The sequence below is a fragment of the Somniosus microcephalus genome, chromosome 1 (assembly GCF_052327205.1).
Source record: "Somniosus microcephalus isolate GS21.2 chromosome 1, FLI_Smic_1.0, whole genome shotgun sequence".
Lineage (NCBI taxonomy): Eukaryota > Metazoa > Chordata > Chondrichthyes > Squaliformes > Somniosidae > Somniosus > Somniosus microcephalus.
The window spans coordinates 332,273,228-332,849,943 of NC_140987.1; the positions used below are offsets into that span (position 1 = coordinate 332,273,228).

General features: G+C 53.0%; 1 protein-coding gene across 1 annotated transcript; it reads right to left on the minus strand.

The window, feature by feature from the left end:
- Positions 1–138,483: 138,483 nt before the first annotated feature.
- LOC147124907 (putative G protein-coupled receptor 139) lies at positions 138,484–145,445 on the minus strand. The gene is made up of 2 exons (XM_085987754.1): positions 144,663–145,445; positions 138,484–138,582 (listed from the first exon to the last, which is right to left on the minus strand). The coding sequence occupies exons 1-2, from the start codon at positions 145,443–145,445 to the stop codon at positions 138,484–138,486; spliced, it is 882 nt and encodes a 293-aa protein (XP_085843880.1).
- Positions 145,446–576,716: the final 431,271 nt, after the last annotated feature.

Consider the following 576,716-nt stretch of genomic DNA (forward strand, 5'->3'; position numbering starts at 1 on the left):
TGCCTTGATGTCTAGGGCAGTCACTCTCACCTCACCTCTGGAATTCAGTTCCTTTGTCCAAGGCTGTAATGAGGTCGGGAGCCGAGTGATCTTGGCGGAACTCAGACTGGGCATCAGTGAGCAGGTTATTGGTGAGTAAATGCTGCTTGATGGCACTGTCGATGACACCTTCCATCACTTTACTGATGATTTAGAGTAGACTGATGGGGCGGTAATTGGCTGGATTGGATTTGTCCTGCTTTTTGTGAATGGGACATACTTGGGCAGTTTTCCACATTGTCTGATAGATGCCAGTGTTGTAGCTGTACTGGAATAGCTTGGCTAGAGGCGCAGCTAGTTCTGGAGCACAAGTCTTCAGCACGACAGAGGCCAGTGTCGGAAGGAGCAGAGAGCAGCGGAACAGTGAGTACTTAAACTCACTTTCCCCCTGATTCCCATTGACTTCAGTTTTACCAGGGCTCCTTGATGCCACACTCGGTCAAATGCTGCCTTGATGTCAAGGGCAGTCACTTTCACCTCACCTCTGGAATTCAGCTCCTTTGTCCATGTTTGGGCCATGGCTGTAATGAGGTCGGTAGCTGTAGGGTTCTCAAAATTCCCACATTCCCCAAAAGTTATCAATAAAAGGAACCCTGTATGGACAAGTTATTAAAAAGGGTACCCAAAGAAAATGGCTTCTGAAGCCCCGTGACCGAAGCCTGCAGGATTTTAAAAAGCAAGGCCCTGCAAAAGGCAGGCCCATTCAAATCCTGAAATGAAACCTAACATGCATGGATCTGTGTGAAAGACTTTGTCATTTCTAAAGTCAGACAGCTAGGTAAACACAGAATATGCATCCTTCATCTCGAAACAGTTAACTCAGGATAGACGTAATCTTGAGGCCATTAACTTTTTGCGTACATAATCGGTAACTGCTCAAAGGAGCCACCAAGTCAGGAAAAGACGATTAAACTTCAGAAATGACAAACAGCCAGGATATTGAAGCCATTAAGCAAGGAGACAACCGCCCCAAAAGCAGTTAAAGTGGATCACTGTAAACACTTTAGATGAGCCCGCCAAAATTAAACAAAGAACTGACCTGATTTGGCGCGCAGATAAGGGAATTGAAGAACCGGTATAATTGCAGGCCCACCAGTAGCCAAGGTCTCTTCTCTCTCTCTTCCCTGCTCTCCCTCTTCTCGTCTCGTCCCGCTCTAACACCGAGGACGCCCATTACAACACCGGGGGCCATACGCAGGAGGAGAACGGGGCCCGACTCAAAACACACAGGACACACGGGGGCCACAAGCGGGCAGGCGAGACGAGATGAACGGCAAGGCCGATAAGCAGAGAAGGGCAGCGAAAAGGAAGCATTGGGGATGAGCGAGCACAAAGCCCAGTAAGCGAACGTTCGATGCATGGGTAGAAGGAGCATCTGACGACCACGAGCACCACGGTAACAAACTAGACCGCCAACCGAACCCCAACCACAACAAAACTTTCAACGACCAGACCACCACCAGAAGAACAACCATTCTGCAAGGTAAAGTACCCACCAAAGACTTTACTCTTTAAACTGAGGAAAAGGGGGTACTTTACTCAGACGACTCCACCGCCGCGCCCTGGGACCACGTGACGATGGCAGGCCCCAAAGGACACAAAGAGCGAACCCCAAAACCACAACTGGCTTAATCGACAGGTTTCGAACTGTCAAGGAAACCCCATTGTTGAGCATAAATTCCTGGCCCCACTTAGCTCAATCTAGTTAGGTATTGGGGGTGGGACAAGGGTAGGGGGATTATTAACGTGATTGTTCCCTCATTGTGCCATGTGTTCCCCATTCCCAACTAAGTGTAACTTTATATGCCTGTAATTATTCTCGTGATTTTTCCAGTGTTTTAATATTGTGCCTTTTAATAAAATTACGGTTTTCTTGTACCAAACCAATTGTCTACACTATTTCTGTATCGCCGCCTGTACCTAAGTCCGGTGTCTAGAACCTGGGGGGGGGAAGTGATTCAAACTGCTCAGAGACAGTCAGGGGCAGAGCTGACTGGGCACATACCACCCCCTACAGAAATGGCGACCGCGGCAGACCTCCGGCAACAGGGGTGCGATACAGTAAGCAATGGTTCGGAAGAGCAAACCATGATGGAGGAAAGGATTTCTGATTATGTGTTCAGCAACGTGAATATCACAAAGAAGTGGATCACCAATCTGTTAAAGGCTGGGCGTCCGGTAGATACAGCAGCTAAGTGGACAGAAGGGAAGGAGCACAAGAAATCCTTAGAGAAGGCAGTCTGGCTGATGTGCTTCAAGAGGTAGGTCCATCTTTTGGACAGGCTCATTGCAGCACAGGCAGCCGAGATACGGGAGTCAGCTCTGGAGGTCCAGGTCAAGGCTCTAGCAGGGGAGAAGTTACTGGTAGCATTGCAGGCCCTAAACCAGGAAAGGGTACAGTTAATGGGAGAATATAAGGCCAGGTTGGAATACCTACGGTGCCAGGTCACTGAGGCCAAGAGCAGTGAGCTGTGGTTACGGGAATAGAACGCCCGCCTAGCAAGACAAGTAAGAGAGCGGGAGGAGAAAGTAAAAGAAGTAAAGGCAACCTATAAGTTGGCAAGTGAACAGGGGTTTGAAGATGCAGATCATGGCCCCTGCAAGGAACAAATAGAGAATCTGAGCCTGGCCCTAAGGAAGGCAAAGGGCATGGTGTGCCTCATAAGCCCAAAGGCAGGCCAGGTGGATTTTACAGGGAACGAGGGGAGAACGGTTCAGACACCACAGGTAGTGTCAAGGGACGACCCGGTTGAGGAACAGGAGGTCCCGCGAGCACCACCCGTAGTGCCAGGTTTTTGCGAGGTCTGGCAGCAAGGGGGGGTGAGGTCAGGGGTAGAAGCGAAGGTGGAACAACCCCCGCAAGAGAGGCTGGAACCAGAACCCATGTGCCCAGCCCAGCATCCGAGGTTCGGCCCACCCGTTAACGGTGAGGAAGAGGGACCCCTCCAAAACCAGTTCGTATTAACCTACAGCACCCAACAGCTTAGGGCTAAGTGAGCCATATCCCAAAGCTCACCGAAAAAGGGGACCCCTCGGTCCACTTCAGGGAAGTGGAACAGGCAGCCAGCATCAATGAATGTGATGATGCTGAGCAGGCCAAAATGCTGCTGTTCTCTTTGGAGGGTAAGCTCCTCCACTCCCTCTCTGATGAGTGTAAGAGGGGGCAGAGCAGGTATGAGGAGCTCAGGGATGAAGTTCTGGAGGCCATGGGGATGAATGAGGGAAGTCCTTTCTCCCGTGTGGAGAAGACAGTGCAGCTCGCAGGGGAAACCCCGCAGGCTTTCACGGACAGGTTATGGCCGGTGTACAGGAGTGCCTGTCCTGGGGCACCTAACCGGGCGTTCCTGAACTGGGATCAGCTGGCCCACTGGCTCCGTTGCCTGATGGCAAGCAGCTTGCCACAGGTCCGGGCCAAGGCGGAAGTCTGGTTCGACCCTAGGAATCCCCTGACCACCGAACTTACGGTGATCAGACAGTTGACCCTAGCCTATAAGAACGGTAGGAGAACTGATGCACACCCACCTAAGGAGAAGGTGCATGAGGTAAAACCCGGACAGGGTAGGAAGGAGTGGCATCAGGAAGGGAATAACCCTTCCAGCACAAAGCTCAATTGTTACAGGTGTGGGAAGGATGGACACTGGAGGAAGGAGTGCAAAAACCCTTGGAAAGAAAAGAAGGGAAAGAATTCCACAGCTCCAGCCCAAAAGACAGAGGCAGGAATCCCTCCTGCCACGGTCAAGTCAATTTTGGACACCGTGAGGTCCATATTGACTTGCCAAGGGAAAGTAGCAGCCTCTACCGGTGCTCTGACCCCGTCAGCCCCATCCAACCCACAGCCCTGACTAGAGCCAGCGCAGCCTGTTTACCTGTGTTACCTGAAGTACGATGTATGGAAGAGACCCCTCGTGGAGATGGAGGTAGAAAAGGTGAAGGGGACCTATCTGTTGGATATGGGGGCATCATGCACCGTGGTCCCCTCAGCTAACCCCACCACCTCACCTCTATCTAGCGGGGTCCCATACAGCCTGTCGGGATTCACAGGCAGAGAACAGGATGGCTCATTTTCCATCCCGCTCTCCATTCATTTAGGAACACTCCGCTCTAAGTGGACCTGTATCCTAATGATGAAGTGGGAACAGGAGGGTGGAAAAGGGATCCTGGGAGCTGACTTTATTGTAGGCCACGGGATCCTGGTGGATTTAAGAAATCATTGCCTATGGGGGGCAAGTACAGGAAAGGAAGGCAGAGTAGTAGTCATCCCAGGGAAAGAAGGGAAACATAGAAACATAGAAGATAGGAGCAGGAGTAGGCCATTCGGCCCTTCGAGCCTGCTCCGCCATTCAATGTGATCATGGCTGATCATCCAAATTCAGTACACTGTCCCTGCCTTTTCCCCATATCCCTTGATCCCTTCAGCCTCAAGAAACATATCCAACTCTTTCCTGAATATATTTAATGAACTGGCCTCCACTGCCCTCTGTGGCAGAGAATTCCACAGGTTCACCACTCTCTGGGTGAAGAAATTCCTCCTCATTTCAGTCCTAAATGGCTTACCCCTTATCCTTAGACTATGACCCCTGGTTCTGGACTCCCCAGCCATCAGAAACATCCTTCCAGCATCTAGTCTGTCCAGACCTGACAGAATTTTATAGGTTTCGATGAGATCCCCTCTCAATCTTCTAAACTCCAGTGAGTATAAGCCCAATTGACACAATATCTCCTCACAGGGAAGGGGACCCTGTGCACCATGAAGCCTAAGGAGGGTTATAACCTCGAGCCCATGGTCAGTAATACCCCGAAGGAGTTCCAGGAATTTGTGCGAGCCCACCTAGCCACATTTGTCACGCACAAACATGACAGTGGGAGGGTCAATGGGTTTGAGGTCAGCGTAGACGGGGACCCCATGGCCCGACCACAAAAACAGTACAACTTCCCCAGGGAAGCGGAGCCAGGCATGGAAGCAGTCATGTCCTCCTTAGTACAGCAAGGGGTCCTGAGACCGACAGACACCCACGTAAACTCTCCACTGTGGCCGGTTAGAAAGCCGGACAATTCCTGGAGGGCCACGGTGGACTATCGGGTGCTCAACAGCAACATCCCAGCCTGTGTAAGGGGGGGTGGTGGGTGTGGCGCGTGCGCCCAGTCAGTTATGCCCCTGACTGTTTGGTGAGCAGTTCGAATCGCTCCCACACCCCTTGGGTTCTAGACACCAGACTTAGGTACAGGCGGCGATACAGAAAGACTCGAGTAGGCAGATGGTTTGGATATAAGAAAACCAGGATTTTATTAAAACAGAGAATAACACAGTCTTATGAGAAATTACTAGTATAAAATACAGGCAAACACAAAATAACTATACTTATACAGGGAATGGGGAACACACGGCACATCGAGGGAAAACAAACTATATTAACAATCCCCTTATCCTTATCCTACCCTCTATACCTAACTAGATTAAGCTATGAGGGGCCAGAATTCATGCTCACCAATCCAAAGCAAAGCCAACTGTTAACGAAATGTGGATTTTGAGGTCTGGTTCTCTGTCCTCTTAGGTACCCCGTCGCCACGTGGTCTTCAGGGGCGCGGTGCGGTAGCTGCTACTGCGACGCACCTTCTTCTCCTCCGCTACCGTCATCGTCTCGTCCCGAAGGGGACTCCTCTTCTTCACCCTCGGGCGGTCGTCGGCGATAACGTTATATTTATCGGACAGTTAACAGTCTTTGTCGTTTAGATTTTGTTACCCATGCATCGAACGGCAGTATATTCGAGGTAGCATAGGCACCTGCGTTACAGTGTTCAACAAGATGTTCGTCTTCCCAAGCGCCAGATTATAACTTGGTGCTTGGTCTTTATCGATATGTTTTTCGCTGCCCTGCTCTGCCCTTAGTTTTATCGAATTCTTTCGTCTTCTTCGTCTCTACTCGTCTCGTCTACCTGCTACCTGCTCGAATTCGTCTCGCCCCTTTTTGCGGCCTGGGCGTCCCAGATGACGGGGGACTCGGGTCTTGTTCTCCTCCCTGGCCGTTGGTATGGTGTCCTTTGCTGCTGACAACTCACCGCGGGGAGCGAGGAGAGACTCGCCACGAGGCCAGGGCACGAATGAGCCAGGAACCAAGAGCGAGGGCCAAGCGCAAGAGAGAGCAGAGAGAGAGAGAGCTAGATTGCTACCCGGGGCCTGCAGTTATACCCGTTGTTTCATCCTTTATCTGCGCACCAAATCAGGTTAGTTCATTGTTCCAATTTTGGCGGGCTGTTTTAAATAATTACAGCAATCTAAACTAACTGTTTTTAGATGGCCATTTATCGCACCTAATGGTCTGATGTCCAAGCTGTATTGTTATTAATGCATTCTAAGCGGCCTGTCCGGCCTCGATGGCTTCCTTAAGCTGTTTTCCGATTATTTATGCAGACGACTTGATGGCCTCAAGTATAGGCCCAACTAGTTCTGATCTGTCTACGATCTGGCTTAATGCATATTCTAATGTTTGCTGTCTGCTTTTCCAAAAAACAAAGTCCTTTTCACAGAAACTGCATTTTAGGTTTCGATTTCCCCACAAGCTGCTTGTTCTGTGCTGCAGAGTCCAAGCTTTAAAAATCTTGCAGGCTTTTGGCCATGAGGTGCAGACGCCATCTTTTGGGTACCCTTTTTAAAATGTCCATGCAGGGTCCCTTTTATCAATAACTTTGGGGAAATATGGGAATTTTGCAAATCCTACACTCCCCCCGGTGATACGAAAACTTGCTTGAAGTATCATTCTTACAAGGTGAGCAAAATTTTCTGACCCTCCATAGTCAACCTTCCCCTGTAATTACCTATCTAACATACCCACGACACATGCACTTCCCATTCCGCCAAAATGTATTGTACATAAGGATACATTGAATAATTACAGTCGTTTACACACATCCAAGCATGGAGGGGGTCCAACACCCCTGCACCACTTGGTACACATACATCTTTATTAACAACTCATCGCAAGAATCTTTATTAAAAACAACAAACAAAAAAACAACAATCTTTAATCAAAAATGCAAGGAAAAGCTTAACCAGGCGTATCTCCCTCCACCTTCACATAATGTTCCTTCCAGATCTTCTGGTTTCAGAACTCTAACAACTGCCCTTTCCCCTTACATTGAATACAAACTAGATACAACCCTATCCCTAACTGGCAAACCACGAGAATGTGGGAAGCCAGTCTGATCCACGAAGGGACCTCTATGTTATTGAAAATGTCCCACCAGGGTGGAATCACAATATCTAATATCTTAGTCCCTATCTCTACCGTTTTCTGCTCTAGAGTGTAAAAATGTTTCTGCGAAACTATAACGGCTTTAAGTATTTTGGTAAGGTGTTCTGGAAGAGGGGGAATTTCATAGCCGAAGTGCGCTACGTACTTTTGCAAATTCGTAAAATAATCCTTCACAGTGAGGTGAACAGTAGAGGGTTCAGGAATGGGGACAATTCACTCCTGGGCCACTTGAACTTCTGCCTCGGGTTTAAAACAGAAACTGCTGTCACTAACTGGACACCAGCTATGCTGTCCATGCTGGTAGTGGGACACGCCGGTGGTGACACAATATGTCCCACCCCCTATATTTGCTACCTGCGGGGGAACATGGCCTTGTGCCATTGCCTCCATGGTACAATTTATAGGCTTCGCGCCAGCAGCTCTGAACCCACACTGCGGTTTTGAATAGGCATTCAAGTGCTGGGGACACAGGATTATGTGTGCTCCCCGGCTCCGGCACCCTGAGAGGTCAGTACCTGTCATAGCGTGCTCCCACTTTATGACGTAAGGTGGGACCGCTGTGAAACGAATGTGTGCACCCCCTTGAATTACTCCAATGTTCTCTACCCTGTATACCGGTGCGGGTCGGGCTGTCCTACCCATGACCGGCATCCTAACTACTACTCCTATGATTGTGTGGTTGGACCGCCCACAATCCACGGGGACTGGGTAGGCTTCGGAGGTTAGTCAGAGTTGGCATGGGCTTAATGTATTCTCAAATGGGTGGAGGGCTGCAAGGTGTTTGTTGCTGATCCAGGAGGGGACTAAACCCTGTTTTAAATCCTCCAGATTACTGCGGCCCTCGCCCAGTAACCACGCCCCGTATAGCACACACACCTCATTCTGCACAGCCTGGTCAGAAGCATTTCTGTCCTCCCTTATGAGAGCATTTACCGTCTTTGCGTGCTTCTCCAACTCTGCTATGATCTCCTTTAAATGGACCATCATGGCCTGGTCCTCATGCAACTCCGAGCCCACTACCTTGTTCTCATCCATTAATATCTTCTTTAACTGTGTTTTTAAACCGTTTATCTGGGTCTGCAACTCTATGTCATCCAAACTGTTGATGACAGAGGACCCAGTATTAAACGCAGTAAAAACATCATTCCATACACCCCTGCTTTGTCTCCCTGCATTAACCAAAAACTCTCGGTGTGTGGTGTACAGTTCGGTTTTGTCCACATGGGCAAAATCAAACTCATAAAACTTCTTGAACATGTCCTTCAATAGGGCCTGGTATAGCTGCTCTGTTTCTTTGGGGCACCACTCCAGTAAATGTACCTCGGTGAGATTTAAAATCACGGAGGCTACCTCGTAGTGTACCCCCTGGTACAGCACCTGATCGGTAGGTACTAGTACCAACCCATTCCCTGGTCCCTTGGTGGTGGTGGGGCACCCTTCCCTGGATAACCTCGCTGCCGGCACCGTGGGCAGGGGCTCACGGGGGTGGGTTACCAGCTCAGTGGCGTTGACGGGGATCGGGGATAATGAGACTGCGCGCACCTTCCAGCTGGCATCCCACCTCATCCCCTTCCCGGTGTCATGCCACTGCCTGTGGAAAACGATGGATATGCCTGTGGGGCAGACCCTCTCTGACCCCCACATACAGATATAAATCCCTTGATCCAGTTCCCACCACTTGTCCCAACACACACTTAATCCCCCATGAGGCCCTGTAATCGTCCGGTGGGTATTGTTCCCCAACCGTTCCCACTCGACTTCGGGGTTACTCATATCTTTGCTCAGCTTTCTGAGCCACCACCACCTATCCAGAGGAATGTGTCCTTTACACTTTAAACATATAGGCCTAGAAATTGGGTTTTGGCTTAGCCAGGGCTTTAGCGCCGGAAATTAGTGCCGGCGCTAAGTCCCCTGCGCGCGCCAAAAATTCAGTGGCGCCGCGCCCAAACGGCTGCCGGCGCTACTGAAGGGTCTTAGCGCCTGGAAAAGGGCGCTAACTGCCGTTTCGCGCCGCAATTCCGGCGCTGCGGCACCCGATGCGGTGCGGCAGGCTGGGGAAGTGCAGGCCTCCTCCTTCCGTTAAGGAGGAGCTGCCTGCACCCAGCCGCGGCCCGCGCAAATCTGCTTAAAAATGAGCCCGGCACCTCGGACAAGTGCCGGGCTTGCATCTGTTCCGGGGGGGGGCGAGAGAAGTCCGGGGAGGGAGCTGCGGGCAGGCGGCAGGCGGGAAAGTGGCCGGCCGCCGCGGGGCCTTTAATGCGCCGGCGCTAACTGCAGTAAGGCACCTCTGACAAAACGCTGGTTGCGGCTGCCACGGGCGAGGCGGCCGCAACTCAATTTCGGAGTTCGGGCGGGTTACCACGGCAACCGGGATGCTGCGCACACCGATGACGTCATCGGTGCCGGCGCAGCGCTACCAGAGCAACGCCGATTTAGGGCCCCAGGGAATTTCACTACTGGCCATAACTCCAGCGCAAGGCCCTCTAGCGCCTCAAATGAGGCGCTAAGGCTACTGAATTTTCAGCCGTTACACTTTCCAATGGTGAAGCTGACCCTCGTGGTAACGACCCGTACCCTGGGGCACAGGAGGGAGGCCTCCCCGTACGTGAATCCGGTTTGGCTGGAGTACTGAGACGAATTGGACCCCAGCCATCCTGGCCACCTTCCCTCATGGACATAGACGGCGGTCTCCTCCGCACCCGTTCACCGCTTCCATCGGTTGCTATGGGCGCCCTGTCTCCCGAGCACCCGTAGATGTGGGAATCTTGTACATCTTCTCGTCTTCCGATGTTCATCCCAATCAGGGTGAATAGGATTACGATCCCCTTCATCCTGAACGTCTTTCTGCAAAAAGATACAAAAACATGCAGCCAGGTCCCCAAGAGATTCTCTGGCTTGGTGAAGCATGGTCGGGTCCCGCCACCTCGACCCAAATACACACTCGTAGCAGATTACTTACTTAATCTAAACTACCCATCACCTTATTTAACTTAAGTTAAAACACCCAAACTTAAGCTAAAATACCTAACTTAACAATAACCAAAACTTAAACTATCTAAACTATGTACAACCGCCGCCCGTCTCCGGGCGGCCAGGCTAATTCCTGGTTGGACTGCGGCTCACCGCTACCTCCGGCGTGGCCGCACCGTCCTGCACCGTTGGTCCCTCGCAGCCCGTGGCTGCTGGCTGAGGACCTCTGTCCTTGGACCTCCACCTGACTCGAGGGGCAGCCCTTGGTAACTGGGGAGCTGGTGACCATGGCTTTCTCGGCTGGGGCGTCCGTGGGGACCTTCTGGGGGACTTGGCGGGTGGGGCTTTCTTGGCCGATGGGCCTTTAACCCGAACCGCCGTTCCCTCAGGCTTGACCTCTCCCGAACCTGGGCCAGGGGCAGGTAACACTTCGCAGCCTGTTGCTGCGAGCTGAGAGTCTCCGCCCCCAGGTCCCATGGCTGGGTCCAAGGCGGGGCTTTCAACCTCAGGTCCCTCCCTCTCTACACCTGGGTCAGGGGCAGAGTTTTCGCCCTCAGGTCCCTACCCCTCGTCTGGATCCCAGAAGAGTGGGGGAGTGTCCCAACCGATGGGTGGGATGGTCCCTCACTTCAAGCAAGCCACAGCTCCTGCCTGTGCAGTCTGTGAACTCGCTCCTGCTGCAGGCTGAGGATCTTTATCCTCAGACCTTACCCCAACTGGCTGCTTTCCCCTTTCAGGTCTGAACAGCTTACACTGGTTGATATGAAACCATTTTGTACGCCGGGGCATCTTCACGGCGTATACCATGGGGCTGACTTTATCTACAATGCTGTAGGGCCCCATGTACAATGGTTCCAAACTTCCTACTCGGGCATCGTTTTTTACCATAACCTGATCTACCTCCCACTCATGGGGCTAGATTTTCAGTTGCTTGCGCCAGCAGTTAGCGCCTTAAGAGAAGTGATTTCCGGGCGCTATGCGTGTAGCGCCCGGGCGCAGCGCAGTTTGCGCCCCGCCCCAAATTAAGTTGCCCGTTAGCGCCGGTGCAAAGTTTAGCGCCCGCCCGGATGCGCGCGCAGAAAATGACGTCACATCCTCGTGCAACGCCCTTTGGCCGCCCCGATTGCAAACTTCAGTCGGACCGCCCCATTGTGCGGCGGGCGGCCGGAGCGTTTGGAAAAAGGAACGCAACACAACCAGCGCGGGCCCCGGGGGGCGCTAATTAAAGGGAACGTCCTCTCCAGTATAAAGGCCATCCATTATTTCAGAAAACAGTCTTGTGCAACGCATTTCTGGAGACACAACAAGGAGGATAGCTAACTGGTTTCAAGCAGCAAGAGCCAGGTATTTTTGGACTCAGGCAACAGCGCTGCAAGTGGCCATTTGGAAATTAGAGTGTTTGCCAGGATTTGATGGGGGTTGCATGGGGTGCCAACGCGGAGCTGCAGCTCCATGTCCGTAGGGCTCGCAGACGTATTGTGAGAGGGGCAGCCCTGGCTAGAGGCAGAGGGGGCTACAGGCGTCGGCCACGTAGGCCTTACCCAGTCAGGCTATACCGCCAGCAGCGCTCCTACCTAAACATGAGTGCCGCGCGATGTGTTAAAAGGCTCCGATTCCGGAAGGGGGTGATTGCAGAGATCTGCCACCTGCTTCGCCGAGATCTGCGGCCAAAGCTCAGGTGCAGGACGTCTCTGTCGGTGGAAGTGAAGGTGACAGTGGCATTGAACTTCTATGCCACCGGCTCCTTCCAATACGCTGCTGGGGACATAGCAAACATCTCCCAGTACGGCGCGCATCGCTGCATCCGCCAGGTGACCGAAGCACTGTTCAGAAGGAGAAGCCAATTCATCTCCTTCCCCATGGCCCTGGAGAGCCAGCATCAGCGCGCATTGGGATTTTCCAGACTCGGGGAATTCCCCTTGGTGCAGGGCGCCATTGACTGTACGCATGTGGCTTTGCGGGCCCCTCTGGAGCATGGCGAGCAGTATCGCAACAGGAAGGGCTACCATTCTCTGAATGTGCAGCTGGTCTGTGACCACAAGCAGCGCATCATAGCAGTCAATGCCAGCTTCCCAGGCAGCAGCCACGATGCCTTTATCCTGCGGCAGAGTACTGTGCATGACATGTTCCAGGCACAGCCTCCCCCAAGAGGATGGCTACTCGGGGACAAAGGCTATCCTTTGTGCACCTGGCTCATGACCCCGCTCCGCGCGCCCAGGACCGCTGCTGAAGAGGCCTACAACGAGAGCCATCAAACCACCCGCAACATCATCGAGCTAACTATTGGGGTCCTCAAGCAGCGGTTCCGCTGCCTTGATCGCTCCGGAGGAGCTCTCCAGTATTCGCCGGACCGGGTCTCCCAATTTGTGGTGGTTTGCTGCATGCTACACAACCTGGCTATCCGCAGGACTCAGGCACTGCCACCTGACGTTGGACCAGCACCTCAGGAGGAGGAGCAGGAGGAGCATGAGGAGGAGGAGGAGGAGGAGGAGGAGGAGCAGGAGTACGTTCCCAGGAGGGAGCGACCAGGGCCAAGGGCCGCACGACGCCACCTTATTACACGGTACTTCTAAGCCCCCTGTCAGGGAATGGCCAGGGGCCATGAGGGAAGATGAATGCAGCCGCTCCGCAAGCCCTCAGCCGGCGAAGCCAACAAACACTAAGAAGAACAACCATGGAGACTGCATGAATAAAGATAATTTTTTATTAAACAAAAATGAAAAGCCCTTCCCACATGAATCCCCAAAAACAATAAACGGGCCCCACAAAAAGCCCAACAAACGACTCACTCCCACAAACTGGGGAGGAGCCACTCCACCTTTATTGAAACCGGGCCTCAACGTCGGCCTAACGCAAAAAAAAAGCCCTCCAAAAGCACAACCATGGGCAAAATAAAGATGGCCACCGCCATATTAAAGGAAAGCTGGCCACACCCTCTACTGAGTGGCCCGCGAGGGCGAGACCTTGGCCAGCATTTTGCCTCCCCTGCCCTGCCTGCTGCTCCTTCGCAAGCTCTGCCCAGTGGCTGCTGCGAGGCTGGGGGAAGGCGCCTGAGGCTCAGATGCCCTTCCGCCAGATGCCACTGGGGGGCGGCCTACACGGCGTTTGGGCCTCGAGGGGCCGTCTCCTGAGTGGCGCGCCTGAGCCTGGCCACCATCAGCTGCAGCCGCTTGCCCTTGACGCCCCAGAGGGGGAATGGCGGCGACGGATGGTGCAATGTGGGCCAGCTGGCGTCTGGGATGCGCTGGCTGGTGCTGTGGCGCGGTGGCACTCGGCCGGGCCCGCACTGCAGGATCCGCAGCAATCAGCCGACGGCCGGCTTGCTGGGATGGTCCAGCGCGGCGCCTGCCCTGGCGATGCCTGCCTGAGACAGCGCGTGTGGCAGCAGTGAGTGGCCCTCTGGTCCTGGTGTGCGCGCGCATCACATCCGCCAGGGTCTTGACGGCATCAGTTAGCATGCGGCCAGTCGCGGCAGTTGCTGCCCCGAACTCGCGCACACTGGTCGCCAGCGACTCGATGGCCTCAGGCATGCGCCCCACCATGCTCATGAGCTCCGTGTGGCGCCGGTCCGAGTCGTCGGCCATCTGATCGAGCTTCCGCACCTCCTCCGAAGTGAAGGTGTCCGGACTGGAGTCGCGACTCTCCCGCTGGGGAGGAGGGGGCCGAACTAGGGGACCCTTGCCGCGTTGGTGACGGCGAGTTTGCCGAGCAGCAGCACTCCCCTCTGATCCTTCCCCCCTTTGGGGGGAAGGCCGCGGGCCACGCGCACGGCTGCTGGGTGGCTGGACGCCACTGGTCCCAGAAGCTGCATTGCCCTGCGACAGTTCCTCCAGGCACTCGTCCAGTGAGGAGGTGTCGAGCATTTCCTCCTCTCCTGCGGGACGTGACTGTTCCCCCGAAGGTCCGGCTTGCTCCTCCTCCTCCTCCTGGTTGGAGGTGCTGTCACTGGCAGCCTCAGGGTCCTGGTCGTCACCAGCTGAAAGCAGGAATGCACAAGAGTAGCTTCAGAGTGAGGAGACGGCGTCAGCGAGGGAGTTAGGACTGGTGGGATTCAGCGCATTGGTGGGACAGTGGCAAAGGAGGTAGCTCGGATGGGCCAGTGCGACGCGAGAGGGCCAAAAGGCGAGGTCCTTACCATTGCCGGGCAGTGGAGGGTCGGATACACCGCACGCTGTGGGGACAATCACACGTGCTCCCATGAGCACACACACGCGCTCCTCCAGCCGAGTGAGCTCCTGCAGCTTGGCGCGGCCACCCCTGGCACGGGCCTGGCGATTAAACGCTACTTTAGCCTGCAAGAGAAAGGACGGGCTGTAAGGGCGCAGTGAAGCCCTGATGTAGTGTGCACTGCCTCCCATGGTGGAATAGCTTGGCCAGAGTGAAGCCCTGATGTAGTGTGCACTGCCTCCCATGGTGGAATAGCTTGGACAGAGTGAAGCCCTGATGTAGTGTGCACTGCCTCCCATGGTGGAATAGCTTGGACAGAGTGAAGCCCTGATGTAGTGTGCACTGCCTCCCATGGTGGAATAGCTTGGACAGAGTGTCGAGTGCCGAATGGCCATTTGATGCTCATGACTGTCCCAATGCTGCTGGCTGAGGGCTGGCCAAAAGGACTTTCAGGTCCCTTTGCCCATCATGTCAGGTGTACATGCAAGAATGAGGAGGAGACTGGAAAGGCTACTCACCCTCACAATCCTGGTCAGATCGTTGTACTTCTTACGGCATTGTGTGTGGGTCCTGGGGGCCTCGCCGGTGAATGTCACCCTCTGGGCGATCTGCTTCCAGGCTTTGGTGTAGTCGTGGTGGGTTGGATTCCTCCCACTGTCTGGAAACAAGATCTTGCGCCTCACCTCCAGAGCTGTGAGCATGATGTCCAGATCACCCTCTGAGAAGCGCAGGGCACGCTGACGGGCCTTCTCTGGCGTTGCCATGACTCCCTGGGGCTGAGCAGTAGTGTTGAGGCCTCTTTGCAAGGCTGCAGTGTGCAGGGCGTGGCAGCAGACTAATTCGTCCCTTCCCCCTTTAAGAGCTGGTCGGCACCACGGGGTCTGCTGTCAGTGCAAAAATGACCGCACCCGTGCTGCGCCCCGCCTGGGCGCTATCCCTCTGGACCGCCGGCTTAGCGCCTAAAGAGAGTAGTGGAACGCCTCTTTTAGCGCTCCACCAACCTCTTAGGGCGAAGCCACTGAATTCCCGGCAACGGGGCGCTACTTTGGGGCGGGCGCTAACTTCGGGCGGGCGCTAAAGCTAGCGCCCCAAAACTGCCTAAACTGAAAATCTAGCCCATGGTGCTTTCGGGGTTCGAGCAGCAATCGGTTACTCCGATGCTGCCTTCCCATGTTCCCAGCCGCCTGCTCATGGACCTGCTTCAGGTGCTCAAAGAGGTTTTGGACGAACCTGTCCCGGTTTACCTCCCTGAGCTGACCCTCCATGAGCACCGGGGCTAGTACATTGGTGGGGGTCCGCATAACCCTGCCAGTCATTAGCTCGTACGGGGAATACCCCGTGCTTTTTGACTGGCTGGCCCGGATCCCCATCAAAACCAACGGTAGGACCTCCGCCCATTAACGGGGCGAGTCCACCGTCTCCTTCCTCAATCTTTCTTTTAGGGTCTGATTCATTCTTTCCACAATCCCTGATGACTGGGGGTTGTGGGCCACGTGCCATTTCCCCTCAATGCCTAGCAGCATAAGGGTATTCTGCATCACCTGTCCGGTGAAATGACTCCCTTGGTCGGACTCCACATACTGCGGTAGTCCCCACCTCGAGAACACTTCCCGGACCAGGATCCTGGCAGTACCCAGTGCTGTGGCTGTTCTGCAGGGGAAGGCCTCTACCCATTTGGTGAACACGTCCACCAGGACTAGGCAGTACTTATCGCCTCCCTGGGCGGTGGGCAGGGGCCCGATGTAGTCGACTTGTATCGACTGCCATGGTCCCTCTACCCTCCTGATGTGTCCCATTGGTACCTTCCTTTTGTGGGGGTCGGGGTTATTCGCAGCGCACACAAGACAGCCTGCACAGAACTCGCGGACATCGTCCCTGAGTCCCGGCCACCATCCCGCCTGTTCCACCCACTGTCAGGTGGTCTCAGGCCCGGGGTGTCCCGCCCCTGGACCCTCATGGGCCAGTTGAAGGAATTCCCTCCAGTGCCGCTGCGGCACAACCTATTGTTCCCCCCGGAACAGCATGCCCACTTTTACGGAGAGGGTTGCTGTGCCGTACAGGCCCTCTACACCTTTTTCCTCAGTTACTGCACTGAGGACCGCTTTGAGGACGAGGTCTTCCGCTTGGACTGTCTTAAGGTATGGGGCTAATGCTTCCCCTACACTTCCTTGGGTCTCGTCCTTACCTCTGACCACTGCCATAGGTCGGGACCCAAATGGGTCCCAGAAAGTGCCTGTGTGGGCACCCTCCTTGGCGAGCAAGTCAGCCTGCTGGTTGCCTTGGCCGCGGGGTTCTGTGGAGGAATGGGCTTTCACCTTGTGGATGGAAACCTCCCCTTCCTCCTCCACTGCTGCTATGATCTTTTCCAGCAGGGATTTTACTGTGAGGGGTCTCCCGTCGGCGGAGGTGTATCCGCGGCGGGACCAGATGGCCAGGTGCTCCGTACACGAATTGCACATGAACATGCTGTCCGAGCAAATCATGTAGGGGGTGGGGAAGATTTCGGGGTGTGTAACGATGTACACTACCGCGGACAGTTCAGCCTGCTGGGCGCTCATGGTGCTGGTGAGCTTAATCGCCAGGGCAATGTTTGCCGCTGGGTCGTAAACTCCACACCCCGTGAGACGCTCGCCAACAGATACCGTGCTGGAACCGTCTACATAGATCTCGCGGCCTGTGGGATGTATCCCGGCCCGTAAACCTATGTTTACTTCCCAAACCCCTTCAATGGAACACCGGTGGGCTGTTCCAGGATATACCAGGTTGGCTGCGAGCTTTGGCTCACAGAGACCCTTCACCTTCAAATCCATCTGTGAGAGAAGCAAGGTCCAGTGGGCAATGCGGGCACTGCTCACTGTTCCATCCTTGACCCTCCCATCCAGAAGCATCTGGGTGGGTGTGTGATGGGTGAGGAGGGTGATGGGAGAGGTGCCTGTGAAGATCAGTGATCTCTTCACAGCCCAATGTGTGGCCAAGAGGTGCCGCTCACAGTTGGAGTAGCTCCTCTCCACATCCGTGAGTATCCTGGAGGAGTAGACCACCGGCCGCAGCCGGCCGTGCCGCTCTTGGAGCAGCACAGCACTCAGGCTGTCCACGCTGGCTGCTACCTCCAGGAAGAACTCTTTCCCCCCATCTGTGGCCCCTAGAGCTGGTGCGGTCTGCAAGTCTTCCTTGAGCCTAACAAATACTGCCTGGCAGCCCTCATCCCAAAGCCACTCCACTCCCTTGTGTAGGAGTCGGAGCAGAGGGGCTGCGGTGGCTGCATAGTCCTCAATAAAGTCTCTGCAGTACCCGGTCAACCCTAGGAACGACCTCACACCCGTTACTGTGTTGGGGACCGGTAGCTCTTGTACTGCCTCCCTCCTAGCCTTATCTATGGCCCTTTCTCCAGCGCGCACGGTCAGGCCTAGGAATTTTACCTCCAGCTGGCCGATCTGCGCTTTCTTTGGGTTTACCTTGAAACCCTTCTGCCCCAGCAGCTCCAGCAGTTCGGCCAATGGCGGGCCATGCTCCTCTTTCAAATCAGTGAACAGGAGCAGGGCATCCACATATTGGACCAACTGTCTGGGCTGGCTAAAATCCCTTAAACTGTTGGTCATCCACTGATGGAAAATGCTGGGGCTGTTGTGGAAGCCCTGCGGCAAACAGTTCCACGTGTACTGTTGCCCTTTAAACGTAAAGGCAAACTTGTACTGATCCTCCCTCCTTAAAGGGATGGATCAAAACCCGTTGGAAATATCCAGCACCGTGAAAGTGGTCACGGATGCTGGAATACTCCCGATGAGTTCGGCAACTGTTGCTACTGTGGGTCGCAGGCTGGGATGTTACTATTGAGCACCCGATAGTCCACCGTGGCCCTCCAGGAATTGTCCGGCTTTCTGACCGGCCATAATGGAGAGTTCACGTGGGTGGCTATCGGCCTCAGAACTCCCTGATGTACTAACGAGGACATGGCTGCTTCCATGTCTGGCTCTGCTTCCCTGGGGAAGTTATACTGTTTCTGTGGTCGGGCCATGGGGTCCCCGTCTACGATGACCTCAAACCCTGTGACCCTCCCACAGTCGTGTTTGTGAGTGGCAAATGTGGCCAGGTGGGCGCGCACAAATGCCTGGAACTCTGGTGGGGTATTGCTGATCATAAGCTCGAGGTTATAATCCTCTTTGGGCTTCATGGTGCAGAGGGTCCCCTTCCCTTCCTTTCCTGGGATCACGACGATCTCACCGTTCTTTACTTTACCTGCCCCCCATAGGCAGTGATTCCTCAAATCCACTAGGATCCCGTGGCCTACGATAAAGTCGGCCCCCAGGACCCCTCTTCCACCCTCTACTTCCCATTTCATCAGGACGCAGGTCCACTTGGAGCGGAGCGGTCCTAACCGAATGGCGAGCGAGATGGAAAACGAGCCAGCCTGTTCTTTGCCCGTGAACCCCGATAGACTGCATGGGACCCCGTTAGAGAGAGGCGAGGTGGTGGGGTTAGCTGAGTAGACCACGGTGCTTGATGCCCCCGTGTCCAACAGATAGGTCCCCATCCCCTTTTCTACCTCCATCTCCAAAAGGGGTCGTTTCCACTCATCATACCGGAGAGAACACAGGTAAACAGGCTGCGCTGGCTCTAGTCAGGGCTGTGGGTTGGATGGGGCTGACGGGGTCAGAACACCGGTGGCGGCTGCTACTCTCCCCTGGCCAGTCAATAAGGACCTCATGGTGTCCAAAAGTGACTCGACCTCTGCGGAAGGGATCCCTGACCCCGCCTTTTGGGCTGGGGCTGTGGAATGCTTTCCCTTGTTATCCTTCCAAGGGTTTTTGCACTCCTTCTGCCAGTGATCATCCTTTCCGCACCCATAACAATTGGTCTTCATGTTGGGGGGTTACTCCCTTCCTGGTGCCACTCTTTCCTACACAGTCTGGGTTTTACCTCATGCACCTTTCCCTTGGGTGGGTGTGCATCGGCTCCCCTACCGTTTTTATAGGCCAGAGTGAGCTGCCTGGATGAGTGCAGCTCCAACAACACTCAAGAAGCTCGACACCATTCAGGATAAAGCAGCCCGCTTGATTGGCACTCCATCCATCACCTTCAACATTCACTCCCTCCACCACCGGCGCACTGTGGCTGCAGTGTGTACCATCTACAAGATGCACTGCAGCAACTCGCCAAAGCTCCTTCAACAGCACCTTCCAAACCCGCGACCTCTACCACTTAGAAGGACAAGGGCAGCAGACGCATGGGAACATCACCACCTACAAGTTCCCCTCGAAGTCACACACCATCCTGACTTGGACCTGTATCGCCGTTCCTTCACTGTCGCTGGGCCAAAATCCTGGAACTCCCTTCCTAACAGCATTGTGGGTGTACCTACACCATATGGACTGCAGCGGTTCAAGAAGGCGGCTCACCACCATCTTCTCAAGGGCAATTAGTGATGGGCACTAAATGCAGGCCTAGCCAGCGACGCCCACATCCCATCAATGAATAATTTTTTTTTTTTTTAAATCACTGTAAGTTCGGTGGTCTGGGGATTTTTGGGGTCGAACCAAGCTTCTGCCTTGGCCCGGACCTGTGGCAAGGTATTCGCCACCAGGCAACGGAGCCAATGGGCCAGGAGATCCCCGTTCAGGAACACTCAGCCCGGCGTCCCTGGACAGGCCCTCCGGTACACCGGCCACAGCCGGTCCGCAAAAGCCTGCAGGGTTTCCCCTGGGAGCTGGATCGTCTTCTCCACACAGGAGAAATGACTTCCCTCATTTATCCCCATGGCCTCCAGAACTGCATCTCTAATCTCCTCGTACCTGCTCTGCCCTCTTTTACACTTGTCAGAGAGGGATTGGAGGAGACTACTCTCCAGGGAGAATAGCAGCATCTTGGCCTTCTCAGCGTCATCGCAGTCGTTGACGCTGGCTGCCTGCTCTACTTCCCTGAAGTGGATCGAGGGGTCTCCCTTTTGGAGAGCTTCGGGATATGGTTGACCATAGCCCTAAGCTGTTGGGTGTTAAAGGGTAATACAAACTGGTTTTGGAGGGGTCCCTCATTGTCGCCATTGGTGGGTGGGCCGAACCTCCGATGCCGTGCTGGGCACATCGGTCCCGGCTCCGACCTCTCTGGTGGGGGTTGCTCCACCTCCGCCTCCACCTCTGGCTCCACCCCCCCTTGCTGCCAAACCTCACTGAAACTTGGCGCTACAGGTGGTGGTTGTGAGATCCTCCCTCTCTCAACCGGGTCGTCCCTGGGCACTACCGGTGACATTGGAACTGTCCTCCCCTCGTTCCCCATAAAATCTGCCTGGCCTGCCTTTGGGCTGATGAGGCATACCATGCCTTTTGCCTTCCGGAGGGCCCGGCTCAGATTTTCTATCCTCTCCTTACAGGGGCCGTGGTCTGCCTCCTCAAACCCCTGCTCGCTCGCTAGCTTGTAAATGGCCTTTACCTCCTGTACTTTCTCTTCCTGTTCGCTAATCTGCCTTGCCAAGCGGGCATTCTTTTCCCGCAACCTTAACTCACTTCCCTTGGCCTCGGTGACTTGGCACCGTAGGTATTCCAACTGGGCCTTGTGTTCTCCCATTAAATGCACTCTCTCCTGATTTAGGGCCTGCAAAGCTACTAATAACTTCTCCCCTGCTGGAGCCTTATCCTGGATCTCCAGGGCTGACTCCCTTAACTTGACTGCCTGTGCTGCAACGAGCCTGTCCAAAAGCTGGACCTGCTTTTTAAAACACATCAGCCAAACTGCCTTCTCTAAGGACTTCTTGTGTTCCTTTCCCTCTGTCCACTTAGCTGCTGCATCTACCGGATGCCCAGCCTTTAACAGAGTGGTGATCCACTTCTTAGTGATATTCACCTTGCTAAACACATAATCAGAAATCCTTTCCTCCATCATGGTTTGCTCATCCGAACCATTGTCTACTGTATCGCAACCCTGTTGCCAGTGTCCTGCCGCAGTCGCCATTCTGTAAGGGGGGGTGGCGGGTGTGGTGCGTGCGCCCAGTTAGTTATGCCCCTGACTGTTTGGTGAGCAATTCGAATCGCTCCCACACCCCTTGGGTTCTAGACACCGGACTTAGGTACAGGCGGCGATACAGAAAGACTCGAGTAGACAGATGGTTTGGATGTAAGAAAACCAGAATTTTATTAAAACAGAGAATAACACAGTCTTATGAGCAATTACTAGCATAAAATACAGGCAAATACAAAAAACTATACTTATACAGGGAATGGGGAACACACGGCACATCGAGGGAAAACAAACTATATTAACAATCCCCTTATCCTTATCCCACCCCTGTACCTAACTAGATTAAGCTATGAGGGGCCAGAATTCATGCTCACCAATCCAAAGCAAAGCCAACTGTTAACAAAATGCGGATTTTGAGATCTGGTTCTCTGTCCTCTTAGGTACCCCGTCGCCATGTGGTCTTCAGGGGCATGGTGCGGGAGCTGCTACTGCGACGCACCTTCTTCTTCTCCGCTACCGTCGTCGTCTCGTTCCAATGGGTACTCCTCTTCTTCTCCCTCGGGCGGTCGTCGGCGGTAACATTATATCTATCGGACAGTTAACAGTTTTTATCGTTTAGATTTTGTTACCCATGCATCGAACAACAGTATATTCGAGGAAGCATAGGCACCTGCGTTACAGTGTTCAACAAGATGTTCGTCTTCCCAAGCGCCAGCTTATAACTCGGCGCTTGGTCTTTATCGATATGTTTTTCACTGCCCTGCTCTGCCCTTAGTTTATCGAGTCTTATCGTCTTCTTCGTCTCTACTCGTCTCGTCTACCTGCTACCTGCTTGAATTCATCTCGCCCCTTTTTGCGGCCTGGTCGCCCCAGATGATGAGGGACTCGGGTCTCGTTCTCCTCCCCGGCCATTGGTATGGTGTCCTTTGCTGCTGAAAACTCACCGCGAGGCCAGGGCACGAATGAGCCGGGAACCAAGAGTGAGGGCCAAGCGCAAGAGAGAGCAGAGAGAGAGAGAGCGAGATTGCTACCCGGGGTCTGCAGTTATACCCATTGTTTCATCACTTATCTGCGCACCAAATCAGGTTAGTTCATTGTTCCAATTTTGGCGGGCTGTTTTAAATAATTACAGCAGTCTAAACTAACTGTTTTTAGATGGCCGTTTATTGCACCTAATGGCCTGATGTCCAAGCTGTATTGTTATTAATGCATTCTAAGTGGCCTGTCCGGCCTCGATGGCTTCCTTAAGCTGTTTCCGATTATTTATGCAGACGACTTGATGGCCTCAAGTATAGGCCCAACTGGTTCCGATCTGTCTACGATCTGGCTTAATGCATATTCTAATGTTTGCTGTCTGCTTTTCCAAAAAACAAAGTCCTTTTCACAGAAACTGCATTTTAGGTTTCGATTTCCCCACAAGCTGCTTGTTCTGTGCTGCAGAGTCCAAGCTTTAAAAATCTTGCAGGCTTTTGGCCACGAGGTGCAGACGCCATCTTTTGGGTACCCTTTTTAAAATATCCATGCAGGGTCCCTTTTATTAATAACTTTGTGGAAATGTGGAAATTTTGCGAATCCTACACCTGTGCACCCATGGTAGCAACAGTTGCCGACCTGATAGGAAGTATCCCTGCATCCGCGACCACTTTCACGGTGCTGGATATTTCCAATGGCTTTTGGTCCATCCCTTTAAGGAGGGAGGACCAGTACAAGTTTGCCTTTACTTTTAAAGGGCAACAGTACACCTGGAACTGTTTGCCTCAAGGCTTCCACAATAGCCCCAGCATCTTCCACCAGTGCATGGCAAACAGTTTAAAGGGCTTCAGCCAGCCCAGACAGTTCGTGCAGTATGTGGATGACCTGCTCCTCTTCACCGATTCGAGAGAGGAGCATGGCCCACTATTGGCTGAACTGCTGGAGTTTCTCAGGCAGGAGGTTTTTAAAGTAAACCCAAAGAAAGCGCAGATCGGCCAGCAGGAGGTGAAATTCCTGGGCCTGACCGTACGCGCTGGGGAAAGGGCCATAGATAAGGCTAGGAGGGAGACGGTACAGGAGTTACCAGTCCCCAACACAGTCACGGATGTGAGGTCGTTTCTAGGGCTAACGGGGTACTGCAGAGACTTTATTGAGGACTATGCAGCCACAGCAGCCCCTCTGCTCCAACTCCTACACAAGGGAGTGGAGTGGGTTTGGGATGAGGGTTGCCAGGCAACATTTGTCAGGCTCAAGAAAGATCTGCAGACCGCACCAGCTCTAGCGGCCATAGATGGGGGGAAAGAGTTCTTCCTGGAGGTAGCAGCCAGAGGGGACAGCCTGAGTGCTGTGCTGCTCCAAGAGCAGCATGGCAGGCTGAGGCCGGTGGTCTACTCCTCCAGGATACTCACGGATGTGGAGAAGAGCTACTCCAATTGTGAGAGGCACCTCTTGGCCACACATTGGGCTGTGAAAAGATCGCTGATCTTCACAGGCACCTCTCCCATCACCCTCCTCACCCATCACACACCCACCCAGATGCTCCTGGATGGGAGAATCAAAGATGGGACAGTGAGCAGTGCCCGCATTGCTCGCTGGACCCTGCTTCTCTCACAGATGGACCAAAAAGCAAAAGGGCTCTGCGAGCCAAAGCTCGCAGCCAACTTGGTATATCCTGGAACAGCCCACCGGTGTTCCATAGAAGGGGTTTGGGAAGTCGACATAGGTTTACGGGCTGGGATACACCCCACAGGCTGTGAAATCTATGATGTGGACGGCTCCAGCTCAGTATCTGCTGGTGAGCGACTCACAGGGTGTGGAGTTTGTGACCCAGCGGCGAACATTGCCCTGGCAATTAAGCTCCCCAGCACCATGAGCGCCCAGCAGGCTGAACTGTCCGCGGTAGTGTACGTTGTTACACACCCCGAAATCTTCCCCACCCATTACACGATTTGCTTGGATAGTATGTTCACATGCAATTCATGTACGGGGTACCTGGCCATCTGGTCCCGCCGCGGATACACCTCTGCCGATGGGAGACCACTCACAATGAAACCCCTGCTGGAGAAAATCTTAGCAGCAGTGGGGGAGGAAGGGGAGGTTTTCATCCATAAGATGAAAGCCCATTCCTCCACAGAACCCCGTAGTCAGGGCAACCAGCAGGCTGACATGCTAGCTAAGGAGGGTGCCCGCACTAGCACTTTCTGGGACCCATATGGATACAGACCCATAGCAGCAGTCAGGGGTAGGGATGGGACAAAAGGGAGTGCAGGTGTAGCTTTAGCCCCGGACCTCAAGACGGTCCATACCCAAGACCCCATCCTTAAGGCAGTCCTGAGCGCAGTGACTGAGAGAAAAAGGGTAGAGGGCCCTTACGGTACAGCAGCCTTCTCTGTGAAAGAAGGTGTTATGTTCATAAATAAATAGACGTTTTCATTATGAACAGCTAGCTTGAGCTAGCCATTTATTCAGCCATGTGGACTAGTGTACAGGCATCCATCTTGACTACTGCCTTGTGGGTAGCCCTTACTAAACATACAGCTCCACCTAGTGTACCATTCTAGAATGACATGTTACTGATCATTACATCCCCCTTCCTTAGAGGTTAAACAAATCAATATCAATCAATCATAACGACATAAACATCTTCACAGCAGTCAACACATTTTCAAAGCTTTATTTTATGAACTCGAAGCTTTTCATTCTTTTATTATAGTTTTCTTTGTACTCAAAGATTAAGTCTATCAGGCTTTTTTACTTCACGTGTGGATCTTCTCAGCACAGGTAAGTCTGATGTGTTTTCATGAGAGCCTGTATGTGTGTTTGTGTTAGATTGTTCTGGTGGCGAGTGACAAGATTCAGTTGCGGCATTGTCATCGATTTGCTCTTGGATAGTTTTTTGTGTTTTCAGGAGGGAACGGCGGTTCCTCCTGAGAATCTGTCCTACCTCAGTTCTAACAGTGTATGACCTCGGTCCTACTTCCTCAAGAACTGTAGCTTTCCTGTTCCATGCATTTGGATCCTCAATCCTGACAACATCATCCCTTGTCAATGGTTTCAGAGTTTTGGATGACTTGTCATAGTGTGATTTCTGTTTCAGCTTTAACAGTTGAAGTCTCTGTCTTAGTTCCTTACTCTGCTTTTCTTTTGCACAGCAGTGTAGCGTGGTGCGCAACTTGCGATCCATTAGGAGTTCAGCAGGTGAAGAACCAGAGTCTAAAAGTGAGGCTCGGTAGCTCAGCAGGGCGAGATAAGGATCAGACTTGCTTTCTGTTGCTCCCTTCAATAGCTGTTTGAGAATTTGAACACCTTTCTCTGCCTTACCATTCAACTGAGCATACAGAGGACTGGATGTGATGTGTTGAAAGTCATAATGTGCTGCAAACTGTTGCCACTCCTTACAGTTGAAGCACGGACCATTGTCGCTAACGGCAATCCTGGGAATTCCATGTCTGGCGAAGATGGATTTAACATGCATTATGACACTGCTTGCTGATGTGCCTGAGAGCAGCGCCATCTCAGGATAGTTAGAACAGTAGTCAATCACTATTAGATAGTCTTTACCATTCAAATGAAAAAGGTCCATACCAAACTTTTGCCATGGTGCTGTTGGTAAGTCAGCTACTATCATTGGTTCCTTTGCTTGTTTGTTTTGGTGTTTCTGACATGTCTGACATATGCCTATCATGTTCTCAATGTCCTTATTTATGCCAGGCCAATAAACAGTGTCTCTTGCTCTCCATGCATTTTTCAATTCCGAGGTGTCCCTCATGAATCCTTTTGAGCATATCTTGACGTAAAGCCTGTGGAATGACTATTCTGTTCTGTTTTAGTAATAGTCCACTTGCGACACTTAACTCCGACCTGATGTGAAAGTACTTTGGACAGGAACCTTTTGGCCAACCATGATGAATGTTCTCTATCACTGTTTGTAACACTGTGGCCTAGAAATTCGGTGGGGTTAGCGCCCAATTAGAGGCGTTAGAGGGCCTTGTGCCAGAATTATAGCCGCGATCGAAATTGCGTTGGGCCCTACCATCGGCGTTAGCCAGTAGCGTTGCGCCGGCACCGATGACGTCATCGGTGTGCGCAGCGTCCCGGTTGCCGTGGTAATGCGGCCGGACGCCCAAATTCAGTTGCGGCCGCCTCGCCCGTGGCAGCCGCAACCAACGATTGTTCAACGGGATGTTGCAGCACGTAGCGCCGGCGCATTAAGGTGGAGCGGCGGCCGGCCGCTTTCCCGGCGGCCGCCTGCCCGCACCTCCCTCCCCGGACTCCTCCACCACCTCCCCGCGGCACTGATGTGTGTGGCCCGTGAGCCCGGCACTTCTCCGAGGTGCCGGGCTCATTTGTCGGGCGAATCGACCGGTCAGCGGTCGGCTGCAGGCAGCTCCTCCTTAACAGAAGGAGGAGGCCTGCAGTACCCCAGCCTGCCGCACCGCATCGGGTGCCGCAGCGGGGGATTAGCGCCGCAAACCTGCATTCAGCGCCCATAGCGAGGCGCTGAAACCCTCCATTAGCACCCGCAGCCGTCTGGGCGCGGGGCAGCTGAATTTTTGGCGGGCGCAGCGGCAATTATCGCGGGCGCAAAATTTCGGGCGCAAAAGCCCTGGCGGAGGCAAACCTAATTTCTAGGCCTGTATCTTTTACTATTTCTTCTGCTATTTGCTTTGATTTTGTGCCTGACACGGGCAGCGCAGCAGTGACCATACTCACATGAACATCCACGTCTTCCTCAGTAGAGCTCACATGACTCATTGTGGGTGCTCGGGATAGTGCATCTGCTAACACTATGTGTTTGCCTGGTGTGTAGATCAGTTCAAAGTCAGAATCTTTGCAGCTTCATCATGAGTCATTGAATCCTTGGAGAGATCTCATTCAGATTTTTTTTTTTATGATGGCAACCAGTGGGCAGTGGTCTGTCTCAACTGTGAAGGTGGGAAGTCCATATATGTAGCCATGGAACTTCTCTAGTCCAACTACCAAGCCTAGACATTCCTTTTCAATCTGGGCGTATCGACACTCAGAATCAGTCATAGACCTGGAGGCATAGGCAACAGGCTTCCAATCTTCACCCTCTGCTTGTAGCAACACCGTGCCTAGGCCATCTTTTGATGCATCCGTTGACACTTTAATTCTCTTTGTTGGGTCAAAGAAGGTGAGTACAGGTGTGGTCGCCAGCACTGTTTTGAGGTTCATCCACTCTTGTTCATGTCTTTCTGTCCATGCAAACTCATTTGTTTTATGTAGCAGGTCTCGCAGACAGGCTGTCTTGGCTGACAAGTTAGGAATGAACTTTCCAATGAAGTTTATCATCCCCATGATGCGTAGCACTCCTTTTTTGTCAGTGGGTCAGGGCATTTTAAGTATGGCGTTTACTTTTTCCATATCTGGCTCTATTCCTTTACCAGATAGATTATCTCCTAGGAAAGTGACTTCCTGGACGCCAAACTGACACTTGGCTTTGTTGAGCTTCAGTCCTTTCTGGCGTATGCTCTGTAGCACTTTAGTCAGTCTCTCATTGTGGAGCCCCAGATGATGATGTCATCAACATAGACCCGAACTCCTTCCAGACCTTCAATTATGTGTTCCATCGCTCTATGAAAGATTTCAGATGCAGATATTATCCCGAAAGGCATTCTGAGGAAACAATACCTGCCAAATGGTGTGTTGAAGGTACAGTATTTGGTGCTCTCTTCATCCAGTTTTAGTTGCAAAAATCCTTGTGAGGCATCGAGATTTGTGAAGTATCTGGCACCTGACATTTCACTGGTGATTTCTTCTCGCTTGGGAATCTGGTAGTGTTCACGTTTTATGTTTGCATTTAAGACCTTTGGATCCATGCATACTCTTAGATCATTGTTCTTTTTCTTTACACATACCATGGAGTTAACCCAGTCTGTTGGCTCTTCGACTTTCCTGATGACTCCTAGTTTGGTCATTCTGTCCAGTTCTTTCTTGAGCCGGTCACACAGGGGTGCTGGAGCTCTCCGTGGAGCATGTATCACTGGCTGAGCATCCTCCTTTAGCTGGATCTTGCAAGTGAATGGTAGAACTCCAAATCCTTTGAACACATCCTGGAAATTACTCACTACAGAATCCACCGAGTCATCTGGTCTGCTTATGGCACAGTTTATACGGTAGACTCTCTTGACAAGTTCTAAGTCCTCACAAGCTTTGTCACCTAGTAGTGAATCAAGTCCTTCAGCCACAACAGAAAACATGAGATGATGCACTTTGTCTTTGACTGTCACTTTAAGTCTGCATACACCTAAGCTATCTATTTTCTGTCCATTATAGTCCTTCAGTAGTATTGACTTTTTCTGTATTTTGGGCTTTTCTTTCATATTTTTAATGTCACTCATACTGATTAAGTTTGCTTTTGCCCCAGTGTCTACTTCAATGTAACTAATGCTCCATTTACCTGCAGTGGCATCATCCATTTGTCCTCTTTTACTGCATTAACTTTATGTTCAGCATTGTCCATTCCTGAGGGCTGCACATTTTCTGTATCCTTTTCTATATTGTCACATGACACCATTCCTACAAAAAATGTCTCACTTAAATCAGTGTCCTCAAACACATTGACTTGTTGCCCTTTCTTTGTTTTTACTTTTGAAAAGCATTGTTTGGCAAAGTGATTCTTTCCATTACATTTTGTGCACATTTTGCCAAATGCTGGACATTGTCTTGACTGGTGCTGGTAACCACAGCCTTTACAATTGAAAATTCCATCCTCCGATTGCTTTGCATTTCTGTTCTGCCCACGTTTCTTCCCTTTGTAGGACACAGCACCGACAGCAGCACTATCACTTACTACAGTCGCATTATTATTAATTTCACTGAAAGTCTTTGCGTGCTGTTGAGCTAGCTCTCTGGCATGGCATATTTTCACAGCTTTCTCCAATGTTATTTCAGTTTCTCTCAACAAACATTCCCTGACCTTTTTATCATGAATATCAAACACAATCTGGTCACGAATCATGGATGATTTCAGTACAGAGAAATTACATGTCTGTGCTTTCAGTTTCAGATCGGTCACAAAGCTATCAAAAGTCTCATTTTGCTGCTGTGTCCGTGAATGGAACACGTACCTCTCATAGGTCTCATTCTTTTTGGGAGAACAATGTGTATCAAACTTCTTTAGCACATCGTCCATTTTTTCTCTGTGCTCCTCTTGATCAAATACAAATGTATTAAATACCTCTATCGCCTGCGGGCCTGCAACCATGAGCAGTAACGCTATTTTCCTTGCGTCTGGCATCGTACCGAACCCGATGGCAGCAATGTAGAGTTCGAATTGTTGTTTGAAAGTCCACCAAGTGCAGTCGACATTCCCCATGAGTTTCAAACCCTCCGGTGCTTCAAATTCTCCATGTCGTGTTTCACAATATTCAGCAGATATTACCAATCCTGGTACCATGTTATGTTCATAATGAAAACGTCTATTTATTTATGAACATAACAGAAGGCATGCTGTTTAGGGGAAAACAATGGGTAATACCACAGCAGCACCGGAGGTAATTCCTTCAACTGGCCCATGAGGGTCCAGGAGCAGGGCATCCCGGGACTGAGACCACCTGGCAGCGGGTGGAACAGGCGGGATGGTGGCCAGGACTGAGGGAACAGGTCTGTGAGTTCTGCGCCGGCTGTCTGGTATGCGCTGCTAATAACCCTGACCCCCACAAAAGGAAGGTACCTATGGGACACATCAGGAGGGTAGAGGGACCATGGCAGTCGATACAGGTCGACTACATCGGGCCCCTGCCCACCGCCCAGGGAGGCTATAAGTACTGCCTAGTCCTGGTAGATGGGTTCATGAAATGGGTAGAAGCCTTCCCCTGCAGAACAGCCACAGCTCTGGGTACAGCCAGGATCCTGGTCCAGGAAGTGTTCCCACGATGGGGGCTACCACAGTATGTGGAGTCCGACCAAGGGAGTCACTTCACCGGGCAGGTCATGCAGAATACCCTTATGGTACTCGGCATTGAGGGGAAGTGGCACATTGCACACAACCCACAATCCTCAGGGATTGTGGAGAGGATGAACAGGACCTTGAAGGAAAGGCTGAGGAAAGAGACGGTGGACGCACCTAGAAAATGGGCCGAGGTCCTACCGTTGGTCCTGATGGGGATCCGGGCCAGCCAGTCAAAAAGCACGGGGTACTCCCCGCACGAGCTGATGACTGGCAGGGTTATGCGGACCCCCACCCATGTACTAGCCCCGGTGCTCAGGGAGATAAACCGGGACAGGTTCACCAGGAACCTCTTTGAGCACCTTAAGCAAGTCCACGGACAGGCGGCTGGGAACATGGGAAAGCAGCATTGGAGTAACCGATTGCTGTTAGAACCCCGAAAACACCACGAGTGGAAAATAGGGGATCATGTTATGGTGAGGAATTTTGCTCGGGTAGGAATTCTAGAACCGCTATACATGGGGCCCTACAGCATTGTAGACAAGGCCAGCCCCATGGTATACACCATTAAGATGCCTCGGCGCACCAAATGGTTCCATATTAATCAGTGTAAACTGTTTAAGCCCGAGAGGAGAGAACAGCCAGTTGGGATAAGGTCTGAGGGTAGAAATCCTCAGCCTGCAGCAGGAGCAAGTTCACAGACTGCACAGACAGGCGCTGTGGCTTGCTTAAGGGGAGGGCCATTCCGCCCACCGAATGGGACACTCCCCCATTTCTGGGATTTAGATGAGGTGGGACCCGAGGGCGGAGACCCCGCCCCTGACCCAGATTTAGATGAGGTGGGACCCGAGGGCGAAGACCCCGCTCCTGACCCAGATTTAGATGAGTTGGGACGTGAGCGCGAAGACCCCGCCCCTGACCCAGGTTTAGATGAGGTGGGACCTGAGAGCGAGGACCCTCAGCCCGCAGCATCAGGCTGCGAATATTTACCTGACCCTAGCCCAGGTTCAGAGGGGGTAAAGACTGAGGAGGAAGATCCCCAGCCAGCGGTAGTGGAAAGCCCACAGACCGCACCGGAGGGGGCTGTGGCTCGGGTTAAAGAACCACCAGCCAGAAAAACCCCACCGCCAAAGTCCCCAGAAGCTCCCCCTGAACGCCACAGCCAAGGAAACCGTGGTCACCGGCTCCCCAGTTTAAAAGGGCAGCCTCTCGAGTCAGGGATCGGTCTGAGGGCAGAGGTCCACAGCCAGCAGCCACAGGCTGCGAGAGACCAAAATTACAGGACAGTGTGGCCACACCGAAGGGAGCGGTGTGCCGCAGCCTGAACAGGGATTAGGCTGGCCGCCCGGAGACGGGCAGCGGATGTACATAGTTTACATAATTTAAGTGTAATAGTGTTAAGTTTGGATGTTTAGTTAAGTGTAAACGAGGTGATTGGTAGTTTTATATAAGTAAACATAGAAACATAGAAACATAGAATATAGGAGCAGGAGTAGGCCATTCAGCCCCTCGAGCCTGCTCCGCCATTCAATGAGATCATGGCTGATCGTCCAAATTCAGTACCCTGTTCCTGCCTTCTCTCCATATCCCTTGATCCCTTTAGTCTTAAGAAATATATCCAACTCCTTCTTGAATATATTTAATGAATTGGCATCCACTGCCTTCTGTGGTACAGAATTCCACAGGTTCACCACTCTCTGGGTGAAGAAATTCCTCCTCATCTCTGTCCTAAATGGCTTACCCTTTATCCTTAGATTGTGACCCCTGGTTCTGGACTCCCCGACCATCGGGAGCATCCTCCCTGCATCTAGTCTGTCCAGTCCTGCCAGAATTTTATAAGTTTCAATGAGATCCCCTGTCATTCTTCTAAACTCCAGCGAGTACAAGCCCAATCGACCAAATCTCTCCTCATACGTCATTCCTGCCATCCCAGGTATCGGCCTGGTGAATCTTCGCTGCACTCCTTCCATGGCAAGGACATCCTTCCTTAGATAAGGCGACCAAAACTGCACACAATATTCCAGATGTGGTCTCACCAAGGCCCTGTACAACTGGTGGCAAGTAGTAGTATTGATAAGAGTGTTTGTATTGAGTCGAGGTCGCAAGACTCGACTATGCTTCACCCAAGCCAGAGAATCTCCTCGGGACCTGGCTGTATGCTCTTGTGTCTCTTTGCAGGAGAGGATTTCAGGATGAAGGGGGGCGTACTCCTACTCGCCGTGATAGGAATGAGCATTGGAAAGTGAGGTGACGTGGAGGACTCCCACATCTATGGGTGCTCAGGAGAGAGAGCACCGATCGTTACCGATGGAGGTGGCGAACGGGATGTGGAGGAGCTCGCCACCTACTTCCACGAGGGAAGGTGGCCAGGGTGGCTGGGGTCCAATTCGACTCAGTACTCCAGCCAGACTGGGTTCACGTACAGGGAGGCCTACCTCCTGTGCCCCAGGGTACAGGTCATTGCCACAAGGGTCAGCGTCACCGTAGGGAAACGTGTATGTTTAACATGCAAGGGATAGGTTCCTTTGGATAGGTGGTGGTGGCTCAGGAAACTGAGCAAGGATATGGGAAACCCCACAGTCGAGTGGTAACGGTTGGGGAACAATACCCATCGGACGATTACAGGGACTCACGCGGGATTGTGTGTGTGCTGGGACAAGTGGTGGGAACCGGATCAGGGGATTTATTTTCTGCATGTGGGGGTCAGAGAAGGTCTGCCCCACAGGCATATCCATCATTTTCCACCAGCAGTGGCAAGATGCCGGGGGGGGCGGGTGGGTGAAGTGGGATTCCAGCCTGAAGGCGTGCGTGGTCCCATACTCCCCGATCCCAGTGAATGCCACTGAACTTGTGACCCGCCCCTGAAAGCCCCTGCCCAAGACCCAGGCAGCAAGGACACACAGGGAGGGGTGCCCCGCCACCAGCAAGGGACCAGGGAATGGGCTGGTACTAGTGCCGATGGATCAGGTGTTATACCAGGGGGTACACTACGCGGTAGCCTCTGTGATTTTGAACCTTACCGAGGTACACTTAGCTGAGTGGTGCCCCAAAGAGACAGAACAGCTATACCAGGCCATGTTAAAAGAAATGTTTAGGAAATTCCACGAGTTTGATTTTGCCAATGTAGACAAAACAGAACTGTACACCACACACAATGAGTATTTTTGTAATGCAGAGAGACAAAGAAGGGGAGCCTGGAATGATGTTTTCACAGCGTTTAACACAGGATCCTCTGTCATCAACAGCCTGGATGACATAGAGTTGCAGACACAGATAAACGGTCTAAAAACACAATTGAGGAAAATCCTACTGGACGAAAATAAGGTAGTAGGCTCAGAGTTACATGAGGACCAGGTCATGACGGTCCATTTAAAGGAGATAATAGCTGAGCTGGAGAGACACGCCAAGACTGCAAATGCCCTTATAAGAGAGGACAGAAATGCTTCAGATCAGGCTGCACAGAACGAGGTGTGCGTACTGTACGGGGCATGGTTGCTAGGCGAGGGCCGCAGTAACCTGGAGGATTTAAAACAGGGTTTAGTCCCCTCCTGGATCAGCAACAAGCACCTCGCAGCCCTCCATCCATTTGAGAATGCATTAAGCCCGTGTCAACTCCAGCTAGCTTCTGAGGCCTACCCAGTCCCAGTAGATTGTGGATGTTCAAACCATACTATCATGGGTATAGTAGTAAGGATGCCGGTCATGGGTGGGACAGCCCGACCCGCACCGGTATACAGCGTAGAGAACATTGGAGTCATTCAAGGGGGTGCACACATCTGTTTCACAGCGGTCCCACCTTATGTCATAAAGTGGGAACATGCAATGACAGGTACTGACCTCTCGGGGTGCCGGAGCCGGGGAGCACACATAATACTGTGTCCCCAGCACTTGAACACCTATTCTAAACCACAGTGCGGGTTTAAAGCTGCTGGCGCACACCCTATAAACTGTACCATGGGGGTATTGGCACAAGACCATGTTCCCCCACCGGTAGCATATATAGGAGGTGGGACATATTGTGTCACCACAGGTGCGCCCCACTACCAGCATGGACAGCATAGCTGGTGTCCGGTAAGTGACAGCAGTTTCTGTTTTAAACCCGAGGCAGAAGTTCAAGTGGCCCAGGAATGAATTGTCCCCATTCCTGAACCCTCCACTGTTCACCTCACTGTAAAAGAGAATTTTACCAACTCACAAAAGTATGTGGCACATTTCAGCTATGAAATCCCCCCTCTCCCAGAACACCTTACCAAAATACTAAAAGCAGTAATAGTCTCACAGAAACATTTCTACACTCTGGAGCAGGAGCCGGTAGAGATAAAGGCCAAAATATTGGATATTGTGGTTCTACCCTGGTGGGACATTTTTGAAAACATAGAGGTCCCTTCATGGATTAGACTGGCTTCCCACATCCTCGTGGTTTGGCAGCTGGGAATAGTATTGTACCTAGTGTACACTCAGTGCAAGGGAAAAGGCCAAATACTAGAATTCCAAAACCAAAGGACCTGGAAGGAACATTATGTCAAGGTGGAGGGAGATTACACCTGTTTGAATTTTTTTATGTGTTTCTGAATAAAGATTGTTTTTTCTTTGTTTTTTTTGTTATTTTTAAGAAAGATTTTCGACGTGTTATGTTAATAAAGATGTATGTGTGCCAAGTAGTGCAGGGGCATTGGACCCCCTCCATGCTTGGATGTGTGTAAATGACTGTATTCTGCCTATGTATGCTTATGAACACCACATTTTTTTTTAAAGAATGGGAAATGCATGTGTCATGGGATCATAGATAGGTAATTACAGGGGAAGATTGACTATGGAGGGTCAGGAATTTTGCTCCCCTTGAAAAGTATGATACTTAAAGTGAGTTTAGTATCAACAGGGGGGAGTGTAGGGTACTCAAAATTCCCACATTCCCCAAAAGTTATCAATAAAAGGAACCCTGTATGGACAAGTTATTAAAAAGGGTACCCAAAGAAAATGGCTTCTGAAACCTCGTGACCGAAGCCTGCAGGATTTTAAAAAGCAAGGCCCTGCAAAAGGCAGGCCCATTCAAATTCTGAAATGAAACCTAACATGCATGGATCTGTGTGAAAGACTTTGTCATTTCTAAAGCCAGACAGCTAGGTAAACACAGAATATGCATCCTTCATCTTGAAACAGTTAACTCAGGATAGACGTAAACTTGAGGCCATTAACTTTTTGCGTACATAATCAGTAACCGCTCAAAGGAGCCACCAAGCCAGGAAAAGACGATTAAACTTCAGAAATGACAAACAGACAGGATATTGAAGCCATTAAGCAAGGAGACAACCACCCCAAAAGCAATTAAAGTGGATCACTGTAAACACTTTAGATGAGCCCGCCAAAATTAAACAAAGAACTGACCTGATTTGGCACGCAGGTAAGGAAATTGAAGAACCGGTATAATTGCAGGCCCACCAGTAGCCAAGATCTCTTCTCTCTCTCTTCTCCGCTCTTCCTCTTCTCTTCTCTTCCCGCTCTAACACCGAGGACGCCCATTACAACGCCGGGGGCCATACACGGGAGGAGAACGGGACCCGACTCAACACACACAGGATACACGGGGCCCGCAAGTGGGCAGGTGAGACGAGACGAATGGCAAGGCCGATAAGCAGAGAAGGGCAGTGACAAGGAAGCATTGGGGACGAGCGGGTACAAACCCCGGTAAGTGAGCGTTCGATGCATGGGTAGAAGGAGCATCTGACGACCATGAGCACTGCAGTAACAAACTAGGCCGCCAACTGAACCCCAACCACAACAAAACCTTCAACGACCAGACCACCACCAGAAGAACATCCATTCTGCAAGGTAAAGTACCCAACAAAGACTTTAGTCTTTAAACTGAGGAAAAGGGGGTACTTTACTCGGGCGACTCCACCACCGCGCCCTGGGACCACGTGACGACAGCAGGCCCCAAAGGACACAAAGAGCGAACCACAACCGGCTTAATCGACAGGTTTCGAACTGTCAAGGAAACCCCATTTGTAAGAAATAGCTGTTAGATTCAAAGATGGGTTTTAATTCTTAGAACAGAGACAGACAACATGCAGCCAGGAACAGATAGCAGAAACGCCAGCAAGGTCGAATATCAAGCATCAAAAGACAAATAGAAGTGATAAGGGAATCGTAAAATGCAAAATATCACAGGGTGGTGGGATAATAGACAAAAATGGAGCCGAAAAGTCATAAAATGTCCTTAAAGAAACATAACAAAACATTCCTCAGAAAGATAAGAGGGAGGCTTCATCAGCCATGCAGAAAGGGGCGGCGAGGGATGCCTTCCCGCTTCACAATTGGACAATAGGATGGGGATCAAATGATTGACACCAGGTGATTACCAGCCCACCGAAATAACTGTAAATATAGACGACCGAGAGAGGAAATCAAGGAGTCGGGTGAAGGCTTCTCCGAGGTGGCTACGGCCTAACACCTTGGTTAAGTTTAGCCTCTGAGGTGGCTGATGGTCTAACACCTCCAGCAGCTTGAGAGATGACCCAACGGAAGTGACCACTGCAGCAGACTGCAGGAATCCACCCAATCCGAGACCACCCTACTGTCTCCCCGTCCGTCCGGTCGTGTCATTCCGCTTCGGGGAGTCGTAGATCGCTTTCTACTGTCACGGGTTGTATGTCTATTATACTCAGCTTAAACCATAAGTAATATCTGATTATGCTTTAAAACTGTAGCTCTTTAATAAAGCCTTGCAACTTCTAAAACCCTGTTGGGTAATCTGTGTGAGCCTGTGATCCTGAATCTTACACATTGGTGAGCATAAATTCCTGGGCCCACTTAGCTCATTCTAGTTAGGTATTGGGGGTGGGACAAGGGTAGGGGGATTATTAACGTGATTGTTCCCTCGCTGTGCCGTGTGTTCCCCATTCCCAACAAAGTGTAATTTTATATGCCTGTAATTATTCTAGTGATTTTTCCAGTGTTGTAATATTGTTGTGCCTTTTAATAAAATTACGGTTTTCTTGTACCAAACCAATTGTCTACTCTATTTCTGTATCGCCGCCTGTACCTAAGTCCGGTGTCTAGAACCCAGAGGTGTGGGAGTGATTCGAACCGCTCAGAGACAGTCAGGGGCAGAGCTGACTGGGCACACGCCACCCCCTACATAGCCGAGTGCTCTTGGTGGAACCCAAACTGGGCATCAGTGAGCAGGTTATTGGTGAATAAGTGCTGCTTGATATCACTGTCGAAGACACCTTCCATCACTTTGCTGATGATTGAGAGCAGACTGATGGGGTGTTAATTGGCCGGGTTGGATTTGTCCTGCTTTTTGTGGACAGGACATAGCTGGGCAGTTTTCCACTTTGTCGGATAGATGCCAGTGTTGTAGCTGTACTGGAACAGCTTGGCTAGAGGCGCAGCTTGTTCTAGAGCACAATTCTTCAGCACTATAGCCGAGGTGTTGTCAGGGCCCACAGCCTTTGCTGTATCCAATGCGCTCAGCTGTTCCTTGATATCACGTGGAGTGAATCGAATTGGCTGAAGATTGGCTTCAGTGATGGTGGGGACCTCGGGAGTAGGCCGATATGAATAATCCACTCAGCACTTCTGGCTGAAGATGGTTGCAAACGCTTCAGCCTTGTAATTTGCACTCACATGCTGGGCTCCACCATCTTTGAGGATGGGGATATTCATGGAGCCTCCTCCTCCCGTTAGTTGTTTAATGGTCCACCACCATTCACGACTGGGTGTGGCAGGACTGCAGAGCTTTGATCTGATCCGTTGATTGTGGGATGGCTTAGCCTTCTCTATAACATGCTGCTTCCACTTTTTAGCATGAATGTAGTCCTGTATTGCAGCTTCCCCAGGTTGGCACCTCATTTTGAAGTACGCCTGGTGCTGCTCCCGACATGACTGTGCGGCAGTCACTGCTACCAATGCTGTCATGGACAGATGCATCTGCGACAGGTAGATTGGTGAGGACGAGGTCAAGTAGGTTTTTCCCTCATGTTGATTCTCTCACCACATGTCGCAGGCCCAGACTGGCAGTCATGTCCTTCAGGACTCAGCCAGCTCGGTCAGTATTGGTGCTACTGAGACACTCTTAGTGATGGATTTTGAAGTCCCCCACCCAGAGTACATTCTGTGCCCTTGCTACTCTCAGTGCTTCTTCCAAGTGGTGTTCAACATGGAGGAGTACTGATTGATCAGCTGAGGGAGGGTGGTAGGTAATAATCAGTAGGTGGTTTCCTTGCCCATGCTTGACCTGAAGCCATGAGACTTCATGGGGTCCGGAGTAAATGTTGAGGACTCCCAGGGCCAATCCTTCCCGACTGTATAGTACTGTGCCGCCTCCCCTGGTGGGTCTGTCCTGCCAATGGGACAGGACATACCCAGGGATGGTGATGGAAGAGTTTGGGACATTGGCTGAAAGGTATGATTTTGTGAGTATGACTATATCAGGCTGTTTCTTGACTAGTCTGTGGAACAGCTCTCCCAATTTTGGCACAAGTGCCCAGATGTTGGTGAGGAGGATTTTGCAGGGTTGACTGGGCTGGGTGTGCCTTTGCCGCGTCTGTAGCCAGTGCCGAGTTCAATGCCAGGTGGTCCGTCTGGTTTCATACTTATTATGTTTCGTAGCGGTTGGTTACAACTGAGTGACTTGCTAGGCCATTTCAGAGAGCAGTTAAGAGTCAACCACATTGCTGTGGGTCTGGAGTCACATACAGGCCAGACCAGGTAAGGACAGCAGATGTCCTTCCCTAAAGGACATTAGTGATCCAGAAGGCACTGGTGTACTAGGAAAGATGCAAAGAAATGAAGGTTTTAATATATATATTCCAGAAAAGCGAGCAGATTGTATACTCTTACAGCACTAATACATCAAGCTACATCTATAGTTTTCACACTGTTCAGCAATTCAGCAAAGAAATCCAAGAATTCGTGATTATTTCTCAAAAGCATGAACTTACTCATTTAATTGCAGATTTGTGACTCCTTGCAATCAACTGGCTTCAAGCAACATTGTTGAAACAAGAGCTCTTCCTTCCAACTAAATAACTCATCCGGCCTGGTCTGTGACTCACGTTTGGCTTCCCCAGTCTAGTGAGATGGGTCTGCAGAGCTGCTGTGTACAAATCTCCCAGCCACCCCCTGTACCCTACGTGAGGTGTCTGGGATTCTCGGTCCTGCGAACACATGATTGAGCAGCTGCCTTATCCTTGCCTTTACCATGTGTGAGTTTGGAAAGCTTTTCCTCCCACACTCACATTACTTTGCGACCTTAACATCAGAAGCAAAACGGTATAACACATCCCATATTAATGAACCAATCACTCCTACAATGCAACTAAAACAGACAGCTCCATGCAAGCAGGGCTCTTTTAACTAATGGTACATTTGTGACAGAATTTAATTTTGATTATAGTACATTATTGATTTGAAGTCTTTACTAAAAGAAAGAAATTTCATTTCCATAGCACCTTTCACAACCCCAGGACATCCCAAAGCACTTAGCAACCAATGAAGTACTTTTGAAGTGTAGTCACTGTTTTAATGTAGGAAACACTGCAGCCAATTTGTGCACAACAAGCTCCTGCTAAAATCAATGTGTTAAATGACCAGATAATCTGTTTTAGTTATGTTGGTTGAGGGATTATTGGTGACCAGGGCACCAGGGAGAACTCGCCTGCTCTTCTTTAAAATAGTGCCATGGAATCTTTTACATCCACCTGAAAGAGCAGATGGGGACTTGGTTTAACGTCTCATCCGAAAGACGGCACCTCCGACAGTACAGCACTCTCTCGATACTGCATCCCTGATTTTAATCACTCCACCATTAGCGGCCGTGCCTTCAGCTGCCTTGGCCCTAAGCTCTGGAATTTCCTCCCTAAACCTCTTCACCTCTCTACCTCTCTCTCTCCTCCTTTAAAACACTTCTTAAAATCTACCTCTTTGACCAAGCTTTTGGTCACCTGATCTGTGTACATGATCCCTGAACCTCTTTGGACCTTGTCTGCTCTCTGTTGCGTTACCTAAGTCATTAATAAATATACATAGAATTACTTAGCATATACGGCATAGAAACAGGCCATTCAGCCCAACCAGTCCATGCCAGTGTTTATGCTCCGCTCTGGCCACCTCCCGTCTTTCCTTATCAAACTTTATCAGCATATTCCCTTCTCCCTCATATGCTTATCTAGCTGCCCCTTAAATGCATCTATACTCTTTGCCTCAACCACTCCCTGTGGTAGCAAGTTCCACATTCTCAGTAAAGAAGTTTCTTCTGAATTCCCTATTTGATTTCTTGGTGACTATCTTATATTGATGGCCTTTTGTTTTTACTCTTCCTCACAAGTGGAAACACTTTCTCTGTGTCTACTCTATCAAAACCGTTTGTGATTTTAAAGACGTCTATGAGGTCACCCCTCAGCCTTCTCTTTTCAAGAGAAAAGAGACCCAGCCTGCTCATCCTTTCCTGAAAGATATAACCTCACATTTCTGGTACTATCCCTGTAAATCTTTTTTGCACCCTCTCCTGTGCCTGTATATTCTTTTTATAATACGGCAACCAGAACTGTACGCAGTACTTCAAGTGTCGTCTAACCAAGGTTCAGTACAAGTTTAGCATAACTTCTCTACTTTTCAATTCTATCTGTCTAGAAATAAACCTTAGTGCTTGGTTTGATTTTTTTATGGCCTTATTAACCTGCTTTGCTATTTTTAGTGATTTGTGTATTTGTACTCCAAAATCCCTTTGTTCCACTACCCCACTTAGGTTATATTTTCCTATTACTATGTGACCTCCTTATTTTTCTTAACAAAATGTAATACCTCACATTTATCTGTGTTGAAATTCATTTGCCAGTTATATGCTCATTCTGCAAGTTTATTACTGTCTTCTTGAGATAGTGAATAGTTGAGGCCCCAGCACAGATCCTTTTGGAATAACACTAGTCACTTCCAATTTGAGTACATACACATTATCCCTACTCTCCATCTTCTACTGTTTAACCAATCTCCTAACCAGGTCAATAATTTGCCTTAAATTCCATGAGCATTAATTTTAGTTAACAGTCTCTTATATGGAACCTTATCGAATGCCTTCTGGAAGTCCATATAAACTATATCCATAGACAATCCCCTGTCTACTACTTTAGTTACTTCCTCAAAAAATTCAATTAGGTTCATTACCTACCCTTTAAAAATCCACGTTGGCTCTCTCTGATCAGCTCAAATTCACAGTCTCTCTGTCCTTAATTATAGATTCCAATAACTTCCCCATGACAGATGTTAGACTAACGGTCTATAATTTCCTGGTTTCTCTCTCTCACCTTTCTTAAATGATGGAGTTACATTTGCAATTTTCCAATCTAAACGGACAGTTCCTGAAATGAGAGAACTTTGGAAGGTTATGGCTAAAGCCTTGCAATTTCCTCACCTACCTCCTTAAAAACCCTGGGGTGGAAACCATCAGGTCCTGGGGATTTGTCACTCTTCAGTGCCATTACTTTTTCTAATACTGTTTTCTTGCTTACGATAACTTTAGTGAGTTCCAATCCTTAATTCTCATTAATTTCCCTGGAATTTCAGGTATATTACCCCTTTCCTCTATTGTGAAGACTGACACAAAGGCCACAATTTTGCCTACTGAGGCGGGTTCGGTGCCGCCAGGGTCGGAAGCGAGGTTTCAGCCTGCTCCCTGCTCCAGCCCACTCTGTTGAAGTGATTTTACGATGATTGGGCTTGTTAAGCCCGCCCAGCGAGCTGCCCGGCCAATTAAAAGGAAGCGGGGTTGATGATGTCATTTGATGAAGCGTCATCAGCCGGTTTCCTTAAAGGGGCCATGGCCACATTCATTTTGACAGTTCTGCTGTCAGCGTTCTACAGCATTGAGGTATTACAAACACTGACGAGCACTGCACAAAGGTACACGGCTGCACCCAGGCTCTCCCATGACTTCCGCCATGATTTGAGCACATAAATCAAGGCTGATACACCAGTGCAGCGCTGAGGGAATGCTGCACTGTCGAAGGTGTCATCTTTCGGATGAGACATTAAACCGAGGCCCTGTCTGCTCTCTCAGGTGGACGTAAAAGACCCCATGGCACTATTTCGAAGAAGAGCAGGGGTGTTATCCCCAGTGTCCTGGCCAATAATGATCCCTCAACCAACATAACAAAAACAGATTATCTGGTTATTATCACATTGCTGTTTGTGGGAGCTTGCTGTGCGCAATTGGCTGCCGCGTTACCCACATTACAACAGTGACTACGCTTCAAAAGTACTTCAGTGGTTGTAAAGCGCTTTGAGATGTCTGGTGACCATGAACGGCGCTGTATAAATGCAAGACTTTCTTTCTTTGTTTCTTATGGAGGGAGTCACAGCATGCAGGGAGGTACCCTTCCCTTCCAATGTGGGGAAATGACCTCTGCAGGACACCAACGCAGCCTGACTGCACATTGCACAGGAGGACACAAGCAGGGATATCGTCAGGAGGGCCTGGGTGCAGTGACGCAAACCTTTCAATAATCTCAGTAGATCATGAAATATTAGTGCAAAACCACACTCAACCTCATCCTGCTGTGCCACTCATCACATCCCCATCACTCTGCCTTCCCTACCCTACTCCTGCACATCCTTACTCACAACAACTTAACTTGCACTGCCACCCATCCCTCTCTGTCTACATTATCACTTCCCATCTCACTAGCCACCCCTCACACTCACCCTCATCCTAGTCCAAGCATACCAACTAACAACACACAGGGTAGGCAATTCTGTGTTTTAGCCAATGTTCATGTAAAGTTTCTGTTAATGTGTTGTCAAACATTGAAATCTTTATTTTCAAAACTTTGCCTTCTTGGGCAGATTTGTGTGAACCTTTGGAAGTGGCTTAGTGAGTTGCAGTGAATGGTGAGACATAACAGTACACCCCGCAATGGTGATGAGTGTGAAAGGAATGGCTTCGATATTGTAGGGATGCTTTATGGTGTTGTATTGTGGGGTGGTGCCAACCAGGCACATCATGTGGCAGCCAGGGTGTACAGCCTCAAGTGAAGTGAATCTTGCAATGGTGAGGCCAATCCTGGCGTCCCGGGCAGCAATGTGAATGGGTGAGGATGCCTTGTATCCTGTGCAGCATCAGTTGATTGTGGAGAAGCTTGGTGTTTTTGTTGGTACTGCTGGTGTGCCTGGTGCTGCTGGTATTTGGGCTGATCGTGGTGGGATTCTGAGGACCAAAGTGAGATTTTTTCAAGGGCACCGATGCTGATGGAATAGATGGCAGGTGAGGTTGAGATGACAGAAGGTGATCTGTCAATGGGGAGAGAGGTTGCTCCAATGACGTGACACTGGATAGAGAGTTTGCTCCAAACAGTTGCAAGCTCCATAAAGCTCAATCTGTCTTCCAAATGTAGTAAGCAAAAGCTTCTAACCTTGGAAAGTGAACACCTATGGCTTGGAAGCTTTTATAGACCATTTGCAGCTGTCAAGTTAAGAAATCATCACATGCTGACTCAACACCCGACCTCCTTACCTGACATGATTCCCGAGCAGCGGGGAAGCCATTGGTGAACTCTTAAAATCTAAAGGTGAGGTTAAAATATTTTTTAAGTGCCTCGTAACAAGCTCTTAATAATCTAAATTGCCTCCCCCGCTGCTGGGAATCTAGCTGGGAGACTAGCATGGGGGACCCGACCTGCTGTCAATCATTTCAAATTTCACAGCTGACCCGCCTTCGATCCCGTCCTCTCAGCACCAGTAAAATTCCGGCCTAAGTAATTATTCAACAAGTCTGCCATTTCCTTATTTTCATTTGCAATATTACCCGCAGCTGTATTTAAAGGGTCCACTTTACCCTTGTAGGGGGGCATCTTTTACCTGGTTTACGGTAGTTTACCTGGTCAGCAGCTTTTGCCTGCACTCTGACCAATTTAAACAGCGGTTTCGAATCGTTAAACCCCACCTTCCAGTTCTGACTGGAGGAACTTATAATTAATGATATAATTAAAACGGACGAATGATCTGGATGTGAGAAAATCAACTTTTATTAACTAAAGAAACTATACCACACGAACACAGTAATTACAGTAAACTACTTAACAGGAGAGGACAGAGGCAAAAAATGAGGGATAAATGGCTACAATGTTAATTAAACAATCTTAGCAATTTCCCCTAAATTACCACCCCCTTTCACTCCTTACTAGATTGCCTTGCTGAAGAGTCAGAAACCTGCTCACCTGCGGTCCAAGGAAGTAAGAGAGAGATAGCTTCTCAGGAGCTGTCTTTATATCCTGCGAGCTCCTGCTGTTTGGCGCTGAAAGGGTCTGTGTGCAAATTCGCGCCGAAAAGTTTGAATATACAAGAGAAAGGCCATGATTGGCTGACTCAAATGGGCTTGGAGTGGTTTGAATGTGTCTTCTTTCTAGGGCCGAAATGTTCCCGCCCACATCCGGAGTTTCTGGGCTAAAAAAAGGGAGTAATGGGTGATTCAAAAACCCATTCATTCTAAACTGTTCCCCATCAAAGTCCTTTCCTTAGTTTTGGTGTGTCTCATTGTGTGTAAGGGGCTTTGAATGGGGTTGGATTACTGTTGAGTCTGAGTGTCCCAGATATGCTTATTCTAAATCCCTGGACACAGACAACAAGAATAACTTAAACAGGTCTTTACTAATCGAAGGTCAGGGCTGAACTGCTTAGCAAATTACTACACAGAGTTTATATACCGGTGTGGTCACCACCGGTACTACAATATACAGTAGCCAAGAGAAAGTAGTCCATCTCTTAAGGTAGTCTCTTAAGGTGGTACAGGTTACATACACCACAATTCCTCCCTTTTTAGCTTAACAGTGTACATCCCAATTTAAACATAACATGGATAACATATATACAACTTCATGCAAAACTGTTCAAAGATTCAGTCTCTGAGGAGGCCTCCTGATCCAAGTTGGATAACGCCTTTCAGGGGTCTCTGATTCTCGTTGCTGGGGTGACTCATCTAGTTGATCTCTTATGGGTTGGACATCATCAGATACATTGGCGTCTGAGGTAGATGCTTCAGGTTCATTAATTCTTCCACTGGTGTCTCTGGCGTAGTCATGGGTTCGACCCTTGTTCTCAATTCTACAAGTTGGTCAGCATGACGTCGTATTACGTTTTCACCAATATCTACCGTGTACATCAGGGGTCCTTGTCTGGCACGAATTGTTCCAGATTGCCATTTCTCATTCTTATAGTCCCGGGCTAACACTGGTTGTCCTATTTCGAAACTCCGAGTGGTCTTGTTATTTATATGCTGGAACTGTTTGTTTTCGACTTCCCTCCGCACATTTGGTTTTAACAAGTCCAACCTGGACCGCAACCTCCTGTTACAGAACATCATGGCAGGGCTTTGATTTGTCACTGCATGAGTGGCGTTTCGATATGCCATTAGGAAATTGTCCACCTTGTGTTGTAATGGAATCTGGTCTTCGCTCATGGCCTTTATCGCCTTTTTGAACGTTTGTACAAATCTCTCGGCCAACCCATTTGTAGCCGGATGATATGGGGCAGAGGTATAATGTTTCACCCCATTCTTCTTCATGAATTTCTGGAATTCTTCTGACACGAACTGCGGTCCATTGTCTGAACATATTTGTTCTGGCAATCCATTTCTTGCGAATATCGTTCTTAGAACTGCGATCGTCTTTTCCGAGGTAGTGGTCGCCATCTTAATCACTTCTGGCCATTTAGAATGTGCGTCTACCGCAATTAAAAACATGGAGTCCATGAATGGACCTGCGAAGTCAATATGTACACGTTGCCATGGGGTTGAAGGCCATTCCCATGGATGCAGCGGTGCAATTGGAGGTGCATTTTGAACTTTTTGGCAGCCTGAGCAGCTTTTAGTCAGATCCTCTATTTGTTGGTCAATACCTGGCCACCACACATAAGCCCTAGCAAGGCTTTTCATCTTGACTCCCCCCAGATGACCTTCATGCAGTTCCTTTAGAACTCTCTCCCTTAATTTAGGAGGAATAATCACCCTTGTTCCATACATCAATGTTCCTTGACAGACGGACAGCTGTTCTCGTCTGGCTGAGAATGCCGGTAACAGTGGTTCACCATGAGCTGGCCATCTCTTCACTGTCAATTCGTAGACCCGAGACAGTGTCGGGTCATTCCTGGTTTCTCTCTCAATACTTGCATTGGTGACTGGTAAACATTCGATGATGGTCAAGTGAAATAACTCAACAGGGTCAACTGTCGGTGCCTCTTCCGCTGTAGGCGCGACAGCCCATCAGCATTACCATGTTGCTTTGTACCTTTGAATTCGATCTGATATTGATGTGCCCCTAGGAAAAGGGACCATCTCTGGAGCCTCTGCGCTGTCATCACCGAAACACCCTTCTTAGGGTTAAAAATGGAAACCAACGGCTGGTGGTCTGTCAGCAGCGTAAACTTTTGCCCTTGAAGGTAATGATTACATTTGTTTACTCCCCACACAAGGCTGAGAGCCTCCCTATCTATCTGAGCACAGTTGCGCTCAGCGGAGGTCAATGATCTGGATGCGAATGCGACTGGTCTTTCCAAGCCATTTGGCAGCTTATGTGAGAGCACTGCCCCAATACCATATGGAGAAGCATCACAAGCTAAACGAATAGGCAGCGTTGGGTTAAAGTGAGCCAACACTTCCTTAGAGGTGATCAATGCCTTGCTTTTGTGAAAGGCCCACTTACAGTCCTCGCTCCACTTCCATGGCACTCCCTTCTGCAAAAGAGCGTTCAGCGGGTGTAGCACCATGGATAAATTTGGCAGAAACTTATGGTAATAGTTAATCAACACTAGGAACGACCTCAACTGGGATACATTTTCCGGAGCGGGAGCCTTCACAACAGCTTCGATCTTGTCAGGTGACTTGTGAAGCCCCTCCTGGTCAATGACGTGACCACAGTACGAGATTTGCTTCTGAAAGAACTCACATTTCTGGCGATTAACTCGAAGTCCATATTCTTTCAATCTGGTGAGCACCTGTTCCAAATTTGCAAGGTGTTCCTCATCATCATCTCCTGTAATCAGAATGTCATCCAGGTAGCATTGTGTGCCTGGAATTCCCTGTAATACCTGCTCCATGGCCCTTTGCCAAATCGCTGGAGCCGATGCCACTCCAAAAACTAGTCTATTATACCGATATAAGCCCTTACGCGTGTTGATCGTGAGATACTGGCGTGACGCTTCATCAACTTCCATCTGTAAGTACGCCTGCGCCAAGTCTATCTTGGTGAAGTGTTTCCCGCCAGACAACGAAGCGAAGATATCCTCAATCCGTGGAAGCGGATATTGCACCGTGTGAAGCACCGGATTAACAGTGACCTTGAAATCGCCACAGATGCGAACCTTCCCCGGTTCCCCCGGCTTGTTGCTCGATGAACGCTTCATGACGGGAACAATGGGCGTGGCCCATTCACTCCAGTCCACCTTTGACAGTACTCCGGAACGTTCTAATCCTTCCAGCTCAGCTTCCACAGCAGGTCGTATCGCATAAGGTACCGGTCTAGCTTTGAAAAATTTCATGTTCTTCAACCTTGATGTTTGCCGTAATTCCTTTCAGTGTTCCCAGTCCCTGCTGGAACACCTCTTTAGCATCATCCAATATTCTGGACAGTCGTTTAGGTTTGACATCGTCCTTTTTACCGGAATCTACAGTTAGTGCTTTTAAGGAATGCCAGTCCATATTTATTCTCCTGATCCATTCCTGTCCCAGTAATGGTGGACCTCCCTCAGGTAACACATATAAGTCCATTCCTCGGCTTTCTTTAACCTTGTGGACCACCTTTACCTTTATCTTTCCAATGGGGTATACTCTTTGCCCCGTGTATGTTTTCAATACAACCTCCGTATCCCTTAGGGGAATGTGTGGAAATAACCTTTTGTAATCTTGCTTATTCATGACCGTCAATGCCGATCCAGTGTCCAATTCCATCTTCACTTGGACTCCTGCTATCTGAAGTGTGACCCAGATAGTTTGGTGGTCTGCTGTGTTAACCACATTATGTATTCTTAGACAACCCAGTTCCTTACTGCTGGAGTCTGAATCCGTCTTCTGTTCATCCGAACTGTTCTCTGTCACCTTGTGTACCTTTTTACACTTTTCCTGTGGTGACTTTTTGTTGCTGGTCTTCTTTCCTTACCGGCATACTTTAGCTATGTGACCGAGCTTGCCACATTTTCTGCATTCCTGATTTTTGAACCAGCACTGGTTCTGATCATGCGTTGTCCTTCCGCAACGATAACACTTTACTGCACCCAATGCCATTTGATTGGTGCTGAGTTCCGATGACCTTAGCTGCATTTCCGCGGTGCCTCTTGCCGCGGCCTCGTGCGATGCTGCAATGGTGACAGCTTTATCAAGCGTAAGGTCCTATTCCTCTAGCAGTTGCTTTTGTGTTCCTTCTTTTAATAATCCACACACGAATTTATCTCTCAGAGCATCTGCTAGTCCTGTACCAAACTGACAGTACTTTGATAGCTTGCGCAGTTCAATTAAGAATTTAGCGTTGCTTTCCTCTTTCAGCTGCGTTCTTCTGTAAAATTTAAATCGTTCCGCTATCAGCAGCGGCGTGGGGTTTAAATGTTCTTGCAGGATAGTAACAATATTCGCGAAAGTCTGATCCGCCGGTTTATCTGGTGTTACAAGGTGCCTCAATAACCCGTACGTCTTCGCACCCATTGAGTTTAATGAGGTTAGTGCTTTCTTATCATCTGGTACCTCATTTGCTGTACAATAAACTTCAATGCATTCTACATACGTGGCCCAATCTTCAACATCGCTATCAAAAGCAGTGATGTTACCGTGTTTAGGCATCCTTGAGAGTTTCTTTAAATATTTTATTTTTCCAAAATGGCGGTATCCCGCACTTGTCTTCTTCCCCTGCCTACTAAAATGGCGGCTTCCTGCGCTTGCCGGCTTTTCCCGCGCTTGTCTTCTTCCCCCGCCGACTACAATGGTGGCTTCCCGCGCTGGTCTTCTTCCCCCGCTGGCTACAATGGCGATTACCGCGCTGTTGCCGTTCTCGCCTCCCAGCAGTTCTTAATTTCCCCGACGCTGCTTTTGCTCGCCCGCGGTTCTCGTGGGCATTAACGCTTCCCTCGTTGCTGCGCCTCTCAGCCCCGATTGCAGCCCGGCCCTTTACACCGGCTGCGGTCGAGTTCTCCGCGGTTCTCGTGGCATTAACGCTGCCCTTGTCGCTGCGCCTCTCGGCCCCGATTGCAGCCCGGCCCTTTTCACCGGCTGCGGTCGAGTTCTCTGCCCTTTTTTTTCCCTCTGGTTTCCCTCCCCTTCTCCACTGACAACGCGGCCGACTTTCTGCCCGTGTCGCTAGATCGGCTTACCCACCACCGTGGTAGAAGGATGATCACTGCCTGTCGCTGATGGAGGACTTCGTGGTCAGTACTTTCAACCCGGGTTCTCGATGCCTCCCGTGCGATGCGGTGCTCAGCAGGATGATGAGGGCGGATGCCTCTTCTCGACGCCCGTTCTGAGGACGAAGCTGCCTTGGATGCAAAACTGCCGCAGGGTAAGATCGGATTCGTCGCCACTGTTGAGTCTGAGTGTCCCAGATATGCTTATACTAAATCACTGGACACAGACAACAAGAATAACTTAAACAGGTCTTTACTAATCGAAGGTCAGGGCTGAACTGGTTAGCAAATTACTACACAGAATTTATATACCGGTGTGGTCACCACCGGTACTACAATATACAGTTGCCAAGAGAAAGTAGTCCATCTCTTAAGGTAGTCTCTTAAGGTGGTGCAGGTTACATACACCACAATTACTAGGTAAACAGAAGCCCTTTGTCCTGCGGTCATTGAAACCGCAGCTTGAGTGGATAATTCTTTATGTCAACAAGACAGCAGTCTCAGTAAATAAACATCGATTGTCAGCAGGGAAGGGAAACTCCCGTTTTTGATTGACAGAGTCTGGCTGCCACTGCTTGACCCTCCCATTTTTCACAGACATCCACGAGCTGCTTTTCCAAGCCCCATTGTCCCGGCCATGCTTTTCTGACAGCCATTTTTAAACCCCTTTGCAATTTACCAAAACTCCAGGGAACAATTTTATTAATAAAGTGTACTGTCTTAAAGTGTGCGAATTTTTCCACGAAGTTCCTCGATTCCGGTGTTGTCCACGTGCTGCCCTGCCAACAAGCTTTTTTGCGGTTCTGGGTATGTTTGAAAACATTGTCCAACCCAGAGACAATTTAAATTCCACGGCCTAGAAATTGAGTTTTGGCTTAGCCAGGGCTTTAGCGCCGGAAGTTAGTGCCGGCGCTAAGTCCCCCTGCGCGCGGCAAAAATTCAGCAGGGCCGCGCCCAAACGGCTGCCGGCGCTACTGAAGGGTCTTTGCGGCGGTAAATCGGCGCTAACTGCCGTTTCGCGCCGCAATTCCGGCGCTGCGGCACCCGATGCGGTGCGGCAGGCTCGGGAAGTGCAGGCCTCCTCCTTCCCTTAAGGAGGAGCTGCCTGCACCCGATCGCGGCCCGCGAAAATCTTTTAAAAAATGAGCCCGGCACCTCGGACAAGTGCCGGGCTTGCTTCTGTTCCGGGGTGGGGGGGGGGGGAAGTCCGGGGAGGGAGCTGCGGCCAGGCGGCCGGCGGGAAAGCGGCCGGCCGCCGCGGGGCCTTTAATGCGCCGGCGCAAAGACTCGTAAGACTCTGTTGCCAGAGTCTTAGTTGCGGCTGTCACGGGCGAGGCGGCCGCAACTGAATTTCGGCGCTGGGGCCCGTCGGCATGGCAACCGGGACGCTGCGCACACCGATGACGTCATCGGTGCCGGCGCAGCGCTACTGGTCTACCGCGGCGTAAGGGCCCCAGGCAATTTCGGCGCCGGCGCAAAAAGCAGCGCTAGGCCCTCTAGCGCCGCAAAATCGGCGCTAAGGGCACTCAATTTCTAGGCCCACGAGTCTTCGTCCATGATGTAGATTAATACCTCCAGTACAAAGGAAGTTGGCTGTGGCTGTTGGAGGTCATTCATCTCAATCACATGACATCACTGCAGGAGTTCCTCAGGGCAGTGTCCTAGGCCCAACCATCTTCAGCTGTTTCATCAATGACCTTCCCTCTATCATAAGGTCAGAAGTGGGGATGTTTGCTGATGATTGCACACTGTTCAGCACCATTCGAGTCTCGTCAGATACTGACGCAGTCCGTGTCCATATGCAGCAAGACCTGGACAACATTCAGACTTGGGCTGACAAGTGGTAAGTAACATTCGCACCACACAAGTGCCAGGCAATGACCATCTCCAACAAGCGAGACTCTAACCATCTCCCCTTGACTTTCAATGGCATTACCATCGCTGAATCCCCCACTATCAACATCCTGGGGGTTACCATTGATCAGAAACTGAACTGGACCAGCCATATAAATACTGTGGCTACAAGAGCAGGTCAGAGGCTGGGAATTCGGTGGCGAGTGTCTCACCTCCTGACTCCCCAAAGCCTTTCCACCATCTACAAGGCACAAGTCAGGAGTGTGATGGAATACTCTCCACTTGCCTGGATGAGGGCAGCTCCAACAACACTCAAGAAGCTCGACACCATTCAGGATAAAGCAGCCCGCTTGATTGGCACTCCATCCACCACCTCTAACATTCACTCCCTCCACCACCGGCGCACTGTGGCTGCAGTGTGTACCATCTACAAGATGCACTGCAGCAACTCGCCAAAGCTCCTTCAACAGCACCTTCCAAACCCGCGACCTCTACCACTTAAAAGGACAAGTTCCCCTCCAAGCCACACACCATCCTGACTTGGACCTGTATCGCCGTTCCTTCACTGTCGCTGAGCCAAAATCCTGGAGCCCCCTTCCTAACAGCATTGTGGGTGTACCTACACCATATGGACTGCAGCGGTTCAAGAAGGCGGCTCACCACCATCTTCTCAAGGGCCATTAGGGATGGGCACTAAATGCAGGCCTAGCCAGCCAGCGACGCCCACATCCCATCAATGAATTTTTAAAAAAGTATCTTCGGGGCTGAGGGATTTTGCAAACCCCTACACCCTTGACTACCCTTTTCTTCTCAAATAATAGTAAAAACTTTTTGTGTTAATTTTGCTATCCCTCGCTAGTTTCTTTTTGTATTCCCTAGAGATAGATAATGATGTGACTGAGTACAATGAGTGATTCTGAGAGACCAGCAGAGGGGGATCGATTAAGGTGAGACTGAATACAGTGATACAGAGAGACACAAGCAGAGGGGTTAAAGGTTTGACTGAATACAGTGAGTGATGGTGACAACAGCAAAGGGAGGTAGATTAAGGTGTGACTGAATACAGTGACAGAGAGACACCAGCAGAGGGGCATCGATTAAGGTGTGACTGAATACAGTGATACAGAGAGACACCAGCAGAGGGGGATAGATTATGGTGTGACTGAATACAGTGACAGAGAGACACCAGCAGAGGGGGATTGATTAAGGTGAGACTGAATACAATGATAGACAGACTACAGCAGAGGGAGATAGATTATGGTGAGACTGAATACAATGATAGACAGACTACAGCAGAGGGAGATAGATTATGGTGAGACTGAATACAATGATAGACAGACTACAGCAGAGGGAGATAGATTATGGTGAGACTGAATACAATGATAGAGAGACTACAGCAGAGGGAGATAGATTATGGTGTGACTGAATACAATGGTACAGAGCGACAATAGTAGAGGGAGGTCTGACTAATGTAGTCCATAGATGTATATATGGACTTTCAAAAGGCATTTGATAAAATACCTCATAAGAGACTTATTCGGAAAATAGAGGCACATGGTATTAAAGGGACAGCGGTAACTTGGGTACTCAATTGCCAAAGGATAGGAGGCAGACAGTAGCGGTGAACGGATGTTTTTCTAGCTGAAGAGAAGTATGCAATGGGGTCCCCCAGGGGTCGATATTAGGATCATTGCTTTTCCTGTTGTATATAAATGACCTGGACTTGGGTATTGGGAGTACAATTTCTAAGTTTGCAGATGATACAAAACTTGGCAATGTGGTAAATATTGCGCAGGAGAGTAGCTGACATCAGGAGGACAGAGACAGACTGGTGAGATGGTCAGACACATGGCAGGTGTAATTTAACATGGATAAGTGTGAAGTGATGCACTTTGTAAGAAATAACATGGAGAGTCAGTGTAATCTAACTGGTACTATAATGAGGGGGGTGCAAGAGCAGAGGGACCTGGGGGTGCATATTCACAAATCCTTGTAGGTGCAGGGCAAGTTGTTAAGGCAATTAAGGAAGCATATGGGATACTTAGCTTTGTAAATAGGGGAATGAAGTCATGCTAAACCTTTACAAATCTCTGGTTAGGCCTCAGCTGGAGTATTGCGTACAATTCTGGGCCCTACACTATAGGAAGGGTGTCAAGGGCCTCTGGCAAGTGGGTCAGTAACTAAAGGTCAGAGATTTAAAATAATTGGCAAAAGAAGTAGAGGGAAAACGAGGAGAAATTTCTTCTCACAGAGGGTTTTTAAGATCTGGAACGCACTACTTGAAAGGGTGGTGGAATCAGATACCACAAGAAATTTTAAAAGGCAATTTTACATGTATTTGAAGAGGACTAATTTGCAGGGCTATGGGGAAAGAGCCGGGGAGTGGGACTTAATTAGACGGTTCTTTCAAAGAGCCGGCACAGGCAAAATGGTCTGAATGACCTCCTTCTGTGCTGTAAGATTCTATGGCCGCGAAATTCAGTATGTTAGCGCCTTCCGTTAGCGCCTGGCAGGTGCGCTAACAGAGCGCTAAGGGGTTAACGACTGGGCACGGCAAATACAGCAATGCCCGCGAACTTCAGTGCCGGTTTAGTGCTGGCACTAACTCTAACCACCTGGGCCTCTAACGCCTCGCTGATCATGACGTCATCAAGTGCGCACTGTCCCGTTAGTGCCCCGGTTGTGCAATTGGCTTTCGCCCCCTGCATTATCGCCTTGCGCTGACAACGCCAGCAAGAGGAGACGTTCTGAAGTCGGATGGCCGCTTCCGGAGTGGTAATTAAAGGGAATGGTTTTCAGACCACTGAAACATTATTATTTGCACCAGTCCGGGGCCTGCGCAAAGTTTCCACTCTTTCATTGTTGCGGGATGTCCAACCCCTCCACTTGGTGACAGTGTTTGGGGCTGTATTGGCAGTCGTCTTGCAAGACTGCAGCGCTGACAAATAGCTTCTGATGCAGTATTGTCCCTTCCCTTTAAGTGAGGGAAGCAGCCTCTGTGATTGAAGAGTGCCGTCTGCAATGCGCTCCACATTGTTTAGCGCTCTGCTGGTACCGCCCCGCTCTCGGATTTTAGCGCCCTAAGTGTAAAGTCTGTGGGTTGTTTAGTTAATTAATACACAGACTACCAGAGTAACTTAAAACAGGACTTTACTATTCGAAGGTCAGGGCGAATCTGCCAAATAAATCCTGACGCAGCACTTATATACCGGTGTGGTCACCGTCGGTATTACAGTATACAGAAGCCAACAAAGTAGTGCCACACCTAAAATAGTTCTCTTAAAGGTGAACGGTTACATACAATGGTTTTCTTAAAGGTAGACGGATACATACACTACAATCCTCCCTTTTTAGCTTACAACATACTTAGTCCCCCATTAAACATAACATATATTCAACTTCATGTAAAACAATTCACAGGTATAATCTATGCGGGAAACAGTTTACAGATTCAGTCTCTGCGGGAACAGTTCACAGATTCAGTCTCTGGTCTTGACTCGGTCCGAACAACATCTCTGTGGTGTAGCCGGTTCACATTGCTAGCGTGACTCATCCAATAGTCTTTCCCTTGACTTAACAGCTTGAACTTCCGTCCTGCTGAACCAGCAGTGCTGACTTTTACAAACAGCTGGACTGCCTTGGTAATTTTTCCTACTTGCCAACTGATTTGGCTCCCTTTGTAGGGCCCACGTACATGATCTGGTAGAAGTGATAATGATTTAGATGGTTATCACCTTCTGCTTCGTCTTTTTCTTTTCTGTTTCTTGGAGACTCTCGGGGCTCCCTTATCAGCTGCCAGCTGTAGCGCCACCATCTCCCTATGTTCCTTAGACTTTAAGTGCTTCATCCTGATTTCTGCACTTTGGGAGTTTTCATCACAAGCTGGGCAGACCAAGTCCTCGTAATATTCCGTGTCACTCAACAGGTCATGGTAATATTCGGTGTCGTCCTGAACTAGTCTAGCGAGAGGGCCTGCTACTTCTTCCTTACCCAACTGGACGTTAGCCGACTGTTGTTCCCTCCCTAGACATCTTTCCTGAAGAGACTTCATGCGTTCATATTCATCCCGCTCTTCCTGGGTTTCCTGCAAATCCTTCACTAATGACCTCATTTGTGATTTCAATACTTCCCCTTCCATCGGGGATTGATTGATCGGGCTATTCAATCCTTCTACTGGAGCAGCTGTTTCAACATTCTGTTGTTCACATAGACGTGATTCAGCGCACTTTTGGCATCCCAGTAAAATCTGTGTTGCAACCTCAGCTATTTCCATAACTTTTGAGAGCTCCGAACTCCTTCCCTTTGAAGATTGAAGCTCGTGTTCCGATTGTTCCCATTGCAGAGTCTTGTCCCTCAGCATATGAAGGAGTTGGCTGACCGTTAACTCTTCCACGGGAACACTGTGGATCAGAGTCTTCTCCATTTCATCCACCTTTTCCTCCAATGCTTCCACCTTCTTTTCCTCTTGTACTTTGGCTTTCAGCGCTCGGAGAAGTTGCGCCTTGATGCTCTCTAGCTCATGTTCAGGGGCCATTCTTACAGTCTCTGTGTTTCTTACAGTTTCCTTTTCTTCCACTGAAAGGATTCCCAGTTGAATCTGTTCTTCAAGTTGTTGAACCTCGGTCATTGCCACCTCATATTTGTCTTGGGTTTCCTTCAATATTTTTATGAGTTCTTGGACATCTTGTCTTCCATGTTCTGCCATGTCTTTCACCTCTAATTTCTCATCTATGGATGGAACTTCTACCGATGAGTCTGTCTTGGCCTTGAGCTCATCAAGAATTTCCTGCAGCCTTTGGACTTCTTGCTCATGTTCAACCTTTAGTTGCTCATATGCTTCTGCTGAAACTAGCTTTTCGGAGGTTGCCGAGTTAATCCCCTCCAGGATTGTAGCCTGGGCCTGTTCATACTGTTCCTTCAACTTCTCAAACTCTGCTTGTAAGGAGTCGTAGAGAAGAACGGGAATAAAATCCTGGCTTCCTGAAGATTCCTCTTCATTTGCTCCTTCCTGCAAATATTCTAACTCCTGAACAGCATAAGGGAGATGTGATCGGTAATTGGTCACAATGGCTCTATGGTCGCTCTCTGCTTGAGCTAGCTGCTTCTGTTGTCTTTCCAGATTCTCCCATTCGGTGTCATAGAACTTTTTCATTGTTTTCATCTCTTGTTCGAGACGGTAACTCACTTGTTCTACTTGCTGTCGTAATTTGAAATAAAGTTGAGTCCGAGCTCGGTGTTCGTCAGTCATGGATATGTCCGTAAACTGAACAGACTCAGAATTCTCTGTCAAACTATGTTGTCGTTGTTCGGTGGAGTTCTGTTCTGAAACTTTGTTCTTCTCTGGAGCATAAGCCTTTATGCATGCCTTCATTCTTCCAACCTTAGTCGGCAAGTCCATTTTAGCCTTGTCTTTCATATTTGGGTTGGTCTTATCGTCATCCGTTTCAGAATCTGAGCTGATTGTCTGCACCGAGTCCTCACTCGTTATGGCTTTTAGATAGTGCCATTCCATGTCTATTTTCTTGATCCACTCCCGTCCCAGAAGTGGTGGTCCTCCCTCAGGTAGTACGTATAAGTTCATTCTTGGGTGTTCTTTACCCCCATCTCTCACCTTGACTCTTATCTTCCCCATGGGGTATACTTTATGCCCCGTGTATGTCTGCAATACGAACTTGGTTTCTCTTAAGGGTATATGTGAGAATAGCCGGTGGTAATCCCTTCGATTTATGACTGATAGAGCTGATCCAGTGTCCAACTCCATTTTCACTTGGACTCCAGCTATTTTTAGCATGACCCAGATAGTTTGTAGGTCAGCTTCCTTACTCACATTGTGAATTCTCAGACTGCCCAGCTCCTGGCCGTTTGGGTCTGAGTCCGAATTCTGTTCGTCTGAACTCTTCTCAGCCACCTTGTGTACCTTGTTGTACTTTTCCTGTGATGGCTTCCTTTGGTTGTTGGTCTTCTTCCCTGACCGGCATACCTTAGCTATGTGACCCAGTTTGCCACATTTCCTACATTCCTGGTTCTTAAACCAGCATTGGTTCTTGTCGTGTGTTGTCTTCCCACAACGATAGCATTTTGTTGTACTCGAGGTAATTTGATCCACACTGAGTGCCGCTGCCTTTAGCTGCATTTCCGCAGTTCCCTTCGCTGCGGCTTCGTGCGATGCTGCAATAAGGACAGCCCTGTCAAGTGTAAGGTCGTTCTCTTCGAGTAGTCGCTTTTGCGTTCCTTCTTTTGACAACCCGCACACGAACTTGTCTCGCAATGCCTCTGTCAGATTCCCTCCAAACTGGCAGTGTTTCGCTAGTCTACGCAGTTCGACCAAGTATTCTGCGTTGCTTTCGTCTTTCCTTTGCGTTCTCGCATAGAATTTGAATCGTTCCGCCAACATCAACGGTGTGGGGTTCAAGTGATCCTTCAGAACAGTCACAATATCATCGAAAGTCTGATCCGCCGGTTTAGCTGGTGCTAGTAGATGCTTCAAGAGCCCGTATGTCTTCGCGCCCATCGAGTTTAGCAAGGTTATAGCTTTGTCATCTTCTTCTATTTTATTGGCCTCACAATAGATCTCAATGCGTTCCACATACGTGGCCCAGTCTTCTACCTCAGAATTAAAATCGTTGATGTTACCACGTTTAGGCATCTTCCTCTCTTCCTGATAACACCACGAATTATTTCTTTAAATTTTCTTTTATTTTTTTTTCCAAGATGGCGGTTCCCGCATAAATGGCGGTTTCCCGCGCTTATCTTCTCTCCCCGCCCACTTCAATGGCGGTTTCCCGCTTCTGTCTTCTTCCCCGCCTAATGGCGGCTTCCCGCGTTTCTTCCCTAGCGGGAGGGATACACTTTCCCCACGGGCGACGGCCGCTGTCTTTCAGGTTCACAGCCTGCGCGTCGGCTTCAGGGCTTTCCCTTTTCTCGGCAGGGCAACCGGCGCTGGGTACACCCCGTTGACGGCGAACAGTTTCAGCCGCTGGGCTGGCTCTCGCTCGGTTCCCCTTGCTCGGGCTCTGTCTCTCTCCCGCTCGCTCGGCTCTACCGGCGCTGGGTACACCCCGTTGACGGAGAACAGTTTCAGCCGCTGGACTGGCTCTCGCTCAGTTCCCCCTTGGTCGGCTCTGCCTCTCCCGCTCACTCGGCTCCCAATCGCGCCTCCCAGCCCTCTCGCAGTCCGGTGCTTCCCTCCCCGGCTGCGGCTGAGTTTATCTCTTCTCGCGCCTACGCTCCCGGTCGCAGCGCTTCGTGGCTTCGGTCGCTGCCCGGCCTTTTTCGCCGGTCGCGGTCTAGCTGTCTCACGACGCCGTTGCGTCCCACAGCCTGTCTGTACCGCGGCTTCCTTGCTCCACGCTGCCCCAGTCTCAGCGCCTCTGGGCCCGACTTCTGTCCGGCTCCTTTCCCCCTCGACCGTGGTCGAGTGCACCGCCCTTATCCTCCGGTTATCCTTTTTACTTTTCCCTTACTCACAGTCACCGTGGCCGGCTTGCTTCTCATGCTGATCGGTTCACTCCTCACCGTGGCAGAAGGGACAGTCAGTGCCTGTTGCTGATGGAAGACTTTGTCTCTGAATTCTTCCTCCTTTCCAGCTCTGCAGACTCGAGTTTTCTCCCAGCAGAATGACGAGGGCGGTTGCCTCTTCTCGACGCTCGTTAACTGCTTCGGAAGTATTGTTGCCGCAGGGTACGATCGGACTCGTCGCCACTGTAAAGTCTGTGGGTTGTTTAGTTAACTAATACACAGACTATCAGAGTAACTTAAAACAGGACTTTACTATTCGAAGGTCAGGGCGAATCTGCCAAATAAATCCTGACGCAGCACTTATATACCGGTGTGGTCACCGTCGGTATTACAGTATACAGAAGCCAACAAAGTAGTGCCACACCTAAAATAGTTCTCTTAAAGGTGAACGGTTACATACAATGGTTTTCTTAAAGGTAGACGGATACATACACTAAACTAAGAGAACTGGTTAGCGCTTGATTTAGCGATCCACTTCCCTCTTGGAGCGCTACAACTGAATTTCGCGGGAGGTGAGATTGATTAGCGCCTGGTCCAATTTTTCAATTTTCAGTTTTAGCGCCCCAAACGGGGCTATAATGAGTTTCTCTGCCTATGATTCTAATGGTGGGACTGAGTACAGTGAGTGATACAGCGAGACAGCTGATAGACATGAAATCCACATTAACATGGAGTGAGATTGACAAACACTGAATTGGAACACACTGCATCAAGCATAGGGACATGTCGACACAAACTCTAGAATGCACGGTATCACAAGGGCATTCTCAGGAGACAGGGAAAACAGCAGATGGGAAACCAGGAAAGGAGATTGGAAACAGAAAGATGAATCAGAGGAGAGATAAACCTAGACGGTAACAGGTAGAGGTCACAGATTTGTGAGGTGCTGTCAAAGAAGCCTTGGCAAGTTGCTGCAGTGCAACTTGTAGATGGTAACATCCTGGTAAACCTCCTCTGTACCCTTTCTAAGGCCTTTACATCTTTCCTGGAGTGTGGTGCCCAGAATTGTCCACAATACTCCAGCTGAGGCTTTAATTAAATTAGTTTTTTATGGGATGTGGGCGTCGCAGGCAAAGCCAGCTTTTATTGCCATCCCTAATTGCCCTTGAGATGTTGGTGGTGAGCCGCCTTCTTGAAGTGCTGCAGTCTGTGAGGTGAAGGTACTCCCACAGTGCTGTTAGGTAGGGAGTTCCAGGATTTTGACCCAGCGACGATGAAGGATCGGCGATATACTTCTAAGTCAGGATGATGTGTGACTTGGAGGGGAACTTGGACGTAGTGGTGTTCCCATGCATCTGCTGCCCTTGTCCTTCTAGGTGGAAGAGGTCACGGGTTTGGGAGGTGCTGCCGAAGAGCCTTGGCGAGTTGCTGCAGTGCATCTTGTAGATGGTACACACTGCAGCCACGGTGCGCTGGTGGTGGAGGGAGTGGATGTTTAAGGTGATAGAGGGAGTGCCAATCAAGCAGGCTGCTTTGTCCTGGATGGTGTCGACCTTATTGAATATTGTTGCTGCTGCACTCATCCAGGCAATTGGAGAGTATTCCATCACACTCCTTACTTGTGCCTTGTAGATGGTGGAAAGGCTTTGCGGTGTCAGGAGGTGAGACACTCGCCGCAGAAGACCTAGCCTCTGACCTGCTCTTGTTGCCACAGTATTTATGTGGCTGGTCCAGTTAAGTTTCTGGTCAATGTTGACCCCCAGGATGTTGATGGTGGGAGATTCGGTGATGGTAATGGCATTGAATGTCAAGTGGCGGTGTTGAGACTCTCGTTTGTTGGAGATAGTCATTGCCTGGCACTTCTGTGGCGCGAATTTTACCTGCCACTTATCAGCCCAAGCCTGAACGTCGTCCAGGTCTTGTTGCATCCGGGCATGGACTGCTTCATTATCTGAGGAGTTGAGAATGGCACTGAACACTGTACAGTCATCAGCGAAAATCCCCATTTCTGACCTTATGTTGGAGGGAAGGTGATTGATGAAGCAGCTGAAGATGGTTGGGCCTAGGACACTGCCCTGAGGAGCTCCTGCAGCGATGTCCTGGGGCTGTGATGATTGACCTTCAATCACCACAACCATCTTCCTTTGTGCTAGGTATGACTCCTGCCAGTGGAGCGTTTTCCCCCTGATACCCATTGCCTTCAGTTTTATTAGGGCTCCTTGATTCCACACTCGGTCAAATGCTGCCTTGATGTCAAGGGCAGTCACTCTCACCTCACCTCTGGAATTCAGCTCCTTTGTCCATGTTTGGACCAAGGCTGTAATGAGGTCGGCAGCTTAAACAGTGAATAATCACATTCTAGCATGATCTCTTTGCCTTTATAGTCTATGCCTCTATTTATAAACCCAAGTAACCCATATGCTTCTTAACTATATAAACATCTACTTCACTACCTTGATCAAACTTCTCTGATACCTCATCAAATAATTCAATCAAGCTAGTCAGACACAATTTGCCTTTAACAAATCCCTGCTGTCTCTCCTTGATTAACTCATGCCTTTCCAAATAAAAGTTTATTTTGTGCCTGATGATGGTTTCCAATAATTTCTCGACCACCGATGTTTCACTGACTGGCTTTTGTTTCCTGGTTTATCCCTCTCCCCTTTATTGAATAGTGGTATAACATAGATACATAGAAGATAGGAGCAGGAGTAGGCCATTCGGCCCTTCGTGCCTGCTCCGCCATTCGATGAGATCATGGCTGATCTTTTAATTCAGTATCCCGTCCCCGCCTTCTCTCCGTAACCCTTAACCCCTTTTGCCCGTAGAAATATATCTAATTCCCTCTTAAATATATTTAATGAGCTGGCGTACACTGCCCTCTGTGGCAATGAGTTCCACAGGTTCACCACTCTCTGAGTGAAGAAATTCCCCCTCATCTCTGTCCTAAATGGTTTAGCCCTTATCCTCAAATTATGTCCTCTAGTTCTGTTCTCACCCGCCAAGGGAAACATTCCTTCTGCATCCAGTCTGTCTAGACCTGTCAGAATTTTATACACTTCTATGAGGTCCCCTCTCAATCTTCTAAACTCCAGTGTGTACATCCCTAAACTACATAGTCTCTCCTCATAGGTCATTCCCGCCATTCCTGGTATCAGCCTGGTGAATCGCCGCTGCACCCCCTCCATGGCAAGAACATCCTTCCTCAGATGAGGCGACCAAAACTGTACACAGTACTCGAGGTGTGGTCTCACCAGTGCCCTGTACAGCTGCAGCAAGGTATCCCTGTTCCTGTATTCTAACCCTTTTGCTATGAAGGCCAGCATACCGTTTGCCTTCTTGACTGCCTGTTGCACCTGCATGCTCGCCTTCAGTGACTGGTGTACAAGAACACCCAGGTCTCTCTGTACTTCCCCCTCTCCCAATCTATTGCCATTTAAATAATAATTTGCCCTCCCGTTCCTGCACCCAAGGTGGATAACTTCGCACTTGTCCACATTATAGTGCATCTGCCATTTATCCGCCCAATCGCCCAGTCTGTCCAAATCGCTCTGGAGCTTCCTGGTCTCTTCCTCTGAGCCCACCCCCCCTCCTAGTTTAGTGTCGTCTGCAAATTTGGAAATGCTGCATCCGACTCCCTGATCCAGGTCATTAATGTAAATTGTGAACAGCTGGGGGCCCAGGACAGATCCCTGTGGTACCCCACTTGTTACTGCCTGCCATTCAGAAAATGAGCCGTTTATTCCAACTCTCTGTTTTCTATCTGACAGCCAGTTCCCTATCCACGCCAAAACTTTCCCCTTTATCCCATGAGCCTCAATTTTCCATGCTAATCTTTTATGTGGGACCTTATCGAAGGCCTTTTGGAAGTCCAGGTACACCACATCTACTGGCTCTCCCCCATCTATTCTACCAGTTACTCCCTCAAAAAATTCCAATAGATTAGTCAAGCACGATTTACCCTTTGTAAATCCATGTTGACTCTGTCCTATCCTGTCCCCATTTGCTAAGTGCTCCGCTATTTCATCCTTAATGATGGACTCCAGCATTTTGCCCACAACTGATGTAAGGCTTACAGGTCTGTAATTACCTGCTTTTTCCCTACCCCCCTTTTTGAATAGTGGGGTAACGTTAGCTACCCTCCAATCCATCGGCACTGTTCCCGAGTCTAATGAATTCTGAAAAATCATCCTTAGTGCATCCGCTATCTCTAGGGCCACCTCCTTCAGTACCCTAGGATGCATGTTATCAGGCCCTGGGGATTTGTCCACCTTCAATCCCTTTAGCTTCCTTAACACCATATCCTTAGAGATATTGATTTGCGTCAGTTCCTCCTTTGCCAATGTCCCTATTTTTCCCGATATCCCAGGGAGGTTTTTTGTGTCTTCCTTCGTAAAGACTGACCCAAAGTATGCATTTAGTTGATCTGCCATTTCCTTATTTCCCATTATATATTCCCCCGTATCTGACTGCAATGGACCAACTTTGGTTTTCACCAGTCTTTTCCTTTTAATTAGTAATTAGTAATTAGTAATTAGTTGACCAATAGAACCCAGGGGGTGCTGGTATAGGGATTGTCATCAGCCTGGGAAAAAGTTACCAGTGAGGTCATACCAGGGTCTGTTTTGGGACCTCTTTTGTTTAATATCTTCATAAATGATCAGCAGCTAGGAGTCACAAGCACAATGGCTAAATTTGCAGATGATACTAATTGGGATTTAGGCAGACAAATTCCTGATGAAATTCAGTATAGAGAAATGTAAAGTGTTTAACATGGGGGCAAAAAATCTAGGAAGGGAATATGGTCTAGAAATTCAGGTGTTTAACGCCACCAATTACCACCATAATCGGGCAAAATAATGGCGGTCACCGCTCTTCCGCCAGCTGGCAGAGGGTACCACGGTGGCTGCCATTTTGAGATGACCAGCAGCGCTGCCGATAGAAGCGGTTGCTGAAATGATTGAAATTAAGCAGATTGTGACTTCAGTGAGTGCGCAACGCTCACTTGATGCCTGATCTGCGATACTGGATTTCGTCACTGGCATGCCTTAACACCGACAAGCAGAGCAAGCATTGAGAAACAGGAAGAAGGCTCCAGCAGTGGTATTTGAAGGGATTGATGTAAGAAAACTACTAAGCACTTGGTTTGAGTATAAAACAAGGCTTTAATCAACTGTTTCACAACCATGAGTTTCTAGTTACATCACTAGTTCCTGGTTACAAAAATGTCCTGAGCAAACTGGGCCCATGCCCGACTATTTATACTTTCCTTGGACGGCACCACCAGCTGGCCGCCCAGTGTTATCTCATGAGTCATTTCTACATGAATGGTAAGATACATGACATTCTTCCTGCCTGAAAGATTTGGAAATCTGACGACTTCCTTCTAGCGGATATAATGGACTACGAAGAGCTGCAGTCCTTTCGATTTCCGTTTGTGGCCGGAAGGCACGTCTCCTCGGACCGTGTCTTGGTCCCTGGGTCGCTTGGTTCATACAGGTAGGTTGGCAGGGCCCGTGTCACCTTGATCGATCTGAGGGGGACTGGGGAGATCGTGACTCTGGGTGTGGGTCACCACAGGCGCAGAGCTGGCTTCATTTTGTTTGGTAGCTGGTGATTGTCTGGCATCCTGGCTTCAGGTGGCCATCCCGTGGGGAGCGCTCTGCCCCCCGAGTTGATTCGGCGGAGTAGCCGGCAGATCCCTTGATGTTCCGAGAAGGGTGTCATTCTCAAAGGAGCGCAGAGTTTTGGCATCATTACTATGGATCCATCTATCGGTGGGGTCCGTGGGACCGGTTGGACAGGGAGCCAGATCTCGGAGTGAAACGCTGGACTCCCGGCCATCAGGGTACCACACGTGCATGTATGTGGGATTAATGTCTGTTAGTTCCACCTCGTCGATGAGGGGATCATTCTTGGAAGATCAAACGAATCGGAGCAGCACGGGGCCGGGAGCTGCCAACCATGATGCTAGGGACGTCCCATGAGTGGAGCGATGCTGGAACCCGAAGAATCGTTCATGAGGAGTAACATTGGTGGACGTAGAAAGGAGAGACCTGATGGAATGCAACACATCAGGGAGCACAGTTTCCCACTGCTGGTCTGGTAGGTTGCGTGACCTCAGTGCAAGACAAACAGCATTCCAAATGATAGCGTTGTATCTCTCAACCTGTCCATTACCGATGGGATGATACGGTGTTGTTTTACTTGTGGCAATTCCCCATTGGGAAAGATAACTTTCGAGTTCGCTTGACATGAAGGAGGGACCCCGATCAGAGTGGATGAAATTGGCCGTACCGCAAAGGGAAAAGACCTGATCGAGGCATTTGTTCACTGTGGAAGTAAACATATTGGGACAGGGGAAAGCAAAGGGAAAGCATAAATATTCGTCCACCATAGTAAGCAAGTAGGTGTTTCGCGTTGAGGAAGGCAATGGCCCTTTAAAGTCAATGCTGAGTTGCTGCATAGGCTGTATAGCGTGTATGAGCGAGCCATCCGATGGACGGGAGAATTGCAGTTTTAATTCCGCGCAAATTCTACAAGTGGAACATGTTCTTTTCACGTCTTCCGTAGGAAATGGGAGATTTTTAGATCACACAAAGTGTAACATATGGGTAACGCCAGGATGGCATAAGTCAGTATGAAGATCCGCAAGAGTCGAAGTTGATATAGAAGAGCAGAATGCACGTGTGAGGGTATCCGGGGCCACATTCTCTTTGCCGGGTCGATAATGTATAGTGTAGCCAAAGGCGGCCAATTCCATCCTCCAGAGTTGTATTTTGTTATTCTTGATCTTAGTGCGTTTCCGGTTATCCAACATAAAGGCCATAGGGCGCTGATCGGTTATAAGCGTGAAATGGCGACGAGCGAGAAAATGACTCCATTTACGTACTGCTTCGATGATAGCCATAGCCTCCTTCGCGACAGGAGGATAATGGAGCTCGCTACCCTGCAAAGTTCTGGACAGAAATGCAATGGGTCAACCATCTTGATTCAAGGTAGCCGAGATCGCCACCTCTGATGCATCGCACTCGACCACGAAAGGGAGATTTTCATCGATGGAACGAAGCATGACTTTTTCCAGTTGTCGCTTGAGGAGGTTGAAAGCTGAAATAGCCGTTGCTTCCAACGGAAATTACTTCGCGTGAAGCAGGGGCTGGACCTTGTCGGAGAAGTGGGGTATCCACTTCGCATAATAGGCAAACATGCCGAGGGCCCGACGAAGAGAGCCGAGATTCATAGGGGGAGGGAGCTTCTGAAGCAGACGAAGTCGCTCCAGATCTGGTTTGACGAAACCATTGCCCACCCAGTAGCCAAGGATGTTGACTGACGGTACTGATTTCACAGATTTGGACTCATTTAAGGTTAAGTTGCGACGATGGAGAACATCAAAAATTTCTGGAGGTTGGCATCATGCTCCTTCTGGTCATGACAAGCAATGGTGGTATTATCCCGATATGGAAAAGTGTCCGTTAAGTTCTCTTGTTTGACTAGGCTATCCATTGCCCGTTGAAAGACGGCCACCACATTGGTGACCCCAAATGGAAGGCGACAAAACTGGTAAAACCGACCATTGGCCTCAAAGGCTGTATACTTTTTGTCAGAGTCTTTTAACGGTACTTGATGGTACACGCTCTTTAAGTCAAAAGTTGAAAATAACTTGTAGTTGGCAAGGTTATTGACCATGTCATCGATGCGTGGTAGTGGATAGGCATCCAGGTTGGTATACTGGTTAATAGTTTGCGAGTAATCGATGCAAAGACGTTTCTTGTGTTGCTTCAGAGGATTTTTAACAACGACAACTTGAGCCCGCCAGGGAGATGAACCTGGTTCAATGACACCATCAGCTAGAAGGCGAGAGATCTCTGCCTCAATAAAGGATAGATCATCTTGGCTGAAACGTCATGATTTAGTGACTATGGGCTTACATCGGAGGGGGGGGTGAAAGATTGGCAAACAAGGAGGGTTCGTTGAGTGAAGCCGCCGAAAGCGCACAAAATGGTACTTTGGAAATATTAAGCTCCGGCTTTGACCCTCCAAACTCGAAAGTGAGTCTTTTGTGTTGTTTCTGGAAATCCTGTCCCAGGAGCACATCAATGAATAGGTTTTTGAGCACCCCGAGCTGGGTGGAGAAATAAGTGCGGCCATTGAGAATAAGGTCGACAAGACAAAAGCCGGAAGAGTTGGTGATCAGTGTCGTCAGAGCCATTGCAATTTCCCTGTCAGAGGGGTAAATATGCAGTTTTAACTTACTGACAGCCCGCTCACTAATGAAGCTGTCAGAGCTGCATGAGTCGATTAGTGCACTCAAAATGTGTCCATTTACCGAAACCTTCGTGGCTGCATAGGACAGACTTTGGGGAAAAACAGCTGTGATGGGAGGAGGAGCAGTTTTACCCTTGACAGCTGTAACCTTAGTAGTGGTTCTTGGGGGAGGAGCAGTTTTATAGATAGTAGCTATAACCTTAGTAGTGGGTCTTGGGGGAGGAGCAGTTTTATAGATAGTAGCTGCAAAACTTACAGGGGCTTTCAACCGGTATACCTTAGAAAAGTGGCCCTTCTTACTAACAGAGGCTCTTGACTGGCATACTGTGATGAAATATATTCCATTCATCACTGCCTGTGACTGTGGTCGGTTTCAGTGTAATTTCCCTTCCCCCAGTCCTCATTGTATTATGTATTGGAATGTGCTGGAATGTGCTGTGTGTAGGGCTCCGCCCATACCTGGCCCCTTTTGTAAGCTGGCTCAGTCTGGCCTCAGCCTCCAGAAGGAAGACATCTCTCTCTTTTACGTGTTACTTTCTAAGTTAATAAAAGCCTTGTTTTGTTTCGCTAACATCGAGTCTCGGAACTTATTGAGGCACATCAATTTTATTAACTTATTTTTCAACACTATGGACCAACTCCTGAAACCCGAACGTTTGGATTTGGATCAACATGCTCCGGACGCATCAGCACGCTTTGGACACTGGTTTGAGTGTATGGAATTCTTCCTGGACAATTCCGCAGCCATCAAAGACGCTACGGACGCTGCGAGGATGAGACTCGGAATTCTGCAGAATTGGGTAAGCCACCGGGTTTACCCCCTCATCCAAGACGCCGATACATACCTGGCCGCCTGCGACATCTTAAAGGCGCATTACCAGCAGCCTACGAATGAGGTGTATGCTAGGCATCTACTCGCTACTCGCGCACAGCGACCTGGGGAATCGGTGGAGGAGTTCCTAAGCATCCTGAAAATGCTTGGCAAAGACTGTAAGTGCCGAGATGTAAAAGCCGCAGTGTACACCGACGAGCTTGTTCACGATGCCTTTATCACAGGCCTCAGCTCCACTTATATCCGGCAAAGACTGCTGGAAAAAAACGGGGTTGGACCTGAAACAGGCTGCGGACACCGCGCGGTCCCTGGATGTGGTCCAGAGAAACTCGGACGCCTACTCTTCAGCCCGCGCCGTCCACGCCGCCACGTGCGCACCGAGGGCGCCACCATCTTGGAAGGCATCTTCCCCGCCCGGCAGCCCGACACCGGCGGGGCCCAGCTCTCCCCCCAGAAGCCCTACGACAGCCGCGACGCGTCAGGGACCCAACTGCTACTTCTGCGGGCAGCCAAAGCACACCAGAAACCTGTGCCCGGCGAAAGGCACCACCTGCTTTAAGTGCGGTAAGAAGGGGCACTTCGGGAAGGTGTGCAGAGGGAACCCCGCCGGAAAACCAACCGCCGGAAAACCCACAACCGCCGCGTGTGCGCCGTGGGAGCGGCCATCTTGGACGCCATCTTGCCCGACCTCGTGGGGTCCGCCATCTTATGAGCAGACAGCGTGGACGCCATCTTGTATCGATCAGGGCTCTACAGTGGCATCGGTCACAGTGGACCAGACCAGGCCGCACCCGATATCCAAATCAATGGTGGACATCGAGGTAAACGGGTGCCGGGTTAAATGCTTAATTGACAGTGGAAGCACGGAGAGTTTTATCCACCCTGAACTGGCACAGCAACTCTCCCTAAAGGTGGTCCCTACTCAGGGTACCATCTCTATGGCTGATAAAACCCAGGCATCGACCATTCTGGGTTACTGCACGGTACAATTGGGCGTTAACGGAACTGTATACGATAATTTTAAAGTGTTAATCATGAAGAACCTATGTGCGAGCGTGATCTTGGGCCTGGATTTCCAGTGCAACCACCAAAGCATCACGCTCAAGTACGGTGGGTCCCAGCCGCCCCTCACAGTGTGCGGTCCGGCTACCCTGAAGGTAAAGCCACCTTCGCTATTCGCGAACCTTACCCCTAACTGCCGGCCAATAGCGACCAAAAGCAGGAGGTACAGCTGGGAGGACAGGCGGTTTATCGCGACCGAGGTAGACAGGCTCCTGAAAGAGCGCATTATTGAACGCAGCAACAGCCCGTGGCGCGCCCAAGTGTTAGTGGTAAGGGGTAGCGAGAAGAAACGGATGGTGATCGACTATAGTCAAATGATCAACAGGTACGCCCAACTAGACGCCTACCCGCTACCCCGCATATCAGAAATGGTGAACCAAATCGCCCAATAACGGGTGTTCTCCACCATCGACCTCAAGTCAGCGTACCACCAGCTCCCTATCAGACCAGAGGACCGCCCGTACACCGCCTTCGAGGCGAACGGACGCCTCTACCAATTCCTCAGAGTCCCCTTTGGGGTGACGAATGGGGTCTCGGTCTTTCAGAGGGAGATGGACCGCATGGTCGATGACCACCACTTGCAGGCAACCTTCCCCTACCTCGACAACGTCACCATCTGCGGCCACAATCAGCAGGATCACGACTCGAACCTCGAGAGGTTCCTGGAAACCGCACAAAAACTCAACCTCACCTACAACGAGGACAAGTGCGTTTTCAACACCACGCGCCTCTGCATACTAGGCAGCGTGGTGGAGAATGGGGAAATCGGACCAGACCCCGACCGATTGTGCCCCCTATGGGAGCTGCCCCTGCCCAACACTCCCAAAGCCCTGAAAAGGTGCCTGGGGTTATTTTCTTATTATTCCCAATGGGTCCCCAACTACTCCGACAAAGCCCGCCCCCTCTTGAAAGCATCCTCTTTTCCGCTCTCTGCTGAGGCCCACGCCGCCTTCAAAAGCATTAAGCAGGATATTGAGCGGGCCACGCTACAGGCAGTGGACGAGAACACTCCATTTCAAGTGGAAAGTGATGCGTCTGACTTCGCCTTGGCGGCCACCCTCAACCAGGCGGGGCGGCCCGTAGCTTTCTTCTCGAGGACCCTCCAAGGCCCCGAGATCAGACACTCCTCCGTGGAAAAGGAGGCCCAAGCCATCGTGGAGGCAGTGCGCCACTGGCGCCACTACCTAGCCGGCAAACGCTTCACCCTACTTACCGACCAGCGGTCGGTAGCGTTTATGTTCAACAATAAACAGAGGGGGAAGATTAAAAATGATAAGATTCTTAGGTGGCGGATCGAGCTCTCCACCTTCGAGTACGACATCATTTACCGGCCAGGGGCCCTTAACGAATCCCCTGACGCCCTCTCACGAGGGATGTGTGCCAGCGCCACCGGGGATCGGCTACAGACCCTCCACAACGACCTCTGCCACCCAGGGGTCACGTGGCTGTTCCACTTCATAAAGTCCCGTAACTTACCCTACTCGATTGAGGAAGTTCGGTCTCTGACCAGGAACTGCCGCACTTGCGCTGAGTGCAAGCCTCGGTTCTACCGCCCAGATAGAGCCCACTTAATCAAAGCTACACGGCCCTTTGAGCGGCTCAGCTTAGATTTCAAGGGCCCCCTCCCGTCCGTCGACCGCAATGTTTACTTCCTGAACATTGTGGACGAATACTCCCGGTTCCCATTCGCCTTCCCCTGCCCAGACATGACCAGCGCCACGGTCATTAAATGCCTCAACTGCCTGTTCTGACTGTTCGGTATGCCGAGCTACATCCATATGGATAGGGGGGCGTCCTTCATGAGTGAAGAGCTATGCCAGTACATGCTGTCCAAGGGGATCGCCACGAGCCGTACCACCAGCTACAACCCCCGGGGTAACGGCCAGGTGGAGCGAGAGAACGGGACAGTGTGGAAAGCAGTCACTCTAGCTCTAAGGACCAAGGGCCTCCCTATCTCCCGCTGGCAGGAAGTCCTCTCGGATGTGCTCCATTCGATACGGTCACTATTGTGTACGGCCACTAATGCCACGCCTCATGAACGTATGTTTGTCTTTCCCCGGAAATCCACCTCAGGTGTATCCATGCCGTCATGGCTCTCCACCCCAGGTCCGGTACTCATGCGAAGGCATGTGAGGGGCCACAAGACGGACCCTCTCGTGGAGCCAGTACACCTACTCCACGCCAACCCCCAATACGCATATGTCCGGCACGCCGACGGAAGGGAGGACACCGTGTCCATAAAAGACGTCGCCCCAGCCGGCATCGACAACAACCATGGCAATAGCAGCGACAACGATCACAGCAATTCTTACCCACCCACTACTCTTTTCAACGATCACAGCAACCCTTACCCACCCACTACTCTTTCATCACCCCCGGAAGAACATCGACCAACGGCACCCCCACCAACTACCCCTTCAACAACCCTGGCGGCACCCCCGGCAGAGACCCAGGAGGCTACCGGGGACACCCAGCCGACACCCGCAGCACCACGTCGGTCGCAGAGGACTATCAAACCCCCGAACAGACTAAATCTATAGAAGGGGTGAATGTGATGAAATATATTCCATTCATCACTGCCTGTGACTGTGGTCGGTTTCAGTGTCATTTCCCTTCCCCCAGTCCTCATTGTATTATGTATTGGAATGTGCTGGAATGTGCTGTGTGTAGGGCTCCGCCCATACCTGGCCCCTTTTGTAAGCTGGCTCAGTCTGGCCTCAGCCTCCAGAAGGAAGACACCTCTCTCTTTTACGTGTTACTTTCTAAGTTAATAAAAGCCTTGTTTTGTTTCGCTCGAGTCTCGGACCTTATTGAGGCACATCACATACCTTAGAAAATGACCTTTCTTACTGCAATGATTGCAGGTTGCGTTATGAGCAGGACAAAATTTCCTATAGTGGAATGCACCTCCACAGAAGAAACACTTCCTTCCAGATTGCCAAGATGCCGCTAGGGCAGGGTCATCATCAGTGAAGGCTTCTCATGTAGGGTTGTCATCAGCTAGGTTAGAGTCATCATCAGTGAGGGCTTCCTCCCGAGGCCTATCGAAGGAGTCACTAAAAGTGATAGCAGCAGCCCGTGCACGTGGTAAAAGATAGGTATCTGCATTCCTCTTTGCTAAGTCCAGATAACATACCTGGTCATAGGCAGCCTGTAACTCGAGGGTTTTATTCTCCAACAGACGCTGGCGTATGAAGGGAGACGCAATCCCATTAATAAAGGAATCACGAATTAACTCCTCCTGGTACTGCTCAGCTGTGACAGCTTTAAGATAATAATCCTTGCTGAGCCTGCAAAGCTTTTGAAGGAATTCGTCAAGTGATTCCCTGGGTTGCTGTCGAGTTGTGGCCAATAGATGCCGAGTAAAAATGTTGTTTGAGGCCTTAACATATAATTGCTGTAATATTAGGATAGCAGAGTCATAGTCTACACAGTCTTTGATATAGTCAAACACATGAGGAGATACATAATTGGCAAGTATCTCGAATTTATCAGGAACATTTTCACCACACACCCTGAGGAAGTTGCTGAAGGTACGATACCAGTGTTTCCATACCTTAGCAGTTGTAGGTGAATTCGGGTCCAGGTCAAGATGGTCGGGTCTGAGTAGTTTGTCCATAATGGATTGATTACTACGTTGGAGTTCCCTTCTACAGTTGAAGCCGTAGCTGGCTGTTCCCGAAATCACTCAGAGCGTGGAGCCGATACACAGTTGATTAAATTGACGTAAGAAAACTACTAAGCACTTGGTCTGCGTATAAAACAAGGGTTTAATCAACTGTTTCACAACCATGAGTTTCCACTTACATCACTAGTTCCTGGTTACAAAAACGTCCTGAGCAAGCTGGGCCCACGCCCGAGTATTTATACTTTCCTTGGACGGCGCCGCCAGCTGGCCACCCAGTGTTCTCTCATGAGTCATTTCTACATGAATGGTAAGATTCATGACAGGGATCATCGGCAATCACTTGCACCTGACAGGTTTATGCAGTTTGACTGGATCTGTGCTACTTTCTGCAGCTCCACCAGCATTATTAACATCTTGTAATGTTCTAAGATAACAGGAGTGTTGTTGAAAATGCAGATGCCTTCATTATTATTTAAAGGTTTCTTTTCACAACACTCGCTCACAGTCTTGGGAGCTCTATTGGCAGTCAACATTGCTCTCCAGGTTCTTTGGGAGAGGGAGCGGAGGCAGCGAAGAAGACAAGCAGATGTGCCCAGAGGGAGGAGGAGGAGGGCGCTCAACAGGAGGCCTTACCCACCTAGTGTCTTCAGAGAGCACTTCTCCTACCTCCACTTAAGAGAGGAGCAGGCCACGCTTCACCAAGGAGGTGGTCACAGAACTCTGCCACCACCTGCAACTAGACCTGCCATCTGAGAGCAGGGCAAACACTGCGTTCCCAGTGGCAGTCAAGGTCACTCTCCATCGCTATATCCGGGACATCACTGAGGCTCTCTACACCAGGAGAAGGGATTACGTTGTCTCCTCTCTGAGCAGAGAGAAGCAAGACAAGTGCGCATGTGGCTTTGCCAGGATAACGGAATTCCCCATGGTGCAGGGTGCCATCGACTGCACACACGTGGCTTTGCGGGCACTGCATAACAATCCTGAGCTGTTCTGTAACCACAAAGGCTACTACTCACTTAATGTGCAGATGTTGTGTGACCACGCCCAGTGATTCCTCAATGTCAATGCCCATTATCCTGGCAACAGCCATGATGCCTTCACACTGCATCAGCCATTGGGGGAGCACTTCATAGGAGCACTAGAGTCCGAAAAGGCACACAAATGACAGGGACTAAGGGACTTCACAATGGTGATTAGCCATCACAGCAAACTCAAGGGTGGCTGCTCATAGACAAGGACCACCCGCTGTCCACCTGGCTCATGACTCCTCTCCGCAACCCCAACACTTGTGCCCAGCACTCATATAATGCTTCCACAAGGAATAACATCATGCAGACCATCGAGCTACTGAAGCAACGGTTCCACTGCCTTGACCGCTCAGGAGGAGCCTTCCACTACTCAGCAGAGTGGGTGTCCCATTTTGTGGTGGTCTGCTGCATGCTTCACAGCTTGGCCATCATGAGGGCACAGCCCTTGCCACCAGGGATTTTGGGACCACTTCAGGAGGAGGACAAGGGAGAGGAGAAGGAGCAAGAGGAGGAGGGAGGGAGGAATCAGGCAGGAGGCAGGCAGCCAATCCCCCTTCCGGACGGGCTCTCTGAACGGCTCATCAGACTCTGATTCCAATGAACAAAACTCCCCATTGCTCACCACATCCCATTCATAACATTCCTGTATCACAAAATATCACAGCGTCCTCCTGGGCACAAAGCTGAAATGAGAGACACCAGAAAAGATTCCGAACAAGCTTAATAAATTTATCACAAATCAGTTAACATATATTTACAGGAAAAATATTGACTAATCACCCTTGTGAAATTCCTTAGTGCCTGTCGTTTGTGTGCCTTTTCGTACTCTAGTGCTCCTACGAAGTGCTCCCCCAATGGCTGCAGCATGGCTGATGGAAGGCTGCTGAGTTTCTGTGCTGGAGACTTCAGATGGCCTTGCAGGATGACCTCGAGCAGCTCTGGCCCCAGAAGGCCTGGCTATAGATTGCACTGCCTCGGCAGCAGTCTGGGCTGGCTGACAGGCAGCATCAAGGGCAATGGCAGAGTGGCAGTGATGGGAACAGGAATGCTGTCAGCTTGAGAGAGGATAGCAGGGTCCTGCTCCACTGACCCACTGCCACTTACCTGGGGCAGCGCTTCAGTATTCCTAGCATCCTGTTGCAGCACCCTGCAAGCCCTGGTCAACAATGGTAGACCCAGCCATGCTAGCAGCAGTCAGAACTTGGATGGCTTCAAGCTGCGACTGCATGACAGCATTCTGAGCTTGGGTGGCATCATGCTGAGACTTCAGGAGAGCAGTCTGAGTTTCAATGGCACCAAGGAAAGACTGCATGACAGCAATCTGAGCTTCCGCTGCAGCACTAAGACATTGGATCACTTCTGCCTGTGCTGCAATAGAAGCTGCGACATTGCCCATCATGCACACCATCATGTCTGGGTTGACTCGGTCTCTTTGGGAGTGTACCATCATTTCCAGGCTGGAAATCCTGGGCTCCAAGCTCTGCGCAGAGCCCCGTGCAATCTTGGAGACGGACTCAGCCACGCTCCTTGACCTTGCCGAGAGGCTCTCTGGCAGGATTGCCATTGCACCTATCAATGCGGTGAGCATGGCCATCACCCTTCTTCTGAATGCCGCTCCATCTGAGTCCTGTGCTGCAGCACTCGTGCGCCAACTCGCCACCTGGGGAGCTGGACCCGAGCTACCCTTTCCCCCGGCCTTGCTGCAGCCCTCCCGTATCGGTGCATCGCCCTGTGCAGATTCCGCTTCTACACTAGCCTCTATCATATCTGTAGTGCCAGTTTCTGAGCTGGGGTCTGCAAGTGACAGAGGCAGTGATGCAGTGTCTTCTTCCTCCTTGTCTCCCCTCTCGCTCTCTTCCATGATCTCGGGGACAGGCTGCTCGGGCGCTTGTTGATTATTTGAAAGCTGAAAGGCTCAAGATTCAGGTTGTGGATGAGGTGAGGGAGGCATGGGGAAGCAAGATGAATAGCTGGAAAGTGAGAAGAGATTGTGGACTGAGGGGGAAGTGGGATGTGAGCAGAACAATTAGGAATGAACATACTGTTGTTGTCCCCAAGGGCTTCAACCTCAACGGTTGACATGGCCTCTACCACATGCCGCCCAGTTAGCTAACGAACTTGCTCCTCGAGCTGGCTGAAGTTCAGGGTGTCCGCCTGCCCCCCGTCTGTCTGCTGCTGCTCCCTCCGATTATGTGCCAGCTTAGCCTGCAAGAGAAAGAGAAGTGTGTGAGTGAGTACGGTGCAATGTGTTTGGGTGAAGTGTGTGAGTGAGTGTGGTGCAATGTGTTTGGGTGAAGTGTGTGAGTGTGTGCGGTGCAATGTGTTTGGGTGAAGTGTGTGAGTGAGTGCACTGCAATGTGTTTGGGTGAAGTGTGTGAGTGAGTGTGGTGCAATGTGTTTGGGTGAAGTGTGTGTGTCAGTACGGTGCAATGTGTTTGGGTGAAGTGTGTGAGTGAGTGTGGTGCAATGTGTTTGGGTGAAGTGTGTGAGTGAGTGCGGTGCAATGTGTTTGGGTGAAGTGTGTGAGTGAGTGCGGTGCAATGTGTTTGGGCAAAGTGTGTGAGTGAGTACGGTGCAATGTGTTTGGGTGAAGTGTGTCACTGAGTGCGTGGCAATGTGTTTGGGTGAAGTGTGTGAGTCAGTGCAGTGCAATGTGTTTGGGTGATTGTTGGACATTGTGAAGGTTAAAAGTTTGACAGTCGAACTTCTTTGTATCTTAAAACAAACGGAATACATTGACAGGCTTTCCGATACCAACAGGATGACTTTGAAGTGTCGTAAAAGGAATGCATTGCTTGTTTTCTGAGATGTAAAGTGCTTGTGTAAGGGAATAAGTGTTAGTAATGATGTCCCCCAAGAGTGGTTTAGTTTTAGGGTAATAAACATGGGTAGGAGGAATCCATTAGCTACAGAGAGCAGTTGGCAAAGCTTTTACTGCAAAGATGTAAGTAACTGTTACATCAGAAAGACTCATGCAGGAGAAGTAGTTCTGAGGTAAACAACTGCAAACTATTTACACAAATAGTATGTTTTCAAAGGATTTAGGGAATAGGTACGTCATACAGTCTTATCTATGAGAGTTTCCTTTGACATATTCAAAATATCTATCTATCTATCTATATATATAAATCGGTACTTCTGTCTGTCATTCTGTCATTCTGTCATTCTGTCTGTCATCGCGTGTGCGTCTGGCGGGTTATGCGCTCGAAAGTTACAGGGCGTACCTACGCGCGCGTTACCTCCAAAGAAAGCTTACGCTTCCGAGACGGTTTTAAGCGTATTTACGTTTCGGCCGGGCTAAAATCGCGCTCGCGGTATCCCAAAAACCTTCAACATTCCGCTCATTAGCATCTCATTATCCGCTCATTAGCGACAGAGTGACCTCGAGGTTGACCAATCGTACGGCGGCTTGCTGCCGCGTGCGGCCGGGCCCTCCTACGGTCGAGTGACGGGACGATTGACCAATCCTACGCTTTGGTGACCTGACGGTCGACCAATCGGTGCGTGTGTGGGCGGGCCTTATCGTTCTGAACCGAGGTGAGTCGCCGCCATCTTGCTTCCATTCTTTTTCCTGCTTTCTGCGTCTTTCTTTTCAAATATACATTTCCACCAAAATAAAATTGAATTTATTAAATTGTTTTTAAAAAAATCACTCATTTGTAAACCTAACCTGAACATTCTTTTTCCTACCATTCCCCGCTTTTTTCTTAGGCCTCAAAGCCTGCGCCTTTCTTGCCCAGCCAGGCCCGAGCTAGGTGATTGCGCTTCTGCTAAGCTCCTCACCCACCCCCCACCCCCCGGCCGTGTCACGTTACCCAGGGCAACGGCGTCAGCCACGAGGGTCAGGGTGCGCGCGCAGCAGGAGCAGGTGAGACGCGACGTCTCTGTTCCACGCTCGGTGGGGGGGGCGGGGCTCGGCCGCCGGCCGTCTCTCAGAGCCGCAATCGGCCTCGGCCGGGGGGGGGCGTGGCTCAGCCGCCGGCTGTCTCTCAGAGCCGCAATCGGGCTCGGCCGGGGGGGGGGCGGGGCTCGGCCGCCGGCCGTCTCTCAGAGCCGCAATCGGGCTCGGTCGAGGGGGGGGCAGGGCTCGGAGAGCGGGGCTCTCGGCCTGGGCCACCCCCGCCCCTTCCCCCCCCGCTTCCGCCCCCCCCCTCCCCCCCGCCCCCGCCTTCCCCTTCCCGCCCCCTTCCCCCCCCGCCGCCCCCCTTCTCCCCCCTTCTCCCCCCCGCCCCTTCCCCCCCCACCCCCCTTCCCCCCCTCCCTTCCCCCCCGCCCCCTCCCTTCCCCCCTGCCCCTTTCCCCCCTCCCTTTCCCCCCTCTTTCCCCCTCCCTTTCCCCCCCTCCCCTTCCCTCCCGCCCCCACCCCCCCCTTCCCCCCGCCCCCCCTTCCTCTTCCCGCCCCGACCACCCTTCTCCCCCCCTCCCTTCCCCCCCGCCCCTTCCCCCCTTCCCCCCGACCCTTCCCCCCCTCCCCCGCCCCTTTCCCCCCCTTTCCCCCCTCCCTTTCCCCCCCTCCCTTCCCCCACTCCCTTCCCCCCCGCCCCTTCCCCCCCGCCCTCCCTTCCCCCCCGCTCTCTCTCTTCCCCCCGTCGCTCTCTCTCTTCCCCCCAGTCGCTCTCTCTCTACCCCCCAGTCGCTCTCTCTCTTCCCCCCCAGTCGCGCTCTCTCTCTCTCTTCTCCTCCCCCCCCCCGAGTCGCTCTCTCTCTCTCTCTTCCAACAACAACATGCCCTCGAAAAAGCCTCGGCACCGCCGTGCACTTCAGCTAGTCGAAATATATAAATCGGTACATCTGTCTTTCATTCTGTCTGTCTGTCATCGCGTGTGCGTCTGGGGGCTATGCGCTCAAAAGTTACAGGGCGTACCTACGCGCGCGTTACCTCCAAAGAAAGCTTACGCTTCCGAGACGGTTTTAAGCGTATTTACGTTTCGGCTGGGCTAAAATCGCGCCCGCGGTATCCGAAAAACCTTCAACATTCCGCTCATTAGCATCTCATTATCCGCTCATTAACGACAGAGTGACCTCGAGCTCGACCAATCGTACGCCGGGTTGCTGGCATGTGCCGCCGGGCCAATCGGTGTGTGTGTGGCCGGGCCTTATCGTTCTGAACCGAGGTGAGTAGCCGCCATCTTGCTTGCATTCTTTTTCCTGCTTTCTGCGTCTTTCTTTTCAAATATACTTTTCCAGCAAAATAAAATTCAATTTATTAAATTCTTTTAAAATAAATCACTCATTTGTAAATATTTTATCTAACCTGAACATTATTTTTCCTACATTTGCCCGTTTTTTTCTTAGGCCTCAAAGCCTGCGCCTTTCTTGCCCAGCCAGGCCCGAGCTAGGTGATTGCGCTTCTGCTAAGCTCCTCACCGCCCCCCCACCCGCCGTGTCACGTTACCAAGGGCAACGGCGTCCGCCACGAGGGTCAGTGTGCGCACGCAGCAGGAGCAGGTGAGACGCGGCGTCTCTGTTCCGCGCTCGGCGGGGGGGGGGGCAGGGCTCAGCCGCCGGCCGTCTCTCAGAGCCGCAATCGGGCTCGGCCGCCGGCCGTCTCTCAGAGCCGCAATCGGCCTCGGCCGGGGGGGGGGGGTGCGTGGCTCGGCCGCCGGCCGTCTCTCAGAGCCGCAATCGGGCTCGGCCGGGGGAGGCGGGGCTCGGCCACCGGCCGTCTTTCAGAGCCGCAATCGGGCTCGGCCGGGGGGGGGGGGCGGGGCTCGGCCGCCGGCCATCTCTCAGAGCCGCAATCGGGCTCGGCCGGGGGGACGGGGCTCGGAGAGCGGGGCTCTCGGCCTGGGCCCCCCCGCCCCTTCCCCCCCCGCTCCCCCCTTCCGCCCCCCCTTCCCCCCCCACCCCCCCCTTCCCACCCCCCCTTCCCCTTCCCGCCCCCCCTTCCCCCCCCACCGCCCCCCTTCCCCCCGCCCCCCCTTCCCCTTCCCGCCTCCCCCCGCCCCCCTTCTCCCCCCCACCCCTTCCCCCCTGCCCCCCGCACCCCCGCCCCCTTCCCCCCCTCCCTTCCCCCATCCCTTCCCCCCCTCCCTTCCCCCCCGCCCCTTCCCCCCCTCCCTTCCCCCCCGCCCCTTTGCCCCCCTCCCTCTCCCCCCTCCCTTCCCTTCCCTCCCTTCCCCCCCACCCTCCCTTCCCCCCACCCGCTCTCTCTCTTCCCCCCACCCGCTCTCTCTCTTCCCCCCAGTTGCTCTCTCTCTCTCTCTTCCAACAACAACAAGCCCTCGAAAAAGCCTCGGCACCGCCGGGCACTTCAGCCAATATCTATCTATATATATAAATCGGTACTTCTGTCTGTCTGTCTGTCTGTCTGTCATCGCGTGTGCATCTGTCGGGTATGCGCTCGCAAGTTACAGGGCGTACCTACGCGCGCGTTACCTCCAAAGAAAGCTTACGCTTCCGAGACGGTTTTAAGCGTATTTACGTTTCGGCCGGGCTAAAATCGCACCCGCGTATCCCAAAAACCTTCAACGTTCCGCTCATTAGCATCTCATTATCCGCTCATTAGCGACAGAGTGACCTCAAGCTCGACCAATTGTACGCCGGGTTGCTGGCATGTGCCGCCGGGCCAATCGATGCGTGTGTGGCCGGGCCTTGTCGTTCTGAACTGAGGTGAGTCGCCGCCAACTTCATTCCAAACTTTTCCTTTCTTTTTCCCGCTTTCTGCGTCTTTAAAAAAAACGTTGCTTTTAAAACACATATTGTTTTTTTAAAAAATGATTTAGAAACGAATTAACTTATCTAATCTCATTAATTTTCCTACCTTTCCCCGTTTTTCCAGGTAGGCCTCGAAGCCTCGGCTTCTCCTTCGCACCCACGCCCGAGCTAGGCACCTCCCGGCCCCACTCGAAGGCTGGAGGGCGGAGCCACAGCCCAGCGCCGCTAGGGTGCACGCACAGCAGGAGCTGAGACGCGGCGTCTCTCTCTGGCTCGGCCGGGGGGCGGGGCTTGCTGAGCGTCAAGCGTCACCCTGGCAACCGGCCCCCGGCCGTCTCGCACAGCCGCAATCGGCGGTCTTCACCTCGGGGGGCGGGGGGCGCGACCCTCGGGGGGGGCCGCGACCCTCGGGGGGGCCGCGACCCTCTGCGGGGGCCGCGACCCTCGGGGGGGCGCGACCCACGGGGGGGGCCGCGACCCTCGGGGGGGGAGGCGCAACCCTCGGGGGGGGCCGCGACCCTCGGGGGGGCCGTGACCCTCGGGGGGCGGGGCCGCGACCCTCGGGGGGGCCATGACCCTCGGGGGGGGGCCGCGAACCTCGGGGGAGGCCGCGACCCTCGGGGGGCCACGACCCTTGGGGGGGCCGCGACCCTCGGGGGAGGCCCCCCGCCCTCCCTCCCCTCCCCTCCCTCCCCCCTCCCCTCCTCCCCTCCCCCCCTCTCCCCCTTCCCTCCCCCCCTCCCCCCCTTCCCTTCCCCCCTCTCCCCCCTTCCCTTCCCCCCCTTCCCTTCCCCCCTCCCCCCTTCCCTTCCCCCCCACCCTCCCTCCCTCCCCCCGCTCCCTCCCCCCTCCTCCCTCCCCCCCTCCCCCTCCTCCCTCCCCCCTCCTCCCTCCCCCCCTCCTCCCTCCCCCCCCCAGTCGCTCTCTCTCTCTCTCTTCCAACAACAACATGCCCTCGAAAAAGCCTCGGCACCGCCGGGTACTTCAGCTAGTATATATATACAAAAGGATACTTCTGTCTGTCATTCCGTCTGTCTGTCTGTCTTGAATAAACTCGAAAGTTATAGAGCGTACCTACACGTGCATTACATTGAAAGAAAGCTGACGATTCCAGAACCGTCATAAGCATATTTACTTTTCGGTCGGACTAAAATTGTTCGCGCGTTATGCAAAAAACCTTCAAAATTAAACTCATTATCTGCTAATAGCATTGATTGACTGACGTCAAGGTCGACCAACCCTGTGCCGTCACGATTGACCAACCCTACAGTTCAGTCGCCTGATGGTTGGCCAATCACTGTGTCTGTGGGTGGGACTAATGCTTTTCAACTCAGGCATCGGGCAGCCATTGCTTCACTACTTCCAGCTCAAAATCTGCCAATCCAGCTTCTAAAAAGTTAGTATCTCTTTTAAAAATAACATCACATTTACCAAAAATGTTTTATAAGTACTTTCACTTTCATCTTTGAAGCTATTAAAAGGTAGAAATGTTGCCGGCAGCAGAGTCACAAAGGGACACAGAGACAGGCCCCAAAGCCTGGGACTCGATTTAAAATGTTGCCCGGCAGCAGATTCACACAGGGACAGACAGAGAGGCCCCAAAGCCTGGGACTCGGTATAAACCGCACGGCCCAAAACAGCCCTGGCAAAGCCGGGCTCCCCCAGCTAGTTATTATATATATAAAACGATATGTCTCTCTGTCTGTCTTTCTGTCTCTCTGTCCGGCTATAAAAGGCCGTCCCCGTTTTTTTAAACATTTTTAAAAAAAATTCAAGATGGTGTCCCGTCTTCATAACAGCAGTTTAAATAAAAAATTTTTTTGGTGTTTTCAGCAACAATGCGTGCTAAAAGTCCGTCACCGTTTTTATAAACAGTTAAAAAAAAAATTGAAGATGGTGTCCCGTCTTCATAACAGCAGTTTAAATAAAAAAATTTTTTGGTGTTTTCAGCAACAATGCGTGCTAAAAGTCCATCACCGTTTTATTTAAACAGTTAAAAAATTTTTTTCAAGATGGTGTCTCGTCTTCATAACAGCAGTTTAAAAAAAAGCTTTGCTGTTTCCCTCACCCCCTCCCTCCCCCTCCCTCCCCCTCCCTCTCCCCTCTCCCCCTCCCTCTCTCCTCTCCTCCACCCTCCCTCTCTCCTCTCCCCCCTCCCCCGCTGCCAATCGGTCTTTCTCCTGACGATAGCTAGCAACAGTAACCAGGGAAGCTGGAAACAAACGCAGCTCCTTTCGTGTCTCTTCCGCTCGCGCTCGCACCAATTAAAAAAAAAAAATTAGCTGTTTCCCTGACCCTCTCGCTCCCCTCCCCCTCTCTCTCCCCCTCTCTCGCCCCCTCTCCTCCCCCCCTCTCCTCCCCCTCCCCTCCCCCCCATCCTACCCACCTCCCCTCCCCTCTCCTCTCCCCCCTCTCTCCTCTCCCCCTCTCCTCTCCCCCCTCTCCTCTTCCCCCTCTCCTCCCCCTCCCTCCCCCTCCTCCCTCCCCCTCCTCCCTCCCCCCTCCTCCCTACCCCCCTCCCCCTCTCCCCCTCCCCTCTCCTCTCCCCCCTCCTCCCTCCCCCTCCTCCCTCCCCCACCTCCCTCCCCCTCCCTCCCCCTCCTCCCTCCCCCCCTCCTCCCTCCCCCCTCCCTCCCCCCTCTCCCCCCTCCTTCCCCCCTCTCCTCTTCCCCCCCTCTCTCCCCCCTCCTCCTCTCCCCCCGCTCTCTCCCCTTCCCAGACAGACAGACAAACTCATTTATCTATATGTATAATAATAGATAAGATAATGTAATAAAAATTGTTTTTTCTTTTTCATAACAGCATGCCGCCAAAAAAACGGATGAGACTTACAGCCAGCACTTCTGATGCGTCCTGAAAAAAGACTCAAAGAGCCTCAGAGACTCCTGACGAGACTCTGTCACATCAGGCTGATGACCGGACGAGACATTCCCAAGCCATAGCATTAGAAGCTACTCACCAGACTCGCTCACGTCGCCAGACCGACAGTAGACGCAGGGGCATTGCCAGAGCTGACATTTGGAGTCATTGGTTCTGAGCAGGCTTCTCCTATACACCCACTAGCGAATATGAAGCTGACCACACAGTCATCATTGGCAACATGACCGTCATTTGCCCTCACTGTGGCGTTCTGAAGTGGGAAGGAGAAATTGCTGGGATATGCTGCAATGGAGGAAAGGTTAAACTGCCAACACTAACAGCTCCGCCTGAACCCCTACACTCACTTCTGTTTGGCCGAAATCCAGCTTCAACACATTTCCTCACTCACATCAGAAAGTACAACAACTGCTTTGCAATGACCTCTTTTGGTGCAAACAGAGTGCGTGAATCAGGGTTTTGCCCAACTTTTAAAGTTCATGGACAGGTGTACCATACAGCTGGCTCACTACTTCCTCTCCGAAACGAAAGACCTCAGTTTCTGCAAATCTACTTCTTCGGTGATGACGAAGAGCAAGCCAATCGCCGCAGGGAAGCTGCTGTTCTGCCCGCACAACAACACCAAATCAAGCAAACAACTTTGCTTGGGTTACAGCGGATGCTTAATGACCAAAACCCATATGTTAAGACTTTCAAAACAGCCATCGAAAAAACAACACATGAGGACCTCAGAGTTGTCATCAAAGCTGACAAGACTCCTGCAGGTGAACACGAGCGACGCTTCAATGCTCCGACCACCAATGAAGTAGCCATTGTCATTGTGGGCCAAGAATTTGAACAACGGGACATTGTCTAGCATATCAGAGGTGGTCCACTCAAAAGAATTTCTGAGCTTCACAGGTCATATGATCCTCTGCAATACCCGCCTTTGTTTTGCCATGGGGAAGATGGATACGATGTCTATAACAAGATCCCACATGTTGACCACGAAACTGGTGTGCCACCTACAGCCCGAAGGCAAAAGATGGTTTCTGCCATGGAATTCTATTCATACAGGCTGATGGAACGACAAACTGCTTCAAACCACCTGCTTCAGTGTGGAGGACTTCTCCACCAGTTCCTCACTGACATGTATGCGAAAATAGAAGGAGAGCGCTTAATTGGTTCCGGAATAACCAAAATAATTTGAGAGTCACAGACTATATACACTTACGAGATGCTGTGGCCAATGATGGCAACACTGAGGACATTGGTCAACTGGTCATCCTACCATCCACCTTCGTTGGAGGTCCTAGGTACATGCATGAGCACACGCAAGATGCCATGACCTATGTCAGAAACTATGGCAGACCTGACCTCTTCATCACCATGACTTGCAATCCCCAATGGCAAGAGTTCCCACCCAAAGCTGGTACTGAAAGGCATGAGCTCATAGCACGGGTCTTCAACCTCAAAGTTGAAAAACTGCTCAAACTGCTGACTGTGGCCAAACTTTTTGGTGCACACAATTGCTACATGTACAGCATTGAGTGGCAGAAGAGAGGACTTCCTCATGTTCATCTGTTACTCTGGCTTCAGGAAAAGATTCACCCCAATCAAGTTGATTCCTTCATTTCTGCAGAGCTACCCGATAAGGACCAGGATCCAATCCTCTTTGATGTTGTTGTAAAACATATGATTCATGGTCCTTGTGGGCGACACAACCCTTTTTCTCCCTGCATGAAAAACAATGCATGTACAAAAAGGTACCCAAAGCCACTCCGTGAAGAAACTCAGCATGGGGATGATGGCTATCCTTTGTATAGGAGAAGGGGCAAAGACAGTGGAGGTTTCAGCACTGAGATAAGAATGCGAACTAAAAAATCTAGCCACTCGAGTCAACCTGGTCCGTCAACTCAGACAACACAGCAAAGACAGACATTTGAAGTTGACAACTGTTGGATTGTTCCTTACTGTCCACTCCTATCCAGGCTCTTCAAATGTCACATCAATGTGGAGTACTGCCACTCAGTTAAGTCTATCAAATATGTGTGCAAGTACCTCCATAAGGGCACTGACCAAGCTGTATTTGATCTTCAAGCGGCTGGACAGCAGAATCAAAATGATGAGATCACCACACATCTGATGGGCCGTTACATTTGCAGCAATGAAGCAGCCTGGCGAACTTTTGGATTTGACATCCACAACCGTTACCCCACTGTCACTAAATTGGATGTTCACTTGGAAAATGGACAAAGGGTTTTATTCCGACCTGAAAATGCCAGCCAACGTGCCGACCAACCTCCAAAGACAAAACTTACAGCATTCTTTCAGTTGTGCCAAACTAATGGCTTTGCCTAGACACTTTTCTATCATCAGGTGCCCAAGTACTACACATGGCAGCCAAACAATACATGGCGCGCTCGGCGCCGTGCAGCAGATCAGAAGGAAGTTCCTGGTCATCTAGGGGCGTACTCATCAGATGCACTTGGCAGAGTCTACACGGTCCATCCAAACAACACAGAGTGCTTTCACCTTCGTCTACTCCTTCATGAGGTTGCTGGCCCCACATCATTTAATGACCTCAAGACTGTCAATGGCGAGCTCTGTGACTCTTTTCAAGAAGCTTGCCGCAGGAGAGGACTCATTGAGGGTGACAATCATTGGCATGCAACGATGAAAGAAGCTGTTGTGTCTTACTCCGCCAATAGCCTACGAAAACTCTTTGCCATTATAATTGCCCACTGCAGACCTTCCAACCCAATGCAATTGTGGCAAGATCACAAAGACAGCCCCACAGAAGACATCTTACGCCAACTCGCCAGAGCCAACCCCACAATGGCACTCAACTACACTGATGCGATGTACAATCAGGCATTGATCCTTTTGGAGGACCAGGCTTTGGAATTGGCTGGCAAGTCTCTGACTCAGTTGAACCTTCCATCTCCCAATAGGAATGATTCTGCAGGTCTCAGCAGAGAGGTCCTCAGAGAAACCACCTACAATGTTGAGGAACTGACCTCCTTTGTCACAGTCACTGAGCCTAAATTGCTTCCAGAGCAGAAACAGACTTACAGGTTGGTTCTCGATATGGTGCAAAACAACACTGGTGGCATTATCTTCCTCGATGCCCCTGGTGGAACAGGAAAGACATTCCTGATCAATCTTTTGCTGGCCACGGTTTGCTCTAAGGGATTCATTGCAGTGGCTGTTGCCTCATCAGGAATCGCTGCAACTCTTCTGCAAGGAGGTCGCACTGCCCACTCAACCTTTGCTCTCCCTCTGGATCTGACAAGACAAGAACAACCAGTGCGTAACATTAGCAAAGGAACTGGTGCTGCTGAGATGCTTCAAAAGTCTCGATTGATTGTGTGGGATGAGTGTACAATGGCCCACAAGAGGGCACTTGAAGCCCTCAACAGAACTCTTCAAGATCTGAGAGGCAACAATATGCTGATGGGTGGCATCACCCTGTTGCTGGCAGGTGATTTCCGCCAAATCCTGCCAGTTGTCCCCAGAGGAACAGCAGCGGATGAACTCAATGCATGTCTCAAGGAATCCCATCTGTGGCCACATGTGCAAACAGTCCATTTGACGACAAACATGCGTGTTCATATGCATGGTGACGAGATGTCAGAATCCTTTGCATGACTTTTACTACAATTGGGAGAAGGAAAGTTGCCTATTCACAGCAGTAGACAAATCACAATTCCTCCAGACTTTGGCAGTCATGTAAAAACCGTTGATGACTTGATATCAAACGTGTATCCAAACCTCCTCAATCACTTCAAAGATCACAACTGGCTCTGTGAACGGTCAATACTTGCACCCAGGAATGATACTGTCAAACACATAAACATGCTCCTTCTTCAAAAACTCCCTGGCCAAGAGCACATTTACAAAAGTGTTGATACTGTTTGTGAGAGTGCTGATGCGGTACACTACCCCATTGAGTTCCTCAACAAATTGGAGCCTTCAGGAACGCCTCTTCATGAACTGGTACTGAAGGAAGGCACCCCCATCATGCTCTTAAGAAACTTATCTCCACCAAAGTTGTGCAATGGAACCAGACTGGTAGTCAAAAACCTCATGAAACATGTCATTGAGGCTACCATCATCTCAGGCTGTGCCAGAGGGGAGGATGTTCTCATTCCTCGAATTCCTATGATGCCAACTGACTTACACTTTCAATTCAGAAGGCAACAGTTCCCTCTGAAAATTTCTTTTGCTATGTCCATCAACAAGGCCCAGGGGCAGACTTTGAAGGTTGCTGGCATCCACTTACTCACGCCCTGCTTTTCACATGGCCAGTTGTACGTGGCATGTTCCAGAGTTGGTGCATCCAGGAATCTGTTCATTTTAACACCGTCGGGAAGAACAGAAAATGTTGTCTATCCACAGGCTCTCAAATAACAGAGTGCTCCCACCTTCATCTACTCCTCCCATGAGGTTGCTGCCTGAACCTCATTTAATTACCTCAAAACTCTCAATGGCCATCTCTGTGCCTCCTTTGTAAAAGCTTGCAGCAACAGAGGACTCCTTCAGGATCACATTCGTTGGCATCCAATGATCACAGATGCTGCTCTGTCTTACTCCCCCAAAAGGCTACGGCATCTCTTTGTGGCGATCCTTCGCTCTAAGGGATTCATTCCACTGCCTGTTGCCTCATCAGGAATCGCTGCAACTCTTCTCCAAGGAGGTTGCACTGCCCACTCAACCTTTCCTCTCCCTCTGGATCTGAATAGACAACAACACCCAGTGTGTAACATTACCACAGCAACTGCTGAGCTGCTTCCAAAGTCTAAATCATTGTGTGGGATGAGTGTACAAAGACCCACAAGAGGGCACTTGAAGAACTCAACAGCACTCTACAAGATCTGAGCGGCTGCATGCCTACAAGATCTGAGCGGCTGCATGCCTACTACAAGATAACAGATTTAACAGTGAAATGTTGAATATATTTTTACTCATTATAAAATCGCTCTGTACAATACCAAACCCATTGGGTTTGCAAACCTTTACCAGAACAAGTATTCACTCAGTCTTTGGTTGTAACTAGACCATTTTGTAAAATGTTCTATTCTACATTATTATTGGCATAAATGTACACTGTTGATTTCTAAACGACCTCTAAATGACTGAGAACGTATCTTTTATTTCCCTATTCAACTCATACACTGAAACATTGTGAATAATGTTATATCACTCCTGGGTCCCCCACAATCCCCTCCCTCCCCTCCTCCCCCTTCCTCTCTCTTCCCCCCCCCCAGTTGCGCTCTCTCTCCCCCCCACCCCCCAGTCACGCTCTCTCTTCTCCCCCCACCCCCCCAGTCGCTCTCTCTCTTCCCCCCCAGTCGCTCTCTCTCTTCTCCCCCCCCCAGTCGCTCTCTCTCTTCTCCCCCCCCAGTCGCTCTCTCTCTTCACCCCCCCCCAGTCGCTCTCTCTCTCTTCCTCCCCCCCCAGTCGCTCTCTCTCTCTCTCTCTCTTCCAACAACAACATGCCCTCAAAAATCCCTCGGCAACGCCGGGCACTTCAGCTAGTGGTGTATAAAGGAGCATGGTATTCAACAGTTTGTCTGAGGGCTCGAAAGATAGAACTTGTAACTGTAAAGCCACTCTCTGTATAGTTAAAGGCCGATCATTATATCAATAAAGTCAGTTCCATTTACTCCACTACGAAGTCTCATGCTTACTCGAAATGTGTTGTTGTGAACCAAAGGAGAAAGGAGGGTGACTGCTAAGAATTATATGCCTGTCACAGTTGAATAGCTGTCAGTGTGTGCAATGTGTGAGATGTGGTTGTGAGTGTTGCAACAGTGGTAAAGTTGTGAGGGTGAAGTGAAGCTCTGATTGAAATATAGAAACATAGAAGATAGGAGCAGGAGTAGGCCATTCGGCCCCTCGAGCCTGCTCCGCCATTCAATGTGATCATGGCTGATCATTCAAGTTCAGTACCCTGTCCCTGCTTTCTCCCCATACCGCTTGATTCCTTCAGCCTTAAGAAATATATCCAATTCCTTCTTGAATATATTTAATGAATTGGCCTCTACTGCCTTCTGTGGTAGAGAATTCCACAGGTTCACCACTCTCTGGGTGAAGAAATTCCTCCTCATTTCTGTCCTAAAAGGCCTACCTCTTATCCTTAGACTGTGACCCCTGGTTCTGGATTCCCCAACCATCGGGAGCATCCTCCCTGCATCTAGTCTGTCCAGTCCTGCCAGAATTTTATAAGTTTCAATGAGATCCCCTGTCATTCTTCTAAACTCCAGCGAGTACAAGCCCAATCGACCCAATCTCTCCTCATACGTCATTCCTGCCATCCCAGGTATCAGCCTGGTGAATCTTCGCTGAACTCCTTCCATGGCAAGAATATCCTTCCTCAGATAAGGCGACCAAAACTGCACACAATACTCAAGATGTGGCCTTACCAAGGCCCTGTACAACTGCAGCAAGACATCATTGTTCCTGTACTCAAACCCTCTCGCTACGAAGGCCAACATACCATTTGCCTTCTTAACCGCCTGCTGCACCTGCATGCTTACCTTCAGCGACTGGTGCACAAGGACACCCAGGTCTCGTTGCACTTCCCCTTCTCTCAATATATTGCCATTCAGATAATAATCTGCCTTCCTGTTTTTGACACTAAAGTGGATAACCTCACATTTATCCACGTTATATTGCATCTGCCATGCTTCAGCCCAATCACCCAACCTGTCCAAATCATCCTGGAGTTTCTCGGTATCCTCCTCTCAGCACTCACGCCCACCCAGCTTTGTGTCATCTGCAAATTTGGAGATATTACATCTAGTTCCCTTGTCTAGATCATTAATATATATTGTGAATAGCTGGGGTCCAAGGACCGATCCCTGCGGTACCCCACTAGTCACTGCCTGCCACTCGGAAAAAGACCCGTTTATCCCAACTCTTTGCTTTCTGTCTGCCAACCAGTTCTCTGTCCAAGTCAATACCTTGCCCCCAATCCCATGTGCCTTAACTTTACATGCTAATCTCTTATGTGGGACCTTATCGAAAGCCTTCTGAAAGTCCAAATACACCACAGCCACTGGTTCCCCCTTATCTATTTTACTAGTTACATCCTCAAAAAATTCCAGTAGATTAGTCAAGCACGATTTACCTTTTGTAAATCCATGTTGACTTTGTCCGATCCTGTCACTGTTTTCCAAGTGCTCTGCTATTACATCTTTTATAATGGACTCTAGCATTTTCCCCACTACCGATGTCAGGCTTACCGGTCTGTAATTCCCTGTTTTCTCTCTATCACCTTTTTTGAATAGTGGGGTAACATTAGCTACCCTCCAATCCATGGGTACTGTTCCAGAGGCTATCGAATGTTGGAAGATGACCAGCAATGCACCTACTATTTCTCGGGCCACTTCTTTAAGTACCCTAGGATGTAGATTATCAGGCCCTGGGGATTTATCGGCCTTCAATCCTGTCAATTTCCCTAATACCATTTCCCTACAAATACTGATTTATTTCAGTTCCTATCATATTTATATATTTTTTATCCACACTTTTGGTTTGTGCCTTTTCTTTTCCTTTTTCCCCCTCTCCCACATGGCAGCTGTCTTTTTTTCTGCCAGCGCATTTCACACTTCATCTAGCGCCATCTTTTGTTTCTTAATGTGTCCTATTACCATCTCGTCTCACGTTGAATATCTCTTAATATCTCTTTACTTCTCACAAACCTTCCCTTTTGTTCTTTCATTCCCTACCACATTTCCCAGCCCCCAACTTGCTTTTTCATCTGTTTCATTTCCTGCTTTTTTCTCAGTTCTGAAGAAGGGTTTTGACCTGGAACGTTAACTCTGTTTCCATCTCCACGGATGTTGCCTGGCCTGCTGAGTTTTTCCAGCTTTTTCTGTTGCTATTTCAGATTACTAGCATCCGCAGAATTTTGCTATCGTAAGATTGAGAGGTGATTTGATTGCTGTTTTAGGATTCCTGAGGTGTGGTGCTGTACGGAATTAGCACACACATGCTAACGGGGTTGGGGTTATTTGTCTCTGGCCAGTCAGAAGCCTCTGAGCTGCTCCAGGGACCCCCTTGTGGTTTCGAAGCGCTCCCCTATTCCTGAGTTCTGACCCCCGGACTTATTCGGTGGTGCTGTAGACAGAAAACAACGTGACTTGTGGTTTGGGTGCAAAACAGACCAGTATTTATTGAAAACAAAAGAAAGAAAAATCGATATGGCTCTTATGCCTGGTACAGCACTTTTGCTTAAACACAGTACACTTAGTGTCCACTAGAGGGCCCCTTGTTCAGTGCAACACTACTTTATTTAATACACGCAGTACACTCAGTGTCCACTAGAGCACTCCCTGCTCAGTGCAACACCACCTTATTTTAAATACAGTAATTTTTACTTAAAAAACCTTTGCGCACTACAGCACCGTGGCTTATTGGCTTTTACTTAAAAACAGCACTTTAATACAGTTACTTTAAAAACAGCTAACTGCGTTCACCACAGCACTATAGCTTGAAGCAACACTCCTTTAAGTACAGTTTCAAATGCAGTACTCTAAAACAGCTACTCCTTTAATACAGTTTTAAATACCAAATTCAATGTTCACTAAAGCACTTCTCTGCTAGGTGCAACACTGTCTTGCTTAAATAGGGGAGGAGAAACGGAAACAATGAAGGAAATCGACTAAAATCACAATTCTAACAAAATTCCCACTTTACTCCCACCCCTATCCCTATTCTAAGTTGCCTTGTGGAAGGCCAGAAAAACATATGCTCACCACGGGAAATGCCTGCTCCGTGTCCTGTGAACTTAGATCTTCACTGCCCCAAAGTGAAAAACACCCCAGTGTTTTAAAAGTAAACTGCTGGTGTTTCGCTTCTACAGGCAGACTCCCACGCTGTAGAGAGACACGGAGGTGAGGCCAGAGAGAGCGAGAGAGCTTCTGGGAAGCTATCTTTTATACCCCCATTTGGGGCCTGCCCAGATCCGGAGGTTTCTGGGCTAAAACAAAAAGGATCCAACTGCCCCATTGTCCAGTAATGGGTTTGGATGTGTTCTCCCATTCATTTAAACGGCTTCTCCTCAGTTTGGATGTGTCCACTTGATATACAAACAAATGCTAATAGCATTCAATTTCTTTGTAAACAAAGCATTGTCCTGTGGTCATCTGGAACCACAATTGATTGACAGTCTTGTGTGCTTAACAAACACAGTTCCTTTGTTCATGCTGGCAGTTTCAAGCACTTGATCTTAGAGTCAACATTGTAGAACGTTTTGTAAACAGGCATCGATTGTCCTGCTGCAGGGTGGGGGAAACTCCCCTTTGATTGACAGATTTGACTGCCATTGAACCTTTCTTCACAGACACAGAAAGCTGTTTTCCAAGTCCTTTGTCTTCAGCCATGCGGTCTGATGGCCATTTTTGATCCCTGAAATTTTTAAAGGTGTATCACCCAGGGATTCTTTACTCAAAAAAATTAATCTTCGGAGCTGTAAATTATTGCGAATTCTTAAAGGTGCCCAGAACTGAAAACAGTACCAGATGGGGTCTAACCAGAGCTTTATATAACTCTAACATAACTTCTACCCCTTTGTATTCCAGCCCCCTTGAGATAAAGCCAACATTCCATTAGCCGTTTTAATTATATTTTGTACCTGCCCTGGGCTTTTAATGATTTACGTACATGAACCCCTAAGTCTCTCTTTGCTCCACCGTTCCTACCTTATCACCAATTAGTAAATACTCTGATCTATCTTTCTTAGTTCCAAAGTGGATGACCTCACACTTTCCCACATCAAATTCCATCTGCCACACAATGTTCCCCTTAAGTTTTTTTGTATGCACAGCCTCTTTAAGGGGCTGTGCAGCCCATTGAAAATACCACGCATGCATGGGTTTTCATTTTTTAAAGCTGGTGAGCCAGCTGTGTGGGAGCTGCAGAGCGCTGCGTGACCCCATAGCTTAAAGGGAGCATTGCTGCCACAGTTTTGTGCACTCATTTAATCTGTCAATGTCCCTTTGCGACTTCCTGCTCACTTCTACACTATTTACTGTGCCACTTAACTTAAGTCATCGGCAAACTGGATAGACAGCTCTCTATTCCTTCTTCTAAGTCGTTGACTGAGACTGAGAGAACTCGACCACGGCCGGGGAAAAGAGCCGGACAGAAGTCGGGGCCAGAGGCGCTGAGACTGGGGCAGTGTAAGACACGGGAGCCGTGGTGAATGCAAATGCAGCCGGTGTAAAAGACCGGGCTGCAAGCGGGCTGGGAGACGCAACAGCGTCGAGAGAGAGCTCGACCGCGACCGGTGAAAAAGGCCGGGCAGCTACCGAGGCCGCGAGGCGCAGCGACCGGGTCAGCGTAAGGCGCGGGAGAAAATAAAAACAAAAAACCGCGGAGAACTCAGCCGCAGCCGGGGGAAAGGACCGGACTGCAAGAGGGGCTCGGAGGCACGATTGGAGAACCGCTGGGGAGGGCGAACGCAGCAATACGGCAATCGCCATTACAGCCAGCAGGGGAGAAAGGCAAACGCGGGAAGCCGCCATTTTCATAGGCGGGGGGGAAGAAGACAAGCGCGGGAAACCGCCATTTTGAAAAAAAAAATGAAAATAAAAATTTCTTTTTGTTTCTCAAGAAGATTGCGAGGATGCCTAAGCGTGGTAACATCAACGATTTCGATTACGATGTGGAAGATTGGGCCATGTATGTAGAACGCATAGAGATTTATTGTAAGGCAAATAAAATATCAGATGAAGATAAAGCACTAACCTTACTAAACTCAATGGGTGCGAAGACATACAGGCTATTGAAGCATCTTCTATCAGCAGCTAAACCGGCGGATCAGACTTTCGCTAAAATTGTTGCTGTCCTGAAAAATCATTTGTACCCCACACCGCTGATGTTAGCGGAACGGTTTAAATTTTATGCGAGAACGCAACTGAAAGAGGAAAGCAACGCGGATTATTTAATTGAACTGCGTAAGCTAGCGAAATACTGTCAGTTTGGGGAAAGTCTGACAGAGGCACTGAGAGACAAATTCGTGTGTGGATTGTCGAAAGAAGGAACACAAAAGCGGCTGCTTGAAGAGAATGATCTTACACTTGATAAGGCTGTCACTATTGCAGCATCGCACGAAGCCGCAGCGAGAGGCACTGCGGAAATGCAGTTGAAGGCAATGGTACTCAGCGTAGATCAAATGGCTTTGGGTACAACGAAATGTTATCGTTGTGGAAAGACAACACACGATCAGAACCAATGCTGGTTTAAAAACCAGGAATGTAGAAAATGTGGCAAGCTTGGTCACATAGCTAAAGTATGCCGGTCAGGAAAGAAGACCAGCAACAAAAAGTCACCGCAGGAAAAGTGCAGAAAGGTACATAAGGTGGCTGAGAAGAGTTCGGATGAACAGAATTCGGATTCAGACTCCAACAGCAAGGAACTGGGTAGTCTGAGAATTCACAATGTGAGTAAGGAAGCTGACCTACAAACTATCTGGGTCACACTGCAGATAGCAGGAGTCCAAGTGAAGATGGAATTGGACACCGGATCGGCGTTGACGGTCATGAATAAGCGAGATTACAAAAGGCTATTCACACATGTTCCCCTACGGGATACGGAGATAGTATTGCAGACATACACGGGGCAAAGAGTATATCCCATCGGAAAGATAAAAGTCAAGGTGATACACAAGGGCAAAGAACACCAAGGAATGGACTTATATGTACTACCTGAGGGAGGTCCACCACTTCTGGGACGGGAGTGGATCAGGAAAATAAATATGGACTGGCACTCCCTAAAAGCAATGACGGTAGATTCCGGGAAAAAAGATGTCAAACCTGAACGATTGTCCAGAATATTGGATGAGACTAAAGAGATGTTCCAACAGGGACTGGGAACACTAAGAGGAATTAAGGCAAAAATCAAGATTGCAGAACATGCAAACCCAAAATTTTTCAAAGCCAGACCGGTACCTTATGCGATACGACCTGCTGTGGAAGCTGAGCTGGAAGGGCTAGAACGTTCAGGAGTACTGTCTAAGGTGGACTGGAGTGAGTGGGCCACGCCCATTGTTCCCGTCATGAAACGTTCATCGAGTAACAAGCCAGGGGAACCGGGGAAGGTCCGCATCTGTGGAGACTTCAAGATCACAGTTAATCCGGTGCTTCACACGGTGCAATATCCGCTTCCGCGGATTGAGGATATCTTTGCTTCATTGTCTGGCGGGAAACACTTCACCAAGATAGACCTGGCGCAAGCGTACTTACAGATGGAAGTTGAGGAAGAGTCGCGCCAGTATCTCACAATCAACACGCACAGAGGCTTGTATCGATATAATAGACTGGTTTTTGGAGTGGCTTCGGCTCCAGCAATTTGGCAGAGGGCCATGGAGCAGGTATTACAGGGAATTCCAAACACTCAATGTTACTTGGACAATATCCTGATTACTGGAGATGACGATGAGGAACACCTTGCAAATTTGAAACTGGTGCTCACCAGATTGAAGGAATATGGACTTCAAGTTAATCGCCAGAAATGTGAGTTCTTTCAGAAATGGATCTTGTACTGTGGTCATGTCATTGACCAGGAGGGGCTGCACAAGTCACCTGACAAGATCGAAGCTGTTGTGAAGGCTCCCGCTCCGGAAAATGTGTCCCAGTTGAGGTCGTTCCTAGGGTTGATTAACTATTACCATAAGTTTCTGCCAAATCTATCCACGGTGCTGCACCCGCTGAATGCTCTTTTGCAGAAAGAAGTACCATGGAAGTGGAGCGAGGACTGTAAGAAGGCCTTTCGCAAAAGCAAGGCATTGATCACCTCAGAGGAAGTGTTGGCTCATTTCAACCCAACGCTACCTATTCGTTTAGCTTGTGATGCTTCTCCTTATGGTATTGGAGCAGTACTCTCACACAAGTTGCCAAATGGCTTGGAAAGGCCAGTCGCATTTGCATCCAGATCATTGACCTCCGCTGAGCGCAACTATGCTCAGATAGATAGGGAGGCTCTCAGCCTGGTGTGGGGAGTAAAGAAGTTTAATCATTACCTGCAGGGCCAGAAGTTTACACTGCTGACAGACCACCAGCCGTTGGTATCCATATTCAACCCTAAAAAGGGCGTTTCCATTATGACAGCGCAAAGGCTACAGAGGTGGTCCCTTTTCCTAGGGGCACACCAATATGACATAGAATACAAAGGATCAAAACAGCATGGGAATGCTGACGGTTTATCGCGCCTACCGTTGCCAACGGTAGAAGAGGCGCCTACAGTGGACCCAGTGGAGATGTTCCACTCAACCATAGTGGAATGTCTACCAGTAGCAAATTCTACCATCGAAAAGGAAACGAGAAATGACCCGACTCTCTCACGAGTCTACGATTTAACGGTGAAGGGATGGCCAGCACATGGCGAACCACTGCTGCCAGCATTCTCGCAAAGAAGAGAACAGCTGTCAGTGTGCCGAGGAACTTTGATGTGTGGATCCAGAGTGGTGATTCCACCCAAACTCCAGCATAAAGTGCTAAAGGAGCTTCACGAGGGGCATCTGGGTGGAGTGAAAATGAAGAACCTAGCCAGAGCGTTTGTGTGGTGGCCAGGTATCGATGGAGACATCGAAGAAATGACCAAGAGCTGTCTAGGATGCCAGAAGGTCCAAAATGCCCCACCACAAGCCCCTCTACATCCATGGGAGTGGCCCTCATCTCCATGGCAAAGGGTACATATCGACTTTGCTGGTCCATTTATGGACTCAATGTTCTTAATCGCGGTGGATGCACACTCCAAGTGGCCGGAGGTAATAAAGATGTCCTCCACCACCACGGAAAAAACCATCACAGTATTAAGGACCATATTTGCCAGGAATGGGCTGCCGGAACAGATCTGTTCTGATAATGGACCGCAATTTGTGTCCGAAGAATTCAGGAAGTTCTTAAAAAACAACGGGGTTAAGCACTACACGTCCGCCCCATACCATCCCGCCACCAATGGATTAGCTGAAAGGTTTGTCCAGACCTTCAAGAAGGCCATAAAGGCCATGGGTAATGAAGACATAAATCTACAACATAAGGTAGACAACTTCTTGTTGGCGTACAGGAATGCAACACATGTGGTTACAAACGAAACTCCCGCCATGATGTTTTTCAATAGAAGACTAAGATGCCAGCTGGATTTGATCAAGCCAAACATCAGAAGGGACGTAGAGAACCGGCAATTTCAAGGCATGAATGAAAGGCCAACTAGAACCTTCCAGATAGGTCAACAAGTTTTGGCCCGGGACTACCGTACCGAGAAATGGCAGCCTGGAACTATTTGCACACAACTAGGACCGCTGATGTATACCGTGGACATTGGTGAAAGCATAATAAGGCGCCATGTTGACCAGATCATAGAGTCATCCGAAAAGGGACAACCTACACCACAACTCTACATGCCTAATGATGAAGCAGAGATACCCATAGTATCTACCTCCGATCCGGTGATACTGGAACCAGATGAACCCGACACTGGCATTCAAGCCGAATCGACCTTGCCAAAAGAACCTACTACACCACCGAAAACTACTACACCACCGAGGCGTTATCCGGACCGAGTCAGGAAGCCTCCAGAGAGACTGAATCTGTGAACTGTTTTTACATGAAGTTGTGTATATATGTTATTATATTATGTTAATGGGGAATATATACTGTTAAGCTAAAAAGGGAGGATTGTGGTGTATGTAACCGTTCCACCTTTAAGAGAACTATTTTAAGAGTTGCACTACTTTATCTTGGCTGCTGTATACTGTAATACCGGTGGTGACCACACCGGTATATAAGTGCTGTGTAATGATTTATTGGGCAGTTCAGCCCGGACCTTCGACTAGTAAAGACCTGTTAAAATTTACTCTTGTGGTCTGTGTAGTAATTCTCATTATAACACACAGACTTAACAAGTAGATCTGACACCGCCATGGCCAGCAGGTAGTGAGTGACACAGCGGGAGAGACCGCACTTTCCTCGGGACAGGATCACAATCGCTGCCACATTAGCTGTAGGAGAAAGGGGAAATCAGATTCAGATTCAGAGTCACAGCAAACACATCAGTTTGTCGGGAGTTTGTGGGAGATTTACAGCTCTCTCACTGGCTGGATATTGATCCCTGTCTAGGGATCCCAGAGGGACCCTGATTCCGAAAGTTTCCAAATTGTCCCATATTGGAGACAATAATTTTATTTTATTCAGCAGAAGCAAGATTTAATGTGAGTAGGCAGCACCCTGTGTTTCTTGTCTCTCGTGCCTCTCTCTTGGGTGTCCCCTGGATTCTTCCAGAAATTTTCTTCCCTTTGTGGCTCTTGGGAACCCCCTTCTTATATCTTTACTATTATTCAAAACCTATGGAGTCTGAGGCCGCGATTTTGTCATTGGATGCGGCTTGGGAGCGGGTCAGCTGGTTTCCGGGTTCCAGCCCCGCCCCCAACTGCATCCAGCCCTTGGATGTGATTTTCCCCTGATTGACCTTGTTAAGCCCACCCTGTGGGCTTGCCGGCCAATTAAGAAGAAGCCAGTCAGATGACATCATTTGACGACGTGTCATCAGCCGGTTTTCTTAAAGGGACCGCGCACAATTTTTTTTTTGACAGCAGATTTTTCAGAGTTTGACAGCATTGAAGTGCTGCAAACACTGACAATAACTGTACCAACATGAGCTCTTGCACCCAGGCTCTCCAATGACTCCCTCCATAGGCTAGAACAGATGGCAGCTGCAGGTAAGATTACAGAAGCGATCTGTCACTGGTGAGAGAGGTTCTCCCAAAGAGGTGGGGCTAGACATGGATTTCAAAACTTGTTCCCTACAGAAAAGTGTAAATGGATTAAAAATGATTTCCCCAACATTTTCTTACCTCTGAAACTCACCAGTGCAGCATTGGTCCTTCACACCACTTCTGCAGCTGTCATTAATGCAGAAACATTACAGCAGACTCACAACACGCCACACTTATCTGGTGTGGTGCCCGGACGTCGGGAACCCCGAGTCAGAATCAGCAAAATTGAAAAAGAGCCTGTTAACTACTATCAAGCACCTGTTAACAGGCAGGTAAGTGGCTTTAGTACTCTCCCCGCCACTAGCTGTCGGGTCCATGCACAAATCTGGGACCCGACACTTGGGAAAATTGTTTGGAGGTGGGTTGATGGCAGGATCGGAACCCTCCATCAGTCTAAACGATTTTAACCCTTGACCCGCATCCAAACCCGCCCTCTCAGTGCCGATAAAATTGCAGCCTTACTGAACCAATCACCGGCTTACACCCAATTCCTCGAAATCCAATCATGAAGATGCCACATACAAAGCACCTCTGCTGACTCAGGTTCTGGTCTTATGACCCCCTGGCATCATCTGTTTATGACCATCAAGACTGATATATGCAGTTATGGCAACACATAAGAAGATGTCTCAATACTAAAGTGATATGGTGTCCTTGATGGTCCTGTGATAGGCCCATGTTTCAGCTTACTGCCAGATATCAGCCCTCTCTTGTTCCTTCTCATAACAGGCCAACAGGGTTACAACCAATGTTCCCTGTCATTTTGTTTTCTCGGCCCCTTTAAGGGGCAGTGTGGGCCATTCAAAATACCGCACATGCCTGGTTATTACATTGAGAAGCCGGCAAACCGGCTGCGTGTGATCCCTGGAGCGCTGTGCGGCCGTGCAGCTTAAAGGGAGCATTGGTTACAACTACAACTGACCTTGGTTTCCACAGCTAGCTCCACTCTATACCCCATCCTTACTGTTGGCTAATATCCATGCTGCCACTGTCCCTTTTATTCCATGGGCTTCAACTTTGCTGGTAAGGTGCCACATAATAGGCTTGCCAGCGAAGTTGAAGCCCATGGAATAAAATGGACAGTGGCAGTATGGATATGGAATTGGCTAAGTGTCAGGAAACAGAAAGTAGTGGTGAACGGTTGTTTTTCAGATGGGAGTAAGGTGGTGTTCCCCGGGGATCGGTACTAGGACCACTGCTTTTCTTGATATATATTAACGACTTGGACTTGGGTGTACAGGGCATGATTTCAAAATTTGCAGATGACACAAAACTCGGAAATGTAATGAACATAAGAAATATGAGCAGGAGTAGGCCATTTGGCTCTTTAAGCCTGCTCCACCATTCAACAAGATCATAGCTGATCTTTTACCTCAACTCCACCTTCCCGCAGCCCCCCCACATCCCTTAATTCCCTTAGTTCCCAAAAACAGTAAGGATGATAGTGATTGACTTTAAAAGGACATAGACAGGCTGGTGGAATGGGCGGACATGCGGCAGATGAAAATTAACACAGAAAAGTGTGAAATGATGCATTTTGGTAGGAAGAAAGAGGAGAGGCAATAAAAGCTTAAAGGGTACAATTCTAAAGGGGTTTAATGAACAGTGCGACCTGGGGGCATATGTGCACAAATCATTAAAGGTGGCAGGGCAGGTTGAGAAAGTGGTTATAAAAGTATACGAGATCCTGGGCTTTATAAATAGTGGCATAGAGTACGAAAGTAAGGAAGTTATGATGAACCTTTATAAAACACTGGTTCAGTCTCAACTGGAGTATTGTGTCCAATTCTGGGCACCACACTTTAGGAAGGATGTGAAGGCCTTAGAGAGGGTGCAGGAAATATTTGCAAGAATGGTTCCAGGGCTGAGGGACTTCAGTTACGTGGATAGATTGGAGAAGCTGGGGTTTCTCTCCTTAGAGCAGAGAAGATTGAGAGGAGATTTGATAGAGGTGTTCAAAATCATGAGGGGTCTAGACAGAGAGAAATTGTCCCCATTGGCAGAAGAACCGACAACCAAAGGACACAGATTTAAGGTGATTGGCAGAAGAAACAAAGGCGACATGAGGAAAACCTTTTTACGCAGCAAGTGGTTAGGATTTGGAATGCACTGCCTGAAAGGGTGCTGGAGGCAGACTCAATCACAGGTTTCAAAAGGCAATTGGATAAGTACCTGAAGGAAAAAAATTTGCAGAGCTATGGGGAAAGGGCGGGGGAATGGGACTAGCTGAAGTGCTCTTGCAGAGAGCCGGCACGGGCTTGACGTGCCGAATGGCCTCCTTCTGTGCTGTAACCATTGTATGATTCTATGATCTATGATTCTATATCCAACTATCATTAATTCGCCCACAGCTTCCCTATTCGACGATAGCAGTCCTTTTCTCATCCCAGGCTGTCTGGGTTACGGTTTCCTCACTAAAGATTGAAAACAACTATTACGCGCTATTTCGCTGCCCGATTGCGCAGGTACATGGAAGATGTCACGTTTGTGATTATGCTAATAAATTTCAGCAGGATCTTGAAGCGTAACTGAACCATCGCAAGTTCAAATGCATTGTGGCCGCAATTTCCCGATTGCGCCCAAAGCGGAAACTCTATGCCCAACTGTATTGAGTTGGGATGGAAGAGAAAATGGGGCAGTGTCAAAGCAAGCAAGCAAAAATATCAGACCAAAATCAAGCCTAGATTTTGTAGATTTAATTCTCCTAGGTAATTCAAATTTTCATCAATAATTGTGCCACTAGCTTGCAGCCATATTAAGGACACTTTTTTTGATAAGAATTGTTTAGTTATTCATGCACATTATGATGTTAGTGTTGAGGATGGAACGCTTCACATTTTAGGTAACCCAGTATGAGCATCAAGCACTTTCAAGTCAGGTATTGCACAATCAACAACAACAACCTGTATTTATATAGTGCCTTTAAAGCAGTTAAATGTCCCAAGGCACTTCACAGGAGCGTTATCAAACAAAATTTGACACCGAGCCACGTAAGGAGATATTAGGACAGATGACCAAAAGCTTGGTCAAAGAGGCAGGTTCTAAGGAGCGTATTAAAGGAGGGAAGAAAGATAGTGAGGCGGAGAGGTTTAGGGAAGGAATTCCAGAGCTTAGATCCTCGGCAGCTGAAGGCACAGCCACCAATGGTGGAGTGATTAAAATCAGGGATGCGCAAGAGGCCAGAATTGCAGGAACACAGAGATCTCGGAGGATTGTAGGACTGGAGGAGGGTACAGAGATAAGAAGAGGTGAAGCTATGGCTGGGTTTTGTAAACAAGGATGAGAATTTTAAAATTGAGGTGCTGCTGGACCGGGAGCCAATGTCGGTCAGCAAGCACAGGGGTGACGGGTGAACAGGACTCAGTGCACCTTAGGATACGAGCAGCAGAGTTTGCGCAGAGTAGAAGATGGGAGGCAGGTCAGGAGAGCCTGGAATAGTCAAGGCTAGAGGCAACAAAGGCATGGATGAGGGGTTCAGCAGCAGATGAGCTGAGGCAGTGGCGGAGACGGGCTGAAGAGATTATTACTAGTCCTAGCCCCTTTAGGGCTAGTCCGGATCAGGCGTATTCCCCAGACGTTCAAATTCAATTAAAGTTAGAGGTAGCTGAATCCTAAAGACGCTTAATTGGGTCTAAAGTTCCAGGCTATCTCTCCCTAAAGAAAAGGAATAACCTGAAGATGTTACTGTCCTCCAGATAGCATTTTTAATAAGTTTAGCTAGATTGTAATGCTCCGGATGTTATGAGGGTCCGGAAAACTCCCCCAGAATTCTGCCACTCCTCACCAAAGAGCGTACAGAGATTGAGTTTACGAGTTTGATTCAGAATTCTAAAAAAAATAGATTTATTAAAGAACCGACATGTAATTTACAGTTGGTGATTTAATCACAACATTAAAAGTTCCAAAAACAGAAATCTTACAATTCTATTATCAGAGATCGTTATTCTCAAATTTTAACTTCTCTAGTTTTACAGTTCTCAGTTTATTCCAAGATATCCACCAAAATCAAATACGATACCTTGATCCCCAAGATACAAAGAGTTGAAGGCTTACAGAGCTTGCCTATGAAGCCGATAATTGCTTTGCCCCTTTACAGCGAATCTGTCTTCCCATTTGAAAGTTCAATTTTTATACCCTTTCTCAGTGGTATTTCCTTTGAAGTTTTCTGCTGATGTAAGCTAATTATCTCTAGTCATTTTTCTGCTGACCCCTGCTTATTCTTACAGTTAGATCAGCTGGTAGCATTCAGAATTATGTCTCTACCCTTTAGGAGTTTGAATGTAACAGCAGGTGCATTTATTTGATGTCATTCTTACCAAGGCCTTCTATGCAATTCTTATGTCACCTCAGCTGGTTGCAACACAGTCTCGTGTCTCCTCGGTGTTCCAAGTTCAACACAAATACAATGTGACGGCTGGTGCCTCCCCCAGTTGATACCATTCCTATGAAGACATATGTTTCTTAATTTTTATGTGTTTCTTTCCAAAGTGTAATTATAACACCTTAACAGGATATACCATTGTGTTCTTTTCAAAGCTTCAGACTATCATAGAAACATAGAAGATAGGAGCAGGAGGAGGCCATTTGGCCCCTCGAGCCTGTTCCGCCATTTAATGAGATCATGGTTGATCATCCAAATTCAGTACCCTGTCCCTGCTTTCTCCTCATATCCCTTGATCCCTTTAGCCTCAAGAAATATATCTAACTCCTTCTTGAATATATTTAATGAATTGGCCTCAACTGCCTTGTATGGTAGAGAATTCCACAGGTTCACCACTCTCTGGGTGAAGAAATTCCTCCTCATCTCAGTCCTAAATGGCTTACCCCTTATCCTTAGACTGTGACCCCTGGTGCTGGAATCCCCTGCCATCGGGATCATCCTCCCTGCATCTAGTCTGTCTAGTCCTGTTAGAATTTTATAAGTTTCAATGAGATCCCCTCTCATTCTTCTAAACTCTAGCAAATATAAGCCTAATCGACCCAATCTCTCCTCATACATCATTCCTGCCATCCCAGGTATCAGTCTGGTGAATCTTCGCTGCACTCCCTCCATGGCAAGAACATCCTTCCTCAGATAAAGTGACCAAAACTGCACACAACACTCAAGGTGTGGTCTCACCAAGGCCCTGTACAACTGCAGCAAGACATCCTTGCTCCTGTACTCGAATCCTCTCACTATGAAGGCCAACATACCATTTTTCTTCTTAACCGCCTGCTGCACCTGCATGCTTACCTTCAGCGACTGGTGCATAAGAACAGCCAGGTCTCGTTGCACTTCTCCTTTTCCCAATCTATTGCCGTTCAGATAATAATCTGTCTTCCTGTTTTTGCCACCGAAGTGGATAACCTCGCATTTATCCACATTATACTGCTTGTGCCATGCATCTGCCCAATCACCCAAACTGTCCAAATCATGCTGAAGTTTCTTTGCATCCTCCTCACAGCACACATGCCCACCCAGCTTTGAGTCATCTGCAAACTTGGAGATATTACATCTAGTTCCCTCATCTAGATCATTTATATATATTGTGAATAGCTGGGGTCCTAGTACTGATCCCTGTGGTACGCCACTAGTCACTGCCTGCCACTCAGAAAAAGACCCGTTTATTCCAACTCTTTGCTTCTTGTCTGCCAACCAGTTCTCTATCCAAGAAAGTACCTTAAACTCAATCCCATGTGCTTTAAATTTGCATGCTAATCTCTTATGCGGGATCTTATTGAAAGCCTTCTGAAAGTCCAAATACACCACATCCACTGGTTCTCCCTTGTCTATTCTACCAGTTACAGCCTCAAAAAATTCCAGTAGATTAGTCAAGCATGATTTAACTTTTGTAAATCCATGTTGACTTTGTTCAATCCTGTCACTGTTTTCCAAGTGCTCTGCTATTACATATTTTAAAATGGACTCTAGCATTTTCCCCACTACTGATGTCAAACTTACCGGTCTATAATTCCCCGTTTTCTCTCTACCACCTTTTTTAAATAGTGGGATTACATTAGCTATCCTCCAATTCATGGGAACTGTTCCAGAATCTATAGAAGTTTGGAAGACGACCAGCAATGCATCTACTATTTCTAGGGCCACTTCCTTAACTACCCTAGGATGTAGATTATCAGGCCCTGGGGATTTATTGGCCTTCAATCCCATCAATTCCCCTAACACCATTTCCCTACAAATACTAAATTCATTCAATTCCTCCCTCTCATTAGACCCTATGTTCCCCGACATCTCTGGGAGGTTATTTGTTTCCTCCTTTTTGAAGACAGAACCAAAGTGTGTATTTAATTGGTCTGCCATTTCTTTGTTCCCCATTATAAATTCCCCTGATTCTGACTGCAAGTGACCTACACTTGACTTCACCAATCTTTTTCTCTTTACATATCTATAGAAGCTTTTACAGTCAGTTTTTATGTTCCCTGAAAGCTTACTCTCATAATCTATTTTCCCCCTCTTAATTAATCCCTTTGTCCTCCTTTGCTGAATCCTAAACTGCTCCCAATTCTCAGGTTTGCTGCTTTTTCTGGCCAAATTATATGTCCTCTCCTTGGATCTTATGCTATCCCTAGTTTCCCTTGTTAGCCACGGTTGAGTCACCTTGTTTCTTTTATTTTTATGCCAAACAGGGATGAACAAATTCTTGTGTTCATCCATGCGATCTTTAAAAGTTTGCCATTGCCTATCCACCGTCAACCCTTTAAGTAAAGTTGCCCAATCCATCCTAGCCAACTCGTTCATCATACCATTGTAGTTTCCTTTATTTAAATTCAGGACCTTAGTCTCTGAGTCAACTACTTCCCTCTCCATTTTAATGAAGAATTTTATCATATTATGATCGCTCCTCCCCAAGGGGCCTCGCACAACAAGATTGCTAATTAATCCTTTCTCATTACATAATACCCAGTCTAAAATGGCCTGATCTCTATTGCTAAAGCCTTGCAATTTCCTCACTTTGTGAAGGAATAAGCCATAAAACCTATTCAGAAAAATACACCATTCTATGAAAGAATTCTGGCTTTATTAAAACATGACAAACTGGGTTTGGAAATCTGGAGGCCTCAACAATCTAAAGCTGTAACAGCATACAGGCTATAGAGATCAGATTGTTGTTGACACTGAATCAATAACCTTATTGCAACAGAAGGTTAAAGGCTCCCGACAACCTGAATCTTTGGGAACAGACAATAGTTCACCCTGTATAAGGTGTTCTAATTTACACTTCGTAAAGAGGTACAAACAGAAGGCCTTCGTAAAAATGACATCAAATAAAATGCACCTGCTGTTACACCATTTTTTATGGTAAGCTTAAAACATCTAGAGGAGAGACACGATTCTGTAATGCTACCAGCTGAGGTGACTAAGAATTGCAGAAGTCAGCAGAAAAATGATTAGAGATAATTAGCTTACATCAGCAGAAAGCCTTAAAGGGAATACCACTGGAAAAGGGTATAAATATTGAACTCTCAATAGGATAATAGTTTCGCTGTAAAGGGGCAAAGCGATTCTTAGGCTTCAGAGGTGGCTCTGTAAGTCTACAACTCTTTGTATCTCAGGGATCAAAGGTACTGTATTTGATTTTGGTGGATATCCTGAATAAACTTTAAGAACTGTAAAACTGTAGCGAAGTTAAGATTTGAGAGTAAGGATCTCTGATAATAGAATTGTAAGATTTCTCTTTTTAGAACTGTTAATGTTGCAATTGACTCACCAATTGTAAAATACATGTTGGTTCTTAAATAAATATATATATTTTTAGAATTGTCTCACATAATACTTCTGTATCAAACTCGCAAACTCAATCTCTGTACACTCTTTGGTGAGGAGTTGCAGAATTCTGGGGGAGTTTTCCGGACCCTCATACTATCCAGAATGTTACAGTCTAGTTAAACTTATTAAAAGTGCTATCTGGAGGGCGGTAACATTTTCAGGTTGTTCCTTTCCTTTAGGGAGAGATGGTCCAAATTTTAGACCCAATTAAGCGTCTTTAGGATTCAGCTACTTCAAACTTTAGTTGAAAGTGAACGTCTGAGGAATGCGCCTGATCTGGGGTAGCCCTAAAGGGGCTAGGACTAGTAATTATACCTTCAATCTACCTCCTTTAAAACCCTGGGGTGGAAACCACCAGGTCCTGGGGATTTGTCACTCTTCAGTGCCATTATTTTTTCTAATACTGTTTTCTTGCTTACGATAACTTTAGTGAGTTCCAATTCTTGATTCTCATTAATTTCCCTGGAATTTCAAGTATATTACCCCTTTCCTCTACTGTGAAGACTGACACAAATGCTGCAATTTTGCCTACTAAGGCGGGTTCGGTGCCGCCAGGGTCGGTGACGAGGTTCTAGCCTGCTCCTGGCTCCAGCCCACTCTGTTGAAGTGATGTTAAGCCCGCCCAGCGAGGGTCCTGGCCAATTAAAAGGCAGCGGGACTGATGATATCATTTGGTAAAGCGTCATCAGCCAGTTTCCTTAAAGGGACCATGGCCACATTCATTTTGACAGTTCTGCTGTCAGTGTTCTACAGCATTGAAGTACTGCAAACACTGATGAGCACTGCAGAAAGGTACACGGTTTCACCCAGGCTCTCCCATGATTCCCGCCATGATTTGAGCACATAAATCACCAGTGCAGTGCTGAGGGAATGCTGCACTGTCAGAGGTGTCGTCTTTCGGATGAGACATTAAACCGAGGCCCCGTCTGCTCTTGCAGGTGGACGTAAAAGATCCCAGGGCACTGTTTCGAAGAAGAGCAGGGGTGTTATCCCTGGTGTCCTGGCCAATATTTATCCCTCAACCAACATAAACAAAAACAGATTATCTGGTTATTATCACACTGCTGTTTGTGGGAGCTTGCTGTGTGCAAATTGGCTGCCGCATTTCCCACATTACAACTACTTCATTGGCTGTAAAGCGCTTTGAGATGTCTGGTGATCGTGAAAGGCGTTATATAAATGCAAGACTTTCTTTCTTTGTTTCTTATGGAGGGAGTCACATAATGCAGGGAGCTACTCTTCCCTTCCAATGTGGGGAAGTGACCTCCCCAGGACACCAACGCAGCCTGATTGCACATTGCACAGGAGGACACAAGCAGGGATATCGTCAGGAGGACCTGGATGCAGTGGCGCAAACCTTTCAATGATCTCAGTAGATCACAAAACATTAGTACAAAGCCACACTCAACCTCACCCTGCTGTGCCACTCATCACATCCCCATCATTCTGCCTTCCCTACCCTACTCCTGCACATCCTTACTCACAACAACTTAACTTGCACTGCCACCCATCCCTCTCTATCTACATTATCACTTCCCATCTCACTAGCCAGCCCTCACACTCACCCTCATCCTAGTGCAAGCATTCCAACAAACAACACACAAGGGTAGGCACTTGTGTGTTTTAGTCAATGTTCATGTATAGTTTCTGTTAATATGTTGTCAAACATTGAAATCTTTATTTTCAACAATTTGCCTTCTTGGATAGATTTGTGTGAACCTTTGGAAGTGATTAGTGAGTTGCAGAGAATGGTGAGACATTACGGTACCCCCCGCAATGGTAATGAGTGTGAAAGGAATGGCTTAGACATTGTAGGGATGCTTTATGGTGTTGTATTGTGGGGTGGTGCCAACCAGGCACATCATGTGGCAGCCAGGGTGTACAGCCTCAAGTGAAGTAAATCTTGCAATGGTGAGGCCAATCCTGGCGTCCCGGGCAGCAATGTGAATGGGTGATGATGCCTTGTATCCTGTGCAGCATCAGTTGATTGTGGAGAAGGTTAGTGCTTTTGTTGGTACTGCTGGTGTGCCTGGTGCTGCTGGTATTTGGGCTGATCGTGGTGGGATTCTGAGGACCAAAGTGAGATTTTTTTTCAGGGGCACTGATGCTGATGGAATAGATGGTGGTGAGGTTGAGATGACCGAAGGTGATCTGTCAATGGGGAGAGAGGTTGCTCCAATGACGTGACACTAGATAGAGAGTTTGCTCCAAACACTTGCAAGCTGCATAAAGCTCAATCTGTCTTCCAAATGTAGTAAGCAAAAGCTTCTAACCTTGGAAAGTGAACACCTATGGCTTGGGAGCTTTTATAGACTATTTGCAGCTGTCAATTTAAGAAATCATCACATGCTGACTCAACACCCGGCCTCCTTACCTGACATGATCCCCGAGCAGCGGGGAAGCCATTGGCGAACTCTTAGGCCTAGAAATTGGGTTGGGGCGCCAAAGTGGCGCAAAAGTCGCCTGAGTGCAGGATTTAGCGCAGCGATCGGAGTAATACCGATCGCCAGAAATTCAGTTTCAGTGCCCCTCGAGGGACACGGGGCGAGGCTCGAGGCGCTCCACGTCCCTCTTAGGGCGCTGAAACTGATTATCGCAGCGCAACGTGCCGCAGCGCCACATGCTGCGGCACGGCATGCTGCAGTACTGCAGGCCTTCCTCCCACTGTTAAGGGGGAGGTGCCTGCAACAGCGTGATCCCCGCTCGCGAGTGCCGGCAAATGAGCCCGGCACCAAGGAGAAGTGCCGGGCTCTCAGGAAACAGCCGGCAATGCCGCGGGGGGGCGGGGTTAGGATGCCGGGGACGGAGGTGCTGGCAGGCGGCCGCTGAAAAAGCGGCTGCTCCGCACCTCCACCTTAACCTGCGCCGCTGCCGGCACAGTAAGGCCCCGTGAACCAGGCGCGGGTAGCGAACGGCGCAACTGCGGCGTTCGCTACCAAATATCGCAAACGGGGCACGAATGGGGTGCTGCGCACACCGATGACGTCATCGGTGGCGACGCAGCGCAACAGGCTAACGCCACCATTAGCGCCCCTCCTGAATATCGCGGGAGGCGCAGCCAGTGGCGCTACAGCCACTGCCTGCCTCTTTAGGTGCTAACAGGTGGCGCTACTCACCCAATTTCTGCCCCTTAAAATCTAAAGGTGAGCTTAAAATAGTTTTTAAGTGCTTGGTAACAAGCTCTTAATAATCTAAATTGCCTCCCCTGCTATTTGGTGTTGGGTCTGTCAGCGCAGACAGACCAAACAGCTGGGAGACTAGCGTGGGGGACCCGGCCCACTGTCAATCATTTCAAATTTCACGGCTGACCCGCCTTCGATCCCGTCCTCTCAGCGCCGGTAAAATTCCAGCCTAAGTAATTATTCAACAAGTCTGCCATTTCCTTATTTTCATTTGCAATATTACCTGCAGCTGTAATTAAAGGGCCCACTTTACCCTTGACTACACTTTTCTTCTCAAATAATAGTAAAAACTTTTTGTGTTAATTTTGATATCCCTCGCTAGTTTCTTTTTGTATTCCCTAGAGATAGAGGCCTAGAAATTCAGTTGTTTGTGCCAGCCGCTAGCGCCTTAGGAGGAGGAGATGTGGGGTGCTAAGCGGCTAGCGCCCGGGCGCAGCGCGATCTGCGCCTCTCGCCAACTTCAGTTAAGATTTAGCGGCAGCGCCAAGCCTTTGCGCGCGCTCAGCTGCGCGTGCAGATCCTGACGTCATTTCATAGTGCAACGCCCTTTGTGCGCCCCAAACCGGAAATTCAGTGGCGCCGGCCTATTGTGCGCCTGGCGCCCCTAGCGACTGGTAGAGGGGAACGGTTCCCAGTCGCTGCGGGGCGCGGGGGGCGCTAATTAAAGGGCACTCCTCCTGCAGTAGAAATGGCAGCCATTTTGCAACACTCCTTCTTTGTGAGAGACGGATCTTTGGAGAGAGACAAAGGTAGAGAGCTTTCTGGTTTGGCTCAACACTCGCACAGGTACTTGTGGCTTCAGGCCACAGCTTTGCACTTGTCTTTAACTTCAGAGCCATAGCATTGATTGGAAACATATAATGGGGGCTGCAATGGGTGGAAACGTTGGGCTTCTCCATTGCATTCAAAGGGTTCAGAGACGCCGTGAGAGAGTGCCAGTCATGGCCAGATGGAGAAGGGGCAACAGGCGTCGGCAAAGGAGGCCTTACCCACCCAGGGTATACCGCCAGCAGTTCTCATATCTGAACATGTCTGACGAGCAGTGTGTTCGGAGGCTGCGATTCAGAAGGGAGGTGGTCACTGAGATCTGCCACCTGCTTCGCGGAGATCTGCAGCCACAGCTGAGGAGCAGGACGTCTCTGTCGGTGGCAGTGAAGGTGACGGTGTCTCTCAACTTCTATGCCACCGGCTCCTTCCAATCCGCTACTGGGGACATTTCCAACATCTCCCAGTTTGCGGTACATTGCTGCATCCGCCAGGTGACCAATGCCCTTTTCAGAAGGAGACGTCAGTTCATCTCCTTCTCCATGACCGTTGACAAGCAGCAACAGCGTGCAATGGGCTTTGCAGCATTAGTGGGCTTCCCCATGGTGCAGGGCGCCATTGACTGCACGCATGTGGCTTTGCGGGCACCTCTAGAGAATGCCGAGGATTACCGCAACCGGAAGGGCTACCATTCGCTCAACATGCAGTTGGTGTGTGACCACAGGCAGCTCATCCTAGCTGTCAATGCCCGCTTTCCAGGCAGCAGCCACGATGCCTTCATCCTGCGCCAGACTTCTGTGGCAGACATGTTCCAGGCCCAGCCTCACCCACGAGGATGGCTTCTCGGGGACAAAGGCTATCCTTTGTGCACCTGGCTGATGACCCCGCTCCATGCGCCCCGCACCCCTGCTGAAGAGGGATACAATGACAGCCATCAAGCAACCAGGAACATCATTGAGCAAACAATCGGCGTCCTGAAGCAACGGTTCCGCTGTCTGAATCGTTCCGGAGGAGCCCTACAGTACTCGCCTGAGCGAGTCTCCCATTTCGTTGTCGTGTGCTGCATGCTGCACAACCTGGCTATCCGCAGGACTCAGCCACTGCCACCAGACATTGGAGGACCACCAGAGGAGGAGGAGGAGGAGGAGGAGGACGAGCACAGGAGGGAGGCAGAAAGTGCAAGGGCCGCCCGTCGGCGGCTTATTGCACGTCGGTTCTAGGCCCCCTCTCAGGGAATGGCTTGTGCCAATGGCACAAGATGAATGTCGCCACTCCACAAGCCCTCAGCCGAGCAGGGCAACCAGGACTTCCAAAAGAAAGCATGGACAGTGCGATTTCAGAAAATGTATTACTTTGATACCTCTGTGCCCTTCCCACATAACAAACTAATGGAGAGAAGCCCCCCCCAAAAAAGCAAATAGACCAGTCTCGGCCTTTCCAGAAAAACAAATAGACCAATCTCGGCCTTTTCAAAAATACAAATAGACCAGTCTCGGCCTTTACAAGTAAAACAAAGACACCAGTATCGGCCTTTACAAGTGAAACAAAACATTTGGCCACACCTTCTACTTTTTCCCCCGCGAGGGTGATGCGTTTCGCATCCGTGACTGGCCCCTGCCCGCCCTGCAGCTCCTCCTCAATGGGACCCCAGTGGCTGCAGCAAGGCTGGGGGAAGGCTGCTGAGGGCCAGATGGCGAGATGGCAGATGCCCTTGGGGGTCGGCCTGGACCAGCTCTGGGCCTGGAGGGGCCGGCTGCTGACTGCTCCAGCTCTGCTTGGGCAGCAGCAGTCTGTCCAGCGGCTGGTGGCAGCTGCAATGGAGGAGTGACAGTTTCGGCTGCAGCAATGCTGCCAACCTGACAGATCACATGTACTCCCTGGTCGCCTGATACATTGGCACTCGCACGGGCCAGCACTGCAGCATGCACAGCAATCTCTGAAGCACAGACTGCTGGGCTGCTGCGGCGCGGCGAGTGCCCTGGTGATGCCTGGCCGATCCAGCGAGGGTGGCAGCAGTTAGTGCCCGTGTGGCCCTGGTCTGTGTCCGCATGACACCAGCCAGTAAATGCATGGCACGACTGAGCACATGGCTAGAAGCCGCCTGTGCTGCCGCGAAGTCCTGCAGACTCCTTGCTTGTGCTGCACTGAATTGTTGCAGACTCCTGGCCTGTGCTGCCCCGAATTCCTGCACACTCCTTGACAGTGACTCTATGGAGTCAGGCATCCTTGCCACTGCAGCCATGAGCTCAGTGTGCCTGCGCTCAACCTGGGCGGCCATTTCCGTTAGGAGCCGCACCTCCTCTGCGCTCACCGTAGCAGGACTGGAGGCCGCACTCACCCTCCGGGGAGAAGGCCGCCGAGCTTCCCCACCCCTCCCGCGTTGCTGCAGCCCGCTGGGCCCCGGAGCTTCACTCTCCTCCGACCCTTCCCCCCTGCTCCCCTCCAGGGAAGACGTGTCCCCATCATCGCCATGGGCTGCCTCGGCTGAGGGTGGCACTGATGGTCCGGCTTCCTCTTCCTCCTCCTCGCCCTCCGATTCACTCACAGTGCCAGCTTGAGGGCCCGCCTCCTCACCTGGCGATTCAGCATCTGAAAGCAGGGAGGCACAAGAGTTGCTTTAGAGTGAGGACAGGGCGGCAGCGAGGGAGGCATGGGTGCTGTTATGCACTGCATTGGTCTGACAGTGGCAAAGGATGCTGTTCTGAGGCGCAAGTGGAAAGAGAGAGGTCAAAAAGGTGATGCCCTTACCATTGGGGCCCACAACAGGGTCGGCATCTCCACTGGCGACGGGGCCAATCAGCCGGCCTGACATAATACGCTCCACACGCTGCTCCAGGTCGGAGAGCTGTTTGAGGTCAGGATGGCCTCCCCCGGTCTCACGCTGCTGCCTTCGGTTGTGCGCCACCTTGCCCTGCAAGAGAAAGGACGGCCTCTAAGTACAGTGTGAAGCCCTGATCTTGTCTGCACTGCCTCCCATGGTGGACTAGCCCTGACAGTGTGAAGCCCTGATCTTGTCTGCACTGCCTCCCATGGTGGACTAGCCCTGACAGTGCGAAGCCCTGATCTTGTCTGCACTGCCTCCCATGGTGGACTAGCCCTGACAGTGTGAAGCCCTGATCTTGTCTGCACTGCCTCCCATGGTGGACTAGCCCTGACAGTGTGAAGCCCTGATCTTGTCTGCACTGCCTCCCATGGTGGACTAACCCTGACAGTCTGAAGCCCTGATCTTGTCTGCACTGCCTCCCATGGTGGAATAGCCCTGACAGTGTGTAAAGTCCTGAATGTGCAAGTGATTTTCATGACAGTCCCATAGCTGCTGGATGAGGGCTGGGCATTAGGGCTTTCAGGTCCCTTTGCCCATAAACTGAGGTGCACATGCAGGGATGAGGAGGACAGTGGAAAATGTACTCACCCTGACAACCCGAGTGAGGTCGTTGAACTTTTTTCGGCATTGTACAGGAGTCCTGGCAACCACGCTGTTGGAGGTCACCCTGTTTGACACCTCCCTCCAGGCTTTCCGATAGTCGCTGGGCAGCGGCCTCCTGCCACATTCAGGGAACAGAACATGGCGCCTGCGCTCCACTGCGCCAACCAGCACCCTCAGGTCACCCTCGCTGAAGCGCTACGCTCTCTCCCTGGCCTTCTCCATTGTCCTGGGCATTGTACAGATCAAGCAGCAGTGGTCAGGCCTTGCTTCAGGGCTGCAGTGTGCAGGGCGTGGCAGCCAAACAAATCCACCCGCCCCCTTTAAGAGCTCACCGGCGCCAGAGTGTCTGCCTTCAATCAGCAACTCGCCGCACCTGCGCTGCGCCCACCCTCGGGGGTATCGCCCCGGGCCGCCGGCTTAGCGCCTAATGATAGTCGTGCATCGCCCGCTTTAGCGCAGCAGCAACCTCTTGGGGCGATGCCACTGAATATCGCCGAAGGTGGCGCTAAGTTGCGCCGGGAGCAAACTTTAGCGGCCGCCCGGCTGTAGCGCCCCAAACGTGGCTATACTGAATTTCTAGGCCAGATAATGATGTGACTGAGTACAATGAGTGATTCTGAGAGACCAACAGAGGGGGATCGATTAAGGTGAGACTGAATACAGTGATACAGGGAGACACCAGCAGAGGGGGATAATGGTTTGACAGAATACAGTGAGTGACAGAATACCAGTTTACCCTCAGTGATACCACTATAGGACACACTATGAGCTACACCTACCTTGGTCTAACTATTACAGCATCAGGGAGCTTCAGCATAACAGTGAATGCACTAAAAGAAAAAGCCCGAAGAGCCCTATATGCAATAAAAAGAAAATTCTACAACATCCAAATCCCAATCAAAATCTGGCTCAAAATATTTGACAGCATAATCCTGCCCATTGCACTGTACGGTAGTGAAGTATGGGGCCCGCTAAATCACCAAAGCTACACTAAATGGGAAAAACACACAATAGAAGCCCTACATGCAGAATTCTGCCGAAGCATCCTTCGCACCCAAAGAAAAACGCCAACAAATGCATGCAGAGCCGAACTAGGCAGATACCCACTGATAATAAACATCCAAAAACGAGCACTAAACTTCCTAAATCACCTCAAATCTAGCTCCCCAGACACCCTTCATTTCAAAGCCTTTCAGACCCAAGAGCTAAACCCAGAAAAGAGTCCCCTGAGTCAGCTGCTACTGAAACTAAGTACTCAGCCGGACCCTGACCAGCCCCATGCCAACACAGCCGTCCAAACACCAATCCGAGTGAACCAAATCATTAAACAATGCAAAGAAACCTACCTGGAACATTGGAACAAAATAACCGAAAGCCAAAGCAGATTAGAATGTTACCGGGCCCTAAAAAGAGAATATAAACTGGCAGACTACCTCACGACCATCAGAGACACAAAACAGAGACAGACCCTCACCAGGTACAGACTAAGCGACCACCAACTGGAAATTGAAAAAGGCAGATACAAGAAATCCTGGCAGCCTAGAGAGAATAGAATATGCGATCAATGTCTGGCCGGCGAGGTTGAAACAGAAATGCATTTCCTCCTAAAATGCGAAAAATTCAACACATCAAGAAACATATTATTCAACAAGCTAAGCCAAACAACCCCAGATTTCAAGGAATTGGATGACCTGTCAAAATTGAGATTGGTCCTAGGAGAAGGAGACAGACCATACCTTGGGGCCAAATATGTAACAACATGTCACAACCTGAGGACTGTTTAAAATTAAGACTGTTTAAAATTAATATTGAACGTACCAAATGAAGTACAAAGACTGTTTAAAATTAATATTGTTTAAAAGTAATATTGTATGTACCCAACAAATGTCAAATCGATTGACACCTACAGAATGTTGGAAAACTGTACCTTTTTGCTATGTAAGCTTTGGCAATATGGTTCTCTGTAAACTTTCATGCCAATAAAGCATTTGAATTGGAATTGGAATTGGAATTGGCGTGATAGTGACAACAGCAGAGGGAGATAGATTAAGGTGTGTCTGAATACAGTGATACAGAGAGACACCAGCAGAGGGGGATAAAGGTTTGACAGAATACAGTGAGTGATAGTGACAACAGCAGAGGGAGATAGATTAAGGTGTGACTGAATACAGTGATACAGAGAGACACCATCAGAGGGAGATAGATTATGGTGAGACTGAATACAGTGATAGAGAGACTACAGCAGAGGGAGATAGATTAAGGTGTGACTGAATACAGCGATACAGAGAGACACCATCAGAGGGAGATAGATTATGGTGAGACTGAATACAGTGATAGAGAGACTACAGCAGAGGGAGATAGATTATGGTGTGACTGAATACAGTGATACAGAGCGACAACATTAGAGGGAGGTCTGACTAATGTAGTCCATAGATGTATATATGGACTTTCAAAAGGCATTTGATGAAATACCTCATAAGAGACTTATTTGGAAAATAGAGGCATACGATACGAAAGGGACAGCAGTAACTTGGGTACTCAATTGGCCAAAGGATAGGAGGCAGACAGTAGCGGTGAACGGATGTTTTTCTAGCTGAAGAGAAGTATGCAGTGTGGTCCCCCAGGGGTCGATATTAGGATCATTGCTTTTCCTGTTGTATAAATAAATGACCTGGACTTGGGTATTGGGAGTACATTTTTTAAGTTTGTGGATCATACAAAACTTGGCAATGTGGTAAATAGTGCGCAGGAGAGTAGCTGACATCAGGAGGACAGAGACGGACTGGTGAGATGGTCAGACACATGGCAGGTGTAATTTAACGTGGATAAGTGTGAAGTGATGCACTTTGCAAGAAATAACATGGAGAGGCAGTATAATCTAACTGGTGCTATAATGAGGGGGGTGCAAGAGCAGAGGGAGCTGAGGGTGCAGGGCAAGTTGATAAAGCAATTAAGGAAGCATATAGGATACTTAGCTTTGTAAATAGGGGAAGGAAGTCATGCTAAACCTTTACAAATTTCTGGTTAGGCCTCAGCTGGAGTATTGTGTACAATTCTGGTCCCCACACTATAGGAAGGGTGTCAAGAGCCTCTGGCAAGTGGGTCAGTAACTGAAGGTCAGAGATTTAAAATAATTGGCAAAAGAAGTAGAGGGAAAGCGAGGAGAAATTTCTTCTCACAGAGGGTTTTTAAGATCTGGAACGCACTACCTGAAATGGTGGTGGAATCAGATACCACAAGAAATTTTAAAAGGCAATTTGACATGTAGTTGAAGAGGACTAATTTGCAGGGCTATTCAGAAAGAGCCGGGGAGTGGGACTCAATTGGACGGCTCTTTGAAAGAGCCGGCACAGGCATGATGGGCCGAATGACCTCCTTCTGTGCTGTAAGATTCTATGGCCGCGAAATTCGGTATGTTATCGCCTCCCATTAGCGCCTGGCAGGTGCACTAACAGGGCAAATACTGCAATGCCAGCGAACTTCAGTGCCGGTTTAAGAACATAAGAACATAAGAAATAGGAGCAGGAGTAGGCCAATCCGCCCCTCGAGCCTGCTCCGCCATTTAATAAGATCATGGCTGATCTGATCCTAACCGCCAATCTACTATCACAGAACCATCTCCTGAATCTAACAGAATTAGACACACGAAATAGGAGCAGGATCAGGCTACATGGCCCCTGGGCCCGCTCCGCTACCCACAGGGCCATGACCGATCCGGACCTAGACTCCTGTCCAAATTCCTGCCCGCTCCCCATAACCCTTAATTCCCTTTACTTCTAGGAAACTGTCTATTTCTGTTTTAAATTTATGTAATGATGTAGCTTCTACAGCTTTTTGGGGTAGCATATTCCATGGACCTACCACCCTCTGAGTGAAGTAGTTCCTCTTCATCTCAGTTTTGAAAGAGCAGCCCCTTATTCTAAGATTATGCCCCCTCGTTCTAGTTTCACCCATCATCGGGAACATCCTCCCCGCATCCAGCCGATCCGACCCCTTCACAATCTTATATGTTTCAATAAGATCGCCTCTCATTCTTCTGAACTCCAATGAGTAGAGTCCCAATCTACTCAACCTCCCCTCATATGTCCATCCCCTCATCCCCGGGATTAACCGAGTGAACCTTCTTTGTGCTGACTCGAGAGCAAGTATGTCTTTTCTTAAGTATGGGCACCAAAACTGTACGCAGTATTCCAGGTGCAGTCTCACCAATACCTTGTACAACTGAAGCAATACCTCCCTATTTTTATATTCTATCCCCCTAGCAATGAAAGCCAACATTCCATTGGCCTTCTTAATCACTTGCTGCACCTGCATACTAACCTTTTTAGTTTCGTGCACCAGGACCCCCAGATCCCTTTGTACTTCAGTACTTTCCAGTTTCTTGCCATTAAGATAATAGCTTGCTCTACGATTTTTCCTGCCAAAGTGCATAACCTCACACTTTCCAGTATTGTATTCCATCTGCCAAATCTCTGCCCACTTACTTAGCCTGTCTATGTCCCCTTGCAGGTTTTTTATGTCCTCCTCACTCACTACTTTCCCTCCCACCTTAGTATCATCTGCAAACTTTGATATGTTACACTCGGTCCCCTCCTCCAAATCGTTAATATAGATTGTAAAGAGTTGGGGACCCAGCACTGACCCCTGCGGAACACCACTAGTTACTGATTGCCATTCTGAGAATGAACCATTTATCCCAACTCTCTGCCTTCTGTTAGATAGCCAATCCTCTATCCATGCCAGAATATTACCCCCAATCCTGCGATTTTTTATCTTAAGCAATAATCTTTTGTGTGGCACCTTGTCAAATGCCTTTTGGAAGTCTAAACACACTACGTCCACTGGTTCCCCTTTATCCACCCTATACGTTACTTCCTGAAAGAACTCCAGCAAATTTGTCAAACATGACTTCCCCTTCATAAAACCATGCTGACTTTGTCCTATTAAATGATGATTATCCAAATGTCCTGTTACTGTCTCCTTAATAATGGACTCCAAAATTTTACCTACCACAGATGTTAGGCTAACCGATCTATAGTTTCCAGCCTTCTGTCTACTGCCCTTTTTAAATAAGGGTGTTACATTAGCTGTTTTCCAGTCTGCCGGGACCTTTGCTGAGTCCAGGGAGTTATGGAAAATTATTACCAATGCATCCACAATCCCTACTGCCACTTCCCTCAAGACCCTAGGATGTAAGCCATCAGGTCCAGGTGATTTATCCGCCTTGAGTCCCACTATTTTACCGAGTACCACTCCCTTAGTGATTTTGATCGTGTTTAGCTCCTCCCCCCCATAGCCCCCTGTTTGTCCAGTGTTGGGATATTCTTAGGGCTAGATTTTCAGTTGCTAGCGCCAGCAGTTAGCGCCTTAAGAGAAGTGATTTTCGGGCGCTATGCGTGTAGCGCACGTGCGCAGCGCAGTTTGCGCCCTGCCCCAAATTAAGTTGCCCATTAGCGCCGGCGCAAAGTTTAGCGCCCGCCCGGATGCGCGCGCCGAAAATGACGTCACACCCTCGTGCAACGCCCTTTGGCCGCCCCGATTCCAAACTTCAGTCGGACCGCCCCATTGTGCGGCTGGCGGCCGGAGCGTTTGGAAAAAGGAACGCAACACAACCAGCGCGGGCCCCGGGGGGCGCAAATTAAAGGGGACGTGCTCTCCAGTATAAAGGCCAGCCTTTTTTCAGAAAACACTCTTGTGCAACGCATTTCTGGAGACACAACAAGGAGGATAGCTAACTGGTTTCAAGCAGCAAGAGCTCAGGTATTTTTGGACTCAGGCCAGAGCGCTGCAAGTGGCCTTTTGGAAATTTGAGTGTTTGCCAGGATTTGATGGGGGTTGCATGGGGTGCCAACGCGGAGCTGCAGCTCCATGTCCGTAGGGCTCGCAGACGCATTGTGAGAGGGGCAGCCCTGGCTAGAGGCAGAGGGGGCTACAGGCGTCGGCCACGTAGGCCTTACCCAGTCAGGCTATACCGCCAGCAGCGCTCCTACCTAAACATGAGTGCCGCGCCAATAGTTAAAAGGCTCCGATTCCGAAAGGAGGTGATTGCAGAGATCTGCCACCTGCTTCGCCGAGATCTGCGGCCAAAGCTCAGGTGCAGGACGTCTCTGTCGGTGGAAGTGAAGGTGACGGTGGCATTGAACTTCTATGCCACCGGCTCCTTCCAATACGCTGCTGGGGACATAGCAAACATCTCCCAGTACGGCGCGCATCGCTGCATCTGCCAGGTGACCGAAGCACTGTTCAGAAGGAGAAGCCAATTCATCTCCTTCCCCATGGCCCTGGAGAGCCAGCATCAGCGCGCATTGGGATTTTCCAGACTTGGGGAATTCCCCTTGGTGCAGGGCGCCATTGACTGTACGCATGTGGCTTTGCGGGCCCCTCTGGAGCATGGCGAGCAGTATCGCAACAGGAAGGGCTACCATTCTCTGAATGTGCAGCTGGTGTGTGACCACAAGCAGCGCATCATGGCAGTCAATGCCAGCTTCCCAGGCAGCAGCCACGATGCCTTTATCCTGCGGCAGAGTACTGTGCATGACATGTTCCAGGCACAGCCTCCCCCAAGAGGATGGCTACTCGGGGACAAAGGCTATCCTTTGTGCACCTGGTTCATGACCCCGCTCCGCGCGCCCAGGACCGCTGCTGAAGAGGCCTACAACGAGAGCCATCAAACCACCCGCAACATCATCGAGCAAACTATTGGGGTCCTCAAGCAGCGGTTCCGCTGCCTTGATCGCTCCGGAGGAGCTCTCCAGTATTCGCCGGACCGGGTCTCCCAATTTGTGGTGGTTTGCTGCATGCTACACAACCTGGCTATCCGCAGGACTCAGGCACTGCCACCTGATGTTGGACCAGCACCTCAGGAGGAGGAGCAGGAGGAGCATGAGGAGGAGGAGGAGGAGGAGCAGGAGTACGTTCCTAGGAGGGAGCGACCAGGGCCAAGGGCCGCACGACGCCACCTTATTACACGGTACTTCTAAGCCCCCTGTCAGGGAATGGCCAGGGGCCATGAGGGAAGATGAATGCAGCCGCTCCGCAAACCCTCAGCCGGCGAAGCCAACAAACACTAAGAAGAACAACCATGGAGACTGCATGAATAAAGATAATTATTTATTACACAAAAATGAAAAGCCCTTCCCACATGAATCCCCAAAAACAATCAACGGGCCCCACAAAAAGCCCAACAAACGACTCACTCCCACAAACTGGGGAGGAGTCACTCCACATTTCTTCAAACCGGGCCTCAACGTCGGCCTAACGCAAAAAATAAGCCCTCCAACAACACAACCATGGGCAAAATAAAGATGGCCACCGCCATATAAAAGGAAAGCTGGCCACACCCTCTACTGAGTGGCCCGCGAGGGCGAGACCTTGCCCAGCCTTTTGCCTCCCCTGCCCGGCCTGCTGCTCCTTCGCAAGCTCTGCCCAGTGGCTGCTGCGAGGCTGGGGGAAGGCGCCTGAGGCTCAGATGCCCTTCCGCCAGATGCCGCTGGGGGGCGGCCTACACGGCGTTTGGGCCTCGAGGGGCCGTCTGCTGAGTGGCGCACCTGAGCCTGGCCACCATCAGCTGCAGCCGCTTGCCCTTGACGCCCCAGTGGGGGAATGGCAGCGACGGATGGCGCAATGTGGGCCAGCTGGCGTCTGGGATGCGCTAGCTGGTGCTGTGGCGCGGTGGCACTCGGCCGGGCCCGCACTGCAGGATCCGCAACAATCAGCCGAGGGGCGGCTTGCTGGGATGGTCCAGCGCGGCGGCTGCCCTGGCGATGCCTGCCTGAGACAGCGCGTGTGGCAGCAGTGAGTGCCCCTGTTGTCCTGGTGTGCGCCCGCATCACATCCGCCAGGGTCTTGACGGCATCAGTCAGCATGCCGCCACTCGCGGCAGTTGCTGCCCCGAACTCGCGCACACTGGTCGCCAGCGACTCGATGGCCTCAGGCATGCGCCCCACCACGCTCATGAGCTCTGTGTGGCGCCGGTCCGAATCCTCGGCCATCTTATCCAGCTTCCGCACCTCCTCCGAGGTGAAGGTGTCCGGACTGGAGTCGCGACTCTCCCGCTGGGGAGGAGGGGGCTGAACTAGGGGACCCTTGCCACGTTGGTGGCGGCGAGTGTGCCGATCAGCAGCACTCCCCTCTGATCCTTCCCCCCTTTGGGGGGAAGGCCGCGGGCCACGCGCACGGCTCCTGGGTGGCTGGACGCCACTGGTCCCAGAAGCTGCATTGCCCTGCGACAGTTCCTCCAGGCACTCGTCCAGTGAGGAGGTGTCAAGTATTTCCTCCTCTCCTGCGGGACGTGACTGTTCCCCCGATGGTCCGGCTTGCTCCTCCTCCTCCTCCTGCTCGGAGGTGCTGTCACTGGCAGCTTCAGGGTCCTGGCCGTCACCAGCTGAAAGCAGGAATGCACAAGAGTAGCTTCAGAGTGAGGAGACGGCGTCAGCGAGGGAGTTAGGACTGGTGGCATTCAGCGCATTGGTGGGACAGTGGCAAAGGAGGTAGCTCGGATGGGCCAGTGCGACGCGAGAGGGCCAAAAGGCGAGGTCCTTACCATTGCCGGGCAGTGGAGGGTCGGCTACTCCGCACGCTGTGGGGACGATCACACGGGCTCCCATGAGCACACACACGCGCTCCTCCAGCCGAGTGAGCTTCTGCAGCTTGGCGCGGCCACCCCGGCACGGGCCTGGTGATTAAAGGCTACTTTAGCCTGCAAGAGAAAGGACGGGCTGTAAGTGCGCAGTGTAGCCCTGATGTAGTGTGCACTGCCTCCCATGGTGGAATAGCTTGGCCAGAGTGAAGCCCTGATGTAGTGTGCACAGCCTCCCATGGTGGAATAGCTTGGCCAGAGTGAAGCCCTGATGTAGTGTGCACTGCCTCTCATGGTGGAATAGCTTGGCCAGAGTGAAACCCTGATGTAGTGTGCACAGCCTCCCATGGTGGAATAGCTTGGCCAGAGTGAAGCCCTGATGTAGTGTGCACTGCCTCCCATGGTGGAATAGCTTGGCCAGAGTGAAGCACTGATGTAGTGTGCACTGCCTCCCATGGTGGAATAGCTTGGCCAGAGTGAAGCCCTGATGTAGTGTGCACTGCCTCCCATGGTGGAATAGCTTGGCCAGAGTGAAGCCCTGATGTAGTGTGCACTGCCTCCCATGGTGGAATAGCTTGGCCAGAGTGAAGCCCTGATGTAGTGTGCACTGCCTCCCATGGTGGAATAGCTTGGCCAGAGTGAAGCCCTGATGTAGTGTGCACTGCCTCCCATGGTGGAATAGCTTGGACAGAGTGAAGCCCTGATGTAGTGTGCACAGCCTCCCATGGTGGAATAGCTTGGCCAGAGTGTACAGTGCCGAATGGCCAATTGATGCTCATGACTGTCCCAGTGCTGCTGGCTGAGGGCTGGCCAATAGGACTTTCAGCTCCCTTTGCCCATCATGTCAGGTGTACATGCAAGAATGAGGAGGAGACTGGAAAGGGTACTCACCCTGACAATCCTGGTCAGGTCGTTGTATTTTTTACGACATTGTTTGTGGGTCCTGGGGGCATCGCCGGTGAACGTCACCCTCTGGGCGATCTGCTTCCAGGCTTTGGTGTAGTCGTGGTGGGTTGGATTCCTCCCACTCTCTGGGAACAAGATCTTGCGCCTCACCTCCAGAGCTGTGACCATTATGTCCAGATCACCCTCTGAGAAGCGCAGGGCACGCTGACGGGCCTTCTCTGGCGTTGCCATGACTCCCTGGGGCTGAGCAGCAGTGTTGAGGCCTCTTTGCAAGGCTGCAGTGTGCAGGGCGTGGCAGCAGACCAATTTGTCCCTTCCCCCTTTAAGAGCTGGTCGGCGCCACGGGGTCTGCTGTCAGTCCAAAAATGACCGCACCCGCGCTGCGCCCCGCCTGGGCGCTATCCCTCTGGACCGCCGGCTTAGCGCCTAAAGATAGTAGTGGAATGCCTCTTTTAGCGCTCCACCAACCTCTTAGGGCGAAGCCACTGAATTTCCGGCAACGGGGCGCTACTTTGGGGCGGGCGCTAACTTCGGGCGGGCGCTAAGGTTAGCGCCCCAAAACTGCCTATACTGAAAATCTAGCCCTCAGTGTCTTCTACTGTAAAGACTGATACAAAATATTCATTCAGTGTTTTTGCCATCTCCATATTTCCCACCATTAATTTCCCGGTCTCATCCTCTAAGGGACCAACATTTACTTTAGCCACCCTTTTTCTTTTTATATAACTATAAAAACTCTTACTGTCTGTTTTTATATTTTTTGCTAATTTACTTTCATAATCTATCTTCCCTTTCTTAATCAATCTTTTTGTTATTTTTTGCTGTCTTTTAAAGTTTTCCCAATCCTCTATCCTCCCACTAGATTTGGCTACCTTATATGCCCTTGTTTTTAGTTGAATACTATCCTTAATTTCTTTACTTAGCCACGGATGGCTGTCTTTTCTTTTACACCCTTTTCTTCTCAGTGGAATTTATATCTTTTGGAAGTTGAAAAATAACTCCTTAAATGTACACCACTGATCATGTATCGTCTTACCCTTTAATCTATTTTCCCAATTCACTCTACTCAATTCCGCTCTCATACCTTCATAGTCTCCTTTATTCAAGCTTAGCACGCTTGTTTGAGATCCAACCTTCTCACCCTCTAATTGAATATGGAATTCAATCATGTTATGGTCACTCATTCCAAGGGGATCCTTTACTAGGACATTTTTAATTAACCCTGTCTCGTTACACAGGACCAGATCTAAGGTTGCTTGCCCCCTGGTCGGTTCAGTTACATACTGCTCAAGAAACCCATCCCTAATACATTCAATGAACTCATCCTTAAGGCAGCCCTGCCCAATTTGATTTATCCAATTAATATGATAGTTAAAATCCCCCATAATTATAGATGTTCCCTTATTACAAGCCTCAACTATTTTCTGATTGATACTCCGTCCAACAGAGTTGCAACTGTTCAGAGGCCTATAGACTACGCCCACTAGTGTTTTTTTCCCCTTATTATTCCTTACCTCCACCCAAACTGTTTCATAATCCTGATCTTTTGACCCAATATCATTTCTCTGTATTACAGTGATTCCTTCCTTTATTAACATAGCCACCCCACCTCCCCTTCCTTCCTGCCTGTCCTTCCTGATCATTAAATAACCTGGTATGTTTAATTCCCAGGCATTGTCACCCTGCAGCCATGTTTCTGTAATGGCCACAAGATCATACCCATATGTAGTTATTTGTGCCATTAACTCGTCTATTTTGTTACGAATGCTACGTGCATTCAGATAGAGAACTTTCAAATATGTTTTGTGACACTTTGTTCCTGCTTTTGCCCTTTTTATTACTTTACCTTTTACTCCATACCTTCTGCCCCTTCCTGACACGCTCTGGTTTTTAATTTCCCCACTGCTACCTAAGTCTATGACCTTCTCTGTTGTCATTTTTATTATTTGCTCTCTAGGAACCTCCCCCCCACTAGTTAGTTTAAAGCCCTCTCTACAGCCCTAGTTATATGATCCACCAGGACTCTAGTCCCAGCACTGGCCAAGTGAAGCCCGTCCCAACGGAACACCTCCCTCCTGCCCCAGTACTGGTGCCAGTGTCCCAGGAAGCAAAACCCATTTCTCCCACACCAGTCTTTGAGCCACGCATTTAACTCTCTAATTTTATTTGTCCTAGCCAAATTCGCTCGTGGCTCAGGTAATAATCCAGAGATTATTACCCTTGAGGTTCTGTTTTTTAATTTGACCCCTAGCTGCTCATACTCCTTTAACAGAACCGGCTTCCTAGTCCTATCTACGTCGTTTGTACCAACATGGACCATGACAACCGGATCCACCCCCTCCCACTGCAAGTTTCTTTCCAGCCCAGAGGAGATGTCCTTAACCCTGGCACCGGGTAGGCAACACAGCCTTCGGGACTCTCGCTCTCGGCTGCAGAGAACTCTATCTACCCCCCTAATAATACTATCCCCTACCACTACAACATTTCTAGTTACTCCCCCCTCTTGAATGGCCCCCCGTTCCACTGTGCTCTGGCCAGGTTGCTCATCCTCCCTGCAGTCCCTGCTCCCGTCCCCACAGGGAGTAAGGACCTCGAACCTGCTGGACAAGAGCAAGGGCTGCGGCTCCTCCAGCTCTACCTCCTGGATCCCTGTACCTGCCTCACTCGTAGTCACACCGTCCTGTCCCTGACCATGGGCTACATCTGAATTAATTAACTTCATAGGTGTGACCACCTCCTGATACACAGAGTCCAGGTACTTCTCCCCCTCCCTGATGTGTCGCAGTGTCTGAAGCTCAGACTCCAGCTCATCAACACGGAGCTGGAGTTCCTGTAGCAGCAGACACTTGTCACAGACGTAATCACTGTGAGCCTCAATGGGGTTCACCGGCTCCCACATCTCGCAGCAGTAACACATCACCTGCTCCATTCTATGTAATTAATTACATTTTTTATTGTTAGATATGGACACCCTCTGCCCGATTATAGATGCTAGTATCCCCTTTAATTAATTGGATTTAATTTAAATCAATCCCTCTAATTACACCAGTTAAATGGTTTACCAACAGTCACTCTGCACCTTTAAATTAAAGAACTCACACACTTACCCAAACTCACAGCACTCTCTGCTGACTCGCTGGCGCTAACTGTAAACGCCTGGGCCTCTAACACCTCGCTGATCATGATGTCATTAAGTGCGCACCGTCCCATTAGTGCCCCGGTTGTGCAATTGACTTTCGCCCCCTGCATTATCGCCTCGCGCTGACAACGCCAGCAAGGGGAGACGTTCTGAAGTCGGATGGCCGCTTCGGGAGCGGTAATTAAAGGGAATGGTTTTCAGATCACTGAAACATTATTATTTGCACCAGTCCGGTGCCTGCGCAAAGTTTCCACTCTTTCATTGTTGCGGGATGTCCAACCCCTCCACTTGGTGACAGTGTTTGGGGCTGTATTGGCAGTCGCCTTGCAAGACTGCAGAGCCGACAAATAGCTTCTGATGTAGTATTGTCCTTTCCCTTTAAGTGAGGTAAGCAGCCTCTGTGATTGAAGAATGCCATCTGCAAAGTGCTCCAAATTGTTTAGCGCTCTGCTGGTACCGCCCTGCTCTCGGACTTTAGCGCCCTAAGAGAAGTGGTTAGCACTTGATTTAGTGATCCATTTCCCTCTTGGACCGCTACAACTGAATTTTGCGGGAGGCGAGATTGATTAGCGCCTGGCGCTAGATTTTCCATTTTCAAAGTTTAGTGCCCCAAACGGGGCTATAATGAATTTCTCTGCCTATGATTCTAATGGTGTGACTGAGTACAGTGAGTGATACGGCGAGAGACACCAGCAGAGGGAGAGCGATAAAGGTGTGACTGAGTACAGTGAGTGATACAGCGAGAGACACCAGCAGAGGGAGAGCGATAAAGGTGTGACTGAGTACGGTGATTGATACAGTGAGATGACAGAGGGAGATAGATAAAAGTGTAACCGAGACACCAGCAGAGGGAGATAGATAAAGGTGTGACTGAGTACAGTGAGTGATACGGCGAGAGACACCAGCAGAGGGAGAGCGATAAAGGTGTGACTGAGTACGGTGATTGATACAGCGAGATGACAGAGGGAGATAGATAAAAGTGTGACCGAGACACCAGCAGAAGGAGATAAAGGGGTGACTGAGTACAGTGAGTGATACAGCGAGAGACACCAGCAGATGGAGAGCGATAAAGGTGTGACTGAGTACAGTGAGTGATACAGCGAGACAGCTGATAGACATGAAATCCAAATTAATACGGAGTGAGATTGACAAACACTGAGTTGGAACACAATGTATAAAGCATAGGGACATGTCGATACAAACTCTAGAATGCACGGTAGCATAAGGGCATTCTCGGGAGACAGGGAAAACAGCAGATGGGAAACCAGGAAATGAGATTGGAAACAGAAAGATGAACCAAAGGAGAGATAAAGATATATGGTAATAGGTAGAGGTCACGGATTTGTGAGGTGCTGTCAAAGAAGCCTTGGCAAGTTGCTGCAGTGCATCTTGTAGATGGTAACATCCTGGTAAACCGCCTCTGTACTCTTTCTAAAGTGTTTACATCTTTCCTGAAGTGTGGTGCCCAGAATTGTCCACAATACTCCAGCTGAGGCTGTTTTTAAATTGATTTTTTATGGGATGTGGACATCGCAGGCAAAGCCAGGTTTTATTGCCCATCCCTAATTGCCCTTGAGTAGTTGGTGGTGAGCCGCCTTCTTGAACCGCTGCAGTCTGTGTGGTGAAGGTACTCCCGCAGTGCTGTTAGGTAGGGAGTTCCAGGATTTTGACCCAGCGACAATGAAGGAATGATGATATACTTCTAAGTCAGGGTGATGTGTGACTTGGAGGGTAACTTGGAGGTGGTGGTGTTCCCATGCATCTGCTGCCCTTGTCCTTCTAGGTGGAAGAGGTTGCGGGTTTGGGAGGTGCTGCTGAAGAAGCCTTGGCGAGTTGCTGCAGTGCATCTTGTAGATGGTACACACTGCAGCCACGGTATGTCGATAGTGGAGGGAATGGATGTTTAAGGTGATAGAGGAGGTGCCAATCAAGCACGCTGCTTTGTCCTGGAATGGTGTCAAGCTTCTTGAGTGTTGTTGCAGCTTGCACTCATCCAGGCAAGTGGAGAGTATTCCATCACACTCCTTACTTGTGCCTTGTAGATGGTGGAAAGGCTTTGGGGAGTCAGGAGGTGAGACACTTGCTGCAGAATACCTAGCCTCTGACCTGCTCTTGTTGCCACAGTATTTATGTGGCAGGTCCAGTTAAGTTTCTGGTCAATGGTGACCCCCAGGATGTTGATGGTGGCGGATTCGGTGATGGTAATGCCATTGAATGTCAAGGGGCGGTGTTTAGACTCTCACTTGTTGGAGATAGTCATTGCCTAGCACTTCTGTGGCGCGAACATTACCTGCCACTTGTCAGCCCAAGCCTGAACATCGTCCTGGTCTTGTTGCATGCGGGCATGGACTGCTTCATTATCTGAGGAGTTGTGAATGGCGCTGAACACTGTGCAGTCATCAGCGAACATCCCCATTTCTGGCCTCATGTTGGCGGGAAGGTCATTGATGAAGCAGCTGAAGATGGTTGGGCCTAGGACACAGCCCTGAGGAACTCCTGCAGCAATGTCCTGGGGCTATGGTGATTGACCTTCAATCACCACAACCATCTTCCTTTGTGCTAGGTACGATGCCAGCCAGTGGAGAGTTTTCCCCCCAATTTCCATTGACTTCGGTTTTACTAGGGCTCCTTGATGCCACACTCGGTCAAATGCTGCCTTGATGTCAAGGGCAGTCACTCTCATCTCACCTCTGGAATTCAGCTCCTTTGGCCATGTTTGGACCAAGGCTGTAATGAGGTCGGCAGCTTAACCAGTGAATAATCACATTCTAGCATGATCTCTTTGCTTTTATATTCTATGCCTCTATTTATAAACCCAAGTAACCCATCTGCTTTTTAACCACCTTATCAACTTGCCCTGCCAACTTTAAGGATTTGTACATATGGACATCAAGGTTTCCCTGGTCATTTACACTGTTAAAAATTGTGCCATTTATAGAATACTGTCTTTCCATATTAATCCTCCCAAATTGTATCACTTCACACTTCTCCGCATTGAACTCCGCCTGCCAAGCTTTTGCCCATTTCACCATCCTGTCTATGACATCCTGAAGTCTACACTATCCTCATCACTAGCTACTACGTTGCCAAGTTTCGTATCCTCTGCAAACTTTGTAAAGCTGCTCCCTACATCCGAGTCTAGATTGTTTATAAAAATTAAGAAGTGTAATGGACCGTAAACTGACCCTTGGGGAACACCACTGCAAACCACCTCCCAATCTGAAAAACATCTAGCAACTACCACGCTTTGCTTCCGGTAACTGAGACAATTTTGTATCGCTACCACCACTTTCCCCTTAATTCCATGGGGTTCCATCTTCTTAATAAGCCTCCTTTGTGGCACTTTGTCGAATGGCTTCTGAAAATTTATACATAAACATCTACTGCACTACCTTGATCAAACATCTCTGATACCTCATCAAAGAATTCAATCATGATAGTCAGACACAATTTGCCTTTAACAAATCCATGCTGTCTCTCCTTGGTTAACCCATGCCTTTCCAAATAAAAGTTTATTTTGTGCCTGATGATGGTTTCCAATAATTTCCCTACCACCGATGTTTCACTGACTGGCTTTTGTTTCCTGGTTTATCCCTCTCCCCATTATTGAATAGTGGTATAACATTAGTAATTGGTTGACCAATAGAACCCAGGGGGTGCTGGTACAGGGATTGTCATCAGCCTGGGAAAAAGTTACCAGTGAGGTCATACCAGGGTCTGTTTTGGGACCTCTTTTGTTTAATATCTTCATAAATGATCAGCAGCTAGGAGTCACAAGCACAATGGCTAAATTTGCCGATGATACTAATTGGGATTTAGGCAGACAAATTCCTGATGAAATTCAATAATCAAATCAAATCAATTCAACTTTTATTGTCATTGTAGTGCACAAGTGCAGTACAACGAAATGTAGGCTTGCGGCTCCCGAGAGTGTACATTTGGATTAAGACATTTAAACATTCAACATACATTTGGCTTGTAGTATATTAACATAAATATAACCATAATAAAGTGCATTGGCAGATGTGCAGGCTTTAGGGTTTATTTGTGGAGTTCAGTAGGATGACAGCCCTGGGAAAGAAGCTGTTCCTAAATCTGGTCATACGGGTGCGAATGCATCTGTAGCGTCTCCCAGATGGCAGGAGGGCGAACAGACTGTGGCTGGGGTGGGTAGGGTCTTTGATGATGGACCGTGACCTCCGTAGACAGCGTTTCTGGTATATGTGCTCTATGGTCGGTAGCCGGGTGCCGGTAATGCGTTGGGCAGTTTTGACTAACCGCTGCAGGGCTTTCCGGTCATAGAGAAATGTAAAGGCCTAGAAATTCAGTTGGTTGCGCCAGCCGTTAGCGCCTTAGGAGGAGTAGATGTCAGGCGCTAGGCGGCTAGCGCCCGGGCGCAGCGCGATCTGCGCCTCGCCCCAACTTCACTAGAGATTTAGCGGCGGCGCAGTCTTTGCGCGCGCTCAGCTGCGCGCGCAGATCATGACATCATTTCCTTGTGCAACGCCCTTTGTGCGCCCCCAACCGGAACTTCAGTGGCGACGCCCCATTGTGCACCTGGCGCCCCTAGCGACTGTTAGAGTGGAACGGTGCTCAGCCGATGCGGGGCGCGGGGGGCGCAAATTAAAGGGCACTGCTCCTGCATTATAAAAGGCTGCCATTTCGCAGCACTCCTTCTTGAGAAACGGATCTTTGGAGAGAGACCAAGGTAGATAGCTTTCTGCTTTGGCCCAACACTCGGACAGGTACTTCTGGCTTCAGGCCACAGCTTTCCACTAGTCTTTGCCTTCATTGACATCTCATTGTTTGCCAGCATATTATGAGGGCTGCAATGGGTGTCAACGCTGGCTTTCTCAATTACATCCAAAGGGCTCACAGACGCCGTGAGAGAGTGGCAGCCCTGGCTAGACGGAGAGGGGGCAACAGGCATCGGGAAAGGAGGCCTTACCCACCCAGGGTATACCGCCAGCAGTTCTCCTATCTCAACATGTCTGACGAGCAGTGTGTTCGGAGGCTGCGATTCAGAAGGGACGTGGTCACAGAGATCTGCCAGCTGCTTGGCGGTGATCTGCAGCCACAGCTGAGGAGCAGGACGTCTCTGTCGGTGGAAGTGAAGGTGACGGTGGCTCTCAACTTCTATGCCACCGGCTCCTTCCAATCCGCTACTGGGGGCATTGCCAACATCTCCCAGTTCGCTGTGCATTGCTGCATCCGCCAGGTGACCAATGCCCTTTTCAAAAGGAGACGTCAGTTCATCTCCTTCTCCATGGCCCTTGCCAAGCAGCAACAGCATGCAATGGGCTTTGCAGCATTCGCGGGCTTCCCCATGGTGCAGGGCGCCATTGACTGCACGCATGTGGCTTTGCGGGCACCTCTGGAGAATGCCGAGGATTACCGCAACCGGAAGGGCTACCATTCGCTCAACGTCCAGCTGGTGTGTGCCCACAGGCAGCTCATCCTAGCTGTCAATGCCCGCTTTCCAGGCAGCAGCCACGATGCCTTCATCCTGCGACAGACTTCTGTGGCAGACATGTTCCAGGCACAGCCTCACCCACGAGGATGGCTTATCGGGGACAAAGGCTATCCTTTGTGTACCTGGCTGATGACCCCGCTCCGTGCGCCCAGCACCCCTGATGAAGAGGGATACAACGAGAGCCATCAAGCGACCAGGAACATCATCGAACAAACAATCGGCGTCCTGAAGCAACGGTTCCGCTGTCTGGATCGCTCCGGTGGAGCCGTACAGTATTCGCCGGAGCGAGTCTCCCATTTCGTGGTCGTTTGCTGCATGCTGCACAACCTGGCTATCCGCAGGACTCAGGCACTGCCACCAGAGATTGGAGGACCACCTCAGGAGGAGGAGGAGGAGGAGGACCAGCACAGGAGGGAGGCAGAAAGTGCAAGGGCCGCCCGTCGCCGGCTTATTGAACGTCGGTTCTAGGCCCCCTCTCAGGGAATGGCTTGTGCCAATGTCAGCAGATGAATGTAGCCGCTCCACAAGGCCTCAGCCGAGCAGGGCAACCAGGACTTAACAAAAAAACCATGCACACTGCAATTTAACAACAATAATTTATTGCAAACCTCTGCCCTTCCCACATTACATCCTCATGTGGAGAAGCCCCCTCCAAAAACACAAAACTACCAGTCTCGGCATTACAAAAAGAAAGAAAGACACCAGTCTCGGCCTTACACAAACACAACTGCACCAGTCTCGGCCTTACAACAAGCACCAGGCATTTATGCATACCTCTACTTTTTGCCCTGCGAGGGCGATGCCTTGCGCATCCTTGCCTGGCCCCTGCCCGCCCTGCAGCTCCTCCTCAATGGGAGCCCAGTGGCTGCAGCAAGGCTGGGGAAAGGCTGCTGAGGGGCAGATGGCGAGACAGCAGATGCCCTTGGGGGCTGGCCTGCACCAGCTCTGGCCTTGGAGTGGCCGGCTGCTGACTGCTCCAACTCTGGCTGGGCGGCGGCAGTCTGTCCAGCGGCTCATGGCAGCTGCAATGGCAGAGTGGCAGTGTTGGCTGCAGGAATGGTGGCAACCTGGCAGATCGCAGGTGCTCGCTGGTCGCCTGAGACATTGGCACTCGCACGGGCCAGCACTGCAGCATGCGCAGCAAACAGCTGAAGAACAGAGTGCTGGGCTGCTGCTGCGCGCGAGTGCCCTGGCGATGCCTGGCTGATCCAGCGAGGGTGGCAGCAGTTAGTGCCCGTGTGGCCCTGGTCTGTGTCCGCATGACACCAGCCAGTGAATGGACGGCACGACTGAGCACTTGGCTAGAAGCCGACTGTGCTGCCGCGAAGTCCTGCAGACTCCTGGCCTGTGCTGCACTGAATTGTTCCAGACTCCTGGCCTGTGCTGCACTGAATTGTTGCAGACTCCTGGCCTGTGCTGCTCCGAATTGCTGCACACTCCTTGACAGAGACTCAATGGAGTCAGGCATCCTTGCCACTGCAGCCATGAGCTCAGTGTGCCTGCGCTCAGCCTGGACGGCCATTTCCTCTAGGAGGCGCACCTCCTCTGCGCTCACCGTCGCAGGACTGGAGGCCGCACTCACCCTCTGGGGAGAAGTCCGCCGAGCTTCCCCACCCCTCCCGCGTTGCTGCAGGCCGCTGGGCCCTGGAGCTTCACTCTCCTCCGACCCTTTCCCCTGGCTCCCCTCCAGGGAAGACGTGTCCTCTACATCGCCATGGGCTGGCGCAGCTGAGGGTGGCACTGATGGGCCGGCTTCCTCTTGCTCCTCCTCGTATTCCGAAGCGCTGACAGTGGCAGCTTGAGGGCCCGCCTCCTCACCTGGCGATTCACCATCTGAAAGCAGGAAGGCACAAGAGTAGCTTTAGAGTGAGGACAGGGCAGCAGCGAGGGAGGCATGAGTGCTGCCATTCACCGCATTGGTCGGACAGTGGCAAAGGATACTGATCTCATGCGCAAGTGGAACGAGAGAGGTCCAAAAGGTGATGCCCTTACCATTGGTGCCCAGAACAGGGTCAGCATCTCCACTGGCGACGCGGCCAATCAGCCGGCCTGCCATAATGCGCTCCACACGCTGGTCGAGGTCGGAGAGCTCTTTGAGGTCAGGACGGCCTCCCCCGGTCTCAGTTCGGTTGCGCCGGTTGTGCGCCACCTTGGCCTGCAAGAGAAAGGACGGCCTCTAAGTACAGTGTGAAGCCCTGATCTTGTCTGCACTGCCTCCCATGGTCGAATAGCTTGTACAGTGTGTAGCCCTGATCTTGTCTGCACTGCCTCCCATGGTCGAATAGCTTGTACAGTGTGTAGCTCTGATCTTGTCTGCACTGCCTCCCATGGTCGAAGAGCTTGTACAGTGTGTAAAGTGCTGAATGTGCAAGTGATTTTCATGCCAGTCCCATAGCTGCTGGATGAGGGCTGGCCATTAGGGCTTTCAGGTCCCTTTGCCCATAAAGTGAGGTGCACATGCAAGGATGAGGAGGACACTGGAAAGGGTACTCACCCTAACAACCCGAGTGAGGTCGTTGAACTTCTTCCGGCATTGCACAGGAGTCCTGGCAACCACGCTGTTGGAAGACACCCTGTTGGAGACATCCCTCCAGGCTTTCCGGTAGGCGCTGGGCAGCGGCCTCTTGCCACCTTCTGGGAACAGAACATGGCGCCTGCGCTCCACTCCACCAACCAGCAGCCTCAGGTCACCGTCGCTGAAGCGCTGCGCTCTCTCCCTGGCCTTCTCCATAGCCCTGGGCGTTGTGCAGGTGAAGCTGAAGTGATCAGGCCTAGGTTGAGGTCTGCAGTGTGCAGGGCGTGGCAGGCAAACAAATCCATCCTCCCCCTTTAAGAGCTGACCGGCGCCAGAGTGTCTGCCGTCAATCAAGAACTCGCTGCACCGGCGCTGTGCCCGGCCTCGGGGGTATCGCTCAGCACCGCCGGCTTAGCGCCTAAAGATAGTCGTGCATCGCCTGTTTTAGCGCAGCAGCAACCTCTTGGGGCGATGTGACTGAATATCGGCAAAGGGGGCGCGACTTTGCGCCGGGCGCAAACTTTAGCGGCCGCCCGACTTTAGCGCCCCAAAAGTGGCTATACTGAATTTCTAGACCAAAGTGTTTAACATGGGGACAAAAAAATCCAGGAAGGGACTATGGTCTAGAAATTCGGGTGCTTAACGCCACCCATTACCGCCATAATCGGGCAAAAAAATGGTGGTCACCGCTCTTCCGTCAGGTGGCAGCGGGTCTCGTGGTGTTTGCCATTTTGAGATGACCAGCACTGCTGCTGATAGAAGCAATCACTGAAATGGATTGAAATTAAGCAGATCCTGATGTCAGTGACTGCACAACGCTCAATTGATGCCTGATCTGCGACATTGGATTTCGTCACTGCACTTACCGGCATGCCTTAACAACGACAAGCAGAGCAAGCGTTGAGAAGCAGGAAGGAGGCTCCAGCAGTGCTATTTAAAGGGATCATCGGCAATCACTTGCACCTGACAGTTTTATACAGTTTAATTGGCTCTGTGCCACTTTCTGCATCTCCACCAGCTTTATCAACTGCTTGTAAGGTATCAAGGTAACAGGGAGTGTTGTAGAAAATGCAGATGCCTTCATTATAATTTAAAGGCTTCTACTCACAACACTTGCTCACAGTCATGGGGGCTCTACTGACAGTCGACATCGCACTCCACGTTCTTGGAGAGAGGGAGCGGAGGCAGCGAAGAAGATGAAAAGATGCGCCCAGAGGGAGGAGGAGGAGGGCTCTCAACAGGAAGCCTTACCCACCTAATGCCTTCAGAGAGCACTTCTCCTACCTCCACTTAAGCGAGGAGCAGGCCACGCTTCACCAAGGAGTTGGTCACAGAACTCTGCCACCACCTGCAACCAGGCCTGCAGCCTGAGAACAGGGCAAACATGGTGCTCCCAGTGGCAGTCAAGGTCACTGTCCATTGCTGCATCTGGGACGTCACTGAGGCTCTCTACACCAGGAGAAGGGAATATGTTGTCTTCTCTCTGAGCAGAGAGAAGCAAGACAAGCGCTCATCTGGCTTTGCCAGGATAACGGACTTCCCCCTGGTGTAGTGTGCCATTGAATGCACACACATTGGTTTGCGGGCGCCCCATAACAATCCTGAGCTCTTCTGTAACAACAAAGGCTACTACTCACTTAATGTGCAGATGTTGTGTAACCATGCCCAGTGATTCCTCAATTTCAATGCCCGCTATCCTGGCAACAGCCATGATGCCTTCACACTGCGTCAGACCGGTGTGCCAGTAAACTTCCAGCCACAACAGCAAACTCAAGGGTGGCTGCTCATAAACAAGGACTACCCGCTGTCCACCTGGCTCATGACTCCTCTCCGCAACCCCAACAGTCATGCCCAGCACTCATATAATGCTTCCACAAGGAATAACATCACGCAGACCATCGAGCTGCTGAAGCAATGGTTCCACTGCCTTGACCGCTCAGGAGGAGCCTTCCACTACTCAGCAGAGTGGGTGTCCCACTTTGTGGTGGTCTGCTGTGTGCTTCACAACATGGCCATCATGAGGGCACAGCCCTTGCCACCAGAGATTCCGAGACCACCTCAGGAGGAGGACAAGGGAGACGAGAAGGAGCAAGAGGAGGAGGGAGGGAGGAAACAGGCAGGAGGTAGGCAGCCAATCCCCCTTCCGGACACGCTCTCTGAGCGGCTCATCAGACTCTGATACCAATTAATGAAACTCCCCATTACTCACCACATCCCAATCATACCATCCCTGTATTACGGAATATCACAGCGTACTCCTGGGCACAAAGTTGAAATGAGAGACGCCAGAAAAGATGCCGAACAAAATTAATAAGTTTATCACAAATCAGTTAACATATATTTACAGGAAAAATATTGACTAATCACCCTTGTGCAATCCCTTAGTGCCTGTCGTTTGTGTGCTGTTTCGTACTCTAGTGCTCCTACGAAGTGCTCCCCCAGTGGCTGCATTATGGCTGGTGGAGGGCTGCTGAGTTTCTGTGCTGGAGACTTCAGATGGCCTTGCAGGATGACCTTGAGCAGCTCTGGCCCCAGAAGGCCCGGCTATAGATTGCACTGCCTCAGCAGCAGTCTGGGCTGGCTGACAGGCAGCATCAAGGGCAATGGCAGAGTGGCAGTGGTGGGAACAGGAATGCTGTCAGCTTGAGAGAGGAAAGAAGGGTCCTGCTCCACTGACCCACTGCCACTTACCTGGGGCAGCGCTTCAGTATTCCTAGCATCCTGTTGCAGCACCCTGCAAGCCCCGGTTGACCCCATGAGGGCAACAGTCAGAACTTGGGTGGCTTACAGCTGCAACTGCATGACAGCAGTCTGAGCCTGGGTGGCATCATGCTGAAACTTCGTGAGAGCAGTCTGAATTTCAATGGCACCAAGGAAAGACTGCATGAGGGAAGTCTGAGCTTCTGCTGCAGCACTAACACATTGGATCACTTTTGCCTGTGCTGCAATGTGCACCATCATGTCTGGATTGACACGGTCTCTTTGGGAGTGTGCCATCAATTCCAGGCTGGAAATCCTGGGCTCCAAGCTCTGCGCAGAGACCCGTGCAATGTTAGAGGCCGACGCCGCCATGCTCTTTGACATTGCCAAGAGGCTCTCTGGCGGCCTTGCCATTGCACCTAGCAATTCGATGTGCATGCCCATCACCCTTCCTCTGAAGGCCGCCCCATCGAGGTCCTCATCTGAGTCCTGTGCAGCAGAACTCGTGAGCGAACTCGCCATCTGGGGAGCTGGCCCCCAAGCTACCCTTTCCCACGCCTTGCTGCAGCGCACCCCCCCGTTCCTGGTGCATCACCCTGTGCAGATCCCGCTTCTACACTAGACTCTAACGTATGTGTAGTGCCAGTTTCCGAGCTGGGGTCTGTGAGTGACTGAGGCAGTGATGCAGTGTCTTCTTCCTCCTCGTCTCCCCTCTCGCTCTCTTCCATGACCTCGGGGACAGGCTGCTCGGGTGCTTGTTGATTATCTGAAAGCAGAAAGGCTCAAGAGTCGGGTTGTGGTGAGGGGAGGGGACGCGGGGAAGCAAGATGAATAGCTTGAAAGTGAGAAGAGATTGTCGGATGAGGGGGAAGTGGGATGTGAGAAGAATAATTAGGAATGACCACACTGTTGTTGTCCCCAAGGTGTTCAACCTCGACGGTTGACGTGGCCTCTACCACATGCCGCCCAATTAGCTAACGAACTCGCTCCTCGAGCTGCCTGAAGTTCTGGGTGTCCGCCTGCACCCCCCCGTCTGTCTGCTGCTGCTCCCTCCGATTATGTGCCAGCTTAGCCTGCAAGAGAAAGAGAAGTCTGTGAGTGAGTACGGTGCAATGTGTTTGGGTGAAGTGTGTGAGTGAGTGCGGTGCAATGTGTTTGGGTGAAGTGTGTGAGTGAGTGCAGTGCAATGTGTCTGGGTGAAGTGTGTGAGTGAGTGCAGTGCAATGTGTTTGGGTGAAGTGTGTGAGTGAGTGCGGTGCAATGTGTTTGGGTGAAGTGTGTGAGTGAGTGCAGTGCAATGTGTTTGGGTGAAGTGTGTGAGTGAGTGCGGTGCAATGTGTTTGGGTGAAGTGTGTGAGTGAGTGCAGTGCAATGTGTTTGGGTGAAGTGTGTGAGTGAGTGCGGTGCAATGTGTTTGGGTGAAGTGTGTGAGTGAGTACGGTGCAATGTGTTTGGGTGAAGTGTGTGAGTGAGTGCAGTGCAATGTGTCTGGGTGAAGTATGTGAGTGAGTGCAGTGCAATGTGTTTGGGTGAAGTGTGTGTCAGTGCGGTGCAATGTGTTTGGGTGAAGTGTGTGAGTGAGTGCGGTGCAATGTGTTTGGGTGAAGTGTGTGAGTGAGTGCGGTGCAATGTGTTTGGGTGAAGTGTGTGAGTGAGTGCAGTGCAATGTGTTTGGGTGAAGTGTGTGAGTGAGTGTGGTGCAATGTGTTTGGGTGAAGTGTGTGAGTCAGTGCGGTGCAATGTGTTTGGGTGAAGTGTGTGAGTGAGTGTGGCGCAATGTGTTTGGGTGAAGTGTGTGAGTGAGTGTGGTGCAATGTGTTTGGGTGAAGTGTGTGAGTGAGTGCGGTGCAATGTGTTTGGGTGAAGTGTGTGAGTGAGTGCGGTGCAATGTGCTTGGGTGAAGTGTGTGAGTCAGTGCGGTGCAATGTTTTTGGGTGATTGTTGGATGTCGTGAAGGTTAAAAGTTTAACAGTCAAACTTCTTTGTATCTTAAAACAAACGGAATGCATTGACAGGCTTTCCGATATAAACAGGGTGACTTTGAAGTGTCGCAAAAGGAATGCATTGCTTGTTTTCTGAGATGTAAGTGCTTGTGTAAGGGAATAAATGTTAGTAATGAGTGGTTTAGTTTTAGGGTAATAAATATGGGTAGGAGGAATCCATTAGCTACAGAGAGCAGTTGGTAAAGCTTTTACTGCGAAGATGTTCGTAACTGTTACATCAGGAATTCTCGTGCCGGGGAAATCGTTCTGAGGTAAACAACTGTAAACTGTTTACACAAATAGACTGTTTTCAAAGGATTTGGGGAATAGATACATCATACAATCTTATCTCTGACAGTTTCCTTTGACGTATTCAAAATATGGTGCATAAATGAGCATGGTATTCAACAGTTTGTCAGAGGGCTCGAAAGATAGAACTTGCAACCTTAAATCCACTCTCTGTATACAGTTAAAGGCCGATCACCTTTACTGTGTATCAATAAAGTCTGTTCCATATATTCAATTCGAAGCCTCATGCTTACTTGAAATGTGTTGTTGTGAACCAGAGGAGAAAGGAGGTTGGCTGCTAACAGTGATGTGCCTGCCACAGTTGAATAGCTGTCAATGTGTGCAAGGTGTGAGATGTGGGTGTGAGTGTTGCAACAGTGGTAAAGTTGTGAGGGTGAAGCGAAGCTCTGACTGTGAGGTATGACTGGTGATAGATAGAGATTGTTGCTAGTTGAGTGATGGGTGTGTGGTGCATTGAGCAGTGTGTGAGGCTTGTGGTACAGATGTTGGTATGTGGCATTTGCTGAAGCCTTCACTTACCCTGACCACCCGTGTAAGGTCATTAAACGTCTTCCTGCAAAGGATGGTGGACTTTGGCACCACAGTATCCGCTATTACATGGTCGGCTATCTCCTGCCACATTATGCATCAGGTGTATGGCGAGGGTCCTGACACTTTAGGGGAAGAGTACAGCCCGCCTCCTCTCCATGGCCACAATGAGTGCCTCCAGAGTTTTGTCAGAGGACCTCCAGGCTCTCTCCCTGTTTCGATGATGTGCCGGTTCCTGTGCCAGTGCTGGTTCCTGTGCCAGTGCTGGTTCCTGTGCCTGTGCCTGTGCCTGTGCATGTTGGCGTAGCTCCAGTTGCAACTGCCCTGACAATGAGGTGCTGTAACATCAATGCACCTCCCCTTTAAGTAGTGCCACACATGACTATGAATTAGACTGGCCCTGATATTGGTCCACCTGTTGAGCATTAAGCCAATGAGTAGCAGTTTTAGTGCTGAATATTGCATGCTACCTAGACCGTTTTAACTTTGGCCTTAACACTGCCCGTTTCATGGCTATAATCAATTTTTAGCCCAATGAATTAAACGGAAAGAAAATAATGTACATGGAAAATGAAGCAGGTCCTGATTAACAATAAATTGAAGCTATCGCTACAATGCTCAGAGGCCATGAGTAAATCAAATCAGATGTTTGGATGTGTTAAAAGGTAAATATTGAGCTGACATAGTGAGGTAATCCTGCCATTTTATAAATCATTGGTGCGACTGCACTTAGTATACAGTGTACAGTTCTGGTCACATCAGTGCAGAAAGGATACTACAGCTATTGAAAGGATACAGAAGAGAGCAACCAGAATGATTATGTGGGTGGAGGGATTGGATTTTGAGGAGTGATTATGTAAATTAATCATGTTCTCACTGGAACAGAGAAGATTGAGAGATGATTTGATTGCTGTTTTAGGATTCTTGAGGTGTGGTGCCCAGAACTGAACACAGTACCAGATGGGGTCTAACCAGAGCTTTATATAACTCTAACATAACTTCTACCCCTTTGTATTCCAGCCCCCTTGAGATATAGCCAATATTCCATTAGCTGTTTTAATTATTTTTTGTACCTGCCCTGGGCTTTTAGTGATTTATGTACATGAACTCCTAAGTCTCTCTTTGCTCCTCCACTGTTCCTACCTTATCAGCAATTAGTAAATACTCTGATCTATCTTTCTTAGGTTCAAAGTAGATGACCTCACACTTTCCCATGTCAAATTCCATCTGCCACACAATGTGACCCTTAATTTTTTTTGTATGCACGTCCCCTTTAAGGGGCTGTGCGACCCATTGAAAATACCACGCATGTGTGGCCAAACTCATTGAATTTTTTGAAGAGGTAAGAGAGAGAGTAGACAAGGGTAATGTAGTAGAGGTAATTTATCTAGATTTTCAAAAGGCCTTCGATAAGTCACCACTTAATAGACTAATGAGTAAGGTCAGGGAATGCGGAGCCAGGGGACAAGTAGCAGAATGGATAGCCGGCTGGCTTCAAGACAGAAAGCAGAGAATAAGGGTAAATGGTAGATATTCAGAGTGGCAAAAGGTGGGAAATGATGTTCCACAAGGATCAGTGTTGGGACCAATGTTGGTCACAATTTATATTAACGATTTAAACTTTGGAATCAAAAACACAATTTCTAAATTTGCGGACCACACCAAATTTGGGGTGGGGGGGTGGATTGTCAATACTGAGGAGGATTGCAACAAATTATAAGAAGGCATTAATAAACTTGCAGAATGGGCATATAATTGGCAAATGAATTTCAACACAGATAAATGTGAAGTATTACATTTTGGTAAGAAAAATAGGGAGGTGACATAGTACTTGGAAAATAAAAATCTAATTGGGGTAGAGGAGAAAAGGGATCTCAGAGTACAAATATTCAAATCACTCAAAGTATCGACACATGTTAACAAGGCCATAAAAAAAGCAAAGCAAGCACTAGGGTTTGTTTCTAGAGGGATAGAATTGAAAAGTAGGTCAGTTATGCTAAACCTGTATTGAACCTTGGTTAGACCACAGTCAGAGTACTGCGTGCATTTCTGGTCGCCATATTATAAAAAGGATATAAAGGCACTGGAGAGGGTGCAGAGGAGATTTACAAGGATGATACCAGGAATGCGAGGGTATACCTATCAGGAAAGAATGAACAGGCTGGTCTCTTTTCTCTTGAAAAGAGAAGGCTGAGGGATGACCTAATAGAGGTCTTTAAAATCATGAAAGGCTTTGATAGAGTAGATACAGAGAGAGTGTTTCCACTTGTGGGGAAGAGCAAAACTAGAGGCCATCAATATAAAATAGTCACCAAGAAATCAAATAGAGGAATTCAGAAGGAACTTCATTACCCAGAGAGTGGTGAGAATGTGGAACTCGCTACCACAGGGAGTTGTAAAAGTGAATGGTATAAATGCATTTAAGGGGTGGTTAGATAAGCATATGAGGTAGATGGGAATAGAGGGATACGCTGATAGATTTAGATGAGGAAAGACGGGAGGAGGCGCGAGTGGAGCATAAATGCCGGCATGGACTGTTGGGCCGAATGGCTTGTTTCTGTGCTGTATATCCTGTGTAATCCGATGTAAAATTCTTGAATTAAGAGTTTTGGAAGAACATGTCTAGAGCAGCTACAATTTCTCCCCTACTTCTTCTAATATCCTGGGGTGGAAACCACCAGGTCCTGGAGATTCGTCTCCTTATTTTTTCCATGACCTTTTTTAAAAAATTACATTGAATCTAGTTAGTTCCTCCCCTTTCTCTATTTTTAATTTTCCTCATATCTCTGGTACTTTATCCTTATCCTCTACCTCACCACCACTTCTCCCGACCCCCTCCACTGTCTCTAAATTGTCACACTGCTTATCCGACATCCAGTATTGGATGAGCAGAAATTTCCTCCAAAATAAATATTGGGAAGACTGAAGCCATTGCCTTCGGTCCCCACCACAAGCTCCATTCCCTAGCCATCAACTCCAGCCCTCTCCCTAACATCTGTCTGAGGCTGAACCAGACTGTTCGCAACCGTGGCGTAAAATTTGACCTTGAAATGAGCTTCTAACTACATATCCGTACCACAACTAAGACCGCCTATTTCCACCTCTGTAACATCGCCCATCTCCGCCCTTGCCTCAGCTCATCTGCTTCTGAAACCCTCATCCATGCCTTTGTTACCTCTAGATTTGACTATTCCAATCCATTTCTGGCTGGCCTCCCACGTTCTACCCTACTTAAACCTGTCATCATCCAAATCTCTGCATTCTCTCACATTCACCCATCACCCCTGTGCTCGCTGATCTACATTGGCTCCTGGTTAAGCAATGTCTCGATTTTAAAATTCTCATCCTTGTTTTCAAATCCCTCCATGGCCTCGCCCCTCCCTTCCCATCTGTGTAATCTCCTCCAGCCCCAAAACCCCCTGAGATATCTGTGCTCCTCTAACCCTGACCTCTTGAGCATTCCTGATTATAATCGCTCAACCATTGGTGGCCGTGCCTTCAGCTGCCAAGCCCTAAGCTCCGGAATTCCCTCCATAAACCTCTTCACCTCTCTACCTCTCTTTCCTCCTTTAAGACGCTCCTTAAAACCTACTTCGTTTGGTCATTTCTCCTATGTGGCTCGGTGTCAAGCTTTGTTTTTAACACACCATGAAGTGCCGTGGGATGTTTTACTACATTAGAGGCGCTATATAAATAAACGTTGTTGTTGCTGTTGTTTTGTTGAAGACTGATACAAAGTAAGTATTTAGTAATACAAAAAGAAAATACTGCAGATGCTGGAAATCTGAAATAAAAACAGAAAATGCTGGAGACACTCAGGAGGTCAGGCAGCATCTGTGAAGAGAGAAACAGAGCTAACGTTTCAGGGCAATGACCTTTTGACAGAACTGGAAAAAAGCAGGAAATGGAACAGATTTTTAACCAAGTGTAGTGGCTGGGAAATGGGGGAGGGGATGAAAGAACAAAAGGAAAGGTCTGTGATAGGATAGAAAGCAGGAGAAATTAAGAGATATTGAGAGACATTAAGAGATATTCAAGGCAAAAGGGGATGGTAATGAGACACGTTAAGAAACAAAGGATGGCTCTAAATGAAGTGTAAATTGTGCTGGCAGAATTAAAGACAGCTGCCATGTGGGAGAGAAGAACAGAAGGCCAATCAAAAAATGTGGATAAAATATATATATATGATAGGGGCCGGGGTTATGATCTGAAATTGTTGAACTCAATGTTGAGTCCAGAGGGCTGCAAAGTGCCTAATCGAAAGTTGAGGTGCTGTTCCTCAATCATTTTCATGATGTAAATAATTTGACTATTAATTTCAGTGGATATTTCACCCCATTCTTCAACTCTTCTCTGAACTTCCTCTGGGTGGCTGCGTAAATACAGGTGTTGGTGCAGCAGCTCAGGAGCTGAAGCAAGAACGCTACTTCTTGGGCGATGTACAAAGGGTCATTGGGACCCGAGAAAGAATAATCGTTTGCAATCTGCATGTATAGGAACACTATAAGATACATCGTCCACAACAGGATGAAAGTCCCGGTTACAGTGAAGAGTAAGATGATGGATTTCTTTCGGTTCTCCATCTCTGGGTCATGGTGAGTCTCCTCACTGCCGTGACCCCGGAGTCTTCCGCGGACTTGACTGGCCACTAAAATGTATCTTACGGTCAGGGCGTTGAGCAGCAAAATCACACCGAATGCAACAAATGAGCTTAACATCGTGTCGATTACGTCAAAGACTTTCCATGCTAGTGAAGTGTAATAGTTTGGTATTAAGTTACAGTACCAAGGTACACCATCCATTATGTAGCGAGGTGTGTATGCAAAGTACCAGGGGATGTTTTTTAAACAGAACAGCACACTGACAGTTGGTATAACAGCAGCCGCACATTTTGCAGTGCAATATTTTGTTTTCAGCTTCGGACAACAAATGGCTACAAAGCGGTCAAAGGTGAAAGCCGCGGTTAACCAGACCGAACTGTCTCTGGCTGCGAACAGTAAGATGGCTCTGAGGCGACACAGTGGAGTAATGTACAGGAAACTGACCAGGAAAAAATGCCCATTGATCCGATTCAATATCACACCCATGATGGTGACCAGTAGATCTGACACCGCCATGGCCAGCAGGTAGCGAGTGACACAGCGGGAGAGACCGCACTTTCCTCGGGACAGGATCACAATGGCTGCCACATTAGCTGTAGAAGAAAGGGGAAATCAGATTCAGATTCAGAGTCACAGCAAACACATCAGTTTGTCGGGAGTTTGTGGGAGACTTACAGCTTTCTCACTGGCTGGATATTGATCCCTGTGTAGGGATCCCAGAGGGACCCTGATTCCGAAAGTTTACAAATTGTCCCGTATTGGAAACAGTAATTTAATTTTATTCAGGACAAGCAAGGTTTAATGTGAGTAGGCAGCACCCTGTGTTTCTTGTCTCTTGTCTCTCTCTCCTGGGTGTCCCCTGGATTCTTCCAGAAATCTTCTACCCTTTGTGGCTCTTGAGAACCCCCTTTTTATAACCTTACTATTATTCAAAACCTATGGAGTCTAAGGCCGCGATTTTGTCATTGGATGCGGCTTGGGAGCGGGTCAGGTGGTTTCTGGGTTCCAGTCCCATGCCCAGCTGCACCCGGCCCACGGACGTGATTTTCCCTTGATTGACTTTGTTAAGCCTGCCCCGCAGGCTTGCCGGCCAATTAAGCGGAAGCCAGTCAGATGACATCATTTGATGATGCGTCATCAGCCGGTTTTCTTAAAGGGACCACGCACAAGGGGGCTCTTGCACCCAGGCTCTCCAATGACTCCCTCCATCGGCTAGAACAGATGGCAGCTGCAGGTGACGTTACAGAAGCAAGCTGTCACTGGTGAGAGAGGTTCTCCCAATGAGGTGGAACTAGACATCGATTTCAAACTTGTTACCTACAGAAAAGTGTAAATGCATTAAAAATGATTTTCCCAACATTTTCTTACCTCTGAAACTCACCAGTGCACCATTGGATCCTTCACACCACTTCAGCAGCTGTCATCAATGCAGAAACATTACAGCAGACTCACAACACGCCACACTTACCTGGCGTGGTGCCCGGACGTCAGGAACCCCGAGAGAGAAGCAGCAAAATTGAAAATGTGCCTGTTAAGTACTATCAAGAACCTGTTAACAGGCAGGTAAGTGGCTTTAATCCTCTTCCCGCCGCTAGGTATCTGGACCATGTGCAAATCGGTGACCCGACACTTGGGAAAATTGATTGGAGGCGGGTTGATAGCAGAATTGGAACCCGTCGTCAATCAAACCGATTTTAACCCTTGACCCACCTCCAAACCCGCCCTCTCATTGCCGATAAAATCGCGGCCTTACTGAACCAATCACCGGCTTACACCCAATTCCTCGAAATCCAATCATGAAGATGCTACATACAAAGCAACTCTGCTTACTCAGGTTCTGGTCTTATGACCCTCTGGCATCATCTGTTTATGACCACCAAGACTGATATATGTGCAGTTATAGCAACACAAAAGAAGATGTCTCAATACTAAAGTGATATGGTGTCCTTGATGGTTCTGTGATAGGCCCATGTTTCAGCTTACAGCCAGATATCAGCCCTCTCTTGTTCCTTCTCATAACAGGCCAACAGGGCTACAACCAATACAAAAAGAAAATACAGCAGATGCTGAAAATCTGAAATAAAAACAGAAAATGCTGGAGATATTCAGCAGGTCAGGCAGCATCTGTGAAGAGAGAAACAAAGTTAACGTTTCAGGTCGATGACCTTTTGTCAGAACTGGAAAAAAGCAGGAAATGGAACAGATTTTAAAGCAAGTTTAGGGGCTGGGAAATGGGGGAGGGGATGAAAGAACAAAAGGGAAGGTCTGTGATAGGATAGAAGGCAGGAGAAGTTAAGAGACAATTAGGGATATTCAAGGCAAAAGGAGATATTAATGGGACAGGTTAAGAAACAAATGATGGCTCTAGATGAAGCCTAAATTGTGCTGGCAGAATGAAAGACAGCTGCCATGTGTGAGAGAAGAACAGAAGGCACAAACATAAAGTGTGGATAAAAAATATATATCTGATAGGGGCCGGGTTATGATCTGAAATTGTTGAACTCAATGTTGAGTCCAGAAGGCTGTAAAGTTACAACCAATTTTCCCTGTCATTTTTTTTTTACCGGCCCTTTAAGGGGCTGTATGGGCCATTCAAAATACCGCACATGCATGGTTTATACATTGAGAAGCCAGCTGCGTGTGATCCCTGGAGCACTGTGCGACCGTGCAGCTTAAAGGTGAAGAGATCGCAAAGTCTCTGAAGAATGGATTCAGTCAAGAATATTTTTTGTGGATTTTATGGGATTTTTCTGAGGGTATTTTCCCTGTTATGGGATTGCCCTGTGCAGATACATGAAAGACTGGTTTGTTAAAACTCCAAAGAACGCATGGCAGTTGGCTGTGACAAAATAACTCATCCAGTATGTATGGGTCCGCCCGACAGTCCTGGAAAAAGGAGGGGGCCATTGAACTTGATTAGAAAAACCATTCTAATATGCAAAGCACTTCTCACCTCCATCTCAGAAGAGAAGCAGAACAATGAACCTACTGGCCTCACCCAGCCAGAAGGAAGCCAGTTTTCCCAACACAAAGACCGAAAGATATGTCCCAGACTTAGGGCCATTAACCCAATATGCATGGGTCCGACGATGACCCATCACTGGTTAAGCACCGGAGTGCTTAGAATTTCTCCCAACACAAAGACCAAAAGATATGTCCCAGACTTAAGGCCATTAACCCAATACGCATGGGTCCGAGGATGACTCATCACAGATTAAGCACCGGAGTGCTCAGAAGCAAATGGATTTTTAAGATTGGTGGGAAAAAGGGACAGGCAGACTATCTATAAAGATAAATTCTTTTCCACCATTCTCTCTCACTCTCTCTCTCGCTACTGCTCCAACAAGACAAGAAGTACCAGAGAAGCCAACGAGCAGAGCGATTGAAACCGGGGTAAGAATAATCTCTCAGAAGTGAAGTTTTTGGGCTATTCTGAGGGGGGAAGCTTCGTTTGGTTCAGCCAGGCGAAGGGGTTTATGCGACTGGGTAATTCGTTGGTAGGGGTGGAATTAGAGACCACCATAGCAACAAGGGAATTATTGCTTGTTATAGTCCCCAGTTTTGTACTGTATGTATGTTGATTGTAATCTGGATTTTATTCTCCACAGGGATTGTGATTTTGTTTAGTAGTGCATGTTTTAGCCAGTGTATGTTAGACCAAAGAAATACAAGTTTGATTTTTCACCGAAGCATTCCTGTCCGTGACTTATCTCATTTACACTCTGAATAATAATTACCGGGTATAGAACTTTCGTAAGGCGGGGGTGATTCGAACCGTCCGTCTAGCAATTGGGCTAGGATCAAAACCGTTTACATCTCTTGGTGACCAGCGGCAGGATCTGGGTTAAAAGAGTGTAAAAAACCACCTACAAAGGGAGCATTAGTTACAACTACAACTGACCTTGGTTTCCACAGCTAGCTCCACTCTCTACCCCATCCTTACTGTTGGCTAATATCCATGCTGCCACTGTCCCTTTTATTCCATGGGCTTCAACTTTGCTGGTAAGGTGCCACATAATAGGCTTGCCAGCGAAGTTGAAGCCCTTGGAATAACAGGGACAATGGCAGCATGGATACGAAATTGGCTAAGTGACAGGAAACTGAGAGTAGTGGTGAACGGTTGTTTTTCGGACTGGAGGAAGGTATATGGTGGTGTTCCCGGGGGTTGGTACTAGGACCACTGCTTTTCTTGATATATATTAATGACTTGGACTTGGGTGTACAGGGCACAAATTCAAAAAATTTGCAGATGACACAAAACTCGGAAATGTAGTGAACATAAGAAATATGAGCTGGAGTAGGCTATTTGGCCCTTTGAGCCTGCTCCACCATTCAGCAAGATCATAGCTGATCTTCTACCTCAACCTCACCTTCCTGCACTCTCCCCAAAAACAGTGAGGAGGATAGTGATAGACTTAAAGAGGACATAGACAGGCTGGTGGAATGGGCGGACATGTGGCAGATGAAAATTAACACAGAAAAGTGCAAAGTGATACATTTTGGTAGGAAGAACGAGGAGAGGCAATTTAAACTAAAGGGTACAATTCTAAAGGGGGTGCATGTACAGAGAGACCTGGAGGTATATGTTGAAGGTGGCAGGGCAGGTTGAGAAAGTGGTTAAAAAAAAGTATACAAGATCCTGGGCTTTATAAATAGAGGCATAGAGTACAAAAGTAAGGAAGTTATGATGAACCTGTATAAAATACTGGTTTGGACTCAACTGGAGTATTGCGTCCAATTCTGGGCACTGCACTTTAGGAAGGATATGGAGGCCTTAGAGAGGGTGCAGAAAATATTTGCAAGAATGATTCCAGGGATGAGAGACTTCAGTTACGTGGATAGACTGGAGAAGCTGAGGTTGTTCTCCTTAGAGCAGAGAAGATTGAGAGGAGATTTGATAGAGCTGTTCAAAATCATGAGGGGTCTAGACAGAGTAGATAGAGAGAAACTGTCCCCATTGGCGGAAGGATCGAGAATCAAAGGATACAGATTAAAGGTGATTGGCAGAAGAACCAAAGGCGACATGAGGGAAAACCTTTTTACGCAGCAAGTGGTTAGGATCTGGAATGCACTGTTGAAACGGTGCTGGAGGCAGACTCAATCACAGGTTTCAAAAGGCAATTGGATAAGTACCTGAAGGAAAAAAATTTGCAGGGCTACGGGGAAAGGGCGGGGGAATGGAACTAGCTGAAGTGCTCTTGCAGAGAGCCGGCACGGGCTTGATGGGTCGAATGGCCTCCTTCTGTGCTGTAACCATTCTATGATTCTATGATCTATGATTCTATATCCAACTCTCATTAATTCGCCCACAGCTTCCCTATTCGACGATAGCAGTCCTCTTTCTCATCCCAGGCTGTCTGGGTTACGGTTTCCTCACTAAAGATTGAAAACAACTATTATGCTCTATTTCGCTGCCCGATTGCGCAGGTACATGGAAGATGTCACGTTTGTGATTATGCTAATAAATTTTAGCTGAATCTTGAAGCGAAACTGAACAATTGCAATTTCAAATGCATTGTGGCTGCAATTTCCCGATTGCGCCCAAAGCGGAAACTCTACGTCCAACTGTATTGAGTTGGGATGGAAGAGAAAATGGGGCAGTGTCAAAGCAAGCAAGCAAAAAATATCAGACCAAAATCAAGCCTAAACATTACAATAGATTTTGTAGACATAATTCTCCAAGGTAATTCAAATTTTCATCGTTAGTTGTGGCACGAGCTTGCAGCCATATTAAGGACACTTTCTTTAGATAAGAATTGTTTAGTTATTCATGCACATTATGATGTTAGTGTTGAGGATGGAACGCTTCACTTTTTAGGTAACCCAGTATGAGCATCAAGCACTCTCAAGTCAGGTATTGCACAATCAACAACAACAACCTATATTTATATAGTGCCTTTAACGCAGTTAAATGTCCCAAGGCACTTCACAGGAGCGTTATCAAACAAAATTTGGCACTGAGCCACGTAAGTAGATATTAGGACAGATGACCAAAATCTTGGTCAAAGAGGTTTTAAGGAGCGTATTAAAGGAGGAAAGAAAGAGAGAGAGGCGGAGAGGTTTAGGGAAGATATTCCAGAGCTTAGATCCTCGGCAACTGAAGGCACAGCCACCAATGGTGGAGTGATTAAAATCAGGGAGGCGCAAGAGGCCAGAATTGCAGGAACACAGAGATCTCGGAGTGTTGTAAGACCGGAGGAGGGTACAGAGATAAGAAGAGGTGAGGCTATGGCGGGGTTTTGTAAACAAGGATGAGAATTTTAAAATTGAGATGCTGCTGGACCGGGAGCCAATGGCGGTCAGCAAGCACAGGGGTGACGGGTGAACAGGACTCAGTGCGCCTTAGGATATGAGCAGCAGAGATTGCGCAGAGTAGAAGATGGGAGGCAGGTCGGGAGAGCCTGGAATAGTCAAGGCTAGAGGCAACAAAGGCATGGTTGAGGGGTTCAGCAGCAGATGAGCTGAGGCAGTGACGGGAAGGGGTGATGTTACACCAGGTGGAAGTAGGCGGTCTTGAAGCAGAGTAATGCACTCTCTACTCTATCCTAACGTCAGGCTCCTTCTACTCTGCCACAACAACAGACTCCCTCAATACCACAACAACAGACTCCCTCTACTCTGCCCCAACAACAGGCTCCCTCTACTCTGCCACAACAACAGACTCCCTCTATACCACAACAACAGACTCCCTCTACTCTGCCCCAACAACAGGCTCCCTCTACTCTGCACCAACAACAGACTCCCTCTACTCTGCCCCAACAACAGGCTCCCTCTACTCTGCCCCAACAACAAGCTCCCTCTACTCTGCCCCAACAACAGGCTCCCTCTACTCTGCCCCAACAACAGGCTCCCTCTACTCTGCCCCAACAACAGGCTCCCTCTACTCTGCCCCAACAACAGGCTCCCTCTACTCTGCCCCAACAAAAGACTCCCTCTACTCTGCCCCAACAACAGGCTCCCTCTACTCTGCCCCAACAACAGGCTCCCTCCACTCTGCCCCAAAAACAGACTCCCTCTACTCTGCCCCAACAACAGGCTCCCTCTACTCTGCCCCAACAACAGGCGCCCTCTACTCTGCCCCAACAACAGACTCCCTCTACTCTGCCCCAACAACAGGCTCCCTCTACTCTGCCCTAACATCAGGCTCCCTCTACTCTGCCCCAACAACAGGTTCCTTCTACTCTGCCCTAACATCAGGCTCCCTCTACTCTGCCCCAACAACAGGCTCCCTCTACTCTGCCCCAACAACAGGCTCCCTCTACTCTGACCCAACAACAGACTCCCTCTACTCTGCCCCAACAATAGGCTGGCTCTACTCTGCCCAACAACAGGCTCCCTCTACTCTGCCCCAACAACAGACACCCTCTACTCTGCCCCAACAACAGGTTCCCTCTACTCTGCCCCAACAACAGGCTCCCTCTACTCTGCCCCAACAACAGGCTCCCTCTACTCTGCCCCAACAACAGGCTCCCTCTACTCTGCCCCAACAACAGACTCCCTTTACTCTGCCCCAACAACAGGCTCCCTCTACTCTGCCCCAACAACAGGCTGGCTCTACTCTGCCCCAACAACAGGCTGGCTCTACTCTGCCCCAACAACAGGCTGGTTCTTCTCTGCCCCAACAAGAGGCTCCCTCTACTCTGCCCCAACAACAGGCTCCCTCTACTCTGCCCCAACAACAGGCTCCCTCTACTCTGCCCCAACAACAGACTCCCTCTACTCTGCCCCAACAACAGGCTGGCTGTACTCTGCCCCAACAACAGGCTCCCTCTACTCTGCCCCAACAACAGGCTCCCTCTACTCTGCCCCAACAACAGGCTCCCTCTACTCTGCCCCAACAACAGGCTCCCTCTACTCCGCCCCAACAACAGGCTCCCTCTACTCTACCCCAACAACAGGCTCCCTCTACTCTGCCACAACAACAGGTTCCCTCTACTCTGCCCCAACAACAGTCTCCCTCTACTCAGCGCCAACAACAGGCTCCCTCCACTCTGCCCCAACAACAGGCTCCCTCTACTCTGCCCCAACAACAGGCTCCCTCTACTCTGCCCCAACAACAGGCTCCCTCTACTCTGCCCCAACAACAGGCTCCCTCTACTCTGCCCCAACAACAGGCTCCCTCTACTCTGCCCCAACAACAGGCTCCCTCTACTCTGCCCCAACAACAGGCTGGCTCTACACTGCCCCAACAACAGGCTCCCTCTACTCCGCCCCAACAACAGGCTCCCTCTACTCTGCCTCAACAACAGGCTGGCTCTGCTCTGCCCCAACAACAGGCTCCCTCTACTCTGCCCCAACAACAGGCTCCCTCTACTCTGCCCCAACAACAGGCTCCCTCTACTCTGCCCCAACAACAGGCTCCCTCTACTCTGCCCCAACAACAGACTCCCTCTCCTCTGCCCCAACAACAGGCTCCCTCTACTCTGCCCCAACAACAGACTCCCTCTACTCTTCCCCAACAACAGACTCCCTCTACTCTGCCCCAACAACAGGCTCACTCTACTCTGCCCCAACAACAGGTTCCCTCTACTCTGCAACAACAACAGGCTCCCTCTACTCTGCCCCAACAACAGGCTGGCTCTACTCTGCCCCAACAACAGGCTCCCTCTACTCTGCCCCAACAACAGGCACCCTCTAATCTGCCCCAACAACAGGTTCCCTCTATTCTGCCCCAACAACAGGCTCCCTCTACTCTGCCCCAACAACAGGCTCCCTCTACTCTGCCCCAACAACAGGCTCCCTCTACTCTGCCCCAACAACAGGCTGGCTCTACTCTGCCCCAACAACAGGCTCCCTCTACTCTGCCCCAACAACAGGCTCCCTCTACTCTGCCCCAACAACAGGCTGGCTCTACTCTGCCCCAACAACAGACTCCCTCTACTCTGCCCCAACAACAGGCTCCCTCTACTCTGCCCTAACATCAGGCTCCCTCTACTCTGCCCCAACAACAGGCTCCCTCTACTCTGCCCCAACAACAGACTCCCTCTACTCTGCCCCAACAACAGGCTGGCTCTACTCTGCCCCAACAACAGGCTCCCTCTAATCTGCCCCAACAACAGACTCCCTCTACTCTGCCCCAACAACAGACTCCCTCTACTCTGACCCAACAACAGACTCCCTGTACTCTGCCGCAACAACAGACTCCCTCTACTCTGTCCCAACAACAGGCTCCCTCTAATCTGTCCCAACAACAGGCTCCCTCTACTCTGCCCTAACAACAGACTCCCTCTACTCTGCCACAACAACAGGTTCCCTCTACTCTGCCCCAACAACAGTCTCCCTCTACTCTGCCCCAAAAACAGACTCCCTCTACTCTGTCCCAACAATAGACTCCCTCTACTCTGCCACAACAACAGGTTCCCTCTACTCTGCCCCAACAACAGTCTCCCTCTACTCTGCCACAACAACAGGCACCCTCTACTCTGCCCCAACAACAGGCTCCCTCTACTCTGCCCCAACAACAGGCTCCCTCTACTCTGCCCCAACAACAGGCTGGCTCTACACTGCCCGAACAACAGGCTCCCTCTACTCTGCCCCAACAACAGGCTCCCTCTACTCTGCCCCAACAACAGACTCCCTCTACTCTGCCTCAACAACAGGCTCCTTCTACTCTGCCCCAACAACAGGTACCCTCTACTCTGCCCCAACAAAAGGCTCCCTCTACTCTGCCCCAACAACAGGCTCCCTCTACTCTGCCCCAACAACAGGCTCCCTCTACTCTGCCCCAACAACAGGCTCCCTCTACTCTGCCCCAACAACAGACTCCCTCTATTCTGCCCCAACAACAGGCTGTCTCTACTCTGCCCCAACAACAGGCTCCCTCTACTCTGCCCCAACAACAGACTCCCTCTACTCTGCCCCAACAACAGGCTCCCTCTACTCTGCCCCAACAACAGGCTGGCTCTACTGTGCCCCAACAACAGGCTCCCTCTACTCTGCCCCAACAACAGGCTCCCTCTACTCTGCCCCAACAACAGGCTCCCTCTACTCTGCCCCAACAACAGGCTCCCTCTAATCTGCCCCAACAACAGGCTGGCTCTACTCTGCCCCAACAACAGGCTCCCTCTACTCTGCCCCAACAACAGGTTCATTCTACTCTGCCCTAACATCAGGCTCCCTCTACTCTGCCCCAACAACAGGCTCCCTCTACTCTGCCCCAACAACAGGCTCCCTCTACTCTGCTCCAACAACAGACTCCCTCTACTCTGCCCCAACAACAGACTCCCTCTACTCTGCCCCAACAACAGGTTCATTCTACTCTGCCCTAACATCAGGCTCCCTCTACTCTGCCCCAACAACAGCCTCCCTCTACTCTGCCCCAACAACAGGCTCCCTCTACCCTGCTCCAACAACAGACTCCCTCTACTCTGCTCCAACAACAGACTCCCTCTACTCTGCCCCAACAATAGGCTCCCTCTACTCTGCCCCAACAACAGGCTCCCTCTACTCTGCTCCAACAACAGACTCCCTCTACTCTGCCCCAACAACAGACTCCCTCTACTCTGCCCCAACAACAGGCTCCCTCTACTCTGCCCCAACAACAGGCTCCCTTTACTCTGCCCCAACAACAGTCTCCCTCTACTCTGCCCCAACAACAGGCTGGCTCTACTCTGCCCCAACAACAGGCTCCCTCTACTCTGCCCCAACAACAGCCTCCCTCTACTCTGCCCCAACAACAGGCTGGCTCTGCTCTGCCCCAACAACAGACTCCCTCTACTCTGCCTCAACAACAGGCTCCCTCTACTCTGCCCCAACAACAGGCTCCCTCTACTCTGCCCCAACAACAGGCTCCCTCTACTCTGCCCCAACAACAGACTCCCTCTAATCTGCCCCAACAACAGGCTGGCTCTACTCTGCCCCAACAACAGGCTCCCTCTACTCTGCCCCAACAACAGACTCCCTCTACTCTGCCCCAACAACAGGCTCCCTCTACTCTGCCCCAACAACAGGCTGGCTCTACTCTGCCTCAACAACAGGCTCCCTCTACTCTGTCCCAACAACAGGCTCCCACTACTCTGCCCCAACAACAGACTCCCTCTACTCTGCCCCACCAACAAGCTCCCTCTACTCTGCCCCAACAACAGGCTCCCTCTACTCTGCCCCAACAACAGGCTCCCTCTACTCTGCCCCAACAACAGACTCCCTCTACTCTGCCCCAACAACAGGTTCCCTCTACTCTTCCCCAACAACAGGCTGGCTGTACTCTGCCCCAACAACAGGCTCCCTCTACTCTGCCCCAACAACAGGCTGGCTCTACTCTGCCCCAACAACAGGCTCCCTCTACTCTGCCCCAACAACAGGTTCCCTCTACTCTGCCCTAACATCAGACTCCCTCTACTCTGCCCCAACAACAGGCTCCCTCTACTCTGCCCCAACAAGAGGCTCCCTCTACTCTGCCCCAACAACAGACTCCCTCGACTCTGCCCCAACAACAGGCTGGCTCTACTCTGCCCCAACAACAGCCTCCCTCTACTCTGCCCCAACAACAGACTCCCTCTACTCTGCCCCAACAACAGGCTCCCTCTACTCTGCCCCAAAAACAGTCTCCCTCTAATCTGCCCCAACAACAGGCTCTCTCTACTCTGCCCCAACAACAGGCTCCCACTACTCTGCCCCAACAACAGGCTCCATCTACTCTGCCCCAACAAAAGGCTCCCTCTACTCTGCCCCAGCAACAGGCTCCCTCTACTCTGCACCAACAACAGGCTCCCTCTACTCTGCCCCAACAACAGACTCCCTCTACTCTGCCCCAACAACAGGCTCCCTCTACTCTGCCCCAACAACAGGCTCCCTCTACTCTGCCCCAACAACAGCCTCCCTCTACACTGCCCCAACAACAGGCTCCCTCTACTCTGCCCCAACAACAGGCTGGCTCTACTCTGCCACAACAACAGGCTCCCTCTACTCTGCCCCAACAACAGGTTCCCTCAACTCTGCCCTAACATCAGGCTCCCTCTACTCTGCCCCAACAACAGGCTCCCTCTACTCTGCCCCAACAACAGGCTCCCTCTACTCTGCCCCAACAACAGGCTCCCTCTACTCTGCCCCAACAACAGGCTCCCTCTACTCTGCTCCAACAACAGACTCCCTCTACTCTGCCCCAACAACAGACTCCCTCTACTCTGCCCCAACAACAGGCTCCCTCTACTCTGCCCAAATAACAGGCTCCCTCTACTCTGCCCCAACAACAGGCTCCCTCTACTCTGCCCCAACAACAGGCTGGCTCTACTCTGCCCCAACAACAGGCTCCCTCTACTCTGCCCCAACAACAGGCTCCCTCTACTCTGCCCCAACAACAGGCTGGCTCTGCTCTGCCCCAACAACAGACTCCCTCTACTCTGCCCCAACAACAGACTCCCTCTACTCTGCCCCAACAACAGGCTCCCTCTACTCTGCCCCAACAACAGGCTGGCTCTACTCTGCCTCAACAACAGGCTCCCTCTACTCTGTCCCAACAACAGGCTCCCGCTACTCTGCCCCAACAACAGACTCCCTCTACTCTGCCCCAACAACAAGCTCCCTCTACTCTGCCCCAACAACAGGCTCCCTCTACTCTGCCCCAACAACAGGCTCCCTCTACTCTGCCCCAACAACAGACTCCCTCTACTCTGCCCCAACAACAGGCTGGCTCCACTCTGCCCCAACAACAGGCTCCCTCTACTCTGCCCCAACAACAGACTCCCTCTACTCTGCCCCAACAATAGGCTCCCTCGACTCTGCCCCAACCACAGGCTCCCTCTACTCTGCCCCAACAACTGACTCCCTCTACTCTGCGCCAACAACAGGCTCCCTCTACTCTGCCCCAACAACAGGCTGGCTCTACTCTGCCCCAGCAACAGGCTCCCTCTACTCTGCCCCAACAACAGGCTCCCTCTACTCTGCCCAAACACCAGGCTGGCTCTACTCTGCCCCAACAACAGGCTCCCTCTACTCTGCCCCAACAACAGGCTCCCTCTACTCTGCCCCAGCAACAGGCTGGCTCTACTCTGCCCCAACAACAGGCTCCCTCTACTCGGCCCCAACAACAGGCTCCCTCTACTCTGCCCCAACAACAGGCTCCCTCTACTCTGCCCCAACAACAGGCTCCCTCTACTCTGCCCCAACAACAGCTCCCTCTAATCCGCCCCGACAACAGGCTGGCTCTAATCTGCCCCAACAACAGGCTGGCTGTACTCTGCCCCAACAACAGGCTGGCTCTATTCTGCCCCAACAACAGGCTCCCTCTACTCTGCCCCAGCAACAGGTTCCCTCTACTCTGCCCTAACATCAGGCTCCCTCTACTCTACCCCAACAACAGGCTCCCTCTACTCTGCCCCAACAACAGACTCCCTCTACTCTGCCCCAACACCAAGCTCCCTCTACTCTGCCCCAACAACAGGCTCCCTCTGCTCTGCCCCAACAACAGGCTCCCTCTACTCTGCCCCAACAACAGGCTCCCTCTACTCTGCCCCAACAACAGACTCCCTCTACTCTGCCCCAACAACGGGCTGGCTCTACTCTGCCCCAACAACAGCCTCCCTCTACTCTGCCCCAACAACAGACTCCCTCTACTCTGCCCCAACAAAAGGCTCCCTCTACTCTGCCCCAACAACAGTCTCCCTCTACTCTGCCCCAACAACAGGCTCCCTCTACTCTGCCCCAACAACAGGCTCCCTCTACTCTGCCCCAACAACAGGCTCCCTCTACTCTGCCCCAACAAAAGGCTCCCTCTACTCTGCCCCAGCAACAGGCTCCCTCTACTCTGCCCCAACAACAGGCTCCCTCTACTCTGCCCCAAAAACAGACTCCGTCTTCTCTGCCCCAACAACAGGCTCCCTCTACTCTGCCCCAACAACAGGCTCCCTCTACTCTGCCCCAACAACAGGCTCCCTCTACTCTGCCCCAACAACAGGCTCCCTCTACTCTGCCCCAACAGCAGGCTCCCTCTACTCTGCCCCAACAACAGGCTGGCTCTACTCTGCCCCAACAACAGGCTCCCTCTACTCTGCCCCAACAACAGGCTCCCTCTACTCTGCCCCAACAACAGACTCCCTCTACTCTGCCCCAACAACAGACTCCCTCTACTCTGTCCCAACAACAGGCTTCCTCTACTCTGCCCCAACAACAGGCACCCTCTACTCTGCCCCAACAACAGGCTCCCTCTACTCTGCCCCAACAACTGGTTCCCTCTACTCTGCCCCAACAACAGGCTCCCTCTACTCTGCCCCAACAACAGGCTGGCTCTACTCTGCCTCAACAACAGGCTCCCTCTACTCTGTCCCAACAACAGGCTCCCGCTACTCTGCCCCAACAACAGACTCCCTCTACTCTGCCCTAACAACAAGCTCCCTCTACTCTGCCCCAACAACAGGCTCCCTCTACTCTGCCCCAACAACAGGCTCCCTCTACTCTGCCCCAACAACAGACTCCCTCTACTCTGCCCCAACAACAGGCTGGCTCCACTCTGCCCCAACAACAGGCTCCCTCTACTCCGCCCCAACAACAGACTCCCTCTACTCTGCCCCAACAACAGGCTCCCTCTACTCTGCCTCAACCACAGGCTCCCTCTACTCTGCCCCAACAACTGACTCCCTCTACTCTGCGCCAACAACAGGCTCCCTCTACTTTGCCCCAACAACAGGCTGTCTCTACTCTGCCCCAGCAACAGGCTCCCTCTACTCTGCCCCAACAACAGGCTCCCTCTACTCTGCCCAAACACCAGGCTGGCTCTACTCTGCCCCAACAACAGGCTCCCTCTACTCTGCCCCAACAACAGGCTCCCTCTACTCTGCCCCAACAACAGGCTCCCTCTACTCGGCCCCAACAACAGGCTCCCTCTACTCTGCCCCAACAACAGTCTCCCTCTACTCTGCCCCAACAACAGGCTCCCTCTACTCTGCCCCAACAACAGCTCCGTCTAATCCGCCCCGACAACAGGCTGGCTCTACTCTGCCCCAACAACAGGCTGGCTGTACTCTGCCCCAACAACAGGCTGGCTCTACTCTGCCCCAACAACAGGCTCCCTCTACTCTGCTCCAACAACAGGCTCCCTCTACTCTGCCCCAACAACAGGCTGTCTCTACTCTGCCCCAACAACAGGCTCCCTCTACTCTGCCCCAACAACAGGTTCCCTCTGCTCTGCCCTAACATCAGGCTCCCTCTACTCTACCCCAACAACAGGCTCCCTCTACTCTGCCCCAACAACAGGCTCCCTCTACTCTGCCCCAACAACAGACTCCCTCTACTCTGCCCCAACACCAAGCTCCCTCTACTCTGCCCCAACAACAGGCTCCCTCTGCTCTGCCCCAACAACAGGCTCCCTCTACTCTGCCCCAACAACAGGCTCCCTCTACTCTGCCCCAACAACAGTCTCCCTCTACTCTGCCCCAACAACGGGCTGGCTCTACACTGCCCCAACAACAGCCTCCCTCTACTCTGCCCCAACAACAGACTCCCTCTACTCTGCCCCAACAAAAGGCTCCCTCTACTCTGCCCCAACAACAGTCTCCCTCTACTCTGCCCCAACAACAGGCTCCCTCTACTCTGCCCCAACAACAGGCTCCCTCTACTCTGCCCCAACAACAGGCTCCCTCTACTCTGCCCCAACAAAAGTCTCCCTCTACTCTGCCCCAGCAACAGGCTCCCTCTACTCTGCCCCAACAACAGGCTCCCTCTACTCTGCCCCAACAACAGACTCCCTCTTCTCTGCCCCAACAACAGGCTCCCTCTACTCTGCCCCAACAACAGGCTCCCTCTACTCTGCCCCAACAACAGGCTCCCTCTACTCTGCCCCAACAACAGGCTCCCTCTACTCTGCCCCAACAGCAGGCTCCCTCTACTCTGCCCCAACAACAGGCTGGCTCTACTCTGCCCCAACAACAGGCTCCCTCTACTCTGCCCCAACAACAGGCTCCCTCTGCTCTGCCCCAACAACAGACTCCCTCTACTCTGCCCCAACAACAGACTCCCTCTACTCTGTCCCAACAACAGGCTTCCTCTACTCTGCCCCAACAACAGGCTCCCTCTACTCTGCCCCAACAACAGGCTCCCTCTACTCGGCCCCAACAACAGGTTCCCTCTACTCTGCCCCAACAACAGGCTCCCTCTACTCTGCCCCAACAACAGGCTGGCTCTACTCTGCCCCAACAACAGGCTCCCTCTACTCTGCCCCAACAACAGGCTCCCTCTACTCTGCCCAAACAACAGGCTGGCTCTGCTCTGCCCCAACAACAGACTCCCTCTACTCTGCCTCAACAACAGGCTCCCTCTACTCAGCCCCAACGACAGGTTCCCTCTACTCTGCCCCAACAACAGGCTCCCTCTACTCTGCCCCAACAACAGGCTCCCTCTACTCTTCTCCAACAACAGACTCCCTCTAATCTGCCCCAACAACAGACTCCCTCTACTCTGCCCCAACAACAGGCTCCCTCTACTCTGCCCAAACAACAGGCTCCCTCTACTCTGCCCCAACAACAGGCTCCCTCTACTCTGCCCCAACAACAGGCTGGTTCTACTCTGCCCCAACAACAGGCTCCCTCTACTCTGCCCCAACAACAGGCTCCCTCTACTCTGCCCCAAAACAGGCTGGCTCTGCTCTGCCCCAACAACAGACTCCCTCTACTCTGCCTCAACAACAGGCTCCCTCTACTCTGCCCCAACAACAGGTTCCCTCTACTCTGCCCCAACAACAGGCTCCCTCTACTCTGCCCCAACAACAGGCTCCCTCTACTCTGCCCTAACATCAGGCTCCCTCTACTCTGCCCCAACAACAGACTCCCTCTACTCTGCCCCAACAACAGGCTCTCTCTACTCTGCCCCAACAACAGGCTCCCTCTACACTGCCCCAACAACAGACTCCCTCTACTCTGCCCCAACAACAGGCTGGCTCTACTCTGCCCCAACAACAGGCTCCCTCTACTCTGCCCCAACAACAGACTCCCTCTACTCTGCCCCAACAACAGGCTCCCTCTACTCTGCCCCAACAACAGGCTGGCTCTACTCTGCCTCAACAACAGGCTCCCTCTACTCTGTCCCAACAACAGGCTCCCGCTACTCTGCCCCAACAACAGACTCTCTCTACTCTGCCCCAACAACAAGCTCCCTCTACTCTGCCCCAACAACAGGCTCCCTCTACTCTGCCCCAACAACAGGCTCCCTCTACTCTGCCCCAACAACAGACTCACTCTACTCTGCCCCAACAACAGGCTGGCTCCACTCTGCCCCAACAACAGGCTCCCTCTACTCTGCCCCAACAACAGACTCCCTCTACTCTGCCCCAACAACAGGCTCCCTCTACTCTGCCCCAACCACAGGCTCCCTCTACTCTGCCCCAACAACTGACTCCCTCTACTCTGCGCCAACAACAGGCTCCCTCTACTCTGCCCCAACAACAGGCTGGCTCTACTCTGCCCCAGCAACAGACTCCCTCTACTCTGCCCCAACAACAGGCTCCCTCTACTCTGCCCAAACACCAGGCTGGCTCTACTCTGCCCCAACAACAGGCTCCCTCTACTCTGCCCCAACAACAGGCTCCCTCTACTCTGCCCCAGCAACAGGCTGGCTCTACTCTGCCCCAACAACAGGCTCCCTCTACTCGGCCCCAACAACAGGCTCCCTCTACTCTGCCCCAACAACAGGCTCCCTCTATTCTGCCCCAACAACAGGCTCCCTCTACTCTGCCCCAAAACAGCTCCCTCTAATCCGCCCCGACAACAGGCTGGCTCTACTCTGCCCCAACAACAGGCTGGCTGTACTCTGCCCCAACAACAGGCTGGCTCTATTCTGCCCCAACAACAGGCTCCCTCTACTCTGCCCCAACAACAGGCTCCCTCTACTCTGCCCCAACAACAGGCTGTCTCTACTCTGCCCCAACAACAGGCTCCCTCTACTCTGCCCCAGCAACAGGTTCCCTCTACTCTGCCCTAACATCAGGCTCCCTCTACTCTACCCCAACAACAGGCTCCCTCTACTCTGCCCCAACAACAGGCTCCCTCTACTCTGCCCCAACAACAGACTCCCTCTACTCTGCCCCAACACCAAGCTCCCTCTACTCTGCCCCAACAACAGGCTCCCTCTGCTCTGCCCCAACAACAGGCTCCCTCTACTCTGCCCCAACAACAGGCTCCCTCTACTCTGCCCCAACAACAGACTCCCTCTACTCTGCCCCAACAACGGGCTGGCTCTACTCTGCCCCAACAACAGCCTCCCTCTACTCTGCCCCAACAACAGACTCCCTCTACTCTGCCCCAACAAAAGGCTCCCTCTACTCTGCCCCAACAACTGTCTCCCTCTACTCTGCCCCAACAACAGGCTCCCTCTACTCTGCCCCAACAACAGGCTCCCTCTACTCTGCCCCAACAACAGGCTCCCTCTACTCTGCCCCAACAAAAGGCTCCCTCTACTCTGCCCCAGCAACAGGCTCCCTCTACTCTGCCCCAACAACAGGCTCCCTCTACTCTGCCCCAAAACAGACTCCCTCTTCTCTGCCCCAACAACAGGCTCCCTCTGCTCTGCCCCAACAACAGGCTCCCTCTACTCTGCCCCAACAACAGGCTCCCTCTACTCTGCCCCAACAACAGGCTCCCTCTACTCTGCCCCAACAGCAGGCTCCCTCTACTCTGCCCCAACAACAGGCTGGCTGTACTCTGCCCCAACAACAGGCTCCCTCTACTCTGCCCCAACAACAGGCTCCCTCTACTCTGCCCCAACAACAGACTCCCTCTACTCTGCCCCAACAACAGTCTCCCTCTACTCTGTCCCAACAACAGGCTTCCTCTACTCTGCCCCAACAACAGGCTCCCTCTACTCTGCCCCAATAACAGGCTCCCTCTACTCTGCCCCAACAACAGGTTCCCTCTACTCTGCCCCAACAACAGGCTCCCTCTACTCTGCCCCAACAACAGGCTGGCTCTACTCTGCCTCAACAACAGGCTCCCTCTACTCTGTCCCAACAACAGGCTCCCGCTACTCTGCCCCAACAACAGACTCCCTCTACTCTGCCCCAACAACAAGCTCCCTCTACTCTGCCCCAACAACAGGCTCCCTCTACTCTGCCCCAACAACAGGCTCCCTCTACTCTGCCCCAACAACAGGCTCCCTCTACTCTGCCCCAACAACAGGCTGGCTCCACTCTGCCGCAACAACAGGCTCCCTCTACTCTGCCCCAACAACAGGCTCCCTCTACTCTGCCCCAACAACAGGCTCCCTCTACTCTGCCCCAACCACAGGCTCCCTCTACTCTGCCCCAACAACTGACTCCCTCTACTCTGCGCCAACAACAGGCTCCCTCTACTCTGCCCCAACAACAGGCTGGCTCTACTCTGCCCCAGCAACAGGCTCCCTCTACTCTGCCCCAACAACAGGCTCCCTCTACTCCGCCCAAACACCAGGCTGGCTCTACTCTGCCCCAACAACAGGCTCCCTCTACTCTGCCCCAACAACAGGCTCCCTCTACTCTGCCCCAGCAACAGGCTGGCTCTACTCTGCCCCAACAACAGGCTCCCTCTACTCGGCCCCAACAACAGGCTCCCTCTACTCTGCCCCAACAACAGGCTCCCTCTACTCTGCCCCAACAACAGGCTCCCTCTACTCTGCCCCAACAACAGCTCCCTCTAATTCGCCCCGACAACAGGCTGGCTCTACTCTGCCCCAACAACAGGCTGGCTGTACTCTGCCCCAACAACAGGCTGGCTCTACTCTGCCCCAACAACAGGCTCCCTCTACTCTGCTCCAACAACAGGCTCCCTCTACTCTGCCCCAACAACAGGCTGTCTCTACTCTGCCCCAACAACAGGCTCCCTCTACTCTGCCCCAACAACAGGTTCCCTCTGCTCTGCCCTAACATCAGGCTCCCTCTACTCTACCCCAACAACAGGCTCCCTCTACTCTGCCCCAACAACAGGCTCCCTCTACTCTGCCCCAACAACAGACTCCCTCTACTCTGCCCCAACACCAAGCTCCCTCTACTCTGCCCCAACAACAGGCTCCCTCTGCTCTGCCCCAACAACAGGCTCCCTCTACTCTGCCCCAACAACAGGCTCCCTCTACTCTGCCCCAACAACAGACTCCCTCTACTCTGCCCCAACAACGGGCTGGCTCTACTCTGCCCCAACAACAGCCTCCCTCTACTCTGCCCCAACAACAGACTCCCTCTACTCTGCCCCAACAAAAGGCTCCCTCTATTCTGCCCCAACAACAGGCTCCCTCTACTCTGCCCCAACAAAAGGCTCCCTCTACTCTGCCCCAGCAACAGGCTCCCTCTACTCTGCCCCAACAACAGGCTCCCTCTACTCTGCCCCAACAACAGACTCCCTCTTCTCTGCCCCAACAACAGGCTCCCTCTACTCTGCCCCAACAACAGGCTCCCTCTACTCTGCCCCAACAACAGGCTCCCTCTACTCTGCCCCAACAACAGGCTCCCTCTACTCTGCCCCAACAGCAGGCTCCCTCTACTCTGCCCCAACAACAGGCTGGCTCTACTCTGCCCCAACAACAGGCTCCCTCTACTCTGCCCCAACAACAGTCTCCCTCTACTCTGCCCCAACAACAGACTCCCTCTACTCTGCCCCAACAACAGGCTCCCTCTACTCTGCCCCAACAACAGGCTCCCTCTACTCTGCCCCAACAACAGGCTCCCTCTACTCTGCCCCAACAACAGGCTCCCTCTACTCTGCCCCAACTACAGGCTCCCTCTACTCTGCCCCAACAAAAGGCTCCCTCTACTCTGCCCCAGCAACAGGCTCCCTCTACTCTGCCCCAACAACAGGCTCCCTCTACTCTGCCCCAACAACAGACTCCCTCTTCTCTGCCCCAACAACAGGCTCCCTCTACTCTGCCCCAACAACAGGCTCCCTCTACTCTGCCCCAACAACAGGCTCCCTCTACTCTGCCCCAACAACAGGCTCCCTCTACTCTGCCCCAACAGCAGGCTCCCTCTACTCTGCCCCAACAACAGGCTGGCTCTACTCTGCCCCAACAACAGGCTCCCTCTACTCTGCCCCAACAACAGGCTCCCTCTACTCTGCCCCAACAACAGACTCCCTCTACTCTGCCCCAACAACAGACTCCCTCTACTCTGTCCCAACAACAGGCTTCCTCTACTCTGCCCCAACAACAGGCTCCCTCTAATCTGCCCCAACAACAGGCTCCCTCTACTCTGCCCCAACAACAGGTTCCCTCTACTCTGCCCCAAATACAGGCTCCCTCTACTCTGCCCCAACAACAGGCTGGCTCTACTCTGCCCCAACAACAGGCTCCCTCTACTCTGCCCCAACAACAGGCTCCCTCTACTCTGCCCAAACAACAGGCTGGCTCTGCTCTGCCCCAACAACAGACTCCCTCTACTCTGCCTCAACAACAGGCTCCCTCTACTCTGCCCCAACGACAGGTTCCCTCTACTCTGCCCCAACAACAGGCTCCCTCTACTCTGCCCCAACAACAGGCTCCCTCTACTCTGCTCCAACAACAGACTCCCTCTAATCTGCCCCAACAACAGACTCCCTCTACTCTGCCCCAACAACAGGCTCCCTCTACTCTGCCCAAACAACAGGCTCCCTCTACTCTGCCCCAACAACAGGCTCCCTCTACTCTGCCCCAACAACAGGCTGGCTCTACTATGCCCCAACAACAGGCTCCCTCTACTCTGCCCCAACAACAGGCTCCCTCTACTCTGCCCCAAAACAGGCTGGCTCTGCTCTGCCCCAACAACAGACTCCCTCTACTCTGCCTCAACAACAGGCTCCCTCTACTCTGCCCCAACAACAGGCTCCCTCTACTCTGCCCCAACAACAGACTCCCTCTACTCTGCCCCAACAACAGGCTCCCTCTACTCTGCCCCAACAACAGGCTCCCTCTACACTGCCCCAACAACAGACTCCCTCTACTCTGCCCCAACAACAGGCTGGCTCTACTCTGCCCCAACAACAGACTCCCTCTACTCTGCCCCAACAACAGGCTCCCTCTACTCTGCCCCAACAACAGGCTGGCTCTACTCTGCCTCAACAACAGGCTCCCTCTACTCTGTCCCAACAACAGGCTCCCGCTACTCTGCCCCAACAACAGACTCCCTCTACTCTGCCCCAACAACAAGCTCCCTCTACTCTGCCCCAACAACAGGCTCCCTCTACTCTGCCCCAACAACAGACTCCCTCTACTCTGCCCCAACAACAGACTCACTCTACTCTGCCTCAACAACAGGCTGGCTCCACTCTGCCCCAACAACAGGCTCCCTCTACTCTGCCCCAACAACAGACTCCCTCTACTCTGCCCCAACAACAGGCTCCCTCTACTCTGCCCCAACCACAGGCTCCCTCTACTCTGCCCCAACAACTGACTCCCTCTACTCTGCGCCAACAACAGGCTCCCTCTACTCTGCCCCAACAACAGGCTCCCTCTACTCTGCCCAAACACCAGGCTGGCTCCACTCTGCCCCAACAACAGGCTCCCTCTACTCTGCCCCAACAACAGACTCCCTCTACTCTGCCCCAACACCAAGCTCCCTCTACTCTGCCCCAACAACAGGCTCCCTCTGCTCTGCCCCAACAACAGGCTCCCTCTACTCTGCCCCAACAACAGGCTCCCTCTACTCTGCCTCAACAACAGGCTCCCTCTACTCTGCCCCAACGACAGGTTCCCTCTACTCTGCCCCAACAACAGGCTGGCTCCACTCTGCCCCAACAACAGGCTCCCTCTACTCTGCCCCAACAACAGACTCCCTCTACTCTGCCCCAACAACAGGCTCCCTCTACTCTGCCCCAACCACAGGCTCCCTCTACTCTGCCCCAACAACTGACTCCCTCTACTCTGCGCCAACAACAGGCTCCCTCTACTCTGCCCCAACAACAGGCTGGCTCTACTCTGCCCCAGCAACAGACTCCCTCTACTCTGCCCCAACAACAGGCTCCCTCTACTCTGCCCCAACAACAGGCTCCCTCTACTCTGCCTCAACAACAGGCTCCCTCTACTCTGCCCCAGCAACAGGCTCCCTCTACTCTGCCCCAACAACAGGCTCCCTCTACTCTGCCCCAACAACAGACTCCCTCTTCTCTGCCCCAACAACAGGCTCCCTCTACTCTGCCCCAACAACAGGCTCCCTCTACTCTGCCCCAACAACAGGCTCCCTCTACTCTGCCCCAACAACAGGCTCCCTCTACTCTGCCCCAACAGCAGGCTCCCTCTACTCTGCCCCAACAACAGGCTGGCTCTACTCTGCCCCAACAACAGGCTCCCTCTACTCTGCCCCAACAACAGGCTCCCTCTACTCTGCCCCAACAACAGACTCCCTCTACTCTGCCCCAACAACAGACTCCCTCTACTCTGTCCCAACAACAGGCTTCCTCTACTCTGCCCCAACAACAGGCTCCCTCTAATCTGCCCCAACAACAGGCTCCCTCTACTCTGCCCCAACAACAGGTTCCCTCTACTCTGCCCCAAATACAGGCTCCCTCTACTCTGCCCCAACAACAGGCTGGCTCTACTCTGCTCCAACAACAGGCTCCCTCTACTCTGCCCCAACAACAGGCTCCCTCTACTCTGCCCAAACAACAGGCTGGCTCTGCTCTGCCCCAACAACAGACTACCTCTACTCTGCCTCAACAACAGGCTCCCTCTACTCTGCCCCAACGACAGGTTCCCTCTACTCTGCCCCAACAACAGGCTCCCTCTACTCTGCCCCAACAACAGGCTCCCTCTACTCTGCTCCAACAACAGACTCCCTCTAATCTGCCCCAACAACAGACTCCCTCTACTCTGCCCCAACAACAGGCTCCCTCTACTCTGCCCAAACAACAGGCTCCCTCTACTCTGCCCCAACAACAGGCTCCCTCTACTCTGCCCCAACAACAGGCTGGCTCTACTATGCCCCAACAACAGGCTCCCTCTACTCTGCCCCAACAACAGGCTCCCTCTACTCTGCCCCAAAACAGGCTGGCTCTGCTCTGCCCCAACAACAGACTCCCTCTACTCTGCCTCAACAACAGGCTCCCTCTACTCTGCCCCAACAACAGGCTCCCTCTACTCTGCCCCAACAACAGACTCCCTCTACTCTGCCCCAACAACAGGCTCCCTCTACTCTGCCCCAACAACAGGCTCCCTCTACACTGCCCCAACAACAGACTCCCTCTACTCTGCCCCAACAACAGGCTGGCTCTACTCTGCCCCAACAACAGACTCCCTCTACTCTGCCCCAACAACAGGCTCCCTCTACTCTGCCCCAACAACAGGCTGGCTCTACTCTGCCTCAACAACAGGCTCCCTCTACTCTGTCCCAACAACAGGCTCCCGCTACTCTGCCCCAACAACAGACTCCCTCTACTCTGCCCCAACAACAAGCTCCCTCTACTCTGCCCCAACAACAGGCTCCCTCTACTCTGCCCCAACAACAGGCTCCCTCTACTCTGCCCCAACAACAGACTCACTCTACTCTGCCTCAACAACAGGCTGGCTGCACTCTGCCCCAACAACAGGCTCCCTCTACTCTGCCCCAACAACAGACTCCCTCTACTCTGCCCCAACAACAGGCTCCCTCTACTCTGCCCCAACCACAGGCTCCCTCTACTCTGCCCCAACAACTGACTCCCTCTACTCTGCGCCAACAACAGGCTCCCTCTACTCTGCCCCAACAACAGGCTGGCTCTACTCTGCCCCAGCAACAGACTCCCTCTACTCTGCCCCAACAACAGGCTCCCTCTACTCTGCCCAAACACCAGGCTGGCTCCACTCTGCCCCAACAACAGGCTCCCTCTACTCTGCCCCAACAACAGACTCCCTCTACTCTGCCCCAAAACCAAGCTCCCTCTACTCTGCCCCAACAACAGGCTCCCTCTGCTCTGCCCCAACAACAGGCTCCCTCTACTCTGCCCCAACAACAGGCTCCCTCTACTCTGCCCCAACAACAGACTCCCTCTACTCTGCCCCAACAACGGGCTGGCTCTACTCTGCCCCAACAACAGCCTCCCTCTACTCTGCCCCAACAACAGACTCCCTCTACACTGCCCCAACAAAAGGCTCCCTCTACTCTGCCCCAACAACAGTCTCCCTCTACTCTGCCCCAACAACAGGCTCCCTCTACTCTGCCCCAACAACAGGCTCCCTCTACTCTGCCCCAACAACAGGCTCCCTCTACTCTGCCCCAACAAAAGGCTCCCTCTACTCTGCCCCAGCAACAGGCTCCCTCTACTCTGCCCCAACAACAGGCTCCCTTTACTCTGCCCCAAAACAGACTCCCTCTTCTCTGCCCCAACAACAGGCTCCCTCTGCTCTGCCCCAACAACAGGCTCCCTCTACTCTGCCCCAACAACAGGCTCCCTCTACACTGCCCCAACAACAGGCTCCCTCTACTCTGCCCCAACAGCAGGCTCCCTCTACTCTGCCCCAACAACAGGCTGGCTGTACTCTGCCCCAACAACAGGCTCCCTCTACTCTGCCCCAACAACAGGCTCCCTCTACTCTGCGCCAACAACAGACTCCCTCTACTCTGCCCCAACAACAGACTCCCTCTACTCTGTCCCAACAACAGGCTTCCTCTACTCTGCCCCAACAACAGGCTCCCTCTACTCTGCCCCAATAACAGGCTCCCTCTACTCTGCCCCAACAACAGGTTCCCTCTACTCTGCCCCAACAACAGGCTCCCTCTACTCTGCCCCAACAACAGGCTGGCTCTACTCTGCCTCAACAACAGGCTCCCTCTACTCTGTCCCAACAACAGGCTCCCGCTACTCTGCCCCAACAACAGACTCCCTCTACTCTGCCCCAACAACAAGCTCCCTCTACTCTGCCCCAACAACAGGCTCCCTCTACTCTGCCCCAACAACAGGCTCCCTCTACTCTGCCCCAACAACAGCTCCCTCTAATCCGGCCCGACAACAGGCTGGCTCTACTCTGCCCCAACAACAGGCTGGCTGTACTCTGCCCCAACAACAGGCTGGCTCTACTCTGCCCCAACAACAGGCTCCCTCTACTCTGCTCCAACAACAGGCTCCCTCTACTCTGCCCCAACAACAGGCTGTCTCTACTCTGCCCCAACAACAGGCTCCCTCTACTCTGCCCCAACAACAGGTTCCCTCTGCTCTGCCCTAACATCAGGCTCCCTCTACTCTACCCCAACAACAGGCTCCCTCTACTCTGCCCCAACAACAGGCTCCCTCTACTCTGCCCCAACAACAGACTCCCTCTACTCTGCCCCAACACCAAGCTCCCTCTACTCTGCCCCAACAACAGGCTCCCTCTGCTCTGCCCCAACAACAGGCTCCCTCTACTCTGCCCCAACAACAGGCTCCCTCTACTCTGCCCCAACAACAGACTCCCTCTACTCTGCCCCAACAACGGGCTGGCTCTACTCTGCCCCAACAACAGCCTCCCTCTACTCTGCCCCAACAACAGACTCCCTCTACTCTGCCCCAACAAAAGGCTCCCTCTACTCTGCCCCAACAACAGGCTCCCTCTACTCTGCCCCAACAACAGGCTCCCTCTACTCTGCCCCAACAACAGGCTCCCTCTACTCTGCCCCAACAACAGGCTCCCTCTACTCTGCCCCAACAAAAGGCTCCCTCTACTCTGCCCCAGCAACCGGCTCCCTCTACTCTGCCCCAACAACAGGCTCCCTCTACTCTGCCCCAACAACAGACTCCCTCTTCTCTGCCCCAACAACAGGCTCCTTCTACTCTGCCCCAACAACAGGCTCCCTCTACTCTGCCCCAACAACAGGCTCCCTCTACTCTGCCCCAACAACAGGCTCCCTCTACTCTGCCCCAACAGCAGGCTCCCTCTACTCTGCCCCAACAACAGGCTGGCTCTACTCTGCCCCAACAACAGGCTCCCTCTACTCTGCCCCAACAACAGGCTCCCTCTACTCTGCCCCAACAACAGACTCCCTCTACTCTGCCCCAACAACAGACTCCCTCTACTCTGTCCCAACAACAGGCTTCCTCTACTCTGCCCCAACAACAGGCTCCCTCTACTCTGCCCCAACAACAGGCTCCCTCTACTCTGCCCCAACAACAGGTTCCCTCTACTCTGCCCCAACAACAGGCTCCCTCTACTCTGCCCCAACAACAGGCTGGCTCTACTCTGCCCCAACAACAGGCTCCCTCTACTCTGCCCCAACAACAGGCTCCCTCTACTCTGCCCAAACAACAGGCTGGCTCTGCTCTGCCCCAACAACAGACTCCCTCTACTCTGCCCCAACGACAGGTTCCCTCTACTCTGCCCCAACAACAGGCTCCCTCTACTCTGCCCCAACAACAGGCTCCCTCTACTCTGCCCCAACGACAGGTTCCCTCTACTCTGCCCCAACAACAGGCTCCCTCTACTCTGCCCCAACAACAGGCTCCCTCTACTCTGCCCTAACATCAGGCTCCCTCTACTCTGCCCCAACAACAGGCTGGCTCTACTCTGCCCCAACAACAGGCTCCCTCTACTCTGCCCCAACAACAGACTCCCTCTACTCTGTCCCAACAACAGGCTGGCTCTACTCTGCCCCAGCAACAGGCTGGCTCTACTCTGCCCCAACAACAGGCTCCCTCTACTCGGCCCCAACAACAGGCTCCCTCTACTCTGCCCCAACAACAGGCTCCCTCTACTCTGCCCCAAAAACAGGCTCCCTCTACTCTGCCCCAACAACAGCTCCCTCTAATCCGCCCCAACAACAGGCTGGCTCTACTCTGCCCCAACAACAGGCTCCCTCTACTCTGCCCCAACAACAGGCTGGCTGTACTCTGCCCCAACAACAGGCTGGCTCTACTCTGCCCCAACAACAGGCTCCCTCTACTCTGCCCCAACAACAGGCTCCCTCTACTCTGCCCCAACAACAGGCTGGCTCTACTCTGCCCCAACAACAGGCTCCCTCTACTCTGCCCCAACAACAGGTTCCCACCACTCTGTCCTAACATCAGGCTCCCTCTACTCTCCCCCAACAACAGGCTCCCTCTACTCTGCCCCAACAACAGACTCCCTCTTCTCTGCCCAACACCAAGCTCCCTCTACTCTGCCCCAACAACAGGCTCCCTCTGCTCTGCCCCAACAACAGGCTCCCTCTACTCTGCCCCAACAACAGGCTCCCTCTACTCTGCCCCAACAACAGACTCCCTCGACTCTGCCCCAACAACAGGCTGGCTCTACTCTGCCCCAACAACAGCCTCCCTCTACTCTGCCCCAACAACAGACTCCCTCTACTCTGCCCCAACAACGGGCTGACTCTACTCTGCCCCAACAACAGCCTCCCTCTACTCTGCCCCAACAACAGACTCCCTCTACTCTGCCCCAACAAAAGGCTCCCTCTACTCTGCCCCAACAACAGTCTCCCTCTACTCTGCCCCAACAACAGGCTCCCTCTACTCTGCCCCAACAACAGGCTCCCTCTACTCTGCCCCAACAACAGGCTCCCTCTACTCTGCCCCAACAACAGGCTGGCTCTACTCTGCCCCAGCAACAGGCTCCCTCTACTCTGCCCCAACAACAGGCTCCCTCTACTCTGCCCCAACAACAGGCTCCCTCTACTCTGCCCCAACAACAGGCTCCCTCTACTCTGCCCCAACAACAGCTCCCTCTAATCCGCCCCAACAACAGGCTGGCTCTACTCTGCCCCAACAACAGGCTCCCTCTACTCTGCCCCAACAACAGGCTGGCTGTACTCTGCCCCAACAACAGGCTGGCTCTACTCTGCCCCAACAACAGGCTCCCTCTACTCTGCCCGAACAACAGGCTCCCTCTACTCTGCCCCAACAACAGACTCCCTCTACTCTGCCCCAACAACAGACTCCCTCTACTCTGTCCGAACAACAGGCTTCCTCTACTCTGCCCCAACAACAGGCTCCCTCTACTCTGCCCCAACAACAGGCTCCCTCTACTCTGCCCCAACAACAGACTCCCTCTACTCTGCCCCAACAACAGGCTGGCTCCACTCTGCCCCAACAACAGGCTCCCTCTACTCTGCCACAACAACAGACTCCCTCTACTCTGCCCCAACAACAGGCTCCCTCTACTCTGCCCCAACCACAGGCTCCCTCTACTCTGCCCCAACAACTGACTCCCTCTACTCTGCGCCAACAACAGGCTCCCTCTACTCTGCCCCAACAACAGGCTGGCTCTACTCTGCCCCAGCAACAGGCTCCCTCTACTCTGCCCCAACAACAGGCTCCCTCTACTCTGCCCAAACACCAGGCTGGCTCTACTCTGCCCCAACAACAGGCTCCCTCTACTCTGCACCAACAACAGGCTCCCTCTACTCTGCCCCAGCAACAGGCTGGCTCTACTCTGCCCCAACAACAGGCTCCCTCTACTCGGCCCCAACAACAGGCTCCCTCTACTCTGCCCCATCAACAGCTCCCTCTAATCCGCCCCTACAACAGACTGGCTCTACTCTGCCCCAACAACAGGCTGGCTGTAATCTGCCCCAACAACAGGCTGGCTCTACTCTGCCCCAACAACAGGCTCCCTCTACTCTGCTCCAACAACAGGCTCCCTCTACTCCGCCCCAACAACAGGCTGTCTCTACTCTGCCCCAACAACAGGCTCCCTCTACTCTGCCCCAACAACAGGTTCCCTCTGCTCTGCCCTAACATCAGGCTCCCTCTACTCTACCCCAACAACAGGCTCCCTCTACTCTGCCCCAACAACAGGCTCCCTCTACTCTGCCCCAACAACAGACTCCCTCTACTCTGCCCCAACACCAAGCTCCCTCTACTCTGCCCCAACAACAGGCTCCCTCTGCTCTGCCCCAACAACAGGCTCCCTCTACTCTGCCCCAACAACAGGCTCCCTCTACTCTGCCCCAACAACAGACTCCCTCTACTCTGCCCCAACAACGGGCTGGCTCTACTCTGCCCCAACAACAGCCTCCCTCTACTCTGCCCCAACAACAGACTCCCTCTACTCTGCCCCAACAAAAGGCTCCCTCTACTCTGCCCCAACAACAGTCTCCCTCTACTCTACCCCAACAACAGGCTCCCTCTACTCTGCCCCAACAACAGGCTCCCTCTACTCTGCCCCAACAACAGTCTCCCTCTACTCTGCCCCAACAACAGGCTCCCTCTACTCTGCCCCAACAGCAGGCTCCCTCTACTCTGCCCCAACAACAGGCTGGCTCTACTCTGCCCCAACAACAGGCTCCCTCTACTCTGCCCCAACAACAGGCTCCCTCTACTCTGCCCCAACAACAGACTCCCTCTACTCTGCCCCAACAACAGACTCCCTCTACTCTGTCCCAACAACAGGCTTCCTCTACTCTGCCCCAACAACAGGCTCCCTCTACTCTGCCCCAACAACAGGCTCCCTCTACTCTGCCCCAACAACAGGTTCCCTCTACTCTGCCCCAACAACAGGCTCCCTCTACTCTGCCCCAACAACAGGCTGGCTCTACTCTGCCCCAACAACAGGCTCCCTCTACTCTGCCCCAACAACAGGCTCCCTCTACTCTGCCCAAACAACAGGCTGGCTCTGCTCTGCCCCAACAACAGACTCCCTCTACTCTGCCCCAACGACAGGTTCCCTCTACTCTGCCCCAACAACAGGCTCCCTCTACTCTGCCCCAACAACAGGCTCCCTCTACTCTGCCCCAAAGACAGGTTCCCTCTACTTTGCCCCAACAACAGGCTCCCTCTACTCTGCCCCAACAACAGGCTCCCTCTCCTCTGCCCTAACATCAGGCTCCCTCTACTCTGCCCCAACAACAGGCTGGCTCTACTCTGCCCCAACAACAGGCTCCCTCTACTCTGCCCCAACAACAGACTCCCTCTACTCTGTCCCTACAACAGGCTGGCTCTACTCTGCCCCAGCAACAGGCTGGCTCTACTCTGCCCCAACAACAGGCTCCCTCTACTCGGCCCCAACAACAGGCTCCCTCTACTCTGCCCCAACAACAGGCTCCCTCTACTCTGCCCCAACAACAGGCTCCCTCTACTCTGCCCAAACACCAGGCTGGCTCTACTCTGCCCCAACAACAGGCTCCCTCTACTCTGCCCCAACAACAGGCTCCCTCTACTCTGCCCCAGCAACAGGCTGGCTCTACTCTGCCCCAACAACAGGCTCCCTCTACTCGGCCCCAACAACAGGCTCCCTCTACTCTGCCCCAACAACAGGCTCCCTCTACTCTGCCCCAACAACAGGCTCCCTCTACTCTGCCCCAACAACAGCTCCCTCTAATCCGCCCCGACAACAGGCTGGCTCTACTCTGCCCCAACAACAGGCTGGCTGTACTCTGCCCCAAAAAAAGGCTGGCTCTACTCTGCCCCAACAACAGGCTCCCTCTACTCTGCTCCAACAACAGGCTCCCTCTACTCTGCCCCAACAACAGGCTGTCTCTACTCTGCCCCAACAATAGGCTCCCTCTACTCTGCCCCAACAACAGGTTCCCTCTGCTCTGCCCTAACATCAGGCTCCCTCTACTCTACCCCAACAACAGGCTCCCTCTACTCTGCCCCAACAACAGGCTCCCTCTACTCTGCCCCAACAACAGACTCCCTCTACTCTGCCCCAACACCAAGCTCCCTCTACTCTGCCCCAACAACAGGCTCCCTCTGCTCTGCCCCAACAACAGGCTCCCTCTACTCTGCCCCAACAACAGGCTCCCTCTAATCTGCCCCAATAACAGACTCCCTCTACTCTGCCCCAACAACGGGCTGGCTCTACTCTGCCCCAACAACAGCCTCCCTCTACTCTGCCCCAACAACAGGCTCCCTCTACTCTGCCCCAACAACAGGTTCCCTTTGCTCTGCCCTAACATCAGGCTCCCTCTACTCTACCCCAACAACAGGCTCCCTCTACTCTGCCCCAACAACAGGCTCCCTCTACTCTGCCCCAACAACAGACTCCCTCTACTCTGCCCCAACACCAAGCTCCCTCTACTCTGCCCCAACAACAGGCTCCCTCTGCTCTGCCCCAACAACAGGCTCCCTCTACTCTGCCCCAACAACAGGCTCCCTCTACTCTGCCCCAACAACAGACTCCCTCTACTCTGCCCCAACAACGGGCTGGCTCTACTCTGCCCCAACAACAGCCTCCCTCTACTCTGCCCCAACAACAGACTCCCTCTACTCTGCCCCAACAACAGTCTCCCTCTACTCTGCCCCAACAACAGGCTCCCTCTACTCTGCCCCAACAGCAGGCTCCCTCTACTCTGCCCCAACAACAGGCTGGCTCTACTCTGCCCCAACAACAGGCTCCCTCTACTCTGCCCCAACAACAGGCTCCCTCTACTCTGCCCCAACAACAGACTCCCTCTACTCTGCCCCAACAACAGACTCCCTCTACTCTGTCCCAACAACAGGCTTCCTCTACTCTGCCCCAACAACAGGCTCCCTCTACTCTGCCCCAACAACAGGCTCCCTCTACTCTGCCCCAACAACAGGTTCCCTCTACTCTGCCCCAACAACAGGCTCCCTCTACTCTGCCCCAACAACAGGCTGGCTCTACTCTGCCCCAACAACAGGCTCCCTCTACTCTGCCCCAACAACAGGCTCCCTCTACTCTGCCCAAACAACAGGCTGGCTCTGCTCTGCCCCAACAACAGACTCCCTCTACTCTGCCCCAACGACAGGTTCCCTCTACTCTGCCCCAACAACAGGCTCCCTCTACTCTGCCCCAACAACAGGCTCCCTCTACTCTGCCCCAAAGACAGGTTCCCTCTACTCTGCCCCAACAACAGGCTCCCTCTACTCTGCCCCAACAACAGGCTCCCTCTCCTCTGCCCTAACATCAGGCTCCCTCTACTCTGCCCCAACAACAGGCTGGCTCTACTCTGCCCCAACAACAGGCTCCCTCTACTCTGCCCCAACAACAGACTCCCTCTACTCTGTCCCTACAACAGGCTGGCTCTACTCTGCCCCAGCAACAGGCTGGCTCTACTCTGCCCCAACAACAGGCTCCCTCTACTCGGCCCCAACAACAGGCTCCCTCTACTCTGCCCCAACAACAGGCTCCCTCTACTCTGCCCCAACAACAGGCTCCCTCTACTCTGCCCAAACACCAGGCTGGCTCTACTCTGCCCCAACAACAGGCTCCCTCTACTCTGCCCCAACAACAGGCTCCCTCTACTCTGCCCCAGCAACAGGCTGGCTCTACTCTGCCCCAACAACAGGCTCCCTCTACTCGGCCCCAACAACAGGCTCCCTCTACTCTGCCCCAACAACAGGCTCCCTCTACTCTGCCCCAACAACAGGCTCCCTCTACTCTGCCCCAACAACAGCTCCCTCTAATCCGCCCCGACAACAGGCTGGCTCTACTCTGCCCCAACAACAGGCTGGCTGTACTCTGCCCCAAAAAAAGGCTGGCTCTACTCTGCCCCAACAACAGGCTCCCTCTACTCTGCTCCAACAACAGGCTCCCTCTACTCTGCCCCAACAACAGGCTGTCTCTACTCTGCCCCAACAATAGGCTCCCTCTACTCTGCCCCAACAACAGGTTCCCTCTGCTCTGCCCTAACATCAGGCTCCCTCTACTCTACCCCAACAACAGGCTCCCTCTACTCTGCCCCAACAACAGGCTCCCTCTACTCTGCCCCAACAACAGACTCCCTCTACTCTGCCCCAACACCAAGCTCCCTCTACTCTGCCCCAACAACAGGCTCCCTCTGCTCTGCCCCAACAACAGGCTCCCTCTACTCTGCCCCAACAACAGGCTCCCTCTAATCTGCCCCAATAACAGACTCCCTCTACTCTGCCCCAACAACGGGCTGGCTCTACTCTGCCCCAACAACAGCCTCCCTCTACTCTGCCCCAACAACAGGCTCCCTCTACTCTGCCCCAACAACAGGTTCCCTTTGCTCTGCCCTAACATCAGGCTCCCTCTACTCTACCCCAACAACAGGCTCCCTCTACTCTGCCCCAACAACAGGCTCCCTCTACTCTGCCCCAACAACAGACTCCCTCTACTCTGCCCCAACACCAAGCTCCCTCTACTCTGCCCCAACAACAGGCTCCCTCTGCTCTGCCCCAACAACAGGCTCCCTCTACTCTGCCCCAACAACAGGCTCCCTCTACTCTGCCCCAACAACAGACTCCCTCTACTCTGCCCCAACAACGGGCTGGCTCTACTCTGCCCCAACAACAGCCTCCCTCTACTCTGCCCCAACAACAGACTCCCTCTACTCTGCCCCAACAAAAGGCTCCCTCTACTCTGCCCCAACAACAGGCTCCCTCTACTCTGCCCCAACAACAGGCTCCCTCTACACTGCCCCAACAACAGGCTCCCTCTACTCTGCCCCAACAACAGGCTCCCTCTACTCTGCCCCAACAAAAGGCTCCCTCTACTCTGCCCCAGCAACCGGCTCCCTCTACTCTGCCCCAACAACAGGCTCCCTCTACTCTGCCCCAACAACAGACTCCCTCTTCTCTGCCCCAACAACAGGCTCCTTCTACTCTGCCCCAACAACAGGCTCCCTCTACTCTGCCCCAACAACAGGCTCCCTCTACTCTGCCCCAACAACAGGCTCCCTCTACTCTGCCCCAACAGCAGGCTCCCTCTACTCTGCCCCAACAACAGGCTGGCTCTACTCTGCCCCAACAACAGGCTCCCTCTACTCTGCCCCAACAACAGGCTCCCTCTACTCTGCCCCAACAACAGACTCCCTCTACTCTGCCCCAACAACAGACTCCCTCTACTCTGTCCCAACAACAGGCTTCCTCTACTCTGCCCCAACAACAGGCTCCCTCTACTCTGCCCCAACAACAGGCTCCCTCTACTCTGCCCCAACAACAGGTTCCCTCTACTCTGCCCCAACAACAGGCTCCCTCTACTCTGCCCCAACAACAGGCTGGCTCTACTCTGCCCCAACAACAGGCTCCCTCTACTCTGCCCCAACAACAGGCTCCCTCTACTCTGCCCAAACAACAAGCTGGCTCTGCTCTGCCCCAACAACAGACTCCCTCTACTCTGCCCCAACGACAGGTTCCCTCTACTCTGCCCCAACAACAGGCTCCCTCTACTCTGCCCCAACAACAGGCTCCCTCTACTCTGCCCCAACGACAGGTTCCCTCTACTCTGCCCCAACAACAGGCTCCCTCTACTCTGCCCCAACAACAGGCTCCCTCTACTCTGCCCTAACATCAGGCTCCCTCTACTCTGCCCCAACAACAGGCTGGCTCTACTCTGCCCCAACAACAGGCTCCCTCTACTCTGCCCCAACAACAGACTCCCTCTACTCTGTCCCAACAACAGGCTGGCTCTACTCTGCCCCAGCAACAGGCTGGCTCTACTCTGCCCCAACAACAGGCTCCCTCTACTCGGCCCCAACAACAGGCTCCCTCTACTCTGCCCCAACAACAGGCTCCCTCTACTCTGCCCCAAAAACAGGCTCCCTCTACTCTGCCCCAACAACAGCTCCCTCTAATCCGCCCCAACAACAGGCTGGCTCTACTCTGCCCCAACAACAGGCTCCCTCTACTCTGCCCCAACAACAGGCTGGCTGTACTCTGCCCCAACAACAGGCTGGCTCTACTCTGCCCCAACAACAGGCTCCCTCTACTCTGCCCCAACAACAGGCTCCCTCTACTCTGCCCCAACAACAGGCTGGCTCTACTCTGCCCCAACAACAGGCTCCCTCTACTCTGCCCCAACAACAGGTTCCCACCACTCTGTCCTAACATCAGGCTCCCTCTACTCTCCCCCAACAACAGGCTCCCTCTACTCTGCCCCAACAACAGACTCCCTCTTCTCTGCCCAACACCAAGCTCCCTCTACTCTGCCCCAACAACAGGCTCCCTCTGCTCTGCCCCAACAACAGGCTCCCTCTACTCTGCCCCAACAACAGGCTCCCTCTACTCTGCCCCAACAACAGACTCCCTCGACTCTGCCCCAACAACAGGCTGGCTCTACTCTGCCCCAACAACAGCCTCCCTCTACTCTGCCCCAACAACAGACTCCCTCTACTCTGCCCCAACAACGGGCTGACTCTACTCTGCCCCAACAACAGCCTCCCTCTACTCTGCCCCAACAACAGACTCCCTCTACTCTGCCCCAACAAAAGGCTCCCTCTACTCTGCCCCAACAACAGTCTCCCTCTACTCTGCCCCAACAACAGGCTCCCTCTACTCTGCCCCAACAACAGGCTCCCTCTACTCTGCCCCAACAACAGGCTCCCTCTACTCTGCCCCAACAACAGGCTGGCTCTACTCTGCCCCAGCAACAGGCTCCCTCTACTCTGCCCCAACAACAGGCTCCCTCTACTCTGCCCCAACAACAGGCTCTCTCTACTCTGCCCCAACAACAGGCTCCCTCTACTCTGCCCCAACAACAGCTCCCTCTAATCCGCCCCAACAACAGGCTGGCTCTACTCTGCCCCAACAACAGGCTCCCTCTACTCTGCCCCAACAACAGGCTGGCTGTACTCTGCCCCAACAACAGGCTGGCTCTACTCTGCCCCAACAACAGGCTCCCTCTACTCTGCCCGAACAACAGGCTCCCTCTACTCTGCCCCAACAACAGACTCCCTCTACTCTGCCCCAACAACAGACTCCCTCTACTCTGTCCCAACAACAGGCTTCCTCTACTCTGCCCCAACAACAGACTCCCTCTACTCTGCCCCAACAACAGGCTGGCTCCACTCTGCCCCAACAACAGGCTCCCTCTACTCTGCCACAACAACAGACTCCCTCTACTCTGCCCCAACAACAGGCTCCCTCTACTCTGCCCCAACCACAGGCTCCCTCTACTCTGCCCCAACAACTGACTCCCTCTACTCTGCGCCAACAACAGGCTCCTTCTACTCTGCCCCAACAACAGGCTGGCTCTACTCTGCCCCAGCAACAGGCTCCCTCTACTCTGCCCCAACAACAGGCTCCCTCTACTCTGCCCAAACACCAGGCTGGCTCTACTCTGCCCCAACAACAGGCTCCCTCTACTCTGCCCCAACAACAGGCTCCCTCTACTCTGCCCCAGCAACAGGCTGGCTCTACTCTGCCCCAAAAACAGGCTCCCTCTACTCGGCCCCAACAACAGGCTCCCTCTACTCTGCCCCATCAACAGCTCCCTCTAATCCGCCCCGACAACAGACTGGCTCTACTCTGCCCCAACAACAGGCTGGCTGTAATCTGCCCCAACAACAGGCTGGCTCTACTCTGCCCCAACAACAGGCTCCCTCTACTCTGCTCCAACAACAGGCTCCCTCTACTCTGCCCCAACAACAGGCTGTCTCTACTCTGCCCCAACAACAGGCTCCCTCTACTCTGCCCCAACAACAGGTTCCCTCTGCTCTGCCCTAACATCAGGCTCCCTCTACTCTACCCCAACAACAGGCTCCCTCTACTCTGCCCCAACAACAGGCTCCCTCTACTCTGCCCCAACAACAGACTCCCTCTACTCTGCCCCAACACCAAGCTCCCTCTACTCTGCCCCAACAACAGGCTCCCTCTGCTCTGCCCCAACAACAGGCTCCCTCTACTCTGCCCCAACAACAGGCTCCCTCTACTCTGCCCCAACAACAGACTCCCTCTACTCTGCCCCAACAACGGGCTGGCTCTACTCTGCCCCAACAACAGCCTCCCTCTACTCTGCCCCAACAACAGACTCCCTCTACTCTGCCCCAACAAAAGGCTCCCTCTACTCTGCCCCAACAACAGTCTCCCTCTACTCTACCCCAACAACAGGCTCCCTCTACTCTGCCCCAACAACAGGCTCCCTCTACTCTGCCCCAACAACAGTCTCCCTCTACTCTGCCCCAACAACAGGCTCCCTCTACTCTGCCCCAACAGCAGGCTCCCTCTACTCTGCCCCAACAACAGGCTGGCTCTACTCTGCCCCAACAACAGGCTCCCTCTACTCTGCCCCAACAACAGGCTCCCTCTACTCTGCCCCAACAACAGACTCCCTCTACTCTGCCCCAACAACAGACTCCCTCTACTCTGTCCCAACAACAGGCTTCCTCTACTCTGCCCCAACAACAGGCTCCCTCTACTCTGCCCCAACAACAGGCTCCCTCTACTCTGCCCTAACAACAGGTTCCCTCTACTCTGCCCCAACAACAGGCTCCCTCTACTCTGCCCCAACAACAGGCTGGCTCTACTCTGCCCCAACAACAGGCTGGCTCTACTCTGCCCCAACAACAGGCTCCCTCTACTCTGCCCAAACAACAGGCTGGCTCTGCTCTGCCCCAACAACAGACTCCCTCTACTCTGCCCCAACGACAGGTTCCCTCTACTCTGCCCCAACAACAGGCTCCCTCTACTCTGCCCCAACAACAGGCTCCCTCTACTCTGCCCCAATGACAGGTTCCCTCTACTCTGCCCCAACAACAGGCTCCCTCTACTCTGCCCCAACAACAGGCTCCCTCTACTCTGCCCTAACATCAGGCTCCCTCTACTCTGCCCCAACAACAGGCTGGCTCTACTCTGCCCCAACAACAGGCTCCCTCTACTCTGCCCCAACAACAGACTCCCTCTACTCTGTCCCTACAACAGGCTGGCTCTACTCTGCCCCAGCAACAGGCTGGCTCTACTCTGCCCCAACAACAGGCTCCCTCTACTCGGCCCCAACAACAGGCTCCCTCTACTCTGCCCCAACAACAGGCTCCCTCTACTCTGCCCCAACAACAGGCTCCCTCTACTCTGCCCAAACACCAGGCTGGCTCTACTCTGCCCCAACAACAGGCTCCCTCTACTCTGCCCCAACAACAGGCTCCCTCTACTCTGCCCCAGCAACAGGCTGGCTCTACTCTGCCCCAACAACAGGCTCCCTCTACTCGGCCCCAACAACAGGCTCCCTCTACTCTGCCCCAACAACAGGCTCCCTCTACTCTGCCCCAACAACAGGCTCCCTCTACTCTGCCCCAACAACAGCTCCCTCTAATCCGCCCTGACAACAGGCTGGCTCTACTCTGCCCCAACAACAGGCTGGCTGTACTCTGCCCCAAAAAAAGGCTGGCTCTACTCTGCCCCAACAACAGGCTCCCTCTACTCTGCTCCAACAACAGGCTCCCTCTACTCTGCCCCAACAACAGGCTGTCTCTACTCTGCCCCAACAATAGGCTCCCTCTACTCTGCCCCAACAACAGGTTCCCTCTGCTCTGCCCTAACATCAGGCTCCCTCTACTCTACCCCAACAACAGGCTCCCTCTACTCTGCCCCAACAACAGGCTCCCTCTACTCTGCCCCAACAACAGACTCCCTCTACTCTGCCCCAACACCAAGCTCCCTCTACTCTGCCCCAACAACAGGCTCCCTCTGCTCTGCCCCAACAACAGGCTCCCTCTACTCTGCCCCAACAACAGGCTCCCTCTAATCTGCCCCAATAACAGACTCCCTCTACTCTGCCCCAACAACGGGCTGGCTCTACTCTGCCCCAACAACAGCCTCCCTCTACTCTGCCCCAACAACAGACTCCCTCTGCTCTGCCCCAACAAAAGGCTCCCTCTACTCTGCCCCAACAACAGTCTCCCTCTACTCTGCCCCAACAACAGGCTCCCTCTACTCTGCCCCAACAACAGGCTCCCTCTACTCTGCCCCAACAACAGGCTCCCTCTACTCTGCCCCAACAAAAGGCTCCCTCTACTCTGCCCCAGCAACAGGCTCCCTCTACTCTGCCCCAACAACAGGCTCCCTCTACTCTGCCCCAACAACAGACTCCCTCTTCTCTGCCCCAACAACAGGCTCCCTCTACTCTGCCCCAACAACAGGCTCCCTCTACTCTGCCCCAACAACAGTCTCCCTCTACTCTGCCCCAACAACAGGCTCCCTCTACACTGCCCCAACAGCAGGCTCCCTCTACTCTGCCCCAACAACAGGCTGGCTCTACTCTGCCCCAACAACAGGCTCCCTCTACTCTGCCCCAACAACAGACTCCCTCTACTCTGTCCCAACAACAGGCTTCCTCTACTCTGCCCCAACAACAGGCTCCCTCTACTCTGCCCCAACTACAGGCTCCCTCTACTCTGCCCCAACAACAGGTTCCCTCTACTCTGCCCCAACAACAGGCTCCCTCTACTCTGCCCCAACAACAGGCTGGCTCTACTCTGCCCCAACAACAGGCTCCCTCTACTCTGCCCCAACAACAGGCTCCCTCTACTCTGCCCAAACAACAGGCTGGCTCTGCTTTGCCCCAACAACAGACTCCCTCTACTCTGCCCCAACGACAGGTTCCCTCTACTCTGCCCCAACAACAGGCTCCCTCTACTGTGCCCCAACAACAGGCTCCCTCTACTCTGCCCCAACGACAGGTTCCCTCTACTCTGCCCCAACAACAGGCTCCCTCTACTCTGCCCCAACAGCAGGCTCCCTCTACTCTGCCCTAACATCAGGCTCCCTCTACTCTGCCCCAACAACAGGCTGGCTCTACTCTGCCCCAACAACAGGCTCCCTCTACTCTGCCCCAACAACAGACTCCCTCTACTCTGTCCCAACAACAGGCTGGCTCTACTCTGCCCCAGCAACAGGCTGGCTCTACTCTGCCCCAACAACAGGCTCCCTCTACTCGGCCCCAACAACAGGCTCCCTCTACTCTGCCCCAACAACAGGCTCCCTCTACTCTGCCCCAAAAACAGGCTCCCTCTACTCTGCCCCAACAACAGCTCCCTCTAATCCGCCCCAACAACAGGCTGGCTCTACTCTGCCCCAACAACAGGCTCCCTCTACTCTGCCCCAACAACAGGCTGGCTGTACTCTGCCCCAACAACAGGCTGGCTCTACTCTGCCCCAACAACAGGCTCCCTCTACTCTGCCCCAACAACAGGCTCCCTCTACTCTGCCCCAACAACAGGCTGGCTCTACTCTGCCCCAACAACAGGCTCCCTCTACTCTGCCCCAACAACAGGTTCCCTCCACTCTGCCCTAACATCAGGCTCCCTCTACTCTCCCCCAACAACAGGCTCCCTCTACTCTGCCCCAACAACAGACTCCCTCTTCACTGCCCAACACCAAGCTCCCTCTACTCTGCCCCAACAACAGGCTCCCTCTGCTCTGCCCCAACAACAGGCTCCCTCTACTCTGCCCCAACAACAGGCTCCCTCTACTCTGCCCCAACAACAGACTCCCTCGACTCTGCCCCAACAACAGGCTGGCTCTACTCTGCCCCAACAACAGCCTCCCTCTACTCTGCCCCAACAACAGACTCCCTCTACTCTGCCTCAACAACGGGCTGGCTCTACTCTGCCCCAACAACAGCCTCCCTCTACTCTGCCCCAACAACAGACTCCCTCTACTCTGCCCCAACAAAAGGCTCCCTCTACTCTGCCCCAACAACAGTCTCCCTCTACTCTGCCACAACAACAGGCTCCCTCTACTCTGCCCCAACAACAGGCTCCCTCTACTCTGCCCCAACAACAGGCTCCCTCTACTCTGCCCCAACAACAGGCTGGCTCTACTCTGCCCCAGCAACAGGCTCCCTCTACTCTGCCCCAAAAACAGGCTCCCTCTACGCTGCCCCAACAACAGGCTCCCTCTACTCTGCCCCAACAACAGGCTCCCTCTACTCTGCCCCAAAAACAGCTCCCTCTAATCCGCCCCAACAACAGGCTGGCTCTACTCTGCCCCAACAACAGGCTCCCTCTACTCTGCCCCAACAACAGGCTGACTGTACTCTGCCCCAACAACAGGCTGGCTCTACTCTGCCCCAACAACAGGCTCCCTCTACTCTGCCTGAACAACAGGCTCCCTCTACTCTGCCCCAACAACAGACTCCCTCTACTCTGCCCCAACAACAGACTCCCTCTACTCTGTCACAACAACAGGCTTCCTCTACTCTGCCCCAACAACAGGCTCCCTCTACTCTGCCCCAACAACAGGCTCCCTCTACTCTGCCCCAACAACAGGTTCCCTCTAATCTGCCCCAACAACAGACTCCCTCTACTCTGCCCCAACAACAGGCTCCCTCTACTCTACCCGAACAACAGGCTGGCTCTACTCTGCCCCAACAACAGGCTCCCTCTACTCTGCCCCAACAACAGGTTCCCTCCACTCTGCCCTTACATCAGGCTCCCTCTACTCTCCCCCAACAACAGGCTCCCTCTACTCTGCCCCAACAACAGGCTCCCTCTACTCTGCCCCAATAACAGACTCCCTCTTCTCTGCCCAACACCAAGCTCCCTCTACTCTGCCCCAACAACAGGCTCCCTCTGCTCTGCCCCAACAACAGGCTCCCTCTACTCTGCCCCAACAACAGGCTCCCTCTACTCTGCCCCAACAACAGACTCCCTCGACTCTGCCCCAACAACAGGCTGGCTCTACTCTGCCCCAACAACAGCCTCCCTCTACTCTGCCACAACAACAGACTCCCTCTACTCTGCCCCAACGACAGGCTCCCTCTACTCTGCCCCAACAACAGGCTCCCTCTACTCTGCCCCAACGACAGGTTCCCTCTACTCTGCCCCAACAACAGGCTCCCTCTACTCTGCCCCAACAACAGGCTCCCTCTACTCTGCCCTAACATCAGGCTCCCTCTACTCTGCCCCAACAACAGGCTGGCTCTACTCTGCTCCAACAACAGGCTCCCTCTACTCTGCCCCAACAACAGACTCCCTCTACTCTGTCCCAACAACAGGCTGGCTCTAATCTGCCCCAGCAACAGGCTGGCTCTACTCTGCCCCAACAACAGGCTCCCTCTACTCGGCCCCAACAACAGGCTCCCTCTACTCTGCCCCAACAACAGGCTCCCTCTACTCTGCCCCAACAACAGGCTGACTGTACTCTGCCCCAACAACAGGCTGGCTCTACTCTGCCCCAACAACAGGCTCCCTCTACTCTGCCTGAACAACAGGCTCCCTCTACTCTGCCCCAACAACAGACTCCCTCTACTCTGCCCCAACAACAGACTCCCTCTACTCTGTCACAACAACAGGCTTCCTCTACTCTGCCCCAACAACAGGCTCCCTCTACTCTGCCCCAACAACAGGCTCCCTCTACTCTGCCCCAACAACAGGTTCCCTCTAATCTGCCCCAACAACAGACTCCCTCTACTCTGCCCCAACAACAGGCTCCCTCTACTCTACCCGAACAACAGGCTGGCTCTACTCTGCCCCAACAACAGGCTCCCTCTACTCTGCCCCAACAACAGGTTCCCTCCACTCTGCCCTTACATCAGGCTCCCTCTACTCTCCCCCAACAACAGGCTCCCTCTACTCTGCCCCAACAACAGGCTCCCTCTACTCTGCCCCAATAACAGACTCCCTCTTCTCTGCCCAACACCAAGCTCCCTCTACTCTGCCCCAACAACAGGCTCCCTCTGCTCTGCCCCAACAACAGGCTCCCTCTACTCTGCCCCAACAACAGGCTCCCTCTACTCTGCCCCAACAACAGACTCCCTCGACTCTGCCCCAACAACAGGCTGGCTCTACTCTGCCCCAACAACAGCCTCCCTCTACTCTGCCACAACAACAGACTCCCTCTACTCTGCCCCAACGACAGGCTCCCTCTACTCTGCCCCAACAACAGGCTCCCTCTACTCTGCCCCAACGACAGGTTCCCTCTACTCTGCCCCAACAACAGGCTCCCTCTACTCTGCCCCAACAACAGGCTCCCTCTACTCTGCCCTAACATCAGGCTCCCTCTACTCTGCCCCAACAACAGGCTGGCTCTACTCTGCTCCAACAACAGGCTCCCTCTACTCTGCCCCAACAACAGACTCCCTCTACTCTGTCCCAACAACAGGCTGGCTCTACTCTGCCCCAGCAACAGGCTGGCTCTACTCTGCCGCAACAACAGGCTCCCTCTACTCGGCCCCAACAACAGGCTCCCTCTACTCTGCCCCAACAACAGGCTCCCTCTACTCTGCCCCAACAACAGGCTCCCTCTACTCTGCCCAAACACCAGGCTGGCTCTACTCTGCCCCAACAACAGGCTCCCTCTACTCTGCCCCAACAACAGGCTCCCTCTACTCTGCCCCAGCAACAGGCTGGCTCTACTCTGCCCCAACAACAGGCTCCCTCTACTCGGCCCCAACAACAGGCTCCCTCTACTCTGCCCCAACAACAGGCTCCCTCTACTCTGCCCCAACAACAGGCTCCCTCTACTCTGCCCCAACAACAGCTCCCTCTAATCCGCCCCGACAACAGGCTGGCTCTACTCTGCCCCAACAACAGGCTGGCTGTACTCTGCCCCAAAAAAAGGCTGGCTCTACTCTGCCCCAACAACAGGCTCCCTCTACTCTGCTCCAACAACAGGCTCCCTCTACTCTGCCCCAACAACAGGCTGTCTCTACTCTGCCCCAACAATAGGCTCCCTCTACTCTGCCCCAACAATAGGTTCCCTCTGCTCTGCCCTAACATCAGGCTCCCTCTACTCTACCCCAACAACAGGCTCCCTCTACTCTGCCCCAACAACAGGCTCCCTCTACTCTGCCTCAACAACAGACTCCCTCTACTCTGCCCCAATACCAAGCTCCCGCTACTCTGCCCCAACAGCAGGCTCCCTCTGCTCTGCCCCAACAACAGGCTCCCTCTACTCTGCCCCAACAACAGGCTCCCTCTAATCTGCCCCAACAACAGACTCCCTCTACTCTGCCCCAACAACGGGCTGGCTCTACTCTGCCCCAACAACAGCCTCCCTCTACTCTGCCCCAACAACAGACTCCCTCTACTCTGCCCCAACAAAAGGCTCCCTCTACTCTGCCCCAACAACAGTCTCCCTCTACTCTGCCCCAACAACAGGCTCCCTCTACTCTGCCCCAACAACAGGCTCCCTCTACTCTGCCCCAACAACAGGCTCCCTCTACTCTGCCCCAACAAAAGGCTCCCTCTACTCTGCCCCAGCAACAGGCTCCCTCTACTCTGCCCCAACAACAGGCTCCCTCTACTCTGCCCCAACAACAGACTCCCTCTTCTCTGCCCCAACAACAGGCTCCCTCTACTCTGCCCCAACAACAGGCTCCCTCTACTCTGCCCCAACAACAGTCTCCCTCTACTCTGCCCCAACAACAGGCTCCCTCTACACTGCCCCAACAGCAGGCTCCCTCTACTCTGCCCCAACAACAGGCTGGCTCTACTCTGCCCCAACAACAGGCTCCCTCTACTCTGCCCCAACAACAGACTCCCTCTACTCTGTCCCAACAACAGGCTTCCTCTACTCTGCCCCAACAACAGGCTCCCTCTACTCTGCCCCAACAACAGGCTCCCTCTACTCTGCCCCAACAACAGGTTCCCTCTACTCTGCCCCAACAACAGGCTCCCTCTACTCTGCCCCAACAACAGGCTGGCTCTACTCTGCCCCAACAACAGGCTCCCTCTACTCTCCCCCAACAACAGGCTCCCTCTACTCTGCCCAAACAACAGGCTGGCTCTGCTCTGCCCCAACAACAGACTCCCTCTACTCTGCCCCAACGACAGGTTCCCTCTACTCTGCCCCAACAACAGGCTCCCTCTACTCTGCCCCAACAACAGGCTCCCTCTACTCTGCCCCAACGACAGGTTCCCTCTACTCTGCCCCAACAACAGGCTCCCTCTACTCTGCCCCAACAACAGGCTCCCTCTACTCTGCCCTAACATCAGGCTCCCTCTACTCTGCCCCAACAACAGGCTGGCTCTACTCTGCCCCAACAACAGGCTCCCTCTACTCTGCCCCAACAACAGACTCCCTCTACTCTGTCCCAACAACAGGCTGGCTCTACTCTGCCCCAGCAACAGGCTGGCTCTACTCTGCCCCAACAACAGGCTCCCTCTACTCGGCCCCAACAACAGGCTCCCTCTACTCTGCCCCAACAACAGGCTCCCTCTACTCTGCCCCAAAAACAGGCTCCCTCTACTCTGCCCCAACAACAGCTCCCTCTAATCCGCCCCAACAACAGGCTGGCTCTACTCTGCCCCAACAACAGGCTCCCTCTACTCTGCCCCAACAACAGGCTGGCTGTACTCTGCCCCAACAACAGGCTGGCTCTACTCTGCCCCAACAACAGGCTCCCTCTACTCTGCCCCAACAACAGGCTCCCTCTACTCTGCCCCAACAACAGGCTGGCTCTACTCTGCCCCAACAACAGGCTCCCTCTACTCTGCCCCAACAACAGGTTCCCTCCACTCTGCCCTAACATCAGGCTCCCTCTACTCTCCCCCAACAACAGGCTCCCTCTACTCTGCCCCAACAACAGACTCCCTCTTCTCTGCCCAACACCAAGCTCCCTCTACTCTGCCCCAACAACAGGCTCCCTCTGCTCTGCCCCAACAACAGGCTCCCTCTACTCTGCCCCAACAACAGGCTCCCTCTACTCTGCCCCAACAACAGACTCCCTCGACTCTGCCCCAACAACAGGCTGGCTCTACTCTGCCCCAACAACAGCCTCCCTCTACTCTGCCCCAACAACAGACTCCCTCTACTCTGCCCCAACAACGGGCTGGCTCTACTCTGCCCCAACAACAGCCTCCCTCTACTCTGCCCCAACAACAGACTCCCTCTACTCTGCCCCAACAAAAGGCTCCCTCTACTCTGCCCCAACAACAGTCTCCCTCTACTCTGCCCCAACAACAGGCTCCCTCTACTCTGCCCCAACAACAGGCTCCCTCTACTCTGCCCCAACAACAGGCTCCCTCTACTCTGCCCCAACAACAGGCTGGCTCTACTCTGCCCCAGCAACAGGCTGCCTCTACTCTGCCCCAACAACAGGCTCCCTCTACGCTGCCCCAACAACAGGCTCCCTCTACTCTGCCCCAACAACAGGCTCCCTCTACTCTGCCCCAAAAACAGCTCCCTCTAATCCGCCCCAACAACAGGCTGGCTCTACTCTGCCCCAACAACAGGCTCCCTCTACTCTGCCCCAACAACAGGCTGACTGTACTCTGCCCCAACAACAGGCTGGCTCTACTCTGCCCCAACAACAGGCTCCCTCTACTCTGCCCGAACTACAGGCTCCCTCTACTCTGCCCCAACAACAGACTCCCTCTACTCTGCCCCAACAACAGACTCCCTCTACTCTGTCACAACAACAGGCTTCCTCTACTCTGCCCCAACAACAGGCTCCCTCTACTCTGCCCCAACAACAGGCTCCCTCTACTCTGCCCAACAACAGGTTCCCTCTAATCTGCCCCAACAACAGACTCCCTCTACTCTGCCCCAACAACAGGCTCGCTCTACTCTACCCGAACAACAGGTTGGCTCTACTCTGCCCCAACAACAGGCTCCCTCTACTCTGCCCCAACAACAGGTTCCCTCCACTCTGCCCTTACATCAGGCTCCCTCTACTCTCCCCCAACAACAGGCTCCCTCTACTCTGCCCCAACAACAGGCTCCCTCTACTCTGCCCCAATAACAGACTCCCTCTTCTCTGCCCAACACCAAGCTCCCTCTACTCTGCCCCAACAACAGGCTCCCTCTGCTCTGCCCCAACAACAGGCTCCCTCTACTCTGCCCCAACAACAGGCTCCCTCTACTCTGCCCCAACAACAGACTCCCTCGACTGTGCCCCAACAACAGGCTGGCTCTACTCTGCCCCAACAACAGCCTCCCTCTACTCTGCCACAACAACAGACTCCCTCTACTCTGCCCCAACAACAGGCTCCCTCTACTCTGCCCCAACAAAAGTCTCCCTCTACTCTGCCCCAACAACAGGCTCCCTCTACTCTGCCCCAACAACAGGCTCCCACAACTCTGCCCCAACAACAGGCTCCCTCTACTCTGCCCCAACAAAAGGCTCCCTCTACACTGCCCCAGCAACAGGCTCCCTCTACTCTGCCCCAACAACAGGCTGCCTCTACTCTGCCCCAACAACAGACACCCTCTACTCTGCCCCAACAACAGGCTCCCTCTATCCTGCCCCAACAACAGGCTCCCTCTACTCTGCCCCAACAACAGGCTCCCTCTACTCTGCCCCAACAACAGGCGCCCTCTACTCTTTCCCAACAGCAGGCTCCCTCTACTCTGCCCCAACAACAGGCTGGCTCTACTCTGCCCCAACAACAGGCTCCCTCTACTCTGCCCCAACAACAGGCTCCCTCTACTCTGCCCCAACAACAGACTCCCTCTACTCTGCCCCAACAACAGACTCCCTCTACTCTGCCCCAACAACAGACTCCCTCTACTCTGCCCCAACAACAGGCTTCCTCTACTCTGCCCCAACAACAGGCTCCCTCTACTCTGCCCCAACAACAGGCTCCCTCTACTCTGCCCCAACAACAGGTTCCCTCTCCTCTGCCCCAACAACAGGCTCCCTCTACTCTGCCCCAACAACAGGCTCCCTCTACTCTGCCCCAACAACAGGCTCCCTCTACTCTGCCCCAACAACAGGCTCCCTCTACTCTGCCCCAACAACAGGCTCCCTCTACTCTGCCCAAACAACAGGCTGGCACTGCTCTGCCCCAACAACAGACTCCCTCTACTCTGCCTCAACAACAGGCTCCCTCTACTCTCCCCCAACAACAGGTTCCCTCTACTCTGCCCCAACAACAGGCTCCCTCTACTCTGCCCCAAAAACAGGCTCCCTATACTCTGCCCCAACAACAGGCTCCCTCTACTCTGCCCCAACAAAAGACTCCCTCTACTCTGCCCCAACAACAGCCTGGCTCTACTCTGCCCCAACAACAGGCTCCCTCTACTCTGCCCCAACAACAGACTCCCTCTACTCTGTCCCAACAACAGGCTCCCTCTACTCTGCCCCAACAACAGGCTGGCTCTACTCTGCCCCAACAACAGGCTCCCTGTACTCTGCCCCAACAACAGGCTCCCTCTACTCTGCTCCAACAACAGACTCCCTCTGCTCTGCCCCAACAACAAGCTCCCTCTACTCTGCCCCAACAACAGGCTCCCTCTACTCTGCCCCAACAACAGGCTCCCACTACTCTGCCCCAACAACAGGCTCCCTCTACTCTGCCCCAACAACAGGCTCCCTCTACTCTGCCCCAACAACAGACTCCCTCTACTCTGCCCCAACAACAGGCTCCCTCTACTCTGCCCCAACAACAGGCTCCCTCTACTGTGCCCCAACAACAGACTCCCTCTACTCTGCCCCAACAACAGGCTCCCTCTACTCTGCCCCAACAACAGGCTCCTTCTACTCTGCCCCAACAACAGGCTCCCTCTACTCTGCCCCAACAACAGGCTCCCTCTACTCTGCCCCAACAACAGGCTGGCTCTACTCTGCCCCAACACCAGGCTGGCTCTACTCTGCCACAACAACAGGCTCCCTCTACTCTGCCCCAACAACAGGCTCCCTCTACTCTGCCCCAACAACAGGCTCCCTCTACTCTGCCCCAACAACAGACTCCCTCTACTCTGCCCCAAAAACAGGCTCCCTCTACTCTGCCCCAACAACATGCTGGCTCTACTCTGCCCCAGCAACAGGCTGGCTCTACTCTGCCCCAACAACAGGCTCCCTCTACTCGGCCCCAACAACAGGCTCCCTCTACTCTGCCCCAAAAACAGGCTCCCTCTACTCTGCCCCAACAACAGTCTCCCTCTACTCTGCCCCAACAACACCTCACTCTAATCCGCCCCAACAACAGGCTGGCTCTACTCTGCCCCAACAACAGGCTCCCTCTACTCTGCCCCAACAACAGGCTGGCTGTACTGTGCCCCAACAACAGGCTGGCTCTACTCTGCCCCAACAACAGGCTCCCTCTACTCTGCCCCAACAACAGGCTCCCTCTACTCTGCCCCAACAACAGGCTGGCTCTACTCTGCCCCAACAACAGGCTCCCTCTACTCTGCCCCAACAACAGGTTCCCTCTACTCTGCCCTAACATCAGGCTCCCTCTACTCTCCACCAACAACAGGCTCCCTCTACTCTGCCCCAACAACAGGCTCCCTCTACTCTGCCCCAACAACAGACTCCCTCTACTCTGCCCCAACACCAAGCTCCCTCTACTCTGCCCCAACAACAGGCTCCCTCTGCTCTGCCCCAACAACAGGCTCCCTCTACTCTGCCCCAACAACAGGCTGGCTGTACTCTGCCCCAACAACAGGCTGGCTCTACTCTGCCCCAACAACAGGCTCCCTCTACTCTGCCCCAACAACAGGCTCCCTCTACTCTGCCCCAACAACAGGCTGGCTCTACTCTGCCCCAACAACAGGCTCCCTCTACTCTGCCCCAACAACAGGTTCCCTCTACTCTGCCCTAACATCAGGCTCCCTCTACTCTCCACCAACAACAGGCTCCCTCTACTCTGCCCCAACAACAGGCTCCCTCTACTCTGCCCCAACAACAGACTCCCTCTACTCTGCCCCAACACCAAGCTCCCTCTACTCTGCCCCAACAACAGGCTCCCTCTGCTCTGCCCCAACAACAGGCTCCCTCTACTCTGCCCCAACAACAGGCTCCCTCTACTCTGCCCCAACAACAGACTCCCTCTACTATGCCCCAACAACAGGCTGGCTCTACTCTGCCCCAACAACAGCCTCCCTCTACTCTGCCCCAACAACAGACTCCCTCTACTCTGCCCCAACAACAGGCTCCCTCTACTCTGCCCCAACAACAGTCTCCCTCTACTCTGCCCCAACAACAGGCTCCCTCTACTCTACCCCAACAACAGGCTCCCTCTACTCTGCCCCAACAACAGGCTCCCTCTACTCTGCCCCAACAAAAGGCTACCTCTACTCTGCCCCAGCAACAGGCTCCCTCTACTCTGCCCCAACAACAGGCTCCCTCTACTCTGCCCCAACAACAGACTCCCTCTACTCTGCCCCAACAACAGGCTCCATCTACTCTGCCCCAACAACAGGCTCCCTCTACTCTGCCCCAAAAGCAGGCTCCCTCTAATCTGCCCCAACAACAGGCTCCCTCTGCTCTGCCCCAACAGCAGGCTCCCTCTACTCTGCCCCAACAACAGGCTGGCTCTACTCTGCCCCAACAACAGGCTCCCTCTACTCTGCCCCAACAACAGGCTCCCTCTACTCTGCCCAAACAACAGGCTGGCTCTGCTCTGCCCCAACAACAGACTCCCTCTACTCTGTCCCAACAACAGGCTTCCTCTACTCTGCCCCAACAACAGGCTCCGTCGACTCTGCCCAAACAACAGGCTCCCTCTACTCTGCCCCAACAACATGTTCCCTCTGCTCTGCCCCAACAACAGGCTCCCTCTACTCTGCCCCAACAACAGGCTCCCTCTACTCTGCCCCAACAACAGGCTCCCTCTACTCTGCCCCAACAACAGGCTGGCTCTACTCTGCCCCAACAACAGGCTCCCTCTACTCTGCCCCAACAACAGGCTCCCTCTACTCTGCCCAAACAACAGGCTGGCTCTGCTCTGCCCCAACAACAGACTCCCTCTACTCTGCCTCAACAACAGGCTCCCTCTACTCTGCCTCAACAACAGGCTCCCTCTACTCTGCCCAAACAACAGGCTGGCTCTACTCTGCCCCAACAACAGGCTCCCTCTGCTCTGCCTCAACAACAGGCTCCCTCTACTCTGCCCCAACAACAGGTTCCCTCTACTCTGCCCCAACAACAGGCTGGCTCTGCTCTGCCCCAACAACAGACTCCCTCTACTCTGCCCCAACAACAGACTCCCTCTACTCTGCCCCAACAACAGACTCCCTCTACTCTGCCTCAACAACAGGCTCCCTCTACTCTGCCCCAACAACAGGTTCCCTCTATTCTGCCCCAACAACAGGCTCCCTCTACTCTGCCCCAACAACAGGCTCGCTCTACTCTGCCCCAACAACAGGCTCCCTCTACTCTGCCCAAACAACAGGCTGGCTCTGCTCTGCCCCAACAACAGACTCCCTCTACTCTGCCTCAACAACAGGCTCCCTCTACTCTGCCTCAACAACAGGCTCCCTCTACTCTGCCCAAACAACAGGCTGGCTCTACTCGGCCCCAACAACAGGCTCCCTCTACTCTGCCTCAACAACAGGCTCCCTCTACTCTGCCCCAACAACAGGTTCCCTCTACTCTGCCCCAACAACAGTCTCCCTCTACTCTGCCCCAACAACAGGCTCCCTCTACTCTGCCCTAACATCAGGCTCCCTCTACTCTGCCCCAACAACAGGCTCACTATACTCTGCCCCAACAACAGGCTCCCTCTACTCTGCCCCAACAACAGACTCCCTCTACTCTGCCCCAACAACAGGCTGGCTCTACTCTGCCCCAACAACAGGCTCCCTCTACTCTGCCCCAACAACAGACTCCCTCTACTCTGTCCCAACAACAGGCTCCCTCTACTCTGCCCCAACAACAGGCTGGCTCTACTCTGCCCCAACAACAGGCTCCCTCTACTCTGCCCCAACAACAGGCTCCCTCTACTCTGCCCCAACAACAGGCTCCCTCTACTCTGCCCCAACAACAGTCTCCCACTGCTCTGCCCCAACAACAGGCTCCCTCTACTCTGCCCCAACAACAGGCTCCATCTACTCTGCCCCAACAACAGACTCCCTCTACTCTGCCCCAACAACAGGCTGGCTCTACTCTGCCCCAACAACAGGCTCCCTCTACTCTGCCCCAACAACAGACTCCCTCTACTCTGCCCCAACAACAGGCTCCCTCTACTCTGCCCCAACAACAGGCTCCCTCAACTCTGCCCCAACAACAGGCTCCCTCTACTCTGCCCCAACAACAGGTTCCCTCTACTCTGCCCCAACAACAGGCTCTGTCTACTCTGCCCCAACAGCAGGCTCCCTCTACTCTGCCCCAACAACAGGCTGGCTCTACTCTGCCCCAACAACAGGCTCCCTCCACTCTGCCCCAAAAACAGGCTCCCTCTACTCTGCCCCAACAACAGACTCCCTCGACTCTGCCCCAACAACAGACTCCCTCTGCTCTGCCCCAACAACAGACTCCCTCTACTCTGTCCCAACAACAGGCTCCCTCTACTCTGCCCCAACAACAGGCTCCCTCTACTCTGCCCCAACAACAGGCTCCCTCTACTCTGCCCCAACAACAGGCTCCCTCTACTCTGCCCCAACAACAGGTTCCCTCTACTCTGCCCCAACAACAGGCTCCCTCTACTCTGCCCCAACAACAGGCTCCCTCTACTCTGCCCCAACAACAGGCTCCCTCTACTCTGCCCCAACAACAGGCTGGCTCTACTCTGCCCCAAAAACAGGCTCCCTCTACTCTGCCCCAACAACAGGCTCCCTCTACTCTGCCCCAACAACAGGCTGGCTCTGCTCTGCCCCAACAACAGACTCCCTCTACTCTGCCCCAACAACAGACTCCCTCTACTCTGCCCCAACAACAGACTCCCTCTACTCTGCCTCAACAACAGGCTCCCTCTACTCTGCCCCAACAACAGGTTCCCTCTATTCTGCCCCAACAACAGGCTCCCACTACTCTGCCCCAACAACAGGCTCCCTCTACTCTGCCCTAACATCAGGCTCCCTCTACTCTGCCCCAACAACAGGCTCCCACTACTCTGCCCCAACAACAGGCTCCCTCTACTCTGCCCCAACAACAGACTCCCTCTACTCTGACCCAACAACAGGCTCCCTCTGCTCTGCCCCAACAACAGACTCCCTCTACTCTGCCCCAACAACAGGCTCCCTCTACTCTGCTCTAACATCAGGCTCCCTCTACTCTGCCCCAACAACAGGCTCCCTCTACTCTGCCCCAACAACAGGCTCCCTCTACTCTGCCCCAACAACAGACTCCCTCTACTATGCCCCAACAACAGGCTGGCTCTACTCTGCCCCAACAACAGCCTCCATCTACTCTGCCCCAACAACAGACTCCCTCTACTCTGCCCCAACAACAGGCTCCCTCTACTCTGCCCCAACAACAGTCTCCCTCTACTCTGCCCCAACAACAGGCTCCCTCTACTCTACCCCAACAACAGGCTCCCTCTACTCTGCCCCAACAACAGGCTCCCTCTACTCTGCCCCAACAAAAGGCTACCTCTACTCTGCCCCAGCAACAGGCTCCCTCTACTCTGCCCCAACAACAGGCTCCCTCTACTCTGCCCCAACAACAGACTCCCTCTACTCTGCCCCAACAACAGGCTCCATCTACTCTGCCCCAACAACAGGCTCCCTCTACTTTGCCCCAAAAGCAGGCTCCCTCTAATCTGCCCCAACAACAGGCTCCCTCTGCTCTGCCCCAACAGCAGGCTCCCTCTACTCTGCCCCAACAACAGGCTGGCTCTACTCTGCCCCAACAACAGGCTCCCTCTACTCTGCCCCAACAACAGGCTCCCTCTACTCTGCCCAAACAACAGGCTGGCTCTGCTCTGCCCCAACAACAGACTCCCTCTACTCTGTCCCAACAACAGGCTTCCTCTACTCTGCCCCAACAACAGGCTCCGTCGACTCTGCCCAAACAACAGGCTCCCTCTACTCTGCCCCAACAACATGTTCCCTCTGCTCTGCCCCAACAACAGGCTCCCTCTACTCTGCCCCAACAACAGGCTCCCTCTACTCTGCCCCAACAACAGGCTCCCTCTACTCTGCCCCAACAACAGGCTGGCTCTACTCTGCCCCAACAACAGGCTCCCTCTACTCTGCCCCAACAACAGGCTCCCTCTACTCTGCCCAAACAACAGGCTGGCTCTGCTCTGCCCCAACAACAGACTCCCTCTACTCTGCCTCAACAACAGGCTCCCTCTACTCTGCCTCAACAACAGGCTCCCTCTACTCTGCGCAAACAACAGGCTGGCTCTACTCTGCCCCAACAACAGGCTCCCTCTGCTCTGCCTCAACAACAGGCTCCCTCTACTCTGCCCCAACAACAGGTTCCCTCTACTCTGCCCCAACAACAGGCTCCCTCTACTCTGCCCCAACAACAGGCTCCCTCTACTCTGCCCCAACAACATGTTCCCTCTACTCTGCCCCAACAACAGACTCCCTCTACTCTGCCCCAACAACAGGCTCCCTCTACTCTGCCCCAACATCAGGCTCCCTCTTCTCTGCCCCAACAACAGGCTGGCTCTACTCTGCCCCAACAACAGGCTCGCTCTACTCTGCCCCAACAACAGGCTCCCTCTACTCTGCCCAAACAACAGGCTGGCTCTGCTCTGCCCCAACAACAGACTCCCTCTACTCTGCCTCAACAACAGGCTCCCTCTACTCTGCCTCAACAACAGGCTCCCTCTACTCTGCCCAAACAACAGGCTGGCTCTACTCTGCCCCAACAACAGGCTCCCTCTACTCTGCCTCAACAACAGGCTCCCTCTACTCTGCCCCAACAACAGGTTCCCTCTACTCTGCCCCAACAACAGTCTCCCTCTACTCTGCCCCAACAACAGGCTCCCTCTACTCTGCCCTAACATCAGGCTCCCTCTACTCTGCCCCAACAACAGGCTCCCTATACTCTGCCCCAACAACAGGCTCCCTCTACTCTGCCCCAACAACAGACTCCCTCTACTCTGCCCCAACAACAGGCTGGCTCTACTCTGCCCCAACAATAGGCTCCCTCTACTCTGCCCCAACAACAGACTCCCTCTACTCTGTCCCAACAACAGGCTCCCTCTACTCTGCCCCAACAACAGGCTGGCTCTACTCTGCCCCAACAACAGGCTCCCTCTACTCTGCCCCAACAACAGGCTCCCTCTACTCTGCCCCAACAACAGGCTCCCTCTACTCTGCCCCAACAACAGTCTCCCACTGCTCTGCCCCAACAACAGGCTCCCTCTACTCTGCCCCAACAACAGGCTCCCTCTACTCTGCCCCAACAACAGACTCCCTCTACTCTGCCCCAACAACAGGCTGGCTCTACTCTGCCCCAACAACAGGCTCCCTCTACTCTGCCCCAACAACAGACTCCCTCTACTCTGCCCCAACAACAGGCTGGCTCTACTCTGCCCCAACAACAGGCTCTGTCTACTCTGCCCCAACAGCAGGCTCCCTCTACTCTGCCCCAACAACAGGCTGGCTCTACTCTGCCCCAACAACAGGCTCCCTCCACTCTGCCCCAAAAACAGGCTCCCTCTACTCTGCCCCAACAACAGACTCCCTCGACTCTGCCCCAACAACAGACTCCCTCTGCTCTGCCCCAACAACAGACTCCCTCTACTCTGTCCCAACAACAGGCTCCCTCTACTCTGCCCCAACAACAGGCTCCCTCTACTCTGCCCCAACAACAGGCTCCCTCTACTCTGCCCCAACAACAGGCTCCCTCTACTCTGCCCCAACAACAGGCTCCCTCTACTCTGCCCCAACAACAGGCTGGCTCTACTCTGCCCCAAAAACAGGCTCCCTCTACTCTGCCCCAACAACAGGCTCCCTCTACTCTGCCCCAACAACAGGCTGGCTCTGCTCTGCCCCAACAACAGACTCCCTCTACTCTGCCCCAACAACAGACTCCCTCTACTCTGCCCCAACAACAGACTCCCTCTACTCTGCCTCAACAACAGGCTCCCTCTACTCTGCCCCAACAACAGGTTCCCTCTATTCTGCCCCAACAACAGGCTCCCACTACTCTGCCCCAACAACAGGCTCCCTCTACTCTGCCCTAACATCAGGCTCCCTCTACTCTGCCCCAACAACAGGCTCCCACTACTCTGCCCCAACAACAGGCTCCCTCTACTCTGCCCCAACAACAGACTCCCTCTACTCTGACCCAACAACAGGCTCCCTCTACTCTGCCCCAACAACAGACTCCCTCTACTCTGCCCCAACAACAGGCTCCCTCTACTCTGCTCTGACATCAGGCTCCCTCTACTCTGCCCCAACAACAGGCTCCCTCTACTCTGCCCCAACAACAGGCTCCCTCTACTCTGCCCCAACAACAGACTCCCTCTACTCTGCCCCAACAACAGGCTCCCTCTACTCTGCCCCATCAACAGGCTCCCTCTACTCTGCCCAACAACAGGCTCCCTCTACTCTGCCCCAACAACAGGCTCCCTCTACTCTGCCCCAACAAAAGACTCCCTCTACTCTGCTCCAACAACAGGCTCCCTCTACTCTGCCCCATCAACAGGCTCCCTCTACTCTGCCCCATCAACAGGCTCCCTCTACTCTGTCCCAACAACAGACTCCCTCTACTCTGCCCCAACAACAGGCTGGCTCTACTCTGCTCCAACAACAGGCTCCCTCTACTCTGCCCCAACAACAGACTCCCTCTACCCTGCCCCAACAACAGGCTCCCTCTACTCTGCCCCAACAACAGACTCCCTCTACTCTGCCCCAACAACAGACTCCCTCTACTCTGCCCCAACAACAGGATGGCTCTTCTCTGCCCCAACAACAGGCTCCCTCTACTCTGCCCCAACAACAGGCTCCCTCTACTCTGCCCCAACAACAGGCTTCCTCTACTCTGCCCCAACAACAGACTCCCTCTACTCTGCCTCAACAACAGGCTCCCTCTACTCTGCCTCAACAACAGGCTCCCTCTACTCTGCCCAAACAACAGGCTGGCTCTACTCTGCCCCAACAACAGGCTCCCTCTACTCTGCCTCAACAACAGGCTCCCTCTACTCTGCCCCAACAACAGGTTCCCTCTACTCTGCCCCAACAACAGTCTCCCTCTACTCTGCCCCAACAACAGGCTCCCTCTACTCTGCCCTAACATCAGGCTCCCTCTACTCTGCCCCAACAACAGGCTCCCTATACTCTGCCCCAACAACAGGCTCCCTCTACTCTGCCCCAACAACAGACTCCCTCTACTCTGCCCCAACAACAGGCTGGCTCTACTCTGCCCCAACAATAGGCTCCCTCTACTCTGCCCCAACAACAGACTCCCTCTACTCTGTCCCAACAACAGGCTCCCTCTACTCTGCCCCAACAACAGGCTGGCTCTACTCTGCCCCAACAACAGGCTCCCTCTACTCTGCCCCAACAACAGGCTCCCTCTACTCTGCCCCAACAACAGGCTCCCTCTACTCTGCCCCAACAACAGTCTCCCACTGCTCTGCCCCAACAACAGGCTCCCTCTACTCTGCCCCAACAACAGGCTCCCTCTACTCTGCCCCAACAACAGACTCCCTCTACTCTGCCCCAACAACAGGCTGGCTCTACTCTGCCCCAACAACAGGCTCCCTCTACTCTGCCCCAACAACAGACTCCCTCTACTCTGCCCCAACAACAGGCTGGCTCTACTCTGCCCCAACAACAGGCTCTGTCTACTCTGCCCCAACAGCAGGCTCCCTCTACTCTGCCCCAACAACAGGCTGGCTCTACTCTGCCCCAACAACAGGCTCCCTCCACTCTGCCCCAAAAACAGGCTCCCTCTACTCTGCCCCAACAACAGACTCCCTCGACTCTGCCCCAACAACAGACTCCCTCTGCTCTGCCCCAACAACAGACTCCCTCTACTCTGTCCCAACAACAGGCTCCCTCTACTCTGCCCCAACAACAGGCTCCCTCTACTCTGCCCCAACAACAGGCTCCCTCTACTCTGCCCCAACAACAGGCTCCCTCTACTCTGCCCCAACAACAGGCTCCCTCTACTCTGCCCCAACAACAGGCTGGCTCTACTCTGCCCCAAAAACAGGCTCCCTCTACTCTGCCCCAACAACAGGCTCCCTCTACTCTGCCCCAACAACAGGCTGGCTCTGCTCTGCCCCAACAACAGACTCCCTCTACTCTGCCCCAACAACAGACTCCCTCTACTCTGCCCCAACAACAGACTCCCTCTACTCTGCCTCAACAACAGGCTCCCTCTACTCTGCCCCAACAACAGGTTCCCTCTATTCTGCCCCAACAACAGGCTCCCACTACTCTGCCCCAACAACAGGCTCCCTCTACTCTGCCCTAACATCAGGCTCCCTCTACTCTGCCCCAACAACAGGCTCCCACTACTCTGCCCCAACAACAGGCTCCCTCTACTCTGCCCCAACAACAGACTCCCTCTACTCTGACCCAACAACAGGCTCCCTCTACTCTGCCCCAACAACAGACTCCCTCTACTCTGCCCCAACAACAGGCTCCCTCTACTCTGCTCTGACATCAGGCTCCCTCTACTCTGCCCCAACAACAGGCTCCCTCTACTCTGCCCCAACAACAGGCTCCCTCTACTCTGCCCCAACAACAGACTCCCTCTACTCTGCCCCAACAACAGGCTCCCTCTACTCTGCCCCATCAACAGGCTCCCTCTACTCTGCCCAACAACAGGCTCCCTCTACTCTGCCCCAACAACAGGCTCCCTCTACTCTGCCCCAACAAAAGACTCCCTCTACTCTGCTCCAACAACAGGCTCCCTCTACTCTGCCCCATCAACAGGCTCCCTCTACTCTGCCCCATCAACAGGCTCCCTCTACTCTGTCCCAACAACAGACTCCCTCTACTCTGCCCCAACAACAGGCTGGCTCTACTCTGCTCCAACAACAGGCTCCCTCTACTCTGCCCCAACAACAGACTCCCTCTACCCTGCCCCAACAACAGGCTCCCTCTACTCTGCCCCAACAACAGACTCCCTCTACTCTGCCCCAACAACAGACTCCCTCTACTCTGCCCCAACAACAGGATGGCTCTTCTCTGCCCCAACAACAGGCTCCCTCTACTCTGCCCCAACAACAGGCTCCCTCTACTCTGCCCCAACAACAGGCTCCCTCTACTCTGCCCCAACAACAGACTCCCTCTACTCTGCCCCAACAACAGACTCCCTCTACTCTGCCCCAACAACAGGATGGCTCTTCTCTGCCCCAACAACAGGCTGGCTCTACTCTGCCCCAACAACAGGCTCCCTCTACTCGGCCCCAACAACAGACTCCCTCTACTCTGCCCCAACAACAGACTCCCTCTACTCTGCGCCAACAACAGGATGGCTCTTCTCTGCCCCAACAACAGGCTGGCTCTACTCTGCCCCAACAACAGGCTCCCTCTACTCGGCCCCAACAACAGGCTCTCTCTACTCTGCCCCAACAACAGGCTCCCTCTACTCTGCCCCAACAACAGGCTCCCTCTACTCTGCCCCAACAACAGCTCCCTCTAATCCGCCCCGACAACAGGCTGGCTCTACTCTGCCCCAACAACAGGCTGGCTGTACTCTGCCCCAACAACAGGCTGGCTCTACTCTGCCCCAACAACAGGCTCCCTCTACTCTGCTCCAACAACAGGCTCCCTCTACTCTGCCCCAACAACAGACTCCCTCTACCCTGCCCCAACAACAGGCTCCCTCTACTCTGCCCCAACAACAGACTCCCTCTACTCTGCCCCAACAACAGACTCCCTCTACTCTGCCCCAACAACAGGATGGCTCTTCTCTGCCCCAACAACAGGCTCCCTCTACTCTGCCCCAACAACAGGCTCCCTCTACTCTGCCCCAACAACAGGTTCCCTCTACTCTGCCCTAACAACAGGCTCCCTCTACTCTGCCCAAACAACAGGCTGGCTCTGCTCTGCCCCAACAACAGACTCCCTCTACTCTGCCTCAACAACAGGCTCCCTCTACTCTGCCTCAACAACAGGCTCCCTCTACTCTGCCCAAACAACAGGCTGGCTCTACTCTGCCCCAACAACAGGCTCCCTCTACTCTGCCTCAACAACAGGCTCCCTCTACTCTGCCCCAACAACAGGTTCCCTCTACTCTGCCCCAACAACAGGCTCCCTCTACTCTGCCCCAACAACAGGCTCCCTCTACTCTGCCCTAACATCAGGCTCCCTCTACTCTGCCCCAACAACAGGCTCCCTATACTCTGCCCCAACAACAGGCTCCCTCTACTCTGCCCCAACAACAGACTCCCTCTACTCTGCCCCAACAACAGGCTGGCTCTACTCTGCCCCAACAACAGGCTCCCTCTACTCTGCCCCAACAACAGACTCCCTCTACTCTGTCCCAACAACAGGCTCCCTCTACTCTGCCCCAACAAAAGGCTGGCTCTACTCTGCCCCAACAACAGGCTCCCTCTACTCTGCCCCAACAACAGGCTCCCTCTACTCTGCCCCAACAACAGACTCCCTCTGCTCTGCCCCAACAACAAGCTCCCTCTACTCTGCCCCAACAACAGGCTCCCTCTACTCTGCCCCAACAACAGGCTCCCACTGCTCTGCCCCAACAACAGGCTCCCTCTACTCTGCCCCAACAACAGGCTCCCTCTACTCTGCCCCAACAACAGACTCCCTCTACTCTGCCCCAACAACAGGCTGGCTCTACTCTGCCCCAACAACAGGCTCCCTCTACTCTGCCCCAACAACAGACTCCCTCTACTCTGCCCCAACAACAGGCTCCCTCTACTCTGCCCCAACAACAGGCTCCCTCAACTCTGCCCCAACAACTGGCTCCCTCTACTCTGCCCCAACAACAGGTTCCCTCTACTCTGCCCCAACAACAGGCTCTGTCTACTCTGCCCCAACAGCAGGCTCCCTCTACTCTGCCCCAACAACAGGCTGGCTCTACTCTGCCCCAACAACAGGCTCCCTCCACTCTGCCCCAAAAACAGGCTCCCTCTACTCTGCCCCAACAACAGACTCCCTCGACTCTGCCCCAACAACAGACTCCCTCTGCTCTGCCCCAACAACAGACTCTCTCTACTCTGTCCCAACAACAGGCTCCCTCTACTCTGCCCCAACAACAGGCTCCCTCTACTCTGCCCCAACAACAGGCTCCCTCTACTCTGCCCCAACAACAGGCTCCCTCTACTCTGCCCCAACAACAGGCTCCCTCTACTCTGCCCCAACAACAGGCTGGCTCTACTCTGCCCCAACAACAGGCTCCCTCTACTCTGCCCCAACAACAGGCTCCCTCTACTCTGCCCCAACAACAGGCTGGCTCTGCTCTGCCCCAACAACAGACTCCCTCTACTCTGCCCCAACAACAGACTCCCTCTACTCTGCCCCAACAACAGACTCCCTCTACTCTGCCTCAACAACAGGCTCCCTCTACACTGCCCCAACAACAGGTTCCCTCTATTCTGCCCCAACAACAGGCTCCCACTACTCTGCCCCAACAACAGGCTCCCTCTACTCTGCCCTAACATCAGGCTCCCTCTACTCTGCCCCAACAACAGGCTCCCACTACTCTGCCCCAACAACAGGCTCCCTCTACTCTGCCCCAACAACAGACTCCCTCTACTCTGCCCCAACAACAGGCTCCCTCTACTCTGCCCCAACAACAGACTCCCTCTACTCTGCCCCAACAACAGGCTCCCTCTACTCTGCCCTAACATCAGGCTCCCTCTACTCTGCCCCAACAACAGGCTCCCTCTACTCTGCCCCAACAACAGGCTCCCTCTACTCTGCCCCAACAACAGACTCCCTCTACTCTGCCCCAACAACAGGCTCCCTCTACTCTGCCCCATCAACAGGCTCCCTCTACTCTGCCCAACAACAGGCTCCCTCTACTCTGCCCCAACAACAGGCTCCCTCTACTCTGCCCCAACAAAAGACTCCCTCTACTCTGCTCCAACAACAGGCTCCCTCTACTCTGCCCCATCAACAGGCTCCCTCTACTCTGCCCCATCAACAGGCTCCCTCTACTCTGTCCCAACAACAGACTCCCTCTACTCTGCCCCAACAACAGGCTGGCTCTACTCTGCTCCAACAACAGGCTCCCTCTACTCTGCCCCAACAACAGACTCCCTCTACCCTGCCCCAACAACAGGCTCCCTCTACTCTGCCCCAACAACAGACTCCCTCTACTCTGCCCCAACAACAGACTCCCTCTACTCTGGCCCAACAACAGGATGGCTCTTCTCTGCCCCAACAACAGGCTCCCTCTACTCTGCCCCAACAACAGGCTCCCTCTACTCTGCCCCAACAACAGGCTCCCTCTAATCTGCCCTAACAACAGACTCCCTCTACTCTGCCCCAACAACAGACTCCCTCTACTCTGCCCCATCAACAGGCTCCCTCTACTCTGCCCCATCAACAGGCTCCCTCTACTCTGTCCCAACAACAGACTCCCTCTACTCTGCCCCAACAACAGGCTGGCTCTACTCTGCTCCAACAACAGGCTCCCTCTACTCTGCCCCAACAACAGACTCCCTCTACCCTGCCCCAACAACAGGCTCCCTCTACTCTGCCCCAACAACAGACTCCCTCTACTCTGCCCCAACAACAGACTCCCTCTACTCTGGCCCAACAACAGGATGGCTCTTCTCTGCCCCAACAACAGGCTCCCTCTACTCTGCCCCAACAACAGGCTCCCTCTACTCTGCCCCAACAACAGGCTCCCTCTAATCTGCCCTAACAACAGACTCCCTCTACTCTGCCCCAACAACAGACTCCCTCTACTCTGCCCCAACAACAGGATGGCTCTTCTCTGCCCCAACAACAGGCTGGCTCTACTCTGCCCCAACAACAGGCTCCCTCTACTCGGCCCCAACAACAGACTCCCTCTACTCTGCCCCAACAACAGACTCCCTCTACTCTGCCCCAACAACAGGATGGCTCTTCTCTGCCCCAACAACAGGCTGGCTCTACTCTGCCCCAACAACAGGCTCCCTCTACTCGGCCCCAACAACAGGCTCCCTCTACTCTGCCCCAACAACAGGCTCCCTCTACTCTGCCCCAACAACAGGCTCCCTCTACTCTGCCCCAACAACAGCTCCCTCTAATCCGCCCCGACAACAGGCTGGCTCTACTCTGCCCCAACAACAGGCTGGCTGTACTCTGCCCCAACAACAGGCTGGCTCTACTCTGCCCCAACAACAGGCTCCCTCTACTCTGCTCCAACAACAGGCTCCCTCTACTCTGCCCCAACAACAGGCTGTCTCTACTCTGCCCCAACAACAGACTCCCTCTTCTCTGCCCCAACAACAGGCTGGCTCTACTCTGCCCCAACAACAGGCTCCCTCTACTCTGCTCCAACAACAGGCTCCCTCTGCTCTGCCCTAACATCAGGCTCCCTCTACTCTACCCCAACAACAGGCTCCCTCTACTCTGCCCCAACAACAGGCTCCCTCTACTGTGCACCAACAACAGACCTCATCTACTCTGCCCCAACACCAAGCTCCCTCTACTCTGCCCCAACAACAGGCTCCCTCTGCTCTGCCCCAACAACAGGCTCCCTCTACTCTGCCCCAACAACAGGCTCCCTCTACTCTGCCCCAACAACAGACTCCCTCTACTCTGCCCCAACAACGGGCTGGCTCTACTCTGCCCCAACAACAGCCTCCCTCTACTCTGCCCCAACAACAGACTCCCTCTACTCTGCCCCAACAAAAGGCTCCCTCTACTCTGCCCCAACAACAATCTCCCTCTACTCTGCCCCAACAACAGGCTCCCTCTACTCTGCCCCAACAACAGGCTCCCTCTACTCTGCCCCAACAACAGACTCCCTCTACCCTGCCCCAACAACAGGCTCCCTCTACTCTGCCCCAACAACAGACTCCCTCTACTCTGCCCCAACAACAGACTCCCTCTACTCTGGCCCAACAACAGGATGGCTCTTCTCTGCCCCAACAACAGGCTCCCTCTACTCTGCCCCAACAACAGGCTCCCTCTACTCTGCCCCAACAACAGGCTCCCTCTAATCTGCCCCAACAACAGACTCCCTCTACTCTGCCCCAACAACAGACTCCCTCTACTCTGCCCCAACAACAGGATGGCTCTTCTCTGCCCCAACAACAGGCTGGCTCTACTCTGCCCCAACAACAGGCTCCCTCTACTCGGCCCCAACAACAGACTCCCTCTACTCTGCCCCAACAACAGACTCCCTCTACTCTGCCCCAACAACAGGATGGCTCTTCTCTGCCCCAACAACAGGCTGGCTCTACTCTGCCCCAACAACAGGCTCCCTCTACTCGGCCCCAACAACAGGCTCCCTCTACTCTGCCCCAACAACAGGCTCCCTCTACTCTGCCCCAACAACAGGCTCCCTCTACTCTGCCCCAACAACAGCTCCCTCTAATCCGCCCCGACAACAGGCTGGCTCTACTCTGCCCCAACAACAGGCTGGCTGTAATCTGCCCCAACAACAGGCTGGCTCTACTCTGCCCCAACAACAGGCTCCCTCTACTCTGCTCCAACAACAGGCTCCCTCTACTCTGCCCCAACAACAGGCTGTCTCTACTCTGCCCCAACAACAGACTCCCTCTTCTCTGCCCCAACAACAGGCTGGCTCTACTCTGCCCCAACAACAGGCTCCCTCTACTCTGCTCCAACAACAGGCTCCCTCTGCTCTGCCCTAACATCAGGCTCCCTCTACTCTACCCCAACAACAGGCTCCCTCTACTCTGCCCCAACAACAGGCTCCCTCTACTGTGCCCCAACAACAGACCTCATCTACTCTGCCCCAACACCAAGCTCCCTCTACTCTGCCCCAACAACAGGCTCCCTCTGCTCTGCCCCAACAACAGGCTCCCTCTACTCTGCCCCAACAACAGGCTCCCTCTACTCTGCCCCAACAACAGACTCCCTCTACTCTGCCCCAACAACGGGCTGGCTCTACTCTGCCCCAACAACAGCCTCCCTCTACTCTGCCCCAACAACAGACTCCCTCTACTCTGCCCCAACAAAAGGCTCCCTCTACTCTGCCCCAACAACAGTCTCCCTCTACTCTGCCCCAACAACAGGCTCCCTCTACTCTGCCCCAACAACAGGCTCCCTCTACTCTGCCCCAACAACAGGCTCCCTCTACTCTGCCCCAACAAAAGGCTCCCTTCACTCTGCCCCAGCAACAGGCTCCCTCTACTCTGCCCCAACAACAGGCTCCCTCTACTCTGCCCCAACAACAGACTCCCTCTTCTCTGCCCCAACAACAGGCTCCCTCTACTCTGCCCCAACAACAGGCTCCCTCTACTCTGCCCCAACAACAGGCTCCCTCTACTCTGCCCCAACAACAGGCTCCCTCTACTCTGCCCCAACAGCAGGCTCCCTCTACTCTGCCCCAACAACAGGCTGGCTCTACTCTGCCCCAACAACAGGCTCCCTCTACTCTGCCCCAACAACAGGCTCCCTCTACTCTGCCCCAACAACAGACTCCCTCTACTCTGCCCCAACAACAGACTCCCTCTACTCTGTCCCAACAACAGGCTTCCTCTACTCTGCCCCAACAACAGGCTCCCTCTACTCTGCCCCAACAACAGGCTCCCTCTACTCTGCCCCAACAACAGGTTCCCTCTACTCTGCCCCAACAACAGGCTCCCTCTACTCTGCCCCAACAACAGGCTGGCTCTACTCTGCGCCAACAACAGGCTCCCTCTACTCTGCCCCAAAAACAGGCTCCCTCTACTCTGCCCAAACAACAGGCTGGCTCTGCTCTGCCCCAACAACAGACTCCCTCTACTCTGCCTCAACAACATGCTCCTTCTACTCTGCCCCAACGACAGGTTCCCTCTACTCTGCCCCAACAACAGGCTCCCTCTACTCTGCCCCAACAACAGGCTCCCTCTACTCTGCTCCAACAACAGACTCCCTCTACTCTGCCCCAACAACAGACTCCCTCTACTATGCCCCAACAACAGGCTCCCTCTACTCTGCCCAAACAACAGGCTCCCTCTACTCTGCCCCAACAACAGGCTCCCTCTACTCTGCCCCAACAACAGGCTGGCTCTACTCTGCCCCAACAACAGGCTCCCTCTACTCTGCCCCAACAACAGGCTCCCTCTACCCTGCCCCAACAACAGGCTGGCTCTGCTCTGCCCCAACAACAGACTCCCTCTACTCTGCCTCAACAACAGGCTCCCTCTACTCTGCCCCAACAACAGGTTCCCTCTACTCTGCCCCAACAACAGGCTCCCTCTACTCTGCCCCAACAACAGGCTCCCTCTACTCTGCCCTAACATCAGGCTCCCTCTACTCTGCCCCAACAACAGACTCCCTCTACTCTGCCCCAACAACAGGCTCCCTCTACTCTGCCCCAACAACAGGCTCCCTCTACACTGCCCCAACTACAGTCTCCCTCTACTCTGCCCCAACAACAGGCTGGCTCTACTCTGCCCCAACAACAGGCTCCCTCTACTCTGCCCCAACAACAGACTCCCTCTACTCTGCCCCAACAACAGGCACCCTCTACTCTGCCCCAACAACAGGCTGGCTCTACTCTGCCTTAACAACAGGCTCCCTCTACTCTGTCCCAACAACTGGCTCCCGCTACTCTGCCCCAACAACAGGCTCCCTCTACTCTGCCCCAACAACAGGCTCCCTCTACTCTGCCCCAACAACAGGCTCCCTCTACACTGCCCCAACAACAGACTCCCTCTACTCTGCCCCAACAACAGGCTGGCTCTACTCTGCCCCAACAACAGGCTCCCTCTACTCTGCCCCAACAACAGACTCCCTCTACTCTGCCCCAACAACAGGCTCCCTCTACTCTGCCCCAACAACAGGCTGGCTCTACTCTGCCTTAACAACAGGCTCCCTCTACTCTGTCCCAACAACAGGCTCCCGCTACTCTGCCCCAAGAACAGACTCCCTCTACTCTGCCCCAACAACAAGCTCCCTCTACTCTGCCCCAACAACAGGCTCCCTCTACTCTGCCCCAACAACAGGCTCCCTCTACTCTGCCCCAACAACAGGCTCCCTCTACTCTGCCCCAACAACAGGCTCCCTCTACTCTGCCCCAACAACAGGCTGGCTCTACTCTGCCCCAACAACAGGCTCCCTCTACTCTGCCCCAACAACAGGCTCCCTCTACTCTGCCCCAACAACAGGCTGGCTCTGCTCTGCCCCAACAACAGACTCCCTCTACTCTGCCCCAACAACAGACTCCCTCTACTCTGCCCCAACAACAGACTCCCTCTACTCTGCCTCAACAACAGGCTCCCTCTACTCTGCCCCAACAACAGGCTCCCTCTACTCTGCCCCAACAACAGGCTCCCTCTACTCTGCTCCAACAACAGACTCCCTCTACTCTGCCCCAACAACAGACTCCCTCTACTCTGCCCCAACAACAGGCTCCCTCTACTCTGCCCAAACAACAGGCTCCCTCTACTCTGCCCCAACAACAGGCTCCCTCTACTCTGCCCCAACAACAGGCTGGCTCTACTCTGCCCCAACAACAGGCTCCCTCTACTCTGCCCCAACAACAGGCTCCCTCTACTCTGCCCCAACAACAGGCTGGCTCTGCTCTGCCCCAACAACAGACTTCCTCTACTCTGCCTCAACAACAGGCTCCCTCTACTCTGCCCCAACAACAGGTTCCCTCTACTCTGCCCCAACAACAGGCTCCCTCTACTCTGCCCCAACAACAGGCTCCCTCTACTCTGCCCTAACATCAGGCTCCCTCTACTCTGCACCAACAACAGACTCCCTCTACTCTGCCCCAACAACAGGCTCCCTCTACTCTGCCCCAACAACAGGCTCCCTCTACACTGCCCCAAAAACAGTCTCCCTCTACTCTGCCCCAACAACAGGCTGGCTCTACTCTGCCCCAACAACAGGCTCTCTCTACTCTGCCCCAACAACAGACTCCCTCTACTCTGCCCCAACAACAGGCTCCCTCTACTCTGCCCCAACAACAGGCTGGCTCTACTCTGCCTTAACAACAGGCTCCCTCTACTCTGTCCCAACAACAGGCTCCCGCTACTCTGCCCCAACAACAGGCTCCCTCTACTCTGCCCCAACAACAGGCTCCCTCTACTCTGCCCCAACAACAGGCTCCATCTACACTGCCCCAACAACAGACTCCCTCTACTCTGCCCCAACAACAGGCTGGCTCTACTCTGCCCCAACAACAGGCTCCCTCTACTCTGCCCCAACAACAGACTCCCTCTTCTCTGCCCCAACAACAGGCTCCCTCTACTCTGCCCCAACAACAGGCTGGCTCTACTCTGCCTTAACAACAGGCTCCCTCTACTCTGTCCCAACAACAGGCTCCCGCTACTCTGCCCCAAGAACAGACTCCCTCTACTCTGCCCCAACAACAAGCTCCCTCTACTCTGCCCCAACAACAGGCTCCCTCTACTCTGCCCCAACAACAGGCTCCCTCTACTCTGCCCCAACAACAGGCTCCCTCTACTCTGCCCCAACAACAGGCTCCCTCTACTCTGCCCCAACAACAGGCTGGCTCTACTCTGCCCCAACAACAGGCTCCCTCTACTCTGCCCCAACAACAGGCTCCCTCTACTCTGCCCCAACAACAGGCTGGCTCTGCTCTGCCCCAACAACAGACTCCCTCTACTCTGCCCCAACAACAGACTCCCTCTACTCTGCCCCAACAACAGACTCCCTCTACTCTGCCTCAACAACAGGCTCCCTCTACTCTGCCCCAACAACAGGTTCCCTCTATTCTGCCCCAACAACAGGCTCCCACTACTCTGCCCCAACAACAGGCTCCCTCTACTCTGCCCTAACATCAGGCTCCCTCTACTCTGCCCCAACAACAGGCTCCCACTACTCTGCCCCAACAACAGGCTCCCTCTACTCTGCCCCAACAACAGACTCCCTCTACTCTGCCCCAACAACAGGCTCCCTCTACTCTGCCCCAACAACAGACTCCCTCTACTCTGCCCCAACAACAGGCTCCCTCTACTCTGCCCTAACATCAGGCTCCCTCTACTCTGCCCCAACAACAGGCTCCCTCTACTCTGCCCCAACAACAGGCTCCCTCTACTCTGCCCCAACAACAGACTCCCTCTACTCTGCCCCAACAACAGGCTCCCTCTACTCTGCCCCATCAACAGGCTCCCTCTACTCTGCCCAACAACAGGCTCCCTCTACTCTGCCCCAGCAACAGGCTCCCTCTACTCTGCCCCAACAAAAGACTCCCTCTACTCTGCTCCAACAACAGGCTCCCTCTACTCTGCCCCATCAACAGGCTCCCTCTACTCTGCCCCATCAACAGGCTCCCTCTACTCTGTCCCAACAACAGACTCCCTCTACTCTGCCCCAACAACAGGCTGGCTCTACTCTGCTCCAACAACAGGCTCCCTCTACTCTGCCCCAACAACAGACTCCCTCTACCCTGCCCCAACAACAGGCTCCCTCTACTCTGCCCCAACAACAGACTCCCTCTACTCTGCCCCAACAACAGACTCCCTCTACTCTGCCCCAACAACAGGATGGCTCTTCTCTGCCCCAACAACAGGCTCCCTCTACTCTGCCCCAACAACAGGCTCCCTCTACTCTGCCCCAACAACAGGCTCCCTCTACTCTGCCCCAACAACAGACTCCCTCTACTCTGCCCCAACAACAGACTCCCTCTACTCTGCCCCAACAACAGGATGGCTCTTCTCTGCCCCAACAACAGTCTGGCTCTACTCTGCCCCAACAACAGGCTCACTCTACTCGGCCCCAACAACAGACTCCCTCTACTCTGCCCCAACAACAGACTCCCTCTACTCTGCCCCAACAACAGGATGGCTCTTCTCTGCCCCAACAACAGGCTGGCTCTACTCTGCCCCAACAACAGGCTCCCTCTACTCGGCCCCAACAACAGGCTCCCTCTACTCTGCCCCAACAACAGGCTCCCTCTACTCTGCCCCAACAACAGGCTCCCTCTACTCTGCCCCAACAACAGCTCCCTCTAATCCGCCCCGACAACAGGCTGGCTCTAATCTGCCCCAACAACAGGCTGGCTGTACTCTGCCCCAACAACAGGCTGGCTCTACTCTGCCCCAACAACAGGCTCCCTCTACTCTGCTCCAACAACAGGCTCCCTCTACTCTGCCCCAACAACAGGCTGTCTCTACTCTGCCCCAACAACAGACTCCCTCTTCTCTGCCCCAACAACAGGCTGGCTCTACTCTGCCCCAACAACAGGCTCCCTCTACTCTGCTCCAACAACAGGCTCCCTCTGCTCTGCCCTAACATCAGGCTCCCTCTACTCTACCCCAACAACAGGCTCCCTCTACTCTGCCCCAACAACAGGCTCCCTCTACTGTGCCCCAACAACAGACCTCATCTACTCTGCCCCAACACCAAGCTCCCTCTACTCTGCCCCAACAACAGGCTCCCTCTGCTCTGCCCCAACAACAGGCTCCCTCTACTCTGCCCCAACAACAGGCTCCCTCTACTCTGCCCCAACAACAGACTCCCTCTACTCTGCCCCAACAACGGGCTGGCTCTACTCTGCCCCAACAACAGCCTCCCTCTACTCTGCCCCAACAACAGACTCCCTCTACTCTGCCCCAACAAAAGGCTCCCTCTACTCTGCCCCAACAACAGTCTCCCTCTACTCTGCCCCAACAACAGGCTCCCTCTACTCTGCCCCAACAACAGGCTCCCTCTACTCTGCCCCAACAACAGGCTCCCTCTACTCTGCCCCAACAAAAGGCTCCCTTCACTCTGCCCCAGCAACAGGCTCCCTCTACTCTGCCACAACAACAGGCTCCCTCTACTCTGCCCCAACAACAGACTCCCTCTTCTCTGCCCCAACAACAGGCTCCCTCTACTCTGCCCCAACAACAGGCTCCCTCTACTCTGCCCCAACAACAGGCTCCCTCTACTCTGCCCCAACAACAGGCTCCCTCTACTCTGCCCCAACAGCAGGCTCCCTCTACTCTGCCCCAACAACAGGCTGGCTCTACTCTGCCCCAACAACAGGCTCCCTCTACTCTGCCCCAACAACAGGCTCCCTCTACTCTGCCCCAACAACAGACTCCCTCTACTCTGCCCCAACAACAGACTCCCTCTACTCTGTCCCAACAACAGGCTTCCTCTACTCTGCCCCAACAACAGGCTCCCTCTACTCTGCCCCAACAACAGGCTCCCTCTTCTCTGCCCCAACAACAGGTTCCCTCTACTCTGCCCCAACAACAGGCTCCCTCTACTCTGCCCCAACAACAGGCTGGCTCTACTCTGCCCCAACAACAGGCTCCCTCTACTCTGCCCCAACAACAGGCTCCCTCTACTCTGCCCAAACAACAGGCTGGCTCTGCTCTGCCCCAACAACAGACTCCCTCTACTCTGCCTCAACAACAGGCTCCCTCTACTCTGCCCCAACGACAGGTTCCCTCTACTCTGCCCCAACAACAGGCTCCCTCTACTCTGCCCCAACAACAGGCTCCCTCTACTCTGCTCCAACAACAGACTCCCTCTACTCTGCCCCAACAACAGACTCCCTCTACTCTGCCCCAACAACAGGCTCCCTCTACTCTGCCCAAACAACAGGCTCCCTCTACTCTGCCCCAACAACAGGCTCCCTCTACTCTGCCCCAACAACAGGCTGGCTCTACTCTGCCCCAACAACAGGCTCCCTCTACTCTGCCCCAACAACAGGCTCCCTCTACTCTGCCCCAACAACAGGCTGGCTCTGCTCTGCCCCAACAACAGACTCCCTCTACTCTGCCTCAACAACAGGCTCCCTCTACTCCGCCCCAACAAAGCAGGTTCCCTCTACTCTGCCCCAACAACAGGCTCCCTCTACTCTGCCCCAACAACAGGCTCCCTCTACTCTGCCCTAACATCAGGCTCCCTCTACTCTGCCCCAACAACAGACTCCCTCTACTCTGCCCCAACAACAGGCTCCCTCTCCTCTGCCCCAACAACAGGCTCCCTCTACACTGCCCCAACAACAGACTCCCTCTACTCTGCCCCAACAACAGGCTGGCTCTACTCTGCCCCAACAACAGGCTCCCTCTACTCTGCCCCAACAACAGACTCCCTCTACTCTGCCCCAACAACAGGCTCCCTCTACTCTGCCCCAACAACAGGCTGGCTCTACTCTGCCTTAACAACAGGCTCCCTCTACTCTGTCCCAACAACAGGCTCCCGCTACTCTGCCCCAACAACAGACTCCCTCTACTCTGCCCCAACAACAAGCTCCCTCTACTCTGCCCCAACAACAGGCTCCCTCTACTCTGCCCCAACAACAGGCTCCCTCTACTCTGCCCCAACAACAGGCTCCCTCTACTCTGCCCCAACAACAGGCTCCCTCTACTCTGCCCCACCAACAGGCTGGCTCTACTCTGCCCCAAAAACAGGCTCCCTCTACTCTGCCCCAACAACAGGCTCCCTCTACTCTGCCCCAACAACAGGCTGGCTCTGCTCTGCCCCAACAACAGACTCCCTCTACTCTGCCCCAACAACAGACTCCCTCTACTCTGCCCCAACAACAGACTCCCTCTTCTCTGCCTCAACAACAGGCTCCCTCTACTCTGCCCCAACAACAGGTTCCCTCTATTCTGCCCCAACAACAGGCTCCCACTACTCTGCCCCAACAACAGGCTCCCTCTACTCTGCCCTAACATCAGGCTCCCTCTACTCTGCCCCAACAACAGGCTCCCACTACTCTGCCCCAACAACAGGCTCCCTCTACTCTGCCCCAACAACAGACTCCCTCTACTCTGCCCCAACAACAGGCTCCCTCTACTCTGCCCCAACAACAGACTCCCTCTACTCTGCCCCAACAACAGGCTCCCTCTACTCTGCCCTAACATCAGGCTCCCTCTACTCTGCCCCAACAACAGGCTCCCTCTACTCTGCCCCAACAACAGGCTCCCTCTACTCTGCCCCAACAACAGACTCCCTCTACTCTGCCCCAACAACAGGCTCCCTCTACTCTGCCCCATCAACAGGCTCCCTCTACTCTGCCCAACAACAGGCTCCCTCTACTCTGCCCCAACAACAGGCTCCCTCTACTCTGCCCCAACAAAAGACTCCCTCTACTCTGCTCCAACAACAGGCTCCCTCTACTCTGCCCCATCAACAGGCTCCCTCTACTCTGCCCCATCAACAGGCTCCCTCTACTCTGTCCCAACAACAGACTCCCTCTACTCTGCCCCAACAACAGGCTGGCTCTACTCTGCTCCAACAACAGGCTCCCTCTACTCTGCCCCAACAACAGACTCCCTCTACCCTGCCCCAACAACAGGCTCCCTCTACTCTGCCCCAACAACAGACTCCCTCTACTCTGCCCCAACAACAGACTCCCTCTACACTGCCCCAACAACAGGATGGCTCTTCTCTGCCCCAACAACAGGCTCCCTCTACTCTGCCCCAACAACAGGCTCCCTCTACTCTGCCCCAACAACAGGCTCCCTCTACTCTGCCCCAACAACAGACTCCCTCTACTCTGCCCCAACAACAGACTCCCTCTACTCCGCCCCAACAACAGGATGGCTCTTCTCTGCCCCAACAACAGGCTGGCTCTACTCTGCCCCAACAACAGGCTCCCTCTACTCGGCCCCAACAACAGACTCCCTCTACTCTGCCCCAACAACAGACTCCCTCTACTCTGCCCCAACAACAGGATGGCTCTTCTCTGCCCCAACAACAGGCTGGCTCTACTCTGCCCCAACAACAGGCTCCCTCTACTCGGCCCCAACAACAGGCTCCCTCTACTCTGCCCCAACAACAGGCTCCCTCTACTCTGCCCCAACAACAGGCTCCCTCTACTCTGCCCCAACAACAGCTCCCTCTAATCCGCCCCGACAACAGGCTGGCTCTAATCTGCCCCAACAACAGGCTGGCTGTACTCTGCCCCAACAACAGGCTGGCTCTACTCTGCCCCAACAACAGGCTCCCTCTACTCTGCTCCAACAACAGGCTCCCTCTACTCTGCCCCAACAACAGGCTGTCTCTACTCTGCCCCAACAACAGACTCCCTCTTCTCTGCCCCAACAACAGGCTGGCTCTACTCTGCCCCAACAACAGGCTCCCTCTACTCTGCTCCAACAACAGACTCCCTCTGCTCTGCCCTAACATCAGGCTCCCTCTACTCTACCCCAACAACAGGCTCCCTCTACTCTGCCCCAACAACAGGCTCCCTCTACTGTGCCCCAACAACAGACCTCATCTACTCTGCCCCAACACCAAGCTCCCTCTACTCTGCCCCAACAACAGGCTCCCTCTGCTCTGCCCCAACAACAGGCTCCCTCTACTCTGCCCCAACAACAGGCTCCCTCTACTCTGCCCCAACAACAGACTCCCTCTACTCTGCCCCAACAACGGGCTGGCTCTACTCTGCCCCAACAACAGCCTCGCTCTACTCTGCCCCAACAACAGACTCCCTCTACTCTGCCCCAACAAAAGGCTCCCTCTACTCTGCCCCAACAACAGGCTGTCTCTACTCTGCCCCAACAACAGACTCCCTCTTCTCTGCCCCAACAACAGGCTGGCTCTACTCTGCCCCAACAACAGGCTCCCTCTACTCTGCTCCAACAACAGGCTGCCTCTGCTCTGCCCTAACATCAGGCTCCCTCTACTCTACCCCAACAACAGGCTCCCTCTACTCTGCCCCAACAACAGGCTCCCTCTACTGTGCCCCAACAACAGACCTCATCTACTCTGCCCCAACACCAAGCTCCCTCTACTCTGCCCCAACAACAGGCTCCCTCTGCTCTGCCCCAACAACAGGCTCCCTCTACTCTGCCCCAACAACAGGCTCCCTCTACTCTGCCCCAACAACAGACTCCCTCTACTCTGCCCCAACAACGGGCTGGCTCTACTCTGCCCCAACAACAGCCTCCCTCTACTCTGCCCCAACAACAGACTCCCTCTACTCTGCCCCAACAAAAGGCTCCCTCTACTCTGCCCCAACAACAGTCTCCCTCTACTCTGCCCCAACAACAGGCTCCCTCTACTCTGCCCCAACAACAGGCTCCCTCTACTCTGCCCCAACAAAAGGCTCCCTTCACTCTGCCCCAGCAACAGGCTCCCTCTACTCTGGCCCAACAACAGGCTCCCTCTACTCTGCCCCAACAACAGACTCCCTCTTCTCTGCCCCAACAACAGGCTCCCTCTACTCTGCCCCAACAACAGGCTCCCTCTACTCTGCCCCAACAAAAGGCTCCCTCTACTCTGCCCCAACAACAGGCTCCCTCTACTCTGCCCCAACAGCAGGCTCCCTCTACTCTGCCCCAACAACAGGCTGGCTCTACTCTGCCCCAACAACAGGCTCCCTCTACTCTGCCCCAACAACAGGCTCCCTCTACTCTGCCCCAACAACAGACTCCCTCTACACTGCCCCAACAACAGACTCCCTCTACTCTGTCCCAACAACAGGCTTCCTCTACTCTGCCCCAACAACAGGCTCCCTCTACTCTGCCCCAACAACAGGCTCGCTCTACTCTGCCCCAACAACAGGTTCCCTCTACTCTGCCCCAACAACAGGCTCCCTCTACTCTGCCCCAACAACAGGCTGGCTCTACTCTGCCCCAACAACAGGCTCCCTCTACTCTGCCCCAACAACAGGCTCCCTCTACTCTGCCCAAACAACAGGCTGGCTCTGCTCTGCCCCAACAACAGACTCCCTCTACTCTGCCTCAACAACAGGCTCCCTCTACTCTGCCCCAACGACAGGTTCCCTCTACTCTGCCCCAACAACAGGCTCCCTCTACTCTGCCCCAACAACATGCTCCCTCTACTCTGCTCCAACAACAGACTCCCTCTACTCTGCCCCAACAACAGACTCCCTCTACTCTGCCCCAACAACAGGCTCCCTCTACTCTGCCCAAACAACAGGCTCCCTCTACTCTGCCCCAACAACAGGCTCCCTCTACTCTGCCCCAACAACAGGCTGGCTCTACTCTGCCCCAACAACAGGCTCCCTCTACTCTGCCCCAACAACAGGCTCCCTCTACTCTGCCCCAACAACAGGCTGGCTCTGCTCTGCCCCAACAACAGACTCCCTCTACTCTGCCTCAACAACAGGCTCCCTCTACTCTGCCCCAACAACAGGTTCCCTCTACTCTGCCCCAACAACAGGCTCCCTCTACTCTGCCCCAACAACAGGCACCCTCTACTCTGCCCTAACATCAGGCTCCCTCTACTCTGCCCCAACAACAGACTCCCTCTACTCTGCCCCAACAACAGGCTCCCTCTACTCTGCCCCAACAACAGGCTCCCTCTACACTGCCCCAACAACAGACTCCCTCTACTCTGCCCCAACAACAGGCTGGCTCTACTCTGCCCCAACAACAGGCTCCCGCTACTCTGCCCCAACAACAGACTCCCTCTACTCTGCCCCAACAACAGGCTCCCTCTACTCTGCCCCAACAACAGGCTGGCTCTACTCTGCCTTAACAACAGGCTCCCTCTACTCTGTCCCAACAACAGGCTCCCGCTACTCTGCCCCAACAACAGACTCCCTCTACTCTGCCCCAACAACAAGCTCCCTCTACTCTGCCCCAACAACAGGCTCCCTCTACTCTGCCCCAACAACAGGCTCCCTCTACTCTGCCCCAACAACAGGCTCCCTCTACTCTGCCCCAACAACAGGCTCCCTCTACTCTGCCCCAACAACAGGCTGGCTCTACTCTGCCCCAAAAACAGGCTCCCTCTACTCTGCCCCAACAACAGGCTCCCTCTACTCTGCCCCAACAACAGGCTGGCTCTGCTCTGCCCCAACAACAGACTCCCTCTACTCTGCCCCAACAAAAGACTCCCTCTACTCTGCCCCAACAACAGACTCCCTCTACTCTGCCTCAACAACAGGCTCCCTCTACTCTGCCCCAACAACAGGTTCCCTCTATTCTGCCCCAACAACAGGCTCCCACTACTCTGCCCCAACAACAGGCTCCCTCTACTCTGCCCTAACATCAGGCTCCCTCTACTCTGCCCCAACAACAGGCTCCCACTACTCTGCCCCAACAACAGGCTCCCTCTACTCTGCCCCAACAACAGACTCCCTCTACTCTGCCCCAACAACAGGCTCCCTCTACTCTGCCCCAACAACAGACTCCCTCTACTCTGCCCCAACAACAGGCTCCCTCTACTCTGCCCTAACATCAGGCTCCCTCTACTCTGCCCCAACAACAGGCTCCCTCTACTCTGCCCCAACAACAGGCTCCCTCTACTCTGCCCCAACAACAGACTCCCTCTACTCTGCCCCAACAACAGGCTCCCTCTACTCTGCCCCATCAACAGGCTCCCTCTACTCTGCCCAACAACAGGCTCCCTCTACTCTGCCCCAACAACAGGCTCCCTCTACTCTGCCCCAACAAAAGACTCCCTCTACTCTGCTCCAACAACAGGCTCCCTCTACTCTGCCCCATCAACAGGCTCCCTCTACTCTGCCCCATCAACAGGCTCCCTCTACTCTGTCCCAACAACAGACTCCCTCTACTCTGCCCCAACAAAAGACTCCCTCTACTCTGCTCCAACAACAGGCTCCCTCTACTCTGCCCCATCAACAGGCTCCCTCTACTCTGCCCCATCAACAGGCTCCCTCTACTCTGTCCCAACAACAGGCTCCCGCTACTCTGCCCCAACAACAGACTCCCTCTACTCTGCCCCAACAACAGGCTCCCTCTACTCTGCCCCAACAACAGGCTGGCTCTACTCTGCCTTAACAACAGGCTCCCTCTACTCTGTCCCAACAACAGGCTCCCGCTACTCTGCCCCAACAACAGACTCCCTCTACTCTGCCCCAACAACAAGCTCCCTCTACTCTGCCCCAACAACAGGCTCCCTCTACTCTGCCCCAACAACAGGCTCCCTCTACTCTGCCCCAACAACAGGCTCCCTCTACTCTGCCCCAACAACAGGCTCCCTCTACTCTGCCCCAACAACAGGCTGGCTCTACTCTGCCCCAAAAACAGGCTCCCTCTACTCTGCCCCAACAACAGGCTCCCTCTACTCTGCCCCAACAACAGGCTGGCTCTGCTCTGCCCCAACAACAGACTCCCTCTACTCTGCCCCAACAAAAGACTCCCTCTACTCTGCCCCAACAACAGACTCCCTCTACTCTGCCTCAACAACAGGCTCCCTCTACTCTGCCCCAACAACAGGTTCCCTCTATTCTGCCCCAACAACAGGCTCCCACTACTCTGCCCCAACAACAGGCTCCCTCTACTCTGCCCTAACATCAGGCTCCCTCTACTCTGCCCCAACAACAGGCTCCCACTACTCTGCCCCAACAACAGGCTCCCTCTACTCTGCCCCAACAACAGACTCCCTCTACTCTGCCCCAACAACAGGCTCCCTCTACTCTGCCCCAACAACAGACTCCCTCTACTCTGCCCCAACAACAGGCTCCCTCTACTCTGCCCTAACATCAGGCTCCCTCTACTCTGCCCCAACAACAGGCTCCCTCTACTCTGCCCCAACAACAGGCTCCCTCTACTCTGCCCCAACAACAGACTCCCTCTACTCTGCCCCAACAACAGGCTCCCTCTACTCTGCCCCATCAACAGGCTCCCTCTACTCTGCCCAACAACAGGCTCCCTCTACTCTGCCCCAACAACAGGCTCCCTCTACTCTGCCCCAACAAAAGACTCCCTCTACTCTGCTCCAACAAAAGGCTCCCTCTACTCTGCCCCATCAACAGGCTCCCTCTACTCTGCCCCATCAACAGGCTCCCTCTACTCTGTCCCAACAACAGACTCCCTCTACTCTGCCCCAACAAAGGACTCCCTCTACTCTGCTCCAACAACAGGCTCCCTCTACTCTGCCCCATCAACAGGCTCCCTCTACTCTGCCCCATCAACAGGCTCCCTCTACTCTGTCCCAACAACAGGCTCCCTCTACTCTGCCCCAACAATAGGCTCCCTCTACTCTGCCCCAACAACAGGCTCCCTCTACTCTGCCCCAACAACAGACTCCCTCTGCTCTGCCCCAACAACAGACTCCCTCTACTCTGCCCCAACAACAGGATGGCTCTTCTCTGCCCCAACAACAGGCTGGCTCTACTCTGCCCCAACAACAGGCTCCCTCTACTCGGCCCCAACAACAGACTCCCTCTACTCTGCCCCAACAACAGACTCCCTCTACTCTGCCCCAACAACAGGATGGCTCTTCTCTGCCCCAACAACAGGCTGGCTCTACTCTGCCCCAACAACAGGCTCCCTCTACTCGGCCCCAACAACAGGCTCCCTCTACTCTGCCCCAACAACAGGCTCCCTCTACTCTGCCCCAACAACAGGCTCCCTCTACTCTGCCCCAACAACAGCTCCCTCTAATCCGCCCCGACAACAGGCTGGCTCTAATCTGCCCCAACAACAGGCTGGCTGTACTCTGCCCCAACAACAGGCTGGCTCTACTCTGCCCCAACAACAGGCTCCCTCTACTCTGCTCCAACAACAGGCTCCCTCTACTCTGCCCCAACAACAGGCTGTCTCTACTCTGCCCCAACAACAGACTCCCTCTTCTCTGCCCCAACAACAGGCTGGCTCTACTCTGCCCCAACAACAGGCTCCCTCTACTCTGCTCCAACAACAGGCTCCCTCTGCTCTGCCCTAACATCAGGCTCCCTCTACTCTACCCCAACAACAGGCTCCCTCTACTCTGCCCCAACAACAGGCTCCCTCTACTGTGCCCCAACAACAGACCTCCTCTACTCTGCCCCAACACCAAGCTCCCTCTACTCTGCCCCAACAACAGGCTCCCTCTGCTCTGCCCCAACAACAGGCTCCCTCTACTCTGCCCCAACAACAGGCTCCCTCTACTCTGCCCCAACAACAGACTCCCTCTAACCTGCCCCAACAACGGGCTGGCTCTACTCTGCCCCAACAACAGCCTCCCTCTACTCTGCCCCAACAACAGACTCCCTCTACTCTGCCCCAACAAAAGGCTCCCTCTACTCTGCCCCAACAACAGTCTCCCTCTACTCTGCCCCAACAACAGGCTCCCTCTACTCTGCCCCAACAACAGGCTCCCTCTACTCTGCCCCAACAACAGGCTCCCTCTACTCTGCCCCAACAAAAGGCTCCCTTCACTCTGCCCCAGCAACAGGCTCCCTCTACTCTGCCCCAACAACAGGCTCCCTCTACTCTGCCCCAACAACAGACTCCCTCTTCTCTGCCCCAACAACAGGCTCCCTCTACTCTGCCCCAACAACTGGCTCCCTCTACTCTGCCCCAACAACAGGCTCCCTCTACTCTGCCCCAACAACAGGCTCCCTCTACTCTGCCCCAAGAGCAGTCTCCCTCTACTCTGCCCCAACAACAGGCTGGATCTACTCTGCCCCAACAACAGGCTCCCTCTACTCTGCCCCAACAACAGGCTCCCTCTACTCTGCCCCAACAACAGACTCCCTCTACACTGCCCCAACAACAGACTCCCTCTACTCTGTCCCAACAACAGGCTTCCTCTACTCTGCCCCAACAACAGGCTCCCTCTACTCTGCCCCAACAACAGGCTCCCTCTACACTGCCCCAACAACAGGTTCCCTCTACTCTGCCCCAACAACAGGCTCCCTCTACTCTGCCCCAACAACAGGCTGGCTCTACTCTGCCCCAACAACAGGCTCCCTCTACTCTGCCCCAACAACAGGCTCCCTCTACTCTGCCCAAACAACAGGCTGGCTCTGCTCTGCCCCAACAACAGACTCCCTCTACTCTGCCTCAACAACAGGCTCCCTCTACTCTGCCCCAACGACAGGTTCCCTCTACTCTGCCCCAACAACAGGCTCCCTCTACTCTGCCCCAACAACAGGCTCCCTCTGCTCTGCTCCAACAACAGACTCCCTCTACTCTGCCCCAACAACAGATTCCCTCTACTCTGCCCCAACAACAGGCTCCCTCTACTCTGCCCAAACAACAGGCTCCCTCTACTCTGCCCCAACAACAGGCTCCCTCTACTCTGCCCCAACAACAGGCTGGCTCTACTCTGCCCCAACAACAGGCTCCCTCTACTCTGCCCCAACAACAGGCTCCCTCTACTCTGCCCCAACAACAGGCTGGCTCTGCTCTGCCCCAACAACAGACTCCCTCTACTCTGCCTCAACAACAGGCTCCCTCTACTCTGCCCCAACAACAGGTTCCCTCTACTCTGCCCCAACAACAGGCTCCCTCTACTCTGCCCCAACAACAGGCTCCCTCTACTCTGCCCTAACATCAGTTTCCCTCTACTCTGCCCCAACAACAGACTCCCTCTACTCTGCCCCAACAACAGGCTCCCTCTACTCTGCCCCAACAACAGGCTCCCTCTACACTGCCCCAACAACAGACTCCCTCTACTCTGCCCCAACAACAGGCTGGCTCTACTCTGCCCCAACAACAGGCTCCCTCTACTCTGCCCCAACAACAGACTCCCTCTACTCTGCCCCAACAACAGGCTCCCTCTACTCTGCCCCAACAACAGGCTGGCTCTACTCTGCCTTAACAACAGGCTCCCTCTGCTCTGTCCCAACAACAGGCTCCCGCTACTCTGCCCCAACAACAGACTCCCTCTGCTCTGCCCCAACAACAAGCTCCCTCTACTCTGACCCAACAACAGGCTCCCTCTACTCTGCCCCAACAACAGGCTCCCTCTACTCTGCCCCAACAACAGACTCCCTCTAATCTGCCCCAACAACAGGCTGGCTTCACTCTGCCCCAACAACAGGCTCCCTCTACTCTGCCCCAACAACAGACTCCCTCTACTCTGCCCCAACAACGGGCTCCCTCTACTCTGCCCCAACCACAGGCTCCCTCTACTCTGCCCCAACAACTGACTCCCTCTACTCTGCGCCAACAACAGGCTCCCTCTACTCTGCCCCAACAACAGGCTGGCTCTACTCTGCCCCAGCAACAGGCTCCCTCTACTCTGCCCCAACAACAGGATCCCTCTACTCTGCCCAAACACCAGGCTGGCTCTACTCTGCCCCAACAACAGGCTCCCTCTACTCTGCCCCAACAACAGGCTCCCTCTACTCTGCCCCAGCAACAGGCTGGCTCTACTCTGCCCCAACAACAGGCTCCCTCTACTCGGCCCCAACAACAGGCTCCCTCTACTCTGCCCCAACAACAGGCTCCCTCTACTCTGCCCCAACAACAGGCTCCCTCTACTCTGCCCCAACAACAGTTCCCTCTAATCCGCCCCGACAACAGGCTGGCTCTACTCTGCCCCAACAACAGGCTGGCTGTACTCTGCCCCAACAACAGGCTGGCTCTATTCTGCCCCAACAACAGGCTCCCTCTACTCTGCCCCAACAACAGGCTCCCTCTACTCTGCCCCAACAACAGGCTGTCTCTACTCTGCCCCAACAACAGGCTCCCTCTAATCTGCCCCAACAACAGGTTCCCTCTACTCTGCCCTAACATCAGGCTCCCTCTACTCTACCCCCACAACAGGCTCCCTCTACTCTGCCCCAACAACAGGCTCCCTCTACTCTGCCCCAACAACAGACTCCCTCTACTCTGCCCCAACACCAAGCTCCCTCTACTCTGCCCCAACAACAGGCTCCCTCTGCTCTGCCCCAACAACAGTCTCCCTCTACTCTGCCCCAACAACAGGCTCCCTCTACTCTGCCCCAACAACAGGCTCCCTCTACTCTGCCCCAACAACAGGCTCCCTCTACTCTGCCCCAACAGCAGGCTCCCTCTACTCTGCCCCAACAACAGGCTCCCTCTACTCTGCCCCAACAACAGACTCCCTCTTCTCTGCCCCAACAACAGGCTCCCTCTACTCTGCCCCAACAACAGGCTCCCTCTACTCTGCCCCAACAACAGGCTCCCTCTACTCTGCCCCAACAACAGGCTCCCTCTACTCTGCCCCAACAGCAGGCTCCCTCTACTCTGCCCCCACAACAGGCTGGCTCTACTCTGCCCCAACAACAGGCTCCCTCTACTCTGCCCCAACAACAGGCTCCCTCTACTCTGCCCCAACAACAGACTCCCTCTACTCTGCCCCAACAACAGACTCCCTCTACTCTGTCCCAACAACAGGCTTCCTCTACTCTGCCCCAACAACAGGCTCCCTCTACTCTGCCCCAACAACAGGTTCCCTCTACTCTGCCCCAACAACAGGCTCCCTCTACTCTGCCTCAACAACAGGCTCCCTCTACTCTGTCCCAACAACAGGCTCCCGCTACTCTGCCCCAACAACAGACTCCCTCTACTCTGCCCCAACAACAAGCTCCCTCTACTCTGCCCCAACAACAGGCTCCCTCTACTCTGCCCCAACAACAGGCTCCCTCTACTCTGCCCCAACAACAGACTCCCTCTACTCTGCCCCAACATCAGGCTGGCTCCACTCTGCCCCAACAACAGGCTCCCTCTACTCTGCCCCAACAACAGACTCCCTCTACTCTGCCCCAACAACAGGCTCCCTCTACTCTGCCCCAACCACAGGCTCCCTCTACTCTGCCCCAACAACTGACTCCCTCTACTCTGCGCCAACAACAGGCTCCCTCTACTCTGCCCCAACAACAGGCTGGCTCTACTCTGCCCCAGCAACAGGCTCCCTCTACTCTGCCCCAACAACAGGCTCCCTCTACTCTGCCCAAACACCAGGCTGGCTCTACTTTGCCCCAACAACAGGCTCCCTCTACTCTGCCCCAACAACAGGCTCCCTCTACTCTGCCCCAGCAACAGGCTGGCTCTACTCTGCCCCAACAACAGGCTCCCTCTACTCGGCCCCAACAACAGGCTCCCTCTACTCTGCCCCAACAACAGGCTCCCTCTACTCTGCCCCAACAACAGGCTCCCTCTACTCTGCCCCAACAACAGCTCCCTCTACTCTGCCCCAACAACAGGCTCCCTCTACTCTGCCCCAACAACAGGCTCCCTCTACTCTGCCCCAACAACAGGCTGGCTCTACTCTGCCTTAACAACAGGCTCCCTCTACTCGGCCCCAACAACAGGCTCCCGCTACTCTGCCCCAACAACAGACTCCCTCTACTCTGCCCCAACAACAAGCTCCCTCTACTCTGCCCCAACAACAGGCTCCCTCTACTCTGCCCCAACAACAGGCTCCCTCTACTCTGCCCCAACAACAGGCTCCCTCTACTCTGCCCCAACAACAGGCTCCCTCTACTCTGCCCCAACAACAGGCTCCCTCTACTCTGCCCCAACAACAGGCTCCCTCTACTCTGCCCCAACAACAGGCTGGCTCTACACTGCCCCAAAAACAGGCTCCCTCTACTCTGCCCCAACAACAGGCTCCCTCTACTCTGCCCCAAAAACAGGCTCCCTCTACTCTGCCCCAACAACAGGCTCCCTCTACTCTGCCCCAACAACAGGCTGGCTCTGCTCTGCCCCAACAACAGACTCCCTCTACTCTGCCCCAACAACAGACTCCCTCTACTCTGCCCCAACAACAGACTCCCTCTACTCTGCCTCAACAACAGGCTCCCTCTACTCTGCCCCAACAACAGGTTCCCTCTATTCTGCCCCAACAACAGGCTCCCACTACTCTGCCCCAACAACAGGCTCCCTCTACTCTGCCCTAACATCAGGCTCCCTCTACTCTGCCCCAACAACAGGCTCCCACTACTCTGCCCCAACAACAGGCTCCCTCTACTCTGCCCCAACAACAGACTCCCTCTACGCTGCCCCAACAACAGGCTCCCTCTACTCTGCCCCAACAACAGACTCCCTCTACTCTGCCCCAACAACAGGCTCCCTCTACTCTGCCCTAACATCAGGCTCCCTCTACTCTGCCCCAACAACAGGCTCCCTCTACTCTGCCCCAACAACAGGCTCCCTCTACTCTGCCCCAACAACAGACTCCCTCTACTCTGCCCCAACAACAGGCTCCCTCTACTCTGCCCCATCAACAGGCTCCCTCTACTCTGCCCAACAACAGGCTCCCTCTACTCTGCCCCAACAACAGGCTCCCTCTACTCTGCCCCAACAAAAGACTCCCTCTACTCTGCTCCAACAACAGGCTCCCTCTACTCTGCCCCATCAACAGGCTCCCTCTACTCTGCCCCATCAACAGGCTCCCTCTACTCTGTCCCAACAACAGACTCCCTCTACTCTGCCCCAACAACAGGCTGGCTCTACTCTGCTCCAACAACAGGCTCCCTCTACTCTGCCCCAACAACAGACTCCCTCTACCCTGCCCCAACAACAGGCTCCCTCTACTCTGCCCCAACAACAGACTCCCTCTACTCTGCCCCAACAACAGACTCCCTCTACTCTGCCCCAACAACAGGATGGCTCTTCTCTGCCCCAACAACAGGCTCCCTCTACTCTGCCCCAACAACAGGCTCCCTCTACTCTGCCCCAACAACAGGCTCCCTCTACTCTGCCGCAACAACAGACTCCCTCTACTCTGCCCCAACAACAGACTCCCTCTACTCTGCCCCAACAACAGGATGGCTCTTCTCTGCCCCAACAACAGGCTGGCTCTATTCTGCCCCAACAACAGGCTCCCTCTACTCGGCCCCAACAACAGACTCCCTCTACTCTGCCCCAACAACAGACTCCCTCTACTCTGCCCCAACAACAGGATGTCTCTTCTCTGCCCCAACAACAGGCTGGCTCTACTCTGCCCCAACAACAGGCTCCCTCTACTCGGCCCCAACAACAGGCTCCCTCTACTCTGCCCCAACAACAGGCTCCCTCTACTCTGCCCCAACAACAGGCTCCCTCTACTCTGCCCCAACAACAGCTCCCTCTAATCCGCCCCGACAACAGGCTGGCTCTAATCTGCCCCAACAACAGGCTGGCTGTACTCTGCCCCAACAACAGGCTGGCTCTACTCTGCCCCAACAACAGGCTCCCTCTACTCTGCTCCAACAACAGGCTCCCTCTACTCTGCCCCAACAACAGGCTGTCTCTACTCTGCCCCAACAACAGACTCCCTGTTCTCTGCCCCAACAACAGGCTGGCTCTACTCTGCCCCAACAACAGGCTCCCTCTACTCTGCTCCAACAACAGGCTCCCTCTGCTCTGCCCTAACATCAGGCTCCCTCTACTCTACCCCAACAACAGGCTCCCTCTACTCTGCCCCAACAACAGGCTCCCTCTACTGTGCCCCAACAACAGACCTCATCTACTCTGCCCCAACACCAAGCTCCCTCTACTCTGCCCCAACAACAGGCTCCCTCTGCTCTGCCCCAACAACAGGCTCCCTCTACTCTGCCCCAACAACAGGCTCCCTCTACTTTGCCCCAACAACAGACTCCCTCTACTCTGCCCCAACAACGGGCTGGCTCTACTCTGCCCCAACAACAGCCTCCCTCTACTCTGCCCCAACAACAGACTCCCTCTACTCTGCCCCAACAACAGGCTGTCTCTACTCTGCCCCAACAACAGACTCCCTCTTCTCTGCCCCAACAACAGGCTGGCTCTACTCTGCCCCAACAACAGGCTCCCTCTACTCTGCTCCAACAACAGGCTCCCTCTGCTCTGCCCTAACATCAGGCTCCCTCTACTCTACCCCAACAACAGGCTCCCTCTACTCTGCCCCAACAACAGGCTCCCTCTACTGTGCCCCAACAACAGACCTCATCTACTCTGCCCCAACACCAAGCTCCCTCTACTCTGCCCCAACAACAGGCTCCCTCTGCTCTGCCCCAACAACAGGCTCCCTCTACTCTGCCCCAACAACAGGCTCCCTCTACTCTGCCCCAACAACAGACTCCCTCTACTCTGCCCCAACAACGGGCTGGCTCTACTCTGCCCCAACAACAGCCTCCCTCTACTCTGCCCCAACAACAGACTCCCTCTACTCTGCCCCAACAAAAGGCTCCCTCTACTCTGCCCCAACAACAGTCTCCCTCTACTCTGCCCCAACAACAGGCTCCCTCTACTCTGCCCCAACAACAGGCTCCCTCTACTCTGCCCCAACAACAGGCTCCCTCTACCCTGCCCCAACAAAAGGCTCCCTTCACTCTGCCCCAGCAACAGGCTCCCTCTACTCTGCCCCAACAACAGGTTCCCTCTACTCTGCCCCAACAACAGACTCCCTCTTCTCTGCCCCAACAACAGGCTCCCTCTACTCTGCCCCAACAACAGGCTCCCTCTACTCTGCCCCAACAACAGGCTCCCTCTACTCTGCCCCAACAACAGGCTCCCTCTACTCTGCCCCAACAACAGGCTGGCTCTACTCTGCCCCAAAAACAGGCTCCCTCTACTCTGCCCCAACAACAGGCTCCCTCTACTCTGCCCCAAAAACAGGCTCCCTCTACTCTGCCCCAACAACAGGCTCCCTCTACTCTGCCCCAACAACAGGCTGGCTCTGCTCTGCCCCAACAACAGACTCCCTCTACTCTGCCCCAACAACAGACTCCCTCTACTCTGCCCCAACAACAGACTCCCTCTACTCTGCCTCAACAACAGGCTCCCTCTACTCTGCCCCAACAACAGGTTCCCTCTATTCTGCCCCAACAACAGGCTCCCACTACTCTGCCCCAACAACAGGCTCCCTCTACTCTGCCCTAACATCAGGCTCCCTCTACTCTGCCCCAACAACAGGCTCCCACTACTCTGCCCCAACAACAGGCTCCCTCTACTCTGCCCCAACAACAGACTCCCTCTACTCTGCCCCAACAACAGGCTCCCTCTACTCTGCCCCAACAACAGACTCCCTCTACTCTGCCCCAACAACAGGCTCCCTCTACTCTGCCCTAACATCAGGCTCCCTCTACTCTGCCCCAACAACAGGCTCCCTCTACTCTGCCCCAACAACAGGCTCCCTCTACTCTGCCCCAACAACAGACTCCCTCTACTCTGCCCCAACAACAGGCTCCCTCTACTCTGCCCCATCAACAGGCTCCCTCTACTCTGCCCAACAACAGGCTCCCTCTACTCTGCCCCAACAACAGGCTCCCTCTACTCTGCCCCAACAAAAGACTCCCTCTACTCTGCTCCAACAACAGGCTCCCTCTACTCTGCCCCATCAACAGGCTCCCTCTACTCTGCCCCATCAACAGGCTCCCTCTACTCTGTCCCAACAACAGACTCCCTCTACTCTGCCCCAACAACAGGCTGGCTCTACTCTGCTCCAACAACAGGCTCCCTCTACTCTGCCCCAACAACAGACTCCCTCTACCCTGCCCCAACAACAGGCTCCCTCTACTCTGCCCCAACAACAGACTCCCTCTACTCTGCCCCAACAACAGACTCCCTCTACTCTGCCCCAACAACAGGATGGCTCTTCTCTGCCCCAACAACAGGCTCCCTCTACTCTGCCCCAACAACAGGCTCCCTCTACTCTGCCCCAACAACAGGCTCCCTCTACTCTGCCCCAACAACAGACTCCCTCTACTCTGCCCCAACAACAGACTCCCTCTACTCTGCCCCAACAACAGGATGGCTCTTCTCTGCCCCAACAACAGGCTGGCTCTACTCTGCCCCAACAACAGGCTCCCTCTACTCGGCCCCAACAACAGACTCCCTCTACTCTGCCCCAACAACAGACTCCCTCTACTCTGCCCCAACAACAGGATGTCTCTTCTCTGCCCCAACAACAGGCTGGCTCTACTCTGCCCCAACAACAGGCTCCCTCTACTCGGCCCCAACAACAGGCTCCCTCTACTCTGCCCCAACAACAGGCTCCCTCTACTCTGCCCCAACAACAGGCTCCCTCTACTCTGCCCCAACAACAGCTCCCTCTAATCCGCCCCGACAACAGGCTGGCTCTAATCTGCCCCAACAACAGGCTGGCTGTACTCTGCCCCAACAACAGGCTGGCTCTACTCTGCCCCAACAACAGGCTCCCTCTACTCTGCTCCAACAACAGGCTCCCTCTACTCTGCCCCAACAACAGGCTGTCTCTACTCTGCCCCAACAACAGACTCCCTGTTCTCTGCCCCAACAACAGGCTGGCTCTACTCTGCCCCAACAACAGGCTCCCTCTACTCTGCTCCAACAACAGGCTCCCTCTGCTCTGCCCTAACATCAGGCTCCCTCTACTCTACCCCAACAACAGGCTCCCTCTACTCTGCCCCAACAACAGGCTCCCTCTACTGTGCCCCAACAACAGACCTCATCTACTCTGCCCCAACACCAAGCTCCCTCTACTCTGCCCCAACAACAGGCTCCCTCTGCTCTGCCCCAACAACAGGCTCCCTCTACTCTGCCCCAACAACAGGCTCCCTCTACTTTGCCCCAACAACAGACTCCCTCTACTCTGCCCCAACAACGGGCTGGCTCTACTCTGCCCCAACAACAGCCTCCCTCTACTCTGCCCCAACAACAGACTCCCTCTACTCTGCCCCAACAAAAGGCTCCCTCTACTCTGCCCCAACAACAGGCTGTCTCTACTCTGCCCCAACAACAGACTCCCTCTTCTCTGCCCCAACAACAGGCTGGCTCTACTCTGCCCCAACAACAGGCTCCCTCTACTCTGCTCCAACAACAGGCTCCCTCTGCTCTGCCCTAACATCAGGCTCCCTCTACTCTACCCCAACAACAGGCTCCCTCTACTCTGCCCCAACAACAGGCTCCCTCTACTGTGCCCCAACAACAGACCTCATCTACTCTGCCCCAACACCAAGCTCCCTCTACTCTGCCCCAACAACAGGCTCCCTCTGCTCTGCCCCAACAACAGGCTCCCTCTACTCTGCCCCAACAACAGGCTCCCTCTACTCTGCCCCAACAACAGACTCCCTCTACTCTGCCCCAACAACGGGCTGGCTCTACTCTGCCCCAACAACAGCCTCCCTCTACTCTGCCCCAACAACAGACTCCCTCTACTCTGCCCCAACAAAAGGCTCCCTCTACTCTGCCCCAACAACAGTCTCCCTCTACTCTGCCCCAACAACAGGCTCCCTCTACTCTGCCCCAACAACAGGCTCCCTCTACTCTGCCCCAACAACAGGCTCCCTCTATCCTGCCCCAACAAAAGGCTCCCTTCACTCTGCCCCAGCAACAGGCTCCCTCTACTCTGCCCCAACAACAGGCTCCCTCTACTCTGCCCCAACAACAGACTCCCTCTTCTCTGCCCCAACAACAGGCTCCCTCTACTCTGCCCCAACAACAGGCTCCCTCTACTCTGCCCCAACAACAGGCTCCCTCTACTCTGCCCCAACAACAGGCTCCCTCTACTCTGCCCCAACAGCAGGCTCCCTCTACTCTGCCCCAACAACAGGCTGGCTCTACTCTGCCCCAACAACAGGCTCCCTCTACTCTGCCCCAACAACAGGCTCCCTCTACTCTGCCCCAACAACAGACTCCCTCTACTCTGCCCCAACAACAGACTCCCTCTACTCTGTCCCAACAACAGGCTTCCTCTACTCTGCCCCAACAACAGGCTCCCTCTACTCTGCCCCAACAACAGGCTCCCTCTACTCTGCCCCAACAACAGGTTCCCTCTACTCTGCCCCAACAACAGGCTCCCTCTACTCTGCCCCAACAACAGGCTGGCTCTACTCTGCCCCAACAACAGGCTCCCTCTACTCTGCCCCAACAACAGGCTCCCTCTACTCTGCCCAAACAACAGGCTGGCTCTGCTCTGCCCCAACAACAGACTCCCTCTACTCTGCCTCAACAACAGGCTCCCTCTACTCTGCCCCAACGACAGGTTCCCTCTACTCTGCCCCAACAACAGGCTCCCTCTACTCTGCCCCAACAACAGGCTCCCTCTACTCTGCTCCAACAACAGACTCCCTCTACTCTGCCCCAACAACAGACTTCCTCTACTCTGCCCCAACAACAGGCTCCCTCTACTCTGCCCAAACAACAGGCTCCCTCTACTCTGCCCCAACAACAGGCTCCCTCTACTCTGCCCCAACAACAGGCTGGCTCTACTCTGCCCCAACAACAGGCTCCCTCTACTCTGCCCCAACAACAGGCTCCCTCTACTCTGCCCCAACAACAGGCTGTCTCTGCTCTGCCCCAACAACAGACTCCCTCTACTCTGCCTCAACAACAGGCTCCCTCTACTCTGCCCCAACAACAGGTTCCCTCTACTCTGCCCCAACAACAGGCTCCCTCTACTCTGCCCCAACAACAGGCTCCCTCTACTCTGCCCTAACATCAGGCTCCCTTTACTCTGCCCCAACAACAGACTCCCTCTACTCTGCCCCAACAACAGGCTCCCTCTACTCTGCCCCAACAACAGGCTCCCTCTACACTGCCCCAACAACAGACTCCCTCTACTCTGCCCCAACAACAGGCTGGCTCTACTCTGCCCCAACAACAGGCTCCCTCTACTCTGCCCCAACAACAGACTCCCTCTACTCCGCCACAACAACAGGCTCCCTCTACTCTGCCCCAACAACAGGCTGGCTCTACTCTGCCTTAACAACAGGCTCCCTCTACTCTGTCCCAACAACAGGCTCCCGCTACTCTGCCCCAACAACAGACTTCCTCTACTCTGCCCCAACAACAAGCTCCCTCTACTCTGCCCCAACAACAGGCTCCCTCTACTCTGCCCCAACAACAGGCTCCCTCTACTCTGCCCCAACAACAGACTCCCTCTACTCTGCCCCAACAACAGGCTGGCTCCACTCTGCCGCAACAACAGGCTCCCTCTACTCTGCCCCAACAACAGACTCCCTCTACTCTGCCCCAACAACAGGCTCCCTCTACTCTGCCCCAACCACAGGCTCCCTCTACTCTGCCCCAACAACTGACTCCCTCTACTCTGCGCCAACAACAGGCTCCCTCTACTCTGCCCCAACAACAGGCTGGCTCTACTCTGCCCCAGCAACAGGCTCCCTCTACTCTGCCCCAACAACAGGATCCCTCTACTCTGCCCAAACACCAGGCTGGCTCTACTCTGCCCCAACAACAGGCTCCCTCTACTCTGCCCCAACAACAGGCTCCCTCTACTCTGCCCCAGCAACAGGCTGGCTCTACTCTGCCCCAACAACAGGCTCCCTCTACTCGGCCCCAACAACAGGCTCCCTCTACTCTGCCCCAACAACAGGCTCCCTCTACTCTGCCCCAACAACAGGCTCCCTCTACTCTGCCCCAACAACAGCTCCCTCTGATCCGCCCCGACAACAGGCTGGCTCTATTCTGCCCCAACAACAGGCTGGCTCTACTCTGCCCCAACAACAGGCTCCCTCTACGCGGCCCCAACAACAGGCTCCCTCTACTCTGACCCAACAACAGGCTGGCTGTACTCTGCCCCAACAACAGGCTGGCTCTATTCTGCCCCAACAACAGGCTCCCTCTACTCTGCCCCAACAACAGGCTCCCTCTACTCTGCCCCAACAACAGGCTTTCTCTACTCTGCCCCAACAACAGGCTCCCTCTAATCTGCCCCAACAACAGGTTCCCTCTACTCTGCCCTAACATCAGGCTCCCTCTACTCTACCCCAACAACAGGCTCCCTCTACTCTGCCCCAACAACAGGCTCCCTCTACTCTACCCCAACAGCAGGCTCCCTCTACTCTGCCCCAACAACAGGTTCCCTCTACTCTGCCCTAACATCAGGCTCCCTCTACTCTACCCCAACAACAGGTTCCCTCTACTCTGCCCTAACATCAGGCTCCCTCTACTCTACCCCAACAGCAGGCTCCCTCTACTCTGCCCCAACAACAGGCTGGCTCTACTCTGCCCCAACAACAGGCTCCCTCTACTCTGCCCCAACAACAGACTCCCTCTACTCTGCCCCAACAACAGGCTGGCTCTACTCTGCCTTAACAACAGGCTCCCTCTACTCTGTCCCAACAACAGGCTCCCGCTACTCTGCCCCAACAACAGACTCCCTCTACTCTGCCCCAACAACAAGCTCCCTCTACTCTACCCCAACAACAGGCTCCCTCTACTCTGCCCCAACAACAGGCTCCCTCTACTCTACCCCAACAGCAGGCTCCCTCTACTCTGCCCCAACAACAGGTTCCCTCTACTCTGCCCTAACATCAGGCTCCCTCTACTCTACCCCAACAACAGGTTCCCTCTACTCTGCCCTAACATCAGGCTCCCTCTACTCTACCCCAAAAGCAGGCTCCCTCTACTCTGCCCCAACAACAGGCTGGCTCTACTCTGCCCCAACAACAGGCTCCCTCTACTCTGCCCCAACAACAGACTCCCTCTACTCTGCCCCAACAACAGGCTGGCTCTACTCTGCCTTAACAACAGGCTCCCTCTACTCTGTCCCAACAACAGGCTCCCGCTACTCTGCCCCAACAACAGACTCCCTCTACTCTGCCCCAACAACAAGCTCCCTCTACTCTGCCCCAACAACAGGCTCCCTCTACTCTGCCCCAACAACAGGCTCCCTCTACTCTGCCCCAACAACAGACTCCCTCTACTCTGCCCCAACAACAGGCTGGCTCCACTCTGCCCCAACAACAGGCTCCCTCTACTCTGCCCCAACAACAGACTCCCTCTACTCTGCCCCAACAACAGGCTCCCTCTACTCTGCCCCAACCACAGGCTCCCTCTACTCTGCCCCAACAACTGACTCCCTCTACTCTGCGCCAACAACAGGCTCCCTCTACTCTGCCCCAACAACAGGCTGGCTCTACTCTGCCCCAGCAACAGGCTCCCTCTACTCTGCCCCAACAACAGGATCCCTCTACTCTGCCCAAACACCAGGCTGGCTCTACTCTGCCCCAACAACAGGCTCCCTCTACTCTGCCCCAACAACAGGCTCCCTCTACTCTGCCCCAGCAACAGGCTGGCTCTACTCTGCCCCAACAACAGGCTCCCTCTACTCGGCCCCAACAACAGGCTCCCTCTACTCTGCCCCAACAACAGGCTCCCTCTACTCTGCCCCAACAACAGGCTCCCTCTACTCTGCCCCAACAACAGCTCCCTCTAATCCGCCCCGACAACAGGCTGGCTCTATTCTGCCCCAACAACAGGCTGGCTCTACTCTGCCCCAACAACAGGCTCCCTCTACTCGGCCCCAACAACAGGCTCCCTCTACTCTGCCCCAACAACAGGCTGGCTGTACTCTGCCCCAACAACAGGCTGGCTCTATTCTGCCCCAACAACAGGCTCCCTCTACTCTGCCCCAACAACAGGCTCCCTCTACTCTGCCCCAACAACAGGCTGTCTCTACTCTGCCCCAACAACAGGCTCCCTCTAATCTGCCCCAACAACAGGTTCCCTCTACTCTGCCCTAACATCAGGCTCCCTCTACTCTACCCCAACAACAGGCTCCCTCTACTCTGCCCCAACAACAGGCTCCCTCTACTCTGCCCCAACAACAGACTCCCTCTACTCTGCCCCAACACCAAGCTCCCTCTACTCTGCCCCAACAACAGGCTCCCTCTGCTCTGCCCCAACAACAGGCTCCCTCTACTCTGCCCCAACAACAGGCTCCCTCTACTCTGCCCCAACAACAGACTCCCTCTACTCTGCCCCAACAACGGGCTGGCTCTACTCTGCCCCAACAACAGCCTCCCTCTACTCTGCCCCAACAACAGACTCCCTCTACTCTGCCCCAACAAAAGGCTCCCTCTACTCTGCCCCAACAACAGTCTCCCTCTACTCTGCCCCAACAACAGGCTCCCTCTACTCTGCCCCAACAACAGACTCCCTCTACTCTGCCCCAACAACGGGCTGGCTCTACTCTGCCCCAACAACAGCCTCCCTCTACTCTGCCCCAACAACAGACTCCCTCTACTCTGCCCCAACAAAAGGCTCCCTCTACTCTGCCCCAACAACAGTCTCCCTCTACTCTGCCCCAACAACAGGCTCCCTCTACTCTGCCCCAACAACAGGCTCCCTCTACTCTGCCCCAACAACAGGCTCCCTCTACTCTGCCCCAACAGCAGGCTCCCTCTACTCTGCCCCAACAACAGGCTCCCTCTACACTGCCCCAACAACAGACTCCCTCTTCTCTGCCCCAACAACAGGCTCCCTCTACTCTGCCCCAACAACAGGCTCCCTCTACTCTGCCCCAACAACAGGCTCCCTCTACTCTGCCCCAACAACAGGCTCCCTCTACTCTGCCCCAACAGCAGGCTCCCTCTACTCTGCCCCAACAACAGGCTGGCTCTACTTTGCCCCAACAACAGGCTCCCTCTACTCTGCCCCAACAACAGGCTCCCTCTACTCTGCCCCAACAACAGACTCCCACTACTCTGCCCCAACAACAGACTCCCTCTACTCTGTCCCAACAACAGGCTTCCTCTACTCTGCCCCAACAACAGGCTCCCTCTACTCTGCCCCAACAACAGGTTCCCTCTACTCTGCCCCAACAACAGGCTCCCTCTACTCTGCCTCAACAACAGGCTCCCTCTACTCTGTCCCAACAACAGGCTCCCGCTACTCTGCCCCAACAACAGGCTCCCTCTACTCTGCCCCAACAACAGACTCCCTCTACTCTGCGCCAACAACAGGCTGGCTCCACTCTGCCCCAACAACAGGCTCCCTCTACTCTGCCCCAACAACAGACTCCCTCTACTCTGCCCCAACAACAGGCTCCCTCTACTCTGCCCCAACCACAGGCTCCCTCTACTCTGCCCCAACAACTGACTCCCTCTACTCTGCGCCAACAACAGGCTCCCTCTACTCTGCCCCAACAACAGGCTGGCTCTACTCTGCCCCAGCAACAGGCTCCCTCTACTCTGCCCCAACAACAGGCTCCCTCTACTCTGCCCAAACACCAGGCTGGCTCTACTTTGCCCCAACAACAGGCTCCCTCTACTCTGCCCCAACAACAGGCTCCCTCTACTCTGCCCCAGCAACAGGCTGGCTCTACTCTGCCCCAACAACAGGCTCCCTCTACTCGGCCCCAACAACAGGCTCCCTCTACTCTGCCCCAACAACAGGCTCCCTCTACTCTGCCCCAACAACAGGCTCCCTCTACTCTGCCCCAACAACAGCTCCCTCTACTCTGCCCCAACAACAGGCTCCCTCTACTCTGCCCCAACAACAGGCTCCCTCTACTCTGCCCCAACAACAGGCTGGCTCTACTCTGCCTTAACAACAGGCTCCCTCTACTCGGCCCCAACAACAGGCTCCCGCTACTCTGCCCCAACAACAGACTCCCTCTACTCTGCCCCAACAACAAGCTCCCTCTACTCTGCCCCAACAACAGGCTCCCTCTACTCTGCCCCAACAACAGGCTCCCTCTACTCTGCCCCAACAACAGGCTCCCTCTACTCTGCCCCAACAACAGGCTCCCTCTACTCTGCCCCAACAACAGGCTGGCTCTACTCTGCCCCAAAAACAGGCTCCCTCTACTCTGCCCCAACAACAGGCTCCCTCTACTCTGCCCCAACAACAGGCTGGCTCTACTCTGCCCCAAAAACAGGCTCCCTCTACTCTGCCCCAACAACAGGCTCCCTCTACTCTGCCCCAACAACAGGCTGGCTCTGCTCTGCCCCAACAACAGGCTCCCTCTACTCTGCCCCAACAACAGGCTCCCTCTACTCTGCCCCAACAACAGGCTGGCTCTACTCTGCCCCAAAAACAGGCTCCCTCTACTCTGCCCCAACAACAGGCTCCCTCTACTCTGCCCCAACAACAGGCTGGCTCTGCTCTGCCCCAACAACAGACTCCCTCTACTCTGCCCCAACAACAGACTCCCTCTACTCTGCCCCAACAACAGACTCCCTCTACTCTGCCTCAACAACAGGCTCCCTCTACTCTGCCCCAACAACAGGTTCCCTCTATTCTGCCCCAACAACAGGCTCCCACTACTCTGCCCCAACAACAGGCTCCCTCTACTCTGCCCTAACATCAGGCTCCCTCTACTCTGCTCCAACAACAGGCTCCCGCTACTCTGCCCCAACAACAGGCTCCCTCTACTCTGCCCCAACAACAGACTCCCTCTACTCTGCCCCAAAAACAGGCTCCCTCTACTCTGCCCCAACAACAGACTCCCTCTACTCTGCCCCAACAACAGGCTCCCTCTACTCTGCCCTAACATCAGGCTCCCTCTACTCTGCCCCAACAACAGGCTCCCTCTACTCTGCCCCAACAACAGGCTCCCTCTACTCTGCCCCAACAACAGACTCCCTCTACTCTGCCCCAACAACAGGCTCCCTCTACTCTGCCCCATCAACAGGCTCCCTCTACTCTGCCCAACAACAGGCTCCCTCTACTCTGCCCCAACAACAGGCTCCCTCTACTCTGCCCCAACAAAAGACTCCCTCTACTCTGCTCCAACAACAGGCTCCCTCTACTCTGCCCCATCAACAGGCTCCCTCTACTCTGCCCCATCAACAGGCTCCCTCTACTCTGTCCCAACAACAGACTCCCTCTACTCTGCCCCAACAACAGGCTGGCTCTACTCTGCTCCAACAACAGGCTCCCTCTACTCTGCCCCAACAACAGACTCCCTCTACCCTGCCCCAACAACAGGCTCCCTCTACTCTGCCCCAACAACAGACTCCCTCTACTCTGCCCCAACAACAGACTCCCTCTACTCTGCCCCAACAACAGGATGGCTCTTCTCTGCCCCAACAAAAGGCTCCCTCTACTCTGCCCCAACAACAGGCTCCCTCTACTCTGCCCCAACAACAGGCTCCCTCTACTCTGCCCCAACAACAGACTCCCTCTACTCTGCCCCAACAACAGACTCCCTCTACTCTGCCCCAACAACAGGATGGCTCTTCTCTGCCCCAACAACAGGCTGGCTCTACTCTGCCCCAACAACAGGCTCCCTCTACTCGGCCCCAACAACAGACTCCCTCTACTCTGCCCCAACAACAGACTCCCTCTACTCTGCCCCAACAACAGGATGGCTCTTCTCTGCCCCAACAACAGGCTGGCTCTACTCTGCCCCAACAACAGGCTCCCTCTACTCGGCCCCAACAACAGGCTCCCTCTACTCTGCCCCAACAACAGGCTCCCTCTACTCTGCCCCAACAACAGGCTCCCTCTACTCTGCCCCAACAACAGCTCCCTCTAATCCGCCCCGACAACAGGCTGGCTCTAATCTGCCCCAACAACAGGCTGGCTGTACTCTGCCCCAACAACAGGCTGGCTCTACTCTGCCCCAACAACAGGCTCCCTCTACTCTGCTCCAACAACAGGCTCCCTCTACTCTGCCCCAACAACAGGCTGTCTCTACTCTGCCCCAACAACAGACTCCCTCTTCTCTGCCCCAACAACAGGCTGGCTCTACTCTGCCCCAACAACAGGCTCCCTCTACTCTGCTCCAACAACAGGCTCCCTCTGCTCTGCCCTAACATCAGGCTCCCTCTACTCTACCCCAACAACAGTCTCCCTCTACTCTGCCCCAACAACAGGCTCCCTCTACTGTGCCCCAACAACAGACCTCATCTACTCTGCCCCAACACCAAGCTCCCTCTACTCTGCCCCAACAACAGGCTCCCTCTGCTCTGCCCCAACAACAGGCTCCCTCTACTCTGCCCCAACAACAGGCTCCCTCTACTCTGCCCCAACAACAGACTCCCTCTACTCTGCCCCAACAACGGGCTGGCTCTACTCTGCCCCAACAACAGCCTCCCTCTACTCTGCCCCAACAACAGACTCCCTCTACTCTGCCCCAACAAAAGGCTCCCTCTACTCTGCCCCAACAACAGGCTGTCTCTACTCTGCCCCAACAACAGACTCCCTCTTCTCTGCCCCAACAACAGGCTGGCTCTACTCTGCCCCAACAACAGGCTCCCTCTACTTGGCCTTAACAACAGGCTCCCTCTACTCTGCCCCAACAACAGGCTCCCTCTACTCTGCCCCAACAACAGGCTCCCTCTACTCTGCCCCAACAACAGCTCCCTCTAATCCGCCCCGACAACAGGCTGGCTCTAATCTGCCCCAACAACAGGCTGGCTGTACTCTGCCCCAACAACAGGCTGGCTCTACTCTGCCCCAACAACAGGCTCCCTCTACTCTGCTCCAACAACAGGCTCCCTCTACTCTGCCCCAACAACAGGCTGTCTCTACTCTGCCCCAACAACAGACTCCCTATTCTCTGCCCCAACAACAGGCTGGCTCTACTCTGCCCCAACAACAGGCTCCCTCTACTCTGCTCCAACAACAGGCTCCCTCTGCTCTGCCCTAACATCAGGCTCCCTCTACTCTACCCCAACAACAGGCTCCCTCTACTCTGCCCCAACAACAGGCTCCCTCTACTGTGCCCCAACAACAGACCTCATCTACTCTGCCCCAACACCAAGCTCCCTCTACTCTGCCCCAACAACAGGCTCCCTCTGCTCTGCCCCAACAACAGGCTCCCTCTACTCTGCCCCAACAACAGGCTCCCTCTACTCTGCCCCAACAACAGACTCCCTCTACTCTGCCCCAACAACGGGCTGGCTCTACTCTGCCCCAACAACAGCCTCCCTCTACTCTGCCCCAACAACAGACTCCCTCTACTCTGCCCCAACAAAAGGCTCCCTCTACTCTGCCCCAACAACAGTCTCCCTCTACTCTGCCCCAACAACAGGCTCCCTCTACTCTGCCCCAACAACAGGCTCCCTCTACTCTGCCCCAACAACAGGCTCCCTCTACTCTGCCCCAACAAAAGGCTCCCTTCACTCTGCCCCAGCAACAGGCTCCCTCTACTCTGCCCCAACAACAGGCTCCCTCTACTCTGCCCCAACAACAGACTCCCTCTTCTCTGCCCCAACAACAGGCTCCCTCTACTCTGCCCCAACAACAGGCTCCCTCTACTCTGCCCCAACAACAGGCTCCCTCTACTCTGCCCCAACAACAGGCTCCCTCTACTCTGCCCCAACAGCAGGCTCCCTCTACTCTGCCCCAACAACAGGCTCCCTCTACTCTGCCCCAACAACAGACTCCCTCTACTCTGCCCCAACAACAGACTCCCTCTACTCTGTCCCAACAACAGGCTTCCTCTACTCTGCCCCAACAACAGGCTCCCTCTACTCTGCCCCAACAACAGGCTCCCTCTATTCTGCCCCAACAACAGGTTCCCTCTACTCTGCCCCAACAACAGGCTCCCTCTACTCTGCCCCAACAACAGGCTGGCTCTACTCTGCCCCAACAACAGGCTCCCTCTACTCTGCCCCAACAACAGGCTCCCTCTACTCTGCCCAAACAACAGGCTGGCTCTGCTCTGCCCCAACAACAGACTCCCTCTACTCTGCCTCAACAACAGGCTCCCTCTACTCTGCCCCAACGACAGGTTCCCTCTACTCTGCCCCAACAACAGGCTCCCTCTACTCTGCCCCAACAACAGGCTCCCTCTACTCTGCTCCAACAACAGACTCCCTCTACTCTGCCCCAACAACAGACTCCCTCTACTCTGCCCCAACAACAGGCTCCCTCTACTCTGCCCAAACAACAGGCTCCCTCTACTCTGCCCCAACAACAGGCTCCCTCTACTCTGCCCCAACAACAGGCTGGCTCTACTCTGCCCCAACAACAGGCTCCCTCTACTCTGCCCCAACAACAGGCTCCCTCTACTCTGCCCCAACAACAGGCTGGCTCTGCTCTGCCCCAACAACAGACTCTCTCTACTCTGCCTCAACAACAGGCTCCCTCTACTCTGCCCCAACAACAGGTTCCCTCTACTCTGCCCCAACAACAGGCTCCCTCTACTCTGCCCCAACAACAGGCTCCCTCTACTCTGCCCTAAAATCAGGCTCCCTCTACTCTGCCCCAACAACAGACTCCCTCTACTCTGCCCCAACAACAGGCTCCCTCTACTCTGCCCCAACAACAGGCTCCCTCTACACTGCCCCAACAACAGACTCCCTCTACTCTGCCCCAACAACAGGCTGGCTCTACTCTGCCCCAACAACAGGCTCCCTCTACTCTGCCCCAACAACAGACTCCCTCTACTCTGCCCCAACAACAGGCTCCCTCTACTCTGCCCCAACAACAGGCTGGCTCTACTCTGCCTTAACAACAGGCTCCCTCTACTCTGTCCCAACAACAGGGTCCCGCTACTCTGCCCCAACAACAGACTCCCTCTACTCTGCCCCAACAACAAGCTCCCTCTACTCTGCCCCAACAACAGGCTCCCTCTACTCTGCCCCAACAACAGGCTCCCTCTACTCTGCCCCAACAACAGGCTCCCTCTACTCTGCCCCAACAACAGGCTCCCTCTACTCTGCCCCAACAACAGGCTGGCTCTACTCTGCCCCAAAAACAGGCTCCCTCTACTCTGCCCCAACAACAGGCTCCCTCTACTCTGCCCCAACAACAGGCTGGCTCTGCTCTGCCCCAACAACAGACTCCCTCTACTCTGCCCCAACAACAGACTCCCTCTACTCTGCCCCAACAACAGACTCCCTCTACTCTGCCTCAACAACAGGCTCCCTCTACTCTGCCCCAACAACAGGTTCCCTCTATTCTGCCCCAACAACAGGCTCCCACTACTCTGCCCCAACAACAGGCTCCCTCTACTCTGCCCTAACATCAGGCTCCCTCTACTCTGCCCCAACAACAGGCTCCCACTACTCTGCCCCAACAACAGGCTCCCTCTACTCTGCCCCAACAACAGACTCCCTCTACTCTGCCCCAACAACAGGCTCCCTCTACTCTGCCCCAACAACAGACTCCCTCTACGCTGCCCCAACAACAGGCTCCCTCTACTCTGCCCTAACATCAGGCTCCCTCTACTCTGCCCCAACAACAGGCTCCCTCTACTCTGCCCCAACAACAGGCTCCCTCTACTCTGCCCCAACAACAGACTCCCTCTACTCTGCCCCAACAACAGGCTCCCTCTACTCTGCCCCATCAACAGGCTCCCTCTACTCTGCCCAACAACAGGCTCCTTCTACTCTGCCCCAACAACAGGCTCCCTCTACTCTGCCCCAACAAAAGACTCCCTCTACTCTGCTCCAACAACAGGCTCCCTCTACTCTGCCCCATCAACAGGCTCCCTCTACTCTGCCCCATCAACAGGCTCCCTCTACTCTGTCCCAACAACAGACTCCCTCTACTCTGCCCCAACAACACGCTGGCTCTACTCTGCTCCAACAACAGGCTCCCTCTACTCTGCCCCAACAACAGACTCCCTCTACCCTGCCCCAACAACAGGCTCCCTCTACTCTGCCCCAACAACAGACTCCCTCTACTCTGCCCCAACAACAGACTCCCTCTACTCTGCCCCAACAACAGGATGGCTCTTCTCTGCCCCAACAACAGGCTGGCTCTACTCTGCCCCAACAACAGGCTCCCTCTACTTGGCCTTAACAACAGGCTCCCTCTACTCTGCCCCAACAACAGGCTCCCTCTACTCTGCCCCAACAACAGGCTCCCTCTACTCTGCCCCAACAACAGCTCCCTCTAATCCGCCCCGACAACAAGCTGGCTCTAATCAGCCCCAACAACAGGCTGGCTGTACTCTGCCCCAACAACAGGCTGGCTCTACTCTGCCCCAACAACAGGCTCCCTCTACTCTGCTCCAACAACAGGCTCCCTCTACTCTGCCCCAACAACAGGCTGTCTCTACTCTGCCCCAACAACAGACTCCCTCTTCTCTGCCCCAACAACAGGCTGGCTCTACTCTGCCCCAACAACAGGCTCCCTCTACTCTGCTCCAACATCAGGCTCCCTCTACTCTACCCCAACAACAGGCTCCCTCTACTCAGCCCCAACAACAGGCTCCCTCTACTGTGCCCCAACAACAGACCTCATCTACTCTGCCCCAACACCAAGCTCCCTCTACTCTGCCCCAACAACAGGCTCCCTCTGCTCTGCCCCAACAACAGGCTCCCTCTACTCTGCCCCAACAACAGGCTCCCTCTACTCTGCCCCAACAACAGACTCCCTCTACTCTGCCCCAACAACGGGCTGGCTCTACTCTGCCCCAACAACAGCCTCCCTCTACTCTGCCCCAACAACAGACTCCCTCTACTCTGCCCCAACAAAAGGCTCCCTCTACTCTGCCCCAACAACAGTCTCCCTCTACTCTGCCCCAACAACAGGCTCCCTCTACTCTGCCCCAACAACAGGCTCCCTCTACTCTGCCCCAACAACAGGCTCCCTCTACTCTGCCCCAACAAAAGGCTCCCTTCACTCTGCCCCAGCAACAGGCTCCCTCTACTCTGCCCCAACAACAGGCTCCCTCTACTCTGCCCCAACAACAGACTCCCTCTTCTCTGCCCCAACAACAGGCTCCCTCTACTCTGCCCCAACAACAGGCTCCCTCTAATCTGCCCCAACAACAGGCTCCCTCTACTCTGCCCCAACAACAGGCTCCCTCTACTCTGCCCCAACAGCAGGCTCCCTCTACTCTGCCCCAACAACAGGCTGGCTCTACTCTGCCCCAACAACAGGCTCCCTCTACTCTGCCCCAACAACAGGCTCCCTCTACTCTGCCCCAACAACAGACTCCCTCTACACTGCCCCAACAACAGACTCCCTCTACTCTGTCCCAACAACAGGCTTCCTCTACTCTGCCCCAACAACAGGCTCCCTCTACTCTGCCCCAACAACAGGCTCCCTCTACTCTGCCCCAACAACAGGTTCCCTCTACTCTGCCCCAACAACAGGCTCCCTCTACTCTGCCCCAACAACAGGCTGGCTCTACTCTGCCCCAACAACAGGCTCCCTCTACTCTGCCCCAACAACAGGCTCCCTCTACTCTGCCCAAACAACAGGCTGGCTCTGCTCTGCCCCAACAACAGACTCCCTCTACTCTGCCTCAACAACAGACTCCCTCTACTCTGCCCCAACGACAGGTTCCCTCTACTCTGCCCCAACAACAGGCTCCCTCTACTCTGCCCCAACAAAAGGCTCCCTCTACTCTGCTCCAACAACAGACTCCCTCTACTCTGCCCCAACAACAGACTCCCTCTACTCTGCCCCAACAACAGGCTCCCTCTACTCTGCCCAAACAACAGGCTCCCTCTACTCTGCCCCAACAACAGGCTCCCTCTACTCTGCCCCAACAACAGGCTGGCTCTACTCTGCCCCAACAACAGGCTCCCTCTACTCTGCCCCAACAACAGGCTCCCTCTACTCTGCCCCAACAACAGGCTGGCTCTGCTCTGCCCCAACAACAGACTCCCTCTACTCTGCCTCAACAACAGGCTCCCTCTACTCTGTCCCAACAACAGGTTCCCTCTACTCTGCCCCAACAACAGGCTCCCTCTACTCTGCCCCAACAACAGGCTCCCTCTACTCTGCCCTAACATCAGGCTCCCTCTACTCTGCCCCAACAACAGACTCCCTCTACTCTGCCCCAACAACAGGCTCCCTCTACTCTGCCCCAACAACAGGCTCCCTCTACACTGCCCCAACAACAGACTCCCTCTACTCTGCCCCAACAACAGGCTGGCTCTACTCTGCCCCAACAACAGGCTCCCTCTACTCTGCCCCAACAACAGACTCCCTCTACTCTGCCCCAACAACAGGCTCCCTCTACTCTGCCCCAACAACAGGCTGGCTCTACTCTGCCTTAACAACAGGCTCCCTCTACTCTGTCCCAACAACAGGCTCCCGCTACTCTGCCCCAACAACAGACTCCCTCTACTCTGCCCCAACAACAAGCTCCCTCTACTCTGCCCCAACAACAGGCTCCCTCTACTCTGCCCCAACAACAGGCTCCCTCTACTCTGCCCCAACAACAGACTCCCTCTACTCTGCCCCAACAACAGGCTGGCTCCACTCTGCCCCAACAACAGGCTCCCTCTACTCTGCCCCAACAACAGACTCCCTCTACTCTGCCCCAACAACAGGCTCCCTCTACTCTGCCCCAACCACAGGCTCCCTCTACTCTGCCCCAACAACTGACTCCCTCTACTCTGCGCCAACAACAGGCTCCCTCTACTCTGCCCCAACAACAGGCTGGCTCTACTCTGCCCCAGCAACAGGCTCCCTCTACTCTGCCCCAACAACAGGATCCCTCTACTCTGCCCAAACACCAGGCTGGCTCTACTCTGCCCCAACAACAGGCTCCCTCTACTCTGCCCCAACAACAGGCTCCCTCTACTCTGCCCCAGCAACAGGCTGGCTCTACTCTGCCCCAACAACAGGCTCCCTCTACTCGGCCCCAACAACAGGCTCCCTCTACTCTGCCCCAACAACAGGCTCCCTCTACTCTGCCACAACAACAGGCTCCCTCTACTCTGCCCCAACAACAGCTCCCTCTAATCCGCCCCGACAACAGGCTGGCTCTACTCTGCCCCAACAACAGGCTGGCTGTACTCTGCCCCAACAACAGGCTGGCTCTATTCTGCCCCAACAACAGGCTCCCTCTACTCTGCCCCAACAACAGGCTCCCTCTACTCTGCCCCAACAACAGGCTGTCTCTAATCTGCCCCAACAACAGGCTCCCTCTAATCTGCCCCAACAACAGGTTCCCTCTACTCTGCCCTAACATCAGGCTCCCTCTACTCTACCCCAACAACAGGCTCCCTCTACTCTGCCCCAACAACAGGCTCCCTCTACTCTGCCCCAACAACAGACTCCCTCTACTCTGCCCCAACACCAAGCTCCCTCTACTCTGCCCCAACAACAGGCTCCCTCTGCTCTGCCCCAACAACAGGCTCCCTCTACTCTGCCCCAACAACAGGCTCCCTCTACTCTGCCCCAACAACAGGCTCCCTCTACTCTGCCCCAACAACGGGCTGGCTCTACTCTGCCCCAACAACAGCCTCCCTCTACTCTGCCCCAACAACAGACTCCCTCTACTCTGCCCCAACAAAAGGCTCCCTCTACTCTGCCCCAACAACAGTCTCCCTCTACTCTGCCCCAACAACAGGCTCCCTCTACTCTGCCCCAACAACAGGCTCCCTCTACTCTGCCCCAACAACAGGCTCCCTCTACTCTGCCTCAACAGCAGGCTCCCTCTACTCTGCCCCAACAACAGGCTCCCTCTACTCTGCCCCAACAACAGACTCCCTCTTCTCTGCCCCAACAACAGGCTCCCTCTACTCTGCCCCAACAACAGGCTCCCTCTACTCTGCCCCAACAACAGGCTCCCTCTACTCTGCCCCAACAACAGGCTCCCTCTACTCTGCCCCAACAGCAGACTCCCTCTACTCTGCCCCAACAACAGGCTGGCTCTACTCTGCCCCAACAACAGGCTCCCTCTACTCTGCCCCAACAACAGGCTCCCTCTACTCTGCCCCAACAACAGACTCCCTCTACTCTGCCCCAACAACAGACTCCCTCTACTCTGTCCCAACAACAGGCTTCCTCTACTCTGCCCCAACAACAGGCTCCCTCTACTCTGCCCCAACAACAGGTTCCCTCTACTCTGCCCCAACAACAGGCTCCCTCTACTCTGCCTCAACAACAGGCTCCCTCTACTCTGTCCCAACAACAGGCTCCCGCTACTCTGCCCCAACAACAGACTCCCTCTACTCTGCCCCAACAACAAGCTCCCTCTACTCTGCCCCAACAACAGGCTCCCTCTACTCTGCCCCAACAACAGGCTCCCTCTACTCTGCCCCAACAACAGACTCCCTCTACTCTGCCCCAACAACAGGCTGGCTCCACTCTGCCCCAACAACAGGCTCCCTCTACTCTGCCCCAACAACAGACTCCCTCTACTCTGCCCCAACAACAGGCTCCCTCTACTCTGCCCCAACCACAGGCTCCCTCTACTCTGCCCCAACAACTGACTCCCTCTACTCTGCGCCAACAACAGGCTCCCTCTACTCTGCCCCAACAACAGGCTGGCTCTACTCTGCCCCAGCAACAGGCTCCCTCTACTCGGCCCCAACAACAGGCTCCCTCTACTCTGCCCCAACAACAGGCTCCCTCTACTCTGCCCCAACAACAGGCTCCCTCTACTCTGCCCAAACACCAGGCTGGCTCTACTTTGCCCCAACAACAGGCTCCCTCTACTCTGCCCCAACAACAGGCTCCCTCTACTCTGCCCCAGCAACAGGCTGGCTCTACTCTGCCCCAAAAACAGGCTCCCTCTACTCGGCCCCAACAACAGGCTCCCTCTACTCTGCCCCAACAACAGGCTCCCTCTACTCTGCCCCAACAACAGTCTCCCTCTACTCTGCCCCAACAACAGCTCCCTCTAATCCGCCCCGACAACAGGCTGGCTCTACTCTGCCCCAACAACAGGCTGGCTGTACTCTGCCCCAACAACAGGCTGGCTCTACTCTGCCCCAACAATAGGCTCCCTCTACTCTGCTCCAACAACAGGCTCCCTCTACTCTGCCCCAACAACAGGCTGTCTCTACTCTGCCCCAACAACAGGCTCCCTCTACTCTGCCCCAACAACAGGTTCCCTCTGCTCTGCCCGAACATCAGGCTCCCTCTACTCTACCCCAACAACAGGCTCCCTCTACTCTGCCCCAACAACAGGCTCCCTCTACTCTGCCCCAACAACAGACTCCCTCTACTCTGCCCCAACACCAAGCTCCCTCTACTCTGCCCCAACAACAGGCTCCCTCTGCTCTGCCCCAACAACAGGCTCCGTCTACTCTGCCCCAACAACAGGCTCCCTCTACTCTGACCCAACAACAGACTCCCTCTACTCTGCCCCAACAACGGGCTGGCTCTACTCTGCCCCAACAACAGCCTCCCTCTACTCTGCCCCAACAACAGACTCCCTCTACTCTGCCCCAACAAAAGGCTCCCTCTACTCTGCCCCAACAACAGTCTCCCTCGACTCTGCCCCAACAACAGGCTCCCTCTACTCTGCCCCAACAACAGGCTCCCTCTACTCTGCCCCAACAACAGGCTCCCTCTACTCTGCCCCAACAAAAGGCTCCCTCTACTCTGCCCCAGCAACAGGCTCCCTCTACTCTGCCCCAACAACAGGCTCCCTCTACTCTGCCCCAACAACAGACTCCCTCTTCTCTGCCCCAACAACAGGCTCCCTCTACTCTGCCCCAACAACAGGCTCCCTCTACTCTGCCCCAACAACAGGCTCCCTCTACTCTGCCCCAACAACAGGCTCCCTCTACTCTGCCCCAACAGCAGGCTCCCTCTAATCTGCCCCAACAACAGGCTGGCTCGACTCTGCCCCAACAACAGGCTCCCTCTACTCTGCCCCAACAACAGGCTCCCTCTACTCTGCCCCAACAACAGACTCCCTCTACTCTGCCCCAACAACAGACTCCCTCTTCTCTGTCCCAACAACAGGCTTCCTCTACTCTGCCCCAACAACAGGCTCCCTCTACTCTGCCCCAACAACAGGCTCCCTCTACTCTGCCCCAACAACAGGTTCCCTCGACTGTGCCCCAACAACAGGCTCCCTCTACTCTGCCCCAACAACAGGCTGGCTCTACTCTGCCCCAACAACAGGCTCCCTCTACTCTGCCCCAACAACAGGCTCCCTCTACTCTGCCCAAACAACAGGCTGGCTCTGCTCTGCCCCAACAACAGACTCCCTCTACTCTGCCTCAACAACAGGCTCCCTCTACTCTGCCCCAATGACAGGTTCCCTCTACTCTGCCCCAACAACAGGCTCCCTCTACTCTGCCCCAACAACAGGCTCCCTCTACTCTGCCCTAACATCAGGCTCCCTCTACTCTGCCCCAACAACAGGCTGGCTCTACTCTGCCCCAACAACAGGCTCCCTCTATTCTGCCCCAACAACAGACTCCCTCTACTCTGTCCCAACAACAGGCTGGCTCTACTCTGCCCCAGCAACAGGCTGGCTCTACTCTGCCCCAACAACAGGCTCCCTCTCCTCGGCCCCAACAACAGGCTCCCTCTACTCTGCCCCAACAACAGGCTCCCTCTACTCTGCCCCAACAACAGGCTCCCTCTACTCTGCCCCAACAACAGGCTCCCTCTACTCGGCCCCAACAACAGGCTCCCTCTAATCCGCCCCAACAACAGGCTGGCTCTACTCTGCCCCAACAACAGGCTCCCTCTACTCTGCCCCAACAACAGGCTGACTGTACTCTGCCCCAACAACAGGCTGGCTCTACTCTGCCCCAACAACAGGCTCCCTCTACTCTGCCCCAACAACAGGCTCCCTCTACTCTGCCCCAACAACAGGCTGGCTCTACTCTGCCCCAACAACAGGCTCCCTCTACTCTGCCCCAACAACAGGTTCCCTCCACTCTGCCCTAACATCAGGCTCCCTCTACTCTTCCCCAACAACAGGCTCCCTCTACTCTGCCCCAACAACAGACTCCCTCTTCTCTGCCCAACACCAAGCTCCCTCTACTCTGCCCCAACAACAGGCTCCCTCTGCTCTGCCCCAACAACAGGCTCCCTCTACTCTGCCCCAACAACAGGCTCCCTCTACTCTGCCCAACAACAGACTCCCTCGACTCTGCCCCAACAACAGGCTGGCTCTACTCTGCCCCAACAACAGCCTCCCTCTACTCTGCCCCAACAACAGACTCCCTCTACTCTGCCCCAACAACGGGCTGGCTCTACTCTGCCCCAACAACAGCCTCCCTCTACTCTGCCCCAACAACAGACTCCCTCTTCTCTGCCCCAACAAAATGCTCCCTCTACTCTGCCCCAACAACAGTCTCCCTCTACTCTGCCCCAACAACAGGCTCCCTCTACTCTGCCCCAACAACAGGCTCCCTCTACTCTGCCCCAACAACAGGCTCCCTCTACTCTGCCCCAACAACAGGCTGGCTCTACTCTGCCCCAGCAACAGGCTCCCTCTACTCTGCCCCAACAACAGGCTCCCTCTACTCTGCCCCAACAACAGGCTCCCTCTACTCTGCCCCAACAACAGGCTCCCTCTACTCTGCCCCAACAACAGCTCCCTCTAATCCGCCCCAACAACAGGCTGGCTCTACTCTGCCCCAACAACAGGCTCCCTCTACTCTGCCCCAACAACAGGCTGGCTGTACTCTGCCCCAACAACAGGCTGGCTCTACTCTGCCCCAACAACAGGCTCCCTCTACTCTGCCCGAACAACAGGCTCCCTCTACTCTGCCCCAACAACAGACTCCCTCTACTCTGGCCCAACAACAGACTCCCTCTACTCTGTCCCAACAACAGGCTTCCTCTACTCTGCCCCAACAACAGGCTCCCTCTACTCTGCCCCAACAACAGGCTCCCTCTACTCTGCCCCAACAACAGGTTCCCTCTAATCTGCCCCAACAACAGACTCCCTCTACTCTGCCCCAACAACAGGCTCCCTCTACTCTGCCCCAACAACAGGCTGGCTCTACTCTGCCCCAACAACAGGCTCCCTCTACTCTGCCCCAACAACAGGTTCCCTCCACTCTGCCCTAACATCAGGCTCCCTCTACTCTCCCCCAACAACAGGCTCCCTCTACTCTGCGCCAACAACAGGCTCCCTCTACTCTGCCCCAACAACAGACTCCCTCTTCTCTGCCCAACACCAAGCTCCCTCTACTCTGCCCCAACAACAGGCTCCCTCTGCTCTGCCCCAACAACAGGCTCCCTCTACTCTGCCCCAACAACAGGCTCCCTCTACTCTGCCCCAACAACAGACTCCCTCGACTCTGCCCCAACAACAGGCTGGCTCTACTCTGCCCCAACAACAGCCTCCCTCTACTCTGCCACAACAACAGACTCCCTCTACTCTGCCCCAACAACAAGCTCCCTCTACTCTGCCCCAACAACAGGCTCCCTCTACTCTGCCCCAACAACAGGCTCCCTCTACTCTGCCCCAACAACAGACTCCCTCTACTCTGCCCCAACAACAGTCTGGCTCCACTCTGCCCCAACAACAGGCTCCCTCTACTCTGCCCCAACAACAGACTCCCTCTACTCTGCCCCAACAACAGGCTCCCTCTACTCTGCCCCAACCACAGGCTCCCTCTACTCTGCCCCAACAACTGACTCCCTCTACTCTGCGCCAACAACAGGCTCCCTCTACTCTGCCCCAACAACAGGCTGGCTCTACTCTGCCCCAGCAACAGGCTCCCTCTACTCGGCCCCAACAACAGGCTCCCTCTACTCTGCCCCAACAACAGGCTCCCTCTACTCTGCCCCAACAACAGGCTCCCTCTACTCTGCCCCAACAACAGGCTGTCTCTACTCTGCCCCAACAACAGGCTCCCTCTACTCTGCCCCAACAACAGGTTCCCTCTGCTCTGCCCGAACATCAGGCTCCCTCTACTCTACCCCAACAACAGGCTCCCTCTACTCTGCCCCAACAACAGGCTCCCTCTACTCTGCCCCAACAACAGACTCCCTCTACTCTGCCCCAACACCAAGCTCCCTCTACTCTGCCCCAACAACAGGCTCCCTCTGCTCTGCCCCAACAACAGGCTCCGTCTACTCTGCCCCAACAACAGGCTCCCTCTACTCTGCCCCAACAACAGACTCCCTCTACTCTGCCCCAACAACGGGCTGGCTCTACTCTGCCCCAACAACAGCCTCCCTCTACTCTGCCCCAACAACAGACTCCCTCTACTCTGCCCCAACAAAAGGCTCCCTCTACTCTGCCCCAACAACAGTCTCCCTCGACTCTGCCCCAACAACAGGCTCCCTCTACTCTGCCCCAACAACAGGCTCCCTCTACTCTGCCCCAACAACAGGCTCCCTCTACTCTGCCCCAACAAAAGGCTCCCTCTACTCTGCCCCAGCAACAGGCTCCCTCTACTCTGCCCCAACAACAGGCTCCCTCTACTCTGCCCCAACAACAGACTCCCTCTTCTCTGCCCCAACAACAGGCTCCCTCTACTCTGCCCCAACAACAGGCTCCCTCTACTCTGCCCCAACAACAGGCTCCCTCTACTCTGCCCCAACAACAGGCTCCCTCTACTCTGCCCCAACAGCAGGCTCCCTCTACTCTGCCCCAACAACAGGCTGGCTCGACTCTGCCCCAACAACAGGCTCCCTCTACTCTGCCCCAACAACAGGCTCCCTCTACTCTGCCCCAACAACAGACTCCCTCTACTCTGCCCCAACAACAGACTCCCTCTTCTCTGTCCCAACAACAGGCTTCCTCTACTCTGCCCCAACAACAGGCTCCCTCTACTCTGCCCCAACAACAGGCTCCCTCTACTCTGCCCCAACAACAGGTTCCCTCGACTGTGCCCCAACAACAGGCTCCCTCTACTCTGCCCCAACAACAGGCTGGCTCTACTCTGCCCCAACAACAGGCTCCCTCTACTCTGCCCCAACAACAGGCTCCCTCTACTCTGCCCAAACAACAGGCTGGCTCTGCTCTGCCCCAACAACAGACTCCCTCTACTCTGCCTCAACAACAGGCTCCCTCTACTCTGCCCCAATGACAGGTTCCCTCTACTCTGCCCCAACAACAGGCTCCCTCTACTCTGCCCCAACAACAGGCTCCCTCTACTCTGCCCTAACATCAGGCTCCCTCTACTCTGCCCCAACAACAGGCTGGCTCTACTCTGCCCCAACAACAGGCTCCCTCTATTCTGCCCCAACAACAGACTCCCTCTACTCTGTCCCAACAACAGGCTGGCTCTACTCTGCCCCAGCAACAGGCTGGCTCTACTCTGCCCCAACAACAGGCTCCCTCTCCTCGGCCCCAACAACAGGCTCCCTCTACTCTGCCCCAACAACAGGCTCCCTCTACTCTGCCCCAACAACAGGCTCCCTCTACTCTGCCCCAACAACAGGCTCCCTCTACTCGGCCCCAACAACAGGCTCCCTCTAATCCGCCCCAACAACAGGCTGGCTCTACTCTGCCCCAACAACAGGCTCCCTCTACTCTGCCCCAACAACAGGCTGGCTGTACTCTGCCCCAACAACAGGCTGGCTCTACTCTGCCCCAACAACAGGCTCCCTCTACTCTGCCCCAACAACAGGCTCCCTCTACTCTGCCCCAACAACAGGCTGGCTCTACTCTGCCCCAACAACAGGCTCCCTCTACTCTGCCCCAACAACAGGTTCCCTCCACTCTGCCCTAACATCAGGCTCCCTCTACTCTTCCCCAACAACAGGCTCCCTCTACTCTGCCCCAACAACAGACTCCCTCTTCTCTGCCCAACACCAAGCTCCCTCTACTCTGCCCCAACAACAGGCTCCCTCTGCTCTGCCCCAACAACAGGCTCCCTCTACTCTGCCCCAACAACAGGCTCCCTCTACTCTGCCCAACAACAGACTCCCTCGACTCTGCCCCAACAACAGGCTGGCTCTACTCTGCCCCAACAACAGCCTCCCTCTACTCTGCCCGAACAACAGGCTCCCTCTACTCTGCCCCAACAACAGACTCCCTCTACTCTGGCCCAACAACAGACTCCCTCTACTCTGTCCCAACAACAGGCTTCCGCTGCTCTGCCCCAACAACAGGCTCCCTCTACTCTGCCCCAACAACAGGCTCCCTCTACTCTGCCCCAACAACAGGTTCCCTCTAATCTGCCCCAACAACAGACTCCCTCTACTCTGCCCCAACAACAGGCTCCCTCTACTCTGCCCCAACAACAGGCTGGCTCTACTCTGCCCCAACAACAGGCTCCCTCTACTCTGCCCCAACAACAGGTTCCCTCCACTCTGCCCTAACATCAGGCTCCCTCTACTCTCCCCCAACAACAGGCTCCCTCTACTCTGCGCCAACAACAGGCTCCCTCTACTCTGCCCCAACAACAGACTCCCTCTTCTCTGCCCAACACCAAGCTCCCTCTACTCTGCCCCAACAACAGGCTCCCTCTGCTCTGCCCCAACAACAGGCTCCCTCTACTCTGCCCCAACAACAGGCTCCCTCTACTCTGCCCCAACAACAGACTCCCTCGACTCTGCCCCAACAACAGGCTGGCTCTACTCTGCCCCAACAACAGCCTCCCTCTACTCTGCCACAACAACAGACTCCCTCTACTCTGCCCCAACAACAAGCTCCCTCTACTCTGCCCCAACAACAGGCTCCCTCTACTCTGCCCCAACAACAGGCTCCCTCTACTCTGCCCCAACAACAGACTCCCTCTACTCTGCCCCAACAACAGTCTGGCTCCACTCTGCCCCAACAACAGGCTCCCTCTACTCTGCCCCAACAACAGACTCCCTCTACTCTGCCCCAACAACAGGCTCCCTCTACTCTGCCCCAACCACAGGCTCCCTCTACTCTGCCCCAACAACTGACTCCCTCTACTCTGCGCCAACAACAGGCTCCCTCTACTCTGCCCCAACAACAGGCTGGCTCTACTCTGCCCCAGCAACAGGCTCCCTCTACTCGGCCCCAACAACAGGCTCCCTCTACTCTGCCCCAACAACAGGCTCCCTCTACTCTGCCCCAACAACAGGCTCCCTCTACTCTGCCCAAACACCAGGCTGGCTCTACTTTGCCCCAACAACAGGCTCCCTCTACTCTGCCCCAACAACAGGCTCCCTCTACTCTGCCCCAGCAACAGGCTGGCTCTACTCTGCCCCAAAAACAGGCTCCCTCTACTCGGCCCCAACAACAGGCTCCCTCTACTCTGCCCCAACAACAGGCTCCCTCTACTCTGCCCCAACAACAGGCTCCCTCTACTCTGCCCCAACAACAGCTCCCTCTAATCCGCCCCGACAACAGGCTGTCTCTACTCTGCCCCAACAACAGGCTGGCTGTACTCTGCCCCAACAACAGGCTGGCTCTACTCTGCCCCAACAATAGGCTCCCTCTACTCTGCTCCAACAGCAGGCTCCCTCTACTCTGCCCCAACAACAGGCTGTCTCTACTCTGCCCCAACAACAGGCTCCCTCTACTCTGCCCCAACAACAGGTTCCCTCTGCTCTGCCCGAACATCAGGCTCCCTCTACTCTACCCCAACAACAGGCTCCCTCTACTCTGCCCCAACAACAGGCTCCCTCTACTCTGCCCCAACAACAGACTCCCTCTACTCTGCCCCAACACCAAGCTCCCTCTACTCTGCCCCAACAACAGGCTCCCTCTGCTCTGCCCCAACAACAGGCTCCGTCTACTCTGCCCCAACAACAGGCTCCCTCTACTCTGCCCCAACAACAGACTCCCTCTACTCTGCCCCAACAACGGGCTGGCTCTACTCTGCCCCAACAACAGCCTCCCTCTACTCTGCCCCAACAACAGACTCCCTCTACTCTGCCCCAACAAAAGGCTCCCTCTACTCTGCCCCAACAACAGTCTCCCTCGACTCTGCCCCAACAACAGGCTCCCTCTACTCTGCCCCAACAACAGGCTCCCTCTACTCTGCCCCAACAACAGGCTCCCTCTACTCTGCCCCAACAAAAGGCTCCCTCTACTCTGCCCCAGCAACAGGCTCCCTCTACTCTGCCCCAACAACAGGCTCCCTCTACTCTGCCCCAACAACAGACTCCCTCTTCTCTGCCCCAACAACAGGCTCCCTCTACTCTGCCCCAACAACAGGCTCCCTCTACTCTGCCCCAACAACAGGCTCCCTCTACTCTGCCCCAACAACAGGCTCCCTCTACTCTGCCCCAACAGCAGGCTCCCTCTACTCTGCCCCAACAACAGGCTGGCTCGACTCTGCCCCAACAACAGGCTCCCTCTACTCTGCCCCAACAACAGGCTCCCTCTAATCTGCCCCAACAACAGACTCCCTCTACTCTGCCCCAACAACAGACTCCCTCTTCTCTGTCCCAACAACAGGCTTCCTCTACTCTGCCCCAACAACAGGCTCCCTCTACTCTGCCCCAACAACAGGCTCCCTCTACTCTGCCCCAACAACAGGTTCCCTCGACTGTGCCCCAACAACAGGCTCCCTCTACTCTGCCCCAACAACAGGCTGGCTCTACTCTGCCCCAACAACAGGCTCCCTCTACTCTGCCCCAACAACAGGCTCCCTCTACTCTGCCCAAACAACAGGCTGGCTCTGCTCTGCCCCAACAACAGACTCCCTCTACTCTGCCTCAACAACAGGCTCCCTCTACTCTGCCCCAATGACAGGTTCCCTCTACTCTGCCCCAACAACAGGCTCCCTCTACTCTGCCCCAACAACAGGCTCCCTCTACTCTGCCCTAACATCAGGCTCCCTCTACTCTGCCCCAACAACAGGCTGGCTCTACTCTGCCCCAACAACAGGCTCCCTCTACTCTGCCCCAACAACAGGCTCCCTCTACTCTGCCCAAACAACAGGCTGGCTCTACTCTGCCCCAGCAACAGGCTCCCTCTACTCGGCCCCAACAACAGGCTCCCTCTACTCTGCCCCAACAACAGGCTCCCTCTACTCTGCCCCAACAACAGGCTCCCTCTACTCTGCCCAAACACCAGGCTGGCTCTACTTTGCCCCAACAACAGGCTCCCTCTACTCTGCCCCAACAACAGGCTCCCTCTACTCTGCCCCAGCAACAGGCTGGCTCTACTCTGCCCCAAAAACAGGCTCCCTCTACTCGGCCCCAACAACAGGCTCCCTCTACTCTGCCCCAACAACAGGCTCCCTCTACTCTGCCCCAACAACAGGCTCCCTCTACTCTGCCCCAACAACAGGCTCCCTCTGCTCTGCCCCAACAACAGGCTCCGTCTACTCTGCCCCAACAACAGGCTCCCTCTACTCTGCCCCAACAACAGACTCCCTCTACTCTGCCCCAACAACGGGCTGGCTCTACTCTGCCCCAACAACAGCCTCCCTCTACTCTGCCCCAACAACAGACTCCCTCTACTCTGCCCCAACAAAAGGCTGGCTCTACTCTGCCCCAACAACAGGCTCCCTCTATTCTGCCCCAACAACAGACTCCCTCTACTCTGCCCCAACAAGAGGCTCCCTCTACTCTGCCCCAACAACAGGCTCCCTCTACTCTGCCCCAACAACAGGCTCCCTCTACTCGGCCCCAACAACAGGCTCCCTCTAATCCGCCCCAACAACAGGCTGGCTCTACTCTGCCCCAACAACAGGCTCCCTCTACTCTGCCCCAACAACAGGCTGGCTGTACTCTGCCCCAACAACAGGCTGGCTCTACTCTGCCCCAACAACAGGCTCCCTCTACTCTGCCCCAACATCAGGCTCCCTCTACTCTGCCCCAACAACAGGCTGGCTCTACTCTGCCCCAACAACAGGCTCCCTCTACTCTGCCCCAACAACAGGTTCCCTCCACTCTGCCCTAACATCAGGCTCCCTCTACTCTTCCCCAACAACAGGCTCCCTCTACTCTGCCCCAACAACAGACTCCCTCTTCTCTGCCCAACACCAAGCTCCCTCTACTCTGCCCCAACAACAGGCTCCCTCTGCTCTGCCCCAACAACAGGCTCCCTCTACTCTGCCCCAACAACAGGCTCCCTGTACTCTGCCCAACAACAGACTCCCTCGACTCTGCCCCAACAACAGGCTGGCTCTACTCTGCCCCAACAACAGCCTCCCTCTACTCTGCCCCAACAACAGACTCCCTCTACTCTGCCCCAACAACGGGCTGGCTCTACTCTGCCCCAACAACAGCCTCCCTCTACTCTGCCCCAACAACAGACTCCCTCTTCTCTGCCCCAACAAAATGCTCCCTCTACTCTGCCCCAACAACAGTCTCCCTCTACTCTGCCCCAACAACAGGCTCCCTCTACTCTGCCCCAACAACAGGCTCCCTCTACTCTGCCCCAACAACAGGCTCCCTCTACTCTGCCCCAACAACAGGCTGGCTCTACTCTGCCCCAGCAACAGGCTCCCTCTACTCTGCCCCAACAACAGGCTCCCTCTACTCTGCCCCAACAACAGGCTCCCTCTACTCTGCCCCAACAACAGGCTCCCTCTACTCTGCCCCAACAACAGCTCCCTCTAATCCGCCCCAACAACAGCCTGGCTCTACTCTGCCCCAACAACAGGCTCCCTCTACTCTGCCCCAACAACAGGCTGGCTGTACTCTGCCCCAACAACAGGCTGGCTCTACTCTGCCCCAACAACAGGCTCCCTCTACTCTGCCCGAACAACAGGCTCCCTCTACTCTGCCCCAACAACAGACTCCCTCTACTCTGGCCCAACAACAGACTCCCTCTACTCTGTCCCAACAACAGGCTTCCTCTACTCTGCCCCAACAACAGGCTCCCTCTACTCTGCCCCAACAACAGGCTCCCTCTACTCTGCCCCAACAACAGGTTCCCTCTAATCTGCCCCAACAACAGACTCCCTCTACTCTGCTCCAACAACAGGCTCCCTCTACTCTGCCCCAACAACAGGCTGGCTCTACTCTGCCCCAACAACAGGCTCCCTCTACTCTGCCCCAACAACAGGTTCCCTCCACTCTGCCCTAACATCAGGCTCCCTCTACTCTCCCCCAACAACAGGCTCCCTCTACTCTGCGCCAACAACAGGCTCCCTCTACTCTGCCCCAACAACAGACTCCCTCTTCTCTGCCCAACACCAAGCTCCCTCTACTCTGCCCCAACAATAGGCTCCCTCTGCTCTGCCCCAACAACAGGCTCCCTCTACTCTGCCCCAACAACAGGCTCCCTCTACTCTGCCCCAACAACAGACTCCCTCGACTCTGCCCCAACAACAGGCTGGCTCTACTCTGCCCCAACAACAGCCTCCCTCTACTCTGCCACAACAACAGACTCCCTCTACTCTGCCCCAACAACAGGCTCCCTCTACTCTGCCCCAACAAAAGTCTCCCTCTACTCTGCCCCAACAACAGGCTCCCTCTACTCAGCCCCAACAACAGTCTCCCACTACTCTGCCCCAACAACAGGCTCCCTCTACTCTGCCCCAACAAAAGGCTCCCTCTACTCTGCCCCAGCAACAGGCTCCCTCTACTCTGCCCCAACAACAGGTTGCCTCTACTCTGCCCCAACAACAGACTCCCTCTACTCTGCCCCAACAACAGGGTCCCTCTACTCTGCCCCAACAACAGGCTCCCTCTACTCTGCCCCAACAACAGGCTCCCTCTACTCTGCCCCAACAACAGGCGCCCTCTACTCTGCCCCAACAGCAGGCTCCCTCTACTCTGCCCCAACAACAGGCTGGCTCTACTCTGCCCCAACAACAGGCTCCCTCTACTCTGCCCCAACAACAGGCTCCCTCTACTCTGCCCCAACAACAGACTCCCTCTACTCTGCCCCAACAACAGACTCCCTCTACTCTGCCCCAACAACAGACTCCCTCTACTCTGCCCCAACAACAGGCTTCCTCTACTCTGCCCCAAAAGCAGGCTCCCTCTACTCTGCCCCAACAACAGGCTCCCTCTACTCTGCCCCAACAACAGGTTCCCTCCACTCTGCCCCAACAACAGGCTCCCTCTACTCTGCCCCAACAACAGGCTCCCTCTACTCTGCCCCAACAACAGGCTCCCTCTACTCTGCCCCAACAACAGGCTCCCTCTACTCTGCCCCAACAACAGGCTCCCTCTACTCTGCCCCAACAACAGGCTGGCTCTACTCTGCCCCAACAACAGGCTCCCTCTACTCTGCCCCAACAACAGGCTCCCTCTACTCTGCCCAAACAACAGGCTGGCACTGCTCTGCCCCAACAACAGATTCCCTCTACTCTGCCTCAACAACAGGCTCCCTCTACTCTCCCCCAACAACAGGTTCCCTCTACTCTGCCCCAACAACAGGCTCCCTCTACTCTGCCCCAAAAACAGGCTCCCTATACTCTGCCCCAACAACAGGCTCCCTCTACTCTGCCCCAACAAAAGACACCCTCTACTCTGCCCCAACAACAGCCTGGCTCTACTCTGCCCCAACAACAGGCTCCCTCTACTCTGCCCCAACAACAGACTCCCTCTACTCTGTCCCAACAACAGGCTCCCTCTACTCTGCCCCAACAACAGGCTGGCTCTACTCTGCCCCAACAACAGGCTCCCTGTACTCTGCCCCAACAACAGGCTCCCTCTACTCTGCCCCAACAACAGACTCCCTCTGCTCTGCCCCAACAACAAGCTCCCTCTACTCTGCCCCAACAACAGGCTCCCTCTACTCTGCCCCAACAACAGGCTCCCACTACTCTGCCCCAACAACAGGCTCCCTCTACTCTGCCCCAACAACAGGCTCCCTCTACTCTGCCCCAACAACAGACTCCCTCTACTCTGCCCCAACAACAGGCTCCCTCTACTCTGCCCCAACAACAGGCTCCCTCTACTGTGCCCCAACAACACACTCCCTCTACTCTGCCCCAACAACAGGCTCCCTCTACTCTGCCCCAACAACAGGCTCCTTCTACTCTGCCCCAACAACAGGCTCCCTCTACTCTGCCCCAACAACAGGCTCCCTCTACTCTGCCCCAACAACAGGCTGGCTCTACTCTGCCCCAACACCAGGCTGGCTCTACTCTGCCACAACAACAGGCTCCCTCTACTCTGCCCCAACAACAGGCTCCCTCTACTCTGCCCCAACAACAGGCTCCCTCTACTCTGCCCCAACAACAGACTCCCTCTACTCTGCCCCAAAAACAGGCTCCCTCTACTCTGCCCCAACAACAGGCTGGCTCTACTCTGCCCCAGCAACAGTCTGGCTCTACTCTGCCCCAACAACAGGCTCCCTCTACTCGGCCCCAACAACAGGCTCCCTCTACTCTGCCCCAAAAACAGGCTCCCTCTACTCTGCCCCAACAACAGTCTCCCTCTACTCTGCCCCAACAACACCTCTCTCTAATCCGCCCCAACAACAGGCTGGCTCTACTCTGCCCCAACAACAGGCTCCCTCTGCTCTGACCCAACAACAGGCTGGCTGTACTCTGCCCCAACAACAGGCTGGCTCTACTCTGCCCCAACAACAGGCTCCCTCTACTCTGCCCCAACAACAGGCTCCCTCTACTCTGCCCCAACAACAGGCTGGCTCTACTCTGCCCCAACAACAGGCTCCCTCTACTCTGCCCCAACAACAGGTTCCCTCTACTCTGCCCTAACATCAGGCTCCCTCTACTCTCCCCCAACAACAGGCTCCCTCTACTCTGCCCCAACAACAGGCTCCCTCTACTCTGCCCCAACAACAGACTCCCTCTACTCTGCCCCAACACCAAGCTCCCTCTACTCTGCCCCAACAACAGGCTCCCTCTGCTCTGCCCCAACAACAGGCTCCCTCTACTCTGCCCCAACAACAGGCTCCCTCTACTCTGCCCCAACAACAGACTCCCTCTACTATGCCCCAACAACAGGCTGGCTCTACTCTGCCCCAACAACAGCCTCCCTCTACTCTGCCCCAACAACAGACTCCCTCTACTCTGCCCCAACAACAGGCTCCCTCTACTCTGCCCCAACAACAGTCTCCCTCTACTCTGCCCCAACAACAGGCTCCCTCTCCTCTACCCCAACAACAGGCTCCCTCTACTCTGCCCCAACAACAGGCTCCCTCTACTCTGCCCCAACAAATGGCTACCTCTACTCTGCCCCAGCAACAGGCTCCCTCTACTCTGCCCCAACAACAGGCTCCCTCTACTCTGCCCCAACAACAGACTCCCTCTACTCTGCCCCAACAACAGGCTCCATCTACTCTGCCCCAACAACAGGCTCCCTCTACTCTGCCCCAACAACAGGCTCCCTCTAATCTGCCCCAACAACAGACTCCCTCTACTCTGTCCCAACAACAGGCTGGCTCTACTCTGCCCCAGCAACAGGCTGGCTCTACTCTGCCCCAACAACAGGCTCCCTCTCCTCGGCCCCAACAACAGGCTCCCTCTAATCTGCCCCAACAACAGACTCCCTCTACTCTGTCCCAACAACAGGCTGGCTCTACTCTGCCCCAGCAACAGGCTGGCTCTACTCTGCCCCAACAACAGGCTCCCTCTCCTCGGCCCCAACAACAGGCTCCCTCTACTCTGCCCCAACAACAGGCTCCCTCTACTCTGCCCCAACAACAGGCTCCCTCTACTCTGCCCCAACAACAGGCTCCCTCTACTCGGCCCCAACAACAGGCTCCCTCTAATCCGCCCCAACAACAGGCTGGCTCTACTCTGCCCCAACAACAGGCTCACTCTACTCTGCCCCAACAACAGGCTGGCTGTACTCTGCCCCAACAACAGGCTGGCTCTACTCTGCCCCAACAACAGGCTCCCTCTACTCTGCCCCAACAACAGGCTCCCTCTACTCTGCCCCAACAACAGGCTGGCTCTACTCTGCCCCAACAACAGGCTCCCTCTACTCTGCCCCAACAACAGGTTCCCTCCACTCTGCCCTAACATCAGGCTCCCTCTACTCTTCCCCAACAACAGGCTCCCTCTACTCTGCCCCAACAACAGACTCCCTCTTCTCTGCCCAACACCAAGCTCCCTCTACTCTGCCCCAACAACAGGCTCCCTCTGCTCTGCCCCAACAACAGGCTCCCTCTACTCTGCCCCAACAACAGGCTCCCTCTACTCTGCCCAACAACAGACTCCCTCGACTCTGCCCCAACAACAGGCTGGCTCTACTCTGCCCCAACAACAGCCTCCCTCTACTCTGCCCCAACAACAGACTCCCTCTACTCTGCCCCAACAACGGGCTGGCTCTACTCTGCCCCAACAACAGCCTCCCTCTACTCTGCCCCAACAACAGACTCCCTCTTCTCTGCCCCAACAAAATGCTCCCTCTACTCTGCCCCAACAACAGTCTCCCTCTACTCTGCCCCAACAACAGGCTCCCTCTACTCTGCCCCAACAACAGGCTCCCTCTACTCTGCCCCAACAACAGGCTCCCTCTACTCTGCCCCAACAACAGGCTGGCTCTACTCTGCCCCAGCAACAGGCTCCCTCTACTCTGCCCCAACAACAGGCTCCCTCTACTCTGCCCCAACAACAGGCTCCCTCTACTCTGCCCCAACAACAGGCTCCCTCTACTCTGCCCCAACAACAGCTCCCTCTAATCCGCCCCAACAACAGGCTGGCTCTACTCTGCCCCAACAACAGGCTCCCTCTACTCTGCCCCAACAACAGGCTGGCTGTACTCTGCCCCAACAACAGGCTGGCTCTACTCTGCCCCAACAACAGGCTCCCTCTACTCTGCCCGAACAACAGGCTCCCTCTACTCTGCCCCAACAACAGACTCCCTCTACTCTGGCCCAACAACAGACTCCCTCTACTCTGTCCCAACAACAGGCTTCCGCTACTCTGCCCCAACAACAGGCTCCCTCTACTCTGCCCCAACAACAGGCTCCCTCTACTCTGCCCCAACAACAGGTTCCCTCTAATCTGCCCCAACAACAGACTCCCTCTACTCTGCCCCAACAACAGGCTCCCTCTACTCTGCCCCAACAACAGGCTGGCTCTACTCTGCCCCAACAACAGGCTCCCTCTACTCTGCCCCAACAACAGGTTCCCTCCACTCTGCCCTAACATCAGGCTCCCTCTACTCTCCCCCAACAACAGGCTCCCTCTACTCTGCGCCAACAACAGGCTCCCTCTACTCTGCCCCAACAACAGACTCCCTCTTCTCTGCCCAACACCAAGCTCCCTCTACTCTGCCCCAACAACAGGCTCCCTCTGCTCTGCCCCAACAACAGGCTCCCTCTACTCTGCCCCAACAACAGGCTCCCTCTACTCTGCCCCAACAACAGACTCCCTCGACTCTGCCCCAACAACAGGCTGGCTCTACTCTGCCCCAACAACAGCCTCCCTCTACTCTGCCACAACAACAGACTCCCTCTACTCTGCCCCAACAACAAGCTCCCTCTACTCTGCCCCAACAACAGGCTCCCTCTACTCTGCCCCAACAACAGGCTCCCTCTACTCTGCCCCAACAACAGACTCCCTCTACTCTGCCCCAACAACAGTCTGGCTCCACTCTGCCCCAACAACAGGCTCCCTCTACTCTGCCCCAACAACAGACTCCCTCTACTCTGCCCCAACAACAGGCTCCCTCTACTCTGCCCCAACCACAGGCTCCCTCTACTCTGCCCCAACAACTGACTCCCTCTACTCTGCGCCAACAACAGGCTCCCTCTACTCTGCCCCAACAACAGGCTGGCTCTACTCTGCCCCAGCAACAGGCTCCCTCTACTCGGCCCCAACAACAGGCTCCCTCTACTCTGCCCCAACAACAGGCTCCCTCTACTCTGCCCCAACAACAGGCTCCCTCTACTCTGCCCAAACACCAGGCTGGCTCTACTTTGCCCCAACAACAGGCTCCCTCTACTCTGCCCCAACAACAGGCTCCCTCTACTCTGCCCCAGCAACAGGCTGGCTCTACTCTGCCCCAAAAACAGGCTCCCTCTACTCGGCCCCAACAACAGGCTCCCTCTACTCTGCCCCAACAACAGGCTCCCTCTACTCTGCCCCAACAACAGGCTCCCTCTACTCTGCCCCAACAACAGCTCCCTCTAATCCGCCCCGACAACAGGCTGGCTCTACTCTGCCCCAACAACAGGCTGGCTGTACTCTGCCCCAACAACAGGCTGGCTCTACTCTGCCCCAACAATAGGCTCCCTCTACTCTGCTCCAACAGCAGGCTCCCTCTACTCTGCCCCAACAACAGGCTGTCTCTACTCTGCCCCAACAACAGGCTCCCTCTACTCTGCCCCAACAACAGGTTCCCTCTGCTCTGCCCGAACATCAGGCTCCCTCTACTCTACCCCAACAACAGGCTCCCTCTACTCTGCCCCAACAACAGGCTCCCTCTACTCTGCCCCAACAACAGACTCCCTCTACTCTGCCCCAACACCAAGCTCCCTCTACTCTGCCCCAACAACAGGCTCCCTCTGCTCTGCCCCAACAACAGGCTCCGTCTACTCTGCCCCAACAACAGGCTCCCTCTACTCTGCCCCAACAACAGACTCCCTCTACTCTGCCCCAACAACGGGCTGGCTCTACTCTGCCCCAACAACAGCCTCCCTCTACTCTGCCCCAACAACAGACTCCCTCTACTCTGCCCCAACAAAAGGCTCCCTCTACTCTGCCCCAACAACAGTCTCCCTCGACTCTGCACCAACAACAGGCTCCCTCTACTCTGCCCCAACAACAGGCTCCCTCTACTCTGCCCCAACAACAGGCTCCCTCTACTCTGCCCCAACAACAGGCTCCCTCTACTCTGCCCCAACAACAGCTCCCTCTAATCCGCCCCAACAACAGGCTGGCTCTACTCTGCCCCAACAACAGGCTCCCTCTACTCTGCCCCAACAACAGGCTGGCTGTACTCTGCCCCAACAACAGGCTGGCTCTACTCTGCCCCAACAACAGGCTCCCTCTACTCTGCCCGAACAACAGGCTCCCTCTACTCTGCCCCAACAACAGACTCCCTCTACTCTGGCCCAACAACAGACTCCCTCTACTCTGTCCCAACAACAGGCTTCCGCTACTCTGCCCCAACAACAGGCTCCCTCTACTCTGCCCCAACAACAGGCTCCCTCTACTCTGCCCCAACAACAGGTTCCCTCTAATCTGCCCCAACAACAGACTCCCTCTACTCTGCCCCAACAACAGGCTCCCTCTACTCTGCCCCAACAACAGGCTGGCTCTACTCTGCCCCAACAACAGGCTCCCTCTACTCTGCCCCAACAACAGGTTCCCTCCACTCTGCCCTAACATCAGGCTCCCTCTACTCTCCCCCAACAACAGGCTCCCTCTACTCTGCGCCAACAACAGGCTCCCTCTACTCTGCCCCAACAACAGACTCCCTCTTCTCTGCCCAACACCAAGCTCCCTCTACTCTGCCCCAACAACAGGCTCCCTCTGCTCTGCCCCAACAACAGGCTCCCTCTACTCTGCCCCAACAACAGGCTCCCTCTACTCTGCCCCAACAACAGACTCCCTCGACTCTGCCCCAACAACAGGCTGGCTCTACTCTGCCCCAACAACAGCCTCCCTCTACTCTGCCACAACAACAGACTCCCTCTACTCTGCCCCAACAACAAGCTCCCTCTACTCTGCCCCAACAACAGGCTCCCTCTACTCTGCCCCAACAACAGGCTCCCTCTACTCTGCCCCAACAACAGACTCCCTCTACTCTGCCCCAACAACAGTCTGGCTCCACTCTGCCCCAACAACAGGCTCCCTCTACTCTGCCCCAACAACAGACTCCCTCTACTCTGCCCCAACAACAGGCTCCCTCTACTCTGCCCCAACCACAGGCTCCCTCTACTCTGCCCCAACAACTGACTCCCTCTACTCTGCGCCAACAACAGGCTCCCTCTACTCTGCCCCAACAACAGGCTGGCTCTACTCTGCCCCAGCAACAGGCTCCCTCTACTCGGCCCCAACAACAGGCTCCCTCTACTCTGCCCCAACAACAGGCTCCCTCTACTCTGCCCCAACAACAGGCTCCCTCTACTCTGCCCAAACACCAGGCTGGCTCTACTTTGCCCCAACAACAGGCTCCCTCTACTCTGCCCCAACAACAGGCTCCCTCTACTCTGCCCCAGCAACAGGCTGGCTCTACTCCGCCCCAAAAACAGGCTCCCTCTACTCGGCCCCAACAACAGGCTCCCTCTACTCTGCCCCAACAACAGGCTCCCTCTACTCTGCCCCAACAACAGGCTCCCTCTACTCTGCCCCAACAACAGCTCCCTCTAATCCGCCCCGACAACAGGCTGGCTCTACTCTGCCCCAACAACAGGCTGGCTGTACTCTGCCCCAACAACAGGCTGGCTCTACTCTGCCCCAACAATAGGCTCCCTCTACTCTGCTCCAACAGCAGGCTCCCTCTACTCTGCCCCAACAACAGGCTGTCTCTACTCTGCCCCAACAACAGGCTCCCTCTACTCTGCCCCAACAACAGGTTCCCTCTGCTCTGCCCGAACATCAGGCTCCCTCTACTCTACCCCAACAACAGGCTCCCTCTACTCTGCCCCAACAACAGGCTCCCTCTACTCTGCCCCAACAACAGACTCCCTCTACTCTGCCCCAACACCAAGCTCCCTCTACTCTGCCCCAACAACAGGCTCCCTCTGCTCTGCCCCAACAACAGGCTCCGTCTACTCTGCCCCAACAACAGGCTCCCTCTACTCTGCCCCAACAACAGACTCCCTCTACTCTGCCCCAACAACGGGCTGGCTCTACTCTGCCCCAACAACAGCCTCCCTCTACTCTGCCCCAACAACAGACTCCCTCTACTCTGCCCCAACAAAAGGCTCCCTCTACTCTGCCCCAACAACAGTCTCCCTCGACTCTGCCCCAACAACAGGCTCCCTCTACTCTGCCCCAACAACAGGCTCCCTCTACTCTGCCCCAACAACAGGCTCCCTCTACTCTGCCCCAACAAAAGGCTCCCTCTACTCTGCCCCAGCAACAGGCTCCCTCTACTCTGCCCCAACAACAGGCTCCCTCTACTCTGCCCCAACAACAGGCTCCGTCTACTCTGCCCCAACAACAGGCTCCCTCTACTCTGCCCCAACAACAGACTCCCTCTACTCTGCCCCAACAACGGGCTGGCTCTACTCTGCCCCAACAACAGCCTCCCTCTACTCTGCCCCAACAACAGACTCCCTCTACTCTGCCCCAACAAAAGGCTCCCTCTACTCTGCCCCAACAACAGTCTCCCTCGACTCTGCCCCAACAACAGGCTCCCTCTACTCTGCCCCAACAACAGGCTCCCTCTACTCTGCCCCAACAACAGGCTCCCTCTACTCTGCCCCAACAAAAGGCTCCCTCTACTCTGCCCCAGCAACAGGCTCCCTCTACTCTGCCCCAACAACAGGCTCCCTCTACTCTGCCCCAACAACAGACTCCCTCTTCTCTGCCCCAACAACAGGCTCCCTCTACTCTGCCCCAACAACAGGCTCCCTCTACTCTGCCCCAACAACAGGCTCCCTCTACTCTGCCCCAACAACAGGCTCCCTCTACTCTGCCCCAACAGCAGGCTCCCTCTACTCTGCCCCAACAACAGGCTGGCTCGACTCTGCCCCAACAACAGGCTCCCTCTACTCTGCCCCAACAACAGGCTCCCTCTACTCTGCCCCAACAACAGACTCCCTCTACTCTGCCCCAACAACAGACTCCCTCTTCTCTGTCCCAACAACAGGCTTCCTCTACTCTGCCCCAACAACAGGCTCCCTCTACTCTGCCCCAACAACAGGCTCCCTCTACTCTGCCCCAACAACAGGTTCCCTCGACTGTGCCCCAACAACAGGCTCCCTCTACTCTGCCCCAACAACAGGCTGGCTCTACTCTGCCCCAACAACAGGCTCCCTCTACTCTGCCCCAACAACAGGCTCCCTCTACTCTGCCCAAACAACAGGCTGGCTCTGCTCTGCCCCAACAACAGACTCCCTCTACTCTGCCTCAACAACAGGCTCCCTCTACTCTGCCCCAATGACAGGTTCCCTCTACTCTGCCCCAACAACAGGCTCCCTCTACTCTGCCCCAACAACAGGCTCCCTCTACTCTGCCCTAACATCAGGCTCCCTCTACTCTGCCCCAACAACAGGCTGGCTCTACTCTGCCCCAACAACAGGCTCCCTCTATTCTGCCCCAACAACAGACTCCCTCTACTCTGCCCCAACAAGAGGCTCCCTCTACTCTGCCCCAACAACAGGCTCCCTCTACTCTGCCCCAACAACAGGCTCCCTCTACTCGGCCCCAACAACAGGCTCCCTCTAATCCGCCCCAACAACAGGCTGGCTCTACTCTGCCCCAACAACAGGCTCCCTCTACTCTGCCCCAACAACAGGCTGGCTGTACTCTGCCCCAACAACAGGCTGGCTCTACTCTGCCCCAACAACAGCCTCCCTCTACTCTGCCCCAACATCAGGCTCCCTCTACTCTGCCCCAACAACAGGCTGGCTCTACTCTGCCCCAACAACAGGCTCCCTCTACTCTGCCCCAACAACAGGTTCCCTCCACTCTGCCCTAACATCAGGCTCCCTCTACTCTTCCCCAACAACAGGCTCCCTCTACTCTGCCCCAACAACAGACTCCCTCTTCTCTGCCCAACACCAAGCTCCCTCTACTCTGCCCCAACAACAGGCTCCCTCTGCTCTGCCCCAACAACAGGCTCCCTCTACTCTGCCCCAACAACAGGCTCCCTGTACTCTGCCCAACAACAGACTCCCTCGACTCTGCCCCAACAACAGGCTGGCTCTACTCTGCCCCAACAACAGCCTCCCTCTACTCTGCCCCAACAACAGACTCCCTCTACTCTGCCCCAACAACGGGCTGGCTCTACTCTGCCCCAACAACAGCCTCCCTCTGCTCTGCCCCAACAACAGACTCCCTCTTCTCTGCCCCAACAAAATGCTCCCTCTACTCTGCCCCAACAACAGTCTCCCTCTACTCTGCCCCAACAACAGGCTCCCTCTACTCTGCCCCAACAACAGGCTCCCTCTACTCTGCCCCAACAACAGGCTCCCTCTACTCTGCCCCAACAACAGGCTGGCTCTACTCTGCCCCAGCAACAGGCTCCCTCTACTCTGCCCCAACAACAGGCTCCCTCTACTCTGCCCCAACAACAGGCTCCCTCTACTCTGCCCCAACAACAGGCTCCCTCTACTCTGCCCCAACAACAGCTCCCTCTAATCCGCCCCAACAACAGGCTGGCTCTACTCTGCCCCAACAACAGGCTCCCTCTACTCTGCCCCAACAACAGGCTGGCTGTACTCTGCCCCAACAACAGGCTGGCTCTACTCTGCCCCAACAACAGGCTCCCTCTACTCTGCCCGAACAACAGGCTCCCTCTACTCTGCCCCAACAACAGACTCCCTCTACTCTGGCCCAACAACAGACTCCCTCTACTCTGTCCCAACAACAGGCTTCCTCTACTCTGCCCCAACAACAGGCTCCCTCTACTCTGCCCCAACAACAGGCTCCCTCTACTCTGCCCCAACAACAGGTTCCCTCTAATCTGCCCCAACAACAGACTCCCTCTACTCTGCTCCAACAACAGGCTCCCTCTACTCTGCCCCAACAACAGGCTGGCTCTACTCTGCCCCAACAACAGGCTCCCTCTACTCTGCCCCAACAACAGGTTCCCTCCACTCTGCCCTAACATCAGGCTCCCTCTACTCTCCCCCAACAACAGGCTCCCTCTACTCTGCGCCAACAACAGGCTCCCTCTACTCTGCCCCAACAACAGACTCCCGCTTCTCTGCCCAACACCAAGCTCCCTCTACTCTGCCCCAACAATAGGCTCCCTCTGCTCTGCCCCAACAACAGGCTCCCTCTACTCTGCCCCAACAACAGGCTCCCTCGACTCTGCCCCAACAACAGGCTGGCTCTACTCTGCCCCAACAACAGCCTCCCTCTACTCTGCCACAACAACAGACTCCCTCTACTCTGCCCCAACAACAGGCTCCCTCTACTCTGCCCCAACAAAAGTCTCCCTCTACTCTGCCCCAACAACAGGCTCCCTCTACTCAGCCCCAACAACAGTCTCCCACTACTCTGCCCCAACAACAGGCTCCCTCTACTCTGCCCCAACAAAAGGCTCCCTCTACTCTGCCCCAGCAACAGGCTCCCTCTACTCTGCCCCAACAACAGGCTGCCTCTACTCTGCCCCAACAACAGACTCCCTCTACTCTGCCCCAACAACAGGCTCCCTCTACTCTGCCCCAACAACAGGCTCCCTCTACTCTGCCCCAACAACAGGCTCCCTCTACTCTGCCCCAACAACAGGCGCCCTCTACTCTGCCCCAACAGCAGGCTCCCTCTACTCTGCCCCAACAACAGGCTGGCTCTACTCTGCCCCAACAACAGGCTCCCTCTACTCTGCCCCAACAACAGGCTCCCTCTACTCTGCCCCAACAACAGACTCCCTCTACTCTGCCCCAACAACAGACTCCCTCTACTCTGCCCCAACAACAGACTCCCTCTACTCTGCCCCAACAACAGGCTTCCTCTACTCTGCCCCAAAAGCAGGCTCCCTCTACTCTGCCCCAACAACAGGCTCCCTCTACTCTGCCCCAACAACAGGTTCCCTCCACTCTGCCCCAACAACAGGCTCCCTCTACTCTGCCCCAACAACAGGCTCCCTCTACTCTGCCCCAACAACAGGCTCCCTCTACTCTGCCCCAACAACAGGCTCCCTCTACTCTGCCCCAACAACAGGCTCCCTCTACTCTGCCCCAACAACAGGCTGGCTCTACTCTGCCCCAACAACAGGCTCCCTCTACTCTGCCCCAACAACAGGCTCCCTCTACTCTGCCCAAACAACAGGCTGGCACTGCTCTGCCCCAACAACAGATTCCCTCTACTCTGCCTCAACAACAGGCTCCCTCTACTCTCCCCCAACAACAGGTTCCCTCTACTCTGCCCCAACAACAGGCTCCCTCTACTCTGCCCCAAAAACAGGCTCCCTATACTCTGCCCCAACAACAGGCTCCCTCTACTCTGCCCCAACAAAAGACACCCTCTACTCTGCCCCAACAACAGCCTGGCTCTACTCTGCCCCAACAACAGGCTCCCTCTACTCTGCCCCAACAACAGACTCCCTCTACTCTGTCCCAACAACAGGCTCCCTCTACTCTGCCCCAACAACAGGCTGGCTCTACTCTGCCCCAACAACAGGCTCCCTGTACTCTGCCCCAACAACAGGCTCCCTCTACTCTGCCCCAACAACAGACTCCCTCTGCTCTGCCCCAACAACAAGCTCCCTCTACTCTGCCCCAACAACAGGCTCCCTCTACTCTGCCCCAACAACAGGCTCCCACTACTCTGCCCCAACAACAGGCTCCCTCTACTCTGCCCCAACAACAGGCTCCCTCTACTCTGCCCCAACAACAGACTCCCTCTACTCTGCCCCAACAACAGGCTCCCTCTACTCTGCCCCAACAACAGGCTCCCTCTACTGTGCCCCAACAACACACTCCCTCTACTCTGCCCCAACAACAGGCTCCCTCTACTCTGCCCCAACAACAGGCTCCTTCTACTCTGCCCCAACAACAGGCTCCCTCTACTCCGCCCCAACAACAGGCTCCCTCTACTCTGCCCCAACAACAGGCTGGCTCTACTCTGCCCCAACACCAGGCTGGCTCTACTCTGCCACAACAACAGGCTCCCTCTACTCTGCCCCAACAACAGGCTCCCTCTACTCTGCCCCAACAACAGGCTCCCTCTACTCTGCCCCAACAACAGACTCCCTCTACTCTGCCCCAAAAACAGGCTCCCTCTACTCTGCCCCAACAACAGGCTGGCTCTACTCTGCCCCAGCAACAGTCTGGCTCTACTCTGCCCCAACAACAGGCTCCCTCTTCTCGGCCCCAACAACAGGCTCCCTCTACTCTGCCCCAAAAACAGGCTCCCTCTACTCTGCCCCAACAACAGTCTCCCTCTACTCTGCCCCAACAACACCTCCCTCTAATCCGCCCCAACAACAGGCTGGCTCTACTCTGCCCCAACAACAGGCTCCCTCTGCTCTGACCCAACAACAGGCTGGCTGTACTCTGCCCCAACAACAGGCTGGCTCTACTCTGCCCCAACAACAGGCTCCCTCTACTCTGCCCCAACAACAGGCTCCCTCTACTCTGCCCCAACAACAGGCTGGCTCTACTCTGCCCCAACAACAGGCTCCCTCTACTCTGCCCCAACAACAGGTTCCCTCTACTCTGCCCTAACATCAGGCTCCCTCTACTCTCCCCCAACAACAGGCTCCCTCTACTCTGCCCCAACAACAGGCTCCCTCTACTCTGCCCCAACAACAGACTCCCTCTACTCTGCCCCAACACCAAGCTCCCTCTACTCTGCCCCAACAACAGGCTCCCTCTGCTCTGCCCCAACAACAGGCTCCCTCTACTCTGCCCCAACAACAGGCTCCCTCTACTCTGCCCCAACAACAGACTCCCTCTACTATGCCCCAACAACAGGCTGGCTCTACTCTGCCCCAACAACAGCCTCCCTCTACTCTGCCCCAACAACAGACTCCCTCTACTCTGCCCCAACAACAGGCTCCCTCTACTCTGCCCCAACAACAGTCTCCCTCTACTCTGCCCCAACAACAGGCTCCCTCTCCTCTACCCCAACAACAGGCTCCCTCTACTCTGCCCCAACAACAGGCTCCCTCTACTCTGCCCCAACAAATGGCTACCTCTACTCTGCCCCAGCAACAGGCTCCCTCTACTCTGCCCCAACAACAGGCTCCCTCTACTCTGCCCCAACAACAGACTCCCTCTACTCTGCCCCAACAACAGGCTCCATCTACTCTGCCCCAACAACAGGCTCCCTCTACTCTGCCCCAACAACAGGCTCCCTCTAATCTGCCCCAACAACAGGCTCCCTCTGCTCTGCCCCAACAGCAGGCTCCCTCTACTCTGCCCCAACAACAGGCTGGCTCTACTCTGCCCCAACAACAGGCTCCCTCTACTCTGCCCCAACAACAGGCTCCCTCTACTCTGCCCCAACAACAGACTCCCTCTACTCTGCCCCAACAACAGACTCCCTCTACTCTGCCCCAAAAACAGACTCCCTCTGCTCTGTCCCAACAACAGGCTTCCCCTACTCTGCCCCAACAACAGGCTCCCTCTACTCTGCCCCAACAACAGGCTCCCTCTACTCTGCCCCAACAACATGTTCCCTCTGCTCTGCCCCAACAACAGGCTCCCTCTACTCTGCCCCAACAACAGGCTCCCTCTACTCTGCCCCAACAACAGGCTGGCTCTACTCTGCCCCAACAACAGGCTCCCTCTACTCTGCCCCAACAACAGGCTCCCTCTACTCTGCCCCAACAACATGTTCCCTCTGCTCTGCCCCAACAACAGGCTCCCTCTACTCTGCCCCAACAACAGGCTCCCTCTGCTCTGCCCCAACAACAGGCTCCCTCTACTCTGCCCCAACAACAGGCTCCCTCTACTCTGCCCCAACAACAGACTCCCTCTACTATGCCCCAACAACAGGCTGGCTCTACACTGCCCCAACAACAGCCTCCCTCTACTCTGCCCCAACAACAGACTCCCTCTACTCTGCCCCAACAACAGGCTCCCTCTACTCTGCCCCAACAACAGTCTCCCTCTACTCTGCCCCAACAACAGGCTCCCTCTCCTCTACCCCAACAACAGGCTCCCTCTACTCTGCCCCAACAACAGGCTCCCTCTACTCTGCCCCAACAAATGGCTACCTCTACTCTGCCCCAGCAACAGGCTCCCTCTACTCTGCCCCAACAACAGGCTCCCTCTACTCTGCCCCAACAACAGACTCCCTCTACTCTGCCCCAACAACAGGCTCCATCTACTCTGCCCCAACAACAGGCTCCCTCTACTCTGCCCCAACAACAGGCTCCCTCTAATCTGCCCCAACAACAGGCTCCCTCTGCTCTGCCCCAACAGCAGGCTCCCTCTACTCTGCCCCAACAACAGGCTGGCTCTACGCTGCCCCAACAACAGGCTCCCTCTACTCTGCCCCAACAACAGGCTCCCTCTACTCTGCCCCAACAACAGACTCCCTCTACTCTGCCCCAACAACAGACTCCCTCTACTCTGCCCCAACAACAGACTCCCTCTGCTCTGTCCCAACAACAGGCTTCCCCTACTCTGCCCCAACAACAGGCTCCCTCTACTCTGCCCCAACAACAGGCTCCCTCTACTCTGCCCCAACAACATGTTCCCTCTGCTCTGCCCCAACAACAGGCTCCCTCTACTCTGCCCCAACAACAGGCTCCCTCTACTCTGCCCCAACAACAGGCTGGCTCTACTCTGCCCCAACAACAGGCTCCCTCTACTCTGCCCCAACAACAGGCTCCCTCTACTCTGCCCCAACAACATGTTCCCTCTGCTCTGCCCCAACAACAGGCTCCCTCTACTCTGCCCCAACAACAGGCTCCCTCTACTCTGCTCCAACAACAGGCTCCCTCTACTCTGCCCCAACAACAGGCTGGCTCTGCTCTGCCCCAACAACAGACTCCCTCTACTCTGCCTCAACAACAGGCTCCCTCTACTCTGCCTCAACAACAGGCTCCCTCTACTCTGCGCAAACAACAGGCTGGCTCTACTCTGCCCCAACAACAGGCTCCCTCTACTCTGCCTCAACAACAGGCTCCCTCTACTCTGCCCCAACAACAGGTTCCCTCTACTCTGCCCCAACAACAGGCTCCCTCTACTCTGCCCCAACAACAGGCTCCCTCTACTCTGCCCCAACAACATGTTCCCTCTACTCTGCCCCAACAACAGGCTCCCTCTACTCTGCCCCAACAACAGGCTCCCTCAACTCTGCCCCAACAACAGGCTCCCTCTACTCTGCCCCAACAACAGACTCCCTCTACTCTGCCCCAACAACAGGCTCCCTCTACTCTGCCCCAACAACAGGCTCCCTCTTCTCTGCCCCAACAACAGGCTGGCTCTACTCTGCCCCAACAACAGGCTCCCTCTACTCTGCCCCAACAACAGGCTCCCTCTACTCTGCCCAAACAACAGGCTGGCTCTGCTCTGCCCCAAAACAGACTCCCTCTACTCTGCCTCAACAACAGGCTCCCTCTACTCTGCCTCAACAACAGGCTCCCTCTACTCTGCCCAAACAACAGGCTGGCTCTACTCTGCCCCAACAACAGGCTCCCTCTACTCTGCCCCAACAACAGGCTCCCTCTGCTCTGCCCCAACAACAGGCTCCCTCTACTCTGCCCCAACAACAGGCTCCCTCTACTCTGCCCCAACAACAGACTCCCTCGACTCTGCCCCAACAACAGGCTGGCTCTACTCTGCCCCAACAACAGCCTCCCTCTACTCTGCCACAACAACAGACTCCCTCTACTCTGCCCCAACAACAGGCTCCCTCTACTCTGCCCCAACAAAAGTCTCCCTCTACTCTGCCCCAACAACAGGCTCCCTCTACTCAGCCCCAACAACAGTCTCCCACTACTCTGCCCCAACAACAGGCTCCCTCTACTCTGCCCCAACAAAAGGCTCCCTCTACTCTGCCCCAGCAACAGGCTCCCTCTACTCTGCCCCAACAACAGGCTGCCTCTACTCTGCCCCAACAACAGACTCCCTCTACTCTGCCCCAACAACAGGCTCCCTCTACTCTGCCCCAACAACAGGCTCCCTCTACTCTGCCCCAACAACAGGCTCCCTCTACTCTGCCCCAACAACAGGCGCCCTCTACTCTGCCCCAACAGCAGGCTCCCTCTACTCTGCCCCAACAACAGGCTGGCTCTACTCTGCCCCAACAACAGGCTCCCTCTACTCTGCCCCAACAACAGGCTCCCTCTACTCTGCCCCAACAACAGACTCCCTCTACTCTGCCCCAACAACAGACTCCCTCTACTCTGCCCCAACAACAGACTCCCTCTACTCTGCCCCAACAACAGGCTTCCTCTACTCTGCCCCAACAACAGGCTCCCTCTACTCTGCCCCAACAACAGGCTCCCTCTACTCTGCCCCAACAACAGGTTCCCTCCACTCTGCCCCAACAACAGGCTCCCTCTACTCTGCCCCAACAACAGGCTCCCTCTACTCTGCCCCAACAACAGGCTCCCTCTACTCTGCCCCAACAACAGGCTCCCTCTACTCTGCCCCAACAACAGGCTCCCTCTACTCTGCCCCAACAACAGGCTGGCTCTACTCTGCCCCAACAACAGGCTCCCTCTACTCTGCCCCAACAACAGGCTCCCTCTACTCTGCCCAAACAACAGGCTGGCACTGCTCTGCCCCAACAACAGATTCCCTCTACTCTGCCTCAACAACAGGCTCCCTCTACTCTCCCCCAACAACAGGTTCCCTCTACTCTGCCCCAACAACAGGCTCCCTCTACTCTGCCCCAAAAACAGGCTCCCTATACTCTGCCCCAACAACAGGCTCCCTCTACTCTGCCCCAACAAAAGACACCCTCTACTCTGCCCCAACAACAGCCTGGCTCTACTCTGCCCCAACAACAGGCTCCCTCTACTCTGCCCCAACAACAGACTCCCTCTACTCTGTCCCAACAACAGGCTCCCTCTACTCTGCCCCAACAACAGGCTGGCTCTACTCTGCCCCAACAACAGGCTCCCTGTACTCTGCCCCAACCACAGGCTCCCTCTACTCTGCCCCAACAACAGACTCCCTCTGCTCTGCCCCAACAACAAGCTCCCTCTACACTGCCCCAACAACAGGCTCCCTCTACTCTGCCCCAACAACAGGCTCTCACTACTCTGCCCCAACAACAGGCTCCCTCTACTCTGCCCCAACAACAGGCTCCCTCTACTCTGCCCCAACAACAGACTCCCTCTACTCTGCCCCAACAACAGGCTCCCTCTACTCTGCCCCAACAACAGGCTCCCTCTACTGTGCCCCAACAACACACTCCCTCTACTCTGCCCCAACAACAGGCTCCCTCTACTCTGCCCCAACAACAGGCTCCTTCTACTCTGCCCCAACAACAGGCTCCCTCTACTCTGCCCCAACAACAGGCTCCCTCTACTCTGCCCCAACAACAGGCTGGCTCTACTCTGCCCCAACACCAGGCTGGCTCTACTCTGCCACAACAACAGGCTCCCTCTACTCTGCCCGAACAACAGGCTCCCTCTACTCTGCCCCAACAACAGGCTCCCTCTACTCTGCCCCAACAACAGACTCCCTCTACTCTGCCCCAAAAACAGGCTCCCTCTACTCTGCCCCAACAACAGGCTGGCTCTACTCTGCCCCAGCAACAATCTGGCTCTACTCTGCCCCAACAACAGCCTCCCTCTACTCGGCCCCAACAACAGGCTCCCTCTACTCTGCCCCAAAAACAGGCTCCCTCTACTCTGCCCCAACAACAGTCTCCCTCTACTCTGCCCCAACAACACCTCCCTCTAATCCGCCCCAACAACAGGCTGGCTCTACTCTGCCCCAACAACAGGCTCCCTCTGCTCTGACCCAACAACAGGCTGGCTGTACTCTGCCCCAACAACAGGCTGGCTCTACTCTGCCCCAACAACAGGCTCCCTCTACTCTGCCCCAACAACAGGCTCCCTCTACTCTGCCCCAACAACAGGCTGGCTCTACTCTGCCCCAACAACAGGCTCCCTCTACTCTGCCCCAACAACAGGTTCCCTCTACTCTGCCCTAACATCAGGCTCCCTCTACTCTCCCCCAACAACAGGCTCCCTCTACTCTGCCCCAACAACAGGCTCCCTCTACTCTGCCCCAACAACAGACTCCCTCTACTCTGCCCCAACACCAAGCTCCCTCTGCTCTGCCCCAACAACAGGCTCCCTCTGCTCTGCCCCAACAACAGGCTCCCTCTACTCTGCCCCAACAACAGGCTCCCTCTACTCTGCCCCAACAACAGACTCCCTCTACTATGCCCCAACAACAGGCTGGCTCTACTCTGCCCCAACAACAGCCTCCCTCTACTCTGCCCCAACAACAGACTCCCTCTACTCTGCCCCAACAACAGGCTCCCTCTACTCTGCCCCAACAAAAGTCTCCCTCTACTCTGCCCCAACAACAGGCTCCCTCTCCTCTACCCCAACAACAGGCTCCCTCTACTCTGCCCCAACAACAGGCTCCCTCTACTCTGCCCCAACAAATGGCTACCTCTACTCTGCCCCAGCAACAGGCTCCCTCTACTCTGCCCCAACAACAGGCTCCCTCTACTCTGCCCCAACAACAGACTCCCTCTACTCTGCCCCAACAACAGGCTCCATCTACTCTGCCCCAACAACAGGCTCCCTCTACTCTGCCCCAACAACAGGCTCCCTCTAATCTGCCCCAACAACAGGCTCCCTCTGCTCTGCCCCAACAGCAGGCTCCCTCTACTCTGCCCCAACAACAGGCTGGCTCTACTCTGCCCCAACAACAGGCTCCCTCTACTCTGCCCCAACAACAGGCTCCCTCTACTCTGCCCCAACAACAGACTCCCTCTACTCTGCCCCAACAACAGACTCCCTCTACTCTGCCCCAACAACAGACTCCCTCTGCTCTGTCCCAACAACAGGCTTCCCCTACTCTGCCCCAACAACAGGCTCCCTCTACTCTGCCCCAACAACAGGCTCCCTCTACTCTGCCCCAACAACATGTTCCCTCTGCTCTGCCCCAACAACAGGCTCCCTCTACTCTGCCCCAACAACAGGCTCCCTCTACTCTGCCCCAACAACAGGCTGGCTCTACTCTGCCCCAACAACAGGCTCCCTCTACTCTGCCCCAACAACAGGCTCCCTCTACTCTGCCCCAACAACATGTTCCCTCTGCTCTGCCCCAACAACAGGCTCCCTCTACTCTGCCCCAACAACAGGCTGGCTCTGCTCTGCCCCAACAACAAGCTCCCTCTACTCTGCCCCAACAACAAGCTCCCTCTACTCTGCCCCAACAACAGGCTCCCTCTACTCTGCCCCAACAACAGGCTCCCACTGCTCTGCCCCAACAACAGGCTCCCTCTACTCTGCCCCAACAACAGGCTCCCTCTACTCTGCCCCAACAACAGACTCCCTCTACTCTACCCCAACAACAGGCTGGCTCTACTCTGCCCCAACAACAGGCTCCCTCTACTCTGCCCCAACAACAGACTCCCTCTACTCTGCCCCAACAACAGGCTCCCTCTACTCTGCCCCAACAACAGGCTCCCTCTACTCTGCCCCAACAACAGGCTCCCTCTACTCTGCCCCAACAACAGGTTCCCTCTACTCTGCCCCAACAACAGGCTCTGTCTACTCTGCCCCAACAGCAGGCTCCCTCTACTCTGCCCCAACAACAGGCTGGCTCTACTCTGCCCCAACAACAGGCTCCCTCCACTCTGCCCCAAAATCAGGCTCCCTCTACTCTGCCCCAACAACAGACTCCCTCTACTCTGCCCCAACAACAGACTCCCTCTGCTCTGCCCCAACAACAGACTCCCTCTACTCTGTCCCAACAACAGGCTCCCTCTACTCTGCCCGAACAACAGGCTCCCTCTACTCTGCCCCAACAACAGGCTCCCTCTACTCTGCCCCAACAACAGGCTCCCTCTACTCTGCCCCAACAACTGGCTCCCTCTACTCTGCCCCAACAACAGGCTGGCTCTACTCTGCCCCAACAACAGGCTCCCTCTACTCTGCCCCAACAACAGGCTCCCTCTACTCTGCCCCAACAACAGGCTGGCTCTGCTCTGCCCCAACAACAGACTCCCTCTACTCTGCCTCAACAACAGGCTCCCTCTACTCTGCCCCAACAACAGGTTCCCTCTATTCTGCCCCAACAACAGGCTCCCACTACTCTGCCCCAACAACAGGCTCCCTCTACTCTGCCCTAACATCAGGCTCCCTCTACTCTGCCCCAACAACAGGCTCCCACTACTCTGCCCCAACAACAGGCTCCCTCTACTCTGCCCCAACAACAGACTCCCTCTACTCTGCCCCAACAACAGGCTCCCTCTACTTTGCCCCAACAACAGACTCCCTCTACTCTGCCCCAACAACAGGCTCCCTCTACTCTGCCCTAACATCAGGCTCCCTCTACTCTGCCCCAACAACAGGCTCCCTCTACTCTGCCCCAACAACAGGCTCCCTCTACTCTGCCCCAACAACAGACTCCCTCTACTCTCCCCCAACAACAGGCTCCCTCTACTCTGCCCCATCAACAGGCTCCCTCTACTCTGCCCAACAACAGGCTCCCTCTACTCTGCCCCAACATCAGGCGCCCTCTACTCTGCCCCAACAACAGGATGGCTCTTCTCTGCCCCAACAACAGGCTCCCTCTACTCTGCCCCAACAACAGACTCCCTCTACTCTGCGCCAACAACAGGCTCCCTCTACTCTGCCCCAACAACAGGCTCCCTCTACTCTGCCCCAACAACAGGCTCCCTCTACTCTGCCCCAACAACAGACTCCCTCTACTCTGCCCCAACAACAGGCTCCCTCTACTCTGCCCCAACAACAGGCTGGCTCAACTCTGCCCCAACAACAGGCTCCCTCTACTCTGCCCCAACAACAGGCTCCCTCTACTCTGCCCCAACAACAGGCTCCCTCTACTCTGCCCCAACAACAGGCTGGCTCTACTCTGCCCCAACAACAGGCTCCCTCTACTCTGCCCCAACAACAGACTCCCTCTACTCTGCCCCAACAACAGGCTGGCTCTACTCTGCCCCAACAACAGGCTCCCTCAACTCTGCCCCAACAACAGACTCCCTCTACTCTGCCCCAACAACAGACTCCCTCTAATCTGCCCCAACAACAGACTCCCTCTACTCTGCCCAAACAACAGGCTCCCTCTACTCTGCCCCAACAACAGGCTCCCTCTACTTTGCCCAAACAACAGACTCCCTCTACTCTGCCCCAACAACAGGCTCCCCCTACTCTGCCCTAACAACAGGCTCCCTCTACTTTGCCCCAACAACAGACTCCCTCTACACTGCCCCAACAACAGGCTCCCTCTACTCTGCCCTAATAACAGGCTCTCTATACTCTGCCACAACAACAGACTCCCTCTACTCTGCCCCAACAACAGGCTCCCTCTACTCTGCCCCAACAACACGTTCCCTCTACTCTGCCCTAACATCAGGCTCCCTCTACTCTGCCCCAACAACAGGCTCCTTCTACTCTGCCCCAACAACAGGCTCCCTCTACTCTGCCCCAACAACAGGCTCCCTCTACTCTGCCCCAACAACAGACTCCCTCTACTCTGCCCCAACAACAGGCTGGCTCTACTCAGCCCCAACAACAGGCTCCCTCTACTCTGCCCCAACAACAGACTCCCTTTACTCTGCCCCAACAACAGGCTCCCTCTAATCTGCCCCAACAACAGGCTGGCTCTACTCTGCCCCAACAATAGGCTCCCTCTACTCTGCCCCAACAACAGGCTCCCTCTACTCTGCCCCAACAACAGACTCCCTTTACTCTGCCCCAACAACAGGCTCCCTTTACCCTGCCCCAACAACAGGCTCCCTCTACTCTGCCCCAACAACAGACTCCCTCTACTCTGCCCCAACAACAGGCTCCCTCTGCTCTGCCCCAACAACAGGCTGGCTCTACTCTGCCCCAACAACAGGCTCCCTCTACTCTGCCGCAACAACAGACTCCCTCTACTCTGCCCCAACAACAGGCTGGCTCTACTCTGCCACAACAACAGGCTCCCTCTACTCTGCCCCAACAACAGGCTGGCTCTACTCTGCCCCAACAACAGGCTCCCTCTACTCTGCCGCAACAACAGACTCCCTCTACTCTGCCCCAACAACAGGCTGGCTCTACTCTGCCACAACAACAGGCTCCCTCTACTCTGCCCCAACAACAGACTCCCTCTACTCTGCCCCAACAACAGACTCCCTCTACTCTGCTCCAACAAAGGACTCCCTCTACTCTGCCCCAACAACAGGCTCCCTCTACTCTGCCCCAACAACAGACTCCCTCTACCCTGCCCCAACAACAGGCTCCCTCTACTCTGCCCCAACAACAGGCTCCCTCCACTCTGCCCCAACAACAGACTCCCTCTACTCTACTCCAACAACAGGCTGGCTCTTCTCTGCCCCAAAAACAGGCTCCCTATACTCTGCCCCAACAACAGGCTCCCTCTACTCTGCCCCAACAAAAGACTCCCTCTACTCTGCCCCAACAACAGCCTGGCTCTACTCTGCCCCAACAACAGGCTCCCTCTACTCTGCCCCAACAACAGACTCCCTCTACTCTGCCCCAACAACAGGCTCCCTCTACTCTGCCCCAACAACAGACTCCCTCTGCTCTGCCCCAACAACAAGCTCCCTCTACTCTGCCCCAACAACAGGCTCCCTCTACTCTGCCCCAACAACAGGCTCCCACTACTCTGCCCCAACAACAGGCTCCCTCTACTCTGCCCCAACAACAGGCTCCATCTACTCTGCCCCAACAACAGGCTCCCTCTACTCTGCCCCAACAACAGGCTCCCTCTAATCTGCCCCAACAACAGGCTCCCTCTGCTCTGCCCCAACAGCAGGCTCCCTCTACTCTGCCCCAACAACAGACTCCCTCTACTCTGCCCAAACAACAGGCTCCCTCTACTCTGCCCCAACAACAGGCTCCCTCTACTTTGCCCAAACAACAGACTCCCTCTACTCTGCCCCAACAACAGGCTCCCCCTACTCTGCCCTAACAACAGGCTCCCTCTACTTTGCCCCAACAACAGACTCCCTCTACACTGCCCCAACAACAGGCTCCCTCTACTCTGCCCTAACAACAGGCTCTCTCTACTCTGCCACAACAACAGACTCCCTCTACTCTGCCCCAACAACAGGCTCCCTCTACTCTGCCGCAACAACACGTTCCCTCTACTCTGCCCTAACATCAGGCTCCCTCTACTCTGCCCCAACAACAGGCTCCTTCTACTCTGCCCCAACAACAGGCTCCCTCTACTCTGCCCCAACAACAGGCTCCCTCTACTCTGCCCCAACAACAGACTCCCTCTACTCTGCCCCAACAACAGGCTGGCTCTACTCAGCCCCAACAACAGGCTCCCTCTACTCTGCCCCAACAACAGACTCCCTTTACTCTGCCCCAACAACAGGCTCCCTCTAATCTGCCCCAACAACAGGCTGGCTCTACTCTGCCCCAACAATAGGCTCCCTCTACTCTGCCCCAACAACAGGCTCCCTCTACTCTGCCCCAACAACAGACTCCCTTTACTCTGCCCCAACAACAGGCTCCCTTTACTCTGCCCCAACAACAGGCTCCCTCTACTCTGCCCCAACAACAGACTCCCTCTACTCTGCCCCAACAACAGGCTCCCTCTGCTCTGCCCCAACAACAGGCTGGCTCTACTCTGCCCCAACAACAGGCTCCCTCTACTCTGCCCCAACAACAGGCTCCCTCTACTCTGCCGCAACAACAGACTCCCTCTACTCTGCCCCAACAACAGGCTGGCTCTACTCTGCCCCAACAACAGGCTCCCTCTACTCTGCCCCAACAACAGACTCCCTCTACTCTGCCCCAACAACAGACTCCCTCTACTCTGCTCCAACAAAGGACTCCCTCTACTCTGCCCCAACAACAGGCTCCCTCTACTCTGCCCCAACAACAGACTCCCTCTACCCTGCCCCAACAACAGGCTCCCTCTACTCTGCCCCAACAACAGGCTCCCTCTACTCTGCCCCAACAACAGACTCCCTCTACTCTACTCCAACAACAGGCTGGCTCTTCTCTGCCCCAACAACAGGCTCCCTATACTCTGCCCCAACAACAGGCTCCCTCTACTCTGCCCCAACAAAAGACTCCCTCTACTCTGCCCCAACAACAGCCTGGCTCTACTCTGCCCCAACAACAGGCTCCCTCTACTCTGCCCCAACAACAGACTCCCTCTACTCTGTCCCAACAACAGGCTCCCTCTACTCTGCCCCAACAACAGGCTGGCTCTACTCTGACCCAACAACAGGCTCCCTGTACTCTGCCCCAACAACAGGCTCCCTCTACTCTGCCCCAACAACAGACTCCCTCTGCTCTGCCCCAACAACAAGCTCCCTCTACTCTGCCCCAACAACAGGCTCCCTCTACTCTGCCCCAACAACAGGCTCCCACTACTCTGCCCCAACAACAGGCTCCCTCTACTCTGCCCCAACAACAGGCTCCCTCTACTCTGCCCCAACAACAGACTCCCTCTACTCTGCCCCAACAACAGGCTCCCTCTACTCTGCCCCAACAACAGGCTCCCTCTACTGTGCCCCAACAACAGACTCCCTCTACTCTGCCCCAACAACAGGCTCCCTCTACTCTGCCCCAACAACAGGCTCCTTCTACTCTGCCCCAACAACAGGCTCCCTCTACTATGCCCCAACAACAGGCTCCCTCTACTCTGCCCCAACAACAGGCTGGCTCTACTCTGCCCCAACACCAGGCTGGCTCTACTCTGCCACAACAACAGGCTCCCTCTACTCTGCCCCAACAACAGGTTCCCTCTACTCTGCCCCAACAACAGGCTGGCTCTACTCTGCCCCAGCAACAGGCTGGCTCTACTCTGCCCCAACAACAGGCTCCCTCTACTCGGCCCCAACAACAGGCTCCCTCTACTCTGCCCCAAAAACAGGCTCCCTCTACTCTGCCCCAACAACAGTCTCCCTCTACTCTGCCCCAACAACACCTCCCTCTAATACGCCCCAACAACAGGCAGGCTCTACTCTGCCCCAACAACAGGCTCCCTCTACTCTGCCCCAACAACAGGCTGGCTGTACTCTGCCCCAACAACAGGCTGGCTCTACTCTGCCCCAACAACAGGCTCCCTCTACTCTGCCCCAACAACAGGCTCCCTCTACTCTGCCCCAACAACAGGCTGGCTCTACTCTGCCCCAACAACAGGCTCCCTCTACTCTGCCCCAACAACAGGTTCCCTCTACTCTGCCCTAACATCAGGCTCCCTCTACTCTCCCCCAACAACAGGCTCCCTCTACTCTGCCCCAACAACAGGCACCCTCTACTCTGCCCCAACAACAGACTCCCTCTACTCTGCCCCAACACCAAGCTCCCTCTACTCTGCCCCAACAACAGGCTCCCTCTGCTCTGCCCCAACAACAGGCTCCCTCTACTCTGCACCAACAACAGGCTCCCTCTACTCTGCCCCAACAACAGACTCCCTCTACTATGCCCCAACAACAGGCTGGCTCTACTCTGCCCCAACAACAGCCTCCCTCTACTCTGCCCCAACAACAGACTCCCTCTACTCTGCCCCAACAACAGGCTCCCTCTACACTGCCCCAACAACAGTCTCCCTCTACTCTGCCCCAACAACAGGCTCCCTCTCCTCTACCCCAACAACAGGCTCCCTCTACTCTGCCCCAACAACAGGCTGGCTCTACTCTGCCCCAACAACAGGCTCCCTCTACTCTGCACCAACAACAGGCTCCCTCTACTCTGCCCCAACAACAGACTCCCTCTACTCTGCCCCAACAACAGACTCCCTCTACTCTGCCCCAACAACAGACTCCCTCTGCTCTGTCCCAACAACAGACTTCCTCTACTCTGCCCCAACAACAGGCTCCCTCTACTCTGCCCCAACAACAGGCTCCCTCTACTCTGCCCCAACAACATGTTCCCTCTGCTCTGCCCCAACAACAGGCTCCCTCTACACTGCCCCAACAACAGGCTCCCTCTACTCTGCCCCAACAACAGGCTCCCTCTACTCTGCCCCAACAACAGGCTGGCTCTACTCTGCCCCAACAACAGGCTCCCTCTACTCTGCCCCAACAACAGGCTCCCTCTACTCTGCCCCAACAACATGTTCCCTCTGCTCTGCCCCAACAACAGGCTCCCTCTACTCTGCCCCAACAACAGGCTCCCTCTACTCTGCCCCAACAACAGGCTCCCTCTACTCTGCCCCAACAACAGGCTGGCTCTGCTCTGCCCCAACAACAGACTCCCTCTACTCTGCCTCAACAACAGGCTCCCTCTACTCTGCCTCAACAACAGGCTCCCTCTGCTCTGCCCAAACAACAGGCTGGCTCTACTCTGCCCCAACAACAGGCTCCCTCTACTCTGCCTCAACAACAGGCTCCCTCTACTCTGCCCCAACAACAGATTCCCTCTACTCTGCCCCAACAACAGGCTCCCTCTACTCTGCCCCAACAACAGGCTCCCTCTACTCTGCCCCAACAACATGTTCCCTCTACTCTGCCCCAACAACAGGCTCCATCTACTCTGCCCCAACAACAGGCTCCCTCTACTCTGCCCCAACAACAGGCTCCCTCTACTCAGCCCCAACAACAGACTCCCTCTACTCTGCCCCAACAAGAGGCTCCCTCTTCTCTGCCCCAACAACAGGCTCCCTCTTCTCTGCCCCAACAACAGGCTGGCTCTACTCTGCCCCAACAACAGGCTCCCTCTACACTGCCCCAACAACAGGCTCCCTCTACCCTGCCCAAACAACAGGCTGGCTCTGCTCTGCCCCACCAACAGACTCCCTCTACTCTGCCTCAACAACAGGCTCCCTCTACTCTGCCTCAACAACAGGCTCCCTCTACTCTGCCCAAACAACAGGCTGGCTCTACTCTGCCCCAACAACAGGCTCCCTCTACTCTGCCTCAACAACAGGCTCCCTCTACTCTGCCCCAACAACAGGTTCCCTCTACTCTGCCCCAACAACAGGCTCCCTCTACTCTGCCCCAACAACAGGCTCCCTCTACTCTGCCCTAACATCAGGCTCCCTCTACTCTGCCCCAACAACAGGCTCCCTATACTCTGCCCCAACAACAGGCTCCCTCTACTCTGCCCCAACAACAGGCTCCCTCTACTCTGCCCCAACAACAGTCTCCCTCTACTCTGCCCCAACAACAGGCTCCCTCTCCTCTACCCCAACAACAGGCTCCCTCTACTCTGCCCCAACAACAGGCTCCCTCTACTCTGCCCCAACAAAAGGCTACCTCTACTCTGCCCCAACAACAGACTCCCTCTACTCTGCCCCAACAACAGGCTGGCTCTACTCTGCCCCAACAACAGGCTCCCTCTACTCTGCCCCAACAACAGACTCCCTCTACTCTGTCCCAACAACAGACTCCCTCTACTCTGCCCCAACAACAGGCTGGCTCTACTCTGCCCCAACAACAGGCTCCCTCTACTCTGCCCCAACAACAGGCTCCCTCTACTCTGCCCCAACAACAGACTCCCTCTGCTCTGCCCCAACAACAAGCTCCCTCTACTCTGCCCCAACAACAGGCTCCCTCTACTCTGCCCCAACAACAGGCTCCCACTGCTCTGCCCCAACAACAGGCTCCCTCTACTCTGCCCCAACAACAGGCTCCCTCTACTCTGCCCCAACAACAGACTCCCTCTACTCTGCCCCAACAACAGGCTGGCTCTACTCTGCCCCAACAACAGGCTCCCTCTACTCTGCCCCAACAACAGACTCCCTCTACTCTGCCCCAACAACAGGCTCCCTCTACTCTGCCCCAACAACAGGCTCCCTCTACTCTGCCCCAACAACAGGCTCCCTCTACTCTGCCCCAACAACAGGTTCCCTCTACTCTGCCCCAACAACAGGCTCTGTCTACTCTGCCCCAACAGCAGGCTCCCTCTACTCTGCCCCAACAACAGGCTGGCTCTACTCTGCCCCAACAACAGGCTCCCTCCACTCTGCCCCAAAAACAGGCTCCCTCTACTCTGCCCCAACAACAGACTCCCTCTACTCTGCCCCAACAACAGACTCCCTCTGCTCTGCCCCAACAACAGACTCCCTCTACTCTGTCCCAACAACAGGCTCCCTCTACTCTGCCCCAACAACAGGCTCCCTCTACTCTGCCCCAACAACAGGCTCCCTCTACTCTGCCCCAACAACAGGCTCCCTCTACTCTGCCCCAACAACTGGCTCCCTCTACTCTGCCCCAACAACAGGCTGGCTCTACTCTGCCCCAACAACAGGCTCCCTCTACTCTGCACCAACAACAGGCTCCCTCTACTCTGCCCCAACAACAGGCTGGCTCTGCTCTGCCCCAACAACAGACTCCCTCTACTCTGCCTCAACAACAGGCTCCCTCTACTCTGCCCCAACAACAGGTTCCCTCTATTCTGCCCCAACAACAGGCTCCCACTACTCTGCCCCAACAACAGGCTCCCTCTACTCTGCCCTAACATCAGGCTCCCTCTACTCTGCCCCAACAACAGGCTCCCACTACTCTGCCCCAACAACAGGCTCCCTCTACTCTGCCCCAACAACAGACTCCCTCTACTCTGCCCCAACAACAGGCTCCCTCTACTCTGCCCCAACAACAGACTCCCTCTACTCTGCCCCAACAACAGGCTCCCTCTACTCTGCCCTAACATCAGGCTCCCTCTACTCTGCCCCAACAACAGGCTCCCTCTACTCTGCCCCAACAACAGCCTCCCTCTACTCTGCCCCAACAACAGACTCCCTCTACTCTGCCCCAACAACAGGCTCCCTCTACTCTGCTCCAACAACAGGCTCCCTCTACTCTGCCCCATCAACAGGCTCCCTCTACTCTGCCCCATCAACAGGCTCCCTCTACTCTGCTCCAACAACAGGCTCCCTCTACTCTGCCCCATCAACAGGCTCCCTCTACTCTGCCCCATCAACAGGCTCCCTCTACTCTGTCCCAACAACAGACTCCCTCTACTCTGCCCCAACAACAGGCTGGCTCTACTCTGCTCCAACAACAGGCTCCCTCTACTCTGCCCGAACAACAGACTCCCTCTACCCTGCCCCAACAACAGGCTCCCTCTACTCTGCCCCAACAACAGACTCCCTCTACTCTGCCCCAACAACAGACTCCCTCTACTCTGCCCCAACAACAGGATGGCTCTTCTCTGCCCCAACAACAGGCTCCCTCTACTCTGCCCCAACAACAGACTCCCTCTACTCTGCGCCAACAACAGGCTCCCTCTACTCTGCCCCAACAACAGGCTCCCTCTACTCTGCCCCAACAACAGGCTCCCTCGACTCTGCCCCAACAACAGACTCCCTCTACTCTGCCCCAACAACAGGCTCCCTCTACTCTGCCCCAACAACAGGCTGGCTCAACTCTGCCCCAACAACAGGCTCCCTCTACTCTGCCCCAACAACAGGCTCCCTCTACTCTGCCCCAACAACAGACTCCCTCTACTCTGCCCCAACAACAGGCTGGCTCTACTCTGCCCCAACAACAGGCTCCCTCTACTCTGCCCCAACAACAGACTCCCTCCACTCTGCCCCAACAACAGACTGGCTCTACTCTGCCCCAACAACAGGCTCCCTCAACTCTGCCCCAACAACAGACTCCCTCTACTCTGCCCCAACAACAGACTCCCTCTAATCTGCCCCAACAACAGACTCCCTCTACTCTGCCCAAACAACAGGCTCCCTCTACTCTGCCCCAACAACAGGCTCCCTCTACTTTGCCCAAACAACAGACTCCCTCTACTCTGCCCCAACAACAGGCTCCCTCTACTCTGCCCTAACAACAGGCTCCCTCTACTTTGCCCCAACAACAGACTCCCTCTACTCTGCCCCAACAACAGGCTCCCTCTACTCTGCCATAACAACAGGCTCTCTCTACTCTGCCACAACAACAGACTCCCTCTACTCTGCCCCAACAACAGGCTCCCTCTACTCTGCCCCAACAACACGTTCCCTCTACTCTGCCCTAACATCAGGCTCCCTCTACTCTGCCCCAACAACAGGCTCCTTCTACTCTGCCCCAACAACAGGCTCCCTCTACTCTGCCCCAACAACAGGCTCCCTCTACTCTGCCCCAACAACAGACTCCCTCTACTCTGCCCCAACAACAGGCTGGCTCTACTCAGCCCCAACAACAGGCTCCCTCTACTCTGCCCCAACAACAGACTCCCTTTACTCTGCCCCAACAACAGGCTCCCTCTAATCTGCCCCAACAACAGGCTGGCTCTACTCTGCCCCAACAATAGGCTCCCTCTACTCTGCCCCAACAACAGGCTCCCTCTACTCTGCCCCAACAACAGACTCCCTTTACTCTGCCCCAACAACAGACTCCCTCTACTCTGCCCCAACAACAGGCTCTCTCTGCTCTGCCCCAACAACAGGCTGGCTCTACTCTGCCCCAACAACAGGCTCCCTCTACTCTGCCCCAACAACAGGCTCCCTCTACTCTGCCGCAACAACAGACTCCCTCTACTCTGCCCCAACAACAGGCTGGCTCTACTCTGCCCCAACAACAGGCTCCCTCTACTCTGCCCCAACAACAGACTCCCTCTACTCGGCCCCAACAACAGACTCCCTCTACTCTGCTCCAACAAAGGACTCCCTCTACTCTGCCCCAACAACAGGCTCCCTCTACTCTGCCCCAACAACAGACTCCCTCTACCCTGCCCCAACAACAGGCTCCCTCTACTCTGCCCCAACAACAGGCTCCCTCTACTCTGCCCCAACAACAGACTCCCTCTACTCTACTCCAACAACAGGCTGGCTCTTCTCTGCCCCAACAACAGGCTCCCTCTACTCTGCCCCAACAACAGACTCCCTCTACTCTGCCCCAACAACAGACTCCCTCTACTCTACTCGAACAACAGGCTGGCTCTTCTCTTCCCCAACAACAGGCTCCCTCTACTCTGCCCCAACAACAGGCTCCCTCTACTCTGCCCCAACAACAGGCTCCCTCTACTCTGCCCCAACAACAGGCTCCCTCTACTCTGCCCCAACAACAGGCTCCCTCTACTCTGCCCCAACAATAGGCTGGCTCTACTCTGCCCCAACAACAGGCTCCCTCTACTCTGCCCCAACAACAGGCTCCCTCTACCCTGCCCCAACAACAGGCTGGCTCTACTCTGCCCCAACAACAGGCTCCCTCTACTCTGCCCCAACAACAGACTCCCTCTACTCTGCCCCAACAACAGGCTGGCTCTACTCTGCCCCAACAACAGGCTCCCTCAACTCTGCCCCAACAACAGACTCCCTCTACTCTGCCCCAACAACAGACTCCCTCTACTCTGCCCCAACAACAGACTCCCTCTACTCTGCCCCAACAACAGGCTCCCTCTACTCTGCCCTAACATCAGGCTCCCTCTACTCTGCCCCAACAACAGGCTCCCTCTACTCTGCCCCAACAACAGGCTCCCTCTACTTTGCCCCAACAACAGACTCCCTCTACTCTGCCCCAACAACAGGCTCCCTCTACTCTGCCCTAACAACAGGCTCCCTCTACTTTGCCCCAACAACAGACTCCCTCTACTCTGCCCCAACAACAGGCTCCCTCTACTCTGCCCTAACAACAGGCTCTATCTACTCTGCCACAACAACAGACTCCCTCTACTCTGCCCCAACAACAGGCTCCCTCAACTCTGCCCCAACAACACGTTCCCTCTACTCTGCCCTAACATCAGGCTCCCTCTACTCTGCCCCAACAACAGGCTCCCTGCACTCTGCCCCAACAACTGGCTCCCTCTGCTCTGCCCCAACAACAGGCTCCCTCTACTCTGCCCCAACAACAGACTCCCTCTACTCTGCCCCAAAAACAGGCTGGCTCTACTCTGCCCCAACAACAGGCTCCCTCTACTCTGCCCCAACAACAGACTCCCTTAACTCTGCCCCAACAACAGGCTCCCTCTACTCTGCCCCAACAACAGGCTCCCTCTACTCTGCCCCAACAACAGGCTCCCTCTACTCTGCCCCAACAACAGGCTGGCTCTACTCTGCCCCAACAACAGGCTCCCTCTACTCTGCCCCAACAACAGACTCCCTTTACTCTGCCCCAACAACAGGCTCCCTCTACTCTGCCCCAACAACAGGCTCCCTCTACTCTGCCCCAACAACAGACTCCCTTTACTCTGCCCCAACAACAGGCTCCCTTTACTCTGCCCCAACAACAGGCTCCCTCTACTCTGCCCCAACAACAGACTCCCTCTGCTCTGCCCCAACAACAAGCTCCCTCTACTCTGCCCCAACAACAGGCTCCCTCTACTCTGCCCCAACAACAGGCTCCCACTACTCTGCCCCAACAACAGGCTCCCTCTACTCTGCCCCAACAACAGGCTCCCTCTACTCTGCCCCAACAACAGACTCCCTCTACTCTGCCCCAACAACAGGCTGGCTCTACTCTGCCCCAACAACAGGCTCCCTCTACTCTGCCCCAAAAACAGGCTCCCTCTACTCTGCCCCAACAACAGGCTCCCTCTACTCTGCCCCAACAACAGACTCCCTCTACTCTGCCCCAACAACAGGCTCCCTCTACTCTGCCCCAACAACAGGCTCCCTCTACTCTGCCCCAACAACAGGCTCCCTCTACTCTGCCCCAACAACAGACTCCCTCTACTCTGCCCCAACAACAGACTCCCTCTGCTCTGCCCCAACAACAGGCTGGCTCTACTCTGCCCCAACAACAGGCTCCCTCTACTCTGCCCCAACAACAGGCTCCCTCTACTCTGCCCCAACAACAGACTCCCTCTGCTCTGCCCCAACAACAAGCTCCCTCTACTCTGCCCCAACAACAGGCTCCCTCTACTCTGCCCCAACAACAGACTCCCTCTGCTCTGCCCCAACAACAGGCTCCCTCTACTCTGCCCCAACAAAAGGCTCCCTCTGCTCTGCCCCAACAGCAGGCTCCCTCTACTCTGCCCCAACAACAGGCTGGCTCTACTCTGCCCCAACAACAGGCTCCCTCTACTCTGCACCAACAACAGGCTCCCTCTACTCTGCCCCAACAACAGACTCCCTCTACTCTGCCCCAACAACAGACTCCCTCTACTCTGCCCCAACAACAGACTCCCTCTACTCTGTCCCAACAACAGGCTTCCTCTACTCTGCCCCAACAACAGGCTCCCTCTGCACTGCCCCAACAACAGGCTCCCTCTACTCTGCCCCAACAACATGTTCCCTCTACTCTGCCCCAACAACAGGCTCCCTCTACTCTGCCCCAACAACAGGCTCCCTCTACTCTGCCCCAACAACAGGCTCCCTCTACTCTGCCCCAACAACAGGCTGGCTCTACTCTGCCCCAACAACAGGCTCCCTCTACTCTGCCCCAACAAAAGGCTCCCTCTACTCTGCCCAAACAACAGGCTGGCTCTGCTCTGCCCCAACAACAGACTCCCTCTACTCGGCCTCAACAACAGACTCCCTCTACTCTGCCTCAACAACAGGCTCCCTCTAATCTGCCCAAACAACAGGCTGGCTCTACTCTGCCCCAACAACAGGCTCCCTCTACTCTGCCTCAACAACAGGCTCCCTCTACTCTGCCCAAACAACAGGCTGGATCTACTCTGCCCCAACAACAGGCTCCCTCTACTCTGCCTCAACAACAGGCTCCCTCTACTCTGCCCCAACAACAGGTTCCCTCTACTCTGCCCCAACAAGAGGCTCCCTCTACTCTGCCCCAACAACAGGCTCCCTCTACTCTTCCCCAACAACATGTTCCCTCTACTCTGCCCCAACAACAGACTCCCTCTACTCTGCCCCAACAACAGGCTCCCTCTACTCTGCCCCAACAACAGGCTCCCTCTACTCTGCACCAATAACAGGCTGGCTCTACTCTGCCCCAACAACAGGCTCCCTCTACTCTGCCCCAACAACAGGCTCCCTCTACTCTGCCCCAACAACAGACTCCCTCTACTCTGCCTCAACAACAGGCTCCCTCTACTCTGCCTCAACAACAGGCTCCCTCTACTCTGCCCAAACAACAGGCTGGCTCTACTCTGCCCCAACAACAGGCTCCCTCTACTCTGCCTCAACAACAGGCTCCCTCTACTCTGCCCCAACAACAGGTTCCCTCTACTCTGCCCCAACAACAGGCTCCCTCTACTCTGCCCCAACAACAGGCTCCCTCTACTCTGCCCGAACATCAGGCTCCCTCTACTCTGCCCCAACAACAGGCTCCCTCTATTCTGCCCCAACAACAGGCTCCCTATACTCTGCCCCAACAACAGGCTCCCTCTACTCTGCCCCAACAACAGACTCCCTCTACTCTGCCCCAACAACAGGCTGGCTCTACTCTGCCCCAACAACAGGCTCCCTCTACTCTGCCCCAACAACAGACTCCCTCTACTCTGTCCCAACAACAGGCTCCCTCTACTCTGCCCCAACAACAGGCTGGCTCTACTCTGCCCCAACAACAGGCTCCCTCTACTCTGCCCCAACAACAGGCTCCCTCTACTCTGCCCCAACAACAGACTCCCTCTGCTCTGCCCCAACAACAAGCTCCCTCTACTCTGCCCCAACAACAGGCTCCCTCTACTCTGCCCCAACAACAGGCTCCCACTACTCTGCCCCAACAACAGGCTCCCTCTACTCTGCCCCAACAACATTCTCCCTCTACTCTGCCCCAACAACAGACTCCCTCTACTCTGCCCCAACAACAGGCTGGCTCTACTCTGCCCCAACAACAGGCTCCCTCTACTCTGCCCCAACAACAGACTCCCTCTACTCTGCCCCAACAACAGGCTCCCTCTACTCTGCCCCAACAACAGGCTCCCTCAACTCTGCCCCAACAACAGGCTCCCTCTACTCTGCCCCAACAACAGGCTCCCTCTACTCTGCCCCAACAACAGGCTCCCTCTACTCTGCCCCAACAACAGGCTCCCTCTACTCTGCCCCAACAACAGACTCCCTCTGCTCTGCCCCAACAACAGGCTGGCTCTACTCTGCCCCAACAACAGGCTCCCTCTACTCTGCCCCAACAACAGGCTCCCTCTACTCTGCCCCAACAACAGACTCCCTCTGCTCTGCCCCAACAACAAGCTCCCTCTACTCTGCCCCAACAACAGGCTCCCTCTACTCTGCCCCAACAACAGACTCCCTCTGCTCTGCCCCAACAACAGGCTCCCTCTACTCTGCCCCAACAACAGGCTCCCTCTGCTCTGCCTCAACAGCAGGCTCCCTCTACTCTGCCCCAACAACAGGCTGGCTCTACTCTGCCCCAACAACAGGCTCCCTCTACTCTGCACCAACAACAGGCTCCCTCTACTCTGCCCCAACAACAGACTCCATCTACTCTGCCCCAACAACAGACTCCCTCTACTCTGCCCCAACAACAGACTCCCTCTACTCTGTCCCAACAACAGGCTTCCTGTACTCTGCCCCAACAACAGGCTCCCTCTACACTGCCCCAACAACAGGCTCCCTCTACTCTGCCCCAACAACATGTTCCCTCTACTCTGCCCCAACAACAGGCTCCCTCTACTCTGCCCCAACAACAGGCTCCCTCTACACTGCCCCAACAACAGGCTCCCTCTACTCTGCCCCAACAACAGGCTGGCTCTACTCTGCCCCAACAACAGGCTCCCTCTACTCTGCCCCAACAAAAGGCTCCCTCTACTCTGCCCAAACAACAGGCTGGCTCTGCTCTGCCCCAACAACAGACTCCCTCTACTCGGCCTCAACAACAGACTCCCTCTACTCTGCCTCAACAACAGGCTCCCTCTAATCTGCCCAAACAACAGGCTGGCTCTACTCTGCCCCAACATCAGGCTCCCTCTACTCTGCCTCAACAACAGGCTCCCTCTACTCTGCCCAAACAACAGGCTGGCTCTACTCTGCCCCAACAACAGGCTCCCTCTACTCTGCCTCAACAACAGGCTCCCTCTACTCTGCCCCAAAACAGGTTCCCTCTACTCTGCCCCAACAAGAGGATCCCTCTACTCTGCCCCAACAACAGGCTCCCTCTACTCTGCCCCAACAACATGTTCCCTCTACTCTGCCCCAACAACAGACTCCCTCTACTCTGCCCCAACAACAGGCTCCCTCTACTCTGCCCCAACAACAGGCTCCCTCTACTCTGCCCCAATAACAGGCTGGCTCTACTCTGCCCCAACAACAGGCTCCCTCTACTCTGCCCCAACAACAGGCTCCCTCTACTCTGCCCCAACAACAGACTCCCTCTACTCTGCCTCAACAACAGGCTCCCTCTACTCTGCCTCAACAACAGGCTCCCTCTACTCTGCCCAAACAACAGGCTGGCTCTACTCTGCCCCAACAACAGGCTCCCTCTACTCTGCCTCAACAACAGGCTCCCTCTACTCTGCCCCAACAACAGGTTCCCTCTACTCTGCCCCAACAACAGGCTCCCTCTACTCTGCCCCAACAACAGGCTCCCTCTACTCTGCCCGAACATCAGGCTCCCTCTACTCTGCCCCAACAACAGGCTCCCTCTACTCTGCCCCAACAACAGGCTCCCTATACTCTGCCCCAACAACAGGCTCCCTCTACTCTGCCCCAACAACAGACTCCCTCTACTCTGCCCCAACAACAGGCTGGCTCTACTCTGCCCCAACAACAGGCTCCCTCTACTCTGCCCCAACAACAGACTCCCTCTACTCTGTCCCAACAACAGGCTCCCTCTACTCTGCCCCAACAACAGGCTGGCTCTACTCTGCCCCAACAACAGGCTCCCTCTACTCTGCCCCAACAACAGGCTCCCTCTACTCTGCCCCAACAACAGACTCCCTCTGCTCTGCCCCAACAACAAGCTCCCTCTACTCTGCCCCAACAACAGGCTCCCTCTACTCTGCCCCAACAACAGGCTCCCACTACTCTGCCCCAACAACAGGCTCCCTCTACTCTGCCCCAACAACATTCTCCCTCTGCTCTGCCCCAACAACAGACTCCCTCTACTCTGCCCCAACAACAGGCTGGCTCTACTCTGCCCCAACAACAGGCTCCCTCTACTCTGCCCCAACAACAGACTCCCTCTACTCTGCCCCAACAACAGGCTCCCTCTACTCTGCCCCAACAACAGGCTCCCTCAACTCTGCCCCAACAACAGGCTCCCTCTACTCTGCCCCAACAACAGGTTCCCTCTACTCTGCCCCAACAACAGGCTCTGTCTACTCTGCCCCAACAGCAGGCTCCCTCTACTCTGCCCCAACAACAGGCTGGCTCTACTCTGCCCCAACAACAGGCTCCCTCTACTCTGCCCCAACAACAGGCTCCCTCTACTCTGCCCCAACAACAGGCTGGCTCTACTCTGCCCCAACAACAGGCTCCCTCTACTCTGCCCCAACAACAGGCTCCCTCTACTCTGCCCCAACAACAGGCTGGCTCTGCTCTGCCCCAACAACAGACTCCCTCTACTCTGCCTCAACAACAGGCTCCCTCTACTCTGCCCCAACAACAGGTTCCCTCTATTCTGCCCCAACAACAGGCTCCCACTACTCTGCCCCAACAACAGGCTCCCTCTACTCTGCCCTAACATCAGGCTCCCTCTACTCTGCCCCAAAAACAGACTCCCACTACTCTGCCCCAACAACAGGCTCCCTCTACTCTGCCCCAACAACAGACTCCCTCTACTCTGCCCCAACAACAGGCTCCCTCTACTCTGCCCCAACAACAGACTCCCTCTACTCTGCCCCAACAACAGGCTCCCTCTACTCTGCCCTAACATCAGGCTCCCTCTACTCTGCCCCAACAACAGGCTCCCTCTACTCTGCCCCAACAACAGGCTCCCTCTACTCTGCCCCAACAAAAGACTCCCTCTACTCTGCCCCAACAACAGGCTCCCTCTACTCTGCCCCATCAACAGGCTCCCTCTACTCTGCCCAACAACAGGCTCCCTCTACTCTGCCCCAACAACAGGCTCCCTCTACTCTGCCCCAACAAAAGACTCCCTCTACTCTGCTCCAACAACAGGCTCCCTCTACTCTGCCCCATCAACAGGCTCCCTCTACTCTGCCCCATCAACAGGCTCCCTCTACTTTGTCCCAACAACAGACTCCCTCTACTCTGCCCCAACAACAGGCTGGCTCTACTCTGCTCCAACAACAGGCTCCCTCTACTCTGCCCCAACAACAGACTCCCTCTACCCTGCCCCAACAACAGGCTCCCTCTACTCTGCCCCAACAACAGGCTCCCTCTACTCTGCCCCAACAACAGGCTGGCTCTACTCTGCCCCAACAACAGGCTCCCTCTACTCTGCCCCAACAACAGGCTCCCTCTACTCTGCCCCAACAACAGACTCCCTCTACTCTGCCTCAACAACAGGCTCCCTCTACTCTGCCTCAACAACAGGCTCCCTCTACTCTGCCCAAACAACAGGCTGGCTCTACTCTGCCCCAACAACAGGCTCCCTCTACTCTGCCTCAACAACAGGCTCCCTCTACTCTGCCCCAACAACAGGTTCCCTCTACTCTGCCCCAACAACAGGCTCCCTCTACTCTGCCCCAACAACAGGCTCCCTCTACTCTGCCCGAACATCAGGCTCCCTCTACTCTGCCCCAACAACAGGCTCCCTCTACTCTGCCCCAACAACAGGCTCCCTATACTCTGCCCCAACAACAGGCTCCCTCTACTCTGCCCCAACAACAGACTCCCTCTACTCTGCCCCAACAACAGGCTGGCTCTACTCTGCCCCAACAACAGGCTCCCTCTACTCTGCCCCAACAACAGACTCCCTCTACTCTGTCCCAACAACAGGCTCCCTCTACTCTGCCCCAACAACAGGCTGGCTCTATTCTGCCCCAACAACAGGCTCCCTCTACTCTGCCCCAACAACAGGCTCCCTCTACTCTGCCCCAACAACAGACTCCCTCTGCTCTGCCCCAACAACAAGCTCCCTCTACTCTGCCCCAACAACAGGCTCCCTCTACTCTGCCCCAACAACAGGCTCCCACTACTCTGCCCCAACAACAGGCTCCCTCTACTCTGCCCCAACAACATTCTCCCTCTACTCAGCCCCAACAACAGACTCCCTCTACTCTGCCCCAACAACAGGCTGGCTCTACTCTGCCCCAACAACAGGCTCCCTCTACTCTGCCCCAACAACAGACTCCCTCTACTCCCACCCAACAACAGGCTCCCTCTACTCTGCCCCAATAACAGGCTCCCTCTACTCTGCCCCAACAACAGGCTCCCTCTACTCTGCCCCAACAACAGGTTCCCTCTACTCTGCCCCAACAACAGGCTCTGTCTACTCTGCCCCAACAGCAGGCTCCCTCTACTCTGCCCCAACAACAGGCTGGCTCTACTCTGCCCCAACAACAGGCTCCCTCCACTCTGCCCCAACAACAGGCTCCCTCTACTCTGCCCCAACCACAGACTCCCTCTACTCTGCCCCAACACAGACTCCCTCTGCTCTGCCCCAACAACAGACTCCCTCTACTCTGTCCCAACAACAGGCTCCCTCTACTCTGCCCCAACAACAGGCTCCCTCTACTCTGCCCCAACAACAGGCTCCCTCTACTCTGCCCCAACAACAGGCTCCCTCTACTCTGCCCCAACAACAGGCTCCCTCTACTCTGCCCCAACAACAGGCTGGCTCTACTCTGCCCCAACAACAGGCTCCCTCTACTCTGCCCCAACATCAGGCTCCCTCTACTCTGCCCCAACAACAGGCTGGCTCTGCTCTGCCCCAACAACAGACTCCCTCTACTCTGCCTCAACAACAGGCTCCCTCTACTCTGCCCCAACAACAGGTTCCCTCTATTCTGCCCCAACAACAGGCTCCCACTACTCTGCCCTAACAACAGGCTCCCTCTACTCTGCCCTAACATCAGGCTCCCTCTACTCTGCCCCAACAACAGACTCCCACTACTCTGCCCCAACAACAGGCTCCCTCTACTCTGCCCCAACAACAGGCTCCCTCTACTCTGCCCCAACAACAGACTCCCTCTACTCTGCCCCAACAACAGGCTCCCTCTACTCTGCCCCAACAACAGACTCCCTCTACTCTGCCCCAACAACAGGCTCCCTCTACTCTGCCCTAACATCAGGCTCCCTCTACTCTGCCCCAACAACAGGCTCCCTCTTCTCTGCCCCAACAACAGGCTCCCTCTACTCTGCCCCAACAACAGACTCCCTCTACTCTGCCCCAACAACAGGCTCCCTCTACTCTGCCCCATCAACAGGCTCCCTCTACTCTGCCCAACAACAGGCTCCCTCTACTCTGCCCCAACAACAGGCTCCCTCTACTCTGCCCCAACAAAAGACTCCCTCTACTCTGCTCCAACAACAGGCTCCCTCTACTCTGCCCCATCAACAGGCTCCCTCTACTCTGCCCCATCAACAGGCTCCCTCTACTTTGTCCCAACAACAGACTCCCTCTACTCTGCCCCAACAACAGGCTGGCTCTACTCTGCTCCAACAACAGGCTCCCTCTACTCTGCCCCAACAACAGACTCCCTCTACCCTGCCCCAACAACAGGCTCCCTCTACTCTGCCCCAACAACAGACTCCCTCTACTCTGCCCCAACAACAGACTCCCTCTACTCTGCCCCAACAACAGGACGGCACTTCTCTGCCCCAACAACAGGCTCCCTCTACTCTGCCCCAACAACAGACTCCCTCTACTCTGCCCCAACAACAGGCTCCCTCTACTCTGCCCCAACAACAGGCTCCCTCTACTCTGCCCCAACAACAGGCTCCCTCTACTCTGCCCCAACAACAGACTCCCTCTACTCTGCCCCAACAACAGGCTCCCTCTACTCTGCCCCAACAACAGGCTGGCTCAACTCTGCCCCAACAACAGGCTCCCTCTACTCTGCCCCAACAACAGGCTCCCTCTACTCTGCCCCAACAACAGGCTCCCTCTACTCTGCCCCAACAACAGGCTGGCTCTACTCTGCCCCAACAACAGGCTCCCTCTACTCTGCCCCAACAACAGACTCCCTCTACTCTGCCCCAACAACAGGCTGGCTCTACTCTGCCCCAACAACAGGCTCCCTCAACTCTGCCCCAACAACAGACTCCCTCTACTCTGCCCCAGCAACAGACTCCCTCTACTCTGCCCCAACAACAGACTCTCTCTACTCTGCCCAAACAACAGGCTCCCTCTACTCTGCCCTAACATCAGGCTCCCTCTACTCTGCCCCAACAACAGGCTCCCTCAACTCTGCCCCAACAACAGACTCCCTCTACTCTGCCCCAACAACAGACTCCCTCTAATCTGCCCCAACAACAGACTCCCTCTACTCTGCCCAAACAACAGGCTCCCTCTACTCTGCCCGAACAACAGGCTCCCTCTACTTTGCCCAAACAACACTCCCTCTACTCTGCCCCAACAACAGGCTCCCTCTACTCTGCCCTAACAACAGGCTCCCTCTACTTTGACCCAACAACAGACTCCCTCTACTCTGCCCCAACAACAGGCTCCCTCTACTCTGCCCTAACAACAGGCTCTCTCTACTCTGCCACAACAACAGACTCCCTCTACTCTGCCCCAACAACAGGCTCCCTCTACTCTGCCCCAACAACGCGTTCCCTCTACTCTGCCCTAATATCAGGCTCCCTCTACTCTGCCCCAACAACAGGCTCCCTCTACTCTGCGCCAACAACAGGCTCCCTCTACTCTGCCCCAACAAAAGGCTCCCTCTACTCTGCCCCAACAACAGACTCCCTCTACTCTGCCCCAACAACAGGCTGGCTCTACTCAGCCCCAACAACAGGCTCCCTCTACTCTGCCCCAACAACAGACTCCCTTTACTCTGCCCCAACAACAGGCACCCTCTAATCTGCCCCAACAACAGGCTGGCTCTACTCTGCCCCAACAATAGGCTCCCTCTACTCTGCCACAACAACAGGCTCCCTCTACTCTGACCCAACAACAGACTCCCTTTACTCTGCACCAACAACAGGCTCCCTTTACTCTGCCCCAACAACAGGCTCCCTCTACTCTGCCCCAACAACAGACTCCCTCTACTCTGCCCCAACAACAGGCTCCCTCTGCTCTGCCCCAACAACAGGCTGGCTCTACTCTGCCCCAACAACAGGCTCCCTCTACTCTGCCCCAACAACAGGCTCCCTCTACTCTGCCGCAACAACAGACTCCCTCTACTCTGCCCCAACAACAGGCTGGCTCTACTCTGCCCCAACAACAGGCTCCCTCTACTCTGCCCCAACAACAGACTCCCTCTACTCTGCCCCAACAACAGACTCCCTCTACTCTGCTCCAACAAAGGACTCCCTCTACTCTGCCCCAACAACAGGCTCCCGCTACTCTGCCCCAACAACAGACTCCCTCTACCCTGCCCCAACAACAGGCTCCCTCTACTCTGCCCCAACAACAGGCTCCCTCTACTCTGCCCCAACAACAGACTCCCTCTACTCTACTCCAACAACAGGCTGGCTCTTCTCTGCCCCAACAACAGGCTCCCTCTACTCTGCCCCAACAACAGACTCCCTCTACTCTGCCCCAACAACAGACTCCCTCTACTCTACTCGAACAACAGGCTGGCTCTTCTCTGCCCCAACAACAGACTCCCTCTACTCTGCCCCAACAACAGGCTCCCTCTACTCTGCCCCAACAACAGGCTCCCTCTACTCTGCCCCAACAACAGGCTCCCTCTACTCTGCCCCAACAACAGGCTCCCTCTACACTGCCCCAACAATAGGCTGGCTCTACTCTGCCCCAACAACAGGCTCCCTCTACTCTGCCCCAACAACAGGCTCCCTCTACCCTGCCCCAACAACAGGCTGGCTCTACTCTGCCCCAACAACAGGCTCCCTCTACTCTGCCCCAACAACAGACTCCCTCTACTCTGCCCCAACAACAGGCTGGCTCTACTCTGCCCCAACAACAGGCTCCCTCAACTCTGCCCCAACAACAGACTCCCTCTACTCTGTCCCAACAACAGACTCCCTCTACTCTGCCCCAACAACAGACTCCCTCTTCTCTGCCCCAACAACAGGCTCCCTCTACTCTGCCCTAACATCAGGCTCCCTCTACTCTGCCCCAACAACAGGCTCCCTCTACTCTGCCCCAACAACAGGCTCCCTCTACTTTGCCCCAACAACAGACTCCCTCTACTCTGCCCCAACAACAGGCTCCCTCTACTCTGCCCTAACAACAGGCTCTGTCTACTCTGCCACAACAACAGACTCCCTCTACTCTGCCCCAACAACAGGCTTTCTCTACTCTGCCCCAACAACACGTTCCCTCTACTCTGCCCTAACATCAGGCTCCCTCTACTCTGCCCCAACAACAGGCTCCCTGCACTCTGCCCCAACAACAGGCTCCCTGCACTCTGCCCCAACAACAGGCTCCCTCTGCTCCGCCCCAACAACAGGCTCCCTCTACTCTGCCCCAACAACAGACTCCCTCTACTCTGCCCCAACAACAGGCTCCCTCTACTCTGCCCCAACAACAGGCTCCCTCTACTCTGCCCCAACAACAGACTCCCTCTGCTCTGCCCCAACAACAGGCTCCCTCTACTCTGCCCCAACAACAGGCTCCCTCTGCTCTGCCCCAACAGCAGGCTCCCTCTACTCTGCCCCAACAACAGGCTGGCTCTACTCTGCCCCAACAACAGGCTCCCTCTACTCTGCACCAACAACAGGCTCCCTCTACTCTGCCCCAACAACAGACTCCCTCTACTCTGCCCCAACAACAGACTCCCTCTACTCTGCCCCAACAACAGACTCCCTCTACTCTGTCCCAACAACAGGCTTCCTGTACTCTGCCCCAACAACAGGCTCCCTCTACACTGCCCCAACAACAGGCTCCCTCTACTCTGCCCCAACCACATGTTCCCTCTACTCTGCCCCAACAACAGGCTCCCTCTACTCTGCCCCAACAACAGGCTCCCTCTACTCTGCCCCAACAACAGGCTCCCTCTACTCTGCCCCAACAACAGGCTCCCTCTACTCTGCCCCAACAACAGGCTGGCTCTACTCTGCCCCAACAACAGGCTCCCTCTACTCTGCCCCAACAAAAGGCTCCCTCTACTCTGCCCAAACAACAGGCTGGCTCTGCTCTGCCCCAACAACAGACTCCCTCTACTCGGCCTCAACAACAGACTCCCTCTACTCTGCCTCAACAACAGGCTCCCTCTAATCTGCCCAAACAACAGGCTGGCTCTACTCTGCCCCAACAACAGGCTCCCTCTACTCTGCCTCAACAACAGGCTCCCTCTACTCTGCCCAAACAACAGGCTGGCTCTACTCTGCCCCAACAACAGGCTCCCTCTACTCTGCCTCAACAACAGGCTCCCTCTACTCTGCCCCAACAACAGGTTCCCTCTACTCTGCCCCAACAAGAGGCTCCCTCTACTCTGCCCCAACAACAGGCTCCCTCTACTCTGCCCCAACAACATGTTCCCTCTACTCTGCCCCAACAACAGACTCCCTCTACTCTGCCCCAACAACAGGCTCCCTCTACTCTGCCCCAACAACAGGCTCCCTCTACTCTGCCCCAATAACAGGCTGGCTCTACTCTGCCCCAACAACAGGCTCCCTCTACTCTGCCCCAACAACAGGCTCCCTCTACTCTGCCCCAACAACAGACTCCCTCTACTCTGCCTCAACAACAGGCTCCCTCTACTCTGCCTCAACAACAGGCTCCCTCTACTCTGCCCAAACAACAGGCTGGCTCTACTCTGCCCCAACAACAGGCTCCCTCTACTCTGCCTCAACAACAGGCTCCCTCGACTCTGCCCCAACAACAGGTTCCCTCTACTCTGCCCCAACAACAGGCTCCCTCTACTCTGCCCCAACAACAGGCTCCCTCTACTCTGCCCGAACATCAGGCTCCCTCTACTCTGCCCCAACAACAGGCTCCCTCTACTCTGCCCCAACAACAGGCTCCCTATACTCTGCCCCAACAACAGGCTCCCTCTACTCTGCCCCAACAACAGACTCCCTCTACTCTGCCCCAACAACAGGCTGGCTCTACTGTGCCCCAACAACAGGCTCCCTCTACTCTGCCCCAACAACAGACTCCCTCTACTCTGTCCCAACAACAGGCTCCCTCTACTCTGCCCCAACAACAGGCTGGCTCTACTCTGCCCCAACAACAGGCTCCCTCTACTCTGCCCCAACAACAGGCTCCCTCTACTCTGCCCCAACAACAGACTCCCTCTGCTCTGCCCCAACAACAAGCTCCCTCTACTCTGCCCCAACAACAGGCTCCCTCTACTCTGCCCCAACAACAGGCTCCCACTACTCTGCCCCAACAACAGGCTCCTTCTACTCTGCCCCAACAACATTCTCCCTCTACTCTGCCCCAACAACAGACTCCCTCTACTCTGCCCCAACAACAGGCTGGCTCTACTCTGCCCCAACAACAGGCTCCCTCTACTCTGCCCCAACAACAGACTCCCTCTACTCTGCCCCAACAACAGGCTCCCTCTACTCTGCCCCAACAACAGGCTCCCTCAACTCTGCCCCAACAACAGGCTCCCTCTACTCTGCCCCAACAACAGGTTCCCTCTACTCTGCCCCAACAACAGGCTCTGTCTACTCTGCCCCAACAGCAGGCTCCCTCTACTCTGCCCCAACAACAGGCTGGCTCTACTCTGCCCCAACAACAGGCTCCCTCCACTCTGCCCCAACAACAGGCTCCCTCTACTCTGCCCCAACCACAGACTCCCTCTACTCTGCCCCAACAACAGACTCCCTCTGCTCTGCCCCAACAACAGACTCCCTCTACTCTGCCCCAACAACAGGCTCCCTCTACTCTGCCCCAACAACAGGCTCCCTCTACTCTGCCCCAACAACAGGCTCCCTCTACTCTGCCCCAACAACAGGCTCCCTCTACTCTGCCCCAACAACAGGCTGGCTCTACTCTGCCCCAACAACAGGCTCCCTCTACTCTGCCCCAACAACAGGCTCCCTCTAATCTGCCCCAACAACAGGCTGGCTCTGCTCTGCCCCAACAACAGACTCCCTCTACTCTGCCTCAACAACAGGCTCCCTCTACTCTGCCCCAACAACAGGTTCCCTCTATTCTGCCCCAACAACAGGCTCCCACTACTCTGCCCCAACAACAGGCTCCCTCTACTCTGCCCTAACATCAGGCTCCCTCTACTCTGCCCCAAAAACAGACTCCCACTACTCTGCCCCAACAACAGGCTCCCTCTACTCTGCCCCAACAACAGACTCCCTCTACTCTGCCCCAACAACAGGCTCCCTCTACTCTGCCCCAACAACAGACTCCCTCTACTCTGCCCCAACAACAGGCTCCCTCTACTCTGCCCTAACATCAGGCTCCCTCTACTCTGCCCCAACAACAGGCTCCCTCTACTCTGCCCCAACAACAGGCTCCCTCTACTCTGCCCCAACAAAAGACTCCCTCTACTCTGCCCCAACAACAGGCTCCCTCTACTCTGCCCCATCAACAGGCTCCCTCTACTCTGCCCAACAACAGGCTCCCTCTACTCTGCCCCAACAACAGGCTCCCTCTACTCTGCCCCAACAAAAGACTCCCTCTACTCTGCTCCAACAACAGGCTCCCTCTACTCTGCCCCATCAACAGGCTCCCTCTACTCTGCCCCATCAACAGGCTCCCTCTACTTTGTCCCAACAACAGACTCCCTCTACTCTGCCCCAACAACAGGCTGGCTCTACTCTGCTCCAACAACAGGCTCCCTCTACTCTGCCCCAACAACAGACTCCCTCTACCCTGCCCCAACAACAGGCTCCCTCTACTCTGCCCCAACAACAGGCTCCCTCTACTCTGCCCCAAAAACAGTCTGGCTCTACTCTGCCCCAACAACAGGCTCCCTCTACTCTGCCCCAACAACAGGCTCCCTCTACTCTGCCCCAACAACAGACTCCCTCTACTCTGCCTCAACAACAGGCTCCCTCTACTCTGCCTCAACAACAGGCTCCCTCTACTCTGCCCAAACAACAGGCTGGCTCTACTCTGCCCCAACAACAGGCTCCCTCTACTCTGCCTCAACAACAGGCTCCCTCTACTCTGCCCCAACAACAGGTTCCCTCTACTCTGCCCCAACAACAGGCTCCCTCTACTCTGCCCCAACAACAGGCTCCCTCTACTCTGCCCGAACATCAGGCTCCCTCTACTCTGCCCCAACAACAGGCTCCCTCTACTCTGCCCCAACAACAGGCTCCCTATACTCTGCCACAACAACAGGCTCCCTCTACTCTGCCCCAACAACAGACTCCCTCTACTCTGCCCCAACAACAGGCTGGCTCTACTCTGCCCCAACAACAGGCTCCCTCTACTCTGCCCCAACAACAGACTCCCTCTACTCTGTCCCAACAACAGGCTCCCTCTACTCTGCCCCAACAACAGGCTGGCTGAACTCTGCCCCAACAACAGGCTCCCTCTACTCTGCCCCAACAACAGGCTCCCTCTACTCTGCCCCAACAACAGACTCCCTCTGCTCTGCCCCAACAACAAGCTCCCTCTACTCTGCCCCAACAACAGGCTCCCTCTACTCTGCCCCAACAACAGGCTCCCACTACTCTGCCCCAACAACAGGCTCCCTCTACTCTGCCCCAACAACATTCTCCCTCTACTCAGCCCCAACAACAGACTCCCTCTACTCTGCCCCAACAAAAGGCTGGCTCTACTCTGCCCCAACAACAGGCTCCCTCTACTCTGCCCCAACAACAGACTCCCTCTACTCTGACCCAACAACAGGCTCCCTCTACTCTGCCCCAATAACAGGCTCCCTCTACTCTGCCCCAACAACAGGCTCCCTCTACTCTGCCCCAACAACAGGTTCCCTCTACTTTGCCCCAACAACAGGCTCTGTCTACTCTGCCCCAACAGCAGGCTCCCTCTACTCTGCCCCAACAACAGGCTGGCTCTACTCTGCCCCAACAACAGGCTCCCTCCACTCTGCCCCAACAACAGGCTCCCTCTACTCTGCCCCAACCACAGACTCCCTCTACTCTGCCCCAACACAGACTCCCTCTGCTCTGCACCAACAACAGACTCCCTCTACTCTGTCCCAACAACAGGCTCCCTCTACTCTGCCCCAACAACAGGCTCCCTCTACTCTGCCCCAACAACAGGCTCCCTCTACTCTGCCCCAACAACAGGCTCCCTCTACTCTGCCCCAACAACAGGCTCCCTCTACTCTGCCCCAACAACAGGCTGGCTCTACTCTGCCCCAACAACAGGCTCCCTCTACTCTGCCCCAACATCAGGCTCCCTCTACTCTGCCCCAACAACAGGCTGGCTCTGCTCTGCCCCAACAACAGACTCCCTCTACTCTGCCTCAACAACAGGCTCCCTCTACTCTGCCCCAACAACAGGTTCCCTCTATTCTGCCCCAACAACAGGCTCCCACTACTCTGCCCTAACAACAGGCTCCCTCTACTCTGCCCTAACATCAGGCTCCCTCTACTCTGCCCCAACAACAGACTCCCACTACTCTGCCCCAACAACAGGCTCCCTCTACTCTGCCCCAACAACAGGCTCCCTCTACTCTGCCCCAACAACAGACTCCCTCTACTCTGCCCCAACAACAGGCTCCCTCTACTCTGCCCCAACAACAGACTCCCTCTACTCTGCCCCAACAACAGGCTCCCTCTACTCTGCCCTAACATCAGGCTCCCTCTACTCTGCCCCAACAACAGGCTCCCTCTACTCTGCCCAACAACAGGCTCCCTCTACTCTGCCCCAACAACAGACTCCCTCTACTCTGCCCCAACAACAGGCTCCCTCTACTCTGCCCCATCAACAGGCTCCCTCTACTCTGCCCAACAACAGGCTCCCTCTACTCTGCCCCAACAACAGGCTCCCTCTACTCTGCCCCAACAAAAGACTCCCTCTACTCTGCTCCAACAACAGGCTCCCTCTACTCTGCCCCATCAACAGGCTCCCTCTACTCTGCCCCATCAACAGGCTCCCTCTACTTTGTCCCAACAACAGACTCCCTCTACTCTGCCCCAACAACAGGCTGGCTCTACTCTGCTCCAACAACAGGCTCCCTCTACTCTGCCCCAACAACAGACTCCCTCTACCCTGCCCCAACAACAGGCTCCCTCTACTCTGCCCCAACAACAGACTCCCTCTACTCTGCCCCAACAACAGACTCCCTCTACTCTGCCCCAACAACAGGATGGCACTTCTCTTACCCAACAACAGGCTCCCTCTACTCTGCCCCAACAACAGACTCCCTCTACTCTGCCCCAACAACAGGCTCCCTCTACTCTGCCCCAACAACAGGCTCCCTCTACTCTGCCCCAACAACAGGCTCCCTCTACTCTGCCCCAACAACAGACTCCCTCTACTCTGCCCCAACAACAGGCTCCCTCTACTCTGCCCCAACAACAGGCTGGCTCAACTCTGCCCCAACAACAGGCTCCCTCTACTCTGCCCCAACAACAGGCTCCCTCTACTCTGCCCCAACAACAGGCTCCCTCTACTCTGCCCCAACAACAGGCTGGCTCTACTCTGCCCCAACAACAGGCTCCCTCTACTCTGCCCCAACAACAGACTCCCTCTACTCTGCCCCAACAACAGGCTGGCTCTACTCTGCCCCAACAACAGGCTCCCTCAACTCTGCCCCAACAACAGACTCCCTCTACTCTGCCCCAGCAACAGACTCCCTCTACTCTGCCCCAACAACAGACTCTCTCTACTCTGCCCAAACAACAGGCTCCCTCTACTCTGCCCAAACAACAGGCTCCCTCTACTCTGCCCCAACAACAGGCTCCCTCTACTTTGCCCAAACAACACTCCCTCTACTCTGCCCCAACAACAGGCTCCCTCTACTCTGCCCTAACAACAGGCTCCCTCTACTTTGACCCAACAACAGACTCCCTCTACTCTGCCCCAACAACAGGCTCCCTCTACTCTGCCCTAACAACAGGCTCTCTCTACTCTGCCACAACAACAGACTCCCTCTACTCTGCCCCAACAACAGGCTCCCTCTACTCTGCCCCAACAACACGTTCCCTCTACTCTGCCCTAACATCAGGCTCCCTCTACTCTGCCCCAACAACAGGCTCCCTCTACTCTGCGCCAACAACAGGCTCCCTCTACTCTGCCCCAACAAAAGGCTCCCTCTACTCTGCCCCAACAACAGACTCCCTCTACTCTGCCCCAACAACAGGCTGGCTCTACTCAGCCCCAACAACAGGCTCCCTCTACTCTGCCCCAACAACAGACTCCCTTTACTCTGCCCCAACAACAGGCTCCCTCTAATCTGCCCCAACAACAGGCTGGCTCTACTCTGCCCCAACAATAGGCTCCCTCTACTCTGCCACAACAACAGGCTCCCTCTACTCTGCCCCAACAACAGACTCCCTTTACTCTGCCCCAACAACAGGCTCCCTTTACTCTGCCCCAACAACAGGCTCCCTCTACTCTGCCCCAACAACAGACTCCCTCTACTCTGCCCCAACAACAGGCTCCCTCTGCTCTGCCCCAACAACAGGCTGGCTCTACTCTGCCCCAACAACAGGCTCCCTCTACTCTGCCCCAACAACAGGCTCCCTCTACTCTGCCGCAACAACAGACTCCCTCTACTCTGCCCCAACAACAGGCTAGCTCTACTCTGCCCCAACAACAGGCTCCCTCTACTCTGCCCCAACAACAGACTCCCTCTACTCTGCCCCAACAACAGACTCCCTCTACTCTGCTCCAACAAAGGACTCCCTCTACTCTGCCCCAACAACAGGCTCCCTCTACTCTGCCCCAACAACAGACTCCCTCTACCCTGCCCCAACAACAGGCTCCCTCTACTCTGCCCCAACAACAGGCTCCCTCTACTCTGCCCCAACAACAGACTCCCTCTACTCTACTCCAACAACAGGCTGGCTCTTCTCTGCCCCAACAACAGGCTCCCTCTACTCTGCCCCAACAACAGACTCCCTCTCCTCTGCCCCAACAACAGACTCCCTCTACTCTACTCGAACAACAGGCTGGCTCTTCTCTGCCCCAACAACAGGCTCCCTCTACTCTGCCCCAACAACAGGCTCCCTCTACTCTGCCCCAACAACAGGCTCCCTCTACTCTGCCCCAACAACAGGCTCCCTCTACTCTGCCCCAACAACAGGCTCCCTCTACTCTGCCCCAACAATAGGCTGGCTCTACTCTGCCCCAACAACAGGCTCCCTCTACTCTGCCCCAACAACAGGCTCCCTCTACCCTGCCCCAACAACAGGCTGGCTCTACTCTGCCCCAACAACAGGCTCCCTCTACTCTGCCCCAACAACAGACTCCCTCTACTCTGCCCCAACAACAGGCTGGCTCTACTCTGCCCCAACAACAGGCTCCCTCAACTCTGCCCCAACAACAGACTCCCTCTACTCTGTCCCAACAACAGACTCCCTCTACTCTGCCCCAACAACAGACTCCCTCTTCTCTGCCCCAACAACAGGCTCCCTCTACTCTGCCCTAACATCAAGCTCCCTCTACTCTGCCCCAACAACAGGCTCCCTCTACTCTGCCCCAACAACAGGCTCCCTCTACTTTGCCCCAACAACAGACTCCCTCTACTCTGCCCCAACAACAGGCTCCCTCTACTCTGCCCTAACAACAGGCTCTGTCTACTCTGCCACAACAACAGACTCCCTCTACTCTGCCCCAACAACAGGCTCCCTCTACTCTGCCCCAACAACACGTTCCCTCTACTCTGCCCTAACATCAGGCTCCCTCTACTCTGCCCCAACAACAGGCTCCCTGCACTCTGCCCCAACAACAGGCTCCCTGCACTCTGCCCCAACAACAGGCTCCCTCTGCTCCGCCCCAACAACAGGCTCCCTCTACTCTGCCCCAACAACAGACTCCCTTTACTCTGCCCCAACAACAAGCTCCCTCTACTCTGCCCCAACAACAGGTTCCCTCTACTCTGCCCCAACAACAGGCTCCCTCTACTCTGCCCCAACAACAGGCTGGCTCTACTCTGCCCCAACAACAGGCTCCCTCTACTCTGCCCCAACAACAGACTCCCTTTACTCTGCCCTAACAACAGGCTCCCTCTACTCTGCCCCAACAACAGGCTCCCTCTACTCTGCCCCAACAACAGACTCCCTTTACTCTGCCCCAACAACAGGCTCCCTTTACTCTGCCCCAACAACAGGCTCCCTCTACTCTGCCCCAACAACAGACTCCCTCTGCTCTGCCCCAACAACAAGCTCCCTCTACTCTGCCCCAACAACAGGCTCCCTCTACTCTGCCCCAACAACAGGCTCCCACTACTCTGCCCCAACAACAGGCTCCCTCTACTCTGCCCCAACAACAGGCTCCCTCTACTCTGCCCCAACAACAGACTCCCTCTACTCTGCCCCAACAACAGGCTGGCTCTACTCTGCCCCAACAACAGGCTCCCTCTACTCTGCCCCAAAAACAGGCTCCCTCTACTCTGCCCCAACAACAGGCTCCCTCTACTCTGCCCCAACAACAGACTCCCTCTACTCTGCCCCAAAAACAGGCTCCCTCTACTCTGCCCCAACAACAGGCTCCCTCTACTCTGCCCCAACAACAGGCTCCCTCTACTCTGCCCCAACAACAGGCTCCCTCTACTCTGCCCCAACAACAGACTCCCTCTACTCTGCCCCAACAACAGACTCCCTCTGCTCTGCCTCAACAACAGGCTGGCTCTACTCTGCCCCAACAACAGGCTCCCTCCACTCTGCCCCAACAACAGGCTCCCTCTACTCTGCCCCAACAACAGACTCCCTCTGCTCTGCCCCAACAACAAGCTCCCTCTACTCTGCCCCAACAACAGGCTCCCTCTTCTCTGCCCCAACAACAGGCTCCCACTACTCTGCCCCAACAACAGGCTCCCTCTACTCTGTCCCAACAACAGGCTCCCTCTACTCTGCCCCAACAACAGACTCCCTCTACTCTGCCCCAACAACAGGCTGGCTCTACTCTGCCCCAACAACAGGCTCCCTCTACTCTGCCCCAACAACAGACTCCCTCTACTCTGCCCCAACAACAGGCTCCCTCTACTCTGCCCCAACAACAGGCTCCCTCTACTCTGCCCCAACAACAGGCTCCCTCTACTCTGCCCCAACAACAGGTTCCCTCTACTCTGCCCCAACAACAGGCTCCCTCTACTCTGCCCCAACAGCAGGCTCCCTCTACTCTGCCCCAACAACAGGCTGGCTCTACTCTGCCCCAACAACAGGCTCCCTCCACTCTGCCCCAACAACAGGCTCCCTCTACTCTGCCCCAACAACAGACTCCCTCTACTCTGCCCCAACAACAGACTCCCTCTGCTCTGCCCCAACAACAGACTCCCTCTACTCTGTCCCAACAACAGGCTCCCTCTACTCTGCTCCAACAACAGGCTCCCTGTACTCTGCCCCAACAACAGGCTCCCTCTACTCTGCCCCAACAACAGGCTCCCTCTACTCTGCCCCAACAACAGGCTCCCTCTACTCTGCCCCAACAACAGGCTGGCTCTACTCTGCCCCAACAACAGGCTCCCTCTACTCTGCCCCTACAACAGGCTCCCTCTACTCTGCCCCAACAACAGGCTGGCTCTGCTCTGCCCCAACAACAGACTCCCTCTACTCTGCCTCAACAACAGGCTCCCTCTACTCTGCCCCAACAACAGCTTCCCTCTATTCTGCCCCAACAACGGACTCCCTCTACTCTGCCCCAACAACAGGCTCCCTCTACTCTGCCCCAACAACAGACTCCCTCTACTCTGCCCCAACAACAGGCTCCTTCAACTCTGCCCTAACATCAGGCTCCCACTCCTCTGCCCCAACAACAGGCTCCCTCTACTCTGCCCCAACAACAGGCTCCCTCTACTCAGCCCCAACAACAGACTCCCTCTACTCTGCCCCAACAACAGGCTCCCTCTACTCTGCCCCATCAACAGGCTCCCTCTACTCTGCCCAACAACAGGCTCCCTCTACTCTGCCCCAACAACCGGCTCCCTCTACTCTGCCCCAACAAAAGACTCCCTCTACTCTGCTCCAACAACAGGCTCCCTCTACTCTGCCCCATCAACAGGCTCCCTCTACTCTGCCCCATCAACAGGCTCCCTCTACTCTGTCCCAACAACAGACTCCCTCTTCTCTGCCCCAACAACAGGCTGGCTCTACTCTGCTCCAACAACAGGCTCCCTCTACTCTGCCCCAACAACAGACTCCCTCTACCCTGCCCCAACAACAGGCTCCCTCTACTCTGCCCCAACAACAGACTCCCTCGACTCTGCCCCAACAACAGACTCCCTCTACTCTGCCCCAACAACAGGATGGCTCTTCTCTGCCCCAACAACAGGCTCCCTCTACTCTGCCCCAACAACAGACTCCCTCTACTCTGCCCCAACAACAGGCTCCCTCTACTCTGCCCCAACAACAGGCTCCCTCCACTCTGCCCCAACAACAGGCTCCCTCTACTCTGCCCCAACAACAGACTCCCTCTACTCTGCCCCAACAACAGGCTCCCTCTACTCTGCCCCAACAACAGGCTGGCTCAACTCTGCCCCAACAACAGACTCCCTCTGCTCTGCCCCAACAACAGGCTGGCTCTACTCTGCCCCAACAACAGGCTCCCTCCACTCTGCCCCAACAACAGGCTCCCTCTACTCTGCCCCAACAACAGACTCCCTCTGCTCTGCCCCAACAACAAGCTCCCTCTACTCTGCCCCAACAACAGGCTCCCTCTACTCTGCCCCAACAACAGGCTCCCACTACTCTGCCCCAACAACAGGCTCCCTCTAATCTGTCCCAACAACAGGCTCCCTCTACTCTGCCCCAACAACAGACTCCCTCTACTCTGCCCCAACAACAGGCTGGCTCTACTCTGCCCCAACAACAGGCTCCCTCTACTCTGCCCCAACAACAGACTCCCTCTACTCTGCCCCAACAACAGGCTCCCTCTACTCTGCCCCAACAACAGGCTCCCTCTACTCTGCCCCAACAACAGGCTCCCTCTACTTTGCCCCAACAACAGGTTCCCTCTACTCTGCCCCAACAACAGGCTCCCTCTACTCTGCCCCAACAGCAGGCTCCCTCTACTCTGCCCCAACAACAGGCTGGCTCTACTCTGCCCCAACAACAGGCTCCCTCCACTCTGCCCCAACAACAGGCTCCCTCTACTCTGCCCCAACAACAGACTCCCTCTACTCTGCCCCAACAACAGACTCCCTCTGCTCTGCCCCAACAACAGACTCCCTCTACTCTGTCCCAACAACAGGCTCCCTCTACTCTGCCCCAACAACAGGCTCCCTGTACTCTGCCCCAACAACAGGCTCCCTCTACTCTGCCCCAACAACAGGCTCCCTCTACTCTGCCCCAACAACAGGCTCCCTCTACTCTGCCCCAACAACAGGCTGGCTCTACTCTGCCCCAACAACAGGCTCCCTCTACTCTGCCCCAACAACAGGCTCCCTCTACTCTGCCCCAACAACAGGCTGGCTCTGCTCTGCCCCAACAACAGACTCCCTCTACTCTGCCTCAACAACAGGCTCCCTCTACTCTGCCCCAACAACAGCTTCCCTCTATTCTGCCCCAACAACAGGCTCCCACTACTCTGCCCCAACAACAGGCTCCCTCTACTCTGCCCTAACATCAGGCTCCCTCTACTCTGCCCCAACAACAGGCTCCCACTACTCTGCCCCAACAACAGGCTCCCTCTACTCTGCCCCAACAATAGACTCCCTCTACTCTGCCCCAACAACAGGCTCCCTCTACTCTGCCCCAGCAACAGACTCCCTCTACTCTGCCCCAACAACAGGCTCCCTCAACTCTGCCCTAACATCAGGCTCCCACTCCTCTGCCCCAAAAACAGGCTCCCTCTACTCTGCCCCAACAACAGGCTCCCTCTACTCAGCCCCAACAACAGACTCCCTCTACTCTGCCCCAACAACAGGCTCCCTCTACTCTGCCCCATCAACAGGCTCCCCCTACTCTGCCCAACAACAGGCTCCCTCTACTCTGCCCCAACAACCGGCTCCCTCTACTCTGCCCCAACAAAAGACTCCCTCTACTCTGCTCCAACAACAGGCTCCCTCTACTCTGCCCCATCAACAGGCTCCCTCTACTCTGCCCCATCAACAGGCTCCCTCTACTCTGTCCCAACAACAGACTCCCTCTTCTCTGCCCCAACAACAGGCTGGCTCTACTCTGCTCCAACAACAGGCTCCCTCTACTCTGCCCCAACAACAGACTCCCTCTACCCTGCCCCAACAACAGGCTCCCTCTACTCTGCCCCAACAACAGACTCCCTCGACTCTGCCCCAACAACAGACTCCCTCTACTCTGCCCCAACAACAGGATGGCTCTTCTCTGCCCCAACAACAGGCTCCCTCTACTCTGCCCCAACAACAGACTCCCTCTACTCTGCCCCAACAACAGGCTCCCTCTACTCTGCCCCAACAACAGGCTCCCTCCACTCTGCCCCAACAACAGGCTCCCTCTACTCTGCCCCAACAACAGACTCCCTCTACTCTGCCCCAACAACAGGCTCCCTCTACTCTGCCCCAACAACAGGCTGGCTCAACTCTGCCCCAACAACAGGCTCCCTCTACTCTGCCCCAACAACAGGCTCCCTCTACTCTGCCCCAACAACAGGCTCCCTCTACTCTGCCCCAACAACAGGCTGGCTCTACTCTGCCCCAACAACAGGCTCCCTCTACTCTGCCCCAACAACAGACTCCCTCTACTCTGCCCCAACAACAGGCTGGCTCTACTCTGCCCCAACAACAGGCTCCCTCTACTCTGCCCCAACAACAGGCTCCCTCTACTCTGCCCCAACAACAGGCTCCCTCTACTCTGCCCCAACAACAGGCTCCCTCTACTCTGCCCCAACAACAGACTCCCTCTACTCTGCCCCAACAACAGGCTGGCTCTACTCAGCCGCAACAACAGGCTCCCTCTACTCTGCCCCAACAACAGATTCCCTTTACTCTGCCCCAACAACAGGCTCCCTCTGCTCTGCCCCAACAACAGGCTGGCTCTACTCTGCCCCAACAACAGACTCCCTCTACTCTGCCCCAACAACAGGCTCCCTCTGCTCTGCCCCAACAACAGGCTGGCTCTACTCTGCCCCAACAACAGGCTCCCTCTACTCTGCCCCAACAACAGGCTCCCTCTACTCTGCCGCAACAACAGACACCCTTTACTCTGCCCCAACAACAGGCTGGCACTACTCTGCCCCAACAACAGGCTCCCTCTACTCTGCCCCAACAACAGACTCCCTCTACTCTGCCCCAACAACAGACTCCCTCTACTCTGCTCCAACAAAGGACTCCCTCTACTCTGCCCAACAACAGGCTCCCTCTACTCTGCCCCAACAACAGACTCCCTCTACTCTGCCCCAACAACAGGCTCCCTCTACTCTGCCCCAACAACAGGCTCCCTCTACTCTGCCCCAACAACAGACTCCCTCTACTCTACTCCAACAACAGGCTGGCTCTTCTCTGCCCCAACAACAGGGTCCCTCTACTCTGCTCCAACAACAGACTCCCTCTACTCTGCCCCAACAACAGACTCCCTCTACTCTACTCGAACAACAGGCTGGCTCTTCTCTGCCCCAACAACTGGCTCCCTCTACTCTGCCCCAACAACAGGCTCCCTCTACTCTGCCCCAACAACAGGCTCCCTCTACTCTGCCCCAACAACAGGCTCCCTCTACTCTGCCCCAACAACAGGCTCCCTCTACTCTGCCCCAACAATAGGCTGGCTCTACTCTGCCCCAACAACAGGCTCCCTCTACTCTGCCCCAACAACAGGATCCCTCTACCCTGCCCCAACAACAGGCTGGCTCTTCTCTGCCCCAACAACAGGCTCCCTCAACTCTGCCCCAACAACAGGCTCCCTCAACTCTGCCCCAACAACAGACACCCTCTACTCTGCCCCAACAACAGACTCCCTCTACTCTGCCCCAACAACAGACTCCCTCTACTCTGCCCCAACAACAGGCTCCCTCTACTCTGCCCCAACAACAGGCTCCCTCTACTCTGCCCCAACAACAGGCTCCCTCTACTTTGCCCCAACAACAGACTCCCTCTACTCTGCCCCAACAACAGGCTCCCTCTACTCTGCCCTATCAACAGTCTCCCTCTACTTTGCCCCAACAACAGACTCCCTCTCCTCTGCCCCAACAACAGGCTCCCTCTACTCTGCCCTAACAACAGGCTCTGTCTACTCTGCCACAACAACAGACTCCCTCTACTCTGCCCCAACAACAGGCTCCCTCGACTCTGCCCCAACAACACGTTCCCTCTACTCTGCCCTAACATCAGGCTCCCTCTACTCTGCCCCAACAACAGGCTCCCTGCACTCTGCCCCAACAACAGGCTCCCTCTGCTCTGCCCCAACAACAGGCTCCCTCTACTCTGCCCCAACAACAGACTCCCTCTACTCTGCCCCAACAACAGGCTGGCTCTACTCTGCCCCAACAACAGGCTCCCTCTACTCTGCCCCAGCAACAGACTCCCTTTACTCTGCCCCAACAACAGACTCCCTCTACTCTGCCCCAACAACAGACTCCCTTTACTCTGCCCCAACAACAGGCTCCCTTTACTCTGCCCCAACAACAGGCTCCCTCTACTCTGCCCCAACAACAGGCTCCCTCTACTCTGCCCCAACAACAGACTCCCTCTACTCTGCCCCAAAAACAGGCTCCCTCTACTCTGCCCCAACAACAGGCTCCCTCTACTCTGCCCCAACAACAGGCTCCCTCTACTCTGCCCCAACAACAGGCTCCCTCTACTCTGCCCCAACAACAGACTCCCTCTACTCTGCCCCAACAACAGACTCCCTCTGCTCTGCCCCAACAACAGACTCCCTCTACTCTGTCCCAACAACAGGCTCCCTCTACTCTGCCCCAACAACAGGCTCCCTCTACTCTGCCCCAACAACAGGCTCCCTCTACTCTGCCCCAACAACAGGCTCCCTCTACTCTGCCCCAACAACAGGCTCCCTCTACTCTGCCCCAACAACAGGCTGGCTCTACTCTGCCCCAACAACAGGCTCCCTCTACTCTGCTCCAACAAAAGACTCCCTCTACTCTGCCCCAACAACAGGCTCCCTCTACTCTGCCCCAACAACAGACTCCCTCTACCCTGCCCCAACAACAGGCTCCCTCTACTCTGCCCCAACAACAGGCTGGCTCTACTCTGCCCCAACAACAGACTCCCTCTACTCTGCTCCAACAAAAGACTCCCTCTACTCTGCCCCAACAACAGGCTCCCTCTACTCTGCCCCAACAACAGACTCCCTCTACCCTGCCCCAACAACAGGCTCCCTCTACTCTGCCCCAACAACAGTCTCCCTCTACTCTGCCCCAACAATAGGCTGGCTCTACTCTGCCCCAACAACAGGCTCCCTCTACTCTGCCCCAACAACAGGCTCCCTCTACTGTGCCCCAACAACAGCCTCCCTCTACTCTGCCCCAACAACAGGCTGGCTCTACTCTGCCCCAACAACAGGCTCCCTCTACTCTGCCCCAACAACAGACTCCCTCTACTCTGCCCCAACAACAGGCTGGCTTCACTCTGCCCCAAAAACAGGCTCCCTCAACTCTGCCCCAACAACAGACTCCCTCTACTCTGCCCCAACAACAGACTCCCTCTACTCTGCCCCAACAACAGACTCCCTCTACTCTGCCCCAACAACAGGCTCCCTCTACTCTGCCCTAACATCAGGCTCCCTCTACTCTGCCCCAACAACAGGCTCCCTCTACTATGCCCCAACAACAGGCTCCCTCTACTTTGCCCCAACAACAGACTCCCTCTACTCTGCCCCAACAACAGGCTCCCTCTACACTGCCCTAACAACAGGCTCCCTCTACTTTGCCCCAACAACAGACTCCCACTACTCTGCCCCAACAACAGGCTCCCTCTACTCTGCCCTAACAACAGGCTCTCTCTACTCTGCCACAACAACAGACTCCCTCTACTCTGCCCCAATAACAGGCTCCCTCTACTCTGCCCCAACAACACGTTCCCTCTACTCTGCCCTAACATCAGGCTCCCTCTACTCTGCCCCAACAACAGGCTCCCTCTACTCTGCCCCAACAACAGGCTCCCTCTACTCTGCCCCAACAACAGGCTCCCTCTACTCTGCCCCAACAACAGGCTCCCTCTACTCTGCCCCAACAACAGGCTCCCTCTACTCTGCCCCAACAACAGGCTGGCTCTACTCTGCCCCAACAACAGGCTCCCTCTACTCTGCCCCAACAACAGACTCCCTTTACTCTGCCCCAACAACAGGCTCCCTCTACTCTGCCCCAACAACAGGCTCCCTCTACTCTGCCCCAACAACAGGCTCCCTCTACTCTGCCCCAACAACAGGCTGGCTCTACTCTGCCCCAACAACAGGCTCCCTCGACTCTGCCCCAACAACAGACTCCCTCTACTCTGCCCCAACAACAGACTCCCTCTACTCTGCCCAAACAACAGGCTCCCTCTACTCTGCCCCAACAACAGGCTCCCTCTACTTTGCCCAAACAACAGACTCCCTCTACTCTGCCCCAACAACAGGCTCCCTCTACTCTGCCCTAACAACAGGCTCCCTCTACTTTGCCCCAACAACAGACTCCCTCTACTCTGCCCCAACAACAGGCTCCCTCTACTCTGCCCTAACAACAGGCTCTCTTTACTCTGCCACAACAACAGACTCCCTCTACTCTGCCCCAACAACAGGCTCCCTCTACTCTGCCCCAACAACACGTTCCCTCTACTCTGCCCTAACATCAGGCTCCCTCTACTCTGCCCCAACAACAGGCTCCCTCTACTCTGCCCCAACAACAGGCTCCCTCTACTCTGCCCCAACAACAGGCTCCCTCTACTCTGCCCCAACAACAGACTCCCTCTACTCTGCCCCAACAACAGGCTGGCTCTACTCAGCCGCAACAACAGGCTCCCTCTACTCTGCCCCAACAACAGACTCCCTTTACTCTGCCCCAACAACAGGCTCCCTCTGCTCTGCCCCAACAACAGGCTGGCTCTACTCTGCCCCAACAACAGACTCCCTCTACTCTGCCCCAACAACAGGCTCCCTCTGCTCTGCCCCAACAACAGGCTGGCTCTACTCTGCCCCAACAACAGGCTCCCTCTACTCTGCCCCAACAACAGGCTCCCTCTACTCTGCCGCAACAACAGACACCCTTTACTCTGCCCCAACAACAGGCTGGCACTACTCTGCCCCAACAACAGGCTCCCTCTACTCTGCCCCAACAACAGACTCCCTCTACTCTGCCCCAACAACAGACTCCCTCTACTCTGCTCCAACAAAGGACTCCCTCTACTCTGCCCAACAACAGGCTCCCTCTACTCTGCCCCAACAACAGACTCCCTCTACTCTGCCCCAACAACAGGCTCCCTCTACTCTGCCCCAACAACAGGCTCCCTCTACTCTGCCCCAACAACAGACTCCCTCTACTCTACTCCAACAACAGGCTGGCTCTTCTCTGCCCCAACAACAGGGTCCCTCTACTCTGCTCCAACAACAGACTCCCTCTACTCTGCCCCAACAACAGACTCCCTCTACTCTACTCGAACAACAGGCTGGCTCTTCTCTGCCCCAACAACTGGCTCCCTCTACTCTGCCCCAACAACAGGCTCCCTCTACTCTGCCCCAACAACAGGCTCCCTCTACTCTGCCCCAACAACAGGCTCCCTCTACTCTGCCCCAACAACAGGCTCCCTCTACTCTGCCCCAACAATAGGCTGGCTCTACTCTGCCCCAACAACAGGCTCCCTCTACTCTGCCCCAACAACAGGATCCCTCTACCCTGCCCCAACAACAGGCTGGCTCTTCTCTGCCCCAACAACAGGCTCCCTCAACTCTGCCCCAACAACAGGCTCCCTCAACTCTGCCCCAACAACAGACACCCTCTACTCTGCCCCAACAACAGACTCCCTCTACTCTGCCCCAACAACAGACTCCCTCTACTCTGCCCCAACAACAGGCTCCCTCTACTCTGCCCCAACAACAGGCTCCCTCTACTCTGCCCCAACAACAGGCTCCCTCTACTTTGCCCCAACAACAGACTCCCTCTACTCTGCCCCAACAACAGGCTCCCTCTACTCTGCCCTATCAACAGTCTCCCTCTACTTTGCCCCAACAACAGACTCCCTCTCCTCTGCCCCAACAACAGGCTCCCTCTACTCTGCCCTAACAACAGGCTCTGTCTACTCTGCCACAACAACAGACTCCCTCTACTCTGCCCCAACAACAGGCTCCCTCGACTCTGCCCCAACAACACGTTCCCTCTACTCTGCCCTAACATCAGGCTCCCTCTACTCTGCCCCAACAACAGGCTCCCTGCACTCTGCCCCAACAACAGGCTCCCTCTGCTCTGCCCCAACAACAGGCTCCCTCTACTCTGCCCCAACAACAGACTCCCTCTACTCTGCCCCAACAACAGGCTGGCTCTACTCTGCCCCAACAACAGGCTCCCTCTACTCTGCCCCAGCAACAGACTCCCTTTACTCTGCCCCAACAACAGACTCCCTCTACTCTGCCCCAACAACAGACTCCCTTTACTCTGCCCCAACAACAGGCTCCCTTTACTCTGCCCCAACAACAGGCTCCCTCTACTCTGCCCCAACAACAGGCTCCCTCTACTCTGCCCCAACAACAGACTCCCTCTACTCTGCCCCAAAAACAGGCTCCCTCTACTCTGCCCCAACAACAGGCTCCCTCTACTCTGCCCCAACAACAGGCTCCCTCTACTCTGCCCCAACAACAGGCTCCCTCTACTCTGCCCCAACAACAGACTCCCTCTACTCTGCCCCAACAACAGACTCCCTCTGCTCTGCCCCAACAACAGACTCCCTCTACTCTGTCCCAACAACAGGCTCCCTCTACTCTGCCCCAACAACAGGCTCCCTCTACTCTGCCCCAACAACAGGCTCCCTCTACTCTGCCCCAACAACAGGCTCCCTCTACTCTGCCCCAACAACAGGCTCCCTCTACTCTGCCCCAACAACAGACTCCCTCTACCCTGCCCCAACAACAGGCTCCCTCTACTCTGCCCCAACAACAGGCTGGCTCTACTCTGCCCCAACAACAGACTCCCTCTACTCTGCTCCAACAAAAGACTCCCTCTACTCTGCCCCAACAACAGGCTCCCTCTACTCTGCCCCAACAACAGACTCCCTCTACCCTGCCCCAACAACAGGCTCCCTCTACTCTGCCCCAACAACAGACTCCCTCTACTCTGCCCCAACAACAGACTCCCTCTACCCTGCCCCAACAACAGGCTCCCTCTACTCTGCCCCAACAACAGACTCCCTCTACTCTACTCCAACAACAGGCTGGCTCCTCTCTGCCCCAACAACAGGCTCCCTCTACTCTGCCCCAACAACAGACTCCCTCTACTCTGCCCCAACAACAGGCTCCCTCTACTCTGCCCCAACTACAGGCTCCCTCTACTCTGCCCCAACAACAGGCTCCCTCTACTCTGCCCCAACAACAGACTCCCTCTACTCTGCCCCAACAACAGTCTCCCTCTACTCTGCCCCAACAATAGGCTGGCTCTACTCTGCCCCAACAACAGGCTCCCTCTACTCTGCCCCAACAACAGGCTCCCTCTACTGTGCCCCAACAACAGCCTCCCTCTACTCTGCCCCAACAACAGGCTGGCTCTACTCTGCCCCAACAACAGGCTCCCTCTACTCTGCCCCAACAACAGACTCCCTCTACTCTGCCCCAACAACAGGCTGGCTTCACTCTGCCCCAAAAACAGGCTCCCTCAACTCTGCCCCAACAACAGACTCCCTCTACTCTGCCCCAACAACAGACTCCCTCTACTCTGCCCCAACAACAGACTCCCTCTACTCTGCCCCAACAACAGGCTCCCTCTACTCTGCCCTAACATCAGGCTCCCTCTACTCTGCCCCAACAACAGGCTCCCTCTACTATGCCCCAACAACAGGCTCCCTCTACTTTGCCCCAACAACAGACTCCCTCTACTCTGCCCCAACAACAGGCTCCCTCTACACTGCCCTAACAACAGGCTCCCTCTACTTTGCCCCAACAACAGACTCCCACTACTCTGCCCCAACAACAGGCTCCCTCTACTCTGCCCTAACAACAGGCTCTCTCTACTCTGCCACAACAACAGACTCCCTCTACTCTGCCCCAATAACAGGCTCCCTCTACTCTGCCCCAACAACACGTTCCCTCTACTCTGCCCTAACATCAGGCTCCCTCTACTCTGCCCCAACAACAGGCTCCCTCTACTCTGCCCCAACAACAGGCTCCCTCTACTCTGCCCCAACAACAGGCTCCCTCTACTCTGCCCCAACAACAGGCTCCCTCTACTCTGCCCCAACAACAGGCTCCCTCTACTCTGCCCCAACAACAGGCTGGCTCTACTCTGCCCCAACAACAGGCTCCCTCTACTCTGCCCCAACAACAGACTCCCTTTACTCTGCCCCAACAACAGGCTCCCTCTACTCTGCCCCAACAACAGGCTCCCTCTACTCTGCCCCAACAACAGGCTCCCTCTACTCTGCCCCAACAACAGGCTGGCTCTACTCTGCCCCAACAACAGGCTCCCTCGACTCTGCCCCAACAACAGACTCCCTTTACTCTGCCCCAACAACAGGATCCCTCTACTCTGCCCCAACAAGAGGCTCCCTCTACTCTGCCCCAACAACAGGCTCCCTCTACTCTGCCCCAACAACAGACTCCCTTTACTCTGCCCCAACAACAGGCTCCCTTTACTCTGCCCCAACAACAGGCTCCCTCTACTCTGCCCCAACAACAGACTCCCTCTGCTCTGCCCCAACAACAAGCTCCCTCTACTCTGCCCCAACAACAGGCTCCCTCTACTCTGCCCCAACAACAGGCTCCCACTAATCCGCCCCAAAAAAAGGCTCCCTCTACTCTGCCCCAACAACAGGCTCCCTCTACTCTGCCCCAACAACAGACTCCCTCTACTCTGCCCCAACAACAGGCTGGCTCTACTCTGCCCCAACAACAGGCTCCCTCTACTCTGCCCCAACAACAGACTCCCTCTACTCTGCCCCAACAACAGGCTCCCTCTACTCTGCCCCAACAACAGGCTCCCTCTACTCTGCCCCAACAACAGGCTCCCTCTACTCTGCCCCAACAACAGGTTCCCTCTACTCTGCCCCAACAACAGGCTCCCTCTACTCTCCCCCAACAGCAGGCTCCCTCTACTCTGCCCCAACAACAGGCTGGCTCTACTCTGCCCCAACAACAGGCTCCCTCTACTCTGCCCCAACAACAGACTCCCTCTACTCTGCCCCAACAACAGACTCCCTCTACTCTGCCCCAACAACAGGCTCCCTCTACTCTGCCCCAACAGCAGGCTCCCTCTACTCTGCCCCAACAACAGGCTGGCTCTACTCTGCCCCAACAAAAGGCTCCCTCTACTCTGCCCCAACAACAGACACCCTCTACTCTGCCCCAACAACAGGCTCCCTCTACTCTGTCCCAACAACAGGCTCCCTCTACTCTGCCCCAACAACAGGCTCCCTCTACTCTGCCCCAACAACAGGCTCCCTCTACTCTGCCCCAACAACAGGCTCCCTCTACTCTGCCCCAACAACAGGCTCCCTCTACTCTGCCCCAACAACAGGCTGGCTCTACTCTGCCCCAACAACAGGCTCCCTCTACTCTGCCCCAACAACAGGCTCCCTCTACTCTGCCCCAACAACAGGCTGGCTCTACTCTGCCCCAACAACAGGCTCCCTCTACTCTGCCCCAACAACAGGCTGGCTCTACTCTGCCTCAACAACAGGCTCCCTCTACTCTGCCCCAACAACAGGTTCCCTCTACTCTGCCCAAACAACAGGCTCCCTCTACTCTGCCCCAACAACAGGCTCCCTCTACTCTGCCCTAACATCAGGCTCCCTCTACTCTGACCCAACAACAGGCTCCCTCTACTCTGCCCCAACAACAGGCTCCCTCTACTCTGCCCCAACAACAGGCTCCCTCTACTCTGACCCAACAACAGAGTCCCTCTGCTCTGCCCCAACAACAAGCTCCCTCTACTCTGCCCCAACAACAGGCTCCCTTTACTCTGCCCCAACAACAGGCTCCCACTACTCTGCCCCAACAACAGGCTCCCTCTACTCTGCCCCAACAACAGCTCCCTCTACTCTGCCCCAACAACAGACTCCCTCTACTCTGCCCCAACAACAGGCTGGCTCTACTCTGCCCCAACAACAGGCTCCCTCTACTCTGCCCCAACAACAGACTACCTCTGCTCTGCCCCAACAACAGGCTCCCTCTACTCTGCCCAACAACAGGCTCCCTCTACTCTGCCCCAACAACAGGCTCCCTCTACTCTGCCCCAACAACAGACGCCCTCTACTCTGCCCCAACAACAGGCTCACTCTACTCTTCCCCAACAACAGGCTGGCTCTACTCTGCCCCAACAACAGGCTCCCTCTACTCTGCCCCAACAAAAGGCTCCCTCTACTCTGCCCCAACAATAGGCTCCCTCTACTCTGCCCCAACAACAGGCTGGCTCTACTCTGCCCCAACAACAGGCTCCCTCTACTCTGCCCCAACAACGGACTCCCTCTACTCTGCCCCAACAACAGGCTGGCTCTACTCTGCCCCAACAACAGGCTCCCTCTACTCTGCCCCAATAACAGGCTCCCTCTACTCTGCCCCAACAACAGACTCCCTCTACTTTGCCCCAACAACAGGCTCCCTCTACTCTGCCCCAACAACAGGCTCCCACTCCTCTGCCCTAACATCAGGCTCCCTCTACTCTGCCCCAACAACAGGCTCCCTCTACTCTGCCCCAACAACAGGCTCCCTCTACTCTGCCCCAGCAACAGACTCCCTCTACTCTGCCCCAACAACAGGCTCCCTCTACTCTGCCCCAACAACAGACTCCCTCTACTCTGCCCCAACAACAGGCTCCCTCTACTCTGCCCTAACATCAGGCTCCCTCTACTCTGCCCCAACATCAGGCTCCCTCTACTCTGCCCCAACAACAGGCTCCCTCTACTCTGCCCCAACAACAGACTCCCTCTATTCTGCCCCAACAACAGGCTCCCTCAACTCTGCCCCATCAACAGGCTCCCTCTACTCTGCCCAACAACAGGCTCCCTCTACTCTGCCCCAACAACAGGCTCCCTCTACTCTGCCCCAACAAAAGACTCCCTCTACTCTGCTCCAACAACAGGCTCCCTCTACTCTGCCCCATTAACAGGCTCCCTCTACTCTGCCCCATCAACAGGCTGCCTCTACTCTGTCCCAACAACAGACTCCCTCTACTCTGCCCCAACAACAGGCTCCCTCTACTCTGCCCCAACAACAGACTCCCTCTACCCTGCCCCAACAACAGGCTCCCTCTACTCTGCCCCAACAACAGACTCCCTCTACTCTGCCCCAACAACAGACTCCCTCTACCCTGCCCCAACAACAGGCTCCCTCTACTCTTCCCCAACAACAGACTCCCTCTACTCTACTCCAACAACAGGCTGGCTCTTCTCTGCCCCAACAACAGGCTCCCTCTACTCTGCCCCAACAACAGACTCCCTCTACTCTGCCCCAACAACAGGCTCCCTCTACTCTGCCCCAACAACAGGCTCCCTCTACTCTGCCCCAACAACAGGCTCCCTCTACTCTGCCCCAACAACAGACTCCCTCTACTCTGCCCCAACAACAGTCTCCCTCTACTCTGCCCCAACAATAGGCTGGCTCTACTCTGCCCCAACAACAGGCTCCCTCTACTCTGCCCCAACAACAGGCTCCCTCTACTGTGCCCCAACAACAGCCTCCCTCTACTCTGCCCCAACAACAGGCTGGCTCTACTCTGCCCCAACAACAGGCTCCCTCTACTCTGCCCCAACAACAGACTCCCTCTACTCTGCCCCAACAACAGGCTGGCTTCACTCTGCCCCAAAAACAGGCTCCCTCAACTCTGCCCCAACAACAGACTCCCTCTACTCTGCCCCAACAACAGACTCCCTCTACTCTGCCCCAACAACAGACTCCCTCTACTCTGCCCCAACAACAGGCTCCCTCTACTCTGCCCTAACATCAGGCTCCCTCTACTCTGCCCCAACAACAGGCTCCCTCTACTATGCCCCAACAACAGGCTCCCTCTACTTTGCCCCAACAACAGACTCCCTCTACTCTGCCCCAACAACAGGCTCCCTCTACACTGCCCTAACAACAGGCTCCCTCTACTTTGCCCCAACAACAGACTCCCACTACTCTGCCCCAACAACAGGCTCCCTCTACTCTGCCCTAACAACAGGCTCTCTCTACTCTGCCACAACAACAGACTCCCTCTACTCTGCCCCAATAACAGGCTCCCTCTACTCTGCCCCAACAACACGTTCCCTCTACTCTGCCCTAACATCAGGCTCCCTCTACTCTGCCCCAACAACAGGCTCCCTCTACTCTGCCCCAACAACAGGCTCCCTCTACTCTGCCCCAACAACAGGCTCCCTCTACTCTGCCCCAACAACAGGCTCCCTCTACTCTGCCCCAACAACAGGCTCCCTCTACCCTGCCCCAACAACAGGCTGGCTCTACTCTGCCCCAACAACAGGCTCCCTCTACTCTGCCCCAACAACAGACTCCCTTTACTCTGCCCCAACAACAGGCTCCCTCTACTCTGCCCCAACAACAGGCTCCCTCTACTCTGCCCCAACAACAGGCTCCCTCTACTCTGCCCCAACAACAGGCTGGCTCTACTCTGCCCCAACAACAGGCTCCCTCGACTCTGCCCCAACAACAGACTCCCTTTACTCTGCCCCAACAACAGGCTCCCTCTACTCTGCCCCAACAAGAGGCTCCCTCTACTCTGCCCCAACAACAGGCTCCCTCTACTCTGCCCCAACAACAGACTCCCTTTACTCTGCCCCAACAACAGGCTCCCTTTACTCTGCCCCAACAACAGGCTCCCTCTACTCTGCCCCAACAACAGACTCCCTCTGCTCTGCCCCAACAACAAGCTCCCTCTACTCTGCCCCAACAACAGGCTCCCTCTACTCTGCCCCAACAACAGGCTCCCACTAATCTGCCCCAAAAAAAGGCTCCCTCTACTCTGCCCCAACAACAGGCTCCCTCTACTCTGCCCCAACAACAGACTCCCTCTACTCTGCCCCAACAACAGGCTGGCTCTACTCTGCCCCAACAACAGGCTCCCTCTACTCTGCCCCAACAACAGACTCCCTCTACTCTGCCCCAACAACAGGCTCCCTCTACTCTGCCCCAACAACAGGCTCCCTCTACTCTGCCCCAACAACAGGCTCCCTCTACTCTGCCCCAACAACAGGTTCCCTCTACTCTGCCCCAACAACAGGCTCCCTCTACTCTCCCCCAACAGCAGGCTCCCTCTACTCTGCCCCAACAACAGGCTGGCTCTACTCTGCCCCAACAACAGGCTCCCTCTACTCTGCCCCAACAACAGACTCCCTCTACTCTGCCCCAACAACAGACTCCCTCTACTCTGCCCCAACAACAGGCTCCCTCTACTCTGCCCCAACAGCAGGCTCCCTCTACTCTGCCCCAACAACAGGCTGGCTCTACTCTGCCCCAACAAAAGGCTCCCTCTACTCTGCCCCAACAACAGACACCCTCTACTCTGCCCCAACAACAGGCTCCCTCTACTCTGTCCCAACAACAGGCTCCCTCTACTCTGCCCCAACAACAGGCTCCCTCTACTCTGCCCCAACAACAGGCTCCCTCTACTCTGCCCCAACAACAGGCTCCCTCTACTCTGCCCCAACAACAGGCTCCCTCTACTCTGCCCCAACAACAGGCTGGCTCTACTCTGCCCCAACAACAGGCTCCCTCTACTCTGCCCCAACAACAGGCTCCCTCTACTCTGCCCCAACAACAGGCTGGCTCTACTCTGCCCCAACAACAGGCTCCCTCTACTCTGCCCCAACCACAGGCTGGCTCTACTCTGCCTCAACAACAGGCTCCCTCTACTCTGCCCCAACAACAGGTTCCCTCTACTCTGCCCAAACAACAGGCTCCCTCTACTCTGCCCCAACAACAGGCTCCCTCTACTCTGCCCTAACATCAGGCTCCCTCTACTCTGACCCAACAACAGGCTCCCTCTACTCTGCCCCAACAACAGGCTCCCTCTACTCTGCCCCAACAACAGGCTCCCTCTACTCTGACCCAACAACAGAGTCCCTCTGCTCTGCCCCAACAACAAGCTCCCTCTACTCTGCCCCAACAACAGGCTCCCTTTACTCTGCCCCAACAACAGGCTCCCACTACTCTGCCCCAACAACAGGCTCCCTCTACTCTGCCCCAACAACAGGCTCCCTCTACTCTGCCCCAACAACAGACTCCCTCTACTCTGCCCCAACAACAGGCTGGCTCTACTCTGCCCCAACAACAGGCTCCCTCTACTCTGCCCCAACAACAGACTACCTCTGCTCTGCCCCAACAACAGGCTCCCTCTACTCTGCCCAACAACAGGCTCCCTCTACTCTGCCCCAACAACAGGCTCCCTCTACTCTGCCCCAACAACAGACGCCCTCTACTCTGCCCCAACAACAGGCTCACTCTACTCTTCCCCAACAACAGGCTGGCTCTACTCTGCCCCAACAACAGGCTCCCTCTACTCTGCCCCAACAAAAGGCTCCCTCTACTCTGCCCCAACAATAGGCTCCCTCTACTCTGCCCCAACAACAGGCTGGCTCTACTCTGCCCCAACAACAGGCTCCCTCTACTCTGCCCCAACAACGGACTCCCTCTACTCTGCCCCAACAACAGGCTGGCTCTACTCTGCCCCAACAACAGGCTCCCTCTACTCTGCCCCAATAACAGGCTCCCTCTACTCTGCCCCAACAACAGACTCCCTCTACTTTGCCCCAACAACAGGCTCCCTCTACTCTGCCCCAACAACAGGCTCCCACTCCTCTGCCCTAACATCAGGCTCCCTCTACTCTGCCCCAACAACAGGCTCCCTCTACTCTGCCCCAACAACAGGCTCCCTCTACTCTGCCCCAGCAACAGACTCCCTCTACTCTGCCCCAACAACAGGCTCCCTCTACTCTGCCCCAACAACAGACTCCCTCTACTCTGCCCCAACAACAGGCTCCCTCTACTCTGCCCTAACATCAGGCTCCCTCTACTCTGCCCCAACATCAGGCTCCCTCTACTCTGCCCCAACAACAGGCTCCCTCTACTCTGCCCCAACAACAGACTCCCTCTATTCTGCCCCAACAACAGGCTCCCTCAACTCTGCCCCATCAACAGGCTCCCTCTACTCTGCCCAACAACAGGCTCCCTCTACTCTGCCCCAACAACAGGCTCCCTCTACTCTGCCCCAACAAAAGACTCCCTCTACTCTGCTCCAACAACAGGCTCCCTCTACTCTGCCCCATTAACAGGCTCCCTCTACTCTGCCCCATCAACAGGCTCCCTCTACTCTGTCCCAACAACAGACTCCCTCTACTCTGCCCCAACAACAGGCTCCCTCTACTCTGCCCCAACAACAGACTCCCTCTACTCTTCCCCAACAACAGGCTCCCTCTACTCTGCCCCAACAACAGACTCCCTCTACTCTGCCCCAACAACAGACTCCCTCTACTCTGCTCCAACAACAGGCTCCCTCTACTTTGCCCCAACTACAGACTCCCTCTACTCTGCCCCAACAACAGACTCCCTCTACTCTGCCCCAACAACAGACTCCCTCTACTCTGCCCCAACAACAGGCTCCCTCTACTCTGCCCCAACAACAGGCTCCCTCTACTCTGCCCCAACAACAGGCTCCCTCTACTCTGCCCCAACAACAGACTCCCTCTACTCTGCCCCAACAACAGGCTCCCTCTACTCTGCCCCAACAACAGGCTGGCTCTACTCTGCCCCAACAACAGGCTCCCTCTACTCTGCCCCAACAACAGCCTCCCTCTACTCTGCCCCAACAACAGGCCCCCTCTACTCTGCCCCAACAACAGGCTGGCTCTACTCTGCCCCAACAACAGGCTCCCTCTACTCTGCCCCAACAACAGTCTCCCTCTACCCTGCCCCAACAACAGGCTGGCTCTACTCTGCCCCAACAACAGGCTCCCTCAACTCTGCTCCAACAACAGACTCCCTCTACTCTGCCCCAACAAAAGACTCCCTCTACTCTGCCCCAACAACAGACTCCCTCTAATCTGCCCAAACAACAGGCTCCCTCTACTCTGCCCTAACATCAGGCTCCCTCTACTCTGCCCCAACAACAGGCTCCCTCAACTCTGCCCCAACAACAGATTCCCTCTACTCTGCCCCAACAACAGACTCCCTCTACTCTGCCCCAACAACAGACTCCCTCTACTCTGCCCAAACAACAGGCTCCCTCTACTCTGCCCCAACAACAGTCTCCCTCTACTTTGCCCAAACCACAGACTCCCTCTACTCTGCCCCAACAACAGGCTCCCTCTACTCTGCCCTAACAACAGGCTCCCTCTACTTTGCCCCAACAACAGACTCCCTCTACTCTGCCCCAACAACAGGCTCCCTCTACTCTGCCCCAACAACAGACTCCCTCTACTCTTCCCCAACAACAGGCTCCCTCTACTCTGCCCCAACAACAGACTCCCTCTACTCTGCCCCAACAACAGACTCCCTCTACTCTGCTCCAACAACAGGCTCCCTCTACTTTGCCCCAACTACAGACTCCCTCTACTCTGCCCCAACAACAGACTCCCTCTAATCTGCCCCAACAACAGACTCCCTCTACTCTGCCCCAACAACAGGCTCCCTCTACTCTGCCCCAACAACAGGCTCCCTCTACTCTGCCCCAACAACAGGCTCCCTCTACTCTGCCCCAACAACAGACTCCCTCTACTCTGCCCCAACAACAGGCTCCCTCTACTCTGCCCCAACAACAGGCTGGCTCTACTCTGCCCCAACAACAGGCTCCCTCTACTCTGCCCCAACAACAGGCTCCCTCTACTCTGCCCCAACAACAGGCCCCCTCTACTCTGCCCCAACAACAGGCTGGCTCTACTCTGCCCCAACAACAGGCTCCCTCTACTCTGCCCCAACAACAGTCTCCCTCTACCCTGCCCCAACAACAGGCTGGCTCTACTCTGCCCCAACAACAGGCTCCCTCAACTCTGCTCCAACAACAGACTCCCTCTACTCTGCCCCAACAAAAGACTCCCTCTACGCTGCCCCAACAACAGACTCCCTCTACTCTGCCCAAACAACAGGCTCCCTCTACTCTGCCCTAACATCAGGCTCCCTCTACTCTGCCCCAACAACAGGCTCCCTCAACTCTGCCCCAACAACAGATTCCCTCTACTCTGCCCCAACAACAGACTCCCTCTACTCTGCCCCAAAAACAGACTCCCTCTACACTGCCCAAACAACAGGCTCCCTCTACTCTGCCCCAACAACAGTCTCCCTCTACTTTGCCCAAACCACAGACTCCCTCTACTCTGCCCCAACAACAGGCTCCCTCTACTCTGCCCTAACAACAGGCTCCCTCTACTTTGCCCCAACAACAGACTCCCTCTACTCTGCCCCAACAACAGGCTCCCTCTACTCTGCCCTAACAACAGGCTCTCTCTACTCTGCCACAACAACAGACTCCCTCTACTCTGCCCCAACAACAGGCTCCCTCTACTCTGCCCCAATAACACGTTCCCTCTACTCTGCCCTAACATCAGGCTCCCTCTACTCTGCCCCAACAACAGGCTCCCTCTATTCTGCCCCAACAACAGGCTCCCTCTACTCTGCCCCAACAACAGGCTCCCTCTACTCTGCCCCAACAACAGACTCCCTCTATTCTGCCCCAGCAACAGGCTCCCTCAACTCTGCCCCATCAACAGGCTCCCTCTACTCTGCCCAACAACAGGCTCCCTCTACTCTGCCCCAACAACAGGCTCCCTCTACTCTGCCCCAACAAAAGACTCCCTCTACTCTGCTCCAACAACAGGCTCCCTCTACTCTGCCCCATTAACAGGCTCCCTCTACTCTGCCCCATCAACAGGCTCCCTCTACTCTGTCCCAACAACAGACTCCCTCTACTCTGCCCCAACAACAGGCTCCCTCTACTCTGCCCCAACAACAGACTCCCTCTACTCTTCCCCAACAACAGGCTCCCTCTACTCTGCCCCAACAACAGACTCCCTCTACTCTGCCCCAACAACAGACTCCCTCTACTCTGCTCCAACAACAGGCTCCCTCTACTTTGCCCCAACTACAGACTCCCTCTACTCTGCCCCAACAACAGACTCCCTCTACTCTGCCCCAACAACAGACTCCCTCTACTCTGCCCCAACAACAGGCTCCCTCTACTCTGCCCCAACAACAGGCTCCCTCTACTCTGCCCCAACAACAGGCTCCCTCTACTCTGCCCCAACAACAGACTCCCTCTACTCTGCCCCAACAACAGGCACCCTCTACTCTGCCCCAACAACAGGCTGGCTCTAATCTGCCCCAACAACAGGCTCCCTCTACTCTGCCCCAACAACAGGCTCCCTCTACTCTGCCCCAACAACAGGCCCCCTCTACTCTGCCCCAACAACAGGCTGGCTCTACTCTGCCCCAACAACAGGCTCCCTCTACTCTGCCCCAACAACAGTCTCCCTCTACCCTGCCCCAACAACAGGCTGGCTCTACTCTGCCCCAAAAACAGGCTCCCTCAACTCTGCTCCAACAACAGACTCCCTCTACTCTGCCCCAACAAAAGACTCCCTCTACTCTGCCCCAACAACAGACTCCCTCTACTCTGCCCAAACAACAGGCTCCCTCTACTCTGCCCTAACATCAGGCTCCCTCTACTCTGCCCCAACAACAGGCTCCCTCAACTCTGCCCCAACAACAGATTCCCTCTACTCTGCCCCAACAACAGACTCCCTCTACTCTGCCCAAACAACAGGCTCCCTCTACTCTGCCCCAACAACAGTCTCCCTCTACTTTGCCCAAACCACAGACTCCCTCTACTCTGCCCCAACAACAGGCTCCCTCTACTCTGCCCTAACAACAGGCTCCCTCTACTTTGCCCCAACAACAGACTCCCTCTACTCTGCCCCAACAACAGGCTCCCTCTACTCTGCCCCAACAACAGACTCCCTCTACTCTTCCCCAACAACAGGCTCCCTCTACTCTGCCCCAACAACAGACTCCCTCTACTCTGCCCCAACAACAGACTCCCTCTACTCTGCTCCAACAACAGGCTCCCTCTACTTTGCCCCAACTACAGACTCCCTCTACTCTGCCCCAACAACAGACTCCCTCTACTCTGCCCCAACAACAGACTCCCTCTACTCTGCCCCAACAACAGGCTCCCTCTACTCTGCCCCAACAACAGGCTCCCTCTACTCTGCCCCAACAACAGGCTCCCTCTACTCTGCCCCAACAACAGACTCCCTCTACCCTGCCCCAACAACAGGCTCCCTCTACTCTGCCCCAACAACAGGCTGGCTCTACTCTGCCCCAACAACAGGCTCCCTCTACTCTGCCCCAACAACAGGCTCCCTCTACTCTGCCCCAACAACAGGCCCCCTCTACTCTGCCCCAACAACAGGCTGGCTCTACTCTGCCCCAACAACAGGCTCCCTCTACTCTGCCCCAACAACAGTCTCCCTCTACCCTGCCCCAACAACAGGCTGGCTCTACTCTGCCCCAACAACAGGCTCCCTCAACTCTGCTCCAACAACAGACTCCCTCTACTCTGCCCCAACAAAAGACTCCCTCTACGCTGCCCCAACAACAGACTCCCTCTACTCTGCCCAAACAACAGGCTCCCTCTACTCTGCCCTAACATCAGGCTCCCTCTACTCTGCCCCAACAACAGGCTCCCTCAACTCTGCCCCAACAACAGATTCCCTCTACTCTGCCCCAACAACAGACTCCCTCTACTCTGCCCCAAAAACAGACTCCCTCTACTCTGCCCAAACAACAGGCTCCCTCTACTCTGCCCCAACAACAGACTCCCTCTACTCTGCCCTAACAACAGACTCCCTCTACTCTGCCCCAAAAACAGACTCCCTCTACTTTGCCCAAACCACAGACTCCCTCTACTCTGCCCCAACAACAGGCTCCCTCTACTCTGCCCTAACAACAGGCTCCCTCTACTTTGCCCCAACAACAGACTCCCTCTACTCTGCCCCAACAACAGGCTCCCTCTACTCTGCCCTAACAACAGGCTCTCTCTACTCTGCCACAACAACAGACTCCCTCTACTCTGCCCCAACAACAGACTCCCTCTACTCTGCCCCAACAACAGACTCCCTCTACTCTGCCCCAACAACAGGCTCCCTCTACTCTGCCCCAACAACAGGCTCCCTCTACTCTGCCCCAACAACAGGCTCCCTCTACTCTGCCCCAACAACAGACTCCCTCTACTCTGCCCCAACAACAGGCACCCTCTACTCTGCCCCAACAACAGGCTGGCTCTACTCTGCCCCAACAACAGGCTCCCTCTACTCTGCCCCAACAACAGGCTCCCTCTACTCTGCCCCAACAACAGGCCCCCTCTACTCTGCCCCAACAACAGGCTGGCTCTACTCTGCCCCAACAACAGCCTCCCTCTACTCTGCCCCAACAACAGTCTCCCTCTACCCTGCCCCAACAACAGGCTGGCTCTACTCTGCCCCAAAAACAGGCTCCCTCAACTCTGCTCCAACAACAGACTCCCTCTACTCTGCCCCAACAAAAGACTCCCTCTACTCTGCCCCAACAACAGACTCCCTCTACTCTGCCCAAACAACAGGCTCCCTCTACTCTGCCTTAACATCAGGCTCCCTCTACTCTGCCCCAACAACAGGCTCCCTCAACTCTGCCCCAACAACAGATTCCCTCTACTCTGCCCCAACAACAGACTCCCTCTACTCTGCCCCAACAACAGACTCCCTCTACTCTGCCCAAACAACAGGCTCCCTCTACTCTGCCCCAACAACAGTCTCCCTCTACTTTGCCCAAACCACAGACTCCCTCTACTCTGCCCCAACAACAGGCTCCCTCTACTCTGCCCTAACAACAGGCTCCCTCTACTTTGCCCCAACAACAGACTCCCTCTACTCTGCCCCAACAAAAGACTCCCTCTACTCTGCCCCAAAGCAGACTCCCTCTACTCTGCCCAAACAACACGTTACCTCTACTCTGCCCTAACATCAGGCTCCCTCTACTCTGCCCCAACAACAGGCTCCCTCTACTCTGCCCCAACAACAGGCTCCCTCTACTCTGCCCCAACAACAGGCTCCCTCTACTTTGCCCCAACAACAGACTCCCTCTACTCTGCCCCAACAACAGGCTCCCTCTACTCTGCCCCAACAACAGACTCCCTTTACTCTGCCCCAACAACAGGCTCCCTCTAATCTGCCCCAACAACAGGCTGGCTCTACTCTGCCCCAACAACAGGCTCCCCCTACTCTGCCCCAACAACAGGCTCCCTCTACTCTGCCCCAGCAACAGACTCCCTTTACTCTGCCCCAACAACAGTCTCCCTTTACTCCGCCCCAACAACAGGCTCCCTCTACTCTGCCCCAAAAACAGGCTGGCTCTACTCTGCCCCAACAACAGGTTCCCTCTACTCTGCCCCAACAACAGACTCCCTCTACTCTGCCCCAACAACAGGTTCCCTCTACTCTGCCCCAACAACAGGCTCCCTCTTCTCTGCCACAACAACAGGCTCCCTCTACTCTGCCCCAACAACAGACTCCCTCTACTCTGCCCCAACAACAGGCTGGCTCTACTCTGCCCCAACAGCAGGCTCCCTCTACTCTGCCCCAACAACAGACTCCCTCTACTCTGCCCCAACAACAGACTCCCTCTACTCTGCCCCAACAACAGGCTGGCTCTACTCTGCCCCAACAACAGGCTCCCTCTACTCTGCCCCAACAACAGACTCCCTCTACTCTGCCCCAACAACAGGCTGGCTCTACTCTGCCCCAACAACAGACTCCCTCTACTCTGCCCCAACAACAGACTCCCTCTACTCTGCCCCAACAACAGGCTGGCTCTACTCTGCCCCAACAACAGGCTCCCTCTACTCTGCCCCAACAACAGACTCCCTCGACTCTGCCCCAACAACAGGCTGGCTCTACTGTGCCCCAACAACAGGCTCCCTCGACTCTGCCCCAAAAACAGACTCCCTCTACTCTCACCAACAACAGGCTCCCTCTACTCTGCCCCAACAACAGGCTCCCCCTACTCTGCCCCAACAACAGGCTCCCTCTACTCTGCCCCAACAACAGGCTCCCTCTACTCTGCCCCAACAAAAGGCTCCCTCTACTCTGGCCCAACAACAGACTCCCTCTACTCTGCTCCAACAACAGGCTCCCTCTACTCTGCCCCAACAAAAGGCTCCCTCTACTCTGCCCCAACAACAGGCTCCCTCTACTCTGCCCCAACCACAGACTCCCTCTACCCTGCCCCAACAACAGGCTCCCTCTACTCTGCCCCAACAACAGACTCCCTCTACTCTGCCCCAACAACAGACTCCCTCTACTCTGCTCCAACAACAGGCTCCCTCTACTCTGCCCCAACAACAGACTCCCTCTACTCTGCCCCAACAACAGGCTGGCTCTTCTCTGCCCCAACAACAGGCTCCCTCTACTCTGCCCCAACAACAGACTCCCTCTACTCTGCCCCAACAACAGGCTCCCTCTACTCTGCCCCAACAACAGGCTCCCTCTACTCTGCCCCAACAACAGGCTCCCTCTACTCTGCCCCAACAACAGACTCCCTCTACTCTGCCCCAACAACAGGCTCCCTCTACTCTGCCCCAACAATAGGCTGGCTCTACTCTGCCCCAACAACAGGCTCCCGCTACTCTGCCCCAACAACAGGCTCCCCCTACTCTGCCCCAACAACAGGCTCCCTCTACTCTGCCCCAACAACAGACTCCCTCTACTCTGCCCCAACAACAGGCTGGCTCTACTCTGCCCCAACAACAGACTCCCTCTACTCTGCCCCAACAACAGACTCCCTCTACTCTGCTCCAACAACAGGCTCCCTCTACTCTGCCCCAACAACAGACTCCCTCTACTCTGCCCCAACAACAGACTCCCTCTACTCTGCCCCAACAACAGACTCCCTCTACTCTGCCCCAACAACAGGCTCCCTCTACTCTGCCCCAACAACAGGCTCCCTCTACTCTGCCCCAACAACAGGCTCCCTCTACTCTGCCCCAACAACAGACTCCCTCTACTCTGCCGCAACAACAGGCTCCCTCTACTCTGCCCCAACAACAGGCTGGCTCTACTCTGCCCCAACAACAGGCTCCCTCTACTCTGCCCCAACAACAGGCTCCCTCTACTCTGCCCCAACAACAGGCCCCCTCTACTCTGCCCCAACAACAGGCTCCCTCTACTCTGCCCCAACAACAGGCTCCCTCTACTCTGCCCCAACAACAGACTCCCTCTACTCTGCCCCAACAACAGGCTCCCTCTACTCTGCCCCAACAATAGGCTGGCTCTACTCTGCCCCAACAACAGGCTCCCTCTACTCTGCCCCAACAACAGACTCCCTCTACTCTGCCCCAACAACAGGCTCCCTCTACTCTGCCCCAACAATAGGCTGGCTCTACTCTGCCCCAACAACAGGCTCCCTCTACTCTGCCCCAACAACAGGCTCCCCCTACTCTGCCCCAACAACAGGCTCCCCCTACTCTGCCCCAACAACAGGCTCCCTCTACTCTGCCCCAACAACAGGCCCCCTCTACTCTGCCCCAACAACAGGCTCCCTCTACTCTGCCCCAACAGCAGGCTGGCTCTACTCTGCCCCAACAACAGACTCCCTCTACTCTGCCCCAACAACAGACTCCCTCTACTCTGCTCCAACAACAGGCTCCCTCTACTCTGCCCCAACAACAGACTCCCTCTACTCTGCCCCAACAACAGACTCCCTCTACTCTGCCCCAACAACAGACTCCCTCTACTCTGCCCCAACAACAGGCTCCCTCTACTCTGCCCCAACAACAGGCTCCCTCTACTCTGCCCAAACAACAGGCTCCCTCTACTCTGCCCCAACAACAGACTCCCTCTACTCTGCCGCAACAACAGGCTCCCTCTACTCTGCCCCAACAACAGGCTGGCTCTACTCTGCCCCAACAACAGGCTCCCTCTACTCTGCCCCAACAACAGGCTCCCTCTACTCTGCCCCAACAACAGGCCACCTCTACTCTGCCCCAACAACAGGCTGGCTCTACTCTGCCCCAACAACAGGCTCCCCCTACTCTGCCCCAACAACAGTCTCCCTCTACCCTGCCCCAACAACAGGCTGGCTCTGCTCTGCCCCAACAACAGGCTCCCTCTACTCTGCTCCAACAACAGACTCCCTCTACTCTGCCCCAACAACAGACTCCCTCTACTCTGCCCGAACAACAGACTCCCTCTACTCTGCCCGAACAACAGGCTCCCTCTACTCTGCCCTAACATCATGCTCCCTCTACTCTGCCCCAACAACAGACTCCCTCTACTCTGCCCAAACAACAGGCTCCCTCTACTCTGCCCCAACAACAGGCTCCCTCTACTTTGCCCAAACCACAGACTCCCTCTACTCTGCCCCAACAACAGGCTCCCTCTACTCTGCCCTAACAACAGGCTCCCTCTACTCTGCCCCAACAACAGGCTCCCTCTACTCTGCCCCAATAACACGTTCCCTCTACTCTGCCCTAACATCAGGCTCCCTCTACTCTGCCCCAACAACAGGCTCCCTCTACTCTGCCCCAACAACAGGCTCCCTCTACTCTGCCCCAACAACAGGCTCCCTCTACTCTGCCCCAACAACAGACTCCCTCTACTCTGCCCCAACAACAGGCTCCCTCTACTCTGCCCCAACAACAGACTCCCTTTATTCTGCCCCAACAACAGGCTCCCTCTAATCTGCCCCAACAACAGGCTGGCTCTACTCTGCCCCAACAACAGGCTCCCTCTACTCTGCCCCAACAACAGACTCCCTTTACTCTGCCCCAACAACAGTCTCCCTTTACTCCGCCCCAACAACAGGCTCCCTCTACTCTGCCCCAAAAACAGGCTGGCTCTACTCTGCCCCAACAACAGGTTCCCTCTACTCTGCCCCAACAACAGACTCCCTCTACTCTGCCCCAACAACAGGTTCCCTCTACTCTGCCCCAACAACAGGCTCCCTCTACTCTGCCACAACAACAGGCTCCCTCTACTCTGCCCCAACAACAGACTCCCTCTACTCTGCCCCAACAACAGGCTGGCTCTACTCTGCCCCAACAACAAGCTCCCTCTACTCTGCCCCAACAACAGACTCCCTCTACTCTGCCCCAACAACAGGCTGGCTCTACTGTGCCCCAACAACAGGCTCCCTCGACTCTGCCCCAAAAACAGACTCCCTCTACTCTGCCCCAACAACAGGCTCCCTCTACTCTGCCCCAACAACAGGCTCCCCCTACTCTGCCCCAACAACAGGCTCCCTCTACTCTGCCCCAACAACAGGCTCCCTCTACTCTGCCCCAACAAAAGGCTCCCTCTAGTCTGGCCCAACAACAGACTCCCTCTACTCTGCTCCAACAACAGGCTCCCTCTACTCTGCCCCAACAAAAGACTCCCTCTACTCTGCCCCAACAACAGGCTCCCTCTACTCTGCCCCAACAACAGACTCCCTCTACCCTGCCCCAACAACAGGCTCCCTCTACTCTGCCCCAACAACAGACTCCCTCTACTCTGCCCCAACAACAGACTCCCTCTACTCTGCTCCAACAACAGGCTCCCTCTACTCTGCCCCAACAACAGACTCCCTCTACTCTGCCCCAACAACAGGCTGGTTCTTCTCTGCCCCAACAACAGGCTCCCTCTACTCTGCCCCAAAACAGACTCCCTCTACTCTGCCCCAACAACAGGCTCCCTCTACTCTGCCCCAACAACAGGCTCCCTCTACTCTGCCCCAACAACAGGCTCCCTCTACTCTGCCCCAACAACAGACTCCCTCTACTCTGCCCCAACAACAGGCTCCCTCTGCTCTGCCCCAATAATAGGCTGGCTCTACTCTGCCCCAACAACAGGCTCCCTCTACTCTGCCCCAACAACAGGCTCCCTCTACTCTGCCCCAACAACAGGCTCCCTCTAATCTGCCCCAACAACAGGCTGGCTCTTCTCTGCCCCAACAACAGGCTCCCTCTACTCTGCCCCAAAACAGACTCCCTCTACTCTGCCCCAATAACACGTTCCCTCTACTCTGCCCTAACATCAGGCTCCCTCTACTCTGCCCCAACAACAGGCTCCCTCTACTCTGCCCCAACAACAGGCTCCCTCTACTCTGCCCCAACAACAGGCTCCCTCTACTTTGCCCCAACAACAGACTCCCTCTACTCTGCCCCAACAACAGGCTCCCTCTACTCTGCCCCAACAACAGACTCCCTTTATTCTGCCCCAACAAAAGGCTCCCTCTAATCTGCCCCAACAACAGGCTGGCTCTACTCTGCCCCAACAACAGGCTCCCTCTACTCTGCCCCAACAACAGACTCCCTTTACTCTGCCCCAACAACAGTCTCCCTTTACTCCGCCCCAACAACAGGCTCCCTCTACTCTGCCCCAAAAACAGGCTGGCTCTACTCTGCCCCAACAACAGGTTCCCTCTACTCTGCCCCAACAACAGGCTCCCTCTACTCTGCCACAACAACAGGCTCCCTCTACTCTGCCCCAACAACAGACTCCCTCTACTCTGCCCCAACAACAGGCTGGCTCTACTCTGCCCCAACAACAAGCTCCCTCTACTCTGCCCCAACAACAGACTCCCTCTACTCTGCCCCAACAACAGGCTGGCTCTACTGTGCCCCAACAACAGGCTCCCTCGACTCTGCCCCAAAAACAGACTCCCTCTACTCTGCCCCAACAACAGGCTCCCTCTACTCTGCCCCAACAACAGGCTCCCCCTACTCTGCCCCAACAACAGGCTCCCTCTACTCTGCCCCAACAACAGGCTCCCTCTACTCTGCCCCAACAAAAGGCTCCCTCTAGTCTGGCCCAACAACAGACTCCCTCTACTCTGCTCCAACAACAGGCTCCCTCTACTCTGCCCCAACAAAAGACTCCCTCTACTCTGCCCCAACAACAGGCTCCCTCTACTCTGCCCCAACAACAGACTCCCTCTACCCTGCCCCAACAACAGGCTCCCTCTACTCTGCCCCAACAACAGACTCCCTCTACTCTGCCCCAACAACAGACTCCCTCTACTCTGCTCCAACAACAGGCTCCCTCTACTCTGCCCCAACAACAGACTCCCTCTACTCTGCCCCAACAACAGGCTGGCTCTTCTCTGCCCCAACAACAGGCTCCCTCTACTCTGCCCCAAAACAGACTCCCTCTACTCTGCCCCAACAACAGGCTCCCTCTACTCTGCCCCAACAACAGGCTCCCTCTACTCTGCCCCAACAACAGGCTCCCTCTACTCTGCCCCAACAACAGACTCCCTCTACTCTGCCCCAACAACAGGCTCCCTCTGCTCTGCCCCAATAATAGGCTGGCTCTACTCTGCCCCAACAACAGGCTCCCTCTACTCTGCCCCAACAACAGGCTCCCTCTACTCTGCCCCAACAACAGGCTCCCTCTAATCTGCCCCAACAACAGGCTGGCTCTTCTCTGCCCCAACAACAGGCTCCCTCTACTCTGCCCCAAAACAGACTCCCTCTACTCTGCCCCAATAACACGTTCCCTCTACTCTGCCCTAACATCAGGCTCCCTCTACTCTGCCCCAACAACAGGCTCCCTCTACTCTGCCCCAACAACAGGCTCCCTCTACTCTGCCCCAACAACAGGCTCCCTCTACTTTGCCCCAACAACAGACTCCCTCTACTCTGCCCCAACAACAGGCTCCCTCTACTCTGCCTCAACAACAGACTCCCTTTACTCTGCCCCAACAACAGGCTCCCTCTAATCTGCCCCAACAACAGGCTGGCTCTACTCTGCCCCAACAACAGGCTCCCTCTACTCTGCCCCAACAACAGGCTCCCTCTACTCTGCCCCAGCAACAGACTCCCTTTACTCTGCCCCAACAACAGTCTCCCTTTACTCCGCCCCAACAACAGGCTCCCTCTACTCTGCCCCAAAAACAGGCTGGCTCTACTCTGCCCCAACAACAGGTTCCCTCTACTCTGCCCCAACAACAGACTCCCTCTACTCTGCCCCAACAACAGGTTCCCTCTACTCTGCCCCAACAACAGGCTCCCTCTTCTCTGCCACAACAACAGGCTCCCTCTACTCTGCCCCAACAACAGACTCCCTCTACTCTGCCCCAACAACAGGCTGGCTCTACTCTGCCCCAACAACAGGCTCCCTCTACTCTGCCCCAACAACAGACTCCCTCTACTCTGCCCCAACAACAGACTCCCTCTACTCTGCCCCAACAACAGGCTGGCTCTACTCTGCCCCAACAACAGGCTCCCTCTACTCTGCCCCAACAACAGACTCCCTCTACTCTGCCCCAACAACAGGCTGGCTCTACTCTGCCCCAACAACAGACTCCCTCTACTCTGCCCCAACAACAGACTCCCTCTACTCTGCCCCAACAACAGGCTGGCTCTACTCTGCCCCAACAACAGGCTCCCTCTACTCTGCCCCAACAACAGACTCCCTCGACTCTGCCCCAACAACAGGCTGGCTCTACTGTGCCCCAACAACAGGCTCCCTCGACTCTGCCCCAAAAACAGACTCCCTCTACTCTCCCCAACAACAGGCTCCCTCTACTCTGCCCCAACAACAGGCTCCCCCTACTCTGCCCCAACAACAGGCTCCCTCTACTCTGCCCCAACAACAGGCTCCCTCTACTCTGCCCCAACAAAAGGCTCCCTCTACTCTGGCCCAACAACAGACTCCCTCTACTCTGCTCCAACAACAGGCTCCCTCTACTCTGCCCCAACAAAAGACTCCCTCTACTCTGCCCCAACAACAGGCTCCCTCTACTCTGCCCCAACCACAGACTCCCTCTACCCTGCCCCAACAACAGGCTCCCTCTACTCTGCCCCAACAACAGACTCCCTCTACTCTGCCCCAACAACAGACTCCCTCTACTCTGCTCCAACAACAGGCTCCCTCTACTCTGCCCCAACAACAGACTCCCTCTACTCTGCCCCAACAACAGGCTGGCTCTTCTCTGCCCCAACAACAGGCTCCCTCTACTCTGCCCCAACAACAGACTCCATCTACTCTGCCCCAACAACAGGCTCCCTCTACTCTGCCCCAACAACAGGCTCCCTCTACTCTGCCCCAACAACAGGCTCCCTCTACTCTGCCCCAACAACAGACTCCCTCTACTCTGCCCCAACAACAGGCTCCCTCTACTCTGCCCCAACAATAGGCTGGCTCTACTCTGCCCCAACAACAGGCTCCGTCTACTCTGCCCCAACAACAGGCTCCCCCTACTCTGCCCCAACAACAGGCTCCCTCTACTCTGCCCCAACAACAGACTCCCTCTACTCTGCCCCAACAACAGGCTGGCTCTACTCTGCCCCAACAACAGACTCCCTCTACTCTGCCCCAACAACAGACTCCCTCTACTCTGCTCCAACAACAGGCTCCCTCTACTCTGCCCCAACAACAGACTCCCTCTACTCTGCCCCAACAACAGACTCCCTCTACTCTGCCCCAACAACAGACTCCCTCTACTCTGCCCCAACAACAGGCTCCCTCTACTCTGCCCCAACAACAGGCTCCCTCTACTCTGCCCCAACAACAGGCTCCCTCTACTCTGCCCCAACAACAGGCTGGCTCTACTCTGCCCCAACAACAGGCTCCCTCTACTCTGCCCCAACAACAGGCTCCCTCTACTCTGCCCCAACAACAGGCCCCCTCTACTCTGCCCCAACAACAGGCTCCCTCTACTCTGCCCCAACAACAGGCTCCCTCTACTCTGCCCCAACAACAGACTCCCTCTACTCTGCCCCAACAACAGGCTCCCTCTACTCTGCCCCAACAATAGGCTGGCTCTACTCTGCCCCAACAACAGGCTCCCTCTACTCTGCCCCAACAACAGGCTCCCCCTACTCTGCCCCAACAACAGGCTCCCTCTACTCTGCCCCAACAACAGACTCCCTCTACTCTGCCCCCACAACAGGCTGGCTCTACTCTGCCCCAACAACAGACTCCCTCTACTCTGCCCCAACAACAGACTCCCTCTACTCTGCTCCAACAACAGGCTCCCTCTACTCTGCCCCAACAACAGACTCCCTCTACTCTGCCCCAACAACAGACTCCCTCTACTCTGCCCCAACAACAGACTCCCTCTACTCTGCCCCAACAACAGGCTCCCTCTACTCTGCCCCAACAACAGGCTCCCTCTACTCTGCCCCAACAACCGGCTCCCTCTACTCTGCCCCAACAACAGACTCCCTCTACTCTGCCGCAACAACAGGCTCCCTCTACTCTGCCCCAACAACAGGCTGGCTCTACTCTGCCCCAACAACAGGCTCCCTCTACTCTGCCCCAACAACAGGCTCCCTCTACTCTGCCCCAACAACAGGCCCCCTCTACTCTGCCCCAACAACAGGCTGGCTCTACTCTGCCCCAACAACAGGCTCCCTCTACTCTGCCCCAACAACAGTCTCCCTCTACCCTGCCCCAACAACAGGCTGGCTCTGCTCTGCCCCAACAACAGGCTCCCTCTACTCTGCTCCAACAACAGACTCCCTCTACTCTGCCCCAACAACAGACTCCCTCTACTCTGCCCCAACAACAGACTCCCTCTACTCTGCCCGAACAACAGGCTCCCTCTACTCTGCCCTAACATCATGCTCCCTCTACTCTGCCCCAACAACAGACTCCCTCTACTCTGCCCAAACAACAGGCTCCCTCTACTCTGCCCCAACAACAGGCTCCCTCTACTTTGCCCAAACCACAGACTCCCTCTACTCTGCCCCAACAACAGGCTCCCTATACTCTGACCTAACAACAGGCTCCCTCTACTCTGCCCCAACAACAGGCTCCCTCTACTCTGCCCCAATAACACGTTCCCTCTACTCTGCCCTAACATCAGGCTCCCTCTACTCTGCCCCAACAACAGGCTCCCTCTACTCTGCCCCAACAACAGGCTCCCTCTACTCTGCCCCAACAACAGCCTCCCTCTACTCTGCCCCAACAACAGACTCCCTCTACTCTGCCCCAACAACAGGCTCCCTCTACTCTGCCCCAACAACAGACTCCCTTTATTCTGCCCCAACAACAGGCTCCCTCTAATCTGCCCCAACAACAGGCTGGCTCTACTCTGCCCCAACAACAGGCTCCCTCTACTCTGCCCCAACAACAGACTCCCTTTACTCTGCCCCAACAACAGTCTCCCTTTACTCCGCCCCAACAACAGGCTCCCTCTACTCTGCCCCAAAAACAGGCTGGCTCTACTCTGCCCCAACAACAGGTTCCCTCTACTCTGCCCCAACAACAGACTCCCTCTACTCTGCCCCAACAACAGGTTCCCTCTACTCTGCCCCAACAACAGGCTCCCTCTACTCTGCCACAACAACAGGCTCCCTCTACTCTGCCCCAACAACAGACTCCCTCTACTCTGCCCCAACAACAGGCTGGCTCTACTCTGCCCCAACAACAAGCTCCCTCTACTCTGCCCCAACAACAGACTCCCTCTACTCTGCCCCAACAACAGGCTGGCTCTACTGTGCCCCAACAACAGGCTCCCTCGACTCTGCCCCAAAAACAGACTCCCTCTACTCTGCCCCAACAACAGGCTCCCTCTACTCTGCCCCAACAACAGACTCCCCCTACTCTGCCCCAACAACAGGCTCCCTCTACTCTGCCCCAACAACAGGCTCCCTCTACTCTGCCCCAACAAAAGGCTCCCTCTACTCTGGCCCAACAACAGACTCCCTCTACTCTGCTCCAACAACAGGCTCCCTCTACTCTGCCCCAACAAAAGACTCCCTCTACTCTGCCCCAACAACAGGCTCCCTCTACTCTGCCCCAACAACAGACTCCCTCTACCCTGCCCCAACAACAGGCTCCCTCTACTCTGCCCCAACAACAGACTCCCTCTACTCTGCCCCAACAACAGACTCCCTCTACTCTGCTCCAACAACAGGCTCCCTCTACTCTGCCCCAACAACAGACTCCCTCTACTCTGCCCCAACAACAGGCTGGCTCTTCTCTGCCCCAACAACAGGCTCCCTCTACTCTGCCCCAAAACAGACTCCCTCTACTCTGCCCCAACAACAGTCTCCCTCTACTCTGCCCCAACAACAGGCTCCCTCTACTCTGCCCCAACAACAGGCTCCCTCTACTCTGCCCCAACAACAGACTCCCTCTACTCTGCCCCAACAACAGGCTCCCTCTGCTCTGCCCCAATAATAGGCTGGCTCTACTCTGCCCCAACAACAGGCTCCCTCTACTCTGCCCCAACAACAGGCTCCCTCTACTCTGCCCCAACAACAGGCTCCCTCTACTCTGCCCCAACAACAGACTCCCTCTACTCTGCCCCAACAACAGGCTGGCTCTACTCTGCCCCAACAACAGGCTCCCTCAACTCTGCCCTAACAACAGGCTCCCTCTACTCTGCCTCAACAACAGGCTCCCTCTACTCTGCCCCAACAACAGACTCCCTCTACTTTGCCCCAACAACAGACTCCCTCTACTCTGCCCCAACAACAGGCTCCCTCTACTCTGCCCTAACAACAGGCTCTCTCTACTCTGCCACAACAACAGATTCCCTCTACTCTGCCCCAACAACAGGCTCCCTCTACTCTGCCCCAACAACACGTTCCCTCTGCTCTGCCCTAACATCAGGCTCCCTCTACTCTGCCCCAACAACAGGCTCCCTCTACTCTGCCCCAACAACAGGCTCCATCTACTCTGCCCCAAAAACAGGCTCCCTCTACTCTGCCCCAACAACAGACTCCCTCTACTCTGCCCCAACAACAGGCTCCCTCTACTCTGCCCCAACAACAGACTCCCTTTACTCTGCCCCAACAACAGGCTCCCTCTAATCTGCCCCAACAACAGGCTGGCTCTACTCTGCCCTAACAACAGGCTCCCTCTACTCTGCCCCAACAACAGGCTCCCTCTACTCTGCCTCAACAACAGACTCCCTTTACTCTGCCCCAACAACAGGCTCCCTTTACTCTGCCCCAACAACAGGCTCCCTCTACTCTGCCCCAACAACAGGCTGGCTCTACTCTGCCCCAACAACAGGCTCCCTCTACTCTGCCCCAACAACAGGCTCCCTCTACTGTGCCCCAACAACAGACTCCCTCTACTCTGCCCCAACAACAGGCTGGCTCTACTCTGCCCCAACAACAGGCTCCCTCTACTCTGCCCCAACAACAGACTCCCTCTACTCTGCCCCAACAACAGGCTGGCTCTACTCTGCCCCAACAACAGGCTCCCTCGACTCTGCCCCAAAAACAGACTCCCTCTACTCTGCCCCAACAACAGGCTCCCTCTACTCTGCCCCAACAACAGGCTCCCTCTACTCTGCCCCAACAACAGGCTCCCTCTACTCTGCCCCAACAACAGGCTCCCTCTACTCTGCCCCAACAACAGGCTCCCTCTACTCTGCCCTAACAACAGGCTCTCTCTACTCTGCCACAACAACAGGCTCCCTCTACTCTGCCCCAACAACAGGCTCCCTCTACTCTGGCCCAACAACAGACTCCCTCTATTCTGCCCCAACAACAGGCTCCCTCTACTCTGCCCCAACAACAGGCTCCCTCTACTCTGGCCCAACAACAGACTCCCTCTACTCTGCCCCAACAACACGCTCCCTCTACTCTGCCCCAACAACAGGCTCCCTCTACTCTGCCCCAACAACAGGCTCCCTCTACTCTGCCCCAACAACAGGCTCCCTCTACTCTGCCCCAACAACAGGCTCCCTCTACTCTGCCCCAACAACAGGCTCCATCTACTCTGCCCTAACAACACGCTCTCTCTACTCTGCCTCAACAACAGACTCCCTCTACTCTGCCCCAACAATAGGCTCCCTCTACTCTGCCCCAACAACAGGCTCCCTCTACTCTGCTCCAACAACAGGCTCCCTCTACTCTGCCCCAACAACAGACTCCCTCTACTCTGCCCCAACAACAGGCTCCCTCTACTCTGCCCCAACAACAGGCTGTCTCTACTCTGCCCCAACAACAGGCTCCCTCTACTCTGCCCCAACAACAGACTCCCTCTACTCTGCCCCAACAACAGGCTCCCTCTGCTCTGCCCCAACAACAGGCTGTCTCTACTCTGCCCCAACAACAGGCTCCCTCTACTCTGCCCCAACAACAGACTCCCTCTACTCTGCTCCAACAACAGGCTCCCTCTACTCTGCCCCAACAACAGGCTCCCTCTACTCTGCCCCATCAACAGGCTGGCTCTTCTCTGCCCCAACAACAGGCTCCCTCTACTCTGCCCCAACAAGAGACTCCCTCTACTCTGCCCCAACAACAGGCTCCCTCTACTCTGCCCCAACAACAGACTCCCTCTACTCTGCCCCAACAACAGGCTCCCTCTACTCTGCCCCAACAACAGGCTCCCTCTACTCTGCCCCAACAACAGGCTCCCTCGACTCTGCCCCAACAACAGACTCCCTCTACTCTGCCCCAACAACAGGCTCCCTCTACTCTGCCCCAACAATAGGCTGGCTCTACTCTGCCCCAACAACAGGCTCCCTCTACTCTGCCCCAACAACAGGCTCCCTCTACTCTGCCCCAACAACAGGCTCCCTCTACTCTGCCCCAACAACAGGCTGGGTCTACTCTGCCCCAACAACAGGCTCCCTCTACGCTGCCCCAACAACAGACTCCCTCTACTCTGCCCCAACAACAGGCTCCCTCTACTCTGCCCCAACAACAGACTCCCTCTACTTTGCCCCAACAACAGACTCCCTCTACTCTGCCCCAACAACAGGCTCCCTCTACTCTGCCCTAACAACAGGCTCTCTCTACTCTGCCACAACAACAGACTCCCTCCACTCTGCCCCAACAACAGGCGCCCTCTACTTTGCTCCAACAACACGTTCCCTCGACTCTGCCCTAACATCAGGCTCCCTCTACTCTGCCCCAACAACAGGCTCCCTCTACTCTGCCCCAACAACACGCTCCCTCTACTCTGCCCCAAAAACAGGCTCCCGCTACTCTGCCCCAACAACAGACTCCCTCTACTCTGCCCCAACAACAGGCTCCCTCTACTCTGCCCCAACAACAGACTCCCTTTACTCTGCCCCAACAACAGGCTCCCTCTAATCTGCCCCAACAACAGGCTGGCTCTCCTCTGCCCCAACAACAGGCTCCCTCTACTCTGCCCCAACAACAGGCTCCCTCTACTCTGCCCCAACAACAGACTCCCTTTACCCTGCCCCAACAACAGGCTCCCTTTACTCTGCCCCAACAACAGGCTCCCTCTACTCTGCCCCAACAACAGGCTCCCTCTACTCTGCCCCAACAACAGACTCCCTCTACTCTGCCCCAACAACAGGCTCCCTCTACTCTGCCCCAACAACAGGCTCCCTCTACTCTGCCCCAACAACAGACTCCCTCTACTGTGCCCCAACAACAGGCTGGCTCTACTCTGCCCCAACAACAGGCTCCCTCGACTCTGCCCCAAAAACAGACTCCCTCTACTCTGCCCCAACAACAGGCTCCCTCTACTCTGCCCCAACAACAGGCTCCCTCTACTATGCCCCAACAACAGGCTCCCTCTACTCTGCCCCAACAACAGGCTCCCTCTACTCTGTCCCAACAACAGTCTCCCTCTACTCTGCCCCAACAACAGACTCCCTCTACCCTGCCCCAACAACAGGCTCCCTCTACTCTGCCCCAACAACAGGCTCCCTCTACTCTGCCCCAACAACAGATTCCCTCTACCCTGCCCCAACTACAGGCTCCCTCTACTCTGCCCCAACAACAGGCTGGCTCTTCTCTGCCCCAACAACAGACTCCCTCTACTCTGCCCCAACCACAGGCTCCCTCTACTCTGCCCCAACAACAGACTCCCTCTACCTTGCCCCAACAACAGGCTCCCTCTACTCTGCCCCAACAACAGACTCCCTCTACTCTGCCCCAACAACAGACTCCCTCTACTCTTCTCCAACAACAGGCTCCCTCTACTCTGCCCCAACAACAGACTCCCTCTACTCTGCCCCAACAACAGGCTGGCTCTTCTCTGCCCCAACAACAGGCTCCCTCTACTCTGCCCCAACAACAGACTCCCTCTACTCTGCCCCAACAACAGGCTCCCTCTACTCTGCCCAAACAACAGGCTCCCTCTACTCTGCCCCAACAACAGGCTCCCTCTGCTCTGCCCCAACAACAGACTCCCTCTACTCTGCCCCAACAACAGGCTCCCTCTACTCTGCCACAACAATAGGCTGGCTCTACTCTGCCCCAACAACAGGCACCCTCTACTCTGCCCCAACAACAGGCTCCCTCTACTCTGCCCCAACAACAGGCTCCCTCTACTCTGCCCCAACAACAGGCTGGCTCTACTCTGCCCCAACAACAGGCTCCCTCTACTCTGCCCCAACAACAGGCTCCCTCTACTCTGCCCCAACAACAGGCTCCCTCTACTCTGCCCCAACAACAGGCTGGGTCTACTCTGCCCCAACAACAGGCTCCCTCTACGCTGCCCCAACAACAGACTCCCTCTACTCTGCCCCAACAACAGGCTCCCTCTACTCTGCCCCAACAACAGACTCCCTCTACTTTGCCCCAACAACAGACTCCCTCTACTCTGCCCCAACAACAGGCTCCCTCTACTCTGCCCTAACAACAGGCTCTCTCTACTCTGCCACAACAACAGACTCCCTCCACTCTGCCCCAACAACAGGCGCCCTCTACTTTGCTCCAACAACACGTTCCCTCGACTCTGCCCTAACATCAGGCTCCCTCTACTCTGCCCCAACAACAGGCTCCCTCTACTCTGCCCCAACAACACGCTCCCTCTACTCTGCCCCAAAAACAGGCTCCCGCTACTCTGCCCCAACAACAGACTCCCTCTACTCTGCCCCAACAACAGGCTCCCTCTACTCTGCCCCAACAACAGACTCCCTTTACTCTGCCCCAACAACAGGCTCCCTCTAATCTGCCCCAACAACAGGCTGGCTCTACTCTGCCCCAACAACAGGCTCCCTCTACTCTGCCCCAACAACAGGCTCCCTCTACTCTGCCCCAACAACAGACTCCCTTTACCCTGCCCCAACAACAGGCTCCCTTTACTCTGCCCCAACAACAGGCTCCCTCTACTCTGCCCCAACAACAGGCTCCCTCTACTCTGCCCCAACAACAGACTCCCTCTACTCTGCCCCAACAACAGGCTCCCTCTACTCTGCCCCAACAACAGGCTCCCTCTACTCTGCCCCAACAACAGACTCCCTCTACTGTGCCCCAACAACAGGCTGGCTCTACTCTGCCCCAACAACAGGCTCCCTCGACTCTGCCCCAAAAACAGACTCCCTCTACTCTGCCCCAACAACAGGCTCCCTCTACTCTGCCCCAACAACAGGCTCCCTCTACTATGCCCCAACAACAGGCTCCCTCTACTCTGCCCCAACAACAGGCTCCCTCTACTCTGTCCCAACAACAGACTCCCTCTACTCTGCCCCAACAACAGACTCCCTCTACCCTGCCCCAACAACAGGCTCCCTCTACTCTGCCCCAACAACAGGCTCCCTCTACTCTGCCCCAACAACAGATTCCCTCTACCCTGCCCCAACTACAGGCTCCCTCTACTCTGCCCCAACAACAGGCTGGCTCTTCTCTGCCCCAACAACAGACTCCCTCTACTCTGCCCCAACCACAGGCTCCCTCTACTCTGCCCCAACAACAGACTCCCTCTACCTTGCCCCAACAACAGGCTCCCTCTACTCTGCCCCAACAACAGACTCCCTCTACTCTGCCCCAACAACAGACTCCCTCTACTCTTCTCCAACAACAGGCTCCCTCTACTCTGCCCCAACAACAGACTCCCTCTACTCTGCCCCAACAACAGGCTGGCTCTTCTCTGCCCCAACAACAGGCTCCCTCTACTCTGCCCCAACAACAGGCTCCCTCTACTCTGCCCAAACAACAGGCTCCCTCTACTCTGCCCCAACAACAGGCTCCCTCTGCTCTGCCCCAACAACAGACTCCCTCTACTCTGCCCCAACAACAGGCTCCCTCTACTCTGCCACAACAATAGGCTGGCTCTACTCTGCCCCAACAACAGGCACCCTCTACCCTGCCCCAACAACAGGCTCCCTCTACTCTGCCCCAACAACAGGCTCCCTCTACTCTGCCCCAACAACAGGCTGGCTCTACTCTGCCCCAACAACAGGCTCCATCGACTCTGCCCCAAAAACAGACTCCCTCTACTCTGCCCCAACAACAGGCTCCCTCTACTCTGCCCCAACAACAGGCTCCCTCTACTCTGCCCCAACAACAGGCTCCCTCTACTCTGCCCCAACAACAGGCTCCCTCTACTCTGTCCCAACAACAGACTCCCTCTACTCTGCCCCAACAACAGACTCCCTCTACCCTGCCCCAACAACAGGCTCCCTCTACTCTGCCCCAACAACAGGCTCCCTCTAATCTGCCCCAACAACAGGCTCCCTCTACTCTGCCCCAACAACAGGCTCCCTCTACTCTGCCCTAACAACAGGCTCTCTCTACTCTGCCACAACAACAGGCTCCCTCTACTCTGCCCCAACAACAGGCTCCCTCTACTCTGGCCCAACAACAGACTCCCTCTATTCTGCCCCAACAACAGGCTCCCTCTACTCTGCCCCAACAACAGACTCCCTCTACTCTGGCCCAACAACAGACTCCCTCTACTCTGCCCCAACAACACGTTCCCTCTACTCTGCCCCAACAACAGGCTCCCTCTACTCTGCCCCAACAACAGGCTCCCTCTACTCTGCCCCAACAACAGGCTCCCTCTACTCTGCCCCAACAACAGGCTCCCTCTACTCTGCCCCAACAACAGGCTCCATCTAGTCTGCCCTAACAACAGGCTCTCTCTACTCTGCCTCAACAACAGACTCCCTCTACTCTGCCCCAACAATAGGCTCCCTCTACTCTGCCCCAACAACAGGCTCCCTCTACTCTGCTCCAACAACAGGCTCCCTCTACTCTGCCCCAACAACAGACTCCCTCTACTCTGCCCCAACAACAGGCTCCCTCTACTCTGCCCCAACAACAGGCTGTCTCTACTCTGCCCCAACAACAGGCTCCCTCTACTCTGCCCCAACAACAGACTCCCTCTACTCTGCCCCAACAACAGGCTCCCTCTGCTCTGCCCCAACAACAGGCTGTCTCTACTCTGCCCCAACAACAGGCTCCCTCTACTCTGCCCCAACAACAGACTCCCTCTACTCTGCTCCAACAACAGGCTCCCTCTACTCTGCCCCAACAACAGGCTCCCTCTACTCTGCCCCAACAACACGTTCCCTCTACTCTGCCCCAACAACAGGCTCCCTCTACTCTGCCCCAACAACAGGCTCCCTCTACTCTGCCCCAACAACAGGCTGGCTCTACTCTGCCCCAACAACAGGCTCCATCGACTCTGCCCCAAAAACAGACTCCCTCTACTCTGCCCCAACAACAGGCTCCCTCTACTCTGCCCCAACAACAGGCTCCCTCTACTCTGCCCCAACAACAGGCTCCCTCTACTCTGCCCCAACAACAGGCTCCCTCTACTCTGTCCCAACAACAGACTCCCTCTACTCTGCCCCAACAACAGACTCCCTCTACCCTGCCCCAACAACAGGCTCCCTCTACTCTGCCCCAACAACAGGCTCCCTCTACTCTGCCCCAACAACAGGCTCCCTCTACTCTGCCCCAACAACAGGCTCCCTCTACTCTGCCCTAACAACAGGCTCTCTCTACTCTGCCACAACAACAGGCTCCCTCTACTCTGCCCCAACAACAGGCTCCCTCTACTCTGGCCCAACAACAGACTCCCTCTATTCTGCCCCAACAACAGGCTCCCTCTACTCTGCCCCAACAACAGACTCCCTCTACTCTGGCCCAACAACAGACTCCCTCTACTCTGCCCCAACAACACGTTCCCTCTACTCTGCCCCAACAACAGGCTCCCTCTACTCTGCCCCAACAACAGGCTCCCTCTACTCTGCCCCAACAACAGGCTCCCTCTACTCTGCCCCAACAACAGGCTCCCTCTACTCTGCCCCAACAACAGGCTCCATCTACTCTGCCCTAACAACAGGCTCTCTCTACTCTGCCTCAACAACAGACTCCCTCTACTCTGCCCCAACAATAGGCTCCCTCTACTCTGCCCCAACAACAGGCTCCCTCTACTCTGCTCCAACAACAGGCTCCCTCTACTCTGCCCCAACAACAGACTCCCTCTACTCTGCCCCAACAACAGGCTCCCTCTACTCTGCCCCAACAACAGGCTGTCTCTACTCTGCCCCAACAACAGGCTCCCTCTACTCTGCCCCAACAACAGACTCCCTCTACTCTGCCCCAACAACAGGCTCCCTCTGCTCTGCCCCAACAACAGGCTGTCTCTACTCTGCCCCAACAACAGGCTCCCTCTACTCTGCCCCAACAACAGACTCCCTCTACTCTGCTCCAACAACAGGCTCCCTCTACTCTGCCCCAACAACAGGCTCCCTCTACTCTGCCCCAACAACACGTTCCCTCGACTCTGCCCTAACATCAGGCTCCCTCTACTCTGCCCCAACAACAGGCTCCCTCTACTCTGCCCCCAACAACAGGCTCCCTCTACTCTGCCCCAAAAACAGGCTCCCGCTACTCTGCCCCAACAACAGACTCCCTCTACTCTGCCCCAACTACAGGCTCCCTCTACTCTGCCCCAACAACAGACTCCCTTTACTCTGCCCCAACAACAGGCTGGCTCTACTCTGCCCCAACAACAGGCTCCCTCTACTCTGCCCCAACAACAGGCTCCCTTTACTCTGCCCCAACAACAGACTCCCTTTACCCTGCCCCAACAACAGGCTCCCTTTACTCTGCCCCAACAACAGGCTCCCTCTACTCTGCCCCAACAACAGGCTCCCTCTACTCTGCCCCAACAACAGACTCCCTCTACTCTGCCCCAACAACAGGCTCCCTCTACTCTGCCCCAACAACAGACTCCCTCTACTCTGCCCCAACAACAGGCTCCCTCTACTCTGCCCCAACAACAGGCTCCCTCTACTTTGCCCCAACAACAGACTCCCTCTACTCTGCCCCAACAACAGGCTGGCTCTACTCTGCCCCAACAACAGGCTCCCTCGACTCTGCCCCAAAAACAGACACCCTCTACTCTGCCCCAACAACAGGCTCCCTCTACTCTGCCCCAACAACAGGCTCCCTCTACTCTGCCCCAAACAACAGGCTCCCTCTACTCTGCCCCAACAACAGGCTCCCTCTACTCTGTCCCAACAACAGACTCCCTCTACTCTGCCCCAACAACAGACTCCCTCTACCCTGCCCCAACAACAGGCTCCCTCTACTCTGCCCCAACAACAGGCTCCCTCTACTCTGCCCCAACAACAGATTCCCTCTACCCTGCCCCAACAACAGGCTCCCTCTACTCTGCCCCAACAACAGACTCCCTCTACTCTGCCCCAACAACAGGCTGGCTCTTCTCTGCCCCAACAACAGACTCCCTCTACTCTGCCCCAACAACAGGCTCCCTCTACTCTGCCCCAACAACAGACTCCCTCTACCTTGCCCCAACAACAGGCTCCCTCTACTCTGCCCAACAACAGACTCCCTCTACTCTGCCCCAACAACAGACTCCCTCTACTCTTCTCCAACAACAGGCTCCCTCTACTCTGCCCCAACAACAGACTCCCTCTACTCTGCCCCAACAACAGGCTGGCTCTTCTCTGCCCCAACAACAGGCTCCCTCTACTCTGCCCCAACAACAGGCTCCCTCTACTCTGCCCCAACAACAGGCTCCCTCTACTCTGCCCAAACAACAGGCTCCCTCTACTCTGCCCCAACAACAGGCTCCCTCTGCTCTGCCCCAACAACAGACTCCCTCTACTCTGCCCCAACAACAGGCTCCCTCTACTCTGCCACAACAATAGGCTGGCTCTACTCTGCCCCAACAACAGGCACCCTCTACTCTGCCCCAACAACAGGCTCCCTCTACTCTGCCCAACAACAGGCTCCCTCTACTCTGCCCCAACAACAGGCTGGCTCTACTCTGCCCCAACAACAGGCTCCCTCGACTCTGCCCCAAAAACAGACTCCCTCTACTCTGCCCAACAACAGGCTCCCTCTACTCTGCCCCAACAACAGGCTCCCTCTACTCTGCCCCAACAACAGGCTCCCTCTACCCTGCCCCAACAACAGGCTCCCTCTACTCTGTCCCAACAACAGACTCCCTCTACTCTGCCCCAACAACAGGCTCCCTCTACTCTGCCCCAACAACAGGCTCCCTCTACTCTGCCCAAACAACAGGCTCCCTCTACTCTGCCCCAACAACAGGCTCCCTCTGCTCTGCCCCAACAACAGACTCCCTCTACTCTGCCCCAACAACAGGCTCCCTCTACTCTGCCACAACAATAGGCTGGCTCTACTCTGCCCCAACAACAGGCACCCTCTACTCTGCCCCAACAACAGGCTCCCTCTACTCTGCCCCAACAACAGGCTCCCTCTACTCTGCCCCAACAACAGGCTGGCTCTACTCTGCCCCAACAACAGGCTCCATCGACTCTGCCCAAAAACAGACTCCCTCTACTCTGCCCCAACAACAGGCTCCCTCTACTCTGCCCCAACAACAGGCTCCCTCTACTCTGCCCCAACAACAGGCTCCCTCTACTCTGCCCCAACAACAGGCTCCCTCTACTCTGTCCCAACAACAGACTCCCTCTACTCTGCCCCAACAACAGACTCCCTCTACCCTGCCCCAACAACAGGCTCCCTCTACTCTGCCCCAACAACAGGCTCCCTCTACTCTGCCCCAACAACAGGCTCCCTCTACTCTGCCCCAACAACAGGCTCCCTCTACTCTGCCCTAACAACAGGCTCTCTCTACTCTGCCACAACAACAGGCTCCCTCTACTCTGCCCCAACAACAGGCTCCCTCTACTCTGGCCCAACAACAGACTCCCTCTATTCTGCCCCAACAACAGGCTCCCTCTACTCTGCCCCAACAACAGACTCCCTCTACTCTGGCCCAACAACAGACTCCCTCTACTCTGCCCCAACAACACGTTCCCTCTACTCTGCCCCAACAACAGGCTCCCTCTACTCTGCCCCAACAACAGGCTCCCTCTACTCTGCCCCAACAACAGGCTCCCTCTACTCTGCCCCAACAACAGGCTCCTCTACTCTGCCCCAACAACAGGCTCCATCTACTCTGCCCTAACAACAGGCTCTCTCTACTCTGCCTCAACAACAGACTCCCTCTACTCTGCCCCAACAATAGGCTCCCTCTACTCTGCCCCAACAACAGGCTCCCTCTACTCTGCTCCAACAACAGGCTCCCTCTACTCTGCCCCAACAACAGACTCCCTCTACTCTGCCCCAACAACAGGCTCCCTCTACTCTGCCCCAACAACAGGCTGTCTCTACTCTGCCCCAACAACAGGCTCCCTCTACTCTGCCCCAACAACAGACTCCCTCTACTCTGCCCCAACAACAGGCTCCCTCTGCTCTGCCCCAACAACAGGCTGTCTCTACTCTGCCCCAACAACAGGCTCCCTCTACTCTGCCCCAACAACAGACTCCCTCTACTCTGCTCCAACAACAGGCTCCCTCTACTCTGCCCCAACAACAGGCTCCCTCTACTCTGCCCCAACAACACGTTCCCTCTACTCTGCCCCAACAACAGGCTCCCTCTACTCTGCCCCAACAACAGGCTCCCTCTACTCTGCCCCAACAACAGGCTGGCTCTACTCTGCCCCAACAACAGGCTCCATCGACTCTGCCCCAAAAACAGACTCCCTCTACTCTGCCCCAACAACAGGCTCCCTCTACTCTGCCCCAACAACAGGCTCCCTCTACTCTGCCCCAACAACAGGCTCCCTCTACTCTGCCCCAACAACAGGCTCCCTCTACTCTGTCCCAACAACAGACTCCCTCTACTCTGCCCCAACAACAGACTCCCTCTACCCTGCCCCAACAACAGGCTCCCTCTACTCTGCCCCAACAACAGGCTCCCTCTACTCTGCCCCAACAACAGGCTCCCTCTACTCTGCCCCAACAACAGGCTCCCTCTACTCTGCCCTAACAACAGGCTCTCTCTACTCTGCCACAACAACAGGCTCCCTCTACTCTGCCCCAACAACAGGCTCCCTCTACTCTGGCCCAACAACAGACTCCCTCTATTCTGCCCCAACAACAGGCTCCCTCTACTCTGCCCCAACAACAGACTCCCTCTACTCTGGCCCAACAACAGACTCCCTCTACTCTGCCCCAACAACACGTTCCCTCTACTCTGCCCCAACAACAGGCTCCCTCTACTCTGCCCCAACAACAGGCTCCCTCTACTCTGCCCCAACAACAGGCTCCCTCTACTCTGCCCCAACAACAGGCTCCCTCTACTCTGCCCCAACAACAGGCTCCATCTACTCTGCCCTAACAACAGGCTCTCTCTACTCTGCCTCAACAACAGACTCCCTCTACTCTGCCCCAACAATAGGCTCCCTCTACTCTGCCCCAACAACAGGCTCCCTCTACTCTGCTCCAACAACAGGCTCCCTCTACTCTGCCCCAACAACAGACTCCCTCTACTCTGCCCCAACAACAGGCTCCCTCTACTCTGCCCCAACAACAGGCTGTCTCTACTCTGCCCCAACAACAGGCTCCCTCTACTCTGCCCCAACAACAGACTCCCTCTACTCTGCCCCAACAACAGGCTCCCTCTGCTCTGCCCCAACAACAGGCTGTCTCTACTCTGCCCCAACAACAGGCTCCCTCTACTCTGCCCCAACAACAGACTCCCTCTACTCTGCTCCAACAACAGGCTCCCTCTACTCTGCCCCAACAACAGGCTCCCTCTACTCTGCCCCAACAACACGTTCCCTCGACTCTGCCCTAACATCAGGCTCCCTCTACTCTGCCCCAACAACAGGCTCCCTCTACTCTGCCCCAACAACAGGCTCCCTCTACTCTGCCCCAAAAACAGGCTCCCGCTACTCTGCCCCAACAACAGACTCCCTCTACTCTGCCCCAACAACAGGCTCCCTCTACTCTGCCCCAACAACAGACTCCCTTTACTCTGCCCCAACAACAGGCTGGCTCTACTCTGCCCCAACAACAGGCTCCCTCTACTCTGCCCCAACAACAGGCTCCCTTTACTCTGCCCCAACAACAGACTCCCTTTACCCTGCCCCAACAACAGGCTCCCTTTACTCTGCCCCAACAACAGGCTCCCTCTACTCTGCCCCAACAACAGGCTCCCTCTACTCTGCCCCAACAACAGACTCCCTCTACTCTGCCCCAACAACAGGCTCCCTCTACTCTGCCCCAACAACAGACTCCCTCTACTCTGCCCCAACAACAGGCTCCCTCTACTCTGCCCCAACAACAGGCTCCCTCTACTTTGCCCCAACAACAGACTCCCTCTACTCTGCCCCAACAACAGGCTGGCTCTACTCTGCCCCAACAACAGGCTCCCTCGACTCTGCCCCAAAAACAGACACCCTCTACTCTGCCCCAACAACAGGCTCCCTCTACTCTGCCCCAACAACAGGCTCCCTCTACTCTGCCCCAACAACAGGCTCCCTCTACTCTGCCCCAACAACAGGCTCCCTCTACTCTGTCCCAACAACAGACTCCCTCTACTCTGCCCCAACAACAGACTCCCTCTACCCTGCCCCAACAACAGGCTCCCTCTACTCTGCCCCAACAACAGGCTCCCTCTACTCTGCCCCAACAACAGATTCCCTCTACCCTGCCCCAACAACAGGCTCCCTCTACTCTGCCCCAACAACAGACTCCCTCTACTCTGCCCCAACAACAGGCTGGCTCTTCTCTGCCCCAACAACAGACTCCCTCTACTCTGCCCCAACAACAGGCTCCCTCTACTCTGCCCCAACAACAGACTCCCTCTACCTTGCCCCAACAACAGGCTCCCTCTACTCTGCCCCAACAACAGACTCCCTCTACTCTGCCCCAACAACAGACTCCCTCTACTCTTCTCCAACAACAGGCTCCCTCTACTCTGCCCCAACAACAGACTCCCTCTACTCTGCCCCAACAACAGGCTGGCTCTTCTCTGCCCCAACAACAGGCTCCCTCTACTCTGCCCCAACAACAGGCTCCCTCTACTCTGCCCCAACAACAGGCTGGCTGTAATCTGCCCCAACAACAGGCTGGCTCTACTCTGCCCCAACAACAGGCTCCCTCTGCTCTGCCCCAACAACAGGCTGTCTCTACTCTGCCCCAACAACAGGCTCCCTCTACTCTGCCCCAACAACAGACTCCCTCTACTCTGCTCCAACAACAGGCTCCCTCTACTCTGCCCCAACAACAGGCTCCCTCTACTCTGCCCCAACAACACGTTCCCTCTACTCTGCCCCAACAACAGGCTCCCTCTACTCTGCCCCAACAACAGGCTCCCTCTACTCTGCCCCAACAACAGGCTGGCTCTACTCTGCCCCAACAACAGGCTCCATCGACTCTGCCCCAAAAACAGACTCCCTCTACTCTGCCCCAACAACAGGCTCCCTCTACTCTGCCCCAACAACAGGCTCCCTCTACTCTGCCCCAACAACAGGCTCCCTCTACTCTGCCCCAACAACAGGCTCCCTCTACTCTGTCCCAACAACAGACTCCCTCTACTCTGCCCCAACAACAGACTCCCTCTACCCTGCCCCAACAACAGGCTCCCTCTACTCTGCCCCAACAACAGGCTCCCTCTACTCTGCCCCAACAACAGGCTCCCTCTACTCTGCCCCAACAACAGGCTCCCTCTACTCTGCCCTAACAACAGGCTCTCTCTACTCTGCCACAACAACAGGCTCCCTCTACTCTGCCCCAACAACAGGCTCCCTCTACTCTGGCCCAACAACAGACTCCCTCTATTCTGCCCCAACAACAGGCTCCCTCTACTCTGCCCCAACAACAGACTCCCTCTACTCTGGCCCAACAACAGACTCCCTCTACTCTGCCCCAACAACACGTTCCCTCTACTCTGCCCCAACAACAGGCTCCCTCTACTCTGCCCCAACAACAGGCTCCCTCTACTCTGCCCCAACAACAGGCTCCCTCTACTCTGCCCCAACAACAGGCTCCCTCTACTCTGCCCCAACAACAGGCTCCATCTACTCTGCCCTAACAACAGGCTCTCTCTACTCTGCCTCAACAACAGACTCCCTCTACTCTGCCCCAACAATAGGCTCCCTCTACTCTGCCCCAACAACAGGCTCCCTCTACTCTGCTCCAACAACAGGCTCCCTCTACTCTGCCCCAACAACAGACTCCCTCTACTCTGCCCCAACAACAGGCTCCCTCTACTCTGCCCCAACAACAGGCTGTCTCTACTCTGCCCCAACAACAGGCTCCCTCTACTCTGCCCCAACAACAGACTCCCTCTACTCTGCCCCAACAACAGGCTCCCTCTGCTCTGCCCCAACAACAGGCTGTCTCTACTCTGCCCCAACAACAGGCTCCCTCTACTCTGCCCCAACAACAGACTCCCTCTACTCTGCTCCAACAACAGGCTCCCTCTACTCTGCCCCAACAACAGGCTCCCTCTACTCTGCCCCAACAACACGTTCCCTCGACTCTGCCCTAACATCAGGCTCCCTCTACTCTGCCCCAACAACAGGCTCCCTCTACTCTGCCCCAACAACAGGCTCCCTCTACTCTGCCCCAAAAACAGGCTCCCGCTACTCTGCCCCAACAACAGACTCCCTCTACTCTGCCCCAACAACAGGCTCCCTCTACTCTGCCCCAACAACAGACTCCCTTTACTCTGCCCCAACAACAGGCTGGCTCTACTCTGCCCCAACAACAGGCTCCCTCTACTCTGCCCCAACAACAGGCTCCCTTTACTCTGCCCCAACAACAGACTCCCTTTACCCTGCCCCAACAACAGGCTCCCTTTACTCTGCCCCAACAACAGGCTCCCTCTACTCTGCCCCAACAACAGGCTCCCTCTACTCTGCCCCAACAACAGACTCCCTCTACTCTGCCCCAACAACAGGCTCCCTCTACTCTGCCCCAACAACAGACTCCCTCTACTCTGCCCCAACAACAGGCTCCCTCTACTCTGCCCCAACAACAGGCTCCCTCTACTTTGCCCCAACAACAGACTCCCTCTACTCTGCCCCAACAACAGGCTGGCTCTACTCTGCCCCAACAACAGGCTCCCTCGACTCTGCCCCAAAACAGACACCCTCTACTCTGCCCCAACAACAGGCTCCCTCTACTCTGCCCCAACAACAGGCTCCCTCTACTCTGCCCCAACAACAGGCTCCCTCTACTCTGCCCCAACAACAGGCTCCCTCTACTCTGTCCCAACAACAGACTCCCTCTACTCTGCCCCAACAACAGACTCCCTCTACCCTGCCCCAACAACAGGCTCCCTCTACTCTGCCCCAACAACAGGCTCCCTCTACTCTGCCCCAACAACAGATTCCCTCTACCCTGCCCCAACAACAGGCTCCCTCTACTCTGCCCCAACAACAGACTCCCTCTACTCTGCCCCAACAACAGGCTGGCTCTTCTCTGCCCCAACAACAGACTCCCTCTACTCTGCCCCAACAACAGGCTCCCTCTACTCTGCCCCAACAACAGACTCCCTCTACCTTGCCCCAACAACAGGCTCCCTCTACTCTGCCCCAACAACAGACTCCCTCTACTCTGCCCCAACAACAGACTCCCTCTACTCTTCTCCAACAACAGGCTCCCTCTACTCTGCCCCAACAACAGACTCCCTCTACTCTGCCCCAACAACAGGCTGGCTCTTCTCTGCCCCAACAACAGGCTCCCTCTACTCTGCCCCAACAACAGGCTCCCTCTACTCTGCCCCAACAACAGGCTCCCTCTACTCTGCCCAAACAACAGGCTCCCTCTACTCTGCCCCAACAACAGGCTCCCTCTGCTCTGCCCCAACAACAGACTCCCTCTACTCTGCCCCAACAACAGGCTCCCTCTACTCTGCCACAACAATAGGCTGGCTCTACTCTGCCCCAACAACAGGCACCCTCTACTCTGCCCCAACAACAGGCTCCCTCTACTCTGCCCCAACAACAGGCTCCCTCTACTCTGCCCCAACAACAGGCTGGCTCTACTCTGCCCCAACAACAGGCTCCCTCGACTCTGCCCCAAAAACAGACTCCCTCTACTCTGCCCCAACAACAGGCTCCCTCTACTCTGCCCCAACAACAGGCTCCCTCTACTCTGCCCCAACAACAGGCTCCCTCTACCCTGCCCCAACAACAGGCTCCCTCTACTCTGTCCCAACAACAGACTCCCTCTACTCTGCCCCAACAACAGACTCCCTCTACCCTGCCCCAACAACAGGCTCCCTCTTCTCTGCCCCAACAACAGGCTCCCTCTACTCTGCCCCAACAACAGATTCCCTCTACCCTGCCCCAACAACAGGCTCCCTCTACTCTGCCCCAACAACAGACTCCCTCTACTCTGCCCCAACAACAGGCTGGCTCTTCTCTGCCCCAACAACAGACTCCCTCTACTCTGCCCCAACAACAGGCTCCCTCTACTCTGCCCCAACAACAGACTCCCTCTACCTTGCCCCAACAACAGGCTCCCTCTACTCTGCCCCAACAACAGACTCCCTCTACTCTGCCCCAACAACAGACTCCCTCTACTCTTCTCCAACAACAGGCTCCCTCTACTCTGCCCCAACAACAGACTCCCTCTACTCTGCCCCAACAACAGGCTGGCTCTTCTCTGCCCCAACAACAGGCTCCCTCTACTCTGCCCCAACAACAGACTCCCTCTACTCTGCCCCAACAACAGGCTCCCTCTACGCTGCCCAAACAACAGGCTCCCTCTACTCTGCCCCAACAACAGGCTCCCTCTGCTCTGCCCCAACAACAGACTCCCTCTACTCTGCCCCAACAACAGGCTCCCTCTACTCTGCCACAACAATAGGCTGGCTCTACTCTGCCCCAACAACAGGCACCCTCTACTCTGCCCCAACAACAGGCTCCCTCTACTCTGCCCCAACAACAGGCTCCCTCTACTCTGCCCCAACAACAGGCTGGCTCTATTCTGCCCCAACAACAGGCTCCCTCTACTCTGCCCCAACAACAGACTCCCTCTACTCTGCCCCAACAACAGGCTGGCTCTACTCTGCCCCAACAACAGGCTCCCACAACTCTGCCCCAACAACAGGCTGGCTCTACTCTGCCCCAACAACAGGCTCCCTCTATTCTGCCCCAACAACAGGCTGGCTCTTCTCTGCCCCAACAACAGGCTCCCTCTACTCTGCCCCAACAACAGGCTCCCTCTACTCTGCCCCAACAACAGGCTCCCTCTACTCTGCCCAAACAACAGGCTCCCTCTACTCTGCCCCAACAACAGGCTCCCTCTGCTCTGCCCCAACAACAGACACCCTCTACTCTGCCCCAACAACAGGCTCCCTCTACTCTGCCACAACAATAGGCTGGCTCTACTCTGCCCCAACAACAGGCACCCTCTACACTGCCCCAACAACAGGCTCCCTCTACACTGCCCCAACAACAGGCTCCCTCTACTCTGCCCCAACAACAGGCTGGCTCTACTCTGCCCAACAACAGGCTCCCTCGACTCTGCCCCAAAAACAGACTCCCTCTACTCTGCCCCAACAACAGGCTCCCTCTACTCTGCCCCAACAACAGGCTCCCTACTCTGCCCCAACAACAGGCTCCCTCTACTCTGCCCCAACAACAGGCTCCCTCTACTCTGTCCCAACAACAGACTCCCTCTACTCTGCCCCAACAACAGACTCCCTCTACCCTGCCCCAACAACAGGCTCCCTCTACTCTGCCCCAACAACAGGCTCCCTCTACTCTGCCCCAACAACAGATTCCCTCTACCCTGCCCCAACAACAGGCTCCCTCTACTCTGCCCCAACAACAGACTCCCTCTACTCTGCCCCAACAACAGGCTGGCTCTTCTCTGCCCCAACAACAGACTCCCTCTACTCTGCCCCAACAACAGGCTCCCTCTACTCTGCCCCAACAACAGACTCCCTCTACCTTGCCCCAACAACAGGCTCCCTCTACTCTGCCACAACAACAGACTCCCTCTACTCTGCCCCAACAACAGACTCCCTCTACTCTTCTCCAACAACAGGCTCCCTCTACTCTGCCCCAACAACAGACTCCCTCTACTCTGCCCCAACAACAGGCTGGCTCTTCTCTGCCCCAACAACAGGCTCCCTCTACTCTGCCCCAAAAACAGACTCCCTCTACTCTGCCCCAACAACAGGCTCCCTCTACGCTGCCCAAACAACAGGCTCCCTCTACTCTGCCCCAACAACAGGCTCCCTCTGCTCTGCCCCAACAACAGACTCCCTCTACTCTGCCCCAACAACAGGCTCCCTCTACTCTGCCACAACAATAGGCTGGCTCTACTCTGCCCCAACAACAGGCACCCTCTACTCTGCCCAACAACAGGCTCCCTCTACTCTGCCCCAACAACAGGCTCCCTCTACTCTGCCCCAACAACAGGCTGGCTCTATTCTGCCCCAACAACAGGCTCCCTCTACTCTGCCCCAACAACAGACTCCCTCTACTCTGCCCCAACAACAGGCTGGCTCTACTCTGCCCCAACAACAGGCTCCCACAACTCTGCCCCAACAACAGGCTGGCTCTACTCTGCCCCAACAACAGGCTCCCTCTACTCTGCCCCAACAACAGACTCCCTCTACTCTGCCCCAACAACAGGCTGGCTCTACTCTGCCCCAACAACAGGCTCCCTCAACTCTGCCCCAACAACAGACTCCCTCTACTCTGCCCCAACAACAGACTCCCTCTACTCTGCCCCAACAACAGACTCCCTCTACTCTTCTCCAACAACAGGCTCCCTCTATTCTGCCCCAACAACAGGCTCCCTCCACTCTGCCCCAACAACAGACTCCCTCTACTCTGCCCCAACAACAGGCTGGCTCTACTCTGCCCCAACAACAGGCTCCCTCTACTCTGCCCCAAAAACAGACTCCCTCTCCTCTGCCCCAACAACAGGCTCCCTCTACTCTGCCCCAACAACAGGCTCCCTCTACTCTGCCCCAACAACAGGCTCCCTCTACTCTGCCCCAACAACAGGCTCCCTCTACTCTGCCCCAACAACAGGCTCCCTCTACTCTGCCCGAACATCAGGCTCCCTCTACTCATGCCCCAACAACAGGCTCCCTCTACTCTGCCCCAACAACAGGCTCCCTCTACTCTGCCCCAACAACAGGCTCCCTCTACTCTGCCCCAACAACAGGCTCCCTCTACTCTGCACTAACATCAGGCTCCCTCTACTCTGCACCAACAACAGGCTCCCTCTACTCTGCCCCAACAACAGGCTCCCTCTTCTCTGCCCCAACAACAGGCTCCCTCTGCTCTGCCCTAACATCAGGCTCCCTCTACTCTGCCCCAACAACAGGCTCCCTCTACTCTGCCCCAACAACAGGCTCGCTCTACTCTGCCCTAACATCAGGCTCCCTCTACTCTGCCCCAACAACAGGCTCCCTCTACTCTGCCCCAACAACAGGCTCCCTCTACTCTGCCCTAACATCAGGCTCCCTCTACTCTGCCCCAACAACAGGCTCCCTCTACTCTGTCCCAACAACAGGCTCCCTCTACTCTGGCCCAACAACAGGCTCCCTCTACTCTGTCCCAACAACAGACTCCCTCTACTCTGCCCCAACAACAGACTCCCTCTACCCTGCCCCAACAACAGGCACCCTCTAATCTGCCCCAACAACAGGCTCCCTCTACTCTGCCCCAACAACAGACTCCCTCTACCCTGCCCCAACAACAGGCTCCCTCTACTCTGCCCCAACAACAGGCTCCCTCTACTCTGCCCCAACAACAGGCTCCCTCTACTCTGCCCCAACAACAGACTCCCTCTACTCTTCTCCAACAACAGGCTCCCTCTACTCTGCCCCAACAACAGACTCCCTCTACTCTGCCCCAACAACAGGCTGGCTCTTCTCTGCCCCAACAACAGGCTCCCTCTACTCTGCCCCAACAACAGACTCCCTCTACTCTGCCCCAACAACAGGCTCCCTCTACTCTGCCCAAACAAAAGGCTCCCTCTACTCTGCCCCAAAAACAGGCTCCCTCTACTCTGCCCCAACAACAGACTCCCTCTACTCTGCCCCAACAACAGGCTCCCTCTACTCTGCCCAAACAAAAGGCTCCCTCTACTCTGCCCCAAAAACAGGCTCCCTCTACTCTGCCCCAACAACAGACTCCCTCTACTCTGCCCCAACAACAGAATCCCTCTACTCTGCCCCAACAATAGGCTGACTCTACTCTGCCCCAACAACAGGCTCCCTCTACTCTGCCCCAACAACAGGCTCCCTCTACTCTGCCCCAACAACAGGCTCCCTCTACTCTGCCCCAACAACAGGCTGGCTCTACTCTGCCCCAACAACAGGCTCCCTCTACTCTGCCCCAACAACAGACCCCCTCTACTCTGCCCCAACAACAGGCTGGCTCTACTCTGCCCCAACAACAGGCTCCCTCAACTCCGCCCCAACAACAGACTCCCTCTACTCTGCCCCAACAACAGACTCCCTCTACTCTGCCCCAACAACAGACTCCCTCTACTCTGCCCCAACAACAGGCTCCCTCTACTCTGCCCTAACATCAGGCTCCCTCTACTCTGCCCCAACAACAGGCTCCCTCAACTCTGCCGCAACAACAGGATGGCTCTTCTCTGCCACAACAACAGGCTCCCTCTACTCTGCCCCAACAACAGACTCCCTCTACTCTGCCCCAACAACAGGCTCCCTCTACTCTGCCCCAACAACAGGCTCCCTCTACTCTTCACCAACAACAGGCTCCCTCTACTCTGCCCCAACAACAGACTCCCTCTACTCTGCCCCAACAACAGGCTCCCTCTACTCTGCCCCAACAACAGGCTGGCTCTACTCTGCCCCAACAACAGGCTCCCTCTACTCTGCCCCAACAACAGGCTCCCTCTACTCTGCCCCAACAACAGGCTCCCTCTACTCTGCCCCAACAACAGGCTCCCTCTACTCTGCCCCAACAACAGGCTCCCTCTACTCTGCCCCAACAACAGACTCCCTCTACTCTGCCCCAACAACAGACTCCCTCTACTCTGCCCAAACAACAGGCTCCCTCTACTCTGCCCGAACATCAGGCTCCCTCTACTCTGCCCCAACAACAGGCTCCCTCAACTCTGCCCCAACAACAGACTCCCTCTACTCTGCCCCAACAACAGACTCCCTCTACTCTGCCCCAACAACAGACTCCCTCTACTCTGCCCAAACAACAGGCTCCCTCTACTCTGCCCCAACAACAGGCTCCCTCTACTTTGCCCAAACAACAGACTCCCTCTACTCTGCCCCAACAACAGGCTTTCTCTACTCTGCCCTAACAACAGGCTCCCTCTACTTTGCCCCAACAACAGACTCCCTCTAATCTGCCCCAACAACAGGCTCCCTCTACTCTGCCCTCACAACAGGCTCTCTCTACTCTGCCACAACAACAGACTCCCTCTACTCTGCCCCAACAACAGGCTCTCTCTACTCTGCCCCAACAACAGGCTCCCTCTACTCTGCCCCAACAACACGTTCCCTCTACTCTGCCCTAACATCAGGCTCCCTCTACTCTGCCCCAACAACAGGCTCCCTCTACTCTGCCCCAACAACAGGCTCCCTCTACTCTGCCCCAACAACAGGCTCCCTCTACTCTGCCCCAACAACAGACTCCCTCTACTCTGCCACAACAACAGGCTGGCTCTACTCTGCCCCAACAACAGGCTCCGTCTACTCTGCCCCAACAACAGACTCCCTTTACTCTGCCCCAACAACAGGCTCCCTCTAATCTGCCCCAACAACAGGCTGGCTCTACTCTGCCCCAACAACAGGCTCCCTCTACTCTGCCACAACAACAGGCTCCCTCTACTCTGCCCCAACAACAGACTCCCTTTCCTCTGCCCCAACAACAGGCTCCCTTTACTCTGCCCCAACAACAGGCTCCCTCTACTCTGCCCCAACAACAGACTCCCTCTGCTCTGCCCCAACAACAGACTCCCTTTACTCTGGCCCAACAACAGGCTCCCTTTACTCTGCCCCAACAACAGGCTCCCTCTGCTCTGCCCCAACAACAGGCTGGCTCTACACTGCCCCAACAACAGGCTCCCTCTACTCTGCCCCAACAACAGGCTCCCTCTACTCTGCCCCAACAACAGACTCCCTCTACTCAGCCCCAACAACAGGCTCCCTCTACTCTGCCCCAACAGCAGGCTCCCTCTACTCTGCCCCAACAACAGGCTCCCTCTACTCTGCCCCAAAAACAGACTCCCTCTACTCTGCCCCAACAACAGGCTCCCTCTACTCTGCCCCAACAACAGGCTCCCTCTACTCTGCCCCAACAACAGGCTCTCTCTACTCTGCCCCAACAACAGACTCCCTCTACTCTGCCCCAACAACAGGCTGGCTCTACTCTGCCCCAACAACAGGCTCCCTCTACTCTGCCCCAACAAAAGACTCCCTCTACTCTGCCCCAACACAGGCTCCCTCTACTCTGCCCAACAACAGGCTCGCTCTACTCTGCCCCAACAACAGGCTCCCTCTACTCTGCCCCAACAACAGGCTCCCTCTACTCTGCCCCAACAACAGACTCCCTCTACTCTGCCCCAACAACAGGCTGGCTCTACTCTGCCCCAACAACAGGCTCCCTCTACTCTGCCCCAACAACAGACTCCCTTTACTCTGCCCCAACAACAGGCTCCCTCTACTCTGCCCCAACAACAGGCCCCCTCTACTCTGCCCCAACAACAGGCTCCCTCTACTCTGCCCCAACAACAGACTCCCTTTACTCTGCCCCAACAACAGGTTCCCTTTACTCTGCCCCAACAACAGGCTACCTCTACTCTGCCCCAACAACAGACTCCCTCTACTCTGCCCCAACAACAGGCTCCCCCTACTCTGCACCAACAACAGGCTCCCTCTGCTCTGCCCCAACAACAGGCTGGCTCTACTCTGCCCCAACAACAGGCTCCCTCTACTCTGCCCCAACAACAGGCTCCCTCTACTCTGCCCCAACAACAGGCTGGCTCTACTCTGCCCCAACAACAGGCTCCCTCTACTCTGCCCCAACAACAGACTCCCTCTACTCTGCCCCAACAACAGGCTGGCTCTACTCTGCCCCAACAACAGGCTCCCTCTACTCTGCCCCAAAAACAGACTCCCTCTCCTCTGCCCCAACAACAGGCTCCCTCTACTCTGCCTCAACAACAGGCTGGCTCTACTCTGCCCCAACAACAGGCTCCCTCTACTCTGCCCCAACAACAGGCTCCCTCTACTCTGCCCCAACAACAGACTCCCTTTACTCTGCCCCAACAACAGGCTCCCTCTACTCTGCCCCAACAACAGACTCCCTCTACTCTGCCCCAACAACAGGCTCCCTCTACTCTGCCCCAACAACAGGCTCCCTCTGCTCTGCCCCAACAACAGGCTGGCTCTACTCTGCCCCAACAACAGACTCCCTCTACTCTGCCCCAACAACAGGCTCCCTCTACTCTGCCCCAACAACAGGCTGGCTCGACTCTGCCCCAACAACAGGCTCCCTCTACTCTGCCCCAACAACAGGCTCCCTCTACTCTGCCCCAACAACAGACTCCCTCTACTCTGCCCCAACAACGGGCTGGCTCTACTCTGCCCCAACAACAGGCTCCCTCTACTCTGCCCCAACAACAGACTCCCTCTACTCTGCCCCAACAACAGGCTGGCTCTACTCTGCCCCAACAACAGGCTCCCTCTACTCTGCCCCAACAACAGACTCCCTTTACTCTGCCCCAACAACAGGCTCCCTCTACTCTGCCCCAACAACAGGCCCCCTCTACTCTGCCCCAACAACAGGCTCCCTCTACTCTGCCCCAACAACAAACTCCCTTTACTCTGCCCCAACAACAGGTTCCCTTTACTCTGCCCCAACAACAGGCTACCTCTACTCTGCCCCAACAACAGACTCCCTCTACTCTGCCCCAACAACAGGCTCCCCCTACTCTGCACCAACAACAGGCTCCCTCTGCTCTGCCCCAACAACAGGCTGGCTCTACTCTGCCCCAACAACAGGCTCCCTCTACTCTGCCCCAACAACAGGCTCCCTCTACTCTGCCCCAACAACAGGCTGGCTCTACTCTGCCCCAACAACAGGCTCCCTCTACTCTGCCCCAACAACAGACTCCCTCTACTCTGCCCCAACAACAGGCTGGCTCTACTCTGCCCCAACAACAGGCTCCCTCTACTCTGCCCCAAAAACAGACTCCCTCTCCTCTGCCCCAACAACAGGCTCCCTCTAGTCTGCCTCAACAACAGGCTGGCTCTACTCTGCCCCAACAACAGGCTCCCTCTACTCTGCCCCAACAACAGGCTCCCTCTACTCTGCCCCAACAACAGACTCCCTTTACTCTGCCCCAACAACAGGCTCCCTCTACTCTGCCCCAACAACAGACTCCCTCTACTCTGCCCCAACAACAGGCTCCCTCTACTCTGCCCCAACAACAGGCTCCCTCTGCTCTGCCCCAACAACAGGCTGGCTCTACTCTGCCCCAACAACAGACTCCCTCTACTCTGCCCCAACAACAGGCTCCCTCTACTCTGCCCCAACAACAGGCTGGCTCGACTCTGCCCCAACAACAGGCTCCCTCTACTCTGCCCCAACAACAGGCTCCCTCTACTCTGCCCCAACAACAGACTCCCTCTACTCTGCCCCAACAACGGGCTGGCTCTACTCTGCCCCAACAACAGGCTCCCTCTACTCTGCCCCAAAAACAGACTCCCTCTACTCTGCCCCAACAACAGGCTCCCTCTACCCTGCCCTAACAACAGGCTGGCTCTACTCTGCCCCAACAACAGGCTCCCTCTACTCTGCCCCAACAACAGGCTCCCTCTACTCTGCCCCAACAAAAGGCTCCCTCTACTCTGCCCCAACAACAGGCTCCCTCTACTTTGCCCCAACAACAGACTCCCTATACTCTGCCCCAACAACAGGCTCCCTCTACTCTGCCCCAACAACAGGCTCCCTCTACTTTGCCCCAACAAAAGGCTCCCTCTACTTTGCCCCAACAACAGACTCCATCCACTCTGCACCAACAACAGGCTCCCTCTACTCTGCCCTAACAACAGGCTCCCTCTACTTTGCCCCAACAACAGACTCCCTCTACACTGCCCCAACAACAGGCTCCCTCTACTCTGCCCTTACAACAGGCACCCTCTACTCTGCCACAACAGACTCCCTCTACTCTGCCCCAACAACAGGCTCCCTCTACTCTGCCCTAACATCAGGCTCCCTCTACTCTGCCCCAGCAACACGTTCCCTCTACTCTGCCCTAACAACAGGCTCCCTCTACTTTGCCCCAACAACAGACTCCCTCTACTCTGCCCCAACAACAGGCTCCCTCTACTCTGCCCTTACAACAGGCACCCTCTACTCTGCCACAACAACAGGCTCCCTCTACACTGCCCCAGCAACACGTTCCCTCTACTCTGCCCCAACAACAGGCTCCCTCTACTCTGCCCCAACAACAGGCTCCCTCTACTCTGCCCCAACAACAGGCTCCCTCTACTCTGCCCCAACAACAGTCTCCCTCTACTCTGCCCCAACAACAGACTCCCTCTACTCTGCCCCAACAACAGGCTGGCTCTACTCTGCCCCAACAAGAGGCTCCCTCTACTCTGCCCCAACAACAGACTCCCTTTACTCTGCCCCAACAACAGGCTCCCTTTACTCTGCCCCAACAACAGGCTCCCTCTACTCTGCCCCAACAACAGGCTCCCTTTACTCTGCCCCAACAACAGGCTCCCTCTATTCTGCCCCAACAATAGGCTCCCTCTGCTCTGCCCCAACAACAGGCTGGCTCTACTCTGCCCCAACAACAGGCTCCCTCTTCTCTGCCCCAACAACAGGCTCCCTCTACTCTTCCCCAACAGCAGACTCCCTCTACTCTGGCCCAAAAACAGGCTCCCTCTACTCTGCCCCCACAACAGACTCCCTCTACTCTGCCCCAACAACAGACTCCCTTTACTCTGCCCCAACAACAGGCTCCCTCTACTCTGCTCCAACAACAGGCTCCCTCTACTCTGCCCCAACAACAGGCTACCTCTACTCTGCCCCAACAACAGGCTCCCTCGACTCTGCCCCAACAACAGGCTCCCTCTACTCTGCCCCAAAAACAGACTCCCTCTACTCTGCCCCAACAACAGGCTCCCTCTACTCTGCCCCAACAACAGACTCCCTCTACTCTGCCCCAAAAACTGACTCCCTCTACTCTGCCCCAACAACAGGCTCCCTCTACTCTGCCCCAACAACAGGCTCCCTCTACTCTGCCCCAACAACAGACTCCCTCTACTCTGCCCCAACAACAGACTCCCTCTACTCTGCCCCAACAACAGGCTCCCTCTACTCTGCCCCAACAACAGGCTCCCTCTGCTCTGCCCCAACAACAGGCGGGCTCTACTCTGCCCCAAGAACAGGCTCCCTCTACTGTGCCCCAACAACAGGCTCCCTCTACTCTGCCCCAACAACAGGCTGGCTCTACTCTGCCCCAACAACAGGCTCCCTCTACTCTGCCCCAACAACAGGCTCCCTCTACTCTGCCCCAACAACAGACTCCCTCTACTCTGCCCCAACAACAGGCTGGCTCTACTCTGCCCCAACAACAGGCTCCCTCTACTCTGGCCCAAAAACAGACTCCCTCTACTCTGCCCCAACAACAGACTCCCTCTACCCTGCCCCAACAACAGGCTGGCTCTACTCTGCCCCAACAACAGGCTCCCTCTACTCTGCCCCAACAACAGGCTCCCTCTACTCTGCCCCAACAAAAGGCTCCCTCTACTCTGCCCCAACAACAGGCTCCCTCTACTTTGCCCCAACAACAGACTCCCTCTACTCTGCCCCAACAACAGGCTCCCTCTACTCTGCCCCAACAACAGGCTCCCTCTACTTTGCCCCAACAACAGGCTCCCTCTACTTTGCCCCAACAACAGACTCCCTCTACTCTGCCCCAACAACAGGCTTCCTCTACTCTGCCCTAACAACAGGCTCCCTCTACTTTGCCCCAACAACAGACTCCCTCTACTCTGCCCCAACAACAGGCTCCCTCTACTCTGCCCTTACAACAGGCACCCTCTTCTCTGCCACAACAACAGACTCCCTCTACTCTGCCCCAACAACAGGCTCCCTCTACTCTGCCCTAACATCAGGCTCCCTCTACTCTGCCCCAGCAACACGTTCCCTCTACTCTACCCTAACAACAGGCTCCCTCTACTTTGCCCCAACAACAGACTCCCTCTACTCTGCCCCAACAACAGGCTCCCTCTAATCTGCCCTTACAACAGGCACCCTCTGCTCTGCCACAACAACAGGCTCCCTCTACACTGCCCCAGCAACACGTTCCCTCTACTCTGCCCCAACAACAGGCTCCCTCTACTCTGCCCCAACAACAGGCTCCCTCTACTCTGCCCCAACAACAGGCTCCCTCTACTCTGCCCGAACAACAGGCTCCCTCTACTCTGCCCCAACAACAGACTCCCTCTACTCTGCCCCAACAACAGGCTGGCTCTACTCTGCCCCAACAACAGGCTCCCTCTACTCTGCCCCAACAACAGACTCCCTTTACTCTGCCCCAACAACAGGCTCCCTTTACTCTGCCCCAACAACAGGCTCCCTCTACTCTGCCCCAACAACAGGCTCCCTTTACTCTGCCCCAACAACAGGCTCCCTCTACTCTGCCCCAACAACAGGCTCCCTCTGCTCTGCCCCAACAACAGGCTGGCTCTACTCTGCCCCAACAACAGGCTCCCTCTACTCTGCCCCAACAACAGGCTCCCTCTACTCTTCCCCAACAACAGACTCCCTCTACTCTGCCCCAACAACAGGCTCCCTCTACTCTGCCCCAACAACAGACTCCCTCTACTCTGCCCCAACAACAGACTCACTTTACTCTGCCCCAACAACAGGCTCCCTCTACTCTGCTCCAACAACAGGCTCCCTCTACTCTGCCCCAGCAACAGGCTCCCTCTACTCTGCCCCAACAACAGGCTCCCTCTACTCTGCCCCAACAACAGGCTCCCTCTACTCTGCCCCAAAAACAGACTCCCTCTACTCTGCCCCAACAACAGGCTCCCTCTACTCTGCCCCAACAACAGACTCCCTCTACTCTGCCCCAAAAACAGACTCCCTCTACTCTGCCCCAACAACAGGCTCCCTCTACTCTGCCCCAACAACAGGCTCCCTCTACTCTGCCCCAACAACAGACTCCCTCTACTCTGCCCCAACAACAGACTCCCTCTACTCTGCCCCAACAACAGGCTCCCTCTACTCTGCCCCAACAACAGGCTCACTCTGCTCTGCCCCAACAACAGGCTCCCTCTACTCTGCACCAACAACAGGCTCCCTCTACTCTGCCCCAACAACAGGCTCCCTCTACTCTGCCCCAACAACAGGCTCCCTCTGCTCTGCCCCAACAACAGGCTCCCTCTACTCTGCCCCAACAAGAGACTCCCTCTACTCTGCCCCAACAACAGGCTCCCTCTACTCTGCCCCAACAAGAGACTCCCTCTGCTCTGCCCCAACAGACTGGCTCTACTATGCCCCAACAACAGGCTCCCTCTACTCTGCCCCAACATCAGGCTCCCTCTGCTCTGCCCCAACAACAGGCTCCCTCTACTCTGGCCCAACAACAGGCTGGCTCTACTCTGCCCCAACAACAGGCTCCCTCAACTCTGCCCCAACAACAGGCTCCCTCTACTCTGCCCCAAAAACAGACTCCCTCTACTCTGCCCCAACAACAGGCTACCTCTACTCTGCCCCAACAACAGGCTCCCTCTACTCTGCCCCAACAACAGGCTCCCTCTACTCTGCCCCAACAACAGGCTCCCTCTACTCTGCCCCAACAAAAGGCTCCCTCTACTCTGCCCCAACAACAGACTCCCTCTACTCTGGCCCAACGACAGGCTCCCTCTACTCTGGCCCAAAAACAGGCTCCCTCTACTCTGCCCCAACAACAGCTCCCTCTAATCCGCCCCGACAACAGGCTCCCTCTACTCTGCCCCAAAAACAGACTCCCTCTACTCTGCCCCAACAACAGACTCCCTCTACTCTGCCCCAACAACAGACTCCTTCTACTCTGCCCCAACAACAGGCTCCCTCTACTCTGCCCCAACAACAGACTCCCTCTACTCTGCCCCAACAACAGACTCCTTCTACTCTGCCCCAACAACAGACTCCCTCTACTCTGCCCCAACAACAGACTCCCTCTACTCTGCCCCAACAACAGGCTGGCTCTTCTCTGCCCCAACAACAGGCTCCCTCTACTCTGCCCCAACAACAGACCCCCTCTACTCTGCCCCAACAACAGACACCCTCTACTCTGCCCCAACAACAGGCTCCCTCTACTCTGCCCCAACAACAGGCTCCCTCTGCTCTGCCCCAACAACAGACTCCCTCTACTCTGCCCCAACAACAGGATCCCCCTACTCTGCCCTAACAATAGGCTGGCTCTACTCTGCCCCAACAACAGGCTCCCTCTAATCTGCCCCAACAACAGGCTCCCTCTACTCTGCCCCAACAACAGGCTCCCTCTACTCTGCCCCTACAACAGGCTGGCTCTACTCTGCCCCAACAACAGGCTCCCTCTACTCTGCCCCAACAACAGACTCCCTCTACTCTGCCCCAACAACAGGCTGGCTCTACTCTGCCCCAACAACAGGCTCCCTCAACTCTGCCCCAACAACAGACTCCCTCTACTCTGCCCCAACAACAGACTCCCTCTACTCTGCCCCAACAACAGACTCCCTCTACTCTGCCCCAACAACAGGCTCCCTCTACTCTGCCCCAACAACAGGCTCCCTCTACTTTGCCCCAACAACAGACTCCCTCTACTCTGCCCCAACAACAGGCTCCCTCTACTCTGCCCTAACAACAGGCTCCCTCTACTTTGCCCCAACAACAGACTCCCTCTACTCTGCCCCAACAACAGGCTCCCTCTACTCTGCCCTAACAACAGGATCCCTCTACTCTGCCCCAACAACAGGCTCCCTCTACTTTGCCCCAACAACAGACTCCCTCTACTCTGCCACAACAACAGACTCCCTCTACTCTGCCCCTACAACAGGCTCCCTCTACTCTGCCCCAACAACACATTCCCTCTACTCTGCCCTAACATCAGGCTTCCTCTACTCTGCCCCAACAGCAGGCTCCCTCTACTCTGCCCCAACAACAGGCTCCCTCTACTCTGCCCCAACAACAGGCTCCCTCTTCTCTGCCCCAACAACAGACTCCCTCTACTCTGCCCCAACAACAGGCTGGCTCTACTCTGCCCCAACAACAGGCTCCCTCTACTCTGCCCCAACAACAGACTCCCTTTACTCTGCCCCAACAACAGGCTCCCTCTACTCTGCCCCAACAAGAGGCTCCCTCTACTCTGCCCCAACAACAGGCTCCCTCTACTCTGCCCCAACAACAGACTTCCTTTACTCTGCCCCAACAACAGGCTCCCTTTACTCTGCCCCAACAACAGGCTCCCTCTACTCTGCCCCAACAACAGACTCCCTCTGCTCTGCCCCAACAACAGGCTCCCTCTACTCTGCCCCAACAACAGGCTCCCTCTGCTCTGCCCCAACAACAGGCTGGCTCTACTCTGCCCCAACAACAGACTTCCTCTACTCTGCCCCAACAACAGGCTCCCTCTACTATGCCCCAACAACAGACTCCCTCTACTCTGCCCCAACAACAGGCTGGCTCTACTCTGCCCCAACAACAGGCTCCCTCTACTCTGCCCCAAAAACAGACTCCCTCTGCTCTGCCCCAACAACAGTCTGGCTCTAGTCTGCCCCAACAAAAGGCTCCCTCTACTCTGGCCCAACATCAGGCTCCCTCTACTCAACCCAACAACAGGCTCCCTCTACTCTGCCCCAACAACAGGCTCCCTCTACTCTGCCCCAACAACAGGCTCCCTCTACTCTGCCCCAGCAACAGACTCCCTCTACTCTGCCCCAACAACAGGCTGGCTCTACTCTGCCCCAACAGCAGGCTCCCTCTACTCTGCCCCAACAACAGGCTCCCTCTATTTTGCCCCAACAACAGACTCCCTCTACTCTGCCCCAACAACAGGCTCCCTCTACTCTGCCCTAACAACAGGCTCCCTCTACTTTGCCCCAACAACAGACTCCCTCTACTCTGCCCCAACAACAGGCTCCCTCTACTCTGCCCGAACAACAGGCTCCCTCTACTCTGCCACAACAACAGACTCCCTCTACTCTGCCCCTACAACAGGCTCCCTCTACTCTGCCCCAACAACACGTTCCCTCTACTCTGCCCTAACATCAGGCTCCCTCTACTCTGCCCCAACAACAGGCTCCCTCTACTCTGCCCCAACAACAGGCTCCCTCTACTCTGCCCCAACAACAGGCTCCCTCTACTCTGCCCCAACAACAGACTCCCTCTACTCTGCCCCAACAACAGACTCCCTCTACTCTGCCCCAACAACAGGCTCCCTCTACTCTGCCCCAACAACAGGCTCCCTCTGCTCTGCTCCAACAACAGGCTGGCTCTACTCTGCCCCAACAACAGGCTCCCTCTACTCTGCCCCAACAACAGGCTCCCTCTACTCTGCCCCAACAACAGGCTGGCTCTACTCTGCCCCAACAACAGGCTCCCTCTACTCTGCCCCAACAACAGGCTCCCTCTACTCTGCACCAACAACAGACTCCCTCTACTCTGCCCCAACAACAGGCTGGCTCTACTCTGCCCCAACAACAGGCTCCCTCTACTCTGCCCCAAAAACAGACTCCCTCTACTCTGCCCCAACAACAGGCTCCCTCTACCCTGCCCCAACAACAGGCTGGCTCTACTCTGCCCCAACAACAGGCTCCCTCTACTCTGCCCCAACAACAGGCTCCCTCTACTCTGCCCCAACAAAAGGCTCCCTCTACTCTGCCCCAACAACAGGCTCCCTCTACTTTGCCCCAACAACAGACTCCCTCTACTCTGCCCCAACAACAGGCTCCCTCTACTCTGCCCCAACAACAGGCTCCCTCTACTTTGCCCCAACAACAGGCTCCCTCTACTTTGCCCCAACAACAGACTCCCTCTACTCTGCCCCAACAACAGGCTCCCTCTACTCTGCCCTAACAACAGGCTCCCTCTACTTTGCCACAACAACAGACTCCCTCTACTCTGCCCCAACAACAGGCTCCCTCTACTCTGCCCTTACAACAGGCACCCTCTACTCTGCCACAACAACAGACTCCCTCTACTCTGCCCCAACAACAGGCTCCCTCTACTCTGCCCTAACATCAGGCTCCCTCTACTCTGCCCCAGCAACATGTTCCCTCTACTCTGCCCTAACAACAGGCTCCCTCTACTTTGCCCCAACAACAGACTCCCTCTACTCTGCCCCAACAACAGGCTCCCTCTACTCTGCCCTTACAACAGGCACCCTCTACTCTGCCACAACAACAGGCTCCCTCTACACTGCCCCAGCAACACGTTCCCTCTACTCTGCCCCAACAACAGGCTCCCTCTACTCTGCCCCAACAACAGGCTCCCTCTACTCTGCCCCAACAACAGGCTCCCTCTACTCTGCCCCAACTACAGGCTCCCTCTACTCTGCCCCAACAACAGACTCCCTCTACTCTGCCCCAACAACAGGCTGGCTCTACTCTGCCCCAACAACAGGCTCCCTCTACTCTGCCCCAACAACAGACTCCCTTTACTCTGCCCCAACAACAGGCTCCCTTTACTCTGCCCCAACAACAGGCTCCCTCTACTCTGCCCCAACAACAGGCTCCCTTTACTCTGCCCCAACAACAGGCTGCCTCTACTCTGCCCCAACAACAGGCTCCCTCTGCTCTGCCCCAACAACAGGCTGGCTCTACTCTGCCCCAACAACAGGCTCCCTCTACTCTGCCCCAACAACAGGCTCCCTCTACTCTTCCCCAACAACAGACTCCCTCTACTCTGCCCCAACAACAGGCTCCCTCTACTCTGCCCCAACAACAGACTCCCTCTACCCTGCCCCAACAACAGACTCCCTTTACTCTGCCCCAACAACAGGCTCCCTCTACTCTGCTCCAACAACAGGCTCCCTCTACTCTGCCCCAACAACAGGCTCCCTCTACTCTGCCCCAACAACAGGCTCCCTCTACTCTGCCCCAACAACAGGCTCCCTCTACTCTGCCCCAAAAACAGACTCCCTCTACTCTGCCCTAACAACAGGCTCCCTCTACTTTGCCCCAACAACAGACTCCCTCTACTCTGCCCCAACAACAGGCTCCCTCTACTCTGCCCTAACAACAGGCTCCCTCTACTCTGCCCCAACAACAGGCTCCCTCTACTTTGCCCCAACAACAGACTCCCTCTACTCTGCCACAACAACAGACTCCCTCTACTCTGCCCCAACAACAGGCTCCCTCTACTCTGCCCCAACAACACATTCCCTCTACTCTGCCCTAACATCAGGCTTCCTCTACTCTGCCCCAACAGCAGGCTCCCTCTACTCTGCCCCAACAACAGGCTCCCTCTACTCTGCCCCAACAACAGGCTCCCTCTTCTCTGCCCCAACAACAGACTCCCTCTACTCTGCCCCAACAACAGGCTGGCTCTACTCTGCCCCAACAACAGGCTCCCTCTACTCTGCCCCAACAACAGACTCCCTTTACTCTGCCCCAACAACAGGCTCCCTCTACTCTGCCCCAACAATAGGCTCCCTCTACTCTGCCCCAACAACAGGCTCCCTCTACTCTGCCCCAACAACAGACTTCCTTTACTCTGCCCCAACAACAGGCTCCCTTTACTCTGCCCCAACAACAGGCTCCCTCTACTCTGCCCCAACAACAGACTCCCTCTGCTCTGCCCCAACAACAGGCTCCCTCTACTCTGCCCCAACAACAGGCTCCCTCTGCTCTGCCCCAACAACAGGCTGGCTCTACTCTGCCCCAACAACAGGCTCCCTCTACTATGCCCCAACAACAGACTCCCTCTACTCTGCCCCAACAACAGGCTGGCTCTACTCTGCCCCAACAACAGGCTCCCTCTACTCTGCCCCAAAAACAGACTCCCTCTGCTCTGCCCCAACAACAGTCTGGCTCTAGTCTGCCCCAACAAAAGGCTCCCTCTACTCTGGCCCAACATCAGGCTCCCTCTACTCAACCCAACAACAGGCTCCCTCTACTCTGCCCCAACAACAGGCTCCCTCTACTCTGCCCCCACAACAGTCTCCCTCTACTCTGCCCCAGCAACAGACTCCCTCTACTCTGCCCCAACAACAGGCTGGCTCTACTCTGCCCCAACAGCAGGCTCCCTCTACTCTGCCCCAACAACAGGCTCCCTCTACTTTGCCCCAACAACAGACTCCCTCTACTCTGCCCCAACAACAGGCTCCCTCTACTCTGCCCTAACAACAGGCTCCCTCTACTTTGCCCCAACAACAGACTCCCTCTACTCTGCCCCAACAACAGGCTCCCTCTACTCTGCCCTAACAACAGGCTCCCTCTACTCTGCCACAACAACAGACTCCCTCTACTCTGCCCCAACAACAGGCTCCCTCTACTCTGCCCCAACAACACGTTCCCTCTACTCTGCCCTAACATCAGGCTCCCTCTACTCTGCCCCAACAACAGGCTCCCTCTACTCTGCCCCAACAACAGGCTCCCTCTACTCTGCCCCAACAACAGGCTCCCTCTACTCTGCCCCAACAACAGACTCCCTCTACTCTGCCCCAACAACAGACTCCCTCTACTCTGCCCCAACAACAGGCTCCCTCTACTCTGCCCCAACAACAGGCTCCCTCTGCTCTGCCCCAACAACAGGCTGGCTCTACTCTGCCCCAACAACAGGCTCCCTCTACTCTGCCCCAACAACAGGCTCCCTCTACTCTGCCCCAACAACAGGCTGGCTCTACTCTGCCCCAACAACAGGCTCCCTCTACTCTGCCCCAACAACAGGCTCCCTCTACTCTGCCCCAACAACAGACTCCCTCTACTCTGCCCCAACAACAGGCTGGCTCTACTCTGCCCCAACAACAGGCTCCCTCTACTCTGCCCCAAAAACAGACTCCCTCTACTCTGCCCCAACAACAGGCTCCCTCTACCCTGCCCCAACAACAGGCTGGCTCTACTCTGCCCCAACAACAGGCTCCCTCTACTCTGCCCCAACAACATGCTCCCTCTACTCTGCCCCAACAAAAGGCTCCCTCTACTCTGCCCCAACAACAGGCTCCCTCTACTTTGCCCCAACAACAGACTCCCTCTACTCTGCCCCAACAACAGGCTCCCTCTACTCTGCCCCAACAACAGGCTCCCTCTACTTTGCCCCAACAACAGGCTCCCTCTACTTTGCCCCAACAACAGACTCCCTCTACTCTGCCCCAACAACAGGCTCCCTCTACTCTGCCCTAACAACAGGCTCCCTCTACTTTGCCCCAACAACAGACTCCCTCTACTCTGCCCCAACAACAGGCTCCCTCTACTCTGCCCTTACAACAGGCACCCTCTACTCTGCCACAACAACAGACTCCCTCTACTCTGCCCCAACAACAGGCTCCCTCTACTCTGCCCTAACATCAGGCTCCCTCTACTCTGCCCCAGCAACGCGTTCCCTCTACTCTGCCCTAACAACAGGCTCCCTCTACTTTGCCCCAACAGCAGACTCCCTCTACTCTGCCCCAACAACAGGCTCCCTCTACTCTGCCCTTACAACAGGCACCCTCTACTCTGCCACAACAACAGGCTCCCTCTACTCTGCCCCAACAACAGACTCCCTCTACTCTGCCCCAACAACAGGCTGGCTCTACTCTGCCCCAACAACAGGCTCCCTCTACTCTGCCCCAACAACAGACTCCCTTTACTCTGCCCCAACAACAGGCTCCCTTTACTCTGCCCCAACAACAGGCTCCCTCTACTCTGCCCCAACAACAGGCTCCCTTTACTCTGCCCCAACAACAGGCTCCCTCTACTCTGCCCCAACAACAGGCTCCCTCTGCTCTGCCCCAACAACAGGCTGGCTCTACTCTGCCCCAACAACAGGCTCCCTCTACTCTGCCCCAACAACAGGCTCCCTCTACTCTTCCCCAACAACAGACTCCCTCTACTCTGCCCCAACAACAGGCTCCCTCTACTCTGCCCCAACAACAGACTCCCTCTACTCTGCCCCAACAACAGACTCCCTTTACTCTGCCCCAACAACAGGCTCCCTCTACTCTGCTCCAACAACAGGCTCCCTCTACTCTGCCCCAACAACAGGCTCCCTCTACTCTGCCCCAACAACAGGCTCCCTCTACTCTGCCCCAACAACAGGCTCCCTCTACTCTGCCCCAAAAACAGACTCCCTCTACTCTGCCCCAACAACAGGCTCCCTCTACTCTGCCCCAACAACAGACTCCCTCTACTCTGCCCCAAAAACAGACTCCCTCTACTCTGCCCCAACAACAGGCTCCCTCTACTCTGCCCCAACAACAGGCTCCCTCTACTCTGCCCCAACAACAGACTCCCTCTACTCTGCCCCAACAACAGACTCCCTCTACTCTGCCCCAACAACAGGCTCCCTCTACTCTGCCCCAACAACAGGCTCACTCTGCTCTGCCCCAACAACAGGCTCCCTCTACTCTGCCCCAACAACAGGCTCCCTCTACTCTGCCCCAACAACAGGCTCCCTCTACTCTGCCCCAACAACAGGCTCCCTCTGCTCTGCCCCAACAACAGGCTCCCTCTACTCTGCCCCAACAAGAGACTCCCTCTACTCTGCCCCAACAACAGGCTCCCTCTACTCTGCCCCAACAAGAGACTCCCTCTGCTCTGCCCCAACAACAGACTGGCTCTACTCTGCCCCAACAAAAGGCTCCCTCTACTCTGCCCCAACAACAGTCTCCCTCTACTCTGCCCCAACAACAGGCTCCCTCTACTATGCCCCATCAACAGGCTGGCTCTACTCTGCCCCAACAACAGGCTCCCTCAACTCTGCCCCAACAACAGGCTCCCTCTACTCTGCCCCAAAAACAGACTCCCTCTACTCTGCCCCAACAACAGGCTACCTCTACTCTGCCCCAACAACAGGCTCCCTCTACTCTGCCCCAACAACAGGCTCCCTCTACTCTGCCCCAACAAAAGGCTCCCTCTACTCTGCCCCAACAACAGACTCCCTCTACTCTGGCCCAACAACAGGCTCCCTCTACTCTGGCCCAACAACAGTCTCCCTCTACTCTGCCCCAACAACAGCTCCCTCTAATCCGCCCCGACAAAAGGCTCCCTCTACTCTGCCCCAACAACAGGCTCCCTCTACTCTGCCCCAACAACAGACTCCCTCTACTCTGCCCCAACAACAGACACCCTCTACTCTGCCCCAACAACAGGCTCCCTCTACTCTGCCCCAACAACAGGCTCCCTCTGCTCTGCCCCAACAACAGACTCCCTCTACTCTGCCCCAACAACAGGATCCCCCTACTCTGCCCCAACAATAGGCTGGCTCTACTCTGCCCCAACAACAGGCTCCCTCTACTCTGCCCCAACAACAGGCTCCCTCTACTATGCCCCAACAACAGACTCCCTCTACTCTGCCCCAAAAACAGACTCCCTCTACTCTGCCCCAACAACAGGCTCCCTCTACTCTGCCCCAACAACAGGCTCCCTCTACTCTGCCCCAACAACAGACTCCCTCTACTCTGCCCCAACAACAGACTCCCTCTACTCTGCCCCAACAACAGGCTCCCTCTACTCTGCCCCAACAACAGGCTCACTCTGCTCTGCCCCAACAACAGGCTCCCTCTACTCTGCCCCAACAACAGGCTCCCTCTACTCTGCCCCAACAACAGGCTCCCTCTACTCTGCCCCAACAACAGGCTCCCTCTGCTCTGCCCCAACAACAGGCTCCCTCTACTCTGCCCCAACAAGAGACTCCCTCTACTCTGCCCCAACAACAGGCTCCCTCTACTCTGCCCCAACAAGAGACTCCCTCTGCTCTGCCCCAACAACAGACTGGCTCTACTCTGCCCCAACAACAGGCTCCCTCTACTCTGCCCCAACAACAGGCTGGCTCTACTCTGCCCCAACAACAGGCTCCCTCAACTCTGCCCCAACAACAGGCTCCCTCTACTCTGCCCCAAAAACAGACTCCCTCTACTCTGCCCCAACAACAGGCTACCTCTACTCTGCCCCAACAACAGCCTCCCTCTACTCTGCCCCAACAACAGGCTCCCTCTACTCTGCCCCAACAACAGGCTCCCTCTACTCTGCCCCAACAAAAGGCTCCCTCTACTCTGCCCCAACAACAGACTCCCTCTACTCTGGCCCAACAACAGGCTCCCTCTACTCTGGCCCAACAACAGGCTCCCTCTACTCTGCCCCAACAACAGCTCCTTCTAATCCGCCCCGACAACAGGCTCCCTCTACTCTGCCCCAACAACAGACTCCCTCTACTCTGCCCCAACAACAGACTCCCTCTACTCTGCCCCAACAACAGACTCCTTCTACTCTGCCCCAACAACAGGCTCCCTCTACTCTGCCCCAACAACAGACTCCTTCTACTCTGCCCCAACAACAGACTCCCTCTACTCTGCCCCAACAACAGACTCCCTCTACTCTGCCCCAACAACAGGCTGGCTCTTCTCTGCCCCAACAACAGGCTCCCTCTACTCTGCCCCAACAACAGACTCCCTCTACTCTGCCCCAACAACAGACACCCTCTACTCTGCCCCAACAACAGGCTCCCTCTACTCTGCCCCAACAACAGGCTCCCTCTGCTCTGCCCCAACAACAGACTCCCTCTACTCTGCCCCAACAACAGGATCCCCCTACTCTGCCCCAACAATAGGCTGGCTCTACTCTGCCCCAACAACAGGCTCCCTCTACTCTGCCCCAACAACAGGCTCCCTCTACTCTGCCCCAACAACAGGATCCCCCTACTCTGCCCCAACAACAGACTCCCTCTACTCTGCCCCAACAACAGACTCCCTCTACTCTGCCCCAACAACAGGCTCCCTCTACTCTGCCCCAACAACAGGCTCCCTATACTTTGCCCCAACAACAGACTCCCTCTACTCTGCCCCAACAACAGGCTCCCTCTACTCTGCCCTAACAACAGGCTCCCTCTACTTTGCCCCAACAACAGACTCCCTCTACTCTGCCCCAACAACAGGCTCCCTCTACTCTGCCCTAACAACAGGCTCCCTCTACTCTGCACCAACAACAGGCTCCCTCTACTTTGCCCCAACAACAGACTCCCTCTACTCTGCCACAACAACAGACTCCCTCTGCTCTGCCCCAACAACAGGCTCCCTCTACTCTGCCCCAACAACACATTCCCTCTACTCTGCCCTAACATCAGGCTTCCTCTACTCTGCCCCAACAGCAGGCTCCCTCTACTCTGCCCCAACAACAGGCTCCCTCTGCTCTGCCCCAACAACAGGCTCCCTCTACTCTGCCCCAACAACAGACTCCCTCTACTCTGCCCCAACAACAGGCTGGCTCTACTCTGCCCCAACAACAGGCTCCATCTACTCTGCCCCAACAACAGACTCCCTTTACACTGCCCCAACAACAGGCTCCCTCTACTCTGCCCCAACAATAGGCTCCCTCTACTCTGCCCCAACAACAGGCTCCCTCTACTCTGCCCCAAAAACAGACTTCCTTTACTCTGCCCCAACAACAGGCTCCCTTAACTCTGCCCCAACAACAGGCTCCCTCTACTCTGCCCCAACAACAGACTCCCTCTGCTCTGCCCCAACAACAGGCTCCCTCTACTCTGCCCCAACAACAGGCTCCCTCTGCTCTGCCCCAACAACAGGCTGGCTCTACTCTGCCCCAACAACAGGCTTCCTCTACTCTGCCCCAACAACAGGCTCCCTCTACTATGCCCCAACAACAGACTCCCTCTACTCTGCCCCAACAACAGGCTGGCTCTACTCTGCCCCAACAACAGGCTCCCTCTACTCTGCCCCAACAACAGACTCCCTCTGCTCTGCCCCAACAACAGGCTGGCTCTAGTCTGCCCCAACAAAAGGCTCCCTCTACTCTGCCCAACATCAGGCTCCCTCTACTCAACCCAACAACAGGCTCCCTCTACTCTGCCCCAACAACAGACTCCCTCTACTCTGCCCCAACAACAGGCTCCCTCTACTCTGCCCCAGCAACAGACTCCCTCTACTCTGCCCCAACAACAGGCTCCCTCTACTTTGCCCCAACCACAGACTCCCTCTACTCTGCCCCAACAACAGGCTCCCTCTACTCTGCCCTAACAACAGGCTCCCTCTACTCTGCCACAACAACAGACTCCCTCTACTCTGCCCCAACAACAGGCTCCCTCTACTCTGCCCCAACAACACGTTCCCTCTACTCTCCCCTAACATCAGGCTCCCTCTACTCTGCCCCAACAACAGGCTCCCTCTACTCTGCCCCAAAAACAGGCTCCCTCTACTCTGCCCCAACAACAGGCTCCCTCTACTCTGCCCCAACAACAGACTCCCTCTACTCTGCCCGAACAACAGGCTGGCTCTACTCTGCCCCAACAACAGGCTCCCTCTACTCTGCCCCAACAACAGGCTGGCTCTACTCTGCCCCAACAACAGGCTCCCTCTACTCTGCCCCAACAACAGACTCCCTTTACTCTGCCCCAACAACAGGCTCCCTCTACTCTGCCCCAACAACAGGCTCCCTTTACTCTGCCCCAACAACAGGCTCCCTCTACTCTGCCCCAACAACAGGCTCCCTCTGCTCTGCCCCAACAACAGGCTCGCTCTACTCTGCCCCAACATCAGGCTCCCTCTACTCTGCCCCAACAACAGGCTCCCTCTACTCTGCCCCAACAACAGACTCCCTCTACTCTGCCCCAACAACAGGCTGGCTCTACTCTGCCCCAACAACAGGCTCCCTCTACTCTGCCCCAACAACAGACTCCCTCTACTCTGCCCCAACAACAGGCTGGCTCTACTCTGCCCCAACAACAGGCTCCCTCTACTCTGCCGCAACAACAGGCTCCCTCTACTCTGCCCCAACAACAGTCTCCCTCTACTCTGGCCCAACAACAGGCTCCCTCTTCTCTGCCCCAACAACAGGCTCCCTCTACTCTGCCCCAAACAACAGACGCCCTCTACTCTGCCCCAACAACAGGCTCCCTCTACTCTGCCCTAACATCAGGCTCCCTCTGCTCTGCCCCAACAACAGGCTCGCTCTACTCTGCCCCAACAACAGGCTCCCTCTACTCTGCCCCAACAACAGGCTCCCTCTACTCTGCCCCAACAACAGACTCCCTCTACTCTGCCCCAACAACAGGCTGGCTCTACTCTGCCCCAACAACAGGCTCCCTCTACTCTGCCCCAACAACAGACTCCCTCTACTCTGCCCCAACAACAGGCTGGCTCTACTCTGCCCCAACAACAAGCTCCCTCTACTCTGCCCCAACAACAAGCTCCCTCTACTCTGCCCCAACAACAGACTCCCTCTACTCTGCCCCAACAACGACAAGCTCCCTCTACTCTGCCCCAACAACAGGCTCCCTCGACTCTGCCCCAACAACAGACTCCCTCTACTCTGCCCCAACAACAGGCTGGCTCGACTCTGCCCCAACAACAGGCTCCCTCTACTCTGCCCCAACAACAGACTCCCTCTACTCTGCCCCAACAACAGGCTGGCTCTACTCTGCCCCAACAACAGGCTCCCTCTACTCTGCCCCAACAACAGGCTCCCTCTATTCTGCCCCAACAACAGACTCCCTCTACTCTGGCCCAACAACAGGCTCCCTCTACTCTGCCCCAACAACAGGCTCCCTCTACTCTGCCCCAACAACAGGCTCCCTCTACTCTGCCCCAGCAACAGACTCCCTCTACTCTGCCCCAACAACAGGCTCCCTCTACTCTGCCCCAACAACAGGCTGGCTCTACTCTGCCCCAACAACAGGCTCCCTCTACTCTGCCCCAACAACAGGCTCCCTCTACTCTGCCCCAACAACAGACTCCCTCTACTCTGGCCCAACAACAGGCTCCCTCTACTCTGCCCCAACAACAGGCTCCCTCTACTCTGCCCCAACAACAGGCTCCCTCTACTCTGCCCCAGCAACAGACTCCCTCTACTCTGCCCCAGCAACAGACTCCCTCTACTCTGCCCCAACAACAGGCTGGCTCTACTCTGCCCCAACAACAGGCTCCCTCTACTCAGCCCCAACAACAGGCTCCCTCTACTCTGCCCCAACAACAGACTCCCTCTACTCTGGCCCAACAAGAGGCTCCCTCTACTCTGCCCCAACAACAGGCTCCCTCTACTCTGCCCCAGCAACAGACTCCCTCTACTCTGCCCCAACAACAGGCTCCCTCTACTCTGCCCCAACAACAAGCTCCCTCTACTCTGCCCCAACAACAGACTCCCTCTACTCTGCCCCAACAACAGGCTCCCTCTACTCTGCCCTAACATCAGGCTCCCTCTGCTCTGCCCCAACAACAGGCTCGCTCTACTCTGCCCCAACAACAGGCTCCCTCTACTCTGCCCCAACAACAGGCTCCCTCTACTCTGCCCCAACAACAGACTCCCTCTACTCTGCCCCAACAACAGGCTGGCTCTACTCTGCCCCAACAACAGGCTCCCTCTACTCTGCCCCAACAACAGACTCCCTCTACTCTGCCCCAACAACAGGCTGGCTCTACTCTGCCCCAACAACAAGCTCCCTCTACTCTGCCCCAACAACAGGCTCCCTCTACTCTGCCCCAACAACAGACTCCCTCTACTCTGCCCCAACAACGACAAGCTCCCTCTACTCTGCCCCAACAACAGGCTCCCTCTACTCTGCCCCAACAACAGGCTCCCTCTACTCTGCCCCAACAACAGACTCCCTCTACTCTGCCCCAACAACAGGCTTCCTCTACTCTGCCCCAACAACAGACTCCCTCTACTCTGCCCCAACAACAAGCTCCTTCTACTCTGCCCCAACAACAGGCTCCCTCTACTCCGCCCCAACAACAGACTCCCTCTACTCTGCCCCAACAACAGGCTCCATCTACTCTGCCCCAACAACAGTTTCCCTCCACTCTGCCCCAACATCAGGCTCCCTCTACTCTGCCCCAACAACAGGCTCCCTCTACTCTGCCCCAACAAAAGACTCCCTCTACTCTGCCCTAACATCAGGCTCCCTCTACTCTGCCCCAACAACAGACTCCCTCTACTCTGCCCCAACAACAGACTCCCTCTACTCTGCCCCAACAACAGACTCCCTCTACTCTGCCCCAACAACAGGCTCGCTCTACTCTGCCCCAACAACAGGCTCCCTCTACTCTGCCCCAACAACAGGCTCCCTCTACTCTGCCCCAACAACAGACTCCCTCTACTCTGCCCCAACAACAGGCTGGCTCTACTCTGCCCCAACAACAGGCTCCCTCTACTCTGCCCCAACAACAGACTCCCTCTACTCTGCCCCAACAACAGGCTGGCTCTACTCTGCCCCAACAACAAGCTCCCTCTACTCTGCCCCAACAACAAGCTCCCTCTACTCTGCCCCAACAACAGACTCCCTCTACTCTGCCCCAACAACGACAAGCTCCCTCTACTCTGCCCCAACAACAGGCTCCCTCGACTCTGCCCCAACAACAGACTCCCTCTACTCTGCCCCAACAACAGGCTGGCTCTACTCTGCCCCAACAACAGGCTCCCTCTACTCTGCCCCAACAACAGACTCCCTCTACTCTGCCCCAACAACAGGCTGGCTCTACTCTGCCCCAACAACAGGCTCCCTCTACTCTGCCCCAACAACAGGCTCCCTCTATTCTGCCCCAACAACAGACTCCCTCTACTCTGGCCCAACAACAGGCTCCCTCTACTCTGCCCCAACAACAGGCTCCCTCTACTCTGCCCCAACAACAGGCTCCCTCTACTCTGCCCCAGCAACAGACTCCCTCTACTCTGCCCCAACAACAGGCTCCCTCTACTCTGCCCCAACAACAGGCTGGCTCTACTCTGCCCCAACAACAGGCTCCCTCTACTCTGCCCCAACAACAGGCTCCCTCTACTCTGCCCCAACAACAGACTCCCTCTACTCTGGCCCAACAACAGGCTCCCTCTACTCTGCCCCAACAACAGGCTCCCTCTACTCTGCCCCAACAACAGGCTCCCTCTACTCTGCCCCAACAACAGGCTCCCTCTACTCTGCCCCAACAACAGACTCCCTCTACTCTGGCCCAACAACAGGCTCCCTCTACTCTGCCCCAACAACAGGCTCCCTCTACTCTGCCCCAACAACAGGCTCCCTCTACTCAGCCCCAACAACAGGCTCCCTCTACTCTGCCCCAACAACAGACTCCCTCTACTCTGGCCCAACAAGAGGCTCCCTCTACTCTGCCCCAACAACAGGCTCCCTCTACTCTGCCCCAGCAACAGACTCCCTCTACTCTGCCCCAACAACAGGCTCCCTCTACTCTGCCCCAACAACAAGCTCCCTCTACTCTGCCCCAACAACAGACTCCCTCTACTCTGCCCCAACAACAGGCTCCCTCTACTCTGCCCTAACATCAGGCTCCCTCTGCTCTGCCCCAACAACAGGCTCGCTCTACTCTGCCCCAACAACAGGCTCCCTCTACTCTGCCCCAACAACAGGCTCCCTCTACTCTGCCCCAACAACAGACTCCCTCTACTCTGCCCCAACAACAGGCTGGCTCTACTCTGCCCCAACAACAGGCTCCCTCTACTCTGCCCCAACAACAGACTCCCTCTACTCTGCCCCAACAACAGGCTGGCTCTACTCTGCCCCAACAACAAGCACCCTCTACTCTGCCCCAACAACAGGCTCCCTCTACTCTGCCCCAACAACAGACTCCCTCTACTCTGGCCCAACAACGACAAGCTCCCTCTAATCTGCCCCAACAACAGGCTCCCTCTACTCTGCCCCAACAACAGGCTCCCTCTACTCTGCCCCAACAACAGACTCCCTCTACTCTGCCCCAACAACAGGCTTCCTCTACTCTGCCCCAACAACAGACTCCCTCTACTCTGCCCCAAGAACAAGCTCCCTCTACTCTGCCCCAACAACAGGCTCCCTCTACTCCGCCCCAACAACAGACTCCCTCTACTCTGCCCCAACAACAGGCTCCATCTACTCTGCCCCAACAACAGTTTCCCTCCACTCTGCCCCAACATCAGGCTCCCTCTACTCTGCCCCAACAACAGGCTCCCTCTACTCTGCCCCAACAAAAGACTCCCTCTACTCTGCCCTAACATCAGGCTCCCTCTACTCTGCCCCAACAACAGACTCCCTCTACTCTGCCCCAACAACAGACTCCCTCTACTCTGCCCCAACAACAGACTCCCTCTACTCTGCCCCAACAACAGACTCCCTCTACTCTGCCCCAACAACAGGCTCCCTCTACTCTGCCCCAACAACAGGCTCCATCTACTCTGTCCCAACAACAGACTCCCTCTACTCTGCCCTAACATCAGGCTCCCTCTACTCTGCCCCAACAACAGACTCCCTCTACTCTGCCCCAACAACAGACTCCCTCTACTCTGCCCCAACAACAGGCTCCCTCTACTCTGCCCCAACAACAGACTCCCTCTACTCTGCCCCAACAACAGGCTCCCTCTACTCTGCCCCAACAACAGGCTCCCTCTACTCTGCCCCAACAACAGGTTGCCTCTACTCTGCCCCAACAACAGGCTCCCTCTACTCTGCCCCAACAACAGACTCCCTCTACTCTGCCCCAACAACAGACTCCTTCTACTCTGCCCCAACAACAGGCTCCCTCTACTCTGCCCCAACAACAGGCTCCCTCTCCTCTGCCCCAACAACAAGCTCCCTCTACTCTGCCCCAACAACAGACCCCCTCTACTCTGCCCCAACAACAGACTCCCTCTACTCTGCCCCAACAACAAGCTCCCTCTACACTGCCACAACAACAGACTCCCTCTACTCTGCCCCAACAACAGACTCCCTCTACTCTGCCCCAACAACAGGCTCCCTCTTCTCTACCCCAACAACAGGCTCCCTCTACTCTGCCCCAACAACTGGCTCCCTCTACTCTGCCCCAACAACAGGTTCCCTCTACTCTGCCCCAACAACAGACTCCCTCTACTCTGCCCCAACAACAGGCTCCCTCTACTCTGCCCCAACAACAGGCTCCCTCTACTCTGCCCCAACAACAGGCTCCCTCTACTCTGCCCCAACAACAGACTCCCTCTACTCTGCCCCAACAACAGGCTCCCTCTACTCTGCCCCAACAACAGGCTCCCTCTACTCTGCCCCAACAACAGGCTCCCTCTAATCTGCCCCAACAACAGACTCCCTCTACTCTGCCCCAACAACAGGCTCCCTCTACTCTGCCCCAAGAGCAGGCTCCCTCTGCTCTGCCCCAACAACAGACTCACTGTACTCTGCCCCAACAACAGACTCCCTCTACTCTGCCCCAACAACAGGCTCCCTCTACTCTGCCCCAACAACAGGCTCCCTCTACTCTGTCCCAACAACAGGCTCCCTCTACTCTGCCCCAACAACAGGCTCCCTCTACTCTGTCCCAACAACAGGCTCCCTCTATTCTGCCCCAACAACAGGCTCCCTCTACTCTTCCCCAACAACAGGCTCCCTCTACTCTGCCCCAACAACAGGCTCCCTCTACTCTGTCCCAACAACAGGCTCCCTCTACTCTACTCCAACAACAGGCTCCCTCTACTCTGCCCCAACAACAGGCTCCCTCTACTCTGCCCCAACAACAGGCTCCCTCTACTCTGCCCCAACAACAGACTCCCTCTACTCTGCCCCAACAACAGGCTCCCTCTACTCTGCCCCAACAACAGACTCCCTCTACTCTGCCCCAACAACAGACTCCCTCTACTCTGCCCCAACAACAGGTTCCCTCTGCTCTGCACTAACAACAGGCTCCCTCTGCTCAGCCCCAACAGCAGGCTCCCTCTACTCTGCCCCAACAACAGACTCCCTCTACTCTGCCCCAAAAGCAGGCTCCCTCTACTCTGCCCCAACAACAGGCTCCCTCTACTCTGCCAAAACAACAGGCTCCCTCTACTCTGCCCCAACAACAGGCTGGCTCTACTCTGCCCCAACAACAGACTCCCTCTACTCTGCTCCAACAACAGGCTCCCTCTACTCTGCCCCAACAACAGGCTCCCTCTGCTCTGCCCCAACAACAGGCTCCCTCTACTCTGCCCCAACATCAGGCTCCCTCTACTCTGCCCCAACAACAGGCTCCCTCTACCCTGCCCCAACAACAGGCTCCCTCTACTCTGCCCCAACAACAGGCTCCCTCTACTCTGCCCCAACAACAGGCTTCCTCTACTCTGCCCTAACATCACGCTCCCTCTACTCTGCCCAAACAACAGGCTGCCTCTACTCTGCCCCAACAACAAGCTCCCTCTACTCTGCCCCAACAACCGGCTCCCTCTACTCTGCCCCAACAATTCCAATAAGAAATTCAGGAGAAACTTCTTACCCAGAGAGTGGGGAGAGTGTGAAACTCACTACCACTTGGAGTTGTTAAGGCAACTAGCATAGATGCATTTATGGGGCAGCTAAGATAAGCACACGATGGAGAAAGGAATAGAAAGATGTGCTGATAGGGTTAGATGAAGAGGGGTGGGAGGAGGCTCGTGTGGAGAATAAACACCGACATAGACCTGTTGAGCCAAACGGCCTGTTTCTGTGCTGTAAACCCTACATAATTCCACGTAAAATGTTACTGGATCAAACAAAGAACAGAAGGTTAGGCAGCTCTTTATATTGAACTGACACCAACAGATCGGCAACTGTATATCAGGCATGTCAAGTTACATAAAAAAGCAAAATACTGCGGATGCTGGAAATCTGAAATAAAAACAGAAAATGCTGGAAACTCTCAGCATCTGTAGACCGAGAAACAGAACGAATATTTCAGGTAGATGACCATTCATCAGAATATATATATATATATATATATATATATATAACATTTTATCATTAATAGAGAAACAGCAGGAACAGTGATGCAATGAAAGACCAAATTAAACAGTTAATAACCAGCACAGGGACCTACCAGGCACACCAAGGGCTGCAAGTATAGGGTAGCAGATGGCAAACGGCAGACCAGTTATTCGACCGTGCATTTCTTGAGAGAAGCTCTGATGATTGTTGGGTCAGAGGCAACAGCTTTGTCTGACAGGGTGGAAGGAGTCCTTATTTATATCAGATTGCACCATCATTGTCATTAGTTACAGGTATTTGAACAAACAGAATATTCTCATTAGCGACAGTCATTTGAGAAATATTACGTAATAGAATGTATTTACATTTTTTTAAATTCGCTTATTGGATTTGGGCTTCGCTGAAAAGGCCAGCATTTATTGCCCATCCCTAGTTGCCCTTGAGAAGGTGGTAGTGAGCTGCATTCTTGAACTGCTGCAGTCCGTGTGGTGAAGGTACTCCAACAGCGCTGTTAGGGAGGGAGTTCCAGGATTTTGACCCACGACGATGAAGGATCGGAGATATACTTCTAAGTCAGGACGGTGTGTGACTTGGAGGGGAACTTGGAGGTTATGGTGTTCCCATGCACCTGCTGCCATTGTCCTTCTAGGTGGATGAGGTCACGGGTTTGGGAGGTGCGGCCGAAGAAGCCTTGGCAAGTTGCTGCAGTGCATCTTGTAGATGGTACACACTGCAGCCACGGTACGCCAGTGGCGGAGGGAGTGAATGTTTAAGGTGGTGGATGGGGTGCCAATCAAACAGGCTGCTTTGTCCTGGATGGTGTCGAGCTTCTTGAGTGTTGTTGCAGCTGCACTCATCCAGGCAAGCGGAGAGCATTCCATCACACTCCTTACTTGTGCCTTGTAGATGGTGGAAAGGCTTTGGGGAGTCAGGAGGTGAGACACTAGCTGCAGAATACCTAGCCTCTGACCTGCTCTTGTTGCCACAGTATTTATGTGGCTGGTCCAGTTAAGTTTCTGGTCAATGGTGACGCCCAGGATGTTGATGGTAGGGGATTCGGTGATGGTAATGCCGTTGAATGTCAAGGGGAGGTGGTTAGACTCTCGCTTTTTGGAGATAGTCATTGCCTGGTACTTCTGTAGCGTGAATGTTACCTGCCACTTATCAGCCCAAGCCTGAACATCGTCCAGGTCTTATGGCATGCGGGCATGGATTGCTTCATTATCTGAGGAGTTGTGAATGGCACTGAACCCTGTGCGGTCATCAGCGAACATCCCCATTTCTGACCTTGTGTTGGAGGGAATGTCAGTGATGAAGCAGCTGAAGATGGTTGGGCCTAGGACACTACCCTGAGGAACTCCTGCAGCGATGTCCTGGGACTGTGATGACTGACCTTCAGTGAGCAGGTTATTGGTGAGTAAGTGCCGCTTGATAGCACCGTTGATGACACCTTCCATCACTTTGCTGATGATTGAGAGCAGACTGATGGGGCGGTAATTGGTCGGGTTGGTTTTGTCCTGCATTTTGTGGACAGGACATACCTGGGCAGTTTTCCACATATCCGGGATGTTATCGGGGCCCATAGCCTTTGCTGTATCCAGTGTGCTCAGCCGTTTCTTGAAATCACGTGGAGTGAATCGAATTGGCTGAAGACTGGCTTCTGTGATGGTGGGGACCTCGGGAGTAGGCCCATATGGATAAGCCAATCAGCACTTCTGGCTGAAAATGGTTGCAAACGCTTCAGCCTTGTCTTTTGCAGTCACGTGCTGGGCTCCACCATCATTGAGGATGGGGATATTCATGGAGCCTCCTCCTCCCATTAGTTGCTTCACGACTGGATGTGGCAGGACTGCAGAGCTTTGATCTGATCCGTTGATTGTCGGATCGCTTAGCCCTGTCTATAGCATGCTGCTTCCACTTCTTAGCACGCATGTAGTCCTGTGTTGCAGCTTCCCCAGGTTGGCACATCATTTTTAGGTATGCCTGGTGCTGCGCCCGACATGCTCTTCTACAGTCCTCATTGAACCAGGGTTGGTCCCTTGGCTTGGTGGTAATGGTAGAGTGAGGGATATGCCGGGCCATGAGGTTACAGATTGTGGTGGAATACAATTCTGCTGCTGCTGATGGCCCACAGTGTCTCATGGATGCCCAGTTTTGAGCTGCTAGATCTGTTCTGAATCAATCCCATTTTGCACGGTGGTAGTGCCACACAATCCGATGGAAGGTGTCCTCAGTGTGAAGACGGGACTTCGTCTCCACAATGACTGTGCGGTGGTCACTGCTACCAATGCTGTCATGGACAGATGCATCTGCGACAGGTAGATTGGTGAGGACGAGGTAAAGTAGATCTTTCCCTCATGTTGGTTCTCTCACCACATGTCACAGGCCCAGACTGGCAGTTATGTCCTTCAGGACTCGGCCAGTAGTGATGCTACCGAGTCACTCTTGGTGATGGATATTGAAGTCCCCCACCCAGAGTATATTCTGTGCCCTTGCTACTCTCAGTGCTTCTTCCAAGTGGTGTTCAACATGGAGGAGTACTGATTCATCAGCTGAGGGAGGGCGGCAGGTAGTAATCAGCAGGAGGTTTCCTTGCCCTTGCTTGACCTGAAGCCATGAGACTTCATGGGGTCCAGAGTCAATGTGGGGACTGCCAGTGCCACTCCTTCCCGACTGTATAGCATGGTGCCGCCACTACTGGTGGGTCTGTCCTGCCGGTGGGACAGGACAGACCCAGGGATGGTGATTGAAGGAGTCTGGGACATTGGCTGAAAGGTATGATTTTGTGAGTATGACTATGTCAGGCTGTTGCTTGACTAGTCTGTGGGACAGCTGTCCCAATTTTGGCACAAGTCCCCAGATGTTGGTGAGGGGGACTTCACAGGGTTGACTGGGCTGGGTGTGCCATTGCCGTGTCCATAGCTGGTGCCGAGGTCAATGTTGGGTGGTCCATCCGGTTTCATTCTTAGTATGTTTCGTAGCGGTTGGTTACAACTGAGTGGCTTGTTAGGCCATTTCAGAGGGCAGTTAAGAGTCTGGGTATGGAGTCACATATAGGGCAGACCGGGTAAGGACGGCAGGTTTCCTTACCTAAAGGACATTAGTGATGCAGTTGGCACTGGTGTACTGGGAATGATGCATAGAAATGAAGGTTTTAATATATATTCTAGAAAAGCAAGCAGATTGTATACTCTTACAGCAGTGATACATCAAGCTACATCTATAGTTTTCACACGGGGTCAAGGTAGAAGCGTTCACGTCGCGGCCCTGTTTCAACCAATTCTACCACCACCACGCACAGCAAGTGGTGTATACATCGATTTCGTACCGCTAATTTGATCAAGTACCAACATCATGCCTGAAGACGGAAGTAGTCGTCGATGTCAGAAACACGGGTCTTTTTCAAGACTGGCATTGACTGTTATATCTGCTAACATTGAAGGGTTCTCTATAACTAAACAAAACACCCTCACTACATTATGCAATGAGTTGGAGTGTGATGCCCTCTGCCTGCAGGAGACACATAGAGGAAGTGAGAACAACCGCCCAAAAATACCAGGAATGGTCCTGGCTATTGAAAGACCTCATCGACAATATGGCAGTGTTGTATTTGTTAGAGCTGGTTCAGTTGTAGAAGCCACTTCTAAAACAGAGGAGGACAACATCGAAATTCTAATCGTAGAGCTGAGCAAAGTAGTAGTGACCTCAGTGTACAAGCCACCTGGCACAGATTTCAACTTCTCTAACCCTGTACCCAACCTGCACAATAAACCACAGATCATCATTGGAGACTTTAATAGCCACAGTACCCAATGGGGATACAAGGAGACTAACAACGATGGAGAAGCAGTCGAAGAATGGATGGACGCTAACCAGCTTAGTCTCATCCACGATCCTAAATTGCCACCTCCTTCCACAGTGCCCGCTGGAAGTGTAGATATAATCCAGATCTTGCCATTGCCAGCAACGACATCGCTGGCCTCTGCAAGAAGCTTGTCACAGACCCAATACCACAGACACAACACCGTCCCATTGGCATCCAGGTAAATGCAGCAGTGTTACCAACCATCGTACCATTCAAAAGGCGCTTCAGCTTCAAGAAGGCCGATTGGAACGGTTTCACACAAGCACTTGACCGCAAGGTTAAACGCATTAAACCACTACCTGAGCACTACAACCTCTTTGCAAAAGCTGTCCAAAAAACAGCTAGAAGGAAGATCCCCCGAGGTTGCAAAGTATACTACATCCCTGGTCTCACCAAGGAGAATGCTGAACTCTACTGGGAGTATGTCTCAATGTTTGAATCTGACCCCTTCTCAGAGGAGACAATATCTACCGGTGAGAGGGTGATGTTAAGTATCTCTCAAGTACGTCAAAACACCTGGAACACCTTGATAGAGACAACAGATCTTACAAAAAACAGCAAGAATGCATGGTCTCTTATACGCAAACTTGGAGGTGATCCCAAGAAAGCTGCCCAACATCCAAATGTGACTGCTAACCAAGTTGCACACCAGTTGCTCCTAAATGGAAAAATCAACAAGAAACAACCAAGAGCACAACTAGATAGGAAGAAGTACAGCGATGATCCTGGCTACACTAGACCATTCACCATGGAAGAGCTGGAAACTGGTACATCTAGTCTAAAACACGGGAAAGCAATTGGTCTTGACAACATAGCAACGGAGCAGATAAAGCATTTTGGACAGCAAGCAAAGAAGTGGCTCCTACAATTGTTCAACCACTGCCTGGCAACACACAAGCTACCTAATATCTGGCAGAAGGCACATGTAATAGCATTATTAAAGCCTGGAAAAGATCCCTCAGATCCTAAGAGTTTTCGGCCAATTTCACTGCTTTGCCACACCTATAAGCTATTTGAATGCCTGATACTCAATAGGATAGCACCAACTGTAGATGAGAAGATCATTCCAGAGCAAGCAGGTTTCCGCCCCGGCAAATCAACAACAAGCCAACTGCTCAGCCTCACACAACACATCGAAGATGGTTTTGAGCAAGGGATGGTAACAGGTGCTGTTTTTGTAGATCTGTCAGCAGCATACGATACAGTGAACCATAGGCGTCTCCTCTGCAAGATTCTAGAGATGACAAAAGATATTCACTTAACAGAGCTGTTAGAAAGCATGCTTCAGAACCGCCGGTTCTATGTTGAACTAGGTGGGAAGCGCAGCAGGTGGCGTATTCAGAAGAATGGTCTTCCTCAGGGAAGCGTGCTTGCACCGCTGCTGTACAACATCTACACGAATGACCAACCTATAGACGGTGTCACACGCCGTTTTATATATGCTGATGACTTATGTGTCACTGCCCAAAGCACTGATTTTAACACCGTGGAGAAAACGCTTTCTGAGGCCTTGGAGGGACTAAAATCCTACTATGAAGAAAACCACCTTCGCGCAAACCCATCAAAGACGCAAGTTTGTGCATTCCACCTCAGAAACCGTGAAGCCAAACGCCAGTTGAAAGTAACCTGGTGTGGAGCAACACTGACGCATTGCGAGCACCCTATCTACTTAGGAGTCACCCTTGACCGATGCCTCACCTTCAAGAACCACATCGAGAAGACAAAGGCAAAAGTGAGCGCACGAAACAACATCCTGAATAAGCTCACTAACACAAGATGGGGAACAAGCCCAAAAACATTGCGAACCAGTGCTCTTGCTCTTTGCTATTCCACTGCCGAATACGCCTGCCCTGCATGGGAAAGGTCTACTCATGCCAAGAAGATGGATGCCGTTCTGAATGCAAGCTGCCGATTTATCACAGGTTGCTTAAAACCAACAAACACCAACAGCCTATATATCCTGGCGGGTATCACTCCCCCTGATATAAGAAGAACGGTAGCCAGCAAGAAAGAGCGACTCCGTCAAACATCAGATGAGAGGCACCCTCTGCATTGTCATACACCTACACCCAGCCGCCTAAAGTCAAGGAAGAGCTTCATGAACAGTGTTGTTCCATTACAATCAACCTCATCTGAAGCCCGCATCACCTTGTGGAAAGACCGGCTCGCCAGTCTTGAACAACCCCCAGCGATGGAAATTTTACCTGATGAAAGCCTTCCCCCAGGAGCTAATTGCAACTGGGCAATCTGGAAGTGCCTTAACAGACTTAGGACCGGTGTAGGTTGCTCAAAGGTGTCACTAAACAAATGGGGATATTCAACCAGCCTGACAACTTGTGAATGTGGAACTGAGACACAGACTATGCAACATCTCCTGCAATGCCCATCGTTAGAGGAACCCTGCACTGTTGCAGATCTTGCCGAATCCAACAACAAGGCGCAAAAATGTGTCCAGTTCTGGCTGGGCTATGTATAGACTGTCCGTGGACACGATAAGAAGAAGAAGAAGTTTTCACACTGTTGATGTAATGCGGGGAGTTCCCAGCAATTCAGCAATGAAATCCAAGAATTAGTGCATATTTCTCAAAAGCATGAGCTTACTCATTAAATTGCAGATTTGTGACTACTTGCAATCAACGGGCTTCAAGCAACATTGTTGAAACAAGAGCTCTTCCTTCCAACTAAATAACTCATCCGGCCTGGTCTGTGACTCACGTTTGGCTTCCCCAGTCTAGTGAGATGGGTCTGCAGAGCTGCTGTGTTCAAATCTCCCAGCCACCCCCTGTACCCTACGTGAGGTTTCTGGGATTCGTGGTCCTGCGAACACATGATTTGAGCAGCTGCCTTCTCCTTGCCTTTACCGTGTGTGAGTTTGGAAGTCTTTTCCTCCCACACTCACATTACTTTGTGTAACCACAATGCTACCTTAACATCAGAAGCAAAACAATATAACACATCCCATATTAATGAACCAATCACTCCTACAATGCATTCACCTAACTAAAACAGACAGCTCCATGCATGCAGGGCTCTTTTAACTAATGTTACATTTGTGGCAGAATTTAATTTTGACTATAGTACATTATTGATTTGAAGTCTTTACTAAAAGAAATAACTTACATTTCCATAGCAACTTTCACAACCTCAGGACATCCCAAAGCACTTTACAACCAATGAAGTACTTTTGAAGTGTTGTCACTGTTTAATGTAGGAAACACTGCAGCCCATTTGTGCACACCACACTCCCACTAAAAGCAATGAGATAAATGACAAGATAATGGCCTAGAAATTCAGTTGGTAGCGCCAGCCGCCAGCGCCTTAAGAGGGCGACAAGTGGGGCGCGAAGCAGCTAGTGCCCGGGCGCGGCACGATCTGCGCCTCTCACAAACTTGAGTGAAGATTTCTCGGCGGCGCAAAACCGCAACGCCTGCTCAGCTGCGCGCGCAGATCCTGACGTAATTTCATGGTGCAACGCCCTTGGTGTGCCCCGAATCGGAACTTCAGTGGCGCCCCCCTTCTTTCCGCCTGGTGCTCCCAGCGACTGGTTGAGTGGAACGGTTCCCATTCGCTGTGGGGCTGGGGGGCGCTACTTAAAGGGGGCTCTTCCTGCATTCTTTGTGGTAGCCATTTTGGACCACTCCTTCTGTGTGAGAGAGAGAGACAAAGGGAGAGAGCTTTCTGCTTTGACTCAGCACTCGCACAGGTATTGCTGGCTTGAGCCCAGAGCTTTGCAGTTGGATTGATTTTTCAGTGCCATAGCCTTGAGTGGCCACATATAATGGGTGCAAAGGGTGGAAACGTTGGGTTTCTCCATTGCATTGAGAGGGCTCAGAGACTCTGAGAGAGAGTGCCAATCATGGCCAGATGGAGGAGGGCCAACAGGCGTCGGCACAGGAGGCCTTACCTGTTAGATCCGTGTATCTTGATGTTGTGTTTCCTTCAATAATGAGACAAGAGACTGCAGGGAACAATCAACAGGTGTTTACTGGATGAGGGTTACTCTAAAACGAACTATACAGATCCCTACTCAGGGTTTATATACAGGTGTGGTCACTGCCGGTACTACAGTATGCAGGAGCTGTAAAAGTAGTACTCCCCTTAAAGGTACATACACTACAATTCCTCCCCTTTTAGATTAACAGTACCATAACATTCATTTAACAATTAAATATCAACTAATTACAATTAACACTTTTAACATGCAAAATTAACTGAAAATAGTCAATTTATAAATTCAGTCTTTGGGGAGGCTTCCTGATCCTTTCTGGATAGCGCCTTTCCTGAGTGTCTTGCTCTTGGTGCGGTGGCGATTCTGGCCCCCTGTCGTCGGTTGGTTCATCAGCTTCCGATGCTACTGTTTCTGGGGTAGATGCTACCGGTATGTCGGGTTCATCACCAGGTACGTATGGGCGAGACATGGGGTTAACTCGTTCCTGTGACTCTAGGATCTGGTCAACATGACATCTCACAATGTTCTCCCCAACATCCACTGTGTACATTAGTGGCCCCTGCCGTGTGCATATCGTTCCTGGTTGCCATTTCTCTGTTCGGTAGTCGCGGGCCAAGACTGGTTGCCCTACATTGAAGCTCCTTGTCGGCTTCTCATTGATGTGCTGGAATTGCTTATTCTCAACATCTCTTCGTACATTTGGTCTGAGCAAATCCATACGAGATCTCAGCCTTCGGTTAAAGAACATCATGGCCGGGGTCTGGTTGGTGACGGCATGTGTCACATTTCTGTAGGCTAACAGGAAATTGTCCACCTTATGCTGCAGTGGAATGTCGTCATCGCACATGGCCCTTATTGCTTTCTTAAAGGTTTGTACGAACCTCTCAGCCAATCCATTTGTGGCTGGATGATACGGGGCGGATGTGTAATGCTTTACCCCATTCCTTTTCATAAATCTTCAAAACTCCTCGGACACAAACTGTGGTCCGTTATCAGAGCAAATCTGCTTTGGCAAGCTGTTCCTGGCAAATATGGTCCGTAGGACTGCAATAGTTTTTTCCGTGGTGGTGGAGGACATTTTGATCACCTCAGGCCATTTCGAGTGCGCATCCACGGCTATTAAAAACATCGAGTCCATGAATGGACCAGCAAAATCAATATGCACCCATTGCCATGGAAATGAGGGCCACTCCCATGGGTGTAGAGGGGCATGTGGTGGTGCATTTTGGACCTTCTGGCATCCTGAGCAGCTCTTTGTCAGGTCCTCGATTTGCTGATCGATCCCCGGCCACCACACATAAGCCCTAGCAAGGCTTTTCATTTTCACCCCTCCCAGATGGCCTTCGTGAAGCTCATTGAGCACTCTCTCCCTTAACTTGGGTGGAATTACCACTCGGGATCCACACATCACTGTCCCCTGGCATACTGACAGCTGTTCTCTTCTGGATGAGAATGCTGGCAACAATAAGTCGCCATGTGTTGGCCATCCCTTCGCCGTCAAGTCATATACCCGAAACAGTGTCGGGTCATTTCGGGTGTCCTTCTCTATATCAGTGCTAGTTACTGGCAATCATTCAATTATAGTCGAATGAAATATTTAGACAGGGTCCACTGCTGGTGCTTACTCCGCAGTAGGCAGTGGCAGGCGTGATAGCCCATCAGCATTTCCATGCTGTTTCGTGCCCTTATACTCGATTTCATATTGGTTCGCCCCTAGAAAAAGGGACCATCTTTGTAGCCGTTGCGCAGTTATCACCGGAACGCCCTTCTTTGGATTAAAGATGGGGACAAGTGGTTGGTGGTCAGTCAGCAAGGTGAACTTCTGCCCGTGCAGATAGCAGATAGTGGTTGAACTTTTTTACTCCCCACACTAGGCTGAGGGCCTCCCTGTCAATCTGGGCGTAGTTACGCTCGGCTGAGGTTAGTGATCGTGACGCAAAGGCTATTGGCCTCTCTGAGCCGTGCGAGAATTTGTGCGACAGCACCGCTCCAATGCCATAGGGTGATGCATCACATGCCAACTGAATTGGTAGTGCTGGGTTGAAATGAGCCAACACCTCTTTTGATGTGATCAATTCTCTGCTCTTCTGGAAAGCTCATTTACATTCGTTATTCCACTTCCATAGTACCCCCGTTTGCAGTAGGGTGTTCAGTGGGTGTAGTACGGTAGACAAATTTGGCAAGAACTTATGGTGGTTGTTGAGTCTGTGTTTCCAAATGTAGTTATGCTGAATAACTGGACACAGACTACAGAAATAATTAAACAGGTCTTTAGTAATTGAGGGTCAGGGCTGAACTGGAATACACTTTGCTCCACAGGGTTTATATACCGGTGTGGTCACCACTGGTACTACAATGTACAGGAGCCATCAAAAAGTAGTCCATCACCTTAAGGTATCCTCTTAAGGTGGTACAGGTTACATACACTACAATTCCTCCCCTTTTAGCTTAACAGTGTACACCCCAATTTAAACATTACATGGATAACATATATACAACTTTCACACAAAACTGTTCAAATATTCAGTCTCTGAGGAGGCCTCCTGATCCGGGCCGGATAACGCCTTTCAGGGGTCTCTGGTTCTCGTTGCTGGGGTGACTCATCCATTTGGTCTCCTATGGATTGAACATCATCATGTACGTTCGAGTCTGAGGTAGATGCTACAGGCTCAATAACTTCTTCAACTGGTGTCTCTGCCGTAGACATGGGGTCGACCCTTGTTCTCGATTCCACAAGTTGGTCAGCATGACGTCGTATTACGTTCTCTCCAACGTCTACCGTGTACATCAAGGGTCCTTGTCGGGCACGAATTGTTCCAGATTGCCATTTATCATTCCTATAGTCCCTGGCCAACACTGGTTGTCCTATTTCGAAACTCCAAGTGGTCTTGTTATTTACGTGCTGGAATTGCTTGTTTTCGACTTCCCTACGCACATTGGGTTTTAACAAATCCAACCGGGACCGCAACCTCCTGTTATAGAACATTATGGCAGGGCTTTGATTTGTCACTGCATGCGTGGCGTTTCGATATGCCATCAGGAAATTGTCCAACTTGTGTTGTAGTGGAATATGGTCTTCGCTCATGGCCTTTATCGCCTTTTTGAACGTTTGTACAAATCTCCCGGCCAACCCATTTGTAGCCGGATGATATGGGGCAGATGTATAGTGTTTCACCCCATTCTTTTTCATGAATTTCTGGAATTCTTCTGACACGAACTGTGGTCCGTTGTCTGAACATATTTGTTCCGGCAACCCATTCCTTGCAAATATGGTTCTTAGAACTGCGATCGTCTTTTCAGAGGTAGTGGTCGACATCTTAATCACTTCTGGCCATTTAGAATGTGCGTCTACTGCTATCAAAAACATGGAATCCATGAATGGACCTGCAAAGTCAATATGCACACGTTGCCATGGGGTTGAAGGCCATTCCCACGGATGCAGCGGTGCAATTGGAGGTGCATTTTGAGCTTTTTGGCACCCTGAGCAGCTTTTAGTCAGATCCTCTATTTGTTTGTCGATACCTGGCCACCACACATAAGCCCTAGCAAGGCTTTTCATCTTGACTCCCCCCAGATGACCTTCATGCAATTCCTTCAGAACTCTCTCCCTTAATTTAGGAGGAATAATCACCCTTGTTCCATACATCAATGTTCCTTGACAGACGGACAGCTGTTCTCGTCTGGCTGAGAATGCTGGTAACAGTGGGTCGCCATGTGCTGGCCATCCCTTCACTGTCAAATCGTAGACCCGAGACAGTGTCGGGTCGTTTCGGGTCTCTCTCTCAATACCCGCATTGGTGACTGGTAAGCATTCGATGATGGTCGAGTGAAATATCTCGACAGGGTCAACTGCCGGTGCCTCTTCCGCTGTAGGTAGTGGCAGGCGCGACAGCCCATCAGCATTACCATGTTGCTTTGTGCCTTTGAATTCGATATCATATTGATGTGCCCCTAGGAAAAGGGACCATCTCTGAAGCCTCTGCGCCGTCATAACCGGAACACCCTTCTTAGGGTTAAAAATGGAAACCAACGGCTGGTGGTCTGTCAGCAGCGTAAACTTTTGGCCTTGCAGGTAATGGTTAAATTTCTTAACTCCCCACACGAGGCTGAGAGCCTCCCTATCTATCTGAGCATAGTTGTGCTCTGCGGAGGTCAATGATCTGGATGCGAACACAACTGGCCTTTCCAAGCCATTTGGAAACTTATGTGAGAGCACTGCCCCGATACCATATGGAGAAGCATCACAAGCTAAGCGAATAGGCAGCGTTGGGTTAAAATGAGCTAACACTTCCTTAGAGATGATCAGTGCCTTGCTTTTTTGAAAAGCCCGCTTACAATCATCGCTCCACTTCCATGGTATTCCCATTTGCAAAAGAGTGTTCAGCGGGTGTAACACCGTGGATAAATTTGGAAGAAACTTGTGGTAATAGTTAACCAACCCAAGGAACGACCTCAACTGGGATACATTTTCCGGAGCGGGAGCTTTCACAACAGCTTCGATTTTGTCAGGTGACTTATGGAGCCCCTCCTGGTCAATGACGTGGCCGCAGTACGAGATTCGCTTTTGAAAGAACTCACATTTCTGGCGATTAACTCTGAGCCCATATTCTTTCAATCTGGTGAGCACCTGCTTCAAATTCGCGAGGTGATCCTTATCATCATCTCCTGTAATCAGAATGTCGTCCAGGTAGCATTGTGTGCCTGGAATTCCCTGCAATACCTGCTCCATGGCCCTTTGCCAAATCGCTGGAGCCGATGCCACTCCAAAAACCAGTCTATTATACCGAAATAAGCCCTTATGTGTGTTGATCGTGAGATACTGGCGTGACGCTTCATCAACTTCCATCTGTAGGTACGCCTGCGCCAGGTCTATCTTGGTGAAGTGTTTCCCACCAGACAGCGAAGCGAAGCTATCTTCAATCCGCGGAAGCGGATATTGCACCGTGTGAAGAACCGGATTAACAGTAATCTTGAAATCGCCACAGATGCGAACCTTCCCAGGTTCCCCCGGCTTGTTGCTCAACGAACGCTTCATGACAGGAACAATGGGTGTGGCCCATTCGCTCCAGTCCACCTTTGACAGTACTCCTGAACGTTCTAGCCCTTCCAGCTCTGCTTCCACAGCAGGTCGTATCGCATAAGGTACCGGTCTGGCTTTGAAAAATTTTGGGTTTGCATGTTCTTCAACCTTGATGTTTGCCGTAATTCCTTTCAATGTTCCCAGTCCCTGTTGGAACACCTCCTTAGCATCATCCAATATTTTGGACAGTCGTTTAGGTTTGGCGTCGTCCTCTTTACAGGAATCTACAGTCAGTGCTTGTATGGAATGCCAGTCCACATTTATTCTCCGGATCCATTCCCGTCCCAGTAGTGGCGGATCTCCATCAGGTAACACATACAAGTCCATTTCCTGACTTTCTTTACCATTGTAGACCACATTTACTTTTATCTTTCCGATGGGGTATACTATTTGCCCCGTGTATGTTTTCAATACAATCTCCGTATCCCTCAGGGGAATGTACGAGAATAACCTTTTGTAATCTTGCTTATTCATGACCGTCAATGCCGATCCAGTGTCCAACTCCATCTTCACTTGGACTCCTGCTATCCGAAGCGTGACCCAGATAGTTTGGTGGTCTGCTGTGTTACCCACATTATGTATTTTTAGATAACCCAGTTCCTTACTGCTGGAGTCTGAATCCATCTTCTGTTCATCCGAACTGTTCTCTGTCACCTTGTGTACTTTTTTGTACTTCTCCTGCGGCGACTTTTTGCTGCTGGTCTTCTTTCCTGACCGGCATACTCTCGCTATGTGACCAAGTTTGCCACATTGCCTGCATTCATTATCTTTGAACCAGCACTGGTTCTGGTCATGCGTTGTCCTTCCGCAACGATAGCACTTTACTGCGCCCAATGCCATTTCATTGGTGCTGAATTCCAATGGCCTTTGCTGTATCTCTGCAGCGCCTCGTGCTGCTGCCTCGTGCGATGCTGCAATGCTGAAAGCTTTGTCCAGCGTAAGATCCTTTCCCTCTAGCAGTCGCTTCTGGGTTCCTTCCCTTAGGAGCCCACACACAAACTTATCTCTCAGTGCGTCTGCTAGTCCTGTACCGAACTGACAGTACTTTGATAACTTGCACAGTTCGATTAAGAATTCAGCGTTGCTTTCCTCTTTAAGTTGAATTCTTTTGTAGAATTTAAATAGTTCCGCTATCAGCAGCGGCGTGGGGCTTAAATGCTCTTGCAGGAGAGTAACAGTATCCGTGAAACTCTTTCCTACCGGTTTATCTGGTGTTACAAGGTTCCTTAATAACCCGTACGTCTTTGCACCCATCGAGTTTAATAGGGTTAGTGCTTTCTTATCCTCCGGTACCTCATTCGTTGTACAGTAAACTTTGACACGTTCCACATAAGTGGCCCAATCGTCCACAGCGTTATCAAAAGCAGTGATGTTACCCGTTTTTGGCATCCTTGTTGAGTTTCCTTTCCTTCGGATATGATTATTATTTTTTTATTTTTTATTTTTTTCAAAATGGCGGCTTCCCGCACTTGGCGGCTTTTCCCGCGCTTGTCTTCTTCCCCCGCCGACTCAAAATGGCGATTACCGCGCTGTTGCCGTTCTCGCCTCCCAGCAGTCCTTTATTTTCCCCTGCGCTGCTGCTCTTGTTCCCCGCCGCTCCCGCGGTCCTTGTGGACATAAACGCTTTTCTGGCTGCTGCGCGTCTCTGCCCCGATTGCAGTCCGGCCCCTGACACCGGCTGCGGTCATGTTCTCCGCCCTTTTCGTCATTTCCCTCCCCTTCTCTTACTGACAACTCGGCTGACTTCACCCCCGTGCCGCTCGATCGGGCTTACCCGCCGCTGTCGTCGAAGGGACATTCACTGATGTTTGACTTCGTGGCCAGAAACCAACCCGGGTTCCCGATTGCCCCCCGTGCTATGCAGTGCCCAGCAGGATGTTGAGGGTGGATGTCCTTGATTGACGCCCGTTTCCGAGGCGAAGCTTCCTTTGATGCAACTGCCGCTAGGTAAGATCAGACTCGTCGCCACTGTTGAGTCTGTGTTTCCAAATGTAGTTATGCTGAATAACTGGACACAGACTACAGAAATAATTAAACAGGTCTTTAGTAATTGAGGGTCAGGGCTGAACTGGAATACACTTTGCTCCACAGGGTTTATATACCGGTGTGGTCACCACTGGTACTACAATGTACAGGAGCCATCAAAAAGTAGTCCATCACCTTAAGGTATCCTCTTAAGGTGGTACAGGTTACATACGCTACAGTAGTAGTTCACCAGCCCGAGGAACGACCTCAGTTGTGACACATTTTCCGGTGCTGGAGCCTTGACTACTGCCTCAATCTTTTCAGGGGACTTATGTAACCCCTCTTTATCAATAACGTGGCCACAATACGAGATCTGCTTCTGAAAAACTCGCATTTGTGGCGATTAGCTCGGAGCCCATCTTCCTTCAATCTAGTGAGCACCAGCTCCAGGTTGGCGAGGTGATCACTGTCATTTTCGCCCGTGACCAGGATGTCGTCCAAATAACACTGGGTCCCTGGAATCCCTTGCAGGACTTGATCCATTGCCCTTTGCCAAATAGCCAGAGCTGATGCTACCCTGAACACCAGCTGGTTGTATTGGTAGAGACCTTTATGAGTGTTGATCGTGAGGTACTGTTTCGAGGCTTCTTCTACCTCCATTTGCAGGTACGCATGGGCCAGGTCAATCTTAGTGAAGTGTTTCCCTCCAGATAGCGAGGTGAAAATATCTTCAATCCGCGGAAGCGGATATTGTACCGTGTGAAGGATTGGGTTCACTGTCATCTTAAAGTCCCCACAGATTCGAACCTTCTTTGGTTCCCCAGGCGTATTACTCAATGACCTCTTCATTACAGGAACGATGGGTGTAGCCCACTCGCTCCAGTCCACTTTGGACAGTACTCCTAAACGTTCCAAACCTTCCAGCTCTGCTTCGACGGCTGGGCGGATCGCATAAGGCACCGGTCTGGCCTTAAAAAACTTTGGGCTTGCATTTTCCTCTATTTTGATTGTTGCTGTTATGCCTTTTAGTGTTCCGAGTTCCTCCTGGAACACTTCTTGTGCGTCAGTTAGCATTTTTGACAGTCACCCAGGTGTGACGTCGTCATCCTTTTTGGCATCTACAGTCAGTGCTTGTATGGAATGCCAATCTAGCTGTATCTTCCGGATCCATTCATGTCCTAGTAGTGGTGGTCCTCCCTCTGGCAATACATATAGGTCCATTTTTGGTGTTTCCTTGCCGTTATATATAACGTTCACCCTTATTTTTCCTTTGGGGTAGACTTTTTGCCCCGTGTACGTCTTCAAGACGATCTCTGTATCTCTCAAGGGTATATGTGAAAATAGCCGCTTGTAGTCCCTTCGGTTTATGACTGTTAGGGCTGATCCTGTGTCCAATTCCATTTTCACTTGGACTCCGGCTATCTTGAGCATGACCCAGATAGTTTGGTGATCCTCCGTTTTGATCACATTATGTAGTTTCAGACAACCCAGCTCCTTGCTTCCGGAGTCTGTATCACTTTTCTGTTCGTTTGAACTACTCTCCGTCACCTTATGTACCTTCTTGTACTTCTCCTGTGGAGATTTCTTGCTGCTGGTTTTCTTTTCCAACCTGCAGACTCTTGCTATGTATCCTACTTTTCCACACTGTCTGCACTCTTGGTCCTTGAACCAGCAATCCTTATGGTCGTGTGTTGTTCTGCCGCAGCGATAGCACTTCACTGTTCCGTATGGCATTTCATTTGTGCCATATTCTTGCGGTCTCTGTTGTATCTCTGCCATGCCCCGTGCTGCTGCTTCGTGTGATACTGCCATGCTGAAAGCCTTGCCAGCGTAAGATCCTTTTCTGATAGAAGCCGTTTCTGGGTTCCTTCACTTTGAAGCCCACACACAAACTTGTCCCTTAAAGTATCTGCTAGTCCCGTTCCAAACTGGCAGTGTTTTGATAGCTTGCACAGTTCCGTTAAATACTCAGCATTACTTTCATCTTTATGCTGGTTCCTTTTGTGAAACTTAAATCTTTCTGCTATCAGCAGCGGTGTGGGGTTTAAGTGGTCCTGTAGGATTGACACTATGTTTTCAAAATTCTTTTCCACTCGTTTCTCTGGGGTTACTAGGTTTCGCAGTAAGCCATACGTTTTGCACCCATTGAATTCAACAATACCAGCGCTTTCTTGTCATCTGGCACTTCATTCGCCTTGCAGTATACTTCAATGTGTTCGACATATGTCGTCCAATCTTCGACTTCATTGTCGAATGCTGTGATACTGCCACTCTTCGGCTCTCCCTTCTTCTCCGCTGCGGCTCAAAATGACGTCTCCCGCGCTCTCCCTTCTTCTCCGCTGCAGCTCAAAATGGCGTCTCCTGCGCTCTCCCTTCTTCTCCGCTGCGGCTCGGCCCTTGAACACCGGCTGTGCTCTGTGCGTTTTCCTGCGCGCCTCTCTCTCTCATTGCCGCTGCTAGGCCCTTGAACACCGGCTGCGCTCTGTGCGCTCTACCCTCTCTCTTCTCCCGTCGACGCCGCTCGGTCCTGAACACCGGCTGCGCCCTGTGCGCTCTACCCTCTCTCTTCTCCCGTCAACGCTGCTCGGCCTTTTCTGTGCCGTCAGTTGGCTGTAGCCGCCGCTGTCTGGGAAGGATCTGCCCCGTACCTGTTGCCAGCCCGTTTTGCTGGACCACCGTGACTGGAGAACCATGCCCAGCTCTCAACAGCCTCCCCTGCGATGCTCAAATCTCCGCTGGACGGTCGACGCCCGTGCTTCTGGACTCGGCCTTCTTCTTTCACTGTTCTCCAGGAGTGAATCCCTGGGAGGTGATGCAGAGTTGCAGGTAGGTTTGAATCTTCTCGTCGCCAATGTTAGATCCGTGTATCTTGATGTTGTGTTTCCTTCAATAATGAGACAAGAGACTGCAGGGAACAATCAACAGGTGTTTACTGGATGAGGGTTACTCTAAAACGAACTATACAGATCCCTACTCAGGGTTTATGTACAGGTGTGGTCACTGCCGGTACTACAGTATACAGGAGCTGTAAAAGTAGTTCTCCCCTTAAAGGTACATACACTACATTACCCTCCCAGGTATACCGCCAGCACTTCTCCTACCTCAACATGTCTGAGGAGCAGTGCATTCGGAGGCTTCGATTCAGAAGGGAGGTGGTCACTGAGATCTGCCACCTGCTTCAGAGAGATCTGCAGCCTCAGCTGAGGAGCAGGACGTCTCTGTTGGTGGCAGTGAAGGTGACAGTGGCTCTCAACTTCTATGCCACCGGCTCCTTCCAATCCGCTACTGGGTACATTGCCAATGTCTCCCAGTTCGCGGTGCATTGCTGCATCTGCCAGGTCATGAATGCCCTCTTCAAAAGGAGACGTCAGTAGATTTCCTTCCCCATGACCCTGGACAAGCAACAAGAGCATGCAATGGGATTTGCAAGAATAGCGGGCTTCCCCATGGTCCAGGGCGCCATTGACTGCATGCATGTGGCTTTGCGGGTGCCTCTAGAGAATGCCGAGGATTACTGCAACCGGAAGGGGTTCCATTCGTTGAACGTGCAGTTGGTGTGTGACCACAGGCAGCTGATACTAGCTGTCAATGCCCGCTTTCCAGGCAGCAACCACGATGCCTTCATCCTGCGCCAGACTTCTGTGGCAGACATTTTCGAAGCCTCGGCTCACCCAGGAGGCTTGCTTCTCGGGGACAAGGGCTATCCTTTGTGCACCTGGCTGATGACCCCGCTCCGTGCGCCCAGCACCCCTGCTGAAGAGCGATACAATGACAGCCATCAAGCGACCAGGAACATCACTGAGCACACAATCGGCGTGCTAAAGCAACGGTTCCGCTGTCAGAACCATTCCGGGGGAACCCTTCAGTACTTGCCTGATCGAGTCTCCCATTTCGTTGTAGTGTGCTGCATGCTGCACAACCTGGCCATCCTCAGGACTGAGCCACTGCCAGCAGACATTGGAGGACCACCAGAGGAGGAGGAGGAGGAAGAGGAGCACCAAGACGGGTGGGAGGCACAAAGTGCAAGGGCCGTCCGTCAGCGGCTTATTGCAAGTCAGTTCTAGGCCCCCTCTCAGGGAATGGCTTGCGCCATTGAAACAACATGAATAAACCCGCTCCGCAAACCCTGAGCTGGTCAAGGCAACAAATAGTTCAAAGTGCAAACATGCACAATCTGAATAAAGACAATTATTTATTTAACAAACTCTGTGCCCTTCCCGCATGACAAACAAATACAGATAAACCCCCCAAAAAACATTCAGACACATAACTGGCTCTCACAACCTGGAGACAATGAACAAAAGAGTTAAAGAAAAATTACCATGATCCTCAGCCTTCACAAAAAATAAACACAACATTTTGCCACACCTCCTACTTTTTGGCCTGCGAGGGTGATCTGCCTCGCTTGCGAGATTGGCCCCTTCCCGCCCTGCAGCTCCTCCGCAATGGGACCCCAGTGGCTGCAGCAAGGCTGGGGGAAGGTTGCTGAGGGTCAGATAGTGAGTCGGCAGATGCCCTTGGGGGACGGCCTGGACCAGCTCTGGGCCTGGAGGGCCCGGCTGCTGACTGCTCCAACTCTGCTTGGGCGGCAGCAGTCTGTCCTACGGGTGGTGGCAGCTGCAGTGGAGCATTGACAGTGTTGGCAGCAGGAATGCTGCCAACTTGACAGAGCACAGGCACTCCCTGGTCAGACGAGACACTGGCACTCGCATGGGGCAGCACTGAAGCATGCGCAGCAATCTCTGAAGCACAGACTGCTGGCCTGCTGCAGCACGGCGAGGGCCCTGGCGAATCCTGCCTGATCCAGCGAGGGTGGCAGCAGTTAGTGCTCGTGTGGCCCTGATCTGTGTCTGCATCAGACCAGCCAGTGACTGCATGGCACGACTAAGCACTTGGATGGAAGCCGCCTGTGCTGCACCGAAGTCCTGCAGACTCCTTGCCTGTGCTGCACCGAAGTCCTGCAGACTCCTTGCCAATGCTGCACCGACGTCCAAATGACTCCTTGCCTGTGCTGCCCCGAAGTCCTGCAGACTCCTTGCCTGTGCTGCCCCGAATTCCTGTACACTCCTTGCCAGTGACTCTATGGAGTCAGGCATCCTTGCCACTGCAGCCATGAGCTCAGTCTGCCTGCGCTCCGCCTGGGCACCCATTTCAGCAAGGAGCCGCACCTCCTCTGCGCTCACTGTAGCAGGGCTGGAGGCCACACTTTCCCTCCAGGGAGAAGGCCGCCGAGCTTCCCTACCACCCCGCCCCCCCCCCACGTTGCTGCAGCCCGCTGGGCCCTGGAGCTTCACCCTCCTCAGACCCTTCCCCCCTGCTCCCCTCCTGGGAAGACGTGTCCCCATCATGGCCATGGGCTGCCTCGGCTGAGGGTGGCACTGATGTTCCGGCTTCCTCTTCCTCCTCCTCGCCTTCCGATTCGCTCCCAGTGGCAGCTTGAGGGCCCGCCTCCTCACCTGGCGAATCAGCATATGAAAGCAGGGAGGTACAAGACTTTCTTTAGCATGAGGACAGGGCGGCAGCGAGGGAGGCATGAGTGCTGCAAAGCACTGCATTGGTTCGATAGTGGCAAAGGATGCTGGTGTGAGGCACAAGTGGAACGAGAGAAGTCAAAAAGGTGATGGCCTTACCATTGCTGTCCAGAACGGGGTCGGCATCTCCAGCGGCGACGGGGCCAATCAGCCAGCCTGCCATTATCCATTCCACTCGCTGCTCCAGATCGCTGAGGTCTTTAAGTTCAGGACGGCCTCCCCCGGTCCGTTGCTGCTGCCTCCTATTGTGGGCCAGCTTGCCCTGCAAGAGAAAGGACGGGCTCGGAGTACAGTGTGAAGCCCTGATCTTGGCTGCACTACCTCCCATGGTAGAATAGCCCTGACAGTGTCAAGCCTTGATCTTGGCTGCACTGCCTCCCATGGTGGAATAGCCCTGACAGTGTCAAGCCCTGATCTTGGCTGCACTGCCTCCCATGGTCGAATAGCCCTGACAGTGTCAAGCCCTGATCTTGGCTGCACTGCCTCCCATGGTCCCAGTGTGTAAAGTGGTGAATGTGCATGTGATTTTCATGAGACGCACATAGGTGTTGGATGAGGGCTGGGCATTGGGGCTTTCAGGACCCTTTGGCCATAAAGTGAGGTGCACATGCAGGGATGAAGAGGATACTGGAAAGGGTGCTCACCCTGACAACTCGAGTGAGTTCGTTGAACTTCTTCCTGCATTGCATTGGGGTCCTAGGTACCATGCTGCTGGAGGTCATTCTGTGTGCCACCTCCCTCCAAGCTTTTCTATATTCGTTGGGCAGCGGCCTCCTGCCACTGTCAGGAAAGAGGGTAGGTTGCCTGCGCTCCACTGCGCCAACCAGAACCTTCAGGGCCCCCTCACTGAAACGCTGCGCTCGCTCCCTGACCCTCTCCATGGTCGTAGGCATAACAATGTCGCAGCAGGTCTGTCCAGGCCTAGAATCAGGGCTCCAATGTGCAGGGCGTGGCTGCAAGCCAAATCGACCCTCCCCCTTTAAGAGTTGACCGGCGCCAGCATGTCTGCCTGCATTCGCTAACTGGCCACACCTGCGCTGCGCCCGCCCTCGGTGGTAGCGCCTCGGTTCACCGGCTTAGCGCCTTAGGATAGTCGTGCACCACTTGCTTTAGCGCAGCAACAACCTCTTGGGGCGATGCAACTCAATTTCGCTGAAGGTGGCGCTAAGTTGCGCCGGGCACTATATTTAGCGCACGCTCGACTGTAGCGCCCCAAACGTGGCGATACTGAATTTCTAGGCCAATATGTTTTAGTGATGTTGGTTGAGGGATTAATGGTGATCAGGGCACCAGGGAGAACTCCCCTGCTCTTCTTCAAAATAGTGCCGTGGAATCTTTTACATCCACCTATCCACCTGAGAGAGCAGATGGGGACTTGGTTTAACGTCTCATCCGAAAGACGGCACCTCCGACAGTGCAGCACTCTCTCAATACTACATCCCTGATTTTAATCGCTCCACCATTGGCGGCCGTGCCTTCAGTTGCCTTGGCCCTAAGCTCTGGAATTCCCTCCCTAAACCTCTTTGCCTCTCGACCTCTCTCTCTCCTCCTTTGAAACACTTCTTAAAACCTACCTCTTTGACCAAGCTTTTGGTCACCTGATCTGTGTACATGATCCCTGAATCTCTTTGGACCTTGTCTGCTCTCAGCTGCATTACCTAAGTCATTAATGTTAGATCCGTGATTCTGAGAGTATGATGTTTTCAAATAACTGCACGGATGCTGTAACTTAACAATCAACAGGTGTTTACTGGAGTAGGGTAGTCTCCAGACTGGGGGTACAGAGGCATGCTCAAGGCTTATATACAGGTGTGGTCACTGCCGGTACTACAGTATACAGGAGCTGTAAAACAGTTCTCTCTTAAAGGTACATACACTACAATTCCTCCCCTTTTAGATTAGCAGTACCCATAATATTCAAATAACAATTAACACTTTAACATGCACATTAAACAAAAATAGTCCATTTATAGATTCAGTCTTTGGGGCGGCTTCCTGATCCTTTCTGGATAGCGCCTTTCCTGAGGTTCTTGTTCTTGGTGTGGAGGCGATTCTGGCCCTTTTTCGTTGGTTAGATCATCAGTTTCCACTGCTACTGGTTCTGAGGTAGATGCTGAGGTGGGTTCATCCCCAGGTACTCGAGACATGGGGTTGACTCGTTCCTGTGATGCTAAGATCTGATCGACATGGCGTCTCACAATGTTCTCCCCGACATCCACTGTGTACATTAATGGCCCCTGCCTTGTGCATATCGTTCCGGGTTGCCATTTCTCTGTTCGGTAGTCACGGGCCAAGACTGGTTGTCCTACATTGAAGCTCCTTGTCGGCTTTTCATTGATGTGCTGGAATTGTTCATCCTCAACATTTCTTCGCACATTTGGTCTGAGCAAATCCAGACGAGATCTCAACCTTCGGTTAAAGAACATCATGGCCGGGGTCTGGTTGGTAACTGCATGTGTCGCATTTCTGTAGGCTAATAGGAAATTGTCCACCATATGCTGTAGTGGAATTTCATTGTCGCACATGGCCTTTATGGCCTTTTTAAAGGTTTGTACGAACCTCTCAGCCAATCCATTTGTGGCTGGATGATACGGGGCGGATGTGTAATGCCTTACCCCATTCCTTCTCATATATTTGCGAAACTCTTCGGACACAAACTGTGGTCCGTTATCAGAGCAAATCTGCTCTGCCAAGCCGTTCCTGGCAAATATGGTCCGTAGGACTGCAATCGTTTTCTCTGTAGTGGTTGAGGACATTTTTATCACCTCAGGCCATTTCGAGTGAGCATCCACTGTTATTAAGAACATTGACTCCATGAATGGACCAGCAAAATCAATATGCACCCGTTGCCATGGAGAGGAGGGCCACTCCCATGGGTGTAGAGGGGCATGTGGTGGTGCATTTTGGACCTTCTGGCATCCTGAGCAGCTCTTGGTTAGGTCCTCGATTTGTTGATCGATCCCCGGCCACCACACATAAGCCCTAGCAAGGCTTTTCATTTTCACCCCTCCCAGATGACCTTCGTGAAGCTCATTTAGCACTCTCTCCCTTAACTTGGGTGGAATCACCACTCGGGAACCACACATCACTGTCCCCTGGCATACTGACAGCTGTTCTCTTCTGGATGAGAATGCTGGCAACAGTGAGTCGCCATGTGTTGGCCATCCCTTCACCATCAAATCATATACCCGAGACAGTGTCGGATCATTTCGGGTCTCCTTCTCTATATCCGTGTTAGTTACTGGCAATCGTTCAATTATTGACGAATAAATTATCTCGAAAGGGTCCACTGCTGGTGCTTCCTCCACAGTAGGCAGTGCCATGCGTGATAGCCCATCAGCGTTTCCATGCTGTTTCGTGCCTTTATATTCTATTTCATATTGGTTCGCCCCTAGAAAAAGGGACCATCTTTGTAACCGTTGTGCAGTCATCACCGGAACGCCTTTCTTTGGATTAAAGATGGAGACAAATGGTTGGTGGTCAGTCAGCAAGGTGAACTTCTGCCCATGCAGATAGTGGTTGAATTTTTTTACTCCCCATATTAGGCTGAGGGCCTCCCTGTCAATCTGGGCGTAGTTTTGCTCGGCTGAGGTTAGTGACTGAGACGCAAAGGCTACTGGCCTCTCCAACCCGTCTGGGAATTTGTGCGACAGCACCGCTCCAATACCGTAGGGTGATGCATCACATGCCAAACGAATTGATAGTGCTGGGTTGAAATGGGCCAACACCTCTTTTGATGTGATCAATTCTTTGCACTTCTGGAAAGCTCGTTTACGTTCGTCATTCCACTTCCATGGTACCCCTGTTTGCAGTAGGGTGTTCAGTGGGTGTAATACCGTAGACAAATTTGGCAAGAACTTATGGTAGTAGTTTACCAGCCCGAGGAACGACCTCAGTTGTGACACATTTTCCGGTGCTGGAGCCTTGACTACTGCCTCAATCTTTTCAGGGGACTTATGTAACCCCTCTTCATCGATAACATGGCCACAATACGAGATCTGCTTCTGGAAAAACTCGCACTTGTGGCGGTTAGCTCGTAGCCCATATTCCTTTAATCTAGTGAGCACCTTCTCCAGGTTGGTGAGGTGATCACTGTCATTTTCGCCCATGACCAGGATGTCGTCCAAATAACACTGGGTCCCTGGAATCCCTTGCAGGACTTGATCCATCGCCCTTTGCCAAATAGCCGGAGCCGATGCTACCCCGAGCACCAGCTGGTTGTATTGGTAGAGACCTTTATGAGTGTTGATCGTGAGGTATTGTTTTGAGGCTTCTTCTACCTCCATTTGCAAGTATGCCTGGGCTAGATCAATTTTGGTGAAGCGTTTCCCTCCAGATAGCGAGGCAAAAATATCCTCAATTCGTGGAAGCGGATATTGTACCGTGTGAAGGACTGGGTTCACTGTCACCTTAAAATCCCCACAGATGCGGACCTTCTTTGGTTCCCCAGGCATATTACTCAACGACCTCTTCATTACAGGAATGATGGGTGTAGCCCACTCACTCCAGTCTACTTTGGACAGTACTCCTGAACATTCCAACCCTTCCAGCTCTGCTTCGACGGCTGGTCTGATCGCATAAGGCACTGGTCTGGCCTTAAGAAACTTTGGGCTTGCATTTTCCTCTATTTTAATCGTTGCTGTTATGCCTTTAATGTTCCGAGTCCCTCCTGGAACACTTCTTTTGCATCAGTTAGCATTTTTGACAGTCGTCCAGGTGTGACGTCTTCATCCTTTTTGGCCTCATCCTTCAGTGCCTGTATGGAATGCCAATCTAATTGTATCTTCCGGATCCATTCACGTCCTAGTAGTGGTGGTCCTCCATCTGGCAATACATATAGGTCCATTTTAGGTATTTCCTGGCCTTTGTATATCACTTTCACCCTTATTTTTCCTTTGGGGTAGACTTTTTGCCCCGTGTACGTCTTCAAGACAATCTCTGTAGCTTTCAAGGGTATGTGTGAAAATAGCCGCTTGTAGTCCCTTTGGTTTATGACTGTTAGGGCTGATCCTGTGTCCAATTCCATTTTCACTTGAACTCCGTCTATCTTGAGTGTAACCCAGATAGTCTGGTGATCCTCCATTTTGGTTACCTTATGTAGTTTCAGACAACCCAGCTCCTTGCTTCCGGAGTCTGTATCACTTTTCTGTTCATCTGAACTACTGTCCATCACCTTATGTACCTTTTTGTACTTCTCCTGTGGAGATTTCTTGCTGTTGGTTTTCTTCCCAGACCTGCAGACTCTTGCTATGTGTCCTGCTTTTCCACACTGTCTGCACACTTGGTCCTTGAACCAACAATCCTTCTGGTCGTGCGTTGTTCTGCCGCAGCGATAACACTTCCCTGTTCCATATGACATTTCATTGGTGCCATATTCTTGCGGTCTCCGTTGTATCTCTGCAGCGCCCCTTGCGGCTGCTTCGTATGATACTGCCATGCTGAAAGCCTTGTCCAGCGTAAGATCCTTTTCTGATAGAAGCCTTCTCTGGGTTGCTTCACTTTGAAGCCCACACACAAACTTGTCCCTTAACGTATCTGCTAGTCCCACTCCAAACTGGCAGTGCTTCGATAGCTTGCGCAGTTCCGTTAAGTACTCAGCATTACTTTCGTCTTTATGCTGGTTCCTTTTATGGAACTTAAATCTTTCTGCTATCAGCAGCGGTGTGGGGTTTAAGTGATCCTGTAGAATTTCTACTATGCTGTCGAAATTCTTATTCATGGGCTTCTCTGGGGTTATTAAGTTTCGCAGTGAGCCATAAGTTTTTGCACCCATGGAATTTAACAAAACCAGTGCTATCCTAGCATCTGGCACTTCATTTGCCCTGCAGTACACCTCAATACGTTCCACATATGTCGCCCAATCTTCGACTTCATTGTCGAACGTAGAGATACTGCCACTCTTCGGCATCCCTGGGTGTGATTTAACTGTCAAAAATGGCGTCTCCCGCTCTCTCCCTTCTTCTCCACTGGCACAATATGGCGTCTCCCGCGCTTTCCTTTCTTCCCACGCTCGCCCTTCTTCTCCGCTGCGGCTTCTAAAAATGGCGTCTCCCGTGCTCTTCCTTCTTCTCCGCGGCTCAATGGCGTCTCCCGTGCTCTCCCTTCTTCTCCCCGCGGACGCTGTTCAGCCCTTGAGCCCTGGCTGTGCGCTGCGTGTTTTTTTTTCTGCGCCTTTCCCGTTTCCGCCGCTCGGTCCTGAACCCGGCTGCTGCTTTACCCTCTTTATCTCCGTTTGTTTTTCCTCAACGCCGCTTGGTTTTCAACTCCTGGCTGCGCCCTGTGCGCTTCACCCTTTCTCTTACCCGTCGACGCTGCTCGGCTTTTTCTCTGCCGTCGGTCGGCTCCAGCCACCGCTGTCCGGGAAGGGTCTGCACTGTACCTGTTGTCAGTCTGTTGCTGGATCGTCGTGGCTGGGGAACCAAGCCCGGCTCTCAACAGCCTCCCCTGCGATGTTCACTCTCTGCCGGATGACTGGGCGGTTACTCGTGGTCGACGCCCGTGCTTCTGGCCTCGACTTTCTTCCACCGCCCTCCCGGAGCGAATCCTTGAAGGGAAATGCAGAGTTGCAGGAAGATTCGAATCGACACTCGTCGCCACTGTTAGATCCGTGATTCTGAGAGTATGATGTTTTCAAATAACTACACGGATGCTGTAACTTAACAATCAACAGGTGTTTACTGGAGTAGGGTAGTCTCAAGACTGGAGGTACAGAGGCATGCTCAAGGCTTATATACAGGTGTGGTCACTGCCGGTACTGCAGTATACAGGAGCTGTAAAAGCAGTTCTCTCTTAAAGGTACATACACTACAATTAATAAATATACATAGAATTACATAGGCTGCACGGCATAGAAACAGGCCATTCGGCCCAACCAGTCCATGCCAGCATTTATGCTCCACTTGAGCCTCCTCCCGTCTTTCCTCATCTAAATCTATCAACATAACCCTCTATTCCCTTCTCCCTCATATGCTTATTTAGCTGCCCATTAAAAGCATCTATACTATTTGCCTCAACCATTCCCTGTGGTAGCAAGTTCCACATTCTCACCACTCTCTGGGTAAAGAATTTTCTTCTGAATTCCCTATTTGATTTATTGGTGACTATCTTATATTGATGGCCTCTAGTTTTGCTCTTCCCCACAAGTGGAAACATTCTCTCTGTGTCTACTCTATCAAAACCTTTTTTAATTTTAAAGACCTCTCTGAGGTCACCCCTCAGCCTTCTTTTTTCAAGAGAAAAGAGGCCCAGCCTGTTCATCTTTTCCTGATAGGCATAACCTCACATTTCTGGTACCATCCTTGTGAATCTTTTTTGCACCCTCTCCTGTGCCTCTATATCCTTTTTATAATGGCTCAGAAATTCGGGTCTCCACGGGTGAGTACGCACGGGGTACTCACCCGTAGGCCCAATGGAAGTGCTGGTTTCCTGCATGCACTGCGCATGTGCGGGAAACCGGCACTTCAGTTCCTCTGAACGAAGGGGTTCAGAGGTCGAATGCGTGTGCGGGGGAGGCTGCGCGTGCGCATCGAACTTCGGTTTTTTTTGCAGGTTTTCCCGGGAGGGTCAGTCTGCAGAATTTAGAAATGTAAAAAGCAGACGTAAGGCCTGCTTTTTACAAGGTAAGTGGTGATTTAATTAAAATTAAAACATTTTTTCCACGGGTTTATTATTTTTAAATACCTTAAAGCAAGTTATGTTTATTTTTAGCCCCGTTAGAAAATAAAATTATTTTTTCAAAAATTTAAATTATTGTTTAAAATAGTTATTTCATGTAATTTATAGTTTATTTTAAAAATGTGATGATTTTTAAAAATTTATTTGAAGATTTAGTGCTGTTTTGGGGCCATAGGGCTAGAAATTCAGTTGGTTGCGCCAGCCGTTAGCGCCTTAGGAGGAGTAGATGTCGAGCGCTAGGCGCTTAGCACCCGGGCGCAGCGCGATCTGCGCCTCGCCCCAACTTCAGTAGACATTTAGCGCCGGCGCAAAGTCTTTGCGCGCGCTCAGCTGCGCGCGCAGATCATGACGTCATTTCCTCGTGCAACGCCCTTTGTGCGCCCCCAACTGGATCTTCAGTCGCGCCGGCCCATTGTGCGCCGAGCGGCCCTAGCGACTGTTGAGTGGAACGGTGCTCAGCCGATGCGGGCCGCGGGGAGCGCAAATTAAAGGGCACTTCCCCTGCACTATAAAAGGCTGCCATTTTGCAGCACTCATTCTTGTGAAACGGATCTTTGGAGAGAGACCAAGGCAGAGAGCTTACTGCTTTGGCCCAACACTAGGACAGGTACTTCTGGCTTCAGGCCACAGCTTTGCAATTGTCTTTGCCTTCATTGACATCTCATTGTTTGCCAGCATATTATGGGGGCTGCAATGGGTGTCAACGCTAGCTTTCACAATTACATCCAAAGGGCTCACAGACGCCGTGAGAGAGTGGCAGCCCTGGCTAGACAGAGAGGGGGCAACAGGCGTCGGCAAGGGAGGCCTTACCCACCCAGGGTATACCGCCAGCAGTTCTCCTATCTCAACATGTCTGATGAGCAGTGTGTTAGGAGGCTGCGATTCCAAAAGGAGGTGGTCACAGAGATCTGCCAGCTGCTTCAGAGAGATCTGCAGCCACAGCTGAGGTGCAGGATGTCTCTGTCGGTCGCAGTGAAGGTGACGGTGGCTCTCAACTTCTATGCCACCGGCTCCTTCCAATCCGCTGCAGGGGACATTGCCAACATCTCCCAGTTCGCCGTGCATTGCTGCATCCGCCAGGTGGCCAATGCCCTTTTCAGAAGGAGACGTCAGTTCATCTCCTTCCCCATGACCCTGGACAAGCAGCAACAGCGTGCAATGGGATTTGGAAGAATAGCAGGCTTCCCCATGGTGCAGGGCGCCATTGACTGCATGCATGTGGCTTTGCGGGCACCTGTGGAGAATGCCGAGGATTACCGCAACCGGAAGGGCTACCATTCGCTGAACGTGCAGCTGGTGTGTGACCACAGGCAGCTCATCCTAGCTGTCAATGCCCGCTTTCCAGCAGCAGCCACGATGCCTTCATCCTGCGACAGACTACTGTGGCTGACATGTCCCAGGCACAGCCTCAGCCACGAGGATGGCTTATCGGGGACAAAGGCTATCCGTTGTGTACCTGGCTCATGACCCCGCTCCGCGCGCCCAGGACCCCTGCTGAAGAGGCATACAACGAGAGCCATCAAGCGACCAGGAACATCATCGAACAAACAATCGGCGTCCTGAAGCAACGGTTCCGCTGCCTGGATCGTTCCGGCGGAGCCCTGCAGTATTCTCCGGAGCGACTCTCCCATTTCGTGGTCGTTTGCTGCATGCTGCACAACCTGGCTATCCGCAGGACTCAGGCACTGCCACCAGAGATTGGAGCACCACCTCAGGAGGAGGAGCAGGAGGAGCAGGAGGAGGAGGACCAGCACAGGAGGGAGGCAGAAGGCCCAAGGGCCGCCCGTCGGCGGCTTATTGAACGTAGGTTCTAGGCCCCCTGTCAGGGAATGGCTTGTGCCAATGAAAGAAGATGAATGGAGCCGCTCCGCAAGCCCTCAGCCGGTCAAGGCAACAAAGACTTCAAAGTTCAAACATGGGCAATCTGAATAAAGAAAATTGTTTATTTCACAAACTCTGTGCCCTTCCCGCATGACAAACAACAGAAAAAACCCCCAAAAAACAGTCAGGCACATAACTGGCTCCCACAACCTGGAGAGGATGATCAAAACAGTGAAACAAAAATGACCGTGATCCTCGGCCTTCATAAAAAACAAACATAACATTTTCGGCCTTCATAAAAACCAAACACAACATCCTCGGCCTTCATAACAAACAAACACAACTGCCCACACATTCTACTTTTTGCCCCGCGAGGGCGATGCCTTCCGCATCTTTGTGTGGCCCCTGGCCGCCCTGCTGCTCCTCCTCAATGTGAGCCCAGTGGCTGCAGCAAGGCTGGGGGAAGGCTCCTGAGGGGCACATGGCGTGACGGCAGATGCCCTTGGGGGTCGGCCTGCACGAGCTCTGGCCCTCGAGGGGTCGGCTGGTGACTGCTGCAGCTGTGGCTGGGCGGCATTAGTCTGTCCAGCAGCTCGTGGCAGCTGCACTGGTGGAGTGGCAGTGACGGCTGCAGGAATGGGGGCAAGCTGGCTGATCGCAGGCGCTCGCTGGTCGCCTGATACAGTGGCACTCGCCCGGGCCAGCACTGCAGCATGTGCAGCAATCTGCTGAAGGACAGACCGCTGTGCTGCTGCAGCGTGGCAGGTGCCCTGGCGATGCCTGCCTGACGCAGCGAGTGTGGCAGCAGTTAGTGCCCGTGTTGCCCTGGTCTGTGACCGCATGAGACCAGCCAGTGGCTGGACGGCACGACTGAGCATTTGGATACTAGCTGCCTGTGCTGCCCCGAATTCCTGCAGACTCCTGGCCTGTGCTGCCCCGAATTCCTGCAGACTCCTGGCCTGTGCTGCCCCGAATTCATGGACACTCTTAGCCAGTGACTCTATGGAGTCAGGCATCCGTGCCACTACCACCATGAGCTCAGTGTGCCTGTGCTCAGAGTTGACGGCCATCTCCCCAAGGAGGCGCACCTCCTCTGCGCTGACCGTCGCAGGACTGGAGGCCGCACTCACCCTCTGGGGAGAAGGCCGCCGAGCTTCCCCACCCCTCCCGCGTTGCTGCAGGCCGCTGGGCCCCGGAACTTGACTTTCCTCCGACCCTTCCCCCAGGCTCCCCTCCAGGGAAGCTGTGTCCCCTACATCGCCATGGGCTGGCGCGGCTGAGGGTGCCATTGATGGGCCGGCTTCCTCTTCCTCCTCCTCCTCTTCCGAGGGGCTGACACTGGCAGCTTGAGGGACCTCCTCCTCACCTGGCGAGTCACCATCTGAAAGCAGGAAGGCACAAGAGTAGCTTTAGAGTGAGGACAGGGCGTCAGAGAGGGAGGCATGAGTGGTGCCATTCACCGCATTGGTCGGACAGTGGCAAAGGATGTTGATCTGATGCGCAAGTGGAACGAGAGAGGTCCAAAAGGTGATGTCCTTACCATTGGTGCCCAGAACAGGGTCGGCATCTCCAGTGGCAACGGGGCCAATCACCCGGACTCCCATAATGCGCTCCACGCGCTGGTCAAGGTCGGTGAGCTCTTGGAGCTGAGGTCGGCCTCCCCCGGTCGCAATCTGGCTACGCTTGTTGTTAGCCAGCTTGGCTTGCAAGACAAAGGACGGCCTCTAAGTACGGTGTGTAGCCCTGATCTTGTCTGCACTGCCTCCCATGGTCGAATAGCTTGGACAGTGTGTAAAGTGCAGAATGTGCAATTGATGTTCATGCCAGTCCCATAGCTGCTGGATGAGGGCTGGCCATTAGGGCTTTCAGGTCCCTTTGTCCATAATGTGAGGTGCACATGCAAGGATGAGGAGGACACTGGAAAGGGTACTCACCCTGACAATCCGAGTGAGGTCGTTGAACTTCTTCCTGCATTGTACAGGATTCCTGGCAACCACGCTATTGGATGTCACCCTGTTGGAGACATCCCTCCAGGCTTTGCGGTAGACGCTGGCCAGCGGCTTCTTGCCACTGTCAGGAAACAAAACATGGCGTCTTCGCTCCACTGAGCTAACCAGCAGCCTCAGGTCACCTTCGCTGAAGGGCTGCGCTCTCTCCTGGGCCTTCTGCATCGTCCTGGGCGGTAAAGAGTTGCAGCAGCAGTGCTCAGGCCTAGGTGGAGGGCTGCAGTGTCCAGGGCGTTGCAGGCAAACAAATCGACCCTTCCCCCTTTAAGAGCTCGCCGGGGCCAGCGTGTCTGTCGTCAATCAAAAAATCACCGCACCTGCGCTGCGCCCGGCCTCGGCGGTATCACTCAGCACCGCCGGCTTAGCGCCTAAAGATAGTCGTGCATCGCCAATTTTAGCGCAGCAGCAACCTCTTAGGGCGATGCCACTGAATATCGGCGAAGTGGCCTCGACTTTGCGCCGGGCGCAAACTTCAGCGGCCGCCCGACTTTACCGCCCCAAAAGTGGCTACACTGAATTTCTAGGCCATAGTATTCATAAGTCTTGACAGCACTTCCTGTCAGACTTATGAATGGAGCATTCCCTGCTCCGAATGGCTCCCCATGGCCCATGTGATCCCAGGGGACACATCGAACTAACTGCGCCCCTGGGATAAGCAAGCACTGTGTGCTGGCAGCTGGAGCAGGCCCAGGATCGGAATTCCACAGGGGCCCACAGCACAACGGCCGACGCGCAAGGTAAGTGCAGGTCGGGGGCTTGCACCCACGGGAAGCCCCCGACCCGAATTTCTGGAACAATATGGCAAACCAGAACTGTACGCAGTACTTCAAGTGTGGTCTAACCAAGGTTCAGTACAAGTTTAGTATAACTTCTCTACTTTTCAATTCTATCTGTCTAGAAATAAACCCTAGTGCTTTGTTTGATTTTTTATGGCCTTATTAACCTGCTTTGCTACTTTTAGTAATTTGTGTGTTTGTACTCCGAAATCCCTTTGTTCCACTACCCCACTTAGATTCTTATTTTCCTATTAATATGTGACCTCCTTATTTTTCTTAACAAAATGTAATACCATGTAGGAATGTCTAGTTCCTATCCAAAGACTGAGGTCCACTCAGGCGCTCAAACAAAACGAAGTTTAATGGAAACTAACAGGTTTAAACAAGTAACTGCAGGAGAACATCGAGTGTAGGTCTATTCAGTTCGGAGGCTCCATGAGGACTGCTGGCTGGTCCCGTGGTTGACGTCATGACATTCTTCCCGCCAGTGGGGGATCACGTTATGTACAGCGTGACGTCATCGCATTTACCCGCGCTGTTAAAGTAATCACGCTCTGTACAAGTAAACATTATAAATAAAGATACAGACTCAGGCTGTAGCTAACATGTTGTTAAAGGGAATTATATACAAACAATCTGAGTCCTTTAGTGGCTCCGCCACATGTGCCCCCCCAGAATTGTCTTTAACAGCAAAAGTGAGACGGCGAGGAGGCCTAACAAGCCTGTCCGAGCGACTTCTGTAACCCTGAAGTGGAAGCTGATGGACGGTGGTCGAGCTGGCGGACGGTTGTGGTGGATCTGGCACGGCGGCTGTGGGCGGTCGGCCCCGTTTTGGCAGTTGAGCAATTTCGACTGGGCGGTCCAGTTCTAAGTGTGCCGGCTTCAGCCAGTCAACCGATATGTGGTCCGGTTTACCTCCGATATCGACCGAAAAGGTTTTGTCTCCCGGCTCTATGACGCAGAAGGGACCAGTGTAAGGAGGTTGAGCGGGTCCCAGTGAGCGTCGTGGCGGATAAACACGTACTCGGCGCTTTTCAGCTCAGTTGGGACGTGGGAGCTCTGTAAGCCGTGATGCGACATAGGCACTGGAGTGAAACATCTGGCCGCTTCCTGGTGGCTGACGAGTTGCTGGGATGCGGACCATGGCTCCGTTGGAGATGGGAGGAAATCCCCTGGTACTCGTAGTGGCTGACCATATACGAGTTCCGCCGAGGACGATTGTAAATCTTCTTTGGGCGCCGTACGAAGACCCAAAAGGACCCAGGGAAGCCTGTCCACCCATCCCGCGCCTTGAAGACTGGCCTGCAGAGTGGCTTTGAGCAACCTGTGGAATCGCTCGCACAGGCCATTCGCCTGTGGATGATAGGCTGTGGTGCGATGCAGTTTGGTGCCGAGCCCCTGAGCCACAGCGTTCCAGAGCTCAGAGGAAAACTGCGGCCCACGATCGGAACAGATGTCCGCCGGTACCCCGAAACAAGCAACCCAAGAGGAGATGAAAGCTCTGGCCACGTCTGCCGAAGTGGTGGAAACCAAAGGAACCACCTCTGGCCATCTAGTGGTGCGGTCTACCATTGTGAGGATGCGTGTAAAACCTTGAGAAGGTGGAAGCGGCCCCACAAGGTCCACATTCACGTGGTCGAATCGACGCTCCAGAACAGCGAAAGTGGCCAATGGAGCTTTTACATGACGCTGTACCTTGGCCTTTTGGCAGACCACGCAGTTGTTGGCCCAGTCGCGGACATCCAGGTGCATACCGCTCCAGACGAATTTTGACGACATCAGCCTTTGCGAGGTCTTCATGCCAGGGTGTGACAACCCGGGTATGGCGTCGAACACTTTTCGGCGCCAGGCGACTGGAACGATAGGGCGGAGAGCTCCCATGGAGACATTGCAAAGTAGCGTGGTGCCTGCGGCATGGAATTTGACGTTGGCCGCTTGGAAGCTAGAGGGGCTGGTCCTGTATGCTTGGACCTCTGGGTCTGAGGCTTGATCTGCAGCCATGAGGGCATAGTTGATTCTGAGTTGGACTGCGTACACAGTTGCGCGGGAGAGGCAATCCGCCACCAGGTTGTCTTTGCCGGACTAATGCTGAATGTCCGTGGTGAATTCTGAAATGAACGTCAGGTGACGTTGTTGCCGAGCTGACCACGGTTCGGTGGTCTTGGCCATAGCGTACGTTAGTGGCTTGTGGTCCACATAAGCCGTGAACGGACGTCCCTCTAGTAAGAACCGGAAATGGCAGATCGCTAGAAAAAGGGCCAGCAACTCCCGGTCAAAAGTGCTGTACTTTCTTTCGTTTCGCCGTAGTTGACGGCTGAAAAATGTCAGCGGTTGCCACGTCCCATTCACCCACTGTTCCTGCACTGCGCCTATTGCGTAGTCCGACGCGTCAGTGGTAAGGGCAATGGTGGCACCTGGAAGCAGATGCGCCAGCATGGTTGCGTTGGCCAAGGCGCCTTTGGTGTCGACGAACGCCCGGTCCATCTCGGCCGTCCAGCTGATTGGATCCTTACCGGACTTGGCCTTGAGGGCCTCGTACAAGGGCTGCATAAGCAGAGCCGCCTTAGGGATGAACCGGTGATAAAAATTGACCATCCCGAGGAACTCCTGTAGGGCCTTGACGGTCTGCGGGCGAGGGAAAGATGTAACCGCCTTGACCTTCATCTGTAAGGGAATTGCGCTATCTGATGTGCTGAGGTGGCCCAAGAAATCAATCCGCTGCAGGCCGAACTGGCACTTGGCCGGGTTGATAATCAAGCCATGTTGACTGAGGCGTGTGAAGAGGGTGCGCAAATGGCAGAAGTGCTCCTCTTTGCTAGGGCTGGCGATGAGAATGTCGTCGAGGTGGACGAAGAGGAATTTTAGGTCCCAAAGCACAGAGTCCATCAAGCACTGGAAAGCCTGTGCAGCGTTCTTCCAGCCAAACGGCATCCGCAGAAATTCGAACAGGCCGAATGGGGTGATGACTGCGGTTTTCGGGACGTCTTTCGTGTGCACGGGGACCTGGTGGTAACCACGGACGAGGTCGACTTTTGAAAAAAGGTATTTCCTGCCAAATGGGCCGAGAAATCTTGGATATGTGGGATTGGGTACCGATCAGGAGTAGTGGCGTCATTCAGGCGTCGGTAGTCGCCGCATGGCCGCCATCCGCCGCCGGGTTTCGGAACAATGTGGAGAGGCGAAGACCAGGGACTATTTGACCGGCGAATAATCCCCAGCCGCTCCATCGTGTCGAACTCCGCTTTCACAGCCGCGAGCTTGCCGGGTTCGAGTCGTCGGGCCCGTGCGTAAACCGGGGGACCGGTGGTGGTGATGTGATGTTCCACACCATGTTTTGTAGCCGAGGAGGAGAAAGTGGGCCTGGTCAGATCGGGGAACTCTCCGAGGAGCCGAGTGAAGTCGTCTGGAGGTGGGAACGCACAGAAGATAGTGCATGGCACGGCGTTACCACGGTGGCACGGAATGGAGTGGAACGTGGCCGCATTGATCAACCGGCAGTGCCTGACATCGATCAGGAGGCCGTTGGCGCACAAAAAATCCGCCGCAAGGATGGCCTGCGTGACTTTGGCCGTGATGAATTCCCAGTGGAAACGCTGGCCGCCAAAACACACCTGGGCCCGCAGCCTTCCGAAGGTCCGAACGGCCACGCCATTAATCGCCGCGAGGGCGAGGCCGTGGCCCCCAGCTAGTATATCGAGATTTGACGCAGGCAGGATGCTACACTGCGCCCCGGTGTCGTAAAGGAAACATCGACCAGATAGGGAGTCGGTGATGAAGAGAAGCTTCCCTGAATCTCCGATGGCCATCGCAGCCATGGGGCGCTCGTTAGACCCGGTCCTCCTTCGCCAGGGTGGCTGTAGATTTTTTTTTGTGCAAAAAACTGCAGGGAGGGCAGCAGCATCTTGCTTTCGCGCCAAAACGGGCGTGGTAAAAGCACAACCCCGCTGATTGAGGAGCTGGAGCAGCGTCTGTGGGGGATGGGTGCCTCGTGGCCGCGCAGTGCTGTTGTGTCACCGCAAAAATCTTGTCCGCTTCGGCAGCAAGCTCCACGCAGTCTGTGACTTCGGACCTGGCTAGGGCAGCCTGAACTTGCTCCGGGAGTAGACTGAGGAATAGTTCCCTGAAGAGGAAGCATTCCGGCTCGGACCCGAGGATTGTGAACATCTGGCTCATGAGCTCGGACGGCTTGGAGTCCCCGAGGCCGGGCATAGCGAGCAGCCGGCGGGCGCGCTCCAACTTCGTGAGCCCGAAGACCTGCAGCAATCGCGCCTTTAAGGTGTCATACTTGCGATCAGTTGGCGGACTACCGAGTAGGCTGACGATCCACGAGGCTGTGGCGCTGTCGAGGGCGGAGACCATGTAATAATAACGGGTCTGATCCGCAATGATGTCCCTGATGGCGAACTGGGCTTCAGCCTGGATGAACCACGCGGCTGGTTGTTGCTCCCAGAACTGCGGTAGCTTCAAGGTAACGGCGTTTGTTTCCATGTGATTATCTTCTGCGAAAACCGTTCGCTAAAGTCGGGGTCACCAATGTAGGAATGTCTAGTTCCTATCCAAAGACTGAGGTCCACTCAGGCGCTCAAACAAAACGAAGTTTAATGGAAACTAACAGGTTTAAACAAGTAACCGCAGGAGAACGTCGAGCGTAGGTTTATTCAGTTCGGAGGCTCCACGAGGACTGCTGGCTGGTCCCGTGGTTGACGTCATGATGTCATCACGTTCTTCCCACCAGTGGGGGATCACGTGATGTACGGTGTGATGTCATCACGTTTACCCGCGCTGTTAAAGTAATCACGCTCTGTACAAGTAAACAGTATAAATAAAGATACAGACTCAGGCTGTAGCTAACATGTTGTTAAAGGGAATTATATACAAACGATCTGAGTCCTTTAGTGGCTCCGCCACAACCTCACATTTATCTGTGTTGAAATTCATTTGCCAGTTATATGCTCATTCTGCAAGTTTATTAATGTCTTCTTGAGATAGTGAATAGTTGAGGCCTCAGCACAGATCCTTTTGGGATACCACTAGTCACTTCCAATTCGAGTACATCCCTACTCTCCATCTTCTACCGTCTAACCAATCTCCTAACCAGGTCAATAATTTGCCTTAAATTCCAAGAGCTTTAATTTTAGTTAACAGTCTCTTATATGGAACCTTATCGAATGCCTTCTGGAAGTCCATATAAACTACATCCATAGACAATCCCTTGTCTACTACTTTAGTTACTTCCTCAAAAAATTCAATTAAGTTCGTTACCTACCCTTTAAAAATCCACGTTGGCTCTCTCTAATCAGCTCAAATTCACAGTCTCTCTGTCCTTAATTATAGATTCCAATAACTTCCCCATGACAGATGTTAGACTAACGATCTATAATTTCCTGGTTTCTCTCTCGCACCTTTCTTAAATGATGGAGTTACATTTGCAATTTTCCAATCTAAACGGACAGTTCCTGAAATGAGAGAACTTTGGAAGGTTATGGCTAAAGCCTTGCAATTTCCTCACCTACCTCCTTAAAAACCCTGGGGTGGAAACCATCAGGTCCTGGGGATTTGTCACTCTTCAGTGCCATTACTTTTTTTTAATACTGTTTTCTTGCTTACGATAGCTTTAGTGAGTTCCAATCCTTGATTCTCATTAATTTCCCTGGAATTTCAGGTATATTACCCCTTTCCTCTATTGTGAAGACTGACAAAAAGGCCACAATTTTGCCTACTGAGGCGGGTTCGGTGCCGCCAGGGTCGAAAGCGAGGTTTCAGCCTGCTCCCTGCTCCAGCCCACTCTGTTGAAGTGATTTTACGATGATTGGACTTGTTAAGCCCGCCCAGCAAGGTTCCTGGCCAATTAAAAGGAAGCGGGGTTGATGATGTCATTTGATGAAGCGTCATCAGCCGGGTTCCTTAAAGGGGCCATGGCCACATTCATTTTGACAGATCTGCTGTCAGCGTTCTACAGCATTGAGGTATTACAAACACTGACGAGCACTGCACAAAGGTACATGGTTTCACCCAGGCTCTCCCATGACTTCCGCCATGATTTGAGCACATAAATCAAGGCTGACACCCCAGTGCAGTGCTGAGGGAATGCTGCACTGTCGGAGGTGTCGTCTTTCAGATGAGACGTTAAACCGAGGCCCCGTCTGCTCTCTCAGGTGGACGTAAAAGATCCCATGGCACGAAGAAGAGCAGGGGTGTTAGCCCTGGTGTCCTGGCCAATATTTATCCCTCAACCAACATAACAAAAACAGATTATCTGGTTATTATCACATTGCTGTTTGTGGGAGCTTGCTGTACACAAATTGGCTGCTGCGTTTCCCACATTACAACAGTGACTACGCTTCAAAAGTACTTAATTGGCTGTAAAGACCTTTGAGACGTCTGGTGGTCGTGAAAGGTGCTATATAAATGCAAGTCTTTCTTTTGTTGTTTCTTATGGAGGGAGTCACATAATGCAGGGAGCTACTCTTCCCTTCCAATGTGGGGAAGTGACCTCCCCAGTACACCAACGCAGCCTGATTGCACATTGCACAGGAGGACACAAGCAGGGATATCATCAGGAGGACCTGGGTGCAGTGGCGCAAACCTTTCAATGATCTCAGTAGATCACGAAACATTAGTACAAAGCCACACTCAACCTCACCCTGCTGTGCCACTCATCACATCCCCATCACTCTGCCTTCCCTATCCTACTCCTGCACATCCTTACTCACAACAACTTAACTTGCACTGCCACCCATCCCTCTCTATCTACGTTATCACTTCCCATCTCAATAGCCACCCCTTGCACTCACCCTCACCCTAGTGCAAGCATTCCAACAAACAACACACAAGGGTAGGCACTTGTGTGTTTTAGCAAATGTTCATGTATAGTTTCTGTTAATGTGTTGGCAAACATTGAAATCTTTATTTTCAACACTTTGCCTTCTTGGACAAATTCATGTGCACCTTTGGAAGTGTCTTAGTGAGTTGCAGAGAATGGTGAGACATAACTGTACCCCTCGCAATGGTGATGAGTGTGAAAGGAATGGCTTGGACATTGTAGGGGTGCTTTATGGTGCTGGTGTGGGGTTGTGTTAAACTGGCGCATCATGTGGCAGCCAGGGTGTATAGCTTCAAGTGAAGTAAATCTGGCCATGGTGAGGCCATCCCTGGTGTCCCGGGCAGCAATGTGAACATGTGATGAAAACTTGTGTCCTGTGAAGCATCAGTTGATTGTGGAGATGGTTGGTGTTGTTGTTGGTACTGCTGGTGTGCCTGGTGCTGCTGGTATTTGGGCTGATTGTGGTGGGATTCTGAGGACCAAAGTGAGATTTTTCAAGGGCACCGATGCTGATGGAATAGATGGCAGGTGAGGTTGAGATGACAGAAGGTGATCTGTCAATGGGGAGAGAGGTTGCTCCAATGACGTGACACTGGATAGAGAGTTTGCTCCAGACACTTGCAAGCTCCATAAAGATCTATCTGTCTTCCAAATGTAGTAAGCAACAGCTTCTAACCTTGGAAAGTGAATACCTATGGCTTGGGAGCTTTAATAGACCATTTGCAGCTGTCAAGTTAATCATCACATGCTGACTCAAGACCTGACCTCCTTACCTGACATGATTCCCGAGCAGCGGGGAAGCCATTGGTGAACACTTAAAATCTAAAGGTGAGCTTAAAATAGTTTTAAATTACCTGGTAACAAGTTCTTAATATTCTAAATTGCCCCCGCCCCCCCCCCCGACAGACCCAACAGCTGGGAGACTAGCGTGGAGGCAGATTGACAGTGGGGACCCGACCCGTTGTCAATCATTTCAAATTTCACAGCTGACCCGCCTTCGATCCCGTCCTCTCAGCACCAGTAAAATTCTGGCCTAAGTAATTATTCAACAAGTCTGCCATTTCCTTATTTTCATTTGCAATATTACCCGCAGCTGTATTTAAAGGGCCCACTTTACCCTTGACTACCCTTTTCTTCTCAAATAATTGTAAAAAAAATGTTGTGTTAATTTTGATGTCCCTCGCAAGTATATTTTTGCATTCCCTATGAAGAGATCACAAAGTCTCTGAGGAATGGACTCTGTCGGGAATATTTTGTGGACTTTATGGGATTTTCCTGAGGGATTATTTCCTGTTGTGGGATTGCCCTGTGCAAGTACGTGAAAGACTGGTTTGTTAAAAGCTCCAGAGAATGCATGGCAGTTGGCTATGACAAAAGGACTGTCAGTCATCCAGTATGTATGGGTTCGCCAGACAGTCCTGGAAAAAGGAAGGGGGCCATTGAACTTGATTAGAAAAACCACTCTAATATGCAAAGCACTTCTCACCTCCATCTCAGAAGAGAAGCAGAACAATGAACCCACTGGCCTCAGCCAGCCAAAAGGCAGCCAGTTTTTTTTCCCAACACAAAGACCGAAAGATATGTCCCAGACTTAGGGCCATTAATCCAATACGCATGTGTCCGAGGATGACTCATCACAGATTAAGCACCGGAGTGCTCAGAAGCAAATGGATTTAAAGATTGGTGAGAAAAGATAGGGACTACTATAAAGATAGACTCTTTTCCACCACTCTCTCTCTCTCTCTCTCTCTCTCTCTCTCTCACTTCCTGCTCCTACAAGATCGAACTAACAAGAAGTACCAGAGAAGCCGACGAGCAGAGCGATCGAAACAGACCGCATGTGGGGGTAAGCATAGTCTCTCAGAAGTGCAGCTTTTGGGCTATTCCGAGGGTGGGAGCTTCGTATGGTTTAGCCAGGCGAAGGGGTTTATGCGACTGGGTAATTCGTTGATAGGGGTGGAATTATAGTCCACCATAGCAACAAGGAAATTACTGCTTCTTATAGTCCCCAGTTTTGTACTGTATGTATGTGCATTGTCATCTGGATTTTATTCTCCACAGGGATAGTGATTTCATTTAGTAGTGCATGTTTTAGCCAGTGTATGTCAGACCAAATAAATACAAGTTTGATTTTTCACTGAAGCATTCCTGTCCGTGACTTATTTCATTTACACTCAGAATAATAATTCCTGGTTATAGAACTTTCGTAAGGCGGGGGCGATTCGAACCGTTGTAAGGGGTGGTGAGTGCGTTGTTTGTCAGCTTCACCTCTGATTCCTTTGAGCGGTTCGAATTGCTCCCACTCCTTTTTGTTCTAGACTTTGGACTTATTTAGGGGTTGTAATAAACTTGCAACAGACACCTGGGTTAGTCAAAAAGAATTCAGATCTTTATTTTGAGACAGGAAAATATACAATACAATATAACTTATACTTTAAAGGGGTGGGGGACACACAGAAATAAGCGAGGGCGAATTAAAATACGCAAAAACCCTTACCCTCCCAACCCCACTACACTAGCTAGGCTGGAATCCAGAGGACTAGGAAATGCTCACCAAAATGACTTTTTGACAGAAGTAGAGGTTCGCGATTTCGGGGTTCTCTTTAGTTGTGGCGGTTGGGGCCTGCTGTACCTCGGACGTGGTAGAAGACTGCACCTGCATCGGGTCTTCAGTTTGGGTTGGTCTACAGATGCGGTTAGTCACGCTGTTGGTTCTATCGGGTAAGTACCCAATTTTCTTTGGTTAGGGCTAGTTTTAGGGTCTTTTGTATCCAAATCTTACCCAGGGGTAAGTCAGACTAGCCTGTCGAGTGGAAACAAGTCTTTGGTTCGTGAGTTTTTCGGCGGTTGGTTTTTTTGTTGGTCGCGTTGGCCCAATGTTACCTGGTTGGTGGTAATATTGGCAGTTGTTGGTTTCTGTAGGCCTTTGGTTGCCGCGATCGCTGTTTCTTCTTTCTTCCTTCGAGTCTCCATTGATAATCTCTCTCTTGAGCTGTACTGTGCTCTCGCTGACCTTCTGACGAGCTGACTGACCGACTTGTGCTGAACTTGGCTCGACTCTTGTCTCGACTTGACTGTTGAACTGAAAAGGCAGGCCTCAATTATACTAATTTGGGGCCTGGCTTATCTGACCGCCAAATCTCGGGTTTCTTTGTTAAATTTGGCGGGCTCGTTATTTTTAATGTCCTTTAAAACTTTGACGAGCTTCGGGGATGGCCCATCCAAACTTAACGAGTTTAGGGATGGCTCATCCAAACTTAATCGGCCTTTAACTGGTTTTGGGATTGCCTTGAAACCAGTTTTAAAATGCAAAATGTTTGTTAATCTCTTTAAATTGACTTTGGACTGTGGTTTGTTTGTGGTAACCTGTAGGGCTAATGTTCCTTCCTTTGTATTCCTGGGGACATGTCCTGTTTATTCGATATCTGGTTCTGCGAATTCTCGGCGGGAAAACCGGCTTCATTGTCCTTATGTAAAACTGGGGTGGCCCTGGACATTCCTTGGACAGTCCAATATCCAAACCATGGGGGCCCACCCCGCCTCCCCGTTGTTCCAGCCTTTTGCAAGCCTGGACATGTCTTTTAAACCAGCCAAACTTCTTGGCATTTTTATTTTAAATCCCTTTTGCCCAATAACTTTTTTTAAAACAGTCCAAAAGTCTCTTCCTTAATCAACTCTTTGAAATCTTCTGTTTGGCCCAACCACACTTTTTCCCCTTTTACAAATTTCTTCTGTGATGTTCCAAAATCCTTTTAAAAATGACTTTCCTTGTGTTCTGGGGTTGTGCAGAAATTTTCGAATCTTACACTTCCCCCTTCATACTTTATAACACTACAGTATCATGCAGGTGTGAGCAAAATTTCTGATCCTCGGGAGCCAACCTTCCCCTGTATTATTAAAACTAATACCCAAACAAAACACTCTCCCATTCCCTTTAGGTATAGTGTTTATCAAAAATACACAAAGTAAAACTTTTATTACATTCACATCCAAGCACGGAGGGGGTCCAACACCCCTGCACCACTTGGAAAACACACACACAGGAAAAATAAATTGGCACACACACTCATCAAACTTTATTTTTAATCACGTTCACTGTTGTTTTTATAGCTGGGCATAGCCTTTATTTTTGTTTTTGTCCCATCCTCCCTCATGCTGAGAGCGGATCATTTGGTCCCTTCGTTTGCACTTCGCACACAACAGATAGAAAACTATTCCCAGCTGGCAAACCACTAAAATGTGCAAAGCCAGCCTAAACCAATATTTTCAAAAATGTCCCACCAGGGTGGAACCACAATATCCAATATCTTGGCCCCTATCTCCACTGTCTTCTGCTCCAATGTATAGAAATGTTTCTGTGAGATGACCACTGCTTTTAATAGGGCGGTAAGATGTTCTGGTAGAGGGGGGAACTCATAGCCAAAATGTGTTACATATCTTTGCAGGTTGGTGATGTTTTCCCTGATAGTGAGGTGAACAGTCGAGGGTTCAGAGATGGTTACAATCCATTCCTGGGCCACTTGAACTTCTGCCTCGTGTTTAAAACAAAAACTGCTGTCACTCACCGGACACCAGATGTACTGTCCATGCCGGTAGTGGGGCGCACTTGTGGTGATACAATATGTCCCACCCCCTATGAATGCTACCTGAGGGGAAACATGGTCTTTTGCCATTACCTCCATGGTACAGTTCACAGGTTGTGCGCCAGCACCTTTAAGCCCGCACTGTGGCCTTGAATAGGCATTCAAATGCTGGGGACACAGTATTATGCGTGCTCTCCAGCTCCGGCACCCGGAGAGGTCTGTACCTGTCATAGCGTGCTCCCACTTTATGACATAAGATGGGATCTCTGCAAAACAAACGTGTGCACCCCCTTGAATGATCCCAATGTCCTCCACCCTGTATACTGGTGCGGGTCGGGCTGTCCCACCCATGACCGACATCCTCACTACTATCCCCATGATACTGTGATTGGAACGTCCAAAATCCACTGGGACAGGGTAGGCTTCAGAAGCTAGATGGAGCTCACACGAGCTCAGCGAATTACTAAATGGCTGGAGGGCTGTGAGGTATTTGTTGCTAATCCAGGAGGGGACTAAACCTTGTTTTAAATCCTCCAGGTTTCTGCGGCCCTCGCCTAGCAACCATGCCCTGTATAGCACGCACACCTCATTCTGTGCAGCTTGATCCGAAGCATTCCTGTCTTCCCGTATAAGTGCATTTACTGTTTTGGCGTGTTTCTCCAGCTCAGCTATTATCTCCTTTAAATGGACCATCATGGCCTGGTCCTCATGCAACTCTGAGCCCACCACTGTGTTCTCTTCTGTTAGGAGTTTTCTTAACTGGGTCTTTAAACCATTTATCTGAGTTTGTAACTCTATATCGTCGAGGCTGTTTATCACTGAGGATCCTGTACTATAAGCTGTGAAAATATAATTCCAGGTCCCCCTTCTTTGTCTCCCTGCACCCATATTATGTTCAGGGTGTAAACTGTACAGTTTCACTTTGTCTACATTGGCAAAGTCAAATTCCTAAAATTTTCTAAACATTTCCTTCAACAGGGCTTGGTACAATCGTTCTGTCTCTTTAGGGCACCACTCAGATAAGTGCACCTCGGTCAGCTTCAGGATCACTGAGGCCACTGCATAGTGTACCCCCTGGTACAGCAGCTTATCTGTTGGTACTAGGACTAAACCATTCCCTGATCCCTTGGTGGTGGTAGGACACCACTGGACTATAGTCCGTGATGTCGTGGTCGTGGGCAAGGGCTTTCGGGGGCGGGTCACAAGTTCAGTGGCATTCACTGGGATCGGGGAGTGTGGGACCGCGCACGCATGCAGGCTGGAATCCCACTCCACCCCCTCCCCGGCATCTTGCTATTGCCGGTGGAAAATGATAGATACGCCTTTGGGGCAGACCTTCTCTGACCCCCACATACAGACATAAATCCCCTGATCCGGTTCCCACCACTTGTCCCAGCACACACTCAATCCCCCTCGGGTCCCTGTAATCGTCCGATGGGTATTGTTCCCCAATCGTTCCCAATCGACTGCGGTGTTTCCTATATCCTTGCTCAGCTTTCTGAGCCACCACCACCTATCCAAAGGAATCTGTCCCTTGCATGTCAAGCATACACATTTCCCCGCAGTGACACTGACCCTTGTAGCAACGACCTGTACCCTGGGGCACAGGAGTGAGGCCTCCCCATACGTGAACCCGGTCTGGCTGGAGCACTGGGTCGAATTGGACCCCAACCAGCCTGGCCACCTTCCCTCATGGAAGTAAATGGCGAGCTCCTCCACACCCCGTTCGCCACCTCCAGCAGTAACGATCGGTGCTCTCTCTCCTGAACACCTATAGATATGGGAGTTCTCCCCTCTTATGTTCATTAATAACTAGACATTCTTATTATGAACACAGCTAGCTTTTGCTAGTTACTTTATTGAGCCCATGTGGACTAGGTACAGTATCTGTAGAGGCTTCCATCTTAACTGCTGCCTTGTGGGTAGCCTAGTGCCTCATGGGTAATGTAGTCTTAATATATATACAGCTGGGTAGTGTAGTCTTGTACATACAGCTATATCCAGCTCTACACAGCTCTACGGCTCCACCTAGTGTCCACTATAGAATGACATGTTATTGATCATTACATCTCCCTTTCTTTGAGGTTTAACAAAATCAATATCAACTTTCAAGAAAACAATAAAGATAATATCAGTAACACTTTTGTTAGTGCTCTATAAACATAAACATTTTCAAAACAGTCAATACATTTTCAAAGCTTTACATTGTACTCAAAGATTAAGTCTATCAGGTTCTTTTACTTCACGTGTGGATCTTCTCAACACGGGTAAGTCTGATGTGTCTTCATGAGATTGTTCTGGCGGTGAATGACAAGATGCAGTTGCGGCATTGTCATCAATCTGCTCTTGTATAGGTCGAGGTCTCCTTGCGATCTTTGCTTGGAGAGGGTTTCAGTGTTTCCTTCACTCTTCATGCCATAACTCTCAATGTAGTCAATGCACTCTCGAAAAACTGCTGGCAGCTGGATCCCATCATACAGCATAGTCCTCTCAGCAGCCTCGGCTAATGGAACACCAAAGATTGGCCTGAGGGAAGAAGGAGTATCCACCGGAACTGCTTCCTGCTCTGCTGCAGGCTTCTTCTTTTTCTTTTACTCTTTCCACTGCTTAACAGCATCTGCTGCAGTTATATCTTTGGACTTTTTCTTCTTGTGTTTTTCCTCTTTGTGCTTTTCTTCCTTTGGCTTCTCTTTGACCTTAAAGTCTTTTTCTTTCTTCTTGGAGAAACTAGGCTTTTTGAAGACATGGATACCCTTTGGTCTTTTCATCCTTGATAGGCTCTCTGCTTCATCACCTGAGTCATCTGGTCTGCTTATGGCACAGTTTATACGGTAGACTCTCTTGACCAGTTCTAAGTCTTCACAAGCTTTGTCACCTAATAGTGAATCAAGTCTTTCAGCCACAACAGAAAACATGAGATGATGCACTTTGCCTCTGACTGTCACTTTAAGTCTGCATACACGTAAGCTATCTATTTTCTGTCCATTATAGCTCTTCAGTAGTACTGACTTTTTCTGTATTTTGGGCTTTTCTTCCATATTTTTATGTCACTCATACTGATTAAGTTTGCTTTTGCCCCAGTGTCCAGTTTCAATGTAATTAATGCTCCATTTATCTGCAGTGGGATCATCCATTTGTCCACTTTTACTGCATTGACTTTATGTTCAGCATTGTCCATTTCTGAGGGCTGCACATTTTCTGTATCTTTTTTGATATCGTCACATGACACCATGCCTACAAAAAATGTCTCACTTAAATCAGTGTCCTCAATCACATTAACTTGTTGCCCTTCCGTTGTTTTTACTTTTGAAAAGCATTGTTTGGCAAAGTGATTCTTTCCATTACACTTTGTGCACATTTTTCCAAACGCTGGGCATTGTCTTAACTGGTGTTTGTAACCATAGCGTTTACAATTAAAAATTTCATCCTCTGATTGCTTTTCATTTCTGTTCTGCCCACGTTTCTTCCCCTTATAGGACACAGCACCGACAGCAGCATTATCACTCATTACAATCGCATCATTATTGATTTCACTGAAAGTCTTCACGTGCTTTTGAGCTAGCTCGCTGGCTTGGCATATTTTCACTGCATTTTCCAAATTTAGTTCGGTTTCTCTCAACAGACGTTCCCTGACTTTTTTATCATGAATACCAAACACAATCTGGTCACGAATCATGGATGCTTTGAGCTCAGAGAAATTACATGTCTGTGCTTTCAGTTTTAGATCAGTTATAAAGCTATCAAAAGTCTCATTTTGTTGCTGTGTCTGAGAACAGAAGATGTATCTTTCATAGGTCTCATTCTTTTTGGGAGAGCAATGTGCATCAAATTTTTTTAGCACATCTTCTAATTTTTCTCTGTTCTCCACTGGATTAAATACAAATGTATTAAATACCTCTATCGCCTGTGGGCCTACAACCGTAAGCAGCAACGCTATCTTCCTTGCGTCTGGCTTTGTACCGAATCCGATGGCTGCAATGTAGAGTTCGAATTGTTGTTTAAAAATCTGCCAATTGTAGTCGATTTTTTCCTCGAGATTCAAACGTTCTGGTGGCTTCAAATTCTCCATGTCGCTTTTCACAATTTTCAGCAGATCTTCACCACCCTGGTACCATCTTATGTTCATTAATAAATAGACATTCTTATTATGAACACAGCTAGCTTTTGCTAGTTACTTTATTGAGCACATGTGGACTAGGTACAGTATCTGTAGAGGCTTCCATCTTGACTGCTGCCTTGTGGGTAGCCTAGTGCCTCATGGGTAATGTAGTCTTAATATATATATAGCTGGGTAGTGTAGTCTTGTACATACAGCTATATCCAGCTCTACACAGCTCTATGGCTCCACCTAGTGTCCACTATATAATGGCATGTTATTGATCGTTACATCCACGTCTCCTCAATCACTGATGCTCACCCCCACCAGGGTGAGCAGGAGCAGAACCTTCCTCATCCCGATTTCCTTTCTGCAGGGACACACAAACAAAATAGCCATGTCCCTCGAAGGTTCTCTGGCCTGACACAGTTATCAAAATTCAAAACTTAAACTTATCACCACTAAAATTAAACTACTAAAATTCAAAACTTCCAAACTGTAAAACATTCTTAAAATACTCCAGAAAGCTATATACATCCGCCGCCTATCTCCAGACGGCCAGGCTAATTCCTGATTGGCCTGTACCTTTTGTGGAATCTGGGCAGCTTGTACGCCTGGGCGTAAGGTGACCTATGCCACCGGACTCGGAGAGTCCTTCTTAAAACAACTGGGAGTTTCCCTGACTCCCAGTTAACCAGGGGATTGTGTCCTCCGGTGCTGCAACACACTACTCCCTTCTTTGTGGCTGCCAAGTCCCTATCCTATCCTGTGGGTTCCCCGCAGCCTGATGCCGCAGGCTGGGGACCCTTCTCTCTCTCCTTGCCCAACACTACCTCTCCTGTGAAGCCCTCACCTTTGGAGGCTATAGGTTGGGGATCCGTATCCCTAGATTTGTCCCTAACCTTTGGTTATTTTGCTATCGTACTTTGGTTTTCCCTTCCTGCTAAGGATTCTCCTGGGGCTGGACCGTTTAAAATAATACTCAGGTGACCAAGGTAGCTTAGGCTGTGGTGTGCATGGAGACCTCCTTAAGGCTCTGACTACTGGGAGTGTACCTGAATCCCGCTTAATTGGTGGGAGGGCCTCTCCAGTCACACAACTCACTGCCCCAACCTTTGCGGTCTGTGAATCAGCTACAGCTGCAGGTGGTTGCTCTCTAGCTTAAATGCAGTTAACCCTTGCTGACCATTCTCCACTCTCCGCCTTAAACAGCTTGCACTAATTAATGTGGAACCACTTTGTGCAGTGGGGCATCTTGATGGCATACACCATGGGGCTTGCCTTGTCCACAATGCTGTATGGTCCCATATACAATGGTTCGAAACTTCCCAACCGGGTAAAGTTTCTCACCATGACCTGATCCCCTATCTCCCACTCGTGGTGCCTGTTGGGTTCTAGCAGCAATCAGTTACTCCAATGTTGCTTTCCTATGTTGCTAGCAGCCTGCCAGTGAATCTGTTTGAGGTGTTCAAACAGATTTCTGACAAAACTGTCCCGGTTCACCTCTCTGAGCTTACCTTCCATCAGCGCCGGTGCTAGCATATGGGCGGGGTCCGCATAACCCTGCCAGTCATCAGCTCATGGGGAATACCCCGTGCTCTTTGACTGGCTGGCTCGGATCCCCATCAAGACTAACGGTAAGACCTCCACCCACTTCTTGGGTGAGTCTCCCGTTTCCTTCCTCAGCTTTTCCTTTATGGTACGGTTTAAATGCTCTACAGGACCCGATGTCTGCGGGTTGTAGGCGACGTGCCATTTTCCTTTAAAGCCGAGTACCATGAGGGTCTCCTGCATGACTTGTCTGGTGAAGTGACTCCCTTGGTTGGACTCCACATACTGTGGGAGTCCCCATTGTGAGAACACTTCCCTGACCAGGATCTTAGCTGTACCCAACGCGGTAGCTGTACGGCAGGGAAAAGCTTCCACCCACTTTGAGAACACATCCACCAGGACTAGGCAATACTTGTAGCCTCCCTGGGCGGTGGGTAGGGGCCCGATGTATTCGATCTGGATCGACTGCCATGGTCCCTCTACCCTCCTGGTGTGTCCCAAAGATACCTTCCTTTTCTGGGGGTCAGGGTTATTGGCAGCACACACCAGACAGTCGGCACAGAACTCGCGGACCTGTTCCCTCAGTCCTGGCCACCATCCTGCCTGTTCCACCCTCTGCCAGGTGGCCTCAGACCCAGGATGCCCCGCTCCTGGACCCTCATGGGCCAGTTGGAGGAATTCCCTTCTGTGCTGCTGCGGCACTACCCATTGCTCCCCCCTGAACAGCATGCCTTCCTTTATGGTGATGGCTGCTGTACCATACGGGCCCTCTACCTTCTCCCCTTTTGTGAGTGCATCCAGGACGGCTCTGAGGATGGGATCTCATACCTGGGCCTGCTTTAGGTCTGGGACCAAAGCTACCCCTTGTGTGCCTCCCTTGTCCCAGATTGCAGCTACCGACCCTGTCTGATAGGGGTCCCAAAACTCTCCTTCCCTAGCTCCCTGCTTGGCTAGTTCATCTGCCCTTTGCTTCCCCTCTCTCAAGGGCTCTGTCTTCGAATGGGTCTTAACCTTATGGATAAAGACATTCCATTCTTTCCCTACTGCTGTCATGATTTTCTCCAGCAGAGGCTTGATGGCTAGAGGTCTCCCGTCAGCGGAGGTGTATCCCAGATGGGACCAGATGGCCAGGTATTCCATACACGAATTGCACATAAACATGCTGTCCGAGCAAATTGTGTATGGGGTAGAGAATTTCTCTGGGTGTGTAACCATGTACACTACCATGGACAGTTCAGCCTGCTGGGCACTCATGGTGCTGGGGAGTTTAATTGCCAGGGCAATGTCTGCCCCTGGGTCATAAACTCCACACCCTGTGAGTCGTTTCCCAGCAGATACTGTGCTGGAACTGTCCACATAGATTTTGCGGCCTGTGGGGTGTATCCCGGCCCGAAAACCTACGTCTACTTCCCATACCCCTTCAATAGAACACCTGTGGGCTGTCCCTGGATAGATCATGTTGGCTGCGAGCTTTGGCTCACAGAGACCCTTTACCCTTAGATCTATCTGTGAGAGAAGCAGGGTCCAGCGAGCAATGCGGGCGCTGCTCACTGTCCCATGTATAATTCTCCCACCTAGGAGCATCTGGGTGGGCGTGTGATGGGTGAGGAGGGTGATGGGCGAGGTGTCTATGAAGATCAATGATCTTTTCACAGCCCAGAGAGTGGCGAGTAGCTGCCTCTCACAGTTGGAATAGCCCTTTTCTACCTCTGTGAGTATCCTGGAGGAGTAAACCACTGGTCTCAGCTGACTATGCTGCTCCTGGAGCAGCACTGCACTCAGACTGTCCCTGCTGGCTGCTACCTCCAAGAAAAACTCTTTTTCCCATCTATCACCCCTAGAGCTGGTGCGGTCTGCAGATTTTTCTTGAGGCTTACAAATGCTGCCTCGCAACCCTCACCCCAAACTGTAGGGGGGCATCTTTTACCTGGTTTACGGTAATTTACCTGGTCAAGCAGCTTTTTGCTGCTGCACTCTGACCAATCCCAAACAGCGGTTTCGAATCGCTAAACCATCCCTTCCAGTTCTGACTGGAGGAACTTATAATTAATGATATATTAAAAACGGACAAATGATCTGGATGCGAGAAAGTCAAACTTTATTAACTAAATAAACTACACCACACGATCAATACAACAGTTAAAATTGCTTAACAGGGGAAGGCAGACAGCAAAAATGAGGGATAAATGGCTACAATGTTAACCTTACAATCTTAGAATAGTCCCCTTAAATTACCACCCCTTTACTTCTCACTAGGTTGCCTTGTTGAGGAGTCAGAAACCTGCTCACCTGTGGTCCAAAGAGTAAGAGAGAGCGATATGCTTCTGAGAAGCTATCTTTATATCCTGGGAGCTCCTGCTGTTTTGGCGCTGAAAAGGTCTGTGTGCAAATTCGCACCGAAAAGTTCGAATACACAAGAGAAAGGCCATGATTGGCTGATTCAAATGGGCTATTTCCCAGTGGCCAAACTGCTCCCATTGTCTGGAATGGGTTTCGAATAAAGCTTGGGGTGGTTTGAATGTGTCTTCATTCTGGGGCCGAAATGTACCCGCCCACATCCGGAGTTTTCTGGGCTAACAAAATGGATCCAACTGCCCTATTGTCTGGGATGGGTGATTCAAACCCATTCAGTTTAAACTGTTCCCTTCCTCAGTTTGAGTGTCTTTTTCAAAAGTCTGTGCTGAGCCTTTGAACCATTTCCATTCACCCTGATGGGTTTTGAATGGGGTTGGATTATTATGTAAACAGAAACCGATTCTCTTGTGGTCACTCGAAACCGCAGCCTAAGTGGATAATCCGTTATGTCAACAAGGCAGCAGTTTCAGTAAACAAACATCGATTGTCAGCAGGGAGGGGAAACTCCCCTTTTTGATTGACAGAATTTGACTGCCATTGCTTGATCCTCCCCTTTTCACAGACATACATGCCTTTGTCCTTGGCCATGCTTTCTGATGGCCATTTTTATCCCTTTGCAATTTACACAGTTCAAAACTCAAGAGTACATTTTTTAAAGAAAATGTGCTGTCTTAAAGTGTGCAAATTTTTCCACAAAGTTACTCGATTCCAGTGTTGTCCACATGCTGCCCAACTCAATGCAGCCCCCATGCGATTCTGCATATGTTTAAAACATTGTCCAACCCAGAGGCAATTTCCACGATGTAGATTAATATTTCCCGATCTTCGGGGACTGTGGGGATTTTTGCGAACCCCTACATTCCTCCCTTTGGATACTTCCAACTTGCTTGTAGTATCCACTTGAAGAAAGTGAGCAAAATTTTCTGACCCCCGACAAACAACCATCCCCTGTATTTACCTATAGCTACCTGTCACTGATCCCTCGACCCGTCTACTCCCCTCAAATCCGAGAAAGACCGTGGTGCGGTAGGCATCTACAGATACATCAATTACAAAATGTTACAACAAGGGTTCTCATACCCCTGCACCACTTGTTACATTATAACATATTACAAAATGTTGCAATCTTGGTTATACAATGTAATCAAAATGATTCCAAGCACGGAGAGGGTCCTGCACCTCTGCACCACTTGGAACTGTAAAACAAAATACAAAAATCTCCATTAAACCTTTGAAACAAAATGCTGCAATAAACCCCGACCATCACGTGCCAATGATGGGTCGTGAAATTTGAGTGGGTATTGCTCCTCCCCCTTAATGGTCTTAAACTTTTAAAACATACAGAATGGATTTTACAGAACAGTCTGCTCCGCCAGCCCCGAGCCGTTCCCTTGTCCCTTTGTGGAGGTGGGGTACCCCTCACGTTTCATAGACCAAGACCGGGGATTATGGGATCGTGACTCCCAGTCCCTCCCCCTCCCGTCTTCCCTCAACTGGCTGCAGAAATTGATGGGTGCTTGTGTGGAGGCTCTCACTGGCCCCAGACTCAAACTTGGATCCCAGATCCGGCCACCCACTCATCCTCCCCAGCCATACTTACACTCTAACTTTGTCCGTGGGCCCCCGGGTGAGTTCCTCCCTTCCCCAAACGTACCCACGCGACTCTTGGGTCTCCACCTCCCCTTTACAATCTTTCCCAGGCCATCACCACCCACTTCCGGGGAACACGTCCCTATCTGACAAGGCGCCCGTGCTTCCCCACCATGACTCCTCAATAGCGAGGTCTCCCACAAGTGAAATTCAGTCAGGATAGTGCTGGGTTGGGGGCTGTGCCTCACCCAGTTGGGGCCATCTCTTCTGCGTAGGATGAGTAGGCAAGTTCCTCCAGACCCTGTCCGTTTCTCCCAAAGGTCGCTGCGGGGTCTCCTCCTGGATTTGTCCAGTGGCGAGCTGATCCCCAACATTCTGTATCCATATTTTCATTCGATGCCCAGCTCGGGCTGGGCGAAGAGGGCTGCTCCTTTGTCCACTCTCCTGCAAAAGAACTTAAAAGGACATGCAGCCAGGTCTGTCACTGACCTGCTGCCTTAGGTGGAGACATGGTCGGGTCCCTCGACCTCGGACCAAAATACAAGCATTTGGCACACTTATAAACTTAAACTTTAAAAACTACTAGTTATATCAAAACTTAAAATTCAAACACCTTAAAAACAAGCTATATACATTAGTTACTTAACACAAAGCTATAATACAAATGCCGCCCGTCTCCAGATGGCCAGGCTAATCTCTGGTGTCACTGTCGCAGATTACTGCTGCCTGCAGTGAAGCTGGACTGCCTCCTGCTTCTGGTCCCTTGCAGCTTATGGCTGCTGATTGGGGACCTCTGCCCTTTGGCTTCTCCCTGGTTCGGGAGTCCGCCCTACTCCACTGTAAAGTGGGTGACCATGCTTTCTTGGGCTGGGGCACCCGAAGAGACCTTCTGAGGGGTGTCTCTGTGGGGAAAACTTTGGCTGACGGACCCTGAGCCTAGGTCGCTGCCCTAGCTGGCTGGGAACCTTCTCCCCCTGATGCAAACAGCCCGCACTGTATAATATACCTGGCAGCCTGTCGGTACTCTGGGTTTGTCTCCTTTTCCCTACCCACTCCTGTACTGGGGGCAGGTATCCCCTCACCAACCGCTGCTGATTGCTGAAAATCTTCCTCTCCAGGTCCAAAACCTGGTACCGGCTCCTTCCCTATGTCCCCTGCAAGAGGAATTTCCACCCCTTCCTCCCCAGGGTCTCATGCCATAGGGGGAACCACTCTAGAAGCGGGCTGGGAAGCTTGTCCCTTTAAACAGGCGACTGCGCCTGCGCGAACCTCCTCCCCGGAGTCCCCCGGCAGAGGCTGTGAAACCTCTGTATTCAAACAGGTGACTGCGCCTGCACGAACCTCCTCCCCAGAATACCACGGCAGAGGCTGTGAAGCCTCTGTCTTCAAGCAGGCGACTGCGCCTGCGCAGGGAAACTGAGGAGTCGCCGCTGGGGTCCTGCAGGCAACTGCGCCTGCACGAACAATCTCTTCAAAGGGCTGGGGAACTGTTATATTATCACAGGCAACCGCGCCTGCACATTCGATTTTGCTGAAAAGGGTAGGAAGAACTGCTGTGTCTTCCAAGCAGGCTACTGCACCTGTGCATATAGACTGGGAAGCAGGGACCTTTAAACGGCCGACTGCGCCTGCGCGCGTGGCCTCATAGAGAAAAGGAGTCACTGGGCGTTCCAAGTCTGTAACTGCGCCTGCGTGAACCCGGTGTTGGGAAACCTCTCCCCTCAGGTGCGCGACTGCGCCTGCGCGAACCTGTTGTTCAAAAGACTGGGGAATTCCTGTCTCCAGACCAGCGACTGCGCATGCGTGGGCAGTCTCTTCGGTGAATGAACTCGCAGCAGCCTGCAGATTTCTACTCTCAGGCTGCTGTTTCTCTGTTTCTGAGCCAAATAACTGGTTCAAATTTAAACTTTGACCAAAACTTAGGTCCCACTGGGGCGGGGAAGTGTCCCAATTTGTGGGCTGGACAACTTTTCCCTTGAAACAAGCCACAGCACCTGTCTTTACAGCTGGTGGACTTGAACTTGCATGGTCAGATTTATACAGTTTACATTGGTTGGCATGGAGCCACTTTGTGCACTGGGGTAGTTTTACTGCATAGATCATAGGGCTGGCCCTATCAACTATACTATAGGGTCCCATGTAGAGTGGCTCTAAACATCCCACCTGGGCATAGTTTCTTACCATCACTAGGTCTCCTATCTCCCACTGGTGGCTCTTGCTAGGCTCGAGCCGCAGCCGGTTATTCCGATGCTGCTTCCCCATGCTGTCTGCTGCCTGCCCATAAATTCATTTGAGGCGTTCTAGAAGGGTTCGGGCGAATTTATCCTGGTTTATTTCCTGCAGTTGTCCTTCAGTGAGGACTGGGGCAAGGACATGAGTGGGGGTCCTCATAACTCTGCCGGTCATGAGCTCATGTGGTGAATGCCCTGCACTTTTGGACTGGCTGGCCCGGATCCCCATGAGGATCAGAGGTAGGGTCTCTGCCCATTTTTGGGGTGACCCCACTGTCTCTTTCCTCAACCTTTCCTTAAGGGTCTGGTTCATGTGCTCCACAATCCCTGAGGACTGGGGATTGTGAGCAACATGACACTTCCCCTGAATACCAAGCAGCCTGAGGGTGTTCTGCATGACTTGGCCAGTGAACTGGCTTCTCTGGTCGGACTCCACGAATTGGGGCAGTCCCCACCGCAAGAACACCTCCTTCACCAAGATCTTTGCAGTCCCCATTGCTGTGGCCGTCCTGCAGGGGAAGGCTTCCACCCACTTGGAAAAAATGACAACAGAGAAGGTCATAGACTTAGGTAGCAGTGGGGAAATTAAAAACCAGAGCGTGTCAGGAAGGGGCAGAAGATATGGAGTAAAAGGTAAAGTAATAAAAAGGGCAAAAGCAGGAACTAAGTGTCACAAAACATATTTGAAAGTTCTCTATCTGAATGCACATAGCATTCGTAACAAAATAGACGAGTTAATGGCACAAATAACTACATATGGGTATGATCTTGTGGCCATTACAGAAACATGGCTGCAGGGTGACAATGCCTGGGAATTAAACTTACCAGGTTATTTAATGATCAGGAAAGACAGGCAGGAAGGAAGGGGAGGTGGGGTGGCTATGTTAACAAAGGAAGGAATCACTGTAATACAGAGAAATGATATTGGGTCAAAAGATCAGGATAATGAAACAGTTTGGGTGGAGGTAAGGAATAATAAAAGGAAAAAAACACTAGTGGGCGTAGTCTATAGGCCTCTGAACAGTTGCAACTATGTTGGGCAGAGTATCAATCAGGAAATAGTTGAGGCTTGTAATAAGGGAACATCTATAATTATGGGGGATTTTAACTATCATATTAATTGGACAAATCAAATTGGGCAGAGCTGCCTTGAGGATGAGTTCATTGAGTGCATTAGGGATGGGTTTCTTGAGCAGTATGTAACTGAGCCGACCAGGGGGCAAGCAACCTTAGATCTGGTCCTGTGTAACGAGACAGGATTAATTAAAAATGTCCTAGTAAAGGATCCCCTTGGAATGAGTGACCATAACATGGTTGAATTCCATATTCAATTAGAGGGTGAGAAGGTTGGATCTCAAACAAGCGTGCTAAGCTTGAATAAAGGAGACTATGAAGGTATGAGAGCGGAATTGAGTAGAGTGGATTGGGAAAATAGATTAAAGGGTAAGACGATACATGATCAGTGGTGTACATTTAAGGAGTTATTTTACAACTTCCAAAAAAAAAATATTCCACTGAGAAGAAAAGGGTGTAAAAGAAAAGACAGCCATCCGTGGCTAAGTAAAGAAATTAAGGATAGTATTCGACTAAAAACAAGGGCATATAAGGTAGCCAAATCTAGTGGGAGGATAGAGGATTGGGAAAACTTTAAAAGACAGCAAAAAATAACAAAAAGATTGATTAAGAAAGGGAAGATAGATTATGAAAGTAAATTAGCAAAAAATATAAAAACAGATAGTAAGAGTTTTTATAGTTATATAAAAAGAAAAAGGGTGGCTAAAGTAAATGTTGGTCCCTTAGAGGATGAGACCGGGAAATTAATGGTGGGAAATATGGAGATGGCAAAAACACTGAATGAATATTTTGTATCAGTCTTTACAGTAGAAGACACTAAGAATATCCCAACACTGGACAAACAGGGGGCTATAGGGGGGGAGGAGCTAAACACGATCAAAATCACTAAGGAAGTGGTACTCGGTAAAATAATGGGACTCAAGGCGGATAAATCACCTGGACCTGATGGCTTACATCCTAGGGTCTTGAGGGAAGTGGCGGTAGGGATTGTGGATGCATTGGTAATAATTTTCCATAACTCCCTGGACTCAGCAAAGGTCCCGGCAGACTGGAAAACTGCAAATGTAACACCCTTATTTAAAAAGGGCAGTAGACAGAAGGCTGGAAACTATAGACCGGTTAGCCTAACATCTGTGGTAGGTAAAATTTTGGAGTCCATTATTAAGGAGACAGTAACAGGACATTTGGATAATCATCATTTAATAGGACAAAGTCAGCATGGTTTTATGAAGGGGAAGTCATGTTTGACAAATCTGCTGGAGTTCTTTGAGGAAGTAACATATAGGGTGGATAAAGGGGAACCAGTGGACGTAGTGTATTTAGACTTCCAAAAGGCATTTGACAAGGTGCCACACAAAAGATTATTGCTTAAGATAAAAAAATCACGGGATTGGGGGTAATATTCTGACATGGATAGAGGATTGGCTATCTAACAGAAGGCAGAGAGTTGGGATAAATGGTTCATTCTCAGAATGGCAATCAGTAACTAGTGGTGTTCCGCAGGGGTCGGTGCTGGGTCCCCAACTCTTTACACTCTATATTAACAATTTGGAGGAGGGGACCAAGTGTAACATATCAAAGTTTGCAGATGATACTAAGATGGGAGGGAAAGTAGTGAGTGAGGAGGACATAAAAAACCTGCAAGGGGACATAGACAGGCTAAGTAAGTGGGCAGAGATTTGGCAGATGGAATACAATACTGGAAAGTGTGAGGTTATTCACTTTGGCAGGAAAAATCGTAGAGCAAGCTATTATCTTAATGGCAAGAAACTGGAAAGTACTGAAGTACAAAGGGATCTGGGGGTCCTGGTGCACGAAACTCAAAAGGTTAGTATGCAGGTGCAGCAAGTGATTAAGAAGGCCAATGGAATGTTGGCTTTCATTGCTAGGGGGATAGAATATAAAAATAGGGAGGTATTGCTTCAGTTGTACAAGGTATTGGTGAGCCCGCACCTGGAATACTGCATACAGTTTTGGTGTCCATACTTAAGAAAAGACATACTTGCTCTCGAGTCAGTACAAAGAAGGTTCACTCAGTTAATCCCGGGGATGAGGGGATGGACATATGAGGAGAGGTTGAGTAGATTGGGACTCTACTCATTGGAGTTCAGAAGAATGAGAGGCGATCTTATTGAAACATATAAGATTGTGAAGGGGTTGGATCGGGTGGATGCGGGGAGGATGTTCCCGATGATGGGTGAAACTAGAACTAGGGGGCATAGTCTTAGAATAAGGGGCTGCTCTTTCAAAACTGAGATGAGGAGGAACTACTTCACTCAGAGGGTGGTAGGTCCATGGAATATGCTGCCCCAAAAAGCTGTAGAAGCTACATCATTACATAAATTTAAAACAGAAATAGACAGTTTCCTAGAAGTAAAGGGAATTAAGGGTTACGGGGAGTGGGCAGGAATTTGGACATGAGTCTAGGTTCGGATCGGACATGGCCCTGTGGGCAGCGGAGCGGGCCCAGGGGCCGTGTAGCCTGATCCTGCTCCTATTTCGTGTGTCTAATTCTGTTATATTCAGGAGATGATTCTGTGATAGTAGATTGGCGGTTAGGATCAGATCAGCCATGATCTTATTAAATGGCGGAGCAGGTTCTTATGTTAACACATCCACCAGGACGAGGCAGTATTTATAGCCTCCCTGGGTGGTGGGCAAGGGCCCTATATAGTCGATCTGGATTGACTGCCATGGTCCCTCCACCCTCCTAATGAGTCCCATGGGCACCTTCCTTTTGTGGGGATCGGGATTATTTGCTGCACGCACAAGACAGCTAGCACAGAACTCGCGGACATCATCCCGGCGTCCTGGCCACCATCCCGCCTGTTCCACCTGTTGCCAGGTGGTCTCAGGCCCGGGGTGTCCCGCTCCCAGCCCCTCATGGGCCAGTTGAAGGAACTCCCTCCGGTGTTGCTGGGGCACTACCCACTGTTCCTCTCTGAACAGCATGCCCTCCCTTATGGAGAGGGCGGCTGCGCCATAGGGGCATTCTAACTTCCTGCCCTCCATCACTGCGCTGATAAGTTTTGAGGACAGGGTCCTGGGCTTGGACCGTCTTAAGGTCCGGGGCTAACACTACCCCTGAGCTCCCTTGAGTCCCATCCTTGCCTCTAACTGCCGCCACGGGCCCGGACTCATACGGGTCCCAGAAAGTGCCTGCGTGTGCACCCTCCTTGGCCAGCATATCGGCTTGCTGGTTGCCCTGGCTGCGGGGTTCTGTGGAGGAATGGGCTTTCACCTTATGGATGAAAACTGCACCTTCCTCCCCCACAGCTGCCAGGATTTTCTCCAGCAGGGGCTTTACTGTTAAGGGCTTCCCGTCAGTGGAGGTATACCCATGACGGGGCCAGATGGCCAGGTACTCCGTACACGAGTTGCAAGTGAACATACTGTCAGAGTAAATCGTATACGGGTTAGGGAAGGTGTAGGGGTGTGTAACCACGTACATCACCACGGACAGTTCAGCCTGTTGGGCACTCATGGTGTTAGGGAGCCTGATTGCCAAGCCAATGTCTGCCGTTGGGGCAAGTATCCCGCAACCCGTGAGTCATACCCCAGCGGATACCATGCTGGAACCGTCTACATAGATCTCACGGCCCGTGGGATATATCCCGGCCCGTAAACCTATGTTTACCTCCCATACCCCTTCTATGGAACACCGATGGGCTGTTCCAGGATATACCATATTGGCCGCAAGCTTTGGCTCGCAAAGGCCGTTTACCTTCAGATCCATCTGTGAGAGTAGAAGGGTCCAGCATGCAATGCGGATGCTGCTGACTGTCCCATCTTTAATCCTCCCATCCAAAAGCATCTGAGTGGGTCTGTGGTGTGTGAGGAGGGTGATGGGAGAGGTGCCTGTGAAAATTAAAGATCTTTTCACAGCCCAATGTGTGGCCAAAAGGTGCCGTTCACAGTTGGAGTAGCTCCTCTCCACATCCGTGAGGACTCTGGAGGAGTAGACCAGGGGTCTCAGCCTACCGTGCCGCTCTTGGAGCAGCACAGCACTCAGACTATCCCCGCTGGCTGCTACCTCCAAGAAGAACTCCTTTTTCCCATCTATCGCTCCTCGGGCTGGTGCGGTCTGCAGGTCTCCCTTTAACTTAACAAATGCTGCCTGGCATCCCTCATCCCAGGACCACTCCACCCCCTTGTGTAGGAGACGGAGCAGAGGGGCCGCTGTGGCTGCATAGCCCTCTATAAAATCCCTGCAGTACCCCGTCAATCCCAGGAACGACCTCACCCCTCTTACTGAATTGGGAATCGCTAACTCCTGGACCGCCTCCCTCCTTGCCTTATCTGTGGCCCTCTCTCCTGTGCGGACAGTCAGACCCAGGAATTTAACTTCTTGCTGACCGATCTGCGCCTTCTTGGGGTTGACTTTAAACCCCTTTCTCTGCAGCAGCTCCAGCAGCTCAGCCAGCAGTGGGCCATGCTCCCCGACCGAGTCGGTAAATAAGAGCAGGTCATCCACATACTGCAGTAACTGAGTGGGCTGACTGAACTCTTTTAAACTATCCTTCATGCATTGGTGGAAGATGCTGGAGCTGTTGTGGAAACCCTGTGGCAGACAGGTCCAGGTATACTGCTGTCCCTTAAAGGTGAAGGCAAACTTATATTGGTCCTCCCGTTTTAAAGGGATGGACCAGAACCCATTCGAAATGTCCAGCACCGTGAATGTGTTCGCGGATGCTGGAATACTGCTAATAAGATTAGCCACTGCTTCTACTGTGGGGGCACATGCGGGGATATTGCTGTAAAGCACCCGATAGTCCACCGTGGCTCTCCATGAATTGTCCGGTTTCTTAACCGGCCAAAGTGGAGAATTAACATGTGTGGCTATGGGCCTCAACACTCCCTGTTTAACTAAGGAGGTGATGGCTGCCTCCATGTCGGGTTCTGCCTCCTTGGGGAAATTGTACTGCTTCTGTGGTCGGGCCATTGGGTCCCCGTCTATTTTAACCTCAAACCCTGTGATCCTCCCGCAGTCGTGTTTATGGGTGGCAAACGCTGTGAGGTTTGCCTGCACGACTGCCTGCAGTGCCTTCGGGACACCATTTAACATGAGCCTGAGGTCATAACCTTCTTTGGGCTTCACAGTACAGAAGGCCCCCTTACCCTCCTTGCCCGGGATGACCACTACACCTTCTTCCCGGTCTGTGCTAGCCCCCCAAAGGCAATGGTTGCGGAGATCCACGAGGATCCCGTGGCCCACCAGGAAGTCGGCTCCTAGGATCCCCTTTCCTCCCTCCGCCTCCCACCTTGCCAGGATGCACGTCCACTTAGTTTGGAGTGTGCCCAGATGGACTGAGAGGGGTCTGGAGTATACCCCCGCCTGCTCCTGACCGGTGAATCCCGATAGTATGTATGGAACCCCATCAGACAGAGGTGAGGTGGTGGGATTATCCGTATGGATCACGGTGCATGATGCCCCGTACCCAATAGATAAGTCCCTGTAACCTTCTCTACATCCATCTGTACGAGCGGTCTCTTCCATTCATCGTACCGGAGATTACACAGACGGACAGGCTGCGCGGGCTCCAGTCATTGTGGAGAGGCAGAGGTGGGCGAGGGGGCTGCAGCAGCACTGATGGCTGCTACCTTTCCCTGATTGGCCCTGAGGAAAGATTTTATCGACTCCATGATGGACTCGACTGTATCGGGAGGAGTTTCTATCTCTGCCTTCTGAGTTGGGGCTGCGGGGGTCCTGGCTTTATCATCTCTCCCAGGCTTTTTACAATCCCTGTGCCAGTGGCCATCCTTCCCGCACCTGTAACAAGTGACCTTTTTCTTTGAGGGACGGCTCCCCTCCTGGCGCCACTCTTTCTTGTATTGAGCCCCAGGTTTAACCTCGTGGACCTTACCCTTTTGCTGGGGGGTCCCACTATTCCTACCGTTCCTATATGCTACCATGAGCTGCCGGATTACAGTCTCTTCGGTTGCTAGGGGGTCTCGGGGGTCAAACCAAGTATCAGCCTTTGCTCTTATCTGGAGCAGGCAATTGGACACCAGGCAACGAAGTCATTGGGTCCGCTGCTGCTGGTTCAGTTGTGCCCTATTTTGTCCCCCTGTACATGCGCTGTTGCAGACTGGCCACAGCCTGTCTGCAAATGCCTGTGGGGTCTCCCCTTCCTTCCGCAGTGTTTTCCCTATGCGATCGAACGGATTGCCGTCGTTCGCACCCATGGCTTCCAGTATTTCCTCCTTTAGGTCCTCAAAACCCTTCTGCCCTCTCTTAGCCTCATCTGAAAGGGTCTGATAGAGCGTACTATCTACAGAGAAAAGCAACATTTTGGCTTTCTCTTCCTCATCACAGCCGTTAACACAGGCTGCCTGTTCTATCCCTTGGAAGTGCACTGAGGGGTCTCCATTTTCGGAGAGCAGGGGAATATGTTTCACCAGGCCTCTGAGCTGTGGGGTCTCATAGGGTACCAGATACGTATGCTGAACAGCCCCTGGGTCATTATCGTTCACGGGCGGACCGTACCTCCATTGTCGGAGGGGGTACACTGGTCCTGGTCCCCGCCTGCCTAGCGGGACCTGCTGGCGTTCTCCTACCACCCCATTGTCCACCCCTTCTTGCTGCCAGAGCTCCTCAAAACCCGGAGCTGTGGGATCTCTAATTCCCTAGCGAACCTTTCCCTGGGTGTTGCCTGTGGGGCTGTTTTACTTAGGTTGCCAGTAAAATCCGGCTGACCTGCCTTCGGGCTGATCAGACAAATCATCCCCTTTGGTCCTTTTAAAGCCATGTTAAGGCTTTCTATCTCTGCCCTACAGGGGCCATGATTTGCTTCCTCAAATCTTTGGTCACAGGCCAGCTTATAAGCTGCCTTTACCTCCCTAACCTTCCCCTCCTGCTCTGTTACTTCTGAGGTGAGGCGGGCATTCACTTCCTGCATTCTCATCTCATTCCTCCTTGCTTCTGTAAATTGGCACTTTAGGAACTCTATCTTGTGCCTCGCGTGGCTTTTGCCCTCGCTAGCTTCTTGGGTGAGGTGTGCGTTTTCCTCCCATAGCCTCATCCCGCTATCTCTGGCCTCATTCACCTCTCTTACGAGGCGTTCTACCTCCGCCTGGCATTTTTCAAACTCGGACTCCCAATTCTTGGCCTCTGTATCCTCCTCCCGCACCCTCATCTCACCCTTCTTAACCCAGCCTCCTATACCATAATAGGTCAGCTTACACGCTGCCGCTAACTTCTGCAGAACTGCCCACAGACTGAGAGTAAGAAAGGCAAAAGCTGATGCTTGCTCCAGATCCAGACCACTTATCATATCAAAAACTGCCTCCAGTCCTGCCGTGGTCGCCAATTTGTAGGGGGCATCTTTTACCTGGTTTACGGTAATTTACCTGGTCAAGCAGCTTTTGCTGCTGCACGCTGACCAATCCCAAACAACGGTTTCGAATCGCCAAACCATCCCTTCCATTTCTGACTGGAGGAACTTATAATTAATGATATATTAAAAACGGACAAATGATCTGGATGCGAGAAAGTCAAACTTTATTAACTAAATAAACTACACCACACGATCAATACAACAGTTAAAATTGCTTAACAGGGGAAGGCAGACGGCAAAAATGAGGGATAAATGGCTACAATGTTAACCTTACAATCTTAGAACATTTCCCTTAAATTACCACCCCTTTACTTCTCACTAGGTTGCCTTGTTGAGGAGTCAGAAACCTGCTCACCTGTGGTCCAAAGAGTAAGAGAGAGCGATATGCTTCTGAGAAGCTATCTTTATATCCTGGGAGTTCCTGCTGTTTTGGCGCTGAAAAGGTCTGTGTGCAAATTCGCGCTGAAAAGTTCGAATACACAAGAGAAAGGCCATGATTGGCTGATTCAAATGGGTGATTTCCCAGTGGCCAAACTGCTCCCATTGTTTGGAATGGGTTTCGAATAAAGCTTGGGGTGGTTTGAATGTGTCTTCATTCTGGGGCCAAAATGTACCCGCCCACATCCAGAGTTTTCTGGGCTAACAAAAGGGATCCAACTGCCCTATTGTCTGGGATGGGTGATTCAAACCCATTCAGTTTAAACTGTTCCCTTCCTCAGTTTGAGTGTCTTTTTCAAAATCTGTGCTGAGCCTTCGAACCATCTCCATTCACCCTGATGGGTTTTGAATGGGGTTGGATTACTATGTAAACAGAAACCGATTCTCTTGTGGTCACTCGAAACCGCAGCCTAAGTGGATAATCCTTTATGTCAACAAGGCAGCAGTTTCAGTAAACAAACATCGATTGTCAGCAGGGAGGGGAAACTCCCCTTTTTGATTGACAGAATTTGACTGCCATTGCTTGATCCTCCCCTTTTCACAGACATACACACCTTTGTCCTTGGCCATGCTTTCTGGTGGCCATTTTTATCCCTTTGCAATTTACACAGTTCAAAACTCAAGAGTACATTTTTTAATGAAAATGTGTTGTCTTAAAGTGTGCAAATTTTTCCATGAAGTTACTCGATTCCGGTGTTGTCCACATGCTGCCCAAGTCAATGCAGCCCCCCTGTGATTCTGGGTATGTTTAAAATATTGTCCAACCCAGAGGCAATTTCCACGATGTAGATTAATATTTCCCGATCTTCGGGGACTGAGGGGATTTTTGCGAACCCCTACACAAACCCACTCCACTCCCTTGTGTAGGAGTCGGAGCAGAGGGGCTGCTGTGGTGGGATAATCTTCAATAAAATCCCTGCAGTACCCTGTTAGCCCTAGAAAGGATCTCACTCCTGTCACTGTACTGGGGGCTGGTAACTCCTGTACTGCTTCCCTTCTGGCTTTATCTATGGCCCTTTCTCCTGCTCATACAGCCAGCCCTAGGAACTTTACTTCTTTTTGGCCAATCTGTACCTTCTTGGGGTTTACCTTAAAACCCTCCTGCTTCAGCAACTCCAGCAGATCAGCCAGTAGTGGACCGTGTTCCTCTCCTTCATCAGTGAATAGGAGCAGGTCATCCACATAATTGACTAACTGTCGGGGTCGGCTGAAGCCTTTTAAGCAATCTGCCATACACTGAGGGGAGATGCTGGGGCTGTTGTGGAACCCCTGTGGTAGGCAGTTCCATGTGTACTGTTGGCCCTTGAACGTAAAGGTGAACTTGTACAGGTCCTCTCTCCGTAGAGGGATGGACCAAAACCCGTTGGAAATATCCAGCACCGTGAAGGTGGTTGCAGAGGCTGGAATACTTCCTATGAGGTCGGCGACGGCTGCTACCATGGGTGCACAGGCGGGGATGTTCCTATTGAGCACCCGATAGTCCACCGTGGCTCTCCAGGAGTTGTCCGGTTTCCTAACCGGCCACAACGGAGAGTTTACATGGGTGGCTATTGGTCTCAATACCTCCTGTTTGAACAGAGAGGTCATGGCCGTTTCCATGTCCTTCTCCGCTTCTTTTGGGAAATTATACTGCTTTAGTGGTCGGGTCATGGTGTCCCCACCTACACTCACTTCGACCCCGTTTACCCTCCCACAATCATGCTTGTGAGTGGCAAATGCGCCGATTTGTGCTCGCAGAAATGCCTGGTACTCCACTGGAGTGTTACTGACCATTTGCTCAAGGTCGTAACCCTCCTTTGGTTTTAGGGTACACAAGGTCCCCTTGCCCTGTTTCCCTGGGATAACTGCCACTTCACCCTCTTTGCTGGTGCATTCTCCCCACAGACAGTGGTTCCTAAGATCCACTAGGATCCGGTGGCCTATGATAAAATCAGCCCCCAGGATCCCCTTCCCTTCCTGCTCCCACTTCATTAGAACACAAGTCCACTTGGTGTGGAGTGTTCCTAAATGACTAGACAGCAGGACAGAGAACTTGCCAACCTGCTTGTTGCTAAGCTGTATGGGACCCCGTTAGACAGAGGTGAGGTAGCGGGGTTATCTGAGCAGCTTGAAGCTCCCGTGTCCAACAGATAGGTCCCTTTTACCTTTTCCACCTCCATCTTAACAAGCGGTCTTTTTCATACATCATACTCAAGGGGACACAGATAGACAGGCTGCGCTGGCTCTAGTCATAAGTCTGTGTTAACTGGGGGGGCAGATGGAGTTAAAGCACCCGTGGCCATGGCTACCTTCCCTGGGCCAGCCAACAAAACCTGAAGTGCAGCTACTATCGAATCTACTGTGGGGGTAGAGGCCTGTGTTTCTGCCTTTGGGGTGGGAGCTGGGGCACTCTTTCCTGCACTATCCTTCCAAGGATTTTTACAGTCCCTTCTCCAATGCCTACTCTTCCCGCACCCGAAGCAGTTACGCCTCACATCGGAAGGGATACCCCCTTCCTGGTGCCATTTCTTCTTACCCTGGCTGGGTTTAAACTCGTGCACTTTCCCTTTAGTCTGCGGTTCGTCAACCCCCCTACCGTTACAGTAAGCCAGGGTCAGTTGTCTGACCACTGCCTCCTCGGTGACCTGGGGGCCCTTTGGGTCGAACCACAGCTCGGCCTTGGCCCTGATCCGTGGCAAACTGTTTGCCACCAAACTTCGGAGCCAGTGAGCCAGCTCATCCTGGTTCAAGTTAGCCCGGTCGAGATCCCATTACAGGCACTCCTGTACACAGGCCACAGCCTGTCTGCGAAAGCCTGCGGGGCCGCCCCTGCTAACTGAGTAGTCTTCTTCACCTGGGAGAACGGACCACCATCATTCATCCCCATCACCTCCAGAACTTGATCCTGGATGGCAGCGTACCCTCCCTGTCCCTTCTTGCACTCAGCAGAGAGGGACTGGTACAGCTTGCCATCCAAGGTGAACAGGAGCATCTTGGCCATTTCTGAGTCGTCGCACTCATTAATGCCTGCTGCTTGTTCCACTTCCATAAAGTGGACTGAGGGATCTGCCTAAATAACAACAGAAAATGCTGGAAAAACTCAGCCGATCAGCCAACATCCGTGGAGAGAAATTTGAGTTGACGTTTCGTGTTGAACCCTTCTTCAAAACTGGAAAGAAAATAAAAAAGATCGAAGGCAGGGCTGCGATCGGACAAAAGAAGTAAAAGAAACAAAATGGGTAAAATAGACAATGAAAGGTATTCGAAGCTAGACGAGATGGTAATAGGCTGAGATTAGGTGTGAAGTGTACTGGCAGGGCAAGAGATAGCTGCCAGGTGTGAGAGAGAAACAAAAGGAAAGGGAGGGGGGAAAGGAGTGGAAAAATTACAAGAAAAAATGTAATAGGGGCCGGGGTTATGATCTGAAATTGTTGAACTCGATATTGAGTCCGGAAGGCTGCAGAGTGCCTAATCGGAAGATGAGGTGCTGTTCCTCGAGTTTACGTTGAGCTTCCGTGGAACAATACAAGAGGCCAAGGACGGTGAGGTCCGACTGGGAATGGAACGGTGAATTAAAATGACAGGCGACCGGAAGCCCGGGGTCACCCTTACGGACTGAACGGAGGTGTTCCGCAAAGCATTCACCCAATCTGCATTTGGTCTCCCCAATGTAGAGGAGACTGCATCATGAGCAGTGAATACAGTATACTAGATTGTGAGAAGTACAAGTAAATCGCTGTTTCACCTGGAAGGGGTGTTTGGGGCCCTGGACAGTGGGAAGGGGGGAGGTATAGGGGCAGGTGTTACATCTCCTCCGCTTGCACGGGGAGGTGCCAGGCGAAGGGGAAGGGCTGTTTGGGGTGATAGAGGAGTGCACTAGGTTATCTCGGAGGGAACGGTCCCTACGGAATGCTGAAAGGGGAGGGGAGGGGAAGATACGTTTGGTGGTGGGATCACTTTGGAGGTAGCGGAATTGCCAGAGGATGATCCGTTGAATGTGGAGGCTGGTGGGGTGAAAGGTGAGGACAAGGGGAACCCTATCGTGGTTCCGGGAGGGAGGGGCAGGGGTGAGGGCAGAAGTGCGGGAGATAGAACTGACACGGTCGAGGGCAGTGTCAACCACGGTAGAGGAGAATCCTCGGTTGCGGAAAAAGGAAGACATGTCTGAAGCACTGGTGTGGAAGGTGGCATCGTCGGAGCAGATACGGCGGAGACAGAGAAACTGGGAGAATGGGATAGAGTCCTTACAGGAAGCGGGGTGGGAGGAAGTGTAGTCCAGGTAGCTGTGGGAGTCAGTGGGCTTGTAGTGAATATTGGTCGATAACCTATCCCCAGAGATGGAGACAGAGAAGTCGAGGAAGAGAAGGGAAGAGTCAGAGATTGTGTGTGAGCTTACTCAAGTGCCTTACCATAGCCCTAAGCTGTTGGGTCCCATGGGGAATCACAAACTGGCTTTCAAGGGGCCCCTGGCCCCCACCTACCCCAGGTGGGCCAAACTTTTGCTGTCGAGCTGGGCACATCGGCCCCGGCTCCGACCTTTCCTGCAATTGTTTGCCCACTTCTGCCTGTTGCCAAACCGAGTCAAAATCCGACGCCACAGGTGGCGGTGGCGTGCACTCCTCCCTGTCTTCCCTAGAGATTGCTTGTCCCTCCTGTTGCCCAACCGGGTTGCTCCCCGGCGCCACAGGTGATTTCTGCACAGTTTCTACTTCTACTTCCAGGTCTACCCAGGCCGCACCCGGGCTTACTAGGCATACCATGCCTTTTGCCCTGGACAGAGCAAGTTTTAAACTTTCTATCTGCTTTTGACAGGGGCCGTGATCTCCCGCTTCAAAATCACTAGTGCTTGCTACTTGATAAGTTGCCTTTATATTCCTATACTGCTCCTCCTGTTCCCTTAACTGTCTGGTTAGGCGAGTGATCTCTTCTTTCAGTACCAGCTCATTTCGTTTTGCTTCGGTGACTTGGCACCGAAAATACTCATGCCTGTTTCTATGTTTCTCTACTAACTGCAATTTCTCTTGATTCTGCGCTTGTAATTCCTGCAATAGTTCCTCCCCTGCTGCAGCTCTTGCCTGAGACAGTTTAGCTGCCTCCCGCAGCTCTGCTGTCAAAGCTTTCATCTGCTGGTCTAAAAGCTGGATCTGTCGTAGGGCACAGACCAACCAGATGGCGTTCTCTACCGACTTCTTATGATCCTTGCTCTCAGTCCATTTGGCTGCAGCGTCTATGGGATGCCCAGCACACAACAGACTGGTTACCCACTTCTTGGTGATATTCACCTTCTCAAAAATGTAAGAGGAAATCCTCTCTTCCATCTTCATTCTCTCATCAACCACAGTGTCTGTTGCATTACTTCCCTTTTGCCAAAGTCCTTCCGTGGTCGCCATGCTGTAAGGGGTGGTGTGTGGGTTGTTTGTCAGCTTCACCTCTGACTCCTTTGAGTGGTTCGAATCGCTCCCACTCCCTTTTGTTCGAGACTTTGGACTTATTTGGGGGTTGTAATAAACTTGCAACAGACACCTGGGTTAGTCAAAAAGAATTCTGATCTTTATTTTGAGACAGGAAAATATACAATACAATAAAACTTATACTTTAAAGGGGTGGGGAACACACGGAAATAAGCAAGGGAGAATTACAATATGCAAAAACCCTTACCCTCCCAACCCCACTACACTAGCTAGGCTGGAATCCAGAGGACCAGGAAATGCTCACCAAAACAACTTTCTTGACAGACGTAGAGGTTCGTGATTTCGGGGTTCTCTTTAGTTGTGGCGGTTGGGGCCTGCCATACCTCAGACGTGGTAGAAGACTGCACCTGCGTTGGGTCTTCAGTTTGGGTTGGTCCGCAGATGCGCTTAGTCGCGCTATTGGATCTATCGGGTAAGTACCCAATTTTCTTTGGTTACAGCTAGTTTTAGGGTCTTTTGTGTCCAAATCTTGCCCAAGGGTAGATCAGACTAGCCTGTAGAGTGGAAACAAGTCTTTGGTTCGTGAGTTTTTCGGCGGTTGGTTTTTTTGTTGGTCGTGGTGGCCCAATGTTACCTGGTTGGTGGCAATATTGGTGGTTGTTTGTTTCTGTAGGCCTTTGGTTGCCGCGATCGCTGTTTCTTCTTTCTTCCTTCGAGTCTCCATTGATAATCTCTCTCTTGAGCTGTACTGTGCTCTCGCTGACCTTCTGACGAGCTGACTGACCGACTTGTGCTGAACTTGGCTCGACTCTTGTCTCGACTTGACTGTTGAACTGAAAAGGCAGGCCTCAATTATACTAATTTGGGTCCTGGCTTATCTGACCGCCAAATCTCGGGTTTCTCTGTTAAATTTGGCGGGCTCATTATTTTTAATGTCCTTTAAAACTTTAACGAGCTTCGGGGATGGCCCATCCAAACTTAACGAGTTTAGGGGATGGCTCATCCAAACTTAATCGGCCTTTAACTGGTTTCAGGATTGCCTTGAAACCAGTTTTAAAATGCAAAATGTTTGTTAATCTCTTTAAATTGACTTTGGACTGTGGTTTGTTTGTGATAACCTGTAGGGCTAATGTTCCTTCCTTTGTATTCCTGGGGACATGTCCTGTTTATTCGATATCTGGTTCTGCGAATTCTCGGCGGGAAAACCGGCTTCATTGTCCTTATGTAAAACTGGGACGGCCCTGGACATTCCTTGGACAGTCCAATATCCAAACCATGGGGGCCCACCCCGCCTCCCCGTTGTTCCAGCCTTTTGCAAGCCTGGGCATGTCTTTTAAACCAGCCAAACTTCCTGGCATTTTTATTTTAAATCCCTTTTGCCCAATAACTTTTTTTAAAACAGTCCAAAAGTCTCTTCCTTAATCAACTCTTTGAAATCTTCTGTTTGGCCCAACCACACTTTTTCCCCTTTTACAGATTTCTTCTGTGATGTTCCAAAATCCTTTTAAAAATGACTTTCCTTGTGTTCTGGGGTTGTGCAGAAATTTTCGAACCTTACACCGTCCATCTAGCAATTGGGCTAGGATCAAAAACCGCTTACATCTCTTGGTGACCAGCAGCAGGACCTGGGTTAAAGGAGTGTAAAAAACGCTTACATCTCTTGGCGACCAGTGGCAGAACCTGGGTTAAAGGAGCGTAAATCAGTCATGGAGAACGCTTCTGGCGAAAGATCCCAAATGGAGGAAAGGATTTCTTTTTATGTGTTAAAGAAGGTTAACTTCACTAAGAAGTGGATGCTAGGCTTGTTGCGTGCAGAGCATCCGCTGGACGCAGCGGCAGAATAGCCGGAGGGCAAGGAGCATAGGCGCAGCATTGAAAAGGCGATATGGCTCAACTGTCTACAAAAACAAGTGCAACTGCTAGATAAGCAGGTTGCTAAGTTAGAGGCAGAGCTCAGGGAGTCCGAGGCACAGTCAGACACAAGGGCTGTAGTAGGGAGCAGGTTATGCACGGAGCTAAGGGATGAGAAGCAGGGAAGAATAAGCCAGGAGAAAACCTTCTGTTACCATAAGGAGTTCCTGCAATGCCAGGTAACTGAGGCAAAGGGGAATGAGAGGGTGGTTAGGGAGGAGAACGCTCGCTTGTCGAATGAGGTACAGTTGCTGGGAGAGCAGTTGAAGGATATTCAGGTGGCATACAGAGTCACCAGCACTGGAGGGTTTGATATGGGTAATCATGGTCCTTGCCAGGTGCAGATCCGGAATTTGACCGATGCTCTATCTAAGGTCAAAGGGATGGTCTGCTTGGTAACTTCTGGAGTGGCCCGGGTAGATGAGGAAGAGCAGCAGGTAGATAAGGAGGACTGTAAGGCTTGACTACCACCCGAAGTGCCGGGACCAGGACCCATGTGCCCTGTCCGGCAGCGGAAATATGGTGCGCCCGTAGACGGTCAAGAACAAGGAGCATTGCAGAGTGACTTCGTGGTCCCGTATATAACCCCCCAGCTACAGGCAATGGTCTCTAACCTGACCACACTGACCAGCACAGGGGACCTATCTGTCCATTTTATGGATGTGGAGCAGGTGGGCAGGATCAATAATTGTAACAAAGCTGAGACAGCCAAATTACTTCTATTTTCCCTGGACAGTAGGTTGTACCAGTCGCTCTCAGAGGGTAGCAAGAGGGGGCAGGGTACGTTAGAGGGGATAAAGGATGACATCCTAGAGGCTATGGGCCTCAATGATGGAAGTCCCTTCTCCCGAGTGGAAAGGACACTGCAGTCAGCTGGGGAGGCACTGCAGGCTTTCGCGGACAGGCTTTGGCCCGTATACCGGAGTGCCTATGTGGGGGTGCCTGACCGGGTGCAGCTGCAGGGGGAGCCTAGGGCTCATTGGCTGAGGACCCTGGTGATGAACAGCCTGCCCAGGATCAAGGCCAAAGCAGAGGGGTGTTTTGATTCCAGGGATCCCCAGACCACAGAAGAGAGTGTGATCCGGCAGTTAACTCTCCCTTTTAAGAATGGTAGGGGTAAGGATGACAAACCAAAGGGCAGAGTACACGAATTAAAGCCTAGTGGAGGCAACGTTAGAAGAGAGAAGCGCCAGGAAGGGGGTAGCTCAGGGAAGAAGCAAGTTTGTTACAGGTGCGGGTATAAAGAGCACTGGAGGAAAGACTGCCCAGTCTCTGACAAAAGGAGCAGGAAAGGGGATCCTCCAACGCTAGAGCAGAAAGCCGCAGCTGTGGCAGGAAGCAGCACTGATCTGTTCGCGGTATTAGTAGTTGCCCTTCGCGCAGTCTTTCCGGCAGGGCAGGGTAGGGTGGACGCAGCAACGGGCAGCGTACTCCCATCTGCCCCGAACAATCCCGTCCCATGACTAGGGGCTTTTCAGCCCGTTTACTTGTGTCCACTAAGTTATGATGCTTGGAAGAGACCGTGCATGAAAATGGGGGTGGAGAAGGTGCCAGGGACCTATCTGCTGGACACTGGAGCTTCAAGCACCATTGTCTATGCGGATAACCCGACCACATCACCTCTATCGAGCAGGGTCCCACATAACTTAGTAGGGTTCATTGGGAACGAACAGGCTGGGTCTTTCTCCATCTCGCTAGCCATCGATCTGGGTACACTCCCTATGGAGTGGAAATGTGTCCTGATGCGGTGGGAGCGGGAGGGGATAGGCATTTTGGGGGCAGACTTCATACTGGCCCACAAGATATTGGTGGATTTCCGGAATCACTGTCTTTAGGGTGCAGCATGCACGGGAAAGGAGATGGAGGTGGTAGTTATACCAGAGAAGCAAGGCAAGGGAACCGTGTGCACAATGAAGCCCAAGGGTAGTTACGACCTTGAACTTTTGGTCACTTCTACCCCGGCGGAGGACATAGCGGATGTGCGAGCCAACCTCGCGGCATTCGCTACACACAAGCACGACTGTGGGTGGGTAATAGGGGTGGAGGTCAGAGTAGAAGGGGACCCCTTGGCCAGACTACAGATACAGTACAACTTCCCCAGAGAGGCAGAGGCAGATTTAGAGATGGCAGTGGGATCACTGGTTGAGCAGGGTGTGTGGAGACCCATAGCGACGCATGTGAACTCTCCGATTTGGCCGGTTAGGAACCAGACAATTCGTGGAGAGCCACTGTGGACTATCGGGTTCTTAACAAGAACATCCCAGCCTGTGCCCCCACTGTCACAGCCATAGCCGACCTGATCAGGAGTATCCCAGCATCCACGAAAACATTCACGGTGCTGGACATTTCGAACGGATTCTGATCTATCCCTCTCAAAAGGGAGGACCAGTATAAGTTCGCATTCACTTTCAAGGGTCAGCAGTACACATGGACCTGCCTTCCCCGAGGGTTTCACAACAGTCCTTCTATTTTCCACCAATGTATGACCAACTGTTTAAAGGGGTTCAGCAGACCACAGCAGCTTGTGTAGTATGTGGACGACCTGCTTTTGTTCTCCAACGAGGGGGAGGAGCATGGCCCCCTGCTGGCTGAGCTGCTAAGTCTGTTAAAGGAATCTGGGCTCAAAATTATTCGCAAGAAAGCACAGATCTGCCAGCAGGAAGTAAAATTCCTTGGGCTGACCATACGTGCTGGGGAGAGGGCCATCGATTAGGCGAGGAGGAAGGCGGTACAGGAGCTACCTGCCCTGACCACGGTAACGGGGGTAAGATCCTTCCTGGGACTCAAAGTGAATTGCAGAGATTTCGGAGAGGACTATGTCGCTACAGTAGCTCCTCTACTCCGGCTCCTCCACAAGGGAGTGGGCTGGGCGTGGGATGAGGACTGCATGGCAGCTTTTAGTCATCTGAAGGGAGATCTGCAGACCGCATCGGCTTTAGGAGAGATTGATGGGGGAAAAGAATTATTTCGCATGGCTCGCTGGACTTTATTGCTGTCTCAGATGAATTTGAGTGTGAAAGGCCTCTGTGAGCCCAAGCTCGCTGCAAATTTGGTCTACCCAGGGGTGGCCCACAAATGTTCTGTTGAAGGGGTATGGGACGTAGACATAGGGTTTCAGGCTGGGATCTATCCCACGGGCTGAGATCTATGTAGATGGGTCCAGTACAGTGGTGGCCGGGGAGCGACACACTGGATGTGGGATTTTTGACCCAAATGCAGACATTGCCAAGGCCATTAAATTCCAGAGCACCATGAGCACACAGCACGCTGAACTGTCGGCGGTGGTGTATGTGGTTACCCACCCCAAAGAGTTCCCTACACCCTACATGATTTGCTCGGACAGCATGTTCACTTGCAATTCGTGTACAGAATATTTGGCCATTTGGTCTTGTCGCGGGTTCACATCTGCAGACGGGAAACCCCTAGCAACCAAGCCATTGTTGCGACAGATCCTAACATCGATAGGAACCCAGGGGGATGTCTATATCCACAAAGTCAAGGCCCATTCAAAGACAGAACCCCGTGCAGAGGGCAATCAGCAGGCTGACGTGCTGGTCAAAGAGGGGGCTCGAACGGGCACATTTTGGGATCCATATGGGTCGAGTCTGGTAGCAGCAATCAGAGACAGAGGTGGGACCCAAGGGAGTGCAGGGGTTGCATTGGCCCCTGACCTAAAGATGGTCCAGGCACGGGATCCCGCCCTAAAGACTGTTCTGGAGATGCTGGCTAAAGGAGATAAGGTAGAGTGTCCATACGGAGTGGCAGGTATTATGGTAAAGGAAGGGATGGCTTTCAGAGGGGAACAGTGGGTAGTTCCACAGCAGCACCAGAGAGAATTCCTTCAGTTGGCCCACGAGGGTCCAGGAGCGGGGCACCCCGGGCCGGAGACCACTTGGCAATGGGTGGAACAGGCAGGGTGGTGGCCGCAACTGAGGGAGGATGTCTGCGACATCTGCGCGGATTGCTTGGTGTGTGCTGCAAACAACCTTGACCTCCAGAAAAGGAAGTTATCCATGGGACACACTTGGAGAGTGGAGGGACCATGGCAGTCCATACAGGTCGATTATATCGGACCGCTGCCCACCGCACAGGGGAGTTACAAGTACTGCCTGGTCCTGGTGGATGTGCTCTCTAAATGGGTAGAAGCATTCCCATGCCGAACAGCTACAGCTTTGGGGACCGCAAGGATTCTAGTGAGAGAAATGTTCTCTAGGTGGGGGCTACCACAGTATGTGGAGTCCAATCAGGGGAGTCACTTCACAGGGGCAGTCATGCAAGCGACTCTGAAGATGCTAGGTGTAGAGGGTAAATGGCACGTCGCACACAACCCACAGTCATCGGGGATTGTGGAGTGGATGAATAGGACCATCAAGGAATGGTTACGGAAGGAGATGGGAGGCTCGCCTAGAAAATGGGCGGAGGTCTTGCTGTTAGTTCTGATGGGGGTCTGAGCCAGCCGGTCTAGAAGCACAGGGTATTCCCTGCATGAGCTCGTGACTGGTAGGGTCATGAGAACGCCCTGCCATGTACTGGCCCTGGTTCTCACGGAAGGTCAGTTGAGAGAGGTGAACCGGGGCAGGTTTGTTAAGAATTTGCTTCAGCATCTCAGACAGATCCATTTGCAGGCTGCCAGTAACATGGGGAAGCAACATCGTAGAAATCGTTTATTGCTTGAGCCTCAGAGGCACCACGAGTGGAAGGTCGAAGATCAAGTTAGAATCTTCGCCAAGGTAGGGACTTTTGAACCGCTATACATGGGGCCGTACAGTATCGTGGATAGGGCAAGTCCAATGGTATATGCGGTCAAAATGCCCCGACGCACTAAGTGGTTCCATATCAATCAGTGCAAGCTTTTTAACCCTGGGGAAAGAGCTGATAAGAGGAGGAAACAGCAGGGAGTGGTGAGCTGTGCTACAGGTGTGGGTCTCCAGCCCCTAATCTGGGATGGTGAGGAGCCCACAGAGGGACCAGTCATTCCGCCTGTGGGGGCAGGAGTGAGAAGGAGTGCCAGGGCCCCACGGCCGAGGGTGCCGTGGACGCCTCCTTACACACCGGTGAACAAAGGAAGCCGGAGTCGTAAGAGGCCCAGGGTCGAGGAGACTTAGTGTGGCCACCCAGAGATGGGTGGCGCTGTACATAACTTCTTTCTCTCCTGTTTGTTGCCTTAGCTTGTCTATATAGTTTGGATTTTAATCGTGTGTAGTTGCGTCTGGAAAGGTGAGGCATCACCCAAGGACAACGTTGCATTCTGTGTGTTTTCAGGGAATGCCTAAGCCAGCACGAGTCACAGAGGCGACACTGAGAAATCGGTTATCTTCGGCTGCACCGGCGGAGACAGACCGACCGTGACCACTGGAGGTGGCTCGAAGGATGGGGCGAGCGTCTATCTCCATGAGGGAAGATGTCCTGGATGGCTGGGATCAAATTCCACCCGGTATTCCAGCCAGGAGAAGTTCACCTATGGTGAAGCGTCCATCCCATGCCCGAGAATAGGGGTTACCACCTCCCGGGTTAGGGTAACAGAGGGTAAACGGGTGTGCCTTAGCTGTAGGAGACACGTTCCACTGGGAAGGTGGTGGTGGCTCAGGAAACTGAGCGCGGATACAGGGGACCAGACAGCTGACTGGGAAAGACTAAGTAATGACACGTACTGGATGATGACAGGTTCTCAGGGAGGAGTGAATGTGTGCTGGGATAAGTGGTGGGAATCCGAGGAAGGGACTTATGTGTGTATGTGGGGGTCGGAAAAGTTCTGCCCAGCGGGTGTGTCGATCGCGTTTAGCAGGCGATGACAGGACGCCGGGGGTGGGATCGGTTGGGATCGGAGTGTGGACTCCTGTGTAATCCCCAAACCCCTGAACACCATCAATGCCACAGAGCTCATCTCATACACCAGGAAGCCCCCGCCCAGAGCCCCGATGGTACTGGCGACTGTAGATGGGTGTCCCACCACCACCAGTGTTGTTTCAGACCGTGCACTACGCCGTGGCATCCGTGATCCTGAACCTGACTGAAGTCCATCTGCCTGTGTGGTGTCCAAGTAAGATGGAGAAGCTTTATGAATCTCTGTTAAAAGTGATGTTTCAGGAATTTTATGAACTGGACTATGGAAAGGTAGAGAAAGAACAGCTTCATAGTCTGAATGTTGGGGGTAGTGTGGGGTCCGGGAGGCAGAGAAGAGGGACCTGGAACGATGTAGCCACAGCGTTCAGTACAGGAATGGGTATTATTAATAGTATGGATGATGCACAACTCCAGATGCAGATCACTGGGTTAAAGAACCAACTGCGTAAGTTTCTAGGGGAAGAGAATACAGTGGTGGTTTCAGAGCTTCATGAGGACCAGGCAATGACCATTCATTTAAAGGAGGTCAATGCGGAGCTGGAGAGGCACGCAAAAACTGTTAATGATTTGATACGGGAGGACAGGAACGCCTCGGAGCAGGCTGCACGGAATGAGGTGTGTGTGTTGTATACATAGAAGATAGGAGCAGGAGTAGGCCATTCGGCCCTTCGTGCCTGCTCCGCCATTCGATGAGATCATGGCTGATCCTTTAATTCAGTATCCCGTCCCCGCCTTCTCTCCGTAACCCTTAACCCCTTTTGCCCGTAGAAATATATCTAATTCCCTCTTAAATATATTTAATGAGCTGGCGTACACTGCCCTCTGTGGCAATGAGTTCCACAGGTTCACCACTCTCTGAGTGAAGAAATTCCCCCTCATCTCTGTCCTAAATGGTTTAGCCCTTATCCTTAAATTATGTCCTCTAGTTCTGTTCTCACCCGCCAAGGGAAACATTCCTTCTGCATCCAGTCTGTCTAGACCTGTCAGAATTTTATACACTTCTATGAGGTCCCCTCTCAATCTTCTAAACTCCAGTGTGTACATCACTAAACTACATAGTCTCTCCTCATAGGTCATTCCCGCCATTCCTGGTATCAGCCTGGTGAATCGCCGCTGCACCCTCTCCATGGCAAGAACATCCTTCCTCAGATGAGGCGACCAAAACTGTACACAGTACTCGAGGTGTGGTCTCACCAGTGCCCTGTACAGCTGCAGCAAGGTATCCCTGTTCCTGTATTCTAACCCTTTTGCTATGAAGGCCAGCATACCGTTTGCCTTCTTGACCGCCTGTTGCACCTGCATGCTCGCCTTCAGTGACTGGTGTACAAGAACACCCAGGTCTCTCTGTACTTCCCCCTCTCCCAATCTATTGCCATTTAAATAATAATTTGCCTTCCCGTTCCTGCACCCAAGGTGGATAACTTCGCACTTGTCCACATTATAGTGCATCTGCCATTTATCCGCCCAATCGCCCAGTCTGTCCAAATCGCTCTGGAGCTTCCTGGTCTCTTCCTCTGAGCCCACCCCCCCTCCTAGTTTAGTGTCGTCTGCAAATTTGGAAATGCTGCATCCGACTCCCTGATCCAGGTCATTAATGTAAATTGTGAACAGCTGGGGGCCCAGGACAGATCCCTGTGGTACCCCACTTGTTACTGCCTGCCATTCAGAAAATGAGCCGTTTATTCCAACTCTCTGTTTTCTATCTGACAGCCAGTTCCCTATCCACGCCAAAACTTTCCCCTTTATCCCATGAGCCTCAATTTTCCATGCTAATCTTTTATGTGGGACCTTATCGAAGGCCTTTTGGAAGTCCAGGTACACCACATCTACTGGCTCTCCCCCATCTATTCTACCAGTTACTCCCTCAAAAAATTCCAATAGATTAGTCAAGCACGATTTACCCTTTGTAAATCCATGTTGACTCTGTCCTATCCTGTCCCCATTTGCTAAGTGCTCCGCTATTTCATCCTTAATGATGGACTCCAGCATTTTGCCCACAACTGATGTAAGGCTTACAGGTCTGTAATTACCTGCTTTTTCCCTACCCCCCTTTTTGAATAGTGGGGTAACGTTAGCTACCCTCCAATCCATCGGCACTGTTCCCGAGTCTAATGAATTCTGAAAAATCATCCTTAGTGCATCCGCTATCTCTAGGGCCACCTCCTTCAGTACCCTAGGATGCATGTTATCAGGCCCTGGGGATTTGTCCATCTTCAATCCCTTTAGCTTCCTTAACACCATATCCTTAGAGATATTGATTTGCGTCAGTTCCTCCTTTGCCAATGTCCCTATTTTTCCCGATATCCCAGGGAGGTTTTTTGTGTCTTCCTTCGTAAAGACTGACCCAAAGTATGCATTTAGTTGATCTGCCATTTCCTTATTTCCCATTATATATTCCCCCGTATCTGACTGCAATGGACCAACTTTGGTTTTCACCAGTCTTTTCCTTTTGATATATTTATAAAAGCTTTTGGAGTTAGTTTTTATATTTTCCGCCAGCTTGTTTTCGTAAGCTATTTTGCCCCTCTTGATCATGCCCTTTGCCCTCCTTTGCTCTATCTTAAACTGTTCCCAATCTTCCGCTCTGGCGCGTATGGAGCATGGTTGCTGGGCGAGGGCCGCAGTAACCTAGAGGACCCGAGGCAAGGTCACGTATCTTCATGGTTAAGCACCTCGCCGCGATGCACCCGTATAGCAATTCGTTGAGCCCATGCCAGCTTTGTTTAGCCTCTGAAGTCTACCCTGTCCCTGTAGATTGTGGGCGGTCCAACCATAATATGTGGAGCATTTCGGGTACCCGATTCCTTTTCTGCCGGAACACCTCACTGAGATAATAAAGAGCGTTGAGCTCTCCCAGAAATGTTTCTACACTTTAGAGCAAAAGACAGTCGAAGTGGGGGAGGAGATCAAAAGGAATGTCTCGCCACCATGGTGGGACATCGGTCTGAGTATAGAGATTCCTCCCTGGATCCGCATCTGTTCCCATGCATTAGTTATCATACAATTGTTGCTTGTAAGCTACTTGTTTTACAACAGCTGCAGGCGACGGAGCCAGATGCTCCAAGCGCAGCGGCAAGGGGTGTTAGATCGATCTGGAAAGGTGTAATTCGATTTGTGTTGATGATGGTTTCTCCCTGCAAGACTTGTAATGTACCAAAGTTCTGTAAGCAAGAGTATTGTATTCTGGTTATAGTTTTGCACTCTGTATCGCACAATGTGCGCTGTTGCATTTTTGTAATGTGTTACCACCTGTCAATGCTGTACTGTGTAATGTGCGCGGTGACTTTTTTGGTAACGTCCTGTGGATCTTATTAATGTTCTGTATTTTGACTTAAAGTTTGTCGGTGGAAATTGGAACCCAGCCATTTGAATGTGTTAAGAAGCCGTTTCGCTCATGTTTTGACTCTGTAAAAGGGAACTGTGACACGCAGTAACGGGTACAGTTCCAGGGTTTTAAAATGTAAAATCAGGGAAACAGCTTCACTTGTGGGAGACTTTGGCCTTTTCTCTCTCATCGAGTGAAGCTTTGTGGAAAGAAAAGCATCAAATGGGGGACTGAAGAGATCGCAAAGTCTCTGAAGAATTGGTTCAGTCAGGAATATTTTGTGGACTTTATGGGATTTTTCTGAGGGTATTTTTCCTGTTATGGGATCGCCCTGTGCAAGTACGTGAAAGACTGGTTTGTTAAAACCTCCAGAGAATGCATGGCTGTGACAAAAGGACTGTCAGTCATCCAGTATGTATGGGTTCGCCCAACAGTCCTGGAAAAAGGAAGGGGGCCGTTGAACTTGATTAGAAAGGCCACTCTAATATGCAAAAGCACTTCTCACCTCCATCTCAGAAGAGAAGCAGAACAATGAACCCACTGGCTTCACCCAGCCAAAGGGGAGCCAGTTTTTTCCCAACACAAAGACCGAAAGATATGTCCCAGACTTAGGGCCATTAATCCAATACGCATGGGTCTGAGGATGACTCATCACAGATTAAGCACCGGAGTGCTCAGAAGCAAATGGATTTTAAAGATTGACGGGAAAAGATAGGGACTACTATAAAGATAGACTCTTTTCCACCACTCTCTCTCTCTCTCTCTCTCTCTCTCTCACCCCCTGCTCCTACAAGATCGAACTAACAAGAAGTACCAGAGAAGCCGACGAGCAGAGCGATCGAAACCGACCGCGTGTGGGGGTAAGCATAGTCTCTCAGAAGTGAAGCTTTTGGGCTATTCCGAGGGTGGGAGCTTCATATGGTTCAGCCAGGTGAAGGGGTTTATTCGACTGGGTAACTCGTTGGTAGGGGTGGAATTGGAGACCACCATAGCAACAAAGGAATTACTGCTTGTTATAGTCCCCAGTTCTGTACTGTATGTATGTTGATTGTAATCTGGATTTTATTCTCCACAGGGATAGTGATTTTGTTTAGTAGTGCATGTTTTAGCCAGTGTATGTTAGACCAAATAAATACAAGTTTGATTTTTCACCGAAGCATTCCTGTCGGTGGCTTATTTCATTTACACTCTGAATAATAATTCCCGGGTATAGAACTTTCGTAAGGTGGGGGCAATTCGAACCGTCCGTCCAGCAATTGGGCTAGGATCAAAACCGTTTACACCTAGAGATTGTTAACGATGTGACTGAGTACAATGAGTGATATTGAGACACCAGCAGAAGGGGATCGATTAAGGTGAGACTGAATACAGTGATACAGAGAGACACCAGCAGAGGGGGATAGATTAAGGTGTGACTGAATACAGTGATAGACAGACTACAGCAGAGGGAGATAAATGTTTGACTGAATACAGTGACAGAGAGACTCCAGCAGAGGGTGATAAAGGTTTGACAGAATACAGTGATCCAAGGTTGTCCCATCCTCTGTCGTCGAATTACAGTATGCAGATGACGCTTGCATCTGCGCTCACTCGGAGGTCGAACTCCAAACCATCGTCAACACCTTCACCGAAGCGTATGAGAGCATGGGCCTTACACTAAACATCCGTAAGACAAAGGTCCTCTACCAGCCTGCCCCCGCCATACAGTACTGCCCCCCAATTATCAAAATCCACAACAAGGCCTTGGACAACGTGGACCACTTTCCATACCTCAGGAGCCTACTGTCAACAAGGGCAGACGTTGACGACGAAGTCCAACACCGCCTTCAGTGTGCCAGTGCAGCCTTCGGTCGCCTGAGGAAGAGAGTGTTTGAAGACCAGGTCCTCAAACCCGGCACTAAGCTCATGGTCTACAGAGCAGTAGTGATACCCGCCCTGCTGTATTGTGGATGCATCGGTGATCATTTTCCAGAACTCCCTGGACTCAGGAAAGGTCCTGGCAGATTGGAAAACTGCTAATGTAACACCCTTATTTAAGAAGGGAAGTAGATAAAAAGCTGGAAATTATAGACCAGTTAGCCTAACATCTGTGGTTGGTAAAATGTTGGAGTCCATTATTAAGGAAACAGTAACAGAGCATTTGGATAAACATAATTTAATAGGACAGAGTCAGCATGGTTTTACGAAGGGGAAGTCATGTTTGACAAATTTGCTTGAATTCTTTGAGGATGTAACATACAGGGTGGATAAAGGGGAACCAGTGGATGTAGTGTATTTGGACTTCCAAAAGGCATTTGACAAGGTTCCACACAAAAGATTACTGATCAAGATAAAAAATCACGGGATTGGGGGTAATATATTGGCATGGGTGGAAGATTGGCTATCTAACAGAAAACAAAGAGTTGGGATAAATGGTTTGTTCTCGGGCTGGCAATCAGTAATTAGTGGTGTTCCGCAGGGGTCAGTGCTGGGACCCCAACTCTTTACAATCTATATTAACGATTTGGAGGAAGGGACCGAGTGCAACATATCCAAGTTTGCCGACGATACAAAGATGGGAGGGAAAGCAGTGAGTGAGGAGGACATAAAAAACCTGCAAAAGGACATAGACAGGCTACGTGAGTGGGCAGAGATTTGGCAGATGCAATATAATGTTGGAAAGTGTGAGGTTATGCACTTTGGCAGAAAAAATCAAAGAGCAAGTTATTATCTAAATGGAGAGAAACTGCAAAGTGCTACAGTACAAAGGGATCTGGGGGTCCTGGTGCATGAAACACAAAAAGTTAGTATGCAGGTACAGCAGGTGATCAGGAAGGCCAATGGAATCTTGGCTTTTATTGCAAGGGGGATGGAGTATAAAAACAGGGAAGACTTGCTGCAGTTATACAGGGTATTGCTGAGGCCACACCTGGAATACTGCGTGCAGTTTTGGTTTCCATATTTAAGAAAAGATATACTTGCTCTCGAGGCGGTTCAGAGAAGGTTCACTCGGTTGATTCCAGAGATGAGGGGGTTGATGTATGAGGAAAGGGTGAGTAGGTTGGGACTCAACTCATTGGAGTTCAGAAGAATGAGAGGCGATCTTATCGAAACATATAAGATTGTGAGGGGGCTTGATCGGGTGGATGCAGTGAGGATGTTTCCACTGATGGGTGAGACTAGAACTAGGGGGCATAATCTTAGAATAAGGGGCTGCCCTTTCAAAACTGAGATGAGGAGAAACTTCTTCACTCAGAGGGTAGTAAATCTATGGAATTTGCTACCCCAGAGAGCTGTGGAAGCTGCAACATTAAATAAATTTAAAATGGAGATAGACATTTTCCTAGCAGATAAGGGAATTAGGGGTTACGGGGAGAGGGCAGGGAAGTGGACGTGAGTCTAGATTCAGATCAGCCATGATCCTATTGAATGGCGGAGCAGGCCCGAGGGGCCGTATGGCCTACTCCTGCTACTATTTCTTATGTTCTTATGCCTTAGAGACATGGACCATGTACAGCAGGCACCTCAAAGCACTGGAGAGGTACCACCAACGCTGCCTCCGCAAGATCCTGCAAATCTATTGGCAGGATAGGCGCACCAACGTCAGTGTTCTTGCTCAGGCCAACATCCCCAGCATCAAAGCTTTGACCACGCTCAATCAGCTCCGATGGATGGGTCACATTGCCCGCATGCCCGATACGAGACTCCCAAAACAAGTGCTCTACTCGGAGCTCCGGTACGGCAAGAGAGCCCCTGAATACAGTGATAGAGAGACAACAGTAGAGGGAGGTCTGACTAATGTAGTCCATAGATGTATATATGGACTTTCAAAAGGCATTTGATAAAATACCTCATAAGAGTCTTATTCGGAAAATAGCGGCACACGATACTAAAGGGACAGCAGTAACTTAGGTATGTAATTGGCTCAGGATAGGAGGCAGACAGTAGTGGTGAATGGATATTTTTGTAAATGAAGAGAAGCATGCAGTGGGGTCCCCCAGTGGTCAATATTAGGATCATTGTTTTTCCTGTTGTATATAAATGACCAGGACTTGTATATTGGGAGTACAATTTCTAAGTTTGCGGATGATACAAAACTTGGCAATGTAGTAAATAATGCGCAGGAGAGTAGCAGAGTTCAGGAGGATAGAAATAACAACAGAAAATGCTGGAAACACTCAGCAGGCCAGGGAGCATCCGTGGAAAGAGAAACAGAGTTAACATTTCAGGTCTGGGACCCTTCATCAGAACTGGAAAAAACTGGAGATGTAACAGATATTAAGCAGGTGCAGGGACAGGGAGGGGAGGAAGGAACTGAAGGAACATTCTGTGCTAAGGTAAGAGGCAGGAAAGATAATATGTTGCAAATGGGGTTGGCAAAATCATGCAGCATGAAAATGGATGCAGGGGTTATAGTCTAAAATTGTTGAACTCAATGTTAAGTCTCGAAAGATGAGGTGCTGTTTCTCAAGCTTACGTTGAGCTTCATTGGAACAATGTAATAGGCCGAGGACAGAGAGATCAGAGTGGGAGTGAAGCGGTGAATTAAAGTGACAGGCGACCGGAAGCTCAGGGTCACCCTTACGGACTGAACGGAGGTGTTCCGCAAAGCGGTCACCTAATCTGCATTTGGGTCTCTCCAATGTAGAGGAGACCGCATCGTGAGCAGTGAATACAGTATATTAAATTGCAAGAAATACAAGTAAATCGCTGTTTCACCTGGAAGGGGTGTTTGGGGCCCTGGACAGTGGGAAGGGGGGAGGTAAAAGGGCAGGTGTTGCATCTCCTGCGCCTGCACGGGAAGGTGCCAGGTGAAGGAGCAGGGCTGTTGGGGGTGATTGAGGAGTGGACCAGGGTTTCGCGGAGGGAGTAGTCCCTTCGGAATGCTGAAAGGAGTGGTGAGGGGAAGATGCGTTTAGTGGTGGGATCACGTTGGAGGTGGCGGAAATGGCGGAGGATGATCCATTGAATGTGAAGGCTGGTGGGGTAAAAGGTGAGGGCAAGGGGAACGCTATTCTGGTTCTGGGAGGAAGGGGAAGGGGCTAGAGTAGAAGTGCAGGAAATGGAACGGGCACGGTCAAGGGCCGTGTCAACCACAGTAGAGGGGAATCCTTGGCAAAGGGAAAAGGAAGACATACCGGAAGCACTGGTATGGAAGGTGGACAGAGACAGACTGGTGAAATTGGCAGACACATGGCTGATGTAATTTAACGTGGATAAGTGTGAAGTGATGCACTTTGGAAGAAATAACATGGAGAGGCAGTATAATCTAACTGGTACTATAATAAGGGGGGTGCAAGAGCAGAGGGAGCTGAGGGTGCAGGGCAAGTTGATAAAGCAATTAAGGAAGCGTATAGGATACTTAGCTTTGTAAATAGGGGAAGGAAGTCATGCTAAACCTTTACAAATCTCTGGTTAGGCCTCAGCTGGAGTATTGTGTACAATTCTGGGCCCTACACTATAGGAAGGGTGTCAAGGGCCTCTGGCAAGTGGGTCAGTAACTAAAGGTCAGAGATTTAAAATAATTGGTAAAAGAAGTAGAGGGAAAACGAGGAGAAATTTCTTCTCACAGAGGGTTTTTAAGATCTGGAACGCACTACCTGAAATGGTGGTGGGATCAGATACCACAAAAAATTTTAAAAGGCAATTTGACATGTAGTTGAAGAGGACTAATTTGCAGGGCTATGGGGAAAGAGCCGGGGAGTGGGACTCAATTGGACGGCTCTTTGAAAGAGCCGGCACAGGCACGATGGGCTGAATGACCCCCTTCTGTGCTGTAAGATTCTATGGCCGTGAAATTCGGTATGTTATTGCCTCCTGTTAGCGCCTGGCAGGTGCGCTAACAGGGCGCTAAGGGGTTAGTTGCAAATACAGCAATGCTCGCGAACTTCAGTGCCGGTTTAGCGCTGGCGCTAACTCTCACCGCCTGGGCCTCTAGCGCCTCGCTGATCATGACGTCATCAAGTGCACACTGCCCCGTTAGTGCCCCGGTTGTGCAATTGACTTTTGCCCCCTGCATTATCGCCTCGCGCTGACAACGCCAGCAAGAGGAGACGTTCTGAAGTCAGATGGCCGCTTCCGGATTGGTAATTAAAGGGAATGGTTTTCAGATCACTGAACCGTTATTATTTGCACCAGTCCGGTGCCTGCGCAAAGTTTCCACTCTTTCATTGTTGCGGGATGTCCAACCCCTCCACTTGGTGACAGTGTTAGGAGCTGTATTGGCAGTCGTCTTGCAAGACTGCAAAGCTGACAAATAGCTTCTGATGCAGTATTGTCCTTTCCCTTTAAGTGAGGTAAGCAGCCTCTGTGATTGAAGAGTGCAGTCTGTAATGTGCTCCACATTGTTTCGCGTTCTGCTGGTACCGCCCCGCTCTCGGACTTTAGCGCCCTAAGAGAAGTGTTTAGCGCATTAATCTAGCGCTCCACTTCCCTCTTGGAGCACTCCAACTGAATTTCACGGGAGGCGAGATTGATTAGCGCCTGGCGCTAGTTATTACGTTTTCAAAGTTTTAGCGCCCCAAACGGGACTATAATGAGTTTCTCCGCCTATGATTCTAATGGTGTGACTGAGTACGGTGATTGATACAGCGAGATGACAGAGGGAGATAGATAAAAGTGTGACTGAGACACCAGCAGAGGGAGATAAAGGGGTGACTGAATACAGTGAGTGATACAGCGAGAGACACCAGCAGAGGGAGAGCGATAAAGGTGTGACTGAGTACAGTGAGTGATACAGCGAGAGACACCAGCAGAGGGAGAGCGATAAAGGTGTGACTGAGTACAGTGAGTGATACAGCGAGAGACACCAGCAGAGGGAGAGCGATAAAGGTGTGACTGAGTACAGTGAGTGATACGGCGAGAGACACCAGCAGAGGGAGAGCGATAAAGGTGTGACTGAGTACAGTGAGTGATACAGCGAGAGACACCAGCAGAGCGAGAGTGATAAAGGTGTGACTGAGTACAGTGAGTGATACGGTGAGAGACACCAGCAGAGGGAGAGCGATAAAGGTGTGACTGAGTACAGTGAGTGATACAGCGAGAGACACCAGCAGAGGGAGAGCGATAAAGGTGTGACTGAGTACAGTGAGTGATACAGCGAGAGACACCAGCAGAGGGAGAGCGATAAAGGTGTGACTGAGTACGGTGATTGATACAGCGAGAGACACCAGCAGAGGGAGAGCGATAAAGGTGTGACTGAGTGCAGTGAGTGATACGGTGAGAGACACCAGCAGAGGGAGAGCGATAAAGGTGTGACTGAGTACAGTGAGTGATACAGCGAGACAGCTGATAGACATGAAATCCACATTAACATGAGATTGACAAACACTGAGTTGGAACACACTGTATGAAGCATAGGGACATGTCGACACAAACTCTAGAATGCTCAGTATCACAAGGGCAATCTCGGGAGACAGGGAAAACAGCAGATGGGAAGCCAGGAAAGGAGATTGGAAACAGAAAGATGAACCAAAGGAGAGATAAACATAGACGGTAACAGAAAACACGCAGCAGCTAGAATAAAACAAGGTGATGACATGGGAGAGTGGAATGGATGTGAATGAAAGGCTGATCTGTGCAATGTAGCTTTGCAGGTAAGTGAGACCAGCTCTCAGTGCCTGTCTGAACACAATCAAGGGCCGGCAGGAAGCAGCAGATGGAACTGGTTCTCAGTAGGAGGCCTCACTTGGCCCAGGAAGGCTCCATCTTGGAGAGACATGTGTCCACCTTGGTCAGGTTAGTGGACTAATCGGAGAGGGGCTTTCAAGGAGTCACTCATCTTCTGTTGCCTACTCCCCCACAGATCATTGGGAATGATGAGTCCCAGCCCCACAGCAGCAGCAGGTGTTGTCCTCTCTCAGCATGTCTACTCTTTGCCAACCCCTCAACCAGTACCCGCCATGGTGCCAGCACGTCAGCTGGGCCAGACTGCCTTGGCAGCAACCGAGGTACGGTGGTCTGCAGCAGGGCCGTCACAGGCTTGTGCTCCCAGAAGTTACCAGCCACAGACATCTCAAGGTTCCCCAACACGAGGAGCAGCAGCCTTCTCACCAGCTTTGCTGAGGCCACAAGGAGAGCACTTCATAGAAGTAATAGAGTCAGGAAACCTTCTGATAAAAAAGCACCATGCGTGACCATTGGGTGAGAAATGAATGGAAGGCAATTATTGTGTTTGTCATTAAATTAATCACCCTCATCATATTTGGCACTTCAGACTACAGCAGCTTCTAAGTCTGGGTTCTCAGATTGTCAGATGTAGAAGTTGTCTGAATGGTTTCAATGTTCGTTAATGCAGGATTTAGGGAGTGGTGGAGGATGTTCGAAGGATTGTTAATGCAGGGGGATGCTGTGTAAGTTTTCAAGACAGGGGAATGAGCAGATCATTAGAATCACTGAGCAATTTACTCATCCCTGACATCTCTTGCTGCGAGGTGTTGAGGTGGCTCTCCTCCTTCACCCTGATCTTCCTCATCCGGTGAGGATTGCTGTTACTGCTGGTGCTGCGACGGATCTTCCAAATGTGAGCCTCTCTGTATGGTGAGGTTGTGCAGGATGCAGCACACTGTTTATGGGCATATTGTAGGGGGCCCGCAGACCTGTCGACACCTGAACCTCTGCTTCAGCAACCCTATTTCACTTGATTTTTCCCTCTGTCACTCTGTGTCTCTCTTTCTTTCTTTCCCCCTATCTCTTTGTCTCCCTGTCTGTCTGACTTTTTCTGTCCCTCTCACACTGTTTCTAGCTTTCTGTCTCTCTTTCCCTCACTGTCTGTCTTTCTCACTATCTGTTTCTGACACTCTCACTGCCTCCATGTCTCATTCATTGTCTATCTGTCTGTCTATGTCTCTCTCATTCTGTCTCTCTCTCTCTGTCTCATTCGTTCTGTCTGTCTTTCTCACTATCTCTTTCCCACTCTTGCTCTTGCTCTTTCTGCATCACATTCATTATCTCTTTCTCTGTCTCCTTCATTCTCTCTCTCTCTGTCTCATTCATCTCTCTCTCCAATTCCAATTCCAATTCAAATGCTTTATTGGCATGAAAGTTTACAGAGAACCATATTGCCAAAGCTTACATAGCAAAAAGGTACAGTTTTCCAACATTCTGTAGGTGTCAATCGATTTGACATTTGTTGGGTACATACAATATTACTTTTAAACAATATTAATTTTAAACAGTCTTTGTACTTCATTTGGTACGTTCAATATTAATTTTAAACAGTCTTAATTTTAAACAGTCCTCAGGTTGTGACATGTTGTTACATATTTGGCCCCAAGGTATGGTCTGTCTCCTTCTCCCAGGACTAATCTCAATTTTGACAGGTCATCCAATTCCTTGAAATCTGGGGTTGTTTGGCTTAGCTTGTTGAATAATATGTTTCTTGATGTGTTGAATTTTTCGCATTTTAGGAGGAAATGCATTTCTGTTTCAACCTCGCCGGCCAGACATTGATCGCATATTCTATTCTCTCTAGGCTGCCAGGATTTCTTGTATCTGCCTTTTTCAATTTCCAGTTGGTGGTCGCTTAGTCTGTACCTGGTGAGGGTCTGTCTCTGTTTTGTGTCTCTGATGTTCGTGAGGTAGTCTGCCAGTTTATATTCTCTTTTTAGGGCCCGGTAACATTCTAATCTGCTTTGGCTTTCGGTTATTTTGTTCCAATGTTCCAGGTAGGTTTCTTTGCATTGTTTAATGATTTGGTTCACTCGGATTGGTGTTTGGACGGCTGTGTTGGTCTGGGGCTGGTCAGGGTCCGGCTGAGTACTTAGTTTCAGTAGCAGCTGACTCAGGGGACTCTTTTCTGGGTTTAGCTCTTGGGTCTGAAAGGCTTTGAAATGAAGGGTGTCTGGGGAGCTAGATTTGAGGTGATTTAGGAAGTTTAGTGCTCGTTTTTGGATGTTTATTATCAGTGGGTATCTGCCTAGTTCGGCTCTGCATGCATTTGTTGGCGTTTTTCTTTGGGTGCGAAGGATGCTTCGGCAGAATTCTGCATGTAGGGCTTCTATTGTGTGTTTTTCCCATTTAGTGTAGCTTTGGTGATTTAGCGGGCCCCATACTTCACTACCGTACAGTGCAATGGGCAGGATTATGCTGTCAAATATTTTGAGCCAGATTTTGATTGGGATTTGGATGTTGTAGAATTTTCTTTTTATTGCATATAGGGCTCTTCGGGCTTTTTCTTTTAGTGCATTCACTGCTATGCTGAAGCTCCCTGATGCTGTAATAGTTAGACCAAGGTAGGTGTAGCTCATAGTGTGTCCTATAGTGGTATCACTGAGGGTAAACTGGTATTTGTTTTCCTGACATCTGGGCCTTTTTTGAAAAATCATGATGTTGGTTTTCTTTAGATTTACTGTTAGAGCCCAATTTTGGCAGTATTTGTCGAGTAGGTCTAGTTGTTGCTGTAATCCCTGTTCTGTGGGAGACAGCAGAACCAGGTCGTCCGCATAGAACAGGGATTTCACTTTCATTCTCATTCTCTCTCTGTCTCTCTCTCTCTCTCTCTCTCTGTCTCTCTCTCTGTCTCTCTCACTGCCTCATTCATTCTCTCTCTGTCTCTCTCACTGTGGCGTTCATTCTATGTCTGTCTCTGACTCTCTTTCGTTCTTCGGTTATAGCAACGTTTCTTGAAGTACAGTCGTGAAGCTCTGGAACAAACTGATTTAATTGGATTTTTTCTAATTCCTCACTAGTTTGTGTCTTGGCTGGTGTGGCATGTCCATCTTGACAATGAATATATGGCCAGAATGATCAAATAGACTCTCCAATACATTGTGCAGAGCTGCAGCCTGTTTCTGCTCATTGTTCTCAGTCCCACACACCCGGGGGGATGGGGTCAGTTACCCATCTCCTGCCTCTCTGAAATGTTTCTCATTTTAATCACTGGTCTGACTGGTAATTATATGTTTATCAGGCAAAGGGCTAATAATAGCCTGAAACCCAGTGACGAGGTGAGAACGGAGCAGCAGGGAATGATCTCAGAACAACAACAGCTCACTGACTGGTCCGTGTGTCAGGAACAATACACAGCACCTCAGGCCCAGACCAGGAACAGAGCTGCTGTTAAAGGGGCCCTGCCCTCACAAATTGTTGGATCTGTGGGATGCAACACAGGCTTGGGTCTCAGCGAATGTTTAATAGGGACAGTGGCTCATCAAAAGAATGGTTTCTATTAAAGAGCAGGGCTCTGCACCATCACAGACTGATAGAGTACAGTACATGGCAGAGTAAAGCTCTCTCTACACTGTCCCATCAAACACTCCCAGGGCAGGTACAGCACGGGTTAGATACAGAGTAAAGCTCCCTCTACACTGTCCCATCAAACACTCCCAGGGCAGGTACAGCACGGGTTAGATACAGAGTAAAGCTCCCTCTACACTGTCCCATCAAACACTCCCAGGGCAGGTACAGCACGGGTTAGATACAGAGTAAAGCACGCTCTGCACTGTCCCGTCAAACACTCCCAGGGCAGGTACAGCACGGGTTAGATACAGAGTAAAGCACGCTCTGCACTGTCCCGTCAAACACTCCCAGGGCAGGTACAGCACGGGTTAGATACAGGGTAAAGCACCCTCTACACTGTCCCATCAGACACTCCCAGGGCAGGTACAGCACGGGTTAGATACAGGGTAAATCTCCCTCTACACTGTCCCATCAAACACTCCCAGGGCAGGTACAGCACGGGTTAGATACAGAGTAAAGCTCCCTCTACACTGTCCCATCAGACACTCCCAGGGCAGGTACAGCACGGGTTAGATGCAGAGTAAAGCTCCCTCTACACTGTCCCACCAGACACTCCCAGGGCATGTACAGCACGGGTTAGATACAGAGTAAAGCACCCTCTACACTGTCCCGTCAAACACTCCCAGAGCAGCTATAGCACCGATTGGTTCTGGAGTACTGGGTCAGTTTGACAGTGCTCACACACGGGGCATACAGTGCCAGACGGGAGTGAATCATTCCCTTTAACCTGCTGTGTACTGTACATGTACAGGAGCTGAAACTGAGACACACATGGGGCATACAGTACCAGGCAGGAATGAATCCTTTTTATCCATTGTGTACTGTACATGTACAGGAGCTGAAACTGAGACACACATGGGCTGTACAGTACTAGATGGGAGTGAATCGTTCTCTTTTACATCACTTGTGTTCTCTCCACTGTGGCGTTTTTAAGGTTGAAGAGCCCTAGATATCCAATGCTACACCCTGAGGTGCCAACTGAGGGAGGTTTTATTCATGATTAGCTGTTCCCTCTACTCCTCAAATCAATAAAATTCTTAGATGCTGAGGCCAGCATTCATATTTTATTAAGCACACAGTACATGCAACAGTACTTAACATACACTTAGCAGACAGTACTTACAGCCACACCAAGGCATGGAATGGTTGGGACTCAAACACGTTACAGTTCTAAGTTCAGTAGACATATTGATCAGACCTTTCTCGAATCCAAGATAAAAACTGCCACATTTTATGCATTTCTTTCACTCTCTCTACTTGACAATCCACACATTTTGGAATTACATTATTATACAAATGTTAAAATACAACTCCAGATAAGAAGAACATAATTGAACTTGTCCCTGATCAATAATTTTAGTTAATAAACTAGATTCCTTACTCAACTAGTTCTTTTTCCATTGGGTTAATGGGATTGGTATAGCTCCCTTACTTTATTATCTTATCAATAGTTTTGCTCTTTTATATGTAATTGCTTCCCACAAAGTGAAAGCTTCTACATGTATATAAAAAAGGAAGACAGTAGCTAAAGTAAACGTTGGTCACCTAGAGGATGAGTCTGGGGAATTCATAATGGGAAACAGGGAAATGGCGGAGACCTTGAACAAATATTTTGTATCAGTCTTCATGGTAGAAGACACTGAAAGCATCCCAATAATGAATAATCAAGGGGCTATTGGGGTGGGGGGTGGGAACTTAAAACAATCACTATCACTAGAGAGAAAGTACTAGGCAAACTAATGGGACTAAAGGTGGACAGGTCTCCTGGACCGAATGGCCTGCATTCCAGAGTCTTAAAAGAGGTGGCTGCAGAGATAGTGGATGCATTGGTTATAATCTACCAAAATTCCCTGGATTCTGGAGAGGTCCCAGCAGACTGGAAAACTGCAAATGTAACGCCCCTATTTAAGAAAGGAGGGAGACAGAAAACAGGCAATTATCGACCAGTTAGCCTAACACCTGCCATTGGGAAAATGCTGGAGTCCATCATTAAGGAAGTGATAGCAGGACATTTAGAAAATCATAATATAGTCAAGCAGAGTCAGCATGGTTTTATGAAAGGGAAATCATATTTGACAAATTTGCTGGAGATCTTTGAGGATGTAACGAGTAGGGTGCATAAAGGGGAACCAGTAGATGTCGTGTATTTGGATTTCCAGAAGGCATTTGATAAGGTGTTACATGAAAGGTTACTGCACAAAATAAGAGCTCATGGGGTTGGGGGTAATATATTGGCATGGATAGAGGATTGGCTAACTGACAGAAAACAGAGAGTCGGGATAAATGGGTCATTTTCAGGTTGGCAAACTGTAACTAGTGGGGTGCCGCAGGGATCAGTGCTGGGGCCTCAACTATTTACAATCTATATTAATGACTTGGATGAATGGACTGAGTAATGTAGCCAAATTTGCTGAAGATACAAAGATAGATGGGAAAGCAAATTGTGTGGAGGGCGCAAAGAATCTCCAAAGGGATATAGATAGGCTAAGTGAGTGGGCAAAAATCTGGCAAATGGAGTTTAATGTGGGAAAATGCAAGGTTATCCACTTTGGTAGGAAAAATAAAAAAGCAAATTATTATTTAAATGAGGAGAGATTACAAAATGCTGAGGTACAGAGGGATCTGGGGGTCCTTGTACATGAATCACAAAAAGTTAGCATGCAGGTACAGCAAGTAATTAGGAAGGCAAATTGAGTGTTATTGCAAAGGGAATGGAGTATAAAAGTAGGGAAGTCCTGTACAGGGCGTTGGTGAGACCACAGCTGGAGTACTGCATACAGTTTCGGTCTCCTTATTTAAGGAAGGATATACCTGCATTGGAGGCAGTTCAGAGAAGGTTCAAGAGGTTGATTCCGGAGATGAAGGGGTTATCCTATGAAGAAAGGTTGAGCAGGTTGGGCCCATACTCATTGGAGTTTAGAAGAATGAGAGGGGATCTTATCTATATATATAAAGCGGCTCTTCTGTCTGTCCCGATGTCTGTCTGTCTGTCTGTCTGTCTGTCCGTTCTCTATACGTTTGAAAGTTATAGAGCGTACCGACGCGCGCGTCGCCTCAAAAGAAAGCTTGCGATTCTGGACCGGTCATAGGCATATTTACGTTTCGGCCGGACAAAAATCCCGCCCACGGTATCCGAAAAACGTTCAGCGTTCTGCTCATTAGCATCTCATTAGCGACCGTGTGACGTCGAGGTCGACCAATCGGACGGGCGCATGCCATCCTACAGTTGAGTGTCGAGTGACTCGACGATTGACCAATCCTACGCTTCGGTGACCTGACCGGTCGACCAATCGGTGCGTGTGTGGGCGGGCCTTATCCTTCTGAACCGAGGTGAGTGGCCGCCATATTGATTTTTCACAATTTTTTCCCCCACACTTTCTGTGTGTTAGGGAACTAAGGTAAATATTTTAATGATGTGTTAGGGAATTAAATAACAATTTAATTGGGGGGGGAGAGCCTCGGGAAATCGCGGGGGGGGGAGAGCCTCGGGAAATCGCGGGGGGGGGAGCCTCGGGAAATCGAGGGGGGGGAGAGCCTCGGGAAATCGCGGGGGGGGGAGAGCCTCAGGAAATCGCGGGGGGGAGAGCCTCGGGAAATCGTGGGGGGGGGAGAGCCTCGGGAAATTGCGGGGGGGGGAGCCTCGGGAAATCGCGGGGGGGGCGAGCCTCGGGAAATCGCGGGGGGGGAGAGCCTCGGGAAATCGCGGGGGGGGGCGAGCCTCGGGAAATCGCGGGGGCGCTCGCGCCGCCCGCACTGACCGCGCATGCGCCGCCCGCCCGCCCACAGTGGCCGTCCATCAGCCGCGCGATACGCGGGGGACCTCAGCTCCGGGCCTCAGGCGCTAGGCAGGGGGAGGGGCCGGAGAGAGGGACAGAGGGAAGGGGTGGGGGTGGGCGAGGGGAGGGAGGGAGACAGGCGAGGGGAGGGAGGGAGGGAGACGGGAGGGGAGGGAGGGAGACAGGGGAGGGGAGGGAGGGAGACAGGGGAGGGGAGGGAGGGAGACAGGGGAGGGGAGGGAGGGAGACAGGGGAGGGAGAGGAGAGGAGAGGAGGGAGAGGAGAGGAGGGGAGGGGAGGGAGGGATAGGACAGGGAGAGGACATGACAGGGAGAGGGGGACACACAGGGGCAGGGAGACCAAGCACCCCAAAATTGCCCTCGCAACGCGGGGCTCCCCAGCTAGTTGAAATATATAAGGTTCTGAAGGGGCTTGACAGGGTAGATGCAGAGAGGATGTTTCCCCTCGTGGGGGAATCTAGAACTAGGGAGCATAATTTCAGAATAAGGGGGCTCCCATTTAAAACGGAAATGAGGAGAAATTTCTTCTCTCAGAAGGTCGTGAATCTTTGGAATTCTCTTCCCCAGAGAGCTGTGGAGGCTGGGTCATTGAATATATTTAAGGTGGAGATAGGCAGATTTTTGAACGATAAGGGAGTCATGGGTTATGGTGAATGGGCAGGGAAGTGGAGTTGAGGCCAAGATCATAGAAACATAGAAACATAGAAGATAGGAACAGGAGTAGGCCATTCGGCCCCTCGAGCCTGCTCTGCCATTCAACAAGATCATGGCTGATCATCCAAATTCAGTACCCTGTCCCTGCCTTCTCCCCATATCCCTTGATCCCTTTAGCCTTAAGAAATATATCCAACTCCTTCTTGAATATATTTAATGAACTGGCCTCCACCACCCTCTGTGGCAGAGAATTCCACAGGTTCACCACTCTCTGGGTGAAGAAATTCCTCCACATTTCAGTCCTAAATGGCTTACCCCTTATCCTTAGGCTATGACCCCTGGTTCTGGACTCCCCGGCCATCATAAACATCCTTCCTGCATCTAGTCTGTCCAGGCCTGACAGAATTTTATAGGTTTCGATGAGATCCCCTCTCATTCTTCTAAACTCCAGTGAGTATAAGCCCAGTCGACACAATCTCTCCTCATACGTCATTCCTGCCATCCCAGGTATCAGCCTGGTGAATCTTCGCTGCACTCCTTCCATGGCAAGAACGTCCTTCCTCAGGTAAGGTGACCAAAACTGCACACAATACTCAAGGTGCGGTCTCACCAAGGCCCTGTACAACTGTAGCAAGCCATCCTTGTTCCTGTACTCGAACCCTCTTGCTACGAAGGCCAACATACCATTTGCCTTCTTAACCGCCTGCTGCACCTGCATGCTTACCTTCAGCGACTGGTGCACAAGAACACCCAGGTCTCTTTGCACTTCCCCTTCTCCCAATCTATTGCCATTCAAATAATAATCTGCCTTCCTGTTTTTGCCACCAAAGTGGATAACCTCACATTTATCCACATTATAGTGCATTTGCCATGTTTCTGCCCAATCACCCAATCTGTCCAAATCGTACTGGAGTTTCTCGACATCCTCCTCACAGCTTACCCTCCCACCCAGCTTTGTGTTGTCTGCAAATTTGGAGATATTACATCCAATTCCCTCGTCCAGATCATTAATATATATTGTGAACAGCTGGGGTCCTAGAACCGATCCTTGCGGTACCCCACTAGTCACTGCCTGCCACTCGGAAAACGACCCGTTTATTCCAACTCTTTGCTTTCTGTCCGCCAACCAGTTATCTATCCAAGTCAATACCTTGCCCCCAATCCCATGTGCCTTAATTTTGCACGCTAAGCTCTTATGTGGGACCTTATCGAAAGCCTTCTGAAAGTCCAAATACACTACATCCACTGGTTCTCCCTTATCTATTTTACCAGTTACATCCTGAAAAAAATTCCAGTAGATTAGTCAAGCATGATTTACCTTTTGTAAATCCATGTTGACTTTGTCCGATCCTGTCACTGCTTACCAAGTGCTCTGCTATTACATCTTTTATAATAGATTCTAGCATTTTCCCCACTACCGACGTCAGGCTTACCGGTCTATAATTCCCCGCTTTTTCTCTACCACCTTTTTTGAATAGTGGGGTAACATTAGCTACCCTCCAATCCATGGGTACTGTTCCAGAGTCTATCGAGTTCTGGAAGATGACCAGCAATGCATCTACTATTTCTAGGGCCACTTCCTTAAGTACCCTGGGATGTAGATTATCAGGCCCTGGGGATTTATCGGCCTTCAGTCCCATAAATTTTCCTAACACCATTTCCCTACAAATACTGATTTCTTTCAGTTCCACCCTTTCATCAGGCCCTATGTTCCATGGTATTTCTGGGAGGTTATTTGTGTCCTCCTTTGTGAAGACAGAACCAAAGTATGAATTTAGTTGGTCTGCCATTTCTTTGTTTCCCATTATTAATTCCCCTGATTCTGACTGCAAGGGACCTATGCTTGACTTCACCAATCTTTTTCTCTTCACATATCTATATAAGCTTTTACAGTCAGTTTTTATGTTCCCTGATAGCTTACTCTCATATTCTATTTTCCCTTTCTTAATTAATCCCTTTGTCCTCCTTTGTTGAATCCTAAACTGCTCCCAATCCTCAGGATTATTGCTTTTTCTGGCCAATTTATATGATCAGTCATGATCTTGTTGAATGGCGGAGCAGGCTCGAGGGGCCACATTACCTACTTCTGCTCCTACATCTTATGTTCTTATGTTCTTATTATAAGTCTGTCTTTGATCCTGTATCATTCAATACCAGTCAATCTCCTGATTCTACAGAAACCCCAATTAAAAATGATGCTGTGTACCCAGATGTTTTCCTTATGCAGGACTAATTGTTTTCCCTGCACCTATTATCAATGATTACTGCTCCCTGAATCTTAGGAACCAGTACAAAATGGCATGTCTTTAATTAAGTTCAGTCAATATGCAGGTGATTACTTCACCTTGAAACTAACCGTTGCTGTAGGGTTAGTTTCAGTTCAAAACTTCAGTGTTCACTAGTTTAAAATTGATTCATACTTCCCTACTTAACAAAGGCTAAAGACTAACATTACTACAATACAGAGAGAAATTAATAGTAGTATAACATTAGTAGACGTCAGAAATGTCTGATTAACCCTTTCCCACTGGAGCCTGCTCCACTTTGCATGCTTCCCATTCTATTTATCTATCCCCTTCAGCTCTTCTCACTCTCTCAGTGTCTTATATATGTTTGTTTTATTTCTTTGATTTAATAGAATCATCGAATAGTACAGCACAGAAGGAGGCCATTTGGCCCATCGAGTCTGCACTGGATCTTTTGAAGAGCAATCCAGTTAGTCCCACTCCGCCTGCTCTTTCCCCATATCCCTGCCATTTTTTCTCCTTCAAGTATTGATCCAATTCCCTTTGGAAGGCTACTATTGACTCTGTTTCCACCACCCTAGCAAGCAGTGCATTCCAAATCCTAACCACTCATTGTGTAAAAAAGTTCTCCTCATGTTGCCTCTGGTTCTTTTGCCAATCACTTTAAATCAGCCCTCTGGTTATCGAACCTTCTGCAATTAGAAACAGTTTCTCTTTATTTACTCTATCTAAACCCTTCATGATTTTAAACATCTCTATCAAAATTCCTCTTTGCCTTCTCTGCTCCAAGGAGAACAAACCCAGCTCCTCCAGTTTATCCACATAACTGTATTCCCTCATCCATGGAAGCATTCAAGTAAATCCCTTCCATACCCTCTACAAATCCTTCACATCTTTCCGAAAGTGTAGTGCCCAGAATTGGACACAATACTCCAGCTGGGGCCAAAGTAATATTTTATTTAGGCTTAACATAACTTCCTGCCTTTTGTACTCTGCCTCTAATTATAAAGCTCATGATCCCATATGCTTTCTTAACTGCTTTTGTTAACCTGTCCTGCCACCTTCAAAGATTTGTGCACAAACACCCCCAGGTCTCTCTTCTCGCTACCCCTTTAACATTGTACCATTTAGCGTGCATTGTCTCTCCTCATTCTTCCAACCAAAATGTATCACCTCACACTTTTGTGCATTGAATTTCATCTGCCATGTATTCGCCCATTCCACCAGCATATCTATGTCCTAGTACTAGAACATTGGTCCTAGTACTGAACCTTGGGGAACGCCACCCTCCAGTCTGAAAAACAGCCATTCACCATAACTCTCTGTTTTCTATTCCTTAGCCATTTCTGCTACTGCCCCTTTCCCTGGGCTTGAATTTTGCTAACAAGCCTAACATGCGGTACTTTATCAAATGCCTTTTGAAAGTCCATAAACACAACATCAACTGCACTGCCCTCATCCACCATCTCTGTTACCTCCTCAAAAAAACTCAATCAAGTTATTCAAACATGATTTGCCCTTAACAAATCTGTGCTGCCTCTCCTTTATTAGTCCATGCTTGTCCAAGTGGCTGTTAATTTTCTCCTGAATTATTGTTTCTAAAAGCTTCCCCACCACCGATGTTAAACTCTAATACAATAGCAAAATACTGTTGATGCTGAAAATCTGAAATAACAACAGAAAATGTTGGAAATACTCAGCAGGCCAAGCAGCATCTGTGGAGAGAGAAACAGAGTTAAAGTTTCAGGTATGTGACCCTTCATCAGAACTGGAAAAGGTTAGAGATGCTCTCTCCATCGATGCTGCCTGGCCTGCTGAGTGCTTCCAGCATTTTCTGTTGTTATTTCTGACATGAAACTGACTGGCCTGTAATTGCCAGGTTTATTCTTCTCCCCTTTTTTGAACAAGGGTGTAGCGTTTGCAATCCTCCAGTCCTTTGGCACCATCTCTGCACCGAAGGAGGATTGGAAGATTGTGGCCAGCACCTCCGCAATTACTTCCCTCAGCAACCTAGGATGCATCCCATCCGGAACAGGTGACATTTCTGCTTTAAGTATCTACTTGAAGGTACGGTAGCATAGTGGTTATGTGAGTGGACTAGTGATCCTGAGGCCTGGACGAATGATCCATGAGATGTGAGTTCAAATCCCAACACGGCAGCTGAGGAATTTAAATTCAGTCTAATTAAATAAATCTGGAATAAAAAAGCTAATATCAGTAATGGTGACCATGAAACTACCGGATTGTCGTAAAAACCCATCTGGTTCACTAATGTCCTTTAGGGAAGGAAATCTGCATCTAGAGATAACAATACTAACATCTGGGGACTTGTGCCAAAATTAGGAGAGCTGTCCCACAGACTAGTCAAGCACCAGCCTGACATAATCCTACATTTCAGCCACTGCCCCAGATTATTCCATCACTATCCTGCAGGGCAGACCCAGCAGAGGTGGTAGCACAGTGGTATACAATCGGGAGGGAGTGGCCCTGGAAGTCCTCAACATTGACTGTGGACCCCATGACGTCTCATGGCTTCAGGCCAAGAATGGGAAAGGAAACCGCATACCGCCCTCCCTCAGCTGATGAATCAGTACTCCTCCATGTGGAACACCACTTGGAAGAAGCACTGTGGGTAGCAAGGGCACAGAATGTACTCTGTGTGGGGGACTTCAATGTCCATCACCAAGAGTGGCTCGGTAGCACCACTACTGACCGAGCTGGCCAAGTCCTGAAGGACATAGCTGCCAGGTGGTGAGAAAACCAACACAAGGGAAAAACCTACTTGACCTCATCATCACCAATCTACCTGTCTCAGATGCATCTGTCCATGACAGCATTGGTAGCAGTGACCACTGCACAGTCACAGTGGAGGTGAAGTCCCATCTTCACACTGAGGAACCTCTCCATCATGCAGTGTGGCACGACCACCGTGCTAAATGGGATCGATTCAGAACAGATCTAGCAGCTCAAAACTAGGCATCCGTGAGGCGCTGTGGGCCATCAGCAGCAGCAGAATTGTATTCCACCATAATCTGTAAACTCATGGCCCGGCATATCCCTCACTCTACCATTACCATCAAGCCAGGGGGCCAACCCTGGTTCAATGAGGAGTGTAGAAGAGCATGCCAGAAGCAGCACCAGGCGTACCTAAAAATGAATTGCCAACCTGGTGAAGCTACAACACAGGACTACATACATTCTAAACAGCAGAAAGAACGTGCTATAGATAGGGCTAAGTGATCCCACAACCAACGGATCAGATCAAAGCTCTGCAGTCTTGCCACATTCAGTCGTGAATGCTGGTGGACCATTAAACAACTAACGGGAGGAGGAGGCTCCATGAATATCCCCATCCTCAATGATGGTGGAGCCCAGCTCGTGAGTGCAAAAGACAAAGCTGAAGTGTTCGTAACCACTTTTAGCTAGAAGTGCCGAGTGGATGATCCATCTTGGTCTGCTCCTGAGATCCCCACCATCACAGTCTTCAGCCAATTCAATTCACTCCACGTGATATCAAGAAACGGCTGAGCGTACTGGATACAGCAAAGACTATGGGCCCCGACAACATCCCAGCTGTTGTGTTGAAGACTTGTGCACCAGAAGTAGCCATGCCTCTAGCCAAGCTGTTCCAGTGCAGCTACATCTGTGGCATCTACCCAGCAATGTGGAAAACTGCCCAGGTATGTCCTGTCCACAAAAAGCAGGACAAATCCAATCCAGCCAATTACTGCGCCATCAGTCTTTTCTCAATCATCAGCAAACTGATGGAAGGTGTCATCGACAGTGCTATCAAGTGGCACTTACTCACCGATAACATGCTCACTGATGCCCAGTTTGGGTTCCACCAAGACCACTCAGCTCCCGGCCTCATTACAGCCTTGGCCCAAACATGGTTAAAAGACCTCAATTCCAGAGGTGAGGTGAGAGTGACTGCCCTTGACATCAAGGCAGCATTTGACAGAGTGCAGCATCAAGGAACCCTAGTAACATTGAAGTCAATGGGAATTGAGGGAAAACTCTCCACTGGCTGAAGTCATACCTAGCACAAAGGAAGATGGCTGTGGTTGTGGAGGCCAATCATCTCAGCCCCAGGACAGCACAGCAAGAGAACATAAGAGCAGGAGTAGGCCATTTGGCCCCTCTGAACACCAACATTTCCCAAACCCTCACCATTTAAAAGATACTCTGCTTTCCTCAGTTCCTCAGGGCAGTGTCCTAGGCCCAACCATCTTCAGCTACTTCATCAATGACCTTCCCTCCATCATAAGGTCAGAAATGGGGATGTTCGCTGATGGTTTCACAGTATTCAGTTCCATTCGCAAATCCTCAGATAATGAAGCAGTCTATGCCTGCATGCAGCAAAACCTGGACAACATTCAGGTTTGGGCTGATAAGGGACAAGTAATAGTCGCACCACACACATGCCAGGCAATGATCATCTCCAACAAGAAAAAGTCTAACCATCACCTCTTGACATTACCATCGCCGAGTCCCCACCATCAATATCCTGGGGGTCACCATTGTCCAGGAACTTAACTGGATCAGTCACATAAATACTGTGGCAACAAGAGCAGGTCAGAGGCTAGGTATTCTGCAGCGAGTGACTCAACTCCTGACTCCCCAACGTCTTGCCACCATCTACAAGGCACAAGTGAGGATTGTGATGGAATATTCTCCACTTGCCCAGTTGAGTGCAGCTCCAACAACGCTCAAGAAGCTCGACACTATCCAGGACAAAGCAGCTGTCTTGATTTTGACACCATCTTCCACCTTAAACATTCACTCCCTCCACCACCGGCGTACTGTGGCTGCAGCATGTGCCATCTACAAGATACACAGCAGCAACTCGCCAAGGCTTCTTCGGCAGCAACTCCCAAACCCGCGACCTCTTCCACCTAGAAGGACAAGGGCAGCAGGCGCAAGGGAACACCACCTCCTCCAATTTCACCTCCAAGTCACACACCATCCTGACTTGGAAATATATTGCTGTTCCTTCATCGTCACTGAATTAACATCCTGGAACTCTCTCTGTAACAGAACTATGGGAGTACCTTCACCACATGGACTGCAGCGGTTCAAGAAGGGTGGCTCACCACCACTTCTCAAGGGCAATTAAGAATGGGCAGTAAATGCTGGCCTCGCCAGCGATGTCCACATCCCATGAATGAATAAAAAAACTGAGTGGCGAGAGTTAAAATGAGCGATCAGAAATAGCCTTTTCTGTGATTGAGATGATGGAAGTAGGGAGGCCACGTTAGATGGCAAGGTCGCGGGTTGGCCATGTATATGGTAACTCAGAGGAGGGAGGGCAAGGTGAGTTGAAGTGGAAGTTGGTCTAACCAAGGATGAGGAGTTGCTCAGTGCAGAGACTTAGGGAGGAAAGGAGTGAGGATATGAGGATATCTTTGAGAGAAACTTGGAGTGCAGCTCGGGAGCACAAGAATTTTAAAGGATAGGCAAGAGGGTTGGAACAAGATGAGGTGCACAACAGCAACAACAACCTGCTTTTATATAGTGCCTTTAAACGTAGTAAAACATCCCTAGGTGCTTCACAGGAGCATTATGAAATAAAATTTGATATTGAGCCACATAAAGAGATATTAGGACAAGTGACCAAAAGCTTGGTCAAAGAGGTAGCATTTAAGGAACAACTTAAAGAAGGAGAAAGAGGTAGAGATGCAGAGAGGTTTAGGGAGGGAATTCCAGAGCTTAGGGCCGAGGCAGCTGAAGGCACGGCCACCAATGGTGGAGCGATGGAAATTGGGGATGCTTGTCCGACAGCAAATATTTCCTCCAATTGGGAAGACTGAAGCCATTGTCTTCAGACCTGGCCACAAACTCCTTTCCCTAGCTACCAACTCCATCCCTCTCCCTGTCTGAGGCTGGATCAGACTGTTCACAATCTCGGTGTCCTACCTCATCCTAAGCTGAGCTTCCAACCCCATATCCTCGCCATTACCAAGACCGCCTATTTCCACCTCTATAACATCGCTCGTCTCTGCCCCTACCTCAGCTCATCTACTGCTGAAGCCCTCATCCCCGCTTTTGTTACCTTTAGACTCGACTATTCCAACGCTCTCCTGGCTGGACTCCCACCTTCCACCCTCCAGTTCATCCAAAACTCTGCTGCCTGTATCCTAACTCGCGTCATGTCCTGTTCACCCATCACCCCTGTGCTCGCTGACCTACTTTTGCTCCCAGTCTGGCAACTCCTCGATTTAAAATTCTCATCCTTATTTTCAAATCCCTCCATGGTCTCGCCCCTCCCTATTTTTGTGGCTTCTTCCAGCTTTATAACCCTCCAAGATCTCTGCAGTCCTCCAAATCTGGCCTCTTGTGCAGCCTTGATTTTCATCGCCCCACTATTGGTGGCTGTGCCTTCAGCTGTCTGGGCCCTAAGTTCTGGAATTCCCTCTCTAATCCTCCCTGTAATGTATGTACCTTTAAGGGGGAGAACTACGTTTTACAGCTCCTGTATCCTGTAGTACCGGCAGTGACCACACCTGTATATAGACCCTGAGTAGTGATCTGTACAGTCAGTTGCCGTTTGAATCCTCATTCAGTAAACACCTGTTGATCATTCCCTGCAGTCTGTCTGATTATTGAAGGACACAACATTAAGATACACGGATATAACATTGGCGACGACGCAGATTCGAACCTACCTGCAACTCTGCATCACCTCCCAGGGATTCGCTCCTGGAGAACAGTGGAAGGAGGTCGAGTCCAGAAGCACGGGTGTCGACCACGGGCAACCACCCAGTCATCCAGCGGAGATTTGAGCATCGCAGGGGAGGCTGTCGAGACCCAGGCTTGGCTTTCCAGTCACGGTGGTCCAGCAAAACGGGCTGGCAACAGGTACTGCGCAGACCCTTCCTGGACAGCGGCGGCTAGAGCCGACCGAGTGGCACAGAAAAAGGCCGAGCAGTGTCGACGGGGGAGAGAGAGAGGGCAGAGTGCACAGGGCGCAGCCGGTGTTCAGGACCGAGCGGCGTCAATGGGGAGAGAGACGAGAGAGAGCAGAGCGCAGCCGGTGTTCAAGGGGCGAGCAGCGTCAACGAGGGAGAGAGGCGCGCAGGAAAATGCGAGGCGCTGCCATTGCCACGAGGACCGCAGAGAGCGGCATTGGCAGCAGCGCAGGAGCAGCGCACGAAACCCACAGGGCATTGCCATTTGCCACGAGGACCGCCGAGAGCGGCGTTGGCAGCAGCGTGGGAGACGCCATTTTAAGCCGCAGCGGGGAAGAAAGGAAAGCGCGGGAGACGCCATTTTAAGCCGCAGTGGGGAAGAAAGGAAAGCGCGGGAGATGCCATTTTAAGCCAGTCTAACCACACCCAAAAATGCCGAAGAGTGGCAGTATCACAGCGTTCGACAATGAAGTCGAAGATTGGACGACATATGTCGAACGCATTGAAGTATACTGCAAGGCGAATGAAGTGCCAGGTGACAAGAAAGCGCTGGTATTGTTGAATTCAATAGGTGCAAAAACGTATGGCTTACTACAAAACCTAGTAACCCCAGAGAAGCCAGTAGAAAAGGATTTTGAAAACATAGTGTCAATCCTACAGGACCACTTAAACCCCACACCGCTGCTGATAGCAGAAAGATTTAAGTTCCACAAAAGGAACCAGCATAAAGATGAAAGTAATGCTGAGTATTTAACGGAACTGCACAAGCTATCGAAACACTGCCAGTTCGGAACAGGACTAGCAGATACTTTAAGGGACAAGTTTGTGTGTGGGCTTCAAAGTGAAGGAACCCAGAAACGGCTTCTATCAGAAAAGGATCTTACGCTGGACAAGGCTTTCAGCATTGCAGTATCACACGAAGTGCTGCAGAGATACAACGGAGACCGCAAGAATATGGCACAAATGAAATGTCATACGGAACAGTGAAGTGCTATCGCTGCGGCAGAACAACACACGACCATAATGATTGCTGGTTCAAGGACAAAGTGTGCAGACAGTGTGGAAAAGTAGGACACATAGCAAGAATCTGCAGGTCGGGAAGGAAAACCAGCAACAAGAAATCTCCACAGGAGAAGTACAAGAAGGTACATAAGGCGACGGAGAGTAGTTCAGACGAACAGAAGAGTGATACAGACTCTGGAAGCAAGGAGCTGGGTTGTCTGAAACTACATAATGTGATCAAAACGGAGGATCACCAAACTATCTGGGTCAAGCTCAAGGTAGCAGGAGTCCAAGTGAAAATGGAATTGGACACAGGATCAGCCCTAACAGTCATAAACCGAAGGGACTACAATCGGCTATTCTCACATATACCCTTGAGAGATACGAAGATTGTCTTGAAGATGTACACGGGGCAAAAAGTCTACCCCAAAGGAAAAATAAGGGAGAACGTTATATATAACGGCAAGGAAACACCAAAAATGGACCTATATGTATTGCCAGATGGAGGACCACCACTACTAGGACATGAATGGATCCGGAAGATACAGCTAGATTGGCATTCCATATAAGCACTGACTGTAGATGCCAAAAAGGATGACGACGTCACACCTGGACGACTGTCAAAAATGCTAACTGACGCACAAGAAGTGTTCCAGCAGGGACTCGGAACACTAAAAGGCATAACAGCGATGATCAAAATAGAGGAAAATGCAAGCCCAAAGTTTTTAAAGGCCAGACCGGTACCTTATGCGATCCGCCCAGCCGTCGAAGCAGAGCTGGAAGGTTTGGAACATTCAGGAGTACTGTCCAAAGTGGACTGGAGCGAGTGGGCTACACCCATCGTTCCTGTAATGAAGAGGTCGTTGAGTAATACGCCTGGGGAACCAAAGACGGTTCGCATCTGTGGGGACTTTAAGGTGTCAGTGAACCCAATCCTTCATTCTGTACAATATCCGCTTCCGCGGATTGAAGATATTTTCGCCTCGCTATCTGGAGGGAAACGCTTCACTAAAATTGATCTGGCCCAGGCGTATCTGCAAATGGAGGTAGAAGAAGCCTCGAAACAGTACCTCACGATCAACACTCATAAAGGTCTCTACCAATACAACCGGCTGGTGTTCGGGGTAGCATCAGCTCCGGCTATTTGGCAAAGGGCAATGGATCAAGTCCTGCAAGGGATTCCAGGGACCCAGTGTTATTTGGACAACATCCTGGTCACGGGCGAAAATGACAGTGATCACCTCGCCAACCTGGAGCAGGTGATCACTAAATTGAAGGAATATGGGCTCCGAACTAATCGCCACAAATGCGAGTTTTTCCAGAAGCAGATCTTGTATTGTGGCCACGTTATTGATAAAGAGGGGTTACATAAGTCCCCTGAAAAGATTGAGGCAGTAGTCAAGGCTCCAGCACCGGAAAATGTGTCACAACTGAGGTCGTTCCTCGGGCTGGTGAACTACTACCACAAGTTCTTGCCGAATTTGTCTACGGTATTACACCCACTGAACACCCTACTGCAAATGGGGGTACCATATAAGTGGAGTGACGAATGTAAACGAGCTTTCCAGAAGAGCAAAGCATTGATCACATCAAAAGAGGTGTTGGCTCATTTCAACCCAGCACTACCAATTCGGTTGGCGTGTGATGCATCACCCTATGGCATTGGAGCGGTGCTGTCGCACAAATTCCCGGATGGCTCGGAGGGGCCAGTAGCCTTTGCGTCTCGGTCACTAACCTCAGCCGAGCGTAACTACGCCCAGATTGGCAGGGAGGCCCTCAGCCTAGAGTGGGGAGTGAAAAAGTTCAATCACTATCTGCACGGGCAGAAGTTCACCTTGCTGACTGACCACCAACCACTTGTTTCCATCTTTAATCCAAAGAAGGGCGTTCCGGTGATGACTGCGCAACGGCTACAAAGATGGACCCTTTTTCTAGGGGTGCACCAATATGAAATCGAGTATAAGGGCACGAAACAGCATGGAAACGCTGATGGGCTATCACGCCTGCCACTGCCTACTGCGGAGGAAGCACCAGCAGTGGATCCTGTCGAAATATTTCATTCGACTATAATTGAATGCTTGCCAGTAACTAATGCTGGTATAGAGAAGGAGACCCGAAATGACCCAACACTGTCTCGGGTATATGATTTGACGGTGAAGGGATGGCCAGCACATGGCGACTCACTGTTGCCAGCATTCTCATCCAGAAGAGAACAGCTGTCAGTATGCTAGGGGACCTTGATGTGTGGATCCCGAGTGGTAATTCCACCCAAGTTAAGGGAGAGAGTGCTCAATGAGCTTCACGAAGGTCATCTGGGAGGGGTGAAAATGAAAAGCCTTGCTAGGGCTTATGTGTGGTGGCCGGGGATCGATCAGCAAATCGAGGACCTGACAAAGAGCTGCTCAGGATGCCAGAAGGTCCTAAATGCACCACCACATGCCCCTCTACACCCATGGGAGTGGCCCTGATCTCCATGGCAACGGGTGCATATTGACTTTGCTAGTCCATTCATGGACTCAATGTTTTTAATAGCCGTGGATGCGCACTCGAAATGGCCTGAGGTGATCAAAATGTCCTCCACCACCATGGAGAAAACGATTGCAGTCCTACAGACCATTTTTGCCAGGAACGGCTTGCCAGAGCAGATTTGCTCTGATAACGGACCACAGTTTGTGTCCGAAGAGTTTCGAAGATTTATGAAAAGGAATGGGGTAAGGCATTACACATCCGCCCCATATCATCCAGCCACAAATGGATTGGCTGAGAGGTTCGTACAAACCTTTAAAAAAGCAGTAAAGGCCATGTGCGATGACGACATTCCACTTCAGCATAAGGTGGACAATTTCCTGTTAGCCTACAGAAATGCGACACATGCAGTCACCAACCAGGCCCCGGCCATGATGTTCTTTAACCGAAGGTTGAGATCTCGTCTGGATTTGATCAGACCAAATGTATGAAGAGATGTTGAGAGTAAGCAATTCCAGCACATCAATGAGAAGCTGACAAGGAGCTTCAATGTAGGGCAACCAGTCTTGACCCGCGACTACCGAACAGAGAAATGGCAACCAGGAACGATATGCACACGGCAGGGGCCACTAATGTACACAGTGGATGTTGGGGAGAACATTGTGAGACACCATGCTGACCAGATCCTAGAGTCACAGGAACGAGTCAACCCCATGTCTCGGCCATACGTACCTGGTGAGGAACCCGACGTACAGGTCGCATCTACCTCAGAAACAATAGCATTGGAAGTTGATGAACCAACCGACGACAGGGTGTTAGAATCGCCTCCGCACCAAGAGCGAGACACTCGGGAAAGGCGTTATCCAGAAAGAATCAGGAAGCCTCCCCAAAGAATGAATTTATAAATAGACTATATTCAGTTAATGTTGTATGTTAAAAGTGTTAATTGTAATTAGTTTGATATTTAATTGTTAAATGAGTGTTATGGTACTGTTAATCTAAAAGGGGAGGAATTGTAATGTATGTACCTTTAAGGGGGAGAACTACTTTTTACAGCTCCTGTATCCTGTAGTACCGGCAGTGACCACACCTGTATATAAACCCTGAGTAGTGATCTGTACAGTCAGTTGCAGTTTGAACACTCATTCAGTAAACACCTGTTGATTGTTCCCTGCAGTCTGTTGTCTGATTATTGAAGGACACAACATTAAGATACACGGATATAACACTCCCCACCTCTCTCTCCTGCTTTAACGTTCTCCTTAAAACCTACTAGACAGACTAGATGCAGGAAGGATGTTCCCGATGGCGAGGGAGTCCAGAACCAGGGGTCACAGTCTAAGGATAAGGGGTAAGCCATTTAGGACAGAGATGAGGAGGAATTTCTTCACCCAGAGAGTGGTGAACCTCTGGAATTCTCTACCACAGAGGGCGGTGGAGGCCAGTTCATTAAATATATTCAAGAAGGAGTTGGATATATTTCTTAAGGCTAAAGGGATCAAGGGATATGGGGAGAAGGCAGGGACCGGGTACTGAATTTGGATGATCAGCCATGATCTCGTTGAATGGCGGAGCAGGCTCGAGGGGCCGAATGGCCTACTCTTGCTCCTATCTTCTATGTTTCTATGTTTACCTCTTTGACCAAGCTTTTGTTCACTGTCCTAATATCTCCTTATGTGGCTCAGTGTTAAATTTTATTTGAAAGTACTCTGTGAAGCACCTTGAGATATTTTACTACATTAAAGACGCTATATAAATGCAAGTTGTTTCTGTTGTTGCTGTGGTGAGGTAGTTCTGGGTGTCATCAGCGTACATGTGGAACCTGATGTGCTTTCGGATGATGTTGCTGAGGGGCAGCATGTAGATGAGAATTAGGAGGGGCCCAAGAACAGAGTTCCCACTAAGGTGCGCACACGCTCGACCACACGCTCATTGGCTTTTACATTGTAGGTATTGTGCATGTGCAAAAATTTGAATGGGCTGCGCATTGGGGGAGGTAGGCCGCGCAGGAGGCTGTGCAGCTTACGGGGGACATTGGCCAAGAATAGATCCTTGAAGACTCCAAAGGTAACTTTGTGGGAGTGGGAAGAGAAGCCATTGTAGGTAATTCTCTGGTGTAGTGTGTGTGCTTTAAGTCAGAACTACTTTTTACAGCTCCTGTATACTGTAGTACTGGCAGTAACCACACTGGTATATAAAGCTCTGCGCATGCCTCTGTACTCCAGTCTAGAGATTGCCCTCCTCCAGTAAAGACCTGTTATTTGTTTATGTACAGCATCCGTGTAATTATATATCCACTGAGCCACGGATCTAACAGTCGCGACGAGTGTTGATGCGAATTTACCTGCAACATTAAACAAACAATAAAACAAAAAAATAGTCGAGTCCAGGAACACGGGCGTCGACTGTAGTGTATGTGCCTTTAAGAGCCCCCTGTGTACTGTAATGCCGGTAATGGCCACTCGGGCTATATAAGCCTGTATATTGTGCTGTATCAGTTAGTTCCCCTCCAGACTTTGTTCAGTAAACACCTGTGAAACCAACTCCTGTCTTCAGTGTCTCTATTAACACATGGACACAACAGTGGCGATGAATTGGAAACGGACTTACCTGCAATTCGGCAGCACCTCAAGGACATCGATTCCTCTGGCGTCCAAAGTCAAAGAAAAGCAAGAAAAAGAAAAAGCTGTGGTTTCACCAGCTAGCCGAGCTGGTGGCAGGTACTGCAATAATCCTTCCTGGGTGTCGGGCTGGGGCTCCAGCTGCTGGCTCTGCAGCGAGGCCAAGCAGCGAAGGCAGAGGCAAGCAGTAACAGACGGGGAGGGAGCACTCGGGAGACGGCCGGCGCTGCAAGCAGGTCAGCGTTCAGACCAAGCAGAGAGAGTCTGGCAGGAATGAGTCTCCACCTGTAAATAAATAAATAAAAAGAAGGGAAACCCGTGGAAAACAGCGTTGTCATTGACAGCAGCGGCGGGGAAGCGCGGGAAGCGCCATATCTTTTCTGCAGAAAAGAAAGAAAAGCGCGGGAAGCGCCATTTTTTTTCCAGGATGCCTAAGGCTGGCAATATTGATGCTTTTGATAACGATATAGAGGATTGGACCACATATGTGGAAAGAGTGGAGGTATATTGCACCGCAAATGGAATAGAAAATGAAAAAAAAGCGTCAGTACTTCTAAATCTAATGGGCGCAAAGACATACAGGCTGTTACGAAACTTAATCACTCCAACCAAACCAAAGGACAAGAATTTTAAAGAAATTGTTGATACCCTACAGGAGCACTTAAACCCAACACCGCTGCTGATAGCGGAACGATTCAAATTCTTCAAGATGAATCAACACAAGAATGAAAGTAACGCTGATTATCTCACCGAATTAAGAAAGCTATCAAAGCACTGCCAATTCGGGGCAGGACTAGCAGATTATCTTCGAGACAAATTCGTCTGCGGTCTCCTAAGTGAAGGAACACAGAAAAGGCTGCTTTCTGAGAAAGATTTAACACTGGACAAGGCTTTCAGTATGGCTGTATCATACGAAGCAGCCGCAAGAGGAGCTGCAGAGATACAACAAAAGACACAGGACTTCGGCACCCATGAAATGACACAGGGTTTCGAGAGATGTTATCGCTGCGGCAGATCCACCCATGACCAGAGGGACTGCTGGTTCAAGGACAAAGCATGCAGGCAATGCGGAAAGACTGGACACATTGCACGGGTATGCCGATCTGGACAAAAAAAATCCATGGACAGGAAAAAAATAATCAATAAAGAAAAGTACAGAAAGGTACAAATGATGATGGACAGTAGCTCCGAAGACCAGAAGAGCGATAGTGACTCCGAAAACAAGAGACTAAGCTGTCTCAAATTACATAATGTAATTGCCAAAGAAGATTACCAGACCATTTGGGTTACCCTCACGATAGCAGGGTCCCCAGTTAAAATGGAGCTAGATACAGGATCAGCTCTGACCGTCATAAATCGACGGGATTACGAGCGGCTATTTCCGCATATACCTCTAAAAGACACATCCATTATCTTGAAAACATATACGGGGCAGAAAGTATACCCCAAAGGAAAAATAAGGGTGCCTGTTGTATACAACGGCAAGGAAATACAAAAGTTGTATTTATACGTTCTACAAGATGGTGGTCCACCACTGTTGGGACATGAATGGATCAGGAAAATACGTTTAGACTGGCACTCCATTCAGGCACTGACGGTGACCAGTAAGGAAAAAAATGATGATGACGTCATACCTGAACGATTAAAAGACATCTTGGCCAACGCCAAAGAAGTGTTTCAAGAGAAACTAGGAACCTTGAAAGGCATCACTGCCTCAATAAAAGTGGAAGATGCGGCAATTCCCAAGTTTTTTAAGGCAAGACCGGTGCCATACGCAATTCGTCCAGCAGTCGAGGCAGTGCTGGAGAATTTGGAAAAGGCAGGCGTATTATCCACAATAGATTGGAGCGAGTGGGCAACACCCATTGGCCCAGTCATGAAGAAAACGTTGAATAATGATAAATCTGAAGAACAGAGAAAAATTTGCATCTGTGGAGACTTCAAGGTGACTGTAAACCCAGTCCTTCACACGGTACAGTATCCTCTTCCGAGGATAGAAGATATTTTTGCCTCACTATCCGGAGGGAAAGTTTCACCAAAATTGACTTGGCACAGGCATATCTACAGATGGAGGTTGAAGAGGCCTCTAAAAAGTATCTCACGATAAATACACACAAAGGCCTGTACCAGTACAATCGACTGGTTTTCGGAGTAGCATCCGCTCCAGCTATCTGGCAAAGAGCTATGGAGCAAGTCCTCCAAGGGATTCCGGGGACTCAATGCTACCTAGACGACATCCTTGTAACAGGAGAAAATGAAAACGAGCACCTTGCCAATTTGGAGCAGGTGCTCACTAGGCTGAGAGAACGGGGCCTACGAGCAAATCGCCCCAAGTGCGAATTTTTCCAGAATCAAATATCATATTGTGGCCACATAATTAATTAGGAAGGGTTGCATAAGTCACCTGAAAAAAATTGAAGCGGTCATAAAAGCCCCAGCACCTGAAAATGTTTCACAATTAAGGTCGTTCCTGGGATTAATAAATTACTATCATAAATTTTTACCGAACTTATCAACTCTTCTGCACCCTCTTAATGAACTGCTACAAACAGGAGTAATTTGGAAATGGAGCGAAGACTGTAAACGTGCCTTCCATAAATGCAAAGACTTAATCACGTCCAAAGAAGTTTTGGCTCATTACAACCCATCACTGCCAATCAGAGTGGCGTGCGATGCATCCCCTTACGGCGTAGGAGAGGTATTATCGCATAAATTCCCTGATGGCTCGGAACGGCCGATAGCTTTTGCGTCACGCTCATTGAACTCAGCTGAGCGTAACTATGCCCAAATCGACAGGGAAGCACTCAGCCTGGTATGGGGAGTGAAGAAATTCAACCATTACCTACACGGACAAAAATTTACCTTGTTGACTGACCATCAACCCCTCATCTCCGTATTCAACCCTAAAAAGGGTGTTCCCATTATGACAGCGCAAAGGCTACAGAGGTGGTCCCTTTTTCTAGGGGCACACCAATATAACATAGAATACAAAGGATCAAAACAGCATGGGAATGCTGATGGTTTATCGCGCCTACCGTTGCCAACGGTAGAAGAGGCACCTACCGTAGACCCAGTGGAGATTTTCCACTCTACCATAGTCGAATGTCTACCAGTAACAAATTCTGCCATTGAAAGGGAAACTAGAAATGACCCGACTCTCTCACGAGTCTACGATTTAACAGTGAAGGGATGGCCAGCACATGGCGAACCACTGTTGCCAGCATTCTCGCAAAGAAGAGAACAGCTGTCAGTGTGCCGAGGAACCTTGATGTGTGGATCCAGAGTGGTGATTCCACCCAAACTCCAGGATAAAGTTCTAAAGGAGCTTCACAAGGGGCATCTGGGTGGAGTGAAAATGAAGAACCTAGCCAGGGCGTTTGTATGGTGGCCAGGTATCGATGGAGACATCAAAGAAATGACCAAGAGCTGCCTAGGATGCCAGAAGGTCCAAAACGCTCCACCACAAGCCCCTCTACATCCATGGGAGTGGCCCTCATCTCCATGGCAAAGGGTACACATCGACTTTGCTGGTCCATTTATGGACTCAATGTTCTTAATCGCGGTTGATGCACACTCCAAGTGGCCGGAGGTAATAAAGATGTCCTCCACCACCACGGAAAAAACCATCACAGTATTAAGGACCATATTTGCCAGGAATGGGCTGCCTGAACAGATCTGTTCTGATAATGGACCGCAATTTGTGTCCGAAGAATTCAGGAAGTTCTTAAAAAACAATGGGGTTAAGCACTACACGTCCGCCCCATACCATCCCGCCACCAATAGATTGGCTGAAAGGTTTGTCCAGACCTTCAAGAAGGCCATAAAGGCCATGGGTAATGAAGACATAAAACTTCAGCATAAGGTGGATAACTTCTTGTTTGCATACAGGAATGCAACACATATGGTTACAAACAAAACTCCCGCCATGATGTTCTTCAATAGAAGCCTAAGATGCCGGCTGGATTTGATCAAGCCAAACATCAGAAGGGACGTGGAGAACCGGCAATTTCAAGGCATGAATGAAAGGCCAACTAGAACCTTCCAGATAGGTCAACAAGTTTTGGCCCGGGACTACCGTACCAAGAAATGGCAGCCTGGAACTATCTGCACAGGACTAGGACCGCTGATGTATACCGTGGACATTGGAGAAAGCATAATAAGGCGCCATGCTGACCAAATCATAGAGTCATCTGAAAAGGGACAACCTACACCACAACTCTATATGCCTAATGATGAAGTAGAGATACCCATAGTATCTACCTCCGATCCGGTGATACTGGAACCCGATGAACCCGACACTGGCATTCAAGCCGAAGCAGCCTTGCCAAAAGAACCTACTACACCACCAGAAACTACTACACCACCGAGGCATTATCCGGACCGAGTCAGGAAGCCTCCAGGGAGACTGACTTACAATTGATTGACTGCAGCAATGTGTAGATTATTTTTCTTGTAACATGTAATTAATGATTACTTAAAATATTATGTACTGGTTGGCTAAAAGGGGAGGAATTGTAGTGTATGTGCCTTTAAGAGCCCCCTGTGTACTGTAATGCCGGTAATGGCCACTCGGGCTATATAAGCCTGTATATTGTGTTGTATCAGTTAGTTCCCCTCCAGACTTTGTTCAGTAAACACCTGTGAAACCAACTCCTGTCTTCAGTGTCTCTATTAACACACGGACACAACAGACCGCGAGCAACCGCCCAGCAGTCAGGCAGAGATCCAACTTCACTGGGGAGGCTGTGGAGAGCCGGGCTTGGTTCCCCAGCCACAACGAGCAGTAAGAGACCGACGACAGGTCCAGAGCAGATCCTTCCCAAGCAGCAGCGGCTGGAGCCGACTGACGGCAGAGCGAGCCGGGCAGCGTCGACGGGGTAAGAAAAAGGGTGAAGAGAGCAGGGCGCAGCCGGGGGTTGATCACCGAGCGGCGTCGAGGAAAAATACTGCACAACCGGAGAGAGAGAGGGTAAGAAGCAGCCGGGTTCTAGACTGAGCGGCGTCGACAAATATCAAGAGAAGAACGCGCAGAGCACAGCCAGGGATCACGGGCTGATCAGGGTCCGCGGGGCAAAGCAAGGGGAGACGCCATTGAGCCACGGAGAAGCAGGGAGAGCGCGGGAGACGCCATTGAGCTGCAGAGAAGCAGGGAGAGCGCGGGAGGCGCCATTGAGCCGCGGAGAAGAAGGAAGAGTGCGGGAGACGCCATTTTGTGAAGCCGCAGCGGAGAAGACGGGCAAGCGCGGGAAGGAAGGAAAGCGCGGGAGACGCCATTTTGTTCCAGCAGAGAAGAAGGGGAAGCGCGGGAGGCGCCATTGGTGATAGTTAACGCACAACCAAGGATGCCAAAGAGTGGCAGTATCTCTACGTTTGACAATGAAGTCGAAGATTGGGCGACATATGTGGAACATATTGAGTTGTACTGCAGGGCGAATGAAGTGCCAGATGCTAATAAAGCACTGGTTCTGTTAAATTCCATGGGTACAAAAAACTTATGGGTTACTGTGAAATCTAATAACCCCAGAGAAGCCGGTAAACAAGAATTTTGAAAGCATAGTAGAAATCCTACAGTACCATTTAAACCCCACACCGCTGCTGATAGCAGAACGATTTAAGTTCCATAAAAGGAACCAACACAAAGACGAAAGCAATGCTGAGTGCCTAACGGAACTGCGCAAGCTATCGAAACTCTGCCAGTTTGGAGCAGGACTAGCAGACACGTTAAGGGACAAGTTTGTGTGTGGGCTACAAAGTGAAGGAACCCAGAAACGGCTTCTATCAGAAAAGGACCTTACGCTGGACAAAGCTTTCAGTATGGCAGTATCACACGAAGCAGCCGCAAGGGGCGCTGCAGAGATACAACGGAGACCGCAAGGATATGGCACCAACAAAATGACCTATGGAACAGGGAAGTGCTATCTCTGCGGCAGAACAACACATGACCAGAAAGATTGTTGGTTCAAGGACCAAGTGTGCAGACAGTGTGGGAAAGCAGGACACATAGCAAGAGTCTGCAGGTCTGGGAAGAAAATCAACAGTAAGAAATCTCCACAGGAGAAGTACAAAAAGGTACACCAGGTGATGGACAGTGGTTCAGATGAACAGATAAGTGACACAGACTCCGGAAGCAAGGAGCTGGGTTGTCTGAAACTACATAATGTAACTGAAATGGAGGATCACCAGACTATCTGGGTTACACTCAAGATAGATGGAGTCCAAGTGGAAATGGAATGGGACACAGGGTCAGCTCTAACAGTCATAAATCAAAGAGACTACAAGCGGCTATTTTCACACATACTCTTGAAAGCTACAGAGATTGTCTTGAAGACGTATACGGGGCAAAAAGTCTACCCCAAAGGAAAAATAAGGGTGAAAGTGACATATAAAGGTCAGGAAATACCTAAAATGGATATATATGTATTGCCAAATGGAGGACCACCACTGCTAGGACGTGAATGGATCCGGAAGATACATTTAGATTGGCATTCCATACAGGCACTGAAGGTGGAGGCCAAAAAGGATGATGACGTCACACCTGGACGACTGTCAAAAATGCTAACTGATGCAGAAGAAGTGTCCAGGAGGGACTAGGAACACTAAAAGGAATAACAGCAACAATTAAAATAGAGGATAATGCAAGCCCAAAGTTTCTGAAGGCCAGACCAGTGCCTTATGCGATCAGACCAGCAGTTGAAGCAGAGCTGGAAGGGTTAGAACATTCAGGAGTACTGTCCAAAGTGGACTGGAGCGAGTGGGCTACACCCATCGTTCCTGTAATGAAGAGGTCATTGAGTAATACGCCTGGGGAACCAAAGAAGGTCCGCATCTGTGGGGATTTTAAGGTGACAGTGAACCCAGTCCTTCACACAGTGCAATATCTGCTTCCACGAATTGAGGAGGAAGCACCAGCAGTGGACCCTATCGAGATATTTTATTCGTCGATAATTGAACGATTGCCAGTAACAAACGCGGATATAGAGAAGGAGGCCCGCAATGATCCGACACTGTCACGGGTATATGAATTGACGGTGAGGGGATGGCCAACACATGGCGACTCACTGTTGCCAGCATTCTCATCCAGAAGAGAACAGCTGTCAGTATGCCAGGGGACAGTGATGTGTGGATCCAGAGTGGTGATTCCACCCAAGTTAAGGGAGAGAGTGCTAAATGAGCTACATGAAGGTTGTGGTGTATGTGACCGTTCCACCTTTAAGAGAACTATTTTAAGAGTTGCACTACTTTATCATGGCTGCTGTATACTGTAATACCGGTGGTGACCACACCGGTATATAAGTGCTGTGTAATGATTTATTGGGCAGTTCAGCCCGGACCTTCGACTAGTAAAGACCTGTTAAAAGTTACTCTTGTGGTCTGTGTAGTAATTCTCATTATAACACACAGACTTAACAGTGGCGACGAGTACGATCTTACCCTGCGGCAGAGACACATCCAAGGCAGTTTAACGGGCGTCGAGAGGAGGCATCCGCCCTCATCATTCTGCTGAGAAAAGACTCGGGTCTGCAGAGCAAAGGAAGAATTCTGACACGAAGCCTTCCATCAGCAACAGGCAGTGATCATCCCTTCTATCACGGTGGTGGGTAAGCCGATCAGCGACGAGCAGCAAGTCGGCCACGTTGGCGTGAAGTAGGGGAGGGAAAAATGGAGGATATAAGGGCGGAGAACTCGACCACGGCCGGGGAAAAGAGCCGGACAGAATTCGAGGCCAGAGGCGCTGAGACTGGGGCAGCGTAAGGCACGGGAGCCGCGGTGAATGCAAACGCAGCCGGTGTAAAAGACCGGGCTGCAAGCGGGCTGGGAGACGCAACAGCGTCGAGAAAGAGCTCGACCGCGACCGGTGAAAAAGGCCGGGCAGCTACCGAGGCCGCGAGGCGCAGCGACCGGGTCAGCGTAAGGCGCGGGAGAAAATTTTTTAAAAAAAAACCGCGGAGAACTCAGCCGCAGCCGGGGGGGAAAGGACCGGACTGCAAGAGGGGCTGGGAGGCACGATTTGAAAACCGCTGGGGAGGGCGAATGCAGCAATACAGCAATCGCCATTACAGCCAGCGAGGGAGAAAGGCAAACGCGGGAAGCCACCATTTTCGTAGGCGGGGGAAGAAGACAAGCGCGGGAAACCGCCATTTTGAAAAAAATAGAAGAAAAATTTCTTTTTGTTTCTCAAGAAGATTGCGAGGATGCCTAAGCGTGGTAACATCAATGATTTCGATCCCGATGTTGAAGATTGGGCCACGTATGTAGAACGCATAGAGATATATTGTAAGGCAAATAAAATATCAGATGAAGATAAAGCACTAACCTTACTGAACTCAATGGGTGCGAAGACATACGGGCTATTGAAGCATCTTCTATCACCAGCTAAACCGGCAGATCAGACTTTCGCTAAAATCGTTACTGTCCTGAAAAATCATTTGAACCCCACACCGCTGATGTTAGCGGAATGATTTAAATTCTATGCGAGAACGCAACTGAAAGAGGAAAGCAACGCGGAGTATTTAATTGAATTGCGTAAGCTAGCGAAATACTGTCAGTTTGGGGAAAGTCTGACAGAGGCACTGAGAGACAAATTCGTGTGTGGATTGTCGAAAGAAGGAACACAAAAGCGAGGCTTGAAGAGAATGATCTTACACTTGATAAGGCGGTCACTATTGCAGCATCGCACGAAGCCGCAGCGAGAGGCACTGCGGAAATGCAGCTGAAGGCAGCGGTACTCAGCGTAGATCAAATGGCTTTGGGTACAACGAAATGTTATCATTGTGGAAAGACAACACACGATCAGAACCAATGCTGGTTTAAAAACCAGGAATGTAGAAAATGTGGCAAGCTTGGTCACATAGCTAAAGTATGCCGGTCAGGAAAGAAGACCAGCAACAAAAAGTCACCGCAGGAAAAGTGCAGAAAGGTACATAAGGTGGCTGAGAAGAATTCGGATGAACAGAATTCGGATTCAGACTCCAACAGCAAGGAACTGGGTAGTCTGAGAATTCACAATGTGAGTAAGGAAGCTGACCTACAAACTATCTGGGTCACACTGCAGATAGCAGGAGTCCAAGTGAAGATGGAATTGGACACCGGATCGGCGTTGACGGTCATGAATAAGCAAGATTACAAAAAGTTATTCAAACATATTCCCCTACGGGATACGGAGATAGTATTGCAGACATACATGGGGCAAAGAGTATACCCCATCGGAAAGATAAAAGTCAAGGTGGTACACAAGGGCAAAGAACACCAAGGAACGGACATATATGTACTACCTGAGGGAGGTCCACCACTTCTGGGACGGGAGTGGATCAGGAAAATAAATATGGACTGGCACTCCCTAAACGCAATAACGCTAGATTCCGGAAAAAAAGATGTCAAACCTGAACGATTGTCCAGAATATTGGATGAGGCTAAAGAGGTGTTCCAACAGGGACTGGGAACACTGAGAGGAATTAAGGCAAAATTCAAGATTGCAGAACATGCAAACCCAAAATTTTTCAAAGCCAGACCGGTACCTTATGCGATACGACCTGCTGTGGAAGCTGAGCTGGAAGGGCTAGAACGTTCAGGAGTACTGTCTAAGGTGGACTGGAGTGAGTGGGCCACGCCCATTGTTCCCGTCATGAAGCGTTCATCGAGTAACAAGCCAGGGGAACCGGGGAAGGTCCGCATCTGTGGAGACTTCAAGATCACAGTTAATCCGATGCTTCACACGGTGCAATATCCGCTTCCGTGGATTGAGGATATCTTTGCTTCATTGTTTGGTGGGAAACGCTTCACCAAGATAGACCTGGCGCAAGCGTACTTACAGATGGAAGTTGAGGAAGAGTCGCGCCAGTATCTCACAATCAACACGCACAGAGGCTTGTATCGATATAATAGACTGGTTTTTGGAGTGGCTTCGGCTCCAGCAATTTGGCAGAGGGCCATGGAGCAGGTATTACAGGGAATTCCAAGCACTCAATGTTACTTGGACGATATCCTGATTACAGGAGATGACGATGAGGAAGACCTTGCAAATTTGAAACTGGTGCTCACCAGGTTGAAGGAATATGGCCTTCGAGTTAATCGCCAGAAATGTGAGTTCTTTCAGAAACGGATCTCGTACTGTGGTCATGTCATTGAACAGGAGGGGCTGCACAAGTCACCTGACAAGATCGAAGCTGTTGTGAAGGCTCCTGCTCCAGAAAATGTATCCCAGTTGAGGTCGTTCCTAGGGTTGATTAACTATTACCATAAGTTTCTGCCAAATCTATCCACGGTGCTGCACCCGCTGAATGCTCTTTTGCAGAAAGAAGTACCATGGAAGTGGAGTGAGGACTGTAAGAAGGCCTTTTGCAAAAGCAAGGCATTGATCACCTCAGAGGAAGTGTTGGCTCACTTCAACCCAACGCTACCTATTCGTTTAGCTTGTGATGCTTCTCCTTATGGTATTGGAGCAGTACTCTCACACAAGTTGCCAAATGGCTCGGAAAGGCCAGTCGCACTTGCATCCAGATCATTGACCTCCGCTGAGCGCAACTATGCTCAGATAGATAGGGAGGCTCTCAGCTTGGTGTGGGGAGTAAAGAAGTTAAATCATTACCTGCAGGGCCAGAAGTTTACACTGCTGACAGACCACCAGCCGTTGGTATCCATATTCAACCCTAAAAAGGGCGTTTCCATTATGTCAGCGCAAAGGCTACAGAGGTGGTCCCTTTTCCTAGGGGCACACCAATATGACATAGAATACAAAGGATCAAAACAGCATGGGAATGCTGACGGTTTATCGCGCCTACCGTTGCCAACGGTAGAAGAGGCGCCTACAGTAACCCAGTGGAGATGATCCACTCAACCATAGTGGAATGTCTACCAGTAACAAATTCTACGATCGAAAAGGAAACAAGAAATGACCCGACTCTCTCACGAGTCTACGATTTAACGGTGAAGGGATGGCCAGCACATGGCGAACCACTGTTGCCAGCATTTTCGCAAAGAAGAGAACAGCTGTCAGTGTGCCGAGGAACTTTGATGTTTGGATCCAGAGTGGTGATTCCACCCAAACTCCAGCATAAAGTGCTAAAGGAGCTTCACGAGGGGCATCTGGGTGGAGTGAAAATGAAGAACCTAGCCAGAGCGTTTGTGTGGTGGCCAGGTATCGATGCAGACATCGAAGAAATGACCAAGAGCTGTCTAGGATGCCAGAAGGTCCAAAACGCCCCACCACAAGCTCCTCTACATCCATGGGAGTGGCCCTCATCTCCATGGCAAAGGGTACATATCGACTTTGCTGGTCCATTTATGGACTCAATGTTCTTAATCGCGGTGGATGCACACTCCAAGTGGCCGGAGGTAATAAAGATGTCCTCCACCACCATGGAAAAAACCATCACAGTATTAAGGACCATATTTGCCAGGAATGGGCTGCCGGAACAGATCTGTTCTGATAATGGACCGCAATTTGTGTCCGAAGAATTCAGGAAGTTCTTAAAAAACAATGGGGTTAAGCACTACACGTCCGCCCCATACCATCCCGCCACCAATGGATTAGCTGAAAGGTTTGTCCAGACCTTCAAGAAGGCCATAAAGGCCATGGGTAAGGAAGACATAAATCTGCAACATAAGGTAGATAACTTCTTGTTGGCGTACAGGAATGCAACACATGCGGTTACAAACCAAACTCCCGCCATGATGTTTTTCAATAGAAGACTAAGATGCCGGCTGGATTTGATCAAGCCAAACATCAGAAGGGACGTAGAGAACCGGCAATTTCAAGGCATGAATGAAAGGCCAACTAGAACCTTCCAGATAGGTCAACAAGTTTTGGCCCGGGACTACCGTACCGAGAAATGGCAGCCTGGAACTATTTGCACACGACTAGGACCGCTGATGTATACCGTGGACATTGGTGAAAGCATAATAAGGCGCCATGTTGACCAGATCATAGAGTCATCCGAAAAGGGACAACCTACTCCACAACTCTATACGCCTAATGATGAAGCCGAGATACCCATAGGATCTACCTCCGATCCGGTGATACTGGAATCAGATGAACCCGACACTGGCATTCAAGCCGAATCGACCTTGCCAAAAGAACCTACTACACCACCGGAAACTACTACACCACCGAGGCGTTATCCGGACCGAGTCAGGAAGCCTCCAGAGAGACTGAATCTGTGAACTGTTTTTGCATGAAGTTGTGTATATATGTTATTATGTTATGTTAATGGGGAATATATACTGTTAAGCTAAAAAGGGAGAATTGTGGTGTATGTAACCGTTCCACCTTTAAGAGAACTATTTTAAGAGTTGCACTACTTTATCATGGCTGCTGTATACTGTAATACCGGTGGTGACCACACCGGTATATAAGTGCTGTGTAATGATTTATTGGGCAGTTCAGCCCGGACCTTCGACTAGTAAAGACCTGTTAAAAGTTACTCTTGTGGTCTGTGTAGTAATTCTCATTATAACACACAGACTTAACAAAGGTCATCTGGGGGGAGTGAAAATGAAAAGCCTAACTAGGGCTTATGTGTGGTGGCCGGGAATCGATCAACAAATCGAAGACCTACCTAAGAGCTGATTAGGATGCCAGAAGGTCCAAAATGCACCACCACATGCCCCTCTACACCCATGGGAGTGGCCCTCCTCTCCATGGCAATGGGTGCACATTGATTTCGCTGGTCCATTCATGGACTCAATGTTCTTAATAGCAGTGGATGCTCATTCAAAGTGGCCTGAGGTGATAAAGATGTCTTCAACCACTACAGAGAAAACTATTGCAGTCCTACGGACCATATTTGCCAGAAACGGGTTGCCAGAGCAGATCTGCTCTGATAATGGACCACAGTTTGTGTCCGATGAGTTCCAAAAATTCATGAAAAGGAATGGGGTAAGGCATTACACATCCGCCCCGTATCATCCAGCCACCAATGGATTGGCTGAGAGGTTCGTACAAACATTTAAGAAGGCGATAAAGGCCATGTGCGACGAGGAAATTCCACTACAGCATAAGATGGACAATTTCTTATTAGCCTACCGAAACGCGACACATGCAGTTACCAACCAGACCCCAGCCATGATGTTCTTTAACCGAAGGTTGAGATCTTGTCTGGACTTGCTCAGACCAAATGTGCGAAGAAATGTTGAGGACAAATAATTCCAGCACATCAACGAGAAGCCGACAAGGAGCTTCAATGTAGGGCAACCAGTCTTGGCCCGGGACTATCGAACAGAGAAGTGGCAACCCGGAACAATATGTATAAGGCAGGGGCCATTAATGTACACAGTGGATGTCGGGGAGAACGTTGTGAGACGCCACGTCTATCAGATCTTAGCATCACAGGAATGCGTCAACCCCATGTCTCGAGTACCTGGGGATGAACCCGAAATACCGGTAGTATCTACTTCAGACCCAGTAGCAGTGGAACCCGATGAACTACCCGATGAAAGGGGGTCAGAATCGCCTCTGCACCAAGAACAAGAACCTCTGGAAAGGCGCTATCCCGAAAGGGTCAGGAAGCCGCCCCAAAGACTGAATCTATAAATGGACTTTTGTTATTGAATGTACATGTAAAAATGTAATTGTTATTTGAATATTAAGGGGGTATTATTAATCTAAAAAGGGAGGAATTGTAGTGTATGTGCTTTAAGTCAGAACTACTTTTTACAGCTCCTGTATACTGTAGTACTGGCAGTAACCACACCGGTATATAAAGCTGTGCGCATGCCTCTGTACTCCAGTCTAGAGATTGCCCTCCTCCAGTAAAGACCTGTTATTTGTTTATGTACAGCATCCGTGTAATTATTTATCCACTGGACCACGGATCTAACATCTGGCTACGACTGGATAGATAGGAATGGAACCAGGCTCAAAGAAACAGAAGGTGCCAGAGGAATTGGGGGCCACCGCAGTGGTTTGGGTGGTGGGAGGTATAGCCTGGCGGGCAGGCTTCAGTAAGGAGGTGAAATCACCTGTAAGACAAGTTTCCATCCAGCAATCATCCACAATAAGATCGTGGATAACAAGGACCTTGTTCGCAAGTGAATGGACATTTTGGTGGGAGATGCAGAGTGGGGCAATGATTGTAGATCTGCTGGCAAAGTCCACAGGGTCATCGGTGGGAGGCATCAGTAAAGAACAATGTGTCTTCACCTGTGAATCAAGTTTCCATCAAGGCCATGATGTCAATGTACTCACCCACAATAAACACTGGTCCCCTAGTATTTCATGTTGTAATTTGGAGGTTTGCTTTAAAACTCTGCAATATGCAGGCGAATGTAATCTATTTCACAACAGGGATTCGAGTGACAGGTGTTGTTTTAGTAATCTGATTGTTCAAAGGACTGTTAGTAATGTCAATGATCATGCAGCCTAATAATCCCACGGGAGGTTTCTCTTCAGTATAAATAGAAACTGCTTTTGAATTCATAGCCTGCCAGCACCAGGCAAGGTATTGTATGGAGCCCCAAGCAACTTCATCACTTCAGAGAGAAAATGGTGTTTTATTCATTTTATGATACAGAATGAATTTTCTTCCCTATTCTTGCCGCCATCGGTGTTCCTGGTGAGTGAGTGGAACCAGTAGCTGCCTTGTCATTCTAGGCACTGCAATAATGTGTCGAGCCCATTGCTGCATTGACTGATGCCTGTTGATGCTTCGCCTGGTGTGTTCCGGATCTGTGCTGTACAGACTCTTGGTCAATAAGAGGAGCCCAGCCAATGATGTATCCTGATATTCTACTGCTTGATTCATGTGTTACCGCGATTCAAATTGTAACATGTTTTGAGTCTCCCGCACAGGTATCGTTCACAAATAGTTCCCTTTATTGGCTGTCTTACCATTTGGTATCCAGTCCAGAAGCAGTCATTGGTTAAGAGGATAAAGAGGTGTTAATAGGATTATGTGATTTTTTTATTTGTTTTAAACAATCTGATGAATTCAATTACCTATGACTGAAACATAACATTGGCCCGGAAATTCGGGTCGGGGGCTTCCCGCGGGTGCAAGCCCCCGATCTGCACTTACCTAGCGCGCCGGCCGTTGAGCTGTGGGCCCCCGTGGAATTCCGATCCGGGGCCTATATCTATAACATTCATATTTACTGCAACTCTGAGAATCTCTCTCCCAGCGTGACTGTCCGCCTGGATTTAAAGGAAAAAAATGTGTTTATGTAGCGCCTTTCACAACCTCAGGACCTGCCAGAGCGCTTCACCGCCGATGAAGTATTTTTGAAGTGTAGTTACTGTTCATCTAATCTAATCTGCAGTTTGGAAGCTAAATAATTGAAGCTGGAGGGTGCTGTACAGTAAATGGAAATGAATTGTTTTGACATATGATAGCAAAATACTGCGGATGCTGGAAATCTGAAATAACAACAGAAAATGCTGGAAAAACTCAGCAGGCCAGACAACATCCATGGAGAGAGAAATGGAGTCAACGTTTCAGGTCGAAACCCTTTGTCAGAATTGAAAAAACACAGGAAATGAAACAGATTAAAAGGTCAATTTGGGGGCTGGGAAATGGGGATGAAGGAACAAAAGAGAAGTGAAGAGACATTAAGAGGTATTCAAAACAAGACGAGATGGTGATAGGACTAGTAAAGAGACAAAAGACAGCTCTAGATTAGGTGTGAAATGCGCTGGCAGAATGAGAGACAGCTGCCATGTGGGAGAGAAAAAAAGGGGGAAGGGCACAAAACAAAGGTGTGGATAAAAATGGCCCAGAAATTCGGGTCCCAACGCATGAGTACGCACGGGGTACTCACGCGTAGGCCTAACGAAAGTGCCAGCTTCGTGCATGCACTGCGCATGCGCGGGAAACCGGCACTTCCGTTCCCCTGAAAGAAGGGGTTGACAGGTGGAACGCGTGCACCGGAGAGGCAGCGCGTGCGCATTGAACTTACGTTTTTTTTCCAGGTTTTTCCGGGAGGGTAAGTCTCCAGCAGTTGCACTTTAAAAAAGCAGATGCAGGGCCTGCTTTTCACAAGGTAAGTGGTGAATTAATTAAAATTAAAACATTTTTTCCACAGGTTTATTATTTTTAAATACTTTAAAGAAAGGTAAGTTTATTTTTAGCCGTTAGAAAATGTAATTAATTTTTTCAAAAATTTAAATTACTGTTTAAAATAGTTATTTCATGTAGTTTATAGTTATTTTAAAAATGTGATTTAAAAAAAAAATTATTTGAAGTTTTAGTGATGTTTTGGGGCTTATAGTATTTATAGGCTTCACAGCTCTTCCTGTCAAACTTATGAATGAAGCATTCCCTGCTACCATTGGCTCTCCATGGCCCACGTGATCCCAGGAGACGCATCGAACTAACTGCGCCCCTGGGATATGCAAGCACTGCACGCCGGCAGTTGGAGGAGGCCCAGGATCGGAATCCCACGCGGGCCGACAGCTCAACGGCCAGCACGCTAGCTAAGTGCAGGTTGGGGGCTTGCACCCACGGGAAGCCCCTGACCCGAATTTCTGGGCCAATATATATGAAAATGTAATAGGAGCCGAGGTTATGATCTGAAATTGTTGAACTCGATATTGAGTCCGGAAGGCTGTAAAGTGCCTAATCGGAAGATAAGGTGAGCACAGTTTACAGTAACAATGCTGTGGCCGTGCTGTTTACATCGTCTCTGCAATTGGACCTCGATGTATTATTGTAAGTGCTGCAATCAAACATTAATGATAAAGGTGACCCCGAGCTTCCAGTCGCCTGTCATTTTAATTCACCGCTCCATTCCCACTCGGACCACACCGTCCTTGGCCTCTTGCATTGTTCCACGGAAGCTCAATGTAAACTCGAGGAACAGCACCTCATCTTCCGATTAGGCACTTTGCAGCCTTCCGGACTCAATATCGAGTTCAACAATTTCAGATCATAACCTCGGCCCCTATTACATTTTTACTTATATTTTTTATCCACCCCTTTGTTTTGGTTTTTCCCTCCCCCCCCTTTCCTTTTTTTTCTCTCTCCCACATGGCAGCTGCCTCCCATTCTGCCAGAACATTTCACACCTAATCTGAGCCGTCTTTTGTCTCCGCTAGTCCTATCACCATCTCGTCTCGTTTTGTATACCTCTTAATGGGCTAGATTTTCAGTTTAGGCAGTTTTGGGGCGCTAGCTTTAGCGCCCGCCCGAAGTTAGCGCCCGCCCCAAAGTAGCGCCCCGTTGCCGGGAATTCAGTGGCTTCGCCCTAAGAGGTTGGTGGAGCGCTAAAAGAGGCGTTCCACTACTCTCTTTAGGCGCTAAGCCGGCGGTCCAGAGGGATAGCGCCCAGGCGGGGCGCAGCACGGGTGCGGTCATTTTTGCACTGACAGCAGACCCCGTGGTGCCGACCAGCTCTTAAAGGGGGAAGGGACGAATTGGTCTGCTGCCACGCCCTGCACACTGCAGCCTTGCAAAGAGGCCTCAACACTACTGCTCAGCCCCAGGGAGTCATGGCAACGCCAGAGAAGGCCCGTCAGCGTGCCCTGCGCTTCTCAGAGGGTGATCTGGACATCATGCTCACAGCTCTGGAGGTGAGGCGCAAGATCTTGTTTCCAGACAGTGGGAGGAATCCAACCCACCACGACTACACCAAAGCCTGGAAGCAGATCGCCCAGAGGGTGACGTTCACCGGCGAGGCCCCCAGGACCCACACACAATGCCGTAAGAAGTACAACGATCTGACCAGGATTGTGAGGGTGAGTAGCCTTTCCAGTCTCCTCCTCATTCTTGCATGTACACCTGACATGATGGGCAAAGGGACCTGAAAGTCCTTTTGGCCAGCCCTCAGCCAGCAGCATTGGGACAGTCATGAGCATCACATGGCCATTCGGCACTCTACACTTTGGCCAAGCTATTCCACCATGGGAGGCAGTGCACACTACATCAGGGCTTCACTCTGTCCAAGCTATTCCACCATGGGAGGCAGTGCTCACTACATCAGGGCTTCACTCTGTCCAAGCTATTCCACCATGGGAGGCAGTGCACACTACATCAGGGCTTCACTGCGCACTTACAGCCCGTCCTTTCTCTTGCAGGCTAAAGTAGCGTTTAATCGCCAGGCCCGTGCCAGGGGTGGCCGCGCCAAGCTGCAGAAGCTCACTCGGCTGGAGGAGCACGTGTGTGTGCTCATGGGAGCACGTGTGATTGTCCCCACAGCGTGCGGTGTATCCGACCCTCCACTGCCCGGCAATGGTAAGGACCTCGCCTTTTGGCCCTCTCGCGTCGCACTGGCCCATCCGAGCTACCTCCTTTGCCACTGTCCCACCAATGCGCTGAATCCCACCAGTCCTAACTCCCTCGCTGACGCCGTCTCCTCACTCTGAAGCTACTCTTGTGCATTCCTGCTTTCAGCTGGTGACGACCAGGACCCTGAGGCTGCCAGTGACAGCACCTCCAACCAGGAGGAGGAGGAGGAGCAAGCCGGACCTTCGGGGGAACAGTCACGTCCCGCAGGAGAGGAGGAAATGCTCGACACCTCCTCACTGGACGAGTGCCTGGAGGAACTGTCGCAGGGCAATGCAGCTTCTGGGACCAGTGGCGTCCAGCCACCCAGCAGCCGTGCGCGTGGCCCGCGGCCTTCCCCCCAAAGGGGGGAAGGATCAGAGGGGAGTGCTGCTGCTCGGCACACTCGCCGTCACCAACGCGGCAAGGGTCCCCTAGTTCGGCCCCCTCCTCCCCAGCGGGAGAGTCGCGACTCCAGTCCGGACACCTTCACTTCGGAGGAGGTGCGGAAGCTCGATCAGATGGCCGACGACTCGGACCGGCGCCACACGGAGCTCATGAGCGTGGTGGGGCGCATGCCTGAGGCCATCGAGTCGCTGGCGACCAGTGTGCGCGAGTTCGGGGCAGCAACTGCCGCGACTGGCCGCATGCTAACTGATGCCGTCAAGACCCTGGCGGATGTGATGCGCGCGCACACCAGGACCACAGGGCCACTCACTGCTGCCACACGCGCTGTCTCAGGCAGGCATCGCCAGGGCAGGCGCCGCGCTGGACCATCCCAGCAAGCCGGCCGTCGGCTGATTGCTGCGGATCCTGCAGTGCGGGCCCGGCCGAGTGCCACCGCGCCACAGCACCAGCCAGCGCATCCCAGACGCCAGCTGGCCCACATTGCACCATCCGTCGCCGCCATTCCCCCTCTGGGGCGTCAAGGGCAAGCGGCTGCAGCTGATGGTGGCCAGGCTCAGGCGCGCCACTCAGGAGACGGCCCCTCGAGGCCCAAACGCCGTGTAGGCCGCCCCCCAGCGGCATCTGGCGGAAGGGCATCTGAGCCTCAGGCGCCTTCCCCCAGCCTCGCAGCAGCCACTGGGCAGAGCTTGCGAAGGAGCAGCAGGCAGGGCAGGGGAGGCAAAATGCTGGCCAAGGTCTCGCCCTCGCGGGCCACTCAGTAGAGGGTGTGGCCAGCTTTCCTTTAATATGGCGGTGGCCATCTTTATTTTGCCCATGGTTGTGCTTTTGGAGGGCTTTTTTTTTGCGTTAGGCCGACGTTGAGGCCCGGTTTCAATAAAGGTGGAGTGGCTCCTCCCCAGTTTGTGGGAGTGAGTCGTTTGTTGGGCTTTTTGTGGGGCCCGTTTATTGTTTTTGGGGATTCATGTGGGAAGGGCTTTTCATTTTTGTTTAATAAAAAATTATCTTTATTCATGCAGTCTCCATGGTTGTTCTTCTTAGTGTTTGTTGGCTTCGCCGGCTGAGGGCTTGCGGAGCGGCTGCATTCATCTTCCCTCATGGCCCCTGGCCATTCCCTGACAGGGGGCTTAGAAGTACCGTGTAATAAGGTGGCGTCGTGCGGCCCTTGGCCCTGGTCGCTCCCTCCTGGGAACGTACTCCTGCTCCTCCTCCTCCTCCTCCTCCTCCTCCTCATGCTCCTCCTGCTCCTCCTCCTGAGGTGCTGGTCCAACGTCAGGTGGCAGTGCCTGAGTCCTGCGGATAGCCAGGTTGTGTAGCATGCAGCAAACCACCACAAATTGGGAGACCCGGTCCGGCGAATACTGGAGAGCTCCTCCGGAGCGATCAAGGCAGCGGAACCGCTGCTTGAGGACCCCAATAGTTAGCTCGATGATGTTGCGGGTGGTTTGATGGCTCTCGTTGTAGGCCTCTTCAGCAGCGGTCCTGGGCGCGCGGAGCGGGGTCATGAGCCAGGTGCACAAAGGATAGCCTTTGTCCCCGAGTAGCCATCCTCTTGGGGGAGGCTGTGCCTGGAACATGTCATGCACAGTACTCTGCCGCAGGATAAAGGCATCGTGGCTGCTGCCTGGGAAGCTGGCATTGACTGCCATGATGCGCTGCTTGTGGTCACAGACCAGCTGCACATTCAGAGAATGGTAGCCCTTCCTGTTGCGATACTGCTCGCCATGCTCCAGAGGGGCCCGCAAAGCCACATGCGTACAGTCAATGGCGCCCTGCACCAAGGGGAATTCCCCGAGTCTGGAAAATCCCAATGCGCGCTGATGCTGGCTCTCCAGGGCCATGGGGAAGGAGATGAATTGGCTTCTCCTTCTGAACAGTGCTTCGGTCGCCTGGCGGATGCAGCGATGCGCGCCGTACTGGGAGATGTTTGCTATGTCCCCAGCAGCGTATTGGAAGGAGCCGGTGGCATAGAAGTTCAATGCCACTGTCACCTTCACTTCCACCGACAGAGACGTCCTGCACCTGAGCTTTGGCCGCAGATCTCGGCGAAGCAGGTGGCAGATCTCTGCAATCACCCCCTTCCGGAATCGGAGCCTTTTAACACATCGCGCGGCACTCATGTTTAGGTAGGAGCGCTGCTGGCGGTATAGCCTGACTGGGTAAGGCCTACGTGGCTGACGCCTGTAGCCCCCTCTGCCTCTAGCCAGGGCTGCCCCTCTCACAATACGTCTGCGAGCCCTACGGACATGGAGCTGCAGCTCCGCGTTGGCACCCCATGCAACCCCCATCAAATCCTGGCAAACACTCTAATTTCCAAATGGCCACTTGCAGCGCTGTTGCCTGAGTCCAAAAATACCTGGCTCTTGCTGCTTGAAACCAGTTAGCTATCCTCCTTGTTGTGTCTCCAGAAATGCGTTGCACAAGACTGTTTTCTGAAATAATGGATGGCCTTTATACTGGAGAGGACGTTCCCTTTAATTAGCGCCCCCCGGGGCCCGCGCTGGTTGTGTTGCGTTCCTTTTTCCAAACGCTCCGGCCGCCCGCCGCACAATGGGGCGGTCCGACTGAAGTTTGCAATCGGGGCGGCCAAAGGGCGTTGCACGAGGATGTGACGTCATTTTCTGCGCGCGCATCCGGGCGGGCGCTAAACTTTGCGCCGGCGCTAACGGGCAACTTAATTTGGGGCGGGGCGCAAACTGCGCTGCGCCCGGGCGCTACACGCATAGCGCCCGGAAATCACTTCTCTTAAGGCGCTAACTGCTGGCGCAAGCAACTGAAAATCTAGCCCAATGTCTCTCCACTTCTTTTGTTCCCTCCCCAGCCCTGCCTTTCAATCTATTTCATTTCCTTTCCCGTTTTGAAAAAGGGTTAGACCCGAAACGTCGACTCTAATTTCTCTCCGCGGATGTTGCCTGGCCTGCTGAGTTTTTCCAGCATTTTCTGTTGTTATTTCGGATTTCCAGCATCTGCAGTATTTTGCTATCGTCTTAATGATAAAGCATGTTGCTGGGAAAGTGCATTAGTGTGAAGTAATCTGCAGCTGAACTGCTCTAAACTTCAGTAAATGTATAAATAATCTTAAGTTCCTCAGCAATAACTTAATAAGCTTCAGAATATGCAAGGAAATGGTATGTAGCTCTTGAATATTTTGTTTTCAGATCTTCACGTTCCCATGTAACAGGATTCGTAGGCACTGTTTCTTTTTCAAATAAAGCCCCACACCTCCTGACCTGTGACATGCTCCTTGAGGTGGTTACCTCTTGCAATGACCTTCCAATCTTCAGGCTGAGATTTTTACAGGTTCCTTTGCCAATCAGGTTTGCTATCAAGGCACACACAGTAAATGACTCGATTCACAGTTCAACAATCTTATTGATGCGAGGAATTCAAAACATTCACGTACAAAAGGTCAATCTTACAACCTGGTTGGGCCAACGGTCCGTACAGTGCGGTGAACAACAGGACTCTCTCATCCTCCTATAATCCACCTGCTGTGGCCCTGCTTCATTCTGCATTTGCTTTTCCGGGTCAGCTACTGAGTCCCTGCTTGTTCTCTATCCCATTCCCTTCCTGTCAATTTCCCCACCTGGCCCTGCTTTAACTGACCTGCTCCAGCCCTGTGCACCACTTCAAACCATCTTCGCCATCCCTTGGAGTCCTCCAGAAAATTGGCGACTGTTCGCCCTGGTGCCCAGATCCAACCAACCAGCCCATTCCCCTTGCAGATGTACTGTGGACTCTCCCTTGGTCACACTTTAATTTTTGTGTATTAGCTTCGTAACTACCCAGTTCCTATTGCAACTTTACCCAGTATTTGCACTGTAATCGCTGTCTGTTCCCTTTCTTTGTTGGCCAATTTCTCTCCAACCATTTCACTGGAAAACCGCACTGAATCAGGGAGCACTGAATCAACGGATGTTGGCCACTGTACGTGTTATCTATCAACGCCTGAACTCTCGCACCAAATCCTGCCAAAGCCTCGCTTCTGACGGGAGTCTGATAATCAACCTCTGTCTTCTTGTCTCACAGTTAACTTGGTGGCGATTGTTATCCTGTCCCGAGGAAAGTGCGGACTCTCCAAGTGCATCACTCGCTACCTGGTGGCCATGGCGGTGTCCGATCTACTGGCGGTCATCATTGAGGTGATACTGAGATGGATTGTCCCACTTTATTGCAAAAATACTTTGCTGGTGTTCAGTCCCGTGTATATTCTCCAAATGCTGCTGCGTTACGCGCCTGAAGGCAGTTCAGTCTGGCTGACTGTCAGTTCCAACTTTGATCGCTTCCTGGCAATTTGTCACCAGAAACTAAATCCAAAATAATAGCAAAATACTGCGGATGCTGGAAATCTGAAATAACAACAGAAAACGCTGGAAAAACTCAGCAGGCCAGGCAGCATCTGTGGAGAGAGAAACAGAGTTAACGTTTCAGGTCTGGGACCTGAAGAGATCGCAAAGTCTCTGAAGAATGGATTCAGTTGGGAATATTTTGTGGACTTTATGGGATTTTTCTGAGGGTATTTTTCCTGTTATGGGATCACCCTGTGCAGCTACATGAAAGACTGTTTTTGTTAAATCTCCAGAGAACACATGGCAGTTGGCTGTGACAAAAGGACTGTCAGTTATCCAGTATGTATGGGTTCGCCCGACAGTCCTGGAAAAAGGAAGGGGGCCATTGAACTTGATTAGAAAAACCACTCTAATATGCAAAAGCACTTCTCGCGTCCATCTCAGAAGAGAAGTAGAACAATGAAGCCACTGGCCACAGCCAGCCAAAAGGGAGCCAGTTTTTTTTCCCAACACAAAGACTGAAAGATATGTCCCAGACTTAGGGCCATTAACCCAATACGCATGGGTCTGAGGATGACTCATCACAGATTAAGCACCGGAGTGCTCAGAAGCAAATGCATTTTAAAGATTGGCGGGAAAAGATAGGGACTACTATAAAGATAGAGGCGTGGAAATTGGGTTTTGGCGCAGCGACGGCTTTAGCGCCGGAAGTTAGTGCCGGAGCTAAGTCGCGCTGGGCGGGGCAAAAATTCACTAGTTCTGCGCCCAAACGGCTGCCGGCGCTGCTGAAAGCTGTTTGCACCTGAAAACTGGCGCTACGCGCTGAATTGCGGCGCTATTCCGGCGCTGCGGCGCCCGCTGCGGTGCGGCAGGTTCGGGAAGTGCAGGCCTCCTCCTTCCCTTAAGGAGGAGCTGCCTGCACCCGGCCGCGGCCCGTGAAAATCATTGTAAAAATGAGCCCGGCACCTCGGACAAGTGCCGGGCTTGCATCTGTCCCGGGGGGGGGGGGGGAGAAGTCCGGGGAGGGAGCTGCGGCCAGGCGGCCAGCGGGAAAGCGGCCGGCCGCCGCGGGGCCTTTAATGCGCCGGCGCAAAGTCCAGTAAGGCACCTCTGCCAGAACGTTGCTTGCGGCTGCCACGGGCGAGGCGGCCGCAAGTCAATTTCGGAGTTCGGGCGGGTTACCATGGCAACCGGGACGCTGCGCACACCGATGACGTCATCGGTGCCGGCGCAGCGCTAACGGCCTAACGCCGATTTAGGGACCCACTCAATTTCCAAACTGGCCATAACTCCGGCGCTAGGCCCTCTAGCGCCTCAAAAGCGGCGCTAAGCCTACCGAATTTCTAGGCCAGGCTCTTTTCCACCACTCTCTCTCTCTCTCTCTCTCTCTCGCTCCCTGCTCCTACAAGATCGAACTAACAAGAAGTACCAGAGAAGCCAACGAGCAGAGCGATCGAAACCGACCACATGTGGGGATAAGCATAGTCTCTCAGAAGTGGAGCTTTTGGGCTATTCCAAGGGTGGGAGCTTCGTTTGGTTCAGCCAGGCGAAGGGATTTATGTGACTGGGTAATTCGTTGACAGGGGTGGAATTATAGTCCACCACAGCAACAAGGGAATTACTGCTTGTTATACATAGAAACATAGAAACATAGAAAATAAGAGCAGGCATAGGCCATTCGGCCCCTCGAGCCTGCTCCGCCATTCAATGCGATCATGGCTGATCATTCAAATTCAGTACCCTGTTCCTGCCTTCTCTCCATATCCCTTGATCCCTTTAGCCTTAAGAAATGTATCCAACTCCTTCTTGAATATATTTAATGAATTGGCCTCTACTGCCTTCTTTGGCAGAGAATTCCACAGGTTCACCACTCACTGGGTGAAGAAATTCCTCCTCATCTCTGTCCTAAATGGCTTAACCCTTATCCTTAGACTGTGACCCCTGGTTCTGGACTCTCCCGCCATCGGGAACATCCTTCCAGCATCTAGTCTGTCTAGTCCTGTCAGAATTTTATAAGTTTCGATGAGATCCCCTCTCATTCTTCTAAACTCCAGCGAGTACAAGCCCAATCGACCCAATCTCTCCTCATATGTCATTCCTGCCATCCCAGGTATCAGCCTGGTGAATCTTCGCTGCACTCCTTCCATGGCAAGAACATCCTTCCTCAGATAAGGCAACCAAAACTGCACACAATACTCAAGATGTGGTCTCACCAAGGCCCTGTACAACTGCAGCAAGACATCCTTGTTCCTGTACTCAAACACTCTCGCTACGAAGGCCAACATACCATTTGCCTTCTTAACCGCCTGCTGCACCTGCATGCTTACTTTCAGCGACTGGTGCACAAGGACGCCCAGGTCTCATTGCACTTCCCCTTCTCCCAATCTATTGCCATTCAGATAATAATCTGCCTTCCTGTTTTTGACACCAAAGTGGATAACCTCGCATTTATCCACATTATATTGCATCTGCCATGCTTCTGCCCAATCACCCAACCTGTCCAAATCATACTGGAGTTTCTCGGCATCCTCCTCACAGCGCACACGCCCACCCAGATTTGTGTCGTCTGCAAACTTGAAGATATTACATCTAGTTCCCTCGTCCAGATCATTAATATATATTGTGAATAGCTGGGGTCCAAGGACCGATCCCTGCGGTACCCCACTAGTCACTGCCTGCCACTTGGAAAAAGAGCCATTTATTCCAACTCTTTGCTTTCTGTCTGCCAACCAGTTCTCTGTCCAAGTCAATACCTTGCCCCCAATCCCATGTGCCTTAATTTTACATGCTAATCTCTTATGCGGGACATTATCGAAAGCCTTTTGAAAATCCAAATACACCACATCCACTGGTTCTCCCTTATCTATTTTACCAGTTACATCCTCAAAAAATTCCAGTAGATTAATCAAGCACGATTTACCTTTTGTAAATCCATGTTGACTTTGTCCGATCCGGTCACTTTTTTCCAAGTGCTCTGCTATTACCTCCTTTCTAATGGACTCTAGCATTTTCCCCACTACCGATGTCAGGCCTACCGGTCTGTAATTCCCCGTTTTCTCTCTACCACCCTTTTTGAACAGTGGGGTAACATTAGCTACCCGCCAATCCATGGGTACTGTTCCAGAGTCTATCGATTTTGGAAGATGACCAGCAATGCATCTACGATTTCTAGGGCCACTTCCTTAAGTACCCTAGGATGTAGATTATCAGACCCTGGGGATTTATCGGCCCTCAAGCCCAATTTCCCTAACACCATTTCCCTACAAATACTGATTTCTATCAGTTCCTCCCTTTCATTAGACCCTATGTTCCCCGGCATCTTTGGCAGGTTATTTGCGTCCTCCTTTGTGAAGACAGAACCAAAGTATGTATTTAATTGGACTGCCATTTCTTTGTTCCCCATTATAAATTCCCCTGATTCTGACTGCAAGGGACCTACGCTTGACTTCACCAATCTTTTTCTCTTCACATATCTATAAATGCTTTTACAGTCAGTTTTTATGTTCTCTGCAAGCTTACTCTCATACTCTATTTCCCCCCTCTTAATTAATCCCTTTGTCCTCCTTTGTTGGATCCTATACTGCTCCCAATCCTCTGGTTTACTGCTTTTTCTGGCCAATTTATATGACTTCTCCTTAGATCTTATGCTATCCCTAATTTCCCTTGTTAGCCACGGTTGAGTCACCTTTTTTGCTTTATTTTTATGCCAAACTGGGATGAACAAATTCTATAGTTCATCCATGCAATTTTTGAATGTTTGCCATTGCCCATCCACCGTCAACCCTTTCAGTGACATTCCCCAATCAATCCTACCCAACTCGCACCTCATACCATCGTAGTCTCCTTCATTTAAATTCAGGACCCTAGTCTCTGAGTCAACTATTTCACTCTCTATCTTAATGAAGAATTCTATCATATTATGATTGCTCCGAGCCAAGGGGCCTCGCACAACAAAATTGCTAATTAATCCTTTCTCATTACATAATACCTAGTCTAAGATGGGCTGACCTCTAGTTGGCTCCTCGACATATTGGTCCAGGAAACCATCCCGTATACACTCCAGGAATTCCTCCTCCACAGTATTGTTACTAATTTGGTTAGCCCAATCTATATGTAGATTAAAGTCACCCATGATAACTACTGTGCCCTTATTGCACGCTTCTCTAATTTCCCGTTTAATGCCATCCCCGACCTCCGCATTACTGTTTGGAGGTCTATATACAACTCCCACTAACGTTTTCTGCCCCTTGGTATTTCTCAGTTCTACCCATACAGATTCCACATCATCAGAGCTAATATCCTTCCTTTCAATTGTGTTAATCCTCTCTTTAACCAGCAATGCTACCTCACCTCCTTTTCCTTTCTGCCTATCTTTCCTGAATATTGAATACCCCTGGATGTTGAGTTCCCAGCCTTGGCCACCCTGGAGCCATGTTTCCGTAATCCCAATCATATCATATTCGTTTACCTCTATTTGCGCAGTTAATTCATCCACCTTATTACGAATGCTCCTCGCATTAAGACACAAAGCCTTCAGGCTTGTTTTTTTAATGCTCTTAGACCTTTTAGAATTATTATTTACTGTGGCAATGTTTGATTTGAACCCTTGATTTCTCTGCCTGTCACTTTTGTTTTTCTCCTTCCTGTCTTTTGCTTTTATCCTTGTTTCCCTTTCCTCTGTTTCCCCGCTCAGGTTCCCAACCCCCTGCCATTTTAGTTTAAACCCTCCCCCAGAGCATTAGCAAACACTCCCCCTAGGACATCGGTCCCGGCCCTGCCCAGGTGCAAACCATCCATTTTGTACTGGTCCCACCTCCCCCAGAACCGGTTCCAATGTCCCAGGAATTTGAAGCCCTCCCCCTTGCACCATTCCTCTAGCCACGTATTCATCTGAAATATCCTTCTATTTCTACTCTGACTAGCACGTGGCACTGGTAGCAATCCTGAGATTACTACCTTTGAGGTCCTATTTTTTAATTTACCTCCTAACTCCCTATATTCAGCTTTTAAGACCTCATCCCGGTTTTTACCTATATCGTTGGTACCTATATGCACCACGACAACTGGCTGTTCACCCTCCCCCTCCAGAATGCCCTGCAGCCGCTCTGAGGCATCATGCACCAGGGAAGCAACACACCATCCTGGAGTCTCGTTTGCAGCCGCAGAAACGCCTATCTATTCCCCTTACAATAGAATCCCCTATTACTATAGCTCTCCCCCTCTTTTTCCTCCCGTCCTGTGCAGCAGAGCCAACCCTGGTGCCAGGAAGTTGGCTGCTGCTGCCTTCCCCTGGTAAGCCATCCCCCCCATCGGTATCCAAAGCGGTATATCTGTTTGAGAGGGGGATGGCCACAGGGGACCCCTGCACAACCTGCCTGCGCATACTACTCTGCCTGTTGGTCACCCGTTCCCTTTCTGCCTGTGCCACCTTTATCTGCGGTGTGACCAACTGATTAAACATGCTATTCACGACGTCCTCAGCATCGCGAATGGTCCAGTATGTATCCAATCGCTGCTCCAGTGCCGCAATGTGGTCTGCCAGTAGCTGCAGCTGGACACACTTCCTGCACACATGGTTGTCAGGGACAGAGGAAATGTCCCTGAGTTCCCACATAGCACAGGAGGAGCATACCACGGCACCGGGCTGTCCTGCCATGACTTACTCTTTAATTAATTGAAATTAAATTAAATAAATCAATCCCACCAATTACACTATAGATAAATGATATATTTAAGGGCCTTGGTTTACCAACAGTCCCCACTACACCACAGAGACCCTAGAAACTATAAACCACAGAGTTAGAGTTTAAAAAACAGAAATACTCACCAACCAATCACTTACCTGCTTTCTGATGACGTCACACTTCGATTACTTTTTACTTCTCTCCCATTCTGAGATTGGTAAGCCTACCTGCTCTCAGCCACATTTTATAGCCTCACCGCTCGCGTTTCCCGCCACCGCCGCTGCCGCTGTGATGCCTACCTGCTCTCAGCCGCCTTTTATAGCCTCGCCGCTCGCGTTTCCTGCCGCCGCCGCTGCCGCTGTGATGCCTACCTGCTCTCAGCCGCCTTTCATAGCCTCGCTGCTCGTGTTTCCCGCCACTGCCGCTGCCGCTGTGAGGCCTACCTGCACTCAGCCGCCTTTTATAGCCTCGCCGCTCGTGTTTCCTGCCGCCGCCCAGTCCCCAGTTTTGTACTGTATGTATGTTGATTGTAATCTGGATTTTATTCTCCACAGGGATAGTGATTTTGTTTAGTAGTGCATGTTTTAGCCAGTGTATGTTAGACCAAAGAAATACAAGTTTGATTTTTCACCGAAGCATTCCTGTCCGTGACTTATTTCATTTACACTCTGAATAATAATTCCCGGACATAGAACTTTCGTAAGGTGGGGGCGATTCGAAACTTCCATGTAGCAATTGGGCTAGGATCAAAAACCACTTACATCTCTTGACGACCAGCGGCAGGACCTGGGTTAAAGGAATGTAAAAACCCCTTACATCTCTTGAGGACCAGCGGCAGAACCTGGGTTAAAGGATTATAAATCAGTCATGGAGAGCGCTTCTGGAGAAAGATCCCAAATGGAGGCAAGGATTTCTTCATATGTTTTTAAGAAGGTTAACGTCACTAAGAAGTGGGTGCTAGGCTTGTTGCGTGCTGAGTGTCCGGTGGACGCAGCGGCAGAATGGACGGAGGGCAAGGAGCATAGGCGCAGCATTGAAAAGGCGATATGGCTCGTCTGTCTACAAAGACAAGTGCAACTGCTAGATAAGCAGGTGGCTAAGTTAGAAGCAGAGCTCAGGGAGTCCGAGGCACAGTCAGGCACAAGGGCTGTAGTAGGGAGCAGGTTATGCACGGAGCTAAGGGATGAGAAGCAGGGAAGAATAAGCCAGGAGAAAACCTTCCGTAACCATAAGGAGTTCCTGCAATGCCAGGTAACTGAGGCAAAGGGGAACAAGAGGGTGGTTAGGGAGGAGAACGCTCGCTTGTCTAGTGAGGTCAAGTTGCTGGGAGAGCAGTTGAAGGATATTCAGGTGGCATACGGAGTCGCCAGCACTGGAGGGTTTGATACGGGTAATCATGGTCCTTGCCAGGAGCAGATCCGGAATTTGACCGATGCTATATCTAAGGTCAAAGGGATGGTCTGCTTGGTAGCTCCGGGAGTGGCCCGGGTAGATGAGGAAGAGCAGGAGGGAGATAAGGAGGACTGTGAGGCAGAGGAGGACGCTTTACCACCGCCCAAAGTGCCGGGACCAGGACCCATGTGCCCTGTCCGGCAGCGGAAATACGGTGCGCCCGTAGGTGGTCAAGAGCAAGGAGCACTGCAGGGTGACTGATGTGCCTCAATGAATCCGAGACTCGACGTTAACGGAGCAAAGCAAGGCTTTTATTAACTCAGAAAGTAATACACATTGGAGAAGTGTCTCTCATCCAGAGATCTGCTGTACTGCTGTGAGACACACTGGGGCTTGCTTAAGTAGGGGCCAGGTATGGGTGGAGCCCTACACACAATACAATACAGGTAAGGAAATGAAACTGAAACTAAACTAAACACAGGGAATACAGTGCCTGATGAATGGCATATTTCATCACGGTGTGGAGATGCCGGAGTTGGACTGGGGTGGACAAATGTAAGAAGTCACACAACACCAGGTTATAGTCCAACAGCTTTATTTGAAATCACAAGCTTTCGGAGCGCTGCTCCTTCTTCAGGTGAAGTGGAGAAATGCATAAAGACACAGCTTATATAGTCAGAGAATCATGTCAGATGTTTACAGGTAACCTTTCCAACTGCCATTTATCACACATCGGCAGGGAGATAATCACAGCAGTCAAAGGCGTGAATGGTGTCCAAACAGGTCAGTCAGGGAAACATTACATCAAAGAACAATGAGGTGGGGTCACAAGGGGTCAAATATTGCAGATGCTGGGGTCTGTATGAAAAACAAAAAAAACAGACAAAAAACATTTTTTTGGGCTGGAAATCACAGCAGGTCCGGCCGCATCTGTGTAGAGAGAACAAGCCAATGTCGACTCGAGTCTGGATGACCCTGCATCAGGTGGGGTTACTTGTAGCGTGACATGAACCCAAGATCTCGGTTGAGGCCGTCCTCATGTGTGCGGAACTTGGCTATCAGTTTCTGCTCGACGATTTTGCGTTGTCGTGTGTCTCGAAGGCCACCTTGGAGAATGCTTACCCGAAGATCGGAGGCTGAATGTCCTTGACTGCTGAAGTGTTCCCCGACTGGGAGGGAACACTCCTGCCTGGTGATTGTTGCGCGGTGTCCGTTCATCCGTTGTCGTAGTGTCTGCATGGTCTCGCCGATGTACCATGCTCCGGGGCATCCTTTCCTGCAACGTATGAGGTAGACAACGTTGGCCAAGTCACATGAGTATGTACCATGTACCTGGTGGGTGGTGTCCTCACGTGTGATGATGGTATCTGTGTTGATGATCTGGCATGTCTTGCAGAGGTTGCTGTGGCAGGGTTGTGTGGTGTCGTGGTCGCTGTTCTCCTGAAAGCTGGGTAATTTGCTGCGAACGATGGTCTGTTTGAGGTTAGGCGGCTGTTTGAAAGCGAGTAGTGGAGGCGTGGGGATGGCCTTAGCGAGGTGTTCGTCGTCATCGATGACATGTTGAAGGCTGCGAAGAACATGGCGTAGTTTCTCCGCTCCGGGGAAGTACTGGACGACGAAGGGTACTCTGTTGGTTGTGTCCCGTGTTTGTCTTCTGAGGAGGTCTATGCGATTTTTCGCTGTGGCCCGTCGGAACTGTCGATCGACGAGTCGAGCGTCATATCCCGTTCTTACAAGGGCGTCTTTCAGTGTCTGTAGGTGTCCATCGCGTTCCTCCTCGTCTGAGCAGATCCTGTGCATTCGCAGGGCTTGTCCATAGGGGATGGCTTCTTTAACGTGGTTAGGGTGGAAGCTGGAGAAGTGAAGCATCGTGAGGTTGTCCGTGGGCTTGCGGTAGAGTGAAGTGCTGAGGTGCCCGTCTTTGATGGAGATTCGTGTGTCCAGGAATGAGACTGATTCTGAGGAGTAGTCCATGGTGAGTTTGATGGTGAGATGGAACTTGTTGATGTTATCGTGTAGTCTTTTCAGTGATTCTTCGCCGTGGGTCCATAGGAAGAAAATGTCGTCGATGTATCTGGTGTATAGCGTTGGTTGGAGATCCTGTGCAGCGAAGAAGTCTTGCTCGAACTTGTGCATGAAGATGTTTGCGTATTGGGGTGCGAATTTGGTCCCCATGGCTGTTCCGTGTGTTTGGGTAAAGAACTGGTTGTCGAAGGTGAAGACATTGTGGTCAAGGATGAAGCGGATGAGTTGTAGGATGGCGTCTGGAGATTGGCTGTTGTTGGTGTTGAGTACTGAGGCTGTCGCAGCGATGCCGTCATCGTGGGGGATACTGGTGTAGAGTGCCGAGACGTCCATCGTGGCGAGGAGTGTTCCTGGTTCAACTGGTCCGTGGGTGCTGAGCTTCTGTAAGAAGTCTGTAGTGTCGCGACAGAAGCTGGGGGTTCCCTGTACGATGGGTTTCAGGATGCCCTCGACATATCCAGAGAGGTTCTCACACAGGGTTCCGTTGCCTGATGCGATAGGACGTCCAGGTGTGTTGGCTTTGTGTATCTTTGGGAGGCAGTAGCAGTCTCCCACGTGGGGAGTACGTGGGATGAGAGCATGTAGGATGCTTTGAAGGTCTGGACTGAAGGTTTTGATCAGTCTGTTGAGTTGGCGGGTGTGTTCTTTGGTCGGATCTGCGGGTAACTGTCTGTAGTGTTCCTGGTTGTCCAGTTGTCGGTATACTTCTTTGCAATAGTCCGTTCTGTTCTGGATGACGATGGCACCTCCTTTGTCTGCTGGTTTGATGACGATGTTGCGGTTGGTCTTGAGAGTGTGGATGGCATTGCGTTGTGCTCGGGTGACATTCTGGACTGTCTTGTGAGTGCGGCTGATGAATCTGGCGTTGATGCATCTCCTGACAGCTTGAGCATACATGTCAAGCTTAGGGCAGCGACCCTCCGGAGGGGTCCAATTTGACTCTTTCTTCTTCGGTCGCTGCACTGCGGATCCCTCTGTCTGCTGTTCCGGATCATTGATTGTCTCATTGGGTTCGCTGCTGACATCTTGGGATTTGTGGAAGAATTCCCGGAGCCTCATTCTCCTGATGAATTCCTCTGTGTCTGCCGCGAGACTGATGGGGTCCATTTTGGTGGTGGGGCAGAAATTGAGCCCTCGGCTGAGAACTTCAATTTCGTCTGGTTGAAGGGTGTGGTCGGACAGGTTGACGATGGATTTCCCTGTGGTTTCAACCGTGGTACCGGGGGAGGCTTGGTTGCTGCTGCTGGTGATGCCAAGTTTCTCAAGCTTCCTGTTTTGGTGTGCATGTAGGTAGCGTAGTTCCGTTGCCTTGTTTGTTTGGCAGTGTCTCATAGCTGGTCTGCTGCGTCCTGAGCACAGGCTGAGAACATGGACTCCATCTCGGTTTCGAGGTTGCGGCGTCTGCTGTAGAGCTGGTGTACGAGATGGTTGAGGAGTGTGCGAGAGGTACGACGGCAGAGTCTCTCAGCGTAGTTTGTGTTGTAGGTCGACTTGAGTGGGTTAGTGATCTGTAGTCCTTTCGGGATCTTGTCTGCTTTCTTGCATCTCTGTAGAAACTTGATGTCTGTGTCGATATGCGCGATCTTCTTGGAGATCCTCTCCACTTTGAGCCGGCAGTTTGTGGTGTCGATAGTAGCCATGGTGTGGAGATGCCGGAGTTGGACTGGGGTGGACAAATGTAAGAAGTCACACAACACCAGGTTATAGTCCAACAGCTTTATTTGAAATCACAAGCTTTCGGAGCGCTGCTCCTTCTTCAGGTGAAGTGGAGAAATGCATAAAGACACAGCTTATATAGTCAGAGAATCATGAACCACGACACCACACAACCCTGCCACAGCAACCTCTGCAAGACATGCCAGATCATCAACACAGATACCATCATCACACGTGAGGACACCACCCACCAGGTACATGGTACATACTCATGTGACTCGGCCAACGTTGTCTACCTCATACGTTGCAGGAAAGGATGCCCCGGAGCATGGTACATCGGCGAGACCATGCAGACACTGCGACAACGGATGAACGGACACCGCGCAACAATCACCAGGCAGGAGTGATCGCCTCCCAGTCGGGGAACACTTCAGCAGTCAACGACATTCAGCCTCCGATCTTCGGGTAAGCATTCTCCAAGGTGGCCTTCGAGACACACGACAACGCAAAATCGTCGAGCAGAAACTGATAGCCAAGTTCCGCACACATGAGGACGGCCTCAACCGAGATCTTGGGTTCATGTCACGCTACATGTAACCCCACCTGATGCAGGGTCATCCAGACTCGAGTCGACATTGGCTTGTTCTCTCTACACAGATGCGGCCGGAACTGCTGTGATTTCCAGCCAAAAAAAATGTTTTTTGTCTGTTTTTTTTGTTTTTCATACAGACCCCAGCATCTGCAATATTTGACCCCTTGTGACCCCACCTCATTGTTCTTTGATGTAATGTTTCCCTGACTGACCTGTTTGGACACCATTCATGCCTTTGACTGCTGTGATTATCTCCCTGCCGAGGTGTGATAAATGGCAGTTGGAAAGGTTACCTGTAAACATCTGACATGATTCTCTGACTATATAAGCTGTGTCTTTATGCATTTCTCCACTTCACCTGAAGAAGGAGCAGCGCTCCGAAAGATTGTGATTTCAAATAAAGCTGTTGGACTATAACCTGGTGTTGTGTGACTTCTTACATTTGTCCACCCCAGTCCAACTCCGGCATCTCCACACCATGGCTACTATCGACACCACAAACTGCCGGCTCAAAGTGGAGAGGATCTCCAAGAAGATCGCGCATATCGACACAGACATCAAGTTTCTACAGAGATGCAAGAAAGCAGACAAGGTCCCGAAAGGACTACAGATCACTAACCCACTCAAGTCGACCTACAACACAGACTACGCTGAGAGACTCTGCCGTCGTACCTCTCGCACACTCCTCAACCATCTCGTACACCAGCTCTACAGCAGACGCCGCAACCTCGAAACCGAGATGGAGTCCATGTTCTCAGCCTGTGCTCAGGACGCAGCAGACCAGCTATGAGACACCGCCAAACAAACAAGGCAACGGAACTACGCTACCTACATGCACACCAAGAACAGGAAGCTTGAGAAACTTGACATCACCAGCAGCAGCAACCAAGCCTCCCCCGGTACCACGGTTGAAACCACAGGGAAATCCATCGTCAACCTGTCCGACCACACCCTTCAACCAGACGAAATTGAAGTCCTCAGCCGAGGGCTCAATTTCTGCCCCACCACCAAAATGGACCCCATCGGTCTCGCGGCAGACACAGAGGAATTCATCAGGAGAATGAGGCTCCGGGAGTTCTTCCACAAATCCCAAGATGTCAGCAGCGAACCCAATGAGACAATCAATGATCCAGAACAGCAGACAGAGGGATCCACAGTGCAGCGACCGAAGAAGAAAGAGTCAAATTGGACCCCTCCGGAGGGTCGCTGCCCTAAGCTTGACATGTATGCTCAAGCTGTCAGGAGATGCATCAACGCCAGATTCATCAACCGCACTCACAAGACAGTCCAGAATGTCACCCGAGCACAACGCAACGCCATCCACACTCTCAAGACCAACCGCAACATCGTCATCAAACCAGCAGACAAAGGAGGTGCCATCGTCATCCAGAACAGAACGGACTATTGCAAAGAAGTATACCGACAACTGGACAACCAGGAACACTACAGACAGTTACCCGCAGATCCGACCAAAGAACACACCCGCCAACTCAACAGACTGATCAAAACCTTCGGTCCAGACCTTCAAAGCATCCTACATGCTCTCATCCCACGTACTCCCCGCGTGGGAGACTTCTACTGCCTCCCAAAGATACACAAAGCCAACACACCTGGACGTCCTATCGCATCAGGCAATGGAACCCTGTGTGAGAACCTCTCTGGATATGTCGAGGGCATCCTGAAACCCATCGTACAGGGAACCCCCAGCTTCTGTCGCGACACTACAGACTTCTTACAGAAGCTCAGCACCCACGGACCAGTTGAACCAGGAACACTCCTCGCCACGATGGACGTCTCGGCACTCTATACCAGTATCCCCCACGATGACGGCATCGCTGCGACAGCCTCAGTACTCAACACCAACAACAGCCAATCTCCAGACGCCATCCTACAACTCATCCGCTTCATCCTTGACCACAATGTCTTCACCTTCGACAACCAGTTCTTTACCCAAACACACGGAACAGCCATGGGGACCAAATTCGCACCCCAATACGCAAACATCTTCATGCACAAGTTCGAGCAAGACTTCTTCACTGCACAGGATCTCCAACCAACGCTATACACCAGATACATCGACGACATTTTCTTCCTATGGACCCACGGCGAAGAATCACTGAAAAGACTACACGATAACATCAACAAGTTCCATCCCACCATCAAACTCACCATGGACTACTCCTCAGAATCAGTCTCATTCCTGGACACACGAATCTCCATCAAAGACGGACACCTCAGCACTTCACTCTACCGCAAGCCCACGGACAACCTCACGATGCTTCACTTCTCCAGCTTCCACCCTAACCACATTAAAGAAGCCATCCCCTATGGACAAGCCCTGCGAATACACAGGATCTGCTCAGACGAGGAGGAACGCGATGGACACCTACAGACACTGAAAGACGCCCTTGTAAGAACGGGATATGACGCTCGACTCATCGATCGACAGTTCCGATGGGCCACAGCGAAAAATCGCATAGACCTCCTCAGAAGACAAACACGGAACACAACCAACAGAGTTCCCTTCGTCGTCCAGTACTTCCCCGGAGCGGAGAAACTACGCCATGTTCTTCGCAGCCTTCAACATGTCATCGATGACGACGAACACCTCGCTAAGGCCATCCCCATGCCTCCACTACTCGCTTTCAAACAGCCGCCTAACCTCAAACAGACCATCGTTCGCAGCAAATTACCCAGCTTTCAGGAGAACAGCGACCACGACACCACACAACCCTGCCACAGCAACCTCTGTAAGGCATGCCAGATCATCAACACAGATACCATCATCACACGTGAGGACACCACCCACCAGGTACATGGTACATACTCATGTGACTCGGCCAACGTTGTCTACCTCATACGTTGCAGGAAAGGATGCCCCGGAGCATGGTACATCGGCGAGACCATGCAGACACTGTGACAACGGATGAACGGACACCGCACAACAATCACCAGGCAGGAGTGTTCCCTCCCAGTCGGGGAACACTTCAGCAGTCAAGGACATTCAGCCTCCGATCTTCGGGTAAGCATTCTCCAAGGTGGCCTTCGAGACACACGACAACGCAAAATCATCGAGCAGAAACTGATAGCCAAGTTCCGCTCACATGAGGACGGCCTCAACCGAGATCTTGGGTTCATGTCACGCTACATGTAATCCCACCTGATGCAGGGTCATCCAGACTCGAGTCGACATTGGCTTGTTCTCTCTACACAGATGCGGCCGGACCTGCTGTGATTTCCAGCCAAAAAAAATGTTTTTGGTCTGTTTTTTTTGTTTTTCATACAGACCCCAGCATCTGCAATATTTGACCCCTTGTGACCCCACCTCATTGTTCTTTGATGTAATGTTTCCCTGACTGACCTGTTTGGACACCATTCACGCCTTTGACTGCTGTGATTATCTCCCTGCCGAGGTGTGATAAATGGCAGTTGGAAAGGTTACCTGTAAACATCTGACATGATTCTCTGACTATATAAGCTGTGTCTTTATGCATTTCTCCACTTCACCTGAAGAAGGAGCAGCGCTCCGAAAGCTTGTGATTTCAAATAAAGCTGTTGGACTATAACCTGGTGTTGTGTGACTTCTTATATTTCATCACATTCACCCCTTCTACAGATTTAGTCTGTTCAGGGGTTTGATAGTCCTCTGTGGCCGCGTAGCTGTTGTGAAGCCGCGGGTGTTGGCTGGGTGTCCCCGGTGGCCTCATGGGTCTCTGCCGGGGGCGCCGCCAGGGTTGTTGAAGGGGTAGTTGGTGGGGGCACCGTTGGTCGATGTTCTTCCGGGGGTGGTGAAAGGATAGTGGGTGGGTAAGAATTGCTGTGATCGTTGTTGCTGTTGTTGTCGTGGTTGTTGTCATTACTGGCTGGGGCAACGTCTTTTATGGACACGGTGTCCTCCCTTCCGTCGGCATGCTGGACATACGCATATTGGGGGTTGGCGTGGAGTAGGTGCACTGACTCCATGAGGGGGTCCATCTTGTGGCCACTCACATGCCTTCATACAAATACCGGACCTGGGGTGGAGAGCCATGATGGCATGGATACGCCTGAGGTGGATTTCCGGGGAAAGACATACATTCGTTCATGAGGCGTGGCATTAGTAGCAGTACACAATAGCAACCGTATCGAATGGAGCACATCTGGGAGGACTTCCTGCCAGCGGGAGATAGGGAGGCCCTTGGTCCTTAGAGCTAGAGTGACTGCTTTCCAAACTGTCCCGTTCTCTCGCTCCACCTGGCCGTTACCCTGGGGGTTGTAGCTGGTGGTACGGCTCGTGGCGATCCCCCTGGACAGCATGTACTGGCGTAGCTCTTCACTCATGAAGGACGCCCCCCTATCAGTATGGATGTAGCTCGGCATACCGAACAGGCAGAACAGGCTGTTGAGGCATTTAATGACCGTGGCGCTGGTCATGTCTGGGCAGGGGAAGGCGAATGGGAAACGGGAGTATTCGTCCACAATGGTCAGGAAGTAAACATTGCGGTCGACTGACGGGAGGGGGCCCTTGAAATCTAAGCTGAGCCGCTCAAAGGGCCGTGTAGCTTTGATTAAGTGGGCTCTATCTGGGCGGTAGAACCGAGGCTTGCACTCAGCGCAAGTGCGGCAGTTCCTGGTCAGAGACCGAACTTCCTCAATCGAGTAGGGTAAGTTGCGGGACTTTATGAAGTGGAACAGACGTGTGACCCCTGGGTGGCAGAGGTCGTTGTGGAGGGTCTGTAGCCGATCCCCTGTGGCGCTGGCACACATCCCTCGTGAGAGGGCGTCGGGGGATTCGTTAAGGGCCCCTGGCCGGTAAATGATGTCATACTCGAAAGTGGAGAGCTTGATCCGCCACCTAAGAATCTTATCATTTTTAATCTTCCCCCTCTGTTTATTATTGAACATAAACGCTACCGACCGCTGGTCGGTAAGTAGGGTGAAGCGTTTGCCGGCTAGGTAGTGCCGCCAGTGGCGCACTGCCTCCACGATGGCTTGGGCCTCCTTTTCCACGGAGGAGTGTCTGATCTCGGGCCCTTGGAGGGTCCTCGAGAAGAAAGCTACGGGTCGCCCCGCCTGGTTGAGGGTGGCCGCCAAGGCAAAGTCAGACGCATCACTTTCCACTTGAAAGGGAGTGTTCTCATCCACTGCCTATAGCGTGGCCCGCTCAATATCCCGCTTAATGCTTTTGAAGGCGGCGTGGGCCTCAGCAGAGAGCGGAAAAGAAGATGCTTTCAAGAGGGGGCGGGCTTTGTCGGAGTAGTTGGGGACCCATTGGGCATAATAAGAAAATAACCCCAGGCACCTTTTCAGGGCTTTGGGAGTGTTGGGCAGGGGGAGCTCCTGTAGGGGGCGCAATCGGTCGGGGTCTGGTCCGATTTCCCCATTCTCCACCACGCTGCCTAGTATGCAGAGGCGCGTGGTGTTGAAAACGCACTTGTCCTCATTGTAAGTGAGGTCGAGTTTTTGTGCGGTTTTCAGGAACCTCTCGAGGTTCGAGTCGTGATCCTGCTGGTTGTGACCGCAGATGGTGACGTTGTCGAGGTAGGGGAAGGTTGCCTGCAAGTGGTGGTCATCGACCATGCGTTCCATCTCCCTCTGAAAGACCGAGACCCCATTCGTCACCCCAAAGGGGACTCTGAGGAATTCGTAGAGGCGTCCGTTCACCTCGAAGGTGGTGTACGGGCGGTCCTCTGGTCTGATAGGGAGCTGGTGGTACGCTGACTTGAGGTCGATGGTGGAGAACACCCGGTATTGGGCGATTTGGTACACCATCTCGGATATGCGGGGTAGCGGGTAGGCGTCTAGCTGGGTGTATAGATTAACCGTCTGGCTATAATCTATCACCATCCGCTTGGGCGCGCCACGGGCTGTTGCTGTGTTCGATAATGCGCTCCTTCAGGAGCCTGTCTACCTCGGTCGCGACAAACCGCCTGTCCTCCCAGCTGTACCTCCTGCTTTTGGTCACTATTGGCCGGCAGTTGGGAGTAAGGTTCGCGAATAGCGAAGGCGGCTTTACCTTCAGGGTAGCCAGACCGCACACTGTGAGGGGCGGCTGGGACCCACCGTAATTGAGCGTGATGCTTTGGTGGTGGCACTGGAAATCCAGGCCCAAGCTCACACTCGCACATAGATTCTTCATGATTAGTAATTTAAAATTATCGTATACAGTTCCATTAACGGACAATTGTACCGCGCAGTAACCCATAATGGTCGATGTCTGGGTTTTATCAGCCATAGAGATGGTGCCCCGAGCAGGGACCACCGTTAGAGAGAGTTGTTGTGCTAGTTCAGGGTAGATAAAACTCTCCGTGCTTCCACTGTCAATTAAACATTTAACCCCGCACCCGTTTACCTCGATGTCCACCATTGATTTGGATAGCGGGTGCGGTCTGGTCTGGTCCACTGTGACCGATGCCACTGTAGGGCCCTGATCGAGACAAGATGGCGTCCACGCTGCCTGCTCACAAGATGGCGGACCCACGAGGTCGGGCAAGATGGCGTCCAAGATGGCCGCTCCCACGGCGCACACGCGGCGGTGGCGGGTTTTCCAGCGGGGTTCCCTCTGCACACCTTCCCGAAGTGCCCCTTCTTACCGCACTTAAAGCAGGTGGTGCCTTTCGCCGGGCACAGGTTTCTGATGTGCTTCGGCTGCCCGCAGAAGTAGCAGTTGGGGCCCCGACGCGTCGCCGCTGTCGTAGGGCTTCTGGGGGGAGAGCGGGGCCCCGACGGTGTCGGGCTGCCGGGCGGGGAAGATGCCTTCCAAGATGGCGGCACCCTTGGTGCACACGTGGCGGCGTGGGCGGCGCAGGCCGAAGAGTAGGCGTCCGAGTTTCTCTGGGCCACATCCAGGGACCGTGCGGTGTCCACAGCCTGTTTCAGGTCCAATCCCGTTTTTTCCAGTAGTCTCTGCCGGATGTAATTGGAGCTGAGGCCTGCGATAAAGGCATCACGAACAAGCTCGTCAGTGTACACTGCGGCTTTTACATCTTGGCACTTGCAGTCTTTGCCAAGCGTTTTCAGGGTGACTAGGAACTCATCCAGCGATTCCCCAGGTCGCTGTGTGCGAGTAGCGAGCAGAAGCCTAGCGTACACCTCGTTCGTAGGCTGCTGGTAATGCGCCTTTAGGATGTCACAGGCGGCCGGGTACGTGTCGGCGTCTTGGATGAGGGGGTAAACCCGGTGGCTTACCCAATTCCGCAGGATTCCGAGTTTCATACTCTCAGCGTCCGTAGCGCCTGTGATGGCTGCGGAATTGTCCAGGAAGAATCCCATACACTTAAACCAGTGTCCGAATCGTGCCGATGTGTCCGAAGCATGCGGGTCCAAATCCAAACGTTCGGGTTTCAAGAGTTGGTCCATTGCGTTGAAAATTGAGTTAATAAAATTGATGTGCCTCAATGAATCCGAGACTCGACGTTAACGGAGCAAAGCAAGGCTTTTATTAACTCAGAAAGTAATACACATTGGAGAAGTGTCTCTCATCCAGAGATCTGCTGTACTGCTGTGAGACACGCTGGGGCTTGCTTAAGTAGGGGCCAGGTATGGGCGGAGCCCTACACACAATACAATACAGGTAAGGAAATGAAACTGAAACTAAACTAAACACAGGGAATACAGTGCCTGATGAATGGCATATTTCATCACAGTGACTTCGTGGTCCCGTATACAATCTCCCAGCTGCAGGCAATGGTCTCTAACCTGACCAAACTGACCAGCACAGGGGACCCATCTGTCCATTTTACGGATGTGGAGCAGGTGGGGGGATCAATACTTGTAATGAAGCTGAGACAGCCAAATTACTTTTATTTTCCCTGTATAGTAGGTTGTACCAGTCGCTCTCAGTGGGTAGCAAGAGGGGGCAGGTTACGTTAGAGGGGATAAAGGATGACATCCTAGAGGCTATGGGCCTCAATGATGGAAGTCCCTTCTCCCGAGTGGAAAGGACACTGCAGTCAGCTGGGGAGGCACCGCAGACTTTCGCGGACAGGCTTAGGCCCATCTACCAGAGTGCCTGCGCAGGGGTGCCTGACCGGGCGCAGCTGTAGGGGGAGCCTAGGGCTCATTGGCTGAGGACCCTGCACTGATCCGTTTGTGGTATTACTGGCTGCTCTCCGTGCATTCTTTCCGGCAGGGCAGGGTAGGGTGGATGCGGCAGCGGGCAGCATACTCCCATCCACCCCGAACAATCCCGACCCATGACTAGGGGCTTCTCAGCCCGTTTACCTGTGCCCACTAAGTTATGATGCTTGGAAGAGACCGTGCGTGAAGATAGGGGTGGAGTAGGTGCAATGGACCTATCTGCTGGACACTGGAGCTTCAAGCACCATTGTTTATGCGGATAACCCGACCACATCACCTCTATCGAGCGGGGTCCCACATAACTTAGTAGGGTTCACCGGGAACGAACAGGCTGGGTCTTTCTCCATCCCGCTGGCCATCGATCTGGGTACACTCCATATGGAGTGGAAATGTGTCCTGATGCGGTGGGAGCGGGAGGGAATAGGCATTTTGGGGGCAGACTTCATACTGGCCCACAAGATATTGGTGGATTTCCGGAATCACTGTCTTTGGGGGGAAGTATGCACGGGAAAGGAGATGGAGGTGGTAGTTATCCCAGGGAAGCAAGGCAAGGGAACAGTGTGCACGATGAAGCCCAAGGGTAGTTATGACATTGAACTTTTGGTCACTTCTACCCCGGCGGAGTACATAGCGGATGTGCGAGCCAACCTCGCGGCATTCGCAACACAAAAGCATGACTGTGGGAGGGTAATAGGGGTGGAGGTCAGAGTAGGAGGAGTCCCCATGGCCCGACCACAGAAACAGTACAACTTACCCAGAGAGGCAGAGGCGGATTTAGAGACGACAGTGGGATCACTGGATGAGCAGGGTGTTGTAAAGTCTGTGGGTTGTACAGTTAATAACGACACAGACTTCAGGAATAACAAACAAACAGGTCTTTACTATTCGAAGGTCAGGGCGAATCTGCCCAAGGAATCATGCCACAACACTTATATACCGGTGTGGTCACCGTCGGTATTACAGTATACAGAAGCCAAACAAGTAGTGCCACACCTAAAGTAGTTCTCTTAAAGGTGAACGGTTACATACAATAGTTCTCTTAAAGGTAGACGGGTACATACACTACAATCCTCCCTTTTTAGCTTATTACATACAGAGTCCCCATTAAACATAACATATCTTCAACTTCATATAAAACAATTTACAGACATAGTCTCGGTGGGAAACAGTTCACAGGTTCAGTCTCTGCGGGAACAGTTCACAGATTCAGTCTCTGATCTTGACTCGGTCCGAACAACATCTCTTTGGTGTAGATGGTTCACATTGCTAGCGTGACTCCTCCATATCCTTTTCTTGACGTAACAGCTTGAACGTTCGTCCTGCTGAACCAGCAGTGCTGACTTTTACAACAACTGGGTTGCCTTGATATTTTCCTACTTCCCAACTGATTTAACTCCTTTCGTAGGGTCCACGCATGATCTGGTAGAAGTGATAATATTTGCGATAGTTATCATCTTCTGCTTCTTCTTTTTCTTTTCTGCTTTTTGGAGACTCTCGGGGCTCCCTTATCAGCTGCCAGCTGTAGCGCCACCAACTCTCTATGTTCCTTCGACTTTAAGTGCTTCATCCTGATTTGGGACTTTGGGAGTTTTCATCACAAACTGGGCAGACCACATCCTCGTAATATTCAGTGTCACTCAACAGGTCATGGTAATATTCGGGTTCGTCCTGAGTTAGGCCAGCGAGAGGGCCTTCTACTTCCTCCTTACCCATCTGGACGTTAGCTGACTGTGGTTCCTTCCCTAGACATCTTTCTTGAAGACTTCTTCATGCATTCATCTTCATCCCGCTCTTCCTGGGTTTCCTGCAAATCCTTCACTAATGACCTCATTTGTGATTTCAACACTTCCCCTTCCCTCGGGGATTGATTGATCGGGCTATTCAATCCTTCTACTGGAGCAGCTGTTTCAACATTCTGTTGTTCACATAGACGCGATTCAGCGTACTTTTGGCATCCCAGTAAAGTCTGTTTTGCAACCTCAGCTATTTCCCAAACTTTTGAGAGCTCCGAACTCCTTCCCGTTGAAGATTGAAGCTCGTGTTCAGATTGTTCCCATTGCAGAGTCTTTTCCCTCAGCATATGAAGGAGTTGGCTGACCGTTAACTCTTCCACGGGAACACTGTGGATCAGAGTCTTCTCCATTTCATCCACCTTTTCCTCCAATGCTTCCACCTTCTGTTCCTCTTGTACTTTGGCTTTCAGCGCTCGGAAAAGTTGCGCCCTGATGCTCTCTAGCTCATGTTCAGGGACCATTCTTACAGTCTCTGTGTTTCTTACAGTTTCCTTTTCTTCCACTGAAAGGATTCCCAGTTGAATCTGTTCTTCAAGTTGTTGAACCTCGGACATTGCCGCCTCATATTTGTCTTGGGTTTCCTTCAATATTTTTATGAGTTCTTGGACATCTTGTCTTTCATGTTCTGCCATGTCTTTCACCTCTAATTTCTCATCTATGGATGGAACTTCTACCGATGAGTCTGTCTTGGCCTTGAGCTCATCAAGAATTTCCTGCAGCCTTTGGGCTTCTTGCTCATGTTCAACCTTTAGTTGTTCATATGCTTCTACTGAAACTAGCTTTTCGGAGGTTGCCGAGTTAACCCCCTCCAGAATTGTAGCCTGGGCCTGTTCATACTGTTCTTTCAACTTCTCACACTCTGCTTGTAAGGAGTCGTAGAGAAGAACTGGAATAACATCCTGGCTTCCTGAAGATTCCTCTTCATTTGCTTCTTTCGCAATTTCCTGTTGGAGTTCAGCCAAGGCTGCTATGCTATCTGCCTCTCGAAGTCTCACTGCCATCAAATCTTCTTTACTCTTGCAGTCTATCTCAGCCATTTTCCGATTACTTTCATTTAACTGAGTGAGTAGTCCCTTATTCTGGGCTGAGAGATATTGCACCTTCTCATGTAGACCATAGCACTCCTTCTCTGCTCGACATAGCTGGTTACTGCTGATTTGGTTCTGTGTTTCAAGTTCCAACATCCTTTGCTTTGCTTCTTTCAGTTTCGCCCCTATAAGCTCCTCTTGCAACATGGCCACATTATTCACATCAGGTAAAGAAGCATTTCTCTTTTCCATGTCCAAGATTTCTTTCTGCATATCTTTAAGTGCACACTGCGATTCAGCTTCTCTTAACCTTGCTTGCACTAGCTCCATCTCCAATTGCAGAACAAAATCCTCAGTGTAGCGTGGTTTGCCTTTATGCTGTATCTCTAGATCATGCAAATATTCTAACTCCTGAACATCATAAGGGAGATGTGATCGGTAATTGGTCGCGATGGCTCTATGGTCGCTCTTTGCTTGAGCTAGCTGCCTCTGCTGTCTTTCCAGGTTCTCCCATTCGGTGTCCCAGAACTTTTCCATTGTTTTCATCTCTTGTACGAGACGGTAACTCAACTGTTCTAATTGTTGTCGTACTTTGAAATAAGTTTGAGTCCGAGTTCGGTGTTCTTCCGTCGTGGGTAAGTCCTTAACTTGAACAGGCTCAGAATTCTCTGTCAAACTGGAGTTCTGCTCTGAAGCTTTATTCTTCTCGGTAGCATAAGCCTTTATGCATGTCTTCGTTTTCTCCACCATATTCGGCAAGTTCATTTTAGCCTTGTCTTCCATATTTGAGTTGGTCTTATCGTCATCCGTTTCAGAATCTGAGCTGATAGCTTGCACCGAGTCCTCACTCATTATGGCTTTTAGATAGTGCCATTCCATGTCTATTTTCTTGATCCACTCTCGTCCTAGAAGTGGTGGTCCTCCCTCAGATAATACGTACAAGTTCATTCTTGGGTGTTCTTTACCCCTATCTCTCACCTTGACTCTTATCTTCCCCATGGGGTATACCTTATGCCCCGTGTATGTCTGCAATACGAACTTGGTATTTCTTAAGGGTATGTGAGAGAATAGCCGGTGGTAGTCCCTTCGATTTATGACTGATAGAGCTGATCCAGTGTCCAACTCCATTCTTACTTGGACTCCAGCTATTTTTAGTATGACCCAGATAGTTTGTAGGTCAGCTTCCTTACTCACATTGTGAATTCTCAGACTACCCAGCTCCTGGCTGTTTGGGTCTGAGTCTGAATACTGTTCGTCTGAACTCTTCTCAGCCACCTTGTGTACCTTGTTGTACTTTTCTTGTGGTGGCTTCCTTTGGTTGTTGGTCTTCTTCCCTGACCGGCATACCTTAGCGATGTGACCCAGTTTGCCACATTTCCTACATTCTTGGTTCTTAAACCAGCATTGATTCTGGTCGTGTGTTGTCTTCCCACAACGATAGCATTTTGTTGTACTTGAGGTAATTTGGTCCACCCCGAGTGCTGCCGCCTTTAGCTGCATTTCCGCCGTTCCTTTCGCTGCGGCTTCGTGCGATGCGGCTATAAGGACAGCCCTGTCAAGTATGAGGTCGTTCTCTTCGAGTAGTCGCTTTTGTGTCCCTTCCTTGGACAATCCGCATACGAACTTGTCTCGCAGTGCCTCTGTCAGATTCCCTCCGAACTGGCAGCATTTCGCTAGTCTACGCAGTTCGACCAAATATTCCGCGTTGCTTTCGTCTTTCCGTTGCGTTCTTGCATAGAATTTGAATCGTTCAGCCAACATCAACGGTGTGGGGTTCAAGTGGTCCTTCAGAACAGCCACAATCCCTTCGAAAGTCTGATCCGCCGGTTTAGCTGGTGCTATTAGATGCTTCAAGAGCCCGTATGTCTTTGCGCCCATCGAGTTTAGCAATGTTATCGCTTTGTCGTCTTCCTCTATTTTGTTGGCTTCACAATAGATCTCGATGCGTTCCACGTACGTGGCCCAGTCTTCTATCTCAGAATTAAAATCGTTAATATTCCCTCGCTTAGGCATCTTCCTTTCCTTGGGAGCAGCACAAGTATTTCTTTAAATTCTTATTTATTATTTATTTATTTCTAAGATGGCGGTTTTTCCCGCGAAAATGGCGGTTTCCCGCTCTTTCCTTCTCTCCCCGCCCCTTCAATGGCGGTCTCCCGCGTCTGTCGTCTTCTCCGCCTAATGGCGGCTTCCCGCGTTTCTTCCCTGGTGGGAGGGGTACGCTTTCCCCACAGTGGACAGGTTCAGCCGCTGGGCTGGCTTCCGCACAGCTCCCCTTACTCGGCTCTGTCTTTCTCTCTCCCGCACGTTCGGTTCTACCGGCGCTGGGTACCCCGTTCACGGAGAACAGATCAGCCGCTGGACTGGCTCTCGCGCAGCCTCTCTCCCCTTGCTCGGCTCTGTCTCTCTCTCCCCCACGTTCGGCTCTACCGGCGCTGGGTACCCCGTTGGTGGAGAACAGTTCAGCCGCTGGACTGGCTCTCGCGCAGCCTCCTTTGGTCGGCTCTGCCTCTCCCACACGCCCGGCTCCCGTTCGCCTCCCAGCCCTCATGCAGTCCGGTGCTTCCCTCCCCGGCTGCGGCTGAGTTTCTCTCTTCCCGCGCCTGCTCCCGGTCTCAGCGCTTCGTGGCTTCGGTCGCTGCCCGGCTTTTCCCCGCCGATCGCGGTCCGGCTATCTCACGACGCCGTTGGACCCGACTTTCTGACCGGCTCCGCTCCCCCTCGACCGTGGTCGAGTGCACAGCCCTTATCCTCCGGATTTCGTTACACTTTCCCCTACTCACAGTCTCCGCGGCCGCCTTGCTTCCTGCTGATCGGCTCACTCCGCACCGTGGTAGAAGGGTAGTCAGTGCCTGTTGCTGCTGGAAGCTTTTATTGCTAAAGTCTTCCTCCTTTCTCCTGCTGCAGCCTCGTGTTTTCTCCCAGCAGAACGACGAGGGCGGTTGCCTCTCTTCGACGCTCTTTAGTTGCTTTGGTAGTCTTGCCGCAGGGTACGATCGGACTCGTCGCCACTGTAAAGTCTGTGGGTTGTACAGTTAATAACGACACAGACTTCAGGAGTAACAAACAAACGGGTCTTTACTATTCGAAGGTCAGGGCGAATCTGCCCCAGCAATCCTGCCACAACACTTATATACCGGTGTGGTCACCGTCGGTATTACAGTATACAGAAGCCAAACAAGTAGTGCCACACCTAAAGTAGTTCTCTTAAAGGTGAACGGTTACATACAATAGTTCTCTTAAAGGTAGACGGGTACGTACACTACAGGTGTGTTGAGACCGATAGCGACACATGTGAACTCTCCGATTTGGCCGGTTAGGAAACCGGACAATTCGTGGAGAGCCACTGTGGACTATCGGGTTCTTAACAAGAACATCCCAGCCTGTGCCCCCACCATCGCAGCCGTAGCCGACCTGATCAGGAGTATCCCAGCATCCGCGAAAACATTCATGGTGCTGGACATTTCGAACGGATTCTGGCCTATCCCTCTCAAAAGGGAGGACCAGTATAAGTTCGCATTCACTTTCAAGGGTCAGCAGTACACATGGACCTGCCTTCCCGAAGGGTTTCACAACAGTCCTTCTATTTTCCACCAATGTATGGCCAACTGTTTAAAAGGGTTTGGCAGACCACAGCAGCTTGTGTAGTATGTGGACGACCTGCTTTTGTTCTCCAACGAGGGGAGGAGCATGGCCCCCTGCTGGCTGAGCTGCTGAGTCTGTTAAAGGAATCTGGGTTCAAAGTTAATCCCAACAAAGCACAGATCGGCCAGCAGGAAGTAAAATTCCTCGGGCTGACCGTACATGCTGGGGAGAGGGCCATCGATGAGGCGAGGAGGAAGGCGGTACAGGAGCTACCTGCCCCGGCCATGGTAACGGGGGTAAAATCCTTCCTGGGACTCACATGGTAACTCAGGGATTTCATAGAGGACTACGCTGCTGCGGCAGCTCCTCTACTCCGGCTCCTCCACAAGGGAGTGGGCTGGGAGTGGGATGAGGACTGCATGGCAGCTTTTAGTCATCTGAAGGGAGATCTGCAGACCGCACTGGCTTTAGGAGTGATTGATGGGGGAAAGGAGTTCTTTTTGGAGGTAGCTGCCACAGGGGACAGTTTGAGCGCAGTGCTGCTCCAGGAGCGGCATGGCGAGCTGAGGCCTGTGGTATACTCATCAAGAATCCTCACAGATGCAGAGAGGGGGGGGGTACTCCAATTGTGAGAGGCACCTGCTTGACACACATTGGGCCATGAGGAGATCACAAATCTTCACGGGGGTGTCCCCGGTAACTCTCTTAACCCAACATATGCCCACTCAGATGCCTCTGGATGGGAGGATAAAGGACGTCACGGTGAGCAGTGCACGCATTGCGCGCTGGACTTTATTGCTCTCAGATGAATTTGATTGTGAAAGGCCTCTGTGAGCCCAAGTTCGCCGCAAATTTGATCTACCCAGGGGTGGCCCACAAATGTTCTGTTGAAGGGGTACGGGACGTAGACATAGGTTTCGGGCTGGGATCTATCCCACGGGCCACGAGATCTATGTAGACGGGTCCAGTACAGTGGTGGCCGGGGAGCGACTCACTGGATGCGGGATTTTTGATCCAAAGGCAGGCATTGCCAAGGCCATTAAACTCCTGAGCACCATCAGCACCCAGCATGCTGAACTGTCGGCGGTGGTGTATATGGTTACCCACCCCGAAGAGTTCCCTGCACCCTACACGATTTGCTCGGACAGCATGTTCACTTGCAATTCGTGTACAGAATATTTATATTCTAAAACAGAACCCCGTGCTGAGGGCAATCAGCAGGCCGATGTGCTGGCCAAAGAGGGTGCTCGAACGGGCATGTTTTGGGATCCATATGGGTCGAGTCTGGTAGCAGCGATCAGAGACAGAGGTGGGACCCAAGGGGGTGCAGGGGTAGCATTGGCCCCGGAACTAAAGATGGTCCAGGCACGGGATCCCACCCTAAAGACTGTTCTGGAGACGTTGGCTAAGGTAGAGGGTCCATACAGAGCGTCAGGTATTATGGTGAAGGAAGGGATGGTTTTCAGAGGGGAACACTGGGTAGTTCCGCAGCAGCACTGGAGAGAATTCCTTCAGTTGGCCCACAAGGGTCCAGGAGCGGGGCACCCCGGGCCGGGGACCACCTAGCAATGGATGGAACAGGCAGGGTGGCGGCCGCAACTGAGGGAGGACGTCTGCGACTTCTGCGCAGATTGCTTGATGTGTGCTGCAAACAACTTTGACCTCCAGAAAAGGAAGGTATCCATGGGACACACTAGGAGAGTGGAGGGACTATGGCAGTCCATACAGGTCGATTATATCGGACCGCTGCCCACCGCACAGGGGAGTTACAAGTACTGCCTGGTCCTGGTGGATGTGCTCTCTAAATGGGTAGAAGCCTTCCCATGCTGAACAGCCACAGCTTTGGGGACCGCAAAGATTCTGGTGAGAGAAGTGTTCTCTAGGTGAGGGCTACTCTTATGTTCATTAATAAATAGACATTCTTATTATGAACACAGCTAGCTTTTGCTAGTTACTTTATTGAGCACATGTGGACCAGGTACAGTATCTGTAGAGGCTTCCATCTTGACTGCTGCCTTGTGGGTAGCCTAGTGCCTCCTGGGTAATGTAGTCTTAAACACATACAGCTGGGTAGTGTAGTCTTATACATACAGCTATATACAGCTCTACGGCTCCACCTAGTGTCCACTATAGAATGACATGTTATTGATCATTACATCCCCCTTTCTTTGAGGTTTAACAAAATCAATATCAATCAACTTTCAAGAAAACAATAAAGATAATATCAGTAACACTTTTGTTAGTGCTCTATAAACATAAACATTTTCAAAACAGTCAACACATTTTCAAAGCTTTACATTGTACTCAAAGATTAAGTCTATCAGGCTCTTTTACTTCACATGTGGATCTTCTCAACACGGGTAAGTCTGATGTGTCTTCATGAGATTGTTTTGGCGGTGGATGACAAGATGCAGTTGCAGCATTGTCATCAATCTGCTCTTGTATAGATCGAGGTCTCCTTGCGATCTTTGCTTGGAGAGGGTTTCACTGTTTCCTTCACTCTTCATGCCATAACTCTCAATGTAGTCAATGCACTCTTGAAAAACTGCTGGCAGCTGGATCCCATCATACAGCATAGTCCTCTCAGCAGCCTCGGCTAATGGAACACCAAAGATTGGCCTGAGGGAAGAAGGAGTATCCACCGGAACTGCTTCCTGCTCTGGTGCAGGCTTCTTCTTTTTCTTTTTCTCTTTCCACTGCTTAACAGCATCTGCTGCGGTTATATCTTTGGACTTTTTCTCCTTGTGTTTTTCCTCTTTGTGCTTTTCTTCCTTTGGCTTCTCTTTGACCTTAAAGTCTTTTTCTTTCTTCTTGGAGAAACTAGGTTTTTTGAAGACATGGATACCCTTTGGCCTTTTCATCCTTGATGGGCTCTCTGCTTCATCACCTGAGTCATCTGGTCTGCTTATGGCACAGTTTATACGGTAGACTCTTTTGACCAGTTCTAAGTCCTGACAAGCTTTGTTACCCAGTAGTGAATCAAGCCTTTCAGCCACAACAGAAAACATGAGATGATGCACTTTGTCTTTGACTGTCACTTTAAGTCTGCATACACCTAAGCTATCTATTTTCTGTCCATTATAGCTCTTCAGTAGTACTGACTTTTTCTGTATTTTGGGCTTTTCTTTCATATTTTTTATGTCACTCATACTGATTAAGTTTGCTTTTGCCCCAGTGTCCAGTTTCAATGTAACTAATGCTCCATTTATCTGCAGTGGGATCATCCATTTGTCCACTTTTACTGCATTGACTTTATGTTCAGCATTGTCCATTTCTGAGGGCTGCACATTTTCTGTATCTTTTTTGATATCGTCACATGACACTATTCCTACAAAAAATGTCTCACTTAAATCAGTGTCCTCAATTACATTAACTCGTTGCCCTTTCTTAGTTTTTACTTTTGAAAAGCATTGTTTGGCAAAGTGATTCTTTCCATTACACTTTGTGCACATTTTTCCAAACGCTGGGCATTGTCTTAACTGGTGTTTGTAACCACAGCGTTTACAATTAAAAATGTCATCCTCCGATTGCTTTTCATTTCTGTTCTGCCCATGTTTCTTCCCCTTATAGGACACAGCACCGACAGCAGCATTATCACTCATTACAATCGCATCATTATTGATTTCACTGAAAGTCTTCGCGTGCTTTCGAGCTAGCTCGCTGGCTTGGCATATTTTCACCGCATTTTCCAAATTTAGTTCGGTTTCTCTCAACAGACGTTCCCTGACTTTTTTATCATGGATACCAAACACAATCTGGTCACGAATCATGGATGCTTTGAGCTCAGAGAAATTACATGTCTGTGCGTTCAGTTTCAGATCAGTTATAAAGCTATCAAAAGTCTCATTTTGCTGCTGTGTCCGAGAACAGAAGATGTATCTTTCATAGGTCTCATTCATTTTGGGAGAGCAATGTGCATCAAATTTTTTTAGCACATCTTCTAATTTTTCTCTGTTCTCCTCTGGATTAAATACAAATGTATTAAATACCTCTATTGCCTGTGGGCCTGCAACCGTAAGCAGCAACGCTATCTTCCTTGCGTCTGGCTTTGTACCGAATCCGATGGCTGCAATGTAGAGTTCGAATTGTTGTTTAAAAGTCTGCCAATTGTAGTCGATTTTTTCTGTGAGTTTCAAACGCTCTGGTGGCTTCAAATTCTCCATTTCGCTTTTCACAATTTTTTAGCAGATCTTCACCATCCTGGTACCATCTTATGTTCATTAATAAATAGACATTCTTATTATGAACACAGCTAGCTTTTGCTAGTTACTTTATTGAGCACATGTGGACTAGGTACAGTATCTGTAGAGGCTTCCATCTTGACTGCTGCCTTGTGGGTAGCCTAGTGCCTCCTGGGTAATGTAGTCTTAAACACATACAGCTGGGTAGTGTAGTCTTATGCATACAGCTATATACAGCTCTACACAGCTCTACGGCTCCACCTAGTGTCTACTATAGAATGACATGTTATTGATCATTACAGCTATGACAGTATGTGGCGTCCAATCAGGGGAGTCACTTCACAGGGGCAGTCATGCAGGCGACTCTGAAGATGCTAGGTGTAGAGGGTAAATGGCACATCGCACACAACTTGTAGCCATCAGGGATTGTGGAGCAGAAATCGTTTATTGCTTGAGCCTCAGAGGTCGGAAGATCAAGTAAACACGATCGACACACACATCAAGTGGAAGGTCGGAGATCAAGTAATGGTTAGAAACTTCACCAGGGTAGGGACTTTTGAACCACTGTACATGGGAACGTACAGTATCGTGGATAGGGCGAGTCCGATGGTATATGCGGTCAAAATGCCCTGACGCACTAAGTGGTTCCATATCAATCAGTGCAAGCTTTTTAACCCTGGGGAAAGAGCTGATAAGAGGAGGAAACAGCAGGGAGTGGTGAGCTGTGGTACAGGTGTGGGGCTCCAGCCCCTAACCTGGGACTGTGAGGAGCCCACAGAGGGACCAGTCGTTCTACCTGTGGGGGCAGGAGTGAGAAGGAGTGCCAGGATCCCACGGCCGAGGGTGCCGTGGATGCCTCCTTACACACCGATGAACAAAGGAAGCCGGAGTCGTAAGAGGCCCAGGGTCGAGGAGACCTAGTGTGGCCACCCGGAGATGGGTGGTGCTGTACATAACTTCTTTCTCTCCTGTCTGTTGCCTTAGCTCGTCTGTATAGATTGGATTTTAATCATGTGTAGCTGCGTCTGGAAAGGCGAGGCATCACCCAAGGACAACGTTGAATTCTGTGTCTTTTCAGGGAACGCCTAAGCCAGCACGAGTCACAGGGGTGACACCGAAAAATTGCTTATCTTCGGCTGCACCGGCGGAGATGGACCGACCGTGACCAATGGAGGTGGCTCGAAGGATGGGGTGAGCGTCTATCTCCACGAGGGAAGATGGCCTGGATGGCTGGGGTCGAATTCCACCCGGTAATCCAGCCATGACGAGTTCACCTATGGTGAAGCGTCCGTCTCATGCCCGAGAATAGGGGTTACCACCTCCCGGGTTAGGGTAACAGAGGGTAAACGGGTGTGCCTTAGCTGTAGGGGGCACATTCCCCTGGGAAGGTGGTGGTGGCTCAGGAAACTGAGTGCGGATACAGGGGACCAGACAGCTGACTGGCAAAGACTAAGTAATGACACGTACCGGATGATCACAGGTTCTCAGGGAGGAGTGAATGTGTGCTGGGATAAGTGGTGGGAATCCGAGGAATGGATTTATGTGTGTATGTGGGGGTCAGAAAAGATCTGCCCAGCGGGTGCGTCGATCGCGTTTAGCAGGCGATGGCAGGACGCCGGGGGTGGGATCGGTTGGGATCAGAGTGTGGACTCCTGTGTGATCCCAAAACCCCCGAACACCATCAACACCACAGAGCTCATTTCATACACCAGGAAGCCCCCGCCCAGAGCCCCGATGGTACTGGCGACTGTAGATGGGTGTCCCACCACCACCAGGGGTCCAGGGAATGGGTTGGTGTTAATCCCTACTGACAAAGTGTTGTTTCAGAACGTGCACTACGCCGTGGCATCCGTGATCCTGAACCTAACTGAAGTCCATCTGCCTGTGTGGTGTCCAAGGAAGACGGAGAAGCTTAATGAAGCTCTGTTAAAAGTGATGTTTCAGGAATTTTATGAACTGGACTATGGAAAGGTAGAGAAAGAACAGCTTTATAATCTGAATGTTGGGGGTAGTGTGGGGTCCGGGAGGCAGAGAAGAGGGACCTAGAACGATGAAGCCACAGCGTTCAGTACAGGAACGGGTATTATTAATAGTATGGATGATGCACAACTCCAGATGCAGATCACTGGGTTAAAGAAGCAACTGCGTAAGATTCTAGGGGAAGAGAATACAGTGGTGGGTTCAGAGCTTCATGAGGACCAGACAATGACCGTTCATTTAAAGGAGGTCATTGCGGAGCTAGAGAGACACGCAAAAACTGTTAATGATTTGATACGGGAGGACAGGAACGCCTCGGAGCAGGCTGCACGGAATGAGGTGTGTGTGTTGTATGGAGCATGGTTGCTGGGCGAGGGCCGCAGTAACCTGGAGGACCCAAGGCAAGGTCGCGTCCCTTTATGGTTAAGCATCTCGCCGCGCTGCACCCGTATAGCAATTTGTTGTGCCCGTGCCAGCTTCGTTTAGCCTCTGAAGCCTACCCTGTCCCTATGGATTGCGGGCGGTCCAAACATACTATGTGGAGCATTTCGGGTACCCGATTCCTTTTCTGCCGGAACACCTCACTGAGTTAATAAAGAGCGTTGAGCTCTCCCAGAAACGTTTCTACGCTTTAGAGCAAACGACAGTAGAAGTGGGGGAGGAGATCAAAGGGAATGTCTCGCCACTATGGTGGGACATCGGTCTGAGTATAGAGATTCCTCCCTGAATCCGCATCTGTTCCCATGCATTAGTTATCATTCAATTGTTGCTTGTAAGCTACTTGTTTTACACCAGCTGCAGGCGACGGAGCCAGATGCTCCAAGCGCAGTGGCAAGGGGTGTGAGATCGATCTGGAAAGGTGTAATTCGATTTGTGTTGATGATGGTTTCTCCCTGCAAGACTTATAATGTACCAAAGTTCTGTAAGCAAGAGTATTGTATTCTGGTTATAGTTTTGCACTCTGTATTGCGCAATGTGCGCTGTTGCATTTTTGTAATGTGTTACCACCTGTCAATGCTGTACTGTGTAATGTGCGCGGTGACTTTTTGGTAACATCCTGTGGCCTAGAAATTCGGTTGGTAGCGCCGGCGCTGAGCGCCTAAAGAGACCTAGAATTGGGGCGATACCCTATGTTGGGGCGTTCGCTATGAAGATAGCGACAACTCAGATATTGACTATACATTTTGCGCCTGCGCTAAGTGTTTGCGCGCGCCCGCGAGCGCAAGCAGATCATGACGTCATTTCAGTGTGCAACGCCTTTTAGGAGCGCCTGAGCGCATATTGGGTGGCGCGTGGAGCCTTAGCGCCCAGCGCTATTAGTGACAGTTCGAGGGAGGGCTAACAGGCCCTTCTCGGAGTAGGGGGGCACTATTTAAAGGGGACAGCTCTAGTGCAGAATCTTCTGCCGCTTGGCCTGCTCATTGTGATCGTTGCTAGAGAGAGTTGGCGAGCTAATGTGGAGCGGAGTTCTGGGAATTTAGCTTTACAGTACTTGGGACCTTCAAACCTGTCCGAAGCACTTGCAGCACTACACCTAAAAGCCTTTTGACCAACTGGCATCGGAATGAGAGCTTGTTTGGAGGGCGATGGCCTCATCGCCCAACACTGTGAAGAGGCAGAGAGACGGCGGGAGAGAGGGCCGGGATTGGCCAGAAGGAGGAGGGGCAATGGAGGTCGGCCAATCCGACGGGAAGCTGCGAGGGTCTTTAGGCAGCAGGTGACAAGCCTTGACATGTCGGAGGAGCAGTGTTTGGGAAGGCTCCGATTCTGGAGGGACATTGTTACTGATCTGTGCCACCTGCTTGGTCAGGATCTGCAGCCGCGTGAACGCTGCAGAACCTCTCTGTCCGTGATGGCTAAACTGACTGATGGCCTCCATTTTTATGCCAACGGATCCTTTCAGTCAGCCATTGGGGACATTGCGACTGTCGCTCAGGTTGCAGTCTACTGTTGCATCTGGCAAGTTACAGATGCCCTTTATAGGCAAAGGCGTCAATTCATTACCTTCCCTCGGACCCTGCACAAGCAGGTGGAGGGCGCGCAGGGTGTCGCTTCTATTGCGGACTTCCCAATGGTGCAGGGCGCGAGTGACAGCACACACGTGGCTTTGAGGGCGCCATGCCATCATCCTTAGGACTTCCGCAACCGCAAGGGATTCCACTCCCTCAACATGCAGCTGGTCTGTGACCACCACCAAATCATCATGGCAGTCACCGCGCATTTCCCAGGGTGCAGCCACGATGCCTTTATCCTGCGGTTGACCTCAGTTTGTTACCTTTTTGAGGGGCTGGCTCGAACACGAGGCTGGCTTACTGGGGACAAGGGCTATCCTCTCTGGCCATGGCTGATGACAACACTCCATGTGGCCGACACCCCAGCAGAAGAGCTGATCAGCAGCGGCCATCAGGCGACCAGGCACAGTAAACAGCACACTATTGGTGTTGTCAAAAAGCGTTTCCAATGTCTGGAAGATTCGGGGGGTTCCCTGCAGTACTCACCGCAGCAAGTGGGACACATCGTCGTCGTCTGCTGCATGCTACACAACTTGGCGAATCGACGCACCCAGCCAATTCCAGCTGTCCCTCAACGACCAACAGAGCAGGCGGAGGAGGAGGAGTATGAGGAGGAGGAGGAGGAGGAGGAAGAGCAGGCAGAGGAGGAGGAGGAGGAGGAGTATGAGGAGGAGGAAGAGCAGGCGGAGGAGGAGGAGTATGAGGAGGAGGAGGAGGAGGAGGAAGAGGAGTATGAGGAGGAGGAAGAGCAGGCGGAGGAGGAGGAGGAGGAGGAAGAGCAGGCAGAGGAGGAGGAGGATGAGCAGGCGGAGGAGGAGGAGGAAGATGGAAGGGCTGCTGAAAGTGGAAGGGCCATATGTCAGAGGCTCATCTGGACTCGTGTCGAGACCCCTGTGGCGGAATGATGAGAGTCTTAACTCATGCACACTTTGGATGTTTGAGGGCCTCTGAATGCCAGCATCACTGAAACTAGTCACATGCACCATGCCACATTGAAACTTTTGTTTATTAGCACAAAAGTCTTTCATTACAGCAAAACAACGTAATGTCAACAGAAACCATAACTTTCAAAATAACTGTGAACTGTTCGGCAAAGCCGCAAAACTCAACAAACCTTCAGCAAATATAACAACAGGTGAGGGTGTCCTTGAATTTGGACAAACAAACGTCTCAGCACCTCCCTCTACAACTGGCCCCTTGAGGGAGAACGGCTTCTCTTTCGCGCCCGGCCCCTTCCCTCCCTGCTGCTCCTACGTAATTGGACCCCAGTGGCGGCCTCAAGGCTGGGGGACGCCTGCTGACTGTCTGGAAGCGCAGAAGCCCCTGAGGGACGGCCTGGCCGACCTCTGGGCTTGGAGGGTGCGGACGCAGGATGCTTGATGTGATCATGGCTGGAAGCAGTGTGGCCTGCAGGTGGTGGCAGCTGCAATGCAGGCGTCCCAGCGTTGGCATGTGCAATGGTCTCCTGCCGAGAGAGGACACCTGCACCATGGTCGGACGACACACTGGCTATCTGAGGGGAGCGGCTTGGCTCATCCGCCACAATCGCATGCTCCACTGATTCCTGGCCTTGTATGGGACTGGAAGGGCCCGGGGTGATCCTAACTGATGCAGAGAGGGTGGCTACAGTGAGAGATCGCGTTGCGTCAATCTGGCTGTGGAGGAGCACAGCAAGTGACTGCGTGGCAACAGTGAGGACCTGTGTGCCAGGTGCCAGTGCTTCGGAGAAGGCCTGGACAGTTCTTCCCATTGCTTCGGACAAGGCAGGTGCCGACCGCTCCACTGCCTCGGACAAGCCCTGCACAGACCATTCCAGGGACTGTACCAAGCCCTGAACAGTCCTTTCCATAGCCGACTCAAAGCTGTGGACAGTCCTCTCCATTGTTGGGCCGAAGCCCTGGATAGTCCTGTCCATTGTTGCCCCGAAGCCCTGGATAGACCTGTCCATTGTTGCCCCGAACACCTGGAGAGTCCTGTCCATTGTTGCCCCAAAGCCCTGGAGAGTCCTCTCCATTGTTGCCCCGAAGTCCAACATACTCTTAGCCAATGAATCTATTGACTCAGGCATCTTCTCGACTGCAGCCATCAGCTCCGTGTGTCTGACCCGGGCCTGTTTGCTCATCTCAGCCAGGCGACGCACCTCATCTGCACTCTGTGCAGCAGTCATCACGACCTGCCTTGCCCTCCGGGGAGACGGTGGCCGAACTTGCCTATCCCCCGTGCGTTGCTGCATGCCGCTTGGTCCGGCAACTGGTTCATCCTCAGAGCCACCCCCCCTCCCTTCCAGGGGACTACTATCCCCAGTCTGTAGATGTCTCAGCTCCCCGGATTCTGCAATGGCTGGTCAGGATTCCTCCTGGTCCTCGCCTCCGGTGGCACTGGCACTGGCAGCTTCAGCACATTGAGCCCGAGTTGGTGCTGCTTCATCTGAAAGTGGGAGGTGGAAGAGTGGCTTTAGCAAAAGGACAGCTTTGCTGAAAGGCATGCCAGATTGCGGCAAGGCTCGGACATGGCTGCACACTGAGGATGCATGCTGGCGGGGGAACCAAGTGGAAGGCAACAGGTGAAAAAGGTGAGAGTCTTACCCTCGCTGTCGGTAATGGGGTCGGCAGATGCAGTGGTCACAGGACCAGACAGACGTCCTCCAAGTATCTGGTGCACTCTCTCCTCCAGATCCGTGAGAGTGACCACTTGTGGAGGTCCGCCACCGGTTCGACGCTGCTCCTTTCGGATCAGCGCCAGCTTGGACTGCAGGGGAAAGAAGGGGAAGTTCTGTAACATGATGCCTTGAGACATCATCGCATGCCCCCCCATGGTGCAAGAGCCCTTACATGAGGCCTTGAGACATCATCGCATGCCCCCCCATGGTGCAAGAGCCCTTACATGAGGCCTTGAGACATCATCGCATGCCCCCCATGGTGCAAGAGCCCTTACATGAGGCCTTGAGACATCTGTCCATGTGTGTGCCCAGAAAGGGCCATGGGTGCATGCTGACAGATGGCCATTGGGGCATCATTGCAGCAGGGTGCCCGAAGTCAGCTGCAGATGGAGGGAATCAGAAGTTTGCTAAACCATCACTCACCCTAACGATCCGTGTGAGGTCGTTGAATTTCTTCCTGCACTGAACAGGGGTCCTGGTTGCCATGCTGCTGGAGTTGACCCTCACAGCAACCTCCCTCCAAGATCGTCGGTAAGCCTTCTGATTCGGCCTCTTGCCATTGTCTGGATACAGGACATCTCGACGGCGTTCAACTGCAGCCACCAAGTGGTCCAGAGCCTCAGTGCTGAAGCGCTCTGCTCTCTGTCTAACCTTCTCCATGCTGAACAAGTTTGTAACGCCAGACAAGGGCGAGCGCCGATTCTGAGGCCTACAGGGCATTGGGTGTTGAAGCTCAGGCTGACTAACCCACCCCTTTAAGAGCCGGCCGGCGCCTGGAGGTCTCGTGGTTTCCCGTAATTGAGATCACCTGCGCTGCGCCCGTCCACGTCGATATTGAGTAGCGCCTGAACTTTTGCGCCTTAAGAGCACCGTGCAACGGCTGAATTAGCGCCTCAATCCCCTTTGGGGGCGATGCAACCCAATATCTCGCCAGGCAGCGATAACTTTCGTCTGGCTATAAACTTAGCGCTCCACCAGTTCTAACGCCTCAAGCGGGGCTATACCCAATTTCTAGGCCCGTGGATTTTATTAATGTTCTGTATTTTGACTTGAAGTTTGTCGGTGGGAATTGGAACCCAGCCGTTTGAGTGTGTTAAGGGGCCGTTTCGCTGATGTTTTGACTCAGTAAAAGGGAACTATGACACGCAGTAAGGGGTACAGTTCCGGGGTTTTAAAACGTAAAATCAGGGAAACAGCTTCACTTGTGGGAGACTTTGGCCTTTGCTCTCTCATCGAGTGATGCTTTTTGGAAAGAAAAGCATCAAACGGGGGACTGAAGAGATCGCAAAGTCTCTGAAGAATGGACTCATTCGGGAATATTTTGTGGACTTTATGGGATTTTTCTGAGGGTATTTTTCCTGTTATGGGATCGCCCTTTGCAGATACTTGAAAGACTGGTTTTGTTAAAACTCCAGACAACGCATGGCAGTTGGCTGTGACAAAAGGACTGTCAGTCATCCAGTATGTATGGGTTCACCCAACAGAGACGACCTGCAGGTGCAATGAACCATCTGCAATGCATTGGCAGTGGCAGTGAAGGCCACCACTGCCCTCCGCTTTAATGTGGTTGTTCTGTGCTTCTCAGTACCTTCCTAATTGCAGAAATAGCACGAGCAGATTTGGCTTTGTGAATATAATTTTTCTGACATAAGATCCAAGGAGAGGAATATAAATTGGCCAGAAAAAGCAGTAAACTTGAGGATTGGGAGCAGTTTAGGATTCAACAAAGGAGGACAAAGGGATTAATTAAGAGGGGGAAAATAGAGTATGAGAGTAAGCTTTCAAGGAAAATAAAAACTGATTGTAAAAGCTTTTATAGATATGTGAAGAGAAAAAGATTGGTGAAGTCAAGAGTAGGTCCCTTGCAGTCAGAATCAGGGGAATTTATAATAGAGTCACAGAGTCATAGAGTTATACAGCACAGAAAGAGGCCCTTCGGCCCATCGTGTCCGCGCCGGCCATCAGGCCCTGTCTAATCTAATCCCATTTTCCAGCATTTGGTCCGTAGCCTTGTATGTTATGGCATTTCAAGTGCTCATCCAAATGCTTCTTGAATGTTGTGAGGGTTCCTGCCTCTACCACCCTTTCAGGCAGTGAGTTCAAGATTCCAACCACCCTCTGGGTGAAAAAGTTCTTCCTCAAATCCCCTCTAAACCTCCTGCCCCTTACCTTGAATCTATGCCCCCTTGTTATTGACCCCTCTACTAAGGGAAAAAGTTCCTTTCTATCTATCCTATCTATGCCCCTCATAATTTTGTACACCTCAATCAGGTCCCCCTCAGCCTTCTCTGCTCCAAGGAAAACAACCCCAGCCTGTCCAGTCTGTCTTCATAGCTGAAGCGCTCCAGCCCAGGTAACATCCTGGTGAATCTCCTCTGCACCCTCTTCAAAGCAATCACATCCTTCCTATAGTGTGGTGACCAGAACTGCACACAGTATTCCAGCTGTGGCCTAACCAGCGTTTTGTACAGCTCCATCATAACCTCCCTGCTCTTATATTCTATGCCTCGGCTAATGAAGGCAAGTATCCCATATGCCTTTTTAACCACCTTATCCATCTGTTCTGCTGCCTTCGGGGATCTATGTACATGCACACCAAGGTCCCTCTGATCCTCTGTCTTTCCTAGGGTCTTACCATTCATTGTGTATTCCCTTGCCTTGTTAGTCCCTCCAAAATGCATCACCTCACACTTTTCTGGGTTAAATTCCATTTGCCACTGTTCCGCCCATCTGACCAACCCATCTATATCATCCTGCAGACTGAGGCTACCCTCCTCGCTATTTACCACCCCACCAATTTTCGTGTCATCTGCGAACTTACTGATCATACCTTTTACATTCACATCCAAATCATTAATGTAGACCACAAACAGCAAGGGACCCAGCACCGATCCCTGCGGTACCCCGCTGGACACAGGCTTCCAGTCACAAAAACAACCTTCGACCATCACCCTCTGCCTTCTGCCACTAAGCCAGTTTTGGATCCAATGTGCCAAGGCACCCTGGGTCCCATGGGCTCTTACCTTCTTGACCAGGTTCCTATGCGGGACTTTATCAAAAGCCTTACTGAAATCCATGTATACCACATCCACTGCACTATCCTCATCCACACACCTAGTCACCCCCTCGAAAAATTCAATCAAATTAGTCAGACATGATCTTCCCTTGACAAAGCCATGCTGACTATCCCTGATTAATCCTTGCCTCTCCAAGTGGAGACTAATTCTGTCCCTCAGAATATTTTCCAATAATTTCCCTACCACTGATGTTAGGCTCACTGGCCTGTAATTCCCTGGTTTATCCCTACTACCCTTCTTGAATAATGGTACTACGTTAGCTGTTCTCCAGTCCTCTGGCACATCCCCTGTGGCCAGAGAGGTTTTGAAAATTTGTGTCAGAGCCCCTGCAATCTCCTCCTTTGCCTCACACAGCAGCCTGGGATACATCACATCCGGGCCTGGGGATTTATCCACTTTTAAGCCTGCTAAAATCGCTAGTACCTCCTCCCTCTTGATGCTAATATGCTCAAGTATATCACAGTCCCCCTGCCCGATTTCTATGTCTACACTGTCCTTCTCCATAGTGAACACAGATGCAAAAAATTCATTTAAAACCCCACCTACATCTTCTGGCTCCACACACAGATTGCCACTTTGGTCCCTAATGGGCCCTACTCTTTCCCTAGTTATCCTCTTGCCCTTAATATACTTATAAAACACCTTAGGATTTTCCTTTATTTTGCTAGCCAGTGTTGTTTCATGGCCCCTCCTCGCTCTCCTAATTTCTTTTTTAAGTATCCCCCTGCACTTTTTGTACTCCTCTAGTGCTTCCTCTGTCTTTAGTCCTTTGTATCTGCCAAAAGCTCCCCTTCTTTTCCTAATCCATTCTCGTATATCCCTTGACATCCAAGGTTCCCTGGGCTTGTTGGTCCCACCCTTGATCTTTACAGGAACATGTTGCCATTGTACTCTCTCAATTTCCTTTCTGAAAGACTCCCATTGCTCCGATGTGGATTTTCCTACAAGTAGCTGATCCCAGTCCACTTTGGCCAGATCCTGCCTTATCATATTAAAATCGGCCTTCCCCCAATTTAGAACCTTTATTTCCGGTCCATCTCTGTCCTTTTCCATGACTACCTTAAATCTCACCGAATTATGGTCACTGTCACCAAAGTGCTCACCTACTAACACTTCTACCACTTGC

Excerpts from the sequence above, each read along its gene's own strand:
- LOC147124907 (XM_085987754.1), bottom strand. The coding sequence starts at position 145,445 with ATGGCGGTGTCAGATCTACTGGTCACCATCATGGGTGTGATATTGAAT. Across the intron at positions 138,583-144,662 it reads GAGAAGAGTTGAAGAATGGG|GCTAAGCTGGCACATAATCG; the intron begins GTGAAATATCCA and ends TTTCTCTTGCAG.